The 575157-nt window shown below is 48.6% G+C and overlaps 5 protein-coding genes across 5 annotated transcripts; 1 reads left to right on the top strand and 4 right to left on the bottom strand.

Moving 5' to 3' along the window:
* Positions 1 to 51333: 51333 nt before the first annotated feature.
* On the bottom strand, positions 51334 to 55739 carry TLR4 (toll like receptor 4; the record flags this gene model as incomplete). The annotated part of the gene is made up of 3 exons (XM_079544627.1): positions 51334 to 53593; positions 54565 to 54731; positions 55635 to 55739. 3 exons carry the CDS (start codon positions 55737 to 55739, stop codon positions 51334 to 51336), a joined length of 2532 nt encoding a protein of 843 aa, XP_079400753.1.
* Positions 55740 to 61419: 5680 nt separating this feature from the next.
* Positions 61420 to 76171, bottom strand: LOC306953718 (CMP-N-acetylneuraminate-beta-galactosamide-alpha-2,3-sialyltransferase 4-like; the record flags this gene model as incomplete). The annotated part of the gene is made up of 12 exons (XM_079544690.1): positions 61420 to 61527; positions 61909 to 62055; positions 63502 to 63630; positions 63976 to 64168; positions 64704 to 64799; positions 65617 to 65680; positions 66292 to 66419; positions 67126 to 67182; positions 67314 to 67394; positions 67850 to 67904; positions 72624 to 72685; positions 76068 to 76171. 12 exons carry the CDS (start codon positions 76169 to 76171, stop codon positions 61420 to 61422), a joined length of 1224 nt encoding a protein of 407 aa, XP_079400816.1.
* Positions 76172 to 139124: 62953 nt separating this feature from the next.
* On the top strand, positions 139125 to 396092 carry ASTN2 (astrotactin 2; the record flags this gene model as incomplete). Its single annotated transcript, XM_079544565.1, has 23 exons — positions 139125 to 139461; positions 176126 to 176313; positions 195126 to 195510; positions 208212 to 208361; positions 213716 to 213823; positions 224254 to 224400; positions 235758 to 235925; positions 244499 to 244583; positions 244743 to 244817; positions 244917 to 245054; positions 270188 to 270338; positions 278815 to 278981; positions 280371 to 280559; positions 293027 to 293151; positions 293231 to 293335; positions 294701 to 294880; positions 314548 to 314813; positions 324193 to 324326; positions 325336 to 325484; positions 369051 to 369192; positions 388461 to 388561; positions 389758 to 389941; positions 395855 to 396092. 23 exons carry the CDS (start codon positions 139125 to 139127, stop codon positions 396090 to 396092), a joined length of 3912 nt encoding a protein of 1303 aa, XP_079400691.1.
* TRIM32 (tripartite motif containing 32) lies at positions 302384 to 306654 on the bottom strand (the record flags this gene model as incomplete). Its single annotated transcript, XM_079544838.1, is given in 6 exon segments — positions 302384 to 304336; positions 304338 to 304391; positions 304393 to 304396; positions 305242 to 305302; positions 305305 to 305356; positions 306616 to 306654. Coding segments are annotated over 6 exon segments (2163 nt in total).
* Positions 396093 to 407609: 11517 nt separating the features above from the next.
* PAPPA (pappalysin 1) lies at positions 407610 to 574950 on the bottom strand (the record flags this gene model as incomplete). Its single annotated transcript, XM_079544568.1, has 22 exons — positions 574441 to 574950; positions 548923 to 549991; positions 522925 to 523070; positions 518467 to 518760; positions 514484 to 514676; positions 508455 to 508576; positions 502639 to 503146; positions 488182 to 488310; positions 486570 to 486661; positions 475462 to 475658; positions 457081 to 457194; positions 456528 to 456663; positions 452504 to 452717; positions 443958 to 444126; positions 437999 to 438182; positions 435009 to 435219; positions 434257 to 434428; positions 430786 to 430933; positions 427731 to 427840; positions 421427 to 421498; positions 417692 to 417790; positions 407610 to 407717 (listed from the first exon to the last, which is right to left on the bottom strand). Exons 1-22 carry the CDS (start codon positions 574835 to 574837, stop codon positions 407610 to 407612), a joined length of 4884 nt encoding a protein of 1627 aa, XP_079400694.1. The 5' UTR covers positions 574838 to 574950.
* Between the last annotated feature and the right edge of the window lie 207 nt (positions 574951 to 575157).

The raw sequence follows: 575157 nt of genomic DNA, 5'->3' as shown, positions 1-575157 counted from the left end.
TTCATGCAGGGGAAAACAGCTCGCTTGGTTGAATTTCACACTCGGTTAGCAGCAGTGAGGATGACATTTGCAGGAGCCCCCAGATGGTGCTGGCACTGGCAGTGGTACAGGCTCCCTTCCTTGTCCACGTGCAGGGCTGAAGCCCCTGGTGGATGGAACAAGAGTTTCCAGGACAGTTTCTGCAAGGAGTGGTTCTCTGCCAGACTCTGCTGCTGCAAGGATGGTGCTGCTTGAGATGCAGGTCATGGTGGACTTTCTTGAAGATCCTGAAGATGAGGGATATCAGATACCATGCTCTGCATTTGCTTCATATGTATAATGGGATGTCCTGTGTGTACATCCAGAAAACAAGTCAGTAGGCTTTTCCTATTGCTATGCTCTAAAAAATGCCATCTCTGGTTGAAGAGGTTACATATAAAACAGACTTTTGTTAATGCAGCCCCACACAGTGCAATGCAGCTGAATTTACACAGATCTCCATCTCTCCCTCCCCCCAGTTGTCTGCTTGGTTCAGAAAGCAGAGATGTATAATGCCAGATTTCATTGATCCCTGCATCCAGCTCCAGCTCTACCTGACAACATCTCCCATCCCTTCCCACCCACCACCTTCCAGTCTTTTCAGATATGAACACAAGTTTAGGCCATGCCCACACTGGGCCACGTCTTTGAGGTGGACCTCAAGGATCACAGAACCCAGCTTCCAACATGGATACCCCTCAAAGCCAAAAATCACTCTGGGAAAGGAGTAACAAGTGAAGAGTGAGGCTTCATTTAGTAGGTTTTACACAAATGTGCAGGTTGAGCTCCTAGTGGCTGCACTCAGAAACTGCTCTTAAACGACCCACAGATAGGAGCAAGGCAATTGCAATGTATATTCTAATAACTGCAGCTATAATAACACCCCCTCCTGCCCACTTTCCTCTTTAGGGGTGATCTGCCAAAATGAGAAACAAAATTACTGTGTCTGTTCAGCAAATTCTTACTGACAAAATCTTTAAGAGTTGACAAGAGTAATATACTGAAAATTAGTTCAGAAGTGTTTCAAGTTTCAAAAAATCAATCAAAATCAAATTAAGTTCTGAAGACGCTGTCTGTAGAGTTTAGGGAAAATAGAGATCAGCTGCAGCAACATGGGATCGTTGGGCTCAACTTCTGAGCAGGAGTTACGCCTGCTGTGCCCCCTCCTCTGGCTCAGGGCAGGGGCTGCAGTTGATTCTCCAACTCATGTGGGGGCCAACAAGAAAAACCCAGTCAGAGCAATCTGCAGTGGGGTTCTCAGCATGGCACTCGTCCATCCTAAGGCTATGCTGTAATCATGTGGTCATAAATCAGAGGTTAGAGATTAAAAGAATCATAGAATCAATAAGGCCGGTAAAGTCCTCTCAGATCCCTAAGTGCCACCCAACCCAGCCCACCATGCCCACTGACCACATCCCACATCTCCACGGTTCCCAAACACGTCCAGGGATGGTGACCCCACCACTAATGGCAGCTGTGCCACTGCATCACTGTTCTTTCGGAGAAGACATTTCTCCTAATGCCCAACCTAAACCTCTCCTGGCACAACTCATCCCATCACTGTTACCTGAGAGCAGAGGCCAACCCCCAGCTCACCGTAATCTCCTTTCAAGGAGCTGTGGAGAGCAATGACATCTCTCCTGAGCCTCTTTTTTTCCAGACTGACCCATCCCAGCTCCTTCAGCTGCTCCCCATCAGACTTCTGCTCCAGATCTTTCACGGGTTGCTTCCTTCTTGGTTGTGTGATCTCAGCTATCCCAGTCCTACCCCGGCCCCGATGTCACCAAAGCAGCCTGGGTGAGAACATGAGAAAAACTGCTCAAGAGTTCGTGCTGCCTCTGAGAGATCTTGGGGCGAGCAGAGAGCAGAGCTTGCTCAGACATTCTGTCTTTTTTGCCCTCCATCCATATGGCACTCTGACCCCATCCTGGCCCCGTCGATCCAAGAGCTACTGACCTACAAATCCTCAGCCATCTGCTTTGCAGTTCAGGCTCAGCCCAGCTATTTCTCCTTGCTGTTTCAGCACTCACTCCGTGTGGATGCGGTTGCTTTAGGTTTCCAATTATGTCTTTCTTAATTATATTCCTCCTTGGGATCCTGGAGACCCTGGAATTTTTCGCCCACTCTGTCTTTCCCCAAAGCTGTGAGTCAACAGTTCAATTACAGTCTCTTTATACAGGCATGAGAATTTGTTTCTTGGGCAAAGTTCCTTGATAAGATGATATGCTACATAAATGTCTCTAGCAAAACACATTTCACAGTGAATTTATCTCTGCACAACTTCCCTGCCTTATAGCACCTTATCATTCCAAGACGTCTCAAGGCACTTTCCAAAAGGTGTGCAATAATAATACTTCACAGTTATACACAGCCTTTCATGGGAATATCTTAGAGTGCTGTATGGAAAGAAGCACTCAGCTCCATCAAACAGCTGGGACTGCTGAGGCAAGGGAGGAGGAAGTCAACTGCCAGATGAACTGGGAAAACACAGGGCTTGTGATGGAGCCCAGGACCCACAGAAACCCCCTTCTTTGTGGGGTCTCCTCTAAATCTCGGGACATAAATATACTTTTAACCACATTTCTCCTCCTGAGATTCTGTCTCCAGCTCTCGTGCTCCAGCTGGTTATCAATCCACCTTCCTCCACCTGCCTGCAGGAAGTTCTTCATTCCTCTGGTGCTTTTCCCTCTTTATTTGAGATCAAGCTACAATTGAAAACACAACATGAAAGACAGCCATTGTCTTTGTCTTTGGGACTTCGTGCAACTGGATTCCTGGTGGGCTGCTGGGTTTGGTGGCGAGCCACATTGCTTGAGCCTGCTGCCTTCCGCCACTCGGCTCACCATGCCTATAGACACAAATGCTGCCATGTGTATTCAGACCCCACCAGAAGCTATTCCTCCTATAGCCTCCAACTCCTGAAGTTGGGGCTGAAGGGATATCAGAGCTGTTTCTTTTGTGCAGAGAAGCATCTACCACAGTGCCCATGGGGTGCAGGCACTGCTGATGCTCTCCTCCACTGCTGTGAGCAATTGGCCAAGCACCTTGTGCTGCAGTTCCTTGCCTGGCTGGATGACGAGCAGGAGAGCCATGAATAACGATGAGTATTTGCCTCCTCAGGGGTGAACTTCCAGCCAAATAATCAGTTTTCTTCCAATACTCGATGGGCATCAGGCCAAGAGCAATGCACTGGGGTCCTGGTTATTTTTAAGGATATCTGATGACTGCTCGTGAAGCTCCTAAATAACACAATTCAGAGGCACAGCATCCTGGATGCCTAACCTCTATTTCATCCAGTTCCAGCCCCTGGCATTGACCATTCCCCTCCCAGCCCCAGTGCTGAGCTGCCATGTACCCGTCAACCTGGTGCCCTTGGCTCCAGCTCTGCTTGTCACCTTCCTCCCTGTTTCATCATGTTCAGCAACCCCTCCTCTCCTTTCTCCCTCCCAGCTCAGCTTGTATCATCAAAAAATCACTTTGGCACCTTCACTGTCAGCAAGCGGCTGTTTATCTGCTATATCATTGGAAAGATCTCTAAATCCAGGCTTGGAAAACAGCCCTTCATTTTTTGGTTGGCTTTTTTTTTTTTTTTTTTTTTTTTTTTGATCAGGATCATCTGAAAGGAGGATGAGAAGCAAAAAAAAAAAAATGTTTTCCTTGTACAGATCAATATGACTTTTGCCTTCCTGCCTTCCTGCTGCCTTTGCTCACTTTCTTTTTTCCCCCTTCTCGCACTTTTGTACTTCCAGCCTTCCTGAAACGTGGCCTTCCTGGTCCTGGGTGCGTCAGTGCACATTCCTGCCTGGCCAAAGCAAGTCCATTCAGCCCAGGGACAGACAATTCATCAAAGAGATTTCAGATCCTTTTCATCTCTTCACCCCACTCTCTTTCGCAGCACCACAGACAACTCTGCTTCCAGTCGCTCAGAAACATGAAGTCAATTTTCCATCTCTTCTCTTTTCCCTTTAGGGGCAGAAACAATCACGTCCTTCTCTTGTGCACCCCTCACCTCTGCCACTGGCAGATTTACTCCTGCCCAGTTTCCTGGCAGCTGCTGCAGCTGCAGCATTGAATGGGACCACACTGTGCTGTTTGCCTGGGGGCCAGCAGGAAAGCAGCAGTTGTTTGGGTCCTGTGGTGCAGCTCTGAAGACACAAGGTCAAGCCAAGATGGGCAGACTCGTTCCTGAGCCCTTTTGCCTCAGGAGAGCTTGGTAATAGATCGCTGTTATCATGATATACTCAGGGAAACCGAGGCACCGCTTGGTGGAAGGACCGTGGTGGCACAGGGAGGGAGCAGGAAGTCCCTCAGGGCACCCAGCTCAACCATTAGGGATGCTTTTACTAAAGGAGAGGCTGAGATACAGGGGGCAGACTACTCTCCAACCTCCAGTCCACCTTTGGGCACCAGTGCCAAGCTCATTTTCAAAGGAAAAAGACAGAGCCCTTTCTCTGATCAAAACCCAGCAGCATGCCCCATCTTGTTAATCATACCCAGAGACAGGGAAGCACTTCTCTTCTCAGATGGAGATAGGAGGGGGAGACAGGTTGTTACTGTAATAGCAGTAAAGACGCCCACCACTGTGCTAAATGATATATTTATATGCACGTCTGTAATGAGACTGTTCTTGTTCCCAAAGCACCGACAGCCTGAAGGAGAAAGGAAAGCGCTTTCTCCAAGGTCACTGAGCAGCAGTGACTGTGTCCTGGTTTCAGAAAGTGCAGGGAAGGCTTTACCCACAGCCCTTCTCCCTTCAGATACAATGTGCTGCCAGCCAGCTCTGAGCACCTTGGTCAGCCAACCCAGGCTCTGAGGGCTGACATGTCCACACAGACAGATGGGGAGTGGGAGCTTATCCTGCAGGAACGGAGCTGCCAAAGCACCTCGCTTCAGAATGAAGCAAACAGGATCCTGAGAGGTGAAAGGCAGTTTGAAACTTCATCTAAAAAAAAAAAAACCCAAAAACTAACAAAACCCATAATACTAAAAAAACAACACAGAGCTGCTGTGTTCTAGCCACATCCAGTCAAGCACCAGGTGCTGTCAGAGATTAGACGCCTTAGCAGATAAAAGCAGGTAATAGGGCCCTACCAGATAAGGACAATAGAAGGAGAATAAAAAGGAGGGGAAAAGAATGCAGAGGTGAAAAAGAGGTGAAAGGACAGACAACAGCAGGGATAGCAGCAGATCAGGGACAGAGGGACAGATCCACCGCTGGGCAGGGGAAAAGCAGGGCTCTGGAGCCAGAAGGGGAGCATAGGGACTTGGAACCAGCAGGGAAGTGCCCTGGGCACTGGGGACTGTGCCTCTGTGCCCCTCATGGCATCCCCAGCAAAGCCAGGGTTGCTGCTGTCCTGACAAATAGCTGTGTCACTGTTTCTACAAGGTCACCTGGGCAGTGTCCCAGCACTCTGGCCAGGCTGGAGCTGCTGTGTGCTATGGCTGCTGAGAGCATCCAAAGAGACATGTCTGGGCTGAAGTTGCCTGGCTGGGAGAGATCCATCTTGCCACTGAGATACAGCTATCACTGAACAGTATTAATCTGAACCAAATGCAGCAAAGGTTCATCACAAATGACTCTGGCCCTGTAAGTCAAGCGTGGTCTGAAGAGTTCCCAGCTCCTCTTCAGCTCCTCTTCTCGCCTCCTATTTCCTCTTTTCCTCCTTGTGCCCCACATTCAGAAAGAACACGGGTGCTCAGCCACACCACAGGGAGCACTGTGCTGTTTGCAGCATCCGAGTGCACTGCATCACTGCTGCTCTCCTGCCCCAGTATGAATGGGAAGGAAAGAAGAGCAATCATACAGCATCACCCTCCCTCTCCTCTCACCATCAAACCTTCCCCAGTGCTAACCGGGACCACTGAGCTCCTTTGAGGCTCAGAGTCTCTTACAAATGGGCTCAGCCTCCTCGCTCAGAGCACAGGTAGCTCATTTCAGTGTCATTAATTATGCTTTGTGAGAAGAAGAGTCATGTTCAGGCCAGCCGTTTTTCTCCCTGTGTCATGTCCCAGCCACCTACCTGGGATGCAGAGGTGCATCCTGCATACTGGTATCAGATCCCAGGCCTTAGGCAGGGACCTGAAAAATCCCACAGGAAGAGCTCAACCCCTCAATGAATCCACCTCACTGTTCCTTCTGCAATAGGCTCTTTGGAACCCCCACTGAAGGATTTGGTGGCTTAAACTATTCATGGATGCCTTCTGCGTTCTCCCTGAAAGAGGAATACCTGCTGCTTTCTGTGATTTATCTTCTGTTTGAGAAGCCTGGTAATTCCCAAATCTGCTATTCTTCCTCATAAATGTGGAATCCTCCTCACTTAGTGGCTTCCTTGTTGACAACTTAATACAAGGAGCTCTGAAATAGATAGTGAATACCTGGAAAGGTCTTGAAAATCTGGAGTCCTGCAGCAATCCGGGCTGTATCAGTGGAGAAAACCACATTCAGAGGGAGCTTACAAGTCAGCCCTGGTCATTTGTGGCCAATAAATCTTCCTTTGATGTTTTAAAGGAGCTGACGCTGATGCCTGTGCCCCAGCAAACTTTCTTTCCTACCTTTCTGGCTCACACACATCTCTCAGGCTGGGAAGGACGGAGACCAGCAGCACGTGCAGCATTTGACAGGAGACTCGGGCTTTGATTCACAGCTCCACTTCCCTCAACTTTTCTGGTGGAAAACGGGGCTGTTTTGCATAAGGCAGGCATATGTTGCAGCTTTGGCACGAGGAGAGCCAGTTGCTTTTCCTTGCCAGACTTTTCCCACCCTCCTCTGATACCATCTGCCTCTGTGAAACGCTGAAATTCCCATCTGTCAATTTTACTGTAAACACACAATTACCCAGGCTGCTGGGAAGGACTGTGGCTCAGCCAGACCTTGGCCATTGAGGAAGGGGCTGAGCTGGGACATGAGGACCTCTGGCTGTGGACCCTGGCCACAGACAGCACACAGCCCATCGCAGCAAAGTTCTGATGTTTCCACTTTCTTTCCTTGTGGCCATTGTCCCAGCAGGAGGAGAGACCACCTCAGCCACCCTGTACAAAACCTCAGCCCTGCAAACTGCCCTGGGGCAGAATTCACACCAAAACATTGTCAGCACTGGAGAAAAAGCCTTCCCGTGCTTATTCACACCAGCAGCGTATTTGCTGTCAAGCTGGTCCCTTGCCTGCAGCTTTTATCACACCAATGCCCAGATCCTGTGAGTTTGGATAACCCCCTCCAGGGGCTGTGAAGCTGAGAGTGTGAACCCAGCAGGATGAATGCAAGGGCTGCAGGAAACGGTGGGCTGGGAGCTGACTTTGGGGCTGGGAGGCAGCTCTGTGCTGTTAGATGGGCTCTCAGTCCCCACGTGGTGCCTCCAGCCCTGGAGCCAGCTCCACCACCTGTTTCATTCAGATGAATGAGGAGAGAGGGGGCCGTGGGGCGGTGGAGGAGCTGGCAGATGGCATGTGTTCCCAGTGATAACATGGGGCTAGTTCAGAGGTCACTAATTGGGTTCCTGTTTGCCTTTCATATTCAATGTGAATCAAAATGAGAACATGCTGTTCAGTGCACGGTGGGCTCCTTCCCCAAGGATGCTCCTGCATCCCGTGCCCTGCGCATCCTCCTCCAGAAATCCAATGTGTGCTATTCATTGACAAACCAAAGTGAAAGGGAGAGGGAGAAAATAGCCAGGAGGAGAGCAAAGAAGCAACGAACACCTTTCTCAGACCCTCAGGCCTGCAACCAGCCCTTCTGCACATCACAGAATCACTGAGGTTGGAAAAGACCACTAAGATGAAGTCCAACCATGCCCACAAAATATGGTATACAAAATATGGTTGCAAAGTCCCTATGCATGATGTTGGTCCATGCAGCCAGCACAGCAGTGCCACATCACATGCAAGTGAGGCAGCAGCAAGGCCTCCTTGAAGCACAAGGCAGAGTGTCTGCAGTTGGTCAAATCAATGGAGACCACTGGCTTCCTCTCCATGCCTCACATAGTAGGGCACGCATTTCCCTGAGGTGGCTGCTCATACTCTCACTGCTTGGGTCCCCTTCCCACCACAGCCTGTAACAGAATAATCTAGGCTGGAAAAGACCCTCAAAATCACCCTGTCTAAAACTTTCAGCATCTAATGCTGGTGGTGGAGCTGCATAGGGGAGTCTAACCACAACTCTCTTGAGCAAAGAGCACGAGTTATTACAAGTGCCCATCCCCAGCCCTAATTTCTGGTGCAAAGACACCTCTGACAGCCTGGTTTGAGGAAAACCTCAAAGTTTCGAAGGTAGCAGCACATTACTAAGTCTTAAGATGAATTTCAACCCTAAACTATGGAGAATGGCTCCCACCCAAAGAGGTCAACTGGTACCTGGTACCCTAGTGAGGGGAACACAGCTCCTCTGGGGAAGTTCTCAAGTTCTGCAGCCTCCACAGCTCTTGGGGTGCATTCTGTGGTGAGATGCAATCTCACAGGGAGAGACTGAGGAACAGAATGCAGGAAGAGTGCACACAGGCTGTGAGCGTGGAAGAGGGCAGAAGTCAACTGAGAAAAACAGAAAGTGCTTTGGAAAGGAAAAGAAAACAGGAAAAGAAAAAAAAAAAAGCAACCTCCTTTTCAAAGCTTTTTGCAAATATTGCTTTTTCTCCCATTCCTCATTTTCCAACAAGCTGCAATCAGCATTCAATATTGTCACTCAGCACCCGATTTCACGGGGGCTAGGTATCCATGCATGCTGGAAGAAATACATAAATACATCTGGCCACGTAGCACCGGGGCTTAGCTGGGAGCCGAGCTCCTCTGAAAATCCGGTCAATCACGGTGACATTGATTTCAGGACAATTACTCCTGATTTACACTGGTGTAAATGAATGGAGTGGCATTAAAGTGCTGACTGGGGAGCCCATGCACAGGCAGAGCTCATCAGGAAGCCGAGTTCCCGTTCTGTGAAAGATTGAGATTAGCTTCCCCATCCAAATCAGGACCAAAATGGTCTATTTTTCTTAAAATGGAACTAAAAATGGGTGAGAAAAGGCACTCGGGTTCAATAAAAACTTTGTTTTTGAATGTGTGACATTTATCAGTTTGACGCTTTGAAATGTTATTCATGTCTAATAAACATAGCTAAGCCAACTTCCCCAGTGCCATAATGAAGCAGTTGGCTTCAAGTTTTCTTTTTGCCCAACTAAAACCTAAATGGGTCTGGGGAGGATGCTGTGTGTCACTGACCCCCACCCCCTTCACCTCCTGCATTTTCCACTCCAACATGCAGCACCTGTAGCAGCACATGGGATGGAGAGATGGGAAGAGGAAAGGAGAGATGTCAGGAGCCCTGAAAAGCAAGAAGAGGAGGGGAAGAAGCTAAAGCTCTGTGAGGGCCCCTCCTCCAGTTTTTAGAATACTTTTTACCTGGATGTATGCCCTGCACATAAATCACTGTTGCTCAGGATGAATGGAAGCCCGTAAGTGCCACACACACTAATGACAACATCCATCAAACACTGAGCTGCTCCATATTGCGGCCGTCTCTGGGATGCCTGTGGACATACGGACCCAGAGTGCTCCAGCAGCGCCATCCCAGCCCTGCAGAGGCAGCCCTCTGGTGCTCCTGGAAAAACACAGAGTGCACAGAATAACCCCACAGCTTTTCGCCGTGCTTTCCCATTCTCCTGAGAACGTTTTAATCTGGATTCCCAAAATCATGCCTTTGTTAAGGTTGGAAAAGATCAACTCAGATCATCTAGTCCAACCACCAACCCATCACCACCATGCCCACTAAACCATAAAATACAGGTCTTGAAAAAAGCAACCCTCCATTACAGGTCTTTGCAGCAATGGGATGCATCCCATGAGGCAACCGAGTTCCTGAGCCTCCACCAACCAGTGGCTTACTGCTGATCCTGCTCTCTTGCAAAGTGCAGTACATCAGCTTCATTGGTGAGGAAAGTGGGGCAGAGCCCTGGGAAGGGTTTGGGCCAACAGGAGCTGCTCCATAGTGCTACTGCAGCTCTGGTGATGGATGGGTGCATGGTGCATTTACCCTTCTGGTCCCCAAGTGCTTCCCTTGAGACAGCGTCTCCTTCTGAGGGACACTTCTGAGTCTTATAGGTCCAATTCAGGGCAAAATCCCAACCGTAAAAGGAAGGATTTAAAACCAGAAGGGAAGATAAGGACATGAAAGGGGGTTCTCATATGCAAAATGCATTCAGTGGATGGGAACACTAAGTCTGCGTGTCCAACATTTCATAGCACAGCCTGAGCCATCACACAGGTTACTCTGTAATTATAGTTAGCAAGCAACATATTCAAAAAGAGGTCTTTTTTTCTGCAGATGTGTTTCAAGCTGAAGAGTACCTGTTCTCAAGGTGAAACAAGCAGGAAGCAGAGGAGCAGAAACCTTGCAGGATCTGGAGCGAGGTATCACTGTGTGATTCTCAGCATGAATCTAAATCTGGGTCTGTCTCACACCCCCAGCTGAGCTGATTTCTTGCCAGACCAAACTCTTTCCATCTAAAAAGAAATATATATCTGAAAGAACAAATCCTTATGTCAGCAATGAATAAAAAAAAATAAATAAAGAGCAGGGTAACCTTCTCATTTCCTGGCTTTGAGCTTTAAGAACAAGGTAAGCAAAGCAATTTCCTCCATTTCCTAATTTAGTTAAGTAAGCTGCAAAACTTGGGTTCAATTTAAAAACAGAAGGTACAGCTATAGCCACAAATGACACAGTTTTCATTAGGAAAAAAGAAAAAAAAAAAAGGAAATAAATGTACTACTCAGATAATGAGAGGTTAGAGATTTTGTTTGCTTGCTAGCTTGTTTTCTTAAAACCTATCAGAAAGTTAATTTTGTGTTTGAGCTAAAGCAATTGTTTATGAAGATGTTGATTATAGTCATCTCGCTGCCTTCCCATGGGCACTGCGGGAGGAACATCAGTGCAGACTGAAGGAGAACGTGGCATTACCCAAGTGAAAATCAGCATTAGTTTTGGACTGTGTTCTGAATTGCTCAAAATATTCATGAGCAGGAACATTCGCTCAAATGGAAATAAATAAAAGTTTATTGAAATATGAAACTGCAAATAGAAACGGCTGTTTTAGGCCCTTCTCAGCAATTATGTGGGAGACATTCATTTCCTAGCTTTTATATGCAACTAAAAAGATGCTTTAAAGTAATTTTATAATTTATTTACTCAGGGAAAGCCCAGCTCAGATGCAGCATCTGCTTTGTTTCAACTCCTCTCCCCAAACCCCAGTGCAGAATGCATTTGCCCCTCAATGCTTGTTCCTTATCCAGCTTCTAGCTACGACCCAGAAGAAAGGCAGATAGAGCTCCTGAGGTCACCATGGTGGCCAAAACCAGCCCGAGCCCCCTTTGCCAAGGCTACTTCATGTTTCATTGTCTGCAGTATCGTCAGACGAAGAAATACATCAGAAAGGAGTGGTGCTGGAGGGAGAAGCGTGAGGAAACAGAAGGAAAAGGCACAGCTCAAGGCTGGTCCAGGATGATGATGCTCACTGTTGGTCCTTTGGACATCTCCCAGCCAAGGGAGCAGACACCAAAATCCAGTTTCCAGAGCAGTCAGTAGGAAACTCTGGTCCTGTTCTCTTACGCCAATGCCCAGGCCATGCTGCTGTTTGAAGGCAAAGATCTGGCTTCCAGAAAAGGAGTCAGAGTGATACATGTCATATTTCATCAAAGCTGCTGCTCAGGGAGGGTTTGGAGAAGTGAGAGTGCAACAGAAGTGTTCCCCAGGTCTGAGCCCAGCTGCACTGCACAGAGAGGTCTTAAAAATAGAGTGCCTACCATGTGCCTTCATCTTGTCAGACTGAGCCAAGTGGAGTTCTCAAGACACTTAATTTCATCATTCCCTTATTTCATGGGTGAATTTCATGCGTAGAGAGGCAAAGAATTAATGGTATGAAGTGCTCTGCGGGTATAGGACCGAATGAGATCAGGACGGAAGACACTTTCTTCCATGAAGAATTTCAAGTTATTTCTTAAATTCTTTTGAGGGGGGGGGAAATAAACCTTCATTCCTTCATCCTGAAAGGTCAAATATTTTATTAAAAAGTTGGGAAAATAATTTCTTGGATGAAGAATGCTTTTACTTTCTACTTCAGGAAAAGTTTAACAACTTCTCAGCCACTCTCCTGTCCCTCCGAGGCAGCTGTTCAGGACGAGTCAACCAGAAGCCAGAAGTGAACTGGGATGAGCAGCAAACACTGCTCTTTCTCCTTGAATGGCACGAGCTGCATGGTTGGTTCAGGGCAGAGTAGAGAGCTCTGTAACACCCATGTGCCCTTCTGGCCACCAAAGCACCCATATCTCCCATCCCCTCCTGCCCCAATGGATGGGGCTGGCAGCAACCTGAGCACCCATCGCTCCTTTCTCCACTCTCAAAGCTCTTTGCATAAAAAAGGAGATACCTTCTGCACACTGAGGCTTCTTTCTGTACCTTCACAGGGGTTCCACATGACTTGGTTTGTGTTTCTCAGCCTGACCACGATCCCCTCTCCCCAGCCAAAGAATCACAGAGTAGAACTATAGAATAATTTAAGTCAGAAAAAGACCTCTCAGATCCCCAGCTCCAACCCATCCCACCATCCATGTCCCTATCTCCATGGTTCTGGAACACCTCCAGGGATGGTGATTCCATCACTCCCAGGGCACCCTGTGCCAATGCATTACCACTCTTTCTGAGCAGAAATTATTCCTGATACCCAACCTGGCCCTCCCTGGTACAACTTAAAGCCATTACCTCTCGTCCTACCCAGAGGTTCTCCTTCCAACATTTAGCACCCCTGAGCTGCATCCAGCTGAGTGGAATGTCCTGTACTCCTCGCAGCCACCCTGTCCTTCACTCAGCTGCCACATGCTTTCACATTAATTCCATTTTGAGCTGCTCGTTGTCTTATTTCACGTTTATAAGGAACAGCTTCACTGGGATTTTCTCCCTGGAGGTGTACAAGGCCAGGTTGGATGGGATCCTGAGCAACAATGATGCTGTGCCTGACCTAGTGGTTGGCAATCTTGCCCATGGTCAGGGGGCTTGGAACTGAATAATCTTTGAGGTCCTTTTCAACTCAAGCCATTCTATGGTTCTATGATTTTCAGTGGGAATGCCTGGGAGGAGCAGGGGGAAAAGCAAACACTACAGGGACGGCACTGCCAGCATCTCAGCTTGCATTTGTTCCATAGAGCACTGAGGAAGACAGGAACACAGAGGATGGTAAAACATATCAGTGGAAAAAAAAAAAATAAGCAGATAATAAAAAAATACGCGTGCATGAGTGAGGGAGAGGTGGCACATATGAACAGCATGGGTCCTAATCTCATTACGCCTTCAGTTCGAGAGGCTGATATACCCCTGAGGACAGGTTGACATTTTGATGCTCCTAGTTAGGGAAAACATGAACTGGGGGAAGCTGCATTAACAAGCAAATAAATTTATGGTCGGCTGGCACCAAAATGAATCTCGCTGTTGGTCGGCAGCGTTCTCTCAGTGATGAATGAGGAGGGCAAGCTGCAGGCACAGCATCCCTGCTGCCCCTCGGAGCCAGCACTCAGTGCTGGAGGAAGGTCATGGGATTCCCAGTACTGGAGAATGGAATGGACAAACCAGCCCAGGTGGGAGCCCAGCCCAGGGGCTGAGTGTTCTGCACCTACAGTGGGGTGATGCTGGGGGTTCCTTTGGAACAGCCCCCTGGCCTCATCCCATCTCTGCCTTTGGGATTTGCAGATCCACAGAGGGCTGGGGAGGGGTCGAGTGCTTGGGGGTCCCTCAAGGAGAGGCTTCCCATCATGGAGATGGAGCCCAGCACTGGAAAGAACAGCTCTGTCCTTAAATCCTCATCTTTCTGCAGCCTGCTGGAAAATAAAACATCACAGAGTCTTGCATCTTCACACAGCGGAGAGGGAAAATACCTCAGAAAGCTGTGAAACGTGGATTTTCTCCAGTCCCCCTCCAGCAAAGGAAACCTTTTGCTCTGAAAGTTCCCTCCAAGGCACCTTGTGCAGAACAGGGGCGTCAATCACAGGGCTTTGTCTTGCACTTTCAGGATCCACATCAAAACTCACCGAAGACAAAACTCTTCTCACTGACATCCGTGCATTCCTCACTGCACTTTTATTTTCCATTGAAGGATATGATTGAATTAAACCTTCCAACCCAACATGGGAGAACGGGAGGAACAGTGCATCCCAACCTGCCTCCTGCACACTCTGGGGGCAGCCCAGCAGCAATTCAGCATCATCCATTAGAGCAGGGAAAAGCCATCACGGGCTCCCATTCCCATCCCACACATTGATGCTGAGTGGGCACAACCCCATGGCCCCAACCCATGAGCAAAGGGCCACAATTCTGCCCTTTCTACCCTCTCCCCCCTCAGGTAGGCATTGCTAATAACCTGTTTTCCAAGGAATCAGACATGGGAATTTACAGAAGTAATAACAATATTAATCATGATGTGTACTTCTTGAGCATATGTAACCTTGGGAACCCAAAGCTCTTTCAAAACCGAGTTAATTATGCTTCTTGTCCCACTCTGGAGGTAGATCAAGGATAGTGGGGGGTTCCCACCTCCCCTGGGAGCAGAGGGGAGCACTGAGCAGCTCAGAGGCCACTGAGGGACAGCAAAGTGTCACCATCCAAGGTGGGACAGCCTGGGATCCCAGCATCACTCCTGCAAGAAGCAGCCTTGGACGAGCTGGGAGCAGGTTGCTTCTGTATACTACACGTACTATATGTACTGTAATACTATCAATATTAACAATATTCTTTTGTTTCTGGCATGACTAATAATGAAATAGTTTTACTTTTCTCGTAACATTCGAGGGAGAGTTGTCAATGCTACTGGTCCACTGCACGGATACTGCATCAGTCACATCTCCACTGGTGATAGAGGGGGACGGGCTGAGCTGTGAAAATTTCAGGTTCATTTCCCCTCCTCTCCTAATTAAGGCCAAGGATTTGGAGCAGGTTCTCTTTTGTACCATATGAACACCTCCCTCCAAAGCTTCTCAGCCACTTCACTCCCTCTTTCTTTCTTCTCATTTAACAGAAGTTAAAATCCAGACCCAAAAAAGCTTTTCCAGTAAAAAGCTATGAAAGCAGACAGAGTCCCTTAAGAGCTCTGAGCCTAGGAACCTCACATTTTTCACCATCCTGTTGGCTGGGCAGGAGCTCAGCACAGCAATACAGACCTGGGCACACAGTTGACGGTGGCTGTTTGGTGTGGGGAACCTTCATGCCAAAGAAGACTCCCAACCCCAACCTCTGCTCTCAGCCCTCCCTCTCTCTCCTCATCTGGTACAGTTTAATTCAGTTTGGGTTCCTTTCCCCACTCACTGAAAACTCTGGGATGGGTGAGGTGGTGCATTCTTAATATCAAAGCCCTGGTTCAGAGGGGTCACAGTGATTCCAAGCAGAAGTACTGCAGAAAAAGCAAAGAACTGAGGAGAGGAGGGAGCTGCAATCCCAGGAAATCCCCATTCAGTCACAGAATTACAGAATCATTAAGGCTAGAAAAGACCTCCAAGATCATCAAGTCCAACCATCAATCCATCCCCGCCATGGTGGGGCTGCTGCTGGTGTCAGCAATAGGGTCTCCACCAGCCCACCCTGGGGACCTCCCTATAAATTAACAGCACTGTAAGGGAAAAAGTGGAGCATTCAGAGAAAAGGCAACCCTCTCAGCCATCTCAAAGCATTCCCAGGGGTTCTCCACACAAGCACACAGAACCTTACAGCCCCACTGATGGCTTGGCACAGCCTCGGGTGCACAAAGGCTGAGCCCACACAGACTCAGTACAACTAACACAGAGCCACAGAATGGTCTGAGTTGGAAGTGAGCTTTGAGGGTCACCTGGTCCACCTCCCTGCAACAAACAGGGACACCTACAAGTAGCTCAGGATGCTCAGAACCCCTGACCTCATCACACCAAACCTCACTGCCAGGTGTGCAAAACAAGATCCCCAAACACCAGCACAGACAGCAGCATACTGGTGTGCTCATCAGCCTCGCTCCACTCCCATGCACCACTCAGGGTCGGGTGCTCGCAGTGTGAACCCCCAAAGGATGATGATGTCTGGATCATCCAGATGAGGAGCTACAAGATGTGGTTCAGTAGCTCAGGGGTAGTAATGGCGACAGGAGGACAGCTGGACTAGATGATCTTATCGGTCCTTTCCAACCTTGTGATTCTATGATTCTAAGGAAGTCAACACGAACGCAGCGTTGTAAAGCAGAGCTCAGCGCTGGGCAGCCCCGGCCCCATCCACCTGCACCCTGCAGCGAGTGGTTATTGCAGTCCTCAGGCACAAAAACTTCCCCAATAAAACGTACCTTATGGATATTAGGGACAGGCTGGCTCATTTTCCAGGTCCTTCCTATCTCCTGCCAGCAGCATCAACACCTCACAACTCCTTCAAAGCACAACACCCCAGGAAGGCTCGCAGCCCCTGGCCTTATCAGCACAGCTCAGCACAGCTGATTTGCCTAATGGCATCTGAGCACCGACACACCGTGCACCTGCAGGCAGCAGCTCAGCGAGGGCTTCCCCAGCAAAGCAGCCCTGCACCCCTTCTGCTGCCCCTTCCCTCCTCTGCTGCTGCCTTCCAAAGGTAAAGGAGCTGGGCAGCAGGGTGGCCGCAGCCATCGGAGCTGGAAAACAAACCTATAAATCCATATAAAAATATACGAGTGTCTATGTGCAAATGCTCACGTATAAATATAGCTCAATTTATAAGTAAAATTATAAATTACAATGCAGCCTGACCTGTGGATTGCATATGCACGCTGCTCTTTACTTTGCAAATGGAAATCTGAGCACAGCTGGGTCAAAAGTTTCTCTGCAGCAGATTTTTTCAGGCAGCGGATGCTATTCAATGAATGCAAAGTGGTTAGCAGGAGGATGACAATTCCACTTACATTTTATTGCTATTTAAAATACATATATATCAAAATGATACGGTTCTTCTTTGCCATTTTTTGGCCTTTTTTTTTCTCTCAGTTTTTTTTTCCTTTTCCTTCTCTTACCACATCATCCCTTGGAAAAGACTCCAAAAGTCAAAATGGAAATCTCAGGGTGAGCCACCAACCGTCAGAGCCCAAACATTTCAGCGTTGATGGCGTTTTTATTCTAAATGCAAATACTTCTTTCCAGATTGTTCTGGCATGGGTATTTTGCTTGGGAGATGGGGGAGAAGGGGGGGGGGGGGTTGTGTTTTTTCTCCAGGAAAAATAACTTTTATTCTCCTTTGGAATGAAATAAGCCCTGGGAATATCACAGAACATAAAGTCTGAGCTCTGTTCTTCGCTGCTCCCCACACAGCGATGCAATCCCACCCTCTGTTTCGTAACGCCGGCCCCAAGTGCCATCCGTGTCTATTCCTGGGACTACTTGAATCCACGCAGAGCCAACGCTGCGAGGAGAGCATCGAGCCTTCTGCCAAAACGGACCCGAGCCTGTATTTCATCCAGAATTTCATTTCTATATTTAGTTGGAGCGCGATTCCTGCTGCAGCGGTTCTGGCAGCGTCCCCGCAGCCCTTCTGAAGTCGAAAATTGAACAGCGCTTAAAAGCACGGCGAAAATAAATAACAAGGAAGCCGAACGCGCCGCATCCTGCGCTGCCCCCGCCAATCACAGCGCGAAAATGCCGCACAGCCAGGGCGCAAACAGGGCCAGCGCCAAGGGAAGGGGGTACATCTGGGAAGCCTCAATGCTTTAGCAGCTAAAACACACTAACGGCGGTGATTTTGCAGAATACGGATGGATTTAACTGAAGCATCCCCAAATAACTCAGCTCTCCGCGCGGATCGGCCCCTCGGGCACCGGGAGCGCGCAACTGGGAGCGCGCCTTCGGCCGCCGGCGGTGGAGCGGTGGCGCCCCCTAGCGGAAGATCGCCTCCTCTGCACCCACCCGGCTGGCAGCGGGCGCGCTGCGCTGCACGCCTTGTGCTTCGTGTCGGCGTGGCTGTACCTGGAGATACGCACCGATATATCCGTGTGCGTACCTAAATCCGCACCCATCTGTCTCTCTGTGCACCGATAGGTAGAGACAACGTTGTTCCGAAAGTAATGCCTCCTAGTTGTTTCCGCGGGAACTGCAACAAAGAGCACAATGACGCGGCTTGATGGAGCAAATTGTCGGCTAAAAAAAAGTAGTATTTTTCAACATGAATGTCAATGGGTGCAATATCTTCTGCATGGAAGAATTCAGTTCCACACCTTTGCTTCATACGCATTTCCATGCCAGGCACCGTTTCCTCAGACCGCCCCTCTGCTGCCATCTGTAGCACAGCAACAAAATGCAACGGATTTTTTTTTTTTTTTTTTTTTTTTTTTTTTTTTTTTTTTAAAGATTCAGTGTCTGTGTTCATTCCACCTCTGATGCTGCGGGCCAATATCATAAAATAGGAGGCATTACTTTCGGAGCAGCCCTCGAGTGTATCTCAATATCGTAGAATGCTTTGGCTTGGAAGGGACTTTAAGGCTCACACAGTTCCAAGCCCGCAGGTTGCACCAGTATCAGCACTGCTGTCCTCTGTTTGTGCCCATGTTGAAAATGGAGCCACCAGGAGCCTGGCAAGGGCCAGCCTTCGACGTGAGTAAGGATGAAGCAGAGAAGCAGGCACGACTTGTCCCCACCTCACAATATTATGGAGTCACCTGCACCCCAGGCTGGCTGAGGAACTTGGTGCTGGCTTTAAGCAAAGCTCCAAAGACAGCCAGGGAAAAGCCCTGAGATGGGGGTGGTCTGGGGGACAGCGGCTCATCCTCTCACAGCGCAGCTCCGGGGAGCCCTTCAGTTCTTATTGGTACAGCACTGAGAAGTGGCTGGGCACCTCCAAAGGCAGATTCTGCTCTTCTTGGGACGCAGCTGCTTCCAAGGGGCTTTGAGAAGTCTTCGTTTGCTCGGTTTGCATGAAGAAAATCTCCAGAGTTAAAAGGTAAATTTCAACCCCCAAAGTTTCTTTGTGATTTCTTTGGGAAGCCGAGGGAAAATAAGCAAAACATCGCATTCAGAACACACCTCCCTGGGAATATTCCTTCATTAAGACAAGACAGTTTGTGTTCTATGATCAGTGTTGAGGGTAAAAGCAACCCTAACCCAACACACACAGTCACCCCACCAGCCTTCTGCATAACCTCTGCAAAACAGGGGACAATAAACACTCCTTTATCCGGCAGGCATGTTAGTGAGGCTTCATTAACTCTGAGTTTCAATTAAAGTCTATAAAAGGCTTTGAGCTGCTTGTCCAAAAGGCTCTTAGGAAAATTAATTTAGTGCTTTTGTGGATGCTCAGCACTGCAGTGGGATGCTCTGTCCCACAAATGGGGGCACTGTGCTGGCAGCAGGCAGGGATGCAGTGAGAAGGGATGCAATGGGCAGGGATGAAGTGGGAAGGAATGCAGTGGGCAGGGATGCAGCGGACAAGCCGTTCCCTGGGTTTAAGCAGTGCTCTTCCTTGGGTAGCTGGCTCACAGCTGCAGGCTGAAAGCAGCATGCTCGTGTCTTCACAGCTGTGATGTTTGCAGTGCTTGGGATCCTGATGAGATGAATCAGAGTAGGAGGGGGGCTAATGGCACAGCAGCATCCTCCCAGGTAGCCAGGAGCAGAGACAAGCCTGGGGCCTGAAAAACCAAATACTCTGAGTGTGGCCATTTCCTCAGTTTCCCTCTCTATAAACACTCTTAGAGTGCATCCAGGAGCTGGGCAGCCTGGTACCCTGAGTACAAGCAGGGAGTTTGCCAAAGAAGAGGAAAAGTGAAAGGGAATGAGGGAAAGGAAAGAACAAGGGAAATAAAAAAAAAGAAGAAAGATGAGCACAGGTGAGACGCTCCATTCCGAATTTAAATAAAACCAATCTCTTTTCTCCTGCTCCCTGACAGTTCTGTCTGGGGCTTTGTGTTCAGCATAGACTCCTCAGTAAACAAATACGAGAGTTTTATGCAACAGAATAATTGTTTAGTATCAAACAGCTCTCTCCATTTGTACACTTCAAGCTGCAGACGCCTGGCAGAGCCGACACTCCCTGTTCAGTCAGAAAGGGAATAAAGCACACAGCTATGGGCAAAGCAGCCGTGGCCCCAAAATGGACCCACTGTGGGGACTGTCCTCTTTGCTGTCACCCGTGGGACATCACTGTGCCCGTCCCCAAGAAACCAGGAAGCCCTGCCTGTAACTCTGCACTTAGAGCAGCAGACAGACAGCAACTCTCAGGACTCCAGCACTGCCTTAAGACAAGACACTGCAGTAAGGGAAATATTATATTAAATCTCTATATTTATATGTGTAACAAAAGTGGTATCAGCAAAATCCTACAGCATCAAAGCAAATCACTTACCTATTTTTAGCTGTGTGATTTAGTCACACACTGAGGAAATAAGGTCAGGTTCTTTGCAATGTATCCCTTTTCTCTCTGTCTCTCACTGTTTTTTTTTTTTCCCACTCCTTATTAAAATTCTTCACCCTGCAGCAGAGCTTTACGACATGGAGAGTCTGTGAGATCCTCACCATCTGCAGGGTCAAGCTGCAGCCCTGTCCCAGTAGGAGTCTGTCCTGCTGTCAACATCTCCAGATTAGAGGCAGCAGAGGCAGAACCAGGATCTGCATCCCAGCATCTCCACCAACCTCCGCTCAACAGGCCGGAGAACCCTGGGCTTTTTCCAGCCCAGTAGGGTGAAATAGGAACCCTGGTGAACAAGAGTGCTGGAGCCATGAGGGACGTGGCCCTGGAGTGCCAGTGCTGCCTCCTCATGTGGCTCCCTGCCTCAGTTTCCCCAGTTGCTGCTTCATGGCTTTGGTCTTGTTCAATAGCAAAAGGGGAAGGGAAGAGAGGAAGGGAAGGGGAAGGAAGGGGAGGGAAATAATTTTTTATATTTAAAACAGAAACTCCCTCACAAATCTCCCATAAAATAGTTTTCTCTATTTGCTCTGCATCTGTTTTCTACCCCTGTGCAGCACCTCCACATTGTTAGCAATGGCAAACAGGTAAGGGAAGCTACTTAAAAGAAAACAGAAAATGGCTCCTGTCACTTCTCTTGAAGGACTCTAAGTGAGATTTGTTCTGCCTTCAGTTGCCAGGAAGAGGTCTGGGCTGGTGAGCAGTGATACATTCATCTCATGATGCTGCTGAACTTTGAACTCTTTTGCACGGCACCAGATAACCTTATTACTTCTTCTTTTTCAGTTTGATAATTCACAGTTATTTATAACTGGAACATTAACCACTGCCTAATACACTGTGATATTTTACCTGTTGAGCAATGCTCATGATTTATAGCCTTACTGTCCTGCGAGTACAGTTACTGACCCCTGAAAATTCCTTTTTGCTTTGCAAGTTGCAGTAATACACATGAAAAAGCTAAAATTGGCTCAAACTCAATTTCTGTACCACGTGAAACCAAGCTTTCTCATAAGGAGATATAAAAAAAAAACCCTTCAAACAATTATGTGTTTTGTTGCCATAAGTTATGAAGGTTTTGGTACCGGGGCAGAGTTAAAGTTATTGCTGAAACTTTAATCAATACCTTTGTTGCTTTTTGGCCTGTGTGTTTTTTGACCTGCTGAATCTACATTTGTTTTAAATCTTTCCATTGAGTAATGACAAAAGAAGTCCTGCTTTTTTTCACAAATAACTGCAAGGTACTAATTACGTTCCTGTAAATTAATGGTCTATTTACTGCCTTAACCTATCTTAACAAAGATTTTGTTTGGGAATATATTACTAATGAAAAAGCCTTGACATCTTAACACTCTCCTGAGTAAATCGTTAGAATAGATTCCAAATGCAATTAAAGAGAGACTTTTTTTAACCACTGTATCAGCAGATAAATGGGCACATTCTCCCCTCTGAATGAGTGTTTGTAAATTCACAGAACTCCCATTAACTTGTGCTTCTTGCGAATAAAAAAAATGCAAAAATGGTTTGCTGAAGATGGGCCACAATGGAGAAAAGTCTGGGTAAGAAGGACAAGAACAGTCCCCTCCTGCATGGCTTGCACCAGGCACAAGGTGTCCAAGGCCAAGAACGGCTCCCTTCCAAGAGTTCCAAAACATATTTGCAGCCACTCCCGCCAATCCCGATTCTCTTTATGAAAATCTTGTGAGTTTTTAAGCACTCAAACCATTTCTTTACGCTTCTTAAAAAAAAAAAGGATTCTTTTTTAACCTTTAGAATCTCTAAAGCCAACCCGAAAATTTCCTACAACAAATTGAGAGAAGCTGTGGTTTATTATTTAATCATTCTTCCAATTTTTTTCCGTCACAGCTCAGGGAGGACCTGACCCTCGGTTCTGCCATGATGGGAAATTGCTGTTTTTCTCTGGGAGCATCCAAACCCTTTCCTGGCAGTTTTCAAACCTGCAGCTCTCAGAACTTAACATTTTCTTTTTCCTGTCACTGTAGTTTTGGAGGATCTATTCAGGGAGGAAAGCGGCAAGGGAAGGGAGGATGATGCTCCTGCAAGCACACCGAGGCCATCACTTCCTCTGGTCCTTGTGCCCCTTTCCATCAGCAAGACCAGTTTCCCAGCCACAGCCATGTAGAAAAGCCAAGCAAGGATTACAGTTGAGGCAGGAGGAAGGAGAAGGCCATCGCTGCCTCTCTGCTGTGGATCAGCATCCGAGCGGCTCAGCTGATCCCCAGCTTCATGCCTGGTGGTCCCTCTGGTTGGGCTTTTATAATCAGAACAATATTTCCCCCCCAAGTATGTATGCAAGGGCTTCAGTGCAAGCCCCCAGCTTTTCATTGCAGATGAATGTAAGGTGTTTATTCAGCTTATCACTACCACTCCCCCACCAAGATGGGCTTTGTTCTGTGTGGGGGATTGGAGGGACATGAGATTAGTGCCCTCCTTCTCTCCTCGTCCCAGATCTGTCTCTCTGGTGTGTGCTGGCCCCATTGGATTATGGCATTGTGTCACTCTGCAGCTCACCTCCTGCACTGCAGTGATGTCCCCTTCCCACATCCCACTTTGCTCTATGAGAACAAACAGCTTCAGATATGCCAGAGCTGCTTGTGTCACCGCTGAGATTTACTGTGCCATGCAGAACAAAAGCATGTACGTGTGGCCAGAGAGTGAGAGTGACAGCAGGAGATGGATACTGGGTCTGAGAAAAGGGGAGGAAAGGAATTACAGGGGAAGGCTCCATGCCAGGGCTTGGAAATGAGGCAGTGCAAGGCCCAGCACACCTCACTCCTGCTACCAGGACTGGGAAAAATGGGATGCTTTCTATTAGGAGGGCAGATGCCCAGTGCCAGGCTCAGAGAACTCCTTCCTACAGTGCCTTCTCTACAGAGTGAGATGCCAGCAGTCCTCAGCCTGCCCAAATTTTCACTGTTACTCAAATCCTGCACCAAACACACGCTGCCTTGCTGCGTTTCAGTTCTGCCCCTCTGTGGGCTTTGAGCAGGGGTGAAAGTTGCTTTGTGTTTATTTTTTTTCTTTAAAAGGACACTTTCAGCCCTGAAGAGGGCATTAGAAATCTCCATGTTCAGTCTCTCACTTTCTTCTTCCCAGTTTGGTTTTGGTTTTGTAGATACATTTTCCCCCAGTGATTTTCCTGCGATTTAAATATGCACTAGCAGTTTACAAGCCTTTCTAGACGCTGCCGTAGGCAGTGCTGTACGTCTTCACCTGCCACCAAGATTGAGCTGGAGGGTCCAACTCCAGTGGTAAATACCTGGCCCTTAAAATTCCAGCCTACTGCCATTGATTGCAGAGGGTTGTCGGGTTTAACAACTCAAACTGCACAAAGCACAAAGCACTTTAAAGCACAAAGTACCCAGCCTATGGATGTGGGGTTTGGAGAGTGGAGGGGGGGAACTGGAGGCACAGCCAGGGGTGCTCACCTGGCCCCATGTGCACCCAGCACCCCACACCCAGTCCAGCACACTGCTGTCGCCCCAAGCAGTAGATGCAGCAAGCTATTTCCAGCAGGTAGGCCATAAATCCCCCATTTATTGCCTTTTATTATGTTGTTTCAACAGCTCTTAAAGCTGGAACAGCCACCGATTGATAGCTGCTTTAAATCTCTTTCATTTTCTGCCCATATTTCTTTATTTTTCGGGGAGGGGGCATCCACTTTTTTCACCTTTCCACCACTGCCTTCTCTTCGTGAGTTAAACCCCATCTCTTTCCCTTTATGAGCCAAGTTTCACAGATTCCCCCCTTTGTCAGAAGACTGTACTGAAAGAGAAACGGTGGCAGTGCTGGGGGACCAGGGCCAGGGAGCATGGGATGAGGATGCAGTGTTTGTGTTCTGCACAGAGTAGGGGAGAAGACTCAATGGAGAAGGATTAACTGCTGTGCAATGGGGAAAGAGAGACCTGCAATTAAAATAATATGAGATGATTGTAGCTTGGATCAATGTTCAGGTGTTCACTTGCAATTGCATTCACTCCTTTTGAACGACCGTCTCATTCCGCAGGGGACAGGACAGCAAGCACAGCCCTGTCTCTACGGCTCTAAGGATGCCAGCAGGTCTTTATGAAGACATGGGAGGAAAGTTATGGATTAAATCTCAGTTTCTCAGGCAGCCCTGAGCATGAACCCTCAGCTGAAGGTCACCAGGGTCCTGTGAGTCACAGCAGCAGCAGCCGTGCTCCCAGGGCTTGCTGAGGCAACCAGCCTGCAGGCGGGGATGTGATTGATGGCAGCGCTGGGGATCTCGAGCATCGCCCTCCCAAAGCCTGTATTTTTCCAAGAGTTGATCAAAATCTTATTATTTCGGTCAGGGTAGCTATCTACTAGCAAAATAGAGTTTTCCCATGAAAACATTTCATAAGGATATGTCCACAGCGCTGAAATTTATCGTAGGGGAAAAAAAAAAAATCAGAGTGAATTATTTCAATAGTGTTTGCTCCAGTACTCATTTTGATTACCTTCATTTTGACACGTATTTTAATATATTCATATTTTCATGCTTTGACCTTATCAGAGCGAAACGCTTCATTCCATCTAAATGAAGGGATTACAAATGGGCTGGATGAAACTCTTGGCTGTTCTGAGTCTGCAAGTGTGACAATTTCTGTTCCGCAGGAAAGTTCCAAATTTCAACGTCTCATGCATTCAAAGCAAACTCTCCAAAGAATGAGAAGGTCTTGAACAAGCACCAATTAAAAGTCTGGGTCCTCTCACCAACCAGGAGCCTTTTTAGGCAGGTTTCCAGTTTTCGTTAAGGCTCCTGAACTAACAGCTGATTTTCATGCTGGATTCAACCTGGTCACCGCCTAGAACTCCTTGCTTTAAGGGTGGTTTTTAAGCACCTGGAATTGCAGCCCCAGGTTCCTTGGACACTCTGATCCCACAGCCCTTCACACATCTCTAATGCTCTTTTCTCTGGCTGGAGCTGAAGACTTTTAGCAGTCCATTAGCTGTAAGCAGCCCTTTCTCTAGGGGTTAAGAAAAACACTGAACACACACATACACAAAATGGTGCTTAAAAACAAAAAGTAAAGAGTCACAGGAATTAGCATCCTTCCTAGTAAGACTCTCTTAGGGCTGTGGCTGCATGCTGTGAAAGATGCCATCCACCCAGCAGGACTGCTCATGTACCATCTGGGAGGCCAGCAAAACGTGTCTTCAGGCTTCCAGGGTTATGTTTTTCCACAGAGTGCATAGGGATTTATTGGTAGAAATCCCAAAGGCCAAGCGTGACAAAACTAAATCATGTACACACAACAAAGAGGGGGGAAAAAAAATCTCCAGTCACTTCAACGCACTCAGCAGGTTTCCTCCCCAAAATGAGAATTAACTGTCTTCTTTTCTCTTTAAATTAACATGAAGTGCAGAAACCAGAAATTTTCAACACAAGACTTGTAGTTTTACAGTGAGTGCGTCTGGATCCCACGTCTTGACTGGCTCCACCTTTCCTGATTTATGTGACAATTTGCTCCACTGGGAACTGTGACAAAACCTCGACGTCTCTGATGGATGGGATGTCACCACTGAATAAATTCTTACCTGGGCACTTTTCAAGCAAGCAGGGCACCTCTTGTCCAACATCTTCATTTCAACACTCTGCTATTACATTTTTAAAGCTTCCCCAGATAAAGGCCAAGTGTACACTTAAAAGTTTGGCCAGCCTGAGCTCTATCAGTATAAAGGGTGAATCGCTTTTTACATTTTTTGTTATTTAATTTTATTTTTTATGACTTAAAAGTGCCAATAAAACTCTTGGCTAGTTTTCCACAGTTTGCTGGCTGAATGGAGAGCAAATTAAACTGAGAAAGCAATTATTTTTTCCAGGAGCAGGAGCTGGTAGCAGAACTGCTTTCTAGGACGACCATCCAGGCAAACCTTGGAGCATTACCCAGAGGCAGAGCTGGGATCTGCAGGACTTCAGAGACAACAACTAAGTTTCTCTTTTTTATACAGCTCTAAGGAAAAGTGGGATCTAAGCTGCAATAAATCTTTATCCAAACAGGATTAAGAGTGGCTTGGGAGTTTCAGGACTATGGGTGCCACAGTGCAAAAAAAGATGTAAAACTATTAGAGAATGCCCAAAGGAGGGCTACAAAAATGGTGATGGGTCTGGAGGGCACAGTGTGTGAAGAGCAGCTGAAGTCCCTTTTGCTTTGTTTGGCAAGAAGAAGAGGGGGCTGAGGGGAGGCCTCATGGCAGCCTGCAGCCCCTCATGGCAGCCTGCAGCTCCTTCGTAAGAGAGCTCAGCGAGGACCACTCCACCTAGGAGCCCTGCACACCTATCCATATTGATTTACTGAGTGCTCTTAGGGCAGTGCTGGTGTCACAGCCCGCATCTTCCCACCTCATCATCTGTGCAATGGTTTCCCCACACTGGGATGGCAGGCGGCCGTATTCCCTTATTGCCCCTGTCTTGCTGTGTTTGGGAGGTCACACAGATAACACCAGCACATTGCAAAGCCCAGACTTCTGCTTCTCGTTAGCAAACTGTTTATTAATAGCCACTGTCACAGCAACCAAACATTGTCCTCATTGGCTCCTCACAAACGAGGACGACTGCTCACAAAACTTCTCCCTTTGCCCAAGTGCCAGACTGCTGGCTCTGGTGACTGGCGTTCTGATTATTTCTGCCTTTAATAGCTGCAGCACTGATTAGATTGCTCAGAGTAGCCCATGTTCAGCAGTTTAATGGGTACCAGCCCAGACAGACTAATGGATCTGGAGACCAGGAAAGAGCAGGAAGGTGAGCTGAGTGGGGAATATTGAGGCTTTTAAGACAGAAAAGTAGCAGCTAGACATGGGGTAGCTGACTTGCAGAGCCTCAGTGGAGACAGATATCCTCGCAGAGCGTCCTCAGCCATTCATCACAGCGCGACATGCCCGTGAAAAGCGGTCATTTCTAGAAACAATTGGCAAAATGCAAAGTAGAGCTGGGAAGGGTTCCTGGCGCTCAGGGCCAGGTGAGTTATTGTAGTCTGCACTCACAGGCTTTTCCCTATGCTAACAAAATGCATTTCTATTCCCAACATCTCGTGTTGCCATCCAAGAGGTGTCACAGCTCACTCAGTGTCCTTGCTGCATCCAGTATGGGTCACTGTTCTGGCCTTGAGAGGTGCAGAGAAGAGATATCTACTGTTCCTCCTTGCAACAAACCCCCCAGAAAACCCCACCAACACTTTGAGCCTTCTCTCATAGAAGAAAGAGAATGAACAGGGAAGGATTTGCTAGAATTATTTCTCGTATTCAGTGACTTCCCTTTGTTTTGCATTTTCATTAAAAAAAAGATTCTGATTGCATATGGAAGGAAGAAGATGAAAATCAGAGATGGTGTATGTCCCTTGGAAAAAGTATTTGTAGAATAATACTTATAATTCCCAAACTGACTATGATGAACCTCCCCCAAACATTAAGAACTCTGAGTAAAGAAGAAGGATTTGCACCAACAGGAATATGAAGACCTGGAAGCCATCTGAGCTCATGTAAACCACCACTCTCCAGAGGAGAGAAAAAAGCTCATAGCCTTCTCACTGATGCAATTTAAAGGAAGGCTCAGAGGGCCTGGAGAGAACCTGGGTGATCCCATAATTAAACCAAAGGCTTTCTTTAAAGTCCCCACTGACGGTTATCCTCCTGTGGGCTGGGAACCAGCTTGTGTCATTCAGTTTTGTTCCACCAGCCATAAATAACAGCTCTTTTGGGAGCTGTGAAGAGGGTAGAAGTAGCATTTGGCAGAAAAATTCCAACAAGGACAAGGATGCAATGGAGACCTCAAGCGAGGGATGTAGAAGGCAAGGTGGAGAAAAATTGCCAATTTATCCCAACCTTCCCTTGGGGCATCCCTCCCCCCTTCCCCAATCTTATAAAATGAGCCAGGCAGAAATCAATAGCTGAGTGCAGTCACAGAGACAGAGATGGAGAGGAGAGCAGCAGATGGACAGGACATCAGGACACTCAAGGATGTTGTCCTTGTGAGAACACCTGGATTTATGTGCCCTGGTGATGCTGAACCTCCTTCTTCACACTATTCAGTGAGACAATTTTAAGAGCCCTGCATCAGCCCTGGCCATTCAGGGCACAGGGCCAGTGACCTTGGTACCAAAGAAGTCCTAAGAGCACCAGGATTCCCCATCCCCATCAGCAGAATGCAGGTTTGCTGCCTATGTGTTTAAAGGAGGACAGGCCAGTTTAGTGGGAATGTTTGTGGATTTGTGCCCAATTACATAGATTGCATGGAAGGTTTTGGTCTCCGGTGGTTTCTCATGCTGCAGCTCCATGGCAAAGTCCTCAGTACAAGAGATCCAGCCTGCAGCTTCTCACTCCTTTTTCTCATTTACCTCCCTCCTCAATTTTGCCAGCATCCTTAAGTTGTGGGGCCATGCAACAGGGCAAGGATTGGCCTAAACTGTCACCTGGATTAAAAACCTTCATCTGAATCTAGATTAAAAACCTCCCTAAACACAGCTTCCCCCTGCAGCACCACCACAAACAGGGGTGAGAACACGGGCAGCGATATATCAGACATGGGGGAATTGCAGCAGACTTTGCTGTCACTTTGATATCTAGTAAAGGGTGGGCTCTGCAGCAAATATGTCCCTTGGGGTTTCAATATTAAGCACACATATTCAAATGTGAACACAGACTTGCTGATTGCATTCATCTGCATTTCTGGGTAGCACTGTGAACACAGCAATGCTCCTTCTCCTACAGACCTGACCCTTGGCAGCTAATGCTCTACAACAATGCTGTGCACATTTTCAGTTTAGTTACTTAAGCTGAATTGCATCTCAGCCCTGGCAAATTTAAAAGGTAGACAGCAAACACGCCAAAGAGCCATGATAGAATTCAATTTGTGTTGACTCCAACGTGGCAAGGATTTACAGCCATGCTCAATCCAACACAATGCACTTCAGTCTTTTTATAGTGCAGCCTGAATGCAATAGTGTAACAGTCACGTTAGAGGGAGTCAAGTAGAAGCAAAAGAATAGAAAGGAATTTTATGGATACAATAAGATTTATGAAGGGAGACATTTCTCTGGAGCAGGAAGTGGGGGAATTTCCAAAGTACCAGAATAATTCTGTTCTTTCCCCAGATGCTTTCAGTGGTGCAAGGAGTCTGCTGTATCCTTCAGGTATTTTTAAAATCATAAAATAGAAAGGAGCACAAAGTAAGATTGTGTTCCAGATAGGATGAGAGGCAATAGCCTTAAGATGTGCCAGGGGAGGATCAGGTTGGATACTAGGAAAAAAAAATATTCTCAGAAAGAGTGGTTGGGCACTGGGCTGTCCAGGGAGTGGTGGAGTCACCAGCCCCAGAAGCGTTCAAGGACCGTGGAGGTGCAGCACTGAGGGACATGGTCAGTGGGCACGGTGGGTGGGTTGGGGATCTCGGAGGTCTTTTCTAACTTTAATGATCCTATGACTCTATGAACCAATGGTACAGAAGGAGTCCAGGCACCTTCACACACCGTAGCGAGATCTATGAAGCATTTGGAGGCTCTCAGATGTTATCATATTAACATATGTGAGGCAGTGGACCTCTGCTAACAACGTGCATTAGAGCGGTTCTTCCCCTTCATTGCAGCAGGTCCCAGTGGCAGAGGACACCAGGCTCCTGCTCATCCCTAACTGCCATCCTCCTTCCCCTGCTGCCAGCACTGCAGCTCCGCCAGCTCCAGCCGCGATTAATTGGAAGATCTCCCACTGATTCCTGATTAGCTGCTTTTGATTAGGGTTTAATGACTTCACTCGGCCCCTAATTCACAAGGATGAGCTTTGAAATGCCTGTGAACTGCTCAAACAGAATTACATTTTCTCCCACCCTGGAGCCACCACTTAAGCTCTGTACACACAAGCCCTGCTCCTCCAACCCTGCATAACCTTCCTCCTCCTCCTCCTCCTCTTTGCAGCGTCAGGCAGCCAGGGATGCTGACTGTGTCTCTGGATGGCTGCGAGGAAGCTGGAAGAAAACTTTCTCCAGAAGTGCAAATGCAAGGATGGATATTTTGAAGCCATCTTGGGATTCATGAGATATATAAAATTTAGTTTTTGAATAAATTTTGCACTTTCCACCAATTTATTATTTTGAACTAATGTTGGCTAAGGCTCCCAGATAAGTGTGCTTGCAACACTAGTGGTAGTCAGAATCACAAGGCCCTTGTTGTTGTCCTAATGCACAAAAAGTCCAGGGGTGGCCAAACAGGACAGACTTATATTGGACTTTCAATCTTCTTGGAGTGCAAGAACTGGAGTGCAAGAACAGTGTGGCTCTCCATAGCACTGCACATTGTAGACATTTCTTTCCTAACTGATGGGTCCAGGTTCTGGACTTCGGGCTGAGCCAAGGTCTCTGTGTACAGTGCTGAATCCTGGAGAGTTTGCTTCCCTCCTCCACCTCACAATTCTCATTTGGTGCCCAAAGGAGTGCAGAGGTAACCCACATGGAAGGTGGGTGACAAGTCTCTGGTCCTTGAGCAGCCCCTGGGTCCCAGCACCTTCACCCCAGCCTGATCTTGGTGCTGCTGAAGGTTGTGCATCTCTGCCTGCCTGCCTTGTTGCCAGCCACAAGCGGTTGTAAGCACAGGTTTCAGAAGCTGCCTTGCTTTTTGAAGATCTGAAAGTACATTTATCTTCTTGAGACATGCATTAATCTATCGACTACAGGTGACGATAAGGGGGATCAGAAGAGGCTTGGAGGGGAGAGAGAAAAAATAAAATAAAATATAAAACGGGAGTAATTTTCATCAGGAAGAGGAGATTCATGGGCTCTTTCTTGCTGCCTGAGGCAAATCTCCCACAGAGCAGCTGCCTTATCACAGCTCCCTGCACACCCGGCTTCTCCCAGCGCTGTGTGATGACAGCTCACAATGTGACCAGGTCCCTCACTGTGCCCCAAGCCATGCAGTGGATCTCTATAATCGCCACATCTCTGTGACTGGGCAAGAAAGCAGCTCAGTTCCCAGCAAGGTAAACCCAAGGCAGGCAGGCTGAGCCTGGCAAGAGCCTCCATTCCCCTGGCTGGGAGACGAGCAGAGCTGGCTCCTGTCCTTCTCCACAAAGGAAGATGATGACAAATGACCTTTTTTTGTTGGTTGCAGTCTGTTCTGCTGGTGGCCTCCCAGCTGCAATGCCTGCCCTGTGTGGCAGAAGTCCTCTGGGTGCAGGCACTGCCAGCCAGAGAAAAAACATCCCTTCCTGAAGGGCACCCAGTGAGGAAGGTGCAATACGTGACAGGAGGGGGAGAGAAACCAGAATGCTCCCAGCCCAGGGAAGGCACTCTCCCAAAACTTTTTTAAGGGGAAGGAGGGCTCACCACCATGCACTGTGCTGGTGATTTCACCAGCAGCACAATCTGGGCAGAGCCACTGTGGGGACATTTTTTTGGGAGGGAACCTCAGCTGCATCCCAATAGGCTCAGGGTGATGCTACCTCCTCTGCTCATACAGCCCAGGTGTCCCTGGGTGTCCCTGGGCTGTTGGGCTCTACTGCAGCTGACAGCTGAGGAGAAATTAGGTAAGGGAAAGGTGGGGGGAAGTGCCACAGAACTAATAAACAGCTTTAAAAAGGATGGGGAATTGACTCTGGTCTACATTAAAGGGCAAGGAAATGAATGCCGAGATGAAGGCGCCTGCAATTTCAAATGTATCAAGCTGATAAATAAATAAAGTTAAAAGAATGACTTTCAATTACATTTGAAAGGGGGGAAAAAAAAAGAAAAAAAAAAAAAGAGAAAGGGAGAGCTGTCGGGGGACTGGGGGGGAGGCTGCAAAAAAAAATACACAAAAAACAACCCACCACTGGCAGACCCAGCTGCTGGGGAGCTGTGCTCCTGTCTCCGGAGCGCTCCTGCAGAGCAGCCGCAGCCAGCAGGTCCCAGCAAGATGAGCGAAGGCGCCCTTAATGCCTCAATTAAGGTTCACGCCGTTCAGCTTTAAAAAGCGATTTAGCCCTGCTAAGCTGCACCGGGGTCAGAAGCAGGGATAGATGGCAAGTCTCGTTTGAAAGCCAAACACATACGTTCCCATCATTAGCAGTCCCTTCCCATTAATGAGAATAATATTGTCGGCTTATAATGTTGCTTCCATTTAACAACTGAAGAAGAATGAAATGCTTTCCTCCATGCTTGGTCTGGTGCCAGGAGGCACCTGTAAAATCCAGATAAGCGTTCTTAGCACAAACTTCTGATAAGGGAATTACCAGGTAAATCTTCAACTTTGGTGAAGGAGGAGGTGAGGAGAGGGGAAGTGCTTAAGGTCCCTCATAGGTGTCAGCCCAATGGGCTGAACGTCACCATATAGAACCAGCTTCCATGCTCCCTGGTTCCTCCTCCCTACTATCCATCCATCCAGGGAAATAGCCTTTTCCATGGCTTATGCTAAGGTTTCGTTCTTTAAGAGTCTTCTTTTTTCCTTTCCTTTCTATTTTCTTGTCTCTCCATGCACCACCATGCTTGCTATTCCTAACATAACACTTCCCTTAAGAGGAAACTAATTCTCCATCATATTTTTGGGGTTCTTTCATCCCATTTTTCAAAATAACTTTGCCTAGATCACCTGCATCATCCACAATTTCAACCAAAGCTAAAAATTCCTGCACTGACTGCAGATCCAACTCCTCTTGAAGATGCTGTTGAGAAGAACGTGTCATGCATGGTCAAGAGACCTGGGAGCCCAGTTGGATGTCCACTTGCCTGGGCTCAGACTTGTGAAAGCTGAAGTGATGCACAGGAGCTAAGAAACCCTTGGAAACCTGACACTTGAAAAAGGAGCACAACGAAGAAATGAGTCAGTTCCTACTAGAAGTTCAAGCTGTACACCCAAAGGGCACTTGGTTTAGGTGTGATAAATCTCCTCCATCTTTGCTACTGTTTGGCCAGATAGGTTAACTGCAGGGATATTTCTTCCAGCTCTCCCCTGCAACTGAATGTTGTTCTCATTGCATTTCCAAAGAGCCTGTGCCCAACGGAGACTGCATGAGCAGCTCATGATCGTGGAGCAAATTAAGGTCAGAAGAAAAGCAAAGATTAGAGCATCAAGTCAACTCTCTGTCTAGCGCTGAATGCTTGGGTGGCTCCTGGCCAAGACACTCCATGCTAGAGACATTTGGAAATCTAGCAGGGATACCATCAGCTGGTGGGAAGCACACGTCTATGATCCTCCAACCACCAAACACATCTTGCCTGCACATCCCTGTTACCCTCTGGCATTGCAGAAGGAAGGCAAGAAGCAGAGACGTGACTACTTACAGCAGCACTGAGGTTCAGCAAGGTGCTTCTTCCTGCCTTCAGATCCTGGCTCCTTGAGCCAAGCCTCCAGCAAGGGCAACATACAGACAGCTGTCAAGGAATAACAGAGATATTCAGAGTCTAAAGAGAACTTGAAAATTTTCCACAACATTGTTGTTTCTTGACTTAATTCATGCCAAGAGTGAGAACCAAAATAACATTCCACAGGCCATACACAGCCAATTTCCTACGGAGCAAGCAAGCTGGGAATTCCAGAGCTTTGGTCTCATGAACACCACTAATGCATCAGTCTCAGTTTTAGGGACGATTAGGACCTCCAAGTTCTCAAATTTTAGGAAAACTGAAATCATAGAATCACTAAGGATGGAAAGACCAATGAGATGATCTAGTTCAACCACCAACCCAACACCACCATACCACCAAACCGCATCTCTCCATGTGACATCTCCCCTTATCTCAAGCATCTGGGTCTGTTCAGCCTTGAGAAGAGAAGACTGAGAGAGGACCTGATCCAGGTCTATAAATATCTAAGGTGTGGGGGGCAGAATGGCGAGGCCAGACTGTTTTCAGTGGTGAATGGAGACAGGACAAGGGGAAACAGCTGGAAACTGCAGCATAGGAAGTTCTGCACAAACATGCGCAAGAACTTCTTTACAGTGAGGTGACGGAGCACTGGAACAGGCTGCCCAGGGAGGTGGTGGAGTCTCCTTCTCTGGAGATGTTCAAGACCTGCCTGGATGCCGACCTGTGCGACCTGCTGTAGAGAACCTGCTTTGGCAGGGGGGTTGGACTCGATGATCTCTGGAGGTCCCTTCCAACCCCTACAATTCTGTGATTCTGTGATTCTGTGATCTCCAGGCCAGTGACTCCACCACTCCCAGGGCAGCTGTGCCAATGCATCCCTACTCCCTGGAAACACATTTTTCCCAATCACTGTCATTATCCTTGTTAGATCCATCTTGGGTCTAACTCCCACAGATGTGCATTCTGTTTTGAACCCCAGCCTCACATTACCCAAAACTTCTGTCCTCTGTGCTGCCCATCATCATTTAGGCTTGTACAAGAAAATTCACCATTTCTGGAACAGCAAAAGGCAGGCAGCAATATCTTGTTAAGACATTTATTTCAGTTTGAAAAAGGCTGATTCATCTCAATTGAAATGCTTCACAGAAAGAGCCGGTTTGATGAATTTCTTCTGTCGGGAAAAAAAATTGAGATGAAGACAACCTGTTTTAACTTTTTATTCAAAGTGACTTTGTTTTGAAATTTAAGCTGATTATAATAAAAACATTTTTTTAAATGAAAAAGAGGTCACACATGAAACACTTTGATATCATCAAAATGAGGTATTGCAGGCAATTTTTTTTCTTTGTCAGTTCACAAAAGTCTCAGAGATTTTGACTTTTCTTCCAGGACGAGGAATTTTAAGCCTCCATGTTTCTTTCTGAGATGAGAAAACATTTATTGCTCATTTCTAATAGAAAAACAGAACCAGCTTTGCAGTTTCTAGTTGTGCTTTGAACTGAGGCTGAGAGTTAACTAGAGTGATCCAAAGTTGTTAAAAACCCAGAGAAAAGCTTTCATATTTCAGACTTCAATCTTACTCTGCTCCCAGCGGCCAAAGAAAATGCCATTAGCCTTGGAGGTACTTTCGGTAAATAAAGAAAAGGGGAAAAAGGAAGAAAGAAAAAAAAAAAAAGGAAGACAGCCAAGAGAATTCCCTATCCTGTATTTCTTCTCTTGTATATGTATAATAAACCATTTTTTCAAGGGTGTGAAAGTGTCTCTCTTCAGTCCGCGGCGTCGGGGGAGACGGAGGTTTGAAAGCCGCCTTTTGAAAGGGGCTGTTGGCTTTAAAGCCCATCTCAGACATCGTTTGCTAATCTGGGGCCCTTCGCAAGGGTCTGCTGACGTGCTGCTGCCCGCAGGGACCCCTCTAAGTGCAGCTGAGAGTCTGCAGGAAGCAGCTCGGCGCTGCTTTCCTCCGCTATTTGTACAGCAGCGCCCAGAAGCAGGGGACGCGCTGCTCTGTCACATCTCCTGGCTGTGAGCTTCTCCCTGCTTCACCGTTCGAGAATGCGTGCGATGGGAGTCGCTGTCGGGGGGCAGAGGGATGCAGGGGCATCACTGCTGTCCTTCTCCAAAGGGATTCGAGGCTCTCAGCGGTGGCTTTGGCTTTTGTAAAACAGTCGCTGCTTCTGCCTTTCCTTAGAGTTGTGCTGTCGAAAGAGAGAGAAGCAGAGCTGTGCAGCAGCTCTGTTGTATGGAAGCCGATTTGGAAAGGGGCTACTTTGAGAAGTTTTGTCTGTGAACAAAGTCGGGAGTCCTTGTTTGACTTTCTAAGTTACTTGCATACAGAGGAGGTCACTTTGCACTTTGCCATCTCCCTGCCCCAAGGTGCGCGGAAAAAAAGAAATAAACACCAACAAAACCAAGGCATGAGACAGAAGCAGCAGACCTGGGCTGCTAGACAGTGTCACTTTGATTTCAGGACGTTCCCCCAGGACCAGCCTCAGCAGAGCAGTGGCAGTGATGACACACTTGTCCTGCCCCACGCAACCCAGGGCTGTCTGTGCTGACAGTGACAGCTTCAGCACCATCACACACAGCTTCTGGGCTTCCTGCAAGAAAACTCTCCGATTCCACCTACTCCATGGGACTGATTTGGTGTGTCCATGTCTCAGATCTCCTCAGGACTGCGCACCTGATAAACTTCTGATGCTGGTATATATTTTTAAATGGGTCTTAAATTTCTGCCCATCACGCTATTCCACTGAGCATCACTCTGAGAAGTGCATTCCCCTTGGGGAAGTACATCCTCCATGCCTGTTCTGCTGAACCATCTGCTGCCTAATGTCTGCCTTGATATGTAATGAAATGCAGCTCCGGGAGGGACAGAGTGCATTTGGGACCAAAGGCATCTTGAATATGGGGAGTGCACTGCTGACAAATAGCACACAAACATTTACACCTTGAAGATTTCTGACAGTGTTTTTGCACTGTGCCCTTTGGAAAGTCATCGGCCTGCCAAAATTAGAAACTTTGTCTCCATGCTGAAGGCACTTCAATTACACAGGGTGGGCTTGGGAATTGAGAGAAAGGCAGGAAGAGGAAAGGGAAAGGAAGAAGGGGAAAGAAAGAAGGAAAGAGGGAAAGAAAAAATGGAAAAAGGAAAAGGGGGAGAAGGGAAAGGGAAAAAGAAAGAGGAAAAAAAAAGATAGGGAAAAGAGCAAAGAGAAAGGAGAAAGGGAAAATGAAATGGGAAAAGGAAAAGGGAAAAAAGGAAAAGAGGAAAGGGAAAAGGGAAAAGGGGGGGAAGAGGAAAGTATTCCTTCTACCAGAAATAATCTGTTCTTTGAATAATTATGAAGCATGTCAACCTTGTTTCCCAGTGTGCAGAAAGAAAAAGGAAAGTACTGATTCTGAGCAGTTCCATCTATTCGTTCTTATTAAAGGAAAAGTTTCAATAACAAGTAAAGCTCCAGGTAGAGGAGACGTAGACTCACATCCAGTAGCCACGTCTGGGGTCCCACCTGGTTGCAGGTACATAAAGTGCCTTTAGGTGGTAGCAATCTGGGGACAAGACAAGTGAGTGTTGGTTCTTCTGGAAAGCAACACGTGCTACGAAGGCTGCTTGCACTTCCAGCCTGGGAGAAGCCATCAAGGGAAGGACACACTCACCCCATTCTGTGCCACAATGCACGAAGGGCAGGGGAGGGACTGGGGTTGCATGCTATGTGGGAAGTGTTCAGCGAGAGAGCACTGTGAGAGAAACATAACAAGATAGTTTAAATGCTTCCAAATAAATGGCTCCCAGAGCGAGGCATCTGCTCCTGGCTCTCCCTGCTGAGTTCTTTAAATGCTGGTGGCAGTGTTTAGATTTGAAGTCACTGGGAGTTTTGCAACCACGTTGAGTACAGCCTGAGATTTCACCCTTTCTGAGAAGGGACCTGCAATCGCCAGCCAGAGGAAAGCATGAAGGAGGAGGGAAACCACAGGGCATGCTGGTGGGGTGCAGGAAGTCAGCTAATGGGGCTGGCTGCAAACTAGGTTTGTCATGCAGTAATTGCATCCACTTATTTGCTTCCCCCATGAGTCTTGATAACAGAGCTGCTGCAAAGCAGTGCTAATGTTGAGCCCATGGGAGGTGCAGCTCTTTTCATGAGCAAAGATGACTGTGCAGAGGGAAGGCAGCTCCGGTGCTCGTGATGCTCCCACACTGCTGTGCTCCGTGGCATTTCTGCAGATATTTACAGTTGCACTCCTAGGGAGTCTAATAGTCCCATCTGGAAACATCAGAGCTCAGAGGGGGCTGGAAGTGGTTGTGGTAATTCCGAGCAGCAGGAGATGGGTGTGAAGGGCTTCATAAAAGCCATGGCAAGGATGTGACACAGGCAGCCTCCATCCCCCGTAGCATCAGAAATGGGGAAAGGACACAGCGTGGCTGTGGGAAGAGCACGGAGTGCTGCACTGTGCCTTAGGGCAGAGCTGTGTGCTCACCTGCCCTGGTCTATGCAGAACACTCCAGGTAGAGCATTTCCAGCCAACCTTCTCGAGCCCCTCCAGGGCTCCTAGACTGGTAATAGCCTGGAAGTCTCCTAGTTAGCAGGTTTGGGTGTAGGAAACAGGATTGGAGACCCTCAGTGAAGCAGTGCATCAGTGGGGCTCACTGCCTGCTGCTGCAGGAAGGGCAATGCCAGAGCCTCTCCGTGCTTCTTCCTAAGCTCATGCTGCCCCATTGCTTGAGCTCAGGGTGACCCTTGCTACATCGATCAAGTATTTAACATCCCAGTCAAGCAAAAACAGCTCTGTCAGCAGCATCTCCCATCATTTCCAGGAGTCCTTGCGTAAGCATACAGCTCTGCGTCCTCGTTATGCACAAGTGGGTGCCTCCAGGCACGTTTAGCAGTCTCAACTGCTTAACATCCATTGAGAGCAGCTGCCTGATTCCGCTCACACCACAACTGGAGCACACTGTAGCCACCACAAACCACAGACACACACCACAGCACGGCCAGGGACGTTTTGGGCAGGCCAGATCCCTCCCTGCTTACAGCATCCAGAGCAGATCAGCCTCGCAGCCCTTCTCCAAGGAGATAGGGTGATCTCATGCAAGATTTGCAAAGTTTCGCTGGTAAATGAGACTGTGCTCCAGGGCTGGTGGTCATCACAGCTCCCTGTTCTAAGAATCACATTTAGGGTTTGGTATTTTGGGAGTGCTGCAAAACAGAGCTGAGCTGACACATTCCGCTGCCTCCCTCCCTCTGTATTTTGCTTTGCAATCAGTCTAATCCAGAGGCAAATTATAATTAATAAAAGGAAGGGAGATGAAGGTGGCTTTTGGTTTTAGGCAAAATAAGTGATAGGGAGCACCCCGGTGAGCACGCTTGAGAGAAAGATGAAGGTTTGCTTCCTGGAGAGAAAACTGCAAGTGTTCATTCAGGATAAGGGAGCCAAGCAAAGGGCAGACTTTGCTACTCCATCACACTGCCCACTAAGCCTGCTCCTTGTGGGGCCCTTGCCACGTACTTTCAGACCAGAAATGAGGCAGGACCCCCAACAGAGGCTGGGGGCCAGGGCTGTGCTCTCTGCAGTGCTTCAGTTTCCACAGTCAACCAAGGGTACTGTGAAGGTGAGTGCAATAGCAGCTGAGAAAGGTTCCTTAGAGGGAAGGACTAAGGACAAACATAATACAAAAAAAAAAAAAAAGAAAAAGAAAAAGCAGAAATAGCATTATTATGAGCAAAGCAAAGCAGGCCATGCTATTCTGGGCTGCACATGCCAAAGTCCTGCATTGCTGAGCTGGACAGGAGCTGGCATTGCGTTTCTGTGCTTGGGAAGGGAGCCAGCAGTATCCTTCATAGCAAGAAGGATGGAGCTCCCCAGGTGGGAAGTCACAGGGATTCGTGACTGAGAGCTGGGAAACAGCCTGGTGCTGTGGCTTGCATGAGTTGAAGTGCTGCTTCTCACCTTCCCCATCCAGTGCCAACAGAGCTGATGCCAAGTAGGGGCAGTGCCCCAGGGAGCAGCCTACAGAAAGCACCCAGGGTTTGTGGCATGTGTTGTGCTGCTCCATGCAAAATAAAATGAAAGGGAAAAAAAAAAAGTGTCAGCAAATTGGAGGGTCTCCAGGAAAAGGAGATAAAGATGATTAAGGGTTTAGAAGGATTGACCTATGAGGAAAGATTAAAGGAACTAATTATGTACAGCTCAGATAAAGGATGAGTAAAGAGGTGATTTAATAACGGCCTGCAAACACTCAGAAAAGTGTCAACAGTAAGGAAGGGGGAGGAATTATTTAGAGTCCTTCACTGATGAACAACATGAGATGGAATGAAAGAGGAAGGTTACTGGGACATCAGCACAACACAGAAAGAGATTCCTTGAGGGAGCTGCAGGTGAGTCAGGAGTACAAATCCTCTGGAAGTGTTTTGGCCTTCCATCCCTGAGTCACCTAAGAAAACATTTTCAAATGCATTTAGGTGCTTAAAGGTGCAAGGTAGTTCTTTAATAGGATTTCCAGATGCATCTAAGCAGGTTAGGCACCAGATTTCAATGGGAGTCAGACTTCATTTTCATCAGATGCTTACTTATATCTCTCCACAAAGTAACTTGAAGGTCTGGCTCGAGGACTCATCAGAAACTCCAGGGTTGGAGGAGATTACAGCTGAATCCCACAGTGCTGGAGCAGCATTGAAGAGGGCTGGCTGATGTGCAAGAGGACGTTCTGCTGGAAACCATCTTGCCTCGTCAGGGCATTGTGCATTGATCTGCACAGTCAATTTGAAAGTCAATGAGATTTAGACTCCCAGGCCCATTAAAATAAAAATTTAAAAATGCCTTTGGCACTTCAGCACCTTGGTCTGTTAGGTAAGTCTGCGATGCAGAGGGGCTGTGGGGTTTCAGAATCCAAGGTGAACACAGACACGGGGAGGGAGGCTCTGAAAACAGCATGTTCTCCCCTGTACGTCACTTGGATGGGTCACCAGGATCGGAGGAAACGTATCCCATATTTCCACGTGCCACAGTTGAGTCACCCACTGTTTTCCTGAGGACAGGGACACCCTTCCCCTTTTGAGTGGTGAGATCACTCAACTGTCCTTGTGGATGGAGGAAGAACGCGAAGACTTTAATTACCAAAGAAAAGGGGTGGGAGGACATTGGAGACCAAGTAGCACTGGCAGTGAAAACTGAAAGTTGCCAAGATGAAACCCCCACCAGAGATTCCAACCATTAAACCTATGGAAATGGCACTTGTGGGCTTTGAAGAGGATTTCTGCTGCAGTGCCCCATGCAGACATTACCAAGGTTTCGTGACCAAGCTGGTCTCCAAGTTGCTCAGCCAAGAACATCTGGGGCTCTGCTGTCAACAGCATGACCAATGCACTTTGCCCATGCTATGCCAAATCCACTTGGGCTTACTGCACTAAAAGCAGGTAGCATGACCTCCCACCACCACCCTCCAGCTACTTGAGGGGAACTCTAACCCTGCACCATGCACACACTGAGCTCTACGTCTCTGCCCCCAAGCCCTGAAGCACAGGAAGCTATAAAATGCACTTGGTTTCCCACGGTCCCCAGATACACATGCAAATTTTTAAAACAAGAAAAAAAAAAAAGGAAGCCAAAGTGGAAGCCCAACCAATACCCAGCAATTGGACTGTCACAGCTATCACAGCGAGTCCAGGTGACATATGAAAACTTTGAACGTGGTAATAATAGAAGGCAGAGTGAGAGGAGAGAGGTTGTTACTTGTTCATGTTATCACCCTGAGGGATTCTTCAGGGCAAATATTCCAGAGACGGTTTTCATTATACCACAAACTTGGCAATTTAGCCTAAAATATATATTATTTTTTTTTTCCAAGTAATTGCTTAAAAAAGGAGAGATATTTCCAGAGGCCGGTTAACCCTTTCACAGCACTTGAGTCCTCTTGAAATGCTATGAAAGAGGAAAGTTAAATACAAAGATGAATGCATAAATGGCCAGAGTTGCTATGGAAATGTAAGAGGATGGAAATTGAAAGTCAATAGAGGACTAACTTACTGTTCAATTTTAAAAATAGTCTTTCTATACAGAAGTGGAACATTTTTCAAATCTCTGTTGGCCTGTATTATACAAAATGGGAAGTGGTTTTGTAGCTGGGTACATCTATTTACTGCTGCATGTTCAATCTGCAAACTGCACAGTCAATGGAATATACTAAGTGAGACCTGTTCTCTGCTAATCTCCATCATGGCTACAGAGCCCTGCGGACAAATGCCAGCCATGAAAAGCACAGGTATGAGAGTCAAAGGCTGTGGGATATAAAGACAAATAATTTGCAGAGATTCCAGGTCAGCTCTGTTTATTTTTTTCCATTTTCCAGGGGAACTTGTGTGATTGGGCCAGCTGGCCCCCAGGCATTGCATGTCAGCTTTCTAAACCTGCTGGTCTGCAATCAGGGCTGGCAGAAGAATACAGGTCTCAAAGGAATGAAGTTCTAACAGACTTTATAAGGAAAGATGTACCCAAACAGACACTGCTTCCTGTTATCATTCTACTTCCCACCCCACTCCCAGGCTGTGATATGGGCTCAGCCACTCTGGCTGACACCAATGGTCACACATGGGAGCCCACCATAGGAAGCCAGGCTTCCTGTCCCACTGCTTGCAAGACAACCTGCTTTATTAAAACAAATGTAATCCACTTCTCTAGTTGCACTCAGAAAAGGAGAGAATTATGTTTGAACAGCAGAAGGCTCTGTCCATGAGCAGCATATCAAAAGGAAAGCAGCTTTGAATCTGACTACATGCACACGTCTTCTCTCCATTGCCAGGTGCTGCCAAGGCTTGGTGATAGACTTCATTCACCCACAAAATGCCCCAAATTCAAGATCACCACATCTCACAGCCCCAGGGCACAGCTCTTTGAGCCTCGCTGCCTCCTGTGCCTGCTTGCTGTGGCATCCTTCTTCTTTCTGCACATGAGTTTCCTACAGCTGGAGGCATCTCACTGACTTTAGCACAGCGAACCCAAAAAAAGACACACAAGTTGTTGAAATTCAGCTCTGCAGGCGGAGAGCTGGCACGAGATTCAGCCTTGGCACAACAATCCTGACGCTTCCTTTTTAAGCCACATTCCCCAAGTCTAGCTCCATTCCTACATGGGGTTTGAAAGCAATCCGTGGCACCAGCAGGATTCTCACCAGCTCTATCTCCCAGCCCGACAGAAACAGGCCTTTAAAAATAGTTCCGTGCCGCTGGGTGGGATTTTCCTCTGCAGGTGCTGCGCAATACGGAGCGAGATGAGATTCTAATCATAGCTCCCTCGCAGAGGGAAGGGTTCAGAGTTGAGCCTCATTTTCACAGCAATATCGCTATGTTCTCTGGGTGTCAGGGGAGCGCATATTGCTGTCATTTCCTCGTGCTGTGTTTGGGTATCGGATGCAAAGAGTGGCAATGATGCATGCAGCTTCCCCTCTTCCCAATGATACACCACAGCCCCACCCGAGTCTGCTAAAAATCCCCCATGCTGTAAAATAAAAGGTTTTTCCCCAAAATTAGTCAGAATCAGCACACTTCTCTGCACATCCAGTTGCCACCAGCTTGCTGGAGGTGTGCATCCTTCTTGGCTCCTCTTGCTGGCTCCATCACTGCCATGCCAGCAGCTGAACGCAGCTCCTGCCAGGTCCCTTCACTGCAGAGCCAAGAGCCCCTGGGAGGAGGAGAGCTCAGCATCTGCATCCCCTCGGCAGAGCAGCCGGGGCACCTCGAGGCATGGGGGAATTCTGACAAGGTCTCTCAATCTGATCCAGCCAACGCCATCTGCTGAGTGCAGTGCAAGTGGGAATTGCATCACCAGCACAGCACAGACAATGGCATCTTCTCCTTTTGTTTTCCTCTTTATCTGGCACTGTCTCTGCTGAGCTGTGCTCACTGTCTGCTCACACAACTTGGGCTATGGTAACTCTGCCTTCCCTATTTCTCCATTGCTGTGCTTTCATAAGTTTGAGTCTGGCCACACACAGTAGCCTCAAGGTGTATGTGGCATAGCCTAAGCATTCAAGGCCAGGCTGAATGTGGCTCTGAGTGTCCTGGTCTAGTGGTTGGTAACCCTGCCCAGAGCAGGGGGGCTGAAACTGGATGATCTTTAAGGTGCTTCTCAATCCAAACCATTGTATGATTCTGTGATTCATGGTTGAAGAATATTTCCTAATGGAGGTCCAAGCCAGAACCCCACTCCACAAACCGTACCTGCCACAAACCTTTGGGGAGTTGTGAGAAAGGATGTACTTCTGGCACAGCATCCACCCCCCATTGGCTGCTCTGCCTGTTGTTCCTTCCTCTCTGATGTACAGACATTTTCTATGCCCCACACTTTATGAGGATGTTTCATTTTTGGCCTTTTCCAGCATTATTAAAGCAACTCGACTTTTTGCTTCGCTTTAAGGACATGGAAGATGACATGTGGAACCAGCTTGGATTAGAGCATGCTTGCACTGATCCTGCAGCCTGGAGTCACCTGGGTAGAGAGGCACTGGCACGGGTTGCTCAGAGAGGTGGTGGATGTCCCAACCTTGCAGAAAGCCAAGGTCAGGCTGTTGGGACTCTGAGCACTGAGCATCCCTGTTCACTGCAGGGAGTGGGACCAGGGGTCCCTTCCAATGCAGACAATTCTATGATTCTGTGATCAAACAGGGAATGATGTGTGTATCTCAGGCCTGACCTAGAGAAGGATGGGAGCATTTGGGATCCATGCCCATCCATCTGGGTACCCAACCTGGAGCATCCCCCCAGTCAGCACTCGCCCTGGCAAACCTGCCTGAGTGCATCTGTGCCTGCAGGACCCTGCAGACCAACATCATGGGAGAATAAATAATATTCATCACATGGAGTGAGGCAGACACAGCTTCATCACAGCACACACAGTTTACTGCTGCCCTCCATCTCATGTCACCCACACTTTACCCACAACCAGCAAACCACAGACAACAGCAAAGTCACAGCAGTGTGACAACGGAGCTGTGACCTACTCTTAGATCCACACCTCCGCAAACACAGATGTTTAATCAGATGCATAACAGGGCTGGCAAATCCTGTCTCATAGCTGTTCTGTGGTTACCAGCAGTGAAGCTATTAAGCCCCTTTTGCAGCCCCATATGCATTCACTTCATGCATTTAATCCTGACAGCCCTAGTAAATTCTTCCTGAAAATAAAAGCAAGCCCTTGTTTCCCCCCTCCCTGAGCTACCACTTCTTGTTAAGAGTCATTAAAAGCAGAACCCACAGTAACACCAGCCCTGCTGAAGGTTGAAACCACCTTGACTGCAATCCTGGCGTGGCACGGGATACAGAAACATAAAGCAGAAAAGCAGATACTTCCTTCCACTTCTCTGTCAGCTCCACTTTGCATCAAAATCTCCTTTGTATGTCACACAGTTATTAAAGTTGTGGATTGTGGCTCACAGTGTACGCGTGTGAATGCGAGTGTGCCTTGGAAACTGGGTCACCCAGAGAGCTCTGTGAAAACTCGGCCCTGACAAACCAGGCTGGCGAGGCTCAAAGATACCCCTTGTAATGCTTTCCTGCCTCCCATCATGCTTTGAAAGGAGCAAATAATACTACTTTCTGCTGTATTCTTGTATCTTTTATTCAGCAGTTTCCTGAAGGTAAATAACCTCCGGCAGGCAAATCTAAGAGGATGCTCCTATCTCGTTTGCTGTCTCCTCGCACCAAAATCACGATCTGTTTTGCTTTCATGAGGCTTTTTATAAAACATTCCCTTTTTCCATGAGAAGCAGCTATCACAGAGGGCAATCAGCTCCCCAGGCGTGGCTACAGCTCCATCCCAGCATCTCATCCTTCCATATCCCAGAGCCCCAGGAGGGCACCAACCTGGAGGGATGGGGAAAAGCATGGAGCAGGGGAACACAACCAAGAGGCAGCTGCAGGAAGGGTGTTTGTCAGGAGAACCAGAGGTCAGAAAGTGGTTGGAAGGGTCTGGCTTCAGGCATAGGGGAGAGAGCTGTAGAGGACTCTAAGCTACACCCAGCCCTCCATGCTTCAGTTCATCCCAACATGCAGTAATGAACTCGTGAGCCCAACAAGCAGGGGAAGCAAGGCAGGGGTCAGTAGGGTTGCTTGCTCCAGCGGTGAGCAATAGGACCTCCAAGCAATGAGCTGGCAGAGGAAATGACAGTAGGGGAATTACTGCTCATCCTCCATGCTGCCTGGACACTCCAAAGGATTTAAAGACTGTTTAAAAGATGCTAGAAAAGGACACCCTTTTTCCAGCCTTCCTTCTTCCATGTGTTTTGGGATGTGTCGGTCACAAAGAGGGGAGGAAAAGGATGAGAGAAAGGGACAAGAAAGGATAAAGGTTGGAGAGTAGATCTGGACAAAAGTCAATCTTGGCTCTGCTCTCCAGGAGCATCGGCTGCAATTAGATCTCTTTTGCCATATTAATATCATTGCTAAATCTGGAGGTGTCTGCAGATGTGATTTGGGCAGCTGGTATGTGCAGACACTTTCAGGTTCACATCTCATTTGCAAAAAATAAAGGTTAAGTGCAAGAAAACTGGTTAAAGGAGCAGGTCATGCTCGTCTGAAATCACATGCAGTGATGGCAACTGCTAAAATCTTCAACTAAATTCAAATCTTTTGCAGACTGAAGGCGTGGAGAGCACTGCAGAACAGGTTTAAAGTTCCCCTAATGAACACACAAAGGTACATATATTACAGACTTCAAGGCCAGAGTTCCAGCTACTTTAAAATGTATGGTGAATGAGTCCTTCTCCTCCAGCTGGTGGGAGCAGGATTAGTGCAGGAGGTGCATGCTGGCCCCCCTGGGAGCCACCTGTACAGGGCAGACAAGGGGAGGAACAGTCCAACCCCATTTTCATGCAGGATGGCTCAGGATGACTTTTCCAACCTTGATTTAAACCCATCTTCTCAGAAATACTGATTTCAAACCATTTTCCTTCTGCTATTACTCATGAAGAAAGCACTTAAAACAGACTCATCACAAAACCTCTGCCTTTATATACAGAATCACAGGTGTTGGAAGGGAGCTCTGGAGATCATCGAGTCCAGCATGCTGCTAAAACATGTTCCCCACCTGCCTTGTCAGGACTGGAAGCCCTGGGACCAAACCACCTCCAGCACTGAGCTACAGCCACATTCCTTGGGATGCTGCACCATTCCCTTTCCTATCCTTTCAATTCCTTTTCCATGATTTTCACAGCTTTTAAGAGACATCCCTGATTACTGCAATGTTTCTGTCTCTGCATGGGGAGGCCAAGGCTGGCTGATAACATTGTGGCTTCACCCTCTATGCAACCTTGGAGCTGAGGGTCAGTACCAGAGGTAGATGGGCTCTTTTTCAAACCACGATTAGCTGTCATTTGTCACAATTCCCAACACGAGCTCAGACAACTGGAGAAGGAATTGCTTTCCTGCCACCCTGCTCCATCCTTCCCAGGCTCAGGCAGTGAGCGTGTATTGACATCACTTACTTGAGTTATTTTGCAAAAGGCACTGAGTGAAATTCATTCTGTGGATCTGTCAGTGCTTTTTCACAACCCCCCTCTCCTTCCCCCCCCCCACACACATACGGTACAGCCAGGTGATGGTTTAACATTCAAAGAGTTGGGGTGAGCTCTGTCATGGAAATGGGATTTCCATTTGGTTAAAAGTTCCCAGCATGGCACAAAACAGCAAAAAAATAAAATAAAATAAAATCACAAGTCTTTCTACAAAAGCAAATAGATGCTCTTTAATTTGGGTAGGCGGAAGCATTTGTATTTCTTGCTTTTGTTATGAAAGGCTGGGCAGGTTATATTAACTGAAAGAAATCTCAGAATGAAAAGCTCTGGTGAAAAACATCAGCCTGAGACTGAAAGAGTGATGTTGTGGAGCAACGTCAACATTTTTTACCATTCTCTCCAGAACACATTTGAAACTGTTGTTTCCATAGGAAGTATCTGCTCCAAGATGACACCCCCATCCAATATGGAGCCAGAAACCCCACTATGGCTATTTCAGTTCTGTAGATTCTCTGCCCTACCTCATTAAATTACATAAGCCACCTACAAAATAGCATCTCCCAAAGGGCAAACACTCCTCTTGAAAAGTTTCAACCCATTCCTGTCAAGCACCGTTCAGCTCAGAGAGAGCAGCTGCTTTTCCTCGTCGCGTCGTTACTTCTGACGTCAGAAGCCTGTGCTAATATCTGGGGGGGCTGAGGGAGTCCTCACACAGCGCTGCTCCCACAGCCACCCAGATCCAGGCAGCAGAAACACCAGTGGCCCTTTTCCCTTCTTACAGAAGGCCTGTGCTGCAGCGTAGAGACCACAAACACAGCTGTGTTAACGAGGGCTTGCTCTGTTCGGAGCCCTCGTTGCAAACTACATCTTCGTGGTGATGCTGGCAATGCCACGGTGGCCTTCCTCAGAGACACTGATCTCTGCAATGCAAGTAAAACCAGAGCTACGTCTATTCTGGTGCTTGGCATGTGTCAGATTAAGCACACAGTGAAAACAGAGCACATCCCTGTTACAGATTAGATGAAATTATCTTGGCTGCAGCTGCCCTTTGGAACTTCATCTCCATCTGTTTTTATGACCTAGGCCACATTTGCTTTAATAATTGGAACATGCTTGGCTCCTTACATGAGAGATGAATACAGATCTGTTCACATATTCACCCACAAGAGTAAATAATAATAGCAAAGCTACCTGCTGTACACTGAGCAACAAAAACTCATGTGAACTGTAACACAATGGAAAGCACAGCAACGGCAGCAGAGCAGCAAGGTGCTAGACTGCAGCAAGCAAGGACTTGCTCTAAAGCAACAGCCATGGGCACAGAAATAAAGGAAAAAAGCCACTAACCTTTGGAAGGCCTTAGGTATACAGGGACCTCCAGCAGAATACTATTGCCTCCACTGCCAGCACTTAAATGAGGTCTGGGAAGAGGTGGATCCTGGCTCCAACTCTTCTGGTTGTACACCTGAGCTCCCTTGGGTTGGCCCTGCCTTCCCAGGTGATCAATCACTGCTTCAAGCTATGACAGCATTTCCACTACATCAGTACATCTGAAGACATGAGAATGTCCAGTTTTCCTTTGGAGATTTGCTTCCAGTAACAAGGGCAAATGCATGTGAGTGTGAGCCACAGTATTTTTTTGTATAATATTGTTTTGGTTTGAGAGAAGGATTTGCCTTTATTTTATTGGGGAAAGAAAATTGTTCTGGGAAAGGAGGGGTTGGCCTTTTTTTCCAGGTAACAGTGGTAGAACAAGAGGTGATGGCCTTAAGTTGTGCCAGGGGAAGTTCAGGTTGGGTATTAGGAAACACTTCTCAGAAGAGTGGTAATGCATTGGCACAGGCTGCCCAGGGAGTAGTGGATGTGGTCAATGGACATGGTGGGGTGGGCTGAGGTTGGACTTGGGGATCTTAGAGGTCATTTCCAAGCTTAATGATTCTAGGAAAGCCAAATCTATTCTTTCCCTGCCAGGTAAATAGTGAAAATACAACTGTTCTCAGCCTTTCTCTCCTCTGCTCATAAACCACAAAGTACTTTTTGGTGGCAGGTCGGGTTGGGAAGAGAGGACAGCTGGGAGCATCTCACCCAGCAGAGCCTGTGGTGCACAGGTGGACACCTACAGCACACAGCAGCACTGCACTGCACCCCAACATGGGCTGTTCTTGTCTTCTGCCATGCTGTTCTGCTGAGCATCATGCCTTGCAGGAAAGTATATCCTGCTTCTGATGCTGAAGATTTGGCAATAAAATAAATCAGTTGTGTCTTCTAAGCACTGACTATTAATGAGGCCAAGGGAAATATCTAAATGTATCAAGGGAAACAGGTACGGTGTCGCCAGAGGATAAGCCTCATCTGTTTCCCTACTTTTCTGAACAAGGGTCTCTGCTCCAGTCTCTGCCTTGCAATCTCTCCCCTCTCACCCTTTCCTGAAGCTGTGTTGGCTTTTGTTCTTTCTCTTGGGCAGCAAGAAAGCCCAGGGCAATTCACGTATCTGCCTCTGCTGTGGAGACCCCAAGCGTGTTTGAAGAGGACAAGGATGCCACATGACTGCCTTCTGCTTACTTTGTACAGGTGGGAGCCTCCTCTCTGCATCACCCCTGCTCTCCTCCTAAAGTTGTTTTGATATTCAACAAACCATTCTTTTTTAAACAACACTGGCCTAAACCCTTATTGTGATGCTCAGAACCACTTGCAGGGTTTCTGAAGCCCATTATTACAATTACAATCAAGAATCATAGGATGCTGTAAAGATGTGTAGAAATATGTATGCACTGAACTGCTTGCAGAAGAGACACAAAGAAGGATGGAGAAGTGCTCAACTCAGGAGCAGTAACTCTCACCCCATTTCATTTTACCTCATTCTTTTTCTGACATACCTGATGATATCCAAGCTAATATTTGCTTTTCCTCCATAACTCTTGATGCAAGGAACCTAGAGCTGGGCCTGTGTCCCAGCTCTACTTCCCATAGCCCACCCCATCCCCTACCCTGGGTGAGGTCCTGGTGGTGCTGTGAGGTGCAGAGCTCAGGGCACATTGGTCAAGGCAGAGGTGAGCAGCACTGCACTTTGGAACTGACTGCAGCAATGCTCAACAGGTGCAAAACAAACTGTCCAGGCAAGCAAACGCAGCATCCAGCTTGGTTTTATTAAAGCTTTGTCTCGTGGGTCACAGAAGACCTTAGAGAGGGCTGTGAGGCTTTCGTTAGTGTTATCCCAATACACTACTGAAGAACACACAGAGAGGGGACTGTGGTGCAGCTTTTTCCAGCACAAGCCCTGAAATTAGCTTTCCCTCTTTTGCAAATAATGTCTGAAGTCAATCTCACCTATTGCTGGCTCGCACAGAGATGTTGCTATCTGGTGCTTAGAAAAGTGAGATGGATCAGGCCCTTTCTTCTGAGAAAATATCAAGTCTGATTCACCCCTCAATTGCTTCTGTTTTACCTCTGTAGAACGGCATTGATTACAGAGGGATTTGCAAGTTTAAGACTAGACTAATTCAGTGATTAATCCCAACCAAAGCCTGCTGTAAATAGAGAGCAATACTCCAACAGTATTCAATATCCACCACATCAATAAATTGCTCTGCACTATGATTCAATGGCATTAAACTTTCCCTCCTTTTAGTCACGGTAGTGATGTGGTACTTTTAGTTTTGCTAACCCAGACCTAAAGACCTAAATCTTGTTTCTTTTCCTATCGTGTTTAGAGTTTAGAAGCAATAGTTCTGTACCTTCACTCTCCCCTGGAAACCCCAGGGTCCACTCAAAGTGGCAGACTGAAATCCCCCTAAGCAAACGGCCCCTGGGCCCATGCTGAGTTTCAGAGGTAAGAACAGCCCATCCGTTCTCAAATCTGTTCACTGACCCCTGCGTGGATTGCTGGACCAGCTTCAGCTGACTGCTACAGACAACCACAGAGCTCAGGCATCTGCAGTTTTTCGAGCTGTTGCCACTCCTTATCTTGATAGCTGCCTGGAGGAAGGGCAATCATGAAAGTAGGTGTTTCTGTAGTGATTTTATACTGCCTCTCTTCACTTTGTCCAATGCTGAACAGCCACAGAAGATACAGCTTCTGCATAAAGCATCAGCCAAGGCCAGGGTGGGAGACAGGACAGAAGTGATGTTTCTTTCTCTTTACATGAGTTTAATCTCCTCGTGATTCCATGTTTTGCCTTCTAGCAGGACTGACGTCAGCTGCCTCCAGAAGATATGCCTGCTTATTTCCTTGTCTTTCCACTCCAGATAAGTGTTCCTCCTCAGATATCGGGACAGTCCCAGCCTCTGCCTCAGCAAGGTCTTATCCACTTCCCCTAGTATGATCATGATGATTCCACTCTTCCCTTCAACAAGCTGCCAGGACTGAGCAATGTTAAACTCAAAGCTACACCACTTGCTTTTCAGAAAGTCAGCTGAGATGACTGCAATGACATTTCTGCTACTCAGAAAACCTTCTTGGATTATATTAGTGACAATGGGTACCCCTGGTAAAAAATCCCTGTAGTAAAGACAAAGCTGGAAGGGAGGTTTTCCTTCTTCTAAGGGTTCCACCAGCTCTTTCATCACCCATTCTTGGTCTTTGCTGGAATGGATAACAAAGGCATCATAGGTATCTCCCCTTTCTGCAGAGTGTTTACACCCACTGAGCAGCACCAATGAGTAGTATATTTGGAAGTAGTACTTGTAAATGAGGAACAGAAATACTCCTGCAGCAAGCAACACAGTCACTGAGCACGCTACTGTGGTTGGGTTGGGATGGCAAGAGGACATATCAAAGTTTAACAGGCTCACATTCTTCACGTAGGCAGGTGTGTGGCATATCATTGAATGCTTGTTGTGCAGAAGATCCTGCTTTTCCTTGACCCATTTCAGGAAGTTCAAGTGTATGCAGGAGCATTCAAACAAGTTATGAGAAATATCTAGCAAGACCAGACTGTCAGGCAGGATTTCCAGGGCTGAGTCCGACAGGAAACTCAGCTGGTTGTTGCTGAAATCCAGAGCTGTGAGGGCTTGGAGCGGCCTGTATGCTACAGGATCAAAAGTCAATAGCTTGTTGTTGCTGATGATTAGCTCTTTTAGTTCAGAGAGAGCACTAAATGCACTTTGGTCCACCCATACTAATTTGCAACTTGAAATATCCAGGATGCGGAGGCGTCTTACGTTTTCAAAGTGGTTGGCCAATGTATTGTTCTCAAAGGAGTTGCCTGCCATCTTGAGCACTTGCAAAGAGTTCAAGCCATGAAAGATATGATGGGATATAACATGAGTTTTGGTGTGGGAGATATCAAGGTAAATGAGTTTCTGAAGGAGTAGAAAGACAGGGTAGGTGCCATGATGAATTAACTTTGTGTGTTGAAGGTCCAAGTATAGCAGATTTCTCAGATAAGCGAAATCTCCAGTCAAACTGATGTCAGAATTGAAGCTTAGGTTCAAGTGTTTCAAATTGGGAGACCTGGGAAATTTAGGGGAACAGCAAGTAAGGAAGGAGAGACGATTCTCACTCAGATCTACAACCTCCAGGTAAGTCAGACTCCCAAATTTTTGCTCGAAGATATTTAGGTCTTTGCTTTTGGTAATACGAAGCACTCTCAACTCCTTAAAAAGAGAGAGCTTCTCAGCAGGCAATTCCTGAAACTTACATTTCTTCCATTCCAGATGTTTCACTTGAGAAAACATAGGAACCTCTGACAAGGTTTCAAGATTAAGGTCTACCAACCTAATAGTGGAGACATTGCCTATGCAGTCAAAAAGAGTGTCTGTGTCATTCTTAAACTCTCTGAAACACATTAAAACAAACTCCTGCATCTGTACCTGACACAGCCCGCTCAAGAGTCCGTTCTGAAATGCTTTCATTTTCAGAATGTCAGTGAATTCTCCAACTATTAGTCTGTTGACCTGTAAACCTGCCAGGCCCTGAAGAGAAGAGTGCATCACATTGAGGTTCTCAAAAGAGGATCTCAGAACCAGTTCACCAAGGTGAATCTTTGCAAAGGATCCTGACTGGATGTATTTTATATTGTTCAGAGAAAGTACCAACGTGAGGTTGAGCCTGTTTGTTTCCCTCAGGGCATCAAGGTCCCCTTTGGAGATATATGTAATATTATTGGAGGAAAAGCTCAGGTGCCTGAGAGAGGTCAGGTTGGCAAAATACTTAGGAAGCTTCAGTGAAGCAATGTTGTTATGGGCCAGATTCAGCTCCTGCAGGGTATTCAAGTGTCCGATGGGTAGGTCAGGCAGAGAGGATATGCTGGTTTCCACCAATACTAGTTTTTTCAGTGATGTTAAGCCATAGAAAGCTGCAAGACCCAGGTGCTGGAGGGAATTGGCAGTTAAAATTAAGGTGGAAAGGTTATGAAGATCCACAAAAGCGTTATCTTCAACTGTATGGATGTGGCACCTGTTGAGTAGGAAAAGAGGATAAATGTGGATGAAATACTGCCCCTTTTGCCCCACGTTCACTAACACTACCGCACTAAGTACGAATGCAATGTTATCAGGCTCAGCATCACTCTGAGGTTTGGTTTGGCTTTACAGCACTGACCAGTACCCCTGAACCCAACCCCTCAAACTACAGGTGAACTCACATTTCCCAGTAAGGGGCACCATTAACAAAACATGATTATGTAATAGCAAGAGACCTTCTCTCGCCCCTTCCTCTTTCCCTAAATCTGAAACTCAATTGCAAAGCAAGAGACCTAGAGCCATGGCAAAGGCCAGAACTCATGCAGACAGAAGACGACCTGAAATTCGAGGCCCAAATCCATTCTGCAATGAACTCATGAGCCTTATAGCCAACGTGCTCTGCCACTCAGTCACTTCAGAGCTGTAATTTTCATGGGATGGAGTGAAACAATTTACCCAGAGGAACTGTTGTCTCAAGCAAATGAAAAATACATATCAGTTCAAATCTGTTCATAGGCCTCTCCCACCTCCTCCCCCAGACGTGTGAGTAGAAAGGAAAAGAGGATACGTTGATATTTTAAAGCAATCTTTTAAAAAATTAATGCACCTTCATTTTTATTTTTTATTTTACTTGTGATTAGAAAAACAGTCCACCCAACGTGTTCCACTTTGGAGTTTTTGTAACAGCGAAAAGTCTGGCATTTTTCTTGTTTAGAGAGAAGTGGAACATCTTCTTTCCTCCACCTCACATCCCATTCTACAAGATCAGACTGACAGGCTCAGCTATGGGCATTCAGTATCTGGACTGAAAGCTGCACGTCATTGCCATGGCATGGGCAGAGAGACAGAGGGATGGAGGCAAGAGTGAAACAGGAAACAGGCAAGAGCCACGAGACTCCAAAATAAGGAACTGCTGAGACTGAGATGGTGAAGACAAAGCAATAACCAGATAAAAAGGCTAATTACCTTGAAAGATCCAGAAGCTGCAATTCAGGTACTGATGAAAAATAATTTGAGCTCAGCGATTTCAGATTGTTGAAACTGAGGTCCAAGTCTAGGGTGGTGTTTGGGATTTCAACAGGAACTCCAGAGATGTTCTGTCCTGTGCATCTGAAAGCTTTGCTGGGGATGACCTGTGGCAGATCTCAGTCAGCACCAAATGTCAGAAATCATACAGCTATACTGGAAAGCAGAACCTTGTAGCTCATTTCTAAATGAGCTGCCCTGAGCTTCAGGAAATAAGCTCATACATCTGAGCACCTGTCCTGTTTCTAATAGGATCAATCCTACTCCCCAGTGAGAGCTGCATTTATTGTTGATTGAACAGGACGGTGTTCCCTTGGGCTAAAGGTGACCCAGCAGCAACCTCTGAGAGAGCAAAACAAGCACACAGGGATGTGTGCTGTGCCCAGGACCAGCTCTCAGCTGGGTGACATTGCAGACAAGCCAGCAGAGAGAACAGAAATTTCTGAAAGTAGTAAGTAAAGTTTGTAACTGATTGGGGCCTGTTTGGGGTTTGGGGTAGTGGTGAAGTCAGTGTACAGTGTGAATCAGGCAAAAATGGCATGATTTGCAGATGTTTTAGGCAGGGCTTGGATCTCTTCCTGAAGGGAATAGAACCATAGAATAGTTTGAGTTGGAAGGGACACTTAAAGGCCATCTGGTCCCACTCCCTGCAATGAACAGGGACACCCACAGCTCCATCAGTGCTCAGAGCCCCAACAGCCTGACCTTGGCTGTCTGCAGGGATGGGGCAGCACAACCTCTCTGTGCAACCTGTGCCAGTACCTCACCGTCCTTATGGCAATATAAGCTAACAATAAGGAACAGTTAAAGCTGCTTGTTCTGGTTCTCAGGTGCTTCTGAGACCAGTGTTTACTTCAAATATTTCAATTGCCTTGGTAACAGCCTTGGAAGAAAGAAGAGCTTTCCTGGGAAAACCAACACACGACAGTTTTGATGCGCAAACGTCAAGCAGAAGAGAAAGTTGCACGGGAGAAGCGAAAGGATTTTGTGCTGGTTCAGAGATCACATACCTCCAGGCAGGGACTGGGGATGCATCCTGACAGCAGGGACAGCACGAGCAGCAGCCGCAGCAGCACCCTGAGCGTCTGTGCAATGGGAGCCGTTCTGCTGGGCATCTCTGTGAGAAAGCACCATGGGTGGCAGTCAGGGATGTGGAGCAGAGGATCCCTCCCCCAAGCACTGCATGCTTCACCACTGCACGTCACTGCGGGCTGCACAGGGCAGGAAGGGAAGTGAAAGCGGTCGCTGCCCAGTTTCTAGACATGCTTGCACTGAATTGCTCTTCTAGCAGTGCTGTGCATTAAAAAAAAAAAAAAAGGAGAAAAAGGAAATAATGAAATGCACTGTGTTGCACCAGTGTGATGTCCTTGATTGCCTCAGATTAATCAGGCTACATTAGTGAAAAAAGGCAAACTTTTGTGAAACTCTGAGCCCTGTTTCCAGAAGACCAGATTTCACAGCCATAACAAGGGCACAGCACTGCCCCAGGACCGGGATGCCCACGGCTGGCTGGGCTCTGTATTCAAAGCCTTGCTACAAAATTGAGTTTGTTGAGCGCTGTCTCAATGCCATCCTTAACTCAAAGCACAGACACAGCTATTGTTTCTGGGGGAGACGTTTGTAGTATTAATTTAATTCAGCTGTGAGCTTTCTAACAAAGCTCCTTGCCTTCATTTACCTTGATAAATGGTGGTGCTTTATTGTATCTACTCGTGTGTTTCTGTAGATAACTGAGAGTTGTTACTGAGGATGTAGCTGTAGGGTTGGTGGATATTACTGACACAGGCAAGAATGGGAAATGAGGGCAGGATATGAGTCTAGAAGAAGATAGAATAGGGAGTGGCTAATCGTGAAACTGTGAAAGCTGATAGTAAATAATGTAAGCTGCTACACCAGGTGAGCAGCAGTACCCTTATAAAGATAACATCTCAAGGAGAGGGGATGGACATGGGACGTCTTTGGCAAGGTCAGCAGAGCGCCACTGAGGGATGAAGAAATCCTAAAATAACTGATGATCCCTGTGATAAAAAACACAGGCAGCACAATGGGAGCTAAACGGGACACCCTGATATGCAGCCAGATAGAGCCCATTAAGCCAGCAGACAAAAAGTTTGTTGAAATTGGGCAAGTTCAACAAAATCCCTGTTCTGAAAAGCCTCTTGTGATTGCAGGTATTTCCTTTTGCAGATGGAATCAAAAGTGAATGGAAACAATCGCTGACTGCTTCTGTGCTTGGATTAAGGAAATTGGCAGGGCATCATGAGTCTGCAGAGAGGACAAATGAGCGTGTCTTTTAGTATTCAACATGCAGAATGAAGCAATCCACTTTTAATTTTTATCTAAAGCCAAGATGAGCCTGAAGTATGCTCCAGACATTAACATTTCAATGGAGACTCGCTGAAGATGTTGGAGAGTTTGGGAGCATCACAAAATCCATCCAGCAGCCACGCTTAGGGGTCAAGTGGAAAGCAGGATGTGAAGGACATGCAAGAAATGAGCCACTCCTGTCACAGGGGACAGTTTCACAATGCATACCATCAATGGTTCAAGAGCAAACTGTACAGAAATTGCAAGGAATGGGCACAAGCAGGAAACGCACCAGCTAGCAAATCAAACCCAGCCACCAGTTTAGAAAAAGTCAGTGCCAGTTAACTTCACATTCTTCAGCTTGCATACAATGTGCAGTGACTGTAGAAAGCATAATGCCTCTGTAATTTCCTCTTTCAGCTCACAAGAAACAAAAGTATTATTTTGAATCCTTTAAAGTGACAAGAATAACATCTAAAATAAAACACGACTCACTGCGCTGGCAATTTTCTGGTAGGATCATCAAAGATCTCTTAGGAAGGAGGTGTTAACGGAAAATCTCAGTGTTTCTAAAAACACTTGCCAGGGTAAACTCTGTTCCCCTGATTATTATAATATCTGTAACGCAGCAGCACACGGCATACGTGCAATCTCTGTCATCTGAAGGAAGATATTACCCAGCACAAGATGGCCACAACCAGCAAAACACATTGCACACTGTTAGTTAGACAGTTACTGAGTCACTGAGGTTCAGCTGAGGCATGGTCCCTCCTTATGCACAGCCACTGAGTCATCTGCCTGCAACGGAAGGCTGTCTGAGTGGATAGAAAAAGCAAAAGGAAACATCTCAAATCCAAAATGTTGAATTTCACTGGCTATTTGCTGGGAAAAGAAAACAAATCGACAACAATTTATCTAAATCACGATGGAAAAATAAAAAATAAATCCAAAAATGGCTCTATAAGATCCTCTTGCTGAGAATATCTTGCTTCCTGGAAACGGTGAGTCAGTGCCTCCTGCAGCCAGCCCTGGGCAGCCATGGGTAAAGGCAGCACGGAGCCGTGCCCTGTGCCAAGGCTGGAGAAGGGGCTGAGGAGGGGTGTTACTGAAAGGGTCCTCACAGCTTGGGCGCCTGCAGCTTGGGATGCTTTCCCACGTGGAATGGGTGCGATGGAAGTTCAGCCTGAAAGACCTCTTACCTTTGCTTCTGCATCTTGTGCCTCTGAAGAACTACGTTCACACTGAGAGAAAATCTGCTTTTAGTTTGGGGGTTTAGAAAAATTGGCCTCTCTCCGTCTGAGCAATGATTGATTCCAGTTACAGGTGATTTAACTGCTGGGATCAAAGCAAGGGGCATCAGTGGTGCAGACTGCGTGCCTGTAGGTGTCAGGTAAGGACGTGAAGGTGGGATCAGAGATGGTCTGCATGTGCTGTGTGGCACAGACCAAGCCAACTGCAAATGGGGCCACCCAAAATAAAGCATGATCCAGTAGAGCTAAGGTCTTTCCCACTGGGAAGAGGACAGGTCTGGGTGTACAGAGAGGAAAGATACAAAACCAAAAACTACTGTCCAACTTAGTTTGATTGAAAGCAGCTGAGCCTACATTGAAGTAGGTAATGTGTGTCATCAGATGGGCTATTCCCCAAAGCCAAGGTCATATGAATACCCCAGATCTATTCAAAAGCTATTAGGGAAGAACTGTGTCAGGTAACCAGGGACAAATATACAACTAAAGAAAGTGATTAATCAGTGTCAAGGCAGTCACTATCTGTGGCAGGTACTCCATATGGACTATGTCAGGTCATTTAGGAGCCCTACATTTTACACAAGTCAATGTTCAGTTGAAATGGTTGGAAGGATTTCACACAGATGGTGGAGGCATGCAGACTCACCTGCCAAGTGCTGCCAGGCAGCCATGACAGAGGCTGGGAGCTCCCCTGTTCCTTAAGGACGGGCAGGCAGGCACCTCACAGCCCAGCAGCTCCCAGCCCTTCTGCCGTGGTCACCCCTTGACTGCAGAGCTGGGGACTCGCTGTCACTGTCCATACAGGGCTGTTTGCAATGCCTGGCATGAATGCACTGTGCTGGGAGGGAGTACAGGTGCCCTCCTGCAGCCCTGAGAAGGATGCTAGCTTTTGCTACTTGAGTAATAATAGGACCCATTTTCCTTTTCTTTCCCCCTCCATTACATCCTTATGGTACCTGGTAGCCTCATTCACATATGTTCTGTATTACCATGGCTCTGATTTATCCTACTTATTCCACCTCCTTTCCCTCAGTTCTCTTGATAATAACAAGCAAGCTGTAGGGCAGGGATCTAAATAGACTACCAGGCATGGAGGACTGCAGCTCTCAGCTTTGATGACTGTGACGAGCGCTAAGAATCCTGAGCCTGGTGTTTATGGTTTTGCTCCCATGACTTGTCACTACACAACAGGAAAATGTTGCAATGACTGCAGCATAAAGTGCAAACGCAGCTCCTACGAAGCACTGTGAGGTTCTTGTGTGTGTTACCTAGAGAGAAAACGTAGCCGTCTCCTGGGGTTGGCTGGTAGCACGCTTTATACGCCAGCTTTTAGACACTCAAACTTCTATGCCCTTTTACCAAGAGAAGAACACAGAGTAGCAATTTTCCATACAGTTGAGAGCCCACTGCCGCTGCATACAGAGCAATAACTTCTGGAACAGTTTGAGCCAGAGCCAAATGCATATCTGTAAACATTCAGGAACACCATATTTTTGGAACCCAGCAGAATCTGTATGGTTATTGTGTGCTAGGTAGAGAGTAAAGATTTATTTGTTTTCAGAACATAACCCGAAGCCAATGTTTAGACAGTAAAGAGAAACTTATTGAAACAGCTTTTTTTTCTCCCAAGCTCAGTTCCGTTCTGTTTGCATGTGCAAGATTAGGTCATCTCCTTTTAGCCTTCAAGTGCCTTTTCTCAAACTGAGCTGCAGTGAGGCCTCGGTTCTTCCACAAAGCAAGGCAGCTCTGGGAGATATTTGTCAGCATTTCTTTGGCCATAATTGCATGCAGGTCCAGGGCAAAACCATTTCAGCTTTAGAGGAGGAACCGGTCTGAGCAAAAGGGAAAAGCAGCCAGAGCAACATGAAGGGAATCAACTCTTCATGAGATCATGAGAAGGTGTTAGAGAAAGCCTTCAGGAAACACTGAAAATGAGACACTGGAAGTTACCCAGGAATTGAATGGCATGGAAAGTACCCTGAAAGCCTGACCACAGCAGAGAGGGGAAGGAAGGAAGTGGGAGGGAAAACAGAAGCTTTGCCTGATGTAGGAAGTGTCAGCAGTTATATGGGTAGTGTAGTAATGCTGAAAACTCAGCATAAGACACATGCAGCCTGGTACAAGTTAAGCCAATTCCGCCCTTAGAGCTTGTTCTTAAAAGCTGTGCAGGAGAAGCTGCCTTTCAGTGTGGACCTGGCTGAAATGGCTGCAACAAAGGGGTTATACCAATATCACCATCAGCTCAACTTCACGCTGTAGGCTGTTTCTCCAAGTAACATTCTGGGGAGCCACCACCTGAGGTGAATCCCTGATGATAAAAGGTCAGGAAGAAAGCAGTAAAGAAAGGACGATATGGTGTAGCATCATCCTGGAAGAAAGCTGTAGTGAGAAGATGTGGACACAGAGGTAGGATGTGGATACGAGCCAGCTGCAGATAGGTGCAGCTTTTAATGAGGTTTCTTATATGTGGAAGACCTTCAGCACACAAAGCAGACCTGGCAGGGTGGCTGTATTCTCTGAATGATCAGCAGGAGGCACGCAAAGCTCTGTGCAGTGTGCTGGCAGGAAGATAAAGGGGGCTACATGGGTCCACAAACCCATAACATCTCAGAGGGGATTTTAAGGTAACTAAGGTAACTTACCTGTCCCTATGAGGAATCCCCCTCCCACAAGACAGTGCCAACTCCTTGAAAACAGAAGTGCATTTATTCTCTAACAGAACAATAAAAGAAACAATTTTTTTGGTGTTTACTGCAGACATTAACATTTCCCAACAATTAGTGAGACACTAAAACTCTCTGTTTTCAACCTAGTCCTTTTCCAAAGCCATGGGTGTAACTTCATTCTCCACTTTGTGCATGAAGGAGTCTGAAATCTCAGGGTAAGCACTGCACCTTCGCTCCTGAGTTTCTCAGGGCCTGCAGACCAGCTTGGCATCTAAGTCTTGTGCTTTTCACAAACAGCTCAGTGAGTACAGGATGGCTGATCACAAAGCAGGAGGAGATTACCCAAGGAAGAAGTGTTGTGCAACACTCCTCATCCTCCACTATAGCAGGCAGTGGTGGAAGCTAGAAGCAAATGAAGGATGAAGAAAGTGCTCTGAATCTCAGGGTTTAACCTCCCTTTCCACCTGGGAAAGAGTGTACTATGACATGCTCAAAACAACCTGGAACAAGGATGGAACAAGGGCAAAGCCCAAGTGAGGTGTCTGGATGGGGACAGCAAGCAGCATGGCCTCCTCTCAGTCGTTCTGGGTCTGGAAGGTATGGCTGGTTAAGTCAGCAATCACTCCCCACTCAATCATTTTCAGAAGCCAGTTCCTCTCAGCTGTGAGATTATGCTGAAAGAGCTGCAGGGACGAGAGAGCCAAAGTTACAGGTTAATCCTTACAATGCCTCTCATTCTCCCTGAAATGCACTGATCCTGCCTGACCCAACTTGCAGCCCCACTGCACAGGACACTAGTCAGCAAACTAGGACAGATGAAAGGCACCATGAGGGAGCCAGCATCTGTTTTCAAGCAGTTTTGGGAAGAAAACGTACCCCAGCACTTACAGAGGAGTTGGTCTAGATGACCTTTAAAAAGATCCCTTCCAACTCTAAGGATTCTATGATTCTAATTTCCATAACATTGGTGATAACTACCAAAGCTCACAGCTCCTTTAGCCCAGCTTTTTCCAGTGGGTTCCCCTATGGAGAACACCTTAGACTGAAGAGAAAGCATTTTCTACCTCATTTTTCCGTGAGAGACCAGTATTGTAATAATGTATTGGTGTAGTAGTGTCATGGTTGCCAGGGTAACCAAAGCCTGCAATGTTGACCTCTTGGCACAGATGGAGGGCTAAGTTCAAAGCAATGATTCCCGTGGTGGCATATCTCTGGGAAGGGAAAAGAGAGAACATCTGTTTAGCATTTCAAACTCATACTTTTACAAAACTGACATCAGCAACACCTTTGCAGCTGGGACCAGTAGCTTCCTTCACACTCCACACAGGAAAAAAATACATAAATAAAACAGAACAGGTGCCTGGATAGCACTCCCAGAACTCAAACAAGGAGCATCATACGAGGAGATGCTGCAGAAGATGGGGACTCAGGAGTGTACAGCCTCTGAGGTTATAAAACGTAGAGCTCCATGGAAATGAAAAAGCTTTTGGATGGAAGCACGCTTTTTAAGAAGACCACATCTATAATTAAGCCTGCACTAAGTCCCCACATCTCTTTCATTTCTGTGTGCCACTTTGTGTGTGTTCCCTGCTGGGGGCCTCCGTGTGAAACCTCACTTCTCATCCATGCATTAAATTCCTGTCACTGGCCTACGTGTTACAAAACTTCCCTCTGCTCACATAAAACTAACATGGCCATGTACCAGCTGAGACCTTGCCTTAACAATCTTGTGACGGTGCAGAACAGCCACCAAACTGTGAGTGGCTGAGCTGGTCCCTCAAGCTTAGCTGAGCACTTAGCACTCCTCCTCTGGATTTCTCCACTTCACACTTTCCAAGCAGTTTAGCAGGGAAATGTACTTTTTTACAGCACTGCTTCAGCAGTCAAGAGACTTGGCACCTAATTGCAGCCCCAGCCAAGTTAGTGAGTGACCTTGGACAAGGTTATTTCACCACACCAGGCCTTCAAGCTTCTCCTGCTTTTGTTGCAGATTATAAACATCCTGGTGGTGCCCAGCAGGCTTAAAGTTAATTAAAGATTGCACAGCACCATCACAAAGATCGTCGGGACTGAAGACAAAGTAGATTCATTAATGAAGTAATCCTCCATTGTGCAGTGAAGGGGAAATTTGCATTCCCAAAGTAGTGGGCATAACAGCCAGCCTCAGGCCAGAGATCTGCAAGACCTGAATGTTTTGAGGAATGCCGACCAAAATTCCTCTCAATATGCTAGCTAATTATCAGTAATGGTCTAGAGACAGGAAAATCACAGGAATATGTATGAAAGAGCTTTATGACAAAGCTGCTAATCGCTAGAGAAGCAGGTGTCCTGAGGTCTAGAATTACGGCCAGAAACTCAACTCTGAAAAGTTACTTGAATTCAAAGTGGCAAAGGATTACAGGGCAGACTGGAATTAGAGTAACACTGTGCTGTTGTGACAAGCAGGAAAAGTGTTCTTTTCTTTGAAGAGACAGGGCTCAAAACCCAAAACACCATCCTGAAGTAAAAGATGGATACACATTTACTAGGGAAATGGACCGGCTGATCTAACGAATATGTTTTCCTTCCCCTTATGTGACACTGGAGCACTGAGATATTAGGCAAGACAACACTGATAGTTGATTGTCATCTGTTTGCTCTCCAGCACAACTGCATACCCCACTTGATGCATTCAGCTGCAGCAGCTTGAATGTTGCCTCATAGGTGACATATGGATTGAGAATACGTAGCTGAGAGATGTTCCAGTTCCACTCCTGGGGAGGCTGGCGCCAAAATCCCTCCTTTGTCTGTAGGAGAAAGGCAGAGAGGTACTCAAGACGTGTCCGTTATCACCAAACCCTGCCAGGAGAAAGAAGCCTGAGTTAATTGTGGCCTGTTGCCCTGGCTGGATGCTCAGAAGGACTGAGTTTGGAGGAATAAAGCATCTCCTGGTCTTTTCCACTCGTTCTCATGCACCCATCTGCAATCTAGGTGTGACTGGGTCTAATTGGTGACAAATAAGGTCTCAGGTGTGCCTTGTGTGAGTGCCTTGTGTGGCTCATTAAATATTTGAAAGACATGATTATGAGAGCTATTGAGTATGTGACTACAAATAACCTGGTTTCAACCATCCATCATTAAAGACACCTCACCTTGTTCTTTGTTTTCAGCAATACTTCCCTCAGCCATAAAAAATCCAAAGGCTTGAATGGGACAAAAACCATCAGTGTATTGTTGTCACTGTTTTCCAGAGGGTTGGACAGAGCTGATTCAGGGAAGAAGAGACGAATGCTGGTTCTTTCTCCCACATCCTTCTTGTACTCTTTTACTGGAGCATCATTTAATCTGAGAATCAAAGCCAGAAGGGCTGGATTTGTATCATTTCAGTATTACCTGTTCCCAACTATAGAGAGTTGCTGTCAGATGCAAGACTGACTACGTGAACTCACATGAGGAGTTCACTCACAGCCTAGTTCCACAGTATGGACCACCTCATCAGATATCCCAGTAGTTCCTCCTTTGCAATAAAAAGGCAGATGATAGTGGCAGGCAACCACTATTTTTCAGAGAGGGACATAAAGCACATGAGATGATTTGCTTAAGTCAGAGCAAAGCTGAATGTGAGGTTGCAGTGCAAAGATTCCCTGCCACTCCACTGAGCTGGAGATGGCTATCCAGTCCCAGGTACAACATTTGTGAATGAGGAGTACAGTTTGTAGCTTCTGCAATGCCTGTGCCTGACTACAAACTGCAAGAAAGTTATGTGATTACCTGGGTAGCTAGATCTTAGATGCTATGTTTCCCAAACAAGAACATCACATACACGTTATCATTCTTCAGTCTCTGATTAATCATTAATATTTTAGTCATGATTTAGTACCTTATGATAACATGATGAGAGTCAATCATTTTCCCAAAGTGCTGCCCATGGACAGAGTAGCCATTGCCAACCACAATGCACCTTTGGCACCATAAACTGGCAAAATAATAGACAGCAAGAGATAAAGTTCTCTGACAAATTTCTCCACCAGGTTAGTTCAGCATCCCCTGAGAGTCTCATCCCTGATACTAGAGGAGAGAAGCCCTGACTAGTACGACTCTGGGTTCTTCCTAGCCAGATGGTATTTGTCTTGGAAAGTACAGTGGAATGTGCTTACACATTCACAAAGGCAATGGGATATCATCAACATGCTAGAGGTGGGACCCCTAGTTGGCTGGAGTGAACAAAGCACCGAGGAAATAGAAAGTCAAGTGTGGATACCCAGCAGAACAATAATTATATGGGCAGACTTCTGCTGGAGGCACGGGGTGTATCAGGGAGAGGAAGGTCACAAAAAGGGTCTAAATAAAAGTGCTTGTAAGCATCTGCTGCAGACAGGACACTTCAGTTCCTGCTCCCCCTGAATGTGGGCAGGTGCACCTGAGGGATTCACCCAACTCCCAGCCTGTCATGCTTGGGATGGAGTTAGCAAGAGAAAATATATGGGACAGGGCAACACGGAGAAAAGAACTCAGGGTATGACAGAAGTTAAAGGGAGGGAGCTATGAGCTAGCAGCTTAAGTTCATCATTCAGTATGAGAGCTGCTTGAAAGGGTACATTTAAAAGGGACAGAAAGAGAAACCTACTGAGAGAGGAGATGAAGAGTGGCAGGAATAAGAGGCAGAAAGACTGTGAAGTTAAACACCAAGAGAGAGAACTTCCAATAGCTGCAGAGACCATGACTCTCAATGTAGCTATCACTTCCCTGACAAACGTGTCCCCCAGCTTCAATCTCCAGCCCAGACTTCATACCGGCCAAAGGATCCAGGCAAGTCCTGCTCTGGAAGAAGCTGCAATGTGCTAAAAGCAGAGAGAACTAGAAGACAAAAAGTTGAAGAATCGTCTTCAGGGAAAAATTGTGACCCACCCCCGACTACCAATAGACTAACCTCCTCTTTCTTCTGCTCTAAAGAGACAGGTTTCATCCGTATATACAATCCCAGGACAATTTACATGGGACAGCCTGTTCAAACACCACTCTTGCAACCTTCACTTACCCAACACTGCCCAAACTAGGCATTTTTTCCACATGAAAGGCATGCACTTTTCAGTGCTATTGAAGCTGGTATGTAGTACCTTGCACGGAAAAAGCCAACAGGTACCAACTCACCCAATATCTTCTCTCTATTAGCATTTGATAACTTCTGCAATGCCTCCTGCTCCATCCACAGTAACATTTGTCAGCCTTCCCCTTTCCATCTCTCCTGGCACAGCTACAGCCAGGAGTTAAAGCACTGTCCCCATTTCTCTAAGACCACTATTTCTCAAAGGCAACCCCATCCAGTCAGTCCAGATTTCCCTTGGTGTGTTTCTCAGCTGTATTTCCATCTCCCCTGCAGCACTGCAGGCTGTTCCATGCGTAAGAAGCTCTCCAGCTCCACTGAGTCCACACAGTGGTGCAACACCAAGGACAGAGTATTTCAATACCTGAGCTGTGCAGCCCAAAAGGAAGTTTATGGAGCCACAGAACTTCTTCAAGCTCCTGTTTAAAAGGCCTGTCCAGGAGTGAGTATATGGATTTGCTGGTCAGGAAAGGCTCCCAGTGAGATTTAAACCTAATGAGAGATACAGACAGACAGCAGTTTATGGACAAGTAGAGCTGTCAAAGCAGTATCAGACACAGGACTGGTACAGCTGAAGCAGGCTGAATAATGAAGAGCTTTGGAAATCTACCAAGCTACCCTGAAGTACTTCCCAGAAATGTCCCACATTTTTAAAATCTACCACTGTTTCTAAGTCATCTTTCAAGCAGCAGTGACAGCAAAAATCTCATTTCCCCTCCAGTTCTGCCCCACCTCCCAGTTCCTCTCCCTTCTCAGTCATTCCTCTTTCTGTACAGGTTCAGGGAATGCCTACTCGTTGTTTCATTGTTTATTTACAAGAGGTGAGAAGGGGAGAATTACATTTAGGTTTCCAATTTCATTTATTCATTCACTTTATGACAAAACTCGTAACACCCACGACAAACTCTTACAATACTCATGACAAAGCCTGACTGCACACAGCCATTTCAGTTGCACATCTCTTTCTCTTTGCTTGCCCTTTGGAGGACATTCTGCATACACATCTGCATTGCATCTTCCTGCTGGTCTTTTGACTCACTTGTTATGGTGCCAAGATGCAACTGTGCAAGAGTCAGCTCTGTTTCCCTTTCTGCATATCTGCCCATAAACCCCAACTGTTTCCACCAAACAGTAGCCACTCAAACACTGACTCATCATCTCACAGTAATTCCCCAAGCAAATGAGACAGCTCACAAACCTTCTAAGAAAAGGCTTTCTCCACACAAAGCGTCTTCGGCAAGCACCAACGTGCCTCCTGCAAAAGAAACAAGGTTCTTATTAGCAATTCCTGAAGGCTCTCAAGCCTTAGACCATAGCCTGAGAATCAGGGACAGTTCAGGAGGCCTCCTAAAGGTGTCTACAAAAGGAGGGTTTTGAGCTCCTGACCATGTTGTTCTGTCTCCCAGCTCCTGACCACTGGTGTCCATGAACAGGTCCCCTCCAAAGACCATGTAAAGGGTTCCATTTCTATTCAACAGAAACACAGATTAATTTAGATGAAAAAAAAAAAGATCTCTGGAGAGGTAATACCAAAGTTAGGTCAAGCTGCTTAGAGCCTTGAGGTTGAATTTTAGAACATCATTAGCGAGCATTGCTCTTTCCTCCATATAGAGGCAGACAAAGAACACCATGAGGCATCCACAAGACACCCTGCCAGTGACCATGAACACCAGGGAATCTCTGTGCTCTAGCTATGACATCTCCAGGCTCACTAATGATGTTTTATCCTGCTCTCCAGCCACTGCCAGGCAGAACACAGTCCTTCAAGTCCCCAACAGCTCAGACCTTACTGGGGAATTGTTTCTCATCCAGGTTTTACCCTGGGAGGAGAGGATAAATCTGCTTCCCAGCATACTGAATTGTGCCCCACCACAGACCACAAGTAGCACCAAAGTCAGAAAATGAAAGGAGAGGTAACTTACTCAGTATAACTGCCAAGTGTGTTCGTCACATTGTACAGGCTCTTCACACACAGACCTGCAGAAGGCAATGAAACCTGGCTTGCTCTGAATGCCCTGCTCCACATGCATGAATTTGGGACTGTGGATGCAGCAGGGAAAGGCTCCTCCATCATTTGCACCCTTCTGTTGATGTGACACAGAGCACAAAATGGGCAAGAATGAACACCACAGACACTGCTCTAAGACCTGGGGAAGGGGTAGGATTTCTCCATGACCCCTGTGGGTCTCTGATGTGGGACAGGCTCTGGGGTCTGACCCTTCTCCTAGCCCATTGTTGTGCCCAGCTCTTGCTGGCTTCACAAAGGTGCTGCTGTGCTCATGCTGGCACACAAGGATAAGGATTTTTCAGCATTTGTTTTTTCTTTTTTTCTTTTCACCATTAGTAAAGAATCCACTCTGATCGGAGATAAAAGACGTTTAATTTTACTTTCCTCAGCACTTCCCATATTGTACCACAAAACTGTCATTATATCACTGTGCACGGTGATAGCTCTTTCCTTTTTATGAAAATGACAATGGTCTCATCTTGGTCATTAAGCAGCAGTGATTTTTTTTTCTGTGACAAACAACTGGCCTCCCAACGATGGCATGAAATTAGAATTAGTTTTCCTTCTTCTGGAGGGAGAACACAAGCAGTGACATACACTCAATATAGACACTGCAACATGGTCTCTCCCAGACTTCCTACACTCACCACACAGAGACTTTCATCAGCCAGTTATTTGTGCACTGCTACACGCATACACACAACACAGGTAAACACCCACTACTGGACCATGATCTTGCTAAGATCACAGCAGCATTTATCAAAAGGTGACTGCCAGACTTTCCCCTCACCCCAGGAATTCAGTCTGAGTATCACAGAAGCACATTAACCTTGCCCCAGCCTCCACAGCCCTGTGCACACATAGCATACAGGAGGCAGGCCTTGTCCTGGAGTTTTAAATATTTATAAATATTAATGTAGGGGAGAATTCACTGAGTCAACACCTGGTTGTACTAGTGCAAAACAACAGAGGAACTTTCATACTTGGGGAAAAAAGTTCACCTTTCAGATGCTTTTCTGCTCTCTCCCCTCCCCTGAGACATCCAGAATGACTCAGTTTTCCAAAAATTCACCCCAAACAGGCACAGCTCATGCCTCTCTTGGAGGCGAGTGACAAATGTGAGTGCAAGGCCCACGCACAGGAGAGCAGAGCTGCTGCACACAGAGCTGCACATGGTGGGTCCAATTTGCAGGACAGGGCGCAGCATTTGGGAGCACAGCTGACAGATGTACATGAAGTGAAAGGGAGACACTGTGACTGTGCCCATGTCCCTGTTGCTGATCCCTGTGCCTTGGAATTTAAGTTCACAGATCTTCATCTCAGCCTGTGGTGATACCCATGGCTGTGTGGGGGGATTTATGGAATGATGTCCTTTCCCTCCCTCCCTTATGTCACACCCATGATTGGAGTCTCTCCAGCGAAGACATGCACGAGTAGCATCCCACTCCATACAGCCCCAACCCAGCAAGGCCATGGGGTTGAGAGACACAGCAATGAGTGCTGGTGGGAAACAGCAGGGCTTAGCACGTGTTGAGGTTTTCTTACCCACACAGAGCAAGAACAGCAGCTTTTTGCACTGGAAGAGGACAAGGAAGAGTCTTCTGACTACAGCTATGGCATTCATGCTTGCCTTCATGAACATCCTGCAAAACAGCAGATGACATCAGTCAAACAAGACTAATGAGCTTTCATTTAGCAGTACTTTTGCACAGGTAGGCAGGCTGTGTGCTTGTCTCACAAGCCTAGATTTCCCAATGCTATGCCTCTGTTCACATAGCATAGGTACCCCCATGCTCTGTCTGGTGACCCACAAGACCCACATCACATTGATCAGGATCAGTGCAGCTCCCACCGCCTGCACAGGGCCTGGCATCACAGCTGTGTGTCCAGTGAGGACTGGAAGCACCTCACCACCATCCCAAGGATGTTTCAGCCTCAAGCCCCACAGTTTGTTCCACTGACAAAAAAAGAGTCCACAAAGTGCCGCTTTGACTGCCATTAAAGTCCTGTGATCGATCCTCCTAAGCTGTGGAGTTTGTAGTGTTTAGATGTATGAGTCTGAATGACAGCCTTAATTGTATAGGGACAGCAGCACAGTTCACATAGACAATTACCGGCTCAGGCTGATGAAAAACAAGAATAATACACTTCTCTCTTGGAGGGATGGTGCAGAAAGTAAGTGCTGAGCTTCCTCATCTGGTGACCATCTAATTATCCTCAACGAGATGGATACAAATCTCAGCTGGGCAGCAGAGAAGTACTTGGGGATGTTCTCAGCCCATCCTCTGTCCCCCATTCTATGGCTTGGAAGGAGAACTTTGTAAGGCTGATTAATCCATCCAAGCAGACCCTTCTGCAGGTTGCCAGCTAGCTGGTGCAAGGCTGCCCTCCAAATTCCAGGGTTGGCATCTGCTGCTCCCCTACAACACATCAAGGATGTTCTGTGGTCCTCCTTGACGTGGGCAGCATCTGCAGGGCATCAGGGCTGGCCTTAAATGGGAAGCCCCAGCAGCACGCTGTGCTGAGACAGCAAGGTGTTTTTCTGGGTGGATGTACTTTCAGGGAAGGGAACTGGGAAGGTTTCCCATAAAGATATTAAGTATCTTTACGTAGAGAGAGCCAGCTCATCTGCTCTGGCTGCAGACCTGCTACGGATAAGGGAGTGGGCTGAATGCATGCCCTTCACAGGCTGCTGCTTACAAAGTCTAAGGAAAGCAAGAGGTCTCTTACCCCACTTCCCTACAGGCTCACATTGTGCTCTGAGTTATACACATGGTAGACTTTTCTCCTATTCACACAATCTTAAGGACTAAGAAACAACTTTGTATGTGTATCCCTCTCGTACATCCCTAGAGTTAATACCAGCCTGGTAAATATAGGCATTTCTTGCTGCTTTCTTCTGCTGTAATTTCCCCAAGGCTTGTAGAGGAGGGCCAGCATGTACAAGAAATCCCATAATGACTTGCAGAAACCATCAGGGATTAATGTAACCCTTCCCTTTTAAGTGAAGGAAAGAGGCATGGCCAAGGCAGGTACAACAGTGAAAGAAGATCCACTTTCCCCTTCATTCTCCCAACAGAATTACTGAAACCAAGCCACACATCTGCCCTGCAGACAGAGCAGGGGCTGTAGGAGGTCGAGCAGTTTGAGGACAGCTCTCATTGCCTGACAGAAACTCAGCACTACTCAGTGCAGCCAGGCTTCCACCTCTGCCTCCTTCCTTGCATTGAGCAAAGCAATCCCCACAGCTGGTGTGAGTGCACGCACTTGTTTGTGCAAGATGCCTCCTGCCTGCCAAGGGGCTTCATTTGCCCATTTCTACTTCTCTCAAGCTTTTCAGGTTTCTTTTCACAGAGCTGCTTTATTTTTCTGTATGATGTTCTTTTTCCTCCCTGCCATTCTAATTAAGGTGTTTGTCTCCACAGCAGGAAATATAAACTGCAGCAGACGATCTCGATTATGTATTTTGGAGGAAGAAAAAAAATATTTAGAAAAGCTATTCACTTCAGATATGCACAGAAACAATCACTAACCACGTCCCCAGAAACCAGGAGAAACAAGGAGGAAAAAAAGAAAAGGAGAGATGCTAATAAAAAAACTATTAAAAATATATGATGAAATCTTTAATTCCGTGCCTAGGAATGAAGGTCAGGTTTTTGGTAAAGGAAAAACAGCCGTTCCTGTTAGCAAAAGCAGGAGCTTGTCCTTAAGGCGCTCCAAGAGTGGAGGAGCTGCTGGATTCTTTTGAAAACTTGCTGCTCAGTGTTAACGCTGCTAAGCCTGAAAACCTCCTTTTGTCTAAGGAAAGAGCTGAGCGCTGCTGAAAATGCCGCCTGGATTATGTGTGCTGATTGAACCACTGTCCCACGATCTGAAGGGGAAGGAACCAATTGACGCCTGCCTCAGTTTCTCCTGATGATCACAATTCCCTACCTCTGAAAGAGGCTACAAACCTGAAATCGTTGGCACAGAGCAGCTACAATGAGTCACTGCAGCAGGCCAAGAATAACACAAAAATACCTAAAGAGACAAGGCGTTTTCTATTCTTCAGAGAGCAATTGATTAGTTGAGCTATACTGGGATTTTTGCCCATCAGAGATTGCAAACTTGAGAAAACGGCCTAGAAAACGAGAGTTCATTCTCGTTGATTCTCTTTCCTTCTTCCCACACCACTCCCAGCCTCTACCTCCCCTGCTCCATTTTTTTTTTTTTTGTATTTAAATCTACTTCTCTAAATGTTGTTTCTCTCACATCAGCCCAGCAGGAGAGGCAGAAATCAAATTATAACCACTGAAAAAAAAAACATCAACATTTAATTCCAGGGGGGTGGGTGGAGAGAGTGGAACATTTTGCTTTAAGTTCAAAAAAAAAAAATCTATTAAAATAAACAGGCAGAAAAGGAGAAAGTAAATCAATCAGCTGCATTTAAAGCAGGGAGATATCAAGCAAAGAGTGTTCCATCCAGAGAGCTGTAGAAACCAAACCTCTCCATCCCTCTCCTCTCATGGAAGAGCTTTCTTCTCTTCTGATGCCGACTTTGTGTTTTTCATTCTGGGTACACATCTTCTCCCTTATGGAAAAGTCCTGAGGATAACTTCTTTTCACAGAGGGATAACAGGAGGAGGAAAAGCAAAGCCATCCACCTGATAATTCAAGAAACCTAAAGGTGACCACAGTGTTTCACGTATTTATGTGATCTGGGCAGAACTTGCTGCATGTAAACTTCTTCAGTTCAGCAGGAAGGTCTTGCCTGCAAAGAACAGCTAAATATCAGAACTGTCACATGCAAGTATTTTTTTAAAGGACTATTTCAGGAAAAAGCACATGCTCTGTGGCAATACCATTACAGCCTTTCTGTTCCTCTCTACACCTCTCCCTACTTTTTGGCTGGAGGATTGGTAGCTTCAGGAACCAACGAACTAACACATGTGCTCACTCTCTTCCAAGCCTTAGGAGCCAGCCAGCAGGACATTATCATGCAAGACTTGCACCAGGGCTTGCTTCTGGCCATTGTGTATCTGAACATAGAAGATGTCTCTGAAGAAAGAACCACCTCTCCACCTGCACGAGCTCAAAAAGTCAAGGCAGCTATAGGCAAGCTATAGACTCAAGGCAAGGATAGAAACCCTCAGTACACCCAGGTGAGTAGACTTGGTGCATATTAGCTTTTAAATGCTATAGCCCAGATTAGCTCTGCACCTGTCTGGTCACCTAACTGAGCACAGCTGGTCTCTCTGGGGAAGGTTTGTTTGGGTCATCATCCACTGCATTTTGGAAGATGTCAGTCACACCCATTGCAGCACTGTGTACTCTTGTGGCTCCTCCTGCCCCATGGTGATGGAGTGATGATGTAGAGGCAGGCAGCAGCCTGGACTCCAAGTTTTGCCCTAGCAGGGGACAGCACTGGGCTGTCAAGTCCCCCAGAGCTCTCTCTGCACCTCGTCCCTGGAAAGTCTCTGCACCTGCCGGAGTTTTGCCTCCTCGGAGGGCTAAGAAAGCCAGTTGAGCTGCAGAGGAGGGCCGAGGCAGTTATGCGCTCCTGCAGTGCCATCGTGTGCTTTAAGTGTGCACTGCAGTATCTCCCGGCTGCCAAAACTCACAGAGGGTGAGGAAACGGTGAGCAAAACCCCAGCGCTCCTGGGTGTGCTCAGCTCCCAGCACTGATCACCCAGGAGTACCAAGTCCTGTGGCCGCTGCCGCATATGAACACCCGCACCCAGAGGTGTCTCAGGACAGTCCTGCGTCGCGATGCTCCCACCGATGTGCAGCTGCTCCCCCTGCTGCAGAAAGTCAGCTCGGTGGCTGTGCTGTAGATCAGACTGTGAGACCAGAGGGTGCCATGGCCAGTACAGCTTTATTACAGCTTGCTGTGGCTTAAAGTGAGGTTTTACTAAAGGAAAAGGGAGACTGGAAGGATCCACAGATGCATTCTTGGGGGATTTTGCAGGGAGCACCCCATCAGTGCAGTGCACCTGCCCTGAGCAGGTTCTCATTCTCAGCTGACACCCATGCACAGAACCAGGAAAGCAGCCACACCTACCCTACACTGACTTGGGTTTCACTCTTCTGCTGGCTTTGCATTATTAAAACATGAAACAGAAAACCTACAGAGAATTGCATAGGGCTGGGGAGAAGGAAGGCAGGCAGGATCTGTGCCCTGCTCCCTTCTGCAATGAGGCCCCTGAATCCCAGCATGTCATACTACAGAGCTGAGGTGTGATGGGAAAATGTGAGTAAAAGCTCCAAACAAAATGCTTCTGCAGTCTCAGCACCCTTCAGCTCTGGCCCCAAAATCAGCCCAACATCTCCTAAGACCATCAAAAGACTACCAAGATCTCAGAGGGGAATAACAAGGAGTTCACCAGAAAAGGACTCGAGGAGTGAAAAATGGGAATTTTGCCCTCCGATTCACCTGGAAAATTCCCCATCCTCCATATGTCCCAGCAGGGCTTCCTCTCTGCTGAAGAAGCCCTGTTCCAGCTGTGCCATGTCCTCAGCTCCTGTCAGCAGGCACTGTGCCACGCTGCTGAGCGCATCCATGGACGAGAGCACTCATTAACAATGTGAGCAAATGGCATAACGATGCCTTGACAGCACCTACGGTGACAGCTACAAAGTGCCCCAATCAGTGATGGCAGCAGAAAGCAGCATGCACAGCGTGGTCTATGGCCTCCGTAGGAGATCTGGGAAGGGGACATCCAGCTGTAAATCTAGGAACAGAGGAGCTCTACACTATGCACAGCATAGAGAGGACAGAACACATGGCTGGCAGCCCTTGGGGCCACTGGCATTGCTGTGTTTCTTTAGCTGGCTCCAGACTGGCTCCTTGCTGGGAAAAGGCACCTCAGGGTGCTGCAGCCTTGTCTCTCTGCAGCCAGACAAATTTGCTTTCCCTCAGCAGCCAGCATGACTCCTGTCTCCCCACACTGCTACTGCTGTCTTGCTCTTTCCCATTCCCCTACTCCCTTCAGGGCACAGCTCCAAAGGAGACCCTCCTTCAGAGCTGTTGTTTTCTCCCGTTGCTCTGATGTCAGCCTGCCAGCCTCACTGTGGCAATTCATCCTGCCCTCTGCGTCTCTGTCCTTTCTTACTCCCAAACCTTGGAAAAGCAGCAAGGCACACAGGCAGGCCCTGGAGCCTAACCTAGACACAACTTATTCAGAAAAGAAAAATACAAGCTGCTGCATAGGAAAAATGAGCTAACCCAAGGATTCAGGGCAGAAGCCCTGCAGGACAGGAGGAAGGATCCACACGCACTGTCAGACCCTGGGGCAGAAGCTGGCTCTTGAAGCCCTGGGCTGTGCACGTGCTTTCCCACATGTCCCTGCCTGCAGCCCAGGCTGACACAAACAGAGGGGACATTGTGCACATCCAAAAGTCCCCTCCTGGAGTTCCTGCCAGCCTGCTTGCCCTTACCACGTCCTGGGGCAGACTGTCCAGCTAAGCCCATGGGAAGATGAAGCAGGAGGAATGGACTGGAGAGTGATGTGAGGAAAAAAAATCTCATATGGCACCGTATGTTTTGAAGAACAGCTGAACCCAGGTCCAGCCCTGCGTGTTTGGGGCCGAAAAGTGGACGCTGTGAGCAGCTCCACTGCAGGGCCAGAGCCAGCAGCAGCACAGCGTGCTCCTGGTTTCACAACGATACAAGTAAAATAAATCTCCAGAGGAGAGGGAAATGAAGCTGTCTGATGGCAGGAAGGATAAGCAGTGGGGTACGTACCAGCGGGGTCTGGGTTACAGTGCTGTAATAACTGCGGCCTGGAATATCTCTCCTGTGGGGGAGGAAGTGAGGCCTGCAGTCACACGGCGCAGTGTGACATGGCCGTTGGTGCAGCCCTGCTCCTTGGCCAGGCATTGTGAGCCCCCCCGGGGGGCTGCACCACCCCCCTGCCAACCACAGCCCCAAAGAACGTTTGCTCACCTGTAACCCACCTGGCAGAGGCCCTCAGCCCCTGCTTCATCCTCCTTGCAGTCATGCGGCAGGCTGCCCTGCTGCCATTCCCCTCACAGCGTGCGGCCCTGCAGGCCATGGCTTCCCCTGGGAAGGCCTCACTTTGCTCCCCATCACCCCAGCACTGCAAGGGACTTTGGGGGCAGAAAGGTGACTTCTGACTCCTTGCCATCCCTACCTCCTTCCCCAGCCAGCTCCCATCCAGGCTGTGTTAGTCACAGAGGTTTGTGTGTCGCCAAAATGCCAACCTGCTCCAGGCCGGGCTCTGCAATCCCACGCCATGCTCCACCCTGTGCTTTGTGTGGCTCCCAGAGAGGAGCTTTATGATTCTTGATAAAATCCCTGGCAGTGATGAAGCTTGCACACAGAGGTGGATGAGGGAGAGAATTTACTTTCCTGGGAAGCTGCTTTTTCAGGCTGTGTATTTGTGTATCTTTCTATTTTCACTGCAATGCATGGCTTTGACTGGCCGTGTTTGGTTATTACTTTTAATGAAAAAAAAAAAAAAAGGTATTTGGGAGAAAGTAGCTTTTTTTGAATCAAATAATAAAATAAAGAATCTACCTCATCCAGATCCTGAAAGAAAATTCTACTGAGAAGAAATTTATGCAAATACAAATGAATGTAAAAAGTATTAGAGTGGAATCATATTTTCCTTACTTTTTTTTTTTCTGGTGGTTTAAATGACATCAAAAACATTAGCAAAATTAGAAATATCCATATGTTTTCATTTCTTTTCTCTTCGCATTTCCTTACCTCTCCTAGCCTGCTCCATCTGGAGGAAGGTTTCCAGCTAGGCAGCCTGGCAAGAAGTCAAGGGCAAGAGATGCCTTCAGGCCAGGGCTGAGTAGGGGGAACAAGAGGGAAAGAAAGGGAGGGTTTCTTTAACCTCTTGCTCTTTGCTAAAGCTTTATGGAAATGCACTGTGATAGAAAGGGTACTGAGACTGCCCACTGCAAGAACACCCTCAACGTGTCTTCTGCTGTGAGCCAAAAGCTTCCTACGACTAACCATTCTCTCGGTCCCTTCTCAACTTAAGCATATGCTTTGAAATCACATTGACAACAGTAGGATGCAAGCAGTTTTGCTTAGATGCTCTCCTGATGTGGGTGTCTAGCTACCCATCGGCCCTATCCCTCTTCCTTCCCCCGCTTTGAGTCACTCTTCCCAGTTTTTTTTTTGCTGGCGGTGCTGTCTATTTTAGTAGATGGGAAAGAGATCCCTCTTCAGACTACTGTGCTGCAGTGAGGTAGCTAAGAGTTGCTGGATTGCTGGTTTCTAATTCATGGAAACATATAATTATTTGAGTTGGAAGGGACCCTTAAAGGTCATCTAGTCCAACTCCCCTGCACTGAACAGGGACACCTACAGTTCAGTCTGGTGCTGAGAGCCCAATCCAGCCTGACCTTGGCTGTCTCCAGGGATGGGAAATTCACCACCTCTCAGGGCAACCTGTGCCAGTGCTTCACCACACTTATCATAAAAAGCTTTTTCCTTCTATTCAACCTAAATCTCCCCTCTTTTAGTTTGAAACTGTCTGCGCTTGTCCTGTCACAACAGGACCTGCTAAAGAGTCTGTCCCCTTCTTTTTTACAGCCCCTTGACAGGCTGCTCTCAGCTCATCCTTGAGCCACCTCTTCTCCAGGCTGCACAGCCCCAGTTCTCTCAGCCTGCCCTTGTAAAGGAGGTATTCCATCCCTTGGATCATTTTGGTGGCCCTTCTCTAAACATGCTACAACAGGTTTAAGTCTCTCCTATACTGAGTATTTCACCTGACTGCCATCAAACATCACTGAGAGGGGCCTGGAGACTACATCACCTAATTTCCTCAGAACTCTGGGATCCATCTCATCAGGACTCATAGACTTATAGATGTTCAGGGTCCTCAGATGGACATGAATCTGATCTTCGCTTACAGACATTGCTCCAACCTTCTACCCATCTGCTCGAGGGCTGTGAGAAAAGCAGTTGCCAATGAAGACTGAGGCAAAAAAGTTGTTAAGTACCTCTGCTTTCTCCATGTCCATTGTTACTACCTGCTTATATTGCTTACTGTGGAGGGCCTCCTGGATTTTATTTTTCTGGTTGATGTACCTGTAGAAGCCTTTGTTATTGTTCTTTGCACCCCTTGCCAAGTCCATTTCCAGTTGGTCCTTGGCCTTTCTGACCCCATCCCTACACAGCCTCACAGCATCCCTGTATTTCTCCCAGGTTACCTGTCCCTGCTTCCACTGCCTGTGCATTTCCTTCTTGCTCTCCAGTTTGACCAGCCAGTCCTGGTTCAGCCATGCCAGACTCATGCCTTCCTTTCCTGATTTGCTACACCTGGGGATGGAGAGCTCTTGTGCCCTAAGTAAAGCTTCCTTATTGATCTGCCAGCTCTGCTCTGCTCCCTTGTCCCTGAGGACAGTTTTCCAGTGGGGAAATTACCTTTTGCATACCCAAAAAGGTAGCAGGCAGCCCCACATCTGCTCAGAGTCAAGTTCTATGTAAGGACCAAGCCTGTTGCAGTGCTTTGGCCCAGAGGCAGATAAAAACACAGCTTTGATTAGAGATAAGCGGCATGTTTTCCATTCAAAACTTTCAAAGAGATATTAGGCAGGATCAATGGAGCAAACTTCTCTTTAAACACCATCTGTAGAAGACAGATCCAGAGTTAATGGGGAAAAGAGCTGTCTGACACAAAAGTGGAGGCCTTTGATTTCATCTTATCCCTGTGCCAAAGCAACCAGCCCTTAGGAGCACAGTGTGCTTTGGTGCATAGCGAAACATCCTTCTGTGGTTCAGAGACTCTGCACAGGAGCTGGGGGAAACCTCACTTTGCCCTAGAGCAGACCCACACTAACAGGGATGGGGGAGGTCTGGAGCAGCAGTTTGTCATCATGAACTCCTGGCAGTGATGGGTGCTGCTCTTAATTGCACTGACCCCTCTTGAAAGCAGGTTAAGCCCTTGCCTTACAAGTGGTAGCTTTTGTTCAGTGTATTTACACAGGATGTCTGCAGGAGGGCTGAAACAAATCATCAGAGCAGACAGAGCTTGAAGGCTCTGCCAGAAATCTGGTGAACTGAGCTTTTTTAGCTAAGACGTTTCATGCCACTCAGTATCTAACAGACACTGCTATCCCACCACAACTGGCTGATCCCACCGTGGATGTCTGTCAGAGCCCTCATTCCGCACCCACTGCAAGGAGAGGCAGAGGAGAAAGCACGAAGGCTCTCTGTGCAAGTTGCCAGCCACCCACTTGCGTCTGACAAACTTCCCAGCGTGCTCCCCCAGCCCAGATGAACAGTGTAGGTTCGGTCACGCCACTGCTTCGAATCATGAGACTGACTTAAAAATAATAAGCTTTGAGAAGTATGAATGTTCACATCCTCTTCATTTCCCCAGGTTTTTTGGAGGAACTCCTGCTTTCAACTTTTCTTCACTGCTATGATGGATAAAAGTTTGCGTTTGCTTTAGTGAAAGCTTATGTTTCTTGCAATTAAAAGGTTCCAAGAACAGGACTTAGAAGTTGACCAAACAAAGAAAACCACCAAAACAACACTGTGTTTGACATGAAGCCCACTAGAACAGGCTGCAGTGAAAGGAGGTCTTTGGGCAGGCAGTTTGCTTGCCTGTGTATTTAGAGGATTTATTGAGGTGCCATAGAAATGGGAATAAATTCATAAGGGGACAGGGATGTATTTTTTAAGTCCTGTAAGTAGTTCCTATAACTTCAGCCAAGGGACTTGGGTTTTGTGCCATCTCCTCTTCAGAGCAATTCTATCAGCTGAATGACTAACTGCCTCCAGCACCATCTCCCATATTCGCAAAGAGGCTGTAAAATGAGTATGGGCTCAGCATCTCCTCCAAGCTCACGATTGGAAATACAGAGACACAAGGTGTCCATGGGCACACTCCAGCTGACATTCCCTGTGAAATCAGGCCTAGTAATTCCAGACTCAAGCATACCTGTGCTGCTCCCTTTTTTGTGAGCCAAGCATGTCCAAAGGATGGGAGTTGAAGAGAGGATGATTTTTCACTGTCTCTTTAATGCAAGGACTGGGAGCATCAAGTAAAATTAGGAGGTGATATGCAGAAAACAAAATAAGACACACGGCTCCATTCAGAAGAACTGTGGGACTGAGTGAAGATTTTGTGGATGCTGAAAGTTTTCACGAGTTTAAAAAAGGACTAGGCAAGTTTGTGGAAGAAAATTCCAGTTGGAGGTAGAAACCATACAGATCTCCCTGGACTGCAGATTGCTGGAGGCTGCTAGAGAAATAGCACTCTATGATTGACCTATTCCTGTATGTTTCCTAAAGCATCCACTCTTGGCCATTGATGGAGACAGAATACCTGGCTAGATGGACCTGTGCTCTGACCCAGCCTGGTCACTTCTTTCCCTTATTTATACTGCTGCAACAGCTCCTGAGGAAGGAAAGCCATTAAGGAGCTGATTTCTGTTTTCTGAAAAAGAGATTCCTTTGAAGACTGAGTCTTGTCAGGAATCAGTGGTGGGACTTTGGGACAGCAAGTCAAGGGTTCAGTGACTGCCTGTATCAGCAGAAACGTCCCCAGAACAACCGGTAGAGCTTTATTAATAGACAGTAGTCTCAGGTAGCTTGGGTGTAAAAACACATTCCTGCTATCAGCTCCAAAGGCTCAGCCTGGCAGAGAGTGTGACTGCAGATTGTGAGTGTCTGCTTCCTTTTCTTTGTTTCCTTGTTGTCTTTTTTAAACAATCTGCCAATTCATCATTAAGAAATTAAATATTTTATAGCTGCTGTGATGCTGATGACAGGTGCCAGATTGATTGGTTCTGGCAGTGGAAATTTGTTGCTCTTTTCTTCCCTTTGCAGCAATAAGTTATGTGCACAGGGGTAAAAAGAGGGAAGAGCTGAAGTCTCCAAGCTGTCCAGATCTGACCCAATAAAGAGTTTAAAAATAGGTGCAATCTGGAAACATTTTGGTGCCAACAACAACAGCAACAAAAAAAGCGCAGCTAGAGGGGCTGCATTTGTTAGTGCTTTCTGCAATGGGTGGAAGGAGAGAGTCCTTGGCATGCCTGGCAGAGATGTCAAGGTTGCCCTGACTTACAGGACCCCTAAGAATAATCATGTAATTGAGCCAATAGCCCTACTGCCAGAGACTGACAAATCAGGGAGTCATCAGGCCAGCAAGCGTCCCCTTCCCACACACATCCTGCCTGCTCTCAGCCCCGACCTTATCAGCCCCCATCTTGCATCCTAGGAGCGAGGGGAGTCGGGAAGTCTGTGACCATCTTTGATCGCCTTCACCACCTCCTTCTCCGTTGCCTTTCCCATAAGCCCAGTTCCCCTGGGGCAACCTGGTTTATGCAGCACTCGGCTGCAGAGACAGACGAGACACGTTCCCAGAGATGACACTAACAAGATTTACTACGTGACTAAGGCTTGCAATCGGTGGTGATAACTAGAGAATTACCCTGATAAATATTTGATATGATTTGGAGAGTAATAATAGATTTTTCTTGCCCACGATTTCCATCAGGAAGAAGTAAGGGGAAAAAGCTGCTGGAAAGGGGAATGTAATTATGGCATCTGTCTTTCTGGCTGAGGTTACCTGTCCTCCTCAATAGATCAGTGGGGAGTAGGCAGGGGGACATGGAGGGGCAGAAAGTGACATTGCATCCCTCAGCCCCATTGCATGCAAGACCTGCTGGCAGGTCTGTAGCTGTGGGAGGCTTGATGGTGAGACAAGTGAATGAGGAGGAAAGGGAGAAAGGGAGGTCAGAGAAGGAAAACAGGTTGGAAAGATGCTGGGCAGCAGTGAAAAAAAAAAGGCTGGGGTGAAGAGGGAGAGCAGGGATAATGAAGGGAAGGGATGGTTGGGATGAATGGGCAGAGTCCTCCTTGCTGTTGGATGTGAAAGGACAGAAGGGCTGCAAAGGCAGTGAATCCTTTTGTAAATCATCTTGGGACGTGTGTCCACAGGGAGATGGAAGCAGTCTGCCTGTAACTCCAACCATTGCCAGGCCAGGGGAAAGGCTTGTGTCTGTGTTTATCAGCCCTGTTCCCAGGCTGCAGGGCTGCTTGTGAGCTGTGCATTTTCTTTAAACATTGCCACATCCAAATAGGAGTTCATTTTATCAGCACAAATATATTTTATTAATATATAGCAGCAAACATCTCTGTTGGAGGTTGGAGCAGCCAAAGACACACAGCACAGCCTCGATGAGTGTGAATGCAAATCTTCCCCTCTCCCTTGGCACAGGGTGGTCTCAGTTCTTTCTGTGTTTGGTGCCTTCATTTCTTTCCGGTGCTTCATCCACCTGTTCTAGCTGTCCCCTTTGGAGCAGAGGCTTGACAATGCCTAGCACAGCGGCAGGATATAAATCGATGTGTCCTGATTTCCAGAGAAGCTGTCACTGGTGGAAGCAGCAGGAGCTCTCTGCCTCTGGAACAGTGGGTCTCCTTTCATTTTGGTGCCCAATTTGAGGCCTCTGACAGTAAATATTCGTCTCATTCTTTATTTCCATCCTTATTTTCCACTCAAGCCATTACTCAGGTTGCATTCAGTGACACTGGCTAAAGGAGATTTTAAGCTAATGCAGAGAAAGCAAGTGAGAACAAAGATCACAGCAAGGAAAGTGGTACTTTGGCATGTTCACATAACAGCTACTCCGTCAGGTGGAACATGACAGTTATTGTAAGAATCTCTTCATAAACCCTAATACACACTCAATTATATACTGTTAGGATTCTCTTTTTTCTCCGTGTCATTCATCTAAAGAGGTGTCAGATAGAGAAAGGTAATAATCCGCAGAGACCCCAATTCATTTTATCCATATACTCAGAGATATTTATTAATAGCAAAGCTGCTGGTTAATTGCACGTGTCCTGTTACAGGAGATCAATCACATACAGAGGAGCTCAAAAACAGCTCAGTGTCACTTTACACAGAACTGTTTAGTCAGGGCTATAAGTCTCCTGTCCTTGCTGGGTTCAGACAACCTTTGGTGAGGGTTAAGATTTGCCACGCTTGAGCTGTCCTAGAAACGTCGCTTCCTTCCCTCAGCATGGAGCTAACCCTGATTGCACTGCCCAGGCCAGTGTTTTGACTTTGGGTGGTGGTGTAGGCACAATGCGTGGGGCCAGGGCTTGCAATATTGATATGCACAGCCTTGATGTCTTCCATTTTCAAAGATAACAGGAAGAAAAGGGCAAAGGGCTTTTCTGCTGCAAGAGCCTGTGGACAACCTGGTTGTCTCTTTCTCAAGACAGAAGGAAGAGGAGAAAAGGAAATGTGCAGCACATAACAAACAAAAGTAACCAACATGCTATTGATAAACACCCATGTTTTATTTAGGATCACATGAAGTTCCTAGACAGAGATAGTGATCTTTCTGCATGAGATGCTGCACACACATATAAATAAGACTTAAGACTCCTTCAAATCATTTCTTAAATTAATAATAGCACCACAGTGAAATCAGATGTGAAAAAAATGGATCAGAAGAGCCCAATCAAAGTCAAACTCTATTTTCTCCTCTCATCTCTGTCCCCAAATCTTAGTCCAGTTTTCATCACTTCCAGCTCCTGATAATATTCATGGGCTCTTGAAATGAACAACAACTTCCATCATCACATCGTAAAGGTTAATCTCCCCTTCAAGCAATCATCTTCATGAGAACGACGAGTTTAATTTTAAGGGATAGGACCTGGACAATAAAGCTACAACTTACACTTCTGGGCTGAAGTCAGATTCAGACAAACAAGGCCCTGTCTCCGATGATGGATTCATTCAAACCCAGAGAACTGGAGTTAAAAGAAAAATTCAATAATGCCTGCTTGATTTTTTCCTTTACTGTCCATTAACTTGTCGCCAGATGCCTTAATTAGATATTGTTATTAACAAGAACGTAACACAGAAATTAAACTTACTCCGCGCTTCATCTCATTTGGCCAGTAAGGCAATTTTACCCAACTGTGCTCTCTTGAGGGCACTGCATCTGCTTTGTCTATTTTCTCCATCTCTGGAATAGCTCCAGATTTGGGTCCCAGTTTAGCTGTGCATTTGGGCATGAACCTCTCCCTAAACATGTGAGGCAGTGAGATAACGAGGCAGTGAGATAGGTGTTTCATTGAGTTCAAATAGTGAGCAAAGAGTTTTGTGTCTCACCCTGCAACCAGGACCTCCAAAATCACACCAAAAATGTGGCTGACAGAACTCCATCTTTTGTCTTTATTAAATAGGACATGGGACAGTGGATGTGGATGGCCCAGAAGTCAGACGTGGCTCCATTCCTTATTCCCCCTGCATAACTCTCTGACCAGATGCTTGCAGCATGCTGGGTTGGATGATCTCATAGAGTGGGGAGGAACTAGAGGAGCATCTTATAGATAGGAGGATCAGTGCAGAAGAAGGAGGTTGACTTCATGCTGCTTCAAGCACTGCAGCACCTCTGAAGTTGCTGGCTGTAAACCAGCTGAGAACAGCTGAGGAGCTGGCTGCAAATGTGAGTGTGTTTGGGAGACTTTTATGTTCTGCCACTAAAACAGACTCCTGGAAAGGCTGCCAGCTGCCCTCCTGCCCTGGCCTTTCTCCACAGAGCCACTTCCATCTGTCTGTGCTTTGAAAAGGTCATGGTGCCACTGCCCAGAAGTGCTGGGCATTGACCTTTTCTGGAGAAAGCAAATACTGATACTTAGAGGTTCACTGTAAGCTTTCCAGCGTGGTGATCCTACAGGAAGGGGAGGGGGTTCAACACAGATGGGGAAATTGTATCTGACACACTACGTATGTAACAAAAGAGGACTTCAGCCTTAGCAGAGCTTGTCTTCCCCATACAGACTTGCTCTAGGGTGGTCTCCTGAGCTGCCAGGACAAGGAGAGGGGCAAGGGCAGGAGGGGATGACATGTAAGTCACTGAGCACATACCTGTGTGCTGGCTGGGCATGCATGGGTCAGGGCAGGGGAAGGATGCTCCCATTATTCAGGGCAGGGGAAGGATCCTCCCATCATTCAGGCTCAGCAGTTGAATCTTACATCACTTTGAATAAAGCACCAGATGCTTAAAACTCCTAAATATTTTTCATGCCTTTATGCCTTGAGTTTGGGGCAGCCGTTTTCACTCTCTTTGCCTCAGTTTCCTGTTCTCACAAATAGGGATTACAGCGTTTATTAGGGTTTATGGTGAGGGTGGATTGAGGACCACCACCTTTCAGGCCAGATCCTGCCCACCAGCTTCTCTCCTATGCTGTATGTGAAAATAATTTGGGTCCAAAGAGTCAGGAGCTTCAGACAACATACAAGTGATTGTGTACATGAGAAAGTTGAGCTGCTCCAGCATGCATGTCATAGTGATGGAGCAGTCAGGAATGCAGACATATAACCATAACTCCCTAGCACTTCCAGGTGTGGATCACCTTGATTCCTAGATCTGACTGTTCCCCAATCTTAATTCATCTCATATTCACCTCCCAGCATGGCAAGCAGCCATCAAAGCTGTGACATGTGTGGTAGCCCTGTGCCAGACAAGGCACTCATGGCTCCTTTAAATTTAAACCCAGCTCACACACACTGGTAAAGAGCCTTCCCAGCAAAGTCCTCAAATCCATAGTCAGATTGTCAGAAAGCACTTGTCCCAGTTTCACAAAAGACCTGAGAATGAAGCAAATATAAAGCAAAAGGGAAGAAGCAAGTGCTGGTTAACATGTCTCTGATACAGGAGCAACAGACAGGAGGGGAAAACATGCTCTGTGCAAATTGTATCACCAAGCCAGATTCCAAATGGCAGCTTAATCTCTTCAGGCATCTTTAGACAGCAAGATGGAGATGTGTTTATTTCATATTTTGATGTAAATTAGAAAGAAAGAAATGATAACCCAGAGGAATGAAAATACGATAGCACCAGGACCCCGGGGCAGATAGCTCAGGTTCTTACATTTGCTAACGTGTTTTCCCTGGCCACGTTAGAGCTATATGGCTGCAATCATAGCTTTACTTTCCAGCATAGATGTACTGACTTTCTGGCAGGATCCCAAAGGGATTTTCAGGAGCATCAGGAATGAGGAAGCTGGCCAGAATACAGGAAGGACTGAAGGGAGCAGTGCCCTGCCTGGGAGCACAGTGATGACAGGGTTAGGAAGGCCAGTCAGTGTCATTGCAAATGTGAGAGGAAGAGCTCAGACCTCAAAACTTTGCGTTCTGTTCCTGTAAGAGATTCCACCAGTAAGCAGGTGGAATCTCTTTTCCTAATTCTAATCTGACCGTGTTCCTGCCCTAAGTGCTTCAGGACCAAAATCCCATCAGCTCACATAGCTCTTTTCATAGGATCATAAAAATCATTGAGGTTTTACCACTCTGGAGCTTCTCCTACAGCAACCTGTGTTTGACCAAATCAAACATGCTGTTCCTGACACCTCTGCTCTTCTCTCTCTGATCTCTTTCCATCTTCTACACCACCTTCCAGCCTTTCTCTCCTTCTGAAAGGTTAAGCTTACCTTGACCTTGAAAAGTAAGGCCCACAGGCAGTGACGCCATTTGCTGAAATACCTCTTCAGATAAATCCAAGAATATCATTTGCCTTTCTGTGTCTGAAACCAGCTTTCACTTAGACCATGCAGGTCTTCTTGATCATTTGCAGCTCATAATCTCCTATACTACATCTGAGGCTGTTGCAAGTCCTCAGATTTGCGACCTGTCATCTGAGACTTTTTGTTTTCCATCTCATTTCTATTATTCTTATTCTCAAGGTCATTTCGTTCTTTCCGATTCACGTTCTCACTTTTCTCTGCATCAACAAAACTTCCAGTTCTGTGTCACTGGGGGATTTCAGCTTCAGGATTCTGCTTTCATTGCCAAGATCATACGCAAGAAGAAAAGAAGATCAGTTCCCAAACTGTTTTGTGAGAAACTCGTCTAGTAAATTCCCTCCAGAGAGTTGCACCTCACCTTACAGTTTACTAATCCTCATTTCCTCCAGCTTCACTAATACTTTCCCGCATGGCACCTATCAGATACCTTACTGAAGTCTAGATAAAGGAGATCAGCAGCATTTCCTTTGTCTAGAAAATCAGGTATCTTATCAAAACAAAGCTATCGTGTTCGTCTGACACAATCTACATTTTGTAAACCCATGTTGCATCTTATCTCATTTCCTCTTTATCTCTGGGTATTTAATTGTTCTTTCCTTCCAAATTCACTTTGAAATCTCAAGTCAAGGTTAGACTGAGAGGCGTGTAGTTAACAGGATAACTTTTTATCCACAACTTACTATTTCTGCTGTTCTCTGCCAATATGGCATAGCCCCTACAAGCTGTGACGAATCATCTTTTGTGGTGGACCGTCACAGCTCTGTGTTGTGGATCTGAGTGGTTTCAGGTGTGGTTTGGTGTCAAAGCCTTCTTGGGGATACATTGCAAGAGAAAGGATTTGCCCAGGTAACCCAGCAGAGCGCTGGATGTGATGGACAGAGGTTGGCAGGAGGAGCAATCTGGGACCTGTTTTCTGCTGAAAGCCAGCATTGAAGTGGGTAGAAAGGAGGTTGGCTCTGCTATTCATGAAAACAGGCAGCACAGGGTATTAACGAGGTGCGACCGGGCTGTTTTGTTTGTGAGCAGCTTTTCAAATGTTAGACTTATTAGCGATGGTTGTCAAAGTGCTGCTTGCAAAGTTGCAAGCGACTGCCAGAGCTTTAATGTTAATTGGACAGATTGTCTCTGGTTTTGAAGAGAAAGCTGTGATTAATGAAACAACTGTTAACGAGGCTGGAGGAAAGCAGACCCTTCACCTTCCTTCTTTTGAGAGGAGGTAAACAACAACTGGCTCTGGATGCCCTTATGAAGTAGCAGATTGAGGGACCACCTTAAGAGCAAGGCCAAAACCAGGCTGCAGAGATGAATTCAAGAAATGGAGAGAGAAGCAGCAGCTTCATGCCTTTGTGAAGGTGGAGGCTTTTGCTTCCAGCCTGCCTTCTGCAGGAGGAAGAAGCTGGAAGGTTTGGTGCCAAGCCCTACCAGGACCTTCCTGCTTCCCCAGGAATTGACTGAGGCATTTCTATGGAGCCTCCCAGCCTTGTTACGGACAAGTACATCTTAATGTTGTTCCTCCTGAAGACAGCAGCACAACTGCAGTCTGACTTCAAGGGGACAAAGATCAGACCTCCAGTGTCTGCTGTGAGCAGTGAGCTGTGAGTCCTCCCCCCTTCTCATGGTGTGCTCACACTCTGAGGTCTCTGGTCATTACTCTCTTTGCTGCCTCATTACCAGAATGTGCCATTAAAGTTTCGCTCACTTGAAAATGATCTCTTATTATCTCTCCATGGAAATTGCCCCGGCAACAAGCTTCCTTCAATATCTATCAAGCCAAAGAAAGCCATTAGAGAAATTACAGTGAGCTGCACGGATGCTCACGCCCTTTCCATGGCAGGTAGGGTCCCCTGGCACGCGGTGCCACCTCCTCACGCTGCTCTGGCTCCATCATGAGGCCGGCAGAAATGTGCCTGCCAAGGTGCCAGCAGGGATGGACTGACCTTTTCTGGAACCCAGGCCAAAATGGCACTGCTGGAGCTGTACCCAAACATGGGTAAGGGCTCCCGGATAATCCTTGCTGGTTGCCTTTATTTTGGGATGTTCTATTTGAGATGCCCTGAGAGCCTCCTCTCTTCTACTTGAGTGTCTGTTGTGCTGTTCATCTTCTTCTATCACACTTTCCAGCCCAAAGAACCAAGCAAGAGGTACATCCAGGGCATGATTCATTTCACCTGTTTTACACACCAGCACAGGATGAGTTGTACCCCAGAGCTGTCTGCTTCTCTCCCGTGCCTACAGAAGTCAAAACAGCTCACTTTGCTGTAGGTGCCTGCACTGCTGGATGAAGCAAACTCTGTGCATGGTATCCAGAAGTGCCAAAGCATTCAGATTAGAGGCTCTGAACAGTTGAGGAGCACCAGCTGATTACCCACTTCCAAAACATAACTCAGCACCGTGCAGGACTTTATCTTGTGTTATCTTGGCTGTTTGATAGGGGAAGTGTCAGACTACTTGAAGTTATATTTGATATTCAAAATGTTATGAAGTCCTTTGATATGGGATGGGTTGGTGGCAGGCCAGGTCCCAGGTCCCCCATTTAATCTGTACTCCCTCCCATGACTCTAAGCCAAAGTGAAGGCACATGGTTATTATTTTTATTTCTATTCCTCTCCTTTGGCAGAATAACAGCACTGACTTGTCTGCCACCTCCAGCAACAGTGTAAGAACAAAACACTCAAGGCATTTGCAGAGCAGCAAACCAAAAACAAACTGCTAGAAACACACTGCAGGAGCAGGGCCCTGCTCTGCCCTCTCCATCACCAAACTCTGCAGGCTGCCCTTCCACACTTCAGAAGAGGTTTGATTCACTAACTGCAGCCCTAAAAACGGTGAAAAGAAAAAGAAGGGTGTTTTCTTATTGCCAGCTGGATGCCTGTCTTCAATAATATTTTTGTACGAGGAGCTGCCACGCGGCATCTTTTTGCCAAGCACTGGGCAGCATAAGCACAACACGGCTGTACTACCAGGGTTACGTGTTGCCTTTAGCTAAAACATACTATAAGGGAGGATGGTAAGAGGTTATCTTCCAGGCTAGTGACAGGAGCACACGGTTTGAGTGATCATTATGCTAGAAGCATAGACTGATCCCTAAAGGACTGCATGTTGGATATCTGCTTTCTCTGAGTCGGTACTGTAGTGCCTTCTTGTGTTACACAGCCCTCCGCTGTGTGTGCTTTCTCCTACCTCTCTGCACATCTCTGTCAGGACAGTTTGTGTCTTCCATGAAATGCTGAGAGCTTTCTTCTCCCTTTTGCCACCTGCTTTTGCAAATATAGGCCACTGAGCTCCATATTAAGCAAGGGCTGACACGTTTGCGGGAGCAAGTGGCTCCAGGGAGACGTCCCATATCTGCTTGCTGTTTTCTGGATCTTATCTTCATTATATTGTCACCTATGTCAGATATTCACCGTGGTGCTTCCAACTTCTCCCTGAAATGGAGCAGCTGCTCTGCTTGGAGGTGGACCCTGACCCCCAGCCAAAGTTCTCCAAAGGCTGTAATTATGCTACTGATTAAAAACAGCTCAGTGTCCTTGTGTCTAACTTATTCCAACTGTCCAGTTTGCCAAACCGCCCAGGCAAAACAATGTTATGTCTTATCCCAGGAAAGGAGGGGAGAGTGAGAAAGGAAAAGGGGGATTGAAAAAGAAACGAGAAATCAATAAGAAAAAAAGTTAAAGTGATGCTGGTACTGAGAAGCAAGCAGGAGATACGGGCAAAAAGAAGCAAGCCATAGGCATCTGTTATGTTCATTGTTCTTAACTCCGAGGGAGCAATGGGTTTCACGGCAGTGCTTCTCAAAAGCCTGCCTAGATGTGTTGGCCTCTAGAAAGCCTCACAGTACAGAGGTGAAGGGTTAGAGAAACAGGGGAAGTGTTGAAGAAACACATTTGTATTTACCTTCACAGAAGGCTTGCGGCCTGAACAAATCTTATCTTCGTGGTTTCCCTTGCCAGTGCCACGAAGATGAGTTCATACCAGAAAGCAGAAAGGCTCATCTCACGCAAGGAGAGGCAGGTTTTTCTAAGCACAGAAAAGAAGAAAGGTTTCTGGAAGCTCAAGAAATGCTTATAGGACTTGGTTTGGACTTCACAGTCCACTGAGCTGCAGGAAGGAGATGTGGCCAGAGATTTTTGCTAGCTTACTTGGTCTTAAAACAGCCAATTAAGTCTGAAACTCCCATGAGAGGATTTCATTTATTTCAGCTGGGTCCTACGTGCCTCTCTTTCTCCAGCTGGCTGGCAGCCAGGTCTGCTGGAGCAGCCTGGGTGTTTCTTTTACCTAGAGAGCCTTGCAAGCACTCTGTTGGTTTCCACTTACGCTCCATAATGGACTCTGAGTTCCTTTTCTGAGCTTACCTCTTCCTTGAGGTACAACTTCAAATAAATCACTTCCTTTCCCTGTGCTTGCTCTGTGTAAAACATTGCTAGTGATACTCTGCCTCCTTTTAGATCACTTCTAGATTCTAGTATAGTATTATTGTAGCAACCCCTCTGGGCTTTCCTGATGCAGGAATGTTTGTCTGAGGTCTGGTTGTGCTTTTGATCTGAGGCAGAACGGTGGCCAAAGGGCAGAAGATCAAGAGATGGGATATGAGAGGCTGGAGACAGCAAAGATTGCAGCATCCCAAGAACACGGTGAGGAGCAAATGCAGACATCAGAGATGGTCTTTCCAACAGTCTTTCCAACAAAGGGATGGGGTCATTTTTTGCTTACTGAAACATGTTGGGTGTTCTGGTTTTGATTCTATGGAGCAGTGAAACATCCACAGTGGTACCTGAACTTTTGGCCTGTGACATCTTGCAAGGTATTCAATGTAAAGAAAACCTTTTCTGATTCCATGGCAATAGATTATCAATATTATGACAGAAAAGGCACTTCAAAATGTGTCTACAGACCTCGGCATGAGTGGACAGCCACAGTACAACGCTACCATTTCAGGGAAGAGAAAGACATTCGAGCTGTGGGAATTGGGATTTGAATTATTAGGTGAAGAGCCACTGCCCATGCTTCCCATCTGTACAGAAAGATCTGGCCAAATTTAGCCTGGATATACTTAGACTGTATCATTGTATGTTCTGGGTCATTTCACACCGGGGAAGATGTCAACGTTTAATTGAGATTGAAAAATTGAAGGGAAACAAAGGCTATTGAAGGCCTAAATGGGGTTTGTCTGTGACTACCCCATGTGGCCAGAATTCTCAGAGGATACTTAGCCTGGGGAGGAATGTTAATGGCAGGAGTATTTTAGAATTATAAGAGATAGAGTGAAAAGCAATTTCTCGCTCTCCTTGTCTTATCCCATAATATGAAAACTATGGTGTTATTCCATTAGATTAATGGTTAGGTAAATTTAATACAGGTTAAAAGGAAAAAAAAAACCCACACCTGATGTACTGTGTAGTCAGTTCATGTAATTCACTGCTGCGGGAGGTCAGAGAGTGATATGCTGTTGCTGGAGTTAAAAAAGAGCTCAGTAATTTTACAGCCATTAAGAGCATGTCATTATATCTGTGAATGGGGGAACAGAAATCTCAAACTTCAGAATGCAGAGAAAGAACAGGCTTGGGAAATAAATTTCCTCATCTTCTCCCATCACCTCTCACGCTACTGAGGAGCTGTACTGGACTGGGTTACTGCCGTTACCCTTGGAATTGCCAGCCAGCAGCCTCCATAACGTATGCAGCTGTGCACTGGTGCAGTGAGGCACATCAATGGTCTCGTTCAGTTTACTGAACAACACTGTGCTTCCTTGCAGGATCAGAGAGCCCACATATGTGCTTAAGGGAACACATTCTGCCCGCACCATGAAATGCATCAGCCACAGTGCTCCCCATCAGCAGATCCCCTTCATCTCTGGTGAGTCTGTCCAGGAGCATGTGAAAGGAAGGGAATGCAGTTTTTGTGGTACTTGGAAGCCAGAGGAAACTGTTTTTCTATGGTGGCAAACAGCATCAATAGCAGCCAGAGTTCCCTAGGTAAGTCAGTTTGTCCTCTAGATTTTCACAGATCCATGAGATCAGACTAGTTGTAAATCTGGAGTTTCCTTCACGATTTTCTTTTGCCCAAGAAGAACCATGACATTAGATAGCCAATGCCATGCCCCCACTCTCTATGCTAACAGCTTCTCCTATTTGGACAAGGAAAACTAACATGGAAAGGCCTCCTGGGTCCAGAAAGGTTGTCATGGATGCGGCAAGCACGCTGTGAGCCCATGGGACACTTTTTTGGGGGATGTTTCTCCATCTCCCTCACTTTGTGGTTCATCTGCACTTTCAGGTGCCAAGCTACGCCTTCCTCCCAGCAGCCAAATGGAGACAGTTGGGTTTGTTGCATTCCTACGGATTAGCCACACATGGGAAACCAGGGCTTTCTCCACCTGCCTTTATCTTCAAAAATTGAATTAATCTGAATTTAAATTGGCATTGTTTTGTGTGTGGTGTGTGGAACTGGGGAATAGATTCTTGTGTTAGTCAAGTTCTAATTTGGTGAAGAAATAAAGCCTAATAAATAAGGCACAGTATTTATTCTGCACATATGACGAAGGCATCCTTCCTATAGTGCCAATACAATCCTTTTTCTTTCTAGAAGCTGGAGACAAAGAAATGCAAACATTTTGTATGCCATCAGCACATAAAACTCGTGGCCAAAGCACTTAGCTGGTGCAAACTGGCACCGAGCAGTGGCTGGCAATGCAAAAGCACCCACCGACCCTGCATAAGGAAGTGCCAGAGCTAACCTTGCTTTGCTCTCACACGTCTCAGAAACACTGCTCCCAACCTGTGCAGTCACATATGCATCTCCTTCCAGCTTCCCTGTGCTTGGTGTGTGCTCTCAGTCTGCAGGAAGAAAGTACAGCCCTCTGCTCTGTGCCCACCTGCCTCACCAGCCTCCCAGGGTCCATGTGGCCTTTCTCCAGCTCAGCTAATCCGTCACTGCTGTATCTGTCGGCTGGCGGATAATGTATGTGCACCAGCTCAGAGGTGAGCAGGGAGGGATGGAGCAGACCCAGGATTTACACACAGAGGAGGAACAAAAGCTACAGGCATGATGCTTTTCTCCCCCTGTTCCCAGCAAACTCCCCATCCCCTTGCAGGGGGAGCAGCCAACTACTGATACCAAATTAATCCCAAATGTTCACTGTCTCCCTGCAAATAGCCCCTGGGTAACTTGCATGGCAGACATTTGCCAGAAAAAGAAAAGCAGGGTGCTTTCCAGGAGCACATTTCCTGCTCTCCTAGGTGAATTTGGACAGCACTTCCATGCAGCTCTCAGTGCGGATGAGCAGATCTGCAGTTATAGCATTCCCTTATCAGGTCAATCCGGTGCTCTAAGCCCACAAGCTCTATGCATTCCCCCCGGAGTCCCCAGCCAAACCCCATCTGCATCAGGCTTGGGCTGCACCCTGATGGCAGGAGCCCAGGTGGCACTGCTTCAGCTGGCCATCATCTTCCTGTGACAAGCCGTGCTAAGGCTGTGTTTCACAGCTTGTGAATCTCTGTCTGTTCCTGGCTATCTCCAGGCTCTGCATGGCAGCCAACACCTTGCTCAGCTCCCTCACCTCCCTGTTAAACAAAGCTCCTTATAATTAACCATAACCCAAAGTCCTGCTCCTTCCCACGAGGCCACCAGGCCCTCCCTGAAGGGCAAGCTGTCTGTTTCTAAAGGCATGGGTCGAACAGCAGGCAGAGCTTTCAAAAACACACATTGAAAAGAATGCTATGACAGGTAATTATGGTGATCCCTGTCGTGGAGATCAGAGCTAGACACACAAAGCAATACAGCTAATCTGTGTGGTAGGACAAACCCGAATTCTTGCATTCATGTCCAGTCCCACATTGCACTCATATCATGTACCACATTGAGATACGTGGACACACGCCTGCTCCTGGAAATTCCTGGAGCATTATAGGCTGTGTGCTGGAGCAGTTCTCAGTGCACTGGGCAGGAGAACTGCAAGGTTTCACAATGAGCTGATGAACCTAACAGCGCTCAGCATCGCTGCAAACACCGCATCACCCAGGAAGACAGAGCGTGCCTTTGTGAGGCTCACTCTAATTGCATGGAGCTGTGACAGCTCTTGTGGCACCATGTGAATTACTTTGTCAGCTGGACACTTATCACCAAGAAAATAATAAACACTTAGAAACAGGGTGCATCAATGATGTGCATGGCCTTTGAAGCACGCTCGGTTTCCCCACCTCCAAAGCAGGTGTCTCTACTTGATGCTCTTCTTGTGAAGCCAGAGAGGCAGAATCCCGCTGCATGTTTCAGTGAGGTGGAAAGTAAACAGTAATTTACCACCTGCTCTGCTCTCAAGTCCTTGCTGAGGAACTGGGACCTGACATTATCCCCCAAAGGCAGACAGAAGTCAGGAGTGACACCATGGCAGTCTGCTTGTAAAGGTGGCCAGAGGTGGCCCCAGAAGGGCCACATGTTCTTATCACAAGCTTCTTCATGCATCTGCTTTCTTCAGTTCCTGCTTTTCGGTGTATCTGTGTGTCTTCTGCAGAGTTTCATCTGTGTAGGGCTGGATGCTCAGTGTGGGAAGAACCAAAGCTCCACCGCTTAGTATAAACCGATGGTCTGGATGCTTTCTGTGGTCACTGGAAAAAGATTTGCATGTCCCAGAGCAAATTATAGCTGTTGGGCAGTGGGTATCTAGGGAACGAAGGGTTGGATTACCACCTCATTAGGGCTATGTAAAGCAGAAAGAGCATGCAGCTCACCTTGATTTGGCTAAAAAGCCTGATCTGCCCCTGGAGTCAGTTAGTAAAGCTCTTCTAAACCATGCCAACAGCACATTTGGTTTGATCAATAGCCCTGGCTCAGCTATCCTTGATATGCAGTCGCGTTCATCTACAGCAATTACCTAAAAGCCTGGGGAGGGGAGGAGTTCAAGTAATTTCGCAAGGGGACAGGGCCTTTGCATTGATTAAAAATATAATGGGATCTTTGCAATGGCTTTGGAGTTGCCCCTTAGCTACTTCATCTGCTCCAGGCAGGAGCTGCAGCGCTGCTGGGGCTTTGCACCTATCCTCCAGCCCAGCAAACTAAACGTGGTCAGGGGACCTCTTTTAGGCAGTGCCTGGCTGGGAGGGGCTGTGTCTCTATAGCCCCACTACAACAGCTGGGGATCGCAGACTGAAAGAGAGAGAGATGTGCCAGAGATTACAGAGCGTGGGGATGGAAAGAGGGACAGGGCCAGCATCTTTAAATCGATGGAACAATCAGGCGGAGGCTAAAGCAATTTTGAGATTAGACCTCCTTTATGGAAAGCAGTGATCTCTTTCTGATGAAAAAGCCATCCCAGCCTCTTGTCGTAATCTTAACTCTGCTCATGTACTTTCCATGTGTCTCCTGGCTGACCCACTTCCTTCATCTCCTTCGCTTGTTTCCTTCAAGTGCAGTTTTAGCTCCAAACCACATAAACACCTTGTTTAAATTGCTTTAATCTCCAAGTGCTCTTTCTATTGATTTGAAACAGTTAAGCTGTCAATCAGCCCTTTCTCTTCACACTGTAGACCAGGGAGGGAGATTAAAATAACAAACAAACAAGAGGCGGATGGGCAGGGACTTTAGTCTGAGTTTTGCAGTGGATGCTGGCTCCTAAGAGGTGGGATTAGGTGTAAACAAAGTCTGTCTAACCCCTGAAATCTGTAGAAAGGAATTCAGAATGGAAGGCAGCATGTGATGCTGTCCAGAGAGTGGTGGATATCCTTGCAGACAGCCAAGGTCAGGCTGTTGGGGCTCTGAGCATTGATGGAGCTGTGTGCGTCCCTGTGCATTGCATGGAGTGGGAGCAGATGGCCTTTAGGGATCCCTTGCAGCTCAAACGATTCTATGATTCTGTGTTTCTGTGTTTCTATCCTCTGAACACCTGTATCCTTCAGACAGTGCATTCAGTGCAGCACCTAGGTGTCTCTTCAGGCTCAGTGCTTCTAATAGGCAACCTCAGTGTAACAAAGTTTGCAGTTAATGATGATAAGACAATCAAAAATATACACACAGCCTCTGAAGCACAGCACAGACCGCTTGCATCTCTGCCCCCAGATCTCTGCAGAAATGCCATTGAGGAAGGGCATCCAAGCTGGACCACCGACACTGTGGATGCATCCCCTGGCACGTCCCCATGCCTGGATAGCACACCAGGCCATCTGCACTCAGGGCAATCCTGATGGCAGGCTGGAGGCAGCAAGCTGTTATTTCATCATTACAGCAGGGATAATGACAGGGCCAGGGAGGCTGATTGCTGCTGGAGAGGTGAACGGTCAAGGAACCACAAAGGAGAATGAAGATGAGGTATGGCCCATGTGGCTTTGCAAGAGGTGTGCAGCTGGCTTAGCCCTGCTCTGGTTGGAATATTGATCACTGAAATGAGGCTGAGATGAGGCTGAGGTTCTCTGGATAGAGTCCTCAAAGCGGTCATGCACTGAAGCCTGGTTCAGTGCTAGTCACACGCTCTAAAAACCCACACATTAATCACAGTATGCAAAGCCAATATTAGGCAGAGCAGCACTCAAATACTCCATGAGCTCGCATAGGCTGAGGAGAAGCCCTTCTGGTGTCCCACTTGTTTCCCCAACATCCCTCCAGAATGACAACCCCAGAGGGAGCAGAGGGACCCAAAGATGACCAAGCAGCAGCACCTGCTTGCCTCAGGACAAAGCTGCCACTCTGCAGCCGGGCACAGAATCATTCCCGAAAAGAGTTTGCAGAAGAAAGAGGCTTAGAATTGAGGTTGTTCATTTGAATGTGTAATATAATTATAATAAGTATAATAATAATAATAAAAACTGTTTGAGTGGGTTTCTTTGCCCTCCAGCAATTCAGGCAACTGCTGGATTTCCATTTGCCACCAAGATCCTTTTATTGATACGCTATAGAAATGTGCATGTGGTGCAAAGGTCACTGGAGAGCTGGCAGGTACAGGGGCACACCTTTTGCTGCAGGGACAGCAGAGCTTTCATTTTCTTCTTCTGACTTTTGGGAGAAGGAGTGGGAATAGACACTGGGGCATTGGGGTCATGGAGGAAGAGGCAGAGATTAAAAGTGAAAAGATCACCTTCTGAAATGAAGTGACAGTCCTCCAGATAACATCTCCTCCATTACAGCTCCTTCTCAGAAGGCATCAGTATTAGGCACAGACTAAGGCGAAGGTCCTAGGGAGAAATATGAGGTGATCAGAAGAATAAAGATGGCATAATGAATTTGAACAAGCAGCAGATTTAAGGCTAGATGGACTGGTCTCTTACTTCTAGCTGATAATTCCTTTTTACCATTATGAATAGTCTTTGGTCAAATGTGAGAAAGGGAAAAGGAGGAGGGAAAAGGGAAAAAGAAGGGAAAAAGGGAAGGGGAAGGAAAAGGATCTGTTTGATTTTTGGAATAATTTGCAAGGATGTTGTGGTCACGTTGCTTCTGCCTGGGAGAGCTTCAGGAAACCCTGGCACCTCAGAGAAACCCTTCTGGATGCCAGGAGAGGACAACTTCACACAGAGAGCAATGTCACATGAAGGAGGAGGGTTATATGTCAACGTTCCCTTTCTGATGACTGAGCAGTGCCAGTCCAGGAAAACCAAATTTCAAGAAGGCAAAGGAGAGGCTGTGAAACCAGCAGATTGTTTTTCATACACAAAAGACAAAGGCAGGATTGATTTCATGTGTTGAGAGAACTTCAATCAGATGAATAAAGAACACTTTCCCTTCCCTTTTCCCACTCGTTAACAGCTGGCAGTGATCACACACAGCACTGAGCAGAGCATCCAGAAGTGGCGGCGGTGAATGAGGACTCCGACAGCAGGACAGAAAGAGGGCTGGGGAGAGGTATAGAGCGAATAGAGCTCTATATAGCTCGAATAGAGAAGGACAGCAGCAGGGCCACAGCACAATTACTTGATTTGTGGGTTTGTTTTGAGGGCTGATGTGACACCCACGCGCTGAGCAACAGCTGGCAACATCTGCTGCAGCTCCTCCCCTTCTCCAGCTTCCAAACACTTGCTGTCCTCATCAGTTCTTCCTTCTTCTCCTCCCCTCGTGCTTCCTGATTGCTGCAGTTTGCTTTTTTTTTTTAATGAAGTCCCGTATTGGGGCTTCAAAGGGGAGGTGTACAGAAGTCAGGAAGAGAGGGGGGAGAGGGGCCCTCCAGCCTTTCAGGTTAGAGCTGCAAACACACACATATGCACGCACATTGAAAAAACAAAGCGAGAAGGGAAATCAATAGCCCTGGTCAAAACTCATTTTCAAATCTGAATGAAGCTTGTGATTAGTAGAACCTTGCAGAAGCCGTGGTTTCCAGACTTGATCTCATCCTTAAATGTCAACCTTGTGCAATCATGGGAGGTTAGGGACCGTCAGGACTCCCAGAGGTCACCTAATCCATCCCCGTGTCAGACAGCACCATGAGCACGAGGTTCACCAGCAGCAGGAAATGCCAGCTCCCTTCTCTGGTCCAACTCTGTGTTTGGACCAGCAAAATGCAGCAGGCAGAGCCTGCTTTCTTTACTAATGGTCCTCGTCATTGCCAGCTCCACAGATGGGCTTCAGCATCTTTGTATCGGGGTCAAGAGGGACGGGACGAGCTGAGTGGGATGATCATGTTTGATGAAGAGTATATTCACACAAATCCAATGCTGTCCCCAGAATTATGGTCATTTTTTTTAACCTTTATTTCATCAAATGGCACTTTTACCATCGCAGTCAATAAATAAGTGGAGATGGGTGGGAAGGTGGGGGACCAGGCAGGGACAGATGGGAGCATGAGAGAGAGGAAATGAGGAAAATAAGCTTTGGCCACCTGAGCTCATTTCTGAAGGTGGTCATAACTGCTGATTAGCGAAGCCTGGCTTTATTACTATTATTTCCGCCCCAGCCTGTGATGTAAATGTCAGCTTCCAGCAGCAAGGAGAGGACCACTAATGGCTGCAGCAAAGCAAGGAAGGGTGAGGAACTTCCAAATGAGCTTGACATTTTCTTAACCTGATACAAACGGAGGCTGCAAAGGGCAGGGAAGCAACCCATGGAGTGACTGAGAGGGCTATAAATGAAGAGCAAGACCTTGCTTAAACACAGCCATTTGTAATGGGCTGTTGAGCTGCGACAGAGGGTGAGCTGTGGGAGTTTGCATTGGGAGGGGGTGCCAAGAAGGTGGGTGGAGCAGCAGATGTGTTCACACTCCCTCTTGGCAAAGAGGATAATAACATTTGCCTTTTTTAAAGGGAATACTGATGAGGAGTTAGTTGGTAAGTGTGGGCTGGGCTGCTTTCTGTGCGCCCACTGTTTTCTCTTCGGGCTGATGGTACAGGATAGTTTGAGGAGCAGGACCTCCAAACTGAAAAAAGTAAAAATAAGAACAGAAGCTACACAGCAGGAATGATTCCCATGCTTGCAAAACTTAGAACTCCGAAAGAATCTCGAAAGAATTTTCCATCCCTCTGAGGGGAAAACCAATGAAATATCAAAAGTGTAGAAGTACGGGAAACACATTTCTTCAGATGAGTCAATATAATGATAATTAGCACAGCCACCTAAGACAAATTCAGTTCTTTGCATCGACCTGCTTCAGACCAAGACTGGTCTACATTGCAGCCCATGCTCTTGGTGGCAGTCCTGTGCACCCCACTGCTGTGGCTCAGCTCTGCATCTCCCTGTTGGGCTTCTCCAGTTGGGAATTCATCTCACCTGGCTCATTTCCCCCAGAAAGAACAGATGTCAGCCCATGGTTTTAATTTTGCAATTAAAACCCATTTCAGAGAAATGAGGGCTTAATAAAGGGTCTATGGTGCTGTGCAAGACCAAAAGTTCCTTGAACTCAGTGTTGGACAGCAGACTGCAAAGCTTCAGAGAGGGTTTAAGATCAGTGCACAAAGAGTGACACTTTCCAATGGCAAGTTTCCAAAAGTTACATGTCTTAATAAATGTAATTTGTGCCACTTGAAGAATACTTGGATTTGAGGTGCACCTCCACTTCAGGAAGGCCAAGGCACCAGAACTTTCCTTGAACCTACATGGAATCTCCACATTATTCTTGCTGCACATAGATACGTGCTTATCATAGTTCAGTGGAGAAGCATAGGACATATTTTACCACAGGTCCACTTGCAAGATTCATTACTGATTTAATGGACCTGTGCCAGGAGGGAACAGCGGGTCCAGTTTTTCAGAGAGAAGGAAGGCAAATTAAATATACTCAATCCTTGTCACCTTAGCAAACATTTATCCATCCGGTTCTGTGTGATGAGAAGTCTCTATTCCAAAGAAGGAATTAAATTTTAATGGGACGAAAAGTTGTTTGTAAGGTGTCATGGTCCAAGATTGGAACAGATTATTGCACTGCAGGGGAACACCGGAGGCTGCTGGTAGAAGAAAACGAGGTGATAACTTATTCCTGAAGTGACTGATGGTACAGGAATAGGTGATGCAGAGCAGAGTGGATGTGCTCTCTGATGACATCAGAGATATTCCTTTCTTGGAAAGAGGGCAAAGCAGCTCCTAGCATTACCCTGGTTGTAGTTGTTGCTCACAAACACGATGCTGAAGTTACAGAGAAGGCCAGTAAATCCCAGTAAGGACTACAGGGCTCCTCACTGGTGTATACTCAGTGCCATGGGCTTCCCCAGCAGCAGGAACATGTTCCCAAGTTAACACCTTCCCCTCTTTGCAGATAGACTCTGGTTAGGGAATGCTTAATCCCTCCAGACAGTGGCAGCCAAACTCAATGCAATTGAGAAGTTGGGCATCTTGTTTGGACAGAGAAAAGCTCCCATGGAGGTGAAATGTTTGCTGGTCTTCTGGACTAAAGTGGGTGATACAGTGCACATTCAGGAACTGCGCCAGCATGGGCTGGCCGATGGTTTGGGCAGCCAGCACCTTCTCTGCTGTGCTTGGCACTGCAGAGTGGGCACAGCAGAGGTTGTGCACTTCCACTGTCAATGCACGCACCGTGTTCCACTCCGTGAAGAACTCAGTTCACTTCCTGCCCTTTAGTGGCCTCCACAGCTTCTTACTTCCAGTCATTACTGGCCACGGTCTGGATTTAATGAGGCCAGAGTTCACCAGATTAAATAAATGCAGGTCCTCGCACCTCCTAAACCAAAGCTAATAAAAAATATATGCTCCCTCACTCCTGCTCTCATTTTCACATCCTGCAAATTATCTGTGCTAATGCACGCAACTCTCTGCTCCTCCGCGGCTTCAGATGCTGAACTTTGAGTCTTTGTCACATCAGCCGGCACCAAGTAATTCCGTACAGAAGTCTGACATTTCCAGTTGAAAAAAATAAATTGATTAAAATTCAACAGGCATGTAGTGTTCAGCTTTTAAAGGTCGGCGATTCTAAGGAACTATCAACTGTAAAATAATTCAGCATTTAGAGGGGAGGGGCAGCTGGGGGGGGATCCTGGGAAGAAGAAGGAAGCAAAGAACATCAGGATCATTTACCACCTTTATTTCACTGTCAAGAGCATAATTACAGGCAGTTTAATTACCTCGTAATGGAAGGGCTCCATCTTGCTGAGCATCGGGGCCAGATCCTGCTTTGTGGTGCAGTGCCAGTATGGGGGACCTCTGACAGCAACTGGGATGTTCCTGTGGGTGAGCATCTGCAGGGAGCTCAGAAAACAAAGATAGGTGATGCTGTTTGTAGGCTGCTACTCATGACAGAAATGGTTTGGGTTCATCTGAAGACTTTCTGTTGCCTAGTGGAAGGAAGAAGGACAAGAATAGTGGAGTTGTGGCAGAAAACCCTGCTGAGAGAACTGCTTTCATACGGGGAGGATGAATCCATCCAGGCAGGGGTCTTCCGTCGAGCTCACTGCTGTCTGTTCCTATATGTCTCCTGCGACTTCTCGATGAGGGCTCTGCTGAACCTGGGGGCCAAGATGGGCACACACAGCCCATATGTGAGCTGCAGAGATGAGTAACGGTCTCAAAGAAAACCAGGTCAGATTTTGAAGGGCTGCCTCATCCGTTTCACTTCACTGGGATGCTGCCTATATCCTAAAGTTCTTCAATCTGTGTCACCTGGATTTTGCTTTTTGAGGTTTGCACTGCCTGGTTTTGAGTTAGATCAGGTTAGACAAAGAGGAAACAAAGCCCATTTGGATCAACCTTAATGGATCACCACTATTTACATGAGCAAGAAGCTTGGGCACAAGTGGAAATCTTCAGCACGAGCATTTTGTGATAGGTCCCTGTCTCTGCCCTTGATTGCATTGTGTATGTATAAACCACATCATTATATAATTTCTTCTCTTCCTCCTCTTCCTTGATGGCACCGTCTCGATAAAATCTTTGTTTCTCACACCCTTTCTGTGCACTTCTGGCTTTTCCAGCCTGGAATACATTTGGATTCAGTGCACTGAAGTTATGAACTGCATCCTACAACAATCATCTGGATCTCAGTGGTAGAAAGAGGCAGAGGAGGGGTTGGAACCCACTTCTGAGTGGGGTTGGTGACCATGGGCTGTGGGCAGCTGGCATCCTACTGGCTTTCTGGATGTTGGTTTGGCAGGAGGTGGGCACTGCGTTCTCTGATTTCCTATCCCTAGGATGGGATCACAACCTGTTGTACAATCCAACTGTGACCCCTAGAGGTCTCTGAAAGGAGAATACTGATGTCAGACGCACAGGGAGAGAAAAAGCATGAGCAAGGGATCTCCTTGGCCCTTATCACTCAGTGCCCTTGAATATCAGGCCACACATGATACACTTGTGATTCATTATTCCTTGTAATATCATATTCTCCCCACACTCACACAGTTGCCATGACGTTGATATCAGTGGAAACCAGAGAACTGTGCCTGAAGGAAAAACATGATCCATAAGGTTGCTGGTGAACTGTGCTCTCCAGACCAGAGAGCACCAGAAGGACTCAACTCAGGGAACAAATACACACATCAAAGCAGAGCAGGATGACTCCTACCGCAAGGTGGCTGTAGGAAATCGTGGCTGAACAACAGGTCACATCAACCTGGAACATCATAACGAGGGAAAAGAGATACCAGCAGGCACACAGCTGCTGGGTATCAGCACAAAGGAGAGGCAAAGTAAAAGGAATGCTGTGTCTTCTTCACATGAAGTGCTGCTAATCTCATTTTGCCAACTCATCTTCATCCTTAGGCCTCTGTCTTGCCTTGCCTCGATAGGATTCCACTGAAATATACCATTGCAAACTCCTGGCAAGCTTTTGATCTCACTGCTATTCATATCACCAGATGAGTCCCCTGCTCTTTACCTTGGCTAGTGGGTCCACTTTGCAAGCAGCAGGACACCAATGCACCCATGTCTCCACCCACTACATTAGCCCAACGGAAGGATTCATCTACTCATAAGAGTAGACATCACGTTGTGTGGCATGGTCTAGACCACACAGGCACGGGTTAACACTTGGACTCAATGATCTTGTTGGTCTTTCCAACCTGATTCTGTGATTCTATGGTCTCCTTACAGATCAGGGCATTCTCCACTTGGCTTTCCTTCTCAGTGCCACAAACAGACAGCCACGGTCTCCAGTGCACTGTGTGCTTACCCTGGCTCATGATGGACCACAGGCTGCACAGTGGTCTTCCCACATGGTTGAGACACTGCAGATTTCAACTCTTCTGGCAAGAAAATCCATAGCCTGAAACATGAGTCAGAGAAATAGGAGGTCCCCTTGCAGCTCCACCAGTGGTCCTGGGGAAGGTGGGAACCACATCTCCCCTCTGAACAGGGTTTGCTGACTACCAGGCCAGGGCTCAGCTGTAAATCAACAGCAGTCAGCCAAGCTGCTCTGCCTCCTTCCTCCTCCCACTGCTACACAGCAGCCAAAAAGCACCATGTTGATTATTCAAGAGTGGACTCTTAACAGCTCTAATCAGCTGCTAATCCAATAACACACTCAGCTGAGCCGCACTCTCTGCTCCCAGGTTCCAGCTGCAGAGAGAACATTTACAGCTGCATGGCATCGATAATAACTGCCCAGCAGACAGGAGGAGAGCTCAGCAAACGGCTCAGTGCTGCTGAGCCAGGTGGTCCCCACCTTCCCCTGGCCCTCTCTGCCCCCCAGGAGCACAGACTGTTGCATGCGCTGTGGGGTGCTGCCTCCTCTTTGCATGCAGCCCAGCTCCTGGGATCCCCATGACAATAAGCTGCATCTTCTCTTGGGCTCCCCCCTGGCAAAGCTGCTTTAAATGTAATAAATAAAAGAGGAAGCATCAAATCCATCTTTCTGAAGGCATTTGAAATGCAAGATGCCAGGGACCAGCCAGCACAGCCTCGGGGCCTTTCAGTTCTTCAACACTTCAGTGCAAACTGTGAGTGTGCAGCCTGGGTGGCCTGGAGCCAGCATGCAGGGGAGAGGCATTAAACGCAGAACCATCCCTTCCTCTGCACCACCCCAGCTTTCCATCCCCAAGTTCTTCCTGAGGCAGGCAGGACAACATCACACCTGCTTCTCACTCCTTCACAGCCTGGTTCTCAAATAGAGATTCTGGCAGCATCTCCTGCTAAGTTCTCTCTCTTTGCCTTACCTTCCAGTTGGCAAAAGCCCTATCTGCTTTGTTTGTGCTCAGCCCTCTCCTATCCCCACTCTCTTCCTTAATCAATATCTCTCATTAACCATATGATTACAGATGACTTCTCATTTTCCTCTGGGTGCACCCTCAGAGCTGCACTAGCAAAAAGGTGTGGAAAGCTGTTTCTAGGCTCAAATAGCAACTTCCTGTCATGAGCCAAAGCCAATTTATCCTTGCATTGAAATAAGTCTACGCAGTCGTGTGTGCAGGGATTTGTGTGGTCAGGGCATCTCACACTTCTGTTCCTGATAGACTTACTAAGGAGTCCAAAGGGTGTGAAGAGAGGTCCGTGCCCCACTGAAACCCTTCTTTGGGTACAGCAAGAAAACAAGCAAAATAAAATAAGCCAAAGAAGGATCTGTGAGGGGTATTTCATTATCACCAGCTCTCATGGTGCCCAAATGAATCCAAATGGTTATTTTTCATGAGCAGTGCTGTGGGTGAGGGAAATTCTGATGTGGGACCAAAAGAACTCACAGCCCCTGCTTCTTCCCTGCTGGCACAGCACGTGCAGACAAGTTTGTGTAGCATTTTCCCCAGTGCTGTTTATTTTGGGTAGAGTGCAGATCCTAATAGGTTGGAATGGCTCCAGTGGAGCTCCTCTGCTCTACTGTGTGCGTAATCTCCTCCCTACGATGCAGCCCTGCCTGATTGTATGCTTAGGCAAGAGGCTGGAAAAGCCCCAGGGACACTGAGACTTTCTACATAGAAATATGAGGAGAGCTGAGTTTTTTGGAATGGACAACAAAGTGAAGATGTGCCACTGACCCATTTTTTTCCTGCCTACCAAAAATCTTCACAACAATAATGATGAGAAACAATAATGATCTGCGTAAGGATCTGAGGCTGCTGCGGGTGGGTCTGGAGCAATCCTCCATGTGTGGCATGGAGGGCTGCTTGTGTGGAGGCTGCACCCCAGTACTTGATCCAGATCCTGCTGTATTGCAAGGCGATGGCCCTTCTCTCTTTTCCAGTCCTCTCCAATTTCACATCAGTTAGGCCAGCACACAGCAACTGAGTGTGATCCCTCTGGGACATGGAGATCCTGACCTACCTCATTTCACACTCCAGGAACGGGTGAGCTTCACCTCTTCTCTCCCAGGGCCTTCTGGCACTTCTGGGATCCATCAGAGCAGGACCTGTGGGAGAGGGAAGGACCCTATGTATCAAGCTCAGCCCTGCCCAGGCGCCCACCATGGGCATTCCTGCTGGGAAGCGACGACAGTGCAACTCCTCCATGTTGGCTGCTGGATGGTGGCCAGTTTGGGGCAGCAAGTGTGCAAAAGGAGGATGGAGTTCACTCCTGGGCTGGGTTTGGCACAGCCCATCCTGCTGGCACCAATCCCTGCATCCAGTGTTCCCGGAGCCGCACGCTCTGCATCCCCGCACTGCTCTGCCCCTCCTTCCTGTCATTCGGTGACATAATGAAATCAAATTAAAGCCCCATTTACCAGTTTTATTGCCTATTATTTATAATACTCCAACTCCAAAGTGCTGTTTTATAGAGTGCTTAAGCTGCCATTGCTGGATAGAGTTTGCCATAAATGTCTCTGCATGCACAGAACATAATGTCCTCGCGTCGTGCAGGAAAAGGGAAGAGATTATTCTCAATTATTTCATATAGTCTGTTTTATTGTCTTATTGTAATAAACTGTCATACCCTACAACACTTTAAAATCAATAGTTTGCATTAAAAGTAATGAAAAGTAGTTATTAATCCCGCTCAGTGCTTCCGCTCTTCCGCTCACCGCGAGGCCCTGGAACAGGGACTGGGTGATAATTATTCATTTCCGATCGATAGGAACATTTCCCAGTGCTGCTGTGTGTATCGCTGCTCTCACAGCTGTGCCAGTTGGTGATGATGGAGGCTGGGGGGGGGGGTGGGGTGGGTGCTTGGCCATGCCTCAGTTTCCTCCGTATGATTTGCTCGTGAGACAGAACGATTTTGTTCAGGAGGTGTGCAGATAACGCAGGGGTTTGCTTTGGTTTGGATTTGTCTCTCCGAGACAAATCCAAGAGAGCTGCTGGATTTTTGGCATGCAAGGGATTTTTGCAAACACCGAAAATGAGAAATACGGTATTGTCCCACAGCGGGTTTTCCTCATTACTGGACTAATTCACACTGAGCTCCTCCTCGCCCAGGTTGTGTCCCTGGCACTCGACCCACGTTCAGCTCATCACCAGACGTTCCTGGGATGCCCATCAGTGCCTCCTGACTGCTGTGTCCCCGTGGCCCACATCACAGCACCTCAGCTTGAAGGTATGTGTCCAGGTGGAGTCCGGCACTGAGCGGTGTGGTGTCACTCATTGCTGTGTGAGTTGGGATATGACAGGAATCTGTCCATATGCACATTGACACGCACAGCCTAACACTTTGCAGAGATTTGTTGTGAGCCTGGACCCACTGCTGTCCAGGAACACAGGCAGTGCCACCCTAAGCAGACCCAGCATCTCTTCAGCGCAGTGAAGCATCCAGCAGCCACCCCCTGCTGTTCCCAAATCCAGGCTTTAGGTCTCCCTGGCATGTCAGACCTTGATAATCCCTAAAATCTTGGATTTATGCATAGCTTGGAGGCATAGATCTCATCTCCTGCAGAGACAATCCACATCTCCTGCCTGCAGGGCAAGCTGGACTTCCTGCTCCCACAACAGCACACTTGCTTCTCTGGGGGGGGGGCAGAGCCTAGCAGAAGCAAGGGCTGAGCACAGTGAGCACAGAAAAAAAGTAGAGCTGGATTCCAAGTCTCTCTGCAATCCTGCAGCAGGGTATGCAAATCTCACACCAGCTGGGCAGGATGAAATAGAGCTGAATCTCAGCTGAGAACGATGGAGAATGTGAACAAAGGGCTGAAGGGACACACTGAGCACCAGGCCCATCCTTTTATTTTTTATTATTTTTTAAATCACATTTCCAATATATATATATACATTTTCAATGGGAAAACCCAGCTGGTTGCTTGGATTGACTCTGTCTCTGATTCAATACAGTTGTAATGAAAAGAGCTCACTAGCACATTAATTGTCATGATAAACATCAGCATCACCCATCCGCACGCACACACACAGCATTGTGTCAGTATCAGAGCAGCATTTCTTCATCGCCGCCTTCTGCAATAACTGAGAAATAGAACAGAATCCTCGTTCTAGCGAGGAGTTATCAGTGCTTGATCAGATCTCAAGAGATTTCTTTATTTTTAATAAAGTCCACCTTCCCCCTTGTTTGTCAGAAGCACTTTGCTTTAAATGTTGGATGAGCAGAAGCAGGAACTACATGTGTCTGCATTCGCTTAGGGAAGAAGACAGACAGGCACTTCCACTCCTTATGCCCAGAGATCTCAGTGCATGTGAGAGCATCTTTTTGCAGCACAATGGCTCCACTTTGGTAGACTCCTTTAACAGGAAAAGAAACCAAAGCATTGACCTGCAAATGCTAGTTTCCTAATTTCTGTATGATTCCAGAAGAATCAAGTCAATAACCCTTTCTTACTCTGCAGACATCTCACAAGAGGGACTTGTGGACCAGGCACAGCAGTGCCCTCCATGTATGCTGTTCCCACCATCCCTCATCTCCCACGTATCCATGAATTACATCTGTCTGTGCCTCCCAGTCCTCTTCCTTGCCCATAGATGAAGCACAGTGGCACCATGTGAGCATCCTGGGAGTGGGTGACACGTGGAGGACAGGGGGGCTCTCTGCCCAGGGCCAGAACAGGGGGAATGTCCTATGTTGGGTGGGATGTCCTTCAGTTGATTGGGATGCCTTACCTTGGGAGGGCTATCCTACATTGGGCAGGATGTCCTTTGTTAGGTGGGTTGTCCTACATTGAGTGGGGGATTTCTTTCATTGGGTGGAAAGTCCTACACTGGGTGTGATGTCTTTCACTGGGTGGGATGTTCTTTGTTGGGTGGCAAGCCTTACATTGGTGGGATGTCCTGGGTTTGGTGGAATGTCCTACGCTCCCATGCAGAAGCCTTAGAATCACATAAATGCATGCAAAGGGAGAGGAGGGAGTTCTGAGAGTCACCATCCCGCTGGCTCAGTGAGATGGGTGAGAAGGATGGGTCTCTTTTCCCACCTGGATGATAGGGCTTTAATCTAACCTTGACATTATCTGAAATTAAAATCAAACCTGACATGCGGACAGTGGCAGAAATGAATTACACCTCTCCTGTTGGTAGATAATCCCCTTCTAATTCCCTCACTTTATTCAGATGAGAGATGATTTAGGGAAAGGGGAGGTAGGAAATATCCTCCCTTTTGCCTTCTCTCAGATAGCAGCTCCCCATGGCCACCCCATGTGGGATCACACAGCAAACCTCCACCCCGGGATAGCAGCACCCTGTTCTGCAGCCACCAAAGTACAGCTGATCTTGAGGCCAAGGCAGAGGAAGAGAGAGGTATTGCCTTTAGTGCAGAAGGGAGCTAAGGCAAAAACCCAAACCCTGCAACAAGGAACAGCAGAATGACGACACAAATGTTGATGCAAAGCATCTTTACACATCCTCATCTCACCTTGCCCATCCCTCAGCTGTGAGTGTGAAAGCCTCGTACCCCCAGCATGCCCTGGTCAGAGGAAAGTGAGGTATTGGTGGAGATGCCACAACTCTTTGGTCCATCACTGCAGCTCCAGAAGGACACCAGGACATGGAAGTGAGGAGATGAGCTGTCTGCTCCTCCCTCACAGCTTCAAGCCCATCTTGGAGCAGCACTGGCTGAAAGCAGGGGAGAGTCAGTGCTTCCAGCAGCTGTACAGCATCTCTCTCTTCCCAAACACTTGAGAAGTTTTTCCACCACAAATGGTGTGACTGAGGACAGCAAGATGGCCTCACTCTCCCCACAACTGGCCAGAGGTGCACTGAGTCAGTTTTGCTTAATAGTGTAGAGAATGGTTTTTAATGTGGTTTCCTAATCTGTCTGATTAAAGCTTTTGCATAGAAAGTAATTACTTACAGAGCCCCACATCACCAGCTGGTTCCCCTCCTCCATCCAGACTTCACTTTTCTCCAGTTCTAATTCAATCCCTGGCTATGAGTGGGTAAAATCAGCTTGGACTCTGCAGCACAATTCAGTCTCAAAGCCATTCCAGCCAACAATGGCTCTAAACAAAATATAATGAGTAATTCACATAGTAATATCACCTTAGATACATTCTTTTGAACAGGCTTTTCTCTCTTGGTGTCTCCACCCTCCCGTCCTAATAAGTATATCTAAAACTAGAGAAAGAAATTCATCTACCTCTTAAAATATCAATAGAACTGGGAGGGAAATTGCAGGAAGAATAGATAAAAATTGCTAGGAATTTTGCCCTTTTTGTGGAGCAGCGTTCTCAGCATCACCCTTGCATGCTGGGTAATTGATTTTCCATGAAACTCTTACCTGTTATTTTTTTCCAATTTAGTTTTTGAATTTTAAATGCGCTTCATGCCAGTTAGCTGGGCCTGCACATAGAAACCTCCTGTGCTATCCTCAGAACAAGCACAGAAAGGAGACAGCAGGGCTGAGCCATAATCCACATGTCCTACAGATATGACCTAAAACTACCGAGTTCTGTCTGAACACTGACCATAGGATCATAGAACCATTAAGGTTGGAAAGGCCACTAAGAGCATCAAGTCCAGCCATCAATCCATCACCACTGATGCTTATCCATCCTCATGCAGAGGATTCTGGAAATGGGGGGTCATGTTTAGCTCTCCCCATGGAAACATGGGTCCTAAGGCTGAAGGAGAGAGATAGTTTGCCTTCTGGTCTAAGGGGCCATGGGATTTCCCTGCATTCATACCTGTTTGAAGTAGAGTGAAAACAGCACTGTGCTCCTTCCCATTTAGTAGAGTATGAATTTCAGAGACAAAACTGTAGCTCCAGGTGGAACGCCAACACGTTGCAAGCATCTGCATTGCAGTTCTCCAGCATTTGAATACAGCTCAGTTACCAAAAACTGCCAAAGGTCCATCAGCAGCTCTGTGTGACCCAGAGAGCACAGTGAGAAGGTATGGATTACAAGCACACCTTCTGCTGGAACAGCTGATCCCATGCACGGCCGTAGGAGCACAGCTCCTAACACCTGTTGGGTGAGTGCTGGAAGGAGCAGCATTTAACAGCAGCTGCCACACACAGGCTATTTTCATAACACGGACACAAGACATTATCCTGACTGAGATTCCCAGCAAGAGGCTAACTGGGAGGCGATGGCTGACAATGCACACAGCTGCGACTCGCCAAGGCAGAGCTGAGCCTAGAGCAAGAAGCCATTAGAAGGTAATAGTGTGAAAACACCAATGGCCTAGAGCCAGATTTGAATTAACAGTCCGGGAGAGAAGGAGCCGTTCAACTCTTCTTGGTTTCCTCTCTGGTTTGTTATGGGACTGCAGTGCTGTCAGATTGCAGGGAGAAAAAGGTGGCACATCCCATCCAGGATTCTGCCCCCAGTGCTCTGCAGTGTGTAACTTCAGGCTGTAAGATCCTCTGCTCACTGCTTGTCCGGGCTGGGAGGTTAATGAGGGGAGGCACTGAATGGTGGACCTAAAAATTAAGAACCAGTGGGGCTTTCTGTAGGAATTAACGGGCAACTTTAAAGAGTGTCACATCACAAAGACATCCGAGTGACTCTGAAAGCAGATTCTACTTTATTCTCCCTGTTTGAGTTACCCGAACTGAAAGTAATTATCCACTGAGTATTCAAGGGAGCCTGTACAAACGTCAGTGATGGATGAACGTGCAATGGACTCCGTTCCCTGAGACCCCATCCAGCACGAATCTGAGACAGCATCTAACTCAACAGAAGTCTGATCCACTTTGCAAAGCTTTCCACCACCAGCCTGTCCCTGCTGGCCCTGCACACCCTGAGCCACACGCTGCCCTCAGCATTTCTGCTGCAGTGTCACAGGTGCTTTCCGGCTCGAAGCCCTCTGGATGTGACTCTCCAAGGCCACACACACTGGCCCATTGCCCTCCCACAGATGGTTTCTCCCCCTCTCTCACCTCCCCTCCCCGAAATAAAAATGAGGTCTCTTTGCAATTCTGCATTCTGCTGTGACCGACAGCACTGGGGTGAGACCACTTAGCACAGATGGCACATTATCCTTCCCAGCTGCTCCTGGGTAATGGGGACCTTTTCCAGCTTCATCACTCTTCATCCTTGGGCTCCTCTTCTTCTGTGCTGCCAGGGGATCTCCGTGCCATGAGGGGGATGGGTTCCATCCTCACTGAGTCCCAGTAACTCCCAGTAGCTCCCACTGATGTCAGCAGGAGCTACTGTCAGGTTGAGAGAACAGGTCCCAGGGATGAGGAAAGGGAGTTTCCACTCTCTGGGCTGTGCTCCCATCTTCCAGCTTCTCTCTCTTTTCAGAAGTTCTTCGTTTTCTTTCTTCAGTGGAGGGAGTTCACAGAGGTTGTCAAGGTGGACTGCAGTCTTGTAAATACACGTGTGACCTCTTACAGCTCGTCTTTGAAAAAAACTTTTTATTTTTTCTCCACTAAAACGCATCAGTAAAACACCCTTAGGGCCCCTTCTTCTGACTGCTGCGAACGTTTCATCTCTTGCTGATGCTCCATCCGCCTTCCTCTGTTCTCTGCCTACGATCAGTGGTTCCTCAGCTGTGGTCCCAACAGAAGAGCACACATACAAGAAAGCCTCCATTGGTTTTACTCACATTTAAAACAGCCCCTTCCACTCCAGCAGTGCTCCTCTGGTCATTGCTCTGGCTGGAGCAGGTGGCAAAATTCGGAGCTGAAGATGAGAGGGCTCCACGAAGAGCTCCATCTGCACCTCTGTTCCTCTTGTTGCCTTCCCCTTTGTGGGATGCATCCCAGTCTCACCTCACACCTTGGGGGTCAGAGCTCCACGTTTGCCCACACGAATGGAAACCTTGGAAAAACAAGAGATGCCACTCATTATGAGGGAGAACTGCAGAACAGGAGGAAATTACAGGCGAAGCGCCTTGAAAGCCCTCCCATTTTCTAAACATTTCTCTCTGGTTTCTTGCAGATTTCAAAGGTCACTGGGAGCTAATGAACCTCAGATAGCAAAGCTGTCTCTTGTTTGTTTGTCATTTTGAGTTTTTCTGGTTGATTAAGATCCACGCTGGCAGTAAGGTATAAAATAGCAGGTTTTGGTGCGTATAGTGAGTTTGCACTTCCTATCCCCAAAAATGCTGAACAGGAAGGACTGTTAGCCCCACAGACCAAAAAGGAGAGCAAAAGCACAGGTAGGAAAATGAAGATTTTCCTTCCATGCCAGTAGGCTTCTCCACCCTTCCCCTTGGTTTTTTCTATCATCATTTTCTGCTTTGTTTCACACACTTCCAGGAAAAAAAAAAACAACAACGAGTTTGTGGTTAAAAACAGAGAAATTGAATTCTTATTTACAGGCATTAACTGTGGAAGAAGCACGTTCAGAACAAGGCCCTACAAGCCAGGTCTCAGCAGACAATGCCTCAGCATGAGTCTGTTTGCACATTTCCCTATTTATCCCTGATTCCATAGGCTTTCATTGCCATCCCCCAGCTGAGAAGCGCACCAGGCAACCTGCACCCCAAGATGGGTTGGTTGTGGTGCTGACCTATGTTAGGAATGACAAGATCTGTCATCTGTTTCCACCTGAGGACTTCACCTGGGGTGTATGTGAGGACTGTGGCTGTTTTTCTGGCTGGTCACCCACTTGGGGTAACAACAACAGAGGTCTAAACGCACTCAGATCAGCTCCATAGGCACTGTTGGATGCCCACTGCAATGCAGAGTGCTCCCACACTGAGGTGAGTGGGCGATACTGGTGGCAGGTGGGTGGTTGCATAGGTGATCTCAGAGGTCTTTTCCAACCTCAGTGATTCTGTGATTCTATGACACATCCGCAGCCCCGTTATGAGCGCCTGTCACCCCCAGCTAAGAAACAATCCAAGCTGGAGTAATGCTCATTGCCTGTGAGTCAATTAGCTCTGCAAAATATTCTCCCAATGCATGCTGGATACGCTGCTCTGCAAATACCCTGTGCATAAGAAGAAGAAATCTGCCACATCAGAGCTCTCGAGTGATGCAGACTGGTAATGCATTGGAGCACAGGAGGCTTAATGACTCGTAGGTTTGTCAGACTCATTCTAGTTTGCATTCATTCTAGCACATGCTAGTCAGAAGTATGTTAATATCCCTATTCAGTGCTGTGGCTGATGACTCATCTTAGCCCTGCCCCACCGCAGAGTCCTCGAGGGCCAATCCTCCTGCTTTTATCAGCAGCATCTCATCTCTCCTCCAGAGCTCTGGACCCAAGTGACGATGGTAAAAATAAAAAGCAAACATCCAATTCCATTTCCCACCTACCTGCTCCCGCTCCCACTCCCAGCCTACTCAGAACTAAAGCACAAAAACAACACCGTTCTCCTCCCTGTTTGGGACCCGAGGGTTCGCAGCACAGCTCTGAGCAACACCCATGGTTTGTGCTGGAAAAGATCCCCCAGCACTCACAGAGCAGCAGCCGCCTCCCAGGAGCTGTCGACTGAAGTGGGGACGTGCTGCTTCCACTCAAACCACAAGTGGAACAACACCGGGGAGAGAAATCTTTCTCGAGGGAAGCTTTGCTGTCTGCTTTTCCACCTGCTGCCCTGGCTTGCAGGCACTTGAGGGCATCCCTTGGATGTGCTGCCGCTCCAAAAGTAACGCCTCCTACTTTGTGATGTTGTCCCATGATATCACAGGCAGATGTCGGTGGGATGGCAGTAGGGGTTGGATCTTCCCACCATTTTGCTGCTGTGTGACAGATGGCAGCAGAGGGGCTGTGTGACGGAATGGCGTCTGAAGTGGCAGTGCAGATGGAGATAAGATTCTGTCACTGAATTCCTCTGTGCAGAAAAAAATGGCACCTATTGATATTCACTTACTCTTGCTGAACACTGGTGGAGACCAAACAGTGGATGTTGGCGCAGGGAAAGGTCAGTGTTGTTTCAGAAACATTGCCATAGCAGCTGTGAAACAGTGGTCGCTTCTGCGGGTGCAGATTTTGATGGGCATGCCATGCAGGCTCTTGTTCATCTTGTTCTTGCTGGTGAAAATGCACAGTTAATGGCAGTGACTATGTTGAAAAAGAGTGTTTTGCAGCTGAGAATGAGCTCTCTGCATCTGTTGTAGTTTCCCTCCATAAATGGGAGGCACTACTTTCAGGGCAACCTACATACTGCCATCCCGCTGTTGACCTCATTGGGAAGGCTGGGAATCTTAAAGAGAAGCACAGAGAGGAGTCCGAGCTCCCTGGGTTCTCTCAGCCACACAGCTTCACAACTCTTCCCAGAGGGCAATCAGGCAACACGAGGCTGTGTGAGGGCATGCTAAATCCAGGGGCTCTTCTGAAACTCTTAGCTAGCTCTACACAGCACTAGGCTGTATTTCCAAAGCAGTGAGCACGCATAGAAAAGCAAATCCTTTCTCCATCAACTATGGCCTCACCTCTCTTGCTTTCCCTGCTGCAAGAACCTCTATCGAGTGGCATTACCTCACCAACTCTGACCTTTCCACTGAAATGCATCCCTGCTCCCAGCGGGAGTGAGGAGCAGATGTTTAATCACACACCACAGCACAGCAAACTGGTGCAGGCCAGGGAGCAGCGGAGATTCCACACTCCACTGAAGCTGCAGGATGGATTTTGCAAAGCAGAATGCAATTATCCAAATGGCAATTTGCTCAAGACATAAGTCTTTTGAAATAATAATAACACTTAGCACATATAAAGCATTATAAATGTTCAAAGCACAAGCGGTAATGTTTATGTCAAAGAGGTTTGAACTTCCAATAATTATTAACAAGCAGAGAAATTGCAGAGCTGGGAGATTTTCCCAGCCTTAATTCACAAGGAATAGCTTGTTTTGATTTTTTTTTATTCCAAGGAAACTTTGCTCAGACTTCTCCCTGCTTTCTGCAGATCCCAGCTTTCTTCCCAGCGCTGTGCTAAGAAATAATTAAAACAAAAACAAAAACAATTTCCCTGTGCAATTAAAAAAAAAAAAAAGGCTGCTGAATCTTAGAAAAAGAAAACAAAGAAAATGAGGGGGAGATGTGATTCTGTGAGTGGACCACTTTTTGTAGCTAAATGGACACGAGTGTGTTAGACACGTATATCTTATATACGTCTATAAGTGTCTGCATGTGTATAAAACACAAAAGTTGGCACTTTGGATGTGAACCTTTGGTCCAGTCCAGCTCCATCCATCTCAGATAATGGGGACACAGCTTGCAGTGACAGTTCCCATCTCCCCAGATGCTCCAAAGGGAACAGGCTTTATCACCTCGTACCTTCAGGAACAGATGGAGGTGGCCGTAACGCACGTCGGTGCCTTGGCTTCGCCTCCTGCTTGCAGCTACCACCCCTGTTTTCACACCACCTCAGTGTCCTTGAGGAACACATAGAATTACAGAGTCATTAAGGTTGGAAAAGACACCTAAGATCATCCAGTCCACCCCACCATGCCCACTGACCGCATCCCTTGGTGCCACATCCCCATGGTTCTTGAGCACCTCCAGGGACGGTGACCCCACCACTCCCTGTGCCACTGCTTCGCCACTCTTCCCGAGAAGAACATTTTCTTAATATCCAACCTGAGCTGTGGTTTCAAACCTTCAAAACCCAAGCACGCAATGAGCCAGTATTGGTTTTCTGGCTGAGACGGGGCATCCAGCTCTCTCTGGAGCAGCCGGGGGACTCTGGGATGTTTGTTCATGAGAACAGTGGGCACTGCATTGAAAAAAAAAAATGGAGCCATGTCTCTGGACAACTTGAGGAGACAGAATTTGTTTGTCTCATTCTGGTCTCCTGAAGCATCAGAACGGCCAACATTTCAACCACTGGTGGCACATTGGCGAACTCACCAGTGCTCCAGGGCCCATTTCTCATTTGTACATTAACATAAATTTCCATATGGCACAGAAAAAGGAATAAATAGAGGCAACACTGTAATTCTGTAATTTTCCACGTATTTGAGGTTGTTTTGTTTTGTTTTTTTTTGCCCTGCAATCCAAGGTGACAGCAAGAGCACTGTTAATTCTGAACATCCCAATGCTTCACCTTGTAGATGCTACAGGGATAGAGCCTTGGAAACAGGTGGGATGGAGAGAGAAACTGGTTGAGGATCAGACTGGACCATGGTGCAGAACACCTTGGTGTTCTATGTGTCAGGCTGGCTTCCTGGTCACTCCTTCATTAACAGGTGGAAAACCTGCAATCCAGCCCTCAGGTTAGGGAATGGGGAACGGGCTGCTCCTTGGCCTTCCCAGGCAGGGATGCAGGAGAGGGAAAGGCAACAAGAGGAAGGGGAAAGGGAAGGAGAAAGGGAAAGGGAAAGGGGAAGGGGAAGGGGAAGGGGAAAGGGAAGGAGAAAGGGAAAGGGGAAGGGGAAGGGGAAGGGGAAGGGGAAGGGGAAGGGGAAGGGAAAGGGAAAGGGAAAGGGAAAGGGAAAGGGAAAGGGAAAGGGAAAGGGAAAGGGAAAGGGAAAGGGAAAGGGAAAGGGAAAGGGAAAGGGAAAGGGAAAGGGAAAGGGAAAGGGAAAGGGAAAAGAAAGCAATGAGTGTCCTCAAATCTCTTCTTAAAAAAAAAAAAAAAAAATCCAGGGAAACAAACAAAAAATCCACCCAAGCACAGCAGTATCAAAGCAGCAACCTTGGTTTAAATACCTTTTCCAGACACAATTACACTGAGCAGGCTGTCTGAACTTTCCCTGCAGGAGGATCCCAGTGGGGTTAAGGCGTGCTGAACTCACACTGCCCGAGTTTCTCTCTCCCCTGCTCAGAGCTGGAGGGGAGACTGACTCATTTGCTTAAAAATAAAAACACTGCTATCTAAACTTTAATGTCTTTGTTTCTTATTGCTGCAGGCAGTGGTTCATATGCATTCCAAACAGCACTTTGACTGCAAATGTACCATTTTGGAAGCTATTCCACCTGAAAAACAATATCTTTCATCTCCCTGCCTCGCATTGTTGGGGGCTGGGAGCTCGGCTGTCCTGGCTCCACAGGCAGCAGTGGGGTGGAAAGGAAAGGAGTTGGCTCTGCTGCAGAGATGGCCCTCACTGTGTGCAGAGGGGATGCTGAAAGGCTGAGGTGTGCAGAGCAGGACTGCAGCCCACACTGGAAGAGAAGGGATTAGCCATGGTGGTGGGCAGTGAGGTGAAGGAAAAGCCTGCTGCACACAGGATGTACCTAGGAGCAATTATGCTCCCTTCACATCTCCACCCATGGGCTGCATGCTGAGAGCAAGCTTTTGATGTCAGCGTTCACCTATGTCTGTACTGGTTGCTCCCTCCTAGCCCAGGGACCGATTGCACAGCACAGGGGATGCTGGAGCTGCAGGATGCTCTACCAGATGCACGTGCACTCTGCACCAGACTTCTGAAACCCCTTCCATGATGTCCTCACCACTACCACCGCCTGTGTTAGCATGGATTTGTTATGCTACCACCTTGCTGCTCACAGAGCTGTGTCACACCTGTGCCACACATATGGATACTCACGTGCCTGTTCTGCCACTGCCTCCCCAAAGGGAAGGTGCACAGGGAGCTCTGCTCTGGCACGTTGTGCAGTGGTCAACTGCTGCAGCCCTGAGCTTTACAAGCCAGTATGGCTGTGCTGGACGCCCCACTTCTCACGCTGAGTTGCTCCATTTGTCAGAGTCTTTTTGTCAGACGTTTGGGTGACCATTCCCCTGTTGCTCCTGCTCACTGAGCAGCCTCTCACCAGCTTTAACACGGCGAGATCTGGTTGGAAAGGGCCAGCCAAAGGGATCGGGGCACACAGGGGTGGCCAAACGCCTGGTCCTCCGAGGGGGCTGCGCGTTTGTCTCACGCATGTAATGACTGTGTGGTGTTACCTTAGCAACTACATCTCAGAGATGATGCAATCAAATTTTGGAACGATGTGATTAGAAATGACAGGCAAGGGGAAACAAAGGGAAGCAAAGTTGCTGTGGCAGCTGGGATGCAGCGCTCAGCGCGTAATGCATGCAGCGGGGCTGCGAGACGTTCTTCCGAGCAATTACACTAAATATCATATTCTATTTGCCAGCTAATTACAGAATATCATTCAGTGCCTGCCGTCCAGCCTGTCCCTGCTCTCCCCACTTTGCAGAGGCCCAGGGAACGGCAACTCTCATTAACCCGCCTGTGTTTGATCTGCTCTTACATTTCCAATTGGCACCTGCCCAGCACAAAATGCTGCACTCTTTCCCCCATCCCTGCATTATTCCCTCCCCCACATCGCAGCCTCCTCTGTCCCAGGGTCCCTCTGCTCTCCTTGGGCAGCCCCACAGCCATTCAGGGCTCATTTGCTTGCCTGGGGTCTGCCCCTGCTCCTGAAAAGGAGGGAGAAACAGGTAGAAAAATCAGGAATGGGAGCTTGCACTGTAAATATTGCTGATGATTCATAACCCCCTCTTCTCAGAATTTCAGGTTCCTTAACTATTATCCCTCTCATAGAAAGCCCCAGCTGTTCTTTTGACAGGTTTATGTGACCCAGCAGGCACTTTTCAGTCATTTTCACTGTAAAAACAACAGGTTCAGTTCTCCACTGCTCGGTGCCTGGCAGTGTGGTTAGCTCAGCGCTGAGGATGAGGAGGGAAATGGCAAGCTATGACACCTCTTTGCAGCTCCCCACGCCAACTCTGGCCATCAGATGGATCTGACAGCAACTGGGGGTTGCCTCAGGGGCACTGGGGACACCAAGCTGAGGTCAGTTCTGTCCTAGCCCACCCACATGGCTTTCTTTCCACTGCCAGAAAAAGAAAGGATGGTTGGAACTGTGCGCCATCGGACCTCTGTTAGGATCCTGGTGGTGACAGGACACCTCGGTGGGTGGGCAGGATGAACCCTGACATTTCCCCTTGTGAGCAAACAGGTCCGGAACAGAGCAGCTTCTGAGTCAGATCTTCAACATGAAGTTAACCACTTGGGAATGTGATGAGCTGCCATAGTTCTGCTGTTGGCATCCCTCGAGGAAAAAGCAGGAACCGTTCCGAGCCCTTCTGTCTCACTCCGGATGGGAAAGGTGGAGGCCAGGTCTGGGGCTGGAGGTCTCCTTCCAAACCCCCCCTCCTCATTTCTCCAGAGACCCCACATCTTCCCTTCCATCCCCACTGCTGCAGGTACCACTCCAGCAGGAGAGTTGCAGCACCATCGCTCCCTGCTGCTGCAAACAGCCGCGGCGCAGAGCACTTGAATACCAATTTCCTTCTCCCCTGCCAACTTCCACCAAGTCCCCATTGTGCATCCAAGAACAAGCTGTGGAAAATGGCTGAGGCTGGGATGCAATGAGCCCCAGCAGGTGCCTGTGCAGCATCGTGGGCCTGCAAAATGCAGAGAGATCAGCCACCATCAGATGCGTGAGAGGGAGAGCAGCTGAGAAGGCAGCACATGGCAGTGGGGGATCTGCTGCTGCCAGATGGGGCACGGGGAGCAAACTTCATTTGAATTGCTTGCAGGCTTAGCAGCCAGGCAGAAAAAAATCATCACAAATCCATCTAATGCAAACTAATGCTGGTCATTAGGAAGCAGGCTGGAGCAGTGCTGCCTGCACTGGGGAGAAGGCATCAGGAAGAAAGTTTCTGAGCAGGTTGCTGAGCCAAAATATCTCTGAACAATTTATTCTTTGTTTACTGTTGTTCTCCAGCCCGGGGGTGGGAGGGTTGGTATTTTTCCCCCACAAGGATGAAGAACCCCAGGAGGATCTTGCTGTTCTTGGCCAGCTTTATATTAACATTAGCCAGAGAGCAATGCTTATGGGTGTCAGTGAGAGCCACGGTCACCCAGCGTCACTCAGAGCACAGCAGCCCTGCCCTCCATACATGCACCCAGGGTAATATCCCCAGATGGATTCCTGCAATTCTGGGATGGAACACTGAGCAGTGCTGCCCAGCCTGGCCCTGGCCCTGGCCCTGGCCCTGGCCCTGGCCCTGGCTTCATCCCCTCCCCACCAACCTGGCTGCCACAGCACTGCTTTAATGAGAACCAAAGGCTTCTTGATGGCTGTTTGTAGAAAATAAACAAATCAATAATGAATCTCAGCTGAAGACCTTGGAGGAGCTCTCTTAACTCTCCTGGATGCTATTGGAAGACAGCAGCACGGACATGGAGACATCAGAAAGTTAGGTCAGAAATAGCCTGTCTGCCCCAGGACAGCCTCTTTGGTTATTCAAATATCTCTGGCACTAAGGCTGTGTCCAAATGCTTTTCCATGTGTGCTGTCTTCACTTCGATATTTACTGTTGGTCCTAACAAAGTCCTGAAGCCAGGAGATAGCAAGAGGCAGCTTCCTATTTCAGTGACCTATGGAGGAGAAGAAGGAAGAATGGCACATCCTCAAGAAAGCAGTCACCATGGAAATTTGCAAAGACCAGCGAGAAAAAGGAAGGAGTTGTGGGGAATGGCTGGACTAGAGCTGCAGTGAGATGGCTTCTGGGGACATGACCTCTTGTTTCGAGATCTCTCCAGGAGGAAGAAGGATTTGGGAAAAGAGGACAGGATGGGAGGTTTGGGAGCAAGAGCCCTTGTGAGGCTCTGTAATTCCCTTCGGGATTGTCAGAAAATCACCCCTTGCTGTTCCACTCTATGGGCTTTGGAATGAGATTCATTGAGCTCTGTTAATTTTCTCTGAAACTCCATCAACTCTATTCCCATTAAATCCTATAGCACTTTTGCAGACAGCTTCAGGGAACGATCGCTTGGTGTTTTGCCAAAAAAGAAACTCGGCATGTGAGACTTTCAGCTGGAGCTGTTCGTGGACTGTCAAGCTGCATGAGACCATTCTTCCACCATCCAGCCTCTCCAAAGACATTCATTCATTTTCCCTACCAAGGCTCACCTGGCGTCTCATCAGCTAGCGCGCATTGCACAGCTTGCTTTGGCCATGCTTAAGCTGGGTGAGCAGTTCTTCCCTACAGACCTGGCAGGTTGACTCTTGCTCACTCGCCACCCAAGGACAGAGGAATCCACGTGGTGCTGATAGACCTTCATTCCCTACATTAACTCCCAACACCTTTGCAGAGCACCAGGCAGCAGCCATAGAACTGTAGCATCATTAAGGTTGCAAAAGACCTCCAAGATCCTCCAGTCCAGCTGTCCTCCTACCACCGACCACATCCCTCAGTGCCACATCTCCACCATTCTTGAATACCTCCAGGGATGGAGACGCCATCACTTCCCTGGGCAGCCCATTCCAGTCATTGCTGCTCCAGTGTCCCAGCTGGCATTCCATATCTGGAGCCAAGAGCAACCAGCCAGCCAGAGGACGGTGAGCACGGAGAAGCATGATCCATGGCATCCATCCAGCAGCAGGCTGTGCTGCAGTCCTTGGGAGGACCTCAGGTGATGTAGGTGGAGTGGAGTTAGTGCCACACCACCCAGATGGGCATCGGTGCAGCTGGAGCAGGAGTATTTCTCTTAGCAACTTGAGCTTATGTTGCAGCAGCCTGTGGATTATAGGAGTTGGAACAGCAGAAGCCCAATCGTTTCTTGTTTTTGATACAAAGTGCCTTGAGCCCACCTCAGCAACTGCAGCACCAACCACAGCCCTTGACCTGCTCTTTGGGAGGGCTGGGCTGGGTTCCTGGTGGGGAAGGAGTTAAAACGCTCATCTGGCACGAGGGAGATTGAAGCTAGACTGGGCTCAGCTGGAGAGGTTCACTTTATTAGAGGAGGTTATGAGCAAAAGAAACTCTTAAAAGACTCTCCAGCACACCGTGCAGCTGGGGAGAAAAGTCGTGTTGTTTGGAGCTGGGAGCATTGCATGTAGAGAGAGCCTCTGCTGATCTCTTCCAGGGGCAGATTTTGGTGCAAGGAGCTCATTGCTTTGAGCCCAGCTTCTGAGGATGGGGGCATGGAGAGGTGATACTGCAACCCTGTGAACCTCATAGGGATGCACTGACAGAGAGCTGAGAAAACTCCATTTGCTTCGCAGAGCGGCGTTCCCAAATTAGAAATGATCTTTTCTTATTTCTTTGATAAAACATGGATTTTTCAGAGAGGTAATTAAATGCTTGTGTTGCAGGTCAATGAGCAGGTTAGCTTCAAGAAAAAAAAAACACAAAAAGGGACATTTTGGGCTGTATAAATACTGTTTCACTACTATTTCTTACTGGTGTGACATGCTTCAGCAACAGTTCTGCTAAACGTAGGGTTCTTTTCCTTTCTAATTTAGAAAAAGCAGGAGTTTGAATATAGATTAAAAAACAAATTACTTCCAAAGTAAATCACTTGATATTTCATTCTGGCCCAGAGAGGGTCGGGTTGGATATTGGGAAACACTTCTCCAGAAGAGCAGTCGGGCACTGGCACGGCTGCCCAGGTGTGGTGGGGTCAGCATCCATGGAGGCGTTTGAGAGCTGTGGAGACGTGGCCCTGAGGGATGCGGTCAGTGGGCACGGCGCGATGGGTTGGGGCCGGAGAAGACCTCAGAAGTTTTATGCAGCCTCTCAGAGCCTCCCTGCAGCTCCTGCTAAGCCACACGGCAGCGATTCTCTATCTTATCTCCTGCCGCACAGCACGGAGGTCCCAGCACTTGAAGGCCACCATCGCCTCTCTCCATCTCCCGCCCTCCAGGCTCACGCAGGCCGATGTTCGGGTTGATTTCAGGTTTGTTTTCCTGATCGCTGTGCTGCGACTGTTTTGCCACCGCTCCGCCTCCCCGTCCTCCTCCTGTCTGACACGCAAAAAGAAAGAAAGAAAAAAAGCAGCTTAAACATATTTTGCGGTTAAACCACTTTTTTTCATGTCGACCGGTTCCCACTGGGCTGAAAAGCAATAAAAAGTCAGGAAGAAGTATGGGCTCCCCTCTCAGCTTTGTCATGTGGATGAATAGCACAGTAAAAAGCGCTGAATGCTATCGGTTAAAACGCACTCACCACTCTTCCAAGTACGTTCCGCAACGCTCTGATGCAAAGGGGTGGGAGATCAGATGGTGAAAAACCTCTCCCAGAGATGGATCCTTTGTCGGGCTAAAGATTTTTGCATTAAAAAGAAATTCTGGTTATAATCACTCTACCCACAGCAACATTTCCAGCTCCCCCTCCCCCTGCCCTCATCCCTCTCACTTTTCCGTGGCACCAAAATAAATCTCAAGGTAATGTAACTTGCAGCAAGGCTATCTTTGAGTATCTTGGAGGCTCTGTCAATAAGAGGCCAGGCAAGCAATGCTGGAGTGCAGAGATCCTCCTATTATCTCTCCCTGCAGCCCTTCGTGGGCATTTCTCTCGCTTGTGTTCCTCATCAGGTCCCTGATCAGACTGATAAAAGGGGAAAAAAAAGCAAATTTTATGCATGGGGCGGGGGGAAGCAGCAAAGCGAGATGACAAGACCTTGACATGTTTTACAGTTTCACCTGGAAAATACTCTGGTTTGGAATTTTAATATCTAATTGCAGATAAAATAGCCAAGCAATTGCTAGAGAATTTCCCATTAAGATGCTCCGATACTTAGAAATCATTTCTTACATGGGTTTTGATCTTCTATTGTTGAGCAAGCTGAGCGCAGTTCACACGAGGAGAAGGCAGGCTCCATTGTGAGACGGAGCTCTTCTCCAGCAACGAAAGCCAGGCTGCAGTTTTTCAAACAAATGTTCTTTTCTTTTCTTTTCTTTTCTCTCTTGCTTTCTCTCTCCCTCTCCCCACTCTCCCCCCTCTTTCTTTTTTCCTTTTTTCTTTCTTTCTTACTTTTTTTTTTATTAGAACAAAGCCAATTGCTGAAAAAACAAACCTCCCTGAAGAGCATCGAGCCCTGATGGAGTGGTGTAGCAGCTCCAAGAGTGGTTAAGGGGTTAAACCCTTCTGTGGGTTGGAGAGCAGCAGGTCATCCAGTTGCTGAGTGCCTGGTGCTCACAGCAAAGCACAGTGTGGGTGTTTGCTCAAGAGCAGGCATTGGGCCCTCTGTGTGACCCAGAGACCCAGCAATGGGGTGCTTGGAGAGGACAAGATGTCATGAACTCTCTCAGTTATCTCAGTGGGAGATGATGACACTGAGGTTGTAACTACTTGGTTGGATGAACGAGCCATACCCAGCCCAGACCCATCCAGAGCCTCACCCTTATCTTGGTCCATTTTTCTTTGGTTCTTAAAGATGAAAGGAACGTGGGCACTTGTTTCTAAGGCAAAGACATCTCAGACAAGGGCAGAACTGGTGGTTTTGTGGGCGTACCCCTGGGGTGCTGGAAAGGAGCTGCTACAGACGTGCTCCAGCCTGCACGGAGGCTCTTGCAGCATGGACAGCTGTGATATTCCTCTGTGGCTGGGTTTGGTTATGCTTCACAAGGGAAATGCTGAGGAAAAACTAAAGAACGAGGCTTTATCCTTTGGTATCCTCGTGGGATATTTTTGTGCCCATCCCATCCCACTTATCCCTGCTCTGTGCGGCCAGAAAGAGTCCTGGGATGTGCATATCTTGCCTAAATTTCTCCTCACTCCTCGTGACCATTGCTGCTCATCCTTTGCTGTGAGAGGAGCCTGGCTCTGATTACACTGAAGTCTGAATGGGCAGAAGGGGCTGACTGGTGGAACTCAGTGCTACAAACCAACCACGGAGGGCAAGGGCTCCAGAGGATTCAGAGAGTGATAGACAGATAACGAACATCCATAGATAAGAGGATAAAATGCTTACAGGGGATATAATCCCTTCTGTTCCTGGTGATAAGCCAGCTGCTGACTGACAGAAGCAAGGAGGAAAACCCTTCTGGGAAGATTATTCCAGACCTGGTGAATTGAAGCCATGGATACTTGCAGAACTGGCTGTGGCAGTCTGAGTCATTAGGGGTTATCTCTGGGAGAGTCAGAAGACTGAAAAAGGACAAAAAATGCATAATTTAGAAAAGTATTGGGAAAGTGAGCAGGGGTGGGGAGCTAGAGACCCACCAATTCAACCTGAATCCCCCCAGATCTTGAAAAAAGACACCTATATGCTATTTGCAGGTATCTAGAAGGTGTCAAGGAGAGGAGTGTCTCACTATGGATTTATCAAGGACACCCTTTTTCAAACACCTCCATGACAGATTGGAGAAATGAACTGAAAATAAGAGGTTGAGATTCAGCTGGAGCAGCCTGGGGATGATAGACTGTGTAAGCAAGCTGGGCTTTAGTTCAACAGAATGAAAACTGGGGCTTATTCTGTTCCACAAAAAGAATGTAAGCCAGTGATATCTGCTACAGAAATAGCAAACATCATCCAGGTTGTAAAAAATGGCAAAGGATTCAGGACGTGCAGTTCTTGGGGATGCTGAACTGGAGCTCTGTGGCTAGAGGGGTTATCACACGGGAAGGAAGAGGTGGGACAACTGGACAGAGATCAAGGGAAGTAACAGGAGTAATGAATCATAGAACGGCTTAGGTTGGAAGGGACATTAAAGATCGTATAGCTCCTGCCATGGGTCAGGCTGTCCATCCAACCTGGCCTTGGATGCCTCCAGGGATGAGAGATGGGAGAAACTGTCTGCAAGCTAAAAAAGCAGTCTAGAAGATGGAGCACCTGTTTGGATAGGACAAGGCTTGCCGTGGAGCCATAGAACCAGTTTTGCAATTTCCTTTCTGCCTGAAACTTGGATTGGAGTGAAGGCTCTAGCCAAAGCCCAAGCCTGGGAAGAGCAGCTCAGGGAACCCTAGAAGAAGAAATTTCCAGATTTATTTGAGGACTGAGTGGGTGTAAACAAAACGAGCCATTCTTAGGATACACCCTAGTTCTGCATCAATGGAAAGTGCCCTGCATGGCCCCCAGCTGCCGCGCTGCGAGGGGACAGCAGAGAGGCTGGGGAAATGCTGAACTGGGCTTTCTTCATTCTGTAAAGTGCCTCCTGCTGCTTGCTGGGGTGTGGGGATGGAGGAGTGTCGGAGGAGGCACTCGGTCACAGTGCCACTCAGTGCCACACAGCGTCAGCAGGGGGTGACGTGCAGCGCTGTGCTGAGGTGCTGTGGCACTGAGGGATGCAGTCAGTGGGCATGGAGGGGGATGGGTTGGGATTGAGCTTGTGGATCTTAGAGGTCTTGTGATTCTATGTGAGGTGAAGCAGCACAAGAGATGCCAATCCTGCAGAAAGCCCCAAAGCAACACTTGCACCAGCACAGGGACAGCAGCCAGCAGGGAAAATCCTTTTTTCCCACCCCAAATGGGTCCATGGTCTCCATAGAGAAGCCTTCAGCAGCAAGCAGCCTGCAGAGCCAGCCCAGCTGGGATGCCCTCCTTGATCAGTGTCTTGGGGGAGAGAAACTATCTTTCCTCTCCTTTACAGAATCCCAGTTTGATCGAGCAATAGGAGCCTGCAACAGCTATTCTGAGTGGGCAGGAGCCCAGAAGAGGAGCAGAGAGGCTCTCAGTGCTCTGCAGGCCTCGTGCCAGCCCTGTGCTGCTTCCAAGAGCCGTCCCAGGGAAATGGTTTATGTCATGGGAGCACAAAACAGCACACGGTGCTGCTCCATGGAGGGTGGTGGAGGAGCCCATGGGAAGCACAGCCCAGCATGAGGGAGAGAAGGGCATGGAGGACACTGCAAGAAGAGCACCATGTCTGTATTGATGGAAAGAATGGCTTTTGGCACCTTATGTTTCCTTAAAAAAAAAAACAAAACACACTATTTTAAAAATCTCCTGCACTCACATGGTATGTATGTGCTTTACCAAAGACTTTTGGCCTCATTTATAGAAATCCAGGAAAGACTCTGCTTTCTGCCACCCAAGGGCAAGCCAGAGTATCAAAAGAGATAACATTCCCAGCTATAAAGCACAGTGTGCATTTACCCAGACTCTAAAGGCCGTTTTTACAACTTCAATCTTTGTTTCATTTCCAGTACTCTTATCTTTTTCGCTGTGTTTTGGAAAATATATAAGGATTGGCTATTGGAACAAGCAGCTTTGTGCAAAATATTTAATCAAAGCCCTTAATTGCAAGCTGTAAATGTAGAACCAGTGACAGATTGTAAAGCCAGAAACCATTTGGTCAACACACAACAGCAAACAAGAGCGTTTCATCAAAGAGAAAAAAAATACTGTGTAGGGTGGTAGTGTAGAACAGACACGAGTTTTAATGCAAAAAAAATAAACCTCTCGTGCAATTTAGGAGAAAGAGAAATGTGTTGGGAGATTCATAAGGCTTTTGGTAAAAATCAGGCTTTTTTTTTCATTATTGTTTCCCAGTAGGATAAAATATCTGCTTTAAATCAACCCGGAGAGGCCATGCATTATTCTTACCGAAAGTGATTTTTTTCTACAAGCACTTTCAAGACCTCAAACAAAAACAAAGGATGGGAACGTGGGAAGGTGCTCGCCGCTGCTGTTCAACCCATGTTTCCTCTTGTTGCTGCAAAGCATGGTTGGCTCTCTGAGTGTTGGCAATGACAAGCTTCTCCTGAGGTGCACAGTGCAAGGATTGTGCATCTGTGCAAAACAACTTCCCTGTTGCATTTGCTACGTGCTGAGCGAGATGCTTTGTGTGCAACACGGCAAGGTCAGACGATGCTGCAGTTGGTTACTGCTTTAGTGGGAGCTGAAGCATTGAATATTTATATTAATTGGAGAATGAGCTGTCTGTCGAGAGGCACCTCACGAAAGGTTGTTAAGAAAAAAAAGAAAAGGACAATAACGTCTTTAATGACTGCTCGAGTTTTAAAGGCAATCTTTAAGAATTAATTAAATTAAGAAGGCTATTTTGAGAACCGGGAGGCTGCTGTACATAAAAGTAAGGCTCTTTGGAATTATTGGAAGCGGAATTTCAGCCTTGAGGAAACGAAAAGAGTGACTCAGAAATCTGAGTGAACAAAAGAGAAACTCATCGGATGCTCTGAGAGTTTCCCACTGCGGAACAAAGGCAATAAGAAGTGCGTTCTGGAGATGACAAACTCCTGAGCTGCAGACTTCAGCAGGTCCGTCTGCCAGGTGAAGGAATGGCAGCCATCAGCTGGCCCTTCATAGGGCAGAGGGGTGAGGTGGGCTCAGCTCTGCGTCCTTCACCCCCTGCTTTGCCCAATGGTGGGCCAGAGAAGACAGAGCCATGAGATACCACCACAATGTTTTATTCGCATTTTTGAGCTGATTCAAGCAGTCCCGAAATGCCTCCGTAACTCGCAGTGTTGTCAGCTTCTCCACCAGGCACCACATCAGTTCGAATGCAACTTCCAGAAATTGGGAGCCTGTCTGAATTTGGGTCACAGAGCGCGATGGTGTGATTGTGTTCAGCTGTAAGAACCTCCGCACCCTTTGATCTGTCTTTCTTAAGGCAGATCTTGCTATGGCTCCCTCTGAATAAGTGACTTAAATATTTGCACTGGCTTCACAGGGTTTACTCAAGATTATTCCTGTTTCTTATTACCAGCTGTTTAGATTATCCCTGATATACCAAATAGGATTTAACAGACTCCCCCCACGCACGCACAGACGAGCCCTCTCTGCACCTTGTTTTTTATCTACCATTAAAACAAGATTCCAGCCTGTTGCAGGAAAAATGCACTTAGATCCCCTCCAAGCGTAAATCCACTCTTACCATATAATCTCTGTTATAAAGTCTCCTCAGAGAGACATACGAAGGAGACTGTAACTGGAATAATCGTCATTTATTGCTTATGATCTCCTTTGGTTCAGAGTTTTCTTTGCTTCCTCTGGCAATAAAACAACCACAAGTCAATCACACGCACGGCTGTGCTTGCTCTCTATTGAGGAAAGTTTTGAGAATGGGGTGAATAGTAGCACTGCCCCTATGAACTGCTGCAAAAGGCAATTTTGAAGATGAGACCTTCCTTGCACAGCTTACTTTCAGCTCTTTCTGACACAGAGCCCAGCAACAGGAGACATCGCTTCTAGTCCCACCTACCGACAGGTTCCTCCCCCCACACCTGGGAAAGGCTGTTAGGCCAGGAGAGCCCTAATGAGCCCTAACAAGCCCTAATTAGTGCCACCTGTCTCAGCCTTGATGGGTTGTATTTAAGCCTAGATGAGTTGCTATGCTCTTTTGGGCATGTGTATGGGGGCTGCCTTCAACTCATTTGTGGTGTGCTGTCCTTTGGGGTCAGCTTCTCCTGGCTGGACCTGAGGCCTGCTTTGTTCCTATAGATCTCCTTGGTGCCTGGGCCTTTCAGCAGCCAGCCCTGCTCCGATGTGGTGGGATCACCAGCCCTGGGGCTCCTGGTGGCATCTCTGTGAGGTACAGGTCAGTGCTGCGAGGTGGTGTGAGCTCTGCAAACCATCTCTGTATGCAGTCCTTCTCCATGCACTGTGGTACCTACCATAGTGATCTCCTGGATGTTGATAAAAAGCAGACTGGTGCCATGGCCAGGCTCCCTGAACTATGCTCATCCTCAGGTCTGCCAGGCGACACGAGCTGACCTTGCTTTATGACCCCAGGGGGTTCCATGCTCCATGCATGGAGCAGCTCCCAAGGAAGCAGCTTCTCAACTTGTTGGTCTATGCTTAAGAGCAAACTCTGGCTGCAGTAGATATATAAAGTAATTAGTACGTTTTTTTTTTTCCTAACACATGTTCTTCTGTAACTCAGAGGTTCCTCCTGGGCTGCAGGCAGAGCTGCTCACTGTGGGAAGCTGCTGCATCCATCAGTGGGGCACACATCTGCAGACAGTGAGCCACGAGCTCCCAGCCACAGCAGGAACACAGGAAGAGTCCCGTGGACAACATTTGCATTGCTGTGCTGCAAAGGGTGTGCAAATATTCCCACCTGTACTCAGGGTGTGGGCTCACCAGAGCAGGGGCTGCCATTATTTACTTCATGCTCACAGCTCAGGGCCCTGCACTGGTGGCTGTTCCGCATGGCCCAGGACAAACAAAGAGCAAAATGACAGCGATTGGGAGCAGCCAGCTTTCGGTGCTAATCATATTGCTGCAAGATGCCAACAGAGGGCATCCGCTGCCAGGCACGCAGCCTGCTAGCTCCTGCTGCAGCCCCTCTGCCTGCCTTCACATCAAGAGCAGCTGAGTTTAACCCTCTCCCACTACAGCTCAGGTTCAGCTCTGCCAATGTTTTTTTTTTAAGCAAACAGGCTGGGGTTTTCTTTGTTTGTTTGTGGTGATTTTCACTTTCTTTTGGAGAAAGGAGAAGGAAGAAGGGAAGAATAATCCCCAGCTGCAGTCCCTTGGCCAAGGCAGCACTTTGATAATTGGTGTCAGAGCCGGATCTGTGCTGAGCAGCAGCCAGGTTCAAAGGGAGGTGGATGCTCTGATGTTGTCCTGTGCAGCAGTAAACAAAATCAGAGACACTTCTGTGCTGGGGTTGGAGGCGAGCGGGAGCCTTTGTGACTGATGTCCTGGCTTTTGTGGGCTTAAATAGTCAGTTTTATTTATAGGTGTTTATTCCGGGTGTTTAATCTCCTTGTTTCATGTCTCTTGTGGACAGTCAAAAAGAAATCGAACTTCTGAAGTCTGCTGCTCCCTCTGGTAGACACGCATTGATGTTTAGGCTCACTCTGAGCGTGCTGCTGCTCTTATTTTTGGACCTCATACTGAAGCAGCAGAGACCTTCCCAGGCCATGTAGCTGGTACAAAGGCACACTCGTTAATGCAGGCTTGATTGGGGCAGCAGAGATCCCGAGGCAAGGACTGCTGGTAGAGACAGGGCTTGTGTGAGGGTTAGGAATGACAGAAGCCCCATCAGAGATTTCCTTCCTGCATGTAAAACCAGCACAAGTTTAATGGGTGCAGAGAGTAGGGAATTGTGCTGGGAACAGGTGGGCTGACAGCAAGGCTCAGTCTGAGCTGAGTTGGTGTAAAGGGCTGATTCCAAGCTCCTAGTGAAATGATGATAGGGTGTGAGGTTCTGCTCCCCTTGTGATGTGTTTCCCTTCCATCAGCGTGGATGGAGCATGGCTGCAGGTCCTACAGAACCTCAGCAGGGCAGCGAGTGCCAATTGCTGCAGTCCCAGCACTATGTTCTGCTGCAAGGCTCCCAAATGCTATAAACACAAAAAATGGGGTAAAAATCTAAAAATTCAGGATGGCTGTTAGGCTGCCCTGGGGTAGTTCCCTATACTTCAAGCCCTGTCTCAGTGAGCTGCAGCTGATCAAAGCTCTGCTGTGTCTACTCTGGGTCTGGTTTAACCCTTGGTGCAAGAACATATACTCTTTACCTTCCCAAAAGCACGTTTGCAATGGTGTAACTTGAAATATGTGGATGTGACATTTTTAGAAATGGTTTTCTCTCTGTTTTACCCAGGGTGCGTCCAACTGAGCACCTAAAAATCCCCGCACATGTAGGTCATCTGCACTTCACATTATACATTGAATGAGGGCCAGAAACAGAGAGCCCAAACTGATTTACGGACTGCCATAGGGACTTAAGAAATTTATGATTTGATTAATCCATCCCATACATCTTTTTCTTTAGTACCGGTAATTCATCCCATACATCATTGCCTTCTGAGCAGTGATTTGGCTGGCGGATGCACGCCAACGTTTCCAAAGGGTTAAATTACGTGGTGCACCAACCAGACAATAATCTGTTGTGATCTGCTGGTTAAATATGCATTCAGCTCTGCTGGAGTCTGACTTACCAGATAGATTTGTTCTAGTTTATGAAGTGGCTGTGTATTTAGGACACATTATGTGCAGATGTACTGGGCTTGAGGGGGGAGCTGATGTGCCAGAGTGGCCAAACTTTGGAAGAGGAGCAGAAATGAAGGAAGTGCTTTGCCAGGATGACTATTAGCAGTGAGGTCCTCAGCGCTGCTTCCATGCAGGGGGAGGTAAAGGCTTTGGCATAGGGCAGGGAAAGCAAATCAGCCAATTAACTCAGTGAGGAAACAAAGAACATGCCTCAGATTGAACGAGGATGTGACCTGAGATTGCGTGGTTCTGCTGCTGGTAAACATGTTTTCTGTTTTTGCTGTAACACTATTGACATTTTGGAATGATCAGAATATTTCAGCGTGCGTTTAACGAGACAGAAGTACCGGATTTCGATACTGTCAGCTCCAGAAAGCAGGAGGCAGGCCCTAAATTACCTCCACAATCACAATTGAAAAGTGCCATTACTTCTTCATTCGCCTTCTACTTTTCCAGCCCTCTCTGCAGCCTCTCCTGGGAGCAGAGCGCAGCAGGAGGAGGCAGGGGCAGGTGTGATGCTGGGATGCTGGGGAGGCAGTGAGCACACACACCTGGCAGCCCCAGGGCGCATTCCTGGAGCAGCTGTGTGAGCTTCCCCTGCACTACCCCGCAGTGCCTGGGGGATGCCTTGCCCTCACCCTGCAGCCCCTGCTCTTTGCTGTGGGTGCTGGGATGCCAATTAACGCAGCGCTGGGGCCGTGTGGCAGTGAGGGCTTGTAGCTGGCAGGGACAGGTGAGCCGAGCGTGGTTTCACCCACAGATTGTCATAATGGCACAGCACTGTAAAGCTGCCTGCATTCAGCCAGCCGCCTCTTTCAGAAAAGCCCCGTGTCTTCATTACCTTCCCCTCCAGCCATCTGGTCCCCCAGCCTGACCTTTTTTAAAAAGATTGGTTCAAAAAAAAAAAAAACTAGAGCAGTCCCTGTACAGCAGACCTTGTGTGTCGTGTCTGAGCCCAGAGCAAGATTTTATGTCCAAGCTGTAAAACCTTGAAAATAAAGATTTATAATTGAGATTCTGGCTGAAGCGGAGTGAACAGAGATGGTCTAATTAAATTCTGTGGTGGATATAATTAACCCATTTATTCATTTATTACCCTTTATACAGCTAATGCAGGCTGCACCATCACCATTTGTTTGTGGAGAAACTGCTGTGTAGTGTTGGGCTGGGGCTGCCCAGCAGCTGGCTCTGTTGGGTTGCCCATTGGGTTGTCCATTGGTATCACAGAATCATAGGCTCGTTTGAGTTGGAAGGGGCCCATAAAGGCCATCTGGTCCCACTCCCGGCAATGAACAGGGACACCCATCTGTGCTCTGAGCCCCATCCCCTGATCTGTTTGCAGGGATGGGGCAACCAACACCTCCCTGGGCAACCTGTGCCAGTGCCTCACTGCCGTTATTGTAAAAAACTTCTTTCTAACATCCAGTCTAAATCTCCCCTCTTTTAATTTGAAACCACTTCTGCTTGTCCTACCAAACACTCATTGGGATTTTACTCTGGACTTCTGGGCAGAGCTGCCAGGTGGCTGACAGCGTGGTGCTTTGGGATCAAAAGGCTTTTGTTGGTGTTCTTTAAGAGCGGAGTGTCTCTGCCGTACACCAGCGCTGTGGCAGTGAGTTCTCACTGTGCCCTGTCAAGGGCTGCTGAGATATCCACACTGACGTGTGCAGATTTCTGCTTTCTTTCCTCCACAGCTCAGTGTGGGAATGGCACTTGCCAACCAGTAACACAGATAACTACTCACGCATCCTTGGGGAGAGCCTCATCTGACTAAAAGCCACGCCGGCTCTTCCGGAACAGAGCTGTCTTTTTATTTTTATTTTTTTCCCAAAGAAACATTTCACTTCGCTCTCTCACAGCCATCACGAGATAAAAAACAATGAATCAACCAGAGATTATTTTTCATGAAAGTTTAATGAGGCGCTGTCCCCTTCCAGCGCCTGTGTGAGCCAACCTGGATGAGCACACAGGGCTGGAACGTGGAATTAAAAACTGTTGTCTGAGAGGCAAGAGACGCAGGGAGAACCCTTCTCTCACTGTCTGTCTGCCTGGACAGAGCATCGTGCAAAGACTCATTGCTGGCTGTGCAACCTCTGTCCCTCTGCCCATCCATCTCCAGGCAGCAGCAGCCACTCCTGGCCCCTCCTCCCACTGCCTCCTCCTTCCCTTCCCTTGGCTGCTCCTTAATATTTCATGCATCAAAGAAGTTTCACTTGTAATGCAAAAAAAAAAAAAAAAATCCAAAACCTGATTAATTAAGTAGAGTGCAAGAGTTACGTGCATTTAAAGTTTCTTTCATCTTGGGAAGGAGGGGAGCGATGCCGGAGGCTGCTATTGCTCACGGGTGTCTGAGGGCAGGCAGTGATGGACTGGCTGGTTGGTAGGGAGGGGAACAACAGTGTGCAGCATTCCTGCTGTCGTCTGTTCCAGCAAAAGCCTCACCCCCCTTGGTTCCAGTGGTTGGTTGCCTTCCAGTCGTCTCTGTGAGGCTCTCTCTCAGGCTATCCCTGCCTCCCTCTGCCCACGGGGCTGCTTGGAGAGGGGCAGCAGGGTGAGCTGTGTGGAGCTGGTGGCTGCAAGGTGTCAGCACGTGGCAGGAAGAGCACCGAGTGCACCAATGCTGTGGTTATGAGCACCAGCTCACCTTCCCAACAGGGCAAGCTGAGTTATCGATGCTGATGGGACTCAAAACACAGCCCTATGATTACACCACAGCTCAGACTTTCTTCTCTGCTTGCTGGCACTCTGATTGGCGACGTGTTAGCAGTGAAGATGTTCTGTGTATTGTAAATACAAGGTGCATTTTAATGGCTGTTGCTGTATGCACATCTCTTTGGTAATAGAGCCAATTGAAAGCCACTTCAGAAAGCTGCTATTGATAGCTTTGCGATAACCTCCCCGGTGCCAGCCGATAAAAGATGCATTAGTTCTGCGTGCCCAGAAACCCAGCGCCTGGGATTGGAAGTCGAAGAGTGCTTCATGTGTGACCCTTTAACTCGAATGATTTCTCTCTCCTCATCCTTTTTTATGCCTGGAAAGTTTGAGCATTTTAAGCATTTTCCAGTAAAATGTCTGCACAAAGTTCCTCGCAGAGCAACAGAATCACGGGTTTCTGAATCCCACCTGGGATATCATCATACAGATGAAACCAACCCCGGAGCTCAGCTTGGGAATAAGAAAGAAGGCAGCGCCTGAAACTTCAGCTGAAAGAAATCCGCTGGGGTGAAAAGCTGGAAGGAAGGTGGGCAGGTGCAGACAGGAGGTGGCACGGCACGTACGCTGTGCCTGCTGCACTGAGAGCATCCCACCGGTGCAGCTAATAGCTGAGGAACGCCCAGCTCACTCAGCCTGTGCTTTTGTGCTGGAAAACCCACGTTTGGGATTGCCACACATACCATTTCTGCAACCTTTTATATCTGTTACAGCAACATCGAATTATTTTCTTGCATTTTGCTATACGCAGGCGCTGACACCAGCCTCCATGTGCTGATGGAGGGGTGGGAACAGCACTGGTGTGCCCTGAGCTGCACACTGGGTGTGAATGGGGCCACAGCCTCCTGACAGCCCATCACTCCCCCCTGCACCCCCAGCAGATGGGGCCTGTCAGCAATTCCTGCAAGACAAGCAAAGTTCAGTAAGTGCTCCTCAGTATCTTCCTAGCAGGAGGAACTTCCTTGCCGTGGTGTGTTTTCCTTTGCTCATAGCATTTGCTTTCCTATTGAATGCTGCTCAGGGTGGATAATAGAAATCCATTACCTCCGTTATAAACCAGGACAGAAATATTTCACTTTGCAAATATTACCAGTGGCTTTCAAACAGTTTTGTGTTTATCTCCATTCTTCAGAACTAAAAAGCAGGTGGAATCCTTTTTTTGCAACAGAGAAACTGAGATGTGTGCTTACACGGGGGCTGCATTGAGGCTGAATGTGCCTATTTAAAGGCAGTGGCTTGAGGAAAGCTCCCCTTTATCATCACGCCCATGTTTGTACAGGAGAGCTTGCAGAAATCTCAGCTAGCTGCTAACTGTGCTTTACTGATGTGGGCATTAAGGCAAAATAAAACGGGTGTACAGAGGATTTCACACAGGGTGTAAGACAGACAGTGCTGATCTGGCTTCTGGGTAGAGGCACGGACAGAACATCCCCCTGAGGTCCTTCCCAGGTGTGTTTTTCTATTATCTCATGACTTGCTCAAAGATGGACAGTCAGCAGGAAAGTAAGCGTATGAATTCACGTCTCCAAACCTTCTCTTTCCAACTCTGCACCCTAAAATCCATTCCATTCATTGTCCAGTACCATATGCTACAGCAGAGAACAGCTGGATTAAGCTAGAAGATGCATTCCCCTCTTCAGTTCAGCCACAAGCACAAATCTGAAGGAATAAACCAGCACATCAATGCACAGTGCCCACTGGGCTCCATCCAGACCCCAAGGGTTAGATTGCTTTCCCCTAGGTTTCCCATTGCTTCCCATAGGTTTCCCTTTGCCTTCTCCTAGGTTGCACCCATCCATCCCCTAGGTTTCCCCTGGTCTTCCATTAGGATGCCTCTTGCTTTTGCCTTGCCTTCCCTTAGTTTGGCCCCTGCCTTCATCTTGCCTTCACATGTTATCCCAAGGCCTTCCTTGAGATTTCCCCTTGACTTCTTTCCTTCCCCTAGGTTGCAGCTTCCCTTCGCCTGGTTTCTCCTTGCCTTTTCCTAAGTTTCCTCTTCCCTTCCCCTGGTTTCCCCTTGCCTAGCAGTGTATAAAGGTCTCTGCTATGCATGGGACGCCTGCAGGTATACACTGAGTGGCTACATAGAAGACCTAAGCAACAGGGATACGGCCCTACAGAGAAATAGTTCCTCTTTTTTGCAGGATTTCCAGTTCTAAAAAATAAAAGTGCTCCTCATCTCCTTTTAGACAGACTGTCTTACCATGTGTCATTCTCTATGCCTATGCAATGCTGTTCCTTTGCTCGCTCCTTCCTAGAATCTTCAAAACGAGGAAAAAAAAATATGTGTGTGTGTAGTGACAGCACCCTCAGCCAGTCCCAAACCTACCCGTTTCCCCTTAAAAATAATACCAACAGGATGGGTGGGGGAACCTTTTCTGCCGTGGTTGCAGATCTCCCAACCCAACGCTCCCTGCGCACATGTGGATGCTCTCCACGGGGGCTGTGGTTGTTGGGCTGTGAGCTGGAACAGGGCACGGCTCCCGCTGTTTGTTTGCTGCATTTTGTCTCTGCCATCCTGCCCTTGTTGTGGTTTTAACATTCAGTGACCTGGGTATCTCGGAAGGCTGCTTTGCCTCAATAGGCGTATGATGAATTGATCTTAATTAGCTTGTGGAAATAATATAAGCCTGAGCATTAGGCGCTCTTTGTTAGGGTTTTGACATCTTCTTTCATCTGTACATTTACAAATAAAATCAGGTAGATTAGCAGTCACTCGGAAATTGTTGTTGTGAGTCATTGGCTCACAACTGCTGTGGGCTGCCCGTCCCCATTGCCGTGAGTCACTGCCCACCTGTGGGCAGCTCTTGGTGTTGGGGCAGGGCTCAGCCCCACTGAATTGTCTGTTTGCCTCCCAGCTGACCTCTGTGGTTCCAGCATCCCCCCCTGCAATTCCAGCCTCCCATCCCTCTTGGCTCTGCTGTGGCTCAAGGCAGAGCGTGAGCCAAAACCACACATCTGTGGAGCTCTTCTGGTTGGTGTAAGCACACATCCAGCTCTCGGATGGTGTCAGGGCATATGTGTGATGGATGGATATGGGCACCTGTGATCAGACCTCAGCAGCATTTTGGCCTCTGTCTCCCATTTCAGCGCCGGTTGTTAAAGACCAGGTCAAAAATCTGCTATAAGTCAGTGCTGTGGCTGCTCCAGGCTCAGTACTGAGAGCCATCTCCATGTGCTATGGGACCTGATGGCTGTTCACCTGCAACCAGCTAATGAGCAAAAGCTTGCAGGGAGCTTCTGTGCTATTGCAGCCAGACTGAACCTAAAGGGGAGGATAAGCCTGTGAGCACATGCAGCAATGAGCTACATCCAGAAAGTGAGCAGACGTGGAAAAGCTGGATAAGTAGGAAAAGGATGGTCTGCAAAGGGCGGTGGTGACGGGAGAGAGATGTGATGGCATGGGGAGAAGGGAGAGGATGAAGTGCTGGAGCGGGATGGCAGGAGAGGCACGACGGTGTGGCACAGCGCTAGGGAGAATCGCAAGACCACAGCCGGGCTCAGGGGGCCTTAAGATCGCCCTGCCGTGAGCACGGTCGCCAAGCACTCGGATCGGGCTGCCCGGGATCCCACCTGCAGGCTGCTACAGGTAGCGAGGGAACCGGGGCCCGAGTTAACCTTACGGCGAGGAAAAGCCGACGGCGAGAACGGAGCCCGCTGCGAAACGGGGGCGGCCCTGCGGAGAGCGGCGGGCGAGCGGGACCGCTGGGCGACGGGCCTGGATCCGAACGGGGCCGGGGCGGGGCGGGGGCGGAGCCGGGGGTGGAGCCGGGCGGCGGCGGCGGCGGCGGGCTGGGGCGGCTCAGTGCGCCCGGCGCCGCTCGCGTCTCCCCGCTTCGCCTCGCGTCGCTTCGCCGCGGTTCTCCCGCGCCCGGCCCGGCATGGCCGCTCCGCCGCGCCGCCGCTCCGCGTCTCCGGCCCCGCTGCCGCCGGTTCCTCCGGCGCTGCTGGTGCTGGCGGTGCTGCTGGGCGGCGGGCCCGGCGCGGCGGCGGTGGCGGCGGCGGCGGCGTCGCGGGAACCCCCCGGTCCGTGCCGCGTGAAGACGGTCACCGTGTCCACGCTGCCGGTGCTCCGCGAAAACGACATCAGCTGGAGCGGAGCCCCGCCGCCCGCCGCCGCCGATTCCCGTCTGCTGCTCTTCGTCCGCAGCGAGCTGCCCGGCCGCGTCGCCGTGCAGGACGATCTGGATAACACCGAGCTGCCCTTCTTCACCCTCGGTAAGCGGCGGCCGCTCCCGGCCCGGCTCTGCCCGCAGCGCCCGCAGCCCGCAACGGCACCCGGCGTTGCTTCGCGGCTTTCCGCTCTCTCTCTGTTCTTGCAGAAATATCGCTGTTATTTTCTATGGGGAGGGATTTCAGCGGGGCCTGAGCGCTGCCCGTGCTCACCCTGCGAGTCAGCGCTCCCTGCCCAGCTCCGGGCTCAGCCCCGGGGGAGGCACCGCGGAGCCGGGATCTCTTCTCGGCAGCCCGCATTTCTGAATGCTTCGTCTCGGTGCTCTTCAGCTCGTTCTTGCTTCGTGCCCAACTCCCTTGATAGGCTCTGTTGCGGAACGTCTGCCGACTTTCTCCCTGTTTCAGCCTTTGTGGGGAGGGGGATTGCGCTGCAGATAGCCGTATGGCCGTGCTTGGGTGTCGGTGCGCGGGGTCGGGGTGCCCCGGCTTCGTTCGGTCCCTTTCAGCCCTTTGTGTGCCGTAAGCAGCGCCGCTCAGCCCGAGCGAGCTGCTCAGAATTCTGCGTGGAGTGCTGGCTGTGTGCTGTGCCAGAGCGCCGACGGCTTCTGCTGATCTCTTTAGCCACCGGCTTTCTTGCTTTTTGGTGTCTGTACATAAGGTAATCCCTGCTGAACTTTGTGTCTGAGCTGCCGCTCGGCACAGCTGGGCTGCGTGCAGTGGGTGCCCAGAGCTGCTCTGTGTGGGCACTGAGCACCGTGTCCCCTCGTGCAGTGACCACTGCTCTCCAGGTGCAATGGGAGATCAGCCGGCTGTGCCTCCCCCTCGCTCCATCCCCCCTCCTGTGAAGCCTCATAGCAAATCCCTGCAATAAATGAGTTGGTGACACTTCTCAAACTGAGCCTCTTCCATCCTGCCTTTGCCATGTGCCTCCCTTCAGCGCAACTGCCGAAATCCCCCACAGCCCAGCTGCTCTATTTCAAGTAATAGAAGTGGGAACCCAAGGCTGGATGCAGTAGGAATGACGTTTGCCTCACAGTGATTAAAAGTAACAACAAGTTTTGTGGTTCACTGCCTTGAATTTCCCGATTAGAGCACGGTTTCTTCAGGGACTGAGGGTGAATTGGGCACTGATCTAAATATATCAGAAGGCAGAGAAACCCCTCTGCGTGCAGTGTAGGTTACAGCTCAAGTTGGAGGAGAGAAATGTGTCTTGATAGATCGGAGATGTGATCTTGTCTTGCAAATCCTATTGCTGTGACTGACTGCTGGTAGAGAGACCACGGCTTGGTCTGAGAGATCCCTTCTTTTTGCCCGGGGTGTTGGTTATGTGTGCTCTCTGAAATACAAGGCACGTTTCTTGCAAAGCTGTGTTTCGGTCGCTGTCACTTTGCGGATGTGAGACCCCGGCTGTGCAGGTGTAGTGCAGCTAAATGGGGCAGTGGGGTGGCTGGGGTAGGCCTGAGAGCACTCAGTGGGATGCCATCCTGAGAAGGGAAAGCCCTCATCCTTCCCCACAATCTGTCTTGTGGATTGTGGTGGATGCTCTGATATCTCAAATCTGTTGTGTTTCTTCCCATTCCTGGAGTGGCAACTGAGGCTCACGCTTAGCTGTGCTATGGGTCAGTGCTTTGCTGTTCGGCTGCTGGCAGTGAAGTTTTGTGCTTGTTTCCTGCTGCTCCGTCTCCATCTAAACTGAGCAGTGGTTGGGGACTGACTGGAGAGCTGCTGCTGCCTCAAAGTGGGCTGTTGGAGGTGAGAATTGTGCTGCTGGTGGGAGATCAGTGCAATTGACTAAGCTGGGATTGCTTTAAATACTTCCCTGTGCCAAATTCTTTGGTAGTCCCCATTGATGGTAAATTTCTGACATTTGTGTGTGTGTTGCTGGATGTGTCTGCTGGGTGTCTAGGCTGGAACAGAGGGAGATGTGTAAGGGCTGAAGTCCCACTGCTTTCCAGCGTGACAGAGGCTCCTCAGTGCCTCTGAGACCAGGCATGAGCACGGGCTGCTGGCAGCTCAGTGGGTGAGGCTGTGGTAAGGAGCTCTCTTAAAACCCGTGCCCGGTGCTGGCATTGTGGTTTCCGAAGAAGTGAAATTATTTGGAATAAAGATGTGATCCTGTCCATGTGCAGCATGGCGGCTGCTGGGCACTGCCCTTGCTTTCCCTGCCAAGTGCTGCTGCCACACACTGCCCTGCTCCATCCCGGGGCCAAAGCTCTTTCAGGCATTAAAGCATCGCCCTGACATGGGTATGGGTTGGTTTGAGTGCTGTAGCTGCAGGAGGTGACCTATCCTCTTTTGGGTCCTGAGCCCTGCCGTGCTGCTGGAGGATGGGGGTCTGCAGCTGGAGCCTCATCTGCAGCAGTGCAAAACTTCTGCTGGATTTGCAGGCAGACGGGTGGAAGGAATGGCTGCTTGGAGCTGGTGGGTGCTGCAAAGCACAGCCAGGAGCCCTGCTGGGTGGGAGGTGGCTCTGTGCTGTTAAGGGGTGGTGGGGGCCCCAAACTTTGTTCCCTCCTCGCAGTGCTCCTGGCTGTGACAGCAGTGCCTGCAGGCAGCACTTGGGGCCTTTCTCTCCAGGTCTGAGCCATGTGTTCCCTCTATGGATGCACAAGGGATGGTTCTCCCTTTTCCCCATGCTTGCATTACTTGAAAATCACACAGCAAAGCGCGGTGATGGCAGGAGATGACAAATGCAACTTCGCCACCAGCGCATTATGAATTGCTGCGCATCCCCTTTCCTGAAACAGCCTCCTGCCCTTTCCTTAACCTTGGGTACAACCGATGCTTTGCGGCATTATCTTTTTTTTCCCCTCCACCTCTCATTCCTCTGGTGTTACACTGCGAATGGCGCAGTGTGCCATTGACTTTGTTCCTGCACGACGAGGCTGAGAGGTGTGTGCTGTGCTGCAGTCCGTGCCGTGCACCACGCGATAGCAGCACTCTGCCTCAAGTGCAATTTGGGAGCGGAGCAGTTCGCTTCCGCGCCTCGTTTGGATGAGCTCAAAGTGCACACAGATATAGAGGGAGGAAGAGGCAAGCAGGCAGGCAGACGTTTGCTGCTCTTAGCCGATTGTGGCTTACATAAGGATGGTTTACTTACATGGCTTTGGTGGTGCAGCGTGCCCCGCGTGCAGTGCTGGGGCTGTCGGAGTGGTGCTGTGTATCGCCTGCATCCATCCCAGTGCAGGTATCTCCATCCTGGAGCCATGCAGCTCCTCCAGCACTTCTCTTTTTTTCTCTGAACTTTTCTCGAAGCCATTTTGGAACTTCTCTTTTTCTCTGGGATAAGAATGCATTAAAATAATGGAAAGCACTTAGTTCCCTGTAGATTGTTTGAATTTACTGCTTTTTTTTTTTTTTTTCTTCTCCTTTTTCTTTTGAGCAGACGTGAGCAGGGTTTTGCTGCTCTTTGCTTTTGTCAACAGCTGTGGGTTTTGTGGAGCAGGTGGGGAGACTGAGGGCTGCCTGGAACCCTGCTGGGAATGGAGCTTTTTGGTGCTGCTTTAAAGGAGGGCAGGTCCTTCAGGTGCACAGCCTGCTGGGCAGAGGTGTAGTCAATTAAGTTCTATTTTTTATTTCTTTTATATTGCAGTATCTGAGGTTTAGGTCAGATCTGCATGGATGGGGACAACCTGGGGAGGGCAGTGGTACTGCAGTGCTACTGAATGCTGCGGTTGCATTTATCCCTGTGAGCCCTGGGAGGGGGTTCTGGGCTCAAGGTCCCTCCACAGTGGATGCAGGGGAGTGAGCCCTATAGCACCCAGAGGGCTGTGGGCACGGAGGTGTTCCTTGGGGTGGGTCAGCTCTGGCATGAGTGCTGACCCCAAAGCGGAGTCAGACGTGGCACGTCCAGCACGGTCAGGTGGGCTTGCATGGATTTGGTTTTGTCTCCAGGAGAGAAATTCCCAGCTCAAACTGGAATCTGTAGCTGTACTGGAAGCTGTACTCGGGGAATTGCTGCTTTCCAAGAGTACCCATGTTGACCAGCTAGTGGCAACAGAAGATTAACTATAGCAAAGCAGGCAGCGCTGCGCGGCGGGGCTGGCGGCTGGAAGGCTGTGCTGGGATCCCCTGCTCCCCACGGCAGCAGCGGGGCTTGGGATGTCAGTGTGCCAGGAGTGAGCTCTGTTACTGCAGGGAGAAAGGTGCTTTTCTCCGGGAGGTTTCTCTGTGCACACTGGGGCTGGGATGGGGGGTGAGTGTCCTCCAGGGCAGCCTGTGCTCAGTGCAGGAGGGAACTGCCTCCAAAATGTGCTACCTGTGCCTTTCTAAGCCCTGGGTATGGCTGTGAAGCTGGGATGGCTGGCCAGCAAGCCTTGGGGCTGCCATAGTGATGGGGTGCTGCTACTGGAACCCCCTGAGCTGATGGGCTGTGCTGGTGCCAGGGAAAGGAATGCAGGCACAGGTCTGTGTGAGCCAGGATGGGGACAGATTGATGTCACCTGTGGGAGCAGTGAGGGGCTGATCTCGTGCTGCTGGCACATATGTTAGCAGTCACAGGTGGCTGGAGAAGCACCTCCCAGCGCAGCAAAATGCCTGGTGGAGCATGGGGGCAGATGGGCTGGAGGGAAAAGGGGAGGAAATAGAAATGCTTTGGTTGAAGCCTTTCATTGACAATGCTGTCCCCATGGCGCAGCTCATTTTGGGAATTTCCCTCCTGCATTGGGCAGTGGGAGACCTCGACCAGCCCTCCTCGCTGTGCCGGCATCGGGCGGAGATCTGCCTGTGTACAACCAGCTGAAAAAGTGGTGCCACTTAAAAGAATTGAATGCTCGTGCTGCTGCTCGGGTCCCGGCTAATTTGGTTAAGGTTTCCAGTGTCCAGACAGTATGGAGACACTTAATGGTATTGAAGAAGCAGAGTGGTATGCGGAGGGGGTGAGCAGCAGTCGCGGCTTCCTGCGTCTGCACTGCTGGGCAGAGCTTTCTGGCAAGGAGATGGGGCAGATAGGGGCTGGCAGGGAGGGAGGCACACGTACTTGGGGGAGACACGAATCCCTCTGTTTCTCATTACCAGCTCCCTGCCAGTCTTGCACCCCTCCCTCCGTGCCTCCAGCTCCGCTGTCTCCGTGCAAGACAAAGTCTGCGTGAAACCAGACTGGCTTTGAAAGCAGCACAGAAAGGGGAGAAATTTTCCATTAGCAGCATCAGCAGTAAAAGAGATTTCTCAGTCACCTGCTAACTGCTGTGTTTAGGAAGCTTATGGTGCTGATGGGGCTGCTCCTAGGCATGTTCAAAGCAGCTGTCCTGTAGGGATGGGGAGCAGTGGTTTTGGGATCTGGGACCTTTCTTTCTGTGATGTTGGTGGGATGTGCCTGTGGGGAGGTGCTGTGCTTGCAGAGACCTTAAAGTAAACTTAGTGTGGCAATTGACCCTCCCCAAAGCAAATGGCAGATGAATAAGCAGTGGGTCCAGGGAATCCAGCGGTGGATCTGATGCTGACCTGCAGAACCACCACCTCTCCACATTCATTCTCTTCAGTTGTGTCCCATTTGGGCTCGAGGCTGGGGATGCCTGGCTGTGGCTGTAGCAGCTCCCTATGGTGTGGGATGGGGAGATGCAGGAGGCTGGCAGTCTCCAAGGACATCAGTGAAGAAGTCAGCTGTACTGCTGTTTTTGAGGCTTCGGGTCACATTCTTTTTCCCTTATCTCTTGGTGGGACAGGCTGGGCTGAGGCTGCAGTGCCTGCTTCAGTCATAGTTCTTTCTTGTCTCCTGTAACTCTCTGCTGTGTAAATTGGAGGAGTTTAAGCTCCCTCCTGCCAAGCTTGCAGTCTGGGGGGTTTCTCCCCGGGTTTCTCTGCAGCACTTTTGCTGGTGTCACTTTGCAGTGGAGCTCTGTGTCTCCCCAAGGCATGGGAGAGAGATGGAGGGCTCTGGGAGGAGGTGCCCATGGGTGAGGTTGGGAAGGCGATGCAGAGAGTGGTGGGTTGGTGTGCATTCCCCTCCCTCACCCATCCAAACTGGGCAGAGCAGGCTCCAGCTACACCCACAGACTCATTTATAGGTCTCAATTCATTCTCATCTCTCAAAGAGCTCCCTGGTCCTGACCTGCAGTGGGCTTTGGGCTATGAGGCTCTGAAGCTGAAGAGGAGGGATGCTGCAGAGGAGCTGCTCGCAGCATTTTGGGGACCTGACAGGAGCATTTGGCAGGGAGACAGCATGAGGGCTGTGAGGTGGGTGGCATCGGTCTCATCTGCACAAGTAGCCCACTGGGTGCTGCATCCCCATCCCTGGTGATGCCGAGGTGGTCACACACAGCCCCTGGGCTCTGGATGAACTTTGTGTTCCGGCAATAAAGCTGAGCTGGGAGCTGTGTGCTGTAACAAAACCCACAGATGTAACACACTCCTCTTGCAGCACACCTTTCATCTCTAGGAGTTCCAGAGGAGCTTTGCAGATGTGCTGTGCTGCAGGTGATGGAATGCCGTTGGTGATGGCTACGAATGCTCCCTGCCTCACCCCGGGAGCTGTGTGGGTCTCGTCTCAGCTCAGTGCTACGCTCTGCTTGTTTTTCCCTGAGTTTCCTGGGAGTCAAAGGAGAGCGGTGCAGCTGTTTGTTATGCAAAAGCAGTGAAGAAATATTCTTCCTGGGGGCAGTAGGAGTGGGTGTGGATTAATTTTTTGCACGGCTTCAACAGCTTTGGATGTCGGCAGCAGAAGAGTTCACAGGGGAACGTGCCCTCCGTGTGGCCCCAGGAAGGTGGGAGTGCTGAGAAATGGCTCCTGGCCATAAGGTTCAGCTGTGGGGCTGCTTTAGGGGCAGCACTGGGGGCTGAGACCACATCTTGTCACCCTGCATCTCCTTCCAAGGTGACACCTGCTCCTGGCATCCCCAGAGCTGCAGTGGTGGGTGTTTAAAGCTCTGTTGTTGGTGGCAGCGCCCAAAAATCCACATTGCAAGTGGGAGAAATGGCACTAAAAGAAGCCGTCATCAGAGGCATATGCTTGAAAAGCTGAAGTTAGCTCAAATCTATTTCGGTTTGGAGTGGTGCTCACTTAGCCTGCGTTGTTTAGCAGTTAGTTTATGGGATGCGTTTTCCCATCCTGTGTCGCTCCTCCAATGTATGCTGTAAAACTGTAAAATCCGAACTTGCCTTCTCTCGTACCCATTAAGGGCATCCTGGTGCACGGGAGATGGAGGATGTGTGGTGTGCAGCACGGAGGGAGGTCTGGGCCGCTGCCTGTAGGGGCTGCTCACAGCCAGCGTGGGGGATTGCTGCGCGGCAGCTTGCACCGTCCTGGGCTTTGCTCTGCTCTTGCAGCAGCTGGCCGTGCTGCCGAACAGCAGGCTGTGCCTTAAGCACACTGTGTGCTGTGCCGCGTGGGAATGGGGCTGAGAATCACAGTGATCAGATCATCAGGGCAGAGTTTGGGCTTTGCTGAGTTAGGGTGTGGGGATACCCGTGGCATCCCAAAATTGAATGCTCTACTCAGAATGTGTGTGCCTGGGGAGATGGTCTCTGCTGCTCAGGCTTGCTTTGCAGGCTGTTGTAAACCTGCCCCTCCTGAGGGGTTTTACAGCATGTTTCAATGAGCCAATGAAAGGTGAAACAGGGAAAAAATCCTGTTTGCAGCACTGCTCCCAGCTGGGCAGCCTGAGGCAAGGTGGGGATGCAGGGTGCTTTGGGGGATGCTGCAGGAAAGCTGTGCTTGGTGAGAGCCCTCCCTCTGTAGAGCAACCCTTCGGTGTTCCTCCACTGTCCCTGCTCTGCTGGTGGGGACCTACGTTTGGCTCTTGAAGTTCTTTGACATGTTGCTGCACAGCCTTGGTGCGTATGCTGTGAGTGATTTTAAACTCATTTTTCAGCAGACCTTGGTTTGCAGAGCCTCCCCTTCCCGCAGCAGGAATGGTGCACATCTGCAGCAGCTCCATCCTCACCTCCCTGCGGGGTGCTGTCCCACATTGCTGTGTCCTACGTGGAGCTGGCATGGGGCAGCAGCTCTTCACCTCATAGGGTGGCTGGGAAGTGAAGAAGTCCGTGCCCTGGCTGCGGCTCATGTTGCAAACCTAGCCTGTTAACGTGGGATTGCAGTTATCACTGCTTGTTCTGATCGCCTCTCTGTAAAACGGTTCTGAAGGCACCTGAGGGCAAAGCAGGAGGTGTTGATATTCTTCTTTTGCTGTTGTTGGGTGAGGGAAGGCTTGGATGGAAGAACAGCTTTGCTGTTTGTAATGGTGCTTCTCACCTTGTCTGTAGCAGCTGGAGGGCATGGGTGCTGGGGAATGAGCTGCAGCTTCCCTGGGACTGCTGAGAGTGTGTTGCTCAGCCTGCTTTACTTCTTGCAAATCCATCCTGATACCTGCAGGGTCAGGGAGCTGCTCAGGGACCAGCGTCTGTAGCCAAGGGAAGGATTGCAGCAGGAGCACGGTCCACTGGGGCCACTGGGGCCACCAGGTCCATTCTGTGCAGCTCTCAGGAGTTTGCTGCCTTTGGATGTGGAGCTTGCTTGCACCTGGCTGTCGTAGGGGTCTGTGCCTCTTGTATAAGCTGCAAGGATCGCACAGCAGCTCCACACAGTTCTTCCTCCATCCACACTTCCAGCCCTCCATTCTTCATCCACACACCCATCCATCCACTTTTCCATCTATCCCCCTGGTTCCCCATCCACACATCCATCCTTTCAGTTCTCCAGTTCTCCATCCACGCACCCAGTTCTCCATCACCCACACATCCATCCCTCCAGTTTTCCACACAGCCATCCACTTCTCCATCCATTGCTCCAGTTCTTCATCTTTCCATCCATCCCTCTGGCTCTCATCCATCCCGTGCCTCCCAGCCATTCTGAGTGCTGGTTGAGGGTCTGTGTTCAGTGTTTGTGTTAATTAGTGCTAGATGAAAGGAATAGTTGTCATTACTCAAAGAGCAACGTGTTCCAGTTTTATTGCAACTCCTCAGTGTAGGGCTTTAGAGTTGTGTGTGTGTGTGTGTGTGTGTGAACAATAAGTTAGAAGAGATATTTTGAAGCAGAAAGGGCAGCATTGTTATGAAAATGCTGTAGGGGAATCGTGACACTGTTTTGAAGATGAAAGTATTAGAGCAAATTTAAACTGACACGTTTAAAAAAAAAAAAAAAAAAGTCTGCATGAAAGACAGCTCTTGACAAAACCTTCCCTGGCCAGAATGGGTCGGGGCCATCCCCAGAGGTGGGCAGAGCCCATGTGGGGGCTTTGGCTGTTGTCTGTGGCCCAAAAGGATGTGATGGTGCTGGTGGTGCTCCTGGAGCTGAGGAGCGGTGGGAGCAGCTGTGCTCATTGTGGTTCAAGCTGGTCTGAAAACTGACAAATGCAAACAAATTTTTCACAGCTGTTTAGCAAGCATCTGCATAATGGATTAGCCAAAGGACAGCATCTGGGCTGTGGGTGGAGGGGGGAGGCTGGAAATGGTCTCCTGCAGCCCTGGGCTGCTTTAGCTGGGGTAGGGGCTGGCTGTGAGTGCAAGGTGAGGAGGGGCAGAGCATGGGGAGTTCCCAGCAGCTCACAGCCTTCTCCAGAGACTTCTCTTGAGACTTCTCCATCTCCACAGCCTCTGCTTTGCCTCTCCTGTCTGAGCTGCAGGTCATAGAATCATGGAATGCCCCAAACTGGAAGGGACCACCGGGGATCCTAGAATCATTGGAGCTGGAAAGGACCCTTAAAGCTTGTCTAGTCCAACTCTCTTTGGTGAACAGGGACACCTGCAGCTTGATCATAGAATACCCTGAGTTGGAATGAACCCATAAGGATCACCGGGTCCAATTCCCAGCTCCACGCAGCACCCCCATCCAAACCCTGTCCCCATGTCTGAGTGGTGTCCTGGTGTTCCCTCAGCTCCAGGCCTGCTGCCCTGGGAGCTGTGCTGTGCCCACCACCCTTTGGGGTACAACCTTTCCCCAGCCCTCCCCTGGCAGCTCCATGCCATCCCCTTGGGTGCACCCTGCTGGGATGCAGGACAGAAGATGACGTCTGTGGTGTGTGATGTGTTGGATAGCACAGCTGGACACCCATCTGTGCCTCTTCTTGGCATTTTCTTTTCCTTGACCTAAATGCATCACCGTGGGGTGATGGGTTCGTGTTGCTGTTAAGTTCCAGTTTCTGTTGCTTGCTCTCAGATAGCCAGTGCCTCTGAGGCCGTGCCCTGTAATTAAAAGCCATCTATTACGATGTCTGAGGGGGCTGTGCTAGTTACAGGGCCACGAGCCCTGGCCCGCTGCAGAAGTGCTGTCAGGCAGTTCCTTCAGCAGAAAATAGGCACCGAAAATTCTTCTTCCACCCCCAACTTTGTCTTCCTGCCAGTCCTGGATTCCAGGTTTATTTCAGGGTCCTTTCTTTTGGGTTCGGGTGGGTGTGCAGTGAGTATTTTTTGCCATGTGAGTCTGACAGGCCCTCGGGGAGGATGAGTGGGTGCCTCGAAGCTTGAGGGAGAAGCTTGGCAAACGCTTCATTTCCAGGGATCTCTTTGCATTTTTGGCTGCAGCTGCTTTTTTTATTCCTGCTGCTCTTCAACTTCTGTGGAACAGCTCAGTGCCACCCCAGCAGCAGCACCATCCAGGAACGGTGCTTCCTGTTCCTAGAAAGCTTGGCGATGGAACCTGGGCAGGTCCTGATGTTCTCCCACTGTTTCCAACCTCTGTGCTGTGATGGGTGGGACAGCCCTGGGCTCCCTGTGCCTGCTGCTCCCACATATGAGAGTGTGTCGTGTACCAGCATGGTGACACATTGCCTTGGTGGCTTCTGGAGGAGGGGAGAGTGGAGAAGTGGAGAGACTGGTTTGCAAAGCAGCGCTTGGTGGTGGGACGCAGTGCACTGGCAGTGTGGTTGGGGCTGGGAATCGTAGAGTCTTTGGAGTTGGAAAGGACCCTTAAAGGATACCTGGTCCAATTCTGCTGCTGTGACCAGGGACACCTGCGAGGTGCTCAGAGTCCTGTTTCCTCACCATGAGTGTTTCTGGGGATGGAGCATCTACCACCTCTCTGGGCAACCTGTGCCACTGCCCTTATTGTGAAAAACTTTTCTTGTATCCAAACTAATCCATTCACCCTTATCCTGTCACAGCATACCCTGCTAAAGAGTTTGTCCCCTTCCTTCTCACAGCCCTGTAGATACTGACAGGCTGCTCTCAGCTCTCCCTACAGCATTCTCCTCCCCATGCTGCACTGCCCCAGCTCTCAGCCTGTCCTCATAGGGTTCTGTTCCAGCCCTTGGTGCACTTCTGCGTTGCTCCTCTGGATGTGCTTCAGCAGATTCATGTCTCTGTTGTACTGGGGGCCCCACATCTGGATGCAATACTCCAGGTGAGGTCTCAGCAGCACAGAGCAGAGGAGTGAGGGGGCTGAAGGAGGTGAAGGCAGCGTGTTGGTTGGAAGGTAGAGGGAAGGGAAACTTTGGCCTTGTTCAGATCCATCTGGTGAATAATGGGGCTTTGAAGGGGTTCTGGGCTCTGCATTGTGCCCTTGCTACTGGCTTACAAGGTGACCTTGACTGAGTGAGCATTGTGTGCTGCTCAGTGCACAGCAGGAAGAGAAAGATGTGAGTGGGGGGAGATGTTACATGGCGGAGCATCCTGAGGTGTGCCCATTGCCCATCTGAAGGCAGCAGCTCCCCAAGGGGCTGGTGGGTCTGGCTGTGATGGCACAGTCCCATTAGTAATTAGGGTGCTTCTTTGCTTTTCCTGTACTAAAACTGCTCTGCATTGTTTCAAGTTTCCCCTCCTCCCCAGCATGTGCACAGCATCTCCTGATCTATGCTGAGGGGTAACCTTAGCAACTCTGCTTTAGGAGGTGTGGGGATGCAGGCAGCTGCCTTGCACAGGACCCCAGGAGTGTTTCTGTCCTTGGGGTCACTGCAGTGCCCACCCTGCAAAGCAGCATGCATGTGAGCAGCTGCATCTGTGATGCTTTCCTTGCTGATGCATGGGCTGGGTGCACCGCCTGGTGCTGCAGTCTTGTAGAGAAGTGAGAGAGGGAGTGCTGCAAAAATTGTGGGCTGCAGGAGCCTTGCTCACCCCATCCCATAGGTGCAGGCAGTAGCCTTTGGCTACTCCAAATGCTGCTCAGAAATCTTTTTTTTTTTTCTTTTTGTTATTATTTTTTATAGCAGCTGGGAGTGAGCCAGGGCGAAAATGAGCCGAGGCCGCTGAAGGGAGATAAGCTGAGACGTAAACTGTGATTTTCTGCCCTGTGAGCCCTATGCATGGATTTCATCTTTTAATGGAAGTGCAGTAAATAAAAGCCATTTTCACAATAAGCTGAGCAACAGGTCATAAGCGTCTGAGCCACTGAAATTGATAGAAGTGAGCTAAGCGTAACAAATCTCCCAAAATTGCACCAGACTCCACTTGTATCTAGTCCCTTCCTGCATCTCACCAATTACAGCAAATGGCAATTATTTCTGAGCCAGAGATTTCTCTGAATAAAACCTCACTCAAACCGGAGATGCTTTATCTTCTTTTTAAATACATTTGTGCCGGAGGAAAAGCCCCCGATGGGGAGAAATCCCATTTGATGGGGCTTTCCCATGCAGTGTGCACGGACAGTCTGTGCTGGCCATGCATCTCGTCCTTGTTGGGATGGAGCATCAGTCACCATCCCTGGAGGCGTTCAGAGAATGTGGCACTGGGGGATGTGGTCATTGGGTGTGCTGGGGCTTGGTTGGTGGGTTTTGGTGATTCTCCCTCTGTTCCACCTCTGGCTTCTCCCTGCTTTTCCAGCTGGATGCAGTCCTGGGTTCCAGTGGCACCACAGTTCCAAGGACAGTGCATGGGGTGCAATTCCCTCATCCTCACTGATTTGTGGGGTTATCTGGGATGTTATTTGTGCACGGCGCTCCCCACCCAATGCAGGATGTTCTCAGCCCTGCTGTGCTCCATCCTCCCCTGAATGCAGATGGCCCTGCTGCCCTCTGCTTGGCTTAGCAAGCACTCTGTTTGTTTCCTTTGGTCTTAACTGGCTATAATCCGTGCCTGGCTGTGCCCCTTACAGGGCGGCCATTTATTTTCCTTAATCTTTCATGAAGCACTTTTATCATAAGCTCTCTGAAAATCCGTTGAAATTAGATCCTCTACATCATCTTCCTCTGTTCTGAAGCCTTTCCTTGGGCAGCCCGTATCACCAGGCTGCTTGGTGCCTCTCTTCTGCCATTCCTTATGGAAGTGGTGCTGCCCCGACCTGCTCAGGTTGTGCTGTGTTACCTCTGCATTGACTGATCCCGGCTGCATCTTTCTCTCCTGCAGGCTGATATTTAGCTGTTGAGTCCATGGGTGTGCAGGGGAAGGGATGTGCAGTGTGTCAGGGCAACAGAGCTGGTGAGGGGTTGAGCCTGGCTTTGTGCTGGGAGTTTTGTTCTTTCCCGTGCTGTGGATGAGGCTTATTCTCCAGGCACACACCTGTGGCCTTTCCCTGATGTGGAAGACAGCATCACTTGGCCACCTCTCTGTATGTGGGGGGGAAATAAGGCTGCTCAGAGCAAAGCCCCCCAGCCTCAGCTCTTGATTCAACCCAGCAGGTTGAATCATAGAATGGCCTGGGTTGGAAAGGACCACAATGATCATCTAGTTCCAACCCCCTGCTATGTGCAGGGTCACCAACCTGCAGACCAGGCTGCCCAGAGCCACATTCAGTCTGGCCTTGAATGCCTGCAGGAATGGGGCATCCACAGCCTCCTTGGGCAACCTGTTCCAGTGCATCACCACTGTCTGAGTGCATGAGTCTGTGCTGCAGCTGGAGCTGCAATTAGCTAAATTCAGGCTGAAAATGAAGCACAAATTAGCTGGCTGCTGCTGGATGGGGCCATGCTGTGTGACTGCGGCCATCACCTGCTCTTGTGTGGTTCAGAGTAGCCCCTTTCTGGCAGAGCTGCTCATTTGTCTCCTTGAGGTAAGCTCTCCCTGCTGGGATGGTTTGCTCTCAGCTGATGGGGACGTCACCTTCTGCATCCACTTGGAAAACTGGAGTTCAGAGAGGTCAGAATCAAGAGTGAGGGTTAATGTTTTATATTGTTTAGACCAGAGCTGTTGCTTTCATGATCTGATGTGCTCTGGCCGTTCTAGGAGTGTCGTTCTGTTCTAGGAGCAATGGCTCTGACCACTGAAGGAAAAGTTTATACCTTTATATACGTGTGTGTGTGTATAAAAGCGTATTTAAACATGTTGGTTAATCCATTGCAAGTAATTGTTATTGGTTACACAAATTACTGGCAATATTGCTGTGACTGTATTACAGCTTAAATTCTCACTTGATTGCTAGCACATAATTTTTAGCAAATAACTAAAGCATTCCAACTTAAACACTGTCACAGTATCCTTTAAATAGGCAAATGAGGTAATTACAATCTCCTTGGATAATGGGATGGCTTCTACCTATAGCGGGCATGTGGTGATTTCAGCAAGCTTCACCGGTCTGCCTGTCCTTAAGTGGTAGTTCTGTAGAGCTTAAAAAAAATCAACTTTGATTGGGTCGATGGGAGCTCTGTGAATGGAAGGGGGAGGATGGAGCCTGTGGTGTTTGGGTTGGGAAGTATTGCTGTGAAGTGTCCTGGACACTGGGAAGGACCTGGCTCATAAGGTGGAAGTGAATTGTACTTTGAGTCAATGCATATTGCAGCAGGTGAGTCCAGTGCAGTAGGTTGGTCCAGCCCTCAGAATTGGGAAGGTGTGTGAGTGCTGCAGTTGAGGGGCTGCCAAACCTGTCCCCCTGGGTGCTGGCCCCTTTCCCCAGCCATGCTGCTGCAGAAGGAAAGCACAGCTGCAGTGAGCCCCATGGCTGTACCTCGCCGTGCTCACCACCTCTGATGATTGTTCATTTAGGAGCACGCCTGATTGCTGACAGCTTTCAGGAGTTGTGGCACAATTGAATCAGTTCCCTTTCAGTGCATAGAAGCCCTCCAGATTGTAATCACGAGCCATTCTCCATCTCCATGTTTTGCCCAGCAGGCAGCTGCCTCCAGTTGTGCTCCTCCTGTTCCTCCCAGCCCGCTCCCTCTCTCCTGGGATGCTTTTGCTCCTCTGCCCCAAATCCAAATGCTGAGGTCCCTGCCATGGGCTGGGGACCAATGCTGTCTGCCCAGAGCGAGCCGATGCACTGAGGGTCAGCAAGTCAATGGAAAATTGAGTGTGGAGAGAATTAGGGCAGCAAGGCATAATAATAAAACCTATTGCTGTTGAAGCCGAGCCAGGAGAAGCTATAGAAGGAGGGCTGGGTGCCAACTTGAGGGAAAAAGTATGATTCAGTGTGGCCCTTAGCTCATCCATCTGCAGGCTGGATTGGAGTTGGGGATAGGTTTTGGGACATGCAGGCAGTGGGGAAGTGATGCTGAGCCCTGTGCCATGCCCATAGCTGGGATGAGGTGTTGGGGAGGTGATGCTGAGCCCTGTGCTATGCCCGTAGTGGGGGAAGGCTGGGCAGGAGGCAGTTCCAGCACAGTAGGGTGTAGAGAGGGATGTGGGGCTGCCCTGAGGCTGCACACAGCTTTGCTCTCCTCCTGCACCCCCGTGCCTCCAGCTTTTTGCAGCCTTGCTCTGCTTAGCTATGGTCTGGCTGCTGTCAGGATCTGCTCTTCTTCTCCCTGTAGGGTTTGGGGTGGTAAATCTGAAAAGAAATATTCAACAAAGAACAGCTTGGTGCTGTGCTTTGAGCTTTGTTTTTTTTTTGTTGCTCTAGCTGTACTCGGCATGCATGCTTTTTTTCCAAGGGGGAAATCTCCAACTTGTTAAGCAAGAGATGCCTGAGGTCCATGGTGTGGGGCAGGGTGGAAATTCCTTTGCAGTGAAGGACCTGTGCTGCAAAGGCTCTGAGCAAGCGTGTGCTGAAGAGCATCCTGTAGGCTTCAGGGGCTGTTTGCTTTGCTGTGATCCCTCCCTTTGGAAAGAAGGGCTGCATGAAAGTGGCAGTCAGCCGGAAAGCCAAAGGTAGAGCCCATCTCTGTGATCCTTCTCCCCACAACCAGCCCCAGCAGGGGCTGCTGGGCATGGGCTCAGCTCTTACAGCCGTGTTATCGGCTGTCTATAGGCTGTTTTGTCTCCGAGGCTTTCAAACTTTCCTTTGTCCCAGGAAGTCAGAGTAAATTGCAGGCAGCCAGCTTGAACGTGCTTTCCTCAGGGATCCGTTTTCCTCGGCAGATAAGCAGGATTTTGATAGGCATTGAGGACTCTGCAGGCTCCCCAGCCTTCCTGCTGTTCAGCTGGTGATTATGGGCTGCAGGATGACACGTGTGCCTGGGGAGCTCCTGACTGAGCTGGGAAACAGGGTAGAGACTGGGGAAGCACAGGCATCCCTGCAGCATCCCCTCTGCACCTCGTTGCATGCTGCAGCATCCTCAGCTGCATGCATGGATGATGCTGCTCCCACTGGGGTTTCCCCAAGGATGGCTTCCAGATGAGGAAAGAACCAGCTCTCATCCCATTCCAGAGCCTCATCAGGAAGCACATGGCCCCAAATCCAGCTTCAGATCACGGCCATGAGCCAGTCCGGGTGGAGGAGCTCATATATCCTTGTTTCTCTAAATGAAGGATGCACTCAAGCAATTGAAAACAACTTCTGGGACAATCTCGTTCCATTATGTCTAATGGAATTGGGTATACGTGGTGCGTAGTGTGTGCTGATATCTTAGAGAAACAAAGAGGGATTTTCCCATTATTCAGAGAATGGATGAGACGTGAAATGAACTCCTCAGAGGCGTTTCAGTTTGTCACAATAGAGCAAAGTGAGTCACATCTGGAGGATTTGGGAACAAAATGTGTGCAAGTTTGTATTCCCCATGTTTGCGTGTTCCTTCCTCTTTATTCTTCCCCCTGTCCTCCCCTTCCTTTTTTTTTCTGTTAAAATTTGGCAGTGACAACCCAAAGTCCAAGGGCATTTCTTACAAAGAGATGACAGCAACCTCTTGCCTCTGTCCCTCGCTGTCCCCAGGGTGGGCTGGAGCTCGTGGCTGTGCTGTGGGGTCTGAGCTTTGTTCCTGGCTTCTGATGCAGGAAAACACACAGGTTTCCAAAGGAAGCATCAGCAGGTTCTCCTGAAATGAGTTTTATTTGCCATTCTGCTGGCGAGCCCAGAAGAGACATTGGGTTGTGTCTTAAAAGCTGGCAGTGACCACGAGGACTGGCAAATGCAGTGAAGCAAAGCAGAGCATCTCAGCTCTTCAGAATGCAGCAGCTGGAGCATACCAGGAATACCTAAATATCCTGGTGAACTGCAATAATTAATCTCATATTGATAAGTAAGCTAATGGAGTCAATGGACTATGGGATGTTGTATGGGCAGCGTTGGGATTGTTCAGTGCTTGCCAGCCAGAGAGGAATGAACAAAGCTTTCCTCACTGTTTGCCACTCAGGCTGTATATTTCCACTGAAGAAACGGGGGAAGGAAAGGGGTAAATGCTCCGTTTGTACCCTTGGGCTGGCTGGATTAGAATTAAAAGGGTAATTTTACTTGGAGATATTGTTTTCCATGTCTGGATTCCAAGAGGTTTTGTTGGGCATCGTTTGGCTGATTCTGCACTGTTGTGTTTTTTGGGGGCTGGGATAGGGCTGCAGATGCAGCACAGGCAGCAGCGCCCCTCCATCACCTCGTGCTGATTTCGGAAGGGATGTGGAGTCTCTGTTTCATGGCACCAAACACTGTAGTTTTGCTTCTTCTTCAGCAGCATCACTTAATTTTCTCCTGCGAAAGTACTGCCTGAAAATAAGTCTCTGACAGAAGAAAGTTAATTAGAAAGAGACATAAATCTCTTCCATGGCCCTGCAAGTGCCCGGCTCCATCCCTGCTCCTTCCTTTGTTGGGTCTTTGTGCTGAGCTCCTCTCTGCTGCAGTCTGATGAAGAGCTGCCTTGAAAGGCAACTTGCAACTCTTAAAAGGACTGTTTCCCGACTTAACAAATCAATGCATTAAAATCTATAAATATTTAATCTCTGCTCGCCCTCTGGAGGAGCTCCATACCTTCTGCCTTGCTCTTCTTCCCCCCTGTGCTAAGGTGAGAGCCCTCCCCGTGGCACCCCATAGCACGGCTGCCCTGTGGCATCCCGCTGTCTGTAGGGGAAGCCCTCAAAGACCACAGAGAGCATGGGAAAGCCCTGATGGTGTTTTTAGATGTGAGTCAACTAGCAGGTCGCATGGCATTCCCAGCAGGTTTAACCCTGGAGCTTGTAAGGCTGTGGGAGTTTTGTTTCTAAGCATTCTCCCATCTGCTTGAGATGCCCAGCGGTGATCGTGGCAAGATAAAGAGTCTTTGGCAATCATAAGACTCGTTTGAGTTGGAAGGGACCCTTAAAGGTCAAATCAGTCCCACTCCCCATTCCACCTTCCTGTCCCAACCTGCTGTGGGAGCATGGCTCACCCATAGCTCTCATTTCTGTGCCTGCTGCAGCCCTGAGCTGCGCAATACCAACCAACCCCCAGGCAAACTCTTAACAATCTCTAGAGAAGAGACATCAATAATGTGACTTGTGACTGGGGTCCTTCATCACTCGGAACACTGTGAGTTTTTTGGTTTTTTTTTTTTCCCCTCTCCCCACTGCAATTACATGCAAGGCCTTGTATCACCTGCTGTCAGAGCTCCCAGGGAGAGGCAGGGATTTGCTGAAGGGTTTTTGGGGTTGATGTCTTGAGGGATGGCAGCAGGCCCTCCTTCAGTCACTCCTGTGCTGCCAGCTGTGTGTTGATGAGCTGTGACTTTAAGAAGCCACAGCAGTGTGAGTGCTGGCATTTTTCTGGGGAGATGTACCCCGAAGCAAGGTGCTGCCTTGATGCCCCATTAATGCAGGCAATCAGCATAGGGCTGGGAGAACTACATGATGGCTTCTGCTGTAGGATCCTTGTCCGGGTGTCCTGTTGCCCATGCGTTGTCTGCAATCTGCCCCGTTCTAATTTCTGAAAATAGGAGAGAACCCAATAGGTGAGAATTTCTGGGGGCTGGCTCTGATGCGGGGGTGCAGCCTGCAGGGAGGTGTGTGGGATCCATCCCGTGCTGAAAGCCACGAGGCGCCGAACGTCTTGATTTCACCCCGCTCCCTGAAATGGAAAGGAAATTCCAAAACTCTCCCCGTGACAACTTTGACACTTCTGTTACCATTTGCTCCAAAATTACCTTTCAAATATAGTTCTATCCTTCTCCAACAGAAGACCTGTCAGAGAGAGACTCTTCCAGGACAGCTGAGAAGGAGAGAGAGTGCTGCAGCATCCCTCCGAGGGAGCTGAACGTGGCACATCTCTGCTCCAGCGCTGTGCTGTGCTCTCTCCTCCTGCAGCACGAATCCCAAAGGGAGGCAATGTTCTGAGTATTGTAATTTGATGATAATAATTCAGCATTTACAGAATCTTCCATCTTTGAATAACAAAGCATGTCAGGAAAAAAGAATGTGATCCCCGGTGACAGGCGGGAGGATGAGAGGTGAAGTGACTTTGCTGGGTGAGCTGAGCTGCAGATCTGGGGGTGAAAGCTGCGTTTTGGGGCCTCAAGCCGTAGGGTTTCACCTTCCTGTATTGAGCAGGAGGGGGAGGCTGGCTGGGAGCTTGGGAGAGGAGGGAATGACATTGTTCATCTGCAAAATAAACAAAAGCAGGCTCCTGAAAAACGATCCCGCTGCTTTCTGATGACATGTGAAATGTCAAAGCTGAGAGAGCAAGCAGTTTTTGCACTCCTGCCCTTGAAGAAGTGTTCAGACATCTGCATGGAAGCAGCGTCCGTGTTATCATTACACCTAATTGTTCCAACTCCTCCTTATCTGCATGGCTTCCCCTCTGAGATGACCGAGTGAGGGGATGTGGGAAGGGGAGGGGGGGCAGTGAGTCAAACCCTGGGACTGGAACGGGAATTGTCTTTAATTAAAGTGCTGCAGCACTGTACTCACTGACATGGCTCAGGCAGGCAGCATCCAGGCAGGCTGGGAGCAGAGTTTGGTGGCTGTCTCTTTCTGAGATCCTTGTTAAATGCTCCTGAATTAGTGGAGCTGCCCACAGGCCTCCTGCTGTTGGCCCTGGGTGGGTGCATCTCTCCCTGCTCCAATGCCTCCAGCTGTGTTCTTGCATCCTGCTGCCTATTCCTGCCTCTTCCCATCCCTGTGCTCTTATCATAAGTTGGATCCACTAAGATCCATCCCCATCCCACCTTGCCCACTGACTGCATCCCTCAGTGCCACATCTCTGCGGTTGTGGAACACCTCCAGAATGGTGACTCTACCACTCCCTGGGCAGCTGTGCCAATGCGTTACCACTCTTTTGGAGAAGAAATATTTCCTAGTATTCATCCTGTACCTCTCCTGGTACGACTCAAGGCTGTCCCCCCTCTTGTCCAGTTGCTGGGAGCAGATTGTTCAATTGTTACCTGGGAGCAGAGGCTGACCCCCACTTTGTCACAACCTCCTTTATTGCTGGGGAGCACAGTGATGTTGCTGTGGTGTGTTGAGGGGTTTAAGGAGCCTGGCATGAGGAAAGAAGGGGCCCAGATTGGGCATCCAAGCTGCAGTGCTGGTGAGAACACACATCCCTGCAATATGCAAAACACTTGCAGGAGCAATGGGAATTTCTGCCTGACCTCAGCTGGTGTGATCAACTGATGCCCTGAAGCATGAAAATAAATAGCTCTGACTCATAAGAACAAGTGGTGCAATTACTTTAGCTCGGATAAAATATTTGTAAGTATCTAATCCTTTCCTGTACCGTGTGCAGAAGCGAGCACTTATCTCCCTGCTGCTCCCCTTCCCCAGCCCGTGCTCTGTGTGCAGTGCCTTTGCTCACGCAGCAGTGCAGGGAGGGATGCTGTGACCCCACAGCCTCCATTCACCTCACGGAAGTTATTCTGTCCATCCCACGTAGCTGAAGGCAGGGCAGGGGATGCTGACAGCGGTCACTGAACACCATGCAGGAAGCTGACTGCAGATTGCTTCATGTGTAGGGAGCCGTGTGGGGTTGCCTGTGGTTATGGGGCTGAGCGTGGGGTGTGCTCACTGCTGGGGTCAGGCACCAGGCTCCTCAAAAAGGCCCCCCCTCTCCCCCCCCCATGCCAACTGCTGCCTTCCCCTTTAGCTCTCTGCATTCGCCTGGTAACGTCCCAAGCTGTCTTTGTGCTCTTCTTGCAAAGTGCAGAGATTTTTCTGACTCAAACATCTTATTTTTTTAAAAAGTATTTTTGTCCAACGCTGATTTAATGGTACTTTTCTTCGAGCTAGCTTTTCTTCTCAAGCACTCCTTGTTTCTGAACTAATTGTCAAATGAACATTAAGTTGACAGCAAAACATTTTAAGTGGTTGTTTTTTTTTTTTCCCCTCAATGCTTTCAGCAAACAGAAAAATGATTTAATCACATGGCTGTGCCCTGATGTCCAATCTGCCTTTGGTTGTGCTATATTTGGACAGATGTACGTGGCAATACGTTCCTCTCTTTTTTTTTTTTTTTTTTCTTTCCTCCTTTTTCTCTCGATTTCACAGTCAGCAGGAAAACAGCCCTGACTTCAGCTGTGCTATTGCAGGATTAGCATCTTGCCAGGACTCGAGCCGTGCAATTGGACGTGTGCAAGTAGTGCGTTTGCAAGGTTCCCTGCAGCATGAGGGCAATGGACTTACTGCTGGATGGAGGCTGAGTGGCACTGGGGTGCTGTGCTCAAGCTGCTCTGAAGCAGTCTGAGTCTATAGAGCTAAAAGTAAGGATGCTGCAATCCTGGACTGCTGTTCCTCATCTTCCTCCCAGCTCTCATCCCGTGTTCCTTGGGGCAATGGTGGTGGTGGGACCGTGGGGTGTTGGGACATTGGATGTTAGTTAGGGGAGCTCCATCCTGGGAGAGTCCTGGTGGTGTTAGGGCTTTGTTGGCCTCGTAATGGGGCCGTTATGGGTTATGGTCATAATGGGTTTCTGCATGTCAGTGTAGTTGAAGCTGCACCTCAGGTACTGTGTTCAGTTTGGGACCAAGGAAGGCACTGAGGCCCTGGAGCATGTCCAGTGAAGGGTTGGGGGGTGATGGCCTTAAGTTGTGCCAGGAGAGGCTCAGGTTGGATATCAGAAAACACTTCTCAGGAAGAGCAGTGATGCAGTGGCACAGCTGCACAGGGAGCAGTGGGGTCACCAGCCATGAAGGTGTTCATCTCACGTGGAGATGTGGCACTGAGGGATGTGGTCAGTGGGCACGGTGGGGTGGGTTGGGGTTGGACTGGGTGATCTTAGAGGTCTTTTCCAACCTTGGTGGTTGTGTGATTCTGGCCAAAGCAAGTAGAGGGATTTTCTAGTGCTGCTTCACCAGCAAAATAGATGCTCAGGTATGGAGGAGTCATCCGAACGTGTGTGATGGGCGTGGGACCACAGGGATACTTCTTCAGCTGTTTTCTGGAAGGTGTTTGCTCATGGGAAAAGGAGCGCCAGCCTGGAGCGAGGTGCTTTTTAGGCAGCAAATAACTGCAGGGACGAGGCTGTGTGGTGAGAGCTTGGGGCGCACGTTGGGCTGGGGTTTCTCTGCTCGGCAGTGCGAGTGTTTGTGCCAGGCATTCCGAGCAGGGCTGGAAATCAAAAGTGCCTGTGACACACACAGACTAATTACCATGGGCTGCCCCTGGAGAGTGGCTGTGAGCAGAGCTGTGCGTCCTGTATCTCCATCACTCCCTGGGAAGGAAACAAAACCAGGCTTGTACCCGCGGTCCCTGCGGACATGGGGAGATGCGTGGCTCAGACTTGATTGTATTACTGTCTGCTGCCGTGATATTAAAAGCATTTAATGAACACATTTTGGGTGTGCGTTGATGTGCCGGCACTGTGCTTGCTTTGGGAAGGAGGTGCTGAGGTTCCTGATGTAACTGGGACCCTGAGGGAGGTAGCACCGTGTTGCTGGGCTGCCATCATAGAACTCATTTCCTGGGCATTAAGGGAGGAGACAAATATCCCGTAGTGCCTTTGTTCTGAGCCCGTGTGTCATATTTGGGGGGTTTTTTGTTTTTTGTTCCCCTTCAAGATGGAGCTCTGTCAGTCTGCCTGTCTTGGGCATCCTAAAGGTTGTGTTTTGCCATGAGGCAGGTTTATTTCTTTGGCTCTCTTTCTGATGAGGAGTGACAAGAGTCTCCATATGGCACTTGTCAGCCTTCCCTCTAAAATGCAAGTAGTCTGGAAAGACTTTGGCTAGAGCAAAGCGTGCCCTTCCAATGGAAACCTATTAGCTGCTGCTTTTTCTTTCCTCCCACCTCCGTCCTTGTTAGAATAAAGTGCTTTGCATGATTTTCCCCCTTGTTTCAGCCAACAAACATGTTTGTTTCTCCTTAATTACCTGGGTGTCAATGGGGTGCTTCATCACTGTCTCTCCTCAGCCGGTTCCTTTTCCTTTCCATGTGGAGCAGCTAATCAGAAGCCTTGATTGCAAATCCTGCAAAAATCCTTAAGTCTTAAAACTGGAAAGTAACCAAAAAGTGACCTTGAAATGACTTTCCATGTCCATGGAAATTAAAATTAACTGGACTGATTTGACTGGCCTGAGGGGAAGAAGGTATTTTAAAATAATAAAAAAAATAGTAATCTGACAAATGAGCCAGGAAAGTTTTGAATGTCTCAGGTGAACAGGGACATTAGAATATGTATTAGTTATAAATGCTCTAGTGCTGAGTGCCTGAAATTGTTGAAGGAAAGTAACCTGTGGGTGTGTAGGATGTATGTGGGGGATGTGGCAGTGGGAGCTGCTGTTTATTCCGGTGGCTCTGGCAGCGTGTTGCACAACAGCAGAGGGTTGGAGGGGTGTGCAGGTGTGGTGTGTTGGTTGTTGTGAAGCTTGAAATGGTTCATGTGAGGTCATGTAGGATGGCCCTTGCTGAAGTTGTGGGTGAGTCCATGTCCCTGGTCCTGCTTCTTCCTTATGGATGAACAGCTGAGATGGAGGTGGCTGGAGATGTGCGTGGGGTTGGTCCTCTTGGGATTTCCAAGCCCTGGGTTTTCACTTCCAGCTACCACATCCTCCAGGCAGTGCCACGCCGTGGCTGTATGAAATGTGATCTTTACCCTCATGGAAAATTTCTTCTCCAAAAAAGTGGTCAGGCACTGAGCAGGCTGCCCAGTGAGGTGGTGGGGTCACCATCCCTGGAGGTGCTCAGAACTGTGGAGATGTGGCACTGGGGGACGTGTCACAGGGCATGGTGGAGATGGGTTGGACTCATCTCATCTTAGAAGGCTTTTCCAGCCTCTATGATTTGATGCCAAGCAGCCAGAAGTGCAGCATGCATGGGGGGAAGGGTGTTGGCGTGGTGACTTGGGGAAACATGGGGCATGAAGGAGTACTGGGGTTATGTGGCAACCTCCATTTCCCTGTTGTCAGTCCCATGACTGCCAATGGCCTCGTTTGTCAGTTTTGAGGTTGGACAGCAGCTTTATCTTGACAAGAGAGAGAGAGATTTAGAGCTCTGTAATCCATGCTTGTCCATCCTAATTACTTCCCTTATCAGCCTTCGTGAGAGTAACTTCACAATGGTAATTAGTCCCTTGAATCCCACCCTATCTTAATAATTAACAGAGAATTTGAATAGCAGGGAGGGGGAGAATTGCTGTTTTGGGCTGGGAAGGTCCTTTTTGGGTGGAGAGTAACACAGATTTCTTAAGCAATCAAACACTGACTGCAGAGAGCAACGTGGGGGTGACTGCAGGACGATGCCCAGGAGGAGCCTGCTGCATTTGTGTTTGCACAGCATGAGTTGTTCCAGGGCAGGGAGTGCTGGTGGGGCAGCATGGAGGTAGCAAGAGCCTGTGGCTCAAGTGGGTCCACCTGGAGCTGGAAGCAATGCCGTTGCTGCAAATGAGTCCCATTCATCATAGCTGGTGGTGGAGACGCAGCACAGAAAGAGGGCAGTTTGACCTAATGCTGCCCTAGAGCAGCTGCAATTACTGGAGTATAATTCATTTCAAATGGATCCAGAGATTTCTTTCCACTAATATCCAGAGCCAAATAGAGGATTCCTGAGTCGAGCTGTGGGAGGCTGCATGCTGCAAGGGCAGAGCTGGACCTGGCAGGACTCCTGCATGCTTCCCTGGGTAGGCACCAGTTGTCATTGCTGCTGTTAAAAGAGCATCTTAACACAGGTGGCTCCATTGGGTGTGATGTGATGATGAAGGGCAGCCAAAGTGGCAAATCTCTTGCAGAAAAACTTGATGTTCAGCTTTTTCCATGTGGAAGAACTTTGGTTCATAAAGTTCGGATCTTCGTTGTGTTGTTTTGCGTCCAGAAGTTTGCAGGAGATAGAAAAGGGTGACTGGAAATGACTCCACTTTCACTGATTTTAGGGATTGTTGTTGGGGCACAACGTGCAGAGAATCATAGAATCATTCAGGCCGAAAAAGTCCTCTGAAGATCCCCAAATCCAACCCCAAACCATCCCACCATGCCCATGTTCTGCAACACTTCCAGGGATGGTGACTCCAGCATTCCCTGGGCAGCTGTGCCACTGCATCACCACTGTTCTGGAGAAGAAATGTCTCCTAACGTCCAACCTGAACCTGAGACTGTGGCGTTAGTTTAGGTGCCTGGCGTTGCCTTCAACTTGAAGATCCAGCCGTGTGTTTTGCGTTTGGTGGTTCTTTGAAAGCAGACGAGTCCCAGCCCTGCCCTGTTGTGTGCCATGGAATGAGGGCATTCAGCAGCAGGGTGGGTCTGAGGGGCAGGTGGTGCTTTTGCATGCTATGCTGGTTCTGAGAATAAATGCAGCTCCGTGCTCCAGAGCTGACCTCTGTCTCCAAGGACCCTGCAAATAAATATATGTAACGGGAAGGATGGAATTGGAATCTTTTTTTAGGCTGCTGCTTTAATTTTCAGATGTCTTCTATCTAACCTGGCTCCGGGAAAAACATCTTGGTTTTTATTACAAGCCCCAAAGGCTCATACTAATAGGTTGGTTTAGAGCTGGCAGTAATGCCTTCTAGAAAGTGTGTGCAAAACTAGCTGAACTCAAGGCTCTGCTAGCAGCTCAGCATCCCCATCTCAGCATCTTCAATGGCTTTTTCCATTCCCTGCTCCCAGCCCAGGTAAACCATGTCCAAGAGTTCATGGTTGAGCCCAGATTTTTGGGGATGGGATTTTTGGCAGGGACGTGGACGGGCATGGAAGATGCATTTCCTTCTGCTCCTTCCAAGGCAGTTTGCTCCTCGCTGTGGTGCCAGGCAATGATGGCCGTGGGGAGACAGTGGGCGCAGGGTGAGGACGTTGGTGGCTCCCATGTGGTGCAGCTGTGGTGGGGACACGGCTCCTGTGCCATCTGCCTCTCCTGTCATTGTGTCTCTAAATCAAAGAGACAGCTCCATTCAATAATTCATAGCCTCATGTTGCCTCTGTAATATTTAAAGATGCCATTTGGGTTGTCCTTCCTGCAGGCTGGAGGGAGAGCAGCAGAAGTGATGGGGTTCCTCGAGCAGTGCAGTTCATCTGGCAGCCCTGCCATTCCCAACACCAACTGGCAAAGCTGTCCCTTAAGGAATGCCTTGTAATGGTCTTATCCTGCCTATTTCCATTCCTGTAAAGACTTTCCCAAAATCTGAGTGGAATGGAGGGTGCTGAGCAAGTCCAAAGCGTTTGATTGTTTAGAAGTCACTGGAGTATCCCATGTTCATTATTTTAACAATTGGAGAGAGGATTTTATTTTCTCCAGAATCATAAACACAATCTTCAGTGTGTTTTATGAAAACAATAAAGCTAAACTCTAATAACCACACATTTTCCTTGCTTTATGTGCACGCATCCTTGGGGAACGGGGCCTCAAGGACTCATCTTGCTCTGCTTTTAACAGAGTTTTAATGTGCTCAAGTTGGGAAGCAGTGGAGAGCTGGATTCTGATTTTACTTTGGTACCTGAAGGAATTTCTTTGCCTTTAAAAATGCTCAAGGTGAGCAAAAAAGGGAATGTTTGGAAGAGGAAATTAGTGACGCAGTGCAAAGGTGTTAGCACTGCGATCTGCAAATCAGGCTTCATTCAGATGCTGTATATCACAAGCTCTGCTGTACGAGGACTAATTCATTTTCCAGCATCTCTTTTTTTTTTTTTCTTTCTTCTTTTTAAATCCTGTGAATAATATTGTTTTCTTTTAGAAGAGATCTGAGGCTCTCAGAGGCAATTTGTGACATAGAACCAAAGTGGGGAGGTGAAGAGAAGCAGTTCCTAAAGTAGTTAGCCACCTGATGGATTGTTTTATATTTGAGTGCAGAAGTAGGTTAGGGCCCCAGCTCCGTCCGTGGCTGTGAGTTTTGATTGAGAACTCACTTAACGAGATACTTTTCATCCAGAAGTGTTGATAAATCCAAAGTACCATGGAGATGCTCCAGTTTTGAACACTTTTTGGGGGATCAGGCAGGGAAGGAAATGCCATCTTTTGGCATTTCTTTGAAGTATGGCTATACAGCAAATAGCAACTGCCTGAGAGGAGGTGGGGTCTCCATCCCTTAAGATGTTGCAGAACTGAGAGTTGTGGTCAGTGGGTATGGTGGGGGTTGGAGTTGGACTCAGCGATCTTAAAGGTCTTTTCCAACCTTAATGATCCCAGAAAGGCTGTGTTTCTGGCTGGTCCTTGTGAGCAGTGGGTGGCAAGAGAAGGAACCCAACACGTGGGACATGGGGAAGGACAATCTGTGGCTGTGCATCCTGAAACATTGACACCAATGGGCTGAGGAGCCCAAATGGTGCTGGGGCGAGAGGAAAGGAGAGGAGGTGAGATGTACTGCTGCTGCTGATGGCAGGAGGTGGTGTGTGGGTGCAGGCATTTCCCAGAAAGGGATTTTTTAGAGCCAGCTCTGTGCTCTGTACATGGACAGGGTCCCACATTGCTCCTTGCGTGTCTGGAAGGGTATTTGGGGCAGCAGGAGAAAAGATGTGCTCTGACCATCCCGTAGGGCACACACAGACGTGTGCTGAGCAAGCCCTGGGATGCACACCTGCTCACACATGTGCCCAGCAGTGTCCCTGAGCTGGCAGAGCCATTCTGGGCAGCAGTGCTTAATGAGCCCAGCTTGAATGGGCCAGCACTGCTCGGTGCCTGTTGGAGCTGACGCGGTGTTCTCACGTCCTGAGCACTTTGATGCCTGTCTGAGAGCATCGGCGCGCACAGGCTTCCAAAAGAGCTCTCAGCAGAAGAGTGATAAATGTGTTTAATTTTTGCAGAGCTTGTAGCCTGGTTTTATCCCAGGATCCGTCTCTTGAGGTTTTATTAGCTGATGGTGACTGTAGGAAAAAGTCAAAGCGACCAGATAGGAACAGCCGTGGAATTGATGTCGGAAGCAAGAACGTGTTTTGGAGATAACGTTTCTCATTCTCATCATTGCTGTGTGCTGAGTTCTGGCAGCACAATCCCAGTTCTGCTGTAGCTATGTGGCTGCTGCCCACCAAAAACCCCTCCTGTATAGATGGGGGGTGCTTCGTTGTGCCCTGCTTGGGTCCGAGCATCCCTTCAGAGACCGGTGATGAGACAGGTGACAAATGCCCATTTCCCTGATGTGCAGCTGATAAACCTGTGTGGGGAGAGCTCAGTTCAGATGGCAGGAGGGGGCCCAGCTCCTGTGTGCTGGGTGGGGGAACCATCACCCACCTCTGGGGCTGCAAGAGGGACAATTTGCAAACATGCATTGATGCGTTCCCATAGGGAGCCAGGCTGTAAATCATCACCTTGCAGCCTGCATGCAGATTCATCCAGGGAACCTATTTAATTAGGGGATAAATTTAGAAATCAATTATTATTTGCAGAAACAGTTTCCTTCCCTCTAATGAGGCTGCAAGGATTCATCCCCCTCTGCCTCTCCCGTGACCTCTGTGTATGCAGAACAGGGCTGGAAGTGCTCTGCATTTTTGCTTATTATTGATGACCCTTTTGGGACGGCGACATAAGACTTTCCCCAGGACTCTTGTAGGGCAGCAGATGGGGATACAGAAATGCAACCGTGCTGCTTATGGATCTAATGGTGCAATGATGGTGGGAGAAATGGATCCGAGGTGAATGGGGATGTGGACCAGCCTTTCCAATGAGTGGGCTGCTCTCTTCATTGCAGCAGGCTTGCTGCGAGACAGGTCCGATGCTGTATGCAGGGGCTGTGCTGTGCCCAGCCCAGGGTGGCAATCATGTCACTGTGAGAGCATCGCTGCTCTGGGCTGCATGTGTCTGTGCCACTTAGGTGCTTTTAAGCTCTGACAAATTGCTTCGCCTCTGTTTTGATTTATCCACTTCTAAATGTGGAAAAAATATTTTACCCACAGGCTCTGAGAAGTCTTAATAAATTCATTTGCTTTTATTTTACTTTATTTTGGATTTTAATGCCTCCTTGTCATCTGATGCCACTTGCAGAGCCCTCCAGCTGCTCTGTGCTTTTAGCTCTTTTAGCTCAGTCTGCTTCATCTCAGCAAGCTCAGCTCGGGGAGAGGTGGCAGTTTTCATAGCTCTGTTTCCACCAGCCAATATATTCCTGGCAGGGGATTTGTGAGCAGCCACCATGTTTCCTGGTACGTGGGCACCTAGGGAGCAAGAGCTCAGAAGCATCTCCCAGAGAAGGGCCGGGATGCTCAACTAACCCTAATCCTTGCTTGAAGTCTGCCTTGAAAGCAGGGGCAGGACCCTGTTTGAGTGGGATCCCCATCACAGCGTACATGGAGGAGCTCTGGCAAACGTTCCGCCCTGTATCAAATACTTCTTGCTTTTTGGGCAAGGACAAACCCAGACTTTTCCAGGCTGCTCATGCTGCTGCTCCAGGTGATCCCATCCTTGCTTGCTGCTCTTTTGTCCCGGTGTTGTCAGCCCATGGGCAGCTCCTGCAGTTCACTGGCTGCCAGCTGTGCCAGCGCTCGCTGGGAGGGGAGGCTCCGTGGGGGAACCGTGCTGTAAAAATTGCTTTGCTTCACTGCCTGAGCAGCGCCGTGAGCTATCATCTTACCTTATTGTTTTAAGAGGTATGTTTCCCAAAGAGAGACGTTTAAAAATGCATGGAGGTTATAAAGATCTTGCCTAGTTGTAATCAAGCTCTGGGCGATGCTCGCCCCCAGAGTGCTGCTCCGTTGCTCCAGCGGTGCACTGTGCACACGTGTGGATGCTGTAAGTCAGCTGCAATGCTCGGCTTTCTGGTGGAGCCTCTTGGCTTTGCAATGCCCTTCGAGTCTCCCCAGCAGGCCCTGCTGCCCTTCCCTCCCACGGCAGCTTGCAGGGAGGAGCAGTTTGGGGATACAGAGCTGCCCCAACCCTGTGGACTGTGTGCTGCAGACATGGGCACTGCCTGGCTTGGGGCAGAGCATCCTGCCCAGGTCTAGCAGTTCCTTGCAGAGAGCTGAACTCCCAGCCTCCATGTCCCTTTTGTCTCGCATAACCCAGCCTTAGCACAGTCATGAGGCACTGCTGGAGAGCTTGTTACCTGCAGGAAGGCTTCCCCATTGGAGAGACGTGCACCGGTTTCTTTCATGGGGATTAATGGTTGAGTTATCAAAAAGGAAATGGTGCTTGTGCCTTTGAAATAGCAAAAGCCTCTTCAGACTATCAGCTATTCCCATTTATCAGCAGTATCTGCTTGGCTTTGTGTATGGCACTCAGTGAGAACTCAAAGCGTCCTTGTGATGTTGTTGTGAATCCATTGGGAGTAGGGGTGCAAAAAGGGCATAGGGCTGCAGCTCAACATCTGTACACCATCCCTCCTGCGGGCCTCCTCCATCTCTGGAGGGCACACGGGAGCAGCTGTGACGCTTGAAGTTGTGTTCCTTTGCCTTTTTGTGGGTGATGGCCATGTTGGCCAACTGGATGAGGAAGCTGCCCCCAGCATCTCTCCATCTCTGCTATTCTGGCACTGGTTTAGTGGGTATGGTGGCAATGTGTTGGCAGTTGGACTTGGTGATGTTAGTAATCTTTTCCAACCTCAATGATTCCATGATTCCCTTCTGGGCTCAGCGTTCCCCATCCAAGCAGCAGTGCCCTGCTGTGCCGAGCCACGTACCAGCTGTCTCCATAGGGCTGGTTTAACACGTAGCAGCACCATCTGCCTGTGTGCAGTTGGCTTCCATGGCTGGCCAGTGGGAGTCTCTGCTGACAAATAAAAATGGAATTGAATGGAAGGGAATTGAAAGTCAAAAGGGCCCTGTAATAATTTTAGACTGCCTGAGGCTCCGCGCTGAAGCCCTGGCATTATAAATAAGGATAATGGACTAAGGACTGAATTGCAATCAAAGCAACTGTAAGAAGGGGGAACGTACACGGAGCTTCCTTAAGGTGCGTGGAGGCTGATTGTGATCTGCAGGCAGTGAAGGCAGATCAATACCTGCTCGTGGCTTCCGTCAGCCTCTGCAGCCTTAGGTTAGAGGGGACGTGGGGGCTGCAGAGCCACTAGGAGGGGCTTAGGGTGCACGGTGGGAAGGGGCTGGCTCTGTCCTCATCGCTTGTCCCATGTCATCTCTTGGTCCTCAGCTCTGTCTGCATGGTGATGCAGGCTGCTGGCCTCCTGCTGTGCCTCACCATAATTGCGTCTGTCTGGAATATGCACTTTTTTAGAAAGAAAAGCACAGTGCACACATGAATGTTTATGAATTAATTTGGTGGGAGAGTGAGAAGAATCCCAATGTTCTGGTTGGGTTCACTGTGCCTGATGTCAACTGGAAGAGATCCACTGTTAGTGGGACAGCGAGAGCAGCACCAGGCTGTGGCACCTGTGTGTGCCACACGTTCATTGCACAGCTCTGGCCTGAAGGTGAAATGTGTTGGAGAGCCCTTTGCACACGTGTGTTTCTGCTGTACCCATGAGTTTGTAGCATGAGAGCTTTATTGGTAAATGTACGTCTTGAGGACCACAAGCTGGGGTGCAGACCTTCAGCAATTAAGAAACTGGGGGTGTGCTGGTCATGAGGGGTCCAGCTGGGGGATCCTTGGTGGTGGCTCAGCTGACTGTCAGCTGTTTGTCAGTTATCTATCAGTTGTCCATCAGAGCTGTTAACTATCTACCATCCCTATGCAATCTTTGAGGTGCCCGCTCTCCAGAACATACACGAACCCAGCTTCTCATTCTTCTTCTAGACAGCCCCAAAGCAACAAAATCCACCTCGCCTTGTGCTGGGCTCTGGCCCTTTGGTCCATCCAGCATCAGGAAGAGCAGAGGAGATGCTGAACTCGAGCTTTTACAGTGCTGAGGCTGTTGCCCATGGGCTCCCTCAGGACCAAGGCTCCCTGCTGTCCTCCTGCATCCACAGCAGCTCCCAGTCCCAGCCCTGGGGACGTGCTGTGCCGGAGCCACCCGTGGAGTTCCCTGCAGGTGCAGAGCATCTCATGCTTTGAAAAGAGATGATCAGAGGGAGCTTGTCAACCTTCTTAAACTTCTGAGCTTCTCTGTTCCTTTTTTTTTTTTACGACGTGCAGCTGTGTTTGTGTGTTGCCCTGGGGAGTACTGCGAGGGGAGCTGGTTTAGAAGGAAAGGAACATGTTAACATCGAGCAGAGGGAAAGGGGAAGAAATAATGAAGTGAGCTAATGATTGAGGAGGAAAAAAACCACCGAGTTGCTAACAAAAGACCCAAACCCTAAGAAGTGTGAAGGCCTGTTTGACTGCAGAATTGTCCCCTGGGGAGCAGGGGGAAGCCCCGTTACTGGAGTCATTTTGGAGCAAGTCTGCTATAATCTGCTCTGCAGGGAGCAATCGTGTGCTGGCAAGGGCGCTGGGGAGATCTCTGTTTATGACTTTGTGCATAATTTTGGTTCATTAGCATAAGTGGCAGTAGCTAGCAACCAGAGAATCTGTAAACCAGCACTTGGGCAGTGAGTGGTGGCTTTGGAGAGCACGAGCTGGGAAGAGCACGTGGCTGAAGGCAGGAGTGGTGCTGAGCATTAGGGTGAGGGATCCGGGGACCTTCTGCTTCTGTGGGTGCACCCAGCAGGTCTGGGGATGGGGAGGGCTGTGGGCTGGGCCTGGGGCACGGAGCAGGGGCGAAGGGCTCTAAGCAAAGTGGGTTGTTTTAATGATGACCTTCAAGGATGAAACAAAACGTCGGCAGTGGCGGTGGATTAGCAGAGAACAAGCCAATTAAATACAAAACACGCTTTGTGAAACTTGGTGGCAGATAAGGCAGGGCTGCAACCTCCCGAATAACCGATGAACGCTGAAGCATTGCATAAGGGCTGGCGGGGGGAGCTGCTGAATATTTCAAGCCTGGCAGCCTGCCTTGGAGAAGGCAGGGGTGAAAAGGCTATCAGCACACTTCGTGCCATCAGCCAGACAGCCAGGAGGAGGAGGAGGAGGAGGAGGAGGGGGAGGCAGAGCGCCTGGCAGCCGGGAGGCACGAAGTAACAATTCTCCAACTTTAATATCTGCTGTTTCATTTTATATTCATCACGTCAGCATAATCTGCTTTTATGGGAATCGTCTTGGTTCCCAACCAAGTGCGTTCAGGCCTTCTTGCTTTTAGGTTTGATTGTAATAAGAGCCGAAGACCTTCAAAATGTTTGTGCGTGAGGACTGTAGGAACGGCGGAGGAAAAATGGAATTACCAAATCGATTGGAAGGAGCCCTGCTGGGGTCCCACATCCCTCCCTGACCTGTCCTGGGTGGGTGGCTGTCCCGTTGCCATGAGCCGTTTGGGTTCTGAGCAGTGGGGGGGTTTTGTTTGGTAACTTTGATTTCCAAGGAAAACATGAAGCTGCAGCTTTATGGGACTCAGAGGAAGGGCAGAGAAGGAAAGTTGCTCTATGTGCTTTTTCTTATATCCAGAGCATTGTTAGCAGATGCCATCCATCCCCGGGGGCAGTCAGCATCATCGCCAACACAGGCAGGGCTGGATCTGTGGGTCAGCCTGACCATTTTCTCCCTGTTTCCCCCACAGAGCTGTGGCCATTGCTGCAGGACCGGCTTGAGCGCTGAATAGCTTGAGTTCTTGAATAGCTACAGACTACAAGTGCTTTTCCATTGCTGCCCATTTTGAACCCTCGCTGTATCTCATTCTATTTTAGTGCAGGAATGCCCTTAATTTGTTCCAAAAGTATTTGAAAGCTCTGATAACAGGCAATCTTGCTGCAGACTATTGCATTCCTGCTGATGGACGGCGTATCGCTGCTGTAACTGCCGTGTAGATAGCGGGGTGACAATGCGTGTCCGGCAAAACACAGGCAGTATAATATTCATGTCAAGTGCTCGAGGCCAAGAAACTTCCCCGCATTTGGATATTGAAGGGTTCAGCAGCTAAAAGGGCTCAAGAACATCTTTCTTGCTTTTTTTTTTCTTTTTTCTTTCTCTCCCCGAGCAGCAAATCTGCTGGAAGGCTCGCGGTGTTCTGGCAGTGCTAGGGGTGGTGATGGCCAGGTTTCTTGCATGGTGGGGTTCAGGGCTGGGGAGCATTCAGATATTTATAAATGTATGGTAAATGGCACCCGGCGTTCATCAGGAATTGCTTCGCTGCTGGGTTTTGCTTAACATTGCGAAATGAATGTTAAATTGAAGTTTCTACTTTTGGAAGAGACCTTTTGAACATGAAACAGGCTTATCTCCAGTCTAGGCTAAAATCCAAAAAATTGCCTGAATCTCAGAACTCCCCAGAAATGTTCTCTGTGATCCGTTTAAACACCCCATGCAAAAGGACGTGCGTGGAAAGGGAAGAAATTCGGAGGATTCTGGCTGCCCCTGGGGCTTTTCCCATGCCGCCGTGGTGTGGTGCAACGTTGGGAGTGGTGGTGGTTGGGTCCTGGCAGCACCACCTTGGGTCCCTGCTGTGCTCCAGGCAGTGCTGCTTCTGATGCTGTGACCATTTGGGAAGCTGCAGAGATGTGTGGGAAGAGTTCATGCCCCGTGAGCAGCAGTGCAGATCGCCCTGTGCCGTGGGTGACTGCACCTCTGAGCTGAGTTAGCGTGGCTTTAAATAAGGAGGACCCTCTCTTGTGATGCTTCTGTACCGTTCCCTCCTTGTCTCTGTAGGAGGGGTTGTGCTGTCTGTCCCAAAGCTGAGGCAGTGCTTCTGCTCCTCGATGTGACCTTTGTTGCAATTTTAATTAGACAGGTAGATGCTTGTCAGTGCTGAGCTTTAAAGTATTGGTGTGAAGACAGCTGTGGTTAAACAGCCCTGATATTGCCTTCTCCTTGTCCTTACTTTTACCACTGTAAGCGGCCCTCTGCTCTCATCTCTTTGCAGGTGAGATGGCCGTGTTCCTTTCCTTACTGTGCAGCCTGCACCAGCACCTGTCCTGAAGTGTGAGCCGCAGACCTGACGTGATTTGCAGGGCAAAGGCTGTGAGCAGCTCCTCTTGGTTCTGCTTTGCTCCAGCAAACAGCTATTTATATTAAAGGAGAGAAGGGATTATTAGGAGACGACTCGTTGCAATGACAAGAGATATGACAGTGAGTTCATCCATCCCCTCCAAAGTGTGAGCGTGGGCTCTTACGGATCCCATGCACGGTCAGGAGCTGTTTAGTTTTTTTCCTTTGAGTGCTCAGATGTGCGCAGAAATTGGGGATAACGACCAGTGCTGTGCTTGGGAGGCAGCACTAATGAGCACAGCCCTCGATGAGGTTCAGCTGGCAGCGTTGTGCCTGCAGTGTCATTAGTGAGATGCTGAATAAGGGGCTGGCAGCAGCAGGGTAACCTTGTCCTTGCCCCAGCCCCACTGAAGCCCCACAGCAGCAGTGGGGTGTTGCCGTCCCACAGCAGCAGCCCCATGGAGCCATCCCATGGCACGGTGGGGACTTGTCTGCTTTAATCTGTGGTTCAAAGCCTGGAGTCTGCTGCTGAACAGTGTGCTGGTTTCAGGGTTGGGAAGAAGTGTTTCCTGAAAAATATACTTTTGTTTTTGGGTCAGGAGGGATTGGTACGTGGGTCTGTAGAAGTGGAAGCACCTGGTCTTGTGACTCGTGGGGCTACCTGTGATCCAGCACCTTGAAGGACCTTGACCCAAACATTGCTGGGAGCTCTCAGGATGCCCTCAGCTGGCCTCACTTCATTGTTCCCACTCCAAGCTAGAGCTGGCAGTGCTTTTGCCCAGTAGCTTTCAGGAATACAGAATGCCGTGGCTGCTCCCTCCATTGGAACCACAGAATCGTTAAGGTTGGAAAACAGCTCTAAGATCACCAACTCCAACCCAACCCATCCCCACTGCACCCACTGACCATGTCCCTTGGTGCCACATCTCCACTCCTCTTAAAAACATCATTCTGAAGGTGTCACAACCCATTGAATTGGATGTGAGGTTGCTCTCCCCAAACAGAAGGGAATTGGGTTTGGGTTCCCCATGTTGTGACTGCCTGCTGACACCCCAAATCCAGTGACTCGGAGGACTGCCAGTGGGAACCTGACTTCTTTCCCATTGCTTGTATTGCAAATGGAACAACAAATGCAAAAAGAGAGGTGGTGGAAGGAGAAATATTGTGGCTTATTTAGCGGTAGTATTTTTTTTTTCTTTTCGGTTTTGGTTTGGCTGCCAAACTGACAAATCGGTTCTTTGCAGAGATCTGTTAAAAACTTGATAGGCAGCTGTGGAGCTGTCAGCACTCCTGTTCTGCTGCTGCTTGGCCAAGCCAGACGCAGCAGCTGCAGATCGGAGCTGCTGGGAGTGCTGAGCACAGAACTGCGCTTGCTTTTGATTGCATGGTGCCCAAATTGTCCCAGCTCCTCATTTGTCAGGTATGGTGCCGTGGTGGTGTTGGGTGGTGATGCTGCTGCTGTGCTGGGGTGTGTTAGGATGCTGTTATCCTGGCTTCCAGTCCCGAGATGGGAGATGTAGGTTAGATATTAGGAGGAAATTCTTTATGCAGGTGGTGGTGAAGCTCTGATGTCATAGAACAAACTGACCCTTGGTTGCATGTTTTGTCCCTGCAGAGATGTCGGGGACGGTGGCAGACATCTCGTTGGTGCACTGGAAGCAGCAGTGGTTGGAAAACGGCACCCTGTACTTCCATGTCTCCATGAGCAGCGCCGAGCAGCTCTCCCGGGCCACTCCTCCCAGCCTCCAGGAGCCTTCCGAGATCGTGGAGGAGCAGATGCACATCCTTCATATCTCCGTCATGGTGAGTGGGAGGGCATGGGGACAGTGGTGGTAAAGGACGGGCTGGAGAGTCCGATGTGCCTTGTCTTTGTCCCTTGTGCGTGTCCTCTCGTGCCTCCAGAGAGGGAGAGGTGTGTATGAAGGGGCCGGGAGGCAAAGTGGGGTTGGTCTTGTTTGAGAATGGAAGTGGGGTGGTGGGAATGTGGGAGTCCTCGAGCCTCTGCTGGCACCTGTCGGGGTGTTGGTGGAAATCTCCTTGGCCTTCATGTACACGCAAAGGCAAGATCATGGGTTGATTGCTATTTTTTGGAGTTACTGTAAGCTGAATTTCTTGTCTTGAGAAGTTGTGTTCTGCAGCACGATCCTCCTGCTTCAGAGGATCAGTCTGATGAGTGAAAACATGATCTCAGTGCTTTGAACGTTTCTTATCTTAGATTCTGGCTGTCACTAACACACTGTGTAAGTGTTCTGTGCCTTTTAAGGTGCTTAATTCAGTGACTTATGAGATGGTGGTCTAGAAGTTAGGCTTCTAGATCCCCAGAGCACTGTGTACCTGCACATCGCTTGCACAAATTGCATATGGGAATCCTGCAGCACCCCTCTGCACGAGGTGCATCTGTTTGTGTTTTACAGCCTGTGTGCCATTTCCATGCCGTCTGTTTTTTCATTTTGGAAGGCAGAGCAGAGGTGGCTTCGTGACTTTTTTTTTCCTGCTTGAACAAGCAGCTATTTGGCTTCTACAACCTAAATCTGGTGTTTTTTTTTCTGAGTGTCTCAACCCTTGTCAGCGAGGCTTTAGATTGGGCACTGAGTGCAAGTGAATGCAGAAAGAGGCTTTGCATTGAGGCTGTTGGATGAGAGAAGGCACGGTGTGATAGCAGGATGGCAGAAGGGGCAGGAGCTCAATGGGTTGGGCAGGGAATGCTTCTTACATCCTGCCACCAGTGTCAGTGTGATGGAATACTGGGGGGGAAAACAGTCGAGCTGGAATACTTAGAAAATAAGCCTGAAAAAAAACAGAAGAGAGAGAGAGAGCGAAGAATAAAGACAGCAAAACAGAAATTGGGGTGTGAAACCTTGAGCCCTGCTTGGCTGCAGTGGGCACGTATGTGTCAGGGCATCCTGTGCTGAGGTTGTCTAGATGAGGCTTTGCCATGCAGCACTGAACCCAATGGCATGGGAGCATCCATGGCTTTGGGTGACAGCTTCTAGATGAGCGAGGTGAGGACAGGAGAGAAACCAGAGTTCCTCCTGCACAGCAGCTGTAATTCTACTTTCTTTCCAAGTCCTGGTGCTGGGGACCTGCAGAGCTCCCTGGGCCAGGACTGCCCACCAGCAGAATGCTTTGCCCATCTCTTGGAAGATTCATGAACTTCTTTGAGTGAACCCAAGCCAAGGTTGGAGTTACTAGCAGAAGATAAATGCCTGTTGTGGGTTTCTCTCAAAACCACATGGATTTGTGTAGCTAAAGTAAAACTGCTTGGAAGTCTTTGTTTCTTGGATTAAATGCCATCCGTGTCCCAGAGCTTTGGGCTGCTTTCCCATACTATTACCTCCATCCCGACCCCAAGTCCTTGCATTCTGCAGAGCCCACTCTGCTGTGTGCCACCTGAATGCCCAGCTCTGCCCTCCCATGTCCTGCTTTGTGCCGTTCACTTGGCATGGCCGTGCCATCATTCCTCTGCATTCTGCCTCATGTCCCAGGGGCAGCTGTGACCCTCTCTGCATCTCTGCTCAAGCTCAAGGACATCTGTAACAGCACAATAATACCTTTTTTTTCCTTCTTTTTTTTTTCTTCTCACCATTTTGTCTTAATCTTTCCCCACTGAAACATAACACATTAATTACTGCAGTTAAAGGGAATTCAGTCTCCATTACTGTCTGCCACCCCTTTCCTCTTGGCTTGAGCAACTAAGATTTGTCTCCCAGATGAAAAGGGAAGAAAGGAAATATATATATAAATATATTTATGTAAATGCTAGATTTTATTTACTCTTTATTTTTTGTGCAGCGCCAAGTAGGAAGGAATCAATATTTTTGTCATTACATCTGTTGTGTTTTTCCCCATATTCTTAGCTGTTATTTGGGTTTAATTGTGTTGTTTCCTCTTGTGTGGAAGTAAATCTTATCTGTTTTGGATTAAAATTCAATGAAGGTCACAGCAGCTCGAAAACTTACCAGGCTGCAGCAATTAATGTTCATTTGGCTTTGATAAATTGGAATGTTCCCCACAATAGGACTGGAGTGGATTTCAGAAGCAATAATTCTTCCATTAACTCAATGATTCCCTGCATGATGGAGCGTCTTGTCACTGCTCTGTTTGTCGTCTGTCACTTTGAGGATCTGGGCATATGCCTGATATGATTTATCATGATTATTGGGGCTGCTTGTGTCAAAACATTTTAAACCACTAATTATTCCAGCCTTGTAAATTGCTGAATTTAGCAGAACATAAGATATATTTTTCTCCACCATATTATGCCTGTTCAGTTATTGTTGAGCATTGTTGTGGGCTGAGGCCCAGAGCCACATTTTCTAGTGGTTGCTGCAGCTGTGTGTGCAATTGCAGGATGCAGAGCCGTGGCATTGGTAGGATGGGCACATCTCACCTTGCTCTGAACCACCTGAACGGCTGAACTCCTTGGCAGCTCTGCGTTGCCCTTTGCTGTGCCCCTAAGATGGAGGTGCAGGGCTGGTGCCCATGGTGGGTGACACATGGGGACGGCCACCTCTCGCCTTCCCTGGATGGTAACACACCAGAGCCTCATTTCATCTCGTACCACCTCCCTGCGAGGGACTGTTGGGGTGTCTGGAATAAAGGTGACCAAATATCATCAAGCTGATCTTCGTTTTGTAACTTCCTGCTTTCTGCTGGCAGCAGTTAGCTGCTGGTTGCTCGGTTTCCCAGCAGATTTTTCAGCTCTTGTTTAGACAAGTTTCCTTTTTTTCTTCTTGATCTTACGCATCCCGACGTGTCCCTAATGATCAGCTGCTTGTGCTGTGCTCTGTCAGCTTCTAAGATGGGTATAAAGTGTGCTCCTAAACGCTTCCCTCTGATTGAGCATCCTGCTCTGAAGTGGAGCCGGGTGGGATGTGCAGCCCAATGCCTTCCTCCCATCACCAGGGTCAGAAGCACTGCATCTGTATCCAGGAGCTGGAGGGCTTTCAGGAACTGCTACCTCCTTCCTGAAGCTGCTTCTTTGCCATCGTCCATCCATCCTTAACCTCTCTTTTTCCCCTTTTCCTGTCAGGAATGCCACGACTCTGCCTCTCTGCACTGCCTGTGTATTGCAATGTATTGCAGTGTAGGGGCTGAGTGCTCTGGTGGCTGTGGGATGCTGCTGGAGCCTTGCAGTGTGCCTTGTTGATGGCAGCCAGCTCATTTGGAGAAGAATGGTGTAACATGAGTAATGAGGTAGTGAAGGAGGCACAACATCTGTGTCATCATTTCTGCACCAGGAGGTCAACCGGATTCATAAAACATGCACTTCCAGCTTGTGATATGTTTAGGAATTAATTAGGGTAGGGAAAAAAATTGCTGCAGCAGCAGATTTCCTTATCTGAAAGTTATTAAGCAGCTAAATTGATCTCCAATGAGCTGTTTGGTTTTTTTTTTTTTTTTATATTTTTAATAAAAAGAAAAGAGGAATAGAATCGGTGTAAATCTGTACGAGAATTGTGTCCCCCCCTCCTGCCCTGTGGGGTCAGGACAGCCAAGCTTTGCTGAGCTCTGATGGTCCTGCTAGGAGGTCCTGCATGCTGTCCCTATCCTTGGTCTGGTCCTGAGCTGTCTGAGGGTGCTGGTGGGGCTGTGGCTGTGTCTGCTGCCCATGAACCAACTCTTTCTGGTCTGGGACAGGCAGCCTCTGTCTTTTCTCCTCCACTCCACCTTTGCAGAGATGGGATAAAATGGGAACCAGAACCCCCTGTGTTAAAATATGTAACTGGAGTGCTTGATTTGCATCGCAGATAAAGTAAGGATGAATAAACACTCTTAGTTCATCCAAGCTGAGCAGCAAACCAACTTTCTGATGTCATCCCTAGGGCAATCCAAGTCGATATTAGGGGAAAAGCAGCCATGGGAGGGGCTGCTCCTTGCAGATGGCATTGAACGCGTGGGATGCATCTGCTGCCGTAGATATTTTTCATCTTCAGTATGCTGAAAAAGGAGAATAGTTGGAGGGGGAACAGCATGAGCTCGTGTTAGATAGGTGGTTGTTGTAAACAGAGGGTGCTTGAGCTTGGAGGGAGATGCTGAAGGGAGGAAACGAAGGAAAAGCATAGGGATTTTGGGGGAGGTGTGGTGAGAGTAGGATTAGTGCATGGCTGAGAACATGGGCAAAAGGGAAGGCACTGTGTGCCCTCACCCTGTCCATGTGCACCTCCATGCTGCTGAAATATCAAGTGTGTGTTCGTAGCGGGGTGCCCTGGTCTGTGCTTGGAGTTTGCAGGTCACAGAACCACAGAGTGGTTTGGGTTGGAAGGGCCCTTGAAGACCACTGAACTCCATCCTCTGCTGTGGGCTGGCTGCCCCCCAGCAGCTCAGGCTGCCCCAGGCCCCATCCACAGCCTTGGACACCTCCAGAAATGGGGCACCCACAGCTCTCTGGGCAGCCAGGTGGGGGAGAGGAAGGCACATCCCTGCCCCATATGGGCTCGCTGTGCCTCGTCTTGCCTTTTCCTCAAACTCGGTGTAATTTGCAGCTTTGCCTTCTCTCACTGGTTGTCCTTGCTTGGATATATGTGCAGCGCTGCTTCGAAATGCTCCTATCAGGTAAATGTTGTCAGCATCAGGAGCCGGCTCGTGTGGAGGTGAGCTGTGACAAACCTGATGCAGGATTGCTTTGAGATGTTTGGGAGAGATTTTTGTACAAAAGAAGGAATGTTTTGTTGGCAAATCTTGCGACCTGGAATAAGTCTTAATGACAGGATGAAACGCAATGTCTTATTTGTCCCAAGAAATATGATGTTTGCTTTCATTTGGAGCTTCTTTTTTTTTTTTTTTCCCCATTTAAAAATAAATTGGACTTAGTTTCACACGGCAGCGTTGCAAAGTGAAAAGGCAGAGCGCTTTGTGCTCAGGAAAGTGTCAGAGTGAAATGTTTCTCCTCTTCAGCACTTTCCATATCCTCCCCACAACGCTTTCGTCTCAGCTGATGTGAAACTGTCTGAGCAGATAAACCATTTGTAGAACATCTTGCCAGGCTCTTTTTTTGAGTAACTGCAGCTAAACCATGGGTGAAAAATATTTGATGAACGGCCATCAGCAGCTGCATCACCCAGGAAGCTGGGATTGGTTGGAAATAAACCCAAACCTGAGTCTGGGTTCCGTTGGGAAGGGATGCTCCAAAACGTGCTGATGCGAAGCAGTGGAAGAAGCTCATCCATGGGTGATTTTTCTGATTGTTGCAGGGCTGCTAATATAGCTGAGAACTTCTTTGAGGGGAAAAAATGTGTGCGTGCATGCCTGGATCTGCTGCAGGAATTGGGCACAATTCCCACTGGTGTAATTGGGAGCAGCATGGGCCATGCGTGGTTATTTTTACCTGTCCTGCTCCCGCTCTGCCTCCCCCGCATCCCCCCAGACAGCAGGACCCAGCTCTTTTTTAGCCTTTGCAAGGTCTCTGTGGTGTGCAGCAAAGAAAATAAACTAATGGTGCTTATTCTAAAAATCCAATTACCTAAAACCACAGGAAAATAATGATTTCTAAGGGAGAGGCGTGAGCTGGGAGCGGGTGCTGGTTCAGCCTGGAGAAGAGAAGGCTCTGGGGGAGCTGAGAGAGCAGTTTGTTGGTATCTGATGGGGCTGTTAGGAGGAAGGGGACTGATTGTGGGGCTGTTGCGACGGGACAAGGGGACGTGATTTCAGACTAAAAGAGGGGAGATTTAGGTTGGATATAAGGAAAAAGCTTCTTTTGGTAAGGGCGGTGAGGCACTGCACAGGTTGCACAGAGAGGTGGTGCTGCCCCGTCCCTGCAGACGGCCAAGGTCAGGCTGTTGGGGCTCAGAACACTGATGGAGCTGTGGATGTCCCTGTGCACTGCAGGGAGTGAGACCAGGTGGCCTTTAAGGGTCCCTTGCAACTCAAACCATTCAGTGATTTTGTGACTACCCCGAGCCCAGCTTTCCTTGCTGCACCAGACTTGGAGGATTTGGGGTGAAACCATCGTGCCGATGGCAGCAATTGCAGAGAGAGCTGCTGGGGAGCGTGGAGCAGCTGACAAGGTGAAATGCTGCTGCAAACACTGGGGAGGTCTGGGAGAATGGTTGAGCTCCAGAGAAAACAGGGAGCACTGTGGTGGGGTACAGGTGTGTCAGAGCTGGGTGCATTCGGGACATATGGTCGTATGGATGCTGTCTCTCATGGCATTTTAGGACCCTGTGAGACCTGGGGTGCTGCATGCTGCTTTTGGGGATCTCTGAGCTGATGGAGGGGCTGTGCTGCTGGTCACAGTCACCTGTGGTGTGGGGTTGGGAAAGACAAGACCAGCTTGCAAATTGCAAACAAAGGGCACGGTAGCTGCAAGGCTTCCAAAAACAAACAGAAATGAAGTGAAAGCTACACATACATCAACCTACAGCTGGAAATGGTGCCAGAGGCTCATCTGGCTTCACAGTATCAAGTAAACGAGCTGCAAGGTACCTCTCAGCTTTGTGGCTGAGGGCTGGTTATGGAGGTGTGGGGTTGACCTTACCATAGGGTACTGCTTGGGTTTGGGGTGCCTCACCCAGGACCTGCAATGGGTTTGGGTGAAATGCAGACCCTCAGAGATGCTTGCCCCATCGCCTCGTGCTGGCCACGTTTCCCTCAGCAAAACAAGCCGTGTGCTTTGTTTCTTTGCTTTTTCCCTTTTTAAAAGGCCACTTTTCAATCCTTTGTGCTCTCCCTCCTTGGCATGCAGGGCCTCGAAGGGGAGGGAGCCCTCAGCCAAGCTCTCCATCACATGTCCCTTGTTTTGCTGTGTTATTTTTTCTCCACTGCTGCCCTTGCCAATGAAAGGACATTGTAGAGCTGCTGAGACTGGCAGGGGCTGGGACGCTGCCTGCCAATAGCCTCAGTGTCTGAAAGGGCTTAGGAAATATGAGCTCTAAATTAGTTCCCAAATTTTCCTCTTTTTCTCTGCTAAAAGAGCCCTGTGGAGCCTCCCCAGCACCTCCTGCATGAGGGGCTTTACCCAGAGAGCATGGGGACACCAAGGGGACCCTCGGAGCATCCCATGAGAGGAAGGGGCAAACGATGGGCATCTGCCCTGGCTGTTCCCCCCTCCCTTCATGGCTTTACAATGCTGCCTTGGCAAGTGCCTTCAGGTCCTCAGCTGCGATGCTGAAAGAGTGGGAGGGGAAGTGTGTGGCTGCCCGGAGGCAGTCGAGAGCTGCAGAGTATCCAGAGCTTCCTTGGGGCTGTGAGATGGCCTGAACTTCCAGGAGCTGTGGGGTGCCTCAACCTCCATAGGGCTGTAGAGTGCTTAAAGTTTCCTGGGGCTCCAAACCATCCCTAAAAGGGCCCTGAAAGGTCCCTGTGGCTTTGCTGTAGGGAGGAAGGAGAGCCTGCAGCCCTGAGTGCCAGCAGGGCGCATGGAGGGAGCTGGAGCTGTGCATGGTAGCCTTGGGCACCAACATTCTACCTGCTTTCTCAGTGGTACCTTAGGAAACAGCAAAGGAAAATTCCACTTCCAGAGGCACCTGCTGTCATCTTTCTCAGGGCTCAGGCTCCTGCTCTCTCCTCTCTCTGTGCCTTGCAGCCAGCTCTGAAGCAGAAGCAACACTCTCTGCCAACCTAACGATTAGCCTTTCCGCTAATGACCCACGAGCTGTGTCCAAAATAAATGAGCCCAACCTGCTCATCTTATTAGCCAAATGATTGTGAAGAAGGGGAAATATCTGCAAAAAATTGCTTAGGCAGCTGGAATTTGGAAGTGTGATGGAGTCAGTGCTTGAAGCATGGAGAGGAGTGGATGAGTCGTGCATCTCCAGAGCTGTTCCTCTCCTGGAGGAGCCCTGTGTTCTTGGGGCGTTCCTGCTCCCTCCTTTGCTCGCTGGGCTCCTGGGGTCATGGTGCTGATGCACTCATGCTGGGTTGGTGCAAACTTCACCTTGTTGGGTTTGTAAGGTGGATGTCTCAGGGCTCGGGCTGTTTCCTTCAGCCTTCCTCTAGCTGTGTTGCTTCTCTGTAGCTGTAACATAAGCCCTCATTGGCATGGAAGCTCAGGGAGGTGCACACATGCAGCCTGGTGTTCCCTTCAGCCAGATGTTATTTGCTTTGCAGGTGAGGGGTTGCACCGTGGTGCAACTTATTCTGTGGTCATTCCCAAAGCTGAGAAGCTTTGCAGTTACTGACTACACCAGAGTTTTCCTGCATTTTTGGGTTTCCTTCTGCTTTGCAAAGTTCTGGGGCTCTGGTTTCCCCTCCTGGAATGAGCAGCCACTTGCATGGTTTTGCTGAAGCAAGCTGATGGCCTGACCTGCTCCTCAGCGAAGGAAATATGAGAGAGGGAATCTGGAAACATGGGAAAATCCCTTCTACTTTGGCACAGCCCTTTGTGTCAGGCAGCAGTTCTGGGTCTGGGTCAGGATTGCAGCTCATGCAAAAGCCAATAACATGTCACCTTCAGGGGCTCTCCATATGTCCTTCAGCACTCTGGGCTGCCATGCAGACCCTTTGCACCTGGCAGACTGGGTGGGATGGATCATCATGCTGCCATGCCTGGGCTGAGGTGCTGGCAGCCATCCCTTCCCTTGCTGTCCATTCCCAGTGGTGCACAAGGAGGTGTGTGCAGTTGGGGAAAGCACTTATGGCTTCTTAACCCCCTGCAGTGGTTTGGGCTGGGAGATGGCATTTGTCTGGCCACAGAAATAGAAATGCATCCTACAGCAACATGTGGGGCTCTGGCTGTAAAGGACCAATCGTCTGCCACCTGTAAATAGGGAGTGTGGGAGCACAAAAGGCTTTGCAACGTTGTGGCCTGGTAGTGGTGGTGGGGAAGGGCTCTGGGGTCTGAAAGCATAACCAAGTCAGCCCCAGGACTGGCCCTGCAGCCAGTGTTTAGTAGCAGAGAAAAATGTCCTTGTTGCCTTGTCCCCTGTCCAAGCAGGAGACCTGGCTGATGATGCTGAGGTCTTCCTGCTCCATCCAGCACCCAGCGTGCCCACCATATGCTCCCTGACATCAGCACTGCACCTTGTCCTGTGGGCTCCTTCCGTTGTACATAGGCTTAAATTGTGCCTTGGGCTTCTTTCTTCCTTTCCTAACCGGTAAGGGAATTGCTAATTGTACGGTTTTGTTCTGAGGAGTTTCAGATTGAAATGATTATCTGTGTTGGAGAACATCCTGACAGTGCAAAATCCTTCAGACAGGCAGTGGATAACCCACGGCTGATTGTGCTCATCGATGCCTCTCTCTGCACTGACCCATCCTGCAGAGCTGCCTCTGCTCCCCCTGCTTTGGCACCTGGTGCACACGGAGCTTCACCCCGAGAGGGCTCAGTGCCAGCTCACAGGTGTCATTTCAAAGTCACTTCTGTAAGCAAGTTTGTCAGGTTTATGCTGACGTGGTTTCGCTGGTTTAGGACTGAAGGGTTGTTTTTGAGAGTGGAAATTGTTTTCTCAGTGCTCCAACCTCACATCCATGCATAACCCACGATGGCACCAATACCCATTGAAATGCTCCAGTGAGCGATGGATCTCCGTAGGGCTTCTCTGGATGAGGATTCCTTTCCCATAGCATCTCAGCGGCGGAATATGGAGGATATGGAGACATCATTAAATCCATCCCTGTGCCCCGAGCGGGATTAATAAACCCCTGTCACCGATGATGGATGTTCCCCTATCCTGTTCTGCACTGCTGCTCGGCCCTGCGGGTGGATGGAGGTTTGGGGTTGGGCTGCAGCTGACCCAGGAGGACAGCACTGATGGTGACAAACAGCGCTGCCTCCCAGCACGCTGCCTGCAGCTCGACTTCGCTCCTATTTCAGTGCGATTTTACACCGTTTGCACGGATTTAAATAAGCAGGTGGTTGGAAGGGATTGATTGAGATCTTCTCCCTGTAAATATTTTGCTCCCGGGGTTTAACAGCCCCAGTGCTCCCTGCAGTGCTGTGTGTGTCCTTGGCCCACGGAATGGGCTGCGTGCAGCTGGCTGCTGCAGGATGTGCTCCTCCTTTCCTTCAGTGTGAAAGCCCCCGTGCAGCCCAGCCCTGCTCTGTGTGGGCATTAGCAGGGTGTAGCTTTGCCTGCCGCTGCTCTTGGGACAGGCTCTCCTCTCCTCGTGCCGCCGGGGCTATTACAGTAAATTGCCAGATGCAATTGCTTGGCCATCTCATAGATTTGTATCTCAAGTGTCCTCTGGAAAGGGAGCCCTCAGGTGATGCTGGGAATGTTAAAATGATAAATCCGCTTCTTCCCAGTGCCCTTCTGCAGAACAGAAGTTGTACCGGTGTGCGAGCAGCTCCGTGTCTGCTGCAGGGCAGGGGCAGAGAGCAGCTGAGCCTTGTTGCTTGTCTGTTCCCTCAGCTGCTCCCCACAGCACTGTGCTCAGACCCCTCACAGCTCTGCTGTCTGTCTCTGGGCACGCTGCAGGGCCTCTCTGCCTTCCTTATGGTGCGGGACCCAACACCAAACAACAGCACTTGAGGTGCAGCCAGATGTGACAAAATAGGGGTTAATCCACCAGCAATATGGAAGACCTTGAAATGTTTAGAGCAGATGATAGAAAAAGAAGTTGTTCAGCACGCCCTGGGTTGGCACCATAGCATCCCATCCTGCTTCACCCACTGCCACGTGCCACCAGTGGCTGAATGGGCACTGCCTTCCTTCACAGGTGCTGCAGTTACACTGGTGACACCATGTCAAAACTGGCCAGCAGCAGCAATATGTACATGGGGCTGGGAGGGGGTATGAGCCTGTTATTATCCATTTACCCAGATATCCCAGCTAATCAGCTTTCAGATGGGGAGAATTAATTGCTTTCATTCATAGTGCCGAGCAGGTTTAATTGAAATGAATCCTTTCCTCTTTTCACATGGCCACTTCCTCAGAGGCTGCAGCGTGGAGCTCTGCCTGGCTGCCTGCTTGCAGCAAGGCTGGGCAACACAGCCCTCAAATTGTCCCCAGGAGTGCAGGGCAATGTGGGCCACAGAGTTTGACATGGAGCTCAGTGTGCCTGCTGCTCAAGGGGAGGTGATGGATGGATATGAGGTGGCTTTGCTCTGCTGTCCCCAAATTCGGGGCACAGTGGGGACAAAGCTGCAGCAGCACATTACTGTGCTGGCAGCACAAGGCAGGCAGGGACAGAGCTGTCACTGTGTCCTCAAGCCACGCTGCTACCTCTCCTCCTCCCCACTCTGCTGCTGTCTCTGCCCAGGCAGCGCTGGGCAGGCTGAAACTCAGCTTCCCTTAATTAAAGGTCTGTCTCCTCATCACAAGGACGTGGCTGTAATTAGAGCTGGATGCAAAGACTGCTCTGCACTGCATGGGAGCACAAGTGACAGCTCGCCCTGGTGAGCATCCCCCTCAGGTGGCACCAGCTACAGGGTGTCTCTGAGCTGCCCCTCCAGGTCCCTTCCTCCAAGCCATGCTGCAGAACAAGTTTGCTTGCTGTGGGCTCAGAAACAGTAACAGGTTTGCAGATGGGGTGCTCTAAATCCAGACCTGTTGAGCAGATCACTGCTCAGCACTCAGCCCGTCTGCAGATGCAAGCATCTCGATGCCTGCCCAGCTCCTGTAGCATCCCATAGGGGGAAGAGGCATGTCGGAACAGGGGAAAGGTGTGGGCAGAAGCTGTGATTTCTGCCTTGTCCTTTGCTGGGTTGCAGAGCACAGTCGGATGCTGTGGTTGCTGTGTGTGGGGTTTGTGTCCCTGCTGCAGTGCCTGAGCTCCCAACAAAGCAGCGGTGGCGCTTGGAGCAGAGCAGTGCTTTGTGCTGCCTCTGTTCAGAAAGATGCTCGTTATGCTGAAATATTTGCACTTAAAGAAAACTGCCTGACCATATTTACACAATAGGCTGGATCGTTCCCAAAGCAGCTGCCAGCTGTTGGCTCAGTCATAAACCTTTAACAAACCCCACGGGCAGCGAAGGGAGCTCGTTCTTTCCTTCCCTACGCGCAAAAAAGCATCTTCCCATCAGCTCTCAGCTCTGTAAGTTTTCAAGTGTCCGTAAATAAACCGCAGAATCTTTCACAATCCTCCCATGTCTCATTGCTTTGTCCCATGTGTGGGGAGAAGTGACAGCGTGCCCCAATGCAGTGCACCTGGAGGCAGTGGGGACCCAAGGCACAGCGCTGGGCCAAGTGCAGGGCGCATCCCAGCTCTCCTTCCCCATTGCTGATGGATTTCTCAGGATACAAACAGCAGTGATCCTAAGACGTCCTCCACTGTAACCCTGCTCTGTGATGCTGAATTTTTCCCCCTTCTTTGCTACCTTCTCTGGACGAGTGTGCAGGAGCTGGCAGCCCCATGGAGCTGGCTGGCTAATTGAGCAGAAGCGCTGTTGTAACGTGCCACTCACAGGCACTTGGAAGCTGGAGGCACAATGTGAGTTGTGTTAATGTTCCCTCATCCGGAGATGTGCATCTCTTATTAGATTAATTTTTTTTAATATATGCAGAATATACAGTGGGAGCGGTATTAATTTGCACTAATGGTTGTGAGATCCAGCGAGAATTAACCGCGTTTTTTTTTGTAAATGAGTGGGAAGTGGATAAACACAATTATTACAAAAACAAAAAAGGCGCTGTTTGCTGCAATGGTACATGGTACTCATTTATCTGACAAGTGTTCTTTACTTTTAATTATATTCCATCACTTGCTAGCAAATGCTCTGCTGGTAGATGCTGTAATAATCCGAGTCGTGCGAGGGCTCACTGTGGTGCGGGGGGTTTGGTTGGAGGGGTGGCAGTGTGGATGGTAGGAGCTGCAAGCAGTGGGGATGCTGAGGTTTGGTTGGCCTTGCAGAGGGGCTGGAAGCAGCCATGGTTTGCTGCATGGCTCCTGAAGGATGGGTGAGCTTGCCCACATCTCTCCTTCTCTGTTGCACCACTCCGGGCTGTTTGCTGTGCCTGACACCAGCGCTGCTTGATGCACTGGGGTGAGGGCTGGTTTCTCTTTTCTGAAGCTCAAGGAGGGAAGGTTTAGATTGGATGTCTGGGGGAAGTTCTTCACAGACAGAGTGGTGAGTTGCTGGAACAGGCTGCACAGAGAGGCTGTGGGTGTCCCTGGAGGTGTTCAAGACTGAGTTGAACGGGGCCCTGGGCAGCCTGGTCTAGTGTCAGATCTGGAGGTTGCTTGGCCCTGCCTGTGCCAGGGGAGTTGGGACTCGATGATCCTTGGGGTCTCTTCCAACTCAAGCCATTCTATGATTCTCCATCAGGTGCCTCAATGCTGTGTGGTTTTTCGGGGGGAGAAGGCGCATGCTTGGGCAGAAGCTGTGGGAGCAGCAGTTGAAGCTTGGGTGCAGTAAAATCGTAGGATCGCAGAATGGCTTGTGTTGGAATCATAGAATCATGGGATCACCGAGCCGTTAAGGTTGGAAATGACCTCTAAGATCACCAAGTCCAACCCCAAGCCACCCCACCATGCCTACTGACCACATCCCCATGGTTCTGGAACACCTCCAGGGACCCCATCACTCCCTGGGCAGCTGTGCCACTGCATTATCGCTCTGTAAGAGAAGAAATGTTTCCTAATATCCAACCTGAACCTTAAAGCCCATCCAGTCCATATCCCTGCCGTGTGCTGGGTGCCAGAACAGGCCAGCTGAAGAGCAGGAAGCAGCACACCCTGACTGGCCCATTATCCAGGTTCTCTGCCAGGCCTTGGGATGTGCCGTGTGGTCACCCAGCAGCCCAGGACACAGAATGCTGGAAGAAGCCCACCGGACGTCCCCTTAGCGCAGGGGATGTGGTGGCCCTTCCTTTGAAAGCTTTCCCGTTGATCCTTAGCTCAAGTGGCTTTTTTTTCCCCTCCGCTTTATAATCTGACTAAAACACAACTCGCTGAGCAGGTCTCGGTGAGCCGAGCAGGAGGAGCACGTGAGCATCACTCAGCAGGGAAAGGGCTGGGGAGCTCCGAGCCTTTGTGTTTCTCAGCGATTTGCTCAGTCTGCCTGCATTAGGGAAACGCCAGATCTCATGCATTTTAAAATCTTCCCTCTCCGAGGGCAGGCCCTGGGTTAGCAGGTCAGCCCAGCTAGGTGAGCCGTTTAGAGCGCATTAAAACCACAATTTATGCAATCTGCGCTCAAGTGTTAGGAAGAGCTGGCAATCAGGTGCTTAATAAAATCACCTACAGCCCTCCTCTTTTGGCTCGCTGGAAATAAATGCCTTTTGTACATGATAAAAATGGATTAGGAGTCATTTGGAGTTGTTATCCGGGCGTGGGGCACGCGGGCATGCGGTGCCATTGGGGCAGTGCTGGGGGAGCGTTCCATCTGCCAGCACTGGAGCATCTCCCGCGTGCCTGAGCTGATTGGCAGCTCCACTCCTTCTTTTTGTTTCTGTTCCCGAATGGAACTGCAAAACAAAATTCAGTGTGGCTTGGAGAAAAAAAAAAGTAAAATTATATGGAAATGTGACTTTTTTCTGACTCTTTTTTTTTTTTTAATGTGGAAGAGTCAGAGATTTTAAAGTTATGGTTCCCACAGCAACTGTAACTCTCATCTCTTGTACCTCTGCGATGCTTTGCAGGACTGTGTGTGCTATTAGATTTATGCCCAATGTGTTTATGTACAGCATAGCAAGCAGCATGCAAAGACGCATGGGCTGGCAGAGCGATGCTGCGGGAACAGCAGGGCCAGATCCTGCACTGACCTGTGCCATGGAAGCATGGAGTCACTGGGGGTGAGATCACTCTGAGATCATCCAGTCCAGCTGTCCATCTACCCCCACCATTCCCCATGCCCACTGATCACACCTCTGGTGTGGTGATCCCACCCCTCCCCGGGCAGTACCAGCGCATCACCACTTTTTCTGAGCAGAAATGTTTCCTAATAAACAACGTGAGCCTCCCCTGGCACCAGTGGGACAGGGGGTTTCTGATCCCAGGCTGTGCTGCTTGCACTGAGTTTGGAGGGAATGGGGGTCCTGATGGAGCACAAGCCTCTGCCTGGTGGAATGATGTTCACAGGATCTCCATCCTGCAGTTCGCCATCACTTTGAGTTAAATTAATTAGAAATCTGTTAGTTGGAACTACAGCTCAGCAAAAACCTGGTGCAAGTGTTTGCTGCATCTGATCCTTGAAGTTGCTTTATTACAGCTTTGGGCCTGGAGAGGTTTGGGCATCCAGGTGTGAAGTTGGTCTGTGCTGCAGCATCCTCCCTGCTTTGGTGCATCTGCATTGAGCTGGAATGGGGTGAAAAGGCTGGAAGAGACTGGGGTGGAAGAGGTGCTGGAGGGCTGCATAACTCGTGATGAAACATAGGAAGGACAAAGTGAGGAGATCATAGAATCATAGAATGGCTTGGGTTGGAAGGGACCCCAAGGATCATCAAATTCCAACCCCCCTGGCAGAGGCAGGGCCATCAACTTCCAGATCTGGCACTAGAGCAGACTGCCCAGGGCTCCATCCAACCTGGTCTTGAATACCTTCAGGGACAGATTGAAGGACCAGAAGGGGCTGTGGGGTCTTGTTGGACCTCAGGGCTTCCCTGGAGCCTTTTATTTCTCACTGGAGTAAAGCATAACTTTTCTGAAAGCATCTAGCATTGGTATTAAAAAAAAATAAAAAATAAAACTTGACAGTGATGGATAATCCACTACAACCCGTGGTAAATAGTTCTGGTGTTTAATTACCTGTACTGTCAGGAAGGGAAGAAAGGAAAAACTACAGTGTGGAGAGCTTGGAAGGACTGCATGGCCATCACTTGGCTCACAGCACAGCCCCTGTATGAGGTCAAGAGTTGGTTTGGGGAGGTGCTTGGAGGGGCTCTCACTGTTGAAGGGGTGCTCAGCACTGTGGGAAGGTCCATGGGAGCTCATTGCCCTGCAGTCAGCAGTTCTGCAGCCCACATCATTTATAAAAGCAGAACCAGAGAGTGGTGGAGTCAACCATCCCTGTAGGTGTTGAGCACACGTGGAGATGTGGCACTGAGGGATGCGGTCGGTGGGCATGGTGGGGTGGGTTGGTGGCTGGGCTGGATGATTTTACAGATCAGTTCCAACCTTAATGACTCTGTGACTTGGCAGGGTCTGCAGGTAGCTTCCCCCAGCAGTTTTCCTTTGGTGCTTACCATATAAATCACACCCTTGCTGCTTTCCACCTTCACCTGAGCCGTATTCCTGTGTTTGACCGCAAAGTTTTGCAGTGCTGCCCATGCCCTCTCCTCCCTCGTGCCACATCCTTAGCAGGACCAACCCCATTCCCCTCTTTGCTGTGCTCCCACCACCATGGCTGTATACCTGGGATGTGTCCACATCCCCACAGTGTCCGGGGTGTCACAGCTGCATGCAACCCGGGGCTCACGGGAGAGCAGTGGGGGGGAAGGACATTACGCAGGAGAATATGCATGTTCACAGCTCACAGGATTAAAGGCCCATGTTCTTATCACTGCAGAACAGAGTATTATAAATCCAGCCTTAGCATACCAAATCCCCTCGCGGCTCGGCCATTGTTTGGGAATATTAAAAAGCTCTGAGACAGAAATAATCAGTTTTCGAATGACACATTGTCAAATAAAACATTTCTCATATTATCCCTTCCTTCCCCTTTCTCTCTCCCGCTCCCTCAGTTGGATAATTTAACATGAAAAATAGATTAAAATGAGGCTGGTTTGAATGCCTCCTAAGTTTGACTTTTCTTTCCCCGGGAAGCTCTCCCTGCGTGTGCACGGCGCTCTGACAAGCGGCTGTGATGCGGGGTCAGGGATGTGGGCAGAGCATGAAACTGAGCTGCTCATGAACGCCAGGGATTGGCACAGTTCCTGGGCACGTGGACCTGACCCAGAGCCACCCAGCGTACAGCAGGGCCGTGAGGCTGAGCACGGGGCAGCAAGTAGTGTGGTAGAGCCCCGCTGCGTTCCATGTGCAAGCTGAATTGGGAAAGTCAAACTAAGCAATGTCATCCCAAACCCTCCAGCCAGGCTCCCATTAGTGTCAGTTAGTGGAGGCAGAGGGCAGAGCAGCAGGATCCTCCTGCAGTACTGTCCACTGCCACCACCAACACCATCCCCCTGCATCCCCTGAGCTCCATCCCCAGCACACTCACTTCCCACGCCGCCTCTTTACAGATGATCCTCCCTCTGCACGGCGCAGTGCTTTGTATTGTGTGCAGAAGACATATTTGCATGTCTTCACGCTGCTCTTGCATGCTCTGTAAGGTTCCCAGCTATGGCAATCTTTGTGCCAAACAGATGCCTGCCCTGCCCCAGCTGCTGCATGTCACGCTGCAAAGCATCAGTTGCTCACACTGCTCCTGATTTACGTGCTTTGCTCATCTGCCGTGGGGTAACATTGCTTTGGTGCTGCAGAGAGATGGATTTCCCCAAGGTGGGGGAATGCACAGCTCCTGCTGTGTTTGTGTCGGTCTCCAGAGCAGGCAGGGCTGCCCCATAGAGGAGGCCACTTCCATGGAGACGTTGGTATGAAGGAAGTTTGTGCTTTTAGGTAATGATCTATGATTTTGATCATAGAATCATAGAATCATGTAAGATCACCATATCCAACCCCAACCCACCCCCACCATGCCCTCTGACCACGTCCCTCAGTGTCACATCTCCAAGTGTGTTGAACACTTCTAGGGATGGTGAGCCTACTGCCTCCCTGCAGAGCTTGTTCCAATACCTGACCACTCTTTCTGAGATAAAATGTTTTCCTAATATCCAGGCCGAACCTCCCCAGCTTTCTTGCCTTTCTCTGGACGCACTCCAGGGCCTCAGTGTTCTTGTAGTAAAAGGCCCAAAACCGAACACAGCATTTGAGATTCAGTCCCACCAGTGCCAGTCACAGGACAATCACCTCCCTGTTCTGCTGGCTGCACTATTGCTGACAGGATGCCATTGGCTTTTTTGGCCACCTGGGCATGCTGCTGGCTCATTTAATTAGGAGGTGTGGGAAGAGAGAGCTTGGCATTGAAGGTTGTGGTCTGGGATAGGGTGTGTTGTGCCCCTGCATGTAGCCACAACAGTTCACCCAAAGGGTTGGCATGGGGGGCTGCACTCTGCTGCGAGGGTGACTCTGGCAAAGATCCCTAAGCATGTGAGCAAGAGGGAAGTCTTTAAATTATTCTAACACGATTGATGGGATCACAGTTGTTTTGGAGAGCTGAGGATTTGGGTGCAGGATGCAGCTGTGATGCTCCTCAGAGCAGCAGCATCCAGAGGAGCCATGCAGGGGCCCTGCTCCATGGCCTGCCAATGCTGCTGGGTGGCCTCATCCTCTGGTTCTCAGGAGAGGAGGAGGGCTGGCTCTGGGAACGATGAGTGGCTTGGTTCTCTGTGCCCTGGAGGGTGGCAGTTGGGTGATGCCATTTGGTACATGGTCTTTTGCACAAAATGCTGTGTCTCTGCGGAGACTTTATGGCTCCCTTGTTGGTTGCTGGGTTGTTTTAATGAGTTTTTTGTCTCCTAAGCAGTGAGATGCGGATGGGAGATCCTTTCCCATCTCCTTGTGCAGGGCAGGCTGGCTTGGTATCCACGTACGTTGCCTGACAGGACCAAGGGGATGAGGAAAGAGTTCCTGGGGTGGGCAGAGCTGAGCTGGGGATGTCATTGGGGTGTTAAGGATCTCCTCCAGGACCCTGCCTGGAGTTGATTAAAGGATTTTGTGTAAGAGGAGAGCGAGCGCTGGTGGATGCTGCTCCTCAGCCATCCCTGTGTCTGCTGACGTGTCTCTTTGCTGTCCCACAGGGTGGGCTGATCGCTCTGCTCCTGCTCCTCTTGGTCTTCACAGTGGCTCTGTACGCCCAGCGGCGCTGGCACAAGCGCCGCCGCATCCCGCAGAAGAGTGCCAGCACCGAGGCCACCCACGAGATCCACTACATCCCCTCGGTGCTGCTGGGCCCCCAGGCCCGAGAGAGCTTCCGCAACTCTCGCCTGCAGGCCCACAACTCGGTCATCGGCGTGCCCATCCGCGAGACCCCCATCCTGGATGACTACGAGGACGAGGAGGAGGAGGAGACGCCGCAGCGGGCAGAACCCAGCACCAGGGAGGATGAGTTTGGCAGCCAGGTGACGCGGACGCTGGAGAGCCTGGGCCGGGGTGGGGAGGAGAAGCCTGACTACGAGAAGAAAGGTTGGTGGCTGTTCTGCCTGGTCTTCCCCTCACCCTGTGCCCTCAGAGCGTCTGAGCTGCATGGGGCTTCCTGATGAGGAAGTCCTGGATCTGCTGGTTTGTCCTGAGCGTTCATCTTCCAGCTGATTCCATAAAACCATTGAATGGTTGGGTTGGAAGGGACCATACAACCCCCCAAACCCCATCCCTGCCCCTCAGCTCAGGCTACCTCCCCAGCTCTGGCTGCCCAGGGCCCCATCCACAGCTTTGGGCCCCTGCAGGGAGCCCACTCTGAGCAGCAGTGCCGGGGCCTCACCGCCCTCTGAGTAGAACATTTCCTCCTGACATCTCACTTAAATCTCCCCTCTTTTAGTTTAAAGCCCTTCCTCCTTGTCCTGTCACTGTCCACTCTCATAAACAGCCGTTCCCCCTCCTGTTTATAAGCTCCCTTCAAGTGCTTGAAGGCTGCAGTGAGGTCTCCCCAAAGCCTTCTCTTCTCCAGATTGAACAGTTCCCATATCTGGGGTTGCCCCAGCCCACATGCAGCACCTCACACTCAGCCTTGTTGTGCCTCATTAGGTTCCTGTGGGCTCACTTTTCAGGCTGTCCGTGTCCCTGTGGATGGCATCCCTTCCATTATATCAGCTATTACACACCACTCCGCTTAGTGACATCAGCAAACTTGCTGAGGGTGCCCTCAATCCCACTGTCTGTCTCATTGACACTGTGACTTCTGGAAGCACCCAGAAATGAGGAGTTGGCTAGGGAGCAGGAGGAGCATTTCCCCACCAAGGAGAGTTGCTCTTTTGCCATGGGTTTGTGCAGTGTTGCACGGAGCAGCACTGTCAGTCCCACTACTCCGTCAGTGCTGATGAGCATTTGTTCCCATTCAGTCTGTGCTCCAGGCTTCCAAGCAGCTTGGGGATGCTGGGATCCCTGCTGACTTCTTGCTGTAGGTGAGCACTGGCACATGGGCATCAATCAGCCTGGCTTTATTCTCTAGGTGGCAGAAATGCTCATTTCGTTGCTGTCAGGTAGTGCATCAATTCCAGCATAGAACGTGTCAGTGGGGCCCTGCTGAGCAATGCTGCACCTCAGAGAGCTGCTCCACAACGCTGCGTTTTCCAGGGGCACCAAAACATTCCCTGTGTTTTATTCTATGAGCCATCAGGCAATGATCCTGGAGTTCTTAGGGTGCCGGAATGGGTTGGAGCTCAGGTCCCTTTGGGCTTCCCCTCCAGGTAAGGCAGTGTGGTGCTGGGGTTGGGTGCAGCAGGACAGACAGACAGGGAGCTGTGTGCCACGGGCTCCTGCCTGGAGAAGAGCAGCGCTTTCCCCAGCGTGTCTGGGCTAATGCAGATTTGATTGCTTGCTTTTTTAAAGTCTGTCTCTGGGAAAGTGTATCGCCCACCTCTGCTTATTGAAATATCATTAGAAGCAGTTTGATGTAGTTAACCTGCAACGTGGTGAAATGCTTTGGAATAAACAAAAGCGGAGCGCGTTGGTGCTAATTGCTGAGCGACTGCAGCAGGAGTGGGGATGGGCGCAGGGAAGTGGTTCTGCTTTCTGCTCACAGTGTGCATCCATCCTTGGGAGCGTGTCCTGCTCCTGTGCTGTCCCCATTGGGTAGCAGAGATGGGGACAGGGACCCCAGAGCTTGGCTCCTGGAAAGCAGCCCCACACACATGGCATTGGAGGCTGCTCCTTACAGCTCTTTCCCCCTTCCTCTTCCAGGCAGAGCTGTTACAGCAGTGATGGTTATAGCTCCAACAACCCAGGGATCCTCCTGCTGTCCTCACGCACTGCTCGGAGCATCCCTGTTGGCGTCCTCCTTTGTGGCTCTCATCGGCTCGTGGGGTTAAGAGGTGCTCCCCCAACCCTCTGCACGGTGAGAGCGAACAAATGAAGGCCTTCATGTACTGTAACTGAGCTGCCTCTTTTATTCTTTCATATTCTCTTCTTTGTTTTGCTTTTCTATAAATTATTTAGAGTTGTGTGAGAGGGGGAGACAGCAGTAACTGCATTTCAGTGCTCTTCAAAACATAATAGTAAACAAGATCTAGGGCAGAATATTAAACTATCTCAGGGCTTCAGAAATTGGCAATAAAGTAATTCTTGTGCTGTATGCAGAAGACCCAAACCAGGGCTGTGGGCTGGGACAGGCTGCCCTAGGCCTGCTGCTATCCATGCAGTGCTGAGTTCTCCCATCAGGACACCATCATGCGTTACACCTGGACTTGAGGAGAGATTTTAGTGAGATACTGGGAGGAAATGTTCTACTCAGAGGGCAGTGAGGCCCTGGCACTGCTGCCCAGAACTGTGGGTGGCATCCCTGGAGGTACCCAAGGCTGTGGATGGGCCCTAGGCAGCCTGAGCTGGGGGGCAGTGAGCCCATGGCAGGGTTTGGGACTGGGTGATATTTAAGTTGTCTTATATTTAAGTTCTCTTCCAACCCATCCTCTCTGTGGTGCTATTCATGTGCTTTGTACTCAGCCCTCCAGCTGCTTTGCACGTGCCTGGGAGCTGCACAAATTCAGGATGTGTCAGATGTACCATGGATGTGCTGCCTGCCAGCAGGCAGTGGGTGCAGTTGGGCTTCCCTGGGGATGTGCAGGTGGGATGTTGCAGATAACATGTGGCCACCGATCCCCAGGGGGAAATCAGGGCTGTTGAGGCACAGTTTCACAGGTGGCTTTGAGATGGATGTGGCAACGGAGTCCCAGCTGGGGCCTGGCCCGGGGCTGCATTTGTATGGGTGCAGCAGGTTTGGCTGCGGAGCTGTGCCTGTGAGCCTGGCAGCGCCCAAGGGAGAAGCTGCGTGTGGTGCCTAACGTGGTGATAAGACATCAGCTGGGACTTGTCAGCAGGCTCCAAATGCTATCATTGCTGGGGCTGTCACCAAAGACTCTTTCAAGTGTCAGTTCCCGACGTTAATTACCAGGGATGGCAAATGCAATGAAGATGGAGTGCCTCGCCTCGCCCTCACCTGCCTGCGCCACTCGCTTCTCCCACGTGCCGGGCAGTGATTGATTTGCAGGTGCTGGTGCTTTCCATCCCTTGGGATTCCTGCACGCTCAGTTGCCCTTGCCACGCAGAGGAGTGCTGTGCTCCCTGCTGGATGGGCAACTCAGTGATGTTACAGCCCTGAGGAATGGGTGCGGAGCAGCCGGTGGATCCGCAGCACAGATATCTGCTGTGCCGAGTGTGGGTGCAGCCGGTGCAAACACGCAGCACCAAATGTCCCCCTGCCTGCTCAGGCGATGCGCTGCAGCTGGCACAGTGCAAACAAACACGGGAGCAGTGTGCTGAATAATGACATCTAGCAACAAGCGTGTAGCAGTGATAAAGTTAATGAAATTACAGGTTCTGACCTGATACCAGGCTCTGCAGCGGGTTGATAAACAGCAGGGCAAAGATGAGATGTTTATTTCTCCCCAGCTGCAGCCTGTAATCTGGATGCACTGAGCGGGGACATTAACATTATTGCTGTTATGCAAAATCATTTTTGATTTGGGGGGGGAAAAAAAAAAAAAAGGTAGAAAGAAAAATTCCCCCAACTGCCTGGAAAATGGAAAACTGACAGAATTAGAATTGCAGTAGGAGCACAAAGTGACCTCGTGACATTGCACAGAGCCCTGATGAATTTAGACAGAAGAAAAATCTAAGGCAGTTTAGGAAGAGGGAAAGTAGTTTTTTTTATTAACATATTAATATGAGGGAGAGAGAGGGCAATAGGCAGCTCTAATTAGCTGAAAGGAAGCCTGTGTGCTGGCATGGAAAGGGAGCTGTGTGATCTCCCTGCAGTTTTGGGGTTGTCTATGGCACCTGGTTGGAACCAGGTGATCTTCGAGGTCTTTTCCAATCCAAGGCATTCTGTGATTCTGTGAATTAGAAAATCTCCTTGGGGTTTGTACCTCCTAGATAGCATGTGTCCAAACCCCTGTGTCCAAACCAGCCCCATGTGGATGAAGTACTCTGCAGTGGACAGCAGTGAATGAACGTGGATAGAGCCCAGCAAGTGTGGCTGTGGGGTTGTCCTGGATTCCCTGGGCCCTCTGTGGGGAGGGATGCCAGTGATGGGCCATGGGGAGGAGACTTTGCCCAACCTGGATCAGGGGCAGTGAGAGCCCAAGATCCTGCCTGGTGAAATCTGGGCAGTGCTGGCTGCCAGCAGTGCTGGTGCTCAGTGCCGTGATGGATCAGAGGTGTGGTCATGACACCATCCTGAACCTACAGCTCGAGGCCTTTCTTTTAACCTGCTGCAGTAACGTGATAGATCTCCGACATTTCCCTTCCTTAATCCATGGAGACCCAATCCAGGGTGAGTGCTGTGGGGTCTTGGAGTTGAGTTTAAAGACAGGGACTGAACTGGAGGTGATGCCCTGTGATGGGACCAGGACCAGGACATTGCTCTCCATGGTGTGGATTGCCCCGTGGTGCTCACCCCACCACCATAGGGCTGAGGGCTGGAGGTTTGCTCCTGCTGGCAGCTGTAAAGCTCTGCGAGTCATGGCTCTACCAGAGGCTTCCTGAGCCTTCAATGAGTAAAATGATGGCTTACCATTAGCTGGAGCTGGGAACAAAAAGGAATGGTACATCAGACTGGTATCTGATGCATCCAGTCTTCTTTTCAGTGACCTAATGGGATCGTGACCCTCTCTGTATTTGATCAGCTTTTCCCAGATCTCATCCCCGCCAGCTCCTTGCGTAATTTACAGAGACCTTTGACAAATGTATATTCACGCAGGCTGTGTGGCCACGGTGCAGAAGGTTTTCTGCACTCTGCTCATTCCTGGCTGCAAAAAAAAAAACAACCCCAAAAAACAAAAACCCACTGCAAATTCCAGTTCAGAAAAACTCAACATATATGGGACCCAACAGGGTAGGAAATGGGTACCAATTCAGGAGAGCATTTTGTCATGTGCTTAGCCAGCATCTCCTGTTATCAGAGCAATTAAGCATGTCTTTAAGTGCAGCGTGCTTAATTCTGCTTGATTTGAGTGGATTGCTGAAGAGAAATGGAGAGAATGGGTGACCCAGTTGCAGAGGTGGCAAGGGGTGTGCCACTGGATCTTTTGGCTTATTAGTGATGCCAGCTGTATCTTAATGCTAATTCAAAAATGCATATAGCTGACAGGGAAAAGCTTTGCTTTCCAGAGAGATAAACATAGTCGTAATTAATGTATTAATTACCTTTTGAACCCTAAGGATGGCTGCCAGGCTGGAGTTCCAGGTTGTTCTGATCACTCCTTCACTAGGATTGGATCAGCCTCAAAGATGGGTTCTTCCCACCAGGGCTCACCCCAAGGAGAGCTGGATGGTTCCATGCCCACAGTGTGCCTGTGTGCTCAGGGATGGGACAGCCCAATGACAGCAGGCTCCCAGGGTGGGATTCCTGACACGGTGTTGTTTTTCCACCCCTGCCTTTGCTGTTGCTCTATCCCACTGACTGATTTTATGAGACAGGGGAGGGGAGAAGCAGATGGAAAATCAGCTTCTTGATGGTGCTGTGGGGAATGGAAGAGGAAAAGGGGTGTTTTAATATTCCAACACTTTGCTGAACATCCCAGAGGGATGGTGGCTTCGTGATGTCTGTATCACAGCGTTGTGACACCCCAAACCCACGGCTACCAAGTGCAAAGGGAAGGGCCCTTTGGGGGCCAAATTTGGGTGACTTTTGGTCCCCCAGCTCTTCAGCTTGGGGTTATGTTGGTTTTATGGGGCTGTCTCAGCCCCTCAGTGCTGCTGGAGATGCCGTGACAGCTTTGTGTGCAGGAGCCCTGAATTCCCCAGGTGTCCAAAGTGCTTTTCGTCCAGGCAAAATCACCAGCGTGCAGGAGATGAGCTGTGAAGTTCTGGCTGTCCAAGGAAAACAAGCCATCAGGAACTATATTTCTATAAATGCCAGGCTCGCGTTGTTCATCACTTTATGCATAACTATGAATGTTTGATAACGTGCTGCATTATTAAAGGCATAGCTGGGTTGTAGACCAGTTGTTGACCAGGATAAGTTTCAAGAAGATTGTTTTTTTCCTTGCCTGATGCGAAACATAAAAAGTAATGTGGTGGCTTTTTATTGTCCTTGAGACCTGAACATCCTCCCGTCTAGGGCTTTTTTCTAGGGCTGGGTCTGCCCCATGGTGTGCTGTGTCTGCATTGCTGGGAGCTGGAATCTGTCCCCAGTGCTGTCCTTCCATCTGTAATGTGGTGTTGGCATGGGAGAACCTGCCCTCAGCTCCTGAGGTTGGAGTGAACAGGGAAAGAGGGCTGCAAGGCGGGAGGAAAACATTCAGTGTTCCCATTTCTGATGGAAATCAATCGGTGCTGGAGGCTTTCAGGCAGCCCCTGGGATGCTTTGCTTGGTTTGTGTCACCCGTAGTGGGAGCAGTGGGTTTTCTCAGCCTCAGGATGTGAGTGCATGGCCGTGGGCACTTAGTTACCTTGGTGTTCATAGAATGGTTTGGATTGGAAATGACCTCAGAGGTCATGTAGTTCTAACGCTGCTGCTGAGGGCAGGATTGCCTGCTGCTACTGCAGACATCATGGCTCAGGTGCTTGGTGTGCTGGTGCTCACTCCAGCAATGGTTCTGGGCTTGGAAGGTGAGCTGCAGTGGCAGCCCTTGGTTCTGTTGCCATGTCCCCTTCCTACCAGCCGTGCTTTCCATGGCCATGCCACATATCCCACCCATGCCTGCTGCCCACGACCTGAGATCCCCAGAACTCCCCTTCCTCCTGCCCTGGAGCTGAGCTCGTGGCTTCCTTGGGCATCTGGGGATGAGCTTCATCTTGCCCTTGGTTTTGCATTAATTCAGGGAGCTGGAAGGAGGAAGGAGGGCTGCTGGAGTTCAGTGCTGTGTGCTCAGAGCTGTCAGTTCTCCCTCCTGCTATGCAACATTAACCTGGGCTGCTTCGTGCGCCCATTAGCACCAAATGGGGAAGCTTCCTCCAGAGTGTTTTTATTTAACTTTTCAATTATTTTATAACTTGAGGAGTATTAGCTGCTGCTGAGGGTCTGCCCATCTTCCTGCTCCTCTCTCTGCTCGTTGCATAAGCTAAAAAGTTATGGTGTCTCGTAAAATAGGTAAGTGAAGGGTTTTATTAGGCTGGAGATGCGGGAAGCAGAGCACCTGGTGGCCTGGATCTTTCAGTGCTGGGGCAGAGAGAGCTGGAGCAGGCTTGGCGGGGCAGCATCCTGTTTGCCAAGGGCTTTTCTTTGCTGTGATTCCATCAGGAGGAGAAATGGGCCAAGGGGATGAACGCTCTGTTAGTGGCAGAGGAGGGCTGTGCTAGAAAAAAGTCTTTGCCCCGTAGGAAGAGCTGAGGATTTCCTATGGAGAAGCAGCCCTTGGGGAGGTCAGATAGGCTGAGATGGTGGTTCTATAGCAGGCAGAGCTGGGGCTGTTGGACCGTGGCACACGAGCTTTGATCTTTCACAATGTGTTTATAATTATACTGCATTATCTTAATTACCAAAATGGAAAGTCAGGAGCGTGACAAAGGGAAGGGAAAGGCAGAAGGAAGAAATGCAGGGAAAGGAAGGGGTGACAAATAACTCACAGCCTGTGTCGACGGGGCTGCGACTGTGGTCGGAGCTGGAAGTGGTGCTATTAATACCACGCTTATTCATTTCGTATAATAAAAATAAAAAAAACGGGAGCTCTTTGCAATTACCCAATTCCAAATGAAATTAACATTCCGTGGCATTTTCCAGTAAACGGTTAGTTTGCACACATGAGTGGAGGCAATTAGCTGGCAAGTGATTGAGCGCCGTGACTGGAGAGAGGATGAGGAAGGTGGGGGCACTGGGTGCTGGGGAGGGGGTGCGTTTTTTCTTACAGTCAGGGTGTTTTTGTCTCTCCTGTGCATCACAGGCTCCTACGAGCTCCTCCAGTTCTGGCTTTTCCAAAGGAGAAGGAGCACTGAGATGAACCTCCAGACGTGTGTAGGGGTCACAGCTTTGCAGCAGGTAACTGCTGGATCCAAACCCAAAGGGCTGCGGGTTCTCCCCTGTGCCCGCTGTGGGACCACGCTGGGCAGCACTGCTCTCATCACCACTCACATCCTCCCTCCCCAGGCTGTTTTAACGTCCGGCGGAGACTTTTCTCCACGTTTGCTGAACTGCTGAAAACTTGTGATCGTATCAGGACTCCTTCCTGCCTCGTACCAGATAAGGACAGTGCTGGCTCGGAGCCCGGAGCCGAGGGTGGTAGGGAGTGGGGTAGGGAAGCATCAGCTCATGAATATATGAAGGAGGAAAGTACATTTGTTCAGTTTCCTTCAAAGGAGACATCTCGGTGGAAGTTTTATCTCTTCTTCTGCCTCCTTCCCCCTCCAATTTGCAATTACAATTAGGTTTCTTTTTTTACGTATAAAAAATCTATTTTTATATAGCAAGAGATTTATTAGTGGATATAATGATCTATTAATGTATGTTAGGGAAAAGGAGATGTGTGCATCACAGGAGCTGCTTGGTCCCCTGAAATGAAACTCTGTGCTATCTGGCTGTGTTTTCTTCCCAATCAGTGTAGAGCAGTTGTACAAATCTCCCACCTTCATCACAAAGGCTATGGCATAATTACCCAATTTTATGCTTGTAAAACTCTCTGCTTCCTGGAGCTCAGTACCTTGAGGGTGGCACTGTTGAAAATCAGTCCACATCCCAGTTTCAGAACAAACACTGCTGCTTATTTCATGCTTCGGAAAACAACAAACACCTGTTATGTAGAGCTGGTGAGAAAGCAGGGTTTCCACCATGCAAAGAACTTCCAGCATTGTGAAATTTGTGCCTATCCCCAAAAGAATAGGAAGGTTGATTTTTTAAATGCTTTGTGAAATAGAAGTCTCCAAAAGGTTGACCCCAAACCATTACAGTAAGCATGTGGAAACTCAGAGAGTTCATAAAATCATAGAATGGCCTGGGTTTAAAAGGACCATGATGATCATCTAGTTTCAACCCCCCTGCTATGGGCAGGGTTGCCAACCACCATACTGGGCTGCTCAGAGCCTTGAGTTGGTTTGCACAGAGGAATTATGACAGTATTGAAGTGTTGTAGGGGTCTGACACATACCTACACAGTGCATGATGGCCATAAAGGTGCATTGGGATTTCAGAGTCAGCACTGCAGGAGAGCACCCCGCTCTGTCCACAGCAAAATTGGGGGCTATACTGGAAATAGTGGGGGCATTGGTGAGAGGGAAGGAGCTGCTCTTGGAGAGGAGTTAGCTCTGAGATGAGACTGCATCGCACACGCGGCCACAGGAGCAGCAGAAATGCATGCAGAAGTCAGAATGAGCGAGGATGCAAAAAAGACCTCAAACTCAATTTCTAATTGCGTCCGGACGTTTCTGTTTAATCCCTAATTGAGTTTGATGTGCTGCTGGGAAACGTTGCGATCGCAGCATCGCGGTGCGTTCAGCTGTGCTGCTCTGGAGCTGCTCTGCACAGAGCTGAGGAATCTCTCAGCTTGCAGTCTCCCCAAAGCATGAGACGAGGAAGATGCAGCTCTCCTGGTTTGCTGTAAGGCCCACAAACACTGAAATGAGTTCTTCCACTTCTCATCCTGGTAGCAAAGGGTTTCTATCCCCACATCGCTCGTACTGCTCTGCTGATGGCTTTTTTTTCTTGGTGATTTTTAAGCCAAACAACATATTTTCCTGCTGCAATTTGTGCCAGCAAAAAAAAAAAAAAAAAAAAAAAAGAAAGGGAGAAATAAAGGCTATTGAGTGGAATTGTTTGGTGGGAGATGTGCAAACGAATAGGGGAGCCATAAGGAGAGCAAATCGCTTTCAAAATAGCATATGGGGGTGGACGGGAAGGAGGTGTGCAATGGGAACGTGTAATGTGCTTTACAAAGGTACGGTGACCTTCAGCTGTGTCCTCAAATCACTGACGGGGATGGAAGCCGATTTGGAGGAGGTTGGGAGCCTCATGTTTCCTCTGTGAGCTTGGCGGGGGGGTGGCTTTGTGCTGCCAAGGCATTTTTGGGTTGGGGTGAGATGGAGGTAGTGGTGGTGCCGTGCCAAGGCTGGGGTGGATCTCACCACCACCTCTGCTTGGCTTCAGAAACGCCCCACGTGGTGATGAAAATGTGAGCTCAATGGTTCCGATGAATTCATCTCCTTTACCTTAGAAACCAAGGCAGGAGGGAAGGCGATCTGGGAGGCTGTGCTCAATGAGAGGGCAGTCGGCTTGTGGGCAAAGCTGCTTCCCAATGGGCTGATGCTGCCATTGTGAGGAGGGGATGGAGATGGGGATGGACAGTGGGGGTGAAGATGGGAAGTGGGATCAGGATGGAGTAGGGAATGGAAAGCAGCAGGGCAGTGTCTAGCATTAATATCCCAGGGTAATCCTGGGGCATTGCTCTGATGGAAGCTTTGCACTGCCCCATCACAGTGATGTTCTCATCCTTTTGTGAGCAGTCAAAACCTCCCTGTACACATGAATGCCAAGCCTGTGTCTGCTGAAGGAGAGACCTAGGCAGGACACCCAGGGAGATGCAGCCAGGCTTCAGCAGAGGGCCCAGGAGAACCTCATGAGGTTCAACAAATGCTGACTGGTGGTGATCCCCACTACCAGTACAGGCTGGGGGATGAAGGGAGGCACAGCCCTGCCTCCTAGAAGGAGAAAATATTTAAATCAGATGGAAAAAGTTTTTTATGATGAGTAGTGAAGCACTGGCACAGGTTGCCCTGGGAGGTGGTGGATGCCCCATCTCTGGAGACATTCAAGGACAGGCTGGACAGAGGGCTCTGAGGACTTGGTCAACTGTAGGTGTCCCTGGTCATTGCAAGGGAGTTGGACCAGAAGACCTTGAAAGGTCCCTTCCAACTCAAATAATTCTATGCTTATATGATTCTATGAGATCATGGGCTCCTCTGTCCCCGTGCAGCCCCACAAGAGGTGATGGGCAGTGCTCTCAGCATGGCACTGTGCTCCTGTGAGACCCTTCCATGCTCTTGAATTCCCCAGTGATGACGTCTGAGGGGGATCCTGCACTGCAGTCGTATGCTGCTTGCCCTAAATCTTGAATTTGAAAGCTCTCCCGTTGAAGGGTGTTGGGGGACTCTGATTTGTGATGTCTGGGGGGATCTGGTGCTGAATAGTTGCAGCATGCAGTGTGCATGGTCCCTGATGCTGCCCTCTCTCCAGAGCACTCCTGAAATATTTCCTATCTCCAGCACTCACTGGGCAGTGATTTTGATCCTTTCCTTTCTGAGCTGCTGGATTTGTGCAGCACCCTCCTCATGTGCCTGCAGGCTGAGGTCCTGGAGTTCCTGCATGGACGGGGAACAGCAGCTGCTCTGCTCTGCTCTATCCCCATGCAATGGCCCTGGTGGATTTTCAGCACCTTTTTCAGCATCCTGGAATGGGGAGGGCATGGCTGTGGGTACTGGGAGACCCTGCTGCCTGTCTGCAGGAATGTAAGGTAGAAGCCTTCCCCATCAGCCTTGTCACCCTTCCTGCTCCCTTCCCCTCCCACCCTCAGCACGTGGGGAGGAGGAGAGGAGTGGGGGGCTCTTTGTGCTGGCACTGCATGGTCAGGGCTCTCCTTCCTCGTTGGTTTCAGAGCCTTCTCCATCCCCTCATTTAAGCTCGTGTAGGGTTACAAGCTCCCCATCCTGTATGTCCATCTCCCCATTCTGCACTGGTGCATCTCTGCATGTGCTGCATAGGGAATCCCTATGGCCCTAAATGGGCACAGGTGTGCTGTGGGCATGGGGAGCTCTGGGAGCTGATCTGAGGCTCCAGGACTCTTTTGATGGAGGCAGAGGTCACGCTCCACTAATGAGTTTATTCAAGTTGCTGACAGAGGCCAAGCTATTTGTTAAACCTGGGCGACCTCTGTGGCCTTCTAGAGGGCAGACCTTTTGATCCCAAATTTCATCTTTGCCATTTGCAAACATATTCATTGCTTCTGCCTGCTGTGTGGGCGTGCAATGGGTTTCATACGACAGTTCTGTTTGGAGTTATTTTTTTGGCATTACTGGATGATGGGGCAGAGAAAACCCTCGCCTGATCTTCCCTTGGTGCAGCTCCATGCTGTCCCCTCGGGTTCTGTTGCTGTCACCAGAGAGCAGAGATCAGTACTGCCCTTTTGCTCCCTGTGAGGGTCTGCAGCATGCCATGATGGGCTGCAGGATGCTATGAGGGCTGCAGGATGCCATGATGAGCTGCAGGATGCCATGATGGGCTGCAGGATGCTATAAGGGGCTGTAGGATGCCGTGAGGGACTGCAGGATGTCATGAGGGGCTGCAGGATGCCATGATGAGCTGCAGGATGCCATGATGGGCTGCAGGATGCCATGATGGGCTGCAGGATGCCATGAGGGGCTGCAGGATGCTGTGAGAGGCTGCAGGATGCCATGAGGGGCTGCAGGATGCCATGATGAGCTGCAGGATGCCATGAAGGGCTGCAGGATGCCATGAAGGGCTGCAGGATGCCATGATGGGCTGCAGGATGCTATAAGGGGCTGCAGGATGCTATGATGGGCTGTAGGATGCCGTGAGGGACTGCAGGATGTCGTGAGGGGCTGCAGGATGCCATGAAGGGCTGCAGGATGCCATGATGGGCTGCAGGATGCCACGAGGGGCTGCAGGATGCCATCATGCTTCACCGCAGTCTCCTGTTCCCCTGGCCAAACAAACCCAGGCACTTCCGCTGCTCCTCACTCCTCTTCCCCTCCAAACCCTTCTAACTGCTCTCCCTTTGCTGGCCTTGCAGCTCCCGAGGTGACTCAGGAGACGGTGGAGTCCCTGATGCAGAAGTTCAAGGAGAGTTTCCGCACCAACACTCCCATCGAGATCGGGCAGCTCCAGCCCGCGCTGCGCAGCACTTCTGTGGGGAGACGCAAACGCCGGAGCCGACCCCGAGGTAGGATGGTGCTGGGATGTGTGTGCGTGGGGATGGAGCTCTTCTTCTGGGGTGGTGAGCAGATGTGTCTGCCCAGCGCTCTGTGGGAAGCTGGGCAGGATATACTGTGCTTTCTGTTTACTATTGGGTTTGTTTTTCATTTATTTATGAGTCTGAAATGTGATCTTTTATTCTGGATACATTTTGCTGCGATACGGGCCTGGAGAGGGCTTTTTTTTTCTTTCTTTATAGCGCTGTCCATAAATTATTCACTCAGTGTGAAGAAAACGTTCTGACTCTTTAACTGGTTTAAATTATTTGGTATGTTTTCTAGTCGTTATTCAAATCCGTGTAGCTGGATTTTAGTGTGGCCAAGGGGGGAAGCTTTGGGGTCCGCAGTGACTGCCTGCTGAAACTTCCCTGATTTCCTGCTCCAAATTCTTTTTTTTGTTGTTGTTTATTTTAGGGTTTTATTTCGCTTTAAAGCACGTGTAGGCAAGAGGCTTTTGGTCACTAATAGAACAGCTGTATTAATCCTTTCAGCTGAACCTGGGAAGAGGCGTGATGCCTGCTGCTGGAGCACAGCATGAGCCAGCTGCCAGCTGCCCCAGCACCCATCCCTGGGGGATGTCTCCTCCATCCCAACACACTGAGCTGGTGCTCCTTCCTACAAAACCTGTGCTCCGTGTCCACTTGTGCCGCATGGGGTTGGGGGAACGTCCTCCAAATGGTCTCTAGGGCAGGAGGAGGCTTTTTGAATGTACTCCAGGTGGTCCCCAAGGCAGAAAGATGTCTTCTGAGCATCCTCCAGAAGGTTCTTAACAGCCCAAAGGCAGGAGGAGGCCTTCTGAAAATCCTCTAGAAGGTCCCTAGGAGGTCCTTATGGTGGGAGGACATCTGCTAGACATCCTCCAAACGGTCCTCAGGGCAAGTGGAGGCCTTCTGAATGTCCTCCAGGTGTTCTCCAAGAACACCAGAGCAAAAGGAGGTCTTCTTGAACGTACTCCAGAAGGTCCTTAGTGCAGGGGAAGGCCTTCTGAACATCCTATAGAAGATCCCCAAAGCTCCAAGACAGGAGGAGGTCTTCTGGACATCTTCTAGAAGGTTCCAAGGGGCACATTAGAGTGAGAGCCATGCTGTAAAAAAGCATGCAAACCAAGGCAGCTCCAGCAAAGAGCTCCCCATGGTCCCAAGCTCTCTTTTTTCTCCTGTTCCTGTTCTTCTGGGCACTGCTCTGTGCTGGGAGTGAGGGTTTTACAGCCCACGTTTAATTGTCCCTGCGGCGGCGAGTGGTTGGAGCGCTCCCGAGCATTAAGGTTAAATGATGATATCACAACTTACGATGTTTGCATTTTACATCCGATTGCAAACACAAACCCTTCGCCTCATTAATCCTTTGCAATCCTTTTTTTTTTTTCTTTTTTTTTTTTTTTTTTTCCTTCCTCCCTCTAAATGAAATTGTCCGTTTGGGATGCATTTATTTCCCTCTAACAGCCACATGACAGTTCTGCTGATGGAGTTTGCATCCAACTTTGTTACTGGGTAGTGACAAGTTGGCCTGACGGATGCGTGTTTGTAATTATTTTCTTGCGGTTCGATTTAATTAATGCTTAACCTCATCAGAGTCCTACAGCTGGAGGGCTCTCTCTGCAAGAACTGCTCGCAGCAAAGGATTTTCTCCTTTGCAGAAAGGCTCCAAAAGGTCCCTGAGTGCACCACGGCAAGAAGGGAGGGCTGAACCAAACAGCAGCAGAAAACAAACAGTCCCAAACCTCAGCCCTAGAAAAACAAATCTCAGCTAAGCTCTTCCTTGCTACGTGTCCCCACACTAAGTGCATTTAAACTGCTGCCTATTGCTTGTCATTAAATCTGACTCTGCTCTAAGTGTTTCTAACAGCTCTGAGAAAGGTCATATTTTGCCAAGATGTGCTTTTATAAAAAAAAACAACAACAAAAAAAACCAACACGAACCTTCTCCATTTACAGTACCACATAACTTCTTTGAGTGCAATGCCTTTTTCGTACAAACTTTCTCCCCAGACGCTTTTATTGAGTGGAGTGCATTTAAGCTTTATAAATAATACAGGGAAGGAGGATGGTGTGAGTGCAGGTGCAGGAGGGTGGCTCCTGGCTGCAGGTGATGGTAGGCTCCACATTGCTGGGGCTGCACTAGGAGCCCTACACTTGCCAGGATGGGAACACGCTGTGCTGCATGCCCATTGCCATGCTGCTTGTCCCCATGCCCCCCCTCCCAGGGCCAGGCTGTCCCCAAGGCCACCCCAGGACCAGGAGCTGGGCTAGGTGCTCAACACAGAGGGCTGGAGGTGGCCCTGGGGAGGTGGGTACACTCTGAGAGGGGTCTGGTGCCCTCTCCTGGGGCAGGAGCTTAAAAGCACCCTGGCCATCGGTGTGTTGGTGAAAGTCATCTTTGCATTTGTAAAAAGTCCCCAAAATGCAGCACTGGAGTGGGGCTGGTGACTAAGAGCTCCTGTGCTCACACGCAGTTCTCCTCTGCTTTGGTAAGTGGGAAAGGTCCGTAGGTGCTTTGCTCTTTTAAAATAAATGCGTGATTAATGGACTGTTCAATCCGAGGCATGATTTAGTGTAGAGCAGGGCTGTGTCTTAATGTATTTTAGAGGTCACCTCTGTGCCATAATTGACCAAAAGCTACAGACCCCAGAACTGCAGCTCGGACAGGCTGTCCCCATTGCTGCTCTCCTCCCTTCTGCCCCCATCCCACTTTTTGTGGCTCACTCAGGGCATTCACCTCAGGCAGGTCGCAGCATCACATCCTGCTCCTGTCGGGTTCTCCTGATGGAAGCAGAATGCAGTGCTGCCATGCCGTAAAGGTTGGGGTCTTGGCAACTCCTGACAGCAGTCCTAAAAGCAAAATTCCAGAGAATCTGCCTCTCTTGCCCACCCGATGTCTTCGTGTCACAGCAGAGGGGCTGTGGGGACATTGCCACCTTCCTGAGCCACCAGGTGGGCTTTGTGGGACTATCTGGAGCCCTGGGATCTGTGCTCATGCGCTTGGCCACCCCAAATCCCCAAATTACAGGGCCTGCCCAACCCCAGCTGGGCTGCAGTGCATGCGCCTGTTAATGATAGGATCCTTAATTGTGTGATCATGGGACGTGTTTGCTTTGGATCCCTTCCTCGCTCCCACCTAAATGAGCATCAGACTGAAAACCCACATCAGCACACGCTGCCCAGCACAGCAGCATTTGAGGGCTGTTTGAGAGGATTAATGAGTTTGTCAATCTGCAAACAGGATTAGCAGCAAGAGCACCTTATTGAGACGTCTGGCAAGTGCTCAATGTGAGCACCTTTCTGCCGTCCTTTGGGGCTGGCTTCAGCTGTGGGTGCTGGGGGGGACACCAGCAGTGGGGTTTGGGCGTTGTTTGCTGTGCTTTAAAACAGATATCGCAGTCTTGTAGGTTTCGTGGGTTTATTTTTTTTTTGGGGGGGGGGGAGGGGGGATTTAGCAAAGTAATTGTGGTGTCAGCTCCCACTTGCTAAAAGTTTCAGTGCAGTGCTGCAGCACTCCCATGGTGCTGGCATTGTGCTGCGCCAGCACAGCTCTGCTGCTGCAGTACTGCTGCAGGGGGGCTGTGTCTGTGCCACCTTATCTCCACCCACAGCACCTCATTCTGCTTCGGGATTGGGGTGGTGATCAGGGTTTGCTCCATCCCTGTACCCTGAAAACCATCACCAAGATGAATCCCAGTGCCCGCAGCAGCTGGGCAGGATAAAAGCATCCCTGCCCTGATGGATTGGAGCAGACGTTTCCACCACGGGCTGGGGAGCTGCGCTGGGTCCCCACCTCCTGTACTTTGGCATCCTGCACGGTTCTGGGTAATCAGAAAATGCAATATCGCTGTCACCAGTTCTCCGAAGACATCCAGCCTGAGTAATGTAACATGTCAGCACCATCCATCACGGAGACGCGGGCAGCAAGCAAACACAGGGCAGCTGGGGGCCAGGATGTGGGCTGGCACGAGACTGGGCCAAGCTGAACCTGGCCTTCTGCCCTGCAAAAAAGCGTGGGGTTTTGCTCCGTGCCTTTTCTGCAGTAAGGCAGCAATGCTGCAGCCATCCCTGCTGCTGTGCCGGCACGGCTGCTAGCTGCTGGCCCTGCGGTTTGCAGCTTGTGTGGTGGGATGGAAGGGACCCTCAGATTCTGGGTTTGGGGGTCTGGAGGCAAAGCTGTGAATGAGGTCCCAGCCCCACAGCCACTGGCATCAGTGCTGTTGTCAGCTCTGTGCTGTATTAATGCCTTCCTGCTGCTTTCTAGGACCCTAATAGAAATATCTCGGTAACACCAGGTAATTAATGGTCACACTTAAGGGCCCTAAATCACACCTGGTAGTAAAGCAGCAAACACCAGGCAGCGTTTACAGCGGCGTGAATCACCTCAGAGCCCTTCATTCCCGTTTCTCCTCAGTGCCTCCCACCCTGGGCACTGCTTGGCTCCAGCCCTCAGTGCTGCTGCTGGGCATGGCCTGAGCACAGCACAGCAAGCCCCTGCTCCAGCCCATCCCATGGAGCTCTGGATCTGAAGGCTCTTCCACCCACCTCTCATCCCAGTGATGGAGAATTCCCAGGGCAGGAGGCAGCACTTTCGTTTTCTGTTCCCCTGCCAACAATCTGCGCTGCTGCCTAGAATAAAGGATTTTTTAAAAACAGTAAAATATTTTAATGGCGGTTTAAAGGCCCACTGTCAACCTCCAGGGGCCTCTTTGCTTGAAACTTTGTTAGGATTGCAGGCCTCCTGCCAGCGCTGCTTCTCATCTGTCTTTCCCTCTGTGTCACAAGGAGGTGGCACACAGAGGTGTCTGTGACTCCCACGTCCCCACTGTGTGCGGGGAGCAGGCAGACCTCAGTGCTTGGGAGCCAGCCCTGCACTGGGGGGTCCTGATTGCCCCTAAGTGCAGGATCTGTTCTTTTATTTCTGCTGCTTTTTCTGTGCAGTGAGCCCCTGAGATTCACTGTGCTGCACTGTGTGGGTGTCTCTGGGAGGAGCAGCTCTCGAGTGCGGAGGTTTTCTTTGTAATATCCGTTGCAGTTGTCTCGTGGTAGCAAGCACGCCGTGAGCGTTTGCTCATGCTGCCATTGGCGTGAGGGCAATTAGGTATTGGCAGAATCACAAGTGATCAAAGTGCCTGGCCGCCTCTGGAGGCTTCAAGGCACTGCTGCCCAGAGCTGTGGGTGCCCCATCCCTGGAGGTGCCCAAGGTCCGTGGATGGGGCCCTGGGCAGCCAGAGCTGGTGGGGGGCAACCAGCCCACTGCGGGGGTTGGGGCAGGGGGTGCTTTGAGGTCCCTTCTGACACAATCATTCTGTGCTTCTCTGATCTTTTCTTCTCTGTCACTTCAGGTGGCATCGGCTTTGGTCGCGCCAAAGGAAACTCTGGCTCAGAGGCGGATGATGAAACCCAGCTCACCTTTTACACCGAGCAGTACCGGAGCAGGAGGCGAAGCAAAGGTAAGAATTAAACAGCCACTCGTGCTGCACGTGGCTAGAAGAGACAAAAGGGGCTGAGCAGCTTGACTGCACCCTTGGGTAATGCATGACTGCAGGTAAGGACAATAGTAGTTTGTATAGGGACAGCATCCTGAGATGCAGTGTTTCTGTGGTGCTGTGGGGTGCGGGAGCTGCTGATAGCTTTACCCAGTGATATTGTTGAAGTTCATTGTTTGTTGGTTTCTGGTATCAGTTATCTGTTTCAGCAGGCCAGGTCGTTGCTTCCAAGCCCCATTTCCCCATGGGGAATGCTGGGGATGCTTCCTCCACAAAGCTTCGCTGGGAAGCTGATTCAGAGCTGTGCCATGGGCCTGCTCCCTCTGCCTTCCATGTTCGAGCAGAGAGCAGCACACCAGAGCAGTGCCTGTACCCAGCACAGCACACACCTCCTTTTGTTCCAGTGATGAGGCACTGGGATAAATGCTTGCAATGTGTTGATTTGAATGTGAAATTACCTCAGCACCTGTGATCAGCTCGATGATTGCATGCTGGAATAGATGTGTGCACACATGGGTGTATTGTGTGTGTTCCTGCTGAAATGTGGGGATTCCATGTTTTCCTGTGTGTTTTAGAGCCACGGGAAATTACCACTGGGTTTAAAAGGAGCTTTGGATGGAAGGCCAGGAGAGAAATCAAGGTGGAGTTACACTGCAATGTTAATGCAGCTGGATTAAGAGTAAAATGGTTTCTTGATACCTGTTTTTGAAAAGAAGGAAGAAATGTGTTGTGTGGCACACAGTGACAACAGAAACAGTGCTGAAATTTGGTGGCACAAGTGGGAAATGCTCCAAACTCCTTTGTTCTGTGAGTTACACTGCAGTGCTTGTGTGCAAGCCCATGGGTACTTTGGGAAAGTTGCTGAAGTTGGGTTTTCTCTCTTGTTTCGTTGGGAAGGGGATCATTGGGTGCAAGCAAGGGGAAAAGATGTGTTGTAAGGGAAAGCAAATAAAGCCTGGCTTTCCTGCTGCCTCTGCACCTTTCCCATTGGGCCAAGTGCTCCATCAGTCTCTTGAAACCCCCTATAGCTACTGCAGAGACATCTGAGGTGTGTTTGTTTGAGCTGTTTGTTTATGCTTCCTTTACAGCAAGGAGAAGGGAACAGATAAACAGGAAGAATGCTTTATTTTCCTTTGAATACAGAGTTGTTCACCTGAGCAGCTTTGATGGCTGAGTTAGAAGGGAATTCAGGAGGCAGAGCTGGCTGTTAGATCTGTGTTAGGGATTGAGTGATGCTGCAGAAAGAAGCTTTGTTTGTGTTTGGTAATGGCTAAACAAGGGAATTGTCTTGAGTAAAGTCCCCATTATATTTTCCTTCCTGTCTAGCTAAATTTTGCCATCACTGCGTCCTTGAAAGGAATTTTCCATTATCCTTTCATTGACTTCTTTCTCCCTCGTGGAAGTGAAGCAATAGCTTAGTGGGAAGTCACAGTACCAAACTCATAATTACAGGTTCAGAAAGATCCATAATTGGACAAGATCATAATTCTAATGGAGAAGGACGCGTGGTCAGATGCGGTTAATTCGTACAGTGATGTTCCCCTATCGATTCTGTGATGGTTGTGTGTCACTGATGATGCTGCAAATAGTTATCGGGTCCGAGGAGGGAAATTCCTCTCCTCACTTTTGCAGATCTGAGCTCAATTACCAACGCCGTCATTGATCCCAGCCGGTGTGATGGCAAGTTTCTGCTCCGCGCCGTGCAGGTTGGCTGTGACTTCGTGCTGCGCCAAAGCAAGCTGGTTAAGTGGTCGTAGGCTTAATTTGTCTGCAGCAGAAGAAAAGCTGCAGGTTTCATGGGGCCCAGGGGTGTGCTTGACAAGGTAAATGAGCGGGACATTCCCATAGGTAAATGCTGAAGGAGGGCAAGTGTGCAGCTGTGTGAGCTGTCAGCCTGCTTGGTATCTCCACAGCAGCAGTCATTGACATTTACTTTTCAATGTGGGAATGCACAGAGGAGCAGTGCTGAGGCTGACTGTAGGGACAGATGCTGTCCCTCATTCCCAACTCCTTTGGATTCTCCAATTTTGGCTTTTCCCTGCAAAGTGTTTGTTTGGACAAGAGGTGATGGCCTCAACTTGTGCCAAGGGAGGTTCAGGTTGGATATTAGGAAACATTTCTTCTCTGATAGAGTAGTGATGCACTGCCACGGCTGCACAGGGAGTGGTGCAGTCACCATCCCTGGAGGTGTTCCAGAACCATGAGATGTGGCATTGAGGGATGTGGTTGGTGGGCATGGTGGGGTGGGTTGGGTTTGGACTTGGGGATCTCAGGTCCTTTCCAACCTTAATGGTTCTGTGATTTTGTTCTCGGCAGCTCTGTGCCCTCCTGATCTCTCCATCCCTATGGGCAGAGCTCCCTCCTCTCCCCTACTTCCCCCTGAGCCCTGGGGAAGCTGGGAACACCCCAGCTCCTTCCCAGCTCAGAGAGTTGCAGCAGGTGCAGCAGCTGCAGTGCATGGAGAGCCCCATCTGAGGCCATCATACAGGAGCACTGAGGTCTCCAGGAGAGCCCAGCGCCTGGCAGTGATGCTATCCTCAGCTACCTATCATGGGAGGGATCAGACTTTGATGCATATTCACTTCCTCCCTTCTCCAGAGCAGCACAGGTTATGTTCAGCCAGGTCCCGCTGCTGAGTTTGAGAGGAAAAGATTAGCAGCAAAAAGCAAAGCAGGAAAATGGGACCTAGTGCACCAATTCTTTCTGCATGATGCACAGCTCCTTATCCACCCCCACTGCAAAATGCATCCAGCATCCACCCGAGGGGACGAGCACCCTGGGTCACTTTACCTTGAGCTGCAGCCTGGTACAAGGGAAAACATCCCACTGAATTCCTATGCATTGCTGTCAGCTGGGTGCTGCTTACCTGTCCCCAGAGAGCTTCTTGGTGCTGCAGGGATGTGGGATTTGGGGATTGCGGGATGCAGGGATGTGGGATGCGTTGTGCAGTGTGGTGTGGGTTGCTGTTGGGTGAGGTCTTCCTGAACAAGGCATCCAACTGTTTCCATAACACACGGTGCTGTGGAAAATTAGCACAAATTAGCAGAGCCCAATTATGCACCTTGGATTGGTGTCAGGCGCGTGTGTGCATGCATGTGTGTGCCTTGCTGCCTGGCAAAGTCTTCTGAGGGCTGTTAGAGAAATGAGAAGCCGAGCTTTGATCTGCCTCTGTATTTGGTGTTTAAAACAAGGCCTTTTATAAGCGAATATTAGGTATTCGGAGTCTGTTACATACAAGGAAGCTTTGCTTTGATCCTCTCCTGTCTCCAGAGGCGGCAGACACTTATTATTTCATGGGGAACTAAATGAAATGCAGAATGAAATTTGAGTAGTGCTCTCGGCGCGTGCTGGCCCTGGTGGGGCTGAGCCGTGGTGGTGGGGCAGCGTGTCACCGTGTCACCGTGTCACCCTGCTGCTGGCCTCAGTGTGCTGCATCCCTGCTCTGTGCCACTGCAGCCCGCGGTGCAGTGATTCCCTGTCAGGGATCAAACAGGAGACAGAAGGTGATAAAGCAAGCATGTCGTGTTTTTGATGCTTGCACCAGCGAGAGGAATTATCGGCGTGTCCCGAGCCTTGTGCTGTGCCCCAGCTCCTGCAGAGGGGGTTTCCCAGAGAAGGAAGGACGGAGCTGCAGGTGGATGGGACAGAGGTGGTGTCTTTTGCACATGTGGCTGGTTTATGGCATGCAGAGCAATGCTGCTGGCTGCAGGGACAGACACCCGAGAGAGGACATCATACATGTATCACATTGTGGTGCAGGTCCTTACCTCTGGAGCACTGGTGTGCATCCCCCACCCCACGCACAGCCCCACACGGTGCTCCTGCCCCACGCACAGCCCCACACGGTGCTCCTGCCCCGTGCTCAGCTCCACACTGGGCACAGATGCAGGCTGCTGCGACTTCCCTCCTGCTCAGCTACCAAGGCTGCACTGTCGATGCCACTTTCCCAGCAAGCTAATGAGCGTGCTGCTTTTTGCATGATGGCTTATTTTGCGGAGAGAGCGCGCATGCCTTGCATCAGCAGATAAACCCTCAGCCCCTCATTCTTCCCAGCTCAATGGCATCCAGAAGCCGTGCTGGGGCAGCTCAGGGGAGAAGACCCAATGCAGGAAGCAGCTGCAAAGCGAGGGGCCGGCAATTAGAGCGGTCGCAGTGCACGGCAGCCGCAGGCTCTTTAACTTCCGCAGGCTGTGCCGCAGATAACGCAGTTACAGCCGCTCCCGGAGGCAGCACGGGCCTCTCCCTTTATTTATTTATTTTTGATGGTATCTGATGCAGCCTCCGCCGGTAATTGAGTGTTTGAGAGTGAAAAATTATCTCCCCAGCTTGGCCCTTATCTTGACAGCAAAGCAGCGCTTTTAATTTAATTTTGTTCCAAGCATGCGGGTAACAAATTTTCACTAATCGCTGCGCTGTCGCCCTCTGCATGGTAACAAGGCTCTGCTCCCCAGGTAGTCCGGCAGGGCAGAGGGGATGGCACACGGTGAGCTGCTTCTCACTCTGCCCATGCTGAGATGTATCCCTTCCCGGAGCAATAAGAGTGCTGGAAGGCAGCGTGGGAAAGCTCTGCGTTGAGGAAACTGAGGCACAGCCGTGCCCCAACCCATTGGGAGCTCCTGCAGAGCAGGGATTCGTGTTGTGCGTCTCCTTTGGAAATAGAGAGAGAAGGAAAAGTGGTTGTTTGGGGTTTTTTTTTTGCATGTCTGGTGTTGAAGCAGCCCAGCTTGGCTGAGCATCACCCTGTGTGCACCGTGATCCCAGCTCGGCTCACTGTCAGCAATCCTCCCAGGGCTGTGACACGATGCGAGCTATTGAGTAGATACTGATTACTTTATTTTCCCTTTTTTCCTGTAGGAAATATGTTTTTGTGGTGCTGGATTGAAAATTGTTCTCCCTCCTCCTTGCCTTGAAGCCTCCCGCTCAGATTTGTGTTAGTGCTCAAATAGTGTAGAACTGGGACTGGAGTTCAAAACAGAGCACAAAAATGAGACCTTAATTCTGAGCGAAATGTTTCCATTGATTTGCATGAAAGAAAATTCCAGTGCAGACAATCTCTGACGTTATGCATGTAACTGCTTCTTTAATGTGATTTTATCTTGACTGATTCTGCACAGAGAACATGAAAGCAAAGCTGACTTCATTGCCTTTAATTGTCCGTGATCTGAGATATGCAAGAGAAGTGGCAGCACTGAAGAGCAAACTGGGCTGCATTTTCCCCACGGAGAATTTTCCCCACGGAGAATTTTCCCCACGGAGCTGCATGGGGAGCCCTGCTGGGACCCAGCAAGCCCTCAGCCTGAGCTGCCTCTCTCTTTTCTCTCTCTTTCTCGTCTGCTGTCCTGGTCCGTGCCAACCTGCAGTGCTCCTTTTTGCCCTCCTCTTCCCCCTTCCTCCTCCTCCTCAGAGCTGAAATGAGCTCACAGTGCTGCAAGCTGCAGGCTCTGCATTTTAGAGCGAAGTGGGAGCGCTGCTGGAAACTGCATAAACACGAAGCAAATGCATAAATACGAAACAAACGCGTTTATTCAGTGCAGGAGCATTAACGCTCCAGAAGCACATCAGCAGCTGCAGCACTGCTGGGCTGAGCAGGAGCTGGGGTACAGGCTTAGCCCTGGGCCCACGATTTCACTGGCCCCATCCACCCAGCCTTGACCTCCCCTTGCTGCCTCCCCTGCACCTGAAAGCCTGGTTTTCTTTTCCTGTGGCCTCCTGCACTTGGCTGATTGCCAGCGGGTAATTCATAAGTGTTAATAGCATTAATGTGATTCAGCGTGTTCTTAGCAAGATGAAATTCTCTCTAAATTCACATGCATCTGATCTCCCCCATCTGCTGCTGACACTGGTCGGGAACCTTGCTGCAGTGATGTGCATCCCCTGCTGGATGCTGGCGCTGGGGCAGAGCGGTCCCTGCAGGGAGGGCTGGGGGAAGAGGTGCATCCCGAGGGACCCAGCGTGGGGCAGAGGTGGGGGGCAGGGAGATGAGACTGGAGTGTGGGGTGCTGGATGCTGAGAGCAGCCTGCCAGCACTGCCGCTAATCTTGATTGGTATTTGATTTGATTTAACATGATCTCCCGCTTGTAAAACACCTTGAGATGTTTCCGTGTGTGAGGCTGTCCTGGAAACGCTGTTGTACCGTATTAATGAGCCTCTGCTGGAACATAAAGAAGCATCATTAGGAGTGCTGAACTCGTCTGACGTGCAAAAAGCAGCGCACAGCATGGGCACACCGTGCATGGAGCTCTGTGGCCCGGGTGCCTGCAGCTGGGCTGCTGCTGGCACTGCCAGGATGGGATGTGGTGGGTGCTGGGATGCAGTGGATTCTCAGGTTGCAGCAGGCACTGGGATGCAGTGGATTCTCAGGTTGCAGCAGGCACTGGGATGCAGCGGGCACTGGGATGCAGTGGCTCCTGGCATGCAGCTTGGCATGCCCGTGCTGGCAGCTGTGCTGTGTGTTGCTAAGCAGTCCCAGCTCTTGCAATGCTTCCCCTATCCTTGTCTTTCTCGGGTGGCAGAAATGCATGTTAATATTCGAGTAGCCTCGAAGCATGCTGTATTATGCTGTTATCGTGGGGGGGCGGGGAAGATTGCGAAGCTCTTGGCGTTTAACGCCCACATGTGGCTCACACTAAGGGCTGTGTGCTGATAAAGATGGGGTAATTAAAGTTTATTTTTTTTTATAGACTAATCTCCCAAGTATGTATTTATGAGCCTGATTTAGAAACATCGTATTACGGAGAGCATGGGATATTTTTGTTGCTTGTAAATCCATACGTGGCCTGAGCTTACCTTTTTTTTTTCTTTCTCCCTTTCTTGGATTTAAGCAGCGCTGCCACTGTCAGACAGAAAAGAGCCTGGAGTTTCGCTGTACTTTTCCCCCACCTTGTTCATTAGATGAGCAAGGGAAAGTGTACAAAGCAGTTAGTAATTAACTGCACGAGCAAATGAGATTTCATAGGAGGCACGATGCATTTGGAGGGGCTGCTTGCAGAGTGGCTTTGAATTTATCTTCATCTTGCAGGAGGTGCACAGTGTTCAGGGGAGGGGGTGCTTTGCAAGCACCAGCACAGTTCCCTTTTCTTTCCTACCTCTCCCTCGCACAGCCTGGCAGGTTGATTCTCCCCATTTGATAGGATGTGATTCCTCCTGCCCACCCTCCTGGTTCGTCCCCCTTTGGTTGTGGGCACTGCTGGGTTTTGGGCTCCTGGAGGTGCCCCCATTGCTTTCTCCCTGCAAGTTAGGCTAAAACCAAGGCTGAGCTCCACCAAAACCACCCAAGGCACAGCAGAAAGCTGATTAATTAAAAATAAAGAAAGAGCATCTCAGGATAGCAAGAATTTGCTAGGAATCTAGGGAGCAAGCTCGGTCTCGGCTGTGCCCAGACATAGCACAGCAATCGTCATCGTGGGCTTTTTGGACCACAAGCTGAAACTGTGATTGTGCACTGGGGGCTTCAGGAGCTCCTGAGTCCCATCTTCCACCTGGGGAGGTTGTGCATTCCCTTCCACACCTTCTCCTGTAGCTGACGGCTGATAGCAGCCTGTTCTGTGCAAGCATGTTTGCAAATCTGCAATTTAAACACTTTCCTGGAAGCCCAGAGATCACAGGGGGAGGAGGGAAGTGCCCGAGCACAGCTTCTCCTGCGGCGCTGAGCCGCGTTGGATCCCACCCCCAGGACAAGGGAGGAATTATTCATTTTGTTTCACATCTCGAGCCGGAGCGCGCAGCCCTGCTGAACCTGTTGAGGTTTGTTTAGTTAGCAGTGGGTTGTTAAGAATACATTTGTGTTGCTAGAGGGCTGCCGCTCAGCTGGTTACCTCCAGATGGGTGTTTGAGCACAGTGCAGGAGTGCTTATGCTGGAGCATCAGTGGTGGGATGGAAAACAGGAGTGTCCTTCTGCTGAAGGAGCGAGGGAAGAAGCTGCTTTTCCATCAGGCTGTCTTACAGCTGGCAGCAAACTGTCTGTGAGCAATGAAGAGCTGAGCTGGAAAGCACAATGCTGCTCGAGCAGAAGTCCCATAGCCTTGGTTCAGTTGGTGAAAGCCAACTGCAGGCAGTTCTGGGGGTCGGTAATCAGCGCTGTGATGGAAACAAGGGAGTTGGGGAGGAGCTGGGAAGGCAGCTGAGGAGAACTGCAGCAGTGGTTCTCCCCTTGGGCAGCCAAGCTCATGCTCATGGGGATGGAAAAGGCTTTTGTTTGGCTCAGGCTCCTGTGCTCCTTTCCTCTTAGTGACTGGGAGAGAAGCAGCCATGGGGATGGGATGGGATGGGATGGGATGGGGGTGGGAAGCTCCAGAGCCCTAATCCAGCTCTGCTCTGCAGCAGGGTGCTGAAGGCTGCCACACATACCTGTGGTTCAGGCTTTTTGTGAGAAGGGGATAATACTCCCCTAACTCATAAGGGATTTGTGATTTAATGTTTGCAAAGCACTTTAAGACCCTGGATTGAAAGGTGATTTATAATGGTAAAATCCAGTGTTCTCTGTTCTATTGTATACTTGACTGTGTCCAATTATCTCGATAGCAGCTTTTTTCCATCTTTTTTTTTTCTTCTTGCATGAGTATCATAACTCCAACCAAAAGCTGGGTCTGTGGCAGGCACAGTATGTCCTGGGAGGAAATGAGTTTGAATGTGCTAATTTATGCTGATGATACAAATAAAGATTGGGAAGGGAAAAAGGGCGTTGAGGGGTGAAGGGCAGAGATGGGTGTTAAAGCTGTGAAATAGTGGGAAAGCTGTTTAGATGCTGCATGTGTAAGGGAAGTAGAAGATGCTTTATAAATAATCATTTTGCTATTCCTGTTGTCACGGGGCTACGGGGTGTTTTCCAGCAGATCAGCCACTCCTCCTGTCCTGCAAATGCCAGGAGCAGGGAGGCTTTGGTGAGGCATGCTGCTTGCCTGGAAAGCACAGGCTGTGCCCTGGGCTCCGCCAGTTCCTTGCTCTGGCACCAGCATCTCTAAGCGGATTTGATCAAATTATAGGGTGAAACACACGAGTGCTAACTCGCTGGATGCATTTCCCATTCAATTTTCAAGCAGATGCTTTTTAAATCTCACTTTGCTGATGAAAGAGTGAGAGCAGGGAGCTGGATCTGATTCCAAAGATAAGGACGCGTCCTTGCCTGAATCCTGAGCAGTGGTGCAGCCAGGAGAGCATGGAGCAGATCTCGGGTTGGTGCTTCCCTGGGGCCAGGATGCAGGGGCTGTGCTTGTGGGTGGGTAGCATTGGCTGGAGAACATTTCTCCTGGTCCCCTCCGTCAGCAGTGTGGCTCATGTGCTCCTAGTCTGCTCAGAGCAAGAGCATCTCCTGGGACGGCTGGGTCTCTCCTATGCGCGGCTTCTTTACCTGGTCTCACATCCTTCCCCTGCATTGCCTGGGGTTGGGTCTGCCCCACTATGCTGTAGCAGACCTGATTCAGTCATCCTAATGCTGCTGGTGACTTTGTCACTCTCTAAACCTGCTGTTCGAGGCCAGGTTGGATTGGGCCTTGGGCAGCCTGATCTGCTGCTTGATCTAGTTAGTGGTTGACAGCCCTCCCCACAGCAGGTCTCATGAGGTCATTTTGCTGGTTGGACATGGTGATCTGTTGGAGATCTTATCCAGCTATCTTGGTTCTCTGATTCTGTAATTCCATTGGTTTAAAAAAAAAAAAGAGAATAAAACACAAAGCAACAGACAAGGCTGGCCACGTGTGCAGGTATGAGGCACGCACAGAGCAGTGAGAGGTTAAGGAATGTCCCCATGGATGGCTTCTCGATGCAGCTGTCCCTTAGCCTTGATGTCCAGCACATGGCCTTGGAGCTGGGGACAGGTGACCACATCCCATCCAGGTGCCAGCTTCAGAGGCTCCTCTTTGTGCCAGGAAGTATTAAGCTGGCACTTGCAGCAAACCCTCCTGTGAGCTGCTTTTCTGAAGATACCATAAGCTTCTGTGACTGACAAAATAAAACTTCTTTTTGTAATATCTGCTGCCTGTAAAAAGTGACTGGCTCTGTAGATTGCTTTGTTGTTCATCCCAGTCCCTGTGTGATGACTGAATGTTTATACATGCTTGTGTAAATAATTAACACTCATTGATGCTATGTAAAATCTGCAGGCATAGATTTCTCCTGGTGCTAAGTGAGAAGAAATGGTGTTCTGGTGCTGGCTGCCCTTGGATTTGGGTTGGGTGTTTTTGTGACTTGATAAAATTTGCCACATAAACCCAGGCTGATGAAAACTGCCTGCATCTTGGCTGGTGGGCCCTGCAGGACCACAGGTAGAATGTGATGGGAAGGATGGGGTTGGAAGGCTCCAGGAGCTCTGGTCCTGGCAGTGCAAACTGGGGAGCTTTGGGGCTGAGGCTCGAGTCAGTCCCTCCTGTGGCTCCCACCTCTCTTTCTGCCTTCCAGGTTCGATGAAAAGCCCTGTCAACAAGACAGCCCTGACTCTGATTGCCGTCAGCTCCTGCATCCTGGCCATGGTGTGCGGCTCGCAGCTCTCCTGTCCGCTGACTGTCAAGGTGACGCTTCATGTCCCCGAGCACTTCATTGCTGATGGTGAGAGCCCATGGGCACCCCCACCCCTTAACCCCTCCTCACAGCTCTTCTAAAACCTCCTTAAGTATGCACTCAGCAAGAGGACCGCACCGTGGAGCTGAACTTGCCTCTTCTACATTGCACCTGTATTCTTGTTATCGCTGTACATGTCTGGTGGATGTTCCTGTTTTCCCCTGGGCTTGTCAATGAGCCCTGGGAGCAGCACAAACTCCTGCCCTGCAGCAGCTGAGCTGCTCGTCTCAGCCCCTTGCAGCAGCACAGAGTGGAATTGCTAGTGTTTGAGCCAAGGCAGAGATGCTTTGAAAAATTAGACAAGGGCTGCTGTCACTATTTATTGCTTTCTCTGACTGGGCTCCTTGCATTTGTTGTGTTTCGCTGACCTTTTCTTTATAATGTGCAGCGAGCGTCAAGTGCAAGTTTTCAGTAAGACGAGGGCAAATTTCATTTTCTTCCAGCCAACGAAAGCCATTACTCAGTCGGTTCCAATTGCTCAGCTCCCGTGCTTGCCGTGCTGCTCGGGGCATGCTGAAGGTGGGTGCAGCTTCTCCCTGCCAGGAACCCACAGCACCCAGCCCCACACTGGGGTCAGGAAGGAGGGCAGGGAATGAATATGTTGGGGATAGGAGTGTACATGAAGAGGTGCAGTGGTGGTGGAAGGAGCAGGGCTTAAAGCAATGCCCCATGACATAGAGGAGTTCCACAATCTTTCTAAAATGGGTTTCATCTTTACTAAGGTTGGTTTCTTCCTGGAGTTAGTATGCATATGTAGGAAGTCACTGCACTGTAACACAGAGCTCTGCCCAGCCTGAGCCTCACCACATCCGTGTGTCTGTGCCTTTAAGGTTGCTTTTGGGATGGCACTTCTAGCCCAGGAAAGGCACTGTGGGCTCGAAAGCTGAAATAAAACGTAATGCGGCCACTTAGAATTGAAATGAAAAGCTGGGCCTGTGCTTGTCACCAGGAAGGGAGTGGCAGTGCAAATTATGCAAATACGGAGAACACTCAAATGGAAACGACAGTGAAATACCAATAAAACAGATTAATATCCTCAAAACTGGGGGAAATGGGATGATCTCCAGTTCCGACTTAATGACTTTTCTAAAGAGAAAGTGGCAGGAGGACTGGTAAAAACGGTTTGGAGAAGAATTAAAATGAGCTTTGTAATGAAACTGTAAAATATAATTACAAACTGCAAAAACTTTAAAAATATTCTTTATGAGGAACAGTCAAGTTCTTCACAGAGAAGCAGCGAAGACATTTTGCAGTGGCCATCAGTTTTACTGAAATCTCATCATTTAATGCGGTGGCAGAGTCCTTCGCCTGGGAAGGGAAAAGCTCTTAAAGTTGTCCCTTCTATTTGAATAACAACAAATCCCAAAGCAGCACCAAACTGGCAGCAAAATACTGTGAAATATTTAAAGGCATCACTGAGCTGAGCCCGGTTTGGAAATTGTAATGGCACCCAGGAAAACATTGCTGGCTGTGTTTGCAGAGATGGGGTGCAGCTCGGCACCAGAGATCCTATCCTGGTGGCAGACAGGGGCTGTGCTCCTCTCTAAAAACCCAGGTGACTTTTTGGGTTCATTTCCAAACGCATGGGGCTGCTTTTTACCTGGTTGCCAAATGTTGGGTCTGGGGACATGGGCATCACCACGTGGAGCTGGAAGGAGCACAGCCCCAACGAAGCTGGGAGCTTGGATCAGGCTGAAGCCTGCTGCACCTAGCAGCTCATAATTCTGTTGTGCTCTTAAACAGTCTGGATCCTTAAGCTCTTCTCCTTTGTATTTGCATGATGGTGAGGCAGGCTAGGTGAGCGTGCAGGGCAGCACATTCTCTGGAGATGTTCCTGCATGACAGAAGGGTGCCCACTAATTCCCATTTGATGACAGCATTGCAATAGATGCCAGCAGCCAAGGAAAATCTCACAGCAGAGAAAGAGGCCACCAGCACCTCTGCAGGAAAGGCCAAAGAAAGACAGGCTGAAAGCCATCCTGCTTCTAACAGATGAAGGCTCAGCTTTGAAGGAGACTTGAAATAGACACGGGCCAGCTCTGGCGCGCCAGGATCCGAAGCCAAGAGAGAGGAGGGAGGGAAGCGGCCCCAGCATGTCTGCAGCTCCCAAGGAGAGAAGCTCTTCCTGCAGCCAGCAGCAGCAATGGGAAAAGGAGCTCCCAAGCCTGTTGGAGTCACTAATGGAAAGAGGAGGGGGGAAGGACTGGGACCAGGAGCCAACTGGCAGCAAAGGCTGGGAGAACAGATTACCAGAGGCAGTATTAATAACCAGCCTGTCTCTATTGCCCTTATTTCTCTCTCTTGGTTCATTTTCCTCCTTTTGTTCATTTGATGGGTTCTCCCCCCCTCTCCTCTCCCCTCTGAACAATTATTGCCTGGTTTGTACAGCTGCTCTGTCTTCATTTTCCAGGGCAGCCAGCTACACGAGGACCTGGCACAAGCTGCTGCACTCTGCCATGTGCTGGCAGGGGGAGACTGGGGGCCTCCCAGGAACACGTCTGTGCCCCATCAGTCCCCAATTGCAGCACACTGCTTTGTGGGGCCGAGGAAGGCACTTGCTTTGTCCCTGCTTTTCATGCTGCAAGACGTTTCGTTAAACCAGCAAGGATAGGAACATTTCTTTTCCATTTCCTCCTAAAATGACTTGAGCATCATCCGCCCCCTTCTGCAGCATCCACAGAATCATAGAATGGCTTAGGTCAGAGGGGACCTTAAAGATCATTGAGCTCCAATCCCTGGCTTTGGGCAGGGCTGCCAGTCACTAGATCATTCTGCCCAGTGCCCCATCCTCTGCAGCATCCTCCTCCCCTTTCTCTAGGCTGAGGGGATCTTGTCCCCCCCATGGCAGCAGCTCGGGCATCCTCTGGCTGCACCCAGCAGCAGGCACCGTGCCCACTTCAGAGCAAGCCTGAATTGATGGGAAGGCTCATGGTGGCTTTTATGAGGATTTGGAAATGCAAAGCATTATTTAGAGGAACATTTAGCAGCATCAAAGTGGGGAAAAAGAAAAGAGAGCCCCTCCATCTGAGCAATAAAACCCCTTAGGAATATGTTAGCCACTCAGCTCTGTGCATTCATGGGGACTTTTTTCTTGTAAGTAATCATTCAAAAAATAAAGAAGGAGAGCAATGGGAGCTGCTTGCAGGGAAAGCAGGGATGGAGAAAGATACCCTAGAGGACTTAGCCTGGAGTATGTCCTTGCTGCACAGCAGTTTGAAATATAGTATCAATTAAAGCTTCCCTTTTTACAGCCTGCAAAGGGGTTATATATGGTGTGGGTGGATGTTTGTATCTGGATACTTTAGTGGGAGAGGTAAGTGAGGTCCACCGCTGCGTACGGAAGGAAGGAAGAGCTACATTTAGCCAGGGGCTTGTAGGGTTTCATGTTGTAAGTGGAAATAAAGCAAAGAACATAAAGCAGCCTTCTGTCACTTCAAAGACATCTCAGGGCATTTACAGCCTTCTCCCCTCCTTGTGGGAGACGCGTGCCAGAGAAAATGTGGCGATGCCTCTGGGACGTCATGCAGCTCAGGTCAGTGTGGTTTATGGAGGTCAGAGCAGAGCCTGTGATGCGGCCAGCTCTGCTGAGAGCACCGGTGGCTGCTGCTGCAGCTCCAGCCTGGGGGTGAATGTGGGGATGTCCTCCTCCAGCTCCTGCAAGGAGAGGGAAAGGAACGCAAACCGAGCACCTCTGTGCACAGCCCTCATGGGGCAGGTGAAGCCAGGTGAGCACCAGAAAGGGGCGTTGCTACTTGTGACTGTGAAACCCACAGTGGGTCCAAGGAGCTGGTGAGGTGGAGGGAGCCGTGCATGTTTTTTTTTTTTTTCCAAGCTTCGTGCATCTGCATCTGCCTGCCTGAATGATGACATTGTGAGATTGTCACGCACCTGATCAGTAATTGTTTTGTCTGAAGATTATTTATTTCTTTTCCTCCACAACTGTTTCCTTCAAGACGCCACTGGAATTGGATGCTGCTATTAGCAGCTTCTGCTAATTTTCCCCAAAGATCGACAGAGCTCTGCAGTCTGCAATTGTTGGGCTTGCAACAACTTCTCATTTTGGTTTTAATTAAATTTGTTGCTTTAAATTGTTTGCTTTTGACATCTCCTGCTCAATCTTGTGCAGCCCTCAGAGGTGACCAGGCATTAGGTTGGTTCCTCTGGTGCTGGCTCGTGTGGGCTCAGCACGTGCTGCGCATGCGCTCGCATAGAAATGAGCAGTATGAGAGATGCGGGCGGTGGGGAATTGCCCAGTGCTGGGCTTTGCTTTGCAGTGAGGAAAATCTGGAGACGCTCACTGATTTACAAATGAAGCATCCCCACTTTGCACCAGAAGAATGGAGGAAAGGCTCCAGTCTCAAAGGTTTCCATCCCTCAGCATCCCCCGAGAGCAACCAGGCTGCTGTGCTCCCCAGCTGGTCCCCGCCTCACCAGCCCCCCTGAAATCAATGGAGGAATGGGCTGCTTTGAAATCAGACCATTTGCTCAGCCTGGAGTCTTTCTTCTCTAGAGATGCTGTACAGAGATGTGGGTCAGTGCTTGGGCAGGAGCGGCAGCATCCCCTGGCAGCCTCGCTCTGCCTGCCCCAGACGTAACATCTTTTGGCGAGGTGGCAGTGTTGGGGCAGCTCTGCAGACTGCATTTAATTTCATCAGCTCTTAATCACTGGGTCATCTCCTGCCTGCCTTACAGCTTGCTCTCGCTCCCGCGCCTGCTTGGCTGGCAAGAAAATGTGAGCAAATGGCTGCAGCATTACCAGACATGAACTCTAAATATTAACATCAATTTATAAACTGTATCAGCGTGGATCAAAGGGATTCCAAGACGGTTTTATGGCGTGAACACTCTTTGCATGAGGAACTAATAAGATTCTGTAGGCTGAAGTACATCATGTTTTTATCGTGCCTCTGACAGGCTGTGATCCTGAGCTCTGCTCGTCCCTGTGCTGGGGCAGCTCTGTTTGCAGGGGAAGGCAAAGCCTCCTCCTCAGTCCTCAGCAGGGTGTGTAGGAGCCGAACAGGGGGGATTGGTGCTGGTGTTTGTCTGAGGTCAGTGGGGGCCTGCTGGGAGTTGTGACATCCTGAGAGAGACAGAGTGTGTCCGTCACTGGAGGATGGCATCTCCCAGTGTATACTGAGCTTGCACCAATGCCATTTGCCCTCTAGTCTGGGAGGGACAGCAAGGGGAGGGTGCAATAGGATGTACTGCCCTTGACCATCTAGCCTCTAGTACTCTTCCATGGAAAGGAGAGATGCAAATCTTAGCATCTGTATTTGCAGGATGACCCTTTCCTGGTCTCACCAGTGTGGCGGTGAGTTGGGCCTGGGGAGCTGACTGAGGTCAGCTTGGGGACCTGGCTTAGGTCATGCTTGCTTTTGTACAGAAAATATGGGACACCTGCAGTAGCAGCAAAGCAGCAATGTAGACAGGATTTTCTGAGGCTGCATAGCCAGGAGCATGCTGCGTCGTGTTCTAATTCTCCCAGGTGGTGACATTGGTGTTGCTTAATCTCGTGATGAGCAGCTGGTGGCTCACTGTGGCCCTATGGCACGTAGGCTTTGCATGTTCTGCATCTTGGCTGTGTTTTCTGCCTGAGGGGACGTTTGGTCTTTGTGCTGGCTGAAAAATCTCTTGCATTCACACACACTTGATGTTTCTTAAAGCTTATCATAACTCATCCATCAGATACTTGGTGGAGCGATCAGATTGAGGCAGGATTTCCCTGAACTCTCGTCCAATATCTTGAGTGTCTCTGAAGAAGAGCCTCTGGCTGGAGCGTGGGAGTGGGAGATAGGGAGTGCTGAGGGAGAGCTGCGTTTAGATATCTGATCTTTGTCAGCTGTTGCTTGCCCAGATGCCTGCTGAGGACACAGATGTGTTGGTACTGAGCAGTTATGGTGTCTTGGTATCACCACAGAGCAGGCAGGCTGGTTCCTTAGCTGTTGGAGCTGTGGGCTTGAGCCCGAGTCTTGCAGAAGTGAGGGCACAGCACATTTGCATGTGGGCGTTTGGGTTCCTCTTGGGTTTGAGAGAAGGCTGTATGACTGATGGCTTGCTGTATGAAATGAAACACAGGCGTTCTTTGACAGAAGTTCAGCCTTGGTGAAATTTGGACTGATTTCCAAGAAAACTCAAAGAAGGGATCTGTCAGAATTATCAAGCAAGTAGCAATTTAACAATTAAAATGTAACCCTGCTCTTCCCACAGGAAAGATGCTTCTAGCCTTTGCTGTAATTGCGTACAGGTTTGTATCACTAATGTGCTTCTGCTGCACCGAGGTGAACACTGAGCCGATCGATGGCATTTGTAATGCGTGGCCATGGGCTGGGCAGCCCACGGTGTGCATGGAGCTCAGGTGCCAAAAATGCCTCCTGCAGCCCAGCCCTGCGTGGTGGGAGCTGCCTTCAGCTTGGCTGAGAGAGAAATAAAGACAGGAAAGGCGTACGTAGAAGCTTGTGTGGTTTTAAAGGCTTACTCAACTTTCTGTTTAGGCGTTGTTTGGGAGAAAGCGTTAGATAAACAGAAGGGAACGTCTGGGGTGGGTTTGAACACACTGTGATCCTGTCCTTAGTTTCGATGGAGAAGAAAAAAATTACAGAAGTGACTTGGCAGAAATGAAATGAGTCCAAAATTCTCAGGCTTTGTGCTGAGCAGAGAGCTGGAAAGCTGGGCGCTGTGTTGGTCTGTGGGTGCAGCCCTGCCCCAAGCCCCGTACCGCTGCTTGGTTCACTGTATGTGTGTCCTGGGAACTGAATGTTTGCCTGGCTCTTGGTTCAATTTCCTGGAAGAAAATTAAGAAACAGAGTTCTTTATCCTCCAGTACAAGGATGGGAGAGCAAGAGCTGATCAACAGGAAGAGCCGATAGGGGAGGAGTTGTCTCTATGGGAAATATTCTTTCAAGTTTTACGAGAAGAAAGTCTCCTAAGAAATCAAATCATGCTTTGTACCCATAGGGGATAATCCTTCCTGTGGTCTTAAAAAAAAAAAAGAGCAGTGTGTAACAGGATTATAATTGTGAGATGGTATAGGGACGGATGCATTATTAGCAACCTGTCGTACGACCTCCTGCGGGGTTCTAACACCAAATACTAATTTTAGATGACAAGGAGTTTTGTTGTCCAAGATACAACAAATGGACCCAAGAAGAAAAAAGGAGTGGAGGGAGGAAGAAACAGAAATTCTTCACACACGCACAAAAATATTTGATCTCTTCCCTCAGAAAAAAAAAAAAGAAAAGAAAAAACAGAGGGAAAGGAAAAACCAAACCCTTTTGGCTGCCTTTTGGGCTCTTTGTTCTTTTCCCTTGTTATACATCTCTTCTGAGCTGTTTTATCCTGTTTTGTTCTGGCAAATGATTTTTGAAATGTCAAAACTTCAAGCCTTTTTTGTCACGGCTTAAGCAGTCCCACTGAACTTTGAAGGAGACCTCAGCGTGAGAGACGTGAACTTTTGCTGCTGTCTTAGCCGGCCCGGCTTTGATCAACATTTGAGAAGGAAAGGGGGAAAAACACACATGCAAAAACCCAAACAACGCCATCCCCTGAAGCACCAGCGCTGTGCAGCCGTACACTGGGCTTCTCCTTAGGGCTGTGATGCTGATCTGCAGCAGGGCCTGGCTTCTGAGGGCTGTGCAGCTGCCGGGCCGTGTCCTGCTGTTACTGACGTCTCACCCTGGTTGCTTTACCCCAGTCTCTCTGTTTAAAGAGGATTTTGCTGAGCATTCAGTGTCACGCAGTGCCTGTGGGTTGTGTTGCACACGGAGTGCTTTCAGCTGTGGGTTTGGCTGAGCCCCATTCCCCAAAAGATGTTTGCAGCTGGGAGCCTGGGCTTCCCCCCATCACAGCAGCAGCGTCTGATCACCACTGCCATCCCCTTTTGTTTACCTCTGCTGAGGGACCAGGCGTTACACAAGACGGATCCGGCGGGTCTTTCTGACAAGCAAACCGTGTTGGAGATGACACTTGCTTAGGAAATGTTTGTTCTTGTCGTTGCTAAAAGGATTTGCTATTCCTCCTGCCCCTTCGTAGCTTTTCAAGATGTTTTTGATAAGTGCGCGCTGGTGTCTTGTGAAAACTGTTTTATGTGTGCGGATTCTTTGAAAACAAAAAGAAAATTTGTGTGGAAAGGCTTTGAAATCTTCGGAATTTGAGCTTTCAAAATGTTTGTAAAACTCCTTTTCCTGTTCCTTTTTTTTTTTTTCTGAAGCAAACTATGGAAGGATCAAGGTTGGGATTTTTGTTTGTGTTTTCAATGAGAGTGACGATGGGGAAAGTGTGTGTGATGCATTTAAAATGGTACCCAGCTGAGCTGGGATGTGAGAAGTTTCCTGGCTGCAAGCAGTTCCCTCCTCCCCCTCCTGGGAAGGGAGGAAGGTGTTTACATTTAACTAGAACTTTCAATTTCCCTGTCTTTTAATTGTTTATTTGCTTCTTTTCTTGTCTGAGGTGGAGCAGTGCCCATTATTTTCACTAAGCATTGAATCCAGGGATTTTGGGTTCAAGCATTTTCACTTTTTTTTTCCTTTTCTTTTACTTTTGAGGATGATCTCTCTTGAAGACGTCCTGAAATCAAAATTAATTCATATGAAAATGCAAGAACACTTCTTTTATTTCCTTTCAGTTACAATTGTGTTATGTTTGTAAATCTCCCTGTGTACAGAATAGAATGTGACAAGACACGATTTCCTTCCCCAAATCTATGTTGTTTTTTCTTTCTCCCAAACAAATTTACACCTGGAGCTGATGGATCTGTCCCACCTCTGAAGTCGCCCTGCTGTCACCTGCTGGATTCCCTCCACCAAAGTCCTGTGCCAGGGCACTGCTGGCTCAAGTCAGCCTTGTCTTTAACGAAAACCAATTATACGACTCTTTTATGTCTGATTTCCTTCTGTTGCTTTCACCCTGGCTCTGTTTTAAATAGGAGTGGGGTTCATGAAGGGTTTAATCAAGAGCTGGTGGTTTTGCTTTTGAGCCTTTGGGCACGGAGGGTCTTGTCTGTCACTGAACCTCCAAATGCACTGATGTGTTTCTGCAGCCACACTCGTTACTAAGAAGCTATAAAAATAAGTAAGCAACCGAGAGTAACGCTATAATAGATGTAAACCCTCCCGATGGGTTCGTGATGTATTTCCATTTGGTACAAAACAAAACCAAACCCAGCAACCAGTAGTAGTTATCATTGGTGTCTAAAGCTGTCTTTAAATACCGATGGAAAAGAACTAACAGGAAAAGTTAGGCAGCTCTGAGGTTCTTGTTTGTGCTTGGTGTTCCAGTGCTTTCTGCAGGTGCCTTGTGGCAGATGTCTCCTGCAGCCTGGTCATCCAGCCCCTGCCTCACTGGTCCCCAGTGCAGCTGTGTGCAGAAGCTCTTGGTTATCTGTGTGTGCTCAGCAGCGCGGCTTCATCCCTTGCCTGTGGATGTAGAGATGCATCTGTGTGATCTGTATAAGTGTGAAAGAGTTGAATTCATGTGAAATTAGGGCCTGGATTTGTATGGTGTTGTGATCTCAGGATGCTTGGAAACAGGGTTGTTCACTCAAAAGCCTGACTTCAGGTTTTGCTTCTTTATCTTCCATGAGGATAACATGGCACAGCGTGAGGTTGAGGCAAACTCCTTCCTGCTAAAGCATCATCAGTTCTCATTCCAAAGGAAATTTGGGGTGTGTGTTCAAGCAGATTCTTGTGGGGTGGTTGCTGCTATGTATTTTTTGTTTTGCTTTTTTAATCCCTTGGTTTTCATTGAGCTGAGAACTTCTGCAGTGCCTAGTAATGCACTGAGACATTATTTTTCCAAGTGATACAAGCCTTCAGGTTTCAAGAAAATATATCCAGAATCTACAGAGTTGCCATTCTTGACTAATCACAAAGAAGGATTTGAATCTTCAGATTGTGCTTGCAAAGCTTGCCCCTATTTCCAGTCCCAGTGCTTAAAAGAAGGGTGCCTGCTGGCTCCTGGGCTGCCTGGCAGTTTACCTTGCCCACTCCTCCTCTTTGAAGGTTTCTTCTCCCCTGTACTTGGAGGCTTTTACCTGGGTAACTTTTGCAAAACACCACTTAATGGCAGAGGCTTTTTGGCTCCCCTCTGATCTGTGCAGCACTATTATGGAGGCAGTCTTATAATCAATGTAATTGAAGATCAGAGTTAATGAGGACCTCTGTGCCTGCAAAATCCCCCAAGTGATGCTGGGCCTCAGATGTTAGATAAGGAAATGATTGGGCTGAACTGAAAATCTATTTGGCTAATTCTATTCTATTTTGGCTAATTAGATGATGCATATTCCCATCTGGCTAGTGGGGAAAAATACACTTCACAAAATAAAGAAACATAAGATTTTGTAAGAAAAGGTTTTTTTGGCAGGAATTTACTTTAACTCTCGGGGGGAGAGCGAAGGGGAGTTTTTCTGGTAGAAGTTGTATTGGGTCAGTTCACTTGCCTTGAGCTGGGAGACATGAAGCAGAAACAGCCCTATGGACTGCTGCCCTCTCCCATCCTGGTCCTGGGATCTGGCTGACTGCTAGACATCATCTGCATGAGCTGGGAAAGTGATGCTCCAATCCTATGGATCAGAATAATTGCATTTTGTCTGCATTCCTGCAGAGATGCAGGAATCAAAACCAGCAACTTGTGACACTCATGGGATAGGGGAGAGTCTTGGCAGGGGTTGTCCATTCTCTGGGCATTTTCATATGCGTGCAGCAGGCACAAAAGAGTGCAGATTGACTGATCTATCAGAGAGGGGAGGAGAGCCTGCAACTGCAGTTCTCCGCCTTTGCAGGGAAGGTTTCTTTCCTTAGTACTGAAGCAACAAGAACAAACTGGCTGTGCTGTGGAGAGCAGTGGGTCAGTAATCGGAAGTTCTGCTGCCTCATGTATAGATTCCTCTGTACCTTAATTAGAATTACAGAATCATAGAATGGCTTGGGTTGGAAGGGTCCTCAAGGATCACGAAGCTCCAACCCTGCTGCCACATGCAGGGCCACCAACCTCCCCATTTAATACCAGACCAGGTTGCCCAGGACCCCATCCAACCTGGCCTTGAACACCTCCAGGGATGAACGGGGCATCCACAGCCTCTCTGGGCAGCTGTGCCAGCACCTCACCACTCTCATAGTAAAGAACTTCCCTCTGATATCCAACCTAAGTGGTCCCTCCTTCAACTTAAAACCATTTCCCCTTGTCCTGCTATTATCTATTATACCCTTTCAAAGAGTTGACTCCCCCTGTAGGTCCTGGAAGGCTGCAGTCTAAGATAACCCTTTTCCTTCTTGCAACATGCTACCTTTTGGCATAAAATGCTTTTCATTTTCTTTTTATACTTTCCTTACACACTTTTTTTCCACTCTCAGGCAGCAGCTTCGTTGTGAGCGAGGGGAGCTACCTGGACATCTCCGACTGGCTGAACCCAGCCAAGCTGTCCCTTTATTATCAGATCAATGCCACGTCTCCCTGGGTGAGAGATCTCTGTGGCCAGAGGACCACCGATGCCTGTGAACAGCTGTGTGACCAAGAGACAGGTAAGGGAGGCCTGGGGAGAGTAGAAACCTTGTAGAGGCTGGAGGTGTGTGGGAGGTTTGTCTCTGGCTATGTCAGTACCTGCATGGCTCACCCATGCCTGGCATCAGGGCAGAGGGCTGAGTACCAGCAGGGTAGGTATTGGTGACCTCCATTAGCAAGCATTAAGCAGCTGAGTGCCAGGATGGGGAGTAGAAATTGAGTAGTAGAGTAGAAAGTGACAGGTGGACCTGTCACTTCTTTTCCCTTCAGTGCTTCTGCCCAGTGTGACCTAGTGCTGATCTCTTCCCCACCTCTCTTGTGGAGCTGCAGACACCTTTATCTTTCCTAACCTATAGATGAGCTTTTTGCTGTGTGCTCTGCTTGCACGTGGATCTGCAACCTGCTGTGCTGTGGCTCAGCCGTGTGTGGGGCCAAGGAGAGAAGAAGTGCCACCTTCCTTCTGGCCCCATTCTCCTGTTTAATACATGGGGAGCAGCTGCAGTGAGCTGGGAACCCAGAAAACAGCAAAAGTGCAGCAAGGAAACAATGGGGGTCTGCATGAGTGGGACACGTGAGTGTGCGACTCCAGCAAATACTAAACTAAGTTCCTTAAATCCATTTTGCTTATCAAGACTGTATTCTCTTTTCATGCTCCTGGTCCTGAGGTCTTGTCTGTGTGAAGGTACTGACAGGTGTAGGCACAGCAGAATACTCACTCTGAGTTCCCCATGCTGAGTAGCTCTGGGCATCACCTGCAGCCTAGGAGGGCTGAGGTAGCAGCCCCTGGCAGATGGAGATGATGTGAGAGCATGTGCTTCAGCACAGCGTGATCACTTCAGGCATCAGCAACTCTCAGCCACCTCTGAGATAAGGAAAGATGAGTTCAGTTCTACCCAGGGGAGGAAGAAAAAAAGCTCCTGCCTCCAGCAGAAAACATGAGGAGGGTGAATGGAGGCAGCCCCGATGCTCTGCTTGCAGTCTTGTGCTGGCCTTGGCACTGATGCAGGCCCTGTGTGGTGTTGGCTGTTCTTCCACAGCAGCCCAGATGATGCTCCCTTTGCATCCCCAGCTCTCTGTAGCAGCTTGTCCCTCTTGCTGGATGCTCCATGCCCAAGCAGGACATGTCAGATCTCATTTGCAGGGAAGGGAATGATGCTCTCTAGCTCAGCTCCAGCACAGTGCTGGATCCTAACCTCATCAGCTGCTTTACAGTTCCCATTCCTGCTTCCCATCTGACCAAAACCCAGCAGCATTGAGTCTACCTGATACTGGTTGAAGTATGGTGTGTCCTGGATGTGCCTGGGGGAAGGAAACAGGTTCAAGGGGCTGTGACCTGCTCAGAGTGGGAGAAGCAAAGTGGAAAATCTGTGATGAATTCAGGCAGGCTGTGATCCCAATGCTGGGCACATCGGGCAGTGTCTGTGTGTCTGTCTGTGCCTTCAGCTCTGTGATGGAGGTGAGGGCAGAACAGCCATGCACTGAACCATCAGGCTCCTTACCTCACATCTGTACACCAGCTTTTTTCTTCTCCCTTCAACCTGGGAATTTGCACATGGATAAAGCAAAACCTTTCTCCTGTCTATGCTAGTTTTATTGCAGGGGTAGGGCAGGACTGGCTGGTGGGGCTGTGGATTTGAAGTACGAGTTTCCAGACTTTACCAAGAGCTGAACAATTAACTACCTACTGACAGTGAATCCTTTGGAAGTACCTATGGGACTCCCACCCCGGGAGATAGCCCTCAACGTCGCTTCCAATCCTTGCTGTTGATGAGCCTTCAGCTGGTGAGAAGTTTCCATGCCAGGCTGGGAGCAGATCGTAATTCCATGATGCACTGCATGTATTTTTAGATTTATATTTATTAATGTCATTCTATTTTTAAGGGTGATTTATTTTTATCACCACGAGAGAGAGAGGCCTGTGGTTTTACAAGGGGACATAAATCCTTTCTAGATTTCAACCTTTCCAGGTCAGGGATTTTATCATTGCTGTGAGCATCTTAGAGGAATGGGTGCGGGGGATTTCCCTGCCCTCCATCCTCTCTGGATGGGGGAAGAAGGGTGCTGGGCCAGGGTTTGTCCTGTCTAGGGCACGAGTGCCCTGAAGGTTTCCTTTATAAGGAGCAGCAGGGCAACCCCTGAGGTGCTTCAGTGTGTTTACAGCCACTCTGCCTTCGGTCCCCCTTGGAGGCTGCTCTCTCCTTCATTGAATGTCTTGTCCCAAAGCTTTCTCCCTCCAAGCTGCATGCAGACCTCCTCCACCTCTATGAGAGGACTCATCCTCAGCAGCATTGCCAGGCGCTGCTGGCACAGGTTTGGACAGAAGTCACCATGTTGCACATGCGGTCTGGTGACGCTCAGCCTCTTACTCCTCCCTGAGCTGAAGACCTCTTTAGGGTTGGAGTTTTGTGGAATATCTGTCCGTGCAATGCGCTGATTCGTAAGCAAAGCCACAAGTGCTGCTTCAGGATGAATAATAATCCACGCTGAAAACCATGGCTCGGAAACGCTAGGAAACGTCAAAACACATCTTGCTTGCCTGACCTTAATTTGCTTTCCCTTGTGTCATCACAGTGTGACTCATTCTTTAATTAAATGATTGCTGCCCCTGACAAATTTCAAGCCCTCTCTGCAAAGTACCAGCTCATCAGAGCTTTTTCAGGGAGAGCACCAACATCTGCACAGGAGCAGAATATCATCTGTGGCCTCGAGTGAGCCGGGTGCCTCTCCTGACTCCATCCTCAGCCTCACAGTGTGGATAACGCACTCCAGAGCTGCGCCTCGGTTGGGTTTTCCAATGGACGTGGCACTCACGCCGCGCTCTGAGATGCTTTTTCCTACAATCAAGGAGTGCTTTTTCATTCACCTCCCTTACCGGTGCCAGTAACATTTATGAGGGCATCCTTTTTTTGGTGGCATATGCAAATCCTGATTTGTGAGCACAATTACCTGCTTTGTATGCACAAAACTGATTCACTTGCACATTCTGTGGGCATCGCTTAAGAGACCTGCTGGAGAATTGGTCCCTTAGGGCCAAACGCTGGAAAAAACAGCCTCTGATTCTGTGCTGTCAGGCTTGCCAGAGCAGTGGCATAAATGAGATGGATCGCTACCTTGATTAGCAGGTGCAAGTGCGTTGATTTTTTTCCCCATCCATAAATCAGGCACTTACCCGTTAAAGCTGTCTTCTATGCATTCACAATTGATTGCACCCACAAAACAATAGGCACATGCTTGTAAGAACCCAATTAGGTGTGGTAGCAAAAGGTCTTTTTCTAGAAATTGGCAGGGGGAAAAGAAAAAGAGGTTTCCATCATCTTCCAAATGGGTGAGTTTGTCACTGTGGCCGCAGGTGGCTCTGCTGGCCTGGTAGGAGTCGTGGGTGGGAAACAGATGGAAGTCGGTGTTAAATGCACCCTTTCTTTAAAGGGGGTTGCAGAGCAGGACATGTAAATCAGCAGATGACCAACCTTGGTGAGGGGTTACTTGTGTTTATGAAAACAGCCATTTTCGTCAATAGTTCAATTTAATATCATGTGGCTTTTGTGCACATCAAGTAATATTTGTGTGTTCTCATGAACTTGTGCTGTTTTCGCTGTTGGAAGATCCCAGTGTCTTTATTGACTTTGACTTTCATCAGATGAGGTTCTGTCTCTCTAAGGTATGTAGTTTAATGACTTGGTCAGAACTCACACAATGTGCAATTGCTTTTCGTGCGGCGGCGCAGCTTGCCTTGCACACCAAGCAGGGCAGGAGGCAGTTAACTCCCAAGCTAACTGCTTGGGGCTGTGGTGTTAGACATAAACAGCAATCAAAATGCATGCCCGCGAGGGGGCTGAGTTAAGGTTATCTGTGCTGTCTTGGCACTCTCATTTTCTGCCATTAGAGTGTTTAATCCTGCAGCTGCTAATGTTCCTGTAATGGCATTTCTGAGCCTGTCTAGAGGCTGCGGAGAGGAGGGAAGGGAGGGGAGCTCTGTGGCTGGAGGTGCTCCTGGGCACATTTTGCCTGCTTGGCCCATCCCACCAGCCCTGCTGGCTGACTTTGGTGGTGTCAGCGCAGAAGTTGGGCACTGCAGAGCACCCTTGGGTGCTGCCTGCTCAGGACCTTGCAGCAGCCGCGCACGTGTGCCCGTGGGGAGCTTCCTCAGCACTGCAGCTTTGGGGCTTAGCAAATGATAATGAGAATAATATCTGTGTCGAGCGTAAACCCACAGACAATCCTCACAAGTTAGGTTTGCTCTCAAGTGCTTTGATGCATCTGGGCAAGGAGAGTGACTTGCAGTGGGGGGAGCGGAGGGTGTCTGTACTGTTGATTCCAGATTTTCCCTCTGCATTCACAGCAGAGCAGAGCTGTCTGCCTCTGCTCCCAGCCACTTCGAGCTGTTCCTCATGCCTGTATCAGACTGATGCTGCCCATGTGCTGCAGTGGAGGATCTCTGGGGGTCTGCTGGTCATCCTGCCTTGTGGTGGCTGTGTTCCTTTAGAGAGGAATTAAATAATCAAAGAGAAAGAAAGTTTGTCCTGATAGGAAAGAGCTTTCCTTTCTTGTTCCTTGAGAGCTGAACAGCTTTTAGTGAAACTGAATTTCTCATCAGGATTAAGCAGAGAGAGTTTGGAAAATGCCATCCCCAAAGGCCAGGAGCTGCAGATAATGAGGGTGGAAAAGAAACTTGTCAGAGCTGGGAGCTGCTGAGGAGTCATGGCCTCAGCTGGGCCGGTCCTGGCTGCAGCAGCCGCTTTCTGAGGACCCCTCACTTGTCCATTGAATTTAGGAATTTAATGATCCATTAAGGCCATTTTTGTCCTTTCTGTGTTGAATTTTCTCAGATTCTCTTCCTCTGACATCCCACAGGGTTGCAGCAACCCATTTAAAGAAGGGTTTTGTAGAGGTGCTTTTTGAGCATCCCTCTCATCCGCACCTGTATCAATCAGAAACTCTGTGCCAACCCTTGTACACATGTGCACTGTGCCTGTCCCTGGCCTGCTCATCCCCTCCATCGTGGCTGCTAGCCAGGGACAGGAGCAATGCGTGCAGTATTGGGGTGGTGGCAGGGACTGAAGAGCTAAGCATTGCCCTGGAGTAAGTCCTGCAGCCTCCTGCCTGCACCCAGGGTGCAAGTTGTGGTTCTGGGAGAGGTGCCCAAAGGGCCAGAGCTTGTGCTGGGGTCCCCAGGGCAGAGGCACAGTCCCTGGCTCCGTGAGTAAAAGTGCTGCTGCCTGCAGAGAGCAGCTTCTCCGGGAGCACAGGGACTCTGGGAGCCTGTGCTGTGTGCCAGCTGGAGAATTAGAGGAATCCCACAGCATTATCACAGTAGATCACCTCGCCCTAACGAGGATAACAGGATTACCAGCACGCTGGCGCAGGAACGCTTGGCTGCATGGCACTCATGCAGCCTGGCTGTGCTGCTCTGTGGATAAGCAAGGAGATGGCTGGGGGATGTTTCTGCTTCAGGATGAGCAGAAATGTGGTGTGATGAGTGAAATAGGAGAAACCTTTTAGCTTCCTGTGTAGATGTGTAGAAAAGGGCTGAAGTCCTCATGGCGCTGGTCTGGATGCAGCTGGAAGGTGCTGTAGGCCCTTGCACCAAGCTCCTGTATGCTTTCCCTCTGCCCTAGGAGCACAGTGGGGGTTCAGACAGGCTCCTCTCCTTTGGGCACGAATGAGCCATGGGGCAGCCCTGAACTAAAAGCTGGTGGTGCAGAAGAGTGGGGCTGCAGAGTGCTCCCGTACTGCATGGTGTGCCATATGGAGCCCTGTGCTTGGAAACAGGCAGAGGAAGCTGCCACCTGTGTGCAGCCACCAGGCAGATGTGTGCTCGGTTTGCCCACCTCCTCTATGCTCTGGGTCCTGCTCCTCTTCCCAGTTGCAGCAGCAGTGCTGGATTTTGGCAGGGCTCTGCGTGCCACTCGGTGCTGCTTTGATCTCTGTGCTTGCTCATCTCCCCGCCAGCCCTGCGGACATGAAAGCACAGCAGGAGGAGGCTGTGAGACATGTCTGGGGGCTCTGGATGCACCCTGCAGCTTCTGCAGCCCTGGAGACTCTGTGCTCCCTGCCATCAGCCATGGCTGGGCAGTCTGATCTGGCCTGATTTGTGGGTTCTGAATTTGAAAGAAGACAAATGGCTTCAGCATCAGTGTTTGCACCATGTGCACAGCATGGGTCAGTGTCTGCAGAAATGGGCTGCTTGTCACAGCACTTTGGAGATCCCAGTTCATTTGTCCTCCCTCAGCAGAGGCAAAAGGTTTTGTAGCCCTGAACAAGAGCATTGTTGTTTGGGCTTTTGGTGGTGGCAGTTGTAGCAGCATGTTGAAATCTGCTCTTAAGGAAATACACTTGCTCAAAGGAGGAATTAGGGGCCCGGGACCCCCACCTCGGTCGCACTGAGCTCATGCTGATTCACCCCACAGGCCACAGCAGCAGCTGGTTCAGCATCACAACCAGCAGGGCTGAGGACAGAAGAAATTCCAGGATATTTTGGGCGGCTGAAGGAGGAGGGTGCTGGTAATCTCACAGAATCACAGAATGGCCAGGGTTGGAAGGGACCTCAGGGATCATGGATCTCCAACCCCCCTGCCACAGGCAGGACCACTGACCTCCCCATTTAATGCCAAACCAGGCTGCCCAGGGCTCCATCCAACCTGACCTTGAACACCTCCAGGGACTGGGCATCCACAGCCTCTCCGGGCAGCTGTTCCAGCAGCTCACCACTCTCTCTCAGCCCTGCACAACATCCCTGCTGCGTGGCGCTCCCGCTTCCCGACACAAACCTCCCTATAAACCTCCCAGTAAAGCCTCCAGCACTGGCTGTAGCTGTTGAAGCTCTAGGATTGAAGTCAATAAAATCAATATTTCCGCAGGTTGATGGAGTTCCTCCTTCCGACATCGAGCTGCCTCAACTGTAAACAAACTGGCGGACAAAATAAACACATGGTGCTGCGGGAAAGGGGTTAACGGCCCTGGCACCTGCAGCCATCAATAACCAAGGCGGTGATCAGGCTGTTGGATGCCAACCTCTATGGGTGTTTCCTTTTCCCCTTATTTGCTCTAATTTCTGTGGCAGGCTCAGAAAGTGAGCCGGTGCCCCAAGACTCCCAGCTCTGCTTTGCAAGCACTCTGAGATGTCTCTCATTTGCAGATCATATATTTGTTATGTAATAAGCGCCGGGAATTAATGATCCACGTCGTGGCTGGGAGAACTTGTGTACTAAGCACCCAAGGAAAGAAATAACTTTTCTTTCTTTTTTAACTCACTGATGGAGCCATTAGGACGTGCAGTTCTTGTCATGAGACAGCCCTGGGCCAGGCAGGCTGCGGCATGGTGAGCTCACACCGTCTCCTTCCCAGCTCCATCCCTTTGGAGGAGTAATGCTCCTGCCTCTCCCATTATGAATCATGAGGTTAGCAGCTTTTGACACATCATAAATCAGTGCTTGGAAGTTGCTAGGACAAATCCCAGGACATTTAATCTTTAATATTAGACGCGTTTAAAGCAGTGAATATTTCATGAAGGTGCTGTTGTATTTTAGCACATCATTAGCTGTCTCTTTCTTTCCCCCTCCCTCCTCTTTCCCTACCTCTCCTTTTCCAGACATCTCTTACAATCTCGTGGGCTGCACCCCCGTTTCGTTCCCTCCTGACAATAAAGCTCTTTACTGTAATCCCTGCAAGACACGCTAAGCTCAGCTGGGGACTGAGGTGCACGCAATCTCTGCCCACCTGCAGCCTTGCTGGTGCTGGGGGCTCTCGTTCCCTGCCTCCCCCCTCTTTGTGGTCCCCCTGGCTCTGCCCCAAAGCTTAAAGCCCAGCAATGAGGAACAGCACAAAGCGAGGCAGATGGAGTGGGAGAAGTAATCGACAGATGCTTGTAAGAAAATTCCACGTGCAAATCCAATTCATCTTTTGATTTTGCTGTTTCTTGCTCCGGGTTATATATTCATACTGAAAGCAGGATCGATCTGGGCCAACCTCAGGTCTGTGCTCCTGCTGTCAGCAGGGTGTAACGGGAGGTGGGAGCCCCTTGGAATGGCAGAGGCTGGAGGCCAGGAGGGAAGGGAGTTTGATTCTTCTGCACTGAGTGAGCTGGGGGGTTGCAGAGGAGACTGCAACTATGGGGTGGATGTTTGCTGTCCTGGAGAGATGCTGGTGTCATGCTGAGCTTCTTTGGAGGCCATCAGGCCGGGCTTGGCTGGGCCTGGGGAGCTGAAGGGATGCACATGGGTTGGGATCAGACATCTTGATTCATTGCATCACATCTCCAGCTCCAGTAATACATCATGTAACCTTGTCAGAGAAGTCATAGAGTCATAGAATATCCCAAGCTGGAAGGGACTCATAAAGATCACCGAGCCCAGCTCCTGGCTCCAGACAACTCCATCCCAAACCCTAGGTCTGAGTGCAGTGTCCCAATGCTCCCCAACTGGCAGCTTGGGGTTATGCCCACTGCTCTCAGAGCTGTGCCATGCTCACCGCTCTCTGATGCAGAACCTTTTCCTAACCTTTTCCCAGCTGACACAGCTCTACACCGTTTTCACTGGAGCAGCCAATGTGGTGCTTTCTGCACAGGGAGGTTTTACATTTCCCTGGTCTCTTGCAGGAGAGTGCAGCTGTCATGAAGGCTATGCCCCGGACCCCATGCATCGCCACCTGTGTGTGCGCACTGACTGGGGACACAGCGAAGGGTGAGTGGAAGCTGCCTGCACACAGCAAGCTGGCTTCATGCTGGGCTCAGCTCCTTTCCTCGTGACTTTCATCATTATCACCAGAGATCCGGCACCTGGTGGTGCTGCTGTCCTTGCTGGGGATGTGATGCAGCTTCTCTCTCCCTCTTGGTCTCCCAGGCCGTGGCCCTACACCACACTTGAGAGAGGATACGACTTGGTCACAGGAGAGCAAGCTCCAGAGAAGATACTCAGGTGGGTTGGGTAGCATTCAGCTTGTCTGTATTTGAGTTGGAGGTCCACCATTCAGTGTGGATTCTTTATTCCTATATGATGTGTTTGTCCCCATTTCAGGTCCACGTATAGTCTGGGACAAGGCCTGTGGCTGCCTGTCAGTAAGAGCTTCGTGGTGCCCCCCGTGGAGCTCTCTATCAATCCTCTTGCCAGCTGCAAGACAGATGTTCTGGTGACGGAAGATCCGGCAGATGTCAGGTAGGAAGCAGATTTCTCATTTTACTCATGCTTGAGTGGCTAGACTGGTCTTTAAATTGCTACTGAGGATTCAGTAATTTATATAATAAGTTTGATCAATTTTCTTCCAATAAGAGATCTGATGTGGTTATTTTCCAGGTGATTTTTGGTTGTTATGGATCTAGGCCAGGTATGTCATGTAACTGAAGCCTGACAGTCCCATCAGGTGAACTGGTCAGGCCTGTGACACGGCTGTTTTCAAGTGGCTTTAATCTAATGTTTGTTTGCATAGCTTTAGTTAGTGCATTTATAGGTACAGAGGATGTCGTCATCTTTCTGAGATGCTGATGTATATCACATCTACTACACCACTGATTTTCTGTTTTGGGCCTCCTGAGAGGCCAAGGTCAGAGCCTGGTGAAAGATTGTGTTGTTTGTCCAATTACTACGCAATTAGAGGGGTTATTTTTCTCCCTTGAGTTCAGCAGATGCCCAGATTTTTCTCTGGCTCTCCCATTCTCACTAGCTTGTGCTTTAGCCAGACTTGCTTTGACATCTCATTCAGCAGGGCTGAAGGTGGGCAAAGTTTGGGGCTTGGAAAGAGAGTCAAGGCAAAACAGTTGTCTTCTGTGCCCCAGCTGGGAGGTGGTGTTGTTATTGCTCACTTTATTGCTCACAAGCTCTGCTTGGTTTGCAGAGGTTTAGCTGATTTGTAAGGTATCGGTGTGTATTTCCTCTCCTTGCTTAAATCTAGATTAAGTGTGTGATCTCACAGTGCCAGGGATTCCCTAGGAGTCCTCCCTGCCTTCCTGCTTACTGCCTTCTCCTATTCAATGCAGACAATTTCTTGATGTGCTGATTCTTGTCTGTGCTGTGTGTCGTATTCCTGGGATCCCTGTCTCCCCAACCCATATTCTTTCATTTTCTAAGAGCAATGGGATATTGGATTTCCACTTTTCTGTCCCATCACTGTGAGTCTTGGCAGGGCTCCTGGTGGAGGAGTGCTGGGGCAGGAGGGCAGTTTCTGGCCCAAAGGCTGTTGTCTGCTCCCCTCCAAAATGAAACCCCAAATGAGAATTCCTAATATAAATATCAAGAGTGACCCAGGTAGAATAAAAGAGGTGAGTTCATGGTGCTTGTATCATACGTGAAGGAGATGCTAAATTATTAAAACTTTAATAAACGTAATAATAAATATTTGATGCTGAATTATGGAGGATTTTGCAGATACAGTGAAAACCCCAAACTGAGGTGTTATTATTCCTGCATTAGAACCTAAATGCTTCTCAAAGGAGGATTGGGCTGCCAGCTCAGGTTCCTGAGCACCCTGTGAAGGATGGGGTGGAGATGGTGCTGCACAGGGGCTGCTGAAGGTGCTGGTGCAGAGCAGCTGTGCTCGGGATGCTCAGTGTGCAGCCCATGAGGAGGGACGTTGTGGTGTTTGGCACCTGTGAGCATTGCCTGTCCTGTCTCCATATTGAGGCTGTTAGGAGGTTTTACAAAATGAGAACGGTACTATAAGGCTGTTCATCTTTGCTTTGCTCCTTTGGACTGAGGCGTACTTTGGTAGCAAGTCAAGGGAGTGGTAATGCAGCAGTTCTGGTGGTCCAGGTGTCTGAATGGAGTCTGGTAATTCTGGACCTACCATTGGAGTTGAACACGTACTGTCCAGCACACAGCAATTCAAGAGTCATCCCTCTGCCCTCATGCAGCCCTGCTCTCTGGAGCCGTGGTGACACTGCTGGCTGCACGCTGTCAGCTCCTGCTTGTGTGCTGTGGTGTTTTAGCTGTGACCCCCTCCATGTCCACACACCAGCATCAGCCCTGTGCTGTGTTACAGCAGCTGGAGCACGGCTGTGTCTCAGCTCCCGCAGTGTCCCGTGTGCTGTCCTGTAACACCACGATGATAATTCAGTCCAGTATTTCTTCTGTACCTTTAGTAACAAGCGTACTGCATTCCTCCAGACCTTTCATTAGTCTGGCACCTTTTCACTCTGAGGTCATTTCTTGTGAAGAGTTTAATGGAGGAAAATTGCAGAAAGCCTGGCTTGGAGGAAACAAGTGATGAAGTCTTTACAACGCGGAGGGTTAAAGGTTTGAACACGGCCTTGTGGTTTTATGAAGACGCTGGGGACTGCAGAAAGGCCGGGTGGGGCTGTGCCATCAGCAGATCTCTGGAGCAGTGCTGGCTCCCTGTGGCTCACAGGGATGCTGTTCTCCGTGGGGTTCCCTGCTGAGGCTTCCTCCAGCCTTCTGCCATGGCTGCAGCCCACCCTGCAGGTAGGGGTGGCAGGTGGGATGCTGCCTGTTGTCTAGTGTGCACTAGACAAGGGAAAGGGACTCTTTTTGGTCCTATTGGAAGTATCATTTGTCCTGTGGGATGGAACATTGCTGTGTTTGTTCAGCGTGGGCTGCTCAGCCCATGGGTATCTCTCTGTGGATATCAGGAGGACATGCAGCTCCTGCTCCCAATGCAGCGCTGAGTTGCAGCAGCAGCCTTTGGTGGCTTTCCAGGTGTGTGGGGTGACACCGGTGCTGGTGGCACTGGTGCTGAAGGTGTCCCCTGGAGGTGATGCAGGGGCTCCTGCCCTGCTGTCACTGTGCTGGTGGTGTCACCCCGTGCCCATCCGTGCCACCAGCTCTGCAGAAAAGTTTGTAGTTTCTCCTGAGCAGGTATAAATCGGAGGAGCGAGCCTCAGCTGCTGCCTGACATGACATATAGCTTTATTGTTATGGCAACCATAGAAACAAATAAAAGCTTTGCCTTCGCTTGACAAGGCTTTGAGATGTCCTGATGGAGAGACAAGTGTTCAGTGGCAGAATGAATTCTCTTGAACTCTCTGTCAATTCATCTTCGTTTTGCTCCCAAGCGAGCCCCTTTGCTCTTGGAATTCTTTGCCAAAGTACAATCAGTGAGATTTTTTGTTACTGTTATTATTATTATTTTATCTTCATTTCTCCCAGTGCTGCACACACTGCATCTGAGCTGGTTATGCTCCCCAGCTCTGAGCCTGTGCGTCCCGTGGAGCAGGGGCTGGCCTGTGTTGAGGATGGGAGCTACGTTATCCTCCTGACACATGGCCTGACCTGGCTTAGACCCTCTGTATCAACCAGTAACACCAGTGTGGCACCAGCTTTTGCAGCAATTTGGGTGCTTTACACCTTGCTGTGAGTCTCCCTGCTCCGGTGGAGGGGGATGGAAGGAGAATGGAGGAGAAAGGCAGAGGGAATGGGCCAGGAGAGGGGAAGCGGTTTTGTTAAGCATCAGCAGATTTCGTCTCCTTGACATGTGGGCCTCACACCTCACCCCTGGGAGCACAGGGAAATGAGCACGGCTTCAGGCAAACCCGGCCAAGGCTCAGGAGGGTTCTGCTGAGCGCTCTGCTCCAGCACAGGGTGGGTTCTGTGCTTATCTCGAACACCACCCAATTTGGTGCAAAAAGGCTTCTCTTGGGTTCACTCCTGCTATTTCCTCTGCCTTCACGGTCTGTCTGTCCTTGCAGCATCACCTGTTCCCGAGCCTTGGGATGTGTTTGTGCAAGGGAAGCGCTTTTTGGGGCTGTTTCTCAGCAGGAGCAGTGACCCTGGGCTGCTGCCTTCCCACCTCTTTCCCTGATGATAACAGCAGCCACAAGTGCCAGCGATGCGGCCGTGAGTGGCTGACAGCAGGTGTCTGTGATGAATGGACGGCTTAACGTGATGGAGCAAATTGATCATTCCATCACCAAGCACAACTTACTCATTTCTGGATGGAGGGCAATCCATTACTGCACGCATTGCAGAGTCTGGCCTGGGCTTCTTAACACCCCAATGTGCTACCAGCTCAGAGGAGCAGCTCCTGGTGCTTAACCCGGGATAAAGGCAGCCCCCAGCCTCATCTTCCTTGGGGAAAAGGGCGGATGCTGCTCGGAAAGGCAGCTGCCAGCCTTTGCTCTGCGTGTGTCAACCCCACATCGTCCTGGTGCTTGTGGGATTTTCCTGCTCGCTGCCTCCCGGTTTGATTTCCTCGAGCAGATTGGAGGAGTCAACTCTGTCTCATTTGGCAAAAGGATGACTAAATGGGGCTGTAACCTTGTGGCAGCCACTGACAGCTGCGAGCAGAAGGAGAGAGGAATCGCAGGAGCGGTGCAATGGGGAAATGAACAGCAGAGAGGAAATGAGGGAAAAGAATTAAACTCAATCTAGAATCACCCAGGGAATGTCTTGGTTAGGTCAGAGCCAAACCCGTGCCTAGCAGCACCTCCCTCACACTGGGAGGGTGCAGAGACCTCACTGTGCTCTGTGCATCTCTGTGATCCACCACCAGCAGTGGGATCTGCACTGCCAGAGGCAGAGGGATATCAGCCCTCCTTCTTTGTGGGCTTTGCAATAATCCCTGCTGCAGTAATGCTGAATTTCCCTTTTTGTGTGATTCCTGAGCTCTTCATACTGCTCCATAAAACTGCACAGAAAATGATAAAACCACTTAGGGGCAATGCCTGTAAATTTCAGCTGAGCTCATAGGCAAATCCGTTGCAGAGAGCACGCACCAGGAACAGCCATGAGTTGTGCAGCTGAGTGATTGCTGCTCCTCTCATCAACGGTGCCACAGAGCCCGGGAGGGAAAAGCAAACAAATGCACAAACAGATTTTGTTTATGTATTTATTGAGACAATTAAAACCCCCAACACTTGCCAAATACACACATGCTGTCTCACACCCGGAATGGTTCCCTTTAATGTAGCTGGGATCTCCCATCGCAGAGCAGGATTTGGCACAGAGCTCTGCAGCTTCTCCTTGCCGCAGATCTTCAGTTGCTGGTAGCTGTGTGTTTGTGTCTGTCCGTCTGTCCATCAGAGCAGCTCAGCCCTGGGCAGCAGTATCCTACTGGCATCCAAGCAGGACCTGGACATAGGGGATTTGCAGGGCAGGCAGTGGATTTGAAATGCAGCACGGGTGTATGCACTTAGAGAGATGGAAGGTTGCTAAGTCAGGCATTAGGATTGCTTTAGTGAAAGGAGCTCTCCCTTCCCTGTCTGATGGCAGTTATTTGTTTTTACATCCCTGCCTTTGTTTCCTATTAAACATTGGCTGGAGTATGCTTTGTAGCTGCAAGTTCAAAAGCAGCACAGCCCCATGGCTTCTCATTTTGTCCAGCCTGCCTGTGCTATTTTTCTCTAATTATATATTTTCCCTGCATATGAGTTTTCTTAGCTGTACTTTGTGAGTGTCTGCAGCCTGGGCAGGGCACTGGGAAACTGGGCGATCACTTCTTGGTAGCAGCTGCATCCAGCTTTTGCTGGGAGACTCTCTTTTCCTCTTTCTCCTCCTTTCCCTCCTCTTCTACCCTTGCTGTTTCTTTTGCAGTGAATGATCGAGCTCTGCAGCCTGCCTGGGGTTTCATAAGGATGTGCTGGTGTCATCCAGGGCAGCCTGGGGCAGGCAGGAGGCAGCTGGGGACACAGTGCTCCTGGGCTGTTGAGCTGGTGTTGCAGCAAAGGAGAAGGCTTCGTTTTGTTGGCAATTGCACATGAAGGAGAAATGAGTTAAAAACCACAGCATTGCTTGGGGAGGGTGGGATGCTGGGGGTTTGCAGCAGGAGTGGCAGGTACTTGCTGGGGATGGCGGGGCTGTGAGCAGAGCACAGGGCATGGCTGCTGCTGGGAGGGATGCTATGCTTCTGGAGAACACCAAGTTGGCTGGGAATGGACACAGCAGCAGCACAACTAGTGTGGGGCAGGCACTCGAGCTCCAGCAAACACAAAGAATTTGCAGTCAGCTTTGCTATCTGTTACCAACCCTGATGACCCAGGTTGACATCACTCATCACAATGCCAAGTTGTGCAGTATGGCATTGGTGGGTTCAGGAGAAGGACAGCTGAGGAATGAGAACAGTGCAGCAGCACGAGGCCAGGACTCCCTGTGCGCCTGGGGAAGGATTTTCTGAGCCTGTGCTCCCTCTCCCAGGGCTGCCAGGAGCAAACTTGTCCTGAAGGCACTGTGGTGCTTTGAAGCAGGAGCAGATGGGATGATGGCCCATTCCCACCCGGCTGTATGCCTCCCCTCCAGTTCAGCTGTGTGAGTGGCAGCAACAGTCCTGTGTGGGGCTGTGACATTGGGAAAAGATGAATACCTTTTCTTTAACTATTTTAAAATGCAATTGGAAGGAACTGGCCCCATCAACTGGCTGCTTCTGATGAGATTTCAGGTGCCATAAACTTGCCCGATGTGGTCCATTTCTGCTCCTCCTTTCTGGTTTTTATCTCCCATGACTGCTGTTGGATCACTTCATTCAGAGGACAAAACTAATAAAATGCATCCGAGCTGAAATGTTCCTGGGAACGTGCCAGCAATGGAGCGATGGGTTTCGGAGCTGCCAGAGGATGAGAAACAACCTCACAGCGAAGGCAATGGGAACGGAGGTGGACATGAGCTGGGGAGGCTTGTCCTTCTGTCTGAGGGGTGTTTCAGGGAGGACATCATCCCTTGTAGGTTTGGAAAGGACCTTTGGAGAAAATCAAGAAAATCAGCCCCTGGGTTCATTCGATTTCTTGGTAGTTTTTTAAAGGGATGGTGGATGCACACATGGCTATGGAGGAATTGTGCTCACCGACAAAACTGCCCGGGAAAACTTTCATTCAGCTTCAACCACAGGGCAACCACAGCTGCAGCTGGTGAACAGAAGAGGCTGAGGTATCCCAAGATAGATGAAGTTAATTAGTGTCAGCTGAGCTCCTGAGTAGCCAGGAGGATGTTTCCACTGACCCTGATGTGCTGGGCAATTCCACAGAATCATAGAATGACCCAAGTTGGAAGGGACCTCGAGGATCATGAAGCTCCAACCCCCTGCCACATGCAGGGCCACCATCCTAGACCAGGCTGCCCAGGGCCCCATCCAACCTGGCCTGGAACACCTCCAGGAGCAGGGCATCCACAGCCTCTCTGGGCAGCTGTTACTCTCATAGTAAAGAACTGCAGCCCTGCAGCTGCAGCATTCCCCATAGGCTTTGCTTTGCTCCGGGTTGTCTCTGTGGCTCTCGGGGTGCTTTGTCATGCCCTCTGCTCTTGAGATACCCATAGGGAGATACCCATAGGGAGAGACAGTGCAGCACTTCCCAGATGTAAAGCCCGGAAAGCTTAGCGTGCATGTTGCATCTGTATCAGTGTCCTGTGTCCAGCATTGCCCATTGGCATGGAAAATCCTTGATTTCCTTGTGCTGTGCTGCAGCTGCAAACCCTCTGCCCTTTGCCTCCGCTGTGTCCAGATTCTGCATCATTGCCCTTTTTCATCTGCTTATTCACCGTGTATTTGACTTCTCTGTCCATGATGTATCTGATGGTAAGTCCTACTCAGGTTCTGTGGCCTCCCCAGGTCTGGCTGCCGGCTAGAAAGTGAGAATGAAAAGCACCCTCAACTTTTTCTTGCTGCTACGCATGTAAAGCCCGGGGTTCTGGTGGGCGGTGGTGCTTTCCTGAGTGGCACACTGCATCACATCAGGCAGAATATTGTTTGGAGAGACGACATCAAAGTGCTGCGAAGCTGGAGAGGGTGGGAAGGAGGGCTGGGGAGCAAGCGGGAGGAAAAATAACACCAAGAAAATTAGGTGAAGCTTTGCAAAATAATAATCCCATCCTGGGAATTGCCCTGCTTTCACTGCCTGAAGAATTCCTCTGTGCTAATCAATTCAGCTCCAGACATTTCCTCCAGTGCTTTTGATATAATGAGGCGCTGGCGGCTGAACCAAGAGCCTGTTGTTGTAGCTTAGGGTGCAGGCAGGGGCACTGCAGCTTTGTGTGCCCTCCGTGTGTCACTGAGAACATGCTTGGTGCCAGGGTCCTGCTGCCTTACCTGCACACTTTGGGATGGGCTGAGCAGTGCCCTTCCAGGAGCTGGGGGAACCCTGAGCAACCGACTCAGAGGAGCCACCAAAGTGACTGCAGGGGAAGGGGATGTACCCTGCAAGGCCACATTCCTGTTCCTTGTCAAGCTCTCTGGCAGTGCCCAATTCCCCTAGCGTAGACTGAAGCTCTCTCTACCTGCATGCATCTGAGCTATGTAAATATCATTAGTGTGAATGAGAGCCCATAATGCCATTGAGGCTGTCCCTTTGGTGATGTTCTCAGGCAGCTCTCACCCCAGCTTGGGGCCATGGGATGTCCCACGTCACTGCCTGCCCGTGTCCTAGCTAATCCTAATCGTGCTGCTCCGACCACCTGTGGATAGGGGCTCCCTCCCTGCAGCAGCCCTTAACTCAGAAGCACACAATTAAACACCAGCTAATACTTCCCTGCTACTGTGCAGGGCTTAAAATGACACAAATGAAGAAGCTGAGAATTAAGGCAGGATACTGTGTAAATATGCACTGAGATTTTGCAATAAGAAGTCTCTTTATTCAGTTCAGTCCACATTTTCTTTCTTTTCTTCTTAATTAGTGTGTATTAGACACACTTGGGCAGAGCTGAAGGTGTTGGCTCTGAAATGTGGTTGCTCTGGAATTGGATGCAGCTTTGGGCCGTAACGGAGTAGTTTGTAAAGGGTTAATGATGAAATGGTGGGTGGTTTAATAAAGAGCTCCTTGACCTATAGAGTCCGAGAGGCAAATATGTTGCTTATAACCATCTATCGCAGGGCTGATCCGTGTGTAATGGGCCCTGACATCTGCCAGGGCTCAGCTACCTTAGTAAATGCTGCGGAGCAGCTGCTGTGCGCCAGCTCCCCAGGGGGGTGCCCTGAAAACCCTGTGGAAAGGGATGGAGTTAACCTGCAGCGAGGCTCTTGAACCCAGCCCCTGTTTATTCTGTGCGTGCCCATGCTGACAGCCTGTCATCTGCTATTAACTCTCATTGGAAGTGTCACTGCAGGCTCTTAGAACCAGAGCTGAGTTTCCCGGTGGCAGAGCCTGGTGCACGAGGTCCCTGTGTGGTTGGGTGTTGGTACCCAGGGGTGTTCCTCCTCTTGATGTGTACTGATGCTCTCCTTTGGGGAAGCAGCGGGTTCCTGCTCACTGGCAGGAGCAGGGCTGGGGGGGGCCGAAGCAGGCTGAAGGGAGAGAAGCAATCTGTGAAGCTGTTTGGAGTCTCGTGGGTTCTGCCCATCCCTGGGTCAGGCGCCCACACAACCACTTCCTCAGAGCTCATCCACAGAAATAAAAGCGAGTGCGGAACGCTGTGCGACCTATTTAGGGAAGGCACGTTTCTGCTCTGCCTTGTGCTGTGCAGTCCTGACAAATCTGCTGCTTTGTCCTCTGCCCACAGCTGAAATCACAATCCGTTTAGATTCATCTGCGTTTGGAAATCAGTTACCTTTGGTCTGCACTTTTCTTCTTTTCTCTTATCCCGCACATGGGGCACAGGCATTGCTGTGTCTACTCCACTGATGTGCTAGGTAAGACTGTGCCCTATGTGTCTCTTGGTTAACCTCACCTATGCTGAGAAATATCTCCAGTTATGATGAGCTCGGTGAGCTGCCCTGCAGAGCCCCACATGCACCCCTGGAAATGCTCTGTGCTGGCAAAGGTTGCTGCCTTTACTTTGCAGGAGGTCAGGTGCCAGCAAAACGTGGAGGAGGACGCATAGGTGGAGGAGGTTGCACTGTGAAGTGCAGTGGAGCAGTTTCTGTGTTCATGTTTGCTTTTTCGGGGCTGAGGGAGGAACACGTGCATCATCCTTTAAATGCACGTCTGTGTGAGCAGCTCGGTGGAATTTTGACCCAGCAGAGCACTGGTTTGTGAGCAGTTCTGGGCTTTTGGAAAGTCTCATTGCTTCTGGCTGTCACTGGCAGCACAGGGAGCACATGTATGAGATTATGAAGCCCAGTCCTCTCTCAGTTCCTCTGTCCTAAAGCAAGGTAATTTCTTCATCTGGGCAGCCTCTGGTGTGGCCAGAGGTGTTTTTGGGATGGGAGTGGCTTTGGCATGGTCAAGCATGGTTAAGCATAGTTCTCTGTGCCCACCAGACCAGTGCTCTGAACATCAGCAAGGCAATGGGAGCCAAGCTGGGAAGTCAAGTCCTACAGACCTGACAGCAGCAGATTTTGCTTCCCAGCTCCTCCTTGTTCCAATGAGAACTACCTGACATTAGTGCTAATCAATTCCTGAGCAGCGTGAGCAGTGTTGCTGAAACCTGCCCTTTCACCATCCAGCACAACTCACAGTGGCTTTATGATCTCTCACTGCCTTGCAGCTGAGTGTGAATCCCAACGTGGGTCTGCTTTGCTAATGACTTTCCTGCATCATCCTATGGAAATACCTGAGAGATCGGGTGTTTCACTTGGCTCAGAGGAGAAAAAAAAGCCCTTTATTACAGAGAGAGGAGTGATCTGATTCATGGCAACCCACCCATTGGGTGTACAAGCTGAGCCAGCCAGTTAGCATGCCCAAGATCTTCCTGAGCCTTCAAGCCCCGTTGGTCTCCATCACCCATCCAACCTGGCAGTTTCTTCGCCTCCCAGCACCCAGAGCTGCCCAAGAAAGGATTTCCTGGTTCCTCCCAGTGACAAAACCAATACCAAAGGCTTCCATTAATATTCCAGGAGTGGCAGAGAAGATTGACTGCCTCATTAGCAGGCATCGTGTGAAACTCTGACAATAATTAACAACTCAATGGTCTTATTTGCTGGCCTATCACAGAAGTATTCAATCAAAAATGTAATTTGCTCGACGCTCCCATTTACCATAAAGAGAATATTCCTTCAAAGTTTTAAATAGACTAATTAAGAGGGAAGAAATACAGGGGAAAAAAAATTATTAACAGTATAGTTTTAATGGGAAATTACTGGAGCATATTAATAATGCAATAACCATTTTTAACAGCTGTCTGTCAGTTTGTGGGCCGGGGTAATTAAATTAGTCACTAAAGGGTTAGTCAAATTAGGCGTCAGAGAGCAGCGGCGGGGCGAACGAAGGCACGTCAAGCTTAATGCTGCAGCACAGGGAGGATGAGGAGGAGGAGGAGGAGGGGATGGAGGCAGGAGGTCACCCCACGCTGCCAGAGGTTGTGCAGAGCTCTGCAAGCCCTACGTGGGGCATTGCCCTAAAAGCCCCTGGGGTGCAGCGGGACTCTGAGTGTGGGGATGGGGCAGCAGAGTGCTGGCCGTGGACTGGCTCCTCTCTAGGAAAATCACAATTTAAGAATTAAAAAGAAAAAAAAAAAACACCAAAAAGCTCCTCTCTGGGCATGTGCACGGCCTGCAGTGGCCTCCTTCAGCCTGATGTTGCTGCAGGTTTTAATCTCTTTGCAGAGCCAGAAAGCAGCTGTGCAGGGGCTTTTTGGCAGTTGCTACCAAGGCTTTATGTTCTGCGGGTTTCAGGCTTGTGTTCCCCCTGCCTCCCCCCCTTCACCCTTTTTGAAATGAATCTCAGTTAATTTGGGATGTTGTTGAGTCTGAAACACATCTTTCTTGCCGCCAGCCTATTAAAAAATGTATTTACAGCTCCATAAAGCAAAGCCAGCTGTCAAGGTAATGTCCTGCTGGCTCCAGTGTGTTCAGGGCACGGGGTAAGGATGTGGGGAGGTGCTTGCATGATTGCAGTGAAGATTTTAAGCTGAACAAAGAATTTTCAGGCTGGGAAAATCATTGCCTTTGCCTGGGGAGGTGTTTGTAGGAGGCCTGGGGTTCCCTGCCAGAGAATGGTTCCTGCTGTGATTCACTTTCCTACTCTGCTCACTAAATCAGGATGAGGATGTTGGCCTCCGGGTCTGTGTGGGAAAGGATTGCTCCTTCCACTGTGCTCCTCTGAGACTTCAGATGTGTCCTCCATTTTGTATTGATGGACTGGGACCTCTTCTGTAGTATGTCTGTGTTGAAAAACAAACCAGGTCAAAGCAGTAACCAAAGCACAGGTGATTCTCTGATTCTCCAATAAACCCTCACCCATCAGGACGTACCAAACATGGCTGGGGCTTCTGGGGGGCACAGAGCTTTCTGAAACCACAGCCTAAGTCATGCAGAACAAGAACATGTCTTTCCAAATATTAGCTAGCAGCCTGGTCTGTTCTGTGTGTTCCTCTTGGGCTGATTTTGCAAAGAAGCTCTTGGGTTTTGAAATAGATTGATTGAAGTCAGGTCCAGGTCTGGTTGGTCCCATGAGAAGTTTCAATTTTCATCAGTCAGTGGGGTTTGGTAGCATCTTTTTTTTCCCATCACACCCAGTTTAAGCTGACTTCAGAGACACTCCTGCCTACCTGAAGTACTTGGGACTTTGTGTTTCTTTCTTTTTTTTTTTTTTTTGTACCATTAGGGTGAATTGCAACCTGGTGTAGGGAACCTGCTTTGGCAGGGGGGTTGGACTCGATGATCTCTGGAGGTCCCTTCCAACCCCTGCAATTCTGTGATTCTGTGAATGCAAAGTAAGTAGTTCCTTTAGCTGAATGCTTTGGGGAAAGCAGTAATTCTGTTATGCTGTAGAAGATGGTGCCTTGCTGGAAGGGTAGAAGAGACCCACTGGATCCATGTCATCTGGCAGTAAAACCACCCAATCTCCTGGATACCACAGCAACTGCAAGAACACGTTCCCAGCTATTCTGCAGCTTGGGGAAGGGCTGGGCAAGGCGCTCTGGCAAAGGCAGGCTCTGCTCTTTCTCACGTGCTGGAGAGTTACGAGCCGTATAGATTATTTTAATGGCGGTATTACTTCCAACTGTGCCTCTACCATCTGTTCTTCCCCAATTACGGATGCAAAAACCCAGCATGTTTCTCCATTCCGGCAGTAGAGAATGAAATACAAGCGCTATAAAAGGGTGTCTATTCCTTGAACAATGGAGTTGGCACCTGCAGCATTTCGCTCACGCTCGGTGGTCAACGTGCCCTGCCTGGTCCCAGCTCTGCTCCCTGCTGATGCCATGAGCCACACTGACAAAAGGAAGAAACTCATGTGCTGTATGTTTTGTCCAAGCTGGGCAGGGTGGCAGAATTATTAATACTGACCAGGCGTTGTGATGCTACAAAACTCAAGAACCTCTTACCTCCAGTGCGGCGATAAACGGGACTGAGGCACGGCAGGAGGGAGGGAATTAAGGCAGGACATCAAAGACTGGCTTCCATCAAGTAAATCATGCCATTGCTTCAGTAAAAGAACCCTTAAATGTTTTATTAGGGATTTTCAACAACTACCAAAATTAAGATGGAAGGGATGAATTATTAAAAAATAGATTAACTAAACTAGCCTCTGAATTAAACATGGAAGGTAACTATGAGGAGCAGCGCTGTGCACTGCGGGCAGCCAGTCCTTCAGCTGCGCTCGGTGCAGAGGGGAGCAGTGCAGGTGGGATGGAGGTCATGCAGGGTGTTGGGTGCTGACATTGGGACGCTGGCTCAAGGGACCAGTGGGCTGTGCTGGGGATGCTGGGCCCTGCCAGAGCTCTCTGCACTCCTCTCGTGCTGCAGTCTTTTCAAAGTGAGACGACGCTGTCACAGAGTGGCCTGGCTGTTTTTGAAATTTGCTGTTCCAGACCCTGGAGGTCTGATCTGGCCCGACGTGATGCGCTCAGCCCATGTACGTGGAGCACAAAGAGCAGGAGGTGAGGAGATGCTTTTCTCCCTGTAATTTTTGCTGCTCCTGCCTCCTGGAGGTGGGCGCGCTGTCTCTGGGTGCTGAGCACAAGATACGATGGAATTTCTCTCTGTTTGTTCTCCCCACTGCCTCTCTTTCTTCTTCTTTCCCCGACTCATTCAAAGCTCTTACATGCGAGCTCACAATGCAGCTCCTGTGAATGCCAGCAGTCGTACAGCCGCTAGGAACAATTCACAGTATCTGCCACAGCATTGCTTTAAGGTTCACTCTAATGGAACGAGTGGAAGCTTCATTCATAATAATAATAAAGCACTATTTTGCAGTTATATACCGCTTTTCATCTTCACGACTCAAAGCAGCATTAATTAACTGCACGGCACCGTGGGAGCTAGGTAACTGTTGTTGTCCCCATTTCACAGTCTGGAGCAGTGACATATCTGGAGTTGCTCGCGGTTGTGCAGTAATTCAGCATCAGAGAGGCAGTAAATCCAGAAACGCCAACTCCTGCTCTGTGCTTTATTTCTGGGGAACGTTCTCTCCTCATTCTTCTGGCAGAGCAGCCCCTTAGGAGATTTAAAGTCATCTTCGTTTCTTAAGTTGAGCGTCGGGTAGAGAGGGGGATGTTGCTGGAGTTGAACTGAGGCCGAGGGGGGCTCCTGTGATGTGAAGGGAAGCAAGTTCCACGCCCCCAGGCTGGCGGTCGGCGGTCGTTTCAGCTTTGCTGGGCTCCTTCCTCCTTCCATCGAGACAAAAAAATTGGAGAGGCAAGTTCTCCTTGGTCTGTTCTTTCACAAATATGCATCCATAAGCCTGTTTTCGTAAAATGGCAACAGACAAAGAAGAAAGCCTCAAATTCAGGCTGTTTTCGTGCTTGTAAAAGCTCGGGTTTGCCTCTCCGGTGAGCTCCAAAATCTCTTGGTTAACTCCTTTTCCAAGGGTCACATTAGCAGCCATTCCTAGGGATGCTCCTCATTGACTGCAAATCAGTTTTGTCCCTAAGCCACCAAAGTCTTGGTCAGTATTGTGAAAGGTCATTTGTTTGGGAGACGTTGGGTCAGCAGCACTGCAAGTGCAGAATGCACCAGGGCACTGCCGTGACCAAAACATCACCCATGACCGGGGATGGAATGCATGCCACCGAGTGCCACACATCCCATAGGAGCCCCCCAGGCTCCGTGTGCTGCAGGGACCCCACGTCCCGTGGCTGCTGATGGGCTCCCGGCATCCCATCACCTGCAGGGCTGAGCGTTTCCCACCCCCTGGCATGGCAGGGATGCTTCCCCCTCTGGAGGCGTTTCCCAGCACACCCCAGCCGTGCTGCAGCCCCACAGCTGCCCCTGCCTGGAGCTGCTCGCAGAGCGCCTGCAGTCTCACTGCTCACAGCCTCCTTTGTATTCTCTCCTCACCCTGCCGACCTTAGCTGCTGCTTTGTGCTGTACAAACGCCCGTTTTGTACTGAGCAGGTTCCCGCTGCTGCCTCCTCAGCGCTGGATTTTACGTTTCTCTCTCTCGTATCTGGTGAAGGAAGCAGACTGTATTCCCTGTAGTCCCCACACATCCCTGCAAGCAGGCTTCAGATTAGCGTGGAAATTTTTCTATTTAGTCCCTTTCATTAAAACAGACATGAAAATAAAGGTGGTGGGTGGAATGTGATGGGCAGGAAGAGGGTGGTGTTGCAGCACGCAAAGGTTTTTCTTTTCCTTTCTTTTCTCCCCTTCTCCTCTTCCGTTGTGATCAGTCTCCAGTTGCAAAATGTGCATCCAGAGAGCAGACTCCCCAGCAAGTTTCTCCTGATCTGCTTTGACAGATCCATCCGGGCAGGAGTGCTGATGGCCACATCCCACGTGTCAGCATCTCCTCATGTAGTTGTGGTTCACACTGAGCGTCCCCGCTCCCATTGGCTGCTGGCAGAGCTGATGTCTGAGGTCAGGGTGGCCCCAGGGGAGGGATGCTCCCATCCCACGCACCTCTGCCATTAGCTGCTCAGCCCCTTGTATCCCATGCAAGCTCTGCTGTAGCAGGGCTCTTGGAAACACATTTGGTGTGGGATGCTTTCAATCATTGACCTGGGTAAGGAATCTGCCAGCAGGCACAGGGCATTCTGCCTTTAATAAATGCATGCATTCTTCATGTTGCACTTTGTAATGAGATCTCATGGAGATGTACAGACAAAGGCAGGATGTTTCCAGGTGTTTGGTACATGGGTGCGTCCAGAGGAGCTCCGAGGAAACCCAGACATGGTGTGTGAGCACAGTGCTGCCTGTTGAGTGGGGCTTCATGATGCTCAGTCATGTGTATGGGATGCCCTGTGTACTTATCCTGGGATGTGCTCAGGGCCAGGTTGGATGGGGCTCTGGTTGGCGCTGATTTAGTGGTTGGCAACCCTGCCCACAGCAGGGGCTGGAACAGGGTGGTCTCTGAGGTCCCTTCCAACCCATGGCATTCTAGGATTCCGTGATTCTGTGTGGGGTTGGGGTGCCCTGTTCTAAAGGCACCACAGCTGAGCCACAGTGGAGTCCTGAGTCCTGGCCCCAAGAAATCCCAATCTCCAGTGCTGGGCTCCATAGGAAACAGGACAGCTGGTCCCCACCTGAGGTATGGGCTTGGCTGCTCCAGTTCCTTGCCTTTTTAACCCTCTCCCTTCCTCAGGTGAATGATGATGTTCCTTTTTCCAACACTGAATTCAATTTATCTTGTGTATTGACCCAAACAGAAAGTCAGTGTTTTCTTCATCTGCCATTTGCACTGATGGCAGCCAATTTGGGTCGGCGGGAGCAAAAACGGTTGCATCAGAATTCAGTGCCAGCTTACTTCTTATTTTTTTAAATGCTGATTATCCTTTTTTTTTCAGTACACACCTGGCCCTGGACACAGCATTTGCTACAGGATATAGCTGCAGGCAAGGCTAAAAATGTGCAGCCCCTGGGGCTGCAGAGCTGGGAGGATGCCTGCAGGGCTGCTCATTATGGGCACTGGGGGCTGCCCACTGCCTGCTGGTGCACGCAGTTTGGTTATGAAGTGGTCACATCTGCGGGCTTCGTGCACATCTTAAGCTCTGCATCTTCCTCTGAAGTCTGGAGGCCACACTTTTCAGCTATTCCCCAGGTTACAGGGGTGCAGGCACTGCACTGCAAACTGTCCAGGTCTGTGTTTTGTGTCTGATGGCAGAAAGCTTGCTTGCTGTCCGTAGAGAGCTTGCTTCTCTGCTTGGGTATTCATAAGAGTGCAAGTCAGCAGAGGTTCAAAACTAATAAATGAGCAGAGCTGTCCCATGCACTGGTCTAAACACAGCTGACCCAAAAAGCTTCCAAGCTGGCTACAGCTGCTTTTAAGCAGCAGGGATGTGCTGACAGTGCTCTGTTTTGCAGTGGTCAGAGATTAAGGAGCTTGTGGTGCGTTCATGGGGAAGGTGCAAAGGAGGTGAACCTTCTGGCAGGGTGTGGGCAGCTTTGAGGCACAGCCATGGTGGTCTGATGGGGCATGGGTGCTGCACAGGGGAGTTCTTGGTGCTCCTCAGCCACTGATGTCAGTTGTTTCCTATGCCAGTGATGGCATCTCCAATCCCGTACTGCACTTCTTTAGGGAAATAAACAGCAGAAAGCCCTTTCCTTGCTGCATGGGAGGAAGGATTTGCTCTTTGGGTGCCCTCACCCAGTCAGCAGTGGGATGGATCCTTACTAAAGGCAGTCTGGAAGGGTTGGGTGACCAGCCAGCTTCCCAGTGTGTGCTGCGCCTTGCGACAAGCCCCAGGAGCTGCTAATGAATACTGGGCATCTTGCATAACGCAGTCTGCATTGAGTGCCTTAGATAAGAGCCAAGGCCCTTTGAAAAAGCCCATCCATATGGACAGAAAATCCCTATGCAAATCTCTCCCCAGGTATAAAATTAATTGGATTCCAACTTCAAAGACCGCTTCTGGAAACAAGCTCTAAGTAACCGAGTTGTGCCTCAGTTCCTCTGTCTGCGGACGCTCACCTGGCTTTTTCAAAATCATTGAGTGTTGCTGATAGAAGGTGCTATATATAGCAGCAAAGCTATGCATATATGTATACTTATGCATAGAGACTCCCCTAGTAAGTGACCCAGTGGTTTTGTTAAGTGCAGCTTGCTGGTTTGGCTCTCCAAACAGCTGAGGTTTTGCATCTTACGGGTGCTGGGCGGCACCACAGCCAGCTGCAGCAGGACCAGGGAACGCAGTGGGGCCTGGGACTGTGCTGGGGTTAGGAGGAGATGCAGGGGGATGTTCCTGTTTGCCAAGGGCTCAACCCCATCGCTTCACAAGAGATCAATAGGAGCAGCAGGTGCTCAGCAACTGCGAAAAATCGGGGGATAAGCGTTTGGTCTAGCAACCCTGGCCATTTCCTATTTATCTAATCTAATTCTATTGGCATTTCTAAAGTGCTTTTCGGCGCTGCATCTAAGCACTTTATGTGTATGTTGGAAAAACCCACAGCTGCTGTGTAATTAGGGCATGTGAGCCTGGGATGCGGGCTTGTCCTGGTGCCTGTGTGCAAGTGGACAAATGGGATCCTGCTCACAATGTCCAGCTTCCCCTACTGACCCTCACAAATCACTGCAATGTCAGATCCAGAAGAACCTGCTAGACCACACAGCTTACCCCAAATACCCTCGAAGGCTGTGGAATGGAAGGGAAAAAGCAATGGGTTTGTGCCTAAGCAAACATTGAAGGCTGAGTGATAGATATCCTCAGGCTGAGGTTTGCAACCTGCTGCTGTCGCTGTACTTGGGGTGGGGGTTGGAGGGACTGACCCATTTTGTGTGTTCAGCCTTTAATAATTTGGGCATTGTTATGGACATCTCATGCCTTCTGTCCGGGGTTTTGTTCGATTGCTTGCTTTTCTAAGATTTCTTTTGCTCCTCCAGGCAAAACTGCTGTAGAGGATGGAGGCAGATGTTTGTATGACATGTGGAGCTCTTACAAGCAAAAAAAAAACAACAACCAAAACCCTAATTAATTTGGCCAGCTTAAAGGCTTTCCCGAATAACTCAAATTGCTACACATGGAGTGAGGTCTTGTTTAATGTAAGCAGCAGTGGGCAGTGCTCTCCCTGCCTGAGCACAGCCTGTGTCCCTGCCCCACAGCAGCTCCCAGAAGTGCCGGGCTGGGATCTGTGGGGGGGGGGAATGGGATGTGCTGGGATGAGAGGGGAGGGGGGTGGTGAGTGGAGCAGGAAGGTCCCTGCTCCTGCAGGCTGAGTGAGAAGGGCTGAGCAGTGCTGCCTCCAGCACTTGTGCGTGATGAATTCCCTCTTTTCCTACCTAAACTAACCTGCAACGCCTTCCCCTTCCTCTCTTCCCAGAGTAAAACTGTGCGTGACCCCTCCTTTAAAAAATGCTATTAAGGTTGCAGAGCTCCAAAGCGAATAGTTGCCAGGGTCAGCTCACTGTGCAGCCTCCAGGCAGCCCCTCGGTGTGGATGCGTTATGAAGCCTGCTTTAATGGCATGGCCATGTACTGGCTTTTCACCTTTGCCTCGTTCAGCACAGGCAATGAACCTGCTCTGGGAATGATCTGCATTAATGTGGAGCAGTAAAAACTTCCACCTAAGTCATTGAAAGCTACTCTGCGAGTAGAGGAAGTGTCATTTAATGCTAAGTACTCTGAAAAAATCAAGTCTAAATGTCACAAATTTGGTGCATGTAATGTAGTGGATATTTTCTTGCATTACTGTTCCCGGGTCTTGGCTCCCCATCTGTAAAATGGGGATGATAACGGCGAGATTGGGAACTTAATCACTTTATTGGTTGTGAAATACTGCTGCTTTCTGGTGTTGAGCAAAGAATAAGCACTCGTGAGGAGCTGAGTAATTGCCATGGAGAGCAGAGTAAGCAGGAGCTGTGTACTCCCCAGTGAGGAGCAATGAAGGCACCGGGGAGCTGCCAAAGGAGCTGTTTGTAGGGCAGTAAGAATCCAGCAGGCATTCATCAGAACCTGGGGTGGGTTTTGGGATGCCCCAGTGCTGCAGACACCCCAGTACTGCTCAGCACCGTCCCTTCTGGCAGCAGGGCAGGATCCCTGTGCTGGAGGAGGTCCCACCATGCAGCCGTATGGGTTTGGGTTTGGGACCAGTGCCCCTCCAGGGCTCAGTTGGAAATACCAGCCTGAAATGTATTCACAAGCTGGAAAGTTTGAAATGAGTCTGTGGAGGGGATGGGATGGAAGGGATTGCTAGGCAAACGGAGCTAATAAAAATATTAATTAGCATAGAGAAATCATTTGATAATTTTCATTTATGTATTTTTTAATTATGCATTGCTTCCATGACTGATAACCCCGCACCATTAGTGTGATCCATTTTGCTAGATAAACATTTTACTTTGTGAGTTAATTAGTGTTCAATTACTATCAATTACTACGTATTACTACTACCAATTCCATGTTAAACAGGCAGATCCCACCGCTGCTAATTGTTTCATTTATCAACACTTGGAGCTGTTTGGAACCCTATTGCATGAGGTGGGGGGGGTCCTGCAGGGCTGGGGGTCCTGGATGTCATCTGCACTCCTCGCTGTGCCTGCAGCTTTCTTGTCCTGGTGCTCCAAGTGTGACCATTTCCTGCCATTTGATTTCTTAAGATGTTGAATCTGTGCTTTTCTTCTGGTGTGCTGCAGCTTTTTGAACTGTTAGAAATCGTGTTAGGAAGTTTCTTCCTTGGCAAGTGAAATTTGGAATAGTGCTGCACAAAGAATGAAGGGGAAGTGAAGGAGAGGGAAGGAGAGTAGGTGAAATGGGAAGGGAAGGGAAGGGAAGGGAAGGGAAGGGAAGGGAAGGGAAGGGAAGGGAAGGGAAGGGAAGGGAAGGGAAGGGAAGGGAAGGGAAGGGAAGGGAAGGGAAGGGAAGGGAAGGGAAGGGAAGGGAAGGGAAGGGAAGGGAAGGGAAGGGAAGGGAAGGGAAGGGAAGGGAAGAAATGGGTCAGGCTCATCTTGGATAATTGTGGTGCCCTTGTAGTTAATAACAAAAGCTAATACAACTAAATTAGGTATGTCTGTCTCTCGCTGCTGATACAGTCAACCGAGGAAAGCGGATTGCTCTGAAGTAATTTGGAACAGCCAGCTGAGAGCAGTAGCTGAGGTTTTAGGAGCAATTGTACCGATATCACCGAGATCTGGGGCTCTGTGTTTGTGTGAAAGGAAGAAAATAGTTTCATAAGTGTTGGGCACCTTCAAAAGAGGGAAAGTCATCTCCCTGCCTGGAGTAATTAGCACCTGGTGAAGCTAACAAGGAACCTGGGGAAGGTGCACAGCCAGCAGGGATGTATGCCCGGCGTGGAAGGGCTGAGCCCTGCAACATGGCCCAGCAGCCCCAGGACATGTGCACTGCAGGATGGGCTTTGTCAGCTTGCTTTTGTTGTGTGCTGTTTGTTTGTTTTGTTTTGCTTTAATTAAATTTCTGGTCCTTGTGGTTGCCAAGGCGAGCTTCAAAACACTCCGATGGAGCGCTGGTTTTATTGACTCTACAGCAAGTTATTGAAGCGTGGTAGGAAATGCTTCACACTTTCAACCTCAAGGTTTTTTGGAGAGCTTTTTTTTTTTTTCTTTTTTTTTTTTTTTCAAGTGTTTATTATAGCTTTACTGCAAGAAATGTGCTATCAGGAAAACTGATAGTAAGCAGCTCCTCGGCAATGTGTGACAGGTAGCTCCACTGAGTGCTGTCTCTGGTGTCACCCAAGTAAGGAGGAGCTCTCCCAGTTTAGGACCTAGCCTGGATGACAGCTTGTCTTCAAACCTCCCACCACTGTTAGAACGACTGAAAAATGCCTGTGGGTACGTGAGAAACTCATCTCTTTACATAAAATAATAAATCTGCTCCATAGCCACACGTCGTGCACCACGTTAGGAAATGCAGCACTTGAAGTTCAAAACTGCAAAGTCAGAGAATCATAGAACCACCAAGGCTGGAAAAGACCTCCAAGACCATCCAGTCCAACCCTATCACCAACATTTCCTACAAGCCCATGTCCCTCTGTACAACATTTACACGTCGCTTGACCGCAAATCCGTAAGGTAAAGGCTGTCAATGCCTTTGGGGCTGCCCTGTGGCCTCCCAGCACCATGCATGCCTTCCCATTGCAGCTCAGCTCTACCAGTGTGGGGCTGTCCCTGCTGTGGGGCTGGCTTGGGATGCAGGCGATTACTTATTGCACATTTGTTGTAATTTGGGTGTTTAACAGCACGGCTCTTTATAAAGAAAGCTGAGCCTGTGCTACAATGCAGCTTTACTGGAATGGTCTGTGAATGTCTGAAATGCTACAAGCACTAAAAATAACTGCAAGCATCTGAAGTTGGCCACCCAGCAGTGGCAAGCACCTTTAATTCACATTGCTTGTTGCCTTGGTTCCTCAGCTTGAGCAAGAAGAAGAGAAAACACAGGGCTGTGGGTAGAGCTGTGAAACAAAGTGATGTGGGTGAGGCTTCAGGGTCTTCAGTTGTAGCTCCAGAGCAGGGAAGCCCCCAGAGGGACAGCATGGCTGCTTTAGCAGAGGGAAAGGAGATGAGAGGGGAAAGAGGAAAGGAGCAGAAAGGATGGGAGTGGGTCTGAGAGCACATGAGGTCCTGAGAGTGCTTTGCATGGGGGGAATGAAGTCCCCTGGCCCAGGTGGAACTTCAGCTACTGCTCTGGGTAAATCTGTCCTTAGGTGAGAGTCCCAAGGGAGGAAGGCTGAAGGAATGAGAGATTAAAGGGAAAAGGGCAAAGCTCGCATGATTGCAAAGCACAAGCTTAGTTCCAACTGGCATCCTTTTGTTCTTTGTTTTTCTCAACTATGTTTAACCCTGTAAGAGCTGAAGCCTTTAACCATTAGCAGGCACTAAAAAGGGGCAGCTAAGCTGAATAACACCCACTAATCCCCTTCCAGAATGAGCTGGAGAGAAGAGTCACTGTGATGCTCAGGAGCTTATTCAGAGTTGAGTACTTTGGAGGCTTTGAGAATTGCATGGTGTTGATATTTCATGAATAAATAACCCACAGCAATATTTGTCGCTGAATCTGCTTCATTAATGAGGTCCTGGAGCAAAGGGGAAGGACAGAGGGCTGTGATGGGATTGAAGACAAAAGCTTTTTCAAGTGATTCAATATGCAGGTGATGGGAAGTGGCACGGGGTGGGTGCAGGAGCTGTGTGGTGATGGAGAGCAGGGCTGCTGAGCATCACGTGGACCACATCCTGTGAAATAAGTTGTCAGAAGAGCAGGTTTTACCAAGGCATGGCGAATGATCAGAGGGTTGTGGTGGAGAGGAGAGAGTGTTTGGCTGGTGTGTGTCGTTTGGGAGGGCTGGGAGTTGGAGCAGGAATGCGCATGGCTCAGAAATGTGCTTGTGGGGAGAAGCTGGCATTAGGAATGGGCTCACGCACTCCTAAGCACCCTTTTCTAGAGGACTTGATGTCCCCTCCAGGCTGGTGGGGAGCAGCCCCGTCTCCTTCCCAGCAGGCCTCCAGCTTAGGGGATGCAAGGTCCGTGCAAAACTCACCCCTTTTCCCTTATAGGAAGCTGCAGCATCCAGGTGGGAACCCCAGGAGCGCCAAGGACAGGGCTGGGGGAGATAGAGGAGCATGGGAACATTGCAACACGCACCTCCATCTGTGTTTCCCTGCCTCCTTGGGCAGGGAATATGTTAAGATGTGTAATGACTCGTTCAGGCTCACCTATGGGGTTCTGCTGTGCCAGGCCCCATGTCAAAGAGCAGATTCCCACAGCCCCAGGGCACGAGCAGCCGTTTGTTTGGGCTTCCAGCTTGGCATTATGCAAGCACCTCATCGATGTGGGCTGAGCATCTGGCCCCAGATGGAGCTGAGCTTTCCAGGTGGGTGGAGGGAGAGTTGTCACGGTTGTTGTATTTTTATTTAAAAAAGAAAATATCTCTCTGTGTTTACAAGCAGCATTTTTGGTTAATGAATAATATGGCCTTTCTGTTCCCTCTTCCCTCTGCCGATATACGCACCCTGATCTAATGTATTCTGCCTTTCTCACTGCCTCACTTTGGAGGAGCTGCAAATTCTAGTGGGAACAGAGTGCTAATAGAAAAGGGCCTCTAAAGACATTTGAAACATGACCAAGAAAGTACAGAGGGAGATTGAGCTCCAGATATGCTGCAAAATCTAGGAAATGGGCCAAGAGAGGGGGAATATGGGAAACATGATCATTGAGAGGGAAAAGTTAATTGGGAAACATTAATTGGGGTGAAAGTGGGCAGCACAGGTGGTGAGTCCTTCTAGAATCCAAGGGAAATCTGAACATCTGACCTGAAAACAGCGCAGGGCTTCATTATGTTGGGTTTGTCGTTGGATAATTTCGAGCCCTCGTGTTTTCAGGAAGAAACTTGGTTACACCCTAAAGGCTCAGAAAGCAGAAGGCAAAGTAAGAAAAGAGCCCTCCTGATGATTGATTTATTTTTAAAACCTCATCATTTTCCTGCCAATCTCTTTACCGTTTTTTTTTCTCAATGCCTGACTCATGGTTTTTTGGAGGCACAGTGTTGGTGGGGCTGCGTGCGTGAGCGTGACGGCGCAAGTCCCTCCAACAGGAACGTGGTGCTGATCCTCAGGGACTGCTGAATATTCTTCCTCTGCTGTTTTCTTGCCAGGTTTTTGCAATAAAACCCCAAATCCAGTGGGCACTGGGTCATTGCATGGGTTTCAGGTGCCACTGGGGGATGCTGCAGGGGAAGCTCAGAGCGCTGTGTGGCTGCCCACACTGCCTCGTGGGTGCTTTAAGGCCACAAGGGTCAGTGTTTATTTGCAGCCTTCAGTGTATAACGATCTCATAAATAGCCTGCGGAGGTCAAGTCTGTCTCCATCACTGCCTTGTCCTGTGACCTTGGGTAAATGCTTTGTCTCCTGTGTGTCTGCACTGCTGGTGAGATGGGGACCGGATCTGGAGCCCACGGTGCGTTGCAGCAATCTGTTAACATATACAGTGTGCTTTGAAGATGAAAAATACCTTGGAGATGCTCAAAGCTCTCAATAAGCATCTGCATTCCCTTTGCCAGAACCCAGCAGAAAGAAGTGCAGGAGTGCTTTGTCACAGACAAAATCTGCTGTGTGAGCAGCACAGCGAGGCAGGGCTGGGAGCAACTCAAGTCTTTCAGCGATCATTGAATTCGTTGGGGTTTGTGCTTCGTGCTCGCTTCAGGAAGATCACAGCTGTGCCTGGGGTGTGCAGCACAGAGCTGCAGCCCACAGCCCTGGGACAGAGCCCAGGTCCCCGGCCACATCCCAGGAAACACTAAGCTGAGTTTGTGTGGCTTTAATTCCTATTGGGGAATCCCCGTGTGCTGGGTGAGGCGCGGGGCTTGGGAGGCTTGGCTCAGGTGTAGCACAGCCAGGAGTTTCGCTGTTGTGGATTTACTGTTGGTTAGTAGGGGGTTGGATTCACATCAGTGATGCTAACAAGGCCTCTTGTTTGCATGAAAATGACGTAGGCATACTCAGAGCAGGTTGGTTTAGGTCAAGGATGTCAAAGTTACACAGCAAATTATGTAAACACACAGCAAGACCATAGACTCCTCGTCTTGGCAAGCTTCCTCTAGGTGGGTTTCCATCACAACGCCATGATTTCACCTCTGTGGGTGAGATACAGCAGTGCCACACTGCGTGCTGCCGCTCCCTGCCCCTCCTGCTGTCTCTAACGGTGCCTTTTCTCTCCAAGGGAAGAAGCGATGCTGTCCACCTACTTTGAAACCATCAATGATTTGCTCTCCTCTTTCGGGCCGGTCCGGGATTGCTCCCGCAACAACGGCGGCTGCACCCGCAACTTCAAATGCGTTTCGGATCGCCAGGTGGATTCGACAGGCTGCGTGGTACGTACAGCTGGGGGCACACACTGCTTGCTGCCTGCATTGCCTGGGGACACGCACTGCTTGCTGCCTGCATTGCCTGGGGGCACACACTGCTTGCTGCCTGCAGCAATGCCCAGAGGGATGGATGTGTGCGGTGCTCGCTGCTGCCCCGTCCCCTCTTGGCAGTGAATCCCAGGTGGGAAGTTTGCCTTAGGGACTTTGGGGCTGGGGATTTGGGGATTGGGTGTGGAAAAGCCAGAGGGATAAAACGGAATTTGTGCCTGGTGGGGAGGTGCCTGTGGGGCTGCCCGCTGTGCCTGTAGCAGAAGGGACATCACCTGCTGTCCCAGCCCTGGCTCTGCAGGCTCAGCCTGTCCCCCCGCCGAGGCAGGAGTTAAGTGTCTCTTTATTTATTGAAGATGTTTACACACGGCAGCAGCCTGGAAAGGTCAGACTGGAGTGGTGCCGTCTCCGGGGCGGCATTTTCATTATCCCCTTCTCCAATTGCTTGTTAAGGCCATTTAGCACGACAGCCTGATGTGTCACCGGCAGCACCCGGCCCCGCAGCGCCTGCTGTCTCCTCCTTCCTATTCCTCTCCCTTTTCTGCTTTCTTTTCCGATCGTTGTTTCCTTTTGTTCTCTTCCTTTACCCCTTCCCAGGGAGGGGCTCTGTTTCTGGCATATCTTTTTATTTTTTCTTTTCCCCCCTTTTTTTTTTCTTTTTCCCACCGTTATTTTGCTCTGCAAACTAATTGTGCCTCGCAGACGCTGTCAGAAACAATCGGGGCTCTGATTGCCCTGTGCCTCTGGGAAGAGACGCCTCTTTTTAAAAGTCAGGATATATTAAGATAGAAATTGTCAATAAATTACAGGCGCAGCGCTCACCACGGCGGCACACGGAGAGGCAGAAATTGAAAACCGCGTCACTCAGGGAAAACAGCCCCCCTGGCTTTTGTAATGGTTCAATGGGACTGGTTTTAAAGGGAACAAAACACATCCGGCAGGAAGGAGGGGAAATCACCTCAAGGTCCATCCTGCTCCCCAGGAGCCCAGGAATTGCAGCGCTGAGAGAAACGTGGCCATTCCCTGGGGGGGAAAAAAGGCATAAATCAATGGTTCCTCCACCCAGGCTCCCTGTGGGCTGTGTTCATGGCACGGGATGAGGTTGCAGGTGATGGGAGCTGGGTTGGTAACCCAGCTTCACCCTCGTGTCCCCTCGGCCACAGTCATTTGGTGACAGCATCTCTCGCGGTGCCGGGAGGGATGGGCTCATTTGCTGTACATTTGCAGGAATGTCAGTTAGTTTTAAAGCTGAACTGCCGTGAACTCAATTTGCCAATTTGGTGAGTGCTATGGGCAATATCGGGATGTAATTTAATTAAACTATCCCCTTTTTATAGAGTTCAGGGAGCACTCGCCTGCTCATTTTAGCGCTAGGTTTTCTTCAGCTTTACTCTGGACACTGTTTCTCAAATCATGACATGTTGTTAATCTTTACCAGTCAACAGTTTATTAATTTGCTGAGGACCACAGAAGTATATAATCAGTGGTTCATCAATCAAAGCTAAATCCAACAAATGTTCCAGGCAGGTACCGAGCATAAAATATACATGTGGGCTTGTAAGCAATTAATACACAGCAGAGCTGGAGCCTCGCAGCTCGACCAGGGAACAGCACAAATCTCAAAGATTTCTTACTCCTTTTATTTATAATCATCATCTGTTACCAGTTCCTTCGTGCCCTTAGCGCAGCTTCCAGTAATTCTGCAAGGATGGAGGATGCATTTATCTTGGGGCTTTCAGCAGAACGTTCCCTGCCATTACCCAACTGCTTGGCCTTTAGAGGACATGGGCAAGTGTCGGGGCAGTTGCCTGCAGGTGTTGGTTGAGGCTCTTTGGGTTTCTGAATGAGACCCAAGCACACTGTTCCATTAAAGCCTCAGTGCACGGACCCAGGGTTCTGAGCCCGCTTCCCACAGGGCTCTTTTCACCTTTCTCGTGTTTTTTTTCTGTTATTTTTCCTTGCACCCAGTAGGTGGCATTCGTGCATAATGCTCTTCTGCAGTTCTTTACTTATCGGAGGCTTTTTATTGCTTGGGTAATTACAAGAAGCACAGGTTGCCACCTCGCTGTGACCTTTGTTTGGAACTGTTGAATGGTGCCTTGGCTCTGAGCTCTACCTTGCAGAATAGCAGAGCAACCCCCAAACTCTGTGTCTGTTTACATCCCACTTCTCCTTGCTGTACCCAGAGCTGCTGTCAGTCAGGGGATGCCACAATCACTTCCCAAGGAAAACAAAACCCCAGTGAGCATCTCTAGACCCAGTGGGTCTTGAGTGCAGCTGTGCGAGCTTCCAGGATCACAGCAAACCAGGAGGAACCGTAGGGGAGGAACAAGACAGGTTATTTATTGCTGATAGAGAAATGTATATCACTGAGCCCTCCTTCCAGGACGTGGGTAGCTGCTAGCCAGGAGGGAAAGGATGCAGGAGGAGGGAGAGGGCCTGACCCTTGCATGTTGCTCATTTATAATTTAAGTTGAAATGCTGTGAATTGGACCTGAGGGAATGAAGGGAACACCTGCAATGTGGCTAAAACTCAGGTTTCCCCACCTGTCACTTGGCTGGGGTTTGCTCACAGATGCCAATGCTCCCATTACTCGTCTCTGCCACCCCAGCAAGGTGACCGTGTTGGTGTGCATGGTTCCTGCACCATGCCTCATCAAGCATCATTTCAGGCTGAAGTCCTGCTAGCAGAAAGGTGTTTCTAATATAAACAATTTGGCTGCAAGCACAATATAAACTGCTTTTCTTCATGGCTATGGGGACAACCCATCAGCTAGGAGAACAGTGTGCGGAAGGGAGATGGTTTCTTAATTGCACTGTGGCCCACACTGTGACACCTGTGCTGTGCTTGTCCTGGCCTTTTCAGACACAGAAAGAAGAGAATTTGGCATGGTCCACATAGGCGTATAAGCCTGAGCTCAGCCTGTCTGGATCTAATCCTCCCCTTTTGCTCCTTTCCACACCAAAATAAGGGCTGCTCCTCAGCTGCTGCAAAGCACTGCAGAGAAATGGTTTAATTTAAGAGGGTAACCAATTCACAGAGAAGTGAGATTAGAAGTGAGAGAAGGCCAGTGGGCTCTCTGCTCTCCTGCTGCCAGCCCAAGTCTTCCTGGGGCTTCCTGGGACGAAGGAGAGCATGGGAGCATTTGGAAATGAAGTGAATGGGGTTGAGAGCTGATGTTCCTTGGGGACATTGGGTGTTGGCAGTTCCAGCCCCCAAAAAACTGTGCAGAAATGCCCCACGTCTGCAAATTCCAGACTGTGTTGGTTCAAAACATCTCTGTCCTATGCAGGAGGGGGAAATGTTTCATTCCAGCATTATCATCTGGAGTTTTATGTCATATGTTACATTATCCCAGTGTTCAACCTGAAATAAAAACAAAATAAAGCAGTGGAAACCAAAACATTTCAACCTTGTCAAAATTAAACGCTTTTCTAATTTCCCAGTGAATTTTGAGATGTAATTGACGGAATCCCATAAAGCACTTAAGCTTCATCAAATCTGCATTTTCTGACAGACAATTGTTCATTGAAAAATAAAAACTCATCCGTCCCTGCCTTAAGAGGCACCTAGCTAATTATGTGGAGATGCACAACACGCAGGGGAGGGAGATGAGGAGGAAACCATTCTCTTCTAATCCCCCTTAAGTTTTGCTGGCTCCTCGAAGCAGAAGATTACTATTTATGCATATTATGGGTGGGAGCAGAAACCCCTGGTGCTATTGAGATGGAGGCACTGAGGTGAGCTGGAGGTCTCAGTGCTGAAGGGAGGTGACTGAGATGATAAAATCCCATCTTTTGTGTTGGCTTTTGCAATGGCATTCCATAGAGGTCACCAGTTGGCACCTCTTCCCTCTGCACCACGGCAGATTGGGTTGCTCTGTGTTCTGGTCGCATCACACTTGGTTTGGGTCCTTGGCTTTGGTTTGGTTCCTGGGCTTTGGTTTGGGTCCTTGCCTTTGGTTTCAGTCCTTGATTTTGGTGTGTAACTTTGTGCCCAGGCTGTTTCCTGAGGTCAGATGAATCTGTAGTTGAATTTCTGGTCTCCCAAAGGGTTCTGGTGGTGCCAGGCTCCCTTTTGTCATGGGCAGCAAGCGCCCCAGTGGGCAGGAGCTGATAGTGTGCTCCAAAATATGCTGGCAAGGCATCCTGGGGACACGCTGAGGATGTGAGCTACCACTGCACATGCTTTGGAACCTGCAGAACAGATGGGTTTGATTTTCTGAAGCTAAAATAATGACTGATGATCTTGAGATGGAAAACGAAGCAGGGAGAAAAGAGTAGGAAGATAATGACTGTTATTTCAGCAAACGGTTGTAATGTTGCCCTTTGGGAAGGATGTTCCCTGCAGCGAGGCTCTGGGGGGGTGAGGACATTGCTGCCCAGGGAGGTGATGAATGGAAGGATGGCCCCAGAGAGAAAGGGGCACACAAAGCCCCCTCAGATCCAGAGAGGCAGAAGCAGCGCGAACCAAAGCTGACTAAATATATATATGGACACAAAGGGATTTAATGTGTTTGTATCATTTCTGAGCTCCAACAAGCAAATAAAATACATGCCAGCGCATAGTTCAGAGCTCATTAAAACACTGGCACTTGCTGGTGCCTCAGCAGTACCCTGGATTAATGGTTTTGTTTCCCACTGGAGAAGTTCTTCAGTGCTGAGGAAGAATGTGTCTAACGAAGGTGAGTTCATTAGTGCTGTTGGACTCTTTCACACCCAGTGCTGGAGCCCCACACTGCTCTGGGGGGTAGGAGGGAAAGCTGTGACCTCAGGATAATGGTTTGGTGCACTGCCTGTCTGTCTGTCCATCCAGTATAGAGGATCTGTTCCATTGGTGCTCTGGCTATCTGAGCATGTTGTGGTTGGGTTTGGCATTGCAAATTAAACTCCCATTGACCCCACCGCCCCCCTGGGTGCAGGACTGAGTCCTCACCTCCATGCCATAGGTACGGGATCCCCAGCTCATTCAAGTCAGACAGAAGCAGAAGCCTGTGTGGGAGAAGTGCCTGACAAAAAGGCTGCTAATATTGAGAAAACAGAGCAGAATAATAAAAAGCACGCTTTACTCTTTACCAGAACACTTTATTAAGTATTCTTTTTTTTTTAAATAACAGAGAAGAGGAGCGGAGCTGTGAGCAGGCAGTGCTGGGCAGAGCTGGCTCCTCTCAGGAGGAATCGCGTCGGTAATGAGACACACGTTTTGTTTCCAGTGACCCCATCGCCCGTCTCGCTGCTAATGATCTTTGTAAAAGAGAAAGAAACGAAAGGGCCTTTGCTCACTAGCACAAACAATCCAGATAGATGTTTTCCTAAGCAACAGTCTTGTGCAGATTGTGGTGGATGCTGGCTGCCTTTACACTGGGAAGGGGCTGCCTCGCAGTGCGTCTGCCCTGCCTTGGCTGAGGATGGGGCTCTGGTTGGCAGGAGGTGGCTCCGTGGTGTCACACAGTGATGTCCTGTCACCCGGTGAGGTCCTGATGGGGTGACAGTGTGGGTCAGGGGGATCCCGTTTGGTTTGGGCCAGCGATTCAGCAGCTCGGCGTCTCCAAAACCACACGGTCCTGCACCCGCTGCCGCTCCATGGCACCCTGGTGACATCATTTCGAAGGGAACAAAGCAGACTGCTCTGAGAACCAGGTAAAAATAGCGTGTTCTTATTCAGCATCTGTGCTCCCTGCATGTGCTTGGAGTCTGTTTTGCTGACAGCGGTGACAAAGAGCAGGACCTCGGGCTCTGCCTGGTGCAAACAAGGACAGTGGGCTGATGTCCATCCGTGCCATCAGCAGAGCACGCACCAAGCTGCCCTCGGCTCTGCCTTCCCAAATTCACTGGCAGGAGCTGGGCTGTGGCTTTGTGGCTTTGTCACATTCTATCTGCAGAATCTGTGTTATCTGTTTGAGAATGCACAAGGAAACAAGAAGCTCAGCTTTCTTTCCAATCCCAAGAGCAATTTTGAAAGTGAACCATCATCACAGAGAAACCAGCGCGTTCATGCATGTGTATCTCACAGGTCTTTTCTGATCTCAGTGGCTCTGTGATTCCTGTAGTGACATGACCCACGTGGATCTGCAGGGCACTGGAATTGCATTGGCACAGTGATGCCTTTGTGGCTTTCCAAGGCAGTGGCAAGCTGCAGTCTCTCTCCATCCCCTCTTTCCTTTCTGCAGCCTGGACCAAGCACCACTGCAAGGTTTCTGTTGCTCATATCGCCGTGAAGCATGGGCTGACAGACTGGAGTGAGATCCCTTGGTTCCATCATAATCCTAGAATCATTTGAGTTGGAAGAGGCCTCAAAAAGCCATCTGGTCCAACTCCCTGCAATGAACAGGGACACAGCTAGGTCAGGGTGCTCAGCGCCTGTGTCATGAGCCATGCTGATGTAACAAGGGAATCCCTGGAGCTGGTGGGTGCTGGGATCTCTATGACTCCCTGGATCCAACAGAAAATTCAATTTCCATGCTGGCTTCCCCAATGGAACGGGGTGGGACGTGTCATCTCCGAGCTCACAGACAGAATTATTGGCCGAGTTACTTATTGATTTTCTAATCATTTTCAGACACAGCCCCCCATCCTGTGTCACTGCCAAGGCAGATCACAAATTGAACTGCAGCTGAATTGATGTGGGATTGATTAAAACTCTCCGTAATTATTGGTTCTCTGCTGCCCAAGCCAGACAAATCAATGTCAGCAATAGTAGATATGGTCCTTTATAAAAGCCCAGAACACACAGAGCATGTGCTGTTTTTGTAAGGAGCACAGGGAGGCCAGGTTGGTGCACACAGTGTTTTTCTGGGTAGTTCTGACTCTCTCAGCCTGTGGGCAAGAGCAGAGAGGCACCCAAATGGGCTCCGGAGTTCTCTGTTCTAACAGCAGGGTATCCTGACTGCAAATCCTTTGCTTGGTGGACAGGCAGACCTGCAGGAAGTTTCCTTGTGCCAGCTGCTCTCCATCCACTGTTTTCTGCTGGAGCTGCTGATATCCTGGAGGAGAAAACTCCCAGCTCTGGGGCTGGTTCTCACCCCCTGCATTGTGCCTGCTTGGTTTGCTTGCTGCCTCCATTTCCTTGTCCCCAAAGAGGAGCACAGCTTTCTGTCCCCAGGGAGCCCCATTAGCAGCTGCTGGATGGCCAGGATGGGGACGGATGCAGGGATGCTTTCGTTTGCACATTTTGTGCTGAGCTATTAGCATGCCATGATTAATGCGTATTAGGATGCACAATTACAAACAGTAGCCAAGCATGATTGCTAGTGATTAAAAGCCGAACAGGGACATCCCAAGGGGTCTCCTTGAGCAGAGCAGCGTGAGGTAGGGAGGGCTCTGCATGACCCACTAACCCAGTCCCAGGGAAAGAGCCATGGCTTTGCCCTGTGGGCTGGGCAGGGTGCAGAGCTCAGCCTGCTGACTTCAGCTCCTGGCAGCTCCCATCAGCATCCCTGAGGGCACCCCAGGAAGTGCCTGATCACACACCCGGCTTGGGAACAGGAACACTGCTGTGGTGCCACGTGTCCTGGTGGAGATGCGTCCCTGCCAGTTTGCACAGCTCTCGTTGTACCCTGGGGCCGCAGATGCAGGGGAGCCTGCAGTAGATAAGTATGATGTACACGGAGTCACAACCACACTTATCTCGATCTTGCTTCCCAGGCAGCTCAGCAGCAAAAAGCACAGATTGTTCTGAGTATCCTCTCCTCCTTCATATTTATTCCGTGTATGCAGCCAGACAGCTTCCTGCTCCCAGCTTTTTGGGAGCGATGCGGGTGTTCAGAGGGGACAGGAGCTGCCTCCTTCTCCCCAAAGCACTTCCCCCACACCCTGTGCCAGCAGATTGCTACCATTGGCCCCTTCCCATGACAGCAAACACGGGGTGCAGGGGCTCCTGAACTTTTATTAATATGTACAGCGTTTTGCTCACATGGAAAATTGATTTTCTTTTTTAAGCACGAAGCATAGTGGTTTTATAACCTTTCTTCTGCTTGACAGAGGCCATTTATAACCTGCCTTCATCACTACCTGTACGAGCTCCAGTCTAACTCATCTTCAAGAAATTCCATAATGCATTTTTAATTGCGAGCTGTTCCTCGGCAAGATTTATGTATTTTCTCAAGGATTGGCCTTTTTGTTGTTGTTTGTGTGCCCGCACGTTTGGTGAGAAGGGATAAATAACGGGAGCGGAGCAGAAGAGTACTTTAATCTGGGTGACAATTTATTGATAGCATTTGCTGCCTGCTGGCTTTTATCTTCTGGGACAAGGAAAGCCAGCTGGAGAGCTGAAATTGAAACTCAGAGCCAGGTCCCTGCTTGTGTGAACCAGCACTCCTGAGTCACTGGGGCTGCTGTCCCGTCCTCCCCGCTCCTCCATCGCAGAGCAGTTATGGCCACACCACACGAACACGGGGATCTGGGGGTAACATCACCGTGTCCCCTCTCCCCGCAGTGCCCCGAGGACCTGCGGCCCATGAAGGATGGCACCGGCTGCTACGATTACTCCAAAGGCATCGACTGCTCAGACGGCTTCAACGGCGGCTGTGAGCAGCTCTGCCTGCAGCAGACCCTCCCCCTGCCCCACGACCCCTCCTCCAGCACCATCTTCATGTTCTGCGGGTGAGTCCCCCATCCCCACGCTCCCATTTCTCATGCGGGTGCTCTCAGGAGGTGGATGCCCAGCAGGAGGGCTCCTTGCAGAGCTCACTTCCATTGGGCGCCTGCTCTGCCTGAGGGAAAAGCAAACACAGGCGATGGCAGCGGGGTGAGCAGATGCACCCCGCTCTGCTGATGGTACGGTTGGATCTGTGACTCACTGCAAACGTACTCAGAAATTGTACATTGCGTGCTGCAGGGGAGGGGGGGGAAGGTGGAGGATTCGTTTTCTTTCTTTCCTTTTTTTTTTTTTTTTTTTTTCCCCCCCTGCTCTTGTGACTGTCTTAAAATAGAGCTTCATCCCTGATTTTGGCCGCGATCCTATAATCCTACACAACGTAGCGTTTGCTCTCAGGAAAATCTCCCCTGCTGCAGGATGCTCTGAAGGCAGCGTGATGCTTAGCAGCCTTCCCTCTGCATGGCCCCAGCAGCCGCCATCCATCAGCCACAGCATCTCGTCCCACCTGGGGCTGTGCATCCATCCCTGTGCCAACACCTGGCAGCGGCCTCGTCCCTGTCTTCATGGGAGGGACTGGGGTGAAGGAGGGGGAAAAGGGTCTCATGGAAAGGAGTTTCTCATGGGAGAGTGGGACAGAAGCACAGAGAGGAATGGGAAAGTGATGGTGACCTGTGGGTGCAGCACAGCTCCCTAAGGAGGAGCCGGCCGTGTCAAAAAGCTGCTGTTTGGCTGTTCTCCCCCACCTCCCCCCCCCTTTATTCTTCTCTTTTATTATTATTGTTTGGTATCACGCAGCAGCTGAGTCACCAGCAGAAAGCACGGTGCCTCTGTTGTGCCTGAGAGGGGGCTGGAAAGCCATATGGGCACCACCTCTGCAGGGTCAGGGAGCCTGAGTGCAGGACAGGGCCTCTGTCTGAGCCCACAGCGGGCACCAGGGCAGAGCTGGCACTTCAGACATCTGTCCCCAAGGGCAGAGGCCTTTTCCCTTGTTTTTGCACAATCCCTGCTCAAGGCAGGTATCTGTAGTTGAATCACATTGCCCCTCAGTTTCCCTCACTGTGGGAGGTGAGTGCCTGCCTTACCCACACGGTGCTTGACAGCAGGAGCAAGGAATGAGGGAGCAGACACTCTAGAGCTGCGTCCTTGCAGGAGGGCACTGATGTGAGGAAAAAGGGGAAGCAGCTCCAGGTTTGGCTTTGCTCTTGGCTGGGGAGCATCGGAGCACTGTAGCAGCATCAGAGGGCACTGGGGGCTGTGGGAAGGAGTGATGTGCTCAGCTCTGCTCGGCAGCATGGAGTGATTCCCAGGGGCTGAGGTTGAGAACCAGGTCAGGGATCCAGGGTTGGGGTCTGGTTGAGGTCAGGGTCTCTCTGATTCAGCTTGTGGTCTTGCAGGTGTGTGGAGGAGTACAAGCTGGCCCCTGATGGCAAGTCCTGCCTCATGCTGTCCGACATCTGCGAGGGCCCCAAGTGCCTGAAGTCGGATGCCAAGTTCAACGACACACTCTTTGGGGAGATGCTGCACGGCTACAACAACAGGAGCCAACATGTCAACCAGGGCCAGGTGTTCCAGATGACTTTCAGGTACGGCCCCACTCTGCTTCTCATCCAGGGCAACACCAAGGTGGGCAGATGGGACCAAGGTCTGGTGGTGCAGGGGCAGCAGCTCTGACTGATTGGCCAGCAGATATTTGGGGAAGAGAGCACAAAGGCAGCAGGCTTGCATGGTTTTGCTGTTTGTTCATTCTTCCTGCATAGGATTTCCCTGTGCTGGTGGATGTCCCTTTGGCCAAGTGCTTTGATGGACTTTTCTCTGCCTTGTTGTCCCATGAGTGTTGATATATTCCATCTTCACCACATCCTGCAGTGAGTTCTGCCATGTAATCACACGTGCCATGAAAAAGAATTGCCCTATGGGAGTGAATTCTGGGAGAAGCTGTGGCAGTGGCTTAACAAGAAACAGCACTGACAAAGTGAAGTGAGATGAGTGTCACGTATCACAGGGTGTCCTCAGGCAGTGTCTCTCTCTCACTGCCCCTGGGGGACTTCAAGAATGGTGGAGATGTGGCACTGAGGGACACGGTCAGTGCCATGGTGGGGTGGGTTGGGGTTGGGCTTGGGCATCTCAGAAGTCTGAGGTTCAAAAGGTTTTGAGGTTTCAAAAGGTTTTTTCAAGTTTTTGAACCTTTATGGTTCTGTGATCCTGGGTGTCGGGAGAGCAGAGAAGGGCTTCCATGTGGTTTTTTTCACCTCTACTGAATGTAGCCACATTTTGAGTGGGTGCAAACCTAAGTGGATCTATGAATTTTATAGCACTTGTGCTGAGCATTGTCAGGAGAGGACTCAGCTGGGAGCGCTCAGCCCATATTCTGCCCAGACCTCACTCTTGTGCAGCATCTGCAGCACACCAAGGTTTTTGTCCTTATTCGGGCACTGAGACCTCGTTGCTGCCTGTGATTTCAGCTGAGTTGTGGGTGCTTACTGCCTCTGGCCTTGCTGCTTTGCTGGGTACTTCTTTCCCTGCTGAGTGTGAAAGCCTTCCTAGCTATGAATTCACACTGAACTCTGCCCTTTTGCTCCGGGGATGGCAGATGAATTACGGGCTCCACCAGCAGCGAGGCGTGCAGAAAGCGGCAGCCAGCAGAGTGCTGGGAGCCAACAGAGCTGCAGCCTTTGCTGGAAGTGAGAATTGACAGCACGCGAAGGCAATTTTCCCTGCAGGCTCCTCTCTGCTTTCTCTCCCTCTCTCGTGCTGCAGGTCTGTGGGTCCTTCAGAGCAGAGATCCGCAGAGCTGAAATGTTTCATGAGCTCCAAGGTCGAGCGGGTGTGAGGGGTCTGTAAGCTTCCCAAATCGGGGAGCTGCCCAGCTTAGATGGGGCACCCCAACCCCAGCCCTATGGCTCTAACATACAGGTTTCCTGGTCAGAAAGGGCTCTTGGAGACTCATCCTCGTTTCTGAGGCCACAAGTTTTGCTTCCAAAGGGCTTCCAGCACTCTGGGGGCAATGAGAAGGGCTCACCTCCCTGCACGTCTGCATCCCTCCACAGCCCGGCGTGCCGGAGGGCTCTGCGGTAGGAGCACCATTACATCATCCCCTAACAAGGGAAGAGAAGGAGGTTAATGGAGAAGAAATTATTAACTAAAAGATGTAATTTGCCTCTGATTTTCATAGATATTCAAGAACCTCTCTGAGCATTAAGACACCAGCTGTTAGAGAAGCCCTTAATTTGGTGCATTTGAAACATAGCAGGAAGCTGCCTAATACCAGGGATTAAAAGCCTGTTTCTGCAAAGTAGGAGCAAGAACCTGCTATCAGAACAAGGGGCTGAGTATTTTAGAGGGATTTATAACCGCCGGGATCCTTTAGCTATGCAGATGTGACAGTTCTCTGAATGGCGTCTGCTTCCCATGTTGCTCCATCTTCAGTGTCTTTAATAAATAGGATATTCTGGATCTGCCCGGCCTGTCAGCGTGGTGCTGGGAGGGAGCCTTTGTGCTGGAGGCAGCGGTGCCTCTCGCAGAGTGTCCTGAGCAATGCCTCTCGAGTTACAGCAGCACTTCCACCCCATCGGGGCTGGGTGGTCCCTCGGCCACCCAACAGCCTGCAGAGATCATAGGAGCACAGAATGGCTTGGGTTGGATGGGACTGTACAGATCACTGCGATCCAGATGCCAAGCTGGGGGAGCGCCGCTGGCTGTTGTTTTGCCTATAGTGGATTGAGTTGCTCAGCAGACTTATTGGAGAAGCAGTAGAGGTTTCTGCTTGGAGGAGTTCTCCACATCGCTGCTGCTGTTGCTGTTTTATTGCAGGCACTTCTGTTTTCTGGGCACCCTTTTGTATTTTTAGCATTTCCTTCTCTTTGGCCAAGTGCTGTGCAGTGTTCATAACTACACGGGATCAGAGCTGATCTATTCCAGTCACACCTCTGGGTTTAGCCGGGAGCTCAGCACTGGCTCCAACTCACTAAAGATGAGATTAGAGCGATTTTCCCCCCCTTGCCTCCCAACAGGGCAGAGCCTGAACTCCACACGGTGCCCAAATCACCGGGGGACGATTTTCCAAATGGATTGTTTGTTACTTCCTTATCTGCTTGGTGCCATCTCTTTGCCACAGGGGAATAGAGATTTTTGTTTAAGAGATGTTTGCAGTTTCAGACTGTTGCTTTTATGCCATTAATATGTAGAAAACCCAAATTACTACCCGCAGAGCAAGCTTTGCTTGCTAGCTTATTGCTGCATGGCAAATGGGATGCTGGAGCCCACGCGCCTCCCCCTGCTCCCTGCCTGTTGCAGCTTCTGGCTCTTGCCCCAGAGCATCACCCTGCAAAGCAGGGAGCAGCTCCTGTCCACCTGTCGTGCCATGGGGATCCCCCAGTGAGCCCTCCTAAGCTTTGATGCATTGAAGTTCCTAGATGATGGGGCAGAGAAGTGACTGAAATGGCTCCAGGGAGGAGAAGGGTACACATTTGGTGGCTGCAGTGGGGAGAGGATTGGTGGCGATGCTCCCTTGCTGCAAAACAAAATCCTAAACACTGAGTGCTTTCACATTTTCATAGCCAGGGAGGATGCAGGGGCTATAGGGTGTATAGGGTGTATAGGTATATGGCTGTAGGGGATGCAGGGCTGCTGGGCCAAGCTGTGCCATGCCAAGCAGCTTCCTGCAGCTCCATTCTCTCTGCAAACCCAACCGTGTAGCCTACAGGAATCCTGCATGGAAAACAGAGCTGCACTTCCTCACTGCTCTGGAGAAGGGAGAGAGAACCACAATGTGCCCCAAGGTGGCAGGGACACGAAGGGCTGGCTGGAGGTGCAGAGAGATGGGTGCCCATGTGTGTGTGTGCTGCTGCAGAGCCTCACTGCTGCTGCCAGGCAGCACGCTGGGTCACTGAACCGATGCAGAGAATTGTCGTAATATTAATGGGAGTTTGGCAAGTTAATTTTGAATCCGTCGCTCCTTCCTCTCTCCACTTCTCAGCCTTTAATAAACCAGCAGGGTGTGCTGGCAGCCACAACAGAAGCTGCGTTTGGAGACATCCCCAACCCAGGGCTCACCCAGTGCCCACCCATGGGTGCTGTGGGACCAGGCAGGCACACACAGCACCATGGCCATGCGGGGACTGTGCTGGCACGGCCCTTTGGGAGCACCTGGCAGCCCCAGCAAGGCCATCCTGCTGCCCTGCAGCACCACAGACATTAAGTGTATAACTAGTTAAATTAACGCTATTGATTTCTTTTCCTCCTCTTCGAAACCTCGGAGTGCAGCAGTTATAATTGTGCTGTTTATTATTCCCGTGCTGGCAAGCTGTGTGCCAGGCAGTGCCTGAGAGCTGTGTTTACCCATTACCCTTCAGGCCGGGATAACGGATAGATCTCTTTTCCAGTGGCTGCCTCCCATTTCATTCCTCTTTTTATTATTTGTTGCCGCAATTCCATTACCTGTTCACACTCTGAAGCCTGAGACATGCTGGTTGGAAGCAACGATGCCTCTCCAAGGCAGGTTAATGCCTCAGGCCTCGCTCCTATGGAGCTGAACCATGCTGTGCCAACCGGAGCGGGCAGCAGGGCTGTAGGGCTTCGGCAGCTTTGCGAGGCTGAGGTGGGATGCAGTGCTGTGTTCTGTGCCCCACTGCCTGCTCCCAGGGTGCAGTGATCAGGGTTGGAACAGGGAGCGGTGGGCTCAGTTTCCCTGGGGGTATTGCAGAGCCACGGAGCTGTGGCACTGAGGGATGTGTGGGGTGGTGGGATGGGCTGGGGTTGGATTTGGGGATCTGAGAGATCTTTTCTATCCTTACTGGCTCTGTGATTCTGTGCCTGGGAGCCACTGCAGGAGCATCCCTGCCTCTCACTGTGTGCTGCCACGTGTGGTGGCATTGCTACCCCCACTGGGCTCTTTTATTTTCCACCCCTCACCCTACTGGCCAAATCTCAGCTGCTTTCCTGTGCCTATCAATCCCTTTTCAGAGCTTGTAATGGTTGCACATGGACAAATCTTACGTATTTTGAGTGCGTCTGCACTCAAAAGGATAAGCACTGAGATTTAGTCAAGTTCAAGATGTAAATGACTAATGCAATTAGCACAGCACCCCATCAGTTAGCTTACTATTGCATCCTGTGTGCATCAGCCCCACTCCATTTCCAAGTTTGCATCCCACAGAGCAGAAGAACAGATGGTGCTGCTCGGAGCTGGTGTTTCCAGCAGTCTGCAGCCACATGCTTTCACATGGGGTTGTTAGCATTTTTTTATTATTGTGGCAAAACAAAAGCCAGCCTCGTGCAAATGATACCCTATGGACAACGCAGGGGGCTGGGCAGGAGGGAGCAAATTGTTTTTAAACAATACTGATTGAGATGTCAGCAATAGGTGTGGCTTGTGTACTGCTGGTTTTCAGACTCATTCGGTGCCTGGTGGGAATGGGGCTTGAGCAGTGGGGTGGATCAACTTTGGGGAGCGTGGGCACGGCTGACGCAGCTCCTGCTGTCACGTTGCCTCTCTGGGCATGTCCCTGAGCTGCTCTGCTGTGTCCCACCAGTAGCAGCTTAACCCAGCACAGCGCCTGTCTGCTGTTTGGCCATTGCTGGTGGAGCTGTAGCTCATGCCTGGCTGCCATCAGAGATGCCAATCCCGAGGGGTGCCAGGGAGCTGCTGCCATCCCGCTCCCCTCGGCCCTGCAGCACGTCTGTGTCTGTGCAGATGTTTGTATTATCTGCAGCCGATGAAAATATTCATTATCTTGTTAGCTGCTGCGGAGAAGGAAGTTCGGATTTGCATTTTCACAGCTAATCACGCAGCGCAGAGCAGAGCCTGTCACCCACCAGCAGCACTAATTGGGCAGGAGCCCTCCTGCTGCCCCTGCCCACGGGGAGCATAGCCAGGGCAGCTCCAGGAGAGGGGCTGGAAGTAGGCTGTGTGCTGGGAGGGTACTCAGTGCGGAGCTGTGGATGAGGAAAGGGTCAGAATGGGAGAGAAGGGGCACAAACCCATACAGGAGGGAATCGACCCCAGGGCACCCTCCTGGTGCTGGCACTGCCATCCTGAGCTGCTGCAGCACCCGGAGCTCCCCTCACACAGGTTGTTGGGGAGCAGCCCTGGAGATGGCCTCGCTGACCTGTTGGCTTTCCCATTGCTGACTTTTATGACGCTAATTATGGTTGGTGTTATTGCATACTTAATCTGCTTTCTTAAGAGATGGGGTGGAGATTGGTTTTACAATAATAACAGCTCAGATTCATAGAGTGCAGTGTGTCCCAGGGGGTCCTTGCTGGCTTTATAGCCTTACAGCAGCGCAGAGAGGAATCACTCCTCTTCCCTGCTCTGACACAGGACACAGCTGCTCCTGGGTGTGTGGCAACTGCACAGCTTTGAGCTGTGATAGCTGAGGCTCCCAGCACACTGTGTGCAGCTCCTTGGCAGCCATGACTGAGGCACGTCCAAGAGCAGGCTCCTGCTTGCACCATGGACACTGCTGCAGCTGCACCGCTACTCTTCATCAGTGCCAGCACAACACTGGAGCTTTCCCACCCAGGGACTACATCAGCCCACTGTGGCTCCTGGCTGCAGGCAATGCACACAGCAGCATGGGGACATTTGAGTTGAGCCAAGCTGAGCCATGCCTGCTTTCTGCCAGCAGCATAGTGGACCCAGCTCCTCATCCCCAGCCTCCAGCGATGCTTATGTGTATGAATGGAGCCTCCCGTGGGCTGCTGAGCTCTATAACCATCTCCTGGATGCAGGAGCTCGGGGTATTTGTGCCATCTCATTGCCTCAGTGTGGATTGGAGAAGCTGTGGAGGCACCCGTTGCATGCAGAGCAGCACAAAGCACAGCTCTGTGCATGCACCCCAGTGCTGAGCATTACCGGAGGGCAGCAGCAAGCAGCTGGCAGGTGTGACAGCACTGCCATTTGTCATTAGGTGTGATGGCACACAGAGGAGCTGGGAGAAGGGAAGAGGTGCTCCCAGAGCCTGGTGCAGGGCTGTGCTGTGTCCTTGTGCATTGCTCTGGGAAGATGAGACACAAAACCTGACCCAAGAAGCACGTTGTTTCATGGCTTCACTAATTAACTTTGCATACAGCGATGCAACTTTGCAGACACAGTGGCAAATTTCAGCTCATTAACCATATGGCCTCAGCTGCCTGGTGGAGCCAGGGAGAAACTGTTTTGGGCCACATCCTGCACTCAGGGCTGCCCCACAGGGATGGGGCTCCTGTGGGCACCAGGACTGGCCCCACACATGGATCTGTGCTGGCACACAGCAGCCGTTGCATGGAGGGAACACGGGCGACTGAACAGCACTGAAATGCCTTTGTCAGAGTGCCAACATATGCAGTGCATGGTGATATTACAGCCCTGCCGCTGCCTGTGGCTGTTTTTCCTCTGCTTCTAATGACTAATAGAGAGAAGACGAAACAATTTCTATTAGTTTCTCCCACGCTGCAGTGAGTTTCTTGTTTTCCAAACCTCATTAGGGTTTGTAATACCGCGGTGGTAGTCAAGAGCAGTCCGAGTCACCCTAGGGCAAAAGAAGAGCTGAAGAGATAGGATGTGCAGCCCGGGCTCAGCGCTGCTCCTGGCTCATATCCAGGGGCCCTTCTGATTCCTTTCCAAACACTTACGCCTTATCTCCATCTTAAAGGTTAATGATGAAGCTTAGGAGAAAAAAATGCTTAAGATCAATTGTTATAGAAATGGATGTGTGCACTGGGCAGAGAGCTGGGGCTGCATTCACATTGGAATGGCAGTGTGTGTGGTTCCTGGCAGGCTGTAGCAGTGTGGGGCTTTGCCTTTCGGGGGCTCTGACCCCAATCTTGCAGGCACTGCATGTGCATTGGGCACCTGCCTCGCGCCGGCTCCTTGGGAAGTCCCAGCGTGCAGTCCTGGCTCCTGTGAAGTCAGTGGGAGTTCTGTTATTTGTTGCCTCGTTACAAATAAGCCTAATGAAAGCAGCAGGCTTGGAGCTGCTTGAGCAACACTCAGGAGATGATTGCAAACAGCGCCCAAACCAAACGGCGGGAGGGGAGCTGCGAGGCGTGCAAACCCCAGCTGATGGCACTGCCTCCCCATGCTGCTGCAGGATGGCTGGCTGTCCGTCTGTCTGACTGCACGACACCTTCCCACCCACCTCAGTGAGCCACAACTGGCTGAGCTGTGGAGCCGGCAAGGTCAGCCCTGCAGCTGTGAGCCACGGCCGATCCCATGGAGCAGCAGATCCATGGAGCAGAACATCCTCCCATCAGCCCTCTGCCAATGGGCTTCTTCTACATCAGCCACAGCAGCTTTGGACATCCCCAGGACCTTCCCATCAAGTGAGGGTAGCAAGGAGTCTGGCACCAATGGGACCTCCAGGCCCTGCCACCGGGCTGCCGTGCAGCAGGACAGGCACTCTGCTGCTTTTCTCCAGGCCGGGGATGTGTCCACTTTTCCTCACCGCCTTCTCACTCAAACACTTTTTTTTTTTATTTTATTTTTCCCCACTTGAAACCTCTTGCAGGAAATCACCTTCGAGCAAAGTTTAAGCACTGGGAATTTCAAACCCGATGGGAATCATCCGTATATTTGCGAAGTTGTGAAAAATAGAGCTTTTGCATGGCAATGTTCTTCCAGCCCCGGTTCCATCATTAAGGCATAAATCCAGCTTTGTAGACCTTCGCTCTGCCTGCTCTATAGGCACAACACGTTGCTGTGGGAACCACAACTTTCTGAATTCGTTTTCACTCCGCGCCGTTTCAGCACGTCCCCAACAGGAGCTCCAGTGGGAGAAAGATCCACAGCGTTCTGCGAGGGCTCACCCCCAGGAGATGCGTTGTAGTGAATAAATAAATAGCTGTGTAATGGGGAGCAAGGGGGAGAGTGGGTGGAGGAGGGGAATAATAGGAGGTGAGCGACGGGCGGTGCTGGGTGTGAGGATGTGGGTGCTGGTGGTGGGGTCTGGGGGTTGTGCATGGGGGATTTGCAGTTTTGGAAGTGGTGGGCAGCAGGGAGCTGTGCCCTGTGCTGCTGCACGTCTCCGTGCCTGGCAGTGGGATGGCGGTGGGCGCTGCTGCTGGTTTGTGGTGTCGTCACCCATCGTGGGGTCACTAGGCCTGAGGAGGGGACAGGTGGGTGTTCAGACAGTTTGGGGCCACCTGGAGGAGGATGGGGTTCAGGTGGCTGCAGTGCAGGAGAGATGTGATGCTGCTTGGCATGGGCAGTGTGGAGAATCCATGTCATGGACCAAGAGCAGCACTAATGCACCCACAGGGCTTGGCTTACCATGAAGTGACGTCAGTGTTCTTGTCTTCCTCAAGCCCCACATGTGGACATCATTTGTTGCTTGCTATGTCTAGGTGCCCACGTGCCTGCCCACAGTCCTTGCTGGTCCCAGTCTCCCACAGGATGGTTCTGTGGCTCCGAGAGGATGCTGCGAGGCAGAGCGTGGTGCTGAGCACAGCACTGTGCCCGAGGACGAGGAGCAGCACGTGTGCCCACCAACATCCAGGAGCGTGCTGCATTCCCAGTGCTTCGTGATTTACCTCCTTGCAGCACCTCAATTTAAATGCTAATTCTCCCCGTGCTGAAAGGCGAAGCAGCTGGTGTGTGGTGTTGGGTGGTTATTGTGCACGCTGTGCGGCCAGGAAGGATGGCAGTGTGAGGACATTTGTCTGCACTCCCCCAGCCCCACCGGCCAAGTTTGGGAATTAGAGGAAAGCCCCAGGCCTGGCAAAGCCTTCTTGGTCTCCACTGTGTCCCATCTCGTTAATGGGAGTGGGGGCTCACTGGCATAATGAGCTGCATTTGGACAGCACTGGGCATGGTTTATAAATCATCACTGGTGCCTGAGGTCAGGGAGAAATGTGGGGAGATTTATGGCGTGCTTACCTTCCCCAGAGTGGCTGTGGAAACACAGCACCCTCGTGTCTGTCTCGTAGCAACTCCATAGATCATACTTTGTGCAATTACAAGGAGCCCTTTCCGACCATCCCTGGATCAAGCTGGGCTCTGCTGAGCTCACAGCTGCTCCAGAACTCTTCTCTGAAGGGATGTTGGCTCAAAAGCTGTCATCGAGCAGCCTCAGATCCACTGCTCCCTCGCTGTGCCATTGCAGGCCAGAACGAAGCAAGATGAACAAATTCTTGTTGCAGGGGAAGGCATCCTCCCCAGCTTCCATAGCAGAGCTGTGCAAAAAGCACAGTCCTCTCGTCATTGCTGTGCTGAACATAGCCACCCTGGATGATAATGTGATTAACATTAGTAGCTGTGCTGGCTTAGATAAGGGTAATTAAATCTCATGCTTCAGGGCATCAGCTAATCACTCGCAGGGTCATTTTAATTTATAACTTTTTTTCTTTTTTTTTGCCCTTTCCTGAATTTATTTACCCATCCACCACGATGCGCTGTGTGCATCCTCTGTCAGCTCCTCAGCATGTGGCTGCTCTGGGACCTGGGGGCCGTGGCCACATCCAAGACAGGCAGAGAACCCTGGCTGCCCCCAGGGACGCTGCAGATCCGTGGGATCCTGCGGGATGCCCTTGGTCCCTCTGTTGGCTTCCCGCTGGCTGTGTGATAAGTGCTGTAGGGCTGCAGCTCTACACTGCACTGTATCTCAGATTTATGGTGTGATCTGGGAGCTGTTGTTTAAGGTCAGGTTCCCCCCAAAAATCCCCAGTGCATGTGTGCATTTTTAGAAGGGCAGGAGGACACAGATGCAGCAGGGAAGCACGCTGGGCTGCATGCTTGGGGAATTGGGGCAGCGAGGCAGAAACACTTATCTCTGCAGTGACTCAGGATCTGTCAGCTGCCCCAGTGCATCTCCCTTGCAGGAGTGCTGTGAGCTGATGCCTTGGGTCAGTGTGCATTCCTGAACAGTAGTGATGTGAGGTGCTGGAGGCAGGACGAGAGGCAGGAGGATGCTGCAGGGACCTGGGAGCAGATCAGTGTGCTGCTTCTTCCCCTGATCCCACCGGAATACACAGGGCTTGGTGGGCATCTGCGGGCCCAGAGGGCACGAGCACGGCGCTGCTGCATCCCTCCCAGCTCTCCCCTGTGGTTCTGACAGAGCCCAGAGCATCGTGGTTCTGCTCCATGCTTCCAGTGGGTGCAGAAACTGTTGGTTTGTGCATGGAGGGCGAGGGTAACCGCAGGGTTATTAATAAAGAAGAGAGGAAGAGGAGCTGCAGCCCTCTGCCGGCTGCTGGCCCTCAGCACACTGCCCGGCTTGCTGCGGTCAGAGAGTGCTTTTGGCTGTTCCCCCCTCAGCCCTCCCCAGCACGGTGGGTGAGGTGGCAGCACGGTGGCTCTGCGGTGCCTGCCGTCACCCAGCGTGGCACAGCGGTGGCACACAGCAGGATGTGTGCAGTGGTGCTGAGCTGCACCCCGGGAGAGAAGCAGCTTTGGGTCAGGGAGGGGAGCAGATGCAAAAAAGTGCCATTGCACTGCTGAAATTTGGGCTTTGAACACTGCTGTGAGCATGTGCACACCCAGGTCTGTATGCACAGGACCCACTTGCACTTGGCCCTTGTTTTTCCCCAACCTTTGGACTGCAGAGCAGTTAAAGCAAATGGCATTACAGCAAGCAGCACTGCAGAGCACGGCTTTTTGGTAAATACCTTTTTGCAGAGGCGTCAGCAGTGACCAGCAGCTGTGCATACAGATGGGCCTCGCACTGCTTGCACTGCTCCTGCTCCTCAGCACAGCCCCTTCCCTCACTGGGACAGTGTCCCCGGTGTCCCCTCCTCCCTGTGCAACACACAGGGCTGGGCACACCTCTGCTGCCTGTCCCTTGCTGTCACTTGTGGGTGACACGCTGTCACACTGCAGGCTGAGCTGTGTCCCACACGTAGCATGTCTTCTCTCCCAGGTGTAGAGAATGCACTGGGATTGCAGTTCCCCATTTGCATTGCTCAGGGCTTAAAACAGCAAATCACTGCTCTGCCACTGGGGATCCCCTGTGTGATCAATGGGAGATTGTGAGCGCATGTGTGAGCAAGAGGTTTTTCCCTGCAGACAAATAAAACATTTTTTTCCCCTGGCAGTGACTGCAGTGAAGCTCCTGAGATTCCATCAGGTGCTGGAAGCTTTGAGATGTGGGGTGGGGAGGTGCATCCCCTGCTCTCCTCCTACATCCCTGTGTGCTGTTCTGGCTGCATCCAACCTGGAGCAGTGGGGAGGTTCCAGGAGGTGCTGCACCAGTGCCATACCAGCACGTGTGGAGATGGACATGTCCCTCCAAGCAGGATGTCAGAGCATCCCCTGAGTGTGGATGGGTGCAGGAGGGTTGGGTTGGGCTGGTGGGGGCCAAAGCCAGAGCTGATGGGAGGAAATCAGCTCAGAGAGAGGGCAGGCAGTGCCAGCCTGAGGGCTGACCTGGTTCTGCAGGAACCTCCTCGTTTTGTTGTGGCTCTGGGACGATGCAGAGCCTCCTGGCCTATATTCTGTCTCTAAGATCAATATTGAACATCTCCCCTCCTGCGTTCCCTACGCAAGTGCAGGCTTTGCCAGGAGGGGCTCGTCTCGCAGCCCTGTCTGCTCACCATTTCAAATAATTTCTGTGCTATAGTTGTTCTAGAAACAATTCATTAGGGGCCTATTATACAATGTTACCCCTGCTAAGGTTAGGAAAGATCCCACAAATGGTGAATTTGCAGCCTGAGCTGCGCTCTTTGGCTTTTTCTGGCATCTGCCTGTACATTGACTTTTTTGTGACCATGCTCCCTGGAGCAGAGCCGTGCCCGTGGCACTGCTGGGTGACCAGCACGAAGCTGCACATGATGAGACGTGAGCAAATTAGGCTGCTTTCCTCTCAACGCTGCCTGCCATCCCTCCCACAGCACACTTTGGGAATCCAGGCCAAAAGCAGCAGGCAGGTCCCCAGGCTGGCGGCGGTTCTGCTGTAAGCAGAGAGCTGCAGCTCTGGGGAGCTCGTTAAGCATCACCTCGCAGCCTGCAGACGGGGCAGAGAGAAACCCCCATCCTTGCTAGGACTGCTCCCAGGAACCCACCTGGAGGTGTCCCTCGGCCGTGCCGCCCGGCCGCAGCCTGCATCCTTGCTTTGCAGTTGTCTTTTTCTCTCCGCAGGGAGAACAACTTCATCAAGGACTTCCCGCAGCTGGCTGATGGGCTGCTGGTCATCCCGCTGCCCGTGGAGGAGCAGTGCCGTGGGGTGCTGTCTGAGCCCCTGCCCGACCTCCAGCTCCTCACTGGTAAGAGCCCGGCCCTGTGGCCAAAGCGCGTTCTCCCAGAGTTGGCCGTGGGGGCTGAACGGCAGCTGTTCCTTTGCAGGAGACATCAAGTATGACGAGGCGATGGGTTACCCCATGGTGCAGCACTGGCGGGTCAGGAGCAACCTGTACCGCGTGAAGCTCAGCTCCATCACCCTCTCTTCAGGTGAGAGATGCTCAGTGCACAGGAGATAGAGAATCATAGGACCGTTTGGGTTGGAAACTCCACCATCACCACCATGCCAAGCCATCAGCCTACCCTGCTGAGTCCCATCAGCAACATTACATACCTCCAGGGATGAGGACCCCACAGTGGCCCTGGGCGGTGACCTGCTTCATTTTGGCAGAAGGGAAACTGAGACAGGGAGGTGGGCACTTGGTTGCACACAGGGCTGGAGGCAGAGCCAGCATGAGCTGCTGAGCCTCTCCGCGGGGGGATTCCTATGAGCACGTGTATACACACATCTGTGACAAAAAGCACATTTGTGGTTTTACAGGGACCCAAACTGTTTGTGAATGCAGGTCCTGTCGTGCAGGGAATGGCAGATGAGGAAGGGGCAGGCGGGAGGATCCTGCAGCCGTCAAAACATTTCACTTCCACGTTTTTATAACTACACGTTTTGTTTCAGAGATGCTGAAACGTTTTGTTGTGACCTGAAATGTTTTGCTTTTTCATTTCAAAACAGCATTTTTTATTTAAGAAATCAACCTATTTTTAAGTGGGGAAAAAAAAAAAGAAGATCTAGCACAGCCAGGCTGCACAGCCCCAGAACGAAGCAGCCTGCTTGGAGCTGAACAAAGTCTTTGGGGTCAGCTCACAATGAATTGTTCCAGCTTTTTCCTTCCACCACCCTTCTCCTTCAATCAACCAGCCAGGCAGATAACCTCGTTTGGGTGACAGATGCAACATATTTTCTTGCAGTGTTTTCAGTTCCACCATTGAAGCACAGCAGCAATAGGGGCCCTCTCCAGCAGTGCCTCTGTGATCTGTGAGCTCTGCAGAGCAGTCAGGGTGGTGTCACTGCTCTGTGAATGTCCCAGCTGTCTGCATGGCTTGGCAGGAGGTATTGCCTTGGTGCAAAGCTGCCACAGCCCACTCCACGGATCCCTGGGCTGCCCCCAGCTTTTCTAAGCCTAACGAATGGTCATACAGGGTATTTGTGCTGGGGGTGACCTGCTGTGCCCTCTGTGATAAGTCCATCTTTGCATCAAGACAATATCTGTGGTTATGGTCTGGCAAAGGCCATGCACATCCCTGGGGAGAGCGCTGCCCCATGTCCCTGCATCCCTCAGGATGGCCTGGGCTCACAGGAGGGTTTGTGTGTACACACGTGCATCCTTGGAATCTGCTTGAGAAATCACTTGGGGAGAGGACTCATTGCAGGATGGCAGAGCCTCAGCCCTGTTAAGCCACAGGTTGTGCATTGTAGCAGCTGATGCAAACCCCAGCAGAGCAAGGGGGAACATGTCTGCGCCCTGTGGGGGCTGTGTGCTGCAGTTTCCCTGTTCATCCCATGCTTTGCTCCTGCAGGCTTCGCCAACATCCTGAAGATCCTGAGCAAGGACAGCAGCCGGGAGGAGCTGCTCTCCTTCATCCAGCAGTTTGGCTCCCACTACATCGCTGAGGCTCTGTACGGCTCCGAGTTCAGCTGCACCATCCACTTCCCCAGCAAGAAGGTGCAGCAGCAGCTGTGGCTCCAGTACCAGAAAGGTGAGGAGGGCAGTGCCCTGAGCGCCGCGTGTTTCCATTGCTCCTTGCCATGGTTCACCCCCAGCCCTGCTGCCGTGCCCCGAGCCGGGGGCGTGGGTGGCTTTATGGAGATGTGACATAATTGAGCTGTCTGAGAATAGCTTCGTTTTATTGCTTGTGACAATGACAGTCTTTAAGGAAGTGTATTAAATCAATAGCAGACTCATTGTGCTACACTATAAATAACGAGTCACATCATTAAACAGGGCAATAAACTTCAGGACTTTGAAGTAATACAATTAGGTTATGTTTATAAAAACTCCCTTATCGCTGTAGCCTTCCATTTGCCAATCCATCTCCCTCCTCCAGGGAGCTCGGGCTATTCCTGATGTTTTTCTCTTGAAAATGTCTGCACTGCTCCTTAGGGCACGCTGCAGGGCTCAGGAGCTGACAGGTGCTTCCATCACTTCCATCTCTTGCATTGCATCCATCCCATCCTGTGTGCTGCTGTGGTCAGTGCAGTCCAGCTCCTGCAGTGCGTTCTGGTTCATTTTCCCTCTGTCTTCCCAGCGCAGCACTCCTGTAAGCGTGTTCGTAACATCCTGTACTCATTTGTTTTGTTTTTAAAGAGTGATAAATGGAGTTTGCCAAAGCAGTGCCCCCGTTTAGCAGGAAGGAGCGTTGCGGAGGTGTGCTGCTGATGGCTGCTGATGTGGTGATGCGCTCAGACACGCTCAGCCCTGTGCAGATGTATCCATGGGGAGAGGATCCCAAGCAGCTCCTGTTCCAAATCCTGAAGGATGCAGGGGGGATGGAGGACAGTCCTGTTCTGCATCTGTGTGTTTAATCTCTGGCTGTGCTGTGTTATTTAGGTACTAGGTGTTGGCACTGATGTTCTTTGTGCACGGCTCTGTCTGTGACATGGGGCTTTGGCAGCCAGCAGGATTGGTGAGGTTCATCTCTGGGGTCTTTGCTACAGTGGAAGAAACAAGTTCTGTAGTTGGCTGCTTGAGGATGCTCAGGGCTCTTGCAGAGGTACCAGGGATGCTGCCCCATGGGCAGAGCATCACGAGGAGCCCAGGGCTCTCTCCTGGAGAAAACCCAGTGAAGAGGCAGAGCTCGCCACTGATGGAAGATGGATTTGATCCTCAGCTTCTCCCCTGATTTGTCCTCATTTTAGCAGTGTTGTATGGAGGATCTGGATAAATAGCCCCAGCTAGATGGTTCTGGATGCAGTCTCAGCTCAGAAACAGCTCTGTCCTGCCGTTCTCCCACTGCTCCTTCCAGCACTGCTCCAAGTGTGTGTGCATATCATCTCCCATAGGTACGACAGCAAGGCCAGGGTGAGGGCCTCCCAAAGCAGGGGGAGAGGAGAGGCTTGAACTAATTGAAACGGCACCAGATATGATCAGAATGCATGCTGTGGCATGCTCACAGCATCGTGCTGAATTATTTTAATACTGTAATCAACTTCACAAATCAACTCGTGGGCCTTAGGAAGAAGCTGCTGCCAGGAAAGAACATGATCAATATGTTGAGACCTCATGGAAAACACGGCCAGTGACATGGCTTAGCATCTGGGCGTCCATTTCTGCAGCCATATGGAGGAGAAAGGGGTGCAACTCTTGTGGGGCTGGCAGAAGGTTTGTGTCTTTGGGACAAGCAAGCTGCAGGCACTGCCAGCATTTGTGGGCTGCTCTACCTGTGGAAATAGGGACAGTATTCAAGCAGACCGGAAGGAAGCTTCCTCCTGGAGCAGTGGGAGCAGCCTGGGGACAGGGATGGGGACAGGGATGGTGAGGGTGGCACCACACTGCCCTGCGTGGGGCGATTTGTGGGGATTCCTGGGTGGCAGAGCCCTGTTCTGCAGTGGAGCTGCCTGCCACGTCCAAAGGCATGCAGGAGTGAATCCTGCAAACATGAAAGGTGGGGAGGCCGGGGCTGCTGGCTCAGCCCCTGCTCAGACAAATGCAGACACTTCCCCAGGCTCTCCTCTAGGAACTGTGTGAGCAAAGCAAACCAAACCCAAATTCTATTTCATGCTGAGCGATTAAAATCCTGTTTTCAGGGCTTGTTTGCTTGGGCTCTGTGCAGTCAAGCAGTGCTTTGGCTCAGCAGAGGGGCTTCCAAGCAGGGACCTGCAGATCGACCTGGCCATCGATCTGTGCCACGGGAGCCTGCATCCGTTTTTCCTGTCATTGAAGGCAGTGCTTAGTCCTGACGGTACCTCATTAAGTTCTCACCAGTTGTGAGAACATCTTCGTTTGGCAGCTGAGGCCAATGTGACAACCCAGGCCAACCCCTGTTGTGTTTGATTGGGCCAGGTCTGCCTGGGATGGGGCAAATCAGCTTCATAGAAGGCCCATAGTGCTGTGCTTGCGGTCTGGCTAATAGGGGGTGCTGACAGTGCAGTGCTCTGGCTGGGGCTGAGCAGTGCCTGCACAGTGTTGGGGCTTTCCTGTTCCCTGTGAGCAGTCTGGGGCTAGGCAAGAGGCTGGGAGGGGAGATTTCGGTTAGATTTCAGAGCAAATGCCATACTGAGAGGGCAGTGAGGCCCTGGCACTGCTGCCCAGAGCTGTGTGTGCCATCCCTGGAGGTGCCTAAGGCTGTGGATGGGGACCTGGGCAGCCTGAGCTGGGGGCAGGCAGCCCATGGCAGGGGTGGTGCTGGGAGCTGTAAGATCCTTTCCAAACTAACCATTTTATGGTTCTGTAGTTCTCTGAGGGCACAGCCAAGCCCAGTAATGTCACACTCAGCAATAAAACTGGAGGTAGAGCAGTCACAGAGACACCATCCCAAAGTGCACAGAAGAGAGGGGCTGCACCCGTGGGGCTGCTTTGTTCACCAACACACACGTTGCACAGAACTGCTTGCTCCCTGGCTGGATGAGGAGCAGAGCTTGGCAAGGAAAAGGACATAGCTGCTCCAGCAGTACCATCTGACAGCCCCAGTGGGATTTCCTGAGCGTCGTTCTCCTTGCTCGCTTGCTCCTACTGCGATACACAAAATGCAGAACAAATGTCTGTAAGTGCTCTGGCACTTAGAGAAAATGGAGACGTTATCAGCCGTAATGCAGAGAGTCTCGTCTCGTCAGGCATTTGAATGACAACTCTTTTCCTTCTCACCTTGCAGCCTTGAGCTGAGCCTCAGCGTGGGAGGTGTGTGTTCCCCAGCTGGGAAGAGCTCACCTCTCCCGTGCCATAGGGATTTGGGAGCGGGGCTGAGGTGCCTGGGGTGTGCATGGGCACAGATGAAGAGGTTTTCAGTACCAGAGTGTTGCACTGCTGTGTAAGGACTGAGAGATGCTCCCTCTCGGCAGCTGATGGCTCACTAACGCAGGAGGGGCTGTGCTGACAGCTGCTGTCACATTCACTAAGGCCTCCTGACCATCCATCACCCTCTGCCCGCTTATCTCCCTCGGATCATGTGTCTCTGGATGTGTTTCCCTGTAAGAGGTTACAGATTTCATGCTTTCTTGTGAACTGAGCAGTTTAGACAGGGATCTTCATGAAACATAATCAGCCATAGGATGCAGCCTAAGGGTCTGCTGGAATAGCAGTCGTATCCTTCAGGGCAGGGTCTGTGGGTCCCTCCTGTTTCTGCATGCTCTGAATCCTTCATCCCTTCAGGTCTGGTACTGCCATGAACTGTCCATGGGAACCTTTAGCTTTTAGTTCCTACACACAATCAGGTGCATGAAGAAAGGTGAGTTTTGCACCTATTAAAGGTTAAAGGTGGCCTTCCCTTACACTGCTTGGTCAGAAGTAAAGCACTTTGAATTGCCCAATCCTTGAGATAAGCTCCTACAAAACACCACTCCGTTACCTTTGCAGCACTCTCCCAGCTTGTGGTTTAGATCATTATGTTTATTTCAAACCCTCAGATTTTGACATTTTGCTCAGAGGAGGAAAAAACAATCTAGCTGGTTGCCATGAAATTTAGTTTAGACTGAAGTCTGTGCTGTGACTCAGTCTGCTAAGCGACCTTATGCACTGCTCATTGTAATCCAAAATTACCAGGCGAGTAATTAGTTGTGCAAAATGAAATAACTTAAAATCCTCACATGGAGTAATGACCCAGAAAAATCATTTCAGCTATACAATGGAAACAACTCAAAGCATCTGGCTGGAGTTTTACTTTTGTAGCTCTGTCCCCTTTGATTAAGAAGCACTCTTCCACTCGTCCCTGTTCGAAACCGTGGCTGTCGGCTGCTGCCCAGACCAAATGTTACAGCACACATAAGCTGTAACTGATAAACTGGCAGCCCGTCGCCGTTTAAAGAGCTGCTCCATATCTGAGATGAACACGGGTAGTAACAGCCTCTCCCCAGATGAGCAGCTGTGCTGCGTGGCAGGGGGGAGCCTGCATGTGCTGGTGACACATGGAGGTCTTTGAAAGCTGAGTACAACACTGCTTTGCTCCCCTTTGGCTCCATGTGAACGCAGACCTGTTGCAGTGTTTATCACCACCAGTGAGCTGTGAGCTCTCCTCCTGGCCCCTGTGAATGAGCTGCCTCTAAAGCCGTGCAGTGCTGAGGCAGGAAGTGCAGGAGCACCGCTGCCATTGGATGGAAGAAACTCCAGGCTTTGTTTATGGGGTGGGAGGAGAAGTGTTAGATGAAGTTACGTGAGAGCTGCTCAAGAGATCAGATCTGTCCTCCCCACTGTGACGGCGCAGGAGGGGTCGAGCAGCCATTGTGTTAGCGAGGCTCATTCCCACCAGCCATGAAACACAATCTGCCACCAAAGGGAGAAGACAAAGTGCTTTTAATAACAAAATGAGCCGTCTGCAATGCACTGTTAATTGGATCAATTTTTCCTTTATTAAAAACTGAACACATACGTACAACCAGACAAGTTCTTTCTCCAGGTAGAGAGCAGAAGCAAAACTATTTCATCACAAACCTTAATTGCCCCGTTTCATCTCATCTGGCAAACGATCACAGCATCACACTGGGGGCACCACAGCAAGAAATACAGCTCTGCAGCATCAACTTCACAGTCAGCCGGGTTGTGGCAGGGAAAGGGCTGAGGACAACAGATTTCCTTCTTCCCTTCCTGAAACCTCAGCCCAGAAGAGCTGCAGACAGAACACAGCCAGGCAGCCCTCGCCCTGCCTTGTCCCACCAATGCATGGCACAGCAGTGTTATTTTTCCAGTCTCTGAGCAAGCAGCAGATGACAAATGCTTTGTTTGAGCTACGTACCCAGTAACAGACCGGGGTAAACAACAGCTCAGCCCATTTGCTGGACAAGCTTTTATGTCCCTTTAAGCACACCAGGAAACATTCTTGCTGGCAGAGTGATGTTTATTGCAAAAAAAAAAAATTCCATTGGAACAGAAAGTGACAGAGGTACATATTATCATAGATAATATTGCTTCAATTATTCAGGTCCACAGTAGCTTCCTGCTTGGAGCAGTTCTTAGAAACAGGAGAGATGTTTAAAAGAGATCAGTAGGAGAGGAACTGACATTACCATAATACTGGAAAAAATGCCTTGAGTTACAGTGTAATTAACTGCAGAAGGTGCCAGTAATAGTAGTCATCTCCCAAAAACATACATGCAAGATGAGATCAGCTCCCCAAATTGCTGTTACATACCTCAGGCAACTGCCCCCTCCCATCCAGAAAGAGAAGCAGGGAATGTAAATAGTTGTGTGCATATCGACAGCCTCAGCAAATAAACAGAGCAGTGCAGGAGGGAGGGGGGTTCAATTCCCTTGGGCTCCTTTAGTGTCTTCCATCATCTGCCCTGCTAATCATCCCCTCTTAGCTCCTACCTTCTTCTCAAAGATCTTTCTACAGTGCATCACACTGAGAAGAGCGGGATGCTGTCCTGCTCTTTAGGCAGCTCCATCACACACTTGGGCTCCTGCTGCGTGCTGTGGCTGGGCACAACAGGGAGAGGGAAAAAACAAGTTCTGCCAAAGGGTTCTGCTCCCAGAGCTGCTTCTGGAAACCCCATCACTGCCCTGCAACAGGCTGGAGCAGCAGCTGCTCTGAGGGCTGTTTTCCTTCCCTGCTTCACCAGGGAAAAGTATGTGAGAGAGTAAAAAAAAAATCACCTGTTGCTTACATGTTGTAGGACAAGCAGCAAACAATTTGCTGTTGCATGGCAGCCACCATAAAATCAGCTTTTATATTGTCTGCCATGCCCCCAAATTTGCAACTATGTTGTTGATAGCAACAAATAAATGCACTGCAGCGTAACTATTATCTGTGGCAGATTAACATGCTACCACTGTGCCCGATTTGAATGCGTCCTTCCTTCAATAAACTATTCCAGGCAAGCAGCACCACACTGAGGTACACATTTATCAGTGAGGAGAGTAGCACTGTGGGGGCTTGGTTCACACAGCTGCAGTTTTGTGCTTCATTTGGCCCAAAGCCGTGATGAACACGAACTCTGGTGCCTGCTGGTGCCATAAAAAAGCTGAGGAATGTCGTGATTTGCTGTGCAAGGAGAAAAAGGCAATGCACCAATGGATGTGCTTTGGAGTGCTAAAAAAATTTAAATGAAGCAATCCCCCCCACCCTCATCGTGGGATACAAAGTGCAGACACGTGGAAACCTGTTTGCAAAGGTGACGATCCGGAATGCAGGTAGTGAGGTGCAGGTGAGCATAGAGTTGTGCGTGATCTCATTTACTCCCACCTCCCAGTCTTCTTCCCCCAGCCTTTCCCTCCCCCCAGATGAAGGTAGCAGACACTCCTCCCAAAGACAGTTCCCAAGACACATTTAATAACAGCACGCTTCTGAATATCAACAGATTTCCCCTGATTTTTTTCCTCCAACCCCCACCCTCCTCCCCCTCCCCCCTCCCCAGCAGAATTCTTAGCAGTAATGATAACCCTGTTGCCATCAGAGGGCAGTTTTCTGGCTCAGCTCGGTCTCCCATGATTGCACTGTACTCACTTCACATTGAACAGACACGGTTCACAAATGGCACGACAGGGGCGATCTCCTGAACACCAGAAAAACGGAGAGAGAAAACGCTCAGTTTGAAAGTAAAGCTCCATCTCGGTGCAGTTTAAGAGGGCTATTTTGTTTTATGCAGTGCTGCAATCAGAAATTGCTTTCTGTACTAGTTGCCCAGACAACTGCTACTGAGTTCATCGCGAGTACCATGGCGAGAGAGGATTGCCTCTCTAGTCCCCTGAAGGAGGGTGATTTAGGGCAGTCAGTCAGTGTTTATGGCACAAAGAAAGGTACAGTGGTTGAAGACGTAGTCAATGCAGAACAAGGAGGTGAGAAGGGTTAAGGAGCGACTGGTCATTTTAGCAAAAAACCAACATTCCAGAAGGATCTCTTCCTTCATGCTCTTCTATTCTATTGTACAGATTCAGAAGGAGAAAATGCAGACCGCCACCACGTTAGTTATTTTGTTCCTAAACAAAAAACGTGATGGTCTCCGTGCCAAACCCCGTTGGGCTGTGGTGCAGTTTTCTCAGTGGTTCCTGTCAGATTGCAGTGAGGCTGGAAGAACTGCTGCTAGTGACAGGGGCTTTCCCCAGAGAAATGCCGTTAAGGGGTGGAGTATCTTCTCAGATGGTAACTGTAGATCTTAATGCAGTGATCCCAACAGTCCAGCACCAACAGCTGTCCTTTGGGAGTAATGGCAATACCAACCGGGCAGGTGAGTCCTTCCCGGATTAAGATATTATAGCCACCTCCTTTAGGAAAATGCAGGATTTCCTTACGGCTGCTGTCAGCAACGATGAGGTCTCCCCTGGCATCTACACACATCCCAGCAATGCACCTGAAATCCTCGTTCTCGGAGAAGAAATGGCTAATCTGGCGTCCCAGCTGCCCGTCCGGGCCAACAGAGCCGATTGAAAAGCCTCCTTCCAAGTGGTGTTCGTACTGCCTGTTTTCCAAGTTGAGCCCCAGCCCCTGAGTGAAGTATATGGTCCCTTCAGCATCACAAGTGACAAACTTGGGGCGCACTGCGCTACACAAGCAGGTGTATTTCACCACCCCCACGCCGCGGTCCACGGTGAAGCACCACAGCTTCCCCCCTTCCACATCAGTCACCACGAACTGTCCGGAGGGCAGAGCTGCGATGCCCCAGGGCTTGCTTAGCTGGCTCCTGTGACATGCCACACAGTGCCCATCCATGGTGTACACCTTGACAGAGTTATCGTAGCTGTCGGTCACACCTATCAGGCCATGGCAATTCATGGTGACAGAAAGGGGAGTCAGATTGGGCAAGTCTGCTCCAAGGAAGCTCAGTACAAAGCTATCGATTCCGCTAGGGCTCCGGCGGATCTCCTTCAGGAAGCCCTTGCGGGTGAAAACCTGGATTCGAAAATTGCCTCGGTCTGCCACAAGCACCTCTCCTTGGAGAGTGACGTACAGGCTGACGGGCAGATTGAACATCCCTGGCAGGCTGCCCTTGGAGCCCATCTTCTTGATGAAGTAACACTGCTGGATGCTTGCAGCTGCTTCGGGCATCCTTGGCTTGGCTGGGGAGGAATTCGGCGTGCAGCTGGCTTCTTCTTGCACCAAGTCAGGCTCTCTAAATGATGCCGATGAGGATGCTGCAGTTTCCATAAGCGATTCTTCCAAGTTAACAGTCCGGGGTTTCTTCACCACCTGCCCAATCTGCAGTGGTCCCACATGGCTCACTTTAAGGAGTTCAACCTCGTGAAGGATCAGCTCCCCTGGGAGATTGTTTGTTAGTTCTGGTTCTTCCTCGTCTGCTGCATCTTCCAAGAGAGCTATATCTCCTTGCTTTATTTTGGCAAGGAAATAATCACAGCGAGACAATATCTGCACTTCTGCTAAGTTCAGCAGATAAGCTTGTTCCTCCATTACCTGATTATTTACCTTCTCCACTTCAGACAAAGAAGTGGTGAAGAACTTGCGTGACCTGGCCAGTTCTTCCTGGATCTTGCGCTCTTCTTTGCTGTAATCTTGCAGAACTGCTCTGTATCTAGATTGCAGGTCACTAGAAACACCTTCCAGAGATGCTTTTCTTTTCTGCAGATCATCCATGAGCTCCCGAAGTCTGGCAAGCCTTGTCCCAAATTCCCTCCTACGCTCTTCAGCAGCCTCTTTGATAGCAATGACATTATGCCCTTGGGGCATGTGCGATGTCTCCTTGCACGGCTCACATAAAACCAAGCCACAACTCTTGCAAAAGTGTCTTGGCAACCTTCTCCCACAGACTTTGCACATGAGGAGACCAACCACTTCCCCCAGCCCCGTGGTGTCTATGATCTTCAATACAGTAAGATTGTCAGTCAGCTGAGCTAAGGTTTTGATCCGAGTGATTTTGCTGCAAAAAGGGCAGCGAATCCCGTTAATGCTGGTTGCTAGGAGCTTCTCCAAGCACTGTTTGCAGATGGTGTGCCCACAGTGTAAGAGCTTGGGTCTCAGGTGCTCCTCAGTAAAGGACTCCATGCAAATGGGGCACTCCAGGACCTCTCGGAGTGCGTCTGAGTTGAGCTGAGGGGCAGAAGCCATGGCTTTCCACAGTCAGCTTTAGCCAGTGCAGAATCTGGTACTCGCATGTATTCCAAGGTTTTCCCAATTCTGTCCAGAAAGAAAAAAGAAAATGTGATTTATGTCATCAACAGCATTACATGTACATGCAGTTTATTTCTGATTTATCTCCCAGATGCGGAAAACAGAAACCCGGTTGGCTTTTCCACATGTGAAAAGGGTAGATTTATCTTCGCTAATCTCAGAGTGGGCAAATCCTAAAACTAACTTGCAGCTTCCAGTGCAATGAATTATTCACTTGCAAAATTTATAAGTAGAACTGAAAGAAGTGTAATGGCAGCAATAAGGAAGCCCAATATATATTGATGACTGAATCATCTCCTCATGGTGCCCATCTCCTGCTGCCAAGCCTGTGAGTTTACATAATTTACTCTGAAATCCAGAGAGATTAAACCAAGCGTTCAAATGTTGCGCATCAAAAGAAGAACCAGATGGTGCAATGCTTTAGGACATTAATATATCACCTCTGGAGACCTGCATTCAGATAAGACATCAGACATGAACAAAATAAATGTGGTTGGTTTAAACTGCTTTTCTAGAAAGCCAAAATAAATTTTCAAGGTTTCATATGTTTGCCAGGAGGTAATCCTAGAAGGAATGATTTGTCAGCTTCCACTTGGTCTGTGATTGACTGTTTATAGTGGAAACATGCGCTGATGTCTTTAAACCAGTGTACTTCATTAACCTCTGCCATGCTGCATCATGCAAATAAATACAGCTTGATGCAACAGCGTTGTATCAGGTATTAGCAGAAATGGAGCTACCAGACAACTCCAAATGCTTGATAATACAGACTGCATGTGTTCACTCTCAGGTCTTGAACTTAGCTTAATTGCACATAATTTCTCTGTATTCCATAATCTTGCAGCATTGACTTCACTCTTGTATTTTGGTTCAGTTTTGTACCACCGTGGTTGCCATTCAACTTCAGTCCAGTTTCTTCATCCTCACATCCCACGCAGCAGGGAGCAGATCCCAGCAGCTTCCTTGCTGAAGCAGCCATCCATTCAAAAGGAACAGAACAGGGTTCACATCATTAAGTTATTATTCAGCAGACTGAGTTTCAATACCTCTGCTACTGCATTGCTTAGCCGTTAAAAGAAATGGGGAGAAAACATTTCTTCTAGGGGGAGAGGAGGAGAAGGAAGTAGTTAGTCTTTAAAATGAAGAGCTGGTCACAGAGGGAAGCAAGCAGAAAGCTTTCTTCCCAGTAATGGCTGCATGCACGCAGCACTCTTGCTTCCCTGCTGCGTTTGCCTGCTTCGCCCTCAGGAGCATTTCAGACAGAAAGGTTCAGTGTATTTCAGTTTAGCGTTTGCTCAAGTGGAAGGAGACAGCTGTAACGAAGAAAAGTTCTTTATGTCCATACAGAGAAAAAAAAAAAAAAAGATCTGAATTTATCAGCCCACATTGCAGGGATGGGCGCTGCAGGATCTCCACCGGCGGGGACCCAGGCTGGGAGCTGACCCCAAATGGGGGCACAGCCGCTGTCTGGCTCTCAGGTGACACCACTGGAGTTCCACGGCACTTCACAGCCTTCCCTTTCCTGCTGAGCAGCACCTCAGCTGTGGAGAAAGGAGCCTGGGCACTGCTGTGCAGATCAGACACGTTGCTCTGAGGGGTGGAGAGCAGTGTTTTAAAACAAGGTCTACAAATTCAGCATAGGATGCAGGATTTGTTACTGTTGTTTTCCTTGGCAGTGCAGGAGGAGCTGCTCGGGAAGGCGCGGGCACCAGGCGAGGCGAGGGGTTGCACAGAGAGCTGCCGTCAGATCGCGTGTTTTCGTCAGTGTGAAATAGAGCACGGGGTTTTCTTTGCTTTGAACTCAGGCTCGGTTAGAAGGACGCTTTGTGTGATGTTCTTTTAATACGCACAGCCCACCTACCGCATGCACAACCCTCCTATCGCACGCCAGCGCGCGTCTCAGTGCCGCGATGCTTTGGCAGCGCTGTTACCCCTCAGCACTCTCCTCCCTCGGTTGTACCCCACATCGGGCCGTTCCTCCCGCACAGAAAACGGGAAGCCCGGGGCTCGCCTGCCTGCGGGGCCGAGGCCTGGCCAGGCCCCGTGCGCGGCCCCGCAGCGCTGGAGGAGCGCCTCCTCCCCCCCGGCCCGGCCGCGCCGCCCGCAGCGGCGCCAGTGCGGCCCCGGCGCTCGGTGCGGTGCTGGGGGTGCTGCCGCCCGGCCCACCCCTCCCCGCCCCGCCTGCAGGGGGCGCCACGCGCCGCGGGGCCCGCTCTGCTCCTTACCTGCTCGCCGCTCCCGGGCCGCGCGCCGCTCCCCGGCATGCCCCGCGCCGCCGTCACGTGTGCAGCGCGGCGCGCTGGGAGGTGGAGTCCTGAGGGGCGGCCCCGCAACGAGCGGGAAAAGGGGCGGCAGCGCCGAGAGCGGTCCGTGCTGTGCGGGCGGGCTGGCGTGCCGCGTGTTTCTGTCAAAAGAATAACAACAAACAAAACCAAAACCAAACAGCACTCGAAATGTTTCCCTCAAGAAGAGTAAAAGCCTTTTTTTTTTTTTCTCCCTCATTTTATTATGCAGCACTTTGTGCTGAGGTCCCTGCGTGGCTCATAGAGCCACAGAACCGCGGTGATGGAAACGTGGAAAACACCGCGAGTGGGAAAGGACCCCGCAGCTCCACACAGCACCAACCCTGTTCTGAGAGCCAGCCCCGGGGGCCGTGCCCACCTCCCTGCTGGGCTCAGCCTTTCCCCAAGCCCACCTCACCCTGCTCTGGTGGAGCTCCATGCCATCAGGCCCTGTTGCTGTCACCAGGGAGAAGAGCTGAGTGCTGCTCTGCTCCCTGTGGGGAGCTGCAGGCTGCCATGAGGAGCTGCAGGCTGCTATGAGGGGCTGCAGGCTGCTGTGATGGGCTGCAGGCCATCATGAGGGGCTGCAGGCTGCCACGATGAGGTGCAGGCAACCATGAAAGACCTGCAGGCTGCTGTCATGTCATGGTTATCACGTGGCATGAGGCCACAGCCTTCCTTTGGTCCCACCTCATGCCGGGGCAGCCCAGTGCTGTGGTCGGGTTTTGCTCGCACGCCGTGTGTTGCCTCATGCCACAAATCTGTTTTTCTTCACTTGGAAGCAGCCTGCAGACTCCCAGCGCAAAACTGCCTATTTTTAGATGCAGAATGGCTAATGCAATCAGTCGATTGGGCAGCGCACACAAATATCACAAGTAAATAGGTGTGCAGCTGTGGTCACATATTCAAGGACTTGCACAAGGCACGTCCTGCTTGGCATTCATTCCTTCCCACAGTAGTCTGGGTCCTGGGGCAGTGGCTGAGAGTGGTGCAGCTGCAGTAGTGGGAAAGGAAAGGTTTGTGGGGAATTGCGCTTCCCCTCAGCCAGGGGAGAGCATGCTTTGCCTTGTTCTTGAAGTGAGAGATGGGCGCTGCGGGCTCTGTGCTGTGTTTTAGGGACTCGGTTGGTGAGTCAAGATTAAAAGAGTGGAGGTGGATGAGGTGGAGAAGGCGTGTTGGAGGATGGAGCACTGCGAAAGGAGGCTTGCTGCTGAGGTACCTCCCTCCTCTTCCTTCTTTTCTGCCACACCATGCCGAGAACAGATAGAGCTTACAGCAAAACCTGTGGCCACTACTCTCCTTTTTATGTGTCGTAACATCTGAATGCCTCAGAGGAAAATAGAATTGCTTGGCAGTGTCTTTTCCATAGCGTGTCAGTGAGGCTGCTGAACACCACTGCTTCCCTGGTCAGGACTTGAGCAACCAGTGGACTGGTCACTCTTCAGTCCCAGTACAGATGGGATGTGATGGGTGGCCTTTCTGAGCAGCAGCCCCGGTCCATGGGATGGTTTGGGGTGGGAAGCTGGTGGGACTGCATCCCTGAGAGCGTTGTGCAGGATTCTTGCAAAGTGCAGCTTTTTGCTTCCCACCAGGCCTCTAAAGGACATTGCTGCACAGGTAGGGTGGAGGCTGCTGTTTGTGAAGCTCTCCGTAAACAATAAAAAGAGAAGGTAGCATAGCTTTCTGTGTGAACTCCTGTCACATCTGTCACGTCTGTGCCCAGCCCTCCATCTTTCCATCGTTCTCTTCAGCAGTCTTGGTTGCCGCAGTGGAAATGCATGCTGTGCACTGGGGCGGGCCCTGTAACCCTTCCCAAACACAAGGAAGGGTAGAGTCACCTTGGAGGCAACTCCTGCCACCACCTTCTTGCTCTACAGATTTTAACTGGCTCACAGCACGTGTGTTCGCTCAGATCCCTCTGCTGCTTATGCCTGGAAGTAGAGGAGGGTGATTCTATCACCCAGGCACAGGACTAATGAGCAAAGTCATTAATCATATAATCAGTAATTTTCCTCCTACCTCTTTCCTCCTCCTCTCCATCCCTCTGACCTTTCTATCTGGCCTCTCTTCTCCCATCTGATGGGTTCTGCTGGCTGTAATCAGAGGTGGAATTTAGCAACCAGACTGTATCTGTTAGGAATGTCTAGTTTTGGGGCATCCTCTGTGGGAGCACAGGTGGAGAACTGTGGCATGAAGAAATTCCATCTGTGGAAGAGGCGAGCCATCAGTTGAGCCATTTGCCATGATTGCTGTTTGCGGCCTCCCTGTGCGTGGGGAGGATGGCACATGTGTGCCATGCTGGCAGCCATGGGGCTGTGCCCAGCCCTTGTACTGGAAACCACAGTGCATCTTCCATGTACTTTGTTCACTTGAGCAGCAACTGGGAAACAGCAGAGATAGCAAAGCAGGCAGTGAAGGCACTTGGAAGCAGAGCAGATGCGAACCTGAACTTGACTCGCAAAGGAAAATGAATGAGATTTATGTTTGCGTGCTTTTGTGCTGTGCTGCAAGCCCTCAGTGACAAACCTCAGCATGAACCTGCTGAGCTCCAGTGTGTCACTGGGATGAGCTGAGCATGGGGAAGGGATTGCTCCCACCTCCCAGGGCTGCCTGGTGGTGCAGCTGGGGCCCGATTGGATGTAGTTGTGGGTCTGGGTGCAGCAAGTTCTGTCTGGACCTTTGGGTTCTGTTATCATGTTCATCACATGAGGCTCGTTCAAGCCCGTGGTCTGGAAGAATCTCTGGACACTGGGCTTACATTTGTGCTAATCGAGCCGTATGTTGGTTGCAAGCAGCAGTCAGAGCCGGTTGTTCGCAGAGGGATGCTGACGTGGGGACCAAAGTGGGGTGGGCAGCCAGTGCTGCTGGGGTGATGCGGGGCTGTGTGGATGCGGTGGGGTGGAATGGGTTCACGGCCACCGCCATAACACGCTCTGCCATTCAGGAAAGCTCCCCGTGGGGTGACAGGGCGTGATCCGCACCCGTGGGTCTCCCTGGAGGGGAGGGCTGGTGCCTGCCGTCCTGCTCCGTGCCACCAGAGGGCAGCAGGTCCTCGCGGAGCTCCGGCCACCGCTGTCCCGCGGGGATGGGGACGGCAGCCCGGCGCCATGGGGTTCCCACGGACACCCGCCAGCAGCAGCGGGGCAGCCCTCGTGTGCTGCTTCCCTGCTGGACGGACCGTGCTGATGCTCAGACCTAAGCTGCAGGATGCCGTGCCACGGGGCGGCTGCATGGCCTGAAAGATGAGGAGCAGATCCCACAAGATGGGGAGTGGTTTCTCAGGGATCCCATGCTCCTCACAACCCGTGCATGTGCACGGTGCACGCAGGCACTGCTGTCTGCTTGGGGTTCAGCTGTTACAGCGTGCCCTGCTTGGCAGCAGAGACTGGTGCTGTGCTTCTTGTATACAGCGGTGCGGTGCTGCATCCCCCAGCATTCACACCCCCACACTCCTTGCAGTGCCCATCACTAGCACTGGGCAGCCATAAAGCTGGCTGAGCTCCTCACAGACCTGTTGGATCCTGCAATGACAATATCTCACTGCAAGAGAAATTCCCAGGCAAACACAGCTATTGATTTTCTTTCTAGCTCCCTTTCGATGGATTTGCCGACAAACGGGTTGTTTTTCTATCCGGTAACAAACCAGCAGCCTGTGCCAGTGAATCTGTATCAGCCATAAATCCCACCCTGCCCATGGCAGCAAGGCCTGCACAGCCAGGGGGAGGTGGAAGGGACAGGTGGAGCAGAAATAACTCAGCCTTGTTAGGAAATGCAAAGCCCAGCTACCAGCTTTGTCGTGGCAGAGCATGCTGTTGGTGTCAGTGGGTTAACTTGGAGGTATCCCTACCAGGATCTGTGCCGTGAATTCTCTGTACAGCTTCGGCTTGTTCCAAGCTTTCCTGCTGTTGAAGAGCTGCCACATCCTTCTCCTGATGCTTCTTGTGTGAAGCCTAGTGATCCCCAGTTCTGGAATGACTTGGGATCTTTTGGCAAAGTGCAATATAGAGTGCTGGACTGCTAGCAAAACCTGCTCTTCCTGGGAGCTCTCAAGGCAAAGCAACACTCCAGTACAAAAGAGTTACGTGTTGTATTTGGTTTTTGCTCTAGTAGCATTGTTGTGCTTCCCTCTGGTCTAAGCACTAGGAGGTGCTGCTGTTAATGCTGTGAGCACTTCCCCACCCCTGTAGCTGAGTCTTGGTGAAGCACAGGGGCAGAGCTGTGCACTGGAGCAGGCGATCAGAACTCTGCCTGCTCTGTGCTGCTCGCCCTCCTTTCTTACACAAGGTTTGACACTTAGCGGAAGGCTATTTTATTTGTTGTGCTGCAGTTGTTTCTTTTTCTAAATACATATTTCAAGCAAACAAACAAACTAATAGATCCCACAAGTTGCCGTGATGCATCTAACCACATCCGCAGCTCTGTGCTTCCAAACAGATGTTGCCAGGACTCCCTGAGCTGCCAGCAGCATTAGTGAAAGCATGTTCAGATCCAGGGGCTGATAAGGAATCCCCCTGCCCTCCGTTCCCTGCACTGCTGAGCCTTGCCATCCTGCAGTCTGGGTCAGGGCAGCACCCATCGCATCACCTGCAAGGCCCATCCCTGGGAATTGGGCTTTGGAAGAGCGATCTGAGCGCTCCAGGAGGTCCCCCAGTCGTGCACGGGGCTTGTGCAATGTGGACCTAAGCAATGAAGGTCAATAAAGTTACTCAGGACTTAGCCCAGCTTGCAGTGAAGACAACAGGAGCATTTCTGTTGGCTTCCCTGGTAACTGGGAATGGCATTTTAGTGTTATGTTTAGGTTCTGGTTCTGATTCTCTTTAACCCAACAACAGAACCTTCCCTTGACTTCATCAGAAGTAGAATTGGGCCATAGGTTTTTGAGCCTAAGAAGAAGCCAGCAAGCTGTTGTGTCAGCAACAAGGCAATAAAAGCCAGAGCAATCCTCCAGTGGTGTGTGGGGCTTCTGCAGCTCCCCGTTGGGTTTCTCTATGGGGAGTGGATCCGTGCATGCAGGCAGCCAGGCAGATACCTCAGAGCCATCTCTGAGGGACAGGAGAGGGAGGCACAGGGACCCTTCAGCTCTTCTTTGCTTTAAGTTGCAGTGGCAGGTCCAGGAATAATCTCATGTGCTTGAGGGGAAAATATCTCCCAGATTTCAGTAACCTAATTTTGTTAGGACTGTACTTAAGCCCCTAAAGCTCATTCCACAAAAGCTACCAAGGATTGCACTCCAGTGCTGATGACTTCCAAGACTTGTCTGGATGAGAGCTGGTGATTTGGCAGTGAAGCCTATTTCCTTCTGCTGAGCCATGTCCTATTTCATTTTCCTTATTTGGAGTTGTACCCAGAGCCTTTTCGATACAAGGGAGCACTATGAATTAGTTCCCAGCACATTGAACTGCTAACTTCAGCTGCAGTAACCCCTTACGTCCCCAGGAACCCAATCTACAAAGCACTCCTTTTCCCCTTAGTGACTGGAGCTTCAACTGCAATAAAGAGGATTAAATGCAGACACCCGTTTCCACCTTAGCTATGAAGTCTGCACTGCTGACAAGTCTGCCATGAGTAACCTGGCTCCACGATCAATCTTCTGTGGCTGAGAGCCTGGCTGCTCTGCGAGGGGAGCTGTGCTGTGCACACAGCCTCCCTGATCAGCTGCGGGTTTTCTACCTTTTTTTGCAGACCTCTACTTTTCCACCACGCAGCTCCATTTGGTGACTGCTGCTCCTGAAATGGCTTTACCCAGCCTGTGTTTCCATTGAGCCCTCACCTCCCTGCCAGCCTCTTTGGGGAGCTCTTTAAGCCACCACGTCCACCATGCTGGCCTCAGCACCTATTTCTGGACGAGCTCGTGTTCAGGCTGTGTTCCCTTGGAATTAACTCCCTCCTTGCTCAGGGTTGTTTTGCTCCTTACCTCTGCTTGCTCATTCCAGAAGCAGCGAACAGCTGGGGAGGCCAAAGGAAGGCTGCTCTTCCTCTTCTCCATCCCAGTCCACACGCCCGATTTGTATTCTCAGGGCACCTGAGAGCAGAAACACCATGTGCAAATGTATGGTGTGCCCCATGCTTGGAAGTAGAGGAGACACCGGCTGTGAGGCACAGAGCAGGGAGCTTAGGCACCTCAAATAAAGCAGTCAGATGTGGTCAGGAGCTTGGCCATCCTACATGGCCAGCCAGTAGGTGCCAGCACTTTGTAGTTGTCGAGACCACAATTCAGGAAGGAAAGTCTGATATCCTATTGCCAATCAAGAGATAAGTGATTCCTCTTTCTCTTCTGTTATCATGTTCTTCCTTAGAGCATGTCTCAAAATTGCTTCCCCTGGAAGATTTCTTAAATAACTGCTTGACCTCTGGTGAATCAGCTTTGCAGCCCAGAATAGTTATTGTTGTCTCCTTCTTCTAAATGTGGTTTAGTAGCTGTGTTAAAACCAGAGTTAGCATTATCCAGAAGCAGGAAGAGGCTCACGACTTCTCCTCACAGCTTTCCTCTTTGTGAGCTACCCAGTTGAGCACAGTTTGATGGCTTACGAAGCTTGAAGTTGCCTGGAGCCATTCTCCCAGAAAATAATCTGTCCAAGAACCAGCTCTGAGGTTCTTTTTCCATGTCCGTGTACACCAGTGTCTCCCTAGATACTGAGACACCTCCTTCACAGCTTTGTTTTAGTTTATCTTAGCAACTGTCCCCCTCTAATTCCATTGAAGATGAGTTGGTTGGAATTTGCTCCTTCTTCCATGGCAGCCTTGATCCTGTGCATGTGAGTGTTCTCTGACAGCCAGACAGAAGGGGGGGGGGGGGCTGTCCCTAGCCTGAAGGGCTTCAAGAATAATGAATGAATACTGTGTTTGCATTTCTAATTGATAAAGTGCCTTGCCAGATCACTGCATGTCGGTGCAAGCCAAGGGTATTAAGACAAAGCTGATTCCTGTGCAGCTCCTTCTTAGGATGGGGAAGTTGCTGCTGAAGGCAACAGCTGTCTCCTTGTCCAATGCATGGTGGTGGGTGTGCTTTTTAGGCACAGGATGAGCAAGGTAGCCTTCTGTAGGCCCATCTCCAGGCTATGATGGTCAGCTCTCCTTCTTGAGTCAACCCAAGAGGAGATTCTACCATTACAGTTTCAATAGCAGTGTAGAGCACCAAGATGGGAATCTCGACTCTTCTTGTCAGGTTCCTCCAGATGCAGTGCTTTCCTGGACCTTAGCAAGCATTCAGGCCAAGGAAAGTCAGGCTCTGAGTTTGTTTCCTTATGGTTTAGACCACTGGTAAGTTTCGCAGTGGGTTTCAAAGTCTTGAATAGTTCCCAAAAACAGCACCGTCACAGCTTGGTGTTAGAAATAACTCTGCCTGTTCCCCCTGCAGTGAGATTGTTCTGTCTCTTACCTCCCTGCCATGGGTGTTCATCCTACACTGAGCCCATTTGCCAGCCCGCTTCAGTTCTCAGTGCCCTGGCTTATGTGTCACCCAGACGAGGGAGCAAAGGACTGCAGGCACTGGAGGGATCTGGTGCTAGGGCAGCGCCAGGACACTTGGCTCCCTGTCCCATCTCCTTTGAAGAAGGTTCTCTTTGACGGGAAAGATATTCTTGAGTGGTTTTGTTTCATTTCAAAGTGTAGGAAGTGAAGACACAAGTCACAAAAAAGAGGAAAGAGAACTCAGTCAGTTCCATCACTCTACAAGTGTGTGGCTGGAATGCTCTCACTTTCTACCTACCTGCGAGTCCTGTTTTTCTCCTTCTTTCCTTGACCTTTCTGGTTTCCTGCTCCCACCTGGCCCATACCTTCAGCAGCTGCATTTACCCCGGCTGCAGTGAAGTTTGGGTTTGGGGAAAGGATTGCACTGTGATGTGTTTAACGCTGTTTATTCTCTTTCTAAACCAGAAACAACTGAGCTGGGGAACAAGAAGGAATTGAAATCCATGCCATTCATCACCTATCTCTCGGGCTTGCTGACCGCGCAGATGCTTTCTGACGACCACCTCATCTCAGGTGTGGAGATCCACTGCGAGGAGAAAGGGCGCTGCCCGTCCACGTGCCACTTGTGCCGGCGCCCAGGCAAGGAGCAGCTCAGCCCCACGCCGGTCCTGCTGGAGATCAACCGCGTGGTGCCCCTGTATGCCCTGATCCAGGACAACGACACCAGGGAGGTGAGTGAGCTGATGAGGGACCGCTGCGAACCTTCCAGTCACCACCTCTTCAGCTTGCCTTCCTCAGTCTTAGTGGGCCGGGACCGACCGCTGGGGATCGACAAGGCTCTGTTGAGGTTGCACCTCAAGTTCAATTTTGTGCTCCTTGCTACAAGAAAGACACTGAGGTGCTGGGGCACATCCCAAGAAGCTGATGATGGGTCTAGAGAGCAGGTGTTACGGGGAGCAGCTGAGGGAACTGGGATTGTTCAGAGGGGGAAGAGGAGGCTTAGAGGAGGCTTTACTGATCTCTACAGATACCTGAAAGGAAGCTTTGGCAAGGAGTGGTCAGCCTCTGCTCCTGGGTAACAGCGATGGGATGAGAGGCAGTGGCCTTAGGTTGTGCCAGGAGAAGTTTGGATTGGATATTAGGAAGAACTTCTTCCCAGAAAGAGTGATAATGCCTTGGAACGGGCTGCCTATGAAGGTGATGGATTCACTGACCCTGGAGGTGTCTAAGGAAAGGGTAGATGTAGCAATTAGGGACATGATTTAGTGGGTAATGTTGGTGGTAGGTGGATGGTTGGACTAGATCTTCGGGGTCTTTTCCAGCCTTAATGATTCTGTGATGATATGATGAGAGGAAATGGCCTCAGATTGCACCTGGAGAGTTTAGATTGAATATTAGGAAACATTTCTTTACAGAGAGGGCTTTGGAGCAGCATCAGGGTAGTGCTAGAGCTGATGTCCTTGTGCCACCCTCAGCCCTCACAAATGTGCGTCTCTGTGCCTGCATTGCAGCAACATCAATGCTGTGAGCTGGTGCTGTAGGTGTTCCTTTTGCCCCTCAGGTCACAGTAGCTGGGCCTCAAGCCCCAGTTTCCTCTGGGATGTGCTGTGTCAGGAAAGCCCAAAGCCCTGCCGGGCTCTGCACAGCACAAGTGCAGAGGGATAAGCAGTCCCTCGGGACAGGCCCGCAGCCACAGGAGGTCACTGTTACTCCAGGAGGGACTAGCAGAGCTGGAGGTGACCCTTCGTTGGGGCTCGGCTCCTCTTCCTCCTGTGAGAGCTCCATTGTTAATCATTGGTAAATTTATTTCCCACTTTCTCTGTTCCCTACAAGCCCCCACTTCTCTGTGCGGCCCCCCAAACCCAGAAATGACAGACCTGCTTAAAGTCACTTATTAGCACTGAGCCTGCACTTGATTAAGATGCTTGGAGTGAGCCAGTGTGCAGCAGCTGTGGGTGGGACAGAGAGGGCTGCAGGTCTGGAAACAATCCTGGCAAATAGAGGTGTGACCACCAAGAATGATACTTCCCCTCCACATTCCCCCCAGATCCATGGGCAAAAGAGCTCCTATTCTTTTCCTTGCACCCTTATAGGGACTATCCTTTCTTGTCCATACCTTGATCTTGTTTCTGCTCTTCCATCTATTAACCCCCCTCTGCTTCTTCCATACAGCCATGCCTGACTTCCCTAATTCTGTTCCTCTGTGCTTTGAGTATCCCCAGACACCCTTTCTCCCTCTCTCCTCATGCTTTTCCCATTTCTGTCTTCTGCTTTCCCTTGTTCCACTTTCACTTGAGAAGCTCTCCATAGCCTGCTTGGGACTGGTCCCCTGCCCATGGCCACACTGGTGCTCCTCCAGTCCTCCCAGCAGCCCTATCTTGCTGCCTTCCAGAACTCCAGAGACCTGGCATGGCTGTATCCACAGCAAGGACCAGAGTCATTTCTTTCTCTGCAAACAGAGCAGGTATTTCAGCAGAGTCAGAGCACCCACTGTTTTCACTACCAGCTCCTCTTCCCAGCCCCTCTCCCAAATGGCACTGGCACCCTGCCATGGCTGGAAGGTGTTCTCCTCGTTCTGGGGAGCCAGAGCTGCCTGTCCCCAGCAGCAGCCTCCTCCTCCCACCCTGGCTCACTGGAGAGCTGCTCCCATCAGCTGCAGCTGGAGATCAGCCTGCATTGTGCTTTCTGCTGAAGCACTGGGAAAAAAAAATAAACAGACAAACAAAACCCTGAAGATGCAGCCAAACAAGGGAAGCCCTGGCCATCTTCTAGAGGGCTGTGCTAGCCCAGTGCCTGCTGTCCATCACTGCAGGAGGAGCTGCTGTGCAAAGTTCCAGTGCCTGCCCAGAGCCTTACTAGCTAGGACTGTGCCACGAGTAGAGCCTCAGCAGGCTCAGTGATGGAGATATCTCTGAGATAGAGAGCCCAGGAGAGGGTAGGAGGCTGTGTGCTGTTAGAGGCCACCAACTCTATAGTGCCAACACGATGTAAAGCCATTCGTTTAAATTTCTTCCTTGGTTTGTGCCTGGGAATCGATGCTCAAGGGGTGTGTGCTGCAAGCAGCACCCGATACAAGGTCTGGATAGTGAAACATCCTTTTTCAGCATCAGTTTGAAGGCTGGGGGTGGTCCCAGGCACTAGGAGAGTGATATTTGCCTGTGGCATAAACAAGATGTGGAAATGTCTGGGATGAGCACTTGGATAATGCAGTTTGGGGCAGGGGAAGTTCCCTTTGTCTAGGGAGGTGGCTGTTGTGGTGGCAGTCTGGGGACATGGCTTGCACAGCCACCTCCTACCCACCCACCCTACCCACCCCTACCCACCGCATACAGCAGCTGCTCCCCTGCCTGCTGCCACCCATTTCTGTGTATAATAATCCATGAAGCAAATGCTGACTGTATGGGGACTGCAAGCAGATCCCAATTCTCTCAAAGTATTTAAAAAAAAAAAAGATGAACAATGAAGACCTTTCTCTTTGTGTGTGCTTATACATAGCTAACTATGTATGTGTGCAGGAAGAAGGTAAGGTAAAACAGGGAACCAGGAAGGTAAAACTGGTAACATGGATGCAACATCTATCATGTTCCCTGGAAACTTTCCACTGTAGGCCTAGCAGCAAGAATATAGGTAAGATTAGGTAAAGAAACTTTGCTCGCAGTTTTTAGGAGGTGTCTTTTCGTCTACCTAAGATGAAAAGATAAAGGGAGCTATGCATTCCTTCATATCTGCAGCTACCACACGTACTGGCCTTGTTCTCAGTTTCTGATGACCTTGCCAGACTTTTAAGTGCTGGGTTTATGTTTCCAGGCGGAGCGTCTGTCTGCCTTGGGCTGATTTGTGATTTTTGTATGTGTGTATGTTTGATTTCAGCTAAAACTGACCATTTGCAAGAGAGAGATTAGGTGAAAATATATTGCTTCGCCCATATGAAATAAGTTGGAGAACTATTTCCATGTCACTGAGACTGGCTATTTTCTTCTCGTCTCAAAGCAAGGACTTGGAATTTAGAAGAGATCCAGAAGTCAGGTTTTGCCTCTTGCTGCCCAGGGAATGTTTGTCCAAGGCTGTTTGTGCTGTAAGCTCCCAGCTGTGGATGCTCAGCAGGAGTTTTGGTTTATGGTTGCAGTGCTGTTCAAAGCCTCTCGTCAGCCCCCAGCAGTGTAAATGTGCATGAGCAGTTCCACGAGTGTCTGGTGCTGCTGCAGCTGGTCCTGGCCAAGCACTGCTTCCAGCACCAAAGGGATGGGCTCGTTGGGGGCCCCAGGCTGGGTGTTGTATGGCAGCCCCTCTTTTCCTCCTGGTGTGCAGTGAAAGCTTTGCAGACTGAGCTTCTGTGAGGGAGTGCCCCTATTTGCCTCTGTGGTTCAATATTGTTAGTCAGGGAGCTGGTGCAGCCACTGGGTATACCTAGGGTCTGTGCTGGAGCAGGGGATGTCCCAGGCTGTTCCTGCCATCCTAGGACACGTGGCATTTCTCATTTTGCAAGTGTTTTCTAGAACAATCTCAGTTGCCCCCTTCTAGGAGCTCAGAGCTCTTGGGGAGGGAGGCAAAAATAGACAAGGGTCAAGGAAGTACTAAATCCAGGTACCTTCTGAAGGGCTTTGTTGGATGGTGAGATCAGACGAGCACAGGTTGGTTTCTGGCAGCATTACCATTGCAGAACCACTCCCTTCAGTCTATGCTCAGATGCTTAGATGTGACCTTGGCAGTGGCTGCACTTGAGGTCCCTGGATCCTGCATCATGTTTCAGCTTATGGATGCTAATCCCATGTCTCTGTGCTCTGTAGCAGGCACCAGTTTGTGGTAAAGCAGTGATCCCTGCACTGCCACATCCAGATGACTCTGAAGGAGATTCTTCACAGCAGGGTTGTGGAAGAAAGCTTAAGTCACGGCAATGGCTGCATGGTTTCCCCCTACTGAATGTCGTGAAGCTGGAGGAGAGCAGAACCACACATCATCATAGTGCTGGGGGTGGTGGCCTTCCTCCTCCTCGCTGCCCCATCAAAACCTCCCTGCCTGTCTCACCCCATGGGATAGTGAAGGCAGTTCTTCGTGCCCTGGAGCAGCCCCTGTCCAGCAGCACACTGAGCAGGGGGAGGTGGAGAGTGTGCTGTTCTCCCTGCTTCCTCCCCTCTGAAACACAGAAGCCCCACAGCATGCGTAGAGCAGCTGCAGAAGTGCTTAGAGGGTGGCAGGCAGGAGAGATTAATCCCACCCCTCATGGGAAATGGGCTTGAAACCCCATTGCTTGTTATGCAAGGAGACAAATGAACATTGAGCTTGGATTTTTAGAAGACCCCTAGGACCTTTGCTTAATCTGCAAATGGTGTAATTTCATCATTAATCTGCAGACATAGCCTCCACACAGCACACCCAGCGGAGACAGCAAACTGTCCAGAACAGGAGTATGGGTGGTGGTGATGGTGTGGCAGCAATTTGACAGCACTGTGGAGAGCAGTGTCCCAGTTCCTCCGTGCTCATGCTGGAGGCACACTTTGCTCTGTTGGTTGTATCTCAGCAGCAGTGCAAAGCACTGATAACAGGTTTTGTTATCTCCTGTTAGTGGTGTTTGGTCAGATCTCAGGGTCAGGGTTACATGGCACTTGCTGCTGGTGTGTGATGGGGCCATGTACTGGGAGCGCTTCTGTGCACTTCAGCCAGCACTCAACTCCCAGGACAAGCTCAGCACATCACGTGGTGAAACGTCCCTTGTCCCTGTTGTCACCACCCACCACCAGGCAGTGGGAAGCCCACACTGATTTATGCAGTGCTGTCTCTGCAGGTGCTGAGCAAGGCGCTTTCTGCGTGTCCCTGCTATGGGGACAGTGCCCTCCAAGGGCAGAGCAGGGGAAGTGCCCTGTCAGCATAGGTCCTTCCCTGCCTTTCCCCGGAGCAGCCTCAAAGGCGTGGGGAGCTGGTGCCAGGGATTGCTTTTTCCACTGCCAAATCTGAAAGGGAGCCAGGGCGAGGGGGGGCAGTGTTTGAATTGTTGAGGTGCAGTTTATTTTTGTTGCTTTGGTCTGGATTTTGTTGTTGTCGCTTTATTTTCACATCTGTTAATGGGCCGTTGTCCTCCTCACGCCAAAGCCCAGCACTTGTGCATCCCGATGCAGCCCTGCCCCACATCCAACTCCTGTTAGCTGGGGAAGAATAGAGGCATTGTAACCACCTGACTGTGCTGACGGGGAGCTCTGGAGCCGAGGTGTGAAAGTGGAGCTTTCTGGGCCGGGATGCTCCCTGCACCACCAGGTTTCAGTGTCCTCTGCTGCTCTCTTGCTTCCCATAAATAACAGAATCCAGGATGCTGCCCGCCCTGGGTCCCTGCCAGTGCCCTGACCTTTCTGGCGGACGCTTCCTGGGATGAGGTGATGCTGCTCTCTGGGGACAGGCAGCAGGGTGGGAGCGGCGCAGATGAGATCAGCTGCCAACAGCAGCAGCGGGGAAACTTCATCCTCCTTTGCTGCAAACCTGGAGCAGACACTCAGACGCGAGCTGCGTGATCCTGGAAAGAGTCTCTGGCCTGGGAAATCCTTCATTTTCCTCCTCATTTTTGTTTTTTTTCCTCTTCCTAGAGATGTCTAGACTGCTAAGGAGCGGCATTTATCTCCTGTGAGCGGCATTAAGCCTCAGCAGAAGGGCATGGAAAGCTTTCCTTCCAGCCACCCTCTCATAGCGTCCCGTTCTGCCTGCATCCCACGCTCTTATCCCCCTGGTGGCACTCAGTGCAGCTGGGCCAGGTGCTCATCAGCCATGGAGATGACCAGATCTCCAAAGCCAGCTCAGCACCAGCGCACACCCCTTGCTGTGCCCCACCTAAAAGCAGCAGCCTCCGTGCTGATTCCTGCCAATGCTGCTCTGCAATGTTCTTCCATGTCCTGTAATTTTTCTCTCTGGGGATGTCATCAGAAAACCCACAGTCAGGAAGAACTCGATGCTTCTCCCTCCATCAGCCAGGTCTAACAGAGGACAAAGAGGAAATGTTCTTCTCTGTTCGCTGCAGAGCATCTGAGCTATAAAACGGGGCCAAATGGCCTCCCCCTGAGCACAAATAACAACAGGAGAAAGATCCATATGCAATCGAGTGTGGGATAAATGTGCTTAGCTGATCATTCATTTCCTTAATATTTTTTTTATGAATAGGCTTAGCTTATGGTAAGATGGGACTTTATGGTCCTGTAAGTCTTGCTCGTGTCAAAACAAATGAACTAGCCATCCTACAGGGGAACTATCAATCCAGTATATGTGTGTGTATGGGTGTGGGGAGTCAGACCTATTATACCTTTAAGAGCAAATTAGATGCTGTTCCTATGATTCATAATGCTATATATCTAATGGCATGACTCGTCATCTAGAAAATAAATGTTTCAAGCCAGTTTCTCATCTCATAAATTTCCCCTCTGGCACTGAAGGACATAAACTAAATGGGCTGACTCACAGGGAAACAATACAATTTGGATACTTGTAAATGAACGAGAGAATTGCTGTAGGGCATGGGGGGCAGTGAGGGGCTGGGGAGCAGCAGGCAGGAGTGGGCATGGCCACCATCACCTCCAGTGGGCACTGCTGGTGCTGGGAAGCCCTTCCAACTTGCAGAGTCCGGTGGTTTGCCTCTGCTGGCTGCCTTGGTGTGGTTGCTATCACTGAGCATCCTGCCCAGAGAGGTGGTGGTGCCCTGTCCCTGCAGACAGCCAAGGTCAGGCTGGTTGGGGCACGGATGGTGCTGTGAGTGTCCCTGCATTCCAGTGAGTGGGACCAGATGGCCTTGAAGGGCCCCTTTCAACTGAAGTGGTTCTATGATTCTGCATGATCTTACCTATTTCCTCCATCTGTTTGCTCTTGCTGCTTCCCCACCCTTCTACACAGGAGAGTCCCATACCTTCTGGCCAGGCTCCCTGCTCTGACTGGTGGGGGAGGCTCTGCGAGTCCATCAGCCTCTGCTTCTCCCATAGCAAACCTCCGGCAGTGGGATGCTGCAGCCCTGCTGCTGCGTGTAGGTGTGCTGCCCTAATGAGCACAATTGAAGGACGCATCGATCTGCTAACCTCGTTTGCACAAAGGTTGACACAAGGCAGATGACGGCTGCGTACCTGCAGGATCTAATTAACGTGGGGTAAGGCCAGGCAGGCACAGCGGATTGCTCATCCAGCATGGTGCTGAGCATCACAAAAATAGAAAACAGAAGAGCAGCGCTGACTGGCGGGTTTGGTGGAAGGGTGTGAATGGGGAGGTGGGATTTCTCCCCTGCAGGTTGTTTGGGGTCGGTGGGCAGGGAGGGAGCAGGCTGGGGTCAGTGTGACAGCAGTGACATGGGGCTTCTCTGCAGCCTGTGTTCTCCCAGGGGGGCTGTGGTGCTCCATCCTGCACAGCCCCAGCAATCCTTGCAGCCGTGCACCCATATTTCTCCGTGTGCTCAGTAAGCTCTTTTCTGTCCTCTCTGTTCTCCTGTTACATTGAGGTGCCCTTTCTCACCCAGTGCCATAATTACATTCTAAAGAACAAAATCAGGTCACATTTTCTCTTTCAGTGTTTTTTTTTCTTCCTTCCCCCCCCCCCCCCCCCCCTTTCTGGAACAGTGCTGTTCTGTAAATGTCTGCAAGCAGAAGGATTGCAGAGGCAGGCACCTCGCTAAAGGTGCTGCTGTGTTTGGGGAGAGCGACGCAGCCCCAAACAATAGCAGCCTGACGTCAGGCTCTATTTATACCTCCTCTTTTCACTAATGTCCCTGGGACAGAGCTTTTCCTACAGTTCTCTGCTAAATGCCACAGCCCTGCAGCTGTCCCTGTCCGCTCTAAGGGCGAGTTTTATCTTGGTGAGCTGGGGTACGAGCAGTATCAGCAGAGCCAGGCATCCTCAGGCTGTGGGGTGTGGGCTGAGCCCAGGCATGGGCAGGGCATTAAGGCCACTGTGGCCCCCAAATGCACCAAGAGAGTAAAAGTGCTGCAGATATGTTCGTTTCATGGTGGCTGTGTGGCTGTTGTTGCAGTCTGTTGTGCCTCTGGCTGTATTTTTGCACAGGAGGAGGTGCTGCGGTGATGCTGAGCCCTGTCCTGCACCGTGGGCTGAGCTCCTGGGTCAAATAGAGGGATTTCAGTGCATTTCAGCCCCAGATGGCAGCAGGTCGGTGCTGCTATTGGGGGACTGGTTGATGTGATGGGGGCAGTGCTGAGGGAAGGCTGCAGCTGGGGGAGCACCCGTGGAACTTTGCGTGCTGGGTTTCTTCCAACATACCACAGTTTGTTCTTGTGAACGTTCCTATGCAAATGCGTCAAGCACTGACTGGCATGCAGGAGTGCAGCAGGAATAATACCATATGAGAGGGATGGGAGTGGAGCTGTGAACTAGGGTGGGTCAGTCTGGAGAAAAGGAAACTCAGAGGAGACCTCTCTACAGCTGTCTGGAAGGAGGTTGTGGTGAGGTGGGCTTGGCCTCTGCTCCCAGGTGATAGCGATAGGGTGAGAGGAAATGGCTTCAAGTTGTGTTGGGGGGGGGGGGAGGGGGCAGGTTGGATACTGGGAAAAATTTCTTCTCCTAAAGAGGGTTCAGGCATTAAACAGGCTGCCCAGGAAGTGGTAGAGTCAGCATCCATGGAAGTGTTGCAGAAGCATGGAGGTGTGGCACTGAGGGACGTCACCAGTGGGTACGGTGGGATGGGCTGGGGGTAGACTTGGTGATCTCAGAGGTCTTTTCCAACCTTAATGGTTCTGTGAATAGTAGAAATGTTGTGGAATCACTTCGTGCTTCGCTGGGTCAGAAGCAGTTGTGGAATGTTTCCCTGCAACATAAGCATAAAGGCACCCAGACACAAAGTCTTGTGTCAGCCAGGGGCTCATGTTTGTGTTCCTTGGGGCAGCTTGATCCTCCTTCACGAGAGGACAGGAATGTGGGGCACTGTGTAGACACCCCATCAGCACCCATGGGTAAACCCAAATCACTGTTACGAGAGAACTAAAGCCCTGGGAGCTGCGGGGACTCACACCGCAGGGTCACGCAGAACAGGGAGAACCCCCCGTCAGTATTTCCCAAACCTGGACTCTGCGCAGCACTCAGCAGCACACAGCCAGCCCGCTGGCCACGATCCCCCCATCCTCACGCTCTCCGTTCTCACGGCAGGCTTTCAGAGGCGCGCTGATGAGCTCATATTGGTGCTCTGGGAAAGGCGACGTGATCGAAGACTGGTGCAGGTGTGACCTCAACGCCTTCGATGAGAACGGGCTCCCGAACTGCAGCCCCCTCCCTCAGCCTGTGTACGTATCCTCCTGCTCCACAGTGCTGTCCCCATCCCAAGGGATGCAGGGACTCCTCCTGCCCCGTGCCACTGAGCCCGCTGCCGTGCTCCAGGGCGCCTCGCTGCCTGGCTGCTGCCTGTAGGAGATCCTGGCTCTGGCTGTGGCCCTGGAAGGTTTCCTTCTACATTTTCATCACCTGATTAGCAGGGCTCGTAGAAGGGGATTTCAAATGCTGAAAGAAATGGAATTATGGTGCAATTCATTGTGGCTTGTCAGAGCAAAAGCAAATCAGGAGCAAGCTGATGGGGAATTAGCTGAGAAAGCAGGAAGACTGGCTCCAGAGCTCCACAAGGACACCTGAGTGAGCCAGTGTTCTCCAAGGGGGATTCATTTCCAATTCTGAGTTAACAAACACACTCATACATGTGGAGCTGGACTTTCCCAAGCCCTGTGTTGTATTGCTGCTTGCCCCATTGCAGAGGAGGCAGTTGCCTTTGTGTTAGCACAGAGCCTGAGGCTGCTCTGCTGCACCCACAGTTTCCAACCCAGGCGGGGTTTTACTGCCCAGCTTTTGCTTTTATTTTTACTCATGCCCATCAGAACTTGTTCCTTTGCAGCTGGGTAAGTTCTCAGCCACACCTGCCACTTCTCATAGCACAGTCCTGACCTTCTCTTTGTGTAAACTCAGCCCCACTGGGCTGCCTGCAGTTAAGCTGGGTCCTCTCCTGCTCCTGAGCAGTCAATCCTCAGCTCCCCATAGAGCTGCTGAGCTCTAGCAGCTCTCCCAGGAGGCAAAGCCTCCTGCAGATGGGATATGTAGGATTACAAGACCTCAGCTCTGCCAGGAGCTGGGGGGTGAGGACACCCGCACAAATAGGCTGTACCCAACTGCAAGCTTCTTTTGTGCTCTTTGTGCATGCTCCTCTGCATGAAGGCGGGCAATTCAAGACTTGTGCTGCTTAGAGAGAGAATTCCTCACGGAGAAGGAGCTGAAGCTGATGTGTTCTTTGGTTTCTGCCCTTCCCAGCCTGCGGCTGTCCCCCAGTGTGGAGCCCTCCAGCACTGTGGTCTCCCTGGAGTGGCTGGATGTGCAGCCTGCCATTGGGACGAAGGTGTCTGACTACGTCCTGCACCACAAGAAGGTGGATGAGTACACAGACACAGACCTCTACACAGGTGGGTGACACTGCGGGGTGACTCTGTGCCCTTTGGAGGTGTGTGCTGTGCTGAGCCGTGCTGGGTGTCCTCAAAGCTGTTGCTTCTGTGAAGAAAGCTGCAAGGAGCAGAGGTGTTGGGGTGGTGTTGAAACCTTTAGGAGGGGTTTCTGAAGGCTTCTGCAGAGGTGGGTGTAGGACGGGAAGGAGGAAAACAAAAATGCACTGTGGTGGACTGAACTGATATGCACTTTTTGGGTAGGAGAGCTGTGAGTTGGAGTTCTTGAACGAAGCTGGTGTTTGATCTGATCAGCATGAAATGCTTCAGGATGGTGGGTGCAGGGGAAGGTCAGCCTGCAGCAGCTGAAGGGCTGCACTGGTTCCTCCCAGTGAGTGGGAATTGCGTTCCGGCCTTTGGCAAGGCACTTGGAATTACCTTGCACAGTTAGCAAAGCAATGTGAAGCCTGCAATTTTTGGAGGGATCACTTAAGCAGCACGGGGAAACGTGAAACTTCCCTGGGCTGGAGCTCAGTTTCCAGCTCTGGGCTGGGCTGAGTGCTTTGTGCCCTGTGAAGGCTTTGTCAGCGGTTCGGCTGTGCTTCAGGGGCTGCTGGGTGAGGTGGAGGGATGTGAAGGATGGGGTGGATCTCAGTGAATCAGTGATTTATTTCAGAAAATACCATTGGAGGCCTTGAGTGTAGCTACTGCTGTTTAGAAAACCAGGCAAAACCTCCTACTGCTTCTCTCTCAAGGACTTTGGGTTTAGCTCATTAAAGTGGTTCATTTGAGCGGCCAGGGGCAGCTGGTTGTTGATTGAAGCAGAGATCTGCCTTTGTGCAAAGGGCCCCAGGTGCTGGCACTGCCAAATTCCACCCATCTCTGGTGAGGGAGAATTAGGAGAAGGTTTCCACCTGTGGTTGAAGTGAGAGTTTGCAAAGCCCAATGGCTATTGTGATTAAAAACCTCATTTGGTTAAAAGTGGGGCTTTTAACCAAAGGCTCCCTGCCAACACCTGCTTACAGAGCTGCCCAGTGCAGCCACAGCCCCAGCACTGTGTTTCTAGTTTCCTTGTCTGGAAGAAGGTTTGCTCTTCATCTCAGAGGAGCAAATTCCAATAATGGAGAAAGAAAACAAGCCACCAAAGTGCTGTGTTTGGGATGGGGATTCCAGATTGCTCACACGTCGGTCAGGTGAGGCCAGACCAGGGAAACATGGGGTTGCTCCTTTGAAGTGGCTGGAGCTCTGCCTGGCAGCCAGAGTAGGAAACACAGATTATTATTTTTTTCTTTTTATGACTGCCATGTGTTTGACAGGCCATTGAATTCACTGTGAGGAGCTGCCCTCCCCTTTCCCCGCTCTGGGGGACCATTCAGGACACAATGACCCCATTAACAGTTAAAGAGAAAAGCCAATCCTGAAACTCTCCCTTATTTTTCTGCATTGTTTATAACCAAACAACATTCCTTGCTTCATTCCTTTCTTACCCTGCAGGCCTCTGATGCCAGATGACTTGATTCTCCTTCTTACCTTTATATATTTACTAAGATGCTGGTTGCTGCAGCTTTCAAAGGCTTTGCTTGGTGCCCTGCTTCACCTGACTGAAAATCCCACCATAGGTATCCCCTCACTGCCATTGTGTCTCCATCCCATGTGGGCAGTGCTCACAAGAAAAACATTTAGAAATAATTCAACCCCAGAATTCAACCTCTCCTTGAGAGAGGAGCGTTGCAGGATGTGAATCTTTAGGGGTGTTTGGTGAATATTGCTGGATCTTCCTCCCCCACCAGTCCTGTGGCTGCTGGTAGGTAGGGACAAGTTGTTCCTGTTGTTAGGAGGTGCACCCATGTATTTGCAGTGCATTGGCAGTGCAGGGTTGGCAGAATCCTGCAAGGTGAGAAGGCTCTTGAGGATGCCATTGTTTGGTCCCTTGCATGTTTTGAGTGTAAGCATGTGTGCTGTTCACGGTTGGGCGTTGTTACAGTTGCAGCCACTTCTGACTCTGGCCTGCGGTTGTGCCAACCTGCTCTCCAGCTCCATTGAAAGCTTCAGTTCTAGATGGTACCCAGCCCTGCTTTCTGCCCTCTGCAAAAACTTCCCACTTGCAAAATTCCGTGGCCTCTCCTTGCTTTGCAACTGGAGGACGCAGCCATTCCCTTGAGCCAGAAAATATTTTCTCCTCTTCTTGGAGTTAAGTCAGGAGCAGTGAGTTTGGGGCTGGTCTAACACTCGTCCTCTGCTCCTGCAGTGGGGTGGAAGGGGCCAGGAGCCGGTGTGGGTCAGCTGCCCCCCGGCTGGACGTGGTTTTTAAAGAGGCTTCTTACTGGTGCTTGGAAATGCACAGCCCTCGGCCCAGCTGATGTGAATAGGAGCAGTTCCCGAGGTGAACTTGTGCACAAAACAAACCACACTTTCAACACCAGAGCGCAGGGAGAGAGCGGCTCTCCACTCGGGAGCCAGCGGAGAAGACAGAGAGCAATTACATCCCAAACTGTTTATTAAAACTTGTGGAAATTACTCATAACTCCATGTGTGCGATGGCTTTGTAGTTGAGTGATGCTCTTTGTTTGAACATGAGGCTCTCGAAGAGGGTGCGAGCGCGTGTGTGTGCGCGGCCCAGCCGCCAGCGCATGATGTCATGGCTGAAGCAGGCGCTGTGCTGGAGAGAGGGAGAGAGAGAAATGTGTTTTACAGGGTGAGGTACAAACTGAAATGGCTGTGAACATCTGGAACTGATATTAGGCTTGGAAAATGTTTTCTGTCACTCCAACACTCCTCTGGAGAAAGGTTTCTGAAGTTAAGAAGCTCCGAAGGGGATGAGGGGGAGGGATGAGGGGATAACGTGACCGCTGTGCAAAGTGCTTTTTATTTCTCTGTCCTGGTTGCTGTTGCCAGGCTGTCCCTGCCTGTGTTAGGCAATGGCCTGGGTGTCATCAGTACTCATTGTGGTGGCCCCGCTCAGAAGGTCCCTGGGAGAGCTGAGCCATCCACATAAGATGCTCTGGTAGATGGGACGCTGCATCCCCCATTGGGGTGGGTAGGGTGGAAGGCTGCCTGCCCTGCTTCTAGCGCTGGGTGACTGGTTGCTGACCATTCTCCTTGTTGTGCCTTGAACCCCTCTGCAAGAGTCTCAAGCTGGTGGAGGCAGAGCTTGGCGAGGGTTGGCTGCATGGCTCTCCTCATCTCCAGTCAGTGCTCATCACCCAGCGCGTCCTGCCTCAAACTACATCCAAACAGCAAAGGGTCAAACCCGTGGGCATTGATGGGAGTAGAGTGGAGTTTGTGCTGCTCTTGGGGCATGTGTTGCTGCTATGATGGTGGGGGAGCTCTTTGATCCCTTTCTTGATGTTCCTCTGCCATTTCTGTGATTCTGTGATTCTGTGATTTCTCTGACTGCCTCCACCCAAAGAGCCCTGTGCCCAAGCTTTCTGGTCTCCAGCACCAGAACAGCCCACGTCAGCATCCTCTGCCTTCAGAGACTGATCTGCAGCCCCTCCAAATGGCTGCAACATGGAAGTCGGAGAACCTGTTCAACAGAGAAGCTGTTATCCAATGTATTCTCATGGGTTGCTTTTTTTCCCAGTGGGGCGAAGGGTGCTTGCTCCATCTCACAGCCTCTCACACCAGTTTTCCTCCTGTTGAATGAAAGCTGACCTCCCTCATGGGAGCACATTGACTTGTGAGCAGGGTGCCAGCAGCAAGTGGTGCTGACCTGTTCTGCTTCCAGAGGGAGCTTCTGCAAAGGGGGAAGCAGAACAAATGGGCCTTTCCAAAAAGGGATCGCCCCTGGGGCCATGGTTCCTGCTGCAAGTCACATGGATTGCAGTTGTAGGAAGAGACCCTTCATCCAGAGCATCTTGTAGCCCTAGAAAGGATGGAAACAGAAACACAGGCTGCAGAATGAGTTTGTTGGAGTTCACATCGACCTTGGAGCAGGAGAATGCAGGCTTGAGCTGTTTGGATCTCAGACAGGCTCTCAGACCCACAAACACTGAAGATGTGCTTATCCATAGTCTGTGCTGCTGCTGCAGGCTTCTCCAGAGCACTGCTGTTCTGCAGAGGACTCTCTGAATCTGTATCATGCCTGTAAAAGAAAGTGAAATAGGTCAAACCAGAAGCTATAGCGTTTTGCACACTTGCAAGTTGCTCTCCAAATAGAGGCTCGAGAGTGTCTTATTTATAACAGTTTGTCAGTGTTCTTCAGGCATCGTTCTGACGTGCCTGGATGGCTGGGGCTGGATAGATACAGCTATGGTAACCATCCCTTCCACACCCTGTGTGTGCAAGCTGTGCTGCTGGTCATGTGGAAGCCAGTCACAGGCTGGAGGAAGGAGAGAAAAACCTTTTTGGCCAGAACAAATCCTGGGCCTGTCAGGAAGGAGCCCATGTGCTCTCCTTATGACCAAGTTGCACTCACGTTATGTGCCTTAAAATAGTCTTTAGGGCTCTGACTTCCATACAGGCTTGACACCAAGGAGATGATGCTGCCCTTACGAGGTTGTAGGAGTTGAGGTCAGAAGATGTGTTAATATCTAGGGTTACAATTAAAGCCAGCAATATGGCAGGTGTTAAGGTTTCAGTGGTTAAACCAGTTGTTGTTAAAGATGCTGATGATCTGGAGTGTGGGTGATGATACTGTCTGCCTCTGTGAAGACCTTTGGAGGCCAAGCTCTATGTAGCTGATGTAGGTGCTGTGTTTGTAGGCGAATTTTTGATTTCAGTGTTGGCCTGGGGGATGGAGGCTCTGTAGCTGGTGGGGCACAAGCTGAGGCTGGAACAAGAAGCCAGGGCTCTGCTGGACTCAGGAAGCAGTTCTTCTGTAGCTCTTTCAGGGGTCACCTGTGCATTGGACTTGATTCAGAGGGGGTCCTTGAACATCACTGGTGTGGAGAAAGATGTGCTGGTGGGTGGGGGCTGAACCAACCTTGTGCTCAGTGCTCAGTTGTCCCTGCCTGCTTGTACCTTGTGGTAGATCTCCGTGGGTTTCAGGCTGGGCAGGTACTTGGCAGACTCCAGCAGCCCCTTGGTGAGCACTGTGTTGTTTATGTAGTGCTGGGCTTGGAAATGCAGCAGAGCTTTGGCTGCGTGCAGGAGCCTGGCCAGGGCAGGGCTGCTGCATGAACGTGTCATTGCTGCTGCCTCCCCAGTAACCAGTGCATGAACAAAGCTGTTCTCCATCCCAGAGGACCTTACTCGAGCACTGCATCCACTTCTCTTGTTAGCAACAGGAAAGTTGATTCAAAAAGAAGCCTTTGAAGAGAAGGTCAAGTTTTTGGAAGCTGCTTCCTGGGATGTGTTGTGTAATAACACCAAGCTAATGCTTAATTTTGGCCATTGCGCTCACTGTGAAGCACTGATTTCTCTCCCACTGGGACAGCTGTAGTTATTTCCACCTACCAGTGTCATTTTTGTATCCTGGAAAGCAGAAGGGAGGTGGAGGGTTCTCAGCTCTCAATTAGAGTTGAGTCAGTTGCTGAAATATTTCATTAATTCACATTTCCATATGGTTGTTCCAGGCGTCTATTTTTATCTACCCAGACACCTTTTGGACAGAACTGGGCACTATCTTTGCTTTCTCCTGAATCGTTTCATAGGTGGAGAGCTGGAACTGGGCTGCAGCTCCTGCTGTGGCTCCCTGGGTGGTGCCAGGAGCGTGGCAAGTATTGAAGAGCACGGTGTGTGCCAAGGGCTGTGTGCTGTCTGCTACCTCGCCCTGCATGCAAAGGACAGCTGCGGATGCTCCCTTCTAGCAGAGGAGGCTCTGAGTGTCTTAAATGGCAGTTAATGAGGCCAGGCATGGAGTGTTTTACTGGTGTGTAACTTGAGCTTCTAGGATAAACTTTCTCCCAATCTGGAAAAGTCAAGGCCGCAAATCCGTCTTGTCTGAAAGCATCAAATGAGAGAGGGCTGCTGACATGGTTGGGCTGATTGTGGCACATGAATGCACTGCAGTGGAACTTTTTCACAGGAGCTGTTATTGATTAGAAAAGCCTACCCAGTCAATAAATTGTGCCTGAAATTTGGAGGGAGGTTCAGTCTGTGTTTGCAGAGCTGATGCTTGGCAGTGCAGCCTGGAGAAACATGGAAAACTGGGGCTGTGGGCACCCATGGATGCGATGTGGCCCCTCTCTGGGTGTGTTGCTGTTCCACACAGAGATCTTCCCTTTGGATGGGCTCAGAGTTACACCCAAACTGGCATTCCTTGCCAGGCTGGGATTTTCCTGAAGGTTTTGCGTGTTCCCCTTTCCAAGCAAAGCCTGAGATGGGATCCTGAATGGGATGGCAGATCTCCTTTCCAGTCCTCTGGCTGCTGTTGCAGTCTCCCATGTGTGTTCAGTTCTGTCAGGTGGCTGAAATGCTATCCCAAAAGTTCGGTAGCATCCCCTCGCATTTCTCTGGAAGGAAATCAGGATAGGAAAGAGACACAAGAAGGCACAAAGGCTGCCTTTGGACAGCCTGTCAGCCCTATTGGAGGCTGAGGACGTACGCTGGGGACTGCCCCAGAAGCAAGGACAGTTAAGTGAGCTTTGGCTTGGAGATTGCAGTCCTCCTGAGCTGTGATCCTGCTCTGCCACATCGGTACCAAGGCTGCTCCAGTCCACACCATTCCCCAGGTGGGTCTGTGCTAGATGGCCCCTGGTGGTGCCAGCCTTTGTCATGCCATCTCTGTGTGTGCTGTGCATGCCCTGAGTCCCACTGTCCCCCACCTCCCCGCTCACTGAGATCCTGGGGGCTGCTCCTGCTGAGCTGTGGCTCCAGGTGGAGCGCTTCGTCTTTTTCCTGTGTTGCTTTGGCATGAGGGAAGTTGAGCAAAAATGGAGAGGGGTTAAACCTTGAGTCGGGGGATTTGGCAATTAAAATAGCTGCTCCTGCTGCAGGTTTCGTATGATATGGGAGTAGGGAGAGACCCTCCCCATCTCCCATGTGACCCCTTCCCAGTTTGTTCAGCTTGCTAGGGATTGAGATCTGGCTCTCGGGAGGGAGGGGGCAGCTGGGTCTATGTTACATTTCATGCTGTTTAGATAGGATAAACCTTTCCTTTTCATAATTGGGTGATTGGACTTGTGAGCTTTTTCAGATATTAATCTGGAGACCCCAGAGGAGGTCAGATTAGGTTACAGAGACAAAATAGGAAATACTGCTATGGCTAGAGGGGTTTTTCAGGGATATAGTAGATATTCTACAGCATTCCCCTGCTGGGTTCCCACTGATGGAGCTGCATGGAGGGTCAAGGAGCAGTCTTATCACACTATCATGTTGGTTTGGTGTTTGCTGGGAGCAACTGCCTCTGAACTCTTTCCACCCCAATAATCCTGCTTTCCCATATACCTGGCCCATGACCTCTGCTTTGCCATAGGGAGGGGAAGGCAGGGATGACCTGCTGCTGTGCCTTGCTAGCAGAGTAGAAAACACCTCTTTGCAAGCGGGTATCATGGCGTGAGGAACCCTGGGACAGAGACAGCTTCATATTCTGAGCTGTGCCATTTTGGACCAAGTGAGAACTTTCTCCTCATTAGCCCATGTCGTGCTGATTGGAGTGAAGGGTTTGATACGCTCCAGAGGGAGTCATTAAGAGCTGTGAGTGTTTAAGTGCGTGCTTTTATGTGTCCTCTGTGAGAGCTGTGTGATGAGGGATGCCGTGTTGGTCCAGTCAAAGCTGGCATGTCAGAGCTGTACTGATCAGGAGTGCTGTACTGCTTCCAGCCTGTGTTTCTTCTGCTAATGGGGAATGGCAGTCAGGGCCACTGATTCAATAAAGGAAACTTCCAGTTATGACTGCTGAAGTGAAATCCCGAGGTTCTTCATGGCTGCTTGATAACTCATCAGGATGAAACAGGCTGATGTTGGGATGGGAAATACGGAAATACCTCCTTGGATCCTGGTTTCGGATCCTCTGCCTATGTGCAGCCCAGCTCCTGCAGCCATCTTTGGGTGCCCTTCCCAACCAGAGCATCTACATCCACTGGGAAGACTTGAACTACAGTCTCAGAGGTGTGTGGTCCTGTGCAGCTGGGTCACTTACCTGGTTTTAATGCAGCATCTGCACCTCCAAGCGCACACCCATTTTGCATGCTCCCAAGGATGCTGCATGCAGGAGTGCAGAGCAGCTAGCACCACACAGACAGTGCTTGGCTTTCTTCTATCCTCTCTGTCATCTGTGGATATCAATGAATCTCACTGACTTCACTGTGCAGCCTGGGAGATTGAGGCAGTTAGCAGTAATGGCCAGGAGTTGTTTGTGCTTCCAGAAGAGCCAGCTAAGAGCAAATGGTGTTAAGTCATGTGCAGTTAATACTCACTGTGATTTTTCCTCCCAAGCTACGGAAGCTCACATTTGGCTTCAGGCTGTTTTCAGATCTCAGTTTCCAGTTCCTTCAGGTAACTTTGGTGCCATCTTGGGAGATGGAACATGCTGAGCCCAGATAGGTGTGCTCGTTGTGCTGTGGCTGAGGCAGACTGCAGCCCAGCATCATGGATGGGAGAGGGCCACCCTCTGGGGCCATGATGGGACACCGTGCAGCAACCATGGGGATTGTGCCCTCTGGTGTTCTGGTTTCACCTGAGGTCCTTTCATGGCCCTGTGGTTGATGGAGTTTCCTCTACCAGAGCTCTGGGATGGGGTCTGTCAGTACACCTGGGCTCTTTTGCCTCGAGGCAAAGCCTTGAACCTGTTGCTTATAGAAACGAGGAAAACTCTCTTCTCTAAAAGAGTGATCTAGCATTGGAATAGGCTGTTGAGGAAGTGGTGGAGTCACCATCCCTGGAGGTTTACAAGAAAAGGGTAGGTGTGGTACTGAAGGGCATGGTGGAGATGGGTTGGCAGTTAGGTTTGGTAATCTTAGAGGTCTTTTCCAACCTTAACGAGTCTGTAATTCTTTTTCAGGCTATGGACCTTTGAGTGTCCTCAAGGATGAGCTAAGAGAAGCAGCAATGCTTATAGTGGGGGTTCCAGACCTGGAGGGCAGCTGCATGCTCCCTTCCTTGGGATGTAGGGAGCACTCCTGGTACCTGCTCTGCCTGGACCCAGCTGCTCTGTTGCATCCTAATGCCAGAGCTGGTTGGGAACAGGGCAGGAGAGCAGTGTGTAAGCTGCAGGGGCTATAAGAAAGTCACCTGGGTGTTCCAAGTGTAGCTGAGATGCAGGCAGCCATGAAGGCGTGCTCTGCTCTGCAGGTTGGCTGCTCAGCATCTGCCTGTGTCCTGCAGCCAGGAGCAGCTGCTGAGTTTCTTAGGAACAGCCTGAGCTGCAGCAGCACTGCCCTGCTCTGGCTCTCGGCGATGGGCTGATCCTGCACCTTGGATCTGTTCCTTTTGGGGTACCCCACCAGGGGGTGGTGGTGTGGTGATGGCTGAGCCTTGGTGCGGAGCACAGCAGAGCTGAGGTTGGAGATGGGAAATTCCTTCCTCCCTGCACCCCAGCTCTCATCAGCTGCTCTCCTCAGGCACGTAATAGTTTCCCTTTATCTGCTAATATTAGTCATAAAACAGTCCGGTTCTGTCCATAATCCTGTTAAAGCCTTTGACTCTTGTTCCTGCAACTCCCAGCAGCTCTAATTACAGATACTCATGCTTGTGATTAATGGCTTGATTCATTTCTGGTGGCACTGGTTTGATGTGTGAAGCCCCTTCCCCCTGCAATGGTTTGTGCAACGGGGAAATAATCTGTGAAAAAACAACAGCACAGAAATGCAGCACTGGTGCCTTCCCTTCATCTGGCCCTTCTGCCTCTTGTCCATCGTCTTCCTCATCTGCCCTCTGCTTTTCATCCCTGTAGTTAATGAGAACGCCCATAATTGTGGCTCTCTTTAATTTTGCTGCACTGTAACCCATTAATCACTCCGATACGCGGAGCGTTTTCATGCTCCTCCACAAAAGGAGCAGGATTTTCTCCTCTGCTACGTGTTTTACGAGTGACTAATTGCATCAAGGCACCTTTGAAGCAATGACTTCATCAATTGCTCATCCTGCAGACGCACGGCTGGTTATATGTGCCTGATCAGAATCCTACATTTATTAGGATTAATTTATTCTCCAATCATTTTTCTTCCACCACAAGGACAGGGAAGTTGAATGATGTTACTTGCTCAGCTACGTAAGCATGATTTCTTGCCTCATTACTGAGCCTGAGATATTTTTGTTGCATGCTGAAACTTCTCCAAATGGGAATGAGTAATGTTACGTCTCGGACAGAAGTTCTCCTGGGACACCAGAGAAATCAAGTTATTTCAGGGTGCCTGCAAATTGGCTTTAGATCCTCAGTGTCTTTCTTCCTAGTGTTCCCTCCCGTTTGTCATGGGGCTGTTGTCTGCATGAGAAAAAACAAGTCTTGAGGCATTGTGCAGAGGGGCTGGTGAACGTCCCAGCTAGAAACCATCCAAACATGGAGACAGCCAAGGTCAGACTGCTGGAGCTGTGGATGTCCCTGTTCACTGCAGGGATTTGGACCAGATGGCCCCTTCCAACGCCAATGATTCTGTGATTCAGTGAAATGGGGTCTCTTGGGCAGGGGAAGGGGACCTTGGCAGTGCTGAGGGGGTCTCAGCTGGGTGATGTACAGTATGATGTTCAGGAACGAGGGTGGAGCTGGCGTGGATGGTTTCCTTTGTGCTCATGCACATCGCTGAGCTCAGAATAAAGGAGGTGGCTGTTTAGAAAGGTTGGCGAGACGACAGCACTGGACCTGGAAGCTTGGAGCCATGCAGACATGCTTATTTAATTTTGCCAGCAGCAAGCTGGCAAGAAGCTGGCTGTTTTGATGGCAGATCCGTCCTGCAGGATAACCAGCCTGAGTGCACGTTGCCTGGATTCACATCACCAAGAATGGGGCAGCCCCAGTGGGTGGCAGAGCAGTTGTTCCCTGCTTGGCTTGGAACTCCCACCCCACGCTTTCTGTGTTGAGGGGCTTGGGTGAGGGTGGGCAAGAAGAGATGTCACCAAAAAACATGTCAAGCAGCGGGGGCTGCTGGTCAGTGAGGGTCTCTGCCTACAGAGGGGGCTCCTGCACTGCCCGAGGCCAGCTGGGCTGCAGGCGGAGCGGGCTGCAGGCTGCCAGCTGACCTTTCTCAAACAGTTCATGGGTTTCCAGAGCAGCCGAGGTGTCAGCGGTGTAGAGCAGTCACAGCTTCCCAGGCACTGGAGGAGGAAGGCAGGGGGCACTCGAAAGGGGAGGAAAAGGCTCCGTCCTGGAAGGGTGGAAACCTTGCAACCTATTAACTGTTTCTCAGCGGAAAGCAAACAAGGGTGTGCTTTGCTCGCCCGCTCCCATCCTTTCTGCCCTTCCCCTCTTTGACTACACACACTTCTCTCCTGGCTTCTTCAGAGGCAAGACCTGGAGGGCAGCGTTGGGCATTGAGGTGACGGATGGTTTGGCCCCAAGGATGGGGCAGACATGGAGCAGCAGTGTGCTGGGAAGCACAGCTCCGAGCACTGCAGCTCCATGCAGCGCCCCCTGCTCTGATGAAGCCTCTGCAATCAGATGTAATTAACAACCATGAACGCGCTCCCTGAGCCCCTTTGTGTACCCAGCACGTTGTGGGGTGCTCTGCGTTTCCTGACAGCTCTGCTCGCTGAGAGGGAGAAGCCCTCTGAGCTGTGCTGTGACACAGCCTACAAGGAGTAATCTGCTGTCGCTCGCGGATGCCAAAGCCTGGGAGTAAATTAGCAGGCAGAGTCTCTGAAAGGAAATGTTTCCTTAAACGATTCCATAAAAGCTAATTGGCCTCTGAGAGCCACGTACCGGTGGGCGCTGCGTCCCGAGGGCTCTGTGCTGGTGGGATCTGTTCCTGGCTGCTAACGATGCTCAGTGTGATTTGAGCAGGTCACCTCAGTTCCCTCTGCCTTGGTTTCCCTGTCTGAAATGGGAAGAATACGCCCTTCCAGAGCACTGATAAGGCTTACGTACTAAAATTTTATTACTCCATTGGAGATCCTTGGCAAAAGGATATTATGCAGAAAGAAGGTTAATGATGATAGCGGGGAGAGAATAAAAAAAGAAATTGCTGTTTTATTTTTATTTTGTTCTTTAAATGATGTTTAATAGCCAGTTCTCAATTCAGAAATAAAAGCCAATCCTCTGTGACCACCAAATTATCTCGCCAGTGCCATGCTGCATGCTCACGGAGCCTGGGGAGGAGAGGAGCTCACCCTCCTCCTCTGCTCTTAGGAGCTATACTGGCAAAGCACAAGCTGGAGCAGCCCGATCTCTGGAGAGATCTTCTTTTCTCAGCTAAGATTCTTATCTTCATTCATGAATAATTAAGTGAGCACTTCCCAGGAGCCTCTGTTGGGCTTCATGGGGTCTGTTGGTGCTGTAGGGCCGGTGTGAAGCACTGCGGGGCCAAGCATGGTGGGTGTTGAAGTGTGAGCTGGGGGGAACTGAGCAGAGCGGGACAAGGAGATGTGCCCAAAGTTGGGCTGCAGCTCTGCAGGGGGAATTCAGGGCTGACCCCAGCCCTTGCTCCTTCCAGCCAGGTGAGCACATCCTGCTGCCATGACAACCTGCAGAGAAGAGGTGCCCCATTCTGGAACCTCAGCATCTCCGTGGTGATGTCTGCATTGTGGGCACCCTGTGGTGTCCCACTGTGGCACCCCAGCTCTGGGCACATCAGCTGCACCACCTCCCAGCACGCTCTGACACTCTGAAGCCAGGTGTCTGCTTATTTATTTATTTTGTCCCTTGCTTGCTTTCCCCTCCTTCCCCCCCCAAACATCAAAACTGACACATTTGTCAACTCCAAGGTATTACAAAAGCAAGGGTCGCATTCATAGAATACTTTTGGCTGGGGAAAAGAACCGTGCAGAGAAGCTGGGTCTCTTCTGGGTGACATGGGGGAGGCTGAGGGTGCTGTCTCCTCTCCTGCTGTCTGTGGCCGAGGATGCTCTCAGCAGTGCTCCTGTGCTCAGCTATGCTTCATGGAGATATGTAGTGTGATGTGGTTTGTTAAGAGAAGGGACATCATTTCTTAAATCAACCGGTGGGAGAAAGAAACAGGTCAAGGAATGCTGCTTTTTTGGACATGCAGCCCATGAGCTGAAAGGAGGTTGTGGTAAGGTGGAGTTCAGCCTCTTCTCCCAGGAGACTAATGATAGGATGAGAGGTGACAGCCTCAAGTTGTGCCAGGGGAGGTGCAGATTGGATATCGGGAAATATTCATGGTCTGAGAGTGTTCAAGCGTTGGCACAGGGAATGGTGGAGGCACCATCCCTGGAGGTGTTGCAGAACTGCAGAGATGTGGCACTGAGGGACTGGTCAGTGGGTATGGTGGGGTGGGGTGGGTTGGACTTGGTCATCTCAGAGGTCTTTTCCAACTTCAGTGATTCTGTGAAGATGAAAGGCAGAAATTAGTGGTCTCTATGTGCCTCAGCACCGTGTGCAGCGCGGCTGTCCCAGTGTGGGGACTGAAGAATGCCACCCCAGAGCCCATATTCAAGCCTAAAGCATCAGGCACCACTTCTTAGCATTGCTGTTAACCTCTTGCTTATATTGAGCTTCTTCTCACCAATTTAAATTGTAGTTTTTATCACCTATTTAATAGGCTTGTTACAAGGATCCTTGCATTATCCCCATCCCCTCATTGTGTTGGCACCAGAACTTCCCCAACCTGCTTTCTACCCCGTGGCCATGCTCCTCTCGCACATTGCTCCCTCTGGCATCGTATGGGGAAGGCTGCAGAGTGTAAGTGATGGAGAATTCATGGAAACGAGGGCTGATTGGTGGTTTTGTGGGTTTTTTGTCCATCCTCCTGTCTGTGTCTGTATGGAGCCAATGCAGGCAATGCTGGAAATAGCATTTGAAGCAGTTGTTGTCTGTTGATGTGTGTGTACAAAACCTCACACCATAAGACCCTGACCTCACTGGGGACCTTGAGGTGCTACTGTACGATGAAATGGTCGAATTCTGGTGCACATCAGAATGCCACATTGCGTTGCTAAAACTCGTCTGTGTAAATGGGAGGAGCTCAGATCTCTGGGAGCCAGGCTGTGTGTTGGTGCCAGGCCAGAGAAGCGTGTGTAGAAAATGATGGGAACCAACAGGATTTGGGATGTTTTTCCTTCCTGCACCCACCTGTTCTCCAGGTCCTTCAGCATCATCGGCTCTCGCTCATAGTGGGAATAAAGCCAGCCCTCCCTTTCTTGACCTTAAGTGATGCCTTAGGATTTCTTTTATTTGTTCACCTTGTCTTGGCCTTCTCCCACTATTTGTCTCTCCAGAAAAAGGATTCTGTTCTTTCAATTTCTGAGCCCAAATTGGAGTTGGGGAGTATTACCAATTGGGATCAGTAAATAGCTCATCTGTCCTCGTAACACTTAGCATTTAGATAGTGCTTTCCATTTTCCCTTGGCAAACTCCAAATAATCCTCCCAGCACCCCTCCAGCCGGGTAAGTATAACTAATCCCAAACAAATAGCTTTGGTGAGAACTAATGTGGAGAATGGAGAAGAGTAATTTTAGGTTTAAAAGAAAACTAGTGGGTAATCTCAAAGGAAAATTAGGGAAAAAAAGGGCAAATAGAAGGAGAAAAAGCCCAATGTATTGATTGTGAATAGTAAGTCACTTCAGCTTGTTGTTTTGCATTTCAAATAGCCAGGATAAGTTATAAATGGTAGGATAGAATCATAGATTCGCCAAGATAAGAAAAGACCTCCAGGATCATCCAGCCCAACTGTTCACCTACCAACAATATTGCTTACTAAACCTTGTCCCTAAGTACCATATCTCCATGTTTCTTGAACACCTCCAGAGACGGTGAGTCCACCACTCCCTGTGCAGCCTGTGCCAGTGTCTGACTACTCTTTAGGAGAAGTTTGTTTTAATACCCACCCTGAACCTCCCTCCCCTGGTGCAACTTGAGGCCATTGCCTCTTCTGCTATCGAATATTGCAACTACATAGCATGCACAGGTCCAGCCATTTGGAGGTAACCTCCTGCCCTCAGTGTTCCTAAGCAATTGCATCTTTGCCCCAGACCTCTCTTCCTCTCCATGCTCAGCCCAGGGGTTGGAAAGGAGAGCAGAGTGAAACCTGCCTGAGCATGGCTGCTGGTGGCAGGGAGTGGGATGGGGAGAGGGGACACACCAGTGCTGCCCACCCTCCCCTCCACAGTGAACTTCTGCAGGAGAAAGAATAATAAAGGCTTGGCAGGTCTGTTCACACTGTGTGAAATTAAATTAGCAAAGGTATGTGGGGAACATGGCTCGATTTCCATGGGGATGAGGAGATCTTTATCACCCCCCCAGGATTACCCCTGGCAGCACAAAGCCTCTCGGTGTGCCTCTACAGGGTAAAACCAAGGTGACGTCCGAGCTGGGCTTAGGCATGGCCCCAGATGAATGTGCTCATGAGGTCCTCACAGCCCAGCAGGGCCCCCTGCACCTCAGGGAAGGGCTGAGCATTGGTGGCAGCACTGCAGTGCCGATGTCATGGTGCTGGGGAGGCAGAAAGCACAGCAAGGCTTTGCTCCAGCACAGAATGGGAAGGAGAAGCGCACAGCTCTGCTTGCACACACCCAGCCGAGCTCGGCACCGGCAGCCTCTTGGCTTCCTCCACCTCCACCCTGCAGTAGGTGGGTGGGGAGGGATGCAGCAGGGTGGGACCTGGCTAAGTCTCCATCCTCACTTGCCAGCACAGCTGAGCAGGGGCAACTAGGATAGAAAGAGGAGAGGGGGATGCAGGGTGCACAGGAGGGCTGGAGGAAGCTGTGTGCATCCCAAACCCAGAGCAAGGGGTGGCAGACAGAGTGAGGACTGCAGTCCAGCCCCCTCCGCCTCCGTCTCCATTGGCAGCTCTGTGTTCTCAGCAGCTTTTCTGGTTGTGAGCTGCCTGCTTGTGGCCCAAATACTCAGTGATGGGCAGCTGTGGGTTGTTGCTGTCCCTCCTGTTGCAGACTGAGCCTTGTCTTTCACATTCAGAAAAAAATCCATTTCCTTGAGGTGTGACCCTGAGCCATCTTGAAAGTTAAATTTGTTATTGTGCTTGGGCTCAGTCTCCGTAAGTTTCTTCACCTTAGGGCCTCTCTCCATATCTGTGGTTCCCCAAAATGACAATCTAGGGCACTGAATGAATAATAGAATCATTAAGATTGGAAAAGACCACTCAGATCACCAAGTCCAACCCCCAGCCCATCGCACCATGCCCACTGACCGCGTCCCGCAGTGCTGCATCAGCATGGTTCTTGAATTTCTCCAGGGACGGGGACTCCACCACACCCTGGACAGCCTCTTCCAATGCCTGACCAGTCTTTTGTAGAAGACATTTTTCCTAATGTTCACCCGGAATAAAATTATAGAATAATTGAGGTTGGAAACCAAGTGCCACTGTTTTCATAGAATGGTTGGGTTTGAAGGAATCTCAAAGATCATCTACTTCCAGCTCCGTGCTGTGGGCTGGTTGTCCCCACCAGATCAAGCTGCCCAGGGCCCCATCCAGCCTGGCCTTGGTACCTCCAGGGATGGGGCACCCACAGCTGCTCCCTTCTCAGCACACGTGGCTGCTGGTAACTGTGCTCCTCCTATATAGCACCTACTTGTGAGGCTCCAGCGGAACATCCGAGCATCTCCTGTAAAGGATGGGATATCTGTGTGGGGATCCAAGGCACTGCTGCTGGGTACTCTCAGCCACTTCCCTTCATCTATCTCCTCGCAGCACTCAGGACTGCAGTCTTGGTGCTGGGGATGGGGTGCAGGACAGCTCTGCACTGCTCAGTGATGGGTTAAATGCTGACCCATCATTGTAAGCAGCCCAGCGCTGAGCTGGGGTGCTGAACCCAGTGCTGTGCTCAGCCCTGCTCCTTGGGTCTCCTCCTGCCACCAGCCCGTTTGTTGTTCTGAAAAGGTTAAATTGGTCAGGGGAAAGGAAAAAAAAGAATTTTTTTTTTTTTCTTCCCCTTTCTAATGAGAGTCTGGGGACCTTTTCCCTGCTGACGTCAGAGTCGTATCCAATAGCCTTTGCAGTGAGGCCTGATTTGCAAAGGACACCCTGGGGTAAAGCAGAAATCTTGGTGAAACCTTTTTTTAAAAAAAAGAAAAAGCACCCTTTGAGAAGATTTTCTGCTCCTTTTACGTCCCGATTTCACCTTCTCATTACTCGCTCTTCGTTTCTATCTTATTTATTTCCAGAAATGGGGAGGGGGCACTGCCTGCAGCCCCCCGCGTGCGCTTCCCGTCTCTCCCCACTCTTGGCTCTCCCCCCCCAGCTGCCATGCAAGGAGAAGCCAAGCCTGAGCAGCTGGGCTGCTGCGTCCTGCCTTGGCCGGGAAGCTGAAGGGGCCCCATCTGGGTCGCTCTGAACTCAGCAGCCCCAGCGCTGCCATTCACGGCTGTGCGGTGCCGAATGGCTCCGGGATCAATGCGTCCCTTCCTCGTTCCCCACAGCTGGCAGTGGGTGGATGCAGTTGTGCTCCTGTGCCCATCTGGGGTTTGGGGAACTGCACCCCAGCATCCTTTAAGGGTCACAGGAAGTGCCACACTGCCCCATTCCCGCAGCAGGACCAGAGAAGGTAGAGGTGGTGGGGGCTTTGTTTTTGCTCGCCCAGTGCCACGCTGGAGATAGCTACTAAAACATCCACTTTGTTGTAACAGGGATTTTGTTTGAGTAGAAACACTGTAAATTTAGCATGGAAAGTTGGGGAGCCTCCTCCTGCTGGCCTGTGCTGCTGAGGGTAGGGGCTGAGCTTACGGGCCTGTCCTGATGATGCTCCTTTGCCCAACCCCAGCCCTTGGAAGCCTGGGAGGAAGAGGTCCTTCTGGAATGCTCAAAGCCCTCCACTCATAGCAAGTGCTCCACTCCCACAGTAAAGCCACGTAATTCCCAGCTAGTTGTGAAAAAGCTGTGTTTGGATTGTTCCATGCCATGGGTAGGTTGAGAAGATACTGGGCTGACCAAAGCTCCTTCAGCTAGCTCTTGCCTACCCGCCCTTCCTGCCAGGGCTTGGTGGTCACCTCCCTGCTGGGCACCATTCTGAACAGCTGGGCACAGAAACTGCTCCGTGAGCCACCAGCTTGCCTGTGAAGTTGTCCAAATAGTGGTAAAGGGCATGTCCCAAATCCTGAGCAGGGCAGGCTGCAATGTGGGGATGCACCCAGACCTCTGGGATGTCTTTCTCTGGTGTTCTTTTGGGGGAGCTTGCTTACTGTTGTTGGGGACTGTCACTGAGGAAATGTCACATCCTGCTCATAGCCAGTCTTGATGAGGTTTTGCAGGCTTGATGCTGGCTGGTTTGGGGTATTGCTGGCACCAGACAATAACAGGACATCCCTATGTCCCAGAGGCATGGCTAGGAGCTCGTCTCCTTCCCTGGGGATGCGGTGTGGTGCGGGGGCATGACTGCTCAGGGCTCACATGGGAGCTTTATGAGCCTTTCTCAGAGGACAGGGACAGCTCCACCAACATGTCCAGCAAAACCTGGAATTCAAACAGTACATATCAATAGCACTTCAATTCTAGATCCAAACTTCATGGCCATTCTCTTCCTAATAAGTTGAATCTTTTCTCAAGCCAAATCTATCCAAGCTTTGAGCAAGCTCAGCTTCTGCTCTGGCTCGAGCCAAAAGTTGCAGGTTCAGTGTCTCCTTCCTCCTACCGCTTTGCTCTGGACCCATTTCAGTAGGCAGTAGGACCTTCCCAATAGCCATGCTCTCCTCATCCTCCAAAAACTTTTCCTGGGAGGCACAGAGCAGCAAGTGTCCATCTGTCTGTGCACCTCCCTGCTGCAATTAGTGGGACTTGCTGCAAAACTAGTTGGTGTCACCTGCAAAGTGCAGGCTGTGACCGTGCATTCAAGTGTTGGAACCTGCATGTTCCTCTGCTAAGCACTGGCAGTGGGGAAATCCTGCTGGGAAAAGACACTGAGCACAGTCTGCCTCTGTGCCCTGGTTAGAGGGCATCAGTGTGTGGGTCCATGTTTGTGGCTTTCTGGTGGTGTCTGGGGCTTATTGTACCACAAACTGAAGACCTTTGTGCTAAAACAGGTGCTGGGTAAGAGGCTTCACCAGCACGGTGCAGTGGCTACGATGGGAAAAAAATCTCAGGATCTCGTGTATCTTAGGGCAGGATTTTGTTCACTGCACTTTGGAGCAGGGGTAGGGAAGGACTTGTGCTACCTGGCTGCATGAAGAAGGACCCAGAAGTGCTTTCTGGATGGCTGGGTGTGCTTTGGAAGGAGGGCAGGTAGCCAAGACCTCAAGACCATGACCAATGGGGAAAAGGCTGGTGGGGCCACACAGCAGAGCTCTGCCACGCTTGGGCACACTGCAGTGACACACTGCCATGGCAGCGGGGACACAAAAGGACCCCCAGGAACAGAACCCCACCCCTGTGGGGGGGCACCCCAGCCCTATTTGGGCACAGCCAAGGACAGCATCCTGGCTGCCGTGGGCACTGAGCAAGAGGCTGTCGGGGTGAGCACGGTGGTGTGACGCAGGCGGGCGAGGAGCTCCTGCTCTGGGCTGCAGCCCCAGCTGTCCTCTGGAAACCTGCTGTACAGCCAAGTGTTGTCTCCGAACAGCCGTGATACGTTGGGAAGATTGGGAGCACCCTCCAGGCTGCCCCTCCTCCTCCTCCTCCTCCTCGTTTTCCTTCATCTTTTGTTTTTCCTTCCTCCCCTCCCCACCACCATCACTGGAGTTACCTTCAGCAAACACGGCTGCGTCCCGCCCCAGCCAGGCAGCCCCGCTGCCAAATGTAGGCTTAGAGGCACAGCACAGACACAACTCCATTAAGCCAGGCTGAGCCTTACGGGAATCGTTCCTGGCCCGGGCTTGGAAAACAAATATAGCACGTTGGTTTGCTTTGGCTGCACCAGGGGGGTCACGCAGGGACACAGGTTTGCTGTTCGGATTGGAGGCAAGGTCCAAAGAGCGGTGTAATAGGCTGGAAAGCCGTGGAAATGGTCTGTCATTATTTACATGTCCGGGCTGGAGCCAGCGAGCGTAGAGCACAGGCAGGCTGTGGGACAGTGCAGGGCTGTGCACAGCACGTGCAAGAGGGATGCAGGGCAGCTCGGTAGCTGCCGGTCCTGCAGGGCAGACAGGAGATTTCAAACTTTCTGACAGCGTGCAGAATGTAGAAAACATTGCATATAGGATCTCTGCAGGAGCAGCATCACCTACGCTGGGTGCGTAGCCATGTGTTGCACCCACCCAGTGTCCCAAAGGTGGGGAAGCATCCACGGTTTGAGCAGAGGTTGTGCCTCCATGCACCCACCCTTCTCCATGCCACGGGGCCGTGCATGCTGCAGGCGTGCTGTGCTGCCCTGTGCACGTTGTTCATTCTGCACTACCCGAGCAAGGACGCTTTTCTCCCACTTTCTCTGCATCTAAGAGCTCTGAATTGCTTGTTCTTTGGGATCGGAATTATTCATCCATAAAGCATCCAGCATGTGTTGGCTATTATTTGGATATGTTATTATGAGTCAAATAGGCAGCAGTAATTTATGTTGGAGCTGGAGCTGACCTTTGTACACCAGGGAAACCAACCTGCAAAGAGAAAACAGTGACGGCATCCACCGTGTTTACTGACATTTTGGCTTTTTACTGGCGGGTTGTCAAACCAAATAGAGCCAGTAAGTGGATTCTCTCTTAGTATGCATAGATATGTTGTAGAAATGTGATGTACAAGCATGGGGTTTATTTCTCTGTCTTTGGGTGGAGGCGTGTATGTGTATCTATGCAGAAATGCATGGATCAAATTTGCAGAACTAATATCTAAATGATTTTCTATTTGCATGTTTTCTATTTATGACCAAAACACAACTTCCTTTTCTTTCATAACCCAACATTTCAGCTGCAAAACAAAAAAGCCATAAATCTAGATTATATATAAAAGCCTCTCGTATCATCTGAAGCTTATACTAGACTAAGAGGAAAAAAATATCTCAAAGTTCATTTACTATTTTTATTGCTGTGTTTGGGGCAGGGAGAGGAAACACAGGCTGGTAACAAGGTTCAGTCTTTGTTTTCCTTTGTTTTTCTTTTTTTTTTCCATTACATTTCTGGGTAGTTTCATTGATGGTTGCTCACCCCACCCGGGAGGAGGGTATGGGTGTGTGTATGTGGACACACACACGCAGGCTCTCTCATCTCTCTGGTTCTCACATCCTGCCCAGCTCAGTGTAGACAGCTCTTTGTTCACTCATCACCTTATAAATGCCTGTTCCTTTCCCGTATTTGGCGTGATGCACAGAGCTAATCCTGATTGCAGATTTGCTGCTGACCCTTTGTGGCACCTGAGGTGAGGTGTTTTGTCCTTAGATCCTCCTTTGCCCTTTGGTTTACTCAGGGGCTGTTGCTGCCCAGCACGATTAGTGAACCCTGGAGGCAGCTGGGTATTGCTCTGAGGGAAGGAGGGTGCATAGAATCATTAAGGCTGGAAAGACCACAGTGAACACCAAATCCAACCATCAACCCAACCCCTCCACACCACATCGCTCAGTGCCACGTCCTTGATAAAACCTCCAGAGATGGGGTGGTGTCTGTGTGCACTGATCTGTATGCACAAAGTGTATTTAATTACACCAAAAAGGAACAGTTCCCCTCTTTCCTTACTGTAGTCACTTGAAATATTCCTTAAATTAAATCTCCCCCTTACAGCCTCTTCCCTCCTCTCCCTGCACCCCAGTAAAATCCGCTTAGAGTTAATTTAGTTGAGTGAAAGTGAGAAGCATTTCTCTTCCTGACCTTTTTAAAACCTAGTATTGTTAATTGCTGGTGATTTTTGTTTAAAAGAACTCACTCTGAAGGCTAAAATTGCATTGTTCCATTCCAATGATGTTGTAATGGGGCAGTTTCAACACTATCAAAAGCATTGCCTTGCTTTGTTTCCCTCGAACCAAAATTTCATTGAACTCTACACTACTTCTAAACCTGTTATTTTTAACCAGAAAGGGATTTGTTTTGCTGGAGAACTGGTTTTGACCTAATATTCCCAACCAGTCCTGCTCATAATCGCAGCCTGGTCTTTCGGGAACTGCTGAAGCTCAGTGAGGGTGGCCCAAAAACTTTCATTGGTGGAGGGCCACCAGTTTGGGGAGCCTTTGGTTCCCCTCCAAAGCAGCAGAGGGGAGCAGCGGGGTACCTGGGGTGCCTGGGGCACGTCCCTGGGCCACTTCCCACCACCGCCGCCCAATGCCAGCCAAGCTTTGTGCACTCTGCTCTGCAGCCTTGAATCCAAAGCTGCTCCGACACCACTGAGGACAGAGGGAACCGGGGTCCTGTGCCCAGCACGTGCACAGGTGCACGTGTGCGCCTACGTGCACAAGTACCCTTGATTTATTATTATATGGTTATGAAAGACCTTCACTTCCCCAGTCAGCCAAGAACGTGTCCTGCTCCTGCTGTACCACAGCTCCCCATTGGCTTGGCTCACCGGAGGGTTTTCATGTTTGCTCCTGTGGTCTCTCAAGACAAAAGCGCTGGGATTTCTCCAAGCCTGGGATGTTTCTGTTTTGTTTTGCTGTGATTTCGTGCATCGTCCTTGCAAGGTGAGCCGCTCCAGCTGACATGACATGCCTGCATCCCTCCCCTCCTGCCCCCACCCACTCAGAATGCAAAAACCCCAGAGTCCCTCATGGGCCCTGGGTGTCTGCAAGCGCAGGAGCCCCTTTGGCTGCCCCAGGCCCTCGATCATGAACGTGCTCGGAAATAGCTCCAGCAGCACCTTTCTTAAATCATGTATATTACATGCAGCCTCGATGTTCGCTGGGAGGCCACTGGAATGGCTGGGAGGGATTTACCAGGTCCAAATTCACTTGACAGAAAAACAAAATTCCAGCGTAATTTTAACCAGCTGTGGTAGGAGAGTGAAAGAGAGAGAGAGGCAACAGAGAGGAAAACTCAGTGTGCGGGGGGAGCACAAGGGAGGGAAGTGGGGGACATTCGGGGCTGGGGACAGGCTGTGTCCCAGTGGCATTTGCATGGGGTGAAGTGTGGCCTCGTGTCCGGGTGCCGATGGGGTTCTGGCACCTGCCCTTCCCACATTGCCTCATTGGTGTCATAGAAGAGCCACGTGCAAGATACTGAGGTTGCAGCATGGAGCATCCAAGCAGCCCTGGAGCTGCCTTTGTGCATCCTGGTGCCTTTGGACGTCTGTGGTTCACGCCGTGGATGGGGCGATGTGCCGTCCCCATGGGGCTGTCCTCTGCTTTGGTTCCACCGTAGGGAATACATGCATAGCATTAAACAGGCTGCCTAAGAACTTCAAAAGGGGAAAAAAAGAAAGTTTAAAGAGAAAAGAGATGCAAAAGTTCAATACTTATTCTTCATTTGTGTGTTCTCTGGTGTTAAGGAATGAGCGTGGCATGTCCCTCCAAGACATATGGCAAGCAAGTGCTTTTAGTCTTAGTATGACTTCAATTTTAAATTTAATTTAAATAATGTAAATATACGTTTTACAACGTAATAATACCTTTTGTACATGTGTACGTTGTGTGTATTTTGTAGATATAGTTGGAACAATGCAATTTTAAATTAAATATGAGCTACTTTTAAGTCTAACTTCATAACGGTCACGATTTTAAAAGTTTCAGAGCTTACAAAGGGAGATTTTTTAATAACCTGAAATGTTTGAGGACATTTTTTTACTGTGTCTTATTTTATCTCCCATCCCCTATTTCCATGTTAGGCTGTGATCAGACATCAGATGAATCTGGGGGCTCTTGTTTGAACCCTATTGCTGTGTAATAATTTTTCCACATACATAAAACATAAGTACAACTTCAGCCTCTTCAGTGAGCTGCAGATGAATAGCTCATTGAAGCCAGGGAGATCTCAGGCATACGCAAAGCTGTGTCCGTGTAGGGATTTTGCAGGATCAGAGCAATGTGTTATGATGCATAAATGTTGGTAAAAATGAGTTCTTGTAGGACATAAATAGAGGAGAACATTCACACCATTTACAAGAAAAAGCTGCAGTCTTCATACTTGTAAAAGTGCCCAGCTGAACGCTGTCCTGTGGGGAGGGACGCCCAGCTCAATTAAGAAGAAATTTCTTAGAGATAGACGAGCTGAGCTTGCTGATCTTCCCAGTGTTCGTCTTCCATGGAAGTCCAACCAGCATTTCTATGAATTTATTTATTGAAAAGAGCAGCTCAGCATCCTGGCACTGAGTTCTGGGAGGGTTTCTCTTTGCGCCAAACTCTGTGCAGACAAGTAATGGTGTGTTGGTTGGGCTGAAACTGTGGGTTGGAGAAAGAAATCTGTTCAATCCCTCCTGCAAAGGAGGCTCTGGGGAGGCAGTTGTCCTCAGAGGTAAAACCTGACAAAAATCAACCATGTGAAAGAGAAAAAATGGTGGAACGCAATCGGCTGTGGTATCGAGGGGCAACTTTCAGAGCTGGGATTGCTCCTTGCTTGTGTATTTGGGTGTTGAATGGTGTTGGAGAGCCTGACTCAAGAAAGGCAAGCATTTAAAGGAGTTGTATGAGTGCCCCAAGCGTCGTCCAGGTTAAAGTGGCACCTCCCTTTCCTGGCAGCCTGAATGGTGGTTGTTCAACGTGGTTTGAGATCCCTGGGACAAACATTCCTGGTCCCCAGCTCTCGGTCCCCTTTGCAGTGCATGATGTGGTTTCTGTCAGGCCAGATGGCCAACCTAGGCTTAAAGAGATTATTATTATGACTGACTTTATCTGCTTCTCCAAGGCTGGGAAAGCTGTGAGTGAATTTGGGAGGCCTGGAGAGGCAGCTTTGTCCCATGGCGGGCTGTGTTTTGCCTAGATGTTGATTTCCCATGATTTCCAAGGTACCCCTTTCCTCCGAGCATGGTGCTGGCTGTCCGGAGAGCGTTACATCACCACTTCTGGAGATGCTGCTGACTTTAAGTATGATTTAGTGTGAAACGACCGAGCTTAGATGTAACATGTGTCTAAGAGGATCTGCTTCCCACGGGAGCACGGAGGTGTCAGCTCCCTCTGATCACTCAGTCCTGGGCTTTCACCCACGGATAATTACGTTCTTCACGGATGGTCTCGAAGGCCAAGTTCTGCTGGAGCGGGAGGACGTGCAGGTGGGCAGCGGTCCGCTCCTCACCTCCTGCTTCGGACATCTGTTGCCGCAGCCACTCTTCGCTGTTGTGTCTGGGGAGGGTTGGAGGCAGGGAAGAGAGAACCTTGACGTAACTGTCCCTCCCTTCCCCGTTCGGTAGCAGCAGTGAAATTCCGTTCCTGTTGGCGCGGAGCTGCCCTTGATAGCTTCTCGTAGGAGTGCTTTGGCTTGGCCCAAGGGGTGACATGGAGCAAAACACTGCGTACCTCAGCCCACAGCAATCTGTGGACTGAGAGCCAGGCTGCTATGGTGACAGTCTCCCTCGAGATGCCTAAATCAAGCAGACAGGGACAACATCTCTAGTCTCTCTACTTTTCCCCATTGCCCTCCCCCATCCCATCTCGCTGCATGTTCTGTGCAAGATACCTACCACTCCCAGCCGGTAATGACTTCCACATGGGGCCGGACCTTGTGGACAAATCCCCTGTAACAATAGGAAATGTTCCTTGGTCTCTCATTGTGTCTGTCTTTGGGAAGGAGGAGAAGGCGTTGACGACAAGCCGAAGAGCTCTAATATTCCTCCCGGACAGCTGATTAATTCCATCCTCTGCATCCGCTCTGGACCATCCCGCCCCGCCCCGCGCCTTCTGCTTTTTATTGTTCTCTCCACCTGGCTCCCTCTGGCAGGGAAACCGATGGGATTCTGTGCCACGTGGAGCTCCGAATGGAAAACCCGGACAGCGGGAGCCTCCACTCCCCCCACGGCCCAGGCCCAGTGGCTCCTGCTGGAGGAGGAGAGGCTGCGCCTTCCTCTCAGCCAAGCTGAGCACTGGAACGGGGACGCTGCATTCCTCCCCGGCACGTCCGCTCCCACCTGGGAGAGTCGGGACCTTGCCTCTTCCCATTCCTTCCCCCGCCATCGGCATTGCTCCCTGCTTTTGGGATGGTTGCAGGCTTGCTCTCAGACCTTCTTCCTACACGTTTCTGTGTTCCTGCTTAGAAGTGGTCCCAGGACTGCAGGGATGTGCCCGCCCTTGCCCTGAAAATGATTCACCCATTGCCTCATGACCCCTTGTGCTCCTTCCTCCCTGTGCGTTGCCTTTTGCTTGCTCTTTTGCTGAAGTTGTGAGGTGCTTGGGACGGGTCCTGTGCATATACATTTGCACACACGTTTGCATGCATGTTTGCACACCTACTTGCACACCGCTCCTTGCCATTTCCCCGCAGCCAGCTTTTGTCCCGAGCGTTCGCCGTTCCCTCTGCAGACGCGCACTGCAGCCTCGTTGCTCAGCTGTGATACACAGAAGAGGGGGAAGAAGGAGACAAGGGCATTTTGATTATGATTATGGAGTTGATTTATTAGAATAATTTTAAAACACAAAGCCATCTGTGTGCCTCTTCCCCATCCAAGATTTATAAAAGACCAAACCATCCATCTGACCCCCAGCTCTCCCTCCCCTCCTCTTCCCCCGCCTCATCCTCGCCTTCCATTCTCCTCTGTGGCTCTCTTGCCAAAACACTTGCCCATACTTAATTCTCCTCCCAGAGAGACAATGCTTTGCATTCTTGTATTGGAAGCCAAAGAAAAGACAATTCTATTCTGTCTCTGCTTTGCAGCTTGGTCTGTTAAGTTGCTTTCCCGAGAGTCTGCGTTTAAAACAAAAAGAGATAAAGGAAAAGGCAAGTTGGTGCTGAAAGGTGCTGGAACATCATCATGTGGGGGTAACGTTTTCATTCACTCCACATATCAAACAGCCCCTGGAAGGCCATCCCCCGCCAGAGCCAACACGACTCCAGCTTGTTCCAGAGGGCTCACCTTTAGAGCGGAAAGACACTTTTGGACTCCATCTCCCATGCTTTCTTTGCTCCCTTTTGAGGGCCTTGGCTCGAGCCCCAGTTTTCTAGGGTTGAGGTGTGCTGACAGATTCTCCAAGCAGGATGAACTGGTGGCTGAAGTCCAGAGCAGGAGGAGAGCCGGGGTGCGGGTTTCCTGGATTCACACTGGGACAAGCAGGAAGAGGCTCAGCCCTCCTCTTCCTTGCTGCTCTGCTTGGTGCTGGTCCAGCCTCCCATCCAAAGAGCTGCAGTGATTTACGCCTCTGGAGGATTTGCTTCTCCCTCCCATGGCCAAGTCTTGTTACCATTCCTCCACTTTTCCAGATCTGAGATGCTTTAGGCTTTTCTATAGAAAAACAAACAAGCAAAAAAAAAAGCAACAAAACAATAAATCCAGCACTAATTGACAGCTGACATTATAACATTGGCATTATGACACTGTTGTCTTTCTCACGAGGTTGGAAGGTGAGCAGGTTTAAAACTTTGGAGCTCTTGTCTTTGTTGAAAGGAGAGCTAGAGGGAGTATTAGCATAGAGTTTGAACCAGAAGCGATCGGTTGAAGTCTGGGATTAGCTAATGCTGTTGAGCCCTTTCTTATTTACACATCAGAGAAACATTTTCCTCTGTTTCAGTGGATTAATTTTAGCTGGTGTCTAGCACTTCAAATTGCAGTGATGGTGGGAGAAGGTCGTGAGCAATGGTGAGCCCAATCCTGACCAGGGGTGTTTTGAACTTTATTTTATTTGTTTGTCATTGAGTACAAACAAAGGCTTTCTGTTTTGTAACTGTTCTTTTGAACTTCATCTTTCCATATAAATCTTATTTTTATGTTGTTAGTGGTTCCCATATGAGATCTGACATTTGTTATTTGATACTGGCAGAGAAGAATGAAACCTATTAGTGAAGGCTCATGGGTTCAACAGGATCCTAGGGAATAAGAGCTGGGGTTGTGAAAAGACCTGAGGATTTAGTGTCACTGTCATCCACTCAAGCTCTTGAATCTCTTTACTAACCCATTTCTATCCAAAGAATTGTCTGTCTTCAGTTTCTCTGGTTCCAGGTGTACACTCACTGAAGCTGATGACTTATCCACTTTGTTGTACACTAAATCACCTAAGTGCTGAGCGTCCTCCAGGACTTCTTTGCAATTCCCTTATGACTGCTTAAAGGACATAGGCATAACCTCATGCATTTCTTCTGGAAAGAAAGAAAAAAGGAACTTTGTTCAAAGAGCAAAACTGCAGTGGCTTTGCTTGGCACCTCTTTGCCCTGAGGTCCCTTTGTGTTTGAGAGGCCCCTCCTGTTTGTGCATGCCCAAGTGAGAGTGCAGGCAGCAAGCAGCCGCATCTCCCAGGCTCTTCTGCAGGGATTGCTGTGCAAAGATCCCTGGTTGCTCCACGAATGTTGACCAAAGTGAATTTCCAGCCCACATTCCCATCGTGGGTGCAGAGATGACTTTTCTCCTCTTTTTTTTTTTTTTTTTTTTTTTTTTTCCCCTTCTCTTTCTTTCCCCCTCTTTTTTTTTCTTTCCATTGGTTGTTTGGATTAAGGGGCCTTAAAGGGGCCAGACATTTTTTGTGTTCTCTCATACCCTATAAATAACCGGCACCTCTCCAGCGCTTGCGCTCCACCCTTCAGTTACAGATTCCGCTGTCTAGCTGCCACCACTCTGCATGGCCTTTCACACTCTTCCTTTCTATTTAATATGGAACCGTTATTAAAATAACAACAACAACAACAAAAACTTGCTGTCACCAGTTCCCCAAGAGGAAGAGCGGGGGAAAGGAGAGAGGTGGGAGGCGGGGAGGAGAGGACACGACCAGCCAAGAAAAGTATCCGAAGGAATGTTCTTCTCCCTCCCAGGTTTACAGCAGTGCCTTTCCATCCAGAGTCATCTGTTTTGTTTTCCTTCTCCCTCAGCCTGAAAGAGCTGCAGCATTATCATGTAATGTTGCTTAATGTGACCAAAGGCTTCAGCGAGTCGCCTCGCGGACCGCAAGCATAGCCCAAATTCCAAGGCAGCAGTGCCTGCGGCGTCTCATTAAAGCTCAGGACTTGAAGCCCTCTATGTGTCCCACGAAGAGTTGTTTGGGGTTTTGTTTTTCCCTTTCTTCTTTCTTCCCCCACCACCCCGGGTGCCAGGCAGGGATTTTGTAACCACACCGGCGTATCTGGGAGGTATGCATGGAATCCTTCAAGGCAGTCCTCTGTGGTTTCCTTTGAGCAGCGGCCCACCCTGCCAGCTCCTACTGCCCCTTCCCAAACCCCTGACATGCAACCAGTTGCGCCATCCTCGGGAGGTTCACATGACTGTTGGTCACAGCAAAATTCCAGGGTTTCTCTCTGTTCTTCCTCCCAACACGTTTCCTGCTGCTGGCAAAGGATCACATGATAGCCCTGAAGATTGGGGTCATCTGTTGAGCCACAGAGCAGGTAGAGATACAAGGCAATCTCTGTCTACTGAGGGTCCCAACCCAACACAGGGAGTGAGATTTAAGCTTCTCTCAGTGCTGGAAGGTTATGGAGCTATTAAGTGCTATTAAGTGCTATTAAGATTATGGTGAAGGAAAGTGGAGATCATCAGCTAGCAGATGAGCATGTAACTTTTTGCTCTACCTGATATTTTTGTACCCATGGGCTGTTGCCCATCGTACCACATACTGATAGCTCCATGGCTCTGAGGAAGACGTGCTGATGGTTTGCAGTTTTGTCCTGTTTAGTTAAAACTGCTTGAATGGAAGTGTGGGCTTGGGATGGCATCTCATGCTCCTCCCTGTAGCTCAGTCCCTTGTACATTTCAGTTGTAACTCTTTGGCCTTGAATACAGTAGAAGAGTCTCAATATGTGCTGGTTGTTTCTGTGACAGTTTAGCTGTAGCAGTGGGCCTGGACACACTAACACATTATCTTTGTCTGAATAGAATCATGCAGGTTGGAAAAGACCTTCAAGACCATCTTGTGCAACCATCAGCACGTCCTACTAAACCCCATCACTAAACCTTGTCCCTTGCATGTCCAAATCACCTCATCAGGAAACAGAGCCTGATGTGTTTTGGTTCCTGAGCAGGGAGTGATGGAGCTGTGTGGCTGCTTTTGGCTGGGACACCCCATGGGATGAATGTGTCTGTGGCATGGGCCAGTGCTGGAGCTGCTGGAGTCGTGAGGGGCTGGGGCATCTCTGGGAAGCCAAGAAAAGCCAAGGTTCCTCTGATGAGTGCCTGCAGTGTTGTGGCCTTGTAACACTGCCCATTCTAATAAAACCTCTGCAGAGGTGACGAAGCCATATCTTCAACACAGCGAGCACTCAGCCAAATGCTGAGTCTCTGCTCTGAACAACAGAGGCACTGAGGCTCCACAACCAACGTTGTACGTTGGTTTAGTTTCTTCATACATTTTTTTACAGAAGGAAAACTGTATTTTTCCCAAGCTGCCTTCTTGGAATGGCCTGGACTTATTTGATCTGAAACTTTCCAAAAAAAATTCAGCCTGAGGCAGATACCCAGTGTGGAAAATTTCAGCCCAAATGGTTCAGGTTTGGCAGCACTGTTGGAGCAGAACATTTGGGCCTTTCAGTGCAGTGCATGGGGCCGTCTGCCGACACCGTGCTACCTGCAGGGCTGCTTCCACGGATGTCCCTTTGTTCCACTGTTTGTGGTGGGAGGAGGCTGTGAGCCCAGGGCTGTCTCTCTGCAGATGCATGGTGTCCTTTGTCACCTCCCTGGTGGCCATGAGATGTTTGTCTCCTATCTGTGCCACCCGCATGGGGACAGCCACATATGCTGATATGGGATAGTGTGCTACCACCAGGCAGCCCAAGTGCTGACTTCTCCTAATTCACCTGGTAATCCCTGCCCCCTCATTGGCTCAATTGGGTCCTGAGCTGCTCAGTTTCACAAATTATGACTTTTTTTTTAAAAAAGAATATATGTAGAGGGAAACCCAGTTTAATGAGAAAGGTTGGATCAGGCAGCATGCCAGTCCCAACTGAGTGTCACTGCCATCTTCATCGTCATGGTGCAGCCATGTCCCCCTCCTTACATGCTAATTAAGTCGATGTGTCACTAAGTGTTATAAGTGCAGACTTGGGCAGCATTTGTTTATTTGCTGTAGTAGTGTTGCTTTTCCAGCGTTTGTTTAGTTTTCATTCAATGCATAAAATATAAAGGGAACAAAAATCGCATGCACATTGTATCATGTAATTAGACAAGCAGATGTTAATTAATATATGAATATCATTTTTATTTTCCAATCGTCTGGCTGTGGTTTGAGCAAACCTACATCCCGCAGCTGTTGCTACACAAGAGACAGTCAGAGCAAAAACAGAGCTCGAGTTCGTCTGCTCTATTCCCAGAGCACAGACCATTCCCTGGGCTGAAAGAGGAGACGTTTCTAGGTTGTGATGTCCCCAGACATGATACAGCAGCATGGCATTCTCTCTCTATCCAGTGGAGGGCAACAGGGGATGTGCTTACAGCCATGGCCCTCCAGTCTGGGAGCCAGCAGAGCTGGGCCGATGTGGAGTTGCACCCAAGGCTTTCAGCTTGATCACTGCAGTCAGCTGGGGTTTCTGCTACCAGGCAGTGGTTATCTGTACGCCAGCTCTTAGCATTCTTGGAAGAGACCATGGAGATTCTCAGCTGCTTTGAGCAACCTGCTTTGGAGGTTGGCCGCACTCCGAGGAGGGGGTGGGCCCAGGCACTTCGTGGTCATCTGGGTGCAGTGCACATATTAGGCCACCACATTTAGCCTTTTGCTACCGAAGGATTCAATTCTTTATTTCAACTGGAAGGTCCTTGCTGGATAGATCCAAGACTTTCCTTTCCTCCAGCTCTTGGCCAGCGACACCTGCTTTTATTGCAGTGAACCGGATCATCCAGGCGTTTCTCCTCTTCCTCTCTGCAGAGCTTCTTAGTACAAAAGAACTATGCTAATGTCCATCTTCAAGCTAATTTGCATTTGTAAATATTAAAATTCATTTGACTTTTATTACTGTAGTCTTCAAGATCTTTTACTTTCTCTTGGCTGACGCTGATCTGTTGGGCACTGATAACGCATTCCACTTCATTGGTGCTGAAATCCTTGTTGTATTTCCAGTGAGAAATAAGATTGATTACAAAGCTGATCATTGAGGAACTCCACGCTTTATAACTCAGTTCCCATCACTCTCTTTTCAGCAGAACTTGTTTTTGTCTGTCCGTTACTCAGTTCCTTACCCAACGCATAATTCTTCTGTTAATTCCCATCTTTTCAAGCTTAGCTAATAACTACCCATGTTGTGTCGTGGCTGGTGCCTCTTGGTACCCAGATAAATTAAATGGTACCATGCTCCTCATGTCTGGGGAATGAACTTTCTCATTGAAGAAATACATCAGGTTCGTCGCACACAATTTGCTCAGCCTGGGCTTGCAGTTTATTCTGCTTGTCTCCATGTCATTAGTGATTCCTTACTGAGAAAGAAAAACGATCTACAATGAGATCATTTCTCTCCCAAAGCTACACCTGTGCCTTGAATATCAGCACAGAGGGCTATGCTATTCAGCCTCTTTGCCCCATCATGTGGTCCGGAGATGCATTGACTTTCTTGGGGCATCTGATCTTCTGCTAAGTCAACACAAAAGCCCGTGGCTTTCTCTGAATTGCACGACCCCCGTGACACTCTCCTTTTTTCTCCATTTTTCCTCCCCTCCTCCTCCCCACCAGAAGCTGGCATGAGGAGAATAACAGCAGAATCTCCCACATTGCTGTGGTCTGAGCAGGTTTCCCCTCACATTATGTCTAAATAAATATTAATAAGAAAAATGGAATAAGAGCTCATTGACAAATTCAGCAAATATTTGCCTCTGCCATCCCTTTCCAGCCACTTGGCTCCCGGAGGACAGTTTTGCCCTTTCTCCGAGCAGAACTTTCAGGAAATAAACATTCGTTTTATTTTCTCAGAGGAGGAGGAAAATAGAGGATAGCATGATGGGGCCCGGAGCCCACATCTCACATTTGGTGTGCCTGGAAGCAGCTTCCAACCACTCACTTGAACAATGGCTTTTGTCTTTGCCTTCGTGTGACGCAAGCTATCAGTGAACTGACTGAGGTGGGTCTGAATTATGCTGATTGCATTGAGGTCCTCACCTTGATGACCCGCAGTGTTTTTCCACACCTTTGGAAGGACTGCGTAGCTGAAAAACTCCCAGAATAATCTGAGTCTTGAAACCAAAGTCTGCGTTTGAAAAACTGAAGCCTTGGTTCTGACAGCAACAGCAGGCAGAAAGAATAAGGAGAAATAAAAATGGACACGGCATTATTCCCCTGGGTTCAGCCAACTGTTGTTGGAAGGTATTTGTGGTGCCATCTTGTCTTCACGCTCAGGGGTTTCAGGGATGACTTTGAGCCTCCCAGCTGCCACACATTGCTTCGTTCTGTGTTCATTAGGAGCACAAAAGCCCAAGAGAAGCCGCCTTTTTCAGACCAATGCTAGAGAGAACTCTTTAGCCAACAGTAGTAAAGATCTCCTGCCTTCGGGTGACAGCCAGGTGCCAAAGCCATTGGGTCCACATCTTCTGTCCCTGGGATGCCACGTGGCGGTGTTCCTTAGCAGACAGAGAGGTGAATCGCGCTGGTTCCTTAACGAAACGGAGTAATGATTTGTTACAAAGGAGGCTGTAGGAATCTGGAGTGGAAGCGGCTCCCCAGGCCACCCCGCTCACACCTGAGCATGCCAGGCTGCTTTCAGTGCCCAGCACATGTCAGAGCCATCAGACCTGCTGCTGGGAGGCTCTCAGGAGTGGGACAGAGGCTGTTCTACACACGTGTGTGTGAGCGTGTATATATATATGTATAAAAAGTGTGTGTCTCTGTATATTTTACTATGCTAAGCTATAAACTGTATGGGCTAGGTATGAATTAGAACCTTATAAAATGTGTTTACTCATTCTGTGTAACTCAAAGCGGGGATTAAACAGTAGGAAAAACTGACCGGGAGAATTTTCCAAGCTGAAAAAGGTTTTACAGCTCTCATTGTGAGCTCGAGAGGGAGGTTTTTTGGTTTTTGGGTTGCCTTTTTTTTTAAAATATTTATTTATATCTATGTAGTGGGTTTTTTTCAGAGCAAGATTTTTGCCATTGAATTTTAGATAGAAGGAGAGGAGACAGCTGAGGAGGAAGGATGAAGGGAGGATAGCAGGAGACCATTTTGGCAGGCAGAGTCTCCCTCCAGGCATCCTCCTCCCTGTGTTCTGTGACAGTGTGCTTTCTGTGCCAGTGGCATCCAGGAGGGCCTCCCCACGGCATGCTGTGCTCCTCAGCAGGTCCTGCTTTTCTCATCTCCTTGAAAGCATCTTTTATGGGGAAAACAGAGTACTGCTGCCACAGTTCCAGGGGATGGAGCGGTGGATGCAGAGGCAGCAAGGAGGGGAGGCTGCACTGAGCATCAGCAGAGAGAGAGAAGGGCAGGGGATGGGGATGAATTGAAGCTTTACATCTGTTCTTCCATCCTCCTCTTAAAAAAAGGCTGGACAGAGCACCAGGGGAACAATTTCACCATTATCAAGTGAATCATCCTGACTCACTTCCAGCTGAGTGCTGTTTGATGAAGAGCAAGGTGCATGCCACCCGGAACTGTTTCATTTCTTATTTCCTCCCCTTTTTGGATGCAACTTGCTTTCCCCACCCTCTCTTTGGTCTCTTCTACCTTCTCGCTCTCGTTGCTTTGGTGAATCATCTCTGCTTCAGGACTGCTCAGTTAGCAGAGCCTGACTCACTGTTCTGCTCTACATGTTGTTTCCACAGCCCAAGGAGAGCTGGGTTTCGGTTGTTGGGGTTTGGATGTTGTTTTTTGTTTTGTTTTGTTTTGTTTTCCACTTCTTCACTTTATGAATATTTTCCAGGGGATCAGGGAAAGGAAGGGAGGAAGAGAGACCGAGATGGTTTGTTGTTTGGGTAATTTTCCCTACTGCTAAATGTCAGCATGCTGTGCCTGATGCACAGGATGGGGAGCGGTGGGGCTTCTATTTCAGGCTTTGCAAGGGATGGGAGAGATTCACCTTATCTTCCTAACATGGCCCAAGCAACGTTTGGGTTCTATTTACAGTTTTGAAGAAAAGAGAGAAGTGATAACCTTTCCATACAAACTCTGGGTTGGCTACCTGGTGCTGGCTTTCCTCGTCAGCACAGGTCCTGGAGAAGCCCTGGAATCCATTTACCACTTGGCTTAATCCTTCTCTGCTTATTCAGGGAATCTGTCTTTTGTCCTTTGAGTTGAAAGATGTTGCACAGTTGCTGGTGATGACGTGTCTCCCACGGACCCAGCACTTCTGGGGATGGGGAGCATGCCCAATACCTGCCTTTGCCAAGGACATCTAGGAGGCAAAGCATTTTTCCCACCAGAGCAGGTCTATGGTGAGATGGGTTCTGGGAGACTTCATCCATCAGGGCTGTCCTGGCTACTAGCAGCTCCCTGTTCCTGTGGATGCCAGGATTGATTTGTCTTGGTTTCTAGGAATTGTGACTTAAAATTCAGAGCAGAATTCCTTCCTTCTGTGCCAGTGCCCTGCTGCGTGCTTGTGGCAGGCATCCTCAGTGCCCGGATTCTCTTTAATCATAGAAAGGGTTTAATGGTCTTTCAGAGACGAAAGCCTGGACTGAATGTCTGGGTTCTAGCCCCAAACCTGCTGCCTTTAAAAAGTAACACTCTTTCTTTGCATGGTCTTTGTGAATATATACATTAGTTACCCAGGTAATGCCTTGTTCATGAGCAGATGTCAGCTCTTGGATGCATTAGACCCAAAGGGGTGGGTGTTTTCTAGATTCAGAGTTTGGTCAGATAATCGCTTCTTCCTGACTTTTATCATGTTTGGCTTCTCCTGTGATGCTGCTTGGATAAATGGGAAGTTATAAAAGAAGCACAGTAAAATGACATGCCTTCCAGGCTGAATGTGAGGCAACTGAACAAATCTACAAAAATATTTAGAACTCACTTGTGTTTTCACAAGGTTTAACCTCAGTTCCTCAGACATGTACATTAGTTTATCTGGCGCATGGGTGTAATGGAACAACTCACATGAATAGAGCTAAACATGTGTAAATGTTTGCAAGATATGGGTTCATAATTCTTTGGAAATCATAGCAAACCAACTCTATTTTCCTGTGCAGTGGTGTTCTCCTATCCATCTCACACAAGTGATCTGAAATATCTGTAATAATCATTATGGTGTAGTTGTTCCAAATAGCTCACAGCCAGGATGCAGAAACTCAGCTAGTGTAAATTGTTATTGTTCCATTGACTTCAAGGGAGCTACAGGAGATTTTATGAACTGAGTATCTGCCCCCACATTCTCAAACGTTCAAAAGTGAACATTAGGGCCAAGTAAGAGGTCTGCTTCCATGCAGGTCTCTCCATCAGGACCAATTTCTGTAAGTGTTCGTTGGCTAACAAGCTGCAGATCTGGCTGCAGCTGTGTGTGCTGAGCCCTTCTAAATATACTGGTCCAAAGTCTTAGCACTAATTGTCTGTGAACATCTGCATCTGTGCATGTTGCCACTATTTGGAATAAATGGGGCTAACTGAAGAATCGTTTCTTGGAATTGATTGCCACTTCAGGCAGTGAACTTTGTGCACAGTTTGGTCCATTTCCCAGTAGAAGCGTAAGAAGGGACCAGGTGGAAGGATAGGAAACAGTGATGATATGGAAGGAATCTGCTGAACTCACAAGTCCAAAATGTGCAAGATGAATTGAAGCACAAATCAGCTGATGGCTTTTCAGCATAGGCTTACAATCATTTGATTTGACAAATCACCCAAAATAATCATATTTGTAGAGGTCAGTTTTACCCTGAACTTCTTTCCAGGAAATGTTCTTACCTCTCCTGCTAGTCTGGTATTTGAGGCTGGTGGAGTGTCAGTGTTCATGCACGTATGCATGTGTGTCCTCTCCAAAGGCTTCATCTCCAGCAGACAAAGTCAGCCACTGTGGTTACGTGTGAACTACTGTAGCATTTGGTCATAAAGAATTGAAAATAAAGATTAGGGACTGTTCAGCAGAGCTGGAAATGAAGGAGCAGCCCTTCCTGTTTGGCGGATATCCCCCGATTTCTGCATAAACCATAATATACAAGGCGAGTTAGGATGATTGTGTAGTAGACAAGTTTGTATGTAGGACATAATGTCTGAATATCACTAGGGCCACTTAAACTGGCAGTTTCATCTCGTCATCTCATCCCTTTCCCGTTCCCCTCTTTGGGGGATTGTAGAGAGCTATTTTGTTGACACTTGGCCTCCTCTTCTTTCCTCCTATTAGACTAAGGACAACCTAAGTGTTCTCATTTGCTCCTCATAGGACATGCCTTCCAGACTAGTGCACCCCAAAATGTAGTTTGCCCTCTTGGCTGTCACAACATGCTGCTGACTCGTGTTGAGATGTTATGATACAGGGCTAGTTGCTGTCTGTGAAATATCTGAAAGACCAGTTTGTGCAGCAGAGGAGTGACTGGGCTGTAGCGGGGCAGGTGGGCTTCCTGTTGGACATAAGGCTCCATGCAGTCCCTGGATGATCTGCAGACTGCTGACCATGGGCCCTGGGGACTCTAGGCCACTGGTCTGTTGTTGAGAAACCTCTAATTCAAAAGAAACTAAAAATGAAAGGAAAGCAAGAATGGGGATGGGAATTAGATCTGAAGTGGTGGGTAAAATCTTCTCCCAGACAAGAAGTGTTTGAGGACAGAGCTCATCATGTCTTTTCTTTGTGTCTGCACAACTCCCAGCATAAATGGTTCCTACTTTGCCTTGAAATCAAGTAACTTTTAACATGTTGCAGAGTCCAAAACTAACTCCAAGGGAATACGTGCATTCACTTGGACTGTCTACCATGCTAATGTGAATACATGAATACGTGGCTTTGAGATTGGAACTGGCTTATGTCTGGATGGCTCCAAGCAAAGCAGAGTCTGCTTGTGTCTGGCTGTGGTTGACCCTTAGCAACCCAGTGAACCCTGAGAAATACTGGAGGGCTCACAGTACAGAGTGAAATGCATTAATTCTCATTCTCCTCCAACAGCATACTGCCTTGGGGGAGATGGAGGAGGCAGTGCATTTTTATGTGAGTTGAAGGAGTTTTTCCAAGGTCTTAGAGACTGACTGTGAAAGCACTGTGATAAGCAGTGTCTGTGGAGAGCTCAGGTGAAAGAGCAGTGAGTCCTATAATAACCCTGGAGGACGAATACACTCATGATTAACCTTGTGCATCATGTTTGCAGAATGTTGCAGCTCATCCAAATTAAGAGCATTTTCTTTATGTGCAACTGGCTGCTCTTGACAAGAACGGTGCAAGACAGCCCATCCTTCAGTTCCACGTGGTTGCTGCTCATGCAGTAAGTTGTGGCCTTGGAGGGAACCAGTGAAGCCATTCATGGGATTTCTGTGGCGCTAGAATGCAGTTTTCGCTCTTAGCTCAGCTAAAATGTTGCTCCTTAAATTCAGCCATCTACAAATGCAGCATCAGCAGAAGAACTGGGAAGCCCAGAGGAGAACCTTTCATCATTCTTGATGTATCTAGTAATGCACAGATGTGTGAAGGAACTTCCCCCAAATTCATAACTTAGGCAAAGTGAAGTCATTCAGAGAAGTGCTGTAATTTGTGCCATTGTACAAGTTAGCAAGTAAGGCACGAATTGTGCCTGAAGTTGCACAAAGTAATCACTAGCTTTTCCATTTCAGTGTGGACAACTTGTGTCTAGCCAGAGAAATTGGAGAAGTCACCACAAAGAAGGGACTTCTTGGATTTTTGGGCATGGGGGTTTAGGCATGCTCCACGTAACACAGGAGGACAGCGAGAGTGGGTGCTCCCAGAATGTGGGCAGAAGACTTTTCAGTAATAACTAAAGTACAGGCTGGCACACCTTGCAGGGAAAGAGATTTTGACATCCTTCCACCAGCATCAGTGGGGACGTTTTGCTATTAGTGTTCTCCAAGGCGGAAGACAAGCCATCTGCTGATGTAAATAAGAGCAACTCTGATGCCTGAAGTTATGTTACACTGATTTAAATCAGCCCTTCGCCTCCAAGATGAACCACTTCTCACTGATTTCTCCTATCAGGAGCCGGACCCGGAGCTCATTCAGCCCAGGTATGGCGTGCTGGGAAGGAGCAGCCCTGCTCCCCACTCTCCCCTCCCCAGTACTGCTCCAGGCCTTCTGCTCACAGACCTCCTGATATCCTCCTCTCTTCAGGGGCAGAGCCCTGGAGCAAGAAAAGAGTGTGATGAGCTGCCCCAAAACATGACAGATTTGGAGGGTTCGGAGTGCCATTTGTTTCCTCATTTCAGGAAACAAAACCTGGCAAGAGCAAAGTGGAGTAGGGCCTTTTATTCCATCTGCTTTGCTGGCCTCGCTCTGGAGGTCACAGCCGGGGACAGAAGTCCTCGCAGGGCCCCATCTGCCTTCCCTGGGCTTCCTCGTTCATGCCCACTTGGGCCTCTGACATTCTACTCTGTTTTTCTTTCCTTGAAAATGGATAGGGAATTGGGAGCCGCTGTGCAGGAACGCGCCTGTTCCCTATTACAGCTCCACCGGGGCTGTAACACGATCATGCCTGCTCCATACCCACACAGATATTTATTTATCCATACAGGCTTTCTCCTTGTTTTCATTAAGTTAGGCAGAAAAGGTTAATCTTTCTTCTGCTAAAGCTTCAAAACCAACCAAGCTAAATAAAATATGATTTCTTTCATTTCTTTTCTAAAGGACACTCTCTTTTTCTTTTTTTTTTTTTTCCCCCCTAAGTACCAGAATGAGGTCACAGTCAGAGATGCCACAAGAGTAAATTGAAAACAGGTTGAAAAAAAAACAAAAGGCAGAAAGACAGAGAGAAAACCACAATCAGAAGAAAGTGGCTGGTAACGTTGCAGGGTTGGTTCAATTCAGTCTAGTAAAGAAGCTGTCGAGACAGAGATGTTGGTGCCTTTCTGCTTTCCCCTTCGTGATCTTTCTAGGAATCTCCAAGGTCAATCTCAGCACAGGTCTCCTCTCTTCTACTCTGCCATTTGGATTCACAGCACCTCCCTGGAGGTGTGGGAGCATCTCTGAAGGGCCCTTTTGCTCCTCCAACCTTACCAAGGCTCCTGGCCCTGCTCTCTTCAGTTCAGTCTGGTGGAGCTCAGTGCCATAACTCCATTGCCTTCAATGGGATGGATGGTGAGCAGTTCATCCCACGTGCTGCCTGAGGCTGCTGGCCCGCTGGCACAGGTCGCAGTGGGTGGAAGCTGGGTTACTGTCCACCAGAGCAGACATCCTTTGGGTTCCTTGCTGTCTCTCCCAGAGCCATCACTGTGGCTTGACCTACAGCATGCCTTGGTGTGAGCAGCTTTGGGCCATTAGACTGCAAAGCTTCATGCAGTAGAGCTAACTCCCAGCAGGTTCCAAGCATGCTGTTATTTCCTTCTGTTTTGGGGAGAACACTGACTCACTGTGACACCACAGCTAGTATAAGAGTCATGTTTACAAAACAGAAGAGAGGAAGTTTGCCAAACTCCACAGCCCCATCTGTAGAAGAGGATGAGGCACAGTGAGGAGTTGTACTGGAGAGAAGGAAAATGCCTGGAGAGAGCTGCATCTTTCTGAGGGTCATTAGCAGAGCAGAGATTGGTATTCTAAAGCTGCCTGGGGAACTGGGTGCTTTGGGGCTGACCGGTCTTGGGAAGGCAATGGCATGGAAGACATTCTGGCATGAATTTGGTGTATGATTAGCCCAGTGCTGAGCACTATTTCTCCACTGCCTGTAATCAGTGTGTGAAGTACCTTCTTTGGCACTGTGAGCAGCACTTAATATAGTGGCACTGAGCTCCGGTTTTCTTGCCATTGAGAAGTGAACACAGGTGAGGCATCCTCACAAGAGATGGTTATTTGTCCTTGATATCTGTAACAGCTCATTGCTTTATTTAGTGTGACATCAATTATTTATTGCTATTAATGAAGGGCACAGATGTCTGTCTGGTCAATAAAATATCTCCTCCTCCACAGAGATGATCTACTTAGCTATCATTTACTCTGCAGAGAATCTTTCTGAATTCTTACTGAAATTTAATAATGCGAGCAAAGCTACTCCAGCAGTCTAGAAAGACTGCGCTCCAGGGCTGCTCTGGGAGGCTGAAATCCTTCTTTATATTTGCTGGCGGGGTGTGTGAGAGCACAGGTCCAGACGGGAAAGAGAAGCTCCATTGCTTTCCATCACAAGCTACTTATCCATATAATCCCTTTTATAAAATGATCAAACTCTATCCGAAGAGATAGTTAGGTTATTTGTCCTTCTCAGGAGTAGACCATCTATTCATCTCCAATTTACTTTCTTGTGCCATTACCGCCCATTAGCCTAAATATTTAGTTTCCATCTGAGCCCCTGCCCTGGTGGTGCATTCTCAGAGCTGCGTTCCTCTTCTTGCTCTTTTTATCCCTCTGCATGCACGCTAAACTTGTGCCTTTTGTTATCTCCCTGTGAAGCCTCCTCTCTTGCTTTTTCCTGTGTCTTGTTCGTGAGCGTGGCGGAGCAATGCAACGCGATGCCCTCCTGCTGAGCCCTTGTCTGGGCTTTGTGCAGCCAGCTGGGTACTGCTCTCTTGCTGCAGCACCCCAGGTCCACTTTCGCTTGGTAGGTTCATGGTCTGTCATCCTCTTGCAAGGCTGGCAAACACACGTGCTGCCTTAGGTATATCCAGCTGACAAGCTCCTGGTCTGCGTCTAGGAGCTGACTTGGTTTTTGGTCCCAGGGCAGTGCAGTGACTGGGTCAGATAAATAGCCAGCTTGCAAAGAGCAGGGTCCAAGGGAACCAGGAAAGGAAATGAAGAAAGTGCTGCAATGAAAACTCAACAAAATGAAACAAACACCGACATCTTTAGTAATGCTGTAGGAGCCGCCAGACAGATTTGACCCAGGGGCAGGGTAGATGGCTATGAGTGCTCCAGAGGAAGATGTGGGATGCCCACAGAGACACCCATGGGATTGTCTGCCCTCCGTGAAGTTTCTTTCTCATCCAAAGAGCAGTTGTTTGAGGTCTGAAGAGGATCAAAAGGTCTTTCCATAGTTCAGCAGCACACTCTGGTGCAGTTTTCTCGTTACGTGTCAGTGATTCATCCATGGTGACAGTGTCCTCAGTGACTTCTGGTGACAAGGAGTTCCCGAGCCCAACCCGATGTCATAATGGGAAGGGATGGAAATGAGAATTGGAGATGTGCAGTAGAGTGCTGTTTGTTTGTTTAAACCATCACCCCAGCGCTGAGGGACTTGCTGAAGGCTGTGCAACTTCCAGGCAGTGACTTTTGGGCTGCCAACCCAACCTGCCCGCTGAGTTGACCTGGGCTGTGGTACAGCCCCAGCTCTGGTAGCCAGGGTAAACTCTGGAACCTGGTGACAGCTGCCTGAAAAACGTTTGGAAAGAACAAGTCGTGCTGGGAGCATTAAAATGAATAATTAAGGCTTGGATTCCTTTAGGGAGGAAAAGTATTTATTGCTGCTCTTTTCTCTAGCCAAGGGGGACATTTGTTACTGAATTGTGTATCTTGAGACGACTCAAACGCGGCCTGGGGGGGCTGAGGAGGATGGGTTTTTTTCTTCTACCTGGGTAATCCGGCCACACAATGAGGCTTTCTGGGCCGGGCATACCAGTGGGATATTTCTTACAGTCTATACCGAGAGACTAGACTTGTGCTTCACTTCAGTAGTCCTCACTTAATTTTGCTTACAGAAGAATAAAGGGAGAAATGTGCTGAGAAGGGAATTTTCCAATCTCTGCTGCGGTGCTTTGACATTTAGACGTGCACGAGTACCAATGCTGCAACTTGGGCCCAGCTCTGCTGATCCCAGCAGCTGCAGCCGCCCTCTCTCTGGTTCTCCAAGGGCACAACCAGGGCAGCTGCTCAGGATTTGTACTGCTGGGTACCTTGAGCTTTCGGTCACACGGATGCAAAATGGGAATGGAATGCTCAGCATCTTCAGTGCGAGGAGCCAGCTTGCACAGCAGTGAATAATCAGGTCCAAAGAGCTTAATAAATGGGACATTTCCAGTTTCAGCTGGGTCGTGATCTAAGCGTTTAATAAGCTTTATAAACCAGAAGACAAAAAAAAAAAAAAAGTCTATCAGTGGTTTTTTAATTGTTATTCTTTTTCTTTGAATGCCTGTAATGGGGCGAATGTCCTTCGGTGCGGCTGAGCCGAGCGCTGCAGCAGTCAGCTCCAGGAGCCGGTGGAGAGCACATGAAAGGGAGTGCAAAGCTACTGATTTCCACTGAATGAATAAAAAAATAAACAGCACATTGAAAGCAATTACATCCAAGCTCTATAAACGTCTCCTTGCTTGATAATCTCACATAGCTGAAACATATTTCACAGTGACAGGGAATTTTTGAAAAAGGCCATGTCCCTTTTTGAGAACTGGAAGTGCTCTCAGGGCAGGAGGGCCCTGCTGAGCGTGGGTATCTGTGCTGTCCCAGGGACATGGGGCCCTCCTTGGTGGTGGTCCCACATGTGTTGCTGCTGTGCTCGTTGAACACTTTCCCAAGCTCTGACTTAGCACTGGGCACAGTTTCTGCCGTGGATCCCAGTTACAGCTCTTGGCCTGAATGTCTTTTCTACTTGCTTTGTGCCCAAGCAACGTTCTCCACATAGACGTGGGGCCATTCCTTCCAGCTGGATGTTGTTGCTTCCCCTTAAGCTGGGCTCTGTAGAGATGTTCCTGCATTATTTTGTCGATGTCCAGTGATAATTTGCCCCTGTACTGATGTTTTGGTCTTTCTCGTCTCTTTGCTCTCCAGGAGAATCTTTAAGCTTTGCAGATGATTTGCTTTCTGGCCTTGCAACGTCCTGTGTGGCAGCGGGTCGGAGCCATGGAGATGTCCCTGAAACCAGCCTCTACTCAGTTATTTTCAAGTGCCTGGAGCCAGATGGTCTCTACAAGTAAGGAGAGGCATGTGGGGAGGTCCTCTGGGCAATGGGATTACCTGATGGTTATTATCCTTTTTGGTCAACACAGTGTTACACCAGGCAGTGGACGAACAGTGAGGCTGTTGCTTTGGGTGTTGGGCTCAACCAGTGAAATGGAAAACCAGTATCTGCCAGTACAGCACTGGAGGCACTGGGAGCCTGTGGGAGACTCCACTTACATGTCCGGTGTGATGGGCTTCCAGGTGCGATGAGTTGGTCTTACATGGACAAACCAAGCTGATGTTGCACACACTGGTCATGTTCCTGGTCAGATGAGAGTGCAAGATGTCAAGGATGTGAGAGGGGCTGCTCACATCAGTTGCTGTTTGTCTCACTAAGACATGTGTACCAGATTGGAGAGTTCAAGCACCAAGTTCACCTGCCCACCATCCAGTCACTTCTGTAGGGATGCATGGTCACACCTATGCTGATGTTCTTAATCACTTGGCTCATCTGAGATAACACATATGAGAACACGAGACTGGATTTTTTGTTTGAATCGTACAAAGTAACTCGTATCCAAAGTAAAGGGATAATTTCAGCATCCAAGTATTGACTTCTCTTTCACTGTAGTTTGAAGGGTGTCTGATCAAGAAAGTAGGAGTAAGTTTCCATGGGAAAGAAGAGCATGTGGAGATGGATTGAAGGCAGGGACCTGAAGGCGTGGAGGAGGCAGAGCAGAGCCATGAGGCAGACGCAGCAGCATGCTCCCCATTATATTTTTAATCCCCCCGAACGGGACAGTGGACACTCAGCAGGTGCGTGCTGTATTGGAGCACACCCATGTTTTCCTGTCCTCATTGCTGCAGCCATGGCATCCTTGTGATGCTGAGGAGTTTTGCTGCCTGTATCCCTTGGCAAGGTTGTTGTAACTGAATCACCTTTGAGGTCCCTTCCAACTGAAGCCATTCTGTGGTTCTGTTATTAATGATTCTATCCAAGAGGTCCCAAAATGCTGAAGTCTGTGGGAAGGACGATGCCAAGGAATTCAGTCAGCTCTCTCCCACTGGGGAGCTGAGATCTTCAGACTCTTCTCTAGCCGTGGCATCCTCTGTCCTGTGGGGGATGGCATGAGTTGGGAGAGTCAGAGAAGAGGAAAAAAAAGAAAAAAAGAAGAGGAATAAAAAGGAGGCAAGGAGATGAAGGAGAGACAGAGTAAGCAAGAGAGAAACATCCAGAGCTTAATGTCAGAGCGACTGTAATAATTAAAACACATTTTGTAGTGAGTAATGAAACTTTTTATGGGACCACAAAAGCAGTTAAAGCAAGAGCTGGCAAATGGTCTGTCAGCGAGAACTTTTTAAGATCTTGATTAATACTTTCCCTTTGCCTCCCCTCCACCGCCCTGAAGTTAAATATGTTGACAGCCTCCAAAGATGGCAAAGCCTTTATTTTGTATCTCTCAAGTAGAGTGGCGTCCAGGAGAAGGCTCCTCTCTCCATTTTGTCATTTTAAATGTTTTCTTGTTAAATATCTATAATGGATAAATATAATTATTAATATCACTGGGAACTGAGTCGCTCTGAAAAGGTGCCAGGGAAAGCCTGGAACAAGTGCAGAGCTCGCTAATGACCCACTGCCCATAAAGTAGGTTGTGAGCTATCAGCGATTGCAGCTGCCAAAGCGCCAGGCGCGGGACGAGCTGCTGGGTTGGATGGGGAGGTGTGGGGTTGGGAGCCAGGAGATCTGGCTGCTTGGCAGCCCACACTGCCAGATCATCTTCCCCATCTGCTGGGCAGGGATAATTGCGCTCACTCGTCTCTTTGGGGGCTCTGTGATCTAAGTCCTGATGGCTATAGAGGGCTAGGAGAGCTTTGGGTGGGAGGCTTTGTTCAGGGTTGTGTCATCCCTGTGGCCAAAGCCAGGCTTCTGCTTCAAGGTCTTGCGTCACACTGCTGTGGTGGGGACAAGCAGGGCTTGGCGATGCCCTGTGTCCTGGGTTTGCTCCTGGCAGGTGTCTCAAGGCGAGGGACAGCAGCTCTGCATGGGGAGCCAGCAGGCATCAGTCCCCTGGCACCTGAAGGCTTTGGCCCTATTACTTCTGCAGAGACAGGGCAGAGTTGCTGGGAGAGGACAGGGTGATGCACAGATGCGTTGGCTCTGTCCACTAGCTCATGCTCAGCAGGGCTTGGCGTCCAATTTTCAGGACTGTTCACGCTTACATGCATATGTACAGGCACACGTATGTGCTGGCATGTGTGGGGCACAGACCTGCTTTCTTGGCCATGCAAAACATGTGCACACACACACCACATCCCCCTTTGCTCAGCATCTGCTGCTGTGTGCACCAGGACACCTGCCTGGACCAACACTCCTATGCTCAATGTGTTTGCAAAGCCTGCTGTGCTTGCACATCCAGTGCACACACGTTTGCTCCAGCCTGAGAGCCAACCAGAACGTGTTTACTTAGCATCTGTGCATTCTCAGATACATAAGTACACACATTAAATATTCTTCTGTTCAGATGTCCATACAGTTGCGACACAGCATGAAGAAAGCCAGAACAGTGAAATGTGAGGCTAACACTCTGTTCTGAGCCCGCGTGGACATAACAACAACAGAAACACGGGCACGAGGTCACTTCTGAAATTGAATTTCTTCTGCTTGTTTCATTTGTTTTTGTGGGGAAAAAAAAATAGCTTTGTTGGAAGGCTCCAAGCTGGTATTAATCCTGATTGTAGCAGCTCGGCAGGGATCTGTGCTTTTCTCCAGGCTGGTAGGTGAGCACACAGATCCTGCAGCATTGGAGCTCTTCAAAAGCAAATGCTTTTGCTTGTTCAGTAGTCTGAGGGTACCACTGAGGCGGGGGGCTGTGAGATCATGGGAGTCTCTTCTGCTTTGTAAATGCATCTGATGTCCTGTCCCATTTCTTCAGTAGTACCTACGGCAGTTTCACTTCTGTTGGCCACTTGTTTGGCATATTACCACCCTGAGATCAAAGCCGGGCTTGCACATGAAAAACAAATCCAAAAAAATGCTCTACAAACAAGCAAACAAGCAGTCAGATTGATTCCTCTGCTTTTGAGACTTCTGTAATTTGAAAACACGCACTAACAAAAGGAGAACTGATTTCTTTGTCCTTTGCATTTTCAGACTGACAGACATATGTTTCCTGTCAGCCCTTTTCTTTCCCCTGCCTGTAGTACACTGGGGTTGAGATGATGGAAAGTAGTCCACTTCGTCAAGGCTATATGCAGCCATTGGCTGAGGTATATGGTTGATGTGGATGCCCACACGTGGAGGTTAAATTCAGCCTGGAGGACTGACCTTGCATAGCGCATGGTCCTTACGTAGCTCAACAGCCTACAAACCCAACAGTGCTCTTTGCTGCTGAGACAGAAGCTTCCCTTGTGCGTCCCACAGCCTCCCTGAGCCTCCAGTCCAGCTCAACTATCTCAGCTTCTCACCTCCCCATCCCCTGGGTGCCTGGGGATGCCTCTTTGCTGAGCTGTACCTGATGGGCTGCCGGAAAGCAGCCCTGCCAACCCAGCACGATTGTTTCAGATGCTTGGGGAAACACCAAGGGCCAGAAATGGAACATTTGGAAAGGGAAATAAACCCCCCCTCTGGCTCCTCTATGGAGCTGCAGTCACCAACCTCTTCCCTGCACCACAGATACTATAATTATAGATTAGATTAAATCCCAATGTTTCGCTTTATTTACATTCCTGACCTAGCCTATTCATTTCCGGTGTTTGTGCCAAGAATCAGCACAAAATTTACTGGAAATAATATGGAAGTCATCAGGATCCCTCCCAGAGCCTTTCTTAGGAAGTGTGTTCATGCGCTGACAAGGAGCTCAAATTTACCTTCCCTTTGCTGGCCCACATAGGGTTTCCCATGTGTGATCCCAAACCAGCCCAGGGAATCTGGGAGAGTGAGTTTCAGAAATGTTGGGAAGGTGGATGAAGGTCAGGCCCTCCAATGGGATGGAAGTGGATTTAGAGCTCAGAGCAGCAACGCAAGGCTCCTGGCCAAGACCCACATGCCCTGCTCAGCCAGCACGGATGCCTGTTGGCCTGGAGGCCACCTCCAGCATGGCTGGGCTTAGCCTGTCATCACGCAGTGAAAACACTTCTTTTGGGTGGGTGTAAGGAAGGAGACAAAGTGGTTGAATGTTGGGATCCTTTGTAGCACTGAGAGACAGCGATTGCAATTCAGCAAAGCTGAACGCACTGAAGGAGCTGGCTCAGAACAAGCCTGATTAATGTTGACTGACCTCTGCCGTATGCATAGCTGGGATAAAAAGTGGAATGGAAACCCTTGGTGCTCAAGTGTCTGCTAATGCTGGCAACAGTCTGCCGCTCCTTATATGATACTAATTGTTATTGTTGGTCTTCCGTCAGGAAGACACATGAATGAGTGCTGGAGAAATCAGAGACAGATCCCAAATAGCTCAGTGGCATGGGTTAAAACACATCTGTTACAGCCCTTGGCTGAGTCCCTCGTGCACAGGAGCTGTGCTGCTTCACTGAATCCACCTCTTCTATTCCACATGCTTTCCAGCTTCCTGAAGTTAAGCAATGTATGGCTGTAGTTTCTTCTCAGGCATTCCTGGCTTGCAGAAACTCAAGCCAGGCAACTCAGGAGTTGAACAAGTGCTTGCTAAATCCCAACTTCTGACTTCTGGCTCTTCCTTTCTCAGCAGACCAGGGTTACTTCAGAACCAGGCTGCCCACACATTGGCTTGGTATTGGCTTTTGCTGAAGTAAATCCAACACTGAGCAGTCTGAGCCCACGTGGACTTTGTGCAGATCCCTGTAGTGGAGGAAGATTGGTCCCCTGGGAGCTGGTCTGCACAGGGAGGACAGAGGCTCAGCACAGTGAGGAGACAGTCTCTGCTAATGTCAGTGACATCCCATGCATGTTGGACTCTTGTTGAAGTTTCCGACGTTGACGTCTTTTATTACCAGCCTGTGTGGAAGCATACATGTATGGGAGCCATGTGAAAGACATTCCTGCTTCCATCATGTCAGGCAAGGTGCAAGAGGCTCTTCCCAACTTTGCCATTTGCTCCGTGGGGTGATGTGAGCAGATCCCTTTGTCTCACTCACCTCCATCTGTTTTTCTGTTCCTTTGGGCTGTGAGCTCAGGTTAGAAGCTGCTCTTGCTATGAACAGGGCTCTGAGCAACATGATTGAGCTGTAGGTGTTCATTTCAGGGGAGCTGAACTAGATGGCCTTTAATGGTCCCTTCCAACTCAGACGGTTCTATGACTCTGTCTGTGTCCACCCCAGCCTGGCTGACTCACAGCAGGGCCTCCAGGAGCTACTGCAGTATGTCTGTTCCAACACTTGCCGTTGCCATTCTAAAAGTTGGGTATGTGCTTCAATCCTCCTTCACATCCATCTCCTAACAGTGTCCAGCTGCCTGGGACAGATCTGGCATCAGGAGCTGCCTTTCTGCTGACCTCTGTGGAGCCTTCTCCCTGTGACCTGCCAAGCACATGAACATCTCCTCACTTTTTGTTGGAAAAGCCAAATTATCCTTCCCAAATTCTCTGCTTTTGCTCCCACCTCGTGCCACAAAGAGAAACAGAACAGCCTTTGTTGCCTCCTGCGGCCAGCTCCTCCCCACCCTTTCCTCAGGACATCCGGATTGAAATAACATTCTTGGTGGTTTTGTTCTGAAATCTCTTGGCACCCAAACTCCAGCCTTGGCTGGGTCCAGGCCCAGTTGCATCTGTCCTCTGGGCAATGGGAGGACGGCGGGTGGAGGGAGCGAGGAGGAGGAGGGGGAGCCACAGCCTGATGGTTGGTAGGGAATTGCATCTGGAGAAGTGTGCAAATGGGGGATTCTTCCTGGAAATGGCAGTGGGGTGGAGAGGAGGGGTTTGGCCTGTTGGTCTGCTGGTAAGCAAATGGACCTCTGCTGTTCCACCTCTTCCCATCATGAATTTACTCACCCCTTACAGTTATGGACTTGGAGAGTATTTTTATCTCCCTGTGTCTAGAAACCTAATGCCACTAACATAGATCTGTCCAAGTCTTATCCTAATGACTAATGGCAGAGTAAGTACAAGAGATGCAATATAAATACCAGCACAGATACTGCTGGCTTTGATTTGCCTCTAAGCTAGCAAAAGTTGCATTGTGCTGCTGTGTTGGAGCCCTTTGGTTTGTTCTTCAGTTCTCCATGTTGCAGAGCACCTTGTTTTCTTAAGACTGGAAAGCTGAGGACAGTGTTGATTGGATTCTTACAGCAGTGTTGGGGTTTGGACCCACTTCCCTTCCAGGACAGAGGGATTTTACTGCTTGCAGTGCATGTTTCTTTTACATTGTACAGGAGAAGTGAGTCAGGACATGGACAAGTGGTTTTGTTCTTATTGACCATTTCTTAGCAGAGGAAGCTGAGGCAGGAAGCAGCAGTATGCCTTGGGCTGGAGCTGAATGGAGAGCCATGGGATGCCTTCACTCACACTTCACCCAAGCCCCTCTTCAGGAGAGCACGTCAGAGAGTTGTTTCTTTACCCAGAGGCTGTGCAATATATCATACACAAAAGTGGGGCCTCATCTTCTTAACGTCCTTGGGTGGTCTGGGCTGTAGATCTGAGAGTTGACATCAAGGAAGTCGAGGCATGCCCCTGAAAACGCTGCAGACTTATTTGATGTCTCACACTCTCCTTCGTTCTTGCCCTCAGTGTGTTTCTTTTTCCCTAGCAGAGCCAATCTGATAGCAGGATGACCTTTCTGCACAGCAGCAGTGCCTCTTTGCCAGCTGCAGTTCCCCCTCTGCTGCCAGGGCTCAGTGGCCCTGTAGCAGCTCAGCCTGATCTTTGCAGATAATTCAAGTTTTTTATAGCCTAATTCCAGCCTCAGGAGAAACAAAAAGCAGCTCAGCTTTACCCATAAATACACAACAGGAAGGATATGACAAGCTGCTCTGAGACTTTGCTGTTCGGGTACAACTGCACCCACAGGGTTGATCTGAAGACAGAGCTGTACCCGGACTAAATCAGCTCCCAGAGGCTGGAGATGTCAAGCTTAAAGGACGACACTGATCCAAGTGAAAACATAAGGCTCAATATCTTACCTGTGCATCATTCTCTCCACAGCCTGGAGGCTTTTTGCCTCTAGGATCTGGATCATTCGCAGTAGGTCTTTGAAAGTGGCCTTCGAGTTGTTCCTTGGGTTTGGTGATTCTTTCACACCACCGAGTTTGTATTTTTCTCTTTTCAGCTTTTCCTTTCTTCAGCTCCTTAGCAGGGTATATTGAAGGTTCTGAGTGTACCTGGGCACTTCCAGGCTGGTTGGGCCTGACCCAGATCCTTCTGCAGTGATAGGATGTAGTATTTTCCAAGACCGTAGTTAGCCTTGGGCTCAGATGATGCAGCAGGAATGTCATAAGGCACAGCCTGCAACCCCTCAGCTGCAGCTTAACTCTTGCTTAAAAGCAGATCCCACATTTTGGGAGCTCTTTCACTATGTGCTAAGACAACAGGAATCTCTCCGCTGCACGGGTTCAGAGCCCTCACTGCCTGTCTCAGGCTATGTTAGTGCTCAAGTAGCCAAGTGGCTACTGCTGAAACTAGGTTTGCAAAATTTGGGCACCTCTAATTTGGGAGCATCATCCTCAAAACTCCTGTTGACTTCTGCTGAATTTGTGATGGATTTGATTGGCGTAAAGTGGAGACACTCAAATTCATTGAGTACCCTGGAAATAGCTGCTTTTTCCTGAGCTTTTCCACCTGTAGAAGAGAAGTGTTAAAAATGAGCTTTGCTAAGTGTCCAGAAGGCTGCTTCAATAGCTGTTGACAGAGAGCTTGAGGAGATGAAATGCACTGACTAGAGCATCTCACTTGGGGCTGAGTGACATCATTCACTGTGGTCTCCCTGTCACTGTATGCAAACTGCTCCTCCCTTATTGATCAGATGATGCCCTTGCAGCCCAAGGCAAGAAGCCCAGTGTGGCAGCAGAAGGTAAGGATGAGATTCATGAGGGATGCTACTTCTTGGCTTTCTGTCCCGTAATCTGAGCTTGGCAGATCCTGGCTGACTACTGCTCCAGTCCTTTGCCACCTTGGACTGCCAAGGACAGGTATATTGCCTTGAGGAGCAGAGTCCCCAGCTACACATGTCCTCATCACTGCTGCTCACCTCACACACATACACACTTCCCTCTGCTCATCAGGACTGAGATAAATTTGATTATACAGCAATATGGTTTCTGTTATGAAAAGAGGAAAGAGAATACCCAGGCTTTCACTGAAAGCCCTTGGAGCCAAAGCTTATGTCATAATTTAAATGTTTCTAAGAAAAGACATAGAGGGTGAGGACTGCTCTTTGTTCAGGGAGTGAAGGCTGGAAGGCATAGCAGGGCAGGGGTCCTCTCATCCCTGCATGAGCTGGTGGAGCTGTGGAGATCTGCCACCATAGGAGTTGTGCCCAGATCAAGAAGGCTGCCTTCACTGGTGGATGGTTGCCAAATGGCTGAGGCCATTGTTTGGGCAGCTTGTTGCTGACCCATTGGGCTGCAGACCTTCTGGGGTGTTCAACCTTTGAATCAGAACCTATTGCTTTCCTTCCATATTTGCTGCTCTTGATTTCTGCTGGGGAAGCCCCAGGGCTGTGCATAGAGCAGGGACCTGAGCGACATCTGTACACACCAACCCCTGGCATCATCTTCTCCTTCTGAGCATCTCCTGCTGCCCCGTATTTATGGAAACAGCCTCAGCTCTTAATCTTGTTGCACAACCCCAAGCAGAAATGCCTGCTGCTGGGCTGGGATGCTTTCATATTATTTTTTTTCTGTCTGGTTTGCGTCATTGCAACATCACAGGCTTCCAGCCCTTCCGTGTCAGCTTTGTGTTTGCTGCGGAGCCAGGATGCTGGGATGCGCCTTGCACGCACTCCCCGGGAAGTGATGGGCAGGAACAAGCACCCTGAACCAGAACACTTCTTCAGTGCCCCTCAGCACGTCACCCTAAAGGCATGAGGGAAAGTGTTCCAAGCTATTAGGGCTGCCACAAGTTGTGCTTCTGTCCTGCGCAGTATTTCTTTTCCTCCCGGAGCATCCATCATGCACAGCCAAGGGCTGAGGAGTGTCCCAGCACAGGCAGACTGCTCTCCAGTGCCAGTTGCTGTCTCCATAGCTGCAACTTCTTCCCTAATTGTGATCTTAGCTGGACCAGAGTAAGGCTGCGTTGCTGCCAAGAGTCGCGTCAGTGCTGCTCTCCTTGCTTTTGTGCCCATAAAGTAAATTGAGACAGAAGCAGGACTCTGTCTCTTGTCCACTGGCTCAACCTGCTTCATGGCCACCAAGGCAACATGTGGGAGGCTGGTGGAAGCCCCTAGGGTTCGTGTAAAACTCATAGTATTCTGTCCCCATGGGTCATGGTGTCCATCTGTCCTGGACCCACATGCGTGGAGATGTGTGACAAGGACTGGTGGTGTGTCTGTCCAGCCCATCAGCTCAGAACTGGGGCACCTCTTTTCTGGGAGCTTTTCCATACCAGTAGCAGGAATGAATAGCTTAGCCCAACCCCACACCATGTAAAATCACCCTGCAGTCCCCAGCCCTTGCAGACCCCCTTCTGGCTTTCAGCTCTACCCATACTTTGTACCTGCTGTACGTGGGATTGTTTTCCAGGAGGAAACTCGAGATGAAGCATTAACTCCACAAGGGCCTTTCTGTGCAATGTGCAGGGTTTAAATATTTATGTTGGCAAAAAGTGTGTAACAGGCAGCTCAAGATCAGAGATAATGAAATTGAGGTGTGCGGAGACACAGGGGGATATAGAAACAGAAGGGAGGGGGACCCAAGTGGGTTGTAGTGTGCACGCACAGGCAATTGCTTTTGTTTTCATTAATACCCACCTGTTTGGGGAGAGGGATCCAACCACATTGCTGGGAGCTTTGCAGCACGTGCTGGGAGGGGAACACGTCCCAGCCTTGTGTGGTGGCCATCCTGGTGGCATGCGGGGACATTCCTGGGGGTGTCATCCACCAATGAAGTGTGTCCCTGAATCATTAGTAGCACTGTTACAGGATCTCTCGCTCTTCTAGATTGCTGCAGTCAGGGTTATGTACCAGTGGCTGTCTCTGATCAGGTAGTAATATGGTTTGTGTTTGTAGCAGAAATGCAAAGTCACAGCTTGAAACAGTGATTGAGCACCTGGTGGGAAGCAGGGCCAACCAAGGGCAGCACAGGTGTATGCAATGCAGCTGAGTGACCAGAAGGGATGGAGCCAGGATCCACCCCCCTTCCCAGACCTCATTTAAGAGTTGGCAAGGGGAGGGTTGAAGTTGTGTTTTTTGTTGTTTTTTTTTCTTCTTTTTTTTCCAAAGATTGCTGTGTACCTGCGGCCTTCTGAAGGTAAGCAGCTTCTTTCCTTTGTTTCTGTGCCTATGGCTGTTGAGTTTGAGCAAATCCTCACTCGTTGCTGCCTGGGACTTTGCTGCTCTTCCGTCATTCCTGTGCTTTCTGTCATGTTGCAGCATTATGTGGAGGATTCCCTGATGGGTCAGGAGCTGTTTGTTGCTGTGACAACAGCACACTTAGTAGGGAAGGTCTGTGCTAATGTGAAGCCTTTCACTAATGAAGAACCATGCATGGGGAGGGCTAGGAGAAGGGGAGCAGGGAGGGAGGTATTGGTATGGGCTGCCCAGGGAGGTGGTGGAGTCGCCATCTCTGAAGGCATTAGAATGGTGGAGATATGGCACTGAGCAGTAACATCAGTGGGCATGGTGCAGTGAGTTAGACTTGGTGATATTGGAGATCTTTTCTAGCTTAGATGATTCTGCACTGTGAGGAGTGGGCATAGAGGATGCTGCAGGGAGAGCTCATTCCATTGCAGGAGGGGAACAAGGAGCTCCTGCAACAGCGAAGGGTGCTGCTCTTTCTCAATTCATTATCTTTACGAGACAACTACTTCTCTCTCCCCACTTGCAGCGAATCCCCCAGAAGTGGGGGGAGAGCCCTGCGCCATGCAGTGGGACCACAGCCAGTCGTGCAGCCCCCAGGGAGGTATGAAATGAGGCATGAATGGAGTGTTAGGAGAGAATGGAAACTCTCAAGCGGCTCCCAGGCCGACTCTGTTGCGGGGGGTCCCTTACTCACGATGACAGCACTGCCTCTCATAAACATGCATTTCCTCATCCCCGTTTGTTTCTCTCTCTTGTGCAATCGCGTGTACCAGACAGGAATGGGAGTGAGTCCCAACGGTACGTGAATGTGTCACAAAAAGCCTTCCCACCCTGCCACCAACGAAGTAGTGAGAAATAACAACAGGATTTGAGGGAAAATGGAAGGGGGAGGGAGAAGAAGAGAGAGAAAGAAAAGATGGGGAGCTGGATGGGTTTGCTACCAGCCATGAGTTGTTATGAGTGTAAATTTGAGGGCATGGCTGTGCTGGTAGTTCACAGTGTCAATCGATGCTCAGAAGTCCCCATTGCACTCAGTGCTGGGCATCCTCCTGGGAAAACAAAGTTGCTTCCCCAAATGACTACTGGGTGGAAAAAAGGGACAAAAATAGGGGAAAAGTGACTTGGCTGAGATGACACAGTGCTGAAACCAAGAGAGAAGATCCATCCCCTGTGCTGGGCTGTTTCACTTGGGAAGTGAGAGGATCACAGCTCCTGTGCTTCCCTCCCATTGATCGTGCTGGGCATCATCCAGGCTTTGCTTCCAAAATAACTCTGTGAATAGATCACAGTCAGGGTGAGTTGTGGTTTTAGGGTGTAGGGGCACCATGCACAGCAAATCCCCTGGGCTGGGGCTGATGGAAACAGTGCTGGAGCCCTCACCTGAGCTCATGGGCAGGATGGAGGAGCAGGGTGTCAGCTCAGAACAGCTTTTGGGAGCTGCAATCCTTGCTCCTGCAGCAAAAAGCAGGAGAAGAGGCCTGCAGGAGGGACGATGCCTCTGGAGCATCGCTTCTGGGCACTTCACTGACCCAGCTTACTGCATGCTCTGTCACAGGAGTGCGGTGGCTCTGTGCTGTGGAAGCAGGGTGCAGCCCTTCAGAGGCCATCTGGGGGTAGCAGAGTTCGCTGTCAGGGCTGCTCGGCCATATAGCCACCATTTCAATAAAGAAATGATTAAAAGGGGGTGGGGGGGTGGTGTAGAAAAACCCAAAACATCTGTTTTACTTCAAATCGGGTAAGATTCCTTTGCTCGCAAGGAATGTGTAAATCACGCCGGGCTGGGAGATGTACATAACCCTGCCTGAAAGCTCCCTTGCACTTCAAACGAATTCTAACGTACTTACTGGGATTTTGTTTTTATTATTTGTTTTGCTCCCCCACCACCACCCCGGCCCCACTGGAGCTGTGAGAACCGTGTCCCCTCCAGCCAGCAGGGACCGGGACCTGGCCAGCATCCTTCTGCTGGGTGCACGGTGGGGACAGAGCAGCGCAGGGTACAGCCTCCCCTCGCTTGGATCTGCCTTGGGTTTTGTGAACGGAGGCATCCCCCACCTCCCAGCCCCATTGTGTGCCTTTATTGTTGGCAGCCTTGGCTTTGTTTGATGCCTAGGGCAGGCGATGCTGGGGGACAAACCCAGTGGAGATGGGCTGTGCTGGCGGGGAGCACGCAGCCTCCCCGTGCCGACCAGCGGCGGTCGGTGCAACCCGTCGCCTTTCTTCTCGGGCTCTCAACTAGGAGGCCCTATTGTGGTGGCTTATATAAGAACAGAGAGCCATCAACTCGTTTGACATAGACCACCCACCACTCCTCAGATGACACTGGCTTTTGAAGTCGCTACCAGTCTGGGCTGGATTTCAACCAGCGGTCCAGATGGAAGCCAAGCCCCCAGGAGGATGAGAACAAGCCCCACCAAGGGGAACTCCTGGGGTAGCGAGCTGTGGAGTGTCTGGTTCTTGTTTAGAAGGACTGTGAGGTTGGGAGGGGGAACGTTTCCTAATTTGCCAAGGGTCACCACCTCCCTCTCCCCCCATCTCCCCAGGGCTGGCCATGGCCAGGCTTTGCAGAGCATTTGTAGGTTAAGTGGCTGGGATGGTGAGCTGTGAACATTTCCATTGTGGAGCTCGTCAGGGGTCCAAGGCCGCCTCTTTCTCCTTTCTCCCTGGCACAATGGGAGGAAGAATCTGATTTATTCCCCTCTCCTTCTGAACAGCCTTGTCATGTCCTGAGCTGCAGTCATGATGGGAGGAGGAGGGCTGTGCTCCTAACACAGCCCAAGGCACAGGAACCCAAAGCAGTGTCCTTTCGGAGGCCCACCTGGTGCGCAGAACTCATGTGCTAATGCTTTCAGATGAGCTGAAAGGTGTCCAGCTGCAGGCCTGTGTGTAGAAACAGAGCCAAACCTCAGAGTGATGGCTTACCTCCAAGCGTGTAACACTGGTGGAGCTTGGGCAGGAGGCTGTGGGGTGCCCGGGGCTTTACGTGGCATCTCAGGATGAGTCCCAGCAAAACAGGGGCCTGACATTTGGCAGATGAATGCCAACTGCTTGTGCTTAGCTAGAGACAGAAGTGCCAGTGTCTACCAAAGAACACTGGGATTCCCCTCTTGGGTGAGCTGGGGCTGTTTGGGACTTTGCTGGGTGGAGGGGACACCTTGCCCAGGCCTTGGAACTGGCAGTGGAGTCGTGAAGATCCTGGCCAGTTCTTGCTGTGTTGCTTCTGTGAGCACATCTGCTAATTCTCATCTCCACAGCCTGCAGGACAAAAGCAAGGACACAACTGCCAAGAAATCCAGATCCCCAACTCCCCTCTCCCTTCTCTCCTACTATGATGATAGTTTCCCAATGATTCTGTTTTTTCCGTCATCATCTCACCCGCACTGTTTGGGTGCCAACCCCCGAGGGTCTCCTGTGGATCTTCATGGTAAAATAAGACTGTGTTCCCTTGGTCCTTGGTGTGAGCATGGGAGCAGAAGCCTCAGAAGTTGTGACACTGACTGCATGAATGTTGTTTTATGTCAGGACTGATGCTTTGGGCGTGCTGTCCTGCTCCAGTGCCAGGGAGCTGTTCTCTCATCCACATTTCATCCCCACCAGCAGTTTTGTCCAGCACAGCAGCACTTCTTTCCATGGGACTTGCTCTGCTCTGCCTCCATCCATGGTGTAAAGCCCCAAAGCATGAGCCGGGCACCTGCTGGCAGCGTCTGATGGTTGCTGTTTTATGTGCTTCCAAAAAGCACCTGACACCTGAGGCATGTGGTGCAGGGACACTTATTTCCCTGCATCTGACAGCTGTGCTCTGGGAGGCATTGGTGGAAGGGTACAGCAGGGATCACCCAGTGTCTTGTGAAGCTTTGCTCTAACCCCAAGCAGAGGTATGAGCCCACCCTGCCAACGGGCACTGCAAACAGGCACAGTGTGAGCTCTCGGTATGAAATGGGGCCAGCAAGGGACAGGGAAGGTCGCTTCTTCCACACAAGCCCTCTCTTCTCAATGTCTGCTTGCTTTAGAGTGAGAGGTGAAGGCTTTAATGTGTGCTGGGGGAAGTTTAGGTTGGATGTTAGCTAACTTTTTTTTTTTTTCCTCAGAAGAGTGGTAATGCACTGCAACAGGTCTTCCTGGGGAGTGGTGGGGTCACCATCCCTGGAGGTGTTCCATAACTGTGGGGATGTGGCACTGAGTGATGTGGTCAGTGAGCGTGGTGGGATGGGTTGGGGTTGGCTGTGGGGATCTTAGGTCTTTTCCAACCTTAATGATGCTGTGATGGTTTGCTTCAGAGGGATGTTGCTCTCATTTACCTTTCTAAGTTCTCTCTGATCACTGAGTTGATTAACTAAAATACAATCCTTCAGCTGGACCAGGAAATGAGAAGTGTTGGCAAGAGCACATCATGGCTGAACCACTTTGCAGAGGCTGGGCCCTGGAGCAGCACCCTGCCCTGTCCCCCATTCATGTGGCACAGCTGGGTTTTTGCATAGCCACTGTGTGTGTGTGCAGCCAGCAGCTTGTAGGCACTCGAGCACTTTGCACGGGTGTTTGGCAGATGCTGTAGTGTTTATTGGACTCAGACCCTTTTCCCTGCAGCCCAGCCAGATCGTAGTGGTTCAGCATCTCGTGGAGCTTCACAGGACAGCAGAAATGTTTGTTATCTCCTTAGGATGGGAAGAAATCAACTGTCAGCCCAGGAAGGTCAGCACAGAAGTCCTTATCTGCCTTCCTACAAATAAGGATGATGAGTAAAGCGCTCAAATGTTGTCAGCATCGTGAGATGGAGTTAAAAAACTATGAGCCAGCGTTGTTGTCTATAAATAAAGAACATGTTCTGGAGTTTCATTCTCAGCCTTGTGGTTTTGGGCCTTTAGAATTTTGTTTTTTGTGTTGTTTTTGTTTTTTTTTTTTTTTCCTCTGCATTGAGAAAGGCAAGAAACATATTGTTCTTTTTTTCTTTTTGTTTTTTTTTTTTTAATTCAATTGACAATCTTCCACAATCATTGGATTCCAGGAACTGAAGCTTTAACCCCCCCCCCCCTTCCCTGCCTTCTCTTCCTCCCCCCCAAGAACTATCTTGAGCCCAGTGATAAAATCCCTGCTTTAGCCAACTTTGGGTGGAGTATCTACAAGGAAGGTGTTGCTGACATTTCACGAGGCCACATGTTAATTGCTTTCTATCTCTCTCTAAAAGTTCCTTCTGGTCAGTGTAGTGGGAAACATTTAAGCAGTGTTATTTTATAGGACTTGATGTGCTGTTTCTCTGCTGAGGTGGCTGCATTTCCAGGCATGGAGGGCTGCTCTCTGCCAAAAGTGTATGTGCATCCAGTGGTAAAACGCTCCTTGGAACCTCTTTGGGCAGAATATATCTTAGTATTGTTCCAAAGGCAGCATCCATGTACGATTGTGCTAAGGGCACTGGGGGAAAGGAGGGAGGACATGAGAGCACAGGGAGCGCATGAAGGAGCATTGCAGGGAATGCTTACTGCTGCACAAACCAACCTCCTAGGTATGGGGGAGGCAGAGCCAGGGCAGAGCTGCCTCATGGCATTCCAGCCTGGAATTCAGAACCACTTGTTGGTCTCATTTTTCCTTAGAGGCTCCCAAAGGGCCCCATTGGCATTGTTGGGTGCAGCTCCATCGTTGTCAAAGATGCTGCCTGCCGTGGCCTTCATCCAAAATGCTGTGTATGGATGGTCATGTCCCCACCTCACCCACAGCTGCCACGGGTATCTCTTGGACACTGCAAGCAGGAGACACAAATCTCTGCTCTTTCTTCTCTTGATTATCCATTTCCACAAATAAAGGGAAAAAATTACCAGCACACCGTGCAGGGCTGTTAACTGCTCTGAGATCATTCTGCCACAGAGAGGCTGGGTGGTCAAATGGTTGAGAAGGAGGTGGGCAACCATCATCTCCCACTTTTGCAATCTGCTCACATTGCTGTGGCTCTCCTGGTTGAGATGCTTCACCCCATAAATATCTGTTTGCCATCACTAAAGCAGAGCTGTCAGTGCTTCAAGAGCAATCTGTTGGATGTTAATGGCAAAGACCTCTGAGATCAGATGCTGGTTGGAAACGGAGAGGGGCAAAGGGCTGTGTGCTGCTGGGGCTGCCAGCTGCCACCAGAGCTGAAGTTGTTGGTGCCCATTCCAGAACAGCTCTTCTTGAGAGTGAACCATAAAATCATTTGAGTTGGAAGAGATCTTAAGGACCATCTAATCCAACTCCCTGCCCCGAACAGTCAGGTGCTCAGAGCTCCGTCCTGCCTGAGCTGCAAGGATGGGGCACCACCACCTCTGGGCAGCCTGAGCCACTGCCTCACCACCAAAAGGAATGGAGCACAAAGCCATTCTTCTGGGAACTCTGAGAGGATTGGTTTCATGTGAGTTAAAGCATTCTCTTTTGACCGAGTCAAAATCATTTTGCTTCTGATGATTTCCCATTTAAGCATGGCTTTTTCAATTTTTTTTTTTTTTTTTCCCCAATCTCATCTGATGAAATGAAGGCCCTGTGTGTGGATCAGTTTTTTAACCCAGCCTGGACCATTATGGATGCTGTCACTCTTTGCTCTGTTGGTGTTAGCAGAGGGCGGAAGCACAGCCCAAAGGGGTCCTTCCCCCCCAGCAGATGGGAGATGCACTGTGACCCCTGCCAGGCAGCCACATCCCTCCTGACCCACGGGTGCTGGAATAGGTGACGTGGGCACTAATTGCTGACTATTACCATTGTTTTCATCAAAGTCTGCTGTTTTCAAGAGAAGTGCTCTGGCACCGATTACCTCGCAGATAATGGAGCCTTCTTGATGAAGCTGCCGCAGGCAGAGCAGAGGTTGCACATTAGCTGTGCTCACCCATTTACAAAGGAAAACACAGCCAGCACAGCTAAGCCAATGACCCAGCATGGGGACAGAGGTCAGCTCACTACAGAAACCCACCTGTTGAGCCCCCTGAGAGCTTGCCATGCTTGCAGAGGCTTGCCCCTAACTACAAGAAAGGCATAGAAACTACAGAGCACGTCCAGAGACGGGCAACAAGGCTGTGAGTGGGCTGGAGCAGAAGTGCAATGGGGAGCAGCTGAAGAAGCTGAGATGGGTCAGTCTGGAGAAGAGGAGGCTTGGGAGAGACTGTATCACTCTCTGCAACTCCTGAAAGGAGGTTGTGGGGAGGTGGGTTCAACCTTTGCATCCAGTAACAGCAATAGGATAAGAGGCAATGGCTTTATGTTGTTCCAGGGGAGGTTCAGATTAGGTGTTAGCGAACATTTCTTCTCTCATAAAGCAGTAATGCATTGGCACAGGTTGCCCAGGGAGTAGTGCTGTCCCTGTCGGCCTTCCGCAACCTTGGAGATGTGGTGGGATGAGGTTGCACTTGGTTATCATAGGTCTTTTCCAACCTTAATGATTCTATTCTTCTAAGAAGAGCAATGCCTGCTGATGGGTGGTTGGATGAGCTGCAGGACTCCTGGGGTGCCCTTCTTGACACTGCGTGCCCCAATTACTGCTGCTTTGCGGACCCAGAGAGAGCAATCTGTGCTGCTTATCTGGCCACAGGAGACTCCTTGCTCAGTAGAAGTGGAGATGGCAGCTCTGCAGAGCCTGGCACTCACACTTTTGACCTGGATTCGAATTCCCCTATTGCTCTGCTGCTGTCCCTTAATTATAGCAGGAGAACAGCCTGTGTGTGGTACTTGTGAAGTTGCACAGCACAGACATCCTTGTGAGATGCTCCCACTCTGAGCAACGTTCCCTCTAAATTAAGGAAGATGATGTCATGCCAAAGAATTAAATAGCATCTCCTTGGGCAAGCGCAGCATTTGCATCTCCTGCCTGCCCCAGCTTTGTCCCTATGCACAAGCGGGTTCCTTGGCAGTCTGCTGGCATCCTTTCAGTCAGCAAATATTGTTACAGAGCTAATGCTAATTGCTTGGAGAGAGCACGTCCCATACTGGGAATTGCTACCATGCAGATGTCAGCTCTTATCAGCTGCTGGTGGGCTGTGGGAGCAGCCCACTGATTGGGAGTGAGGAGGAGGCAGGCATCACTGTTGTCCCTGATGAGGATGCTGAGAGTCAGGACCACTCCTTAAGTAAACAAGCCTCAGGGTCTCAATCCCCTTTCAGCTTACAGCTGCAGAGCTGTGTTGTTTCAGGGACCTCTGTGCCCAGCTCCCACCCTGTGTCAAAGGCAGCTTTGGTTTCCATGCCTGGCTTGGGCTGGGTAAATACCAATCTATACCTTCTGGAAGAGTGGGCAAAAATTATTGCCCCCACTGCAAACAAGCATTCTCATTTTGGAGCTCTGATATTGTGAACACAGCTCTGAGCTTAGCATCACAGGACATCCCATGCAGCCACAGCCTGTTTATGCAGTGCTCCATCCAGCACAAAAGCTGTATTTTACTGTCAGATGCTCTCCATTAGCTTCAAGTGTGAAATTATCATTCCCACCCTTTTACCAGCCCCACCCTGGTGAGGAAATGATCTAGAAAACAACCTCAAGGGCCTTTTGCAGGATGTGTGCGAGCTGTCGCTTGTCAGCACAGATCCTACTTAGGGCAGAATTACTGCAGGGAAGTGCAAGCACTGCAGTGTTACTGCATTGCATGGGTGCATGGCACCTCATGCAGAGGTGTGTGCATCCTTCTCCAACTCATGGAGCTGCAGCAGCCAACTCTTGGTGCACGGGGATGCTGTGACCTACCCCCATGCCTCCTCCTGCTATTTGCTTTCCTATTCTTAGCCAGAGACATCTTGCATCCCCTTGAGATGCCAGAAGTGACTGATGGGAGCCAGGACCACATTTTTCACTTCTCATGAAGTCAGCTCCCATAACAATCTGGTGGTGTCAGACCAGGAGATAAAGACATTTTTCTTTCCCTTCCTGCTTTCCAGGTTCACTCTGTATGCGGTGGACACACGAGGGAGACACTCTGAGCTGAGCACGGTCACCCTGAGGACAGCCTGCCCACTGGTAGATGACAGCAAGGCAGAAGGTCAGTCTTCAGGCACCTCGTCTCCCAAGACAGAAGCCATTTCCTGTTAATTTTGCTTCTCCTGTATCCATTACACACCTGCAACCCTCTCCAGTCTCCTCTTCCAGAGCACAAGCTCTTATAAGTGAGCCCTGGGCACAGGGATATGGGGCTGGGATGGATGGCAAATTGCAAACATCTTGTAGTGGAGGTTGTATGGTCCTGCGTAGCTCAGTGCCATCATGTCTGCTCCCCGGTATGATCCTGGGGACCTGCCAACAAACATCCTATGGAAAAGGGCAATTGCTGCCTGCAAAGTAAGGGCAGCCCTGATTGGGACCCAACTCTGGGTCTTTAGTGGGACAGCAGTAGCAGCTGTGTTGACTCTGAAATGGAGACATCAACCACTTTCATAGTTTCATTTCCCAGTTTTGAAACCAATCAGTCAAATTCGTTCTCTCCTTCCCAAAGCATTTTGCTGTTTTTGAGTTTTAAATTACCTGTCTAAAAAAGAAAAGAAGGCCTGCTACCTATTTCCTTTCTTTCTACTTTGGGAAACAAACAAAAGAAAGCTTTGATTAATGCTTTGTTTAGTGTTATTGATAAGCACTTCCAAAACAAGAGCAAATGAGAGGCTTTACAGAAAAGGAAAGAAAAAGAGTTTTCTACATTTTTCTTTTCTTAAAAAAATGCCTTTTTTTTTTTTTTTTTTTTTTTTTTTTTTTTTTTTTTTTTTTTTTTTTTTTACAACAAAAACACGCACCTTCTTGCTCAATAAATCAAGCTTCATTTGCAGCTATCCCAGCACCTCCCACCAGCCCTTTTCAGGGTTCTCTGCTTGTTCTTTTTCCGTGTTGTATTGCTGTAATGGGATGGAAAGTACCATGATAATGGCAGGGTAGCAAAGTCTTTGGGCCCAGCAAACAAGAATAAGCCCAAATGCAGCAGCCTCAGAAATGAAAGAAAATAACTACTTACCTTCGACAGGGATACACAGCAAGAGGTGCCCTTGCCTCCACTACCAACCCTTAAATGAGGTCGCAGAAGGAGTAGATCCTGCCTCCACCCCTTCCAATTACTCAGGTGTATTGCATGCAGCTGAGCTCCCCTGGGTTGGCCCTGCCTTCCCACCAGGTGCTCAATGACTGCTTCAGGCCGTAACTTAGCATTCCCACTACACCTGTGCTCATTAAATCTTGTCCCCTGCTCTCTTCCAGAGATAGCTGACAAAATCTACAACCTCTATAATGGCTACACCAGTGGGAAGGAGCAGCAGACAGCCTACAACACGCTGATGGAGGTCTCTGCTTCCATGCTGTTCCGAGTCCAGCACCACTACAACTCCCACTATGAGAAGTTCGGAGACTTTGTCTGGCGTAGCGAAGACGAGCTGGGGCCCAGGTACCCACCCTTATCCTGCATCCTCCCAGCCCCGCTGCCTCCTCACAGCTGAGAGAAGTCCCCTCTTGTTATTAACCATCCAATGGTGTTGACCAGGCCCTGCTTGGTCTTTGATAAATGCTTGTGGGAAAGCTGAAGTGGGCGGTACTGCAGGGTACTGGGAACACCATGGGGAGACCAGAGGGTCTTAATCAGGGACAGTGCATGGTCTGTGTGTAAGCCAGCACTTGGATGTTATCAGAGGGGATCAACAACTCAGCAAAATTCTAAGTGGTAAAATTGTCTCTGCTAGGTAGTATTTTTCATGGACTTTCCCTTCTGCTGATTTCTATCTCTATTGGACCTGACACATCTTTATCCTTGCTGTGCCATATGGTTGCTGTACAAGCTGTAAATATTTCCAAAGTTCCCTTTTCCATCTTCACTCTCCCGTAACAATAATTCAATTCATTGATGTAGGTGCTAAGAAGATTGTCCTTATTTTCATTGCTGTGGTGTCCCTGGTACCATGCAAGGAGTGTTTGGAGAAAGTCATAACCCTGTGGACAAGTTACAATCTCTTTAGAATTCAAGTAGCCTTGAAGCTTTTGTAGGCACTGCTCTTGAATCATCCTCGTCTAGCTTTGGATGGGGCCCTAGGCAGTCTGTTCTGGTGCTGAATTTGGTGGTTGACAACCACTGGAACTAGATCCTGTCCAACCCAAGCCATTCTATGATTCTTTGTTGTTCTCTGACAAACTGGAGCAGGGAAGGATAGAGGAGAGGGTTTGGGCTGTCCGTGAATAAGACCTTCCTTCTTTCTCCTCGACTTCTGTCTGCTTGTTGGACACGAGTGAGGATCTGTCCATAATACCAGGATGACAGCACTTCACAACAGCTCCTCCTCTCACAGACGTAAATCCAGGCTGGCCTGGTGCTTGCCCTCCCACAGAAACGACCTTGGTCGTAATTTCTTTGATAGCTCATTAGCGCCTGACGCTGAGCCACTCTTCCTTCCCACCGCCTTCCTCCTTCTCTGATGACACTGCAGACTTGTTTGTCCTTTCCAACTGCTCTGAGCCCCCGGGGTCCATCAGCCTCTTCTTACACTCTTCTTACTCTTCTTATTTCCCTTGTCACTTGAGATCCAACTTATTGCAGCATGTTAGCTACCCTGATACCTACACTGAGCCGCCAGATTTGCAAGGTCACACTTAAATAGCTCGCATTGTTGCACTCCATACCGAGCTACATCTGGAGCCAGTGGTCGATTCGGCTGCTGTCTGCCTTCCTCGCCAGGCAGATGATCCCTTGCAGAGCTCATGTGCCCCCGCTCCATGTTTGAGCAGTGTGTGACCCGCAGCCAAGGGGAAATGCAGCAGCAGTCGATGCCAGACTGACAAGAACAGAGCTCTGCATCCCGCCCAGCATCGCCGGGAGCTGGGACAGAAGCGGAGGCACTGACGTGGAGAGGATTTGCCAAGGGAGGCCATCTCGTAACGCGATTTTAATTGACGGGCTGTTCTCCTTCCCAGAGGAACATTCATTTTCATACCTTGAAATGTTTATCAGATGAGCCTCAGATTCGCAGTAAATGTTCGCTCATAAAACTGAGCGACAAGAGGGAAGTTGATTGCCTCCGTGTAATAAATACATCACACTGGAGTCCTCGTGAGCCCAGTTTCCATGAAAGCCACAGGTTACTGCAAACAGCTGCTCGCGAGAAGACACGCTGACAGCCAGATGTCCCAACCAGACGGTTTACATTAAGGAGACATTAAAAACTTAGCTCATAGGTGGCCCTAAACCAGGACTTTCTGTGGTCAGCAGCATCTTGGCACCTGGCTTGCTTCATCCTGCTCGTCTCCTTCAGCAACAACAACCCCTTTCCTGCTCCCCCCATTCCTCCTACAAACACCAAATGAGTCTCGCAGAGTTAATTTGTTCCAACAAAACAGAGAATCTGTCTAAGGCAGTGAAGGTTTAATGCTACTGTGTGTTCAGACCTTTGGATCGGTGCAGCAAGAACGCTTCCTGACATGGCAACAGGGAGATTTCTTTATTATTTTCTCATACTGTATTTTTGGACAATCCTTGTGACCACTGCAAACAGAGCCTGGCTGTTAGGAGGAGGCGGGAGAAAGAATTAGGTTAAAATCTTCCCTCTGTGCCCCTGCCTGCGGCTACCAGGAACAGCAAGGTCAGGATGTGGGGCTCACAGCTCTCCTTCCCTCAGGCAGGTCCCCGGGCAGCAGCCGGGGCGGCCTCATGAGATCAGTGCATCCCCAGAGCAGCTGCCTTCTGGAACTGAGGGGAATGCAATGTACCGATGGGAGGCTGTGATAAGAGGCCATCGAGTCCCGGACTCATTATCCTCTCAGATGAGGGTCTGACAGACCTGGGTCAGTTCTCAGTAGAGTGGAAAAATCTGAATTGATGACAAAATCGTCCCATATGGGAACAGAGCAGACGGGCAACCAGCCCCTCCTGCAGCAGACCGAGGAAGCTCGTCCTCCCTCTCACTTGGCACCTTCCTTGGCAGCCCCCCGTCCCCTCCTACCCCTCTCCCCACACCAAGAGGGGAGCAGCCGTGCGAAGCCATCGCTATCAGAATCCCTCTCTCCACCATTTATGATGTGGGTGATGACCTCCTAAATCCATCACTCAAGAACCGGTCCCTGGGGACACCCAGAGTGGGGACACCCTGCAGTGGAGCTGGGCTATGGGGGAGCAAGGAGGGGCTGCTTCATCCTTTGGAGGGCCGGGATCTGGCCATGAAAATGACCCCCACCTCGCTCCCCTGCTGTCCTCTCTTGATTCCTGCCCTTTAATAAGGCAATAAATTATTGTTTCTGGCAGGGATGAGGTTGGTCAGCATTTAGGAAGATTTCATTTCCAGTATTTGAAAAGGTGGTCGTTCTGACCCGACAGCCCTCCACAGGGAGCACTTGGGTAATACCCAGCACTTGATTTATGGTGTTAAATTGGCAGCCCAAGAGCTGCTCCTGTAATTTATTGCCCAGCCTTCACCAGAAAGCTTCTCTCCCTTTCTCACCCCCTCACCCGCTCTGTCTCTCTTGCTCCTTATTTTTTTTTTAAGAGGGAACAGCTGACAGCCAAAAGCTAAATCTAATATTTACACATGACTTCATTACCTCACTAAAATAAGTGACTCAGTCTCAAAGCAGTGAAACCCGTCAAAACTGGGGCTTTGGTGCTGGAAACCAAAAGTGAGGGACCTGATTCCCTCCCTCCCATCACCTGGACCATGGTGCTGTGCTTTCTCAGCATCCTTGTAGAGTCAGCTCATCGTGTGCCGCATCCCTTTCTTGGGGCTGATTGCACCGAGCACAACTGCAGATGCTGCAGATGTGGAGACCACCAACCCAAGAAGCGTTGCCTGCAGCAAATGAGAGACCAGCAGGTCTGCATGGTTCAGCCCTGCTGCTCTTTGTTGAGCTGTAGATGTAGATGTTCCTGCTCCTTGCAGAGGAGTTGGATCAGATGACCTTTGAAGATTCCTTTCAACTCAAACCATTCTGTGATTCACAAATGAGAGTGTTTATCTGGCCAAGAGACCCATATGTCTATCAGGAAAAGAAGGCAACGTGGTCATTTTTAGCAAAATCCAGGTGATCCTGGGGTGGTGGAACATGTAATGAAAATGGGAGAGTAGGGAAGAACGAGGGAGATGGAGGGAACTGGTCAGGTTATGCAGGAGGGAAGTGAGAGATGGGCTGAGAGGGCTGTGCAGGGGAGGAGACAGACAGCTGGTGAGATGGGAGGAGGAAAAGGGAAGAGCTTGGCCAGCAGATGTGTGTGAGCATGTGCTGGGGTGCCCAGCCCTCAAACTGATTAAGAGCAAGTCACTGTTGCCTACCACTGAGAAATGCCTCAAAAACTGGCCGCATCCACTTGTTGGTGCTCTCCTCTTGTGCAAGCCTGGAAAGGCCTCCTGGTGAGCTGGACCAGGAACCAGTTTGGGAGAAAAGCCATTGGATGCTTGATTGGCCTTCAGGTGGACAACTTCTCCATGTCAGTGAATCCCATTCATCCCAATGGACACCTGGGCAGGGATAAGCTGGGAAAGCAGAACCTGCTTTTGGCAGTAGAGATGATTTATGGTAAATAAGGGTCACCACAGAGCTGTGGCCCTGGAAAGATGATAGTTATCCATTGAGAGAGAGGCAGGTCTGGTTCAGTGCTCTGCTCTCGAGCACGGTCTGCTTACAGGAATGTCCATCCATGGTGTATGTGGGCTCTACGTTTGGCCAACCTCCCCTTCAAGAAAGAGCAGATGTTATGAAACAGCTTCTCAGCATGCTGAAGGACTGCTTGTGGAAACAAACTGTGCTCTGCCTTTGACTAAAGAGCAGGTTGGACATATTCATCAGGGCAGGCTGATTGCACATGATCCCCTTTGGTCCCGTCCACCAGCAGCGAGAGTGATTGAGTGAGATCTGTTGGCCTCATTGTAGCACCAGGCACTGTGGATCTTGGTTTGCTCTGAGCTGAGCTTTAATCCATGAGTCTTTGCTGAGAGCATCTGATGCCACCGTGGAATTTCACACGTGTGAACTGGGGGATCGGTGGCACATCAGGAGGCGCTGATGTGCCCTTGTGCCTCATCTGCCCTCCTTCCCCGCATCCCATACCGGGTGCTGCTGGTGCTGCTCCTCGTTAGGAGCTCACAGCCCAGGCTGCAACGCCGCTCAGCTTCCATAATCAAATAATCCCCATGTTTATGCCTCACTGACTGACAGCGCTGCCTCTGACATATCATTATCAGGAATTTACATTCCTCCAGGAACTGTGAAATCCCCTAACCCCAAATCCAGAGCTTTCCTGTGGCACCAGAGGGAGAGGAAATAATCTGTGATCTTGAGACTTTCAGACCACTGAAGTAAACCCTCTTCCCCTCCCTTTGTTTGATTTAGCACTTTGCAGACTCCCACAAGGGGATTCTTGGTTTCTAACGGGTTTATTTTGTTTTGTCTTAATGTGTTGTGCTTTTTCTCCTCGCTCCTCTAGTGTCAGTCCTTTCGGGCCATTTGCCTCCTGGAGACTTAGGCAAACAGAGCAGGGAGGGCAGCACTCGTGGGCTGGCAGTACTGGGGGTCCCCACGGAGTGCTGTGGAACATGTGGCACTCTGGTGACCACCTGGCACAGTTCAGGGCACCCGAGCTGCTCTGCTGCTCATGCCTGAGGTCCCTCCAGCCCCATGCATGGATGTGTATGAACTTTGACACAAAGTAGAGCTGCTCTCCACCTAAAACAGGCAAGGCGATGTCTCAGGTCGTGGTTCTCATCCATTGAACCTCATGAGGCTTGACAAAGCCAAGTGCAGGGTATTGTGCTTGAGTTGGTGTAATCCCAGGTATATGTATGCACTGAGAGAGGAACTCACTGAGAGCAGCCCCACGGAGAAGGGTTTGGTGTATAAAAGCTGGGCATGAGCCAGCCATGAAGATGGTTGGAGGTTGGAGCACCTCTGTTACGCAGACAGACCGAGAGCTGGGGGTGTTCAGCCTGAGAAGGCTCTGGGCAGACCTCACTGCAGCCTTCTTAAAGGGAGCTCATAAGCAGGAGGGAGAGTGACTTTTTACATGGGCAGATAATGATGGGACAAAAGAGGGAATGGATTTAAAAGAAAAAGCTCTCTCTTTTTAAAAGAGATCAGATCTAGGTCAGCTGTGAGCAGGAAATTCCTTATCTAGAGGTCAGTGAGGCACTGCTGCCTAGAGATGTGTGAGTGCCCATCCCTGGAGGTGCCCAAGTCCATTAGATGGGGCCCTGGGCAGCCTGAGCTGTGAGGTCCCTTGCAACCCAACCATTCTGTGCTTCTGTGATTCTTGCCATGAGACAGAGCCAGTGATGGAAGCCAGGTGTGCCCTGGGGACTCCTCTGCCCCTATTTCTGGTTCTTCCCTCCAGGAAGGCACACCTGATCCTGCGGAGGCTGGAGAAAGTCAGCAGTCACTGCTCAACGCTGCTCCGCAGCTCCTACATCCAGAGCCGCACCGAGACCATGCCCTACCTGTTCTGCCGCAGCGAGGAGGTCCGGCCTCCTGGCATGGTGTGGTACAGCATCCTAAAGGACACCAAAGTCACGTGCGAGGAGAAGATGGTCTCCATGCTGCGCAACACCTACGGGGAGTCCAAGGGGCGGTGAGGGACGGTGCCGGCCTGGAGCTGTGGGAGGCAGAGGGACTCCGAGGAGTCGAGGACTCGTGATGTGCTGAGTGCTGCTGGGGTTCGGGGCCGGGAGGTGTTCGGAGGGGTGAAAGGGGGCAGCGAGGCCAAGCAGGACTTTCTCACATCAATGGCAGAGAAACGCGAAATCTGCAAGTTGGACTTTAATTTCCTTTCCTTTCGTTTTTTAATTTTTTCCAGAGGAAACAAACAAACAAACAAACAAAAAAAAAAACACAGCAAAAACCAACCAACCAACAAAAACCCAACACCTGATTTGACTCAGCGCAAAAGTCTCTCCTTTTTAATCTTTTCTTACTGAATTTCCTGGACTGCACACTCCGAAACGCTGGGAGGAGGCGATACCCGCAGGAGGCGAGAGCCTGAGCAGGGGAACTTCTGGGCCTGGGGATCCCCTGCCCACCCGGAGCTGTGGGGCCAGGAATTTGGTGCCACGTTGGCCGAGGACGCCAGGAGCATCCCAGCTGTGAGCGCGTGGCCCAGAGGTGGATGCCAGGCAGGTGCCAGGACGTTGCGGACACGCTGGGGGTTTTTTACCACTCCAAGGTAGCAGAATGGCTCCGTGCCTTCGTTCGCAAGGCTCCCGGCAGCTCGTTCTGTCCATTAAAGGTTCATATTAAGTCCATCTCCGTGCTTCCTTTGGTGTTTCTTCCTGATGCTGTCTCGCCGCTGCTTCAGCTGAGAGGAGAGGACTTCCCCAATGGCCAACCCCAAGGACCAGAGACCGGCGCTGACCCCGAGAGCAGGCGCTGGGAGAGGAGGGGAAAGTGCAGCCTCTGTGTAGGGTCCTGGCCCTGCCCAGCACCCATCGCAGCCCCTCTGGGAGCTTCAGATATGTGGGAAAGCCCAAGAAGGAAGCCAGGGGCTAAAAAGACATGGAGAATCTGGTTTCTTTTACTGTCAGATGTGGGTTAGGCTGGCCCAGGATCTGTGTGGGTAATGGATTTTTCAGTCTGGTCGCCAAACCAATGAGTGCAGGAGGGTGAGAGGAAAAAAAAACAACAAAAATCAAAGCAGCCCAAAGCTATTGCTTTTTCTTTCTTAAAGCAAAACAACAAACCTGGAGGGGGGCTGGAGGGGGAAAAGGAAACACTGTGGGCTGAATGAATCAGTTCAGTCAGCCCAAAGCAAACAGTTCTGTTTGTTTTTTTTCCAGGTTATTTAACCCTTTAAAGTAAAGAAAACAAGAAGGAGGTGAGTTTCAAAATGGACGTGTTTTGAAACCAAACAAAGGTGCAGGATTTGATGTGGAGGAAGTTCAGCCAGGCTTATCCTTCTTGAGATAAACCTCTTTGCCTGCTTTGGCTAATTGTGGTCGTGTCTCCCACATTGCTCTTGTTTTTCCCTTTTTCCTTTCGTCCTGTCTCTTCATTTGTCTTGACCCACGTGGATGCTGCAGGCTGGGGAGCCCTCCAGCACCTGGTCAGTGTCCTGCTGGAGCACACGGGGGAGCCTTTGGAACAAGAGCACCACAGGTTGTTTGGGAGCCCTTTTTTTTTAAAGCTGAAATCTCCTTTCCTGATTTGGTGTTCCTGGGGATGGAGGGGACAACCTCAGCTTCCTGCAGCCCAATGCACACTTTGCATTTCCTTGCCTGGGTCTGATGAGCCCCAGTGCATCTCAGTGCCATCCTGCAAGTGCAACTGTTGGCCTCATCCAGAGTCAACTCCCAAATCTTGCACCTCTGGAAGCGGGCAGCTCTGCTCGAGGTGTTGCAGCATTATTTGCTCAGCTTGGCTATTGTGCGAAGCAAAACAAAGCAAAAACCCTCAGACTGCGAATGTGCTGATGGTCCCAGCCTGATGCACCTGAGTGACACTGCTGGCATTTTCTGCGATGCCAATGACACGGCAGGTGGGGATGTTGTGGTGGTTACAGGACTAGCGCTATTATGGGATGCCTGACTGCCACGAGTGCAGTGTTGTAGGAACTGGGAATGGAGACCACACGCCAAAGCCCACTCATATCCTTGGTGATGCTGGTGGCAGCACGGGGGGGAATGCAGCAGGCGGATGTGCTGGGGCAAAGTGGCAGAGAGCATTTGGCAGCCGTTCAGCTGTCGAGGAGCACACAGAGCTCTCATCTCAGTTCCAGCCCCAGGCAGACTGTGGCCACGGATGCTGCCCGGCGCGGCCGACCCAAGCCAAACAAACCCGAGGAATTCGTCGAGGTTACACATGCTTGGGCTCGCGGCTGAATGGAAGGTTCTGTGTTTTCTAACTGGAAATTTTGGAGAATGTAACCATCAGGCTTTCAAGATAAATAGTTGCAGTCACAGCCCAGCAATGCTGGCCCATGGGCTCGCGCTCTGCCGCATGCGTGCCCGCATGCAGTGTGCACTGCAGCCATCCCCATCCTCCTGGGTGCATTGGTGGGAAGGAGCAGCAGGAGGGGCTTCGTCTGCAGGCATTGCTCACCCGGCATCTTCCACGTGCTCTCACTCCTGTCACACCCATCCACTCCAGCCCTGGTTTTTTTCCTTTTTTTTTATGAACACCTGTAGTCTAACAAAGGGCCGTGGGCTCCAGCTGAGATGGGAAGCTTGCATGCTTCTTAAAAATAAATGTACAACTGGGAGGCAGGGGGTAGCTTCCATAAGGTAAGCTGGTAGGTCTTTGTAGGAAGGAGGTGAGAGTGGCTGTTGGCACCAGTTCTATTTTCACTGTAAGTAAAATGACCAGAAGGCTGCGGATAGCAGGTGACAAGACTTGGTATCTACAAAAAAAACCAACCCAACAACAACAAAAAAACCACAGCTATTTTGTGCAAGCTTTTAACCACGGATGGTCCTCACTAGGCCTGAGTCGCCCGGAAGATCATCAAGACCTTCAGAACTATTTTCATACATTACTGCCTCTTCTGAGCATAATGTTTTTAGGATCCTTTGGCTGCGTTTTATCAGCAAACTTTTGAGCCAGGGGGTGAGTGGAAGAGGCCTGGGAACAGCTCACCTCCCTTCACTGTGCCTTAGGCCATGGCACCCGAGGAGGTGCACTGGGCAGCACAGGGAGCACACACATAGGCACCATCCGCTAACGGGCACAGCTGGATGCTCATCTGATCTTCAGGTGCCTTCAGTACATGGGAAAGGTGAGCAGCTTTCCTTACACCCCAGTTTCTGGAAGCCTTTCTTGAAGTCTCTACATCCTTTTGTCCACATTGCTTCATGTTGCCAACAGCTGCATTTTCCCATTCCTACAGTTCCCAGTGCCACACTTGGTGGAAGAGCTGTGGCTTTCAGCCAGGTGGCGACTCGGATGTATGAACCAGGAGCAGCTTCCCTGCTGTCGCATGCAGCGAACGCAGTCAGCTCCCTTGGTTTATGGCAGCCCACAGGACCCACGGTGGGTGACACGAGTGTCTGCAGCCACACAGTGCTTGGTGGCACAGGCTGGCTGGCATTGCAGCTTGGGGCTGATTAGAAAGTGACATCCCTTGCTTTCCCTCCGCCACTTTTAACATCAGCTGGTGGCCCACTCTTTGAGCAGTGCCTTCAGCCCTCTCTCAATGCAGGTATTGATGTATGTTTTCCCTTCCCCCGCTCTTCAGCGATTGATTTCCAGACAGACACATGAACTGGCCATAGGAATGGTTGTTTTGGCCGCACACTGCAATTGATTGTGCTCGTGTGGTTGTGCACATGCGAGGAATGGAGATGAGCATCGCTCAGCGGCTGCAGCACAGCCCAGCAGGAGCTGCCTCTGTATGTTGCTCCTGTCTTAAAGCCTGTATTAATGCTTAATAGATCCTTCAATGCACAGTTAATTGATTTATGTATTGCTATAGACACAAACCGTTTAATACACTGTTTATAGGCCTTTTTAGCTACGGTGTGTTCTATTGACAGGGCTGTTCGACGTGCTTATACTTCATTAATAATGCATTGGCCACTGACAGGGATGCTATAGAGGCACCATGTGCTGTCACTCTCTCTCCCCACTCGATATATTGCAGTAGATTTTGACAGCTGAAATGCAAAACATCTTTTTTAGTGACTCACTTATGTCAGTGTAAAAAAAAAAAAATTAATTTATTGCTGCCCTTCAGTTTATTGCCCCCAAGCGCCCCATAGACTGCGGTGTGGAATTCATTTGTTGTTCAGTCCACAGCCTCTTTACACACGACAGTCAGTATTAATGCCACATTTCTAAAAGCGGGCAAAGTGTTGCTTTTCAGTAGTGCACATACATCAGGATGGCAGACAGAGCTGTCTGCCATTATAGTCCAACAGCAACAAAAGCAAAAGGACCTGCAAGTGGTGCAGCACAGCCATCATCAAGGCTCTTACCCACATGCTCCAGGTTCTCTCCAGCCTCCCTGTCCTGTCTGGGCTTCCCTGGGGAGTTAAATCATTGATGAGGGTGAGAGTTAACTGGGTTAACAGTGACCCTCTTCAGAATCAATAGGGAGTCAATAACTGTCAGGGCTGAATGGCACCTATCCTGACAGCGTGCACAGGCCCAGTTTGGAGGCGTCGATGCTGAATCAATTCACATTGTAAATGCTGAGTCGATACACATTTCCCAGCTACAGCAGCACAGACATCCCTCCCCTGCCTGCTGCAGCAGTTCCAAGCTGGGAGGTGGGCTGGGGTCTGCACCACGGGGTCCTGCTGCGGGGTGGGCATGGATCTGAGCCTCGTCCATCACTCTGCTGAGCAAAATGATGTTAAATGGGACACAGAGCCTCATTCCACAGTGCCCACAGGGTTCTGCATCTGGCACGCTCAGCCCCGGGGTGCACGCAGATGGCTTCCAGCCTTCCTCCCCGCTTAGGTCATACTCCTGAGTCACGGCGAGTTCCTGTTGGGACTCATCTGCTGGATGACAGTGCTGTGCAGCTGATGGAGAAGGTAAGCAGCAGAGGGCAGGGGTAGAGCATGGCGTCCTTAGATGTGCCGGGTGGCAGACAGGTCACGGCAGCACCAAGCTGCAGCCTGGCACAGCCCCAGGTTGTCACTGAGGCCAAAGCCCCTCACACGGAGCGCAGTCAGCAAGCCTTTACGTGTGAGCGCTCTTTTCCAAGTGAGGAGGGCACTATTCAGGCACACTTACGGGCTTGAATGTTTCTCTAAAGGTTTCCCAATTGAGACAAAGTGGAATTCTTCAGGGCAGACCCCATTGCCTCAGGGTCTGACGGCAGAACCAGACCCATTGGGTGGCAGGGAACCACACCACACCCCGGGGGGGCTGCCTCCCTCCACCAGCCCTGCCAGAGCACTGTGAGTGCTGCAGACCCTGCCTGAAACTGAGGCAGGGGAGCACGTGGCAGGGCAGCCCGTACAGCTGTGCATCCAGATGTGGGACCACGCTCACCCTCCCACACCCAGCGATGCTCGGGGCCAGCTCGACCGAAAGCAAAGACGTGGCAAAAGCAAGCAGTCCAGTTCAGAACTCTTTAATACAAGCTTATATTGTTTGTGTTTCTGATTCTCTGTTCTCCCAGCATCTGGGGACATTAACCCTCATATGTGTGTGAGCATGTGTATGAAGATATATACAAAATCACACAGTTAAATATTTAAGCATACAAGGTATTATATATTTATATAATATAGAACTTTAGGGTATAGGAATCAACAATGGCAAAATATTTCTGATGAGTCTGACAAAACTTTTTTTTTTTTGAGTGAAACATGACCTGTTCTTGAAAGACCAGAGGAAGTTGTTGTTTATTAAAAGAAAGAGAAAAACCTGTATAAAGAAATTCTGTGAAAATGACTTCAAAAAAAACCTCATGAACCAAAAAAGGACAACTGTTAAAAACTGTATTGAAAAAAAAAAAAAATAAATTAGATGAACAACTGTGTAAATATAAATTAAAAAAGATGACAATCTTAATAAATAAGCTTTACTATTTACATCTTTATATATTGCTTGGAGACTTAAATTAGATCCGTTAAAAACAAACGAACGCAAAATAAAACCCAAAATCGGAGCAGCAAACGTACAGGCGTGAGGTACAGAATTAAGGGTTGAACTGTATTTTGCTTGGTTCTTTTTTTTTCTTTTTTTTTTTTTTTCTTTTCTCTTTTATACAGTAGACCAGTAGAATTCTTGTGAAAATAGATCCTCAGCACTTCATTGGAGTATTGGTTGACGTCGCTTCCAAAAGGTGCCAAGAAAGATTCCATAATAATAATAATAACCATAATAATCATAATAATTATAACAATAATAAAAAGATACAATATGATACATAAATATGGAAGAGCAGTTGGTAATATGAATACATTTTTCTCTAGACGAGATCACAGTTTTATTTGTAAATATTACACTGATATATATATATAATATTACACATATAATATTATATATATATCATATATATTTATATATATATATTTATATATATAGTACGGCTCAATCCTGCTCCCAGTGAAGTCAACAACAACAACAACAACAACAACAAAAACCCCTGTTGACTTGGTGGAAGCAAAATTCAGCCTATCATCTGCAGACAGGTACGTAATTACAGAGGCCGTACAATGCAAGTTCCACAATGGTTCCAATTCCCTCTTTAATTGCTGGTGAAATGTTTCATTAAAGCCCTCGTTCTTCACACTCAGAAGATGGAAACTGGTGGCTGAATTGTGGCCTCACCAAACGAATGAAAAAAAACAAAAGACCAACCCAAGCCAGAATGGGAACCAAAGACAAACTGGACTCATAGCTCTGCATCTCGACCTCGCAGGACTAACAACACCGAGTAGCACCAAGATCCTCGTCTGTCACGTGAAGCCAATGCAAGTCTTGGTTCTGGCCTCAGAGGAAGCGATTATTATTCTTAGTGAATCTTGGATGTGTAGATCAGGTGAAAAGGGGAACAAATCCGCTTGCAAAACTAAAAGTGAAACAAAACGTCAGGCCCTGCTCTGCTCCTGCTGACACGACCTTCCGACACTGGTTCCCCAGGTGGCAAGAACAGCCCAGTATAAACTCCGATCGCCCAAATGAGCCATAGCTCCAAGAAAAAACATTTGGGCCACCCGGGCCTGCTGGAGCCTTGGTTACCAGAGCTTCAGTCATGTTCCCATTGACCTCAGTGGTCAGCAACTTCCAGAGGCAAGAGGACTGGTCCCTGGCCTTCAAGGTGCACAACACGCAAGGCCAGCTGCCCGCTCAAGGGAGATGGCCACAGCTGGAGGATGGGATGGCACGGAACAAACGTGGAGGATATCACCTTCACTGCACCACTGAGACTTACATGGGACCACTGAGATCACAACCGTGACGGTATGGAGAACGGTGTCTAGGCTGGGCAGAAGGTCTCCTCCCAGGGACACCAACACACCCACCGAGTGTCACTGAGGCATCATGGATTGAGCAGGGGAGGTCAAGATGAGGCCAAAGAGGTGGCGATTTCCATGGCATCCAAAAAAATTAAAAGGACAGATCTCCAGCTCTAAATACCCTTGGGCATCCCAGCCTCACCTGACCTCACCGTAACACCTCCTGTTTTCTAGCTTGGCCTCAATTGGGATTGACGGGGCAGAGGTGCAGAAAGGGGACATCAGCGCGCCGCTAATGGGATCACCTATCTCCTCCCACTCATTCCCAACCTCTTGCGACTCCTCGGGATTCAGACTGAGCAGTGCTTCTGAGTGCAGTAATTAGAGCACACTGAAATACTGGTTACATGTCTGTGTACAGTTGGTTAATGTAAAAATGAGCACAAATACTCACTTAAAAACAAAACGAAACAAAAATAATCTGGGAAAAAAAACAAAACAAAACTCCCCCCTCCCCCCAGACAACGAATACCAGGGGAAAAAAATACCTTAGTCTTAGTTCCTGGACTTATCACAAAGCACAAGGAAAACAAAACCAGACAATGTTATAAAACCTCACAGTACTTCTAGGGAAATCTACACTTAAGTATCTACCTCTACTCAGCTGGCAGAATCAGTGTTTTCCTTTCAAACTCACAAAAATAGGCTCTGCTCTTCTCTCTTCTTGGATTTGGATTATGTGGGTTTTCTTTTCTCCTATTTTTTTTTTTTTTTTTCCCACTTGAATCCTTTGTAGCAAGAAACTTTTGTTGGCAATTGGCTTTCTTTTTCTCTTTTTTTCTTTTTTTTTTTTTCTTTTTTTCTTTTTTTTCTTTTTTGTTTTTCTTAAACACAGGTGAAACCTAGAACAAACCGACAGTTACAACCAAGTGAAACCGAAACCGGAAGGGAGGTAGCTGGAACCCGACTCCAAGAGTCCTCTGGTGCCATCCTCCTTTCTCAGCCTGGGAGGGGACAGCAGGAGATGCAAGAAAAGCGGGATGACACCAGCTCAGCCCATCTGCGAGAGGGTGGGGAGGGAGTGGGGTAGCAGCTGATAGGAGTTTCCCACCCCATCCCGCACCATTCACTGCTTTCTGCTCCAGCTTGCCCTCCCTCTGGCCTTGGAGACCACTGGTGGCCCTTTGAGTGCAGCCTTGGCTCACAGTCTGTGACAGAGATGCTCTTGGCACCGATGTGACCTGGACTTCATAAGCAGCTAAATTTCATCAGCATGAGCACCTTCTCCTATTCCCCCAATTTTCTTGTTCAGTTTCACCCCGCGTCCCTCTCATCTCGCACTGGATGTCCATCACCATCATGAAGGCTCATTCCCCAGGACTCTACCAGGCAGTCAAGGTCCTTACAGCAGTAGATGCTGCAAGGCCATCCAGTTGGTCAGGTATTCAGATCCCATGAGTCCCCTCTCCTTGTTCTCCTTAAAGCAATCTGATCTCCTTGAAAAATCAAAACGTAGCGTTCGTAACGTGAGTTAATGTGACTCAGAGCAGCATCTCTGCTCGCGGTGCTCTCAGCCCCTCTGGAGGAGATGGACAGTGCCAAAAATGGAAAAAAAATATATATCAAATAGCAGCATGGAAAGCCTCCGTGCGGGGAAGGGACCTGGTCGTCCCCAGACTGCCGAGAGCAGAGGCTGGCCCTGGCAGGACAGAGTCACTCAGAAGGCCCTGAGCCACAGCAGCAAGTGGCAATAACGCTAACACAGACCTGTCTCTCTTGGGCAATTCCTAGGTGGGAAAAGCAGATGGAAAATCTCCTTCATGCTGAGCTGCAGAACTGATACAGGAGTTTTGTAAACTGGTCTGCCATCAGTATACATGCAGGGCCTGAAGTGGGGATTCCTACATGGGTGAAATCGGGGTGGTGTGGATGGAAGAGTTCCTGCCAAGACGCCTCAGGTGCTGATGTGCTGGCAGCCTGAAAGGGTTTGGAGGTGCTGTGCTCCTCCAATAGGCTGGATGGCACGTGAACCAATTACCAGCAGAAAGGAGGATGAACGACTGAGAAGGAAGCAACCTTCTCCCAATTACTTATTTCCATTGTTAATTAGGTGGCAAGAAGAGCAAGTGGAAGTTTGCCCAGGGGCCAGTTTCTGCTAATGCTCTCTACACTGGCAGCCATTCAGCTTTGCTCCATAGAGGAGCCCTGATCCCACTGCATCACCCTTCCCCCATAGCCCTGCACGGTGGGTACAGAGCCATCCGCACGGCTCCCACGGCCAGGCCCTCTCCAAGAGCTTCCCAACAGACAGCTCCTCACCTTCTTATGCTCATCTGCTCTCCAGGCCTCCAGATTTTAGGTTGTGAGATTATTCTCTGGGTTATTCCCATAGAGATGACCCCAATGGTGGGTGCCTGGCTCTTTGCACCTACAACTGTCAATTTTCCATTTCTAGTTTTCCTATCTATCTTTACATCCATCTCCACGAGCTAAATGATTCCCCTTAACATTTCTGCCTTGCTGTAGTGCCTGAATATTCAAAAAGGCAGGAGAAGGAAAATATCTTTCCAACTTATCTTTTCCCAGTAGATTGTACAAAGCAGGAGAGTCCCAAGGAACAGGAAGAATTAACATTTGGGAAGATGCTCTTTCAGATGTGTGCTCCTTGCAGCAGGAACCCAAAGCAGCAGGAGACAAGTCCAGGCCACGCTGAAGACATCTCTAGGCTTTATGTGGGATGGTTTTAACAGCAGCAATAGCACTAAGATACCCTGGGCATCTCAGTGACTCAATGTGATGATGAACCCTACGATAAAATGAGCCCCACAAGAGTCTGGCACAATGTGAGCTCCTCTGGGCTGAAACAGGAGGATGGAGCTATATGAAAGGGAATTATGAGAGCTGCTGCAGCTAATGCCCTTCCTGCTGGAAGATTACAAGCAGCTACGCTCCCGGTCTTTCAAAGATATCTGACCTACAGGCCTGGATGCTTAATACTGACAAATATGACCAAAATTTTAATACTGTCTCCCCGCAGTACATACTTCCTCCTCTTTCCCTCTTCTAGGAAAACAAGAGCGTGAAGCAGTTGTTAAATATACACAGCCATAAGAGTGGGATGGAGGAGGTTTAGAGAACCCCTTGGGTGGGCAGAGACCAAAAAGCAGATTCCTTTGGCTGGCTGGTGTCCTGTTTTCTTGCCCCAATGCTGAGGAAGAGACCAGAGGGTTTGAAAGGCAGGTTATAGGTAAGCTTTAAGGCAGACTGTTTGGTTGCATGGGGTTGTTTTCACCCTGTCCTGACACAGTAAGGAAACTAGTTGTATGGGACATAGCAGCAGCAGTAGCAGCAGCAGACATGCTCAAATGACAAGTGCGGGGGCGAGTTACCCTCTCTGCTCCTCAGAAGCAATCATCCACATTCCTCAGTGCCAGTCCTGACTCCCCACTCCCTGGCTCCACAGTGGGACCACTTGCCCACCTCTGCAGAGAAACATCCCAGCAGCCCTCTGGCTTCTGGCCGGGCGACAAGGGGGCTTTTTGTTTGCTTTTTGAGGGTAGGGGGGAGAAGGAGGAGCTGTACAGAAAGGTCACTGCAGCCTGCTGAGCTCTCTGGCTGGAAGTAGCATTCTTGTGAGGAGCAGATGAGTCCCACGTCTCGAGCCGACTGGGCACCTGGCAAGTCACTTGCCAAGAGGCACAGCCCTGCAGAGACCCCACCCCAGCATCAGTGCCCCGAGCATGAGATACCTTGGCATTCAGCATCAGAAAAGGCTCAGCCCGGAGTCCTCCAAGAGCACAGCCTCTTCCATGAATGGTCTGAGTTGTGAGTGCTGGAGAGGGGAAAGTGTTTCTGCGTTGATCATAATCTCTCACTCTTTCTCTCTTTCTCTACTTATTTCTATAAATACGTGTACATAAATAGCTTGTTTCTCGCCTTAAATCTAGATATGAACTGTTCAAATTAGGTGGGCATAACATGCTGTTTTGATACATGAATGTCTTCTCAACTTGACTCTTGGTTGTTTCTTGTCATCGCTATTTAAGATATAGTTAATACATAAACCCCTACTTTGAGTTCTCCTTGGACAAAAATTAAAGGCAGACTGGTTGAATTCTAAGGGTCTCTGGTGCAGAAATGCCATCCAGTTGAGCAGCTAAATGTTAAAAATGATACCAAAAGGGATGTGGTGTCTCTCCTAGCCTGCCTTGAGCAGTGTGGTCCTCCATTCCACGTCGCTCGGCGTTACCCAAGACTGAAGCCACGGAGATCTTTCTGATTGTGCTCTTGGGCGTTGGGGTCCCGGCAAGCACACTCTCCTTGTAGGTCACAGGACATCGGGAAGGGGGTAACCTGGGGAAGGAAACACAGGCATGTGAAGGAATCATAGAATCACAGAACGGCCTGGGCTGAAAAGGACCGTAATGATCACCTAGTGCAGCACTGTGGAGAACAAACGAGACCTCTGGAGTGATATCTTCAGGGATCAGCTGGAGTCTGCAACTGCATTATTTTCTATAGTGATTTATTTCAGTGGCACACTGAGGCCTCAGATGAGCCTCTTGTCCCTATGCGAGGCTGTGAAATGGATAAAGAAGAGCCTGCTCAGCTCATGCAGTTGCTGGTCAGCAGATCCTCCTTTAACTGCTCGGTCAGGCATGTGGACACAGCTGTCCAAGGAGAAATGTACTGCTCAAGCAACCCTGGGGCTTTTAGTCACCAAAATGCTGGAATGCATTACGCTGCCAGCCTCTTCTGAAGGGCTATCCTTCCTCCAAAGCCTGCAGACATGAAGTGATGGTAAAGCTACCAAACTCCCATTGCACGTGACCAGCTTAAAGTCTCACTGAATGTTATGCCCAACAGTTCCCAGCTCAGCATTTCCATCCACCTCCCGCCTGAGGATTTGGTGAACCCTGCTTCTGGGCCATAACCTCCCCTCTGTAAGGCACCACACTGCAGTAGGGCCCTATGGCTTGGGTCCTGTTTCCATGTCTAAGTGTATTTGTGTGTTCAATTACAAGTGCTTTTGGTTTCAGTTTCTCCAGGCAGGAACTGAACCAACCACTACCTAGCAGATCAGTGAAAATACAACTGGGCAAACAAACTTCTCTAAATACCTGCTGAGTTTAAGGGGAAAAGATACAGCTAACAGCCACCGAGAAACAGCAAAGGAACACAAGTGAGTCGCTGCTACATGCAGACAAAATCTGACCATGATCTCTGCAGAAGCGTGGGAAGGAGCTGAAAGAAGACTGCAGTGCCTGGCTAGCAGACTTTGATTTTGGCATACTGCATCATCACATTTACATAAAGAAAAGGGGGTGCCAAAGGAACAGTGTCTTGCTTGTCCTGAAGTGCATTCCCAAGAATTTCTCCCATCTGCACAGACTGAGAGAATGACCTCATTCCCCTCCTTAACACTCCTTCCCAGACAGTGCCATAACCTGTTCAGTGCTCCCGATGTCTGCTGTCCGTGGCTTTGCTGCCACACGTTTGCTCTCTCTTTCACAAACGCATCTCTCCAGGCCATGAAGGTACCTTTGTTCCCTGTGCATCAACAGCACACCTAGGAATGCGTGAGACCAAGCGCGTGAGCACACAGCTGTCATTTCCCAAAGACCTTCCATACGTGTCCCTGCACGTCCATCACAGCGTGCTTTTCTCCTGACATATGAGAACAGGATAGAGGGGGGTGGGTCTTTATTTCACAACTGGGGAGCCTACAGCAGGGACGTGCTGACACAGACGTTAAACAGCCAACACTCACCGCCACATCAGGCTTCAGAGAGCCTTCTCCTGTTGCTTTTGACTTCTATTCCCAGAAGACGTGACCTTCCTCACCAACCTATGGCCTCAGTGACTCATGAGCTGAAGAACCAAGCAGTGAATAACCTGAATCTACCGATGTGCCAGTGTGGAGGGTGCAAAGCAGAGAGAGTCCAAAAGCTTAAAAACAAATGGATTCAAGTAACCGGATACCAAAGAAGCTTTAGAAACTGCAGAAAACAATGGGAGCTTACGGGTCACTTGATCCAACAGAAGCCAGCCACAGTAGGACTGTTCCATATCACAGTGTTATGAATATTCTTCGATAGGAAAATGGAGAAGTCTGTAAACAGTGGGGTTCGGGAGGGACTGTTTAACGACTGAATTAAAATACTGCAGAGAATAAAATGACACATGAAAGGAATTGACTTCTTTTGTTCAGCAGAGAGGGAAACATTTTGGTTTAGATTATCTGCTGCAGTTCAGGTTCGACCTTTCCTTACAAGACACGAAAATAAAAAAGGCTATTCAGAGCAAAATTTATGTCTTGGAATGAAAGCTTAGTTCACTTAGAAAATGCTCAAACAAAACATGTAGATATGTCTGGAGTTTTCCCTTACTTTTATTTTTTATCCTGAATCATTCAGTTCAGCCTGGATTTGGCAATGATTTTGACTTAAAAAATCCTTCCTGTTGTACAACAGAGCTACTGGTTGGAGGCGAGATCTGGGCTCCTGGTTCTTTCATTTGTCTTGATCAAACTTCTTCCTCTCCCTGGCCTAGATTCACGTTTGTCTCTAACAGCCTAACAAAGGCAATTCAGTGTCCCTGCATTCAGTGGAGAAAGAGGCTCATAGAGAAGATGGATACACATTTTGCACTGAACACAGGAACACCAAACAAGGCATTTCAGTAAAGTGGCTGAAATTAGCCATGATCATCTAATTGCTCTTTGTCTCAGCTTCTCTCCACGCATAAGCAGGACTGCAGCATCTCTCACTGGCACAGACATCCCATAAACGCCAACATTTCACTTGGAGGAACAAGAGCCAAGAGTGAAAGCCCTGCATGGCCGTATCTCCAAACTGCTGGCTCTCACTCCCCTAACTTTGTGGGCTGTGCTGAAACTGTGACCTGAGGAACCCAAATCGCCATGAGTTTGGTGCTGCGTTGGAGTTCTCTACCTCCTGCATCCCCTCTCCTCCCTACCTGAGCAAAAGCTCCACGGAGGAGAACAGACTGTTACTCCACTGCAGCAAGTATCTGGGAAGGAGTCACTAAGGAAGTGCCTTCCCATGTGCTGTCCTCTGAAAACCCTCTGGTCTCCCCTCAGCAGTCACAGACAGAAGAGACAGAAGCCATCCCTCTGGGGCACTGCCAAGGGCCCAAAAGCAGAGCTGCACAGCCCAGCAGCAGTCAAAGCAGTGGGGAGCCTGACTGGAAGAGGTTTCTTACTGATCAGATTAGCCTCATTCACTTTATGACCTTTACAGATTTTGTATGCAGTTTAATTTTTACAGTGCTATTGTCCAGAGAGATGAATAGTTTTGTCTATGGCAATGAGCTCCACAGATCAGTTTTCTATTATGTGAAAAGGCAAAGATTTTTATGGGTAGTGAGCACATCCACAGTCAAATTAGACAGGATAAAATTTGCCAAACATTAAACAGTGATGTGGGATTTCCACTTTAAATATCATCTACAACAATTAAACATTTGATTTCCTCAAGGACCTGATTTCCAGAGGTATTTAGGGAATCAAACCCACACACAGCATCTACTGGGACTGTCAGAAGTGCCCAGCACAGAGAAACCATAAAACGCCTTAGAACAAGAACTGTCTTTTGTCTTGGGCTTGTTCTGTGACAGGCCTGTGGAGCACAGATCCATGAACAAAGCTGCTGGATGTGCTGCAAATAATAAGCACTGAGCATTTTTCTGAATGATGGCCTGTTTAGGTGTGGAGGCCAGATACACTGACTCCAAGATGAACTGCTGCCTTTCTTTTTTAATAGACTGGGGAAAGCCCAACTCATTAACAACATGTACGATTTGCACAGAAATTCTGAGATATATCCGTTGTAAAGCAGTATTACACAACTGTCTCCTCTTCCTTCCACCTGCCAAGTCCTGCCTTCCCCTATCTCTTCCCACATAGGAAACCTGGCTAATACCTATGAGAGTGTGGAAGAAAAGCTGAAATTCAAACTTAGGGCCTGGCTTATTACTGGATGAAGTACTGCAGGATGCTGTCTCCACAGGCTACCTAAAATAATCTGAGAAAGACAGAAGTGAAGAACACAGCTCTGCACACCTACACGCTCCCCCTACACATGCACACATCTCCTGGAGGTGATATTTGTGTCCTCTATAAAGGAAAAGGAGCCCTAAGTATCCTCTCCCAGGCAAGGTGATGAAACCACGGCCAAAACTCGCAATGCCTTTGGAAGCAGGGCTGCATTTGCCCTTGATGCCACATTCCAGACTTTGGGTGCAAAGACAACCATGAAACATAGTGGTGCAGAAATGAGACCCAGGTCATGAAATGAGTCAAGAGCCATAAATCCTATCTAAAGAGGCTGGTAATATCCCAAGATAGATTCCTGCTGAGAAAGTCCAGTGTGGGAACACTGACAGAAGAAACAGCCAACAGGTACAAGGAGGGGTGGGAAACACTTCTGCAGAGGGTCACAGCTTAGCCCTAGCACACGTTCATATCATACTGACCCAGCTCCACCTCCCATTCAGGGTGGGCAGCATTGGCTCTGGGCTGGAGGCAGGGGGAAGCAGGGGAGGAGGCATGGAAAGTGTTGGGAAATAACTTGTTGTTAGACTTCAGCTCTGAAGTGTTTGCAAAATTTCCCAGGCGAGATGAATGGGAGCTATGAAGGCCTCGCTGCACACGGAGCCTCTGCAGTGAACGCGGCACTGAGATAAGCGTGGCAGGTGGTGCTGAGTGCCATGGCCCTGAGACCCTCACAGCTTGAATGCGGGGGAGAATGCTCCCTGTGAAAGCCCTTGCAGGACAAAAATGCATCTTGTAATGTTCTTCCCAGTGTTTTTTGTCATTTAGGTCATAAGGGCTGTTTGGAGATTATGGAGCAAAAAAAAAAAAAAGAGCTCCCTTCTAGCTCTGGGCGCTGGTATGCAGGTTCACACCTAGGGCACCTCTTGAGGGGGTCTGGGAAGGGTGAAGATGAAGCTTGTAGGGAACATCCTGAATTTCTCTCATTTGCACCTCTTTAAACTGGGCTTTTCCTCATCAAAGCCAGCAAGCCCTACGTAATAAGACACAGCTCACCTAAGCCCAAACGACCCTCATCAATGTCCACTGGGTCCCAACCAGACGCAGCCCCATCGATGGACCCAGAATGGCCCAAAGCCAGCTGAGATGCTTGCGAAAGCTCTGGTGGCACAGGGTGCTGGGTGCCGAACGCCCACATCCTCACCAAGCTCCTGCACTCACGGGGCTGAGCTAAGCAAAGGAGCCCTCGTGCCAAACCACACGGAGCTCAGCTGCTCAGCCATCAGCTGCGCTTCCTACCCTTGTGCTACTGATTGTGCAAACATGAATGTAATTAGTCTAAATAATCACCGAAGATTTAATAGCAGCCAGACCACCCAGAGGCCAAATAGCTGGCGGTGGAGCAGAGAAGGTTTGTTCGCTGGTTTTTGTAACACTTGCTAATGAAGTGAGGTCGGATAGCAAAGCAAACACCCTCCACGAGCACTTCCCCTGGGAACGCTGTATGTTGTGGGAAGCCCCACGTCCCTTGAAGCCAAGAATGTTCTCTCAGGATAGGCAACATGTGCTACTACCATCCCTGCTTTTAATTTATCGCCGCCTGGAAAGCCTCCCCGAATGATTATGAAACCGGCTCTGAGCCCCAAAATAAGCTCCCATCCCAACCAACCATGACTGGAAGCGCTCCTCTCATGGCAAGCAGTGAGCCACTCACACTGCGATCAAAAGCTCCTGGGGAAGTGAGTTCACCCAAAGGCCTGGGTGAAGCAGCGTGCTCAAAGCACGCAGCAGCGCCGAGCCGCTTCCAGGGGCATGAAGCAACGCTCCTCATTGTGTCTGGCCTTCCTCCGTGCTCACCCGCCATTCATTGTATCTCGCCAGCTAATTACAGAGCTGACAAACACACCCGGCTGGGGAGCTCTAAGCTGTTGGGAGCAGCACCGTGTCACAGCCATCGATTCTTCTGGATAAGCAAAATTTCCTCGGCTGGGGTGGTCACTTAGGCTGCTAATTGTGCACGCTGCCTCAAAATCATGTTCTGCAAAAGGAACAAGACCTGTGATTCCCCAGGACAGGTCTGTGCAGTGGAGAGAGCAGAGAGATGGCTCTTATTTTTCCAAAATCCCAAGAAATGACTATTTCTGTTTTCTCAGGGGTGGGAGGGGGCAGACCCCCCTTTCTAGGGAGACAGGGACAGTCTTGGGAAATCCCTCCTGGAGCCAGCAGCAGCCCTTCAGTTCAAAGCTCCTTTCTTTAGGCCTTGAATTCTTGGCCATAAAGTCTCTGAAGAGGTTTTGATAAGTTGCATATCTCGTAGATAAGCAAAGCTTTGGACGAATCCCACGCGGTTCTCTATCTACCGCAAGTCCTCATTTGTTTTCCGCCAAGGCACTTGCTGGTTTTCCTCTCCAAGGTGTTGGACAGCAATGTCAAGAGGCTGAAGGGGCAGCATTTGAGATGGGAGTTTTTGCCAGGTTGATTCTCCTTTTTCTTTTCTCAGGGCTCTGGGGCAAAGGGGTTGAGAGAAAATCTGAGAGATAACTGAATGACATGGGTTTTTCTCACGGGGGCTGTAGTTCTACCCCTTATGTGATGAAAAGGAAAGGCACAGAGGAAAGACAGATGAGTTTGCCCTTTCAAATGGCTTAGGTTGGGGTAAATTTAGAGCAGCAAAATTCCCCACGCTTAAATTTGCAGAGATCAGACTGCAGGGACTTCAATGCAAAAATCTGCTATTTGAGACTGGAACAAAGTACGCAAGCAGCCTGGAGAAAAACGTTTCTGATTTCTGTGAGGCCTTTCTAGACAGCCCTGCACTGGGAAAATTTGTAGAAGAGAAGGGAAAGAGAAGTGAAGGGGAGCAGTGACTGGAGAGAAGATTTCCTGAAACTAATCGGAAAGAAAGAGCCATCAGCTCTCCCTGGCACGTCTCACGCCCCAGGAGCTCCATGCAGCCGCTGCCAGCCCAGGGCAGCCAGCTATGCCCAGGTTATTTATTTTCCCCACTTTAAGCGCTGTCAAATATTTAATGCTTTAAAAAATAATATCTTCTTTTATCTGCGGCAGGACACAAAGCAAGAAGCAGCTTCCTGGAGCAGCCAGGCGGAAGGGAGCTGGCAACCTGTGCTGGGTCAGGAGGAGAGGAAGATGAAAAGGAGACGGGCTTTTGTTTTGTCCTTCACAGAAGACTTTATCCCCTCCAGATACACAACAGAAGCCTCCTCTCTCTTGGAAGTTGGCTGGCAATGGCCTTCCTGTCTCCCCAAGCTGCTCCTGGGTCATGCACAGGGCAAGCTGTGCAGCCACATCCACTGCCAGTGCCTCCCTGCTGTTCCCTGTGCCCTGCAGACGGCTGTCCCTGCTGCCCTGGGTGCCACTGCACAGCCTCGGCTTCCCTTCCTCTGCAGGGCACGCTGATCAATTAGCACAGAACAAATAATTAAGCTGATGAGCGTCTCTTTTTCCTGCTTGCTGATGGTCGTTGCCTCAAATTCATGCCCAGAATATGACTGAATTTATTTGTTGCCATTTGCAGCATTCAAAAGAAGCCTTTAATGATTTTTTTTAAGCTCCCTGGACTGATTGTGAGTAGCGCAGGGCAAATACTCATTATTTCCTATCTAAGCAGCAGCACTGATTAGTCGGTGGTTGGCTAGATAAGCCACACCACCCTGCTCCCCTCTCTGCAGAAATGCACAAGGTCGTTTGCTGCTAATGCTCAAATGCAAAGCAAAAACGCGCCCCAACGGAATGGCACATGGAAGCCTCCTGCGTTTTTTCAGGCTAATAAAACAGGAGTGTGCAGAATCAGACATTAAGTAAGAGGACTGTGGATCAAAGTGAATGTGGGTTGAATCTTTGTTTTGCTTTTCAGGCAACCCAGTTCACAGCACTGTGTGCAGCTGAAAGTGTTTTTGGGAGGGGAGTGGGAATGCAGTGAAACTTAAGTCTTGACAGTTTGCGGACATTAAAGATCTGAAGTCAGCTCTTACTTGCCTGTTAGCTCCTGAATCTTCACATGATGCAATGCTAATCTTCAGCCCTTTCCTAAAATAACGTGCGGAGTTGCTATGTTCTGTTAAATGTGAACCATGTGTCACCTCAGCAATGGCTGCGACGGCAAAAAGATGATAAATCTAAAGCTTGTAAAATGTCCTATGACATTTTGGGAGAAAAACAGGTGTTGCATAAATGTTAGACATTTATGGGTAAACTAGCAGGGGCTTTGAAAGACTGACACATCTGCCACATAGTCTGTAACCCTGAAAGAAAAGGAGCAAAGCAGGCACTTGCATGTGTCTCGCTCTTTCTACAACTGTATGAAAATACATCCTCATCTGGTATTGGAATTAGCAGAGCTGGACTCGCCCCTCCCTGTGTCTCCTCCAGGTTTTTGGCTTTTACACCCAATGTGTATTTTAAAACTGTGCCTGCTTAAGTAGGTGGCAAATTGTGCTGGAAGAAGTTGGTATGCAGAGTATTTTTATTCAGCTCCCTTTTCTCACACCTTTCATTGTTTTTCCCCTTGGAATATCTCCTGTAATGCTCTACTCATAAAGCTCTTCAAAGGCAGGCCTGTGTTTGAACAGCCTTGCCCAAAATCTGCTCTCCAGTCAAAGACCTCAGACAGGAAAATAACTCACAGGGCCGCGCCGCCGCTGCCGCAGGTGTCCCAGCCTACCTTGCAGGGCTGTTATCCTCTCTTCACCCGATAAATGTAATAAACTGGGACTTGGTTTTGACCTGCCAAGGTCCAAGGAGAAGGCAAATTTCTCACTTCCCAGTGCCCTGTTCATTGGTGGGTTTAGGGAGAGAGGCAAGGCTTGGGGAAGCAATAAATTCTGCTCCCAAATCTTACTCCTAACCCTCCTCTCAGTTCAGCCCCACGCTCTCCATGCCCCAGTCCCGTTTCTGCCCCAGCAGGATGTTGTGCCCTTCATTCCTGTCCCAGTAGGGCTGGTTTGGGTCAGTCCTCTCCTGACTACATCCTTGCTGGTCCTATGGTGCCTCTTGGGGTTAGGAAAACTACCTCCTCCCCTAGCTCCCGTATAGCGAGGAAAATAACCCCTCCTGTGTGACAAAACACATCCCTCAGCGTTCCCAGGTGGGCCAGAGGCAGTCACAGCACTGCACTGCCATGAAGTTTTTGACTGAGCCAAGGAAAAGAAACCTCCAGCAGCAGCTGCCTTCGAAAGGACTGCTCCCTACTAAGAGGACTTCAGTCCCTCAGCTGCTGTATGTAGAAAAGCTTTTTCCTCAGCCTGGTAAATTGCATCATGTCATACGCTAAACCCACGCTTTCCCTGTCTACTCTGAAGCTTTCAAATTTATTAATGTGCATCAGATACTTAACATAGCTGGATTTTCTTCAGTCTGATCTACGCTCAAATCCTCAAGACAAGGTAAAAATTTTACATGCCAGAGGCTATGATTTTCTTTCCTTTCTTTGGGAAAAAAAAAAAGTTCAAAATCTATCACGGTTAGAAATATATGAAATGTCGTAGTGCTTCAAACCACAAGCTTCATCACTCTGCTGTCTCTGCAACACTGGCCAGAAATGAGTATTAAAAAAAGCATAAAAATATGGGGATGTATAGAGGGATCCTTCCCTTGCTCAAGCAGTCCATGTTTCTGATATTCTTGTGCCAGAAACTGCATCCAGATCACTGTGATTAATAGCCACTGATGGGCTAAACGTCCATGAATGTGCCTATTCTTGTTCTGAATTCAAATATATTTTGGTGTTAATAATGCTCTATGGGAATGCATCCTATCATTCAAATACACACTGTGCGAATGGGTCAAAGTTCAGACCTACTGATGCATTTGTTTTGCTCTCTGCTCTTCTCCTCATGAATCCTAACTTTCAGTTTCCCTTTTGAGCACTGAGGGCAGATATCAGGACAGGGAAGTACACCCTTCTCAGAGTGCTTGATGGAAGATCTCCTGAGCACCACATGCAAAATGGATGACCAACTGCTTTTCTGATGAACATGCCCCAGCACTATGGAGGGAGACAGTCTTTGCCTACAGATCAGTAAGGGTTCATTTACAACAAGAATGAATGATAGCCTGAAACTGGACATGTCTTGTGCAGGTATAAGGCAGGATGTGATGAGAAATGCACATGCCTATCAAGAAAGAACTGCAAAATGGACCAAGAAGAACCGAGCATCCATAGTGACATGATGCATAGACTCAAGGTTTTTCTGAGGACCTTGGATCCCCTCTTTTAGTCAAAATAAAATCTCCCCGGACACAAAACAACTCTCCCCAAGGAATTCCCAAAGAAAACAGGAAGGGACATCCCTACCTTTTTGGTCTTGACTGTTGAGGCACAGCAGTCCCCACCATCATAGTTGCAGAAGGCTCGATTGTTGATGGAATCACAGTAGTTGTCTCCCATGAAAGGCTGGAAAATAAAAGAGCAGAGACTAAGGACATGGACACGGATTAACAGTAGCAGTTATCAGAAGGAGAAGATGAAGCCTTGAAAAAGCCATGTAGTTTATAACATTACCAACTGCCCTGAAAAGCAAGAGATGATTATTCCCCTCTCTCTTCAAAGCAGACAGAAAAGGGAAGGACACAAGAGCCCGTGTTGGCTTTTCACATCCCACATAAGACGATGCTTCAGGAATATTAATTCGACTAGGCCCAGAGACAGCATCAAGGCATCTAAAATTGTGTCACCTTTTCACAATTTTAAGCTAACCTTCCGAAACTATGTGGGATAAGAAGAAGGTAATGCATAGCAACAAAACTGGCATGCTTTTAATAGTTGCACTTTCAACCACAGCTCTCCTAACTATGCAACAAGTGTCAGCAAGGAGGGTATAAAGCACATCTCAAGGAGAAGTGGAAGTGGTCTGAGTTAAGTACGGGGTCCACACGCACTCGTTCCCCAGTTAGCACTTACTGCGTCTGATCTTGGCCATGACACCTAATCTTCCTCCACTCCACTGCTCAGAGCTGGGATAATGGAAATTATTCAGAGGGACGCTGAGGAGAGCTATTAAGCAAAATTCATAAATCACCTTGAAAAAGAAAATGTGGTCTCTGCGCTGCACAGGACCTGAATAATAATCACCATTCTGAAGAAAAAGCTTGAGGTCTGGATCTTTCTTGGAAATCCAAAGTGTGCCTGATGCTAAGAAGTGGCTGTGCCAGGTGCAAGGAACCCAGGCAGCTCTGAAAGCTCAGACAAAGGGATGCTAAGCACAGAGCACAGTCATACCTCCATAGTACTTCTTACACTCACGGGCTCATGGGGCCATTCCCATTTTATTTGCTCTTTGCAAAATTCATTTGCTCTGCACTGAGAAAATCACACCAGGGAGTTTCCTACAAGAAGTCATCTCTGCAGAGTGGCTGGGGAGGATTTCACAGCAGCTGCAGTACCCAAATTTTCCTGATGATAGAGACCTAAGGAAGCAGCAGTGAGAGCATACCTGAAAGGCCATGGCCATCCATATTGAGACAGACTCTGTGGACTGGTGAAGATGCAAGCTTTTACTGCTGCTGTTTTGCAAGTTTTCATATTTCTATCAGGGTATATGAATTCCAGGCCATAATGGCAATGCTGGATGAGAGCAGGACTCCCATGAAGTGACTAATTGAGCATCACTGCTTTAGTTACAAGCAAATACTGCAAATGCCAATAAGGAATGCAGAATTACAGAGTGAGATTCCAACCCCTTCGGACTGGCTGAACTCCACTGACTTCCACAGAGATTGGCTTACTTATACAGACAAAGGCCTTGACTTGAAAAAGCCGTTCCAATTTCATTAATATAATATAAATGAGTTACATGGAAAAGATTTATAAATCGATGGAGAGATTTTAATGCCAATCTGGTCATATTAAAAACAATGAACTTTGTTCAGCCTCCTGAGACATCTTGATAGGCTTCTCTGTGCTCCCCTTGTATTGCCTGGCTGTGCCTGCTCGGTAAGAAAGGCTTTGTTTTAATTTCCTATGCCTGTGTCTGTATCTATGAACACTGAAAAATTACTAACAAGAACTTGTAGAAGAATTTGCTTTTTACTTGCACTGGCATGCAAGGAAGCAAGATCATCTTATGGAGGAAAACAGTGGGACAAACAACATCTATTCTGATTTGGTACCCAAATCCTCAATTGAGAAGCCTTGGAGGGCTGGGTGCTGAAGTCTGTAGAGGTCTCCATGCATACCTTGGTGCTCTCACATTTTTGGAGGAACTTTGTTTTCTCCACTGACTATACAGGTAGGGGGTGGGAAGACTAGCTTTCATGAAAACATCCAAGTTAGCTGCCTCCAGGTACGTGGCTGATTCATAAACCTCTATTCCAGCCACTAGGGAGCGACAAAAAATCACATTGCAGCAGTCTGGGTTACTGCTCTGAGTGTCAAGAGTGAAATAATGCCCTGCTTACAGCCTGCTATTCAGGGAACCCTCCCTAATGCTAAGGATATTAATACATTAGGGATTGTATCAGCCTAATGGCCCAGTATTATTGACTTATTATTTCCTGTTTCCATAGTCATGAAGAAAGGTTTGGTGAAGACGACATTTCTTCTGAAATCTTACTGCCAGAGAACAAGCTCTGGCCCATTCTTGGATCCTGGAAAATGATGCTAGAGGCCATTATCAATTGTCTGGGCAAAGCCTCCCACGATGACAGATTGCGATGCAGTGACACTGCTGAATGAATGATGAAAAGAAGGAAGTTTCTATTGATGTGGAGAGATCTGGCAATTAACAAGGATGGAAGGAAAGAAAACGCGGAGAAAAAGCGTGTCAGTAATAATGGCTGCTGGTAAATTATTACATCACTGCAAAGTTTGCGTCAGTAACAACTATCCTTAAACAGCAGGAGAATGGATACCCGATGGTGCACCAGCACCTGAATGGCATTTCTTAATGGCCACTGGATGTTATTTTAGCTCTCTTTGGAGAATAGGGGCACATAGCCAGCCTGCATGAATGCAATGCGTGAGATGGCTTATGACATTCAAAGCACTGACAGCAGAATGCTTTTCATTTAGGGAACAACTAGACAGAAAGTATTACATTGTTGGAGAGTTATTACCCTCTTGGGCTCAACATTTGTATGCGAAGGAAACCTGTCTTTCACTTCAAGAGAAATCGTGCTGCACAGCAGTGTGGCCTTGTGTTTTGTGTCAGATTTAGCAGCTCTGTGCCATGGTCTACCACTGCGGACAAATAACTTCAGTGCGCTTGTAAAATTGGGTTACTGAGTGCCAAGAGTGCAGATGGTGCTGCAGAAAGTTGGGGGATCTGGGTTGGAGAGACAGATCTTCCAGAGCATGTCCACGCAGCCAAAGCTTCTGCCTGTGAGTTATTCCATTTCCAAAATGGGCATGAAGCTGCCCGGCCTCACAGAGATGCCACAAGGCTTCTTCATGTCAGTCCTGGTGAGACACTCAAGTGCTGGCATGATGGAAACTGTATGACCTGAGACGTGATCCAGTGCTGCTTGTGCACTGGCAGTATTTTAAGAGTTCTCAGACTTCACAAAGATTGTTGCCAACAGAAACATCACTCTTCAAAATAATTGCTTATTGCAAATAAGACAGAAGACAGTGAGCACGATTTGTTCACTGTTCAGCTGTGCTGTCCAGCAAATGGCATCATTCCTTCCTCTGGCTTTCTTAATCTCCACATCACAGTTTCAAAGTCTAGCTGGCCTCAGAAAGAATTGGTCCTCCAGTAAGATGTCAGAAACAAGTAAAATAACTGAACCTTCTTGCAGTCTTACAGAAAGTCCCACATCCTGGGAAATTCCAAAGGTCGGCCAATTATATCGAGCCGTTTGATCATTTTGTTCATGCAAGAGTCACCCAACCATCTGCTCTAGAAAAACCACCAGTTTCACCACTGAGTGTTAGAACTGGTGCAGATCTCTGTTTAATTGACAGGACATCCAGGGCAAAAGCCTGTTTGCACCACTGGAAAAACATTTCCAGCCCATATGGCTGCAGTGACTGTTACGATAACATGCAGGGGAGTAAGCATGGCCCATCTGAGCGAACGCAAATGCTCACCTCACAGCCTTTGACACAATGAATCAGGGAAGGGTGAGGGTACCACTTGAGTCCCGCTGTGCAGACAACGCTCTGGAGGAGAGAAGAAAAAAAACAAACATCAAGTCAAGACAAGGAAATCAGTGTACGGAAAGTCGGTGTGCTGGCTCCTACGGCCCTACTGTACTTAAGCAACGAAGTTTAGTTCCCTAACACCTCTTGTGTTCTCAGGACCTGGCTCTCCTCCAGGTATTTACAAGAAGTGTTGGACTTGACACTTGCAATAACAGAACATTTGAGAGTAAAATAATATTTAACATTTTCCCGAAAATGTCATGTCCAATATTTCACTCAAGGTGGGGGAACGTGGCAGAAAAAGGCAAAGGAAGGGGTCCACTGTTGAGCTCATGGGAAGTGGGGAGGCATTTTAGGAATTCATTTAAGGATTTCTTTGGTGCTGCAAAACGTTGCTCTGTTTTGCTTCCTGTCATATCTGTGCTTCCTGAAGATGCAAACAGCTAAAGGTGGACTTTCAGAAACATTTTCTCACCATCCTTTAGATCTTAAATAGAAGCACCTCCCACCACACACCTTCAAAATAATACTCAGAAAGGACAGCATCATCTGTTACACTGTATGAGCTTAATAATAATTTTGGTACTGACTACATTTATAGGTTTTCTGTGAGAAAAAAGTTGAACTGCTTAGTTTTGGAGAAAAATGAGACACCAGCCCACTCAAAGACACAACATGGACACTCATTGTTTGCCTGTAGATACCGAAACCTAGATTTTAAAGAATAAGAGGCTTGGCCAGTCGGTGGCGGTGGCAGGTCAGTACCATGGAGGTCCGGATGATGGGACAACCATCCATACACCACAACATTCACCAGGACGAGGATCATTTGGAGTTACCTTCCACGGATGAAACAATGGCCAACATGAGTACGTGGGTACTCATCAAAGGACAGGGGCTGGGGTTGGACGGAGGCCTGGGGAAGGAAGGGATTAACATTTGGGAAGACCTGACGTACAAGCCATCCCTCCCCCTGTTTATCCAAGGCCTAATTTAATCCATCTGCAGGGGAACCTCAGCATGTTTTTACAGTTTCTGTCATTTGAGGCTTACCTGGCGTGTGCTAGAAAAAGGACTTTTATACTATCTGACTGGGGCTGTTTATCTTTCCGATGCTCTCGGATTTTCCACTATTAGTCAAGCCCGGCTTGCCCCACCTGCCTCACAACAGGGCCTGTCTGTGTGAGCGGGGCAAGGCAGGGAGGCTGCAAGGTGCGGGGGCCCTGCAGTGTCAGACGCTCCCCCAATGCGCTCCAGACAGGCAGCTGGAGATTTCCAGCCTGCTGCCTGCCACAAATGGTCAGAGTTTGGGGTCTTTTGTTTGTTTTGGGTTTTTTTGTTTGTTTTTGTTTTGTTTTGTTTTCCCCACTCTTCTGTTTATTGCACTTCGGAGGGAAAGGAAAAGAAACTTTTCCAGGTTTCAAAATAAACAAGACCAGTCAACAGGTTGGGAGGGGGAAGCCCTTCAAGAGCCTTTGAAACAAAAACTGAAGAAGAAAAACTCAGCCATATGCCTCCCGTATCTGAGGCCAGCCAATGAGAAAACGTGCACTTCCATTCAGCACCTCACATTCCTGGTAAGAAGCATCAACATCTACACAACCCCTTGATGTGTGCAAGCATGTGGAGCTATCAAAAGGAGCCAAACAGCCCTGCAACAGGCTCTTAAGAAAGGAGGTTTCCAAGCGAGACCAAACCCTTGCAGAAAATGCACTACTTTCCAGGCCCTCCCAGTTTTAAAAATCCAGCAGCTACTGAATTTTGTCATTCCCTTAGAGGAAGAGATGGGAGGTGAAGTCTCCTCAAGCACAGATCTCTGCTCTCGCTCTTGATTCTTGCCTTGAATCCCAGTGGCTAGAACAACTTTTGGCTGGCCAACCTCCAGGAAAGGGTGTGCAGCCCCAGGCTGTAGCACAAGAGAGCCAGCTGACCTTGTGTGATAACCATCACTGGGTCAGTGGGACACTCATACGGCAGCTAGGAAAGGCTGGGTCCCAGCAGATAACCAGAGCTTTTCATCCCAAACACCACTCAGCTCTTCTCTCCGCAGCAGCCAGGATATGCCAAAAGGATTCAGATGGACAGTCCTGCACAGTGTGCCAATGGCTTAGTCCCAGTTACTTTGCCTTCTCTTCAGATGACTCATTACTAACAGGGACTATTAGAGCTGCTCCAACTAAGTTCAATCCCGCTGACATCCACTGAGCTGGAAGCAGGGTACACTTGGGAAAGGCCCTCGATTACGATTCTGTGTCCCCCTGCTGGTTTGCCAAACCCAGATTCACACCACAAGTCCTGTCTGTGCCCTCAGCTTGCTGCTGGGCTGAGGGGGAGCGGGAAAAGGGAGAATCTGGGCTGGAAATCTGAGGAATTTGAGGAATGAGAGAAGATTCTTGTGGTGCCAAGAGTCCAAAGGTGCAAGAGTGCAGTGTGGGGCAATGAGGTGAATGGAAAGGAAGGAGGGGTGCAGGCAGCACTGTACCAAGATGGCATCGGCGCACGCAGAAAGGAAGGCCTCTCATGCCAGGCGGTGCTGAGGAAGCCCATGTAGCACGGCCTCACCCCTCCCTGGGTCACTGTGGTGACACATGGCTGCCTGATGGCCCCGCTGCCCTGGTGCATCAGCTCCTGCAGCACAGCTGCCCTCCCGCCTGGTCTGTCCCCATTCCAGAAATGCCATTCAGCTCCAGCTGCGGTTTGGTGGCTGTGACTCCATCTGCTGTGAACAGAAAGGAAGCCGGGATGCGCTCCCACAGTAGGTAACAAAGAGCCAAGAAAGCAAATCAAGCTGTCATTTTCTCCTTGTGAGGGAAGACCTAGCGCCTCTGGTCACGGCGCTTCCCTCCCCATTGTGGGACTAACACAATGAAGTCAACCATTTGTGGCCTGCAGAGGGGATTAGGTTTCCCCAGGAGAGGCCCTGGGGAGCTCTCCTCCACCTTAGATGGGTCCAGTGTCCCCTGGAGCCCAAGCATGAGGACTGGCACCTACCGGTCTCAGCAAACCCTCTCTTCAGGCACGAAATGAGCACGGCAATTAACCATGAGGGCTGGTGAGGGGATCAGAGCTGCTGACAGGGCAGGGAGACGTGGCTCGTGGCTGTGGCCTCCCAGGGCTGCAGATGGGTGGCAGCTCCCACACTTCTGGGGCTCAGCCCCCTCACTGCCCTAAGCTGTGACTCAGTTTCCCAGTCTGCAAAACAAGCCTGACACTCTTTGGAAGGGAAGAAAGGAGGAAAACTGCAAACTCTACCTGAAGGAGAACAGATGCTGGTTGCTCACATCATTTTTGATATCTTCTGAGCACCCAAAGTCTCAGGAACAGTGGTGTTCAGGTGCAAGGATAGGGCGAAACACATTGCCACCACTGCGGCAGCGTCCCTACTCACTAAGCCCCACTGCCAGCCAACCCATTTAAGGCTATCCCACGTGTTGAGACAGTATTTGGCAGAAAGGCAAGCATCCAAATTCAGACAATCTAGGAAATTAGGTATCGACACTCACTGGGAAAGAGCTGTCAAGCTGTCTTTCTGAGGCACTTCACTTTTTTCTCTTCACTGCCTTGTAGTCAGCCTTGGCAGCTCTATCTATAGGTGTCTTCAACAGCTCGCTGCCCCTTGCATACATGCAGCAAATGGGAAATCACAGGAAGAGCAATGATTGTCCCAAATGCAGTCTGCCACAGAACAGCAGACACACAGCAGATTGCAGGTGGCTTTTTGTTCCTGCTGAAAACGATTTGGGAGACACTGCAAATTCGCACTGATTTCAGCAATCAGTTTCAGACCAAGCAAAGCAACTCAAAGCCTCAACCAATTCTGAAAAAACACATCAATGTGATGACATTTGGTTCTTGTTCCTGTGAGAAGACACTTGATTTCTAAGCTTATTTCAATTTTTTTAAGCAGAAAGCTATAAAAAAACTCATTTTTCTTAAACGACACAAAAATAGTTGGAAGTTAAATACTACGTTATGTTCAAACCCAACATGGTTTTCCTCCAATTTTTTGGTTCACCAAAAATCACAACAACAAAAATATCTCTCTGGTTAGGAGAAAACATTTTTTTCATGTTTTAATTTGACAGAACTTCCAGCGAACCGAAAAATCAAGTGATTTGCACAGCTCTGCTCTAAATAACTCCCAAAGGAGGGATGGTTCCCTCTTCCCACTTTGCCTCCATAACAGCTGTTGCTTGAGCAGCCACACACAAATGTGTTTCTTGCTTGCTGGCTCTCCCTGTGTTTTACCTGCACATGTCCTCTCAAATGCAAGTCCCACAGACTGGTTCTACCTTTATCTGCTGCTCATACCGCACTGATCTGCACATTATTTGTGCCTGAAGTTAAGTAACAGAAAGTGCTTCCCTGTATCACCGAAATACTTTGTGACCAACAAAGACTCCTGTAAATGCAAGCAGCTGGTCGCTTCGCTCGCATGGCACAACAACGAGCCGTCAGCGAACGTAAACAGAGACACATATTATGAATGATATATAGCATATGGCCACGGGGACCTTTCCCCGAAGCATCGCAATCCCCATCTCTCCAGGGTCCCCACTGGCAGCAGCATTTCCCACAGCGCACGCTCCCTGCGAGGCACGGCTCGCTGTGGGTGACGTCCCCTGTCTGGGGAGCAGAACAAGATGGATGTCCCACAGCTACCAAACCCTCCCCATCCAGCATCACTCCACCAGTTGCCTACCCTATGGGTCTCCTCTCAGCACTGTGCACACAACTGCTGCTTGACAAGCAGAAAGCCCTGCATGACCCAACGGGGCTGCCAGGACGCAGCTCTGAGTTCCAAGGAGACATGAGAGCAGAGCCACTTCCTCTGCACGCCCCCGAAGCCTCCCCACCATCATCCAGCACATGTTCCTGCCTAAATCTCACTATCTACAAAGTGTTATGGGACATACTTACATCTACTATCCAATTGCAAGATCCTTAACCAAAACGGCAAACAAGATGTTATTTACCACTGTACTCTGGGAAACTGTGATTTTGCCTCCTTCCCTTGCTCCCCTCATCCCCCCTTTAGCACTCTGTGTTTTCCCTGCTGCCTAATGAGCCCTCCAGAGACCTGAAGGTATAAAACTCGTTACAGCTCCCTCTGCGCACCCGCATCAATAAACGAAGGCGCACGGCACAGAACGGGAGGGAAGCTGTCACTTTATTTCACCATGAATTACAAAACCACTTTAAAGTCTAGCACTCGGGAAAGGGCCAGTGAGAAATTGCCCCTAATACAGATAGGGGTTTTCTTTATGTTCCGTGCCAGAAACTTGGCAAGGCCCGGGCTTAGGCAGTAATATAATCTCGCTGCCTGGAGGGAGTGGGAAGCGGGGACGGACACTGTGAGCTTGTTGTATTCTGTGGACTTATGTTCCTCATCCCTTTCCAGGATTTATTCTATTGCTCTGTACGGCCCCATGTGAAACAGGGAAATACAAAGCAGCAGAGATTTTCAGAGCATCTCCCTAACCGCAGCCACAGCATGCGTGTGTGTTTCCCACTGATATCAATGTGAAACCAAGCAGCTATTTGCTGCCTGCACACGGCTGAGCGTGTGTGTAAAGCACTGTGTATAGGTGTGTGTGCCCCCCATGGGGGTTGACTCATAAGCTGGAGAGCACCCAGGACAGCACGCTGCAAGTGGTTAATGCTGCTGTGCTTCTGCAGCAGGCAGAGGGAGAAGTGGTGACCTCTGGAAGGGGCTGTGCTGAGCTGGCAGCTCTCACATGCGGGTGAATGGGGGGGGCAGGCAGGACCCAGCCAGCTCTGCTGCTCTGGGAGATGAAATACCCCCTGTATCAGCTTTTTTTGTCAGCCAAAAGCAGTGCAGAAAAATCCAGCCCTACCACCCAAAGTGTGCGAAACACTGAAGAGGAGGAAGAGAATAAAACCTGCCCATTCTCTCATTTTCCTTCACATGTTCCTGTATAATGAATCACAACCCCTACATCAGCCCCTTGGAAGTCCTGGGTGGATCTGAGCATGACGACTGGGGGCCTCTACCTTGAATGGATTTTCATTGGGAAATCACAGAGAGAAAACAACTTGGAGAGGATGGTACCACACTGCTAGAACAACATGCAAAGGCACTACAAAACCCAGGAATTATTTTCTAAAGGGCAAAAGACCTTTCCCACACATTCCCCCTCACTGGATGAACCATGGCTAACTGACAGTTTGTTCGCTGCACATAAACATGTAGCATGGGACGTAGTTAGCACAACTGCCAGGAACTGACCTTCACTCTCTGAGGGTTCATCCAGTGCTGGATGTCCTGCACGGTCTCATTCACACGCAGCAGGATGGGCTCATGGCTGTGGTCCAGACACGAGGTGGTACACTCTGCGCCTGCACAAAAAAGGAGATGATAAAGCTACAGGACAAAGCATGCAGCTCCTTACCCTTCCAGCATCCTTTCAGCTGAAGGACAGGATTAGGGCTCATTTTTCCTAAATTGCAATTAGCAGTCAACCGTAACTATCACATATCTTCTAACCACATGTGAAATGCTGAGTACAACCCTGCATCTCAGCAGACTGTGGGGGTGGCAAACACACCAAGGCCTTTTTGTATGAGCTGCATATCTAGGTATTTCTCTGGCTATTAACTCCAGGGAAAGGGGTCAAGTTTCTTTCTTTCGGATCACCAAGAAAATGTGGAGTTTTTTTTTTCCATTTTGACTGCTCTTTCAAGTGATGGGGCTGATCAAGGTAAGGCTGCCAAATTCATCTCACCTGTGACATGACATAATCCCCTCGCTTCATCTGTCAGATTTATGGACTTTCAGAAACAGCCCTTTAGATGTGACCAAGCCCAATGGTACTGCAGGCAAGCTATCACCTACATCTCATACTTGATAAGAAGAATACAGAGAGGTAATGATGGCTTTCTTCACACATAAACCTGCTTTTCCTCTGATTAACTGTCATACCCAGTGGGAATCCTGTCCTTTCTTTATTAAAACATGCTGCGATCCTCTGCAGCAATATCCCAGAGCCCTGTGGTGACACAACCATAAGCCGTAGTATGTTGGACCATTACCATTTCCCCCCTGGAAAATCACTCCTGAATGGCACAGCTGCTGCAAACATGTCATTAGGATTTCTGCACTCCCATCAGCACTGGGGGAGGAATTAATCTCTGCACTGGTTTGGAGAGCTGAACCTTTGGCTGAACACACACCTTAGCCTGGAAGGGCAGATTAGGTGTCTGAGGAATTACCAAAGGTGTGTGGGATTCATAGTGACCGTGACTGGATGCTATTATTTTCCCCACCTGCTTCTGCCTTCTCACATCCTCCCTCGTGGAGGAGTCAGTGGGAGCAAGCAGACCTTGCTCAGCTGGGGAGGCCTGGGCAGCACTTGGGGTTTGTTTTGCTTTCGTAGCACATGTGACAGCAGCTCCATGGACTGCTGGGTAAGTGCAATGAGGTTAATTTTCTATGTAGAGGCTCACATGGTGTGGTATTCCAGATTTTTGATTAAACAGCAGTGATAACACACCGATGTTTTTAGTTGCAGCAGAACAGTGCTTACACAGCCAAGGACTTTGCTGCTTTTCCTGCTAGCAGAAAGGCCAGTGGTGTGCAAGAAGCTGGGGGACATAGCTAGGACAGCTGCCCCAGACTGGTCAAAGGGTCATCCCATACCATATGGCATCACAGTCAGCAACAGAACCAGGGTAAAGGAGGAGGAAGTTGGGGGGGTGGGGCAGAGATGACACTGGGCAGGACAGCATTTGTTTTCCCAATAAATCACTACACATGACAAGCCTTGCTTTCCTGGAAGTGTCTGAACGTGTGTTTGCTGATAGGAAGTAGTGAATGGATTCCTTGTTTTGCTTTGCTTATGTACATAGCTTCTGCTTTATCTTGTAAGCTGTCTTTATGTCAACCCGTGAGTTCTTGTACTTTTCCCTTTCTGATTCTCTTCCCCATTCCACTGGGGCAGAGCAAGGGGCTGCATGGTGCTGAGCTGCCTGTGGGATTAAACCCCATCAAAATCCCAACAACCTGTTCCCAAAAGGTGATGCTGGACAAACCTAACAAAGCGTGTGGTATGTCTCCATCTGCTGAGGATAAGAGCCAACGGCCGCTGTGCCCTCTGAGAGCTGCTCTTCACATCTCCATGAGGATCCCTCCCACCTCCTGACCTTCAGGAGGGCTGCAGGACAAGGGCCACCAGACTCCACATCAAGGCACAGCACTGGTGGCCAAGCCAGCGGGGCTGGTGGAGGACGGAGGGCAGCTGTGGGCTCTCCTGCTCCCAGCCCCCAGCTGCTCCCCCCCTTCCAGACCAGAAATCCGAATTTCTCTCTTTGCAAAACCCTGGTAGGTAACCTCATCTCAAGGGTAAAACACCTCGCCACATTAAGAGCTGCCGCAGCCTGCTCACCGCCGCGCTATTTACACTTACGGAGAGGAGCGGGTCTGAATTGTTTTGATATACGATCTGTAATTGGCATCATTACAGAGCGATGATCTCATCCAGGTCGTGTTCTCCTCCCCGGGGAGGGAACACAAGGCAGCTCGTGGTCCCTCGCGCAGCTGAGATATAATGAGGGAGCTGCAAAATGAGGAAATTTCTCCAAGTTCAAAGAGATGGGCAGAGGCAGGGGGGGCTGGTACGGGGCTGCAGAAGGGGCCTCGCGGGGCTGCTCCCCTTGCAACCCGGGCAGCAGGGGTTGAAAGTATAATGCTGTGTATTTTCAGTGTGGAATGTATGCCTGGGTGACACAAAGCCAAGCTCAAAACATCCCCCAAAACTCCAAACTCCTTGCAGAGTGACCCCAGAAGGAAGGTGCAAACATCCTCACATGGGCTTCTGAAAAACAGCCATACCAAAGGGGATGCTTGGCTGGTCTCATTCCCTAGGAACAGCTGAATGCTCCTGCTGCTGTGCTTCCCTACCAGTACACTGCTTTTTGGCATCAAAGGTGTGTGTGTGTGTGTGTGTGTGTGTGTGTGTGTGTGTGTGTGCGTGTGCAGTTCAAGGACATTACAAAACTGTCGAGCAAGTATAGGTACAACCTTCTTCCCTTACTCTGAGAACTGGATGTGTCTCTGGTGCAGCCTGACTTGCTGGCCAAGAAGAGACACAATGAAACTGGGAATGCTGGAAGGAGCAGGAAGTCAGCACATTACATGATACCTGGCTGCTCAAAGCATCATCTCAAAGCAGCTTCCTGCCCTCAGCAGCCCCCCACTCAGGTAAATGGCTCCATAGCATAAAGTGACCCCAAGGACTGCAGACTCCTCCCTCCCATCCTCTTCCTCATTCCCCATGCCCACAGACCTATGCCGTATCCACCGGAGCACTGCAGCTTCAGGTGGCTGTTGAGCTGCGTGGGCAGAGCACACTGGCCCTGCATCTCCCTGCAGAGATGAAAGGAGCCGCTCCAGGTGCCATCCTTCCGGCAGTGAATCACATTGCTTCCACGGCCCTGGGAAAGAGACAAGGAGATAACAAGGACGGTCACAAAAACAACAAGAAGGACAGCAGGCACAGGGTGAGAGGGGAGAAGCGGGCAGAGCCAAGCTGGGAGCAAAGTTCTGGAGCTGGCAGAGCCCCGGGTGGGACTGCCAGTAGTGGGGGGCAAGGAAGGACTTCTCTGCTGAATAATAAATAAAAGGGAGGCTGCGTTGCACACAAAAGCACACACACGCCTCCTCTATGCAATGTTATGTCTTTACAAGGTCTTTGCAAGGTCTCTACATTAAAATGGATCCACTCTAGCTGCAAAAAAGGTGCGTTCACCCCATCTGCCCTCTTTCCTCTTGCTGAAAGGTTCGTGTTGACTGCAGACAACCTTTTCCCTCTTCCATTTTCTAACTAGTTGCATCATATTTGTCTCGAAAAAGAAAGAATCCCCAATGGCCATCTGAAGGAGGAAGGGAAGCGGGACACGAGAGGGATGCTTAGCAGGGCAGAACGTGCTCTTTAGAGCTTGGCTGCCTTGAATGACAGCAAGCGAAGAGGCAGAGACAGACATGCACAGAGGCAAGTGTAAAAGAGAAACAAATCCTCTGGTGTGGGAATGGGCAAGGAATGGAATATGACATTTCTCTTATAGAAAAGATTCTTCTTCGTACAATACTGGAGAATGAATACCAAAGTCCAGGGAGAAATATCATGCCCTTTAGAAACAACAAAGCGACGTGCAGGCAATCTTTTGGGGGATTTTTGCACAAGCTGTTCTGCAGGAGCTGCGAGCCTCACTGCCACAGGGCAGTGGGGACATTCAATGGGAAGGTGCTGGGGTTGGGCTCCAAGCCTCCCACAGTGACCCTGCTCAGTGCAAGAACCAGACAGGATCTCTGTTTCTCTGGCATTGTTGCCCTCAGCCTACTCACCCTGCTCTTGGAGACTAGGGTGGATGTCTTTGGGGATTCTGTAACGTGCTCTGTATACTGGATCCCAGTTCCACCAGGGATGCTGAATTTGCCTTTGGAGCTTTTGCCTGTGCCCCATGCCCCTTGTTGCAGAGGGATCTGCACAAGTCCCTTGTACAGACATGGGAAACTGCACTGCATTCAGTGCTAGCCTTGTGTATGATACCCTAATCCTTTTTTTGCTCAGCTTCGTTGTTGAAAACAACGTTCAGTGAGATGCAAAGTGGTCTCATTGGCAGACTATTGCATGGGAGCTGCATTCCCTCCTCTAGACATCTAGCCATTGCCAGATGTAATAAGAAAATCTTATGAAAGTGTAATGGAGCAGATGGACTCAGGATGTGATCCAGTTTGGTGACTCCCACCTAAAGGCCAGTCTTGCAGAGTGCAATTAATTTAGATCTGACCACTGATTTGTGCAATGTGCAGAAATGGAAGACCCTGCCTCTGGATGCTGGGGAGGTACCTGCTTAAGTGACCATTACGCTGCTGGTGATTAAGAGATGCCATCTGTAGGGCTGAGTAATGATCTTTCAGCACAGTGATGAATTCAAGAAGAGATGACTAAGTGGTAATTGAGCACAATTTGCTGTTTTAGCAAGTGTGTTGCACTTCCACCACAGTTTGCATGCCAGGGTTCAATTAAGATTCCTAAAGGTGAGCCATGAAACCTGATTTATGTTCCTAGAGTTGGCTGTGCTCTAGAGTACTATTGTGTAGTTTCTGCTATGTGCTCAGAGATCGCAGGATATCCATTGCTATAGTAACATCCTGTCCATCATTCCCTGACCTGCAAAATCTCTTGTGAAAATCCCTGCTGGGTTTCTTGCTTGGATGCAATGTGCATTATCACCTTATATAGCTGAGAGAGACTTAGTGGGGTTTAATCCTTAAATAATTAACACCTCTCAAGTGGTTCCGGCTTGTGCCAGGAGTCCTCCCTCATCTTCTGTTGTCTGTTTTCTAGGATATCTGGAAATACCTTTCTCTGCAAATCCCCTTCTTAGGATGTTATCTGCTTCTCTGCTCAAGGTACTTTTGCATCCAAGCAGTCGCTACAATCTTCCTTACACTGAACAGAGATGTAGCTGTATCTCTCACTTTCCACAGCTCATTTGTTGATGTAACCCTAACTCCAATCCCTGCCTCTCTTCACATCTAGCTCCTTCCAAAGCAACCATAAGGCCCTCATACCATTTGTTAGTGCCCTGGTGCAGTCAGTCTGAGAAAGCAAAGATGCACAAAGGTGCTGCATCCCAGAGCTTCCCACCCAAATTGCACCCATCTGTGCATTTCCTACATCTCAAAAAGTCACAGCAGCCAAACCAAACTTCTTTAGGGTGCTCTGTTACACAACCCTAGGCTCTGCCTCTCATTCCCATCAAGTAGGCAGGACAGCTTTTGCAGGGAACAAATGCAGTTTTCCAGCCTCAGAAACCTCACTGCTGTTTCTGCTGTAGCTTTTAACGTTTGGAACAGGTGTCAGAGTTGGGTTTTGGATCACTGACACCATAGCAGGGCTGATCCCTTTTTCATACATCCTCAGGAGTGATATTACAAGGCTTCTGACAGAGCACTGTGCTGTCTGCAGTGCATATAAGAACAGCTTCTACATCCCCACTTTCTCTTCCCCAGCATATGAAGTGGCAGCAGCACTTCTGGGAGAAATTACTTACTTCACAACTATAATTAACTCTGGTGAGGAAAACCAAGTATTTCAAACACAATATTAAAAGCCAGACCTTCTTTATCAATGAACAAAGTTCCTAGGTAATCAAAGGCAAGATGCTGATTCATGCCAGATGAGGATCTGACCCTAACAATTAATGACACCTTACAGCCAAAAAAAGCCATGAAAGGTCAGACAGTTCACCTGTACGGTGACAATCCCTATAAAACATCATATGACATATACATAACAGCATCAGGAAAAAGAAATGGAGAAAAAAGCAAAGTGAAGGAGAACAAACAAACAGGATGAGTGCACACACCTCATACTCATTCATTATTCTTTCTCTCCTCCTGTGTTAATGTAATACCAGAAACCATATTTGATTACATCTACCTACATCATAGAGCCTCTAGAACAGATTTTCCAACCAATTACTCGTCCAGCCAGTCATTTCTTGCTACTCCCCTATTGTTAACAGTTAATAAATACCATTACTACAGTCTTAAAAATATTTCCAGGCTCTCTGAAGTAGCTCTCTTCTTCTACTTTAATTACATATTTCCTTTTTCCATCTCTGCCTCTGGTCTCAAGAGATCTCAAGGAAGGTTTGGCACTTGATCCCTCCAAGATCAGAGTCCTCAAGGACCATAAGATAAAAACTCACTTTCATGGTGTGAGATGGTGAGGATAAGCAAGACTCACCGACTGACTGTCATCATCTTCACACTTGATCCTGCACTCGCTGTTGAACTGGAAGCCATTGGAGCACTGGTAGAGCCCATGGAACTTGGAAGGTGGAGGGTCACACGTAACAGGCACACAAGCACCTGGCAGCCATGTGCCATCCTGAGTGCACTGGATCTTAAAGGCCCGCCTTCCCATGCAGAAAAAAAAACACAAGACCGTTCAGTGAGCAGCTGAGTCAGCTAAGAGCCTTTAGAGCTTCTGAGTTCTGCTAGCAGGTGCAGGGAATGAGAGTGCTTGAGCTTTTAACACCTGGGGAACAAATTGTGAATCTGCAGCATGAGGTCTCTGAGTGAAAATAATGATTATTTGTAAAGCCAACACTCAGCCTGAACTCCTCTTTTGGCCTTGAACATATCTCCCAAAAAACTGCTTCCCGGCCCTGTGGGCTGTGGTTGGTTTGAAGTGGGTTTGTGCCAAGTCAGAAGGCCACAACAGTACAACTTTCCCATACGGTTTCAAAGGGGACTCTCCAGTCTGCATATCAAAGAGTACCTCTAAGGTAAGGTCTGTTTTGAGCACTGGCAAAGATTTACAGAGCGAGGTGCCAAATGCCCCCTTGAAAGTGCACAACTATCTTCATGTAGGAAGTATTCAGTGGTGTTCCCTACAGCACCCTGCTATGAATTACTCATCTTTTTTTCCCAAAGTCTTTTTGACCTGTGGCTTTCTGAATCATGCTGACTGTGTGGCAGTGCTATTTTACGTACTTTCTTGCTTTTCTGGAGGATCCAGGAACATGGTAACCTGGTTTGCATTTGTACTTGCAAAATGAGCCCACTTTGTGCTTATCTTCCAGGCAACGAGTGGTCTGAAGATCTGCATTAGGGACGATGGAGGGTGCTCGACACATCAGTTCACACAGAGCCTCTGGAAAGGACCACAGCCCATCCTCCATGCAGGTCAAGTTGCTGTTGTTCCCTGAGAAGGACAAAAAGCAAAGTTAACAACGATCAGCAGGAGCGTTTTTATTTCCCAAATGTCATTATACCCATAATATATCAACAGCCACCTCAGTTGGCTCGGCACATTCAACTGTCCTATGCATCTTTTCTTTCTACGTGATGGTTTTAAATCATTAAGGACTCTGTTTTCAGGAGACAACAGGCAGACAGTGCTTATGGCAGGAAATGCTATAGCGTAGGTGAAACCTCACTGGCTTTGTATTTCTCTTCCTTATTTTGCTCTCTGAAAGAGAGCCTGCTTTGTACATCAGCTCCCTCCTCTCCAAAGCCACGGAGCCACCCACCTTAAGGCAGTGTTCAGTGTCATTACATTCTTCATTCTTCTTCTGCGTTCTACCCGTGCACCAAATCAGTTCTTTTTGTTTCAATTTTGAGCCTTTTGGAGCAGCATCTGTTTGTTAGCATTACAGTCACTACTCCAGCACGTTGAGGAGCCATTCTCAGCTGAGGACTCTCAGTCCTTGGGGACTACTGTGATAAATATGATTCATAATACTCATTAGAGACTTGTTTTCCTGAGGAAGCTTTCCTGGCCAGCACCTCACAGGTAAAAGGTATGATAGATCTCCTTGCTTCTGCTGTGACCTACTTGACTTCAGAAGGTTAAGCTAAGAGTAGCTTTGTCTCAGTGCACTTCACGTTCTTTGTTATTTTATACTCTATGTTAAAAAGGAACAAGCTTTTCCTAAGAAACAAAACACAGCTACAAGCCACTAACCCTTCAAAAATCCCTAAAACTCTATTGAAATCCTTGAGCATTGCTGCAGGAACTCTTCTCAACCCACAAGGCGTATTTTCAGCAGTCAGCCAACTTTGATGTTATCCAAAATAATACTGACAAACTGCAAACCCCAGAGCAATGCCTCCTCCTTGAGAGGAAAGGAAGAGAGCCTGGGCATGATGCTGGAATTCAAAGAAGAAAACAAAAGGCTCTGGAGGGCTCAGGAAGTTATGTGGAGGAGCCCTCCTGCCCTTTCCACAAAGATAAGAGAAGTTTCATTAAATCAGCCCTGGCTTTCTCTCTCCCCTCCCCAGCTGTGGATGATTGCAGAGGTATTTTGAACAGAAGAAAGCTCTTTTCTGGAGCACGAGCATGCTCCTCTGACTCATGCAGCAGCTCTGCAGACCAGTCATGGTGATATCATACTACCACTGCAATGTGATAAGCTGTGACATTACCGACGGTGCTGTCATGACGTCAGTGATTGAATTAGGCGTGAGTCATTTGAACGCCACTCTCCAGAAGTTTAGTGGCAACATCTATTAGTCATCACCGATGGCTGAACACCAAGTGGTGCCATTAACTTACAACTCACAGAATGTCTGGACAAAAGTGAAGTGATGCTAAAACCCACAGCTGTACTCCCTGACCCGTGGTGGGTTATGGGTCCTGCAGCTTCCCCTGCCAGAGTCACCAGCTCCTGCTGGTCATGACTTCTACTCTCTGATGCTCAGCCACTTGGATGCTTGGGGTAATTTTACATTCCTCCAAGTTCATTAACATCAGTTCATTTAGTGGAAGGTTTCTGTGCCCATGGCAGGGGGGTTGGAATGAGCTGATCTTTAAGGTCCCTTCCAACCCAAACCACTGTACGATTCTATGATTCATGAACATTGTTTTCGTGCTCTCCCTCAAAAAAACTCCAAGGATTTTCAGTTAAAAAAACCTCCTTGGTGAAAATGATCCTCTGAGGATGGAAAAAGGGAATTCTTTGATAAAAATCTCCCCCTTGAGCCTTAGCTTTCACTGTGGGTTGGCTTCTTGTGGTTACCTTCCCAAGTCTGAGTTAAAAGAATTGAGTAATTTGGTTATGAGTTAAAAGAATTGAGTAATTTGGTTATGTATAAAGAAATCAACAAACATATCCTTTCACTGAAACGTGGAATACTTCACATGCCTCTTCTGGAATGTGCAGTGAATCCTAGCAGAGGAGGTGACACCAAGTGTACAAAAAGAGCTTATACAGCAATTGTACCTGGGTCAACAACGGCAGTTAAGATTACTTCAGTGCAAGATGACATGTTTATTTGGCTTTAATGTTCTTTCAAATTAACAGTGATAAATTTTCTGGTTTCCTGAGGACCGGATCAGAAAGGTGAGCTGACAGTGAGCAAAAGAGTGGATGGTGCTGAGCAGGATGGGGATGCTACCACCAAAGCAGCAGGAAAGATCGGGGAGAAAAACAGAGAATGTAGGAGAGAATGTCATTTTTAAGAATGAGAACTTGCAGAGATTCTCAAACATGAAGAAAAGAGAAAGTCAGAATTAGGGCAAGACGAGTGAGCAAAATAGAGAAGTGATGGGTGGACCAGGAAAAACAATGATGGGGGACTGTGCCACTGGGACGTGGAACTTTTCAGTCTTCTCCCTCCTTTCCAAGCTCGTGGAGGAGGCATAGAAGAGAGACAGGCACAGAAAAAAAGCAAAGGCATGGGAAAAGATGAGAGTTCAATTTGATTGATCCCCATGACTTTTCTGTGTTTTGGTTGTATGGAAGTAATATTCAGCGTCGTTCCTGCCCGGCCAGCCACGATCAAGCAAAGGTCAAAGGAAGGTAACAGGGAGATGCAAAGGAACTTAGCTTCTAATATAAATAAACCTTCCCTAGACTCTCATAATTCTTCATACTTAAAATATCATAAAGAATTCTAAAAAAGCAACAAAAGTACCATATATTACTGGCATCAGTCTGTGCTAGCTGTGCAGCCTTTCCCAGCTCGGTACCCCCTGTTACCTTTCAGAAGAGCAGGAGGTCGGCACGTGAAGGAACATTTCTTGCCAAAGGTGGTCCCCTCGCTGCAGTTGAACGTGGCTGGGTAGACGTGGTATTGGTCTGGGACACCACAGTCCACGGGCTCGCAGGTCACCTGCTTGCTCCACTTCCCATCCGTGCAGGTCATGGTGATGCTGGACTCCGTCTGGAGGAAGAGACACAACTAAGCCACCACAGCCAGCAAAGGAGAGACCAAAGCTGTTTAAAGCCTGGTAACAACCATTGATTTTGTGTCTCACAAGTAAAACAAAGTCACTGGAGTGCCTTGGGGCACCAGGGCCATGCACACTTGACAGATAGACTCCTCCTGTAGGATTCTGCAATGGACAGACCCAAGAGCATACTTCCCATATGTTTACTTGGCAGAAACTCTCAACAAGAGAGGTTGAATAGAGTTAGTTACTGTGCTCTGACTACCCCAAAGCCACCGTAATGTCAATAGCTACATCAAAACTACACATCAAATCTATGGATTTGAGGAATAACCCAACAACGCAGCAGACCAAAATTCTGAGTACAGAATAAACAACACATCTGCCTTCTAACCAAGAAGGGAAAATGGTCACAGATTAGATGCGATGATTTTGAAAGCACGACTCTTCCCCCCATACCAGAATAAAGAGAGGGACGGGAGAAAGAGAAATGTGAGAAACACAAACACAAGATACTGTGGAAGGGGAAGATACCAGCGAGGAATCTGACCAAGCTGTACAGCAGCACTCCTTTGTCCCTGGGGAATATTTTATTCAGGCTGGTACGCTCGCAGGAGATTTGCACCGCCAGCCATTGATCTGGCTTTATAAAAGGAAGGGAAATTTTTCTAGCACACATCAAAGAGACCTGGATTCCCTTTTTGCAAAAACACCCTAATGGTTTCAGCAGAAGTTCAGACCTGTCTCTCTTTGATATATGGTTGTATTCAGAATGGAAAAAGCAGTCCCAGAGCTGAGAAACTGGACACTTCCCAAGTGGGCACAAAACCCCTTTTCTGGACCATGCAGTTTATTTAAACAGGGAGCACCGCTGATAGAAAAAAAATGCCTTTTCTACACATTTAGAGTAGCACATTTGGGGATTCATGGAATGCTCAGGTGAAATGACACTCTGTGTTCTCATTCCAGTCATTTTGCTCCCCAGTGGCTCTTAATTCTTTATTGTCCAGTGGATTGTTTGCACTATTATATATATATATTCTGTAGCTAGATGATGACTTGAAGATGTCTGTGTTTTCAGGAGGTTGCTGTGTAATTCTGATGGCCACAGGAGAAGAGATGACAGCATATTCCCATGTCTTCATATTGCACGTGCATAGCAGCAGCACCACACTTGTGTTCCAGGCTGGGCGGCTCCAGGACACAGCAAAGCCTGCATCCCCCTTAGCAGATGCTGTTATCAAGTTGTGCTCCAGCACTGTGGCTGTAGGACACCTCAACAGCAGGAGGTTAAAGCATAAACCCAAGGGGCTATCCAAACATAAAGGAAAAGGGTCTGGGACTGTATTCTACTGGATGCTAGCTCTACACTGAGCACAGGGAGGCTCTATCAGTGATGGAGCTTCCACTCCAAGAATTCATTGCTTAGTCTTGGTGTGATCTAGTTTGAGAATAAAAGATTGCTCCTTCTAGCTGACACCTGCTGTTGAAACACACTGTGGGGCACAAGGGAGTTTCTCCAGTGACAGAACTGCTTATCAGATGCTGCTCTGCAGAACACCAAATAAGGAGTTCAAATTACAGAATATAATACAAAAATGGAAACAGATGCAATATCTATGCACAACAGTCACACCTTACAAAAATGGGCAAGAATGTCTTGTCCAAGCCAGCACTTGTGAGGGCATGGTCTTTGTTAGCTGAAGGCTGCTGGACATGACAGCCTTTTGGAAACGCAGCATCCCTGGGGCCACCCTACCTTGGAAGTGATCTCCTGGTACAGCTATACCTCACTGTGCTTTATTTCAGCCTTCTAGAACTCGATGTGACAAAAGATCAGTCTTCTTCACGTTCTCAACTCTGGCATTTTCTCCATGGTACTTTCCCAACAAAACTACTAACCAGTCTGGAAGAGTCACCTCCTTGCAGACCCAGATGCCTTTTTCTTCTCCTGGCACACTGACATGGCCATTTCAGAGAAGCAGAGCCCATGTGGGTAGGACCCGTACTTCTCATCTTTTTCCAATGATTTATTCCACACTTTATATGATGGAAGCTGATGGTCACGTGTAATAATGAAACATTTTAGAGCACGTCTATCACTAAGCAGCATAACTTCAAGTGATAGGAGTGCATGCGTGTAGCAGGACATAACAGAGCCAGCTTCCCACCATGCAGCACGACGATGGCTTTGACTTTAAGCGCAGAGGACAACGCTACCCCAGAAAGCATTGCAGATGGCACCCACTGGCTTACAGCTTCTCCTTCCCAAATGTGCCACCGGAGGGTGGGATCACGGCAGCACCTGGCTGCAGGACCTCAGAAGGAAACACCTCGGGCTATCTGCATACAGCACAGCCCAAGCACTGCTGCCCTGGGATCCGACGTCGGGTCTTTGTGGCAGCATCTGCGCCTGCCTTTGCAGATCTCCCACCTGACGCCTGAGCAGGCATGTGCCTGTTTCGCCTGTCTGCTCTGACAAGGTCACCCTGTGCACAGCAGCCCACGCAAAGCACTCGGTTTTCTCATCTGGTTTATTAGCTGTCACTTTGGGCACTTTGTGCTGCTTTGACTGGCATCGCAGCAACCGCTTCCCTTCCAAAAGAGGTTTAGGCAAGGAGGGAGGGCAGGAGGGAAGGAGAAAAGAAGAAAAAAATACAGGTTGAAATACAGTGGAGAGGATGCAAATTTAAACAAATCTAGTGTCAGAAAGATTTGTTTCTTGGGACTTTTAAGAGCTTGGGAGAATTCATGTCTCCTTCCTGCTGCCCGAGATCCCAGCTGGCTCCTTCTTCAAGCGATGCTTCACGTGTGAAGTTTCCTCTCCTTAAAAATGAACAGCTGTGCCCTCCCCTCTAAGTATTCTTCCACTTCTGCCCACTACTGTGCCTCTAATTGAACCCACATGAGCCTTGCTTTCTTTTCCTGGCATGATTGATGATGCCTTTGCACAACATTAGGGAGCTGCTGGGTTTTAAATAACACCTCTTGACCAGAGCAGCAGTGGTGGTAGCTTCAAGGAGAGATGACAACAAGGAACTGAATGAGCGGGGCTTTCAGTGAAGGACAAGGGGGAGGAAGGCAGTGAAAGACAAAGGGGGGAAGTGGGAGAGAGAAGAAGAAAGAGCGATGGAGTTGTCAGGGGGGTGGGAGGACATTGGGGGAAAATGAAAACATCCCAGGATCTTCTTTGTGAAAAAGATACGTGATGGCTCTGCCTCCATCAGTATGCCAGCCCATTTTGTTGTTGTCGAAATCCCTAAATGAAGATGAGAGGGAGCCTCAGAGAAAGAAAACAGCTCAGGTTTTGTTTTGTTTCGTTTTAACAGCAGCAAATGGTTGCTGCTGCACATGGGGCTGATGTGTTTTAGGGTTTGGTGATTTTATGGAGTTTTACAGGGTTTGGGAACAGGAACTTCTCAGAGAGCAAAGATGAATGAAGTTTTTTTCCCCAAGCTTTTTTAAAATGGTGGCTTCAAGAAGACACAGAGGCCAGAAAGTGCAGGAACTGTTCGGATGATTTTCAAAAAACCTTTAGAAGTAAAAGATTGATTTGAAATGTGACTTGTGCCCTTCCATCTCCAAGGTGCTTTTGAAAACTTTGCTTTTAATTCTCTGTTCATCTTTTCTTTTAATTTTTTTTCCTGCCGTTCAGTGAATTACAGAAGATGGATGTGGTTCAGATGCTAAACCAGAGCATCCTCACTTGTGTGTCAGTCATCATCAGCATGCTGCAGTCATGGGCCACCAATGTTTGGGCTGCTCTTTGAGGTGCTGCACCTCTCCTTTGTCTCCTTTCCCTCAAGAATGAAGTATCAGCATGTATAAAACTCCTTTCCTTCCTCCTCCTTGTGGACCCCTCCACGCTGTCAGTTAAGCAGGAAAAATACAGCCCTCGTCCCACCAACCAGTCTAACCAGGACACACACCCAACTGAATTACAGCAGTGAAAGAACCACCAGCTTTACAGCTTGCAGGAAAAGCATCAAGTCCCATGAGCAGAGATAACAAGCCACGTATCCCATCTCATCTCCAACTGCCTGTGATCAGAAGAAGAACCGAAGCTGGGAAAGATTTGTGGCAGGAGCACCATGCAATTCAATACAACACAATGCAAGGAGTCCAAACCACAGATTCTGGAGTTGCTCTGATAGTTCATTTCTTGCATGCACGTTCCACAAATTCTGGCTTGAAACACCTTACAGAAAGAAATAAAACAAGATGATGTGGAAAGAAACTGTCTGTTCCTGTTCAACAGACCTCTGAAGCACATGCATATACTTGCAAAGCATGTGCTGATAGCACTCTGCTGAGCAGGGACATCTCTAAGATGCTTCACTCCATCCCTGCACAGCACAGAGCAAACAAATCCATAGGGCTCTCAGATTGTATCAGTGGTAAAAAGACAAAAAGTGCAATAGTAGAGCAGAGCGAGAGGAAGGATGTTGTAATAAGCAGTGAATCACATTAGCTAAGGGTGCTAAAAGCCTCTGCTCCTGTCATATGAATCTGATCAAGGCTCCGAAACCAAACTTCTCAGAGCAAAACCATACACAGTTGGCTGAGCCTCCCCAAAAGGTACTTTTTGCATTTAAATAACGCAGCGCTGGTGAAACACGTTTAGGCTGTTTCATTTGGTTTTGGATTCCTGTGCGCTCAATGTACAGATCATTTCCAACTATTTCCTGGTTCAGCCATTCAGGCTCGTTTGAGAACTTGTTTTCTGTTCTGTAAAACTGCTCAGCTGGAGCTGGGGTTCTGGTGCTGATGCCAATTAGGGTGGAAGAGGCCCAGCTCGCGGGGTCCTGTATTTGTTTTGTAATTGAGTTGAAAGGGCTGACTCATTCCCCTCCTCTCTGTCTCCCCTCTCTGGGAGCTCGTGAAGAACACGATAGCTCACAACTACAGACAAGCTGCTGAGAGCAGCTGCCTGCCCCCAGCCCCAGATGTGTGTGCTGTCCCACAGCAGGCAGGAAGGTGCCAATGGAGGCCACCACCACCCCATCATGACAAGACCTCTGCTTCAGGCACATGCCCATCTACCATGTGCACATTTTGCCCCCAAATAATGCATCTGTGCGTTTTCCCAGTGCTTAAGGAAACTGGCAGTTCTTCTGAATGCCTCGTGCTCTGCACTGGGCCATGTGCATTTGTGAGATTGGATTACTGCAGGAGAACAGCAAATGAAACCCAAACCACTGGGATGAGTTTTCTATGCTTTGGTTGGAAGCAAACAGATTTACATGCTTCTCCCTCCCTGATATGCATGTGTGCTGGGAAGCAGGTGGACTGAGATGCTGTAAAGGAGTTAAGACATTGTTAGCCCCAACACTAGGAACAAAAGGAGAAATTTTGCTTAGAAACTGAAAAATAGAAAAAAAATAGAAAAATAAACACCCCACTCCCCCAAAAAAACAACCCAAGAAACTCCATTTGGTTGAGTAAAGCCAGTGAGATCAGAGAAGGCCTGTGCACACAATTAAACATTCTGGGTTGAAAAATCATAGAATCATAGAATGGCCTGGGTTGAAAAGGGCCATAATGATCATCTAGTTTCAACTCCCCAAAATCTCTAAAATTGGGCAACATCTGAGATTTGCTCACTGTCAGAACCTCTTCATGCAGTCAGATGGCTCCTACTTGGACAAAAACTATTTGGATAAGGTCCTGTCCCAAAGCTGAGCTGAGATTTTGGGTTATTTCTCAACTTCTCCACACCCATTTGCTCATCCATCTTTTGTCGGTCACACAAAACCAGCAGCACAAACCTGGCTCTTGCTGAGATCGTCATCCCTCTGGACTTGCAGAATGTAGCCCGTCCTGCAGCTCACGTTGCACTGGGCTCCGTTGTACCACCCGCCCCCGGTGCAGTTCAGCAACGCGTTGTCGATCTCCAGCTTCTGGCAGTCTGTGGCTTCACAGGAGTAATGGACACAGCTGTGGGGAGACAAGAAGTGGCATCTGCATTCAGTTCCTTTAGTTCATTCAAAAAAAAAAAAGAAAAAAAGCAAGCTTGTGTGCCAGGCTGCAGGGATATGCTTGCATGCCGGACCCACTCAGCAAATTGCTCCTGACCAACCAGCACACCCTTTAGCTGCATCTTCTGAAGGACCGGGGCAGTGGGAATGGTGATGACAACGAGAGCAAATGACGGGTCCTGTGGCAAAAGGGAAGGGCCTGCCAAGTCTGCAGAACGGCTTTCTGCTCTGCAACACTCTCAGAGAGAAACAACACAAACAACAGCAGCATGGCCTTCCTGCGCTGTACCAACATGCATCTGTACATGTGAGCAATCCTTCCAGAGCAGTGCTTGTGTCCCATCCGAGCTACAGTCTCTGCTGAATTCAGGAGTGCCTGATACTGCCAGTGATAACTGTGCATGTGTGTACGTGTGAGGAAGGGTTTCTCTTATCTCTGCGAAACTCGATAGCAATCAACACATCCACTTTATTCCACTTCACGGGGAACACCAAATATCAGTCGTGTAGCTGTGTTGATAAGCTCTTATCAAGCTCAGCAGCATGCTGTCATTTCAGATCTCTCTGGTTGCTGTCCTGCCATCCATAAAATGTTTCCCCAGATGGAAACTCACCGCTCTCCCTGCCGTGAATTATTCTAACATTCAGCATAACTTGTAAAAAGAGCATTTTGTTTTATTCCTGTATACTCGGAGATGTCTAGCAGACATCAGATCTTTAACCATTTCTGATGACCTGAGTCAAACATTTTAGCATATCATGAAATGGAGTGTGGGACGGTCCCTCGGCTCCAGGGCAATGAAAGTATTGAGAATCCTAAAGAAAATGCAAAAATATTCTGCTGGATTTGTGACAGAGTTTCTGGCGTTAAAGACTTCTACAAAGCAATTTGCCTTTGCTGAGAGTTAAACTGAATTTAAATTACATACAGCTAAATTCTGAGGAGGGAAAATCTTGACACCATTCACCAACTTTATGAGTGAAGAACCCAAAACACCAGAAGTTACAGAAGGAGGTAATGCATCAACACACATCTCTTGAAACTCATTACAAGCCAGATATTCCTATCTCCTAGAAAACAGGTTAAGAGCCACCAAAAAGCCATCCACCTCACTAAGCACAGGACTTAGCATGTCCATGATGTTTTGCTGTGTTCAAAGCATTGTGCAGACATAATCTAATTAATTTTCATGACACCCCTGTGAGACACCTGGGCTGGTGTTGTTATGCCCACATCAGTGATGGAGAAGCACATTTGCACATGTCTCTGCTGAGTTCCGTGCCAGGTGAAATGACAGCATTATGATCTCCACAGCTCATTTCTCTGTCCCAGACCAGTGCTATATGAGAAGTGCTTGCTGCCTGTAATTTAAGGTTGCTTGTTCAGTGGCAGCCCTTCCCTGCAGTGTGATGGGCTGTACGCAATTCCTACATTCAAACAGATCTTATTTTCTCACCCTGCACAAAGTACTGACATCAGTGGGGCTGAGGAAGAAGAATTCTGCCTCTGCACTGGCCAGCTCAGTACCCTCATACACAACACATAGCACGCGGTCTGCCAGCAGTATGACTGATAAGTGGTGCTCATCACAGAGCACGATGACCCTGCTTTCATAGGACCCCTCTCCACCAAGGGCTTCATACATGTTTTCTAGTCACTGCAACTCACTGCCTGACCTACAAATTTAAACTGCCACTGATTTCACTTTTCACTGGTGAGTAAGGCTGTGCATGAGATGGGGGAAGAACAACTGGCTGGTACATCCTAGAGCCCAAGGTGGCCTCCTCCTGCAGGGAAACAAGGTGAGAATAGACAATGCCCAATACGAATCAAATGCCCAATACAAATCAGCCAAGAGCGTGAACTGCAGCACGTGAGGCTGCCCAGGGCAGCTGGGTAGTCACCAGTTGAGTACCTCACCAGTTAATCAGAAGAGTGTCTGAACACGGACGCTCAGAGAGCGTAACCGATGAATGATGCCTCACTGAATCCTCACCACGTGTCCCAGTTCACCTACATGTGAGATCTAAGCATTATTTCATTCCCCTCCATTTTTCAGACAGTGAAGCTGCCATATGAGTTCCTTCCATGCCAAGACTCCAGAGACAAGGAAGTTGACTCATTGAGGAAAAACACGAACATCGCCGCCAAGCCATTCTCAGAAGCACAATATTGCAAACCTTCATGCCCATTGCAAAACATGCAAAATCTGAAAACATTTTTGCACAAAACTTGGAGAAGTAAAATAACAGAAGACCTCTTTCATATAATGTCTCATGTTAACCAATGTTCAACGCATCGATATAGAACTGAATTCAGGCTTGAATGGCTTCCAAAGGAAGCCTAAGAAAACTTTTGCAACTTGCACAAAGAGAAATCTGGAGAAACGTGGAGCAACACAAGAAGTGGCATTGCTTTCCATTTCCTTCAATGTAAAGGACAGAAAGAATCTAATTTCTAGAGTTCAGATCAGGACACCAGATGAGCAAGCCTGGGCTTAAAAGTCCTACAGAACTGAAACGCCACAGACAAAGGCATTAAGAAACACTTATTGTGATGTTCTTCTTTCTGTTTACAAGTCCCCTTGTGGTCTTCTTAACTGGCCAGGGAACATTTTTAGCCACCCCCCCCCAGGCTCCAGATTATGCCTTGGTTAGCAGATCATCTGGGCAGCTCTCTCTGTCTGTAACTCTATATGAATGACTTCAGTGACAAACAATACAACCATTCACTTTTGTAAAAAAACAACCACTGCCACCAAATGTTTCTAATTTAAATATTTCTGGTTCTCTAGCTACTGGTTCCAATTTGGTATCAGCTACTGTCAGCCATAAATCCCAATGAATTTTGAAGTCACGATCTTGAATTGAGTTCTGCAAATGTGGAATAAAGGAGAAATGAATATCTGCAAGTAGGAAACTTAGACAAAGAACCCATCACATCCGTATTACAGAACTGTGGGTTACAGAAGCTCTTGCTTGGGTACTGTCATTTAACAGTGGTTAATCATCACATGTTCCAGAAACTGTGAAGTACTCTGGAAAGAAACAATATAGAGTATCTGAGCATTAAATCACTTCTACTATAACTGATGTTGCTTCCTGGCATGGGACAGCTCAACCCATTTTCTTGCAATCAAAACTGGGTGACTTCATCAACACTGCCTATTCCAAGTCATCCCTGGTCTATCCTGACTCCCCAGATGCATCTGGGAATTGCTTGCAAAAGTACTGGACAAAAGCCAGGAAAGTGACCCAAAGAACCACTCAACATTCCGATATAAATAGGAATCAAGCTTTGGTGCCTGGGTTATTCTCTGACGTTGTGTATTTTACCAGATCCACCTCATGATTCACCTGTTCCTGTTCTTGCTCTAAGAACGAACAACTTCCTAAAACAACATTTTTGCACCGCTGAGTGCAAGAATTTTTTTGTAGTTTCCACTGCCCGCAGTATGTTAAAAACACAGATCAAGACAAACCATTTCAGTGATGTAAAAAGCCCTGAGCTGTGTTAGTTTCACATGCAAGCTGAAGTTCTAAGCCAGTTCTTACTTTACTCAAATCCATTCTGCCCATCCCTAATCTAAATGAGCTCAGTCATTAGCCTCTAAATCTTTATTTCTCTGTGCCAATATTGGCCCCAGTTCAGCAAGGCACTTAAATATGTGCTTAACTTCAAAAGCATGGTTAAGTCCCAGTGATAGATTTGACTACAGGGGGATGTAAGCAAATAGCTGGAGGCTTTGCTAAATTGGGGTCTCGGTGACACAATCCTAGAAACATTTGTATTTTAACATGTTTATAGAAAATTGTAACAATTAAGTGGAACTCTTCCTTCCCCACACAAAAACAAATCAGCACTTCCTCCTTCGAAAAGCTTACAGCAGCCAAATGTTTTTTTCCTTAACCTTGGGGTCAAGCACTTTTCCAAAAACTCATCTTAACACAGTGCCCCAATTACCTGCTTCCTTAGCGACAGCTTTGGCACATATATATGCATAGGTGAGCATAAAGGAATGCAGCACACATCTGTGTACGAGAGAACTTCAACCATCATCCAGTCCATAAAGTCCCTGTTCCTCAGCCTAGGCCAACTAGGCTGCAGACCTGGAGCATCCTGAGGTTTTGTTCAGTAGCACCATGCATACATCTCACACCATATGGCCTTCTGAGGGTGTTTCTGGAAAGATTTATGGTTACAGTAAGTTTGTCTTCTCCCTCTGAAGACAGGAGTAAGTTCTCTCTCTAATCCAAAGACAGATGTGCCATTTGGAGAAGCAAAGGCTGCCTTCACATTCTTTGCTGCAGCTTCAGAAGTGAAAAAGGTACGAACTGCAAGGGTGGCAATGAGTTTATTTTCTTTGGATTTCCAAATAAACCCAAATTGATCTCCTTGTACGAACACAAAAAACTCCAAGAAATCTACCTGAATCCTGGAGCAAGATGGGGACTGGTGAGCCTGTGCTGATCATGCCATTGGAAGAGCAGGGCAGCCCTGTTTGCATCACATCTGGTCCATGAGAGCGACCAACACTGCAGGCACCACAGCCACGATCCCCTCAGCAATCTGACTGCAGTGCCGCCCAGTCCGACCCCAACAGCAATCCCAACAAACCCCCAGATGCAAACAGGTGGGGTCAGGAACGCACAACAACATTGAGATTTACTGAAAACACTCCATCCAGCCCCAGGTGAGCTGTGGGGGAGCAGAGGCAGGGCATGCCTGTCCCCACATTTGATGGGGCAACAGCCCCAGGGATGGGCTCGGTGCACACCATATTGTGAACTGTGCTGCCCAGGGGCCCTGTGGAACCCATAATGCACTCAGGGCCCCACACACTGGGGCAGGCCTGGGTGCCTGTGTGCTCACAGCCCCGCCAGCTCTCCACAAACAAAGAAATGGCATCGCGTTCCACTTTAATAAAAGCCAAATGATGCCGTCTGCCAATTACCAAAATGGGGCGAAGGTTAAAAACCCACTGAATTATAACACATGTCACAGACCAAAGCTCCTATGATTAACAGTTCTGTGAGAAATTCATTAATTTCACCAGAACCAAGCTGACAGAGATTGTGCTTAATGACAGAACACAGGGCAGGGGGAAGGGGCAGGGGAAAGGCGGCCCACACAGTACATAGAAAGCTGCATTAAATAACAAAAACAGAGATGAGGAGACCTGTTCTTTTGGTATAAAAAGGAAAAAAATAACTACAGTTATAAAGGGCAATTGCGTTTGCTACACTACTGAAGATTTAATTTCTTGTTGGAGGAGCTGACAGCAGAAGAGAACAAGAGCAAAGGGGATGGAGTGGGCTCCTTCTCCTTGGGACCAGGTGGGATGAAGGGGGAATGCTGCCCTAGGAGAAGGCAGGGAATGCCTTGCCAGGCATGGGCAGCCCCTGCTCTTGTTTCCTACATGGCGACAAAGTCAAAGTCCTGACTGCTGAGGAACCACTGCCAAAGGCAGCCTGAATGCACAGGTTTCCATGGTGCTCAAATGACCGCGTTGGGGGGAACGATACGACTGCTTCTGCTCATCCCATTTCACTGCCACAGAATCATAGAGTCATTAAAGTTGGAAAGGACCACTAAGATCAATCCATCTCTACCATGCCCTCTGACCTATATCTTCTCCACAAGGCTGAACAGGAAATAATACAAGCGCAATCATTTCAGCTACGTAAGTACAAAAACAGTGCCAGAGAACTAACTGGTCGCCATATCTGGTCTGAGGAATGCAATGTGAAAATAAAGCTCATTGCTTTTACAGCCCATCTCCAGTAGTTGGGTAAAGCTTGTGGTCAGCTGTGGCAGAAAACAACAACAACAACTGGAAAAACACAACTGGAAAGTACAGAGAATTTTCTTAAATCCTCTATAAATGCCTTCAGAAGGATGGAATGGATTTTCAAAAAGAGCTAACGATGGCTAAGGACAGCTACCTATAAAGTTGGATGGGATTTTTACATTTAAGCTCCTTTTTCTCTTTAAAAGTATAAACTGTAATGCATATTTTCAGGAGGAAAAAGAAGAGCACGTGTTTTATTATCATTTATTAGGTTGCCCCTAACTCATGGGAAAGATCCATTCACCCTCATAATAAAAACGGTGTTCACATTTAAGGGCCAATATATTTCTTCTCACTCACATATTTAAAGTCTGCACCCTTGCCTAGAAGTGCCTGTATCTGCCTATAAATCCTCTCCAACCAAAATAATTCTCCTTGAAGAGAGAGAAATAATATCTCTTGTAGAGAGAAGCCAAAAAGCAGGCAAAAATATCCATGTTTACCTAAGGAAAATGAAAGCGGTGAAGTCAATGCTTGTGCATAAGAAGGAAAAGTTCCTTTCAAAAATAACTAAATAAAAAGAAATTGTATCAGGCAATTGCAACCAGTGGGGAAAGGGTAGTAGGAAGTGTGGGCTGCATGGGATCATGCTCAGATGAGGTCTGGCAAAGAACATGAGTGGTAAAAGGGGAGTACCTAGCCCCTAACCTGGTTAAGATGAATACAAGAAGTCCTTCTCTATGTTCTTACTGGGGAAAACAATGAAGCAGAAAGGGAGCAAGGGGCCTTGATGCTCACCTGCCTCTTGGCTGCACAGCTCAACACACAACATCTTGGAACTGCTTAGAGCTCATGGTACAGAATACAGCACACACCATCACCCCAAATGATCTCACCACAGGGCCAGATGGATATCTTCCATTACAGCACTGCACTCAGTGGAAAAAACCCCACTGATTTCAACTGGCTTTGGATCAGGGCTCTCTTTCAGTCTCTGGTTCCTTGACTGACATGGGCAGCTCAAAGTCCAACCCAGCACTGCAACCTGCAAGACCTGCAATGTTCCCCTGAATAAGAAGGGAAGTGGCTGATGTGTTAGAGAGCAAAGGGCTGGGACAGTGAGCTGCACTGGCAACACGAAACACTCCCAAAAATTCAAGGAAAAGGAGAAAAAAAAAGAGCAGCAAAGAGAGGGTGATCCTTCTTCAGGAGATTTCTCAAGGCTGCGTCGCTGCACTGCAGAGGCCCTCTGAAGCTTTGCCTAAGGGGAAAGCATTTTTTAATAAGGAAATAACTTTCTAAACACAGAGCACTTCTAATTTCATAAGCGAACAAACGGTTCAGTCCCCACTGCAAAACGAGAGGGAGGAATGCGGTCCTGTGCCCCCGTGTGCTCCCTGTGCTTTGCACCTTCCACGGGTCCTTCTCCCTCTTTTTCTGTCCCTCCTGCACTGGGCTTTGGCCAAACATGCACAAACTGCACTTTTCATCTGCAACTCGGTGCTGCTGTCTTTGGGCCTCTCCATTTACACAACCTATTGCACGGAACGATCAGACTCCTTGAATCTAGGTCAGAACACACTGACTGGATTGATTTAGCTATAGATATACTCTTTTTTCTTTTTTTTTTTCCCTCTTTATTATTATTTTCCCTTCCCTCTCCCCTTTCTCACCCTCCCCCCTTTCCTGGAATCAAAGCAGCTCCTAAAAGCACGCCAGAACATTATCAAAAACCTGACAGCCTGCTTAGGAGGCTGAGCAGAGCTTTGCTGGGATGTGCGACTTGTTTTACTATTGCTGCCGCTATGCTATGACGACCGCTCACAACTTGGAATTCACAGCAGGAAAAAAAAAATGATTCTTTCAGGGGTTTTGCTAAATTCTCCCCTCTTCTTTTCACCACTCCGCTGAAAGGCTCCGCAAAGCTGCCGCACCAGAGGCCACCAAAGGTCAGCATCTCTGTGGGATGCTGTAAAGCAGAGACCGAGAGGGGTTGGTGGTGATCTATTGATGTGTCTGCAATAACAACAAGAATAAAACGGCAGCCATAAACCTTTCATCCTGGGGGGTCCCACTGAGCTTTTCAGAACGCGGGAAGGATCCGGAGAGGTGCGGAGGGCACTGCCGCAGCCGTGGGAGCACCGCAAGGCTGGGAGCGCGGGGCTGAGCACCAGGCAGGATGCAGGGCATCACTTTGTGCCCGCACGGACGCTTCCATGGGAGGTCCCCCCAGCGCTTCAGCAGCACAAAGCCGGCCAGATCCGGGCCGACGTGTGAGCGGCTGCAAGAGGGGGGATGCACGGGGTGTTAACTGGCCCCAATTCCAAGCGCAGGATAAAGGAGGGAGGAGAAAGGAAGAGGAAATAATTCACTAGCGGTATCCTATACGGGTTAAATGTCCCATCCATCCTGCTCAATAAGAACAGCGCCAGTTTCTCAGCGGCAGCACAAAGGGGTCAGCAGGGTTCAGGCTCGGTGCCCCCCTGCCCTCCCTGCCCGGTGTGGGGCGGTGGGTGGGGGTGAGGGCGCGGGCCGGCGGCTCACCTCTGCTCTGCCGGGCTGTACGTCTGTCCTCGCTGGCAGCTGCTGACGGTGATGGGGTCGAAGTTGTGGAAGGAACGCAGGGCCACCCCGGAGATGGCCACAAACTGGGAGCTGAAGCTAATGAGGACAGCCTGGGTGTGATAAAAAGGGTGACTGAGGTCATGGATGACGGGGATAATCAGGGGATTGTTCCTGCAGCTCAGGACGTGGACACCTGCCAGAGGAGAGACAAGATCAGAGGAAGGGTCAGATCGAGCACAATCACTTCCCGAAGCCGTGAGCACTTCAGAAGCATTTCACCCATAGGAATGGCCCTATAGAGCTGAAAAGTTATGGTAAGCTGCCTGGAGGGGCTTCCCAAATCGCTCTGGAGAGCTTAGCACAGAAGTATATCCCTGCAGACAGCTGAAGAAAGGCTGCCATTCTCTCGGTGAGCGCGGCAGACTCTCTTTAGACCACAGCCACATTTCTATTGTGCTCTGTTAAATCAGGAGCAACCATCACGGAGGAAGCGGAGTTGAGCTATTGTGAAACCAGTCGGAGGGGACAGTTGGAGCCTTTATCCCGTGCATCAAATGGGACCGGCAGGCTGGGTGGCTTTGTGCACCATGGGCAGTGCACCAGTGGCTTGTTTGTAGCTGTGCATGTCATTAGCACCCAACATAAAACTTTTCCTTCTTTTTTTTTTTTCTTTTGCATGACCTGTATGCCAAGTGTGCTCAGTTTTGCTTTTCATTAATGGTTTCCAGCCTTGGGATATCTCGCTCTTTCCTAAAAAGGGCAAAGGTGGTCCCAAAAAGAGAAGTGAGGGTGATGGACCCTCTGAAGATTTCACAGGTGACAAGAATTGCATCTCAAGAAAATAAAAGCATCTCAAGAGGTTGAGGTGCTCAGCAGCACCAAAGAGGTGCTGAGGGGACTTTTCAGTCCCATTTCCAGCAGAGCAGGTGCTCGTGACCATCAGGATGAAATCCCCACCTGACTTCCCACGGGCCCAACGCACCTGGGGGGCAGCTGAGAGAACAGACAGCCGCCTCCTGTCCTCAGCACCCCTTCCTGCAGGCTCAGGCTGGGTGGCTGACAGCAAAGCCCTGCCCCGGCAGCTCCGTGGCACCGCTCCGAGGATCCGCTTGGCTTCGGCTCCACTCACATTGCTGGAGCTCCCCCAGCAACGGCTTTGGCCCAGGCCCTTTGGCTACCCCGATACGCTCCCGACTTTGAAATAAAACAAATCCTATTTGCATGTTTAACTGGCTCAGGGATCACTATTATTATTATTTTTTTTTTTTCCAGTTCAGGTTTCTTGGTTCAAAAGGGGAGGAATTTAAAAAAAAAAAAAAAGGTTTTCATTTTTTTCTCCTTAGAAAGTGATTTCCTGTGAATTAAGACAGATTTCTGACCACTCTCTTTAAACATCTCCTACCTTCTCCTTTAAAACAATCTTCCTGTAATAAAAATAAAAAAAATACTAAAAAAAAAAAGCCAACCTCTCATTGTTTTGGTCTTTATCTGACCCTGAAATAACCCCCCTGTCTACTTGCCTCCCACAAGTCTTTTGATATCAGCTCCTTGTGGAACGGTGCACGTTTCTCACTTACAAACAGGTGCAGTTAATACTTGAAATCCTGAGTTCCCAAATTCCTTGGAAGTTTCTGCCTTCTCTGATGGAAAGCCAAAAAAGAACTTATGGTATGAGGCTGTTTATTCACTTCAGTTTCATTCCTTGCACTCAGGTGGTGTCCACAACAAACCAGACCTCAGAGCTGTGCTGCAGTTGCTGGTGCTTTCTGATCCCAGCAACTTAAACAGAGGCTTAACAAGTCAAGTTCATTTAATCAACCTGACTTCATCAGCAAAAAAATCACCCAGGACAGCACAGGGACCCATGGCAGGGCAGTGAGAGCTGTCCACATTTGCCCCCATTGCTCTGTGTCCACCTTTTGAGCCCTCAGTGCCCCTTGTAATGCACCCCAGTATCTACAAATGCTCTGAATTAACAATGCTGGTGTTTGGCATCCCAGCCTCTCCATCTCCTACCAAAGCTCAAAAGAAGTTTCTCATTATTTTCTGGGAGTCCACATGGAAAAAACCTCGTTCTGGTCAGAGAGGAAACAGAACTTCTGGATACACTGCAAACTTTGCTCAGGGGTATGAGCTTTAGTGCACTGAGGACTGACCAAGCTTTAAAACACTGCTTCTACCTTCTGGCTGGACTTGTCATTTGCAGCTGTTTAGGGCTGGCCAACTGTCCTGCATCCAGTGTATGCCAAAGTTTGAATCTCAGCTGCAGCTTCCAGCTTGTTGCCGTGATAATTCAAAAATATCAAATGAAACATAGGGGAAAAGGGCTTTGTGCTGCACTGAGACCTGAGTGAAAGCAGCAATGGGAGCTCTGCCTGAGTGAAAAGTACTGGGTAACCTACCTACACCTCTCCTCTGCTCCAGGAGAGCCTCCCTGAGAAGGTCAGAGGGGCTTTTCTATGATGAAGGGAGCATCTCAGCCGGGGAGATCTGCAGGCATCTGCTTAAACCGTGCCAAAGCCATGTCGCAACTTCATCCAGGATTTCATAACTCACCCTCAGTTTCCTCTTTGCTCCTCTTTCTTGTTCTCTTTCTCTTATAATCTGTGTCTTTACAAAATATTGCATTAAGTATTTGTTGGCACGTTTGTGTCTCCGTCATTTATTTCTCAGAGGGAAAGAGCTATGTGCCACTGTTTTGCAAATGGAGGATAAAAACCAATCCAGGGCTCTGGCCAACTGGGAGCTATTCTGACTCAACCTGCACAATTGCTCTGAATTTCTCTTTGTTCTCTGACAAGAGACACCACACACACTGTCTTTCTTTTATTCTACATCCCACCAACATTACATATTACACTGGACAGTCATCCAACACCTTTCACTTATGCGTGTCCCTTCTTCTTGGGGTTTGAGCTTGTTGAAACCACAAAATTCTGGGCACAGAAAGCTGGGGGAGGGGGATGAGTTGCCTTAAAGCTTTCAAGATGGCACTGTCAGCTTTCTTCCCAGTTCATAAAAGGGCAAAGGAAGGCTGGAAAAGAACTTCATAAGCCCTACCCTGCCCACAGAGCTGGGAGCCAGGGAGAGCTCCTTGGTCCTCAAGCTCAAATGCGGATGTAATCAGAGCATGAGACACAACTTTCCCAGGTATTTGTCCTCGAAGCAGAGGTACAAACGGTCTATCCAGGGACTTCACCACGACTAGCAGGTCCATAGCTTCTGCCAGGCACAGGCTTGAGGCAACGCATCTGTCATCCAGCCCATGTGGACCTTGTTTGACCTTCATCAAACCTGGCACATTTTGCCCTAGGTGAACTGATGTTTCTCATGAAGAGGTTGTTACCCCAGAAAGAAAAGGATCTGTATGAGTAATAAAGCTTTTCCATTGTAAGGCATCAAAGCATCTTGATGATGATTTTCTTACGCTGGACAATGGCACCAGCAAATGGCCCTCACACAGCTGGCTCAGCAGCCATCCCTGGATCCCTTCCAGAGCTTATGGGAGGTATTACAATGAAGCTTTAGAAGATGCAGTTTCCAGACCATTAAACAGCTGTGGAAACCTCCCTGCGAGCAGGGCTAGATGCAGCCCCTTCTGACTGGGCAATCCAACCAACTACACCTTGTGAAACAGAAGCATTTGCTGCTCCAGCTGCCACAGAATGGGGTTAATGTCTCTCTCTCTGCTACCAGCAATTCATCTGTATCACTGTAAATGTCCCTCCGGGGGGGTTCTCTGCATGAAGCACTAACGTGATCTTATTCTAATGACTAAATGGGAACTAAACTCTTCTGAAAATGGAGAGGTATGGAGAAATGTCTGGGCAAAACGTTCCATCGCTTTCCACAGACTTCAGTCAAACTCAGGTCTTGGGGCATTAAGCAAGCGTTCTTTCTGTCTGACCTTGAAAAAACTAAGTAGGAGTACATGTCATAATTTGTGAATGGAGCTTCCATTACACTAGCAATAAAGAGGGCCTTAAATTCAATACAATCTCACCCAGATCGTGGCTTTGCTCTTTGGTGTCAAACAGCTGCACACCAATGGTCTCCTGCTTCTGATCCAGGTAATAGGTCCCATCAGTTACCAAGTGGACAAGGACTGCTGCAGCCACCATTGGCGTGGAAAAGTAAGCCTGGGAAAACAAAAGCCCCACATGGGTTTAGATGGAGAAAAGTGCAGATGTGCTGTACTTGAAAAAAATACAAAGAGCCAATGCTGAACTTTTAAAAGATCAATTTTCATTCCAGGTCACGGAGATGTCTTCTCTTCCAATCTCTCCTACACAAACTAGCTTAAACTGGAGTTAAAAAGCCCTGCAGCTGGAGCTGCAACCTCTAAGAAACTCCCTAGACCTGCCACAGGAACGGACTTCACCACTGACTCCCTAGATGGTGTTCAGAGACTTTGTTTTGCCATTTCCCACTAAACATACTTCAAAGAAAGTTGCTGCTTGGCCCTGGGAAGGCAGTCCCATGGTATTTTGTCTAGTGGAGCAACTTCATACAAGCAGGCAAAGAGACGCGTGTTGTTCACAAGTCTTACTGCTTACCTTTAGCCAGAAAATGGTCTGTGCCATGTGGGAGTACTGGAAGTTGGCAGTGCAGGGATACCAGGCATACTGGGAAACACCATCGTTCAGGTCAATCACCTTCGTGCGACACGTCTGAGGGAGAAAGAAGAAACATCCAAACAGATGTAGGTGTCAGCAGGGAAGGACTGTGACTATTTAAAGCAGGGGAAAAAAGTCCAGGTGCACTGCTAGGATAAAATAATACACACCAGTGACATTTCTAAATACCACGAGGTTATTCAAAAGTTAAGTTTCCAGGTCTTCCACCTCAATGAGAAAAACTGAAACATAAAAAGGAGCAAAAGGCTCACAGCAGCCGGATGGCAGCCAACAGTTCCCTCTTAATTTGGTACAACAAGGGCCTTGACAGCGTGCAGCCCAGCTCTGCTCCCACCCAAACAGACCGCAGCTCTTCCCTCTGGACTCGAAGTGACGACCGCTTCTGAACATGCCAACTCCAAGCACAGACAGTCTGCAGATGCTCTCCACAGTACTCAAGCAATGTCCTATTTAAACCTGCATGTTGCTGTAACCCCAGGGAAGCCACAGATGGCCATATAAACTTGGAAAGAGGCGTAGCCAGGAAAGTACAACCCAATTTCAGCAAACTCGTTTCTCTTTTTGTTAACTAGTTTCTGTAATTTGAATCGTTTTCTTATATCTACAGTACTTTCCATGGCAGGCAGCAGTGGGATTATTATTTCTCTTTTCAGTGAAGAACAAGTAGATGAATCCCAAATGCTGGCACAGATGAAAAGCCCAAATGAGAGAATGCCTGAATTTAAGTACCACAGTCTTGCAGTGCCATCAATATGCAGAAACAAAGCTGCAAGAAATGGTAGGATTTACCCTGAAATCGCACAATGCAGTGATACTGCTTGAACCCAAAAAAAGAAAGAAAAAAAAAAAAGGCACATGCATGGCCACTGCCTTCATAAAGCCTTCATTCCCCAAGGAAGAACAAGAAAGGAAAGATGCACAATCCAAAAGACAACAGCTGCACTCCAGGACTGCTTTCATCAGAAGAATACCTGCTAACATCCACATCACTTGGGTAACGGATGGGGAGGGAGGCAATTCCTCATGGCCATGCAGTGTGCTGGCAACAGAGCTGTGAGTGCAACCCGGGGGGCCCAGGCAGCCTGGTGGGTGTGCGACGTGGGGAGCCCGGGGCACAGGCACTTGCATCAGGTGCTAAGTGAAGCCACGTACTTTGGGGGACATTATGAGATTTCTTTCCAAGGCTGGAGAATTAACCGAGCAACCTGATGGTGACGTGCTGTCATTACAGCCATTCCCATAAGCAATTTTCCTGATTATTCAAACAAAATGAAAACCTTGAAGTATAATGAGGGTATTAACGGAGGTGCTTTTAATCTTTCAAAGTCCTATGCCTGCTTGGTAGCTGTGTGAGACCTCTTGGTCCCAACAGGCAAAGTCAGTGCAATACAAAGAGAGCCTGGGATGCCTGGGAACGAGAAACCAGATTGGCCAAGAGTGAGGTAATCACTTCTATAATCTGAGTCCCTCAAGATCCAGCACAGAGGAATCTATGGGCAAAACATAAATCAGCTTTAATGGGCTGGAAGAAGATTTTTAGTTTATTTATTTTTTAAAACAACTGTGACCAAGCTTCATTGAGGCTAGCCAGTGGATAGTGTTACATTTTACAGCAGAGCAAGGCTTTACATAAACTATCTTTGGCATTTGAAATCCAGGCCAGCAATTCGACATGTACCATTTCGCAATTCTCCCTTCTTGCATTTTCAGCAGCCTGTCTCTTGTTGGGAGCGTGGTTTTTATTTTAATACCTCTCCAGCTAGGGAATTTATCTTACCCACATCTGCAATTTATATGGTCAGAGAGCTCTTTGACATGAACAAAGGTCTCATTACTTTTATGTGATTTTGTTGTTATATCTCCTCCATCTCTACTGCTCCAAAAAGGTGGTTGAAACAAATAAGATTCCTGACGTTCAGTGTGTTTTAAGTGCCACTTGATGGATGAGTGAAAACCTGTATTAAAAACTCACCCGAACCTTCACCAAAAGTTTGAATCAAACCCAAAATAAACCCCTGCTGAGGTGGATTGGAAATCTCTGATAACTTCTAAATGCCTTGTTTGATTTGTGTGCGTGTGCGTGAACTCCAGCACTTTCTGGTTCTGCCTGAGACTATCAGCAAAAACCTGAGCATAAAGAGCCTGTGTTGGAGGCTGTGCAGCCTTGGGAGAGTGTTCTGATTCCAGCAGGTTTGACTGGCTCCTTCCTGCTGAGGCTGATGCATTGCTCCTCAGTCAAGGGATTCCAAACAGCGCTGGGGTAAAGTGTTCTTCCATGAGAAGAGTATGATTGGCAAGTATGAGGAACATCCAACAGATGCGATAGTAAGAGTGACTTCGAGAGCCTCTCTTACACTAGCTGCTATCCAGCAAACCCACCTGGTGCTAACATATTCCTTGAGATTTTAGTAACAACCTGATTAGATAAATGGTTCCAATAACCTACTCGTGGCAAACATATCCCCTTTTCAATTCTGACAAGCAACTGAGTGTCACTGAACAATGGCAAAGTTGGAACCACTTGCTCAGACAGCCCTTCACACCTCTGCCTCCAGGGCATCCCTAAAGATGTCAGCAGTGTGAAGGCATCTATTACTGCCATGCCATCACTCCTGAGCCACAGTTGAGCAGTATGGGACAGCTGCATGCAGGGGGAAGAAAACGCACAAGAAAGGAGCAGTAGGAGATAAAAAGATTAGAAAAAAAGCATCTCAGTCCATTTCAATGGCCTGGAAGACAGCATCACTTCTCCTCATGGCTACAAATTCAGGCTTAGGAGAAATAAATTATTTTCTAACATCCTCCTGTTTGCTACAATGATGAAAAACAGCAGTTAAAGCACCTGACAGCTGCGGAGGGAAGAAGGGATAGATGTACTTTTCATTTCAGGGTGTTACCACACACTAAAGTATTTGCTTTGAAGAATGACGGAATCAGGCAAGACTCAAAACTTCACTCACTGGGGCTTATCCAGGTTCTCAGCCCCACACAGCAATGAGAACCATAGGAGTCCAGTCTCTGTTCCAAAGTATTTGGGGACTATTTGTGTCTACTTACTGGAAGCCCATGCCATACCCCTCCCTAGAAAGCTGCTTTCAATTAAAAAAGTTTATGTCTGTTCCTTTCAGAGGTTCTAATCCAGCTCGTCTCCCACCCACACACTTTGTACACAAACATCGAAAGACAGAATGAGCGTGGCCAGAGAGCACTGTGGGATCTTCTCACAAGAGGGAATGCCTGGAGGATTCCCTTTGACTGATTTACACAGCCCCCTGTCAATCACAGGGACAGCATGTTCTTCAAACCGCCTCTCCTGTTTTCCTTCTCTCACTCAAGGGGACCAAAGAATGTGTCAGCAGGAAGGGAAAAGTGATATATCAGGAGTGCTCAGTTCATTGCCACATCTAAAAAACATTCAGTATTGCAACCAGCTTCATTTCCTCATAATATTTTTTCCCTCCAGGTAATGCGGGAAAATTTGTTGAAGACCAAATTTCGGAAGGCAGCCTTGTGAATATTGGTCCTCGTGAATATTGGTCCAGCCATCCCATGAGTAACAGGTAGATTGCAGACAGCACCGCAGGATGTTCCACTGTAAGCCCACACCAAGACCAGAGCAATGGTGCCTGCCTTTGGCCTCACAGGTTCAAAGTTGGAAAAGAGCTCTAAGATGACCAAGTCCAACCCCAACCCACTCTCACCATGCCCACTGACCGTGTCGCTCAGCGCCACATCTCCCACCTCTGAGGGCAGTGAATCCACCTCTTCCATGGGCAGACTGCTCAAGATCACTCTTTTGGAGAGGAAATTTTTCCTAATATCTAACCTGAATCTCCTCTGGCACAACTTAAGGCATTAGCTCTCATTGCATTGCTGCCATGAAATGCCTTGTTGTGTTGGAGGGTCTATTGCCAGCACACCACGTGTTAAGGATCATCATTCCTGAGGGCTTGGCACGTGGTCCTGGGTACTGGGCTTCTCCAGCCCACATTGGTAAAGTGAAAATGATACTGCCCCACATCACAAAGGTATCCTGAAGGTAAATGCCATTGCCCCATCTCTGGAGACATTTAGGGCCAGACTGGGGCTCTGGGCAGCCTGACCTAGTGGCTGGCAACCCCACCCATGGCAGAGGGTTGGAACTAGATGATCTTTAAGGTCTAGACCAACCTAAGCCACTCTGTGATTCTATGATAACCACAGAAAAGGTGCTCAGACGTTATGAAGAGATGCATGCACGTGAAGGAGATGCCTCCCACAGGAGTGGGTTAAACACGCATCAATGACATCCGGCCCTGTCCTTCCCATTGAGCAAGCACAGCCTGACACCGCAGGCTTTGCAGACACTGGAAGTTCTCAACTCTCACGTCGTTGTATCAAAATAATCCTAAATGCAGACAGGCAAAACTGCTATTCAAACTGGGACGCTGCCCTGCTCAGCGCTGGCACCCGCGGTGGGAGCGGACGTGCCTGTCTGCATGCCCGCAGGCGCTGAGCACAGCAAATCTGTCTCTTCCCCAGACCCATCTGTTCCCCATGGCAGGGCTTTCTCCAGACCATGTCTGCAGGCTACGTATGGCTGGGAATGGCCATCAGAAGTGTCTGTCCATCAGACAGCAAAGGGGGGACGTGGCTATTGTACCCCAAACACCACACTGCCGCCTCTCCCTCCCCATTCCTGTTGCCACTTCTGCACTGAGACAATGCTGTGGGTTTGTCCCATTTGCAAAATTGTAACCCCAAAACAAACAGGAGGAGGATCCACTGATAAAACTCACAGTAGCATCTATTTGTGGAGCACAGAATGTCCCAAGTGAGGCTATACAAGCACATGGAAACACTCACACACCGATAGGAGATCTGTGGAGGCACAAACAGGCATTCTGTTTGAAGATCCAGCTGAAGAACAGATTTCGACTGTACTAATGAACCCTAATTAGCCTATAATTTTTAGCATTCAGCTCAGCAGGATGTTATTTATATTTAACTCAACAAATACCAGAGCATCTCAGCCATGACACATGCATCATTTTAACACATCCCTTTTAGATGAAACCCTCCTCTCTTCACTGCCAGAAATGGAGCTGACCATTACCCAGACATTTTATTCTTCAGTATGCTATTATTCTTGCAGATCTAAGGTCAATTTTTCCCACTGATGGTGCAGTTGCTAAATATCAGAAAGGTTCCTGCCTGCTCACTGCCCAGTATTACAAGGCAGCTTGATTGCCACATGGACACCCCCAGTTTGCCTGCTGCAGCACAGACCTCCAATCTGTTCTGAAAGCTGTTGCACTGCTCTCCTCATTTCGGCTGGGAATTGGGTTGGAGTTACAGAAAAAAAAAAAAAGAAATTGCCCATATTAGGGAGCACTGGACCATTAAAAAGGCCACCATTTGGGTTCCAACAAACACCACAAAAATCAGCCAATTTCCAAGATCATTTCAAACCTCTAGAGCCCACAGAGCTCAGATGGAAATTGTACACAAATAGTTTGATATACAGGACTTCAGAAACTTTGCTCAGGATTTTCTCCAAGGTTCTAATCAGACAGCTTGTAGGACAAATGTCCTCACTAGTGTTCTGGATATGGTATTTCCACTCTTTTAGATTTTCCTGTCAGGAGATTCAGGTCAACACCTGGCTGACCAGCATAGAATCACTGAGGCTGGAAAGACCAATAATATCACCTAGTCCAAGCATCACCCCATGCTTCTGACTGCCCTGGCCACTCAGTGCCACATCTGCCCTTTTCTTCAACACCTCCAGCAATGGCTGTTCCTCCACCTCCAGTCAGCATTGGGTCATTTCACGTCGGCTTCCTAAATTTAAGGAAAACATTCAAAGTTATTTTATCTGAACTGGTATCTATGCATTACTTTTCTGTGCAGAAACCATGGATTTACAACACTCTGTAATTGCAAACACAAGGAAGAAAAGCAAAACAGATTCAGCAGCACAGACTAAAAGTGTAAAATCATGAAACTTGTGTCTTCTCCCATTCAGTAGCCTTCTATTCATCCTAAACAGCAACTCTCCCTGATCTCTGATATTTATAAACTGCAGCTTCTACTCCAAACCTCTCCTGGTCCTCTGTGCCTGATTTGTTTGCAGCAATGCACTTGTTGAGTAGCGGTACTTTTAAAGTGGCAAGGAATGAGTCTGAAACACAGCCTGCCTAAATTCTGTGCTCTTTGTCTGTTTTTGCCCGTTTTGGTTGGGGTACTTAGAGGTCGGAAGGCAAAAGATGAAGAACTGTAGTGTGGTTGCTTTTCTCCAGGACAAAGGCATGCAGGCAGGTGATTAACAGAAAAGCTGTATCAACTGGAAGCTGATAAAACTCCCGAGGTAACACACTGATGCTGTATTACTCCCAGATTCAGTTGGCTCAAAAATAAGGGGAAATTGCATCTGTCCTTTTACCTGTGTAATGAAGAACAGGATCTGGTGGTGGGATTGAGAGGCTGGCTGTGTCTCGTGCAGGATGGAATAAAGCCCCACTGCCACTTGCTGTGTCCAGTCTCAGCACAGCCCCCTCCCATTGAATCTGGAGCAACTGATGGTGTCTGGATCTTGCAGGCCTGGCATTCAATTAGCCTGTTACTACAGTTTGCTTAACAAAGAACCACAATTTTCAGCTGAAGGACTGGCTGGATTTTTTATTAATTGAGAAATGACCTTTAAGTGTGTGGAAATACCAATGCTGGCATCTGTAGTTTGCGTGCAGTGTGACAGGATGATAAATTCCTCTACTTATACAGTAAAAAATGATAGTGTTCATTACCAAAGGGAAAATTTTCAGGGTAGAGTACTGGATGTAACACAGGGCTCCCATTCAAAAATGAGTGGGAGATGCAAGGGCTATTTTATTTTGTCATGTAAGTTGACTTAATTTCAGGAAAGCAAACGAGAGCTGCAGGGATTTCCATCAGATGATGGCCCAGATTGCATGTGCATTCAACGTGTGTTATTAACTTCAGCTCTCTCTCAAAAAAAAACGCAGTTATTTCGCTTCCAAAGAGTCCGTATAAGCAATGTAGTTCAGATTTTAAATCAAGAAGTCGCTGTTTAAGCTCTCCTTTGAATTTCTGTTATCTCCAAACTCAAAGCAAACTTCATTTAAAACAAATGAGTTAAAAATCAAAATCACACATGGTATACCTGAAAAAAAAACAACCTGTATATCAATTCTGACTGGCCCTCTCCCAAACCCACACTGGCTTTGACATCCAGCCAGGTGTAATCAAAATACAGAGGATGCTAGCTGGACCTGTGGAAAAACAATATGGAGTTTTAACTTTACAACAAAACCCTAACCAGATGATCTCTGCGTGGTTCAAAGGATCACCCCAAACACATCACCTGAGTCAGGGCCAGGAACTATAGCAAAACAGCAAGAAAAAGAAGGGGATTTAATAACCAACTCATCTTTTGCACAGGCTCACAAGTATATACTACCCCTTGGAGCTCAGGGGGACAATTAGCACTTGCTCTTGCCTCGTTTTCTATTCAGCAATGCACAATGAATGGGTGCAAAGGCAAGTGATAACTCACAGTGCACAGCAACACAGAGCACAATCTTATAAGAGGCACATGAATGTGCAACTGAGCCATTTTCCTGCCATGTGCTCCTGGTTATTCACACCAGGAGCTTGCTCTTCCTTCAGCACAGCGACACGACACGCAGGTGCTGCTCTCAAACAACAGCACTTTGCTCCCAGCGCTGCCAGCGTTTCACCTAGAAGGATTAATTCGTAGAATTAGCCCTGAATGGCACTCTCCTATTATATTCAGACTTCTAAATACGCCCACTGTTAGAAACAGCAGCCAAACGCAACCTGCTGGACAAACAGCATGAAGAAACAGCAAACAAACAAGACCTCATACTCCACTTCTGTGAACATCAGTCTCATCAAAGTTGATTGACATTTCCAACCTGCAGCAAAAGCTCCGTCTACAACTTCCACGTCGTTGCTCACCAACGTGTGAAGGCATTATAGACTGATAAGTGCTTTAGCAGACTGTATATCCATCCACTGGAGAGTGAGGTTAAACAAACACAGTAGCCAGAACATTATTGTTGGCTGCATCTCCGGTTCCAAAACTGCCTGTCTCTCACTTGAACCATCCCAGTCCATTGCAGCAAGTTGCTGCACAGAGCTACGGGCCAAGGCTGCTCATGGGGGGGCTGTGGTGAAGGAAAACAATCCCATCCCATACATTTTCACCACTGAGGAGTACAGCAAAAGGCTTTCTTTTTTTTTTCCTCCCCCCTTTGATGGCAGTATTTCATTTGAGAGCAGCTGGCACCAAGAAATCAAGCTTTTAAATGCAGAATGTGTGCCACGTATTGGGAGGATCTTCAGTGTAGTTTTTTATTGTTGTGCTAGTGGATTTGACTCACTGGATCCATTGTAGCTTCGCTAGCTTGGCACTCCTGCAAGGCAAAGCAGGACCGAGCTTGTTACAGTCTGCTCCACAGTATCCCCTCCTTGCTACCCGAAGCAGGTCCCATAAATTGACTCCAATGAAGGAAGCAAGCAGCTGGCTGGACAAAGCCCCAAAAGCAACAACAACAAATCCCAGAGAACTTCAGCTTCACCTATTCAGAGTATGGGCACACAGAGATGCCTAGAAGCACTCGGGCAGCGTTTCTGATACAAAGATAGAGGAATAGGAATAAAAAGCTAGGCAGCAGCTGCCACGAGGTGTGGGACAGGTGCCACTGGAGCAACGAGGACACTGCTGAGCTTTGCCTGTGGCCACAGAGAGCAGCCAAGCAGTGGTTAATGTCAGCTCCGACCACATGATCGCATACAGGAAAGGTCAAAAGAGTGATTTTTCACTTGAAAACATCTGTGTGTTTAAAGAACAAAACTTTCTCATGTGCAGAAAACTAGGGGCTTCCAGCGCTTTTGTTTCCAGAGTTAAAAGTTGTGTTTTTCAGCTTTCTTTAGGGTTAGGGACATGTAAACACACTGCACAAACCACACACAACCTTCACAACAAAGCACTTCCCCAGGCAAGAAGAACTGGGGGTGCCAAGCCCCCCATCCCCATCTCATTTTCTCTCTCACTTCAGCTCAGCTGTCCCTTGCTGTGCTCCCAACCAGACACCATGTTGCTGGCCTCTCCTATATGAGGACATCCACATGCCTCCAATCCCAAGGGTGGAGGCCTGCTCCGGCCTGTCACAGGCTTTAATTGGTCACATCTCAGGAGATGATGCACTGGGAAGAGGCTCCAAGTGTAGCAGCAATGGGAAGGCTGCAGCAGGGCTTGCAGGGTGCCGGCACAGGGAGCTGCACCTACACTCCAGCTGGGCTCTTGGTTCCCTACCCATCTCCTTAGCTCCAGTTGAGACTAAACCAGTATGCAGCTTGCTTCGCTTAATACCAGAAGGCACAGTCTGTGGTATACAAATCAGAAGGTTCCCAATTGTTTACCCCAGTTTTTCCCCTTGCAACGCTGAGGTAGTGGAGCTGCTGCCACACAGTCACATTTCACAGGGTGAGCAGGGACTGTTGCTTCCTCCAGCCCACACATCTGCAGCCATGCAGAGCCATGGGTTGAGGATCTGGGGAAGCCCACCACCTCCCTCTAACTCCAGTGCAGACCTGGTTGCTCGGAGGACCCCTGAGCTCCAACAGATCAAACCAGGAAACCACTTGTCCTCCAGCTGCTTTCACTGAGCTGCCATGGTGACTGAAGGACAAGCATCACCTGCATGGGAAGCTCACAGCTTCCTCAGCTTCACCACCTGTCAGGAACTCACAGCTGCCAGATCTCAGCCTTTTCCACCAGAAACAACCACTAGGACAAAGGAAAGCTTCCATATAGTGAGGCCTTCCTCTTCTAGTAGGTGAAGGTCACAGTGTGAACACAGTGCAGTGCTCAGGAAAAGGTCTGCTTTGCTAGAAGGCAGCTTTTCAAATACATTTGGATGGAGAAAGGTGAAGAGAAGGGGTTAAATAGAGCCTTCAAAAGCATCTTGCTCATTAGGAATCCAGTAGCAGCTAGATGCTAAGGCATCTCCAGAAATACTAAACCACGACTTTCCCAACTAAACATCCAAACACACCTTGGAATTTGGCACTGGCTGCCCTCATAGGATTTTCATTACAGTTATTTTTTAATACACTCCACCAGGACAAGAGGGGCCCAGCTGAGGGCCGGTGGGGCTGTGGGCAAGTGACGGGGACACACGAGGTCACAGAGAATCAAACCTGCCTTGCATCCCCTGTGCAACCTTGACTAAGTTATCCCCAAGTCATGCTTCAGCTTCTGTGTCAGAAGAGGGACCTGTGATGTTAATTACCAAAGCAGAGGACAAGAAGAACCTCTGCCCCAAATGCTAAGAATAAGCAATGACCAGCATGGCTGGCAGCTTGATGTTCTGCTGAAAGGAGGGCTTCTCTCGGGGAGCAGGTACATGTGTGCTGATCATTGAAACAGCCACATACAAAGTGGGTGAATCGTGTCTGCTTACCAGATTCACCACTGAAAAGACCTCAGAGGAAATGGTGATTCTTAAACTTCATGGGCAATTTTTATGAAAGAAGAATGTTAAACTGGGGTTCCTCAGCAATTATGGCTCCAACGAAGGCAGTGTGCTCCAGGAACTTGAAGCAACACTGGAGTTTATCCAAGGGGTCCCCAGCTCAGGGTTTTTATTTTTGAAAGTCAGGTGAGGACTGAGGGACTGACTTGAGGGACTTTCTAACATGGCATGCCTTGAGGACAGGGCTGGATAAGCACTGTCATCCAAAAATCATGCCTTTTAGAGACATCTTGAGATGAACACCCCAAAATTGAGTGGCATTCAAAATATGAGGCCTCTCATGACAATGTGGACAAAAATGCCTACAGTACTCCGAACAAGTAGTGCAGACAATCCTCCATTTAAAAGAAAAAATAAATTCCCTGCTACTGGCATGAGAAAGTTTACTTTCAGGCTTAAAGAAATGATCGTGTGGTTTTGAGGATGGCATTCCGTTCTGCTGAAGAATAGCACCCTGCCTGCCTGTCTATCTGTGGCTTTGTAGCTACATTACAATCTTGGAGAGCTCTGTTTACATATTTTACATGTTTTCTTGTGCAGAACATGAAACCAAATTACATAGTAAAGGACGTTACGGTTTCACTCCTGCACACGCTTTTCCACCCTCTCCTTCCAATCACGTTTTAATTCCATCCAAAATAATTGACTGGGTATTTTTAACTGTGCTTGATTGACTGGCAATCCTTCAGGCAGGTTTGTTTGCTGTTGCATAGGGAAATCATGCAAAAGCTGGAGAAGCTACATGCCAGGGGGGTAGGGAGAGGACGGCCAGGGCGGGGGTGGGATGAGAAATGCCGAGAACCCTTCATGCATGAACAAAGCAGACGTGTCGATGCATTTATGCAAAATCATTCTGCTCTGAATGGAGAGGGACCCAAGACAAACAACCCGGATGGGATGCAGGAGAGCTATCCCACGCTTATGGCTGGACATGCTCTGCATCTAAAGGATGGTGAGCAGCAGAAGCAGACGGAGAGACTGGCAGGTTGAGGGGCAAGGGCCGAGGAGGGGGGTCTCCTTTCAGAGCAGTGCATGCTAACGAGCACTGCTGTGGTTGCAGGGTCCGGCTTTCCAGCTCGCTGATGCCGGGGGGTCCGAGCTGTTTTCAATTACAGCGTGTAATCTGGGTGGGCGGCTGGGTGTACAGCAGATATCATAAAATGGTAAGTTACTTCCTAAAGAAGCACATAATCCTTTACTATTATCTGGGACAATATTCCTTTCTTGCCTTTCTTCTCCTCGCCTCTAGCAATGACAAATGGGATGGAATTCTGCTCTCCTTTAGTTAATGGTACACGTCTCCTGGTCCTGGGAAGAGGCAGCACCAATTTCCGGCACCTGAGGATTTTTGGTTTGACCTTCGTCTCTGAAAAGGTCAGACCGAACCTCTCAGAGAGTATGATCACTGCTTTGCTCTCTGCATCATCCTTTGTTTCTTTTATCTATTTTCTGTACTGTACACAAAGGGAACACAGTGTACCAGCCCCTGGTACTCACTGTTCTTTCCCCTTAGATGACTTGCATATGTGCTCTTGAAAAATTATTCTAAAAACTAGTGGGGGAGGGGAGTGGAAAGAAAAAAAATCCCTTGAGTGTTTGGCAAAATTGCTTGGAATCTCCTCTGACATCTCATTGTGTTCTCTCTGTCCTCCCCTTACACAAATCAGTCAGAGGCTATGACATCAGGCATGGGGTCTGCTGGTACCACTGCCATGAGCACAGGAGCACTGCAAGATGGGATGCAGGGGTGAGAGGAAGGGATCCACCGTCCATCCCAGCAGGAACAGGCAGCCAGGTGATGGGCAGCATCCCCTGCTCTTCAGCCAGCTCTGGATTGCCTTTAAGGGCAACACTCTTTCTCAGCCATCTCTCTGTAGCTGGCTCTTTTGTCAAGCTATCCCATTTTTCTCTTTTTTTTTTTTCTTCCTTCAGAAAACTGAGATCATCTACGAGCAGAAGCCACAGCACAGATGTGAGCACACATCTTTGCAGCATCCCTCACCTTGGCATGAACCCTCTGCATGGACCACATCCTCCAACGAGGCAAAGCAGCACGTGAAACACGTGAAGAAGGACCAGTGGAGCTCCCCAGGCAAACAACATCACCTCGTTTGGCAAAAAAGATTGCAGCTTTCCCAGCAATATATGTGGGAAACAAGGTTTCTAGCTATTACAGCAAGGAGCTGGTGGAAGAGTTTTCCAGTAATTTTGTAATGGGAACAAAAGGCCAAACTGAGAGGATAAAATCTGGTTAATTCACAAACAGGATGATGTGAAATGGCTGAAAGAACTAAAATGCAATGGATGTGTTGATCCCAGAACCCCCTTCAGGTCTGTGCTCACAGACACGGCTCTCAGCCAGCCCTGAGCAGTTTTCTTTTTATCCAAGATATGAGCAATGCCATTTCAAGATCTCCTGAACTTCCTGGTCCTGGGGACACGTGGGCCTAACAATGCCCAGTGCCTGCAATGTCTCTTAGGGAAAGCGAGGTTCAATACTCAAACAGTTGCTTCACCTTTCTGCTCCCTGATTTTCAAGTCTATTAAATGGACTGGAAACCAGAGAACGTGGCTGTGAAAAGGCTTAATTAATCCGTATTCACTGAAAAGATATGAAATATACCATAACTTAAGGCAGTGCGTTCCCCAGAGTTCCCCTGCCTGAACTCATCCGAGCTTTGAGCTTAGGGATGCCCTTCCCCAGCTCCTGGTGAAGGAGGCTCTGCAGTATCTGCGGGACGGCTGAAAGAAGGACTCAGTTTTGGGCTCCCTTGAACTAATTTTTGACTTGGAAATTCTCTGAACTGTGGTGCATGAGCCAGCACTGGAAATGTGCTCAGACGAGTACAGCAAAGCGACATTCCTCTTGCGGCAGCCTGTGCAGTGTCCAGTTCATCTTTTTCCAGAACTGGTCTCTGATCACTCATGGTTCCTCCATTAATGGTTTTTCTTAGCGGGATTTTGTACTCAACCTCCAGAGATCAGCAGTTCAAAGCCTGGCTCAGCTATAAATAACAAAGACATTTGCGAAGCAAATCATCTTATTAAAAATGGGGATCTTTTTCTCTTCCACCAACCACAATAAAACCCTTTACCGTTGAAGAGCAACAGGACTTGGCTGTGAATGGGGAAGTTCAAAAAGGGCCACTTGCAGAGCCGACAGACAGACACCCTCCCTCTTCTCAGCAAGATCACCCCAAAGGAAAGGAATGGCTTCTCCATTAAAAGTTGCAGGTTTCCTCTCTCCCCACTCCTGTTCAAGATTGCCCTATTTGCTGGCTTTGCCGGATCTTTGGGGAATTATCTTCAGAGTTATATTTATTAGTCAAAGTAAAACTGTGTGGCAGAGAACTCCATCATTTTTCTCTTCAATTTTGTCACAGTATTTTCTTACCAGCCTTGAAGCTTTTGCTCTGCCATGCTACTTCTTCCAGTATTCAAAATATTTTTGTGCTCTCGCCTTCTCCTTTTGTTGGAAAGTTCAGGTATACTGCAATTGCTGACATCTTTCTCTGGACAGCTGAAGACTATGTTTGTTGCAGTGAGTCTAGATGAGTGCAATTGTGGGAACTGCAATAGGGGCAGGAGGGGGCCTCTATTTGTGGGAAAGATGTAATAAGAATCCTCTTCCACAGCTTCTTACTCCATAGCAGCCCCTGTGGGGTACGCAGGGGGAGAGCAGGGTGTGTTAGTGTGGGAAGAAAAATGAATCCCAGGATCTGTGCATCCAGCAGCCTCAGGAAAGAGCCCCCTTTTCATTAACTGTGCCTAAGACGTGCAGTTCTTCCTGCACAGGGGAAAAGCCAGTACTGACAGTGATATAGGAAGAAATATACATATATATAACTATATATATAGTATATATATAGTGACTTGAACAGCTTCTGTGCAACTGGGAGGAAATACAATGAAAGACAAAGCTGCTGGGGGACTGCTGCTCAGAATCACCAATGTAAACACCAGCTTTCAAGTCTTGATCACATGCTGCTGTAACAGGTACAGAAAGGTCATCAATAAGCCACCTAAAGATCCATCAGTGCCCTCCTATGCTCCTCTGCTATAAATGCCATAGAGAAAACTATAGATAAGCTATTCTCCAGAGGCAGGAGAGGTCACCAGCAAGAGGAAAGCAGCAATGGCATCTCTTCCCAGGTCGCTCCAACCAGTGTGCAGTGGGATCATGGAAACTGAGTCCACCAACGCCACAGCAAGAACAGGACAGCCATCCTGTTACAGTGCCCACACACCACACGTTCCTAATTAGCAGCCCTCACTGATGGATCTTCACTGGTAATGGTAAAGCTGGGATCGAGCATGGAGACCAATGGCTGGCATTCTGAGCCCACGCTTTGCCAGGCTCAGGAGTGCTTTACATGGTGTAAGAAGGCCACATCCTCCCCCTCCTGCTGGTGGTGAGAAGCCTGACCCTGGCTGGATAGGAACTGGTTGGACAAACAAGTCCCGGGGGACTTCCAGTAGTGGCAGCTATTCACAAAACAGATCAGTCGGAGTGCCCTTTGTCTGCCTATTTATGCCGACTGGATCTGTCCTTCAGCTAGTATAAATCTGCCCAGAGCTACTGCCTTTCTGTAGTCCTTGCCAGCGTACACCAGCTGATGACTTAATGCTAGCATCAATAATCTTTAGCACAAGAAAAGCCCTGAGAAATAAACAGAGCTGCAGAAAACCCCACACAACCAGTCCATCAACACCGATAATATTTCACACACGGCGGATGGCAAGGAGAGGCTGTTTACAAACTCACTGCAAGAGCAGCAGGGAAAAGAACGGCCCGGGAGCGTGCACAGCCCTTATTGCTGAATTCCTCCTGCAGCTGATAACAGGTACTGAGGATCTGCGGAGGATGTCAGATTAGAAATCAAGCTGTAAAAATACCCTGTGCTGGCGCTCGCATTTCTGTGCTGGCGTGATGTTGCTGACTAGTCCTCTCTGGCTTTAAATATGATGCTGTCAGTACTGTGAATATTTCTTAATCTGCACTGAAGAGTGGCTGCCAGGAAAGTAGAAGTGGCCGTCTATCAGCCTTGCCTGTGCAGAAAGAGTGATTGTCTGAAGGGGGGCTCTCTGACCTTTTCATTTTTCAAATGTGTATCTGTTTGCCAAGAGCGTGTCATTTGTAAGCATTTTGTTGTTCAAAACAAATCTTCTACTGCAAACTTTTTTCTCCTCCTGTAGTATGATGCCATTCTGCAGCCTCATGTGAGCATGTAATGAAGATCCACCTCAAAACAACAAGCAAGGGCATACGTCCTGCTCCTAAAGAACAAGAAACAGGCAATGTCTTAAGGAACTGTGCAAACAGGGCCAGGGTGTTCAACCTGCAGAAGGAACCCTATGAGATCAAGAAAGTCCACCCCAGCTTTTGCTCATAAACCATCCTCCAAGAGTAAATAAGAGTAAATAAGTAGATATGGCTGAGATGCACCACAGTGAGATACGTGGAGCTCGGAAACAGGATGAGCAAAACTAATGCAGAAATACAGCCATGCAGAGTATTGGGTCTCGAGATAGCTAAGGATGAGAAAACGTTTTAAATTGGGAAATACATCCTTAAAATGCTTTCAAGTGCTTTGAGAGTGTCAGATAATTATGAGAAACAGGGATGGCTAACAAACAAGCAGCTTATGTATTCTGTACATTACTGCGCACTGCACTCAAACATATCTTTCATGGCATTCCTGATGAGAAGCCAACACAAATGCCACTCTGATTAATCAGGAAAGTACCCAGCAACAACATGAAAAGTTTGCACAACACCAGCAAGCACACAACCTACTCTGACAGATATCTGGGTAAAGAAAGGTGCTCCTTTCATCAATACAAAACCCCCTAAGGCTCAGTGCTTGCGCAGATAATGAAGCCAAACATGTTTACACACCAGTGATCATTACAAGCGGTGATTAGAGGAGATGCTGGGTTAATTTTCATCTCAAGCACTCCGCTAGGTAACAGCGATGACCTGCTGCCCCACCTCACCTCCCCAGAGCGACAAGTCAGGTGCTCCTCCACAAGCTGCAAGTCTGCCCTGTTCCTGGCGAAAACAAAGGCTTTCCCAACATGTATGATTAAAAAGGTCAATGAACCCCATGTGCCCGCCCTGGTGTAATACAACCAGCTGAGCTAAAGCAAAAATTCCTTTTGCTGGAAGTAAATAGCACACTGTTATCTCCCCAGGGCCCAGCCAATAACAGGAGGCATGTTCTCATTCACTCCGCCAGTGTGTGATATGCTAGTGCTCTGCCTATAAATACAACAGCTTGGTTTCCTTGTTTTTTTCTTAACAAGGCTGTGACAACTTCATCTCTTCTGGGTACAACAAACATGCTTGAGCTGTAGGGACACAGCAGGGCTTTCTGCTGTGTGTGTTCACAGTGGTGTTTTCTCCACCGCACGACCATATGCTGCCTACTGCACAGTGGCTGCATTCCTACCAGAGCACGAGGAGAAAATGAGGGCAGAAAATCACAGTGGGATGGGGACAGAGGGCTCAGGGACACGCACATTCAGCAGCACCTGAACTGGAGACAGCAGACTGTGGTACTACAGCCCACAGAGCTCCAATCAGAACAAAGTGACGAAGGCATTGGTAGGGGTCCAGAAGAAAGTTCCTTTACCAGTGTGAAATAATAAATGAGACCGTGATAAAAAGGCAATACTGGGCTCAAGATTCTGTCTTGGTACCATGCCAGCTAACCATGCTTCAGACCTTTAGAACTGACCTGGTCATTAATTTGTTACAGACTTGAGCAACGTGAACAAGGCCACATCTCTTGGATAAAGATGTTTTCTCTTGCAAGCCAAGGGGAAATGCTTGGTGTTTACTATTCACAGAGAAATCCGCTTGTCGTATCTGTGACATTGCTTTCCTCTCTGCACTGCCCACCCAGGACACCTCCCAGATAACCAGACTGCAAGAATAACTTGGCTGCATCAAATCCAAAGTCCATCTGATTCACTGTTCTGCCTAGCAGGGGGCAATGGTGGATGCTGAAGGGAGAATATACAAAGTAGCTCTTGTATATGATGATCCTTTTCTTGCTGTAGTCTCAAAAAAAAAACCAAAAAAACAAGCAATGCCGGCTTTCTTAAATCAGAGGGTTGCATCTGGGCTGTTGCATCTGCATCGTGTACAGCTCTGTTTTCTAGGCATTTATCTAACATCTTTTTGAACTCATTTGGATCTAATTCTCTCAGGGAGACAAAAGGTAAAGTTATGGTAACTGGGGCTATTTATGTTACAAAGGAGACATGTAAGAAAGGGGTTAAAGCTAATGAATGGCTTTGGGAATGGAAGGGACCTTTCTCAGAATAGAACAATAGGGTGCTTTTATGAAACCGGGAGGCAGAAAACACAAAACTATTAAAAAAGAAAGAACACTCTTTTGTATTATTCTACATTAGCCTTCAGAACTCATTGCCACAAGATAGAACCCTGTGCTGGCAGCAGAGAGCCTGCCTAGTCTTTTGGGTGGCGATAGTTTGCTAGAGGTGACTGCTACACAGCTTACTGTGAGCAGAGCAGACTTCAGCCAGTTTCCAGATGGATGACTGGAACAGAATTTCAGCTCCATCACTACTCAGAAAGAGGGCAATGGCTGTCAACTTCCTTGGTGAGCTAGCGGGCACACATGAATGTTGACCGTCTTGTTGTTACATTCATCAATGTCCTCGATGGACTCCACTTTCAAGGGGAGGTAACAGAGTCTGCTTCCCTTACCTGCGTTGCTGCTGGCTGACCGATGACCACCCAGCCTGGGCACTGCTGGTCGCTGTGATGAGAGACGGAGACGTTGGAAGCCCACTGATCGAGGAAGCCTTTGGGAGTGTAAACGCCACAGTCTTTGATGCTGGTCATTTGCTCAAATTCCTCGCATACTCCATCACCATCGTGGAAATAACACCTGCTGGGTTCATCTGCCAGAAGAAACCAAAGAGGAAAAGTCACAACACGGCTACATGTCTGTGGCTTAGTTGCTAGGATCTGATAACACCAGTGGTGCATCTGCTGGTCCAGAGCACTGGGAAGTAAAAGCGTTGGCCAATAGAAGGTGATTTTAAGGAAGCTCATCAGGAACAGCTCATTTTGTTATTGGGCAAAACCCTCAAAATATTCCTTACAGTAAGAAATTTTCTGCTTATTTTTGTCTATCGCTATTTAAAAGGATGGGGAAGGAAGAAAGTAGAGATTAAAAACACACAAGAACAGAACGTGGGTATTGGCATCCATTTCCATCCCCGACTTGGATGGAAAAAAGCCAGCAGAGGTCTGGTCTACAACATTTCCCTTTTTGTTCTTAAAAGATATCCGCAAAACAACAACAGCGTCTGTGAATTTAGAGATGGTGAAAACAGCCAAGATCACAGCCACAGCAACCAAGGGCCACGCAGATCAGTTTGTCCAAAGAGCAGACAGAGTATGCATCGTGTGAGGGTGAGCTTGCCACATACGCACACGGCTTCAACCAACGTAACTCAGATCTGACCTGAAAGGATCAAAAGCAGCAGGAGACTTTATTATCCTTGTCCATTTATTCTGTGGCTTCTCTAATGAGACTACCAACAAAGATGCCAAATTTTTGAGGTTGTTTCTCTAACACTGGCCCATTAAAAACTGAATCAAGATCCATCTACTCTTTTCAAACAGACTGCGTAGCAATAATGACTTTCAGTCATTAGAGTACTCTGTGAAATGGAAACCTTTGACCTGTTGGTATCCTATTTTGTATTGTATTATCATTGCCAGTCCCCAGAGGTATCCAGTTCTGACAGCCTGTTGTATTTTTGTCTGGCAAATAAGCCTGCTGAAAAAATCATAGGAAATTAGCCAGAGCTGCAAGCTGGACTGATGGAAACGATCCCCAAGGACAGCCCTGTTGGTAGCATTGGACTATCTCAAGCTAGGTGTCAGAAAATCCAACGGCTGCTCAATTTTGAGCTACTTCCAAACTACGAAATCCCCTGTTTATTTTTCATCATAGTTTACTCAGTGAAATACCATCATGAGCCAGAAAAAAAAAAAATAATCATTTTATTGAGATTCAATTATTTAATGACTTTCTCTCCTTTTCCACCCCCTTCTTCCCAGTCCTCCGTGCAAAACTGCAGGTCTTTGAGAGAGTACGAGTTTGAAAGAATGAAGAAGCCTGTCAGGGAACAATGTAGCCGTGGTTTCATTTCATCACAACCTCTGCAGCCAACTTGCATACGAGGTAAGCGTGGGGAAGTGTGTACTTGCTGGGCCAGCACTCGGAGCTGGCGAAAGTGAGCCTGGAAGCTGTTCAGCAGTGTGAGCACAGCTCTGTGTCTGAGGTCACATTCAAGGGGTGGCCAAACTTCTTAACAAGTCATCTTAAAATCTTCACGTGGCCAGGGGCCACTGAGCATGTAGCGCACACCTTGAAGGGTTTGGAGGAGCAGTGCTGTGAGCGCTTTGCAGAAAGAAGATGACAGTGTCTCCCTGGGGTGAGACATTACACCACAGCGGGAGGGGGCTGGGGTTTATGTGCAGATGGGCCCTAATGCAACCCAGAAGCACGGCAATGGCCTGCGGCCCTTCCTCTCAAGTTGCCCAAGGGCCCCAGTGCCAGCAGGGCCCCACTCCCCATCATCTGCTACCAACCCAGCTGGGAATGTGACGCCGAACTGCTCATGGGCCCTGAGAGCCCCAGCTGTGTCACACCTTATTCTGCCATGGGGTGCATTAATGCCACACTAGTGAGGTGGGGGAGAGACTCAGCATGTGCCTGGTGAGCCCGAGGAAGGGGTAGAGCTCCACATAATGGAGACTTGCTTCCCTCTTGCCCTGTAGAGACGTATCAAGGCATAGGACAGATCTCTGCCATGCCCCAGAACAGCGGGACAAAGCAAAGCAGCTCACGTGCTGCAGAGCACTGTGTCCCAGTTTGAGCGAGAGCCTCAGCAGACACCTCTGAGAAAGGCTCAGCTCTGGAAAGGCTGTGGTCAGCAAGCAAAAAGCCTCAAAAACAAATCCAAATACACGAAAATACCTATTTTTTGGAGTTTGTCATTTAATGAAAAGAGGCTTACTTCTTTAAAAAGGAAAAAAAAGAAAAAAAGGACGGCCCTACTGTATTGAAAATACTCAATCTTCAGCCTATGAGTAGTCAGACATACACTTGCAGTGACACACTGGCACCCAAATACATCCTGCTGCATGTCCACATTGACACTGACACTGACACATGCACACACCTTTTACACAGCCCCAGTGATGCAAACACAGCCAGAATCTCACAGCCTACTTCCCCTGCCTCCCCGAAGCTTGGACTTCTTTTCACGAGAGGCACTGAAGTAAGCACAACATTTATATAGCCAACACAGTCCTGCACTGGCTCCAAATGTTCCTTCCTAATGCGATGATAAACGTAATGGGCTTCTGATAAGATCATGTGTTTGGGATAAAAGAATACTCAAGACCTACTCCAATCAGATGACTTAATTCATGCTCACATGGATGGGAAGGCAGCCCTTGAATAGCTGTGATCCAGGCCAGTGTGTGATCCTAACAGAGGCTAATTTGTTCCTGATTATGCTTAAGACCCCAATAAATCTGTCTGCTCGGAGCCTGCAACACCCGAGGGAGGAACCGAATGGAGAGACTGCGATGTCTGAATTCAGTGGAGCCTGCCTGAATGATTAACAAAGTCTCACTGAGCCACACTGTCACCAGCCCCTCTGCAGCGCATGTCCCTTGCCTGCAGTGCCCACTCACATTGACGTGATGTGAAAATGATGAGGGAAAGCAGCTTCTTATTTTTCTTCTGGGGAAGATTTGCAAGTCCCCATGCTGACACGTCATCCTGAAGCCATGCTTTGAAGGGAGCGCTGGTGAGATGAGAGGGCACGTTTCCTTCCTCCTGGTTTCCTACTTGGAAGTTGTGGCAAAAACAGGAACTTCTGCAAAACCCTTCCCAGCCACTGAGGAGGGGATGAGGTCCCACTGACCTACAGCACCCAGCTCCTCGTGGCTCAGACTGCTGACCCTCAGCATGCTCTGCGACGCTCAGCAGCTTTGAGGTTGGGCTTTCTCTTTTCAGAAGCAACTGGAAAATGACCACATTGTTTCTTCCCGTGATTGCCCTCCCAAAATAAAAACCAACCAAGGCTTTTTCCCTTTCCACAGTGCCTGAACATTGCTCGGTTGAATCTCCACAGCCCTTCAGGCTCACAGCCCAAGAAGGCAGTGTCAGGATGTGTATTTCTAGTAGGCAATAGCAAACATCTTTATTTCCACAGAGGTGCAGAATGCCTTTTCTGATCTGTTCTTGGCTGCTGTTCCATGAAATTCATCCAGAGCCTTGATAATATAATCTAATTTTTGTCTCCACAGAGGTCTGTAGGCTGCAAAGCCCTGATGAAGGTCACGGGGATGTGTTGGCTGAACAGGACCTGTGCCATGGACTGCATTCATCAACACTACTCACTTTAGAGTGGAATCTGATTCAAATAATATATGGGGGAAGAGAACATGAAGTAAATCTGATTTTCCTCAAGGAAAAATGACTTCAAAAAATTAAAAAGCAGTTGCCTGCAAATCCAGCTTAAACCTAGAACAGCAAAATATCTGCAGGCATAGCACCTGGCAGCAGGAGACAGCAGCTCTGGGGGATGACAGCAGATGCTCAAGGATACTGAGCTGAACTCAGGGAGCATGTGCTCATTCAGGCAGTCAGAGCTGCTTTTATCTGACAAAGCCCTCACTGAGGGCACCAAAATGTCAGAGCCAAATCTAAGTCACAGAATCACAGAATGGTTTGAGTTGAAAGGGACCCTTAAAGGCCACCTGGTCCCATACCGTGCAATGCACAGGAACAGCCACAGCTCCATCAGTGCTCAGAGCCCCAACAGCGTGACCTTGGGTGTCTGCAGGGATGGGGCATCCAATACAAGTCCCTTGTTTTGGGATGGTGGGAAAACAAAATCTTTGATTTAGTGAAGATTTCTTTGACATCCACAAAGGGGGTTTGTTGGAGAAACAGATTGGCAAACCTGGTACGTTTCCTAGAACTTGCCTATTGCAACTGGACTTCAAGACCCAGAATAACCGTGGGGCTACTACTGTGTGTAGCACCACAAAATGATGAGAGCTCCATTTATCCATGCTTCTGAAGGTGCTCATGCTTAGTGCAACACGCAGTTTTATACAGCCCCATCCCCTGGGTTCAGAGACAAAAGGATGCACCAGGTAGGGCACAGGGCAGTGCCTCCTCCCCACCACCACCACCTGTTCAAAGCGAGGGCAGAAAAACTCCAGCGACACAAACCAAGTCTGGCACGCATCAGGAAGCAGACATGCAGGATATACACTTATCTGTGATAGGCAGCCTTCCACCTCATTAAAAAAAAGAGACATAAAGAGATCCACTTCATAGCAGAGGGCACATCCTCTGACGAGGCTTTTAATGTCCAAGCTGCATGGCCAACATGCTGGGGACAGACACTTGGGGCGGCTTCCTGTTTTCAGCCAGGATGCACTGACTGGCTTCAGCTTAAGTCTTCTTTTGTGTAATAACTACTATTATTTTTTTTAAGGCCAGACAGAATAATAATAAAAAAAAAAAGAAGTATTTTTAAGCTCAGCTGTTTACTTGGGGATCCTTCCAACTATAACAAGCCTCATGCCACATAACTATTTGTCCGAGTTAAAAAAAAAGAGGAAAAAAAGAAGGGAAAAAATGGGGGACACAAAAATGCAGAAGCATTGTCTCAGAGTTACAAATTGTTGGAGTGGAGCAAGCTGCACATGTTAACCCCTGGAAGGTCCACTCTGACCTCACTGCAATTCAGCAGCTCCTGCAGGACTGGGATCTGACCCGTGTCACTTAATGGCACCTCCAGCATTGCTCCTGGTGTCCAAAGATGAGGAGAAATGTATCCAGAGGTTTCCAGCACAACAGCAGGAACAGTTCCACTGCAGATCTACATGGCTGGAGGCTGAGGGAGCACAGAACCTGCCCGTTTATTTCTGAGAGCTTCACCTTTGGCTGCAGCGGGAGCAGGGTGAGCAATGTGGCTGCTTCCAGGATATCTGCTAATCTCTTCTTTAGCACTGCAGAAGCCAGAGGCAGAGATATTTCCTGCTGCAGCAAAATATTCGAGAGTTATTTTCCTTCCTGGATATTCTGATCGGAAAAGACACAACACCATTGCACAGAGCTCGGGCAGACCTTTCCAAATCAAGTCGCCTATCAATACACGGTGACATTTTCCTTCAATGAAATAAAGCAGACACTATGGAAATGAAGTAAAGGCGGGTGTTGCAATCTACTGCAGGGCATCCAGGCGCCTTGCAGGAGGCAGCTGTATTCACGACGTGAGCTTTGTGGCAGTGCATCCCTGGGTTGGGTCTTTGATTGATCACATTGGGATGGGAGAGCAGTCAGAGTGCAGCAGTGATGCAATTGATCCACACGCTGCAGATACAGTTCTGGCTTCCTCGCATTGCCCAGCTCAGAAACTTGATATTCACCTCCAAGAACGCAGAGTTCTGTCACTTAAGCAGAGGAATATTTTGTGCTGCTGGCAGTGGTGGAAAGACCCTACATGTTCTGTGTGTAGCCAACAGGAGCCACTGTGGCCTTCCCTCCATGCTAGGGGAGCACAACAACACCTTAACAAGAAAGGACAGATGGAACTCACAGCATTTTTCTGATGCAACACACAATAGCCCCATGATTGTTCTGAATCTTGAAGCTAGCCCAGTTGCAATCCTCTTCCACCCAACCTTGTTTCCCTCTCTTGGTGTTCGGATAAATTGCAAAAGCAGTGCTGTATTTCCTTACACAGAGTTATTTCCTTACACAGAGTTATTAGCTGCACTTGGAGCCCGTTCAACTGCAAATCTTGAAATTTCTGTCACACGAGGCAGCAACTGCTCCCATTGACACCTGGCCGCTTGCTGAGAGCCTGGGAAGGAGCCCAGGAGGAAAACTGTTGCTGCCACTCACTAAGGAAAACAAACAGCTTGTTTGTGCGTGTGGTTGGATGTTATTGCAAAGGGAGGTCTTGTGCCCGGCATCACCCTCAGAGCACAGCAAGCTGCTGTTGAGTCACGGAGGGTGCTCCAGGGAGGGAAGCATGACCGGCTGCGGAAGCCTCTTTGATCCACCAGGAGTGCAATGCACGAGGGACACAGCAAGCAGAGGAGAAATCCACTGCTGGGCTCTCGCTGCAGCTGTGTCCTGGACTCCAAAGCTGGATTGAGCTGGGCTGGAGTCACTGGCCAAGAGAAAAATGCAGGCAAATGCCACCCCAGCCCACACGCTCCTCCACAAGAAAGCAACTGTCCTTTGTGCTTTGCTGCCTGAGATGCCTGTGTGCTGTGGTTCGGCTGGCCCTGCTAAGACAGCACTATTAATGATGACAGTCTGAAAATCACTTTCAGAGACTTCATGACGATGTTGTTATTACTAACTTGCCAAATGAGTGCTTAGACATTTTGGAACATGTAGCCACACTCCCATGAGCCGCAGGAAACAGTCAGCTTCAAAGTATTTGCCTTAAGCTGAAGGATTCACACAAATACTATCTGTACAGCTCCAGTCATTAAATTAATTGCTATCTGCTATGAAATTCTGCTATAGATCCTCAGCTTCTCCATCCACGGCAAGCCGCTTCCTCACTACCTTACTCCTATTGATGCACCATGAGATGCTGACCTTCTCCTGGTAGACAACTCTGCTTCTCCCATGCTGTGCCCTGCTGTGAGCCCTCGGTGGGGTAACGCCAGGCCCTGAGTGCTGTGTGTGGGAGAAATCCCCATTAGCTGCTGCATCACAGCCGTGCTCCCGTGCAGGGGACAGGAGGGGAGGGAATGGGATGCTCTCAAAGCATGCCCACAATGAATATGGATGGTCATCCATCAATGTGTTTTAAGCACATTACTTCTCTGTCAGAAAGGGAAAAAAAGAAAAAAAGGAAACGAAAAAAAAAAAAAAAAGAAAAAAGAAAGAAGGAAAGGAAAGACAAGACATATAAAATTAAGTTTGTGTCACTCATTTAACACTGCAATTTCCCCAGAGGATTATGCACCAAACGGAGATAGCAAGCTCATGAATATTAATCATTTCCCTGAATGCAATGCAGCCCTCCAAACAATAAGATTAGGGGAAAGTGCTATGCTTAATTTATGGATAATGGGAGAGGTAAAGGACAGAGCTCCCACAAAGGTAGGGCTCACAGCTGGAGGGAGAGGCCTCCAGGAGGAGGAGGGCAGATCCAGATTTGTGAGGGACCAAACAAGCTCTTGGGGCCAAGCGGCAGCAAAAGAAAAGGTGTTAACGGATCGCTGACAAATTAAAATCATACTTCTCTCCGAACAGCCACTGTGACTAATGCTGCAAGCACGCCAGAAATCGGCGGCAAACTCAAGAGCTAAATACGTTTCCTTTCTGTTCTCTTCCACTCTGTGCCTTCTCGTGGCGTTTCGCACCCCAAGTCCCAACCCAGTGCCCAGGGAGATGTGTGTCTGACCCCACACCCTCAGCCAAAGGCAGCAGAAGTGCTGCCCCACACTGCTGTACAAAGGCTTCAGCAAGGAGCCCTTCCAAGCAAAGGAGATAAAGTGCAGCAATAATAACACCAGTGAGATGTGGTTCAAAACCCCATAAATTACCAGGCAAACTTACAGCTAGATAGAAGTTTTGCAGCCACTTTCCAGCTGGTTTGCAATGAGTCTATCGGTCTTTACTCATCTCTTTTCATATTACTCTCTCTCCCCCTCCCTTCTTTTTTATTGATCTCTGCATCTTTTCTATTATATCCTTCTCTTTCTTCAGCACTGGAGAGCTAAATCAATGCATAATGCACATCACACTCAACAAAAGGAATGCAAATGAAAGCAGCACTCTTTTTCAATGCACACACATATATCTGGAAGCATGTGCACGATGTTTGTGGGAGAGTGCACACCAAGGACGAGGTGCTCAGCTGCTTATTAGACACCCATTTCCCAACAGCCCGGTGGGAACAGATCGAGCGCTAAAAGGCTCTGGGTTTGCACAACTGCAAATCGTAACTCTTCCAAGTGGGGCCTGTTTTGCACGGGATTTTGCTCGAGTTTGCTCAGCAATGCCAAAAACCAGGTGTCCTGGGTGAAACCACAAGCAAGGTGAAAGCAAAGCAGCCAGGAACAGGAGAGGGGTACGTCAGTCCCTGTGGTTCACTCCTATTCCACGAACCAAAAGGCAAAGTGAGGCCCCTGTGCAGGGCAGATATAAGATGCAAAATCTGCTCCGCAAGGGGGGAAAAAAAACAACAAAAAAAAAAGAGTATAGGTGATAAATTTCAGCACGAGGATGGGCGAGCGTGCCGCAGAACTTCAAAATAAAGCAGCGCTGCCAGATGCTCCCATTAATTAATTAATTAATCTCGCTGTCGCTCTTCAGCATGTTGCAGGGAGAAGATGCTATTAATCTTATCTGTTTTCTTTGAGTCGGCTTTGTGTGCAGGGAAGGCCAGGACAACCTGACAGCAAAGACCACACAGTTTTGTCCCTGCCTCCCTCCCCCCTCCTCCCAGCAGAGCAGATTGATCCGCTGTTATCTGATTAGAGAGGAGAGGAGGAGGGAAAACAAAACCAAGAAGAAGGAAATAAAAAAAAAAAATAGCCTAATTTTATTACAGGCACTGGAGCAAAGTGTCTTGTGGCATTTATTCAAAGGAAAGTCAGACCAATAAAGAAAAAAAACACATTAACATCGTGATCCTAAAAGGCAAAGGGACTAAAAGAGAGAGAGGGACACCTGCAAACAGGCTGCCTCTGTCCATGGGGATGTCAGCACAGCTGGATGGCAGCCTGAGCCACGGGCTCCAGCACTGAGGCTGGAGCTGACTTTTAAGTTGGCCCTGCATGGACCAGAGACCTCCAGGGATTCCGTCCAGCCTCCGCAACATTCACAAGATCAAACCCTACAGTCCTGATTCTGCAAAGCCTCTGTACATCATGGGAGGCTCACTGAGTTCTTCGGTGAATGGGAGTGAAGGACAGTGCTGAGGCACTGGTGCAGGCTGCCCAGAAAAGTGCTATGGCCAGGAGGGATGCGGCTTTGGGCACCTGCTCTGCTGGGAGGTGTTTGTGCCATCAGCAGGGGTTGGAACTCGATGGTCTTTAAGGTCCCTTCCAATTCCATTCTGTGATTCCCAGGGCACTAAAAAGCTGCACACTGCAACAAGAATATTGCTGCATAAACAACAGTCTGAAATAACTTCTTGTTGTCCTACAAGATTATAACATGTATTAGCCTCATAAACATAGAAATAAATTACGCCTTATTTCCCTCTACTCCTCAAACAGGGACCCAAGCAGTCTGTATTTTCCAAGAAAACACCCCACCAGCCTCAAAGGAGACTTTTGTTTGGCTAAAGACAGTGGACTCAGGGTTATACCCAAACATAAAGGTGGGCTATGGCCAAAGAACCGACATGGACCAGGGAAATGAGACCTACGATGGTGCACAGCTCCATCCCCAGCCCTTGCTGGAACCAATCTCGGGTCATGCCTGACTTTCCAAAAACCCAAAACGTTTGCATAAGTGTTTATTTCGCTTTCAAAATATTATGACTAATATATTTCAGTGCTTGAGGTCTAATTCAGCAAATCACTTGAAACACAAATGTCACTTCAAGACCACCAATAGTCACAATTAGCCCTGACCATAAATATTCTCATATTTCAATAGAGCTATTTACATATGTAAATATGGAAATAAGTACATCACCGAATCAGGCCTCAAGTATGACTGTGTGGGATGCTGAAGTAAAAATGCGGTGGATGAGACAAGCAGTTCCCAGCTTACCACCCAAGGGAAACGTGTTGCCTGTGAGGTCCGTTATATGTTGTTCCAGCCACAAGAGATAATCATCAGATTGCTGAAAAGAGCAAATTTCAGTACTGCCAACATTATATTAACTGCTCAGGACTGATGCCCTGAGCTGAAGGCATTGGATCACAAGATGGGACAGACAGAGCATTCGCTTGGTTAGTCCAGATAAGGAATCCCATAAACCTCTTGAGAAGAGACTGATCCCTTATAAACATTAACTTTGGTTTCAGAAGGTCTGCATGTCTCATCCTTTCCCGGATCTCCAAGTCCTGTTTGGGAAATGCAATCCCCCAACGCAGAGCTGCCCAGCACAAGGTTCAGCGAGAATTGGTCTTTTCCCTTCTCTGCCCCCAGCATTCCTAGAGAGTTTAATAAATATGTAAAGCTCACAAACGCAGCCCTGCTATCCCAGATAGCCCGAGCATCTTCCGGCCATTGTGCTTCCAGGTTTTGCTAATCAGAGCAAACCAGGCTTGCAAATGAAATCTGATTAAGTAGTTTTCACCTCTCAAAAAGGGGATTAGCCAGACCTTTGATCTTCAGATACTGATTTGCAACTCAAAGGAGGTGTGACCTCAGCTGGACTTGCTTCTGGTCTCAGCCCCTTCCCCTTTCACTCCTCCTCCTGTTTACCAGAAAAAAAACCAGTTCATGTCTTCTCACGTAGCCAGATCTAAAGCCTATTGAAGGCGGTGGAAAGCCACCCACTGACTTCAATGGGCTTTGGATCAATCCCACAATGGCTGACTTAGCCCTAAGTCCTAGGTTGTTTCAAAGCCAGCAGAACCAATTTCCCATCAAAATGACCAGAAGCTGGGAAGATATGTTCGCCTTTCAAACCTACAAATTCCAACTTTTTTTCCTCTTCCATGACAACTCTTCAGCTGGAGATGCTGAAAATACTGTTGATTTTTTTTCCTCGCGCCTTGCATACAGCAGTTGCCCACCAGTTGTAAGTGGAAAGGCTCTGAGCCAGACTTACCAATGCAATTAAAGGATAACTCCTGCAGGCAGAACAGGGAGCAGCCGTCACCATTGATCTTATTCATGTCATCACATTCTTCCCCCAGGTCTCTACAGGCAGGGCACAAACAAGAAAAATGAGTCAGATGGTAAATGGCGTCATCCCAATGATCTGCAGAACCCCAAAGCCCTGACATCCCATGGAGTGGCACTGCGTTCCAACCCTGGACACTCCTCTCCCTTCTTTCTTCAGCTCCTACTTTCATCATCCCTGGTTCACAGACTTGCCTGGCCACTTCTCTCCTACACATGTGGATACCACTTGCTGTTCTCTGATGAGGATATGAGCAACTTCCTTCATATCTGGTGCGGCTGCAGCTCAGCAGGTGGGGAGAAGGAGAACAGGAATCTCTGAAACCCTTTGTATTAAATCTGGAAAGGCCAGTCTATGACCCCAGTATGGAATAACAAGGTACAAAGCCCAGCGGGGCTATTCCAGGTGACAGCGGTCTGCAGGCACTGGGTGGTGTCAGGGATGGGGTCCTGCCTTGCTCCAGCCCACGCTGTTGCTTGTTTGTAGAGTGCAAACCAGATGAGAAAGAGGCTCCACAGCTGCAAGTGGGGACACAACTAAGCACACTGTGACACAGTCTGGTTCCTGCTCGCTCGTGAGGCAGCTCAGCTATTGTTCGACGCTTGCTGCAAAGCCACAAGTGATGTTTGAGGAATGTGCAAACATAACAGTAGGAGAAAAGTTATGGAAAGCAAAATTAATCTGTCTTTCTCCACCTCTCTCTCCAAGACTGGCCGGGATTCATAAGTCAACTGGCTGCTCTGTTTGATTTTCCTGCCTGTTGGGCCTCATCCTGCAAATACTTGCTGCCAGGTATATAATCTGACAGAGCTGTGCTAGTGACTGCTGATCAATAACATTTCAAGACAACAACATTGGCTGGATTAAGCATTTGTTTGTTGTTACTTCTGTAATCATAGTTAAACAATCTTATGCCACAAAGCTTAGAAGCAGGTGTCCCTGAAGTCCAACACAGTAAAAGAACAAACCTGAAAGCAGTTGTAAACGACTGTTTTACACTTCCAGTGGTCTGGGGGCTGGCAGCTGCTGAGAGTGAGGAGCTTACTCAAAGTGTGCAACCCCCAGCAGCAAGTCCAACGCTTCCAAGTGCACACAAGTCCAATAGGAGGATGCATCAGGAACCCAGCAGGCCACTTGGGGCTCTACCCTGTCCAACAACTGCCAGGCACATGGGGCTTCATGTGGAAGGACAGCATCAAAGACAGTGGGAATTCTTCCAGCATAAGAGCTCCATATAGAAAATATCACCTACGTGCACATGTAACAAACAGCACAAACAGCATACAGCATGCTTCATATCAATCCTGCTGGACTCCACTGTCTGTCTCTCTGTCTGTATCTACTGGTGCCAGGACAGCAGGGCCTAAGTTCCAATTAAACGTCATCGTCCTGGTAATCATCAAGCACATGAGTCATTACATGCAGATGAAAGGTAGCCTAAGCTAAGGAGACATCAGTGGTCATCACTTTCTTTCTGTGCTCAGATTGTGGCTGGGTAGATGTGCTCACATTTATCTGTTTGCTCTTCCAGACTTACGTTTGGATAACTCCATCTCCACAGTACCCACTCCCAGAGACGTAGACAAGTGCTGGGGAGGGTTCACTCTGCTCTGCCCCAGAAACAACGACGACCTGGTATGTGTAGGTGGTGCTGTCGCTCAGCTCCCTGCAACACAAGAGGAAATATTGAGTGACAGCCCATCAAAGGCAATGACAAAGGGCAGAGAAGGAGTTACTGCAATGAGGGCTGGCCAACAGAAAGCAAGTTCTGGTTCCGTCAGGCCCTCAGAACATTTTTTCATTTTGACGGGGATAATTTTGGGTTGGCTGCTTCTTTTTTTTGTGAGCCCCGTACATCCATGCTTGACTCATGCACAGCTCTGAGCGCATCCTGGTGCAGCTCTTGATTATGGAATCACAGAATCATTAAGGTTCTGGGAAAGACCAAGATTACTGAGTCCAACCCCAATCCAACCCCACCATGCTCACTAACCATATTCCTCAGTGCCACATGTCCACGTTTCTTGAACATCTCCAAGGATGGTGACTCCAGCACTCCCTGGGCAGCTGTGCCAATGCCAGATCACCCTTTTGGAGAATAAATTTTCCCTAATGTCCAACCTGATCCTCCTGTGTTTGACAGCTGAACTACTTGCATGTTGCTGCTGAGGTCCATGCCTGCTGCACAAGTGACACTGCACCAGCACTGACCCCAACTGTGCACAGTGCTGAGTGGTCACAGCACTGCTGGCACCCAGAGAAGCAGCCGTGGGCTCTGTCGTGCTCAGGGACAGCACTACCTGCAGCTGATGGCACAGCTCACGTAAGGAACTCAAAACGCTCTGCAAACACCGATTACGTCCTCGACAGCTCAGTCCAACTGCAGCTGCAGCCAATGGGAATTTATCTATTGATCTCAGACAGAATTGGACTGGGGCTGTTTCTCTGATAGAGAACTATGTTACCTACTTTGTGTACAGGTACTAAACCAGCAGAGTTAAAGGGAAGCTCTCTTCACTTTAAAAATAGGATTCAAACCATTGTCCTGGATCACGGTATTAGCATCTAAACAGTCACAAAAAGAATTACCAGCCTGTTCCATATTTATACAGAGCCTTAACTGCTTAAATCCTGTGAATCTCTGAACAAGACAAGATTTTTTTTTATATATATTATAGAAAAATATAAACCTAATGTGAATATTTAGGTCTTTCATGGCACGTTTTATGTTAGCAGAACTTAAGATGTTCCACAAAGAAACTCATTACCGTTATCCTCATTGTGCTGATCTGCAAAGCCACAGAGCAGGGGAGATATTTATCCTCTATAGAGCACCAAGCCATTGAAGCAGGCATCGGTGGACTGAGGTCCAGGTTGTTGACATTACTATCTCCTTACAACACTCATTAAATTAACAAGCACGACTTTAAGTCCAATACCACACATTGTATTTTACAACAAAGCTGCTTCTCATGCCTGCAGCATAACTACCACGGAATGAAACACGTGCTTTCACACAGGAGTTTGATTCTTTGCTGCCACACTTTAAATTGTGGATAAAACTCAGTGGAACCAAAGCATATCACCAGTGTTTTCTTATTGATTCTTGTTGGCAACAGCCTGCAGTATCTATTGACTAAACATGAGAGACCTCAGGTAGCATGAATCTCAATTTGTCCGTGCTGGGGAGATACCTACCTAGGTATTAGTGTGGTTGTTTAATTAGAGTGCAAGTTATCCAACTTCTGCCCTAGTAATACCCTGTATAAAGCTGTCATGTGAGCCAACCAGAAAAAAATTACATAAAATAACTTCAATGGCCAAACACACCCCGATGTGTAACACTGAGGTTTTCACTCCTAGATAAATCCGCTGATTAAGATCATCGAATCATTGAGGTTGGAGAGAACACCAGGATCACGAAGTCCAGCTACCAACCCTCCTTCACTGTGCCCACTAACCCAAGTCCCTCAGTGCCATGTCTACTCTTTTCTTCAACACCTCCACGGTCAGTGACCCCACCACCCCCTGTGCCAATGCATCACCACTCCTTCTGAGAAGATATTTTTCCTAATATCCAACACGAAGATGGGAAGCACCCGATATACACTGATGAAACAAAAAGCAGAGGCAAGCTTTGAATATTAAAGGGCGATTCTCTCTCTAATTGTTTCTCAAAACCATTCATAAAATATTTAAGATTAACAAGGATATTTGTAGAAATTTAGATTTTGCCTCCGGATATCTTCCAACCACAAAAACGTTCAGTTCTTAGAAAAGCCTTGCTATCAATGAACCGTCCAGGCAGCTGCAACATCTACAAAATAAACAGATCAACAGTGCTTTCTGATGTGCTGAAATCATGAAACACAAGCGTGAAACACCGACAGAAGTTTTCAAGTTGTGATTTTTGCACGTGATTTCCACCGGCAGGTGATGGACAGGCATCCAGCCAACAGCAAAAGTGCATCCCTGCAAGTGTGCCTGCGTGTGTGGGAGTGTTTGTGTGCGCTGGTGTGTACATGGAAGCAAAGCAAAATCAAGGCAAAGTTCACATTTGTTTATGCACAGGGTGGGAAGTTGGCAGAACAGAATGGAAGAAGACACAGTACTAAATTAAGCACAGGAAAGAATATGGTGTTTATGAATTATTAGGTGATTGGAGATGGATGCGTATGTGGGTGAATGTGACAGAAAACTGGAAATGAAAAGTTATTACGTGGGGAGAGCTCTGGTGTCTTTAATTATATTGACTGTGAATGCAAAATCTGGTATGCGGGAAGCATCCTGAGCGCGCTGGGGAGCGCTGACGTCAGGCACTGGCAGCAGTGCTGCTCCATGCTGTCACCTGCAAGACAAGGGCTGCTCCAAGCAGGGATAAAAACAGGACTGGGGCCCTGGCTGCTGCTGGCGTTGATGGTGACAATGCTCCTTGCAGTGCTCCATGCTGTGTCAGGAGGTGAGAAAGGAGAGCATCTTTAGCGCTGAGGATGTGAACAAACACTCGTTTAAATTTATATCTATGGTCTTTTAATGACCTTTTCGAGAACTGAGTGAGCCGCATTGATCGCTGCGGCTTCCGCCCGTGGGGAGGCACTCGTATTAAAAAGCAATGACTCAAGTGCTCTGCTGAGAGGGGGAACTGGAGCGTGCCGTGCAGAATGCCACCAGGGCTCCTAGCCCGTCTGCTGGTGAAAGCAACAGATCCAGGGTTGGAGATGTACAGCCCTCTCTCCCTTCTCCTCGTCATCCTGGGTATGGGGGGCAGTCATGTTGAACTTGAAACATCCATTGGGCAATGGATTGCTGCTCTCTGAACGGGTATTTCTGTATAACTTACAGGGGAAAACATCATTGGGAAGCAGTTTTCTACTCAAACCAAGGTGGTTTTGAAGGATCACCAAATTCACAGGTACCCAGCTGTGACCCAGCCACACCTGCTCGATGCCCACAGCTGGGCTGCAGACTGAGGGCACAGAACCATAGAGTTATCTGAGTTGGAAGGGACCGTTAAAGGCTATCTGGTCCAAATTCCTGCAGTGCATAGGGGTACCTACAGCTCTGTCAGTGCTCAGAGCCCCAGGTCCAGCCTGACCTGGGATGTCCCCATCCAGGGATGGGGTATCCACCGCTTCTCTGTGCCACTGCCTCACTAGGGGCACGGCCCCTGAAAGCACCAAGGGAAAGCAGCGACCTGCTTCCCTCTTCCCACTACCATGGCATGTCTGTTTTTCCTGCTACAAATAATAGCAGGAAGTTGTTTTGTTGTTTGTTTTTTTTTTTTTTTAGCACAACAAATTCCTGTTTTGAACAAAACTGAAAATATCCAAAAGGCTTATCCTACTTTCTGTCCTACGAAAACAGAAATGGCCGTAAGCAATGAAAGAAGACAGTGTTTGTGTTATTTAAGGACAAAATGACGAGGTCTTAGGCATCTCCAGTTAAATTATGGCTGTCAGAGGTACTGTTAAGTGAAGCAGACACATCCTGCACCGCAAGCACCCTACAAAGGACCCAGCTTGCTTTGGCTTTCAATAGTCACCAAGTCTTGTGCCCAAAGGCAGCGCTTCCCAAACAGATCTTTGCATCCTAGAATGAGCCCCAGTCCATGAGCAACGTCCCCACATCCCTACAACACAGTCAACACTTGCAGGCTCTCCAAGAGCTCCCAAGACCAATCGATAAAGAGAAACTAAGGGGAAGAGGTCACTTTAGGACAGTGTGGATACATGTGCTCCCCAGCTCCCCTCCTTTTTCCTGTGTTGCCATTTGCATTGTCCACATAAGATTATTCTCTTCTATTACCTTTTCCTCTCTCACATGCACTCCCCTTGCTTTTTCCTTTTCTTCTTTTAATAAAAATGGCATGAGAAGCACGGCAGAAGATAATGAAGAGAATTCCTGCCTGGCTCTGCAGTTGGGAGAGAGGAGGGGCGAGATTCTGTAAACAAAAGGACGTCAAAAATCTGGGCTGTTTTTTCAGCTGTGGCCCAGTCTCAGGCAGTTTGGATAAGCCCAACGACATGGCAGGTGCAAAGGCCTCAGAAGAAGTCTCTGCCCCTCTCCTGATCAGCGAGCTGACTCAGAAGACAAAAATACCTGGGGAGCAAACCTGGAGCAGCTTCTCCCTCTGCCCATAACAGAGTCCCAATGGGGGCAGTGGGTTTGCTCTGTTCACCTTGCTCCCAACAGGGGAGTGGAATGAGAACTCATGTGTGGGATGCAAAGGTGGGGATTGGAGGCTGGATTCCTGCTCTCAGCATAGCTGAAGCCTGGACTGTGGTCTGACCAGGGAACCTCAGGTGAATACTTTTGGGCTATGTTTTGTTCTAGCTTAGCTGCCTGAAGCCCAGCCTCACCATTCAGTGCCCAACTCAACACGACTGTATCAGGAAGGCATTTCCAGTGACACCTCCCATAACCACTGTACACAGTACCGGAAAGACTTTGTGGTTGAAGTCAGAGGTTGAAGTCAAAGGTTGGGCAATCAAAATCTTTTAGAAAGAGAAAAACATTCTTTGCTCCACGATATCCATCCACGTACAAAAGTTACCACCACCTCTCCTAGATATCACAAAACCCAAATGGCCCATTACTGTGTTGCTTGTGCACACTGGTATAAGTCTGGAACAGCTTCAGAGACCTCAGTAACATACCCAGATCCCAAACACAGCAGTTCTGCTGCAGCCCATCTCTCCGAGCTGCATGTTTGCTCTGCTCGGGACCTTAAGCATGTCAAGCATTTGCCTTAAGAGAGAACTCTCCCTTAGAACCACAGAATCATTAAGGCTGGAAAAGACCTCTAAGATCACCAACCCCAACCCATCCCACCATGTTCACTGACCACCTCCCTCAGTGCCACATCTCCACAACTTTGGAAGATCTCCAGAGATGGTGACCCCACCATCTCCCACTTGGCAAGACAGATTTTCCTTCCAGAAAGAAAGATTTCTGTCCTTCATGTAAGGATCATAACTTTATACAGTAGCAAACTTATAGATATATATGCAACTGATTAATTCCAGCAGACTTTGATATAAATCGTCCAAGTATTTGCCCTGGTGCCAATTTAAATCACAGTAGCACATTTAATAAAAAAACAACTTTGTAGCCAAGGCCTGAAAGATAATTCTTGTTGCTTTTTCTTCTCTTAAAAATAAATCAAACATCAACAGTCAATTTTCTACTTTCTTGGTTGAACAACAACAGCAAAAACAACCACATGAACACTTAAGAGTGGAAGACAGAGATGCAGGATCTACGTGAGATTGGGTTACAATTACCAGAGCAGTGGAAATGCGAGGAGCCTGGGGCCTCACGCGGGTGTTTGCACAAGACAGGCAATTTCACGGCGGTACACAGGTTAAGTGTCGGAGCACCTGGTTGCTATTAGAAGCAGGGCAGGAGGGGGGAAATCTGTTTTGCTCGGTTCTTTGCTGCTCCAATCAGCCCTGAGCTGAGAAAGGAAAGCTCTGGGCCCTGACCCACAGCAAGCCCCACTTGCAGCCGGAGGGAATCAGTGCATCTCTGTTCATTCCCAGGGAGCAGTGCCAGCAACCAGCGCCTGAGGACACAGCGCTGCGGTGCACGGGAGCAGGGAGAAAACAGCATTGGGGCTGGCGGCAGGCTGGGGCGGGTTGGTTGCTAAAAGGCCATCACCGTCACCAAAGAACCTCTCTGCCTGTTGCATCGTGCCTCTGGATGAGCAGCGTGTGATTGCTCACACTGCTAACGATGTCCCGGCTGTGCCTGCAGCACCCACAGCTCCAACCATGGCAGCATTCTCCCTACCCCACGCCATACTATGGGGCTCTGCCTGCAGGAGGAACACTCTTCCCCACATCCAGTCCTGACCTCTACCATTTCCTTTCAACAGAGCCAAGACCTGATTTTCAGAGCTTAATGCCCTCCTGTATCTGTGAAATCCCCTGAAAGGGTAAACAGAGCCACGTGAGCCTGACCTGACTGCTCCTGGAGCCCGGGGAAGCTGTGTCTATTTTCAGCAAGGCTTCGGCCAGGCCCCGAGCACACAGATGTTTGCAGTTTCCTCAGCTTCCACCTCCTCCACTGCTCCTCACTGGGGCTCTGCAGGGAGGGGATGGGCACTGGGGCTGTGCTGGGCCCATGGTGCTGCAGTGTGGGGCCAGCTAGCAGCCTGAATCCATGGGTGCATTTACGAAAGATGGATGTGCAGACCCACACGAGGAGCACATAGGGGTGTGTGAGGAGAGGAGGTGACTCCTCCAGAGGAACATTTTGTCATTTCCCCCCTTAGGGGCTCTGCGTTTCGCTTTAAGCCACTTCAGATTATGAGAAATCCTACTAGCTGGTCTCCAGTGGGATCTGTAATGGTTTAATAACTGAACATTACTGAACATATTTCCACTAGCCTCTTTCTTAAATCCCATCATGAGCTAATTTCCTCTATTGTCATTACATCTGCAACTGGTCTTACATCTAAAAAAAAAAAAAAAAGATCTGCACCACTGCAAGGAAACGATCTGCACTGAGCTCTGAAGGCAGCAAATCCACTCATCCTCAGTGGGCACAACTCGCTGCTTCCACTCTGCCTTCCTCTCACAACAAGACACAGGGAAGTGCTGGAATGGCAGCAGCAGCATGGAGATGCCCATGTCAGCATGTGTTTCAGAAGATCCTGGCCAGAAAGAGCGATTCTGGGGGAAGTGGTGGAAGACTTTGGGCTCACACTGATGAGCAATGATGCACTGAAAGGGTTTCTGCTTTGGCTGCTGCTGTGCTATCTGATCAGGCACTCAGGACAGCACAGCATTACTCCCTGCTTGAGGACAGCTCCAAATGTAACAGACACGTGAAATTTATTTTGCAGGAAAACATATTGAAATGAAATGCCCAGGAAACAAACGGGCCAACAGTTCGGTGAAAGCAGCAGAGAAAAATAATCAGTGCTGGCTGACGCTGCTGATAAAAAGGTAGGTAGCACTTTGCTGCTGCTGCTGCGGTATTTGAGGCTCACTCCAACTTCTACAAGAGAGTTATTTTTAAATTGTTGCATAACACGTGTCTGCCCAATGCTTCTTTCCCCAATCGAGCAAAAAAAAAAAAAACAAACAACAACACCCAAAACCAACAAAATCATTTGTTATTCCTGGGAGATTTCTGGTACTCCTCATCTTATTGAGAGCTCAAAATAAAGATGCACACAGGAAGGCAAACATCAGAGAGAAATTATGAGATAATGCACACCCTAGTTTACCACGTCTCTGAGACTGTTTCACCTGCAATAAATTATTTCACCCAGCAGGAAAAGTCTTGTTTGACCTTCATTTTTTCCTTTCCTGCAGCTGAAAACTCTGCTACTACTCCTAGGTCGGGAGTTCAAATTCCAGCCTGGCTGGGAGTGATTAAATATATCCATTTCTAATAGTATCTATTCGGTTAATAAGAGGATGGCAGTGAAGGCTCATTGTTTGAGGGACGTTGGCACATGGCTGCGTTGCAGTCCGGGCAGTGGGATGCTGAGGACAACCACGCAATGCAGCAGCAGTGTGTGGGAAGTCCCTGGTGGGAGCAGAGCTGCTCCCTTCTGAAGCAATGTGCTGCTCCTGAAGTGGGGCAGCCACTATTTTCTGGCTATTCCCATGCTCTTGAGTCATTTCTTTGACAGAGGCAACTGGGCGTCACTCAGAGCCATGTCCCAGTTCAGAGTAAACCCAGGCTGAAAAATCACTCTGGCTACTGCTCAGCATCACAGAACTATGAAGAGACGAACCCGCCCTTCCTACCTTATTCTTGCATCATATGCAGCTGAGCCAGAACAGGAGCTACGGTTCTGCCAAGTGCCAGCTATAGCTACAGCATTACATAAGAAACCACAACACCAAAGAACCACAAATCTATCACTGCAGCTGGCACCAAGCAGCATCTCGGCGCAGGCTGAGCAGAAAAGCTGCCTGCTGAACAGGCCGGCCCGCCGGATTGTTCTTTCTCTTCTCTCAGGCAGGGTTAAGGCAATTTGGCAGAGGGTGGTAGGGAAAAATTGCTGTCTTGCTCTGCGTGTGGGGTCAGGAAGTAGGTTTTATTCATCTGCAGAGATAACATGGCATCTCTGATGAAGAGAGGAAGATGTAAGGAAAGCCATCAGGATGTGGCTTCCAGCTGCCATGGCCCAGCAGGGACATGGAGAGCCCGAGCTTCCTTCACATGGGTGTAAGAAGGACACAGGAGCAGAGGTACCTGAGTCTCAACACTACAGCAGTAAGAGACACCTGGTGGGACACAGGGATAGGAGGGTTTTTGCTGCGTGGGAAAGCATGAAATAGCTTTGTTCACACACTGCTCTGCATTAGCGGTACAGAAGATGTGAAGGAATGAGCAAAAAAAAGGACTAAAAGTGAATCTATTCACATGGAAGTTTCACAGAATCATAGAATCACAGAACTGTAGGGGTTGGAAGGGACCTCCAGAGATCATCGAGTCCAACCCCCCTGCCAAAGCAGGTTCCCTACAGCAGGTCGCACAGGTCGGCATCCAGGCAGGTCTTGAACATCTCCAGAGAAGGAGACTCCACCACCTCCCTGGGCAGCCTGTTCCAGTGCTCCGTCACCTCACTGTAAAGAAGTTCCTTTGCGCATTTGTGTGGAACTTCCTATGCTGCAGTTGTTTGGTAAAAGTGTTTTTGCTGGAGATAAGCAGTAAACTTTCATATAAATACAGACAAGGATCTCTTTAATACATTACTGGAGAGAAAAAATATGGATAATTGGATAATCAGGGGAAAGAAATCAGCCAGATGCAGACTAGAGAGCAAGTACTTTTAATAAGGACAGGTCTTGGGTAATGCTAGTGGTGATAGAAGGCATCAAATACTTAGGACTCAGCAAGAAATGTACTGTTTTGCACCTACTTCTGCTAGCTGAAGTTGGTTGGGTTGAAAGAAACACTGAAGTGAAATGTACATTTGTCCTTCAGTTATCACTTTGAGGTTAATTATTTGCAGGAATGAAATGTTTGTTAAGATGGAATTGGTATACAGACCAATATATATAGGTCAATGCAGAGAAGGATGGAGTTAGAATGCAGGAATCAACAATTTACAGGAACTGGATGTCTCAAAATGATGCTTATGTTGGTACAGAGGATCAAGAAATCCTGAATAACCTCAGAGCTCTTCACTGCAAATGAGAAGGCAAGAAGTAATTGGTTTCATTCATTCAGTTGGAAAGTAACTATAAACCATCAGTGGGAAAGATTCACAAAGAAGTGCATGAGGTCCTTGCACACATCAAGGCAAGGCGTTTCTAGGCTTGCTGTAAGTATTCATGCTGTTGCACAAGGACATCTGGAACACCAGACACAGTTCTAAGGCCTGTTGGGAATCCAGATGTGTAGCGTGCCGATATCATACAGAAAACCTAGCAGCTTTTGTAGATAAATCTGGGCATGTAAAGTGCTTTCTTAACATTTCAGTCCTATCTTAGATACTCCTCAGTATTTCCTGGCATATCAAGAGAGATTTGGCATGGCAACTGTGGGGGAGGGGGAGCAGAAGATGTTGATAATATGGGCTTCAGCTTTTGGTATCAGGAGAACATCCACCCAGTGATCTGTATCTTGTTTGGGTGGAAATATGGTGTTAATTATCTTCATGACAGATGGATCTGGCAATTCATTTCAGCTGCTTTAGATCATACATTCCTCTGGCTGGTAGAGCTTCAGAAAATAGAGAAATAGATCTTCAAGATGAATGCAAAGGAAGGAATGCCATAACAAGGACAGATGTTGCCATGAAATTTTAGTGTTGCATTCAACAGGGCCTTAACATTACATATCATCATTGTGATATTTGTATTTTTTCAGAGCCCTGTTGAGCTGGGCCTGCTGTGTGTAACTGCAGCCTTCCAAAGGAGTCCCGCTCACCTCCAACAGCCACTGCTGATTTTCCAGCCTCTCTGCTTGCTATGTTTGAAGGAGTTTACAACGTATTTCATATGCATTCAGACTAAGAAGTGTTTTCCATCTCCTTCAACACCACATCATCAGGGGTTTCTAACAAATCACATGCATGGCTTCCTGACTGCATACCAACAAACACAAATGCTATCGATAACACACATTTTGAAACAAACTCTTTCAGATACAACCTGCAAAGTGCCAGGAAACCATGAACAGCACCAAAGCAACCTCTCCAAATACCTGCAGTCTCAATGATGTAATTCCTCAATCCTTTGCAGTCAAGAAGCCCTACTGAGATCTGGATCCCACTCTCTTAGGTGCTCAGTTAAAACACTTCAAGTGAAATTGAGCTTGTAAGCTTAGCACTGAATGGAACTCCTGACTCTAACATAATATTTTAAAATACTGTACTTGCTTAAACAATAGATGACAACCAGTTCCCTCTATTTCCAAGGAACAGAAAAGGCGTAGCCTTAGAAAATAGGTGGAAAAAAGCTAAGTGTGACAAGAAAAATATATTCTGTATATGAGAAAATGCAGGTTTCTCTCTTGGTCTCCTTTTATTTTGAATTATGAATGCAGTATCTCTAGGTATCACTTAGGTACTAAAGCAGTAGTCAGTGTGAGAATAACTCAGATGGAGATATCACAGGAAAGCATACTTGCTGCTCAGTGATGTTCAACTCTGCAAAATCAAAACTCGTAGCTGGGCTTTGTGCTGGGATTCTTTCTAAGGCTATTTCAGTCAGTGTCTTTGTCATGAAAAATCCTACAGGTTAACAAAGAAGAAGGTTACACAGATGACCTGTTCCATCACAGTCCACCATGTTCTGAGGTTTCCTATGAAGTCTGTGGCAGAAAAGTAGGAAAGAATTCCAATTCGCAGAAACTTTCCCAGTTATTCCAACTTTCCAGAACTAACCTCAGCACCTCTTGGCTTGGCATGATGGAGAGGTGAGTTCAGAGCTGGAGCACGGTGGGGAACATGGGCTGCTCCCCACCATGGTGCCCCCCAAGGACTGGTGTCCAGCTGCCTCCTGACATCCTCAGGAGTGCCTCCACTGGGGGCACTCCTCTCACTGAACTCTTACAAACATCAGTGGCTGCCACAGACGATTGCAAGAGCATCCATGTGAGCATAAAATCGCTACAGCAAGGCCAAAGCGAGGGCAAAACAATTACCGCCATCGCCATCCCCACTCTCTCGTGGGTTATTCCCAGGGAACAGCAAAAGCAAAACAGTAAGAGCACAACCCAAACTTTGGATTAAACCGGGAGCTGAGACTTTGAGATCTGCAGATGTGGCTCTGCCCTTATCGCTGACTGCGGCGCGACGACTCAGCAGTTCTGCGCTGCACCTGGCCCGACCTTTTTTTTCCCCATTGATTTATTCAGCTTTCTGCTCTCTTCCTAGGCACCGAGCCTCATTCTGTACTGCAGATTACAGCAATTCTGGCCAATCGCACTCGGTGGAAGCAAGAGCATCTTGCCTTGTTTCTGGGAGGTCCAAGGATAAGGTCCTGTCCCTTAGAAACAATTGAGCCAAGAGCTGAGATTAAAATTCAGCTTGAGAACAGAAGGTCTGGCATTATTTTGCATTTCTTAATAAAAGGTTTCCACTGCTGTAGTTATTTCCTCTCCGTAGTGGAGCACCCAGTGCTGACTAGGCAAGGGCTATCCATTAAAGACTTAAAGAGAAGTTCCCTCTCTTTGACGGGAAGAAGGTAGGAGAAATTAATTTCTCTTTCAGCATCGCCACACCTGGGGAAAGGATCTTGCTCACAGATAACAGCGCAAGCAAATATTTTCTTTGGGAGAAAAAGAGAAAGTGAAGATCAAGGTCAGAGGAGGCACGAGTAAAGACAGGCGACTGCCTTCAAAATAACCTTCCGTAGAACATGTGGGGGTGTCATCTTATTTAATACGGAAAACATGCAAAAGCATAAAAAGGAGGGGGAACTGGGGGGCTTACAGAGAGATAAAGGGGTTGCAGTGTCTGGTTGTGCAGATATGCTGAATTCCAGCTGTACAGAGTGAGACACGCAGATGAGGAAGGGGTGAGATACTGCATTTACCCTCCATGTACGTATGGAGTGCTGCCCAGCACTGCTACCCGGGACTTTATGAGGCATCTTCCTGTTCACAGGGCTCAAGGGCTGCGGCTTCTCTTTGCTGTGAAGCTGCAGGACCCCTCAGCTCCGGAGGGTATGAAACAGTGCTATGCACATGTGAGTATTAGGACATGAAAAAATCACTTTTCAAGATTTCAAACACATGCCAGAGCCCTGCGTTAAAAAAAAAACATCTCCAAGTGCTAAGCAATATGCATCTTTGCTCCTCACCCAGTGGCTAAAGGCTGCATTTTAGCTTTCCAAGTGCCCAGTCAAAGCTCACTGACTAGATTTCCACTGCAGACCCTCAGAGGACCCTCTGCCCACAGCTGGCCAGATGAAAGGCTTTGCTTGGGTTGGCTGTGCCAGCTTTTGCCAGCAGCTGCTTCTGTCTCCTGACTGCTGAAAGACAACCTTCTATTTTTCGCCTGGTTTTCAGCTGACTCTATAACTAAGTGAGACATGCAGACAGGTACAGCAGTGTTATGCAGTGTAATTTATTCAGTGCCATACAGGAAAATTGTTATTACTCCCTGGCTACTGACTGAACAGCGAGAGCACCTTCCCACTTCAGATGGCTACAGGCTAGAAGTCACCCCTAAAATTACACCAAAAGACACGGAAATATCAGTCAGAATACAAGTTATGTTTTGGACTTTTTTTTTTCACGCTTTATTATGAACTCAAAACTGGACCTGCTTCTGTGGGAACTTATGCTAAGGTATGCAAATATTTCAAACCAAACCAGTCCCATTTTCCAGTGTGAGTGGGCCAGGTTTCAGGCAAAGATGCTTTCACAGCAAAACCATGGGAAAATTCACCAGTTTTCCACGTTTCCAATATGCCAATATTCATCTCCTGTGAAGTGCCAGCAGTTGTTGGAACAAGGCTACAACCCAATAAAGCGTTTCTGCACATGCTTAACTTTCAGCACGAGGTTCAGGGGTTTGCTTTTATATTCACTATTGTTAGCTACCTTGAATTTTTAAACCCATAGGGACAATTTGCATCTTCTGAGCTGTATAATTGCACCATGAAAGGGATGGTAGCTCATGATTACTGAATTGTTAATTAATCATTTTTATTATATTTAAACATGCTTCAGAAGACCATAATGATGTATGCTTCCTTGATATTAGCTGTACTAATTAGATCATCTTTTCTAAATTAGAGTGCAGTTTTCTTAGCAGGTTTCCTTTTATCTGGTGTTCATTTTCAAAAGAGCTTCATGTTGTTCCCACAGATGAGTGAATCACTTCCAGGGAATCATGTTATGCAAAAGATGTTTTTCTTGCTTCTGGAGAATGCCTGTGGGTAGATCATGGATCTCCTCGAAATCATTAAATATTTTGAAGTTGAGCTTTCCTCAACAATCATACATTCCTTCACAGATGAGCATAACTGCAGCTAAGATGAAATTCACTCCCTACAACAAACTGGCACGTATGATGTGTTTACTGTGCAATACAGCCTCTGTCAGTGACACATGAAAGGAGAAAATGAAAGCAGCTGAAACACATTTACATACCTGAACACGCAATTCTACTTTCTGCCTTCTCTCTCAAGCAGCTAATTAGAAGTTACGATGCTCTGGCACTGAAAGCAATGCTGCCTCCTTCACCAAAATACTACTGTGAAAAAATTTCTAAGGAAATGGTGACCATGATACTGCTGAGGTCCTCCCTCAGGTTATCTTAAACTTATCAAAGCTCAACTAGTTTGCAATATCCTTTCAGCTTAAAGGAAGATGGAATTTCACGTTTCTGCATGACCAGCAGGTGATTTCCCCTGACTGTAATGCTCCTAAATTCCAGAAAGAAAGAGACCATCCTCTCTTGGTGCTGATACATCTACCTAGTTTAAAAGTCCAGTGCCCAACGGCAATACCAGACATCAGCAGGTTGAGAAGAGGCTATAATCTGCAGGCGTCTCTGCAAAGCAGTACTTACATGTCAACGAATCTTCTGCTGAGGTTCGAGATGACAACTGGAGACCCGGACTGGAAAGGAGGATCTCGAACCACTTTGTATTGGATGGGTTTGCAGTCCGTGCACAGCGTGCTGTGGGGGATGGAGCTCAGCATGGCAGCATCAATTTCCAAGTGCTCATCCAGAGTGTAGATCTGGATGCCGTACACCTCCTCGCCCACCTGTCCTGCGTCCAGTTTGATGGTCAGAGGGATGTCACAGAAGACATTCTGCGGCCCAAGTGAGATGTTCTTCCCACTGACAGTGAGCAACTTGACGTCATTCACCGCTCCGCTGGAGTCCCAGTCGGGGGAAACAAATGTCACCCACACTGTGAGGGACTCTGGAGTCAGGGGGTAGCGGAACTCCAGCTGCAGGTAGCAGCCCTGGGGCTCGGGGCAGGCGGGGGGCACCGTGTGCTGGTTGACAGCTGAGTTGGGGCTCCACGTCCGGACGCTGGATTTACAAGGCTGTTCAACGTCAGGGTGCCCTGGAAAGAAGGAATGAAACAAAGAAAGTGCATAAAAGAAAGCAGAGAACATGGCTTATCATTGGCAACAGCACTGAAAGAGAAACTGGTGGCAGGTAAACATATCTCTACAGGGAGCTCATTACTTGTCTGGGCAGAACAGGCATGGCCAGCATGGAGAGGAGTTTAATGCCTGTGTCTCATGGCTGGGTGAGACACAAACCCACCTAAAGCATCCAGATGGAGCAGACACCACACAGCACACACCATGACAGTGTGCCTGGTCCCACACTTCCTATTCGTGGTACATTCCCCTGTGCCAAACAGTGCCAAACAGTGATATTTTCTATCCTTTCCACTTGGTACTTCATTTGATAAACAGACTCACTTTGCTTTCATTTCACTCTAGTGTTCCTCTTACACCTCTGTAATCTACAATATCATATTTTCCTCTTGTCTTCAGCAAAGACAAAGGCAAGAGCTTCTGCTGGTTCCATGAAGTCATTACATTGTGCTGTGGGGCAGCAAAATACTCAGCTCACTCCTACGTCTTTACAGGCTCATCTTGTACACTGTGTAAGATCCCTTTTTTGGAAGCACACTGAGCACAGGTTTGAGTTGGCTCTCTGCACTTGTCATGATGAAACAACAGGCACTTGTGCTTTTACATGTCTCACCACTGGCTATGTTCAGCTTCATGGGAGGTATTACCAAGGACTAATGAAAGCCACAGTGCTTGCTGGGATCCCAAATACAATGGTAACATTACAATTTGGCACAGAATCGTGGACTGCAAGATCCAGAGAGGTCAGATGGGTGGAACAGTTGGTAACAGAATCCAGTGAGTGCTATAAATTCCCTCTTCCTTCCCAAACGATCACACAAAGAGGGAGCAAGCAGAACAGAGAGAAGACAAAGTATAGGAAAGAAGAGAGGAAAAAGAAAAGATAAAGAAAGGTAACAAGAGGAGAAAAATGCAGATGGAAAGAGAAAATGAGAGAGGGAGAGCACAGCTGTTGGCAACTGAGGAAGAAAGTGAGATAAAGCACTGGGCAAACACAGACAAACAGGACATCACTGCTAATTTAAAGAGAAAAGGGCAACGTGTGAAGGTTATTCTTACTGTCTGTGATCCAATGAAGTGATATAAATGTGCCTTTTCTGCCAAAGATACACAGCCCAGGGAGTTCTCCTGTTCATACCAAATGAACCCAGACACAGAAAGATTTCCCTGTATCTCAGCAGTCCTCTCAGAAAACCAACACAATGTTCTGCCCCTAAGCTCTCCCCTGCTCCTCACATGGCACAAAGCACTGCCACTAACCCAGCACCTGGCAGACCAGAGCATCCATCCACCATGCAGGAAGCCATAATTCCAGTGAACACCCTCAGACGTTCCTTCTGCCAAGCTCACAAGGACTAAGAGTGTAATCCCTGTGAGCAGAGAGAACCCCACTCAAGCCACATCACCCCACAGTGCTTGCTGCCATCCACATGTGCTTGGCTGGCCAACGAATGGTGTTCCAACATTCACAGCAAGCCTCTAACTGCAGCCCGAAGAAGGAGAGTTTTAACCCCAGTATCTCATGTGCTTTGAAAGAGTTGCATTAATGCTAGCATCTTGCCAATGGGAAAATGGAGTGGATTAATGGCTCACAGCCTTGATGTTGCTCCCCTTGGGTTCCTGCAAATTCACCTCTGCCTGTTCAAAATCTCTGTAAGACTTGAGTAGAGAATAAACCTACATACTTTGGTAGAACAGGAAGAGACCCTCTGTGTTCAGCTAAGTCAAACTCAGTGTGCACTGCAGGGAGCTGAAAGTGGATCATTGCTGCCTACTGAGTAAGAACAGCTCTGCCCGGCAAGAATGGGAGCTTGACCATAGTCTGGCATGGACTGAAAATTGAAATGAAGTACTGAAGTTGAAATAAAAAAAAATTTAAATTAAAAACCAAAAAAAGTTGAAATAAATAGTCCCTTTCTTAAAGATTATAGACACTCAGACTTGAAATGTTTGTTTAATTGTGGAACAGCATCAAAACTTTACTCCATGTATCTAGGTTTCCAGACACGGGTACATACTATGAAAATTACAAATAATTATATATAAAAAGAAATGATGGACTGGACATTGTATGCTTGTGTTCTCAAGTTCTAAAAACCCTTTAACTTACGAGAACATGAGCAAGATCAATCATCAAATGACATTTTGTATGGCCTCCCATCTGGCCAAACACAAGTAAAGATGTGAATGTGGGGTTTGTGAGGATGTGGCAAGTCCCATCTCCAGTTATACAGGGATGGGAGGTGGGAAGGGAGGTTTCAAAATATATATATGCACAGCCTGGTGTGTCGGTGCAAGCCCCCATTATGAAGTGGGAGCAGAGACCCACGTCCCCTCATTGTCCTGCCATGAAGACAGAGAAGTGAGGCACTTGTACAGAGAGGTGAGTTGGGACCAGCAGCCTCTAGGGAGCCTGTTGCTGTCACAGCTAGAAACTCACCCCTGACCTTTCCAATTTGATCAAGACAAAGCAACCTCTAGTCATGGCTCACAAATGGTCCTGATCAACGTGAGCACCTGAGCAGCATAACAGTGCTATGGGACCTCATCAAAACGCCATCAGACCAACCAGGTCCAGAGCTGCTTCTGGGACACTTGAAAAAGGTGATGTGCTGGTACAAAGCTGGATGAGTAATGACATGGGATGTTGGTTAGTGGTCAACAGTTGGACTTGATGATTTCAGTGGTCTTTTCCAACTTTAATGATTCCATGATTCTGCGAGTACTTTAAGTCCTTTTTCGTGAGTGTCGTCTCAGATTTTAAAATGAGTTCATGTTGGCCAAGCTTACGGCTCTTTTGTACTCACTTTCCACAAATGTTCAACCAGTGGAGATTTACATATATGAACATTTGTAGAAAGTGAATTTAATGCTTGCATGCTTGAGAACCCAGAGACAGACAATTGAAGATGACAGAAAATGACCTAACTGTGCTATCTGTAACTCAGACCAAATGCAAACAGATAGAAATCCTGAACATCAGGGACTCTGGTAGAGATGACAGAAAATTAGAGAGCAACAAATACCATACACTTGGTCTATTTTCTACCCTAAAGCAAAAACAACTTGTTAATGTAGTAAAAAGATAGAATTCCCAAATTTTCTTGCCAGAGCAATGGCAAAACAGCAATTGAATGAGACAGATAAGGATCAGACTTCACCCTTCATAGTTAAGAATATGCAGGAACACACTGTACAAAGAGGAAATTAAATGCAAAATGCAGCTGAGTAATAAATCTTAGAGAAGCTTAGTTTCTCTAGGAATGATGCCTCTGGCAAGACGTGCGAGATCTAGAAGTTTTCAAATCAGAGCTTGTTGGAGAAATTTTGATGGAACTGAGCATCTCAATGGAATACAGAGTTCTTTCAAAATCAAAACACTTCGCAAAATTGGATTTATTTGGCCAAAATTTTACTCTGGAAAAGAAAATGGCAAGAAAGTTCTAACAATAATAGAACATTGTGTTTTGACATTTTTGGAAGAATTCATTTAGCTTTTGTACTTTCAAACACTTTTCACTTTGATATTAAAAGTTGCTTTTGCCCTAGATTATATACTAAGAGGAGACACTTTCAAATGTCATAATTGAACTGAAGTTCATGAAAGAGAAATTACATAAGCTAAATAAAACATTCTGGCCAGCCTCAAACACTTTTTGTTTTTAATTTTCCTTCATGGAGAAATTCAAAAGTTTCAGGTTTTGTTCCAAACAAAACCAGGTTTCAAAGTCTTCTAAGAGTTGGCGGAGTGGAAATTCAGTCCTCCACTCCGCACTACAACTGCAAGCCATCCAAATTTTGCTAATTCTGTTTACTTGACAATCAGGTCACACCTGTGGCTGGAGCACTGCTTCCCAGGATGGGGCTCCTCTGCAACCTCCATGCAAGGGGCAGGTGCACTCTGTTGGGCTCAGCAGCCTTGGCCCTGGATGTCCAAATTTTTATTGGGTTGGAATGAACTGCAGCCCCCAGTGGGCCCCCACCTGGGGTCTGGGCATTCAGGGCAAGAAACACTTTGATTATACATCTTGTGCCATCACAAAGCAGGGAAACAATGCATTGCACACACTGACCTGAGGACTAGACAGGACTCTTGGTGCCAAGATTAAATGTATTCCCATATTAGCTAATAGATAATCTTCCTTGTAGATTAACTCCCATGTATTCTAGCTGAAGGACAGAGAAGCCCTTAACATAAGAAGACATCTGTATTAAGAGTTAGCAAATTCCAGGTGTGAACCTTTGTGTTCAATGAAGCTCTTGTACGTTTGGGCTCAGAGCATGCTGTGCCTGAAGAAATAGCTTGTGATGGACAGACTGAATTAACATTCTGCTCTTCTCAAACTGTAAACTGTGATTACTGACCTCTGCCTGGTATAATCACATTTAAACACTCCACTACATCCAACTACGTACACAATGGGAGGTATGGATATTAGGAAAAATCAGGTTGGATATTAGGAAAAATTTCTTCTCAGAAACAGCAGTGAGGCAGTGAAACAGGCTGTCCAGGGAGGTGGTGGTCACCAGCCCTGGAGGTGCTCAGGTGCTCAGGAAAAGGATAGATGTGGCACTGAGGGAAATGCTTTAGTGGACATGGTGGGGATGTACTGATGGTTGGACTTGGTGATCTTTGTGGTCTTTCCAATCTTATTGATTCTATGGGGTAGAGTTGATGATGGCAACTTAATGGTATTGTACATCTGTCTCTGCAGACCATTTTTCCTCCAACGTGCTCTAGAGGAGCCACAAGCACAGCATGCAGAGCACCCTGCACTAGACTGAACATGATGTAGTCACCTGCAGAGTTCTTGCCCAAAAGGCAGTCCCTGCTCCTTCCAGTGTGACTGCTAGTGCAGCCTGTTAGTAATTCAATATAAGTGAAGGCAGCAGAAATCAAGCCCAAAGAAATAACATGCAATTCTTCATTTTTGGAGTCAGAGCAGAAGGACTAAACTGCTCCCTTGAGGAATTCATCTGGCAGAAGTGAATGGTCAGTGTTTCTTGGCACTCTGCTGCTTTCTGAAGTTCAAGTTCAGCTCCCGAAATTCACTGAACTCATGGGCAGGGTCAGGACACAGGGACCAAAACACGGGGGGTATTACTTCAGGAACGCAGTGCATCCACCCGTCCTCTCGTTTTCTTCTTGCTACTCTCAAGTACAACCAGCCACCCTTCCCCAGAGGTCCCCACCTGCTCTGTGGTCTCCTTTTGCTCCGGCCCGACCTCCCCCATGCCACAATTCTGCCCCAACCCCTTGCTTACCTTCTGCTTCCCGTGGGCTCCAGTGCCCCGAGGGATCGCAGGGCATCGGGGACGAGGCGCTGAAGGCATACTGCACCAGGACTCTTCCCTCCACGCACAGATCACATGCTGATCCCACTTCTCTAGGAGGCCAGGAAAACAGGAAAACACACCACCTTAGTAACAGCTGAATGAGCAGCTTATTCAACTATATTAAAAACAGTAAGATGTGGAATTCAGTGCCACTTAATCCTCTTTTCTTACAGCATGGACGAGAGTGTTTTCTGGCCGTGGCTTGGCAGGTTTGTGCTAACGGCTGTGAAGATGGCATCAGAGTGAGTCAAATCACCATCCCATACAAAATGATAGCAACCTAGAAACTACTCTCAGCTGTAAGGCTGTTGGTTTTTTTTTGCCCTCACAAACCCATCAAAAGAAAATCCGTGTTATTTAGAGGCTGGAGCAGAGAAACGGGCCTCAGGAAATATCAGACCAATTTCTACTCCCATCATGGGTTTATTGCATGAACTCCTAGCATCTTCAGGACTTTAAAGGCCTTAGGCTTACCACTGATTAGAGACGGAGTTAAGTCCCAGATCTACAAACATCAGAGAGCTGCTTGGAGAAGCACGGCTCAGTTCCATGTGCAAGGACCTGCTTTTGGAGGTGGATCACTGCCCAGATCACCAGAAGTCTGGAAACAGGGCAGGCCATGATTATACAGCGAGGAACATGCCCACAGTCCTTTCCACGGGGGAAACTGGATTCAGTACCTGGCATCCTCAGCACCAGCAGATGGCTCTTTCTGAACTGAAACCCTCCTGGCCCCATGCCATGGGATGGCACGACAGGGCACTGAGAAAGGCACTCTGCTGCCCAGTGCCAGATTGCTTCGCCTAGACAACAAGCCTAACACCAGCTACTGCCACTACAGCACTGTCAGCAGAAACTGCCAAACAGGAAAACCCAGTTAAACACTGCTTCACCAACATTTGTGCAAACACATTCACAAGGTGAGGGTTTAAGCTGGTGTAGCTCTAATGTCTTCTGTAACATTGAATTGATTTATATCAGCAGAGGATGTGGCTCACACGGTTCATCCCTAGCATTCCTTTGTAGTCACATGATTTGGAACAACGTACGACCCAGAATGTGTGGTTATTGATCCCCCAAACTTGTTCATTATTCACAATTCACTGTTCTGCTTTAAGGAATGATGCCACCCAAAATGGAAGAAAGAATTCTTGATCTTAAGTGAAGGAAAACACTTAGGAAAGGACAGAAACTTCAGGCGAGCAATACTGTGCACTCTCTAAATGCCCCGAGTGCAGATTAAGCCATCAATTATTACCACCAGAAATGCAAATTTTAACCATCTCCCATAGTGAGATCTATTTCAGCACACTTTGCAAAGCATGTTGTGACCCATGGGCAGAAGAGGACCCTGGGACAGGGGAGCTGCTCTCCTAGGCTGTCCCTGTTTCCATTTGGCACCAGGGACAACTCTCACTCAGCTGCTCTCTGGCTTAGCATCTCCTATTTGTTGACAGGGATCTGTGTGAAAGTCGGCTTTCTGCTGGCTTAATTAGGCGGAAGCAGGGATTGTCAACGGGGGGGACTTGGAATGAAATCAGTAGCAAAACTCGTATCCATTTCAGTATGGCCCACTGCCACCCTGCCAAGAGACAGCAAATGACCGAGCTCATCGTGGGGAGGGATGCACCTGCTGGAAACGCTTGAAAAATAAAGTGTGGCAATGGGGAAGAGCAGAGAAATAGGAAGCAAAGGTGCTCTCCCCTTCCCCGCATGCGCTGTACCAGACATACCGAATCCATTTGGGCACACTGCGAATCACGTCTCCACTTTTTCTGTCTCTCTTCACCCACTTGTATTCTTGTTATGATACTACCTGCTAATTTCATCTCGCAATTGGCTGCTCAGCAATGGTTTAAGTGCCTAATTCAGCTTGCCCAAATAATATATGTTTAAAAAAAAATGGAGAATCTGGAAAAAATGAATTTTTTTCCAATCTCAATTCTCAATCCAATCTCTGGATTGAGAAATAAAAACACGTAATCACTATTGTGCAGGCTTTTTGTTGTGGTATATATATATTTTTTTTCAGACACATCCACCAACAGTGGAGAGAAATCCCTGCAATAATAATCTTTCAGTTTCTCTACAAAGAAACTCCTGCATTACTGTTCAGTCCTGGATGAGGACAGAGAATTGAAAGCCAACTTTCCACAATTAGGACTGCTTTCTACTCAAATTAGCAGCTATACAATTTCATCACAGGCTGCCATGGTGGAAAAAACTGTAGGCTTATGGACAAACATTTCCTTTTACCAGCAAGGATTTGGAGGTAGGAGGAATCACAAGGAGCATCATGTGGGAAAGGCTATGAGCAAAATTTCTCTTTTTACTTTTCCAGTTTGGGAGCCAAACTCAACCCTGATGTAACTGCACTGGCTGAAAGGAGTTACACAGGGTCCTAGGTTGAAGATTTTCATCTGCAGCTTCTTGAGTATAAATCCTGCAAACAGCCATGGATGTCAAAACTAATTACAGAATTGCATGTACAGGCTTATGAAAATCTAAGCCAGACCCTTACACCTTACACAGCCTATGACATCAAGACCAAATGAGCATAAAATGGTTCAAAACATCATTAAATAGGAACGATAGCATATCTGACACCTTCTACACTGGGCACATGATTCCTGAAAGCGAAGGGTAGTGAACAATCTGGACTTTGCTGTTCTCTAATAAGGCAAGTACTGGGGAAATTCCAACTCATGAGGTTCAGAGCACAGGAGGGATTCATTCCTACAGCATGATATCCCAGCAAAGTCGATTCAAAACATAAAGAATACCAGTGAAAACCAATTCTCATCAGTACTGGCATCAGTTTAGGGGCAACCCAAAACCAGTAAAAATCTGTCTTTCCTTTTGGTAATAAATGCCTGTTTCCAGTCTAAATTATACCTGCTTGGTATAAAACCTGATTGGAATTTGTATCACTGATGTCACCGAAACTTTCCAGCAAGATTCAAGCAAGCAGTTATCAAGCCCAGCCATCTAGACCTGGGAACCATACTGGCCAAGATATTCGCTTGCTAAGAATAAGATAGCATCAGATGCATGGAAATTAATACAGTCACCTCAATGAAAACTTGGAAGAGCAGAGGCGTTCAAAGTTTTCTGTCCAAGCAGAATGAGCTGCAGAGCTCTGTGACAATAACTGTTTACATCCTGCCTCCGCATATCAAACAGGAGGAGCATGAATGGATGCTTAGCGACAGCAGATGAAGGCATCTCATAGATGCAGTCAGGAAATGAATAGAGTTTTCTTCTTCTCGCTTGTTTTCCCTTGTTTTGTTGGCTCTGTTATTATTTTATTATTAGACATTATTATATGTGCATGCAACATTCTCATGGTTGTTTGTTTGTTTGTTTGTTTTTGAAGTAACATGGAGAAGGACAAATATTGCAACCCCATGTATAGCAGCTGCAAGAAATGCTGGGTTCTTATATATTTGGTAATTAGAGATGGCCAGAAGCTCAACTCGCTGCAAGAGTTTAGGGCCAAACACGTGTGGGCAAATTTATGTGCAGGTAAATGACTCTATGGAGTAACACAGTGTCCATCAATGGCTTACAGTACAGAGGTGAGGAGGGTCTGTCAGAAAGACTTCAATTTCTGCTCAGCTTGTGCAGCTACACTCGCCAAGGTGTGAAGACATGGTTGGATGGATGGACTAGATGGCCTCAGTGGTCTTTTCCAACTTAATGATTCTGTGATTCTGTGACACAGGACGGCCAACCACACATCCACAACAGTGAGTCAGCACTGCACACTGTGCTCAGGCTCACAGCACTAAGCAAGCAATTTCTAGAACCAAGGCATTGAGAGAAAAGCACCAAAGGCTGCAGCACCTGTGACACATCAGTTGCATCTGAGCAGGGAAGAGCCTGCAGACAGAGAGGAATCTGTGCCTCAGGACCACACTGATGTGCCCCAGCACCACCGATGTCCCAGCCATGCACCAGCCTGCAGCAAGCGCCCCGACACCCCTGCAGTGCCAATGGCAGGTCTTCATTAACAAATGTTTTGCACTAGAGATCTAATTATATTGAGCCACAATGCTTGCTAATGTAGCCAGAACCATTCATCCTTTTAAGGCCTTTTTACACTGTCAAAACAGCATGGAAGGGGCCTCCGTGCATTAGAAACCAGGCCCAAGGCACTCAGCAGTTGAGTATCAGTCTTCTGTTTTTTACATGAATAGTGCCATTGAAGTGAATGAGTTTATTCATTCAAGTGAGGCAAGTAAAATGTGGGCCATGGTGTGCACTTTGTGTAAAAATATCTGCAAAGATTTACAGTATTCCCACACACAGATAAGATTATACTTGGCCAATTTTACCTCCTACACGTCTTGCACAGTGACCTCATTTTAGGAGCTGACACAGGCAAGCATCCCTAAGAAAGCAGTGCTGGACACATGGGCACTGAAAGCTTCCAAAGTTTGTCCCCACAACACTACTATCAAACTTGTTTTGATTAATACATCAGGAGTATGGGCTGCCATAGGCATGCTCACTGACCTACTGTATCTATACATGCTCTGCCTATTGATCTATCTAGGCTCACTGATCCATGTCAGTCAAGTTTTAAAACAGTCACAGCAACATCTCCACATTCATTAGAAGTGGGAATCTCCTTTCAGAATGGAACTGGCCATGTGTTTGCATTTGCAGCTGCCTCTTTAAATCTCCTCACTAAAACGGGGCACACACATTTCAAAACCCAAAGGATATTTTTTCTAGAAATCACTATTTAACATAACTCTGTTATGAAATTTTAGATTTAGCAAGCGATTCACTGTATGTCATTTAAGAAGCAACTAACTAAGAGTTATTAAGAACATATTGATCGAGTTATAAGAAATATGTAATAAAGGCATATTTGGTTACATAACAATTAACTCTGTACCAGTGTGTTTTAAGAGGCAGATGGTATTTATTTAACGCACAGACAGTATCTTCTGAAATCTAAATTAAATTGGAGAAACTTAATTTACCTAAAAACGATTATGGGCCAAAAAATTCCGAATTAATTCTCAAAACTTCACATAAGTCCTTTTCACACGTAGGGAATAAACGGATTCAGTTGCAAAACTGAAATTAAAACAGCACGAGTCCTGTCTTTCTTCATCAACTTCTAATATAATTTGATTCCCCTCTTCCCCATATTAACCTGCAATAAAAAGGGAACATCTCTGAGCACTCAAATTAAGTGCAAGCTGGACACTGAAATGGCCACACTGTCCTTACAGTGCTGGAAGGAGTTTCTTCCATGCTGAAGACGGTGGCTTTCAAGGTGCTCTCACTGAACAAAGCAGTGCTGAGGCAGCTCTTTGGGTGCTAATATGCCTGTAAATTTAGCCTCCTGCAATACATACTGCTCCAGTCCTGAAGGACACTCAAAGTTTGTTTTCTGTAAAGTATTAAAGCAAGAAGGGGAAAGGAAACGCAAGCACAGACATGAGCTAATGACAATGTGAGGTCAGTTATTAAGGAAGTTCTCCTGCAGCCCATCCAAGCTCTGTGCCAGGTGCTGCCACCTCCTCCCCTTGGGAACCACCACTGCCCACGAGCCCCGTGCTGCCACGGGGGGAGGAACAAGATTCCCCATGACCTTGCAAAGGAAACATGCAATAGGAGGGGGAATGTGTGGGCAGAGCTGGAGCCAACAGGTATTTGTGAGCAGCAATAAGCAGGAATCACAAAGCCAGAACTGCTGATTGAAAATTCCTCCCGTGGCATACGGAAAAAGATTTGCCCTTTATATGGCAAATCAATGACTCTCAACAGAGTGCTACAGGCTGAGGAGGGAAGAGCAGAAAACAGATCAATAATCCCCTCAATACAAACCAATTTAGGAAGGAGCCTCAGCCCAGGCTGAGTGCAGCTCATGTTGAGGCTGCTGACCGATCCCCTGCCCACCCAAGTGAGCACAAGAGAACCGAGCAGCGCGTGGTCACCTTTCAAAGAAGTGCCCATCGATGGGTGGAAACCACTCCAGGGTGACAGAGGTGGGGGTCCGAGCCACGATCTGGGGGGCGATGGCGACAGGAGCCGGTTTCTTTGCTGGCTGCCAGCTCTGATAGACCAGGTCCAAGTAGCAGTGCATCCTGGCCACTTGGTTGGGTGTGAAGGAGTCGGTGCAGTCATCGTCTGAAACAGAAGCAGGAACCACATCAGCTGCATGGGATTGACAGTGGGAGGATTACAAGCTGGTGAAGGGGAGCTCCTGGATGGCACAGGATGGGATCTCACAGCCCTCAGAAGTTAATGGTCTGTGAAGAAATTAACCCAGACACCACTTGTGGAGGTGGGTGGAAGGAAACAAGTTAAATGGGGGAAACAAAGAAATAAATACACGTTCCATCCCTCTGAACTGGGATGTGTGTGAAGCAGCCAGAGGCCATCCCAGGACCAGGGTGGAGGTGAAGGCACCGTGCAGCACCACTGGATTTGGAAGAACTTTGTGCCTGGGAAAACATCACCGAGAGGATACAGGAGGGCAAAGGATAACAAGTTAGGATAAAGTACTGACTGGCAGCTATGAAAACTGTGTGCAACGCACCGTGACAGTTTCCTTAATTAAAAGAAATCCAAATTTAAAAAATAGTTGAATAACTTTTACAAGTTCTTATATTTTCTAATGAGCAAATGAAAACGTTCTGAAAGACCAGCTTTAAAAAGTAGTTTATACTGATTAAAAATGGATATTTTTGGTGCAGCAGAATAGCTTTATTTGTGCCACAACCTTCCCCCATCAGTAAGATTCTCATCTCTCTGAACTTTTCAGAAACATTTTTGATATTTCACGTTTCTTTTTCATTCAACATGGAGAAATAATTTGCTGGATAATTTCCCATAAATACCCATTTCTCATGTCTTATTTCATCTGCGTTTCACAAACACGATTTGGCAACAAGAACACGCCTGGTACTATCTGAACATCGTACAGTTTAACAACTGCAATGCCCTGGAGAAGCAGAAAATTAATAATCCTCCATTGGGCAGATCACAGAAAGAGTAACTGCATTGTGCAAACACCCAGAAAAGCTGTGCTGAAGACCTTGGTGCTGGCACTTCAACCGTTTTCCTGCCACTCTTCTCATCACATGAATAGCTCTTGAAAGCCCTGAGTGTTTCTTCACGTATGACTGCAGAGCTCCCAGCCCAGTAAATCTCAGGCCCAGATGGGACCTCTGCATGCTGCCACAATACAAACAATGACAGTTTTGCACAGGTCACGTAATACACTTCTTGGAGAAGATGCAGGTCACCAAAGGCTGTTTGGAGCATCGCCTGCGTGCACGCAAGTTGGCAGTCTGATATTGTAACAGCATTACGAGATGCTCTCGTGTCTTCGAGTCCATGCCCTGTGAAACTCACAGAATACGAATGTGTTCTGAAGAGAAGTGTGAATCTGGTGGCTAAATTAAAACCTTACCGCATCTTCCCTGAACCACAAGGAAAAGGAGTCGGCTCTGGCTGGGATCCCTGCTCAGACTGCAGCCCCAAGTGCAGCCCTGCTGCTTCTGGTCCCATCAGGACACCTCCGATTACACATCCTCATCTCTCCCCCCTGATACAGGGACCCTCCCCTGCCCAGACAGGCACAGCAGGCTGACAGGCATCACCAGCCTGAGAGCCTCCACAAATCCCCGTGGTTATGCAAAAAGCAGCTTTAATATGACATCTCTACATATCCTCAATAACTGCCCATGGTCTATCCCTGAGCATGCTGTAAAAGACATAAATACTCTTCGCGGAAGCCCAGAAGGAGACAAAAGGCCCTTAATAGCCATCATAAAGGAACAATAAAACATATATAGGACAAAGCAGTGAGACAATGGCACAGGAGAAAGATGACCTGCATTTTCAATCTGTTTAAACAGTAGCACAGGCTGTGTCCTGGGGGAGGGAGAAGGCGAGGGCAGAGATGTTTCACTTGATCACTCAATTTCAAGAAGGGCTGAAGAGCCTCAAATATAATTATAATTAGAGAAATTCAATGCACTTTGCACGCAGTTCTTTCAGAATTCAGAATGCACTTTGCTGGGATGATTATTCCAACAGAATTCAGAGGTAGAATTCCCGCTGACTTTGTGGAGAGTGGTCTAAAAGATTAACCTATATTTTTACCTAGGAGCACCACAGCTAGTTGGATGTTTAAAATAATAAAAGCATTCCTCACACTTCTTGATCTTCTAGATTTTGTAAGTTGGTGTTTTGGGGGATGAGAAGTCAAGTTTTGTTTGCTGCTTCACTACAGAGTTGGAGTGACTGGACAGATAGATGATAGATAGACAAGCACTATGTGATACAATGGCATGCAGGCAGCAAGAGAAAAAGGCAAGGCAATGTTTAGGGCTGCGTGACCTCAACCAACATGTTTCAAAGGTATTTCCACAGTGATTTAATATCCTGATATGATTTTTATTCCGCTGGCAACAACAGAAAAGCAGACAGATTCATGCATGAGCTCTAGAGATACCTATCATGTCGCTTCACTTAATTTTTCAAGGAAAAAAAAAGGGTTCTGCTCAGAACACCAACACACACGTAGCTCCCAACAGCAGATAGATATCGCTGTGCTCTGTCTCATCTCTTGACACGGCTGGCAGTGCAAGTTCTCTTCGGAAGATGAGACCTCAGGGTTTTGAAACATGCATTCATCACCCCTCTTTGTGTACCCACGAGCAGATTTGGCGGAGGGATTTTGTAAATCCAAAGTGTTACTGACTTATTTGCGTGGAACAGACAGAAGATTGCTTGAGACATAAAGGCTTTCTGCCCTACCACATGTACAGAAGTGCATAACAACATTTAGGACCTGACTCACTGCTTGTGTGTTGCCCCTGAAAACACCCTCTAAATGAATAGAAAAATAAAGAGGAAACTAAGCACCACTTTTAGCTAGTGCCACGAAGGGCATGAAAGCATTTATGTTATAAATCATTTCAGTCCATGCCCCAGATGACATTAAACATTTTGCTTTCCTACAGTTTTATTACAGAAGAAGCACTCTTATAACCTTTGGAGTGGGCGATCTGTGTTTCTGCTTGTACTGTTAAGGTGCCCTTCAGTGCCTCTGCTTGTACTGGTCACCTTTGAAGTGCTGTGGATGCTGCTAACGTGCTGCCATAGACCTTCAGCACTGCTAGACCCCAAGGCCTGAAATAAGAAAACACAAGCCCAGCCATCCTCTGCTCCTTCTGAGAAACAACAGAGCATCCTTCACCTCCCCTTGAACTTCCAGGAGCGGATCAAGAAGCGGCACTCCCAGCACAAAGCAGCACAATGTGCTGAGAGCCCCTGACCACAGGAACACTCCTGATCCAGGTGCTACCTGAGCATTCACACGCAGCTGCTGATAGGAATGACTGTAGCTGAAAGGCAGAGTCTAAATCAAACAGCAAACATGATATTTGAACGGCTGCACAGAGGCGTGAGCCGTGCCTCATTAGATGCCTATCACAGCTACATCCCACAGCTTTGGTGGTGTCAATATTCATCTGACATTTGCTATCTCCTGGAGGGAGTGTAAACAATCTCTGAACTTGAGTTTTTCAGAGAAGAATTCCTAGATCAGACATCCAGCTCTCAGTCAAATAGAGTGTCAGATTTGCTGAAGAGCTTTTAGGTGCTGTTTTCTTAATGCTCGACTCGTTTCTTTCCTCCCCCATGTGATGACCTACCCAGTCACCACACAAAACTATGTACAGTTTGGGAAATTTGGGAAAAACAGGAGATGTGGAAGGAATTCTTGAGGCCATCAAATTTAGTCTCGATCCAGACTGGCCCTAGAACTGTCAGGTCTAAATCTAGACATGATGCAACCACCATAAAGCCCCATGTGAAATGCACTGCAGAAATCAGAGATAACCTTGCTGCTTTCTACTCCCAGCCAACCACAGACCCCAGCAACAAACCAAGGAAGCCCAGGTACCTGCATAGCTCATGAAGTTACTGAACGGTGTGTTTAAGAAACTGTGAAAGCCACACGTGTCATTGCCGGGTCCGGGATCCCCACACAGCTTGTGCTTAGGAGCAGGGTTGGTGTCTCTGCAGAGGTCCCCGGTCTCGAAGGAGGGCTCTGTTTCCATGCATGGATCACTGCAGGACAGGATCTCTGAGATCCCCCGGAAGACGTGGTAGAGCCCCAGGCTGTGCCCAATTTCGTGGATCATTGTGTGCGTGTGGCCAGGAATGCCATAGAAGGAAGGATTCAGCACAATGCCACCTGCAAGGGGAAAAGAAAAGAGCTTCTACGTTTATCTGCCTTCCTCAGAACAGCGAAAGAAAGATCCAGCAGCTGTTCACTGGGTCCTCCATAACGCAGACTGACTTTGCACAGCTGGACACATCACACGCACAGCATGGTCTAAGCTCACCGTGATGTGGGACTCCTAAGGTTGAGAAACCATGGGACAAAGTCCCACAGCACCAAAGCTACAGTGACAACTGGTCTTTCCACTGAATATGCTTAATTTGGTTTGTGTGTTTTTAGCTCAGAAAAAACATCCTACATGCAATTATCTCATACTGTGCAATTTCAGATCATTTCATGTGCTTAGACAGAATGATTTTGCCCAGACAAGCGTAAGCAATGCATTTCACACCAGGAGTCAAACAAAACATACCTGGAGCCCTCAGTTCATTATTCCACAGGGCAAAAATATAACACAGCTAAACACACTAAAAATTGCAGTAGGTTGCACTGATATTTGCAAACTAATAGCTGGGTGAAGAAAGTGGAATGCGCTCGCTGCTGGAAAGAGGGAGGTATCTGTGGGGTGTGCTCTGATCCCGTAGACAGTTTTGCAGTAACAGTGAGAAATACACTGCTCAGATACTCAGATGAGCCTCGTTTGGTCGGAGCCACACAGTCCACTGATGAATATGCATAAGTCTAATGTGTGAAAAAAATATTAAATCCTGGAACATGATAATTCTGAAAGAACTGCGTGGCTGTTAAACATGTGCAAAGAGAAGCAGTGGTGATTTTGTTGTTGTTGTGTGAATTATGGGATGGGTAGATGAGCAAATAGTAAATTTGTGAGGCTTGACAATTTATTGAATTAATCATAAGCATTATATTTTTAGCTCAGCTAGATGTACCTTTGGATTTATGACATGCATCATATTTTCTTTATTTAGCTTGTTGACCTCAACTTTTCCAAGCCTTTTATTTAAAACTCTTTGTATATATTACCTTCCACGAGAATGGGAGTTTGCTTTGAAAAAGTAATAGCGGGAAGATAAATCTTGGATATGTTACACTAATAAATCAGTGACAATAAGGAGGGAAAAGACTTTGACAGGAGGAGTTTTATCAGTGACTGCAGCATAGGGAAGATGAGGTCACCAGGTTTCTGATGCACCGTAAGCTGTTCATTCTCATCTGCTTGGAGACTTTTGCTGTAACACCATGGAATTACAGGGAAATAAGACTGAGAAGATCTCAAAAAGTTCTCAGAACAACATGGGACCAGTTACATCCATACCATCCCTCACACCCATAGGACTGATGTCTCCTTACAACCTCCAATGATGTGACCACCCTGGCAATCAACTTCAGCAGTCATCATGGCTGCAAGGATTTAACTCACATCTAATCTGAACTGATTTTTTGGCAATTTAAGTTCATTACTTGAAGTCCTGCCTCACACAGACTCAAGGAACAGAAGATTCTCCTCTCCTTTCATCAGCTTTTATGCAATTATTATCATCCAAACTTCAGGCTTTTTTCCTTTAGTATGAATAGCCATAATCCATTCAACATTCCCATGCAGCTCAATTCTTCTTCTAGACCTCCCTGACCATTCTTCTTTTGTTTACCCAGTTGTCTCACGTTTTCCTCCAAATACAGTGCCCAGATACAATGCAGTGCTCCAGCTTTCGTGGTATCAGTGTTGAAGAGAAGGAGGACCACTTTATTTGTCTTGCAAAGGTATATGCACAAATAGAGAGAGAAAAAAAGACTTTCACTTTGTGCATTGGCAGATGTGAATGTATGCACACAGTGGAGTTACATGTGCATGCATAAATACATATTTAGCACAAATAACTCAATAGCAAAGTTAAGTATAAACACTAAAGAGCGAATAAAACGTATCATACTGCAACATCATGCCTATTATGGCACGTTCAGAGTCTGCACATCCCTTCCACCACCCTGAGCTGGTCCTTACGCTAAGTTCTCCACAAGCCTGGTGTGCACAGAAGTATGCAGCTACTGCCATCACCGTGCTCCTGGCATCCTTCTCTCCCCCTTTATACAACACATATTCTGATCCCTCCAGTGCTTGGGTTCCTCTTAGCTGGATCCATTCACACTCAGAAGGAATCTTGGCATGTTGTTTGGTTGTTCTCTTTCTCAAAGGTACTTCCAGAGCTTGTTTTTAAATGGTGGGAGTCTTGGTGAAATTCCCCAGCCTTCATAATAGAGGCTGGCCAAATGGTTCTGGCATTGGGCAGCCCTGAGGCAGCTGGAGAGGGAGATTTTATTTTTGCCTTTGTTGAAAATTTATATTTTTCACAGCTGTCAAGAATCTAAATCAATTGCAGTTTTACAGAAAAGATAAACTCCTGCACCCAGACAATCTCTATCCCAGCCTTTAGATCTGCACCACAGGACATATTTCATATTTTTTATTAAGTACATATTGGATTTATAGAAGAGAGTAAAAAAGATTAAAGATGAATTCTTACAGACCAAGCACAGGTCTGGGAGGGCTATTATGACAGGAAATTATGGCCATTATTTATTTATTTTTACTTTTTTTCCACTGCAAGTTAACTTTAAACTGTTGGCTATGTCTTCCTTTCTTTCCATTTTTTTTTTTGTATGATCTCTTTTTTCGTCAATGGATTCTGCCAATACACTGTAGGAGCTGCATTTAAATTGTTTTGCTCAGGCATGATGTTAGCAATTAGCTTAATGAAGTGACAGAGGAACCCATCAGGGCTTTGGGCAAGCCCCAGCCCTCTTGCAGAACGTTCTTCTCTGCCTTCTGGAGCTCTTTCCCTGTTCTCTGCTCCCTCCCATGGCAACACCAAGGGAAACTATGAAAATACTCATTTAGGGGCAGATCTACGCCAGCCTTATTTCACTCCAGCAGTAACATTAGGGGTGGTGTTTCCTAACATCAACCAGAACTGCTGCGGGCTGATGAAGGACTATGGGGTTGTAGTACTGCAAAAAGAGAAATCTCAGCAGCATGGGGAACGGTGGAGCCTGGGGGTTAACAATTTCTTTGTATTTGCCAAAAGATGTAGCCGGGGGGAAGGTTCACCAGCAGACATTCCCATCTCCCTCTGTTTTGGGTGCTCCCAGCCAGAGCCCACAGAGATAGGGCTGGAGGCAAGTCAGTGGAACTGGCTTCACTTCCAGCCTTGCTCAGAAGGAGGTGATGTCTGGATGTGTGTCAGTGCTGGTTCGTGGGGAGGGACACTCACACTGCTTCCAAGCAGCTGCAGAGCTGGATGTCATAGTGAAACACTGGCAATTGCAGTAGGGCAGCCAGCTCCTGCTGCTTGCTCTGACCACGGTCCCTCTCAGTCACAGAGATGGGTCACTACAGATAAGTGTTAACATCAGTGTCTGAAGTAATGCAGTTCTGAGTACAGTGAAGTTGTAGTTCAGCTCTTATGGGATGTATGTTTAGTATGCTTCAGAGTAATAAAAACCATATTTGCTGTCTTCTTCTGGGCTTTATGTTTGCCCATCTTTGTTTTGCTCACTGTGGGCTTAGATAATGAAAACAAAAGATGGCCGAAGCAGCCTCTATAAAGGCTGAATGAACATGGCTGAAATTGGGCTTCATCTGCCTACGGAGGCCTGGCCAGGCTGGAGAAAGTATCTGCTACGAAGTGTGCAGGCCCATCTGCAGGGCAGCAAACTCTTCCCCGTTCCACTCAAACAAACATCAGAAATACAATCTCTCGGCAGTTTGTTCTTTTGCACGGTGGTGGAAAAAAATAGCAACAAAATGTCATCTGTGAGGAAAATTAATTGGATGCTCGCTTAGTAACGAACTCGGGATCATAACGTAACAGGTTAAGGTTAAACATTCATGTCTGTCTAGCATTCCCTCACCTATCTCCCCCAGCCCTCTTTGCAAAGTGCTCTCATGGAGCAAATGCCCTGTAAAGTAGCTTCACTTAAAAGGTGAAATACTTTCAGATTGACATCATCTACAAATACCATAATATGCTTTGGGTTTATAACCTAATATTTTCCTGGTTGTGAGCCAGTATCTGGGAATCATGAAATACTTTTTTTCCCCTGACTATATGTTAGAGGAATGATAAGAAATCAGACCAGAGCTTAGTGCATATTTGTCTTGCCTTCTTAGCGCCTCAAAAGAATGCTTTACAAAAGAGAAACATCTTTATCACTCACCTAGATGCATCAAGGCCTCCTTGTCCCAGGGCCAAGTTGCCACTCCAGCCAGCTCTTCCTCAGAGGAGTTGGCAAAGAAGATGTTGAGGTGTGTGGATCCATCCAGTTTGAGGATGTTCTTCAGTTCATTGACATCTAAGTATGCTCTATTTAAAAAAAAAAAAAAGGGAAAATTCCACTTTTTTTCTAAAAGTGGCACAAAAAGCAACAAAGTATTGAAGTACTGCAATCCAGGCAAAGATCTTATAATATCCTGCGTATCAGTCACCTGAAATATTTTAATAACACACTCCCAAATTTCAATTACTTCACATTCATGCAGTGAATCTCATCTGAGGACTTCCAGCCATTTCTTAACTATGCCTACAAAACCCAAGGTAAATACATAAAGCTGTCTATATTCCCAAGATAAGTATAGGAATCTTTTTATTATGAATGTAATTAACCGTGTACTATGGCCAGTAAATCTTCCTATATCAGCAGTTACCTTGCACGTTTTTTCTAAGCTGTTTGGTGCTCTAAACTGCTATTCTCCCCCACACGAAGCTCCATGCCTTCAGCCTGGCACCAGCTCCCAGCATTACTCCTGTGACACCAGTGGCATTATTCCTGCTGAGATGGACTCAGCCTAGCCCTGACACAGGTTGGTTGGTTGGGAATTGCTATTTCCAGGTTCCTTTTGGAACCTCTTGAAAGAAGTAGATTTTGTTGATACCAGAACACGGGAGGAACTGCCCGAGTGCATCCCTGGTGCCACGCTGGTGCCAGTGGCACCGTCACGCTCTAACTCAGAGCAGAGCTGCAGCGTAAGATGAAACCCATCTGTTCCTTGTCTCCAGCTCACATCGCCTCTTGACACTGAGTGCTGTGCTAACACGAGACCTAAAACATGGGTGAGTTCTGCTGTCTCCACCTGACAGGCAGGAATATTGGAAGGGCAGGGCACACCGAGTCAAACGTGGTTGGCCGGCATGTTAGGAAGGACACCGTTATGGTCCTGAGCAGTTGATTCCTTCTTGCTTAAACCCCGTTTCCATATCTATGTGATATGTATAAATCCACACAGGTTCACAAACCAAACGCGCTCCCATTCGGTAAGCAGGGCTCCTTGCATATCTTACAAGGCTTTCGCTCCCAGAGGGATGAAAAAAAAAACAACCAGGGGAGTTGGCTCAGCACCAGGATCTTTCTGTCCTTCCCTGGAGGACTCCCCAATGGAAAACACATTCTTATTTCCACAATAGCTTCCCCTGCCACTTGCTGAAGTCACTGTCTCCAAAATAGCTCATGGCTGGGTGTCCCCAGGCCCTCACTGACTCATGGAGGAAGACGTACTCTTTGGGGACACCGATGGAAGGGTATGTTTCCATTCCATACAGTGTTTATCTTCCAGTCAATGCGGATGACATCCTGAAGGACAGGTCAGCACTGTGACCCTTTACACATTCCTCATCTCTCCACTGTTCCCAACACATCTTCCTAAAATACACAGATCATTCCCTTAGCTCCTCAAGCTTGTCCTGCATGTATCTGCACAGTGATCCGGGCCTGTGCTTAATCTATTTCCAGGATCTTATTTGTGCTTTTGAAAACATCTTTTCCAAACATGGGCTCACAGTAAAACGTGTCCAGAAGCACTAAGTTTGAAATCACATATGAGAGCTAGTGAGCATTTCCAAATGAAAATGTATTAGTGGGAAAATGTGATGGGAGATGTGTGTGTACGGAAGGGACAATGTGCATGTCTGTATATCTGATAGTATCAGTAAAAGGCAGTGAGTAAAAGTGTAAGAGAGAACGTGGGAGTGATGTGATACTCTGGGCAAGAGAGAAAAGGACAGGAACAGAAGCACTGCATACCCCTGAGCAGAAAAATGTTTGTGTTTTGTATCACTGTGGGAAGGAAAGGCCCACTGTATGTATTTGAGACTGCAGTTGTTGACTCTGGATGCAGACGCTTTACTGCCTGTGCAAATCCCTGTAGCAGTTACTATAATCAAACTCCCCTCCTGAGATTACCAGCTTTATTCCCATTCTTCTCTAATGGCTCCAAATTATTTAAGCTGATAGTGCTTTATTCTCAGCTGCCTTTTTCTTGCTGTTTACACAATCCATTCCCCATCTATATCCTCGACGCATGGCCACAATCATGCTCTCAGTTAGGTGCATGCAGGCTATGTGCTTCACCATCTAGGGCTGTTCTGTATATGGATTATTACTGCAGACAGCATTTAACTAATTGGCCAGTGATGTCAGTGCATCACTGAGACTGAATTCGTGCCCTACGTAAATCCACTGTAATAAGTCAGTCAGACTTATCTTTATAGTATTTCTCTGTCTGCAACTTCTTTGTGAGCCAACGAAAGGCTGCAGAGGAGCAGAGTGTATTCTAGTGGGGTAAGAGCAGAATGCTAAGAGGATTTTTAACAAAGGTGCTGCACAAAAGTAAGTGTAAACAGCTCACAGTTTGGGAGGAAGTAAATGCAAACCCCCTTGTAACAGCACCCTGCAACCCCCAGCACGCAAACATGCTAAAGCATTTAGCTCAGGCAAATCCCTTGCAAGCGTGTGAACATGTGCCTGCATGTGCGTGCATGAATGGAGGTGTGAGTGGAAGCAAGGCTTTGGACTGTGCACACATGTAAGCCAGCCAAGGATATGTATGCAGAGGAACGTATGTGTGTGTAAGAGATAAAAACATGAGCTGGAATTCCATCTTCTCCTTCCTCCCCATGTTTCTAATAACCTCCCATCCCTATCCATCATCACCACATTCCTACACTCAAGGAGGCATAAATTAACTACTTTTGCAGTTCATGTCCAACTTCGCAGCCGCAGGCAGCAGACCCAACAGTTACCAGGTCAGAACAGCTTTCAGTTATTGTGTTGGACTGGGCTGACTCCCCCCTGCTGCTGTGGCTGCTTTGTTATCAGCCCAGACTATCTGACCCAACGCAATGTGTGAGCGCTGCTTACACTTCTCAAGGTTATGTGGGTCCCCTGATAGAGGACATAATGTCTGTCACATGGGCTTGTGCCAAAGAGAGCCAAAGAGCCCAGCCTTTCCAACACTGCCAAACTTGCATTTCAAAGACATGAGTGCAGTCTTGGAAGGGGATCAAAGCCTTTCTAACTGTCATTAGAATATTTCCTTTATGCATCTCTCTGTGAGTGCCAGCAACATATTTCATCAAATTCACTGGCTCGAGATGGTACCTCCAATATAAACCTGAATGGGGGGGAATTGTCAGGGCAAGTCTAGGTGGAAAACAAAACAAAACCCAAAGCACAACAAAACACGTGTAATTCCTGTAATGGAAAAAACATACGATGCCGTGAGCATGCCTAGCTCAAGAAATCCTAATGAGCCTATTAGTGCATCATAAAAAGTCTCTTTTCCTGGAATGTGTTTTAGACATAGAAACTCTATGGTCTGCTCCAGGCCATTTAGGACACTGAATCCTATCAGACAACAAGCACGTTCCCACCCAGGTCTTTTCTCTGAACTATCTGTTCAATGCAAATCTTTGGTTTTGTTTTTTTTTTTTCATCCACTCCTAAAGCTGTGCTGTACAGCAGCCTGCTCTTACCCAGTAAGCCCAGACCTCAATCAGTGAGATACATCCTCTCCAGTGCTCCAGTTTCAGTCTAATGGGTCTTCAGTGTGCTGCAGCCTGCCCCATCCGTCACAGAGCCATTAGCCCCATGCCTGCCTCATCTGCCAAGCCCATTTCCTCTCTGTTTGGGCTCTGCTTGGACCCCCACCCCAGAGCCCATCTGGCCACAAGGCTGCTGTGCAAAGCTGCCTACTACGGGTCCTCAGCTTCACCACCAGCCTCAGACCCCTGCTCTTAACTGCACACACAGCTGCCAAGGGCTCCTGCACTTGGATGTATCAGGTATCAGATCCAATCATATTAAATCTGGTTTTATAAGAGGGTAGGAAGCTCTTCCTCCTGCTCTGTTTTCCTCCTAGTGCAGAGGCAGAGAGCAGCCCGTGTTTCCTTAACACAGCCAAGGTGCAGCTTTTGCTCTTGTGGTTGTTTTTGCATGGAAGACAGAGTCCTCCAGCCCTCATTGTTAGGAAATGTTTTCTACTGTTTGCTCTGAGTTATTCTCTATTTGTCTTTGCTTTGTTTTGTTTTGTGTTTTGTTTTTTTTTTCCTTCAAAGATAAATGTCACTTTGCAGCAAGAAAACAAACAGGGCACTTAGGGTATTATTTGCAAGACCCCACACAAACAAAGAGTAAGAACTCAGCTATCTGCTCACTATGGAGTACAGTCTCCAACTGTCTGATGGTTGGTTAGGAATAAAAGGCACTGCATTTCACCATTTAAAACAAAAACAAACAAACAAACAAAACAAAACAAAAAAGCAAACCAGCATTGTCTTGGGAAGTCAGCCTCAAAAGTCTTCCTTTTTGCCTTGTGACACAGTGTCCTGTCCCTTACCAAATGGGGTCAGCACATGGCAGGGAAGAGTAAATCTGGTGGATCCACACGGATTGAGTATCGCTCTCTTTCCCAGATCTCTTGTTTGTGCTTTCATTTGGTGCAGCCATTTGGCAGCCCAGCCTGAACCATGGCATACAATTTAGGAGGCACAGAGAAAGCCCATCTCATCCATTCAGCATTGGTGAGCCAAGGTGTTAGGGTACATCTAGAGATTTTCAAACATCTGCAGTGAACAGCAAGGATAGCTTTGAGACAAATGATGTTCTTCCTGAAGCTAATGGCAAATGCATGGATTCACAGCGCTGAAAGCTGACCCTGAAATGCTGCCCATTGGCAGGCACACACTGTCTCACTTCAGCTTTTCCTCTGGGTGGTTAGACACAGAACTCTTCTTTTGGAGAAGTTGTGTTGATGCCAGTTTCTAAGCTGCCCATTGTCTTATGTCATGGAGTCAGAGGAAAACAAGTCTGGACAAGATGTCCAGAGACCATCACTGCTAGCTCTCCACCCAGAGCAGGAGCATCCCAATGTACCAAACAAATGAGGTAATGGTGAGGTATTGGCACCGGCTGTCCAGGAGTGCTGGGGTCACATGGAGGTGTTCCAGAACCCTGGAGATGTGGCACTGAGGGATAAGGTCAGTGGGCACGGTGGGATGGGTTGGGGTTGCACTTGATGATCTTAGAGGTCTTTCCAACCTCAATGATTCTATGGCCCTGTGATTCTATGGAATGGTTATCTAGCTCACGCTTATAACCACAGATGACAAAGGCTCTGCAATTGCCTCAGCAGCCAGAATTCCATGTTTTGATTCCTGTACTGTCAGGGAGCTTTTCATAAGATCTCCCTGAATGCTTTTTGCTGCAATAGAAGTGACGACCACTTGTGCCATTCCCCACAGACAGGAAGGTGAGATGATTTCCTTCTGCTTTAACTAATCTATTACCTATTTCAAAGCTTACAATTTCTCCTGCAAATTATCTCATTTGGGGGTTAAAACTGCCTTATTTCTTCAGTCTGTCCCTGCTGGTCCTACTTTGAAGACTTCTGGTCATTTTTGATGCTCTCATCTACATTCTGTATCTTTCCTAAAGGCTGGTCATTAAAGTAGACAGAGTCCTCAAGCCGAGAGATTATCAGTGCTATATAACTGCTACATTCAACTTCATCCTGACATAAAATACACAGCAGAGCTTTCAGACCTACAAATGCTCCTACCGGTTTTTCTTCTTCTTTGTCTAAAGTGCTCCAGGTCTATCAAAAACCTGAACAAAAAAGGACAGCTACAAACCTTCCTTAGCAGTCGACTTGCAATAAAATTTTTGTCTGACCTCATGTTAAAGATCTGCCTTTGTTGGCAAATTTAATTTTACTCCTCATTTCAGACGGACTGCCATAAATCACGTGAAGCAGGAAGTGTGCCTCATCTACATTTAGTTTAGTGTTAATTTAAGACACTGGTGTAAGCGTAGTAAAAGTCATGATAATTTATTGATAAAGGTATAAATCTTTCAGTGATTGGGAAAGAGCCTGAAATAGAGTAGAGCCAGAACATTACAAGTGAAAGGTTTTTGGTCCCAGTTTAGATCCAGATCACTGCCTGTATCCGCACTGACATCCAAGTGTCTAACTGCAGCTCTGACCGCGTCCAAACCAGGCAGCCACTAGGTCAGGTCCACAGGCATAAATCGCAAGCACTGTCAGCACATGTAGGCTTGGCAGCTTTGAAAGAATTTCGGTTTATCTGCTTCAGCAAAACGTCTTCTGCAGCCCCCGAGTCTGATCTCCCATTACAAGAAAGAGGGCGTTTATGGAAAAGAAAAAAAATAATGTTTAGCATCCAAGAAAAGACACTTAGCACAAGTGCTCAAATAGATCCAGCTTCTCGGGTAACTTCAGTAGCTGGTGCAGAACCCCGTATCACTGTGGTGACACTGAATGCATCCATGTCAGCTGGTTAATGCTGGTCTAGGTGTCCTGCAGTGAAGACCATCCCTAAGAAACATAGTACAAAATAAGAGTCCATGGGTGGCTGGTGACCCTGCACATGGCAGGAGGTTGAAACTAGATGATCACTGTGGTCCTTTTCAACCCAGGCCATTCTGGGATTCTATGAAAAGTGTGGGTATATGGTGGTACAGAAGTCTGGGTGTTTCGTGATCCCAGGATGTCCTGAATTAATTCTACCGTAATGCTGGTGACTCAGGCTTTAAACACCCCAAGAAAAAAAGAAAAAAGGAAAAAAAAATATTATGTTAAATATGGGACTCATTTGGGTCTGGCTTTTCCTTATCCTGGAACAGAGACTGAGAGCAGCTCCTTGGTCTAAAGTAGGGATTTTTTTACAATTGTGAAGTCATCAGTTTCGTTTCATTTGCCTTGAAATGTTGGCTTTCCAACAGCACTTCTAGACAATCCTAGAAATAAGTACATTTCTACTGTAACATTCAGCACTGTAAATCCATAGGACTGCAAGGAAAACAAACCCATACTTAAAGGACGTTATTTGCTGCTAAATTCCCAAGTCAATACTAACACCAATACCACCCCAACACTGCACCCTTGCTCAACCCTAGCAGCCTTTCTCACAAAGATGACCACTAATAAATACAGCTATACTACACACCATCGCCTATAGGTAACTTCTGGATGTCATAAATGTGGATGTAAATTTGTTTAATGAGCTGAACCATAACAACAGGTTGGAGGAAACCTGGACTGCTCTGCACTTTGGTCTTGGTCCTCTTCTGGTTTGGGTCACACAAGCTCTCACTTGGAGTCAGCTCCACGCCACGCTGTGCACTGAGCATCAGCTCTGAAGGTGATGTATTTGTTCCAGTAAATATAGAGTCAGTCAGAGCAACATTTGATTCTCAAAGTGCTGCTTCAGGTTCAAATCCAAAATCTCAAAGGAAACCTCAGTTGAAACAACCAATTTTTGCCCAATTTCTGGCCAACGCAACTTGCTTTTTTAAGGAGGGAGGCGGGTTTCCTCAGATCTCCACACGGATTCTCTCAAAGGTTTGTAAATCCTTGCCAAATCCTTCGCAAACCTGGGCTCAGATTCAGAAATACAGTGAAAACAGATTTTTTTCTTTTTTTTTTTCCCCGGCACTTTTGCTGCTGGTTCTGGCCAGGAGAAGAAAGAGAAGAGGCCGAGGGGGAAAAAAAAAAATGGGGAAAAAGATGATGCAAAAATTGTCAAATGTCAAACACGTTCTGTCTGAGCTCTGGGCAAAAGTTTGGGGTGGCTGTTAATGCTCAGAAGATGATTCACCCCCATTCTCCCTTTCATCCTCCCTGGTTGCGCTGCCCACTGCTTATACCAGAGACCCCATCTTTATATAACCTTTTTTATAGGGTTATACAGAGTTGCAGTGCTACAGACCATAAATATGTGATCACTGAGCCTTCTTCCTTTGCAGGGTTTACATCCAAGAACAGAGGAACATTTGAGTTCACTCGTGCAGCAAGAACCAAAAAGCCCCGTTTCCTCAAACAACCATAAAAAATAATTAAGCTAACCAACTCCACAGTAGTAGGAAAAGAGCTGCTGGCCAGCCAACTTGCAGGGAGAAAAAAAGAAAACAAAGGGAAAGCCTTGGCAGAGAGAATGGTGATCTTACTGTACAATCAACTTCTGAGACAGTGAGTAGGATGAAAGCATGGAACATCTCAAGAAACGTGTCTTTAAAATAGCAAAGCATTATGAAGCATACATGCACATTTCACAGGCCTTTGAAATCAGCAACACTGGCAGGTTTATTTGTTTTGATTGCCTCTTTCTCTTTCTTTTACTACTTTGGGATTTTTCTCTCTCTCCTTTTCAAGCCTAAAGCCAAATGACCCATGAGAAATGTGCTGTAATTTGTCTCTTATCCATCCCTCATCTCCATCTGATATTCCCTCTGCCCTGGTTACCCTGATGTTTTTCCAGACTCTACAAGCTGAACCAGTGTAACAAGGAGAAAAGTCAAACGATAAAGAAAGAAGTGGCGTAAGGATATTTTCAGGAACCGGTTGTTAAAACAGATTTCCTTTGCCGCTTTTCCAAAACCCCTTTTGGCTGCAGCAAGCCTCATTCACATATAATAGTGAATTTAAAACAGTATAGGAAGGTATATATACTTGAGGCTATTTTAACCATCAGTTATATTGCTTGGCACTTCCACAGTGCTTCCCCTCTGGGCCTCAAAATGCTTCCTAAACATAAGAGAGAAATTCCACTCTGGTCAAAGCCCTGACACGAGCCCTCTGCACTGCTCCAAATCCCATCCAAGGGTTTAAGTGGTCCTAAAGTGGGACAGGAACCATCGCGTTGGGCCTCCCCACAAGAACTTCTCCCACAGCTGAGGAAGCCATGAAATAGGAAGACAAGAAAACTTCCCTTGTCATGCAAAGAAGAAAACAGAGGTATAGAAATGCAATAATTTGTTCAAAGGAACATAATCACTCAGTGTGACAGTTGGGATTAGAAACTCAGTCTCTAGTCTACGTTCCTTGATAGCATGGACCATCTTTCTTTTATATAAGCGGTGGTTTGTGTTACTGATCCTTCAAGTTTTCTGCTGGTGGCCACTAATCATATTTTACAATCTTATTTTACAATCTTTTACTCATATTTTACAATCTCCAAAACATTCTAAAGGTCCGGCGCCCAGCAGATGGAAAATCAGAGCTCCCTACAGTAAGCCGGTCCTTCCTGAATCCCTTGGCTGTTTCTGAAGACGACGCAGCACACTCAGTTCATAAACAGATTTACTTGTGGAACCGGGGCTCTGCTTTCAATGAGTGAGCAGCCACCGTTCTAATGATATTTGGCATTTACATACCAGCTCTCATCCCAAAGAGCTTCCAAGAACAACCAGCAGATACGTGCATAGCACACTGCACAACAGTTCAAGTAAAGGACATTTTGGTTTCCGTCACCAGAACAAACCTGATTTTTTATGAAAAGCACCAGAGACCAGGAATGCAGCCTGTCATCGCTGCCTTGAATCAGGTCAAGAGTTAGGTAGAGCCTCTGTTAATCAGACTTGAAGCTAGAGATCAAGAGGAAACTTGAAGCTTTGACACAGAATTTCCTTTAATTACAGGAGTAGCTCATAGCAACTCTCTACATTAGGACTGCCAAACAATTTCCACTGTTAATATTCAACTTTGGCCTTGTCTCTCTTGTCCCATCCCAGTGGCTCTTGTCCCATCCTAGTGACTCTGAGGTTCGAAATCCCATTTACAGCCTTGCCACAACCGGTGCCACAGCGACCCTTGGGAGTCATGGCTGGAGTGACCCAGGATTGTGCACTTCTGAAGCACTGGGATGCTCACTGGGTCCTGTCTTTAGAGATCACCAAAAGCCTGCGTGTGGGGTTACCTACACACAGGTCCTGCTCCATGCTGAGCTCCGCAGCACCCACCGCTGCCCTCCGTGCATTCATACGGGCAGTGAGGAAGAGCAAGGAGCCAAGGAATATGCCTGGAGCAGCCCTGCCGGGCCACCTATCATGGGGACATTTGTCATTTCTTGGAAGCTGAACACTGTGCTGTAGCCTCAGGGTTCCCGTAATGAGATCGCAATTAGTCCCAGCTCCTTCAGAAGGGTGACACGTTGCTTTGTCCCTGCAGGGGTGTGCAGCTGGGACTTTAAGGGGACTGGACATTTAGCTACTCCGTTAGCATCTTCTCTAATTAACATGCAGTAAAAAATGAAGGGTAAAAAAAAGAACAAGATCAAATTCTTTGCTCCTTTCATCTCACTTTTTGACACTAATCCTCCCTGCACATAAACCCTGTGCCACAAAGTGAGATATACATTGCTATTGGAACAAAAAGAAACTTGGAATCAGGCCGACATCGTCAAAAAAATAAATAAAACCATATATAACCACAAAGGACCCAGCAAGTTTATTACAGATCCTTCTGGAGATGATGGGCCAAAATAATCAGCCCAAATATGCATCTTGCAAAACATCACTTTTTCTTTGGAGATGCCGCTTCTTTTCTGTTTTTGTTTTTACAACTCATGAACTTGCAAATCTTGTTTCTTATCCTTCTGGCAGTGCTGTGCATAAAGCTGGTCCTGCTGCAGTGGGCAGATCGTCAATGGCTTAGAGTTAGGATAATCCCAATTTTCCTCTTTTCTGAGAAAGAAATGAAAACCTGACTCAAGTGAGTCTAGCTGAAATTTCCTCTAGCTCTATCTCATGCAGGAAAGAGTAGGAGACACCAAAATACAACTGCAAAGAATATACTGGTGAAGGAGACTTCACTCCAGGGATGCTCAGAAAGCCTTATGCACAGACACTAAAAGCTTCAGGTTTCCACCCTTCCAGAGACAGGCTTGTTCTCTTTCAATAAAGAACTAACAGTTGGATCTATTGGTTTTCTCTTCTATTTTGTGAGGGCTATTGGTGAGTCATACCCAAAAGTCTTTCTCTTCAATGGCAATGTTCTGGATGCAGTTTTTACTAACCACTAAGTGTTAGGAGATCTGTTGAAGCTGGTTACTCTTGTTCTTTCCCAACAATAAGCAGATTACAAGGAAAGAGAAAATGTCAATCACCGAAAGAGAAATTTCACATAAGAACATTCAGCTTTGAAGTTCCCAGAATCCACAGTATATTGCCAGGTGATCTGGCAGAAACACCAACACACCTGCAATGGAAACAGTTCAGAGCTGGAGAAAGAACAGGCTGTGCAGAGTGTATTTTCTAAATCTGACTTTTTCCTTGTTTTTAAATTTTCTATTCTTGTTGAGCAGGAAGACAGAAAGAAGGGAAAAGCGTGGGGAGAGGACTTCAGAGATGATGACTTTGTCAAGAAACTGCTCTTGGGAGGGGGAACATGTTGGTAGCAGTGGCGGTAATGGGAATGGCTAAGATAACAGACTCCCTGACATCAAAATCTTGCCTCTCATTTCTCTCTGCTGAGGCAGAGACAATCAGTGGGAGGAAAGATGCAAATGTGTCTTTTCCAAGCACTCAAGAACTATCGGTCTTTGTTGTATTTAAACCCCTGCAGGACCTGTATCTTCCACAAAGACACGAGGTAAAGGAAAAGGCATTGTACCTGTGTGCTTCTACAAGCAGGCATTTCTTGAGCTGAAGGATATGTCAAGCACAAAAGGTCTTCAACCCCTTATATAAGCACGGGCAGCAGACACATCAAAAGGCAAGGTTATTAGGTGGATGGGAGGATGTTTTTGTTGTCTCACATATGGATCTGCTAACACGTCCACCAGAAAGCAGGCACTGTCAGTCCCAAACATAAGACTGATTGTAAGCATTCCCCGGAGGACACATTTCCCAAGACCCTACAAAATTGGACTGGCAGATTATGAAAGGTACAATACTGATCCAGCATGTAACAGTAAACTAGAGGAAATCATACCCATATATTTGGCCTTCAGACATGAGTGCAGAAATTGCCTGTTTTGGCACCACAGGACCGTGGATCCAGTTGAATCAAATACAGACCCCTAACAAAGTGCTATGAGAATGCAAAGATCTGTTACCCATTGTCAAAAGATAAGGGGGAAAAATGATTTTCCTTCGTGCCAGATTTCTTTACCAACCTTCGACATGAGTATCATCACCACTGTCAGCAGGCCATAGTCTGACTTTAGTCTTCTCCGTGACAGTGGCACCGCTGCAACCCAACTTACATAACTCTACCACGCATCTCAATCAACACTCACTCTGGTTTTCTGCAGTAATTTATCAGTGACATGTCACTAACAGCTCCTAGAGGACTTAAGATCTTGATGACGACAAATCTAGCTGTGCAAAGCACCCAGCAAATGTGCACGTTGTAATTTTTGTCCACTGATTCCTACACACAGACTCCAAATCATACAAACTTATAGTTTATAAATCTACGCTAGCATGAAATGTCTTGCAACTCCCTGCCAAAAAGTAGGTGCCCTACAGCAAATTGCACAGGAAAGCATCCAGGCATGCCTTGAATATCTCATGTAGATGAGTCCACAAGCCTATTCCAGGACTCTGTCAGCTCCATAGTATTCTTCTTCATGTTTGTATGGAACTTTCCATGTTCCAGTTTTCGCTCAGCACCCCCTGTCCTGTTGCTGCTCACCACTGAAAAGAGCCTGGCCCCATCCATCTGACTCCCAAGCTATAGATATTTATTAACAGAGATGAGACCCCCTCTCAACCTTCTCTTCTCCAAGCTGAACAGCCCCAGGGCTCTCAGCCTTTCCTCATAAGGGAGATGTTCCAGGATCTTAACCATCTTCGTGGCCTCTGCCGGACTCTCCCTAGGAGATCCCTGTCTTTTTTGAACTAGGGAGCTCAGGACTGGACACAGTACTCCACATGTGGACGCACAGCTTCTGTCCAGCAGGTCAGCCCCCAGGCTGTACTGATGCATGTGGTCCTTCCTCCCCAGGTGCGGGGCTCCATACTTGCTTTTGCTGAACCTCATCAGGTTCCTTTCTACCGAACTCTCCAGTCCGCCCTGGTCTTGCAGAACAGCAGCAAGGCCTTCTGGTGTGTCAGCCACTCCTCCCAGCTTTGCACTGTCCGAGGGCGGTGGACTCTATCCCTTCATCCACGCTTGTGATGAAGATGTTGAACAAGACCAGGTCCAGTACCTACCCTGGGGTACACTGCTCGTTATAGGCCTGATGAACTTCCTTGCTTTTCCAATTCCTCTGTTGCCAGTCCAAGCACGTCTTGAGAGCTTTAAAGCCTAAAATCCCACCTTGGTCACTCAGTTGGGTGCAGCAGAAGGTGTGCTGAAGGCACCTGCTAAGCTACCTGGAAGCACCTTTTGGAATATCTCCTACTGATGGGTTTCTGTATCAAAAACTCAAGGTTCTTTGGATATCATTCTGAGATATAAATAAAAAGAGAATTTTGTGTCTGATCAAGACAAGGGTGAGCCTGAACTTTCATGGCAAAACAAGACATTCGGAGGCAAAACATGTGAATAAACATATCCTGAAAAGTAAAACTATCAGAGGAATTCTGAGCAGATGAGGAGAAAGCCAGGAACTTCTATCCCTTATCTGAATCCAACTGGGTGCAGAGGGGGAATCAAACGACATGAATATCTTCAGGCAAAGTGGGAGAAACACTCTGATGTGTCTGACGGAAGCATTTTACTCTGTGTCTGGAAGTTTATCATGACCGATCAATTCTGGAAGAATTAGTGAGTGAGTTCTGGCTTTTGGCACCGACACAGCAGTGGTAAAAAGGCTGGAGGCAAAAAGGAAGTAATTTTCATAATGCTGTGAACTGTTGCCATCAATCCTTACCCAAAACATTTCTTCCATTTACTCTGTGCAGTGCTGTTCTGTAGGAGCTTCCCTTTTAGCTATTGCCCTTCATTTCAGGAAGGCTCACGACCTTGCACGTGCTCTGGATGTGGAGATCCAAGCCAAAGTCTGTTGGAGTTCAATCCTTCTTGGGACTTCAAAGAGCTTGGGATGCGTAACTTACTCCAGACAGAAAGCATAACATACACTTGGAACAATATTACACACGTAAAAATAGAAATGATTGAATGACTGTTAAGGAATGCAGTGTGATGGGGAAGCCTGATGTAAGTTGTGCATGGCATTTACATTCCTATTTCCATCTGCTAACCTAGGTGCTCCAGATCGTAGTGGAAGTACCTACCTTCTTCCAGCAGTTATAAAGACTTTAGATTTAATTCTCTGACCTGTGCCTATGCTGCGCGTCTGTCTGTGCTGCAAGCAGATGGCACGACTGCTCCCCTAGGAACTAACTGAGCAACAGCCACAAATAGCCAGTGCTAAAGCAAAGCTGCAACGACACATTTTGGGAGGAATCAGCAGCCCATAGTCCTCACAGACACATGAAGGTAAGCTAAAAACCCTTTGCTAGAAATATAAGATGCAGACATATTAAGGTCCTTAGAATAACACAAGTTTATGTTATTCTAAATATGCCTCAGACATTCTTACTTTGTCTCCATTTGTGCAGGGAAGACAGGAATAGAGCATTGACAAGCTCACGGAAATCAGGAGATCACAGCAAAAAATGCCATTTTGCAATTTTTCTCAACCAGCTTTGCAACCATAAGCAGTTCAGGCTGTTTGGAAATATTTTCACACTCTGATGCTCACTTGAAACAAACTACGCCCCGGTCTTTTCAAGATCCTTAATTCTTCATTTACGTACTGTTTCTCACCAGTCGATCTTTCCCTGTCTCATTCTAATTAAAAACAAATACAAAATTACTTAATGCAACACTTTCCAAATGCCTTGGGTTTTTGATACCCACATGCTACCTGTGGGTACATGTTCTAAGCAAATAATTCCCTTTTGTGCCTTTGGAAAGAGCACAAAAGCCGTGTAGATAGTTACAGTAATGGGCCTATTAATTGCTATCCTCTGGATTTTATGTTATTTAATCAATGTCTGAGCTCTGACTGCAAAAGAAGCTTAAATTGACAACCTCATTCCCTTCTGCCCAATGCTCCCCAGCCTGTCGGCTTTGATACACAGATACTCTTTGCGAGCCTGACAAGGGCACAAGTCTCATTACATCCTATCATGGAAATTAGAAATGAATCAATAAGCAAAGAGGCAAGCTCTGATCAGCTCGCTCCTACCACACAGTGCAGAATTCTTCACATTTTACCCCTAATCCCGCATCTGATCAAACTGAAATGTCTTCAGGGTCAGGAATGCCTCTGCTTCCTTTGGTATTTCTCTCATAGCCTAATCAAATCTCAGAGAAGTCGATAGTTTCGGTCCGTGCCTTATCTTTGCCCCCAGTATTTGTGCTGCTGAATGCTGAAGAAATAATTCAGCAACATGCTTCATGCGACGGGGCAAATCGTTATTGGAGAAGTGCTGGCAAGGCCCAAGTAACAGCCTAAATCCCCTTCTTGGCACATTTGCTTGCACTGTGTCTTTCAGCATAATTTTGACATGGAATTTTCCTGGCATAAATCACACAGGTTTCCCTCTTCCCTTCCACACCACGCTGCGTAGCTCTGTGTTTTGGTAAATCTCATCTATTAATAGTTGCCCTCTGTGGCTATAAAAAAATACAGCGGTAGTCAACAGCCAGTCCTTGGTAGGGAGCAGCTGCGGCTGCCTGAACGCACGCAGGACCCGGCATCGCACAGCAAAGCCCTTTCTTGGCTCCACGTCAGAGCAAACTGATTAAATAAGGCCACAGCCAAGCGAACGGAAAAGGAGCCCCTTCCCTGCAAAGAGGGGAGAGCGGCTGCAGCATCGGGCTGCAGAAGCATCAGGGTATTTCCATTTTCTCGCTGACATCTTCTTTTTTTAACTCAACCGCCTCCCCCCCCACCCCCACGCATGTCTTCCTCGCTCCACCCTCCTGCCAAGTCCCCGCAAACTCTTGCACTTGAAGAAATAGAACAAAGACGTCATCGCAGCCAGCACCAAAGGTCGCGGGGTACATTTTAAGGTCTAAGTCTACTTCTTCTGTTTGATTGATTTAAGTGATTAAAGCGTTTCTGCTCTTCCCGTGCTTTCAGCGGCATCCTGGGTAACTCTGGGGAAATTCAAACTGACCAGCTGTGATCCGTACTACAAAGTCATTACAAATACACACAAGGATGGCGATGGGGCCATACTGGAAAACGTGGAAGGAGCGGAATATTGCCTCCGAGTAGAGTGAGGAAGGGCTTTTGTGTGTCAGATCGAGAAGCACTCAGCTCAGCAGAGGAGATACAGGGCTGGATATTAGGAAATACTTCTTTGAAAGAGTGATCAAGCACTGAATAGGCTGCTCAAGGAGATGGTTGAGTCATCACAGAATCACAGAACCATAGAATGGCCTGGGTTGAAAAGGAGCACAATGCTCATCCAGTTCCAACCCCCGCTGTGTGCAGGTCTCCAACCAGCAGACCAGGCTGCCCAGAGCCACATCCAGCCTGGCCTTGAATGCCTGCAGGGATGGGGCATCCACAGCCTCCTTGGGCAACCTGTTCCAGTGCCTCACCACCCTCTGGGTGAAAAACTTCCTCCCCTGTCTCAGTTTAAAACCATTCCCCGTGCCCTATCACTATCCACCTTCACAAACAGCCATTCCCACTCCTGTTTATATGCTCCCTTCAAGTACTGGAAGGCCTGGAGGTGTCCAAGAAACATGTAGATGTGGCACTGAGGGACGCGGTCAGTGGGCAATACTGGCGGTGGGTGGATGGTTGGACTAAATGACTTTAGGTCTTTTCCAACCTTAATGATTCTGTGATCCCATCAATTCCCATCATCTCAGCACTGCAGGGTACTGTCCCCACCATGGCAGGCTGGTTGGTGACAGAGTACCATGTGCACTTTGAATTGTCATTTGCATGAAGTCCTGAAGTGAAGCGCTTGACAGTACTGCAGAACTGCTGAATCTCAGGGATGGCCACACCAAGTCCATGCCATGCCACAGCCATCGTGGAGCCCTGCAAGCACTGCAGCACACCTTGCCTGAGCTGCAGGCACTCAAAAAGCCCATGCCACATAACTTCAGTGCTTCTCCAATTTCCCTAGGATGTTTCACTAAGATAAATTCTTCCTGCAAAGCTGATGGGAATGATATGAAAATGAAGCCTTGTGCCGGGGAAAACGAGAACCACAGCTTCTCATTGAAGTCCTCAATTTATTGACACTACAAGGACATGGCATGAGAAGCAAATTTATTCCATATTATCTACTGTCAGTATAGCTCAAAAGATGAATTTTGAGGAAGCAGAAAGAATTTTATTCTCCCAAGCCCTGTAATTCAACACTGCTGAAGCTGCCCTCACACAAATCAGTGATGACACATCTTTTCAATGTCTGGGGCCAAAATTATTTTTAAAAGCATTGCAGGTAATTGCCATTGCTGTTATTCCAAACCACTGCTATTTCCACTATTTTGCTATCACTGATGTAACTCGACAAGTGGGCTTATTCTGCAATTACTGAATTAAAGGAAATAGTGTATTTCACAACAAACAGCTCACACGTATCCGTGGCCATGACCAGATCTCTAGGTGGAATTTCCATGAGATGCTCCCATGTTTCCACGCTTTGTTCAATACTACCCAAACATTTGGGTACCTTCGCAAATAATTGGTCTGCAGGGTGCAGATTTTATCAGTTTTTTTTCACCGGGGTGGATTGGCCACAGGAGTCTTTAAAACAATGGCTGGGAACAAGCAAATGCTGAATCTCGTTCTCCTGAAGAATTTCAGAAAGATCAAATTAGGCCAGAAACTCCAATCTTGATTTCAGCGAGGTCCCTTTCTAGCAGGGGTCCTTCTAGAAGGGTCCCTCCTTTAAAAGAAAAAGGAAATTAAAACTGAAAAACAGCACTGGGGAGAAGTTAAGCGTGTGCTTCAAACTCACACATGCCAGGAAATTTAGAGTTAAAGGTGAAACCCCACCCTAAAGAGCCTCATACTGGAGACATTTCAGCGAACAAACATAACGTGTTCTGAAATACAAAGTCCCGGTAGGGTGCACGAGGTATGGAGTTTCAGCCTTCACTCCAAATTTCCTGGCTTTTTGGAGGTTTATTAGGCTTTCATACCCCAAACATTTAAGTACTCCAAGAAGTTTCCTCAGTGCGGCTCTCCCTGAGCCTTTTGGAAACTGAGCATCAGCACTGTGATGGTGAAGCTACCCATTCCTCACTGATGAACCAGAAAACCTGAATTTTTTGCCAATTTATGCCAACATGGGGGCTGAGGCTGAGTGCACACTGCACAACTGCAGTTTGGCTACTCTGAAAAACTCCAACACTGCTCATTTATTCAGAACAAAACCGAAGGACGGGATTACATTGACATCAGCAGAACAAATGCTCATGTCTTCTTCTACGTGGGTCTCACAACTGTGCTTCAGCCAGCAAACAGGGAATAGTTTTTGACAGACACCCCACCAGGTTGTGGATGGGGATACATCCAGCCCACAAATCCGGCCCTAATGGATGAATGATGACTGCTGCTATCCGCACCACACTGTTCTATGACACAGCCTGCATAAGCAGGTGTTATAAATATCGAACTGGTTTCACAGTATCAAAATTCTAAAATACCTGTCTTGAGACTCCGCATCGCTGCCTTTCCTGAGAGCTGTAAGGAAATGATTACCGGCAACTCACACACTTCATCTCAGATGTGCACACAGAGGAACCTGGAGCACTGTGTGATGACTGCAGTGGGTGTCCTGACACACAGCTAACAGAGCAGGCATCCCCTCCTCTGCATCAATCTCCGTGCACAACCTCTCCCTGTGGTGGACAGCTGAAAAAGGAATGGAACAGCTCCTGAATGGAGACATCACTTCTTGGGCTTCCTCCAGCCCCAGGGCAGGCAGAGGGAGAGCTTGAAGGGCTGGGCTGCCTGCAATGGGGGGAAGAAGGAGACAAGGAGGGAACGTGGAGGAGGCAAACAGGGACTGAAAGCTTCAGGAACTGGTGCCAAAGAAGTTCAAACGAGGGCCAGTAGACACTAACTGTGCTTCGGGTTGTTGCCTACAGATCTGCCTCTGCATCCCTTTCCCTTCAATCTTTTCCAAGACCTTCCTCTTTCCCCTCACCTTTCCATTTAGCTAATCCCCTCTTCACTCAGCTCCAGCTATCAAATTTAAACATACACACTCTTCCAAATCCCCTGCCACACACACTCCTTCTCATACCTCTGAAATCCTCCAACAGGCCAGCAAACTAAAAGCAGAAAGCCCACAAAAAGATCAGGAGCGATGATTTATTGAAAGTGACCTCATTTTTTATTTTTTTTTTAATAACAATAGACTGATTAATTTGGGGGAAAAAAAAAATAAGGACAAAATTTAAACTCGTAAACCCTCAGAATCACAGCATCATCAAATCATTAAGGTCGGAAAAGACCTCTAAGATCATCAGGTCCAGCTGTCCAACCCTTTTTTTGTCCTCTTCTTATCTTTCTGTCCTTACACTGTGGATGGGCTTAAAAAAGAGGCAAGCTGCCCTTCCCCCTGTCTCACTTTTGAGCTGCAGCTCTCACAGTGCGTCAGAGCTTTGCTGCTCTGCGAATCGCAGCACTCGCACAGTGTCAGCACTTTATTCTGCTCTGAACTTGCATCCCTTTTCCCAGTCTTGCCATCACATCTACTGAGGCTGCAGGCAAGTCCTCTGTGGCATGAAGGTATTCTTCTACCCCAAAATATAAAGTACTCATAGAAACTGCTATTACCTGAGTAATCACGCTATTGGGTTGGCTTTCTTCCCTGGCATGAAGTTCACAGATATTGGGCAAAGGCAGAGCTGCTGGGCCAGTATTAATGCCCACACTCGCACCAACATTTACAGTCGAGACTGCATAAAGAAAATTCTGAATCCTGTGAACTGCTACATGGAGGCACCAGGCATGCTGAAGTGCGGCTGCACAGAGCGAACTCCCCCAGGATAACACAAGTCAGCATCCTCTCTCCTGAAAGATTTCTGTACATTTCCACTGGCAGTGACAGAGAAGGGATTGCTAGGAAAAACAAACAGCCCAAGTACTGTTTGTCCACATGCAGCACTGCACGTGAGGGGCAAAGCCAAAGGCGCTGTGCTCTTCCATGATGCAAACAAAGCACGGTGGAAGTGGCTGCTCTGTGTTTCTTCAGTGGGCAGCTTCTGCTCGCACTAAATGGATTTAAATTCCTATCAAAAATGAACTCAGAAAGGTAGGATTGGAATTGCAAATGGAAGTGCGGGATAAGCTTGGCATAGAAATTACCTGTGCTTTGAATCTTTCGGTGTGAAAGGGACAACCGCTTGTATTTACGGAAGGCTTGGGTTGCTGCTAATTAAAAACACAAGGCGCAACTCACACCCTGCTGAAGAGAGGTGGTACCTAATTGGGTATGGGAGAAAATGGTGATAAACACAGAGCTCCACAGCATTCCAAGAGGCATTTTGGCCATGACCAAACTGGATGGGTTAAACAGTATCAACTGCACTGACCAGCAAAGGGAACAAACCAGCCTTACCCAGACTGCTGCATTCCAGAACGTGTGGGGGGGATGAACCCTAACTGGTAAAGGGGTTATGGAGAGCACTGGTGCCAGTGCTGCAGGGTCCCTACCAATCTTCCACCCAGGATTCCAGAGCCAAATGGGCCTGCACTGGCACTGGAGAGTATAAAGCTTTCATCTCTTGTCTCCTACAAGGTTTTTTCATCATCTCTGATAGTTTACTCCATAGATTTTATAGGCTGTCTCCTTTCCAAGCATCCTGCAGTTTGACCAGACAGTGATCTTTTTACATAATGGATAATGTCCATGAAAGAAACCGTGAGTCCTATGAGTCTTGAGGAAAAAATGCTTCTGGAAAAAAAACTGTTGGAAAAGATGACTGTGGGACAATCTAAATAGAGCAAACTCCTAATGATTTGAGAGTGTGCAATTGCATACATAGGGATAGTTTCTTTAGCAATGAAATCCTGACTATATCAGAATTCAATAGTAGACTTATAAATGTCAGTTGCTAGCATGGGAACAGATGCAATTCCTCCCAGCTGATTAACATCCCTGACATCTGGAATAGAGGACAGAATAAACAGAGAGCAGAGGATTTCCTGTTGGGACTTGGCTGTTGGGTGCAAACTACCAAGATACAGCAACTTTGTCCTTGAGAGCATTATCTCTCCACCTTCTAAACAGCCCTTCGGAAAGACCTGGACATTTAGCACTGAATCCCTAGACAAAAACTCAGATATTTGCTATAGTTCTGCTGATATCTGAGTGAGTGCGAGAATCCCTGATGTCAAGAGCTGTACAATGGCCTCTTCAAGGCAGGGGATTAAGTCCTCAAGCTTCTTGAAATGAACAGCTTTGATGAATTTCTTCTGTTCTTTTCAGTGTTTTGGATTAGGTGGAAATTAATTCATTCTTGGGAATCAAGGAGTATTTCTTACAACTCTCCCAGCTCCTAGAAGAAGGCACTGCGTGTGCCTCCTTCCCCCAAAGTAAATTGATCCGTATTTTGCAAAGAAGCCTCGTGAAAGGATTTTCAATGCAAAAGAAAGAAAGGCAGTTAAGAGGTTGACTTATTCAGAAACTTCATGGAAAAACCCTGACGTGCAGCCACTTCGCTACCTGCATGAGGCTGAGCTAGGCTGAGGATGAGCCAACCCCTCCTGCTTCTCATGTGTCCCACATGGCACAGTGCGTTGTGTCCTTCAGGCTCTGTCACAGCTACTGCAGTTCAAAACTACCACAGAAGAAGTTTTTACAAATGGTTCAAATGTGTATTTAGAGTCTGTTTCACGTATGACTGGAAATGTCCTCAATTATGAGTTGAGCTGGTGAAATGCAATGCAGGGCTTGGCCAAGCTGCACAGGCCAAGAGTTGGAGGGGATAGTGAAAGGGTTGGGACCAGCAGGGCACCAGGCTCCAGCTCTTCAGCTCCATGTTGCTCTGAGCTTGCAGGCAGGTGTTCTGCCCTCCTTGAGGTGAACAGAAGGTCTACAGGAGCCTTCAGGGCACATATGTGGATATTGAGAAAAACTGTCCCCATGGTGAGTTATTCTGGAAGAGATTTCCAACAAGTATTCAGTGCATTGTCTGAATCGAGGGAGTAGCTTGCACTGTTTCAGGAATGTCATCAGTATTTTCCTAAGCCATCAGAGGGAGGCTTTCTTATCTGTATATGCAATCCTGTGGTGAAGCCTGATGTGAAAACCCAATATTACATAAAAGGAATGGTTCAGTTAACCATAGTATGGTGCAAGAATTCACCACATCAAATGGCACTTACAGAGGATAATTTCCTATGATCCCTTGCTGTTTGTTTCAAGTTTTTTGAAAAGGAGCCATAGTAGGTGTCATGAGCTCAGTCTTCCCTATTTTGTAACCAGCAGTATCCCAAACAACACTAGGAATGTGTCTCTCTGGCAACTACGTCTATCCTTGCTCCTTCCTTTTGTACTGGGACAGGCTGCCTGATCTTAGCATGTTCTCGTCTTTCCAGAACTGCAGAAATAAAGAAAAGCTGAAGAGTATTTGCAAACCTTGTGCTGGGTCTAAACACATTCTGTCCCACTCTCATGAAATTAGTGAAAAGAAGTTAGGCAGATGTCTCGGATAGAGCCTGTTATGTGAATAATGATAACCAGTCATGTTGGGTTTTTTGCCCTGCAGGCTGCTAATAAAGAGGAGAGATGATCTAGTTGGTAACAGTGTTTACAGCTTTTCTCCTCTGCAGCTCCCAGAGCAGCAGAGCCCCATCCATCAGCGCTGTCCCTCTGAACTGTCCCTCTGGCAAACATCTTTGCAGATTAAATTTCCATCCCCAACATCCCCCACTATCTGAATATGGCATAGAATCTCAGCTCTTCGAAGAAAACATTTTGCATAGGTGTCAAAAGGAGAGGCTGGGAGAAAAAAAAAAACAACACCCTTGAGCTGTACCACATCAGTGGCTGAAGGACACCATCAGAGCACCTGAGAACTTAGTCCGAGGTGCCAAAAAAATCACAGGCAACTTACAATGTAGACTGGAGTTGCCTCAATTTTTCCAGTACCATCGCATCTGGGGTTACAACTCATCAAGAGGCAGACACAGAGTTTTTTTGTACAGATATCCACAGCAACATTAGGAGATCCCAGGATGGAGGCTGGAAGGGCTGGGGCTGAGATGGTCACACTGAGACTGACACAAGAAGGAAAGAGACAGGAAATGAATCCACCTCCTTTTGGGGATGAAGAGGCACTGAAGAGGGTTCCTGTTTATAACAGCATTAATCAAACATTAGCACTTTCTGGTTGGTTCCAACGAGCAGAATTATTTCAGGAATAAACTCCGCACGGTGAACAGCTGGCTACAACTGCTGACATTGAGCATGCAGGAAGAACAAACCCGGTAGCATCTCAAGACTCCCAGTACCAAGGAAGGCTGAAGAGCCTCTACAACATAAAGCTCAGGGAACTCTGTATTGGTAACATCTGTTCCATCTTACTTTATTTGAAGCCGTATCAAACCAAGGGCTCATTTCTCTTTCTTCTGCTGTTGTTAGACTGAACTGTGGCAGAGGAAACACCTGGAGTTCGACGAGAGCTCTCGGCACTGCGGAGGTGCCCTCAGTGATGCAGTGCAAGGCCTGCAGTACAGGGGACTGAGGGCTGCCAGTGAAAGTGCTGACAAGAGGGGCTGGTGATGCAAAATGGGCCCAGATGGTGCCAACTAAGTCACGCATTTTGACTGAGTCACTAATTGGCACCAAAATCTCTCTCAGGGGATGGTGCTGACTGCCCTCAGCCAAACACTGGATTTGAGTCTTCACCCTTTTAGTCAATGAAGTCTTTGCTAACAAAGCCGCTGCCCTAAAACTGTACCCATTAGCTCAAACACTCCAAGCAGAGTTCAATCTTAACAAAGTTCACTGATCAAATCTACAGTTCTAAGTGCTGTGTTGTGGAACACCGACTGTGAGCACCCAGCACCGTGTGGGCAGGAGCTCAGCCAGCAGGAAAAGACTCCAGAGAGAGGGCTGCCTTCTGCTGCCTTTGGTCTCACTGCCAATGGTGAGTGCTGCATTACAACTGCTAGGCAAAGCCAAATAAATCTAAACACTGCAAACAAATCTGCAGATGGACTACAGATATGCTCGAGTTCTTTGGTGTGGAAGAGGAACTACAAGGCCTCCAATAGTGACTGATGTGTGTCACTGGAGAATAGATGCTGCACACAAATCCTCCAGACGAGCCAAGCAAGGTGGTTGTCTCCAAAAACAACATACATATGTTATGAGATATGAGAAGCAAGTATGCTGTCTTAAGGTAACTGAACATCTTGGAATTAAATTCCTAGCTTGGGCATGTGCTAGTACAATCTGTGCAGCAAAGAAACTTCATTTGAAATAGAAACAATAGGAGCGTCAGAATAACATTAAGACACAGCTTTAAATCTGAAAACTACAATTTGAGAGGCATTTCTTGTTTCATTTTGCATGGATATTATGCCGGTCACAGTACAAGTGATAAAAGGGTACTATCAGATTAAAAATAATGTATTTTTCTAAAAATTGTCATAGCTGTTATAACTAACACCTCAAGTTCTCAGAACGACAGTGTTAAAACAACCACATTTGCATTACGCCTTTGATGATATTTGCTCAGTTGTGTTCCTCTCCAGTTGAACAGCATTAAAAGACTGGCATTTTTTCTTTTTATATTTTCAATAATTAGTGCTTAAAGTAGCTTCCCATTTGAGCCTTGTTCACTGATAACTGACTGAAGTCAAGCTGAGCTATACGGATGTTTTTAAAAAAAAAACTCACTAGAGTGGAGGAAAAAAAAGGAATGGAAGAGTTTCTTTGCAGCTTAATTATGTGTATTTTAAGCTCCAATTGAGATGATAATGTTGTTTAAAAACTTCTCTCTACTAAGGAAATTACAAATATAGCCTGAATTGATATAATTAGAACTCCAGAACAGCTCATACTTTCCTTCTTAACCTGAACTTCAGTGTTGACGACACAGGGTGTTCTGTCTTAAGGCTTTTCACCGTGACTCCATGAACTGCCCTTGAAAACAGTAACATGGGATACAGACAACAGAATTTTATCCTTCACCTCCATCTCCTGTGCATTTACATCACTAGCTCACCAACAAGAAACTTTTCTTCTAACCAAACACACTAATTCTTGTCTGAAAGTGACGAAAAAGCAGTTGGAATAACTCTAGCTATGCGGTGCTCGACTGATGCAAGTAACTCAGGAATGCCCCCTTTAAACTACAACATGAGGAAGCTGTAGCTGAGAATCTCAGGTTTTATAAGCTCATATCCATCCACAGAAAGCTGCTCCCTTATCTGTAGGAAGGTGGCATTACTGCTGATTTCATATGTTTATGGAGAGCTGAGTTACCCACCCACCATGTGCAACGACGCTCCCAAGAACCGAGTACCTACTTCCCTCCTCATAACTCACAGACTCAGCAGCCCCTTACAGCAGTTCTTACAGTAATCTGCACTTTCACAGCTTTAAGAACATAGAATAACCTGCCCATCTTCAAAGGCATCCTATGAAATTTAAGACTACTTGGGAATATTTATGTTACATGCCTTGTAGGGCTCTTCACTCTGTAAATACACATGAATCACACAATTATAGAATCACTGAGGTTGGAAAAGACCTCGAAGATCATCCAGTCCAACCACTCACCTGCCACCAATGCTTCCCCCCTAAACCATGTCCCTTAATACAACATCTGAACATTTCTTGAACATTCCCAGGGACAGTGACTGAAACCATATGAGCTTCCTACGGCATCTAATCTAGTCTGTGGTCAAAGTGAGCTAGGCATTGCTACAACATACTGTTCAGAACCAACAGCTAATGGGTCTTCCAACATTGTTAAGATTTCAATGGTAATACACAGTTGAGACCATTACTGAGATTGCACTCAAGTAATTGCAATGTCAGCCAAATACCAAGAAAAAAATAAATGCATTAAAAACACCCAACTCATAACGTCGATAACACAACGGTTCAGCAGCCAGCAGGCTGATCAATACCTAGACAGATGCTCATTAATATGAATGGAAAAAGCTCGTTGAAAAAATCGCCTACCTGTATGGAGAATATGGGTCAAAGCACGTCTTGGTGACTTCTGTTATCTCCGGGTTGCAGCACTCCCCACCATCAAAGTTGTACCTCTCGTAATTGCAATCCATGTCACACACTCCGTTCTGCTTCTTCTTGTTGAACAGTGTGTGGCGTACATGCCGGCAGTCTCCTCCGTCATACCCGGTCAGGGTGTGGTTGCACTCGGGATCGCAGTTCTCGTCCCCGATCTTGCTGATATCACAGTTGGCCAGGATGAGTCGGTGCCGAAGGGATGAGTTCTTCACCTCCAGCACCTCCAGCTCCCAGGTGATGTTGTAGCGGCTGAAAGCCTCGTTTAAATGCTGGTGCTGGAACTCGATCTGCTGCTGGCTGACTGTGGGGTTCTGGTGTTTGTCGTCGTAGAGATTTACCACACGGTAGCGAACGATCTTGTTACGGCGGAAGCTGGGGAGTTTGTTGTAGCTGGCAATGACGTCCGTGTTGTCACAGACTGTCTGTCCACAGAGAGGAGGCTCTAGGCTGGTATCCAGCAAATAGCCGTGATGGTAGCTGGACTTGCTCTGAGGACTGCTGCCATCCTTCATGGGAGACCAGGTGTTTTTCACATTCAGTAAACTGTCTTGAAGAACTAGCTGAGGTAGAGGCATGTCTTGTCTGTGAATCGCCTGGCCCATGTCCAACAAGATCTCCTTCTGAGACCTGGCTGTCCTCCAGAGGCTGAAGTGCTCCACATAACCCCGATAGTTCTGGTTCAGGGCATTTCCTCCAACCATGAGCACCTTGCACTTCAATGTCAGAAGACTGAAGATGCTGCCCACCTGCTCTCCGCTTGTGGCTACCTGGGCACCATTGACGTAGAGTTTCATCAGGTGCCCGTCGTACGTGGCAGCCAGGTGAACCCACTGGTTGGGGAGGTAGCTGCGATGTGCTGCAATGGTGGTCACTTTGCGAGCACGGTCTGTCTTCAGAGAGAAGAAATAGCGGGGGTCTCTATTCCCCTGGTCACTGACGGTGTTAATCCCCAGGACCCATCCTCGGTCACGGGAGGTGTAAGAACATTTGTCATACAGTCCTACGTGCCCCCAAAAGAGAAATACGGATAAATAAGGATGACAGAGCAAATAAAGCAATTAGTCTTCATATTGTATAAATCTCTCCCTAGATATGTATAAACACACGTTCATCTATACACGTTAGAAAGTTAGTGTACAAGAAAGACATTAAATCATCCGGCACACAGCTGTGGGAGGTCATGTTAAGATTCGCTATTAAAGATTTGCCAGTGGCATGTATGAGTGGGATTCCCCTTTTCTGACCGAAGACAAACACTGTTTGCAAATTCCTATCAGTAGGAAGTTGTACTGTGCATTTGGTCTTGTCTTCATTCAAGCCATACATCACCGGCTGAAAACAAGAATGCTCTTGAGAAGCGATCCTTGTCGGTCTGACTCATATCTCACACCCCTGAACCCTTTAACTAGCAAGGGCCAGGGGCAGGTAGATACGAAATCCAACTAACAGCACAGTTTGGAATAATCTTGGTATGATCAAATACCCAAAATTTGCTGAGAGCAAGTGTAACATTTTCAGGCAGCCTTCAAACTCATACCCATGAAAAAAAAAAAAACCCAGCACAAAAAAGGTACACAGTGGTGTCCATGAATAATTTATGTCATATACAAAGTGCAGTTCCACACCTTAAGTTCTCTCAATACATCCTCACCAACAAGAGATGGAAAGAACCTCGTTCCTCCCAGCCTGGGACATGAGAGCTGGCAAGTTAAAGATGTATATTTCCATCTTTCAGTTCTCAAAGGCCACAGGCTGCGGTGAGACCCTTTGACTGCAAAAATAATCATTAGAGCCTTCAGCACCAATGGCCTTCCTCTGCCAGCGCACAGAAACTCCTTCCCCCAAGCCTTCACTTCCAAAAACCTAACCAAAAATCATAAATCTCTGACAGTTCAGTCCTCATGAAAAGACTAAATATCCCCTTACCTCACCTCTGCACCCTAACCCTCCCAGCACTACAACCAAATAACATCTTCTGCTTCTGACTAAGTTGCTCAACAGCCATCTGTTAACAATCACTCATTAACAGTGCAGTCTTGTCTAGTATCAACAGAGCAAAGGTTACAGGAGCATTCACTGTATTTTTCCTCCCCTCTCCCAGCACCCACCTTCCCCCCTCTCCTCACACCCTTCCCTTCTCCTCCCCCTTCCCACCCCCCCCTCCAAAAAAGGCTTCTGATGGGAAAGTTAAAAAAATTTAAACAGGGCTTTTTTTCTGCACGCTGGTATTTTGCTAGGGACTCTGAGCTCCCCCTTTTCCTGTTTCCCTTGGAAGAGAGATCCCAGGGTTCGGAAGGTAATGTGTTTATTCATCTGTAGGGCGCACTCAGTTCAAAACCTTTCTGAGACCAGCTTCTAGTTTATGCTGCTACTTCTGATCACGGGAAAGGAGAGGAGGAGGAACAGCAAAGGAAAAAACAAATATGCCAAAAGACTCCCGACATTTGCTGGGATGGATGTTTACCTGAGAAACTCACGATATGAAAGCCAAAGCTACCAATGACCTTCTGGAGTCAGGGATCTCCTTTTTTTTGAGGGTTTCTTCAGGTTTTTTTAAATGGAATAAACACTTTTAGAAGGCACTCGTTTTTGAGATGTATGACAGCCCATAAAGGTCTGCATTTTTATAAAACTCAAATGAAGGTATTGTCCAGCAGTAGTGGGTGGATAACACTGCAATGAATAAGAAGACAGTTGGCAAGTCAAGTCCCTCTCCTGAGTAAGTCATAAAAAAAAGTTCCAAAAATGATGTTTTATTAAAAAGTTGCCCTGCCAGTATAGCAGGCAGAGGTCCCTGAGAGCTGGGCAAGCATGGAAACAGTTGTCCTTGGGTGCGAGGGGGCATTACAAGAGAGACTCTCTTCTTCTGGCAGTGACTTCTATTGATTCTCCCCTCTGCCCCAAAGAAACATCTGAATGCGCTCTGCATGGAGGTATGGCATCCATGTAAACCAGGGCTCAAAGGTGAAGAGATGGGATGTTCCAAAATATACCCAGTTCTGCAAAATTAAACTCTCAGGGGAGTCCATTCTGTTTCAATAACTTTTTGTTATTGAATATCTTTCTTTCCAGCGTGGGAAATAGTGAAGAAAAAGAGTAAAAGCATATCATATAAAAGGAACCCAGCATGAAAGAAAGCCACCTCCCTTAACAAGGAGACCTTTTTATAGGTACGCCACGGTCTCTCTTTATTATAACAAGGCCATTTGAACCAGTCAGACATTTTGTAATGGAGTTTTTGCCTGCCACCAAATACCAACCTGGTGAAAGCAGCAGAGATGCAGACGTGGGCTAGTCCTAACAAACACCCCTGAGAAGCTGTGGGTCTCAGCCTGGCCCAAGGCCCTGCTGGGTTCTGACCCAGGTGCAGCAGTCAGCACGCTGCGCTGCGCTGAATGCCATCTTCGCCACCTCTGCAGCCCAGTGCCTGGTTCTCAAAGTGCCCCACATCCCCACTGTCAGGTGGAGGGCTGAAGTCCACCACGCGGTCTGCCAAGGTTGACTTTTTGGGGCTTTCTGTTCCAACTGGCTGGAAATATTCCCCCAGAGAATGAATAAATTATCATGGAATGGAAATTCAGTTTCCTGGCCAGGATTAAAGAACATCTTCCCCTCTCTCTGAAGTGCTGCATGATGCTAGTGATTGACCTCAGCTGAACGGATGGAGCTGCTGGAGGAATACTACGGAGTAGTAGCAATCCTCCCTTGCCTTTGAGCACTTAAACCCTGATGTGATGCAACGTGTCTTGAGTTTGGCTCAAACAGCTGCCACCAATTCGAGATTTACAGGGAGCCAAAGGAGGGCAGAGAAAGAAAAAAAGCAGTGACAATAGGGACACCACTGAACATGCCAGTATGAAAGCTGCTGAACTGAACAGTCTACTATTCCAGTTCCTTACATTTTCTAGTTTAGGGCGAAGGTCATTACTGAACCCATATGCCAAATCCAGTATTCTTTTCTTAAACTTTTACTATTACAGACATTCAACTCTTGATGAAAAGATGGATTGATCCCAATGTCTTCAGCAGAAAGACTTGTTTTATTCTTAAAAGAAAGGAAAAAGAATAAGAATAGGGATGAGAAACACACTCCCTATAACTTGCAGAGCTGTACCATTTCTTTATGACCCTCTTTTGCCTGTATGCTGTACCTACTTTCCCATTCCTTCACTTACTTTTGGCTTCAGACTACGACTCCTCCGGCTAAGGGAGTGTCACTTTTCCGTTTTGTCCCCAGCACAATGAAACTCATTTCAGCTGGGACTTTGGATGTCATAATAAAAGAATTTATTACTTCTTCTGTGACAACTAATAAGGGCAAAACCATTGGAAGAGGGACATGTCAGATAATTGCCAGAACTTCTGAAAACTGAATAATTTGATGTTTTCACAATTTATTTCAATTTAGTAAAAGGTTCCATAGCCATGAGTTATTTCTTAGACATAATTAAGAACACTTTAAACATGAAGAGGCCTCTTTTACCCCAAACAAGGCTGTTTTTGAGCAAAATCACCCCCTCACAATGGCTCACGCTGAATTTCAAAATTCAGCTGTGACCGCAACCAACATTTACATGAAAAACATACAGAGTGTAGATGCTCATTTACACAGAGAATTCTTTACAATAACGTCGCAGAGGACATTTTTAGCTACTTCGTGTCCCTCAAGAAACCAAGAGCGGTGTAAAGAGGCCTCATGGTAAATGAGACTCAATCCAATGACTGCAAAACCACAATTTGGCGAATGTGCCTCAAGTTCCTGAGCCAAGAAATGGTGCGAAATAAAACTGATGTTTGTTTTCCCCACAGCAATTAGATTAAAAAAATATGTACAAGTTTCATACAGCAGCAAACAGTTTTCCCCACTTCTGCTCGCCTTGAGTTGCTAGAAAGGGACGGAGCGGTAGCTGAGAGAACACTGACAGCCTTGCTAACCCCTCGTCTGAGGGACTTCTTCCCCTGCAAAGCTCCTGTTCCTGAAGCCCAAGGGATTAAAACCAAATTTATCTTTTATTAAAAAAAGAAGAGGCACAAGTTCAGCTTTCCAGTAAGAGTCATTGGTAACCGTCCCTCCCCACAAGCCGTGAGTCAGTGCTCTGGAGGAGCGCATGAACACACCACGATGCCACGTTCCTGTGCTCATCCAGGGTATGGAAGGCCCACCGGGCTCCTTCCAGCCCCGTGATACCTGTCCCTTGTAGGAGAAGTGAATTCCTAGGCACCGAGATAGGGGGTGCTGCTGGAAAACTGAACCCCGAAGGCCCAATGCCAACAGTCAAACATGGAAAACCAGTAGTACAGTTTCTCCCTTTATTTCTGAAGTGAAATGTCACTTCTTTGGCTACCAAGCCACAGCTGCTCCCAAATACAACTGCTTGTCAAACCTGATCGCATTCAGGAAGCATTAAGCAAGCATTAAAGGAAGCATTAAACAATTTCTTTACTCAGAGGACAGTGAGGCTCAGAGCTGCGGGTGCCCATCCCTGGATGTGCCCAAGGCTGTGGATGAGCCCAGGGCAGCCTGAGCTGGGGAGGGGTCCCAGCCCATGGCAAAGGTTGGGACTGGATGGGTTAGAGGTCCAGTCCAAGCCATTCTATGATTCTATGGTGATTTCTACCTTAGTTTGTTCTTAGGATCCCACTGGAAACTTACAGCCGTGCTGTTGAGCCCCGTGTGCTGGATGGGATGGGGCAGCATGAGGCCAATGAGCAACATTGTCTGCTGAACTCTGAGGGAAGATCTGGCTTTGGGCACAGGGCACTGCATCCTCGCGGTGCCAACAGGAGCACACAGCTCCCAGGAGCTGTCAGGAGCCGCAGAGTCGGGAACTCACAGCTAGAGGCTGAGGCTGCAAGTCATAAGCAGCTCTCTGTGGGCAGAGTTTGAAAGAAGAGGCCAGAGCAGCCCGTGCAAGCTGCTGTAATTCGTTTTAACATTATCAATAACAGACTCCAGGCCTCCCTCGGCCCCTTCAGTGCCAGCTCTTGCATCTTGCTAACAGCATGCTTCCCGGTAATCAGCCCAGCCATAGAATTACCTAAGAATTTATTTCTCTACGCAGAAAAAAAGCTTCCCCCCTTTGCTGAGCAATGGGAAGGAATAAAACTGAGACTTTGTTTTGCTTTACTTTCCAGGAGCTGAGGCTGGGGGAAGGGGAAGGAGGAGGTTGCTTCGATGCTGACCACCTCGGGCGCACTGCAGAGCCGTCCCAGCCGCACGGAGCAGAAAGCGGTGCTCTGCACTTCTGGAAGTTGGCTGTGCCTGTTTTGCTGGGAGACTACAACCAGAGGTGACAGGACTGTTATGAAAGGGGAATTTAGGTCAACAATCAAAGCCGCAGTCAGGGGGCCCAAGAACAGGGAGCTAAAGGTTGGGGCTGTTTTTTTTCTTTAGCATGCTTTAATCGTTTAGTATCAAAGCACAGAGGAACGCTTGAAAGAGCAAATATTCTACAGGAACCTATAGAAAGCTTTTATCTGTCCAGAGGAAAATAATTAAAACCGACAGATTTGGGTTAAGTATCCCCATGTTCCATGCAATTGGATAAGTCAGCGAAGATCCACTGGAGCAGTTCTTGAGTTCTGCACTGGATATTTCATGGTATGATGTTGAACCCAATACAGTTTTACAAAGGGGGGAAATAATCTCTCCTTTCCTTTGCCATGCTTCTCCCAGCCCCCAGCTTCCTTCCACGATAGTTAAATAATTCAGAATCTGGAGTACTTAAGGCAACATCTCTATCTATACTATTTCCAATGCAGCTGAGAGGCCTCCTGAGGTCAGCCCCTGAGCCCAGGAATGTCTCAAGCAAACCACCTGAGACTTGCTCAGGTGGCAATGTACCAAGTGAGGAAAAGGGGGATGTCTGCCGCTGCTATCAATCCAACTAATTTCAGACAAGATATTAACATTTCCAAGCTATGCAATAGGATTCAGATCCAAGACAGAAGGATGGAATTCTTTGACGTGAAAGGCAAGATCTTCATTCTGTAGAAATACAGAGCCTTAATGCAGCCATGCCTATCTAACGCTGAGAATTTGGTACAAGGCTCTTCTCAGTATCAAAATATTAATATCATTGCCATTTAGCACTGAACTACACATATTTTCTGTACCATTTTTCAAATTCCCAGACACTCATATGCCCAACAAGAAGCCTGAAAACAGGGAGGTGAGAAAGGCTGCAATAGCAACACATGAATTTGTAGTTGCTGGTTAGCTATGAACACACATAAATCCTTCCCTTCTGATAAGAAAATCATGTAGGCTGCAGCCGAGCAGCCACTGGCATGGACAATCATGTTAGTGACACTTGGCTGAGCCCATTGTGAGAATATACCCGCTAACAGTATATAAGAGCTTACTGCAAACAGATCTGGTAGGCTGGGGTTGGTGAGAAATTATTAGATTGTGGGGGATTTTGAGGTGTAAGCGAACACACAACACTGCATAACCGTGTGGCACAGAGGAGTGAGCTCCAGGCCTGGCAGCATCGTAACAGGGTCATCCTTGGACCATGCGCTGCTTTTGCAAGGGCTGCTCTGTATATAGGATCAGCATAAACAAGTACTAGCAGGAAGGGTGCCTTCTTATCTAGATCTGCCTAAGCATTTCACAATAAAGCTGCAGAGCCAGTGGAGACTGGTACTTGGTTAACAAACTGTGGCTGCTTGTAATCCAATAACTACATTTGGGCAGGCTTTTAGATGGATGGAAAACGCACATCCTTCACAAGGGTCAAACTTTAGGCTCTTCTATAAAGCCCAGTAGCATAGGAACACATTCCATAGAATGAGGATAAGAATTTTCTAATACCTGAAGGATAATTTATTTCCCCTGCCTTGTTCTCAGAAACAACCAAGTTTTTTGGGATGAAGTTGGAAAACCTGTATGTGCCCATGTTATTAGAGATGATCACAATGAGAGCACACATGGGAATAGTAATTAAGATGGCACAGGCAGTCTCTGTTGGGATACCACTGCAAGTGCAGTCATCACCACGCTCCTTCAGAGAATCAATGGTGTATGTCATGAATGTGGAAGACTTTTCTCCACGTTTGATCCGGACAAGAATCAGGTTGATGGCTGCCAGCTTCAGACACACTACTGTGGCCCACTGATAATAAAGCAGTTAGGTGTTGATGAAAACCCAACTTCAAGTAGAGAGTGGGAATGGAAAACCCTCAACAGTTTATTGGCTTAACTGAAAGCAATCTGAAAACTTCTTGGCTTCAAAGCTTACCTGCACTCACTGATCAGCAGAACTGGGTTACAAATTAACCATCCCATTGTAGCTCAGGCAGTGTGTTCACCTTTAGAGAAATTCATCTTTTTTTCCCCCTTTGCAAGCGCATATTGCAAAGCATATGGGTACACATCAAGAGACATGCGTGAACATTTTCCATCTTTCACAGGTGCACGTAGAAATGAACTGGAATCACACAAAACCTACAAAAAGGACATAAATGCAATGGCATGCCAGGGAACTGTCCCCAGCAACATCCGCTACCTCTGCTTCCAGGTCTCCTCCTCCCTTCTGTGCTATTAGCCACACACTGATTAGATATCAAGCTCTATTGACAAATTTACTTTTGAGCATGCTAACATGGAGCGACTTTCCTCCCATTTGTAAGAGTTAATGCTTGAGAGCAAACAGAGAGTGTCTTCCATGGAAGGGACAGATACGTAATTACCACAACTTCCAAGCAATCTAAATGATAAAGTGGTATTTCTGGTCTCCTTTCAGAAAACAGCAGAGAGAATTGATCATAAACTGGGTCAAGATAGGTCAGCATACCTCAGAGCAGATCAGATGGCCAGAGCATCCCAGGAGGAAACGCTCTCCTGGAAGGATTATTAGGGGCACATCTGTGCCATCAGATGACCGCGCACAATACCCATCAGCTCACTGGGAGTTCAATATGGCATTTCCTTTCAAAATGTGCTTTGTGCCTGACAAGCACTGCAAGTCAATCAGCTGCAGCAGTGGCTGAGCCCGGAGCTGTGCTGGAAAGTCTCCCGACGTGCTGCCCTGCAGAGCCCTCACCACAGCCAGCAAAACGCAGCGGCAAGCAGGGGAGGTCTGCGCATGAGACTGCTTGTGGTGCTGATCAAAATACATAGCAAGAACTGAAAGGGGGACAACAACACAGCTTGTTTTGCTTTTTAGAATTCCCTAGTCACTGACCTTTACAGCAGCTTTAGGGCAGTGCTGGAACCAGCTGAGCTGTTACTACTCCCAGCTGCAGAGAGAAGAGCTTTTACACCATTGCACAATGCGTGTGTGTTTGTAGGGGGCAGGTTAGGGCTGGAGAACAAAGAAGGAAATCTAGTGGCACCTAAATCAAACGTTATGATCAATGAGTGAGAGGGAAGAGAACCTGGGGAGCAGGAACAACCTTACAACCTTTCCGGGATCAGACAGATGGCCAATATCCACAATATTACAAAAACAAAACGAAAACAAAAAATTCCATGAATGCAAACTAGGGCACCCTGCAAGGAGACTGTAAAAATCACATCATGATAGCTTAGACATGTCTTTGTAATTGAGGGGCATTTCCACATGAAACAGTTCTAGTTATTTAATTGGATTTTGAGAACATTCTTGGGCAGACACTTTGTGAGCACAGAACTCAGTGGTTCCAGTGCATTTGCACTGATTTATACCATGCGAGATCTTGGCCTCTGTGAGAATTAAATCTCTTATTGCAAAAGTATCTTAGATCTAATCCAGACTCAAATGTCTTACGGCATCTGGCTTTCCCATATGACTGCATCTTTCCTATACTCATAGAAGCAACCAAAGGACCTACCACCCCTACAGGAAAGCTGCAGATGCAGTACAGAACAGCGTGCAGTATCAGCAGGCAGAGCAGAGCTCACTATGCCTCTGTTATGCTGTCCCTTTTAAAAGGGATCCGGGTCCTCTCTAATCACGACTATTTCAGGCCTCAAATTCCCCTCTCCATACTTGCATATAAGTTCCAAACCCATACACAAACCGCAGAGATATTTTTGCTTTCTAGGAAACATCCTGCTGAAAAAGAAAAAAAAAAAAAGAAAAAAAAAAAAAGAAGAAAAATCTGCCTAACATGATATAACTACTATAGTATGCATTCCAGATAGGCTGTAGTCACCACACACTAACTTTAGTACATGATCTTAGAGCTCTGTTTTCTCTGCTCAGTTTGAATCCGGGGTCACTCGTTTGGGCATCATTTTCCTCCTGGAAATACCTGAGTGTGTATTTCTGTGATACAAATAGCGGTGATCCCTTGATCTGTGAGCACAATTAAATGGATATCTAATAAGAAATTCTCATGTAAATAGTAGCAACGTCTTAGAGGTGTACAGATGCAAATTCACACCTATTAAACCGACGGCTGGAGCTTAACATGCAGCCCTTAATTCCTAAAGGACAGGATGGGACAGCGATGGGCAAACCTCCAAAAGGTCATAATTCTAGTTCACTTTCCATGAGCGTTGCCAAAGTCAAATGCTTCTCAAAAGTAATTGACCTTCTCAAGTCTGCAGAACTGGGAGAAAAAAATGTAAAAGAAACAAGCTACCTTGGAAGATTGTTGGCAATTCTTGTGTTTAGCTGAGCAGCAGGAAATATCATATGTTCAACCCTTCTTATGTTATTTCAGCCCTTCCACTTTCGGTTAAATCTGGAACCAAAGAAATGAAGACTAACCAAAAAGCATGTACATGTACTACCTTCTGTGTGCATACGCACTCACACGCACATGGGAGTGAGGGAGCAGGCTGGGGCATTTTGAGCACTGGGCTTCGTTCTTTATTGTAAGGGAAGATCTCCAGACGAGTTTGGATCACACAGAATTAGTGTTCTGAAACAGAATTTCATTACTTTGGTTAGGTCTTTGTTCTGTATTTGTGTTTTCAACTTGGTCAAAATCACAGGAATAGGTGATCACAGGAACAGGTCATTTCAGCATAGAGCCTACATGTCCTTCTGGAGTGCTGTTCTGCCCTGAGACTGACAGACAGACCACCCAGCAAGGAGATGACAAGCAAAAGTCACCCCAAGCTTATTTTCTGCTTTCTCATCCACTTCTTCTTTTTAAATGATGTTTCACGGTCCTGACTTTGTCAGTGCTCCAGTTTGCAGTGGGCAACCTTGATTTTGCTCCCCGAAGGTCGCATTCTGGAGGTAAGATCTTGGTCAGAGTGAAGAAAACAGTTACGAGTCTGAATACAATGGCCTGGATTGAAAAGGACCTCAAAGATGATCTAGTTACAACCCCCCTGCTGTGGGCAGGTTGCCAACCACTAGACCAGGCTGCCCAGAGCCACATCCAGCCTTCAGTACCTTCAATGAGGAAAGATTTTAGTCTTATTTTTGAGCCGGCCTTCAGACTAACACACTTGTATGCTTTGAGGCAACCTTTCCTGGTTAACAGTGACAAAACCTAAATAAGATGAAGAACATCAAGTCACACTAAGCCTGACAAGCAGAGAAATGCCCAGGAATCCCTACAAAGTGCCCAGAGTCAAGAAAAATCCATAGTTACAATGGAATATTACAGGATTTGAAGTCAGCATCCTACTGTTTGCTTCAATTAGTTGCAATCATAGAACCGTATAGTATCCCAAGTTGGAAGGAACCCACAAGGATCAACTCCTGGCTCCACACAGGACTACCTAAAAATCAAACCATATGTCTGAAAGTGTTGTCCAAACACTTCTGGAACTCCAGCAGGCTTGGTGCCATGACCACTGCCCTGGGGAGCCTGTTCCGCCCTCTTGGTAAAGAACCTTTTCCTAATATCCAGTCTGAACCTCTCCTGACGCAGTTTCGTTCCGTTCCTGTTTTTGCAGTAATAACTGAAAACCCCAGAGTGATACGACATTAGAAGCACTCAGACACAATAGGGGGTGAGGACTGAATTAACTCCTCTTTAAATAAGAATTTGAAAAAACACTGAATTCTCGTTTAAAAGAACCTGGTGACAGGCACTCCACCGTTCTACTCGGAAAGGCTTCTCAATGACTGAATACTTTCACCAAAACAGTGCATTTTCTCTCTATTCTGAAGTTACTTAGTTTCTGTGTGCATTCATTGGATTTACTCATATCCTCTATTATTAGATTTCCAAACTCCAATTATCAGATTAATGTTCCCTAAACATATACTTAAAGATCATGATGACCAACTCACCTCTTAATCTTCTCGAGTCAAATGCTTTAGGACTTGTTACAAATCCTATAATCATGCTCATGATTGTTTTGTTTTTTTTTCTCTAAATCCTCTCGCATACAACATCCTTAAGCTGTGGACGGACATCAGAACTGTACAAAGTGCCTCAGCAGCAGCTTCTCCATTGTCAACACGAGGATAACACAACCTCCTTGATCCTGTTCAGCATTTCCTTGTTTACACAGCTAATGATGACTCGAAACCTTTGGCCACAGCATCACACTGGCAGTTCACATTCAGATGCTTTATCTGTTCTGACACAGTCACTCCAACACGCTTACCTTCCAGGTGAAAGATCTTTCCCCCACCATCCATCCCTTATGCATGACCTGCCTCCTGTCTTTCTATATGTATGACTTCACATTTGGCTTTATTCTGATGCATACTGTTTGCATGTTCTCAATTTATGAAAACACCCAAATGAGAGTCCTGTTTTGGTCATTGTTTACCACTCCCTGAACTCTGCAACATCTGCAAATTTTATCAGCACTGATTTTATGTTTTCTTGCAGGTTGTTGACAGAAAATATTAACTAGTAAAGAGCCAAGATTGCATTGTGCTGAATAGGAGGGAACGTGGCCAGAGTCACTGTTCAGGCAACAGCTCTGTTTTTCAGTGGGGGGAAAACAAATACCTGTGATATTCACGAATACAAGCTTACACAAGTCAAGACAAATTGACAAGCTGAGATCGGCAAGAACTGCATCTGCCTTTTTGTCTCTTCAGCATTCTACAACCCCAGTTCCCATTTTAGAGCTGCAGGGACCTAGTGTGACCCTGGCTGATGGGAATTCTTGGCCAAGCATTTCTTTCTCTTTGTACAACAGTGTGGCGTTCGCCATGAACTGCATCTCCAAAGAGCTGCACTGGTGTAATTACCGCTTCCTCACATGCAGGGTCTCTCTGAGAGCTGCTGAGAGCCAATCTCCCACCCTCACCGATCCAAGGACTGAGCTGAGGACACCACAGAGCAGCTGCAGTGCTAAAGGAACTAAAACTCCACAGCAACCTGTACCTCCCCAACTACTCTGCCACAAAACAAGAAACTTGAATTTGCAGGAGAGGGAGCATACTTATCTCTCAGCAGTGTCACCACTGTCTAACCAAACACCCTTTCTTTCTCCCAAAACATCTAATTTATTGCTGGAGGAAATTGCTGTTCTCTTCTTGAAACCACCAGTAAAAAGGGAGCCTTTTGCAACTGCCTTTGTTTTCCTCTCTGCCAGTTACTCTCAGACTGTCCTTCCCTTCCAGAACATCTTGCTGCAATGCCCATAACATTCCCATAAAAACGTGTGCCTCGTCAAGCTTGCCTTGTCCCCAGTGTTTGACAACTGTCAGAGAAACCCCATAAAAGCCAGGCTGCAAGCTCATCAGTGCAAAGGACACCATGTGTGGAAAACATTGACAGCTCTCAATAAATCACATTGCTGCTGAACAGCTGGTTGGAGCGCTTGGCTTCAGAAGAATGTTGTCCGCATTACCCGTTTACGTGCGTACTTCTCAGCGATGCACTGAAGATCCTGAGCGTGGGGAGCAGAAATACATCATTTCCAGAAGATACCACAGGTTGTGTGTTGTTTTTTTTTTCAATTGTATCTGAAGAGAATTTTAGATCCCATTTCAAGGTTTATGGCCCATTACAGTAATACAGTTGTGCAATAAAGTGTTGACTTCTTGACAGAGATGTTCACCCTGAGGAAAATGTGATGAGAGACAGGCGATAGTAGGAAAACCTATCCCCATCTCAGTTCCTTCCTCCTTCTCTCTCAGGAAACACACAGCCCCCATTTCACTTAGTGTTTTCTTAAGTACCAGAGCACAGAAACTGTCAGAGTGGATGTTCACTGTCTGGCCATCACAAGTGGGATAGAAAACACATGGTTGGTGCAAAAATGCCCATGCTTTTCTGCCCTCTGTGCTTGAGGCAAAGGGAAGAGTTTGCTGCTCACCTTCCTACTGCTGGGAGGTGTCTTTCTCTCAGTGCAAGTGTTCCTGGCCCACCTTCATTGAGAAGCCTCAGCCCAGCAGACAGCAAGCTGCAGAAGAAACACAGATCCCTTTCCTGGATCATTTCACCTATGTGAGATGCAGCTGCTGCTTCTTTCTGGCTTGTTCCATGGAGCCTGCAGGTGTTTGGATACGGCCCTTTCCCAGTAAAACTGGTGACATGCTGATGTTTAAAATAAAATAAAATAAACCCCTAGTATTATGGCATATAGCTGAAGACCACCCCAGTTTGAGCATTGCCTCTGGTGAGACAAAGAATGTAAACAGTCTGTTTGATTAAAGCATCCCTAACAAGAGGACTCTGGGGAATTCCAATCTTTCCCAGCTCAAAGACGAGCAGAAGATACGCTGGTACTCCATCCTTCATTAATTCAGAGCTCTCCAAAGGGCAAAAATGAAGCACTCAACTTTCCTCATGGGACAAATTGTTGATGGTTATCCTGGAATTCCTGGAGGAAGCTCACCAGTATAAATCAGGTCTATTTTCTCCCTTCTTTTTTTAATCTGTTCACGGACAAAGAGATTGTGCAACGTCTGATAAACTTTGCCCACGCTGCAGTGCAAAATCCCCATTTCTGACTGTCTGAGAGGGGGAGGTGGAAAGACCACTCTGGAACTGTCTTACAGATAAAGCTATTAATTACATGCCAGAAAATATTTGTGCAATAAGAACTTCTCTTTCAACAAAAAGCAACAGATAAGACTGTCGGAAGCCATCGCAATTTAAGGGACAGAGATCCTGCTAACACTGGAGACCTTTTGTAACACATCTACATCTTCAAGGTGCTCAGAATTAAAAGTGGGATCACAATTTTCACACCTAGAATTCCTGGAAATGCACTCCTGGGGACAGGAACGCTGCACAGCTACCACATCTCTGTGCAAGTGAGGAACCACAGCCCCACTGCTGCAACCTCCTCACTCACAGAGCCTTTCTTCATCCCATCACTTTCCCATGCATCCTGAGGAGCTGGAAAGGCTTTATAGAGGATTCCACTGTCTCCTGGATGGAACCAAACAGGTATTTCCCTCACCTCCCATCTGAGACCACCAAGGTACACTGTTAGAAGCACAAGCCAGAGGAAGCCTCAAGACAACGACCTTTTGTTTGGCTGTCCCCTGTGCTGGGGGGTCTCTGGAGCATGTGAAAACAAGTTCATTCAAGCCTGTCTCTTTGCTTGGAGTTCTCAGCTACTGTCCAGGCATTGCTTTAAAGCAAATTGACACCATAATTTGCCTCCATCGTTTTTTCTGTTTTTCAAGACAGTGGGAAAAGAAGAGAAGGGCATATAGAGAGGCTGACATCTCATCAGTGAAACTCCTCCAAGCAGATGTAGAGTAGGAAACATCCAGTAACCCTGCTGGCTCCAGCCCACAGCTTGGACCTGAGTGCACGGTTGATTTTCATTAACTAACTTGTCTTCCTGTGAACTTCCTCCGAGGGTGTTTGTTTATAAACAGAGGAGGGGATATTATTGCTGGAGATGGAAGAGTATGGGAAGGGGTGAAGGAGTTTAGAGCCACAAAACTGGAGAGCAGAGCTGAGAAGTGTTTGTTGCTGGAAACACAAAGGACTCACTGTAAAAGTGGTATATGGCCTAGTTTTACAGCCTAAAGGGAATAGGTTAGGTGTATGTAGAAAGTGCTCCAAGAAGTAAAAACAACCCCACATTGTACAAACATTTCCCACTGCATCATCATAACCATTACACAAAGCAATGGTGCTTGGAGGCTGTTCTCCATAACATCCACTTCTCAGCTAGTTTGTTTTCCCCACTGCACAAATTGTATCGGCCCCACTCTCAACACGATTGCCAGCCTGCAGCAGCCCCCTGATTTCCTCTCCAAAGGAGTAACTCTGAGTTTGCACTGGTGTGCTCAACAGCAGAATCTGGCTTGTACTACTTACCCTTCCCTCTGCCAAGTACATGTTTCAAAACCGTGTGCGTAATACATTCAGTTAACATTTGCTTTTTCTCCTGGTACTGCATTTCTCCCTGAACATCTCCATTCATGAGCTACAGCACAGGAGGCTTCCAATTCTCGTCTAGTTTGTGCTGAAAATAATTCCTATTAAATTATCACTGGTGGAAGGTGCTGTTTTGAGCTCAGAGAGGCTGCTTGGTTTATCCGCAAGGCAGAAGCAAAGAAAGACAGTAGTAGTGCAGGCTCCAGATTCTAACCTTAGCACCTCAGCCTTTATAAGTACAGATGCTGCTGAATTCAGAGCAAAATACAATTTGAGTGGCTCACACGAGGCACAGCCTTCCTGCTGGCGGTTCCAATGGAGGCACAGGCTGTTAAGACATGAGGGTGTGCACTGGGTGCTAACCCTTCCCAAAAACAGGCTGCAGTTACTGGGGCACTGACACGCTGTGTGCAAAACTCCATCTGCAACCATGTCTGCTTCAGATGTAACTATGGGGTAAATTAGCTGGTTTTGCCCTTAATTAATACCCTCAGCTATCTAGGGCCAGGCTTTTTGCATTCCTGAGTCAACCTACTGACCAATGTGCAGATGTATCAAAAGTAGGAAAGCATTCAAGCTCAAGAAGTATCCTGAACAGAGGGGCTTCTCTGATATATCCTCTTCTCTCCCATTTTGGGCTGCATAAACTGCTGCATTTGAGAAACACAGTAACTCCTGCTCATGCCAACCACACCAGCACATCGGGATCAGAGATAAACTCAAGACTGTCTCATCTTCCACCATGTGCAAAGAGCTCATGTCACTCGTTGGTAAGCGAAAGGCTTCATAACCACTGCACAGCAAAGCAGCCCCCCAGCAAAGAACCATCAACAGCAACTGGAGCCAGCATACAGGAATTAAGGTTGGCTCCACATGCAGAACAATTTAGGCTGAAGATTACCTGCTACCATCACCAAAAATGGGGTTAACAAAAAGCCAAGCCTGCTGCAATCAGTTTCTAGCTCTGACCCAAACACCCAGCAACACTCAGACAAATCAGAGCAGTTCCTCAGTTTTCCTGAAGTGCGGTGCTCTCTCCCACCTGACAAATGTATCACCACAATTAGCAGAATGTTCTGAGGATGTTACCAGGACCACAAAACTGCAATCTTATTGCGAGATCAAAGAAAACAACAGCATCAAAATATGTTAGGACATGATAAAATGAACCTACATTCAAAACAAAGTAACACTGGTAATAGTGAAGGCCCATCCTTTCCCTCACTGTCTTAAATCAAACAAAACAAACAAAACAACGGTGATAAGATCTCTTTCCTCAATCCAATGGATGATATTCGAGAGTATACTTCCAACACTAATAGCAGAGAATAGGCAAGGAAGAGAGGGAAGGAGGAGAGAAGCCTGCAGTCGATGCTCTGCATTGGGCGCAGGCCTGCTCTTCTCCCAGCTCCATGACAATAGAAGACTCTGGGGAACCAGATGAAGGAGGGGAAGATTGGTCAGAGGAGAGAAATCCATATGGGAAAGTGATTTAAAGCAAATAAATAATAAGCTACATAAGGAAAAGGAGGAAAATCACAGCAGAGGGCCTTAAGCATCACTCTAAAAGAAGACTCGAGGAAAGCCTAACAGACCCCAGGAGCTGATCAGCAAAGAACAGGCTGGTTTTCTTCTCCAACACTGCAATTCTTGAGCTGGCGTCATGTCATATCTCTCAGATGCTGCCTCACCAGGCCAGTTCCAGATGCGTCTCAGTTTCACTTCACCCTCCCTCCCTCACTGCGAGAACAACTGCCCGCTCCTTGTTTGTGCACCACTACAATAGATATTAAACAGAACCACACCGATAATTCCCAGAAAATATGCATGAGCATCTGCCTGCCCAAGCACACAAACACGAAGCCTGCTTACCCTGTGTTCCCACACCACTCATACACTGTGTGGCTGAAGCCACCAACACGGCAGCCAACAACATGGGAGCCACCCTTGGTCTGCAAGGAGGGAACACCAACCTCACATGGGGACAGGAAAGGACAACTACAGAGAGCATGACATGGTTTTGACAGGGAGGAAGAAAACAGCAGTTGTGCAGAGCAGGAAAAAGGGAAACATGGAGAAATCAAGGACATCAGATAGTGGAGAAAGAACTGAGACTACAATGGTGATAAGAGAGGGTGGAGGGATTGGACGAGAAAGTTACACACATCACCCAGCAAAACAGAAAATCAGACAGCGTGTTTGGAACATGTGCTCGTTTTAACACTGAAGAAAAGAGAGAAAGGTTGACAGAGACGAAGGCCAAAGTGAGATTTGGAGTATAGCAAAAACAACTAAAATAAACATGTCCCCTTCCCCTGGCCAATTTCTCTGACGTGAGAGCTTTGCAATTTTTCTTCTTTGGTATCCAAAGCAAGAAAGGACAGCAAAATAAAAGATGATAACGCAAGGACCATGAAACGCTCTGGGATGTAGAGGAGGGATGCAAAAGACTCTGAAATCAGAGCCTAAGCCAGAGTCAGCCAAGGTCAACGGTATTTTTCATGATTTTGGATAGGTTTAGGATCAAATCCATGCTGCGTGCGTAAGTCTAGCAACATGAATACATCTCCATTCTCACTAAGGGATAAGCTGACTTGTATTTACGCTTGTTCACAGTTTTAGCTATGGATACACACTGCAGCTTCACTTGGTGCTGCAACCTTACGGACACAGAGCAGTTCCCAACTAAGCAAATTGCTCGGATTGCGACGAAGAATGATAGCAGAAACATTCTGGGATGAGATCCTCACTTATTCTCTTCTTAATTCCTTTTTATTTGCCTTCTAGAGCTGTGCTCTTCTCTTGTTCAGAGTAAGAGCGCTTTGACTTTATGGATGGCTGTGGGGAGAGCAAACTATATAAAAGGCGCTACCATCAAATCAAAGCAGTTTACAAGATCTGCCACTTGTGTCAGGATACATAGGGAAATAAACAAGCTGCTTTTCCTTGATCATTGGAGTTTAAATGCTCTATTGATCTGGGGAAAAAATCAAAAGTGCTTTGGAAATTGTGTGTGTGTGTGCATGCGTGCTCACACCAGAGAAAATAAAGAGGTTAGGGACAAGCAGAAATTAGCAGATCAACCAAGGATTTCTCCTCCACAGAAAGCTGAAATAAAACTAAGATTCCCAGTCAGATGCCAGCTATCATAAGGTAGGGAAATGCTCAAAAAGCAACATAAGATCAGAAGAAAGGTACACCTTAATTTTTAGAAGTCTCATTTTGAGGCAAAAACAAAAAAAAAAGATGATGTACTCAACTGCCCTGTGCCTACAACACTTTAACAAATGCCCAGAACCAGGGAATAGAAAAATCTAGCGCCCGTTCTCTATTTGAAATAGAAGGATTAATATATAATGAAAGATTAATACATAATGTATAATGGTTAAATGAAGAGAAGGATGACATTAGACTGGCTGATATAGCTTAGAGAAAAACGCAGAGGGTTTTGATCAAGCAGGACTTTTCAGATCCACATTCAGAACATTGGGGAAAGAAGCAAAAATGTAATAAAGCGAACGTGTTCACTCTTGCAATGATGAGATATAGGAACTGTTGTACAGATGACGATCAGAGAAAGGTGGGAAATAGTTGATAAAATATTTTTCTCAGGAAAATGGGAAATTAATCAAAACAGACCATCTGTGGGAAAGGATCAGCTCTGGCAGATATTCTAACTTAAAATTTCAATAGAAGTTTCGTAACTGTCAAAACACCTGATTCGTTTGTAACTTTCCAAAAATAAGAAAGCCAGTATCTTACACCAGAAGATGTTATTCTTTCTCATAGTTGACATAGTCAACACTTTTCTAAATCAATGCCTAGGATTTCTGGGTACTTAAGATGTTGTCAGTCTGTCTGTCTGTCTTCCGGCCTTACATCCGGGTCTTTGCTAAAGATCTTTGGTTTACAGTAGAGTGCTGGGAAATTTTCTGTGCCCTGTGCTATATCAGAACCAACAAAGTGGATATTCTGTGAATGCTTGAACTAATTATCTACTGTTACATCCCTGACATGGCGGGGGACTAAATTTGGCAACCCAGGAGGTCCTTTCTCTGCTTGTGCTCCTGTAATTTCTTTCAGAGAAAAGAAAAGAGTGGCTGAAAAACAACAGCTAAAATTGGAAGCAAAACTATTATATGGGAACAACTCAGCTGACCCCTCACGGAAGGCTTTATTTTAATTTTTTTTTTTTCCAATACATTTTTTTGAAAATAGATGCTGTATTTTGGCTTTGCATTCTTGCTCAGACCAACCTGAGCTCCAGAAATCCCAGGTGAACGCACCCAGTTAACCCCACAGTCTGACAGCATTGAGCACTGCTGGCCCAAGGGTCCTCCTGCCTTCAGGTTACCCAGGCACACATCCCTCTTGCAAAAGAGCTGAAAGACTTTGGGGTGAGGCAGAATAGGCCTCTTTACATCTGCTCCAGCACTCAGTAAGACCTCGTGGACATGGAATTTCTGGGCACATCCCAGAAGTAAATCAGGCCCAAGTGAAGCTCAGCGCAGCCAGCTCAGCCTGGGACACAGCTTGGTGCCTACAGCAGGCAGCCACACATCACTGAGGAATCTAACCCGACCATCGCATGTCAAAAGGCAAACTTCCCTCTTTACTACCATTTTATTGATTAGAGCAGCCTGGAAGGAAGTGCTTTGAAAAAAATAGAACATGTTCTTCAGACTGTATGGTTCTGACTCCAGTGTGTAGCTGGTTGAAAGAATGACACTGGTTGAAACTGGAAGTCTTAAGGAAAGAAAAATCTCTTTTTAGTTCCCATTTCTCCCGTCCCGGCTTCTGCAGGAGGGAGGAAGTGAACTGCTCACGAATATTTAGTAAATGACAAACCACGCCATATTTTTTCAGTGGCCCTATCGGTCACTGCTTACCCAGGGCTGTAGCTGTGAAGTAGGGAATCGTTGGAACGCAGAGATGCACGGTGACCTGTGTCCCCTGGGAACAGTGCTGGGGGCTGTCACTACGCTGGAGCATCCATGCAGACCTGAGCCCCTGCCATCCCACCCCTGGGACCTGGCACACACCAGAGCTAATTAACGGCGAGCTTTATGACTGAATCATTCTCTAGTCCTTCATGTCAGTACTTCATTACGGATCAAAACAAGCAAATCCGTGGAATAGAAAGGCAACAGGCTGTGAAGATGAGAAAAAAATGATGCCTTATCCATCTACCATCTATCCATCTACCCAGTGAAATTCAGTGTAAACTCACTGTCAAAGAGCATCCTGAGCAGCTGCTATAAGCATTGGCTTCAGGGATGAGACCCAGCTGACTGCGCCCACCTGATGTGTATTAATTCAGTAACAGACTCCAAAACTCCAGAAGTCGACCAAATGAAACCAAACTCCAAACAGATATTCTTAAGCCCTGAGGAGGAAGCAGACCAACACAGTGTCAGTTACACATCTATATTACTGCCCAATGGTTGGTCTCCGGCATAGATGCTTCTCAGTCTCTCACATGCAAGAGCTGTGGCTTTAAGTGAGTTCCACTGTGCTGATTTTGGCGTTTCCTTCTCTTTGGATTCTGCTGCAGTTTTATGTTCACCAAGGACCGAAGTTGGGAAAACATAGGCACTCCCTTGCATATGAAGCCTTATTAAGTTGGGATCATGCTCTCTGTTGGCAGGCAGAGGAATAGAGAGACAGAGGAGAATGAAACTGGAAAGGGGAAAAAAAAAAAAAAAAAAAAAAACACAAATAACTTTCCCTCTTCAGAGCAGGCACGCCTTCCTACTCCAGCTCCCGCCGCTGATCATTCATCCCGCTCCTCTCAGCTCCCAGACAGCAAAGAGTCAACATCTCCTTCCTACAAAAACATGAGCTCCTGCTCCTGAGCCATACGCTAGAAAACACCCTGACAGGGACTCAGGAGGATCCTATTTCTCACGATGCGGTTGCGTTTCCACAGTAGAACTGAAATATCTTTGATTACAACAGAAGCAAGGTCAGTGGTGCTTTGAAGCGTTCTACTTTGCATGGCACGCGTGTTATCTAACTTGATTACAGCCCGGACCTTAACTCCTTCGTCGACAACTGGAGATATATTCAAAGACTGTAGGAGAAAGCACACAAAGTCGAGTGATTAATGCCATGTGCCCATGCGTGCATCTGTAAGAGAGATGTACTGTGCCAATAGGTGTGCACTTCCAAGGAGTGTCTGTCCAAGAACAGTGTGGCCCAGGGACAGACCCAAGCACGCACAACCCAGAGCCGCGCGGCGGGAGCCACGCGAATGAGGCACGGCCCGGCTCCCAAAACACTGCTGAGGATTTGCGTAACACGGATCAATGGGTCAGACTTCCAGTTTCCCAACTGTTTTCCCTGAGAAATGCCAGAACAGATATGAGTGAAGTCAAACAGGGCAGCAATAACATCACTGCCAACCAGCGTGAAAATTGGCAGAGCCTGGCACTGAGGACTGCCTATGATCAGAGACAGGGCACGGCCTGGCGCAATGACGAACCCACTTAACAGCGCTGTAAAATTAGCCATTTATGAAAACAAATTGAATACTGCAGCAGAGGGTGACGTAAGGAGAGTTGGCTCCAGACAGAAACAGAAACTCCTGTAGCAGGATTAGCAGAGGAGCTCCTTCATATCAGGGCTCAGGCATGGAAGCTGATAACAACTCGAGTCCTACATGAAATTTTTAACAGACAGGCTTCCCTTATAGGCTCACGTGTGGGTGTGTGGCTCCTATATGACTTGTGGCGACTACTCCTGTGCCAGCACAGAGGGATCGCAGAAGAGCTGTCAGCACAGGAAGAGGATAGGGGCAGAAAGCAGATGAAGATACAGGCAGGACTCTGTAAATGAGGCACTCTCCAGCCAGCCCTGCCCTCCCCTTCAGATCTGTGCAAACACAATTTCCCACTTTGCAGCTGCAACAGAAGTTGGGGAGAAACTCACTGTCTGCAAACTAGAGTCATTCCCTGCCCACCCAGCACCCAGAAGAGCTCTGGCTTTCAGCAAGGTACTACAGATGTAACATCGGCAGCAGAACAGGGCTCCGGAGTCTGTCACATCCCAAAACAGTGAAAATGAGAAAGCCAAACGTTTTGGCAGCCAGAACCCTTGATTTCCTCACGGAGGGAAGCGTAATCTCTCCCTGAGCTTGCTGCAGGTCTGGGAGGCTGTGGTGTGCAGAGGATACTCCGAGTGAGTTCCTCTTGGACTTCTTCCAGGTGTTTACACACAGAGCCAAACCTGGCTCCTCTTCAAGAGTGTGTGATGGGGGGAAGGGGGAGTTTAAAAATAAAATAAAAATCACAAAGTCTTCCCGAGCAGAGCTGCAAGCTCCACAGTGCTAAACTGGGGCATTTCTTTTCATTTTTCGCCGCGGAATGTTATTTCCGTGCATAAAATGGGTCAAGTGTTTTATACAGGCAACAACCCAACCTCCCCCAGCCAATCAAAGTATTTTACTACAAATGATCTTGGTGTGTGTTTGTCTAGGTCCCCTATTGTATGAATTGCAGATACTCACACCAAAGGCAGACATGGGGTCTTAGATCCCGGATTACATACAAACAAAAACACAGATCGTATTCTGCCACTGATGAGATCTGTGCAAACCCAAATTCTGCCTCCGCTAAGCTGAAAGGGAAGCGCTTTGAGCCCGGGGTTTAAGTTAAGATTGGGAAACAGAAGAGCGGAGCACAAGAATGCCTTCTCCTATGAAATTACTCGTCTGACTGCCCTACTGAAAGCCATCCCAGTCCTGGCACCTCCTGCCCACCCCAGCAGCCACACACGCTGCATCCCTCTCCCCACCGCGAGCAGAGCAGCTGGGACCGGGGAAAGTTAAGGAAACGCACTGCTGAGTTCATCGTAGTTTTTGTTTTGCTTCGGACAAAGCAACTTCACCAACAGGCGACAGCGGTGCGGGTCAGGGACGGGGCAGCGGGGATGGAGCAGATGGCAGCGGACAGCAGGGACGGGCGAGTGGGGCGGGCGGCGGTGCCACCAGCAAAAGCATCCGCCTGCTCTAGGAAGTGCCTCCAGTTAAAGGGAAAGGGGAAATCCTCCCTGTCTCTTTAAGGCATCCTAGGACATGGAAACTTTGTGCTTTCAGGGAATCTCCTTGCCAAAAGAGCTGTAAAACATGTCTTTCACCCCCCCTTCCTTCCCCCCCCCTCCCCGCCCGGCCCGTTTCTCTTTCTGACTTGCTTCCTTTTTTTAAGGGCATTTCCATTTTCTATGACTTCCTTCGGAGCAAAGATGGATGTGGCGACATTTATAAGGGTTTGTAACCCTCCAAAAAGTATCCGATTTCACGACAACTTTGCTGCACTTTATCACTAAAGCGGGGAGAGGGAGGGAGATGGCTGGAGGGGGGGGAGCGGGAGCGAGCGCGGGGAAAAAGGACCCAAATCCACGATGGGCTCGTAAAATTTCAGCAAGAAAAGTGCAATATTCCTCATTATTGTTCAGCTCAGACAGCTCAGCCTGGTAGCTGCTTTCAGTACTAAATGGTTTTATAGGGCTATTTGACCTTACAATCATTTGTGTTACACTTGCTGTTTCTAAGGGGAGACGAAAATACTTGACATCCTCTAGCTGCAGCGCGAGTCCCAGCCCCAGCTGAGTGCCGAGGGGTTGGGAACTTTATAAACTCATTTGATTCATTTGAGGTTTCACAATAGCCAAAAGTTCCTTTATAGCTTTTTGGAAACCACATGCTAACATAGCATCTAAAAAGGTAACAGTGAAAGTACGCTAAAGAGCTCATAAAACTAAGGAAATCGTACAGGGACCTTACACACGCATTTCTCTGCAGCCACACGCTAGACATACGTTTCTTTCCATACATACATATAAGCTACTTTTAAATGCTCTACTTACAGTTTTCTGACCTGCAAATGAGTTAAAAACCCACCGTAAGAGCTCTCCCTCCTGTCTGCATCTCAATCCATACACACAGAAATACAGAAACTAGCCCGGATACTGCCATTTCCCTGTGTAAAAGTTTACATAACTTTTCCTGCCAGCATATACTTTCAGAGAGTTTGCCGAGCTCCAGTATTGCACAGAATATATGGATAATAAACACACCCGTGCGTGTTTACACATGCACTCACATACGTCCGTACGTTGCAAGGCACACAGGCACATTTAAATGCACACACACGTATCCTATACACACGCACGCCTACAGCTGGCTGTTCTGCCGGCTCCCGAAACGTAAAAGGGATGCTGCAGCCCCGGGCACGGCGAGCGACCTACCTGCAATGACAGCCGGAGATCTCTGTCCTCCTTCAGCTTTCAGCCACACTTGCAAAGTGAAGGCATCTCGGGGCAGCTCAATGTCTGCCTTCAGCCGCAGCTGATCACCTTGTCCACTGAAATAGAGCGCCCTGCTCGGGGTAAGGGACTCCTCGCCGTCCTCTACCTCCCGCTGTTGCCTCCTGCGGGGGACATGCCCAGGCTCCAGCCCAGCAGTGGAGCGCCTTCCTCGGGCTAACCTGGTGGCACAGGTGCCCGGGGCAGTGTAGAGGAGCTGGCGGCTGTGCCTGGTGTCCCTTCTCGCCCTGCGGGAGCGCTCGTCCATCCCACATTCGGGTCCACTGGCTAGGGCTGTACAGAGAAGCGCAAGAGGCAGCAGCAAACTCCAGAGCTGCATTTCCAATCTTCCCCCCCCTTCTCCCCTGCAAATCCTCCCGATCTGCCAGCTTTGGGCTCCTCCTTGCCTTGACTTTCTTCTCTTGTTCACCCTTCTTGGTATTTGCTCTTTTTATAACCCTTCTCAGTTGCTTTTTCTTTTCTTTTTTTCTTTTTCTTTCTTTCTTTTTCCTGCTTATAGATTTTTTTTCCCCTTAAAACAAATAAAAATAAAATAAATCAAAACTCCTTCTTGGTTGAAATGTATTTCTCTGTTCTTCCTCCTCTATCTGTCTTCTTCTCCTCTATTCCTCCACAGCTGGAATTCCTCTCTCTTCTTTT

Source organism: Tetrao urogallus, assembly GCF_951394365.1.
Source record: "Tetrao urogallus genome assembly, chromosome: 19".
Taxonomy (NCBI): domain Eukaryota; kingdom Metazoa; phylum Chordata; class Aves; order Galliformes; family Phasianidae; genus Tetrao; species Tetrao urogallus.
The sequence above is the reverse complement of the archived record's forward strand: the minus strand, read 5'-3'. Positions and strand labels throughout refer to the sequence as shown.